The following is a 469,225-nucleotide window of genomic DNA, read 5'->3' on the forward strand; positions in this document are numbered from 1 at the left end:
GCTGTGATGAAGACTCATGTACATATTTAGCAAATTTGGGTTTCTTACATGTGCCTGTCATGACTGTAATTCATTATGACTGCTCCAGGAAGGGCTAATGGGGCCAATATATTATTGCCTGTCATGTGGCACATCCATGTTAAGGGACTGAGGCGTCCCTGGCACGGAATGCAGAGCCCTGAGCTAGGGCATCAGCAGAAGCTGAGATAGAGATATTGGTCGTGGTTGACTGTGGAGCCAATTAAAACCTGTTTATGCCTAGTGTTCCATTATTGGAACGCTAAGCATGTGGAAGTTATTTATATCCTACTGCTCAAGGTCATCGCCAAGGTGTGATTGGAAAAATTCAAAAAATTGCAACCTCAGGCATAAATGGGTTAAGGACATCCCAAGCCCAAGTGGTACGTGCCTCACTCAGAACTGACGGGCCGAGTTCTATCTAGGTGTGTCTTCCAGAACCTGTTTACGGCTAACTGGATAACTGAGAGACTTGTCATTTCTAAAGACATTTAAGTTGCTCCAGGGATTTCTGAACAAAGACACAGGCTTCTTCCTAGAGCCAGCCCTATATAACATGCCCACAAGGGCAACAGTTATCACAGTTCATACACACCTTTCATGTCCTGTCTCACTCACTCCTCACAGCCATCCTAGGAGATACATATTGTTTTCATCCTGCATTTACAGAAAAAGAAATGAAAGCAGAGAGCTTAAATAATTTGCCACAGTAATGTCGAAACTAGGCCTTTGAACCAAGGCAGTCTAGGGTAAAATATAGTTTCAAAGTATGAATAAGAATTGGTATTTGTGTTATCTTTGAGTAAGAAACTGTCCGATATGAATCACAACGTGGGTGAATGTAGTATTTTCCTGAAGTGTGAAAGACTTAAAAAAAAGAATCACATTGTTCAGAGGTGCTCAATGGAAAGAAAAGGAAATGAACAAGTTTGTTAAAAAATAAAAAATAAAAAAAATTCCATACCTTGATAATCCTTGAAATATCTTTTGCAGAAATACAAATTAACTGAAAGACATAAAGGTAGATTAGGTCCTACAGGCCAGTGTGGGACAGGGTTGTGTGGGTGTGCATTTCAAACAAATTTGTTATTCAGAAGTGGTGAAGATAACGCTTAGATTACCCTGAAGAATTTAGGGAGGGTGGGGGATGAAGGTCTGTTAGTAACCAGAAACACATTAGTTGGGCATCAGTAAGGGGCAACATAAAGGAATGGTTCCCCTCAAAAACAAACCAAATTTTATACAAAAAAATGAAATGCAGCAGGTGCGATGGCTCACGCCTATAATCCCAGCACTTTGGGAGGACAAGACAGCGGATCATTTGAGGTCAGGAGTTCGAGACCAGCCTGGCCAACATGGTGAAACCTCATCTCTACTAAAAATACAAAAAATTAAGCCAGGCATGGTGGTGGGCACCTGTAATCCCAGCTACTTGGGAGGCTGAGGCAGAAGAATCGCTTGAATCTGGGAGGCGGAGGTTGTAGTGAGCCGAGATGGCGCCACTGCGCTCAAGCCTGGGCAACATAGTGAGACTCTGTCTCAAAAAAAAAAAAAAAAAAAGAGATACAACTAACCATGTAAGTTAAAGGAGGGGCTTTTAAGACACAGATGTAGTGACTTAATTTAAATACTGGGTTTACTTAGCAAAAGTTCATTTCCCCAAGCCCTTCTGCTCAGGAATGAAAACATGGCAGACACAAAACATGGAATAGAGACCTGGCTTAAAGTCTCCCCTTGACACTTTGTACTTGTATGGCTTCTGGCAAGTTACTTAATAACTCTGTTTCTCACACCTTTAGGATGAGGATTATAACAATAACTACATCGCAAAGTTGTAATTAAATGAATTAGTGCGTGTTCAAAACCAAACCAGACCAAGTGGTTCAATAAATATCTGCTGAATAAATAAATGAATGAACAAAGTGGCACATGGGCCATCTTAGGCTTGGTGTATTTTTGTAGATTGCCGTTCTCTGTCCTACCACATGAAACTTGGATTCGGCCTTCTGTTCTCTGTCCTACTACATGAAACTTGGATTCAGCCTTCACTAAAGCTTTTAGAAACATACACATAAAGTGAGTATATCTGCATGAAATGGCCCCTATAGGAAGTTGGAAGGATTCTTTTAGAGGGCAGGAATGGGCTACAAGTAAAAAGGATCCCAGGGTGGGTGGAAACAGATAAAGATTTGTTCTAACCATTAGGACAGAATGTCATATGGCATAGCAATCAAGGCCAGATTCTCCCTCTGTAAGACCCCTAATAAGTATAAATTTAACTCAGAATTCATCTCTAATAACACAGCCACAGTCACAGTGATGTAACAGAAGGCTTTACTGAAAAGGTTGACAAATGAAAAGAGATCTAAAACCCAACAAATCTTTTAGTTAAAAGGTTACTTGGAAACAGAATATAGTACCACCAAGTTATAAAAATGCAAAAAACAGCTTATACGAACTTTCTTTCGACAATGTCATTGTTTAAGAATGTAACTAAATTACTTTTGAGGTATTTCATAATACATGTTGGGTATTTTAAATAGTAAAAAAAAAACATACATACGTGAATTCAGTAATGACTCAAATATTTTCTATTTAGTCTGATAAATTAATTGGCACTTAAAATAACTATACTTTATTCATAAAATATCCAAGATAAAGAATATGCTATATAAAATAACCAACTATTTAATAGTAACATGCTTACAGTGGCTCAAAGCTGAATGTGACAAATGTACTCCAGGAAAATGTATTTAACATTGGACCTAGCTATATTCTAATTCTAAACTTACTTTTTTGGGGTGTGGAGGGGTGGAGTCTTGCTATATTGCCCACGCTGGTCTTGAACTCCTGTGCTCAAGTGATCCTCCCACCTCAGCCTCCCAAGTAGCTGGGATTAAAGGTGAACACCACCACACTCGGATTAAACTTACTTCTATATGAAAAATAACCAGACTAACTTTTAAGGATTAGTGGTTCCACCAATTCAATTTTAAGACTACTAACAGAATTTTATAATATAAACGCCTACGATACAACAGCATACATAAGAAAAATATTTTTTAAAGTTTTAGTAATTCAAACCAAAACATGCTGTAAGTTTAAAAAAAATTCACTTAAAAATTAGTTGAAAAAAAATACACTTAACACTAGAGTACCTTTCTGAAGAAAAAACTTTTTATGACTTCAATGACATGTTATTTTTAAGCAGCAGCGGAAGTCTTAAACACCTTTACATGCTTCGAAATACTGTTGATGATCTGATTTTCAATACTGTATTGGGTGCCATTAAAGAGACCATTGTTCTTTGAATCAGTCTCTGTGTTGCTGTGGGAAACACGGTAAGGCAGAAGCACTGGAATCATGGAGGCAAATTACTGAAACACTGTGATACTGAAATACTGCTGGCTTCTGGAAGAATCTTCTGACATGTGGAATTAGACATCTGAAGTGTCGCTCCAATCAGTCACAGTTACTAAGCTGCTTTTTAATGTGCTTGATTCATTTTCTTGAAGTCCTGTAAGTGGTGGGCAGAGGCAGAAGAGAAGGCCTCAATGGTTAAACAAGCACATTGTCAAGTCTATAAAAATCCAGAATTTCATATTGTCATTAATCACTCAGTGTCTAAATCTGTTCATGAATCCTCATCTCCCAACCCTCATGACCTATGTATAGGACGCCACTTTAAAATCCAACTGTGAATTGGTCGCATCTCTAGGATACACTCAGGACCCTTGGATGCAAGCTTCCGCCCTGCAGCCTACAAACAGCAGGGGCCACATCCTGCTTCCCACTCCTTCCCCAGCATTCAGCTCAGGGCCTGGATGTTGAAGGTGCTCAGTACATTTGTGTTGTAGTTACTGACTCTGAGTGAATAGATGGTAAAGAAAGAAGGATGAAATTAGCAAGCCAAGTAAAGTGTTAAAAACAGATTTTCTAGGTAGATAGGATTAACAACGAAGTCAATTTTAAAATGCCATGATTTTGAGCCAGTGAAATAGAGTGCAGAGAATTCCACTCAAGTTTGACTCTAGAAATGTGTTCCTCCAGGGGCACAGGTTTATGATGTTGGAGGAAAGAGACAGGAGATGTCCTTAGGGCATCCTCTTGGCCCTGTAAAGAGTCACTCTAATGCCAACAGGTCTCCTGGTTTTCAATAATTAGAGTTGATGCTTAGCACAGATAACTGATGCCAGTTATGCAACAGCTATGTTATAACTGGACAATGTGAGAGAAAAGGTAGCGTGAAGGACACAGGCAGCAACATCTTATCTTACAAAGGGGCGAGAGGCTGCTGAAAATGGAAAGAGCAAGGGTGGAGACATGCAGGTATTAATTTTAAATTACAGTCTGGGTGCAGTGGCTGACACCTGTAATCCCAACAGTTTGGGAGGCTGGGGTGGGAGGATCATTTGAGCCCAGGAGTTTGACACCAGCCTGGGCAAGCTGGTGAGACCCCATCTCTTAAAAAAAAGAAAAAAAGTAATAAAATTATAAGTAGGAGTACAAAAACAGTGAAGAAGGCATGAGAGGTGTGGTGGGTGGTGAAAATGAGCCAAGTCCCCATCTGTCTTTGCACGACATCAACAGTTAATATCTAAAGTCAATGAATCAACAAAGAGTGGTTTAAGGCCATTACTGAGAGGCACAGAGCTACCGCTAATGAAGGTGGTGCGGTGGCATAGAGAAGCCTTGTGAACAACTCAGCTTTCAACATGTGCAAGAATTACTTTGACAAAAAAATTACAATTTTCTAATTTAAAAAAAAATACTAAGTTATTGGGCTTATCTAGGCTCTAGATTGGGGGATATGAAAATCATTTCAAGTAATTATCTCATAGTATTTCATCCCACTGACTACAAGGCTACAAGAGAAACCTCCCTTGGGAGAAAATGAAGAAAAATATTTAATAGGGAAACAGACTAATACAGAGAGACTGCCAGAAGAGTGGTCTCATTCAGGTATATGATCAGAAATTTTAATTCCTAAAAGGCATCTTCATGAAGAGAATACGTGTATAGACATTTTTAAAAATAATATAAAAGCTGGGCATGGTGGTGCACATCTGTAGTCACAGCTACTCAGGAGACTGAGGCAGAAGGATTGCTTGAGTCCAGGAGTTTGAATCCAGCCTAGGCAACATAGTGAGACCCCATATCCTTAAAAAAATAAAAAAAAAATAAAAAAAATTTTTTTTTGAGACAGAGTCTCACTCTTTTGCCAGGCTGGAGTGCAGTGGCGTGATCTCAGCTCACTGCAACCTCCGCTTCCCAGGTTCAAGCGATTCTCCTGCCTTAGCCTCCCAAGTAACTGGGACTACAGGCGCGCACCACCATGCCCAACTAATTTTTGTATTTTTAGCAGAGACAGGGTTTCACCATGTTGAGACCATCCTGAGACCAGGATGGTCTCAATCTCTTGACCTCGTGATCTGCCCGCCTTGGCCTCCCAAAGTGCTGGGATTACAGGCGTGAGCCACTGCGCCTGGCCAAAAAAAAAAAAAAATTAAAAGAATACAAACAATTTGGGGGCCACAAGCGGTGGCCCATGCCTATAATCCCAGCACTCTGGGAGGCCGAAGTGGGAGGACTGCCTCAGTTACTGGGGAGGCTGAGGTGGGAGGGCTGTTTGAGCCTAGAAGGTTAAGGTTGCAGTGAGCCATGATGGCCTGGGTGACAATAACACCGTTTCAAAAACAAAAAATAAAAATAAAAATAAATTAAAAATTTAAAGACTAAAGATTAGTCCTATAATAAAAATAACAAGTAAATATATATGAATCAGTGAGTTATGCATATCCAATCCTTATTTAAATAACATAAAGAAAGCACTGACAGCTTTTTTGTCTGATGATATACCAGCATAAGTTAATTAGATATTTATAAAGATGAAACACAACTAATAAGAAAATGGATCGAGCTTGTATTAGAGGGGAAAGCAGCAAACCTTCTCCCTTTGGCCCCTTAGGATTAAATGCGCCCCAGGCATTTAGCACATGAGCAAAATGTGGTTCATTTTTCGCAGGTGGAGGTTCCTTCTGTTCTTTCCCAGATTTTTTTCCCAAAGATATCTCTTCCTCTAGGGATGATATGTCCCAGTCTTCATCCTCCACATCTGCACACTAAAAGAAAGGCATGGAGAATAATTAATGTTGCTTAGAAAAAAATGGTGTCCCTCAATCATTTTATTGGTTAGACTGAGCAGCTAACACTGAACCATAAGGAAAGAAGTGGGGAACTATTAATACTTCCAAATCTAGTCATTTCTGCAGGGCAATGAAATAGATTTGGAAGTTGGTATTTTGAAATCTGAATCATCTCTTTTTCGTTTCTGCCATGGAAATATATGTTTCCTACTCTACCAATCATGAATGTAGAAAATTCCAGAAATACTACACTGTAGCGATATGAAACTCTAAAAGTCAGGGTACTCCGGAGTAGGAGTGAGGCCTGCTCTTGCTTCTTACCTCTGTGATAATAATGACATCTAACTGTGGGTACATCAGACCAACCGAATAGCCCCCAACTGAAAGGTGCACACAGTTCTACCATGCACTTCCTAAAGAAAGATGCTTTCGCTCTCTCTTGAATGTCACAGGACTTTCTGTCATTTTTGGCTTGTGTAACACAAATAGTATTAACTAATAAAAGTAATTTGACAAAATGCCCTGGACTGGAGGACCAGTCAACACAGATGAGCTGTGCCCAGAAATACAATGGGAGAGCTCCATCCACAGAAACACTTCTGGCGCCCTGGCTGTTAGAACCACTGGGAAAATGTTTAGGCTTCTTCTCTAATGCAGACAGAGGAGCTTGGGCTCCACCCTCACTTCGGCTCCCAAGTGGAGCTAAACCCTCAAAAGTACCTAAGGTTTCATGCCAGGGTAGTGGAGAAGATCTGAAGGGCCCCAGTTCTGGCCAGTCACAAATGTCTTTGTACAAACCATTTGATATCTGCAAGTATCAAATAATACATGTGACGGGATCTTGAAAACCTGTAAATTGTGATGCTTATTATGTATTGTTACAGTTATCACTCCAATATCTTTGTCTATGGAATGGAAAGAAATGCAATACTGAGAACAAGAAAGATGAAAATCTCAACCTCTACTCTACCAGCTAACTATCTGTTTTATATTTCACTACAAAAAGTGTGACCATTAAGGTGCTGTCCAAAGACAAATTTATGTATATGTAGCAAGTAAAAGTGATTTCACCTTTAGTTCTTGTAATTCTTCTTTTTTGATAAACATCTCAGGAACATTAGTTCCACCGACCGGTTTATTCACATTTTTGTGATGTGGAAACATCTTTTCAACTTTTTCAGTAGGTGTTTTAACGGCGACTCCTATAAGATCAATAAAAATTAGGCAAGTTAAGTATTTAAAAATTTAATCTAACTTTAGTTCCAAAATAACCTTACAGGAAACTTTCAAAGAGTCTAAGCTTTGGAAGTAATTATGTATTATTAAAATAAAATCAGTTGATGTACTTCGGGGTTAGAAAATTTAACACACAATCCTTAAAAAAATCATAGTCCTTCAGACTATGAGCTATAACGTTTTCATTTTATTTAATTAATTAAAAAAAAATAGAGACGAGGTCTTGCTATGCTGCCTAGGCTGGTCTTGAACTCTTGGGCTCAAGCAATCCTCCTGCCTCGTCCTCCCAAAGTGCTGGGATTACAGGTGAGAGCGACTGTGCCTGGCCTAAAGTTTTCATTTTAAATCAAAGAAAGAGGATCTCATTCAAGTGTGTGGTCAGAAATTAATTTCAGTGAGATAACCTGCATGAGTGGAATATTCATATGGGTATTTACAAAAACAATATGAATTTTTAAATGAATTATATTTTATCTAATTATATAAATACATGGTATATACCCATTATATACAATATAAATTATATCCAACAATATATTAAATATAATAAATTACATACAATATATTAAATATAATAAATTACATCTGATATGTTTAAAATATATAATTTAAAGATTGCATTAAGCTGAATTTTTTTAAAAAATAATGACCCATCAGCTCTACTTCTCTTCATTAAATATTTGCAGTGACAGGCTAAGATCTTGTCTTCCTTTAGTATTACTCCAGCTCCAAGAGGCAGCACAGTGTATTAGAACAGCCATTCTCATAGTCACCCAGTGTCCTGGGTTGACTTGTGTCCCTCTAAATTCACATGTTGAATTTCTAAACCCCATTGCTTAGAATGTGACCTTATTTGGAGGCACAGTCTTTGCAAAGGAAATCAAGGTAAAGTGAGGTCATTAGGGTGGGCCCTAATCCAATGTCCTTATACAAACGAGACATCTGGACAGAGATGCACACAGAGGGAAGATGATGTGAGGATGCACAAGGAGAAAACAAGTCAAGGACAGAGGCGTGGAACAGACCCTCCCTGGCAGCCCTCACAGGAACCAACAGCGCAAACACCTTGATCTTGTACTTCCAGCCTCCAGAACTGTGAAGCAAGCAGGTTGTGTTCCTTAAGCCACCCAGTTTATGGTACTGTTATAGCAGCCCTAGCAAACTAATACACCAGGTATCATTCCCAACTCCTTCCTCTCCTTCAACTGGAACGTGCTAAACCCTGCCCATTTTCCGTGGGTGCCTCTGGGATCCGCTGCATCTGTTCCTTGCACACCCTCCCAGCTCAGACTCCCAGTGCTCGGTACACACGGGTGAGGACCACTGTCCTAAATAAAGTTTCCAGAGAGTTTTCCAAGGTAACAGCTCACCTGCGGGCTTGGGAGAATCATCAGTGTCCTCGATTTCGCTTCCCTCGGTCCCGTCCGCGTCACTTTTCACTGTGTTCTTCCCGAAGCTGCCCTTGTTTTGCGATGGCGGCACAGGAAGTGGGCCTGGGGATGCGTATGCCCGGATGAGGTCGTCGTCCTCCTGCTCCTCCTCTGAACTAAAAGGAGGGGTCCTACACAAATCAACACCGAGACAGGGGCGCTGTTTTCGTAACGCTTTAGGATTTATGATATTAAGAGATGTGCCTCTTAAAGTGGTGGCACCTTTCTCAGGTAATTCTCAGTGGGCAAAAGTGCCTTTGGGGCTATGGCCAAGATGGCGGCGAGGCCAGAGGTTATACCCACGGCTGTAGCATCCTCCCACGCCCAGATCTCTGCCAGCCACGGGGCATGTTTATCAAAATGGGCTGAAGCTGGGGCCTGTCTCCTCTAAACCCAAATGTGTAAATATATATTCTTAATAATTTTGGTTTTCACACACCTAAGAAAAACATTTCCTCAGTAAAACCACTCCATCTTTTAAAATTGTGTCATTACTTACAGCTTCTTTATACTGCACTTTCTTGCAAAGAGCTTTCACATACACAATCTCATTTGTATTATCACATGAATTATTACCCCCATTTTAAAGTGAAATAGAAGTTCAAAGCAGTGTTCGTTCATTTAAATAATATTTATTGGGCACCTAAATTCCAGACAACGTGTCAGTCTTGTACATGTTGATTCATTCACACCACATCCCAAGAAATAATGCTCTTCCTATGAGATTATGTATAAGAAAAGTGCTTTTGAAGGGTGAATCATTGTTTATTGTCTCTAATACACAGTGCCTCAATGAAAAGATATTTATGTCATCAATATCTCCAGAACAAGGCAATGATGATTAAATTATTCATGATAAAATTAGTCTTACTCATAATTAGTAACAATATACCTACAATTTATTGAGTACCCACAAGTGCCAAGCACTGAGCCAAGCCCTCTTCATACATTCCCATTTAATTTGTAGAACTATCTCGTGAAAACGGCAGCATTATTCCATATTACAGATAAGGAAATTGAGACTTAAAACATCCCATACTACAGATAAGAAAACAGGCTTAAAACAGTAATCAACTAAATCAGTAGCACACAGGTGATGAGCAACTGGGCTAGGGTTTTTAGTATCCTAAGAGAACCTAAGAGAGGAAGATCTACTAGGGTCAGTATTAACTTCCACAAAAAACTGGAACACTAAATTATTACATTTAAAACAAACTTACACTGTCATGAGCCTAGCCATAAAAACTCAACATCAGCCATTTAAGTTAATGTACTTATTGATAAATTACTCAACATTGTAGGGGGGTGGACATAAGAATGACTCAGGTGTCTTGCTTCTTAATGGAGTCCACATGTGGTTAAGGGCTATTGACTTATGTAATAACTGATAAAGAAACAAAGACATGTCACAAATAACATATGACAAAGGAATGACAAATTATGATATTAAATAATTACGGCTTCATTCAACCATAATGAGCACGCTACTTTAAAATGAAAGGAATGTTCAGTGAAAATAATTTTTTAAATGACCCTCCCATCCCCGTCAATACTCACGTAATAGTTGAAGACTTTCTGGGAAAAGGATCTTCCATGACATTTTTCTTAATTCTAAAAAAACAACAGAAAAATATTTTTAAATTGCATAAGTTAATAATATAATTTCACATACATTTCTATGGAACTGGTGATTTTTGCTTTTGACATACACTAACGAGGAAGAGCAGCAACAAAAGTCACCCAGCGTCAATAAGAGACTGGTAGGAATTACAAGTGTGATTCTCAGTTGGACCAAACACTGTTATGGACTCAATGTCTGTGTCACCCCTGCCCCAAATACATATGCTAAAGACCTGACCCACAGTATGATGGCATCTGGGGGGCCTTTGGGAGGTGATTAAGTTTAGATGAGGTCATGTGGATGGGGGCCCCCATGATGGGATTGGTGCCTTATAAGAAGAGGAAGCGATGTATCTCCTTCAGATGTATCTCCACCATCTGGAGGCATGGCAAGAAGGCAGTCGTCTGCAAGGCAGACAGCCTTCACCGGAACCTGACTATACTGGCATCCTGATCTTGGACTTTCAGCCTCCAAAATGGGGAGAAAATAAATTTCTGTGAAGCCACCCAGTCTATGGTATTTTGTTAAAGCAGCCTGAGCTAAGACAAACACTGATAAAATAAATCTGAGGGCTGAAATACTCACTTTGGAACAGATGTCCTATCAGTAGAAACAGCTTTTTGTCTAATCAGTTGTCTGTTTTTGGAAGGAAGTTGTATCATTTTGGGTACTTCTCCAGTTGAAAGGGTATCCATTTGAGAAACACTGCACTGATCTGGAATATAGTGTCATTCATGAGTCTCCATTACCTTTATGATCAGTAAGTGAAAAGCAAAGGTAAATGGTATAATACCCCCTATGCTGCTGTGGCAATGAACAATCCCATCTCTAGGGTTTAAAGCCAGACTCTAGGGTTGTTGTTTTGTTTTTACTGTAAAAACAAAATCCAAGACCCAGCATTTAATAGTACAAACAGTAAAAGAGTTGCCAATGAAGTGGCGAAGTTTGTTAACCATTTAAAATTATAATAATTTGTTTAATGATATCTTGTGGTGAAAAAAGAAGAAAAAAAGAAAAAGTTGTTAAATTAATCTCCCATTTGCAGTGGGTAACAAGCTTACCTGAAAAGAGTAGTGCTTTCTCCTCAATTTTACAGCTGACTTGATGTTCAAGGAATTCTCGAATTTGATGAAAGTTAGGTATTTCTCTTTCTTGCTTATGTCTTTCTGATTCCACACTTTTTAGTACTCTATGCAATTGATCACTTGAAATGCCACGTATATCCTGAAAGAATAAGATGTTAAGTTGGCCAGTTATCCTGGGAGGTTTCATTTCATGGGCATATATCAGCATTAACTGTGCCAACATTTCAATCCATCCTTACAGGGCTCCAGTTGTGTGTAGAGGGTAAGGGTGCCCCAACAAGTAACACACTGTCCCCAAAGGGGCCATGTGTTCAGTTGGGCACATAAGGCATGCATATGTTTATGACTGGCTGACCGACGAGGCTGTGTGTCATAAGGACCCAATTAGTCTACAAAGGCTAGAAGAATTCCAGGGAGGGAGGCCATCGAAGGCCCCAGTGGCCAGAGAAGGCTGAAAGGGGAGGCTGAGCTGTGGCCTGAAGGACAGGTGGAGTCAAACAAGTAAAAACAAAGATAAATTTCCAGATGGGTAGGCATGAGATAGGGACACCTGTGAGAAAGGAAGCTGTCGAGGCAGAAACAGGTAAGGCACGTCCCACAGGCTAATGCTTAAAAAGACCTGGGTGATGAAACCAGCAGAAGAGACTAAATGCCAACCCAAAAGGCTGAAAGGTTATTCTACAAGGAACAATAGGTCATCAGAGAATCAGAGGTGACTTCTTTTTTTTTTTTTTTCCTGAGACAGAGTCTCGCCCTGTTGCCCAGGCTGGAGTGCAATGGTGCAATCTCAGTTCACTGCAACCTCCACCTCCCAGGTTCAAATGATTCTCTTGCCTCAGCCTTCCGAGTAGCTGGGATTACAGGCACCCGCCACCATGCCCAGCTAATTTTTGTATTTTTAGTAGAGATGGGGTTTCACCGTGTTGGCCAGGCTAGTCTCGAACTCCTGACCTCGTGATCCACCTGCCTTGGCCTCCCAAAGTGCTGGGATTACAGGCATGAGCCACCGTGCCCAGCTAGAGGTGACATTTAACTATGAAAATAGCATAATTAAAGAGACAATTTGAGAAAAGTCATCTAGATTTGATGAGAATCTAGACAGAAGAAAACTAGTTAAAGGGATATTTGTTGAATAACAGTGTCTCACACACACAGCTACCTCCCATCTTTGTTCCCATCCCCCTTGCTTCCCTCAGCCTTCCCAGTCCCAGGGAGTGGCCATACCACCCACCCAGTTGCCCAGGACAGAAATCTCCATCATCAGATTAAGTACCACCTCCAAGAAGAAGTTTTCTCTGACCTCAGTTATTCAATCAACCCCCTCCTCTACTTTTCCTTTATTTCACGTCATATAATCTAAATTAGAGAGCTCCCATTTGTCTGGGAAATCATTTGTTTCATGCCTGTCTTCCTATACCATGTAGCTGGAGGATAAGACCTAATACTGTACAAATGTCAATCCTTCCTACTTAATATACAAAATTTAAAACAATTTCAATCAGAATCCCAACAAGGGTTATTCTGGAAGTTGAAAAGTTATTCCTAAAGTTCACTGGAAAACAAAACATGGAAGAATTACCAATAAATTTTTGAAATAAGACTAATGAAGAAGGCATGGCCTATAAAAGATATTAAAACACAGGACAAAGCTACTACAATTAAATTAGTATGGTATGGGAAAAGGAACACACAAAAAAACAAGGTAAAACAGTTGAAAGTCCAAAAACAAATCCAAATATATATAGGGATTTCTTATATGACAAAAATGTCCTTTTAAATAAATGGAGAAACTATGGATTATTCAACAAATGATATTGGGACACCTGATCCAACTGGAAATTAAGTTAGCTCTCCAAATCACTGTTTCAAAACCTAACTCTTAAAGCCCAGATAGACAAAAACAAAATAAGCAAAACAACAAACAAAAAACTAGGAAAACCTCTCCAAGCATTAGAGAAAAAAAAGAATGTTTTAATAATCTTAGGATAAACGAAAATGTCCCAATTAAAATTAAAACTCAAAAAACCACTTGCAAACAACCAATATGGAAAACTACAATTTTAAGAAACAATCTGCACAGGAACCACACACATTCCATGAATGTCTTTGATTTCCACTGCCCAAAGGGTGGTCAAAACCCACCTAAAAAGGGTCTATGTGGAAATTTAAAAAGACTGACTGAGTTGATGAAAGATGTGGAGCAACTGAACTCTCAAACACTGTTAGGGACAGTGTGAGTTGGTACAAGGACTTTGGAAAACTATTTGACAACAGCTACTGTACTAAACATATGCCTACCCTTTGACTCAGCAATTTCATCCCTAGATATATATTCAAGAAAAAGAAATGCCCATGTTCACCAAAAGACATGTACAAGAATTAATAGCCAAGAAGAGCCCCAAAATAGACACACAAATGTCCATCAGCAGGGAAGAGATAAACTGTAGCATATTCACACAATAGAATGCTATAAGGTAATAAATAAGAACAAACTACTGCTACATGAAACAACAAGTATGAATCATATAGATAAAATCATAAGCAAAAGAAGATATAAAATATTACACAGTGTATGACTCCACTTTTATGAGGTTCAAGAACAAGCAAAACTAAGTCAGAATACCCTTTCCCTCCGATTGGGAAGTAGGGGGTGATACTGACTAGCAGAAAGTAAAAGAGAGTCTTCCAGAGTGTTGGAAATGTTCAATCTCATCATTTGGGTGCTGGTTATAGATCATACACACACATCCATGTACATACAAATCCACCTATATACATAAAATTATGCAAACATGTATACCCACAAATATAGCCACATACACACATACTTCTGAAAACATACACAATCATCTATATACATACATATACATAAATGTGTATACACATATACACAAATGTGTATACACATACACAGATATCTGCATACACACATGGATACATACATGTATATATACATAGCTACATGCACACATACACTATACACATCCACGTGTGTACCCATGCATGCATATGTGCTCACAAGCTTTGCATATATGTGTATATATGCATATGTAGATGCACTTTTTTATATACATATAAACTAATGAAGTTCAATTAAGATTTGTGTCTTTTATGTATGTCAATAAAAATATAAAAAGCAAAAAGAATCTATATATGATATACCAAAATTATTCAATCTGGCAACAATATGAAATCCAATCCATTCATCCATTCATTCAACATGTATTAATGAAGTGCTGGTTTTGTAATAGGCAATGATTTGAGGTTAATATCAGAATGTAAGCAGCACTGTGACTGCCTAGATACAAACCCTGGCTCCTTCATTAATAGCTGTGAGACATTAATCAAGTTACTTACCTTTTCTGTAAACTGTCAAGATACTAATGTCATTTATTTCAGAGATTTGTTTCTATGTTTAAATGAGTTAATATTTGTTAAGGTCGTAGAAATGTGCCAGGCACACAGTGAATGCTATTCAAGTGTTTGATAAATAAAGTAGGTCACATTAGCCTCTGTTCTCCAAACATGGACAGAATTGATGTGCTTTCTTCTCTTCCATGATCATTTCTAATTTAGAAAACAAAACATAGCAAAACTAACAAATATTCCAAAAATGAATGAACATACTGCATTAATCCCCAAGGTTTCCAGTTTCTCCATCAAGTTCTGCTCCACCATTGTTCTTAGTCCCTTAGTGAGGGAGGAGTTACTCTTCAAAGCTTTCCTTAAATGCATTTTGTCGTTATTTAATTTCTGTTCATTTTCCCTTCCTGAAATAAGGTTTTAAAAATGTGTTAAAAAAAGAATTAAGCAAATACATCAAAAATCTCTAAGCAGAAAATGGCAAACCACAGCTTTTAAGCAGCAAGTAAGTATTTGTGATGTTTTAAAGTTTTTGGATATTTTAGTCACTCAGCACAACACAGAATGCTTAAGTTATGCAGCTTTTAAAACTATTTTATGTCGGCTTCAAAACTTCAGTATTTTCAAAGACTGGATCACTTAATCAGATGACAACTATAGATATATATGTATCTATAGAAGCATGATGGAAAAAAAATTTATTTAGGAGTTTAATGTTTTATCACTAGAATTATATCACTATTTCCTGAAAAATTCATCTCCAAGCTCACTCAGTTAGAATTTATGTATCATCTTATGAAGAAAAAGCCCAATTTACTTTAAATAATTAAAACTTTTTGGCCAGGCTCAGTGGCTCACACCTGTAATCCCAGCACTTTCGGAGGTTAAGGTGAGTGGATCACTTGGACCCAGGAGTTTGAGATTAGCCTGAACAACATAGCGAGATCCCATTTCAATTTATTTTAAATATAAAAATTTTTTTTCAAAGTTTTTTAGTTACTAGAAGCTAAGTACATATAAAATTTCAAGATGTGAAAATCATTATCCCCTTCAAAATATTTACCAAAATGAAAAAGGATAACAAAAGTCTTAGCAAAAGTGTATTTTGTTTAAAACAACTTATAATTAAAAACAAAGAAACCAAAAACAATAGGACATACTCTCCTCACTTCCATCCCTATCCCTTTTTTATTCTCCACTAAAAAAAAAAGTCAAGTTCAAGACAGTTTGGAGAAGAATGATGGCATAACCTTTAAAAATCTGAGTCCTTATGTACAAAGGAACAGAAGACTTCATTAAAGAGATGCGATGTTTGGCAGTTCAGACCCTTAGTGACTGTCAAAAGCCTGATCTGGGAGAAATGTGACAACTATACTACCATTTTGGAGTCTAATCTCCTAACAGGGGCATTTTGCCCACCAAAGGGTGGCATCAAATGCCATTTCCTAGGTGTAGGGCTCCAGGCCACCCGAGAGACTCTCCCTTCTGCTGCTGCCTCACCCATCTCAGCAGACAGGATTCTTAATACCCATACTACTTGGATTTGCAGGAGATCTTGAACAAAATGCCTTTTTGTTTAAGATGTTTTCTAAACACCAGTTCAATTCCCACATTAAAAAATATTTCTATTAAATAAATAGATGGTTTTATTGAAAGCAAAATTAGTCAAATTACTTTTGTGTACATTAAATAGAAGAACAAAATCCTGCACAAAAATACTATTCTATGTTTTGCTATTGCAGCTTGCTAAGCTGAAGTGATAAAACTGCATATAATTATATATTAAAAGTCAGAACTAATCTTAAATCTTATATTATCAGCAATCATGCTGCTGTTTAACCACCGATGTTTACAAATATTCTGAAACCACCAAAAAAAGCACTTCTATGAACAATCCATCAAAATCATAGCTGCAGCCACTATGTCACTGGCTTTGGCTTCTAGGTGGCCATCAAGTGTGCAACTGTCTAGGGCCAAAAATAAAAAGAGGCACCGAGAGAGCCTGGAAGTCTTGGTGCTACCATTGAAATAGACATACCTCCTACCCCAATTATGTGAAGACTCTTTTGGCCAATATCTCAGATAATGAAGGACGTACACAGAAGTGTTGCCTAAAAAGAGGCTCTGCGCCCTGTTTTCTCTGGGACTTGGGGCCACATACAGGGGCAAGCGATGCCTGGAATGACTTGGTTGCAGTTAGAAGAGCTGTAAAGCCTTTGCCGTTAGTTGTTGAATTCATTTGCTGATGTGTCTGTGATCATCCTCAGCTCTGATGACAGGTTCATTTTGATGACTGAGTTCCCCAAACTACTGCAGATTACGCATTTCCCCCTGTCCTCAAATTCACCTTATATACTGGTGCTTGCTTTGGGAAACCATTTATGAATAATTAGAGCACCCTTGGTAAAGATTCTTACAAGGGTGGGGCTGGCCAATGGAAGCAAGAGAAAGAATGTAGAGTAAGCAGGGAAAAATAAAGTTTTTATGTAGAAGTGGAATTAATCACTTGAAAATCAATCACAGCTGAAGATTTTAGTTAAAGCACATATTGCTCACCAAGACCAAGACAATACTTTCTAAAGACTAGCATTTCCTTCAAATACAAATTTTCAAACACAAACAAGCAGATGCCCAGGCTAATGCACAACAGTCCATACATGGGATCAGTTTTATCAGACATACAACATCCCATTTATGGTAAACAAATAATTGTAGCAGGAAGCAAATGATTTTTTAAAATCCTTGAATTTCTGAGTTGGAAGGGAATTTATCTACCACCTAGTAATGATAGATTTTTGACATGAGGATACTAGAAACAGCAGTAACTTCCCCAAAGGCCATCCAGATGGTCCTGTAGAGGCCACATCAGCTTCGCTTTCTCCATTTGCTCTCTGCACTAAACTATGGACAGTAGAAAACCTGGATGTTGTCACTAATTAAACTCAACAACCTGAAGCAGGCTCTTAATCCCCCTATGTTTTCTTTCTGGAAAATAAAATGCCCTCTAAGATCCCTTCTGGCCCTCACATTCTAGCATCTATAAAACTGCAAGATCAAGTATGCCTTTGCTCAAAAAGCAGGTACACAGAAATATGCATGAATTACTTCTTAGTAAAAGCCACAGTGTTTTTGCAAACCACTGCCAAAATTGAGCTTCTCAGGCACTTATCTGCAAAATGTTAGCACAAGCTGAGGAATTTATTGATGGCAATTAATCTGCTGCCAGTATGTTAACTCCACAGAGGTGCTAGAAGGAGGCAGTCACTGGTTTCTGCAGTGGTGCACGTGGACCGTGGGGTGTTTTCTATGGTCCTCAGCACTCTCCTGTCTACCACCAGAGCTGAACACATGGAGCATGACAAGAGTTATTTTCTTTTCCAGTCCAGCCCCCTAAATGTGGCAGCACCCAATGGTGGTGTTTGCTGTCAGTGATTCCAAACTACCATCTTACATTGACTGGAAGAGCTCTAAAAGCACAGGCAGAGGGATGCAGTGAGTGAAATCTGGAACTGGAAGTTACAAGACCACTCTGGGTGATGGTGGACAATCATGATTCCTATAGGAACCCTCACTGAGTCGTTTTTCAAGTGAGTGTGAACTACATGACCTGAAGTTCTAGTTTTGAAAGTACGTGACGTTTTCTACGAACCTCCTGACATGTCTCACAGATTCTTCAAGGAATATGGGATTTTATATCTTGGACATCAGTAAATGATATGTATGTAGGACAGCGGAAGCATGTTACTTGCAAGCAAAATGATGTGTCATTATTCAGAACTCAAATAGGGTAAGATTTGTTCTTCCCGTTTCTGGAAAACCAATAGGGATGGTTGAAAATCACTTAAAGACAATATTTTTTAAGCACTATTTCTCTTCAACCTATAGGGCTCAGAAGCTTAAACGCCTACATAAAGCAAAGAAGGCAATGTGGGGCAAAAGAGTTGAGGGGGATTATGGCAAACCGAAGGTTGCTTCCATAGCCAGTGATGGCGGCTCAGCCCTGCTAAATGTTGCTAAGTAGACCATGCGCCCAGGGTTTCCAGGGTATTGTACTGTGGCACAAAACAAATAATTTTAAAAAAACAACAACCAGAATTTCTGAGTTGGAAGGGACTTTATCACCTAGTGATAGATAATTAAATTGTGTAGAGATTGCACTACAATTAAATATTGGCAACCTACTGTACAATAGTTGCTAATAGTGCAGCTTGAACAAGTCAGCGTCTGTGGAATCGATTCAGCCTGCAGGATCTCATTTGATGCCTGGGCTGTGGTGGTCTTTAAGGTGCTGGAAGTGTCTGGGAATGACCCCCCCAGCAATTTATTTGTTTAGCAATGGAACAAGGCTGAGGACCCCATAAGAAGGTAACAATATCTTTTAAAGTTATGCTCATCAGAGTACCCCAAAATTTCCCTCAACAAGTTTTTATGGCTTTATGTAATTTAATGTACCTATAGTCACTCTTGTTTCTGAAAGAAGCAGGTTTCTAAACATTGGAACAGCAATTACAAAGAAATAAGGAGGAAATGAAGCAACTAAAACCAAACTCTTCAAAATCAGTGCCAAACATGAACAACTATTGGGACAGGAAGATATGCAATCCTAAACTAAATGGTCTGTCTAAAATATACAACGTCAAGACAAATTACAAAGATACACGGAAGCAAAATAAACAAACCCTATAAAAATATCAAAAAGTTACTGATCATTAGCATAGCAAAATAAGACTTGAAAGTGTATATCATATAGGTATTATGAATATGCCTGATGTAGTCAGTTCTCAATTTGTAGCCTTATAAAAATAAAAATAAAATGGTAAATGTCTAGAGAACAAGGGAAGAGTTATAATAAATACTGAATTTATATATTAGGATATATATCATTTGACTTCTTTTCCTGACAAAAATGACAAAACCAGAACCCATATAAGTATTGACAATTTGCTTTCTCCTAAAGAAGTGATATATGGTGAATTATTATTATTATTAATAGGAAAAAATTATGATAGACTGATTCAAATATAATTGTTTTCAAAATCTACAAATCTAGCATTAGAAAATGTTCCTCATAATTAAACTTTCTTCATAGACTTTAAAAACTAATTGACAGAAAATAATTTTTAGGACTATCAAATGAAATGAGTAAGCAGTAATAATTATCTCCCAACACCTGTAACAGCTCCCAAATTCCACCATAAAGATACTGTTTTGCACATAAATATTCCACATCCAGAACTTAGACATGATGCTTTTCTTGCTATTAAAAATAATTTGGAAATAAGCACTTCACCAATTCATTTCAGATTAAGGGTATGATAAATCACCACTATGATACAAATATTTTCAGATCTTCTGGTACACAACACATGTGTGTGTCTATATATCATCTCATCAGAAAAATCTGCATTAAAATAAAGACTTAAATTTTTTTTCAAGTTCCCTGACACAAAAAATTTCTTATTTTATCTGCTTGCATAAGAATACCACAAAGCAGGGGAAAACAGAACAGAATATTAGGGGAATAGGATAACAGGATACTCTATGTGGGTTGAAAGTAAAATCCAAATCTAAATGTCTTTCCTAATTTTGATGTAGTGGAATAAAAACCACTGGCTCATATTTTCCAGGCCTAGATTTTGGCATATAAATATAATCTGTGCAGGTAAACCTGATCAAGCCCTTTGTTACCTTTTTCTTCCTCTGAAAGTTCTTCTATTGGTTCCAGTATGTGCGACGAGAATGCCTGTTCTATAAGGAAAAATAAGAACAGTACAAACAGGACAACAGCAAAGTTACATTAGTTTCCTTTCAAATGATTTTGAAAGATATAATTCCATGGTATTTTAGTCATGCCTGAATAGCAAGAATTTACCGAGGAAAAAACGTTGAGGCAATCAGTCATAGAGGGTCACCTTTTCATCATATCTTCGATTTCTATGTACTTTCCATTAACTACACTCTACAGAAATTATAGTTTTAAATAATTAAGTTAAAATTTCTCATTCATCAACCTAGCAGACGGTAGCCTTTTAAGTCACAAGGGCACAACTGCAAAAGATCTTCATTACTTATAAAGTATTTCAATCAAGTGGCTAATCAGAAAATTAACGAAAATATTTCAACTACAAAAAAATAAAAAATTCCCAAGGTTCTGGGATTCCCACTTGTTCCCGGTGCTAACCCCACGGTTTTCAAGTGGTAAGACCCAGAAGATAAAAGGGGAACGACAGGCGAGAGGTCAGCAGCAAGACTGAGAGCCATTCTTCGACACCTGCATGGATGCATTTCACGACCTAGTTCCGGGGCTGGAGAATGCCCTAGCCCCACAGCTGGGCAGATGAAGAAGGACTCTTCCCAATCTCACCCCAGAATGGCAACCGCACTCAGGGGAGATGAGGTCTTTGGGTGACTATTCCCAGAGAAATGTTATATGCATACACAAGAAAGCCTGCCAGCAGCAGGTATAAAACCAAGCCCTATCCTACCAACCGAAGGAAATTTCCTTCATGGGGAAGGTCAGGTTTTAGGTGAAGGTTTAATGATGGTGGTCAGGCATTAGATATGGGATGAAATGCAGCCAGCAAAGTTGGTGCATGGTTTACTTACCTTCATCTTGGAGACTGATACAGTGCACTTCCCCCCACCAGCTCTCCACTTTTACCTCCAAGGGGGATGTCATTTCATTCTACCACTAGACCTGGGAGTGGGTGACGGGCTAGGTTAAAAATGGCCAACAGTTACCGAGTGCTCACCAGGTGGCCGGGCAGGGATCCACATGTGTGGTATCTCAGATTTAATGCTTCTTACTTTAAAGGGTCTGGTTTTTTATTCGTTAAAGTATTTCTAGTACTCTATTTCAGATAGATAAATGATAGAGAGAGAGATGATAGAGATAGCTAGATAGATAGATAGACAGACAAACAGACAGACAGGCTTAGGTATATATAAATAGGTTCTTACAGCTTAGCCAGCAACCTAGTCAATGTATGTAACATTGGCTGTATGGGAGAAATGCATCTTAAACTACTTTCAAGTTAACTTCTGGAATACAGCCTATGACTGAGTAAAATCACCTAACTGCTGAAGTGTGGACATAGCCATGAAGAAGCATTTAAGTCCAGCAGGTACCACAACTGCTGACCACCAAAAATGTGCTTTTCAAATTTGTTATAGAGCATCAAGATTTTTAAAAATGATACAAATAGGCTATATTACTAGTTTGAACTGCTGAAAACAGATTTAAGGAGGATAACTAATTTCAGATTTTAAAAAGTCACACTGTATTTTATTTACTTGTGATCAAAATAAGGTCACAAGGAAACTTTTAATAAAACTTTCATGAAATAATCTCACACATATTTATTATTTTATAACAGGGATACTCCTATGACTTATTTCTCTAGAGTCAGGATAAACTGCCAGGTTCTGATGTGTTTCCCTCTGTGTACAGAGGAAGAGTTCTGGTAGAAGGGGAGACTCCTGAACATGGCTCCCATAACAAGGGCTGGGAAAGTGAGGCTGGCCAAACCCCAGCTCCCAAAACAAGCAGGCTGATGTCCCACATCAGGAGGGAAGGACCTGCCCTGCTTGTGCTTTGTAAGCCACCAGTCTAGACTTCAAACGTCCCAGATCCTGTCCTGAGCTGAGATGCAGGGTGACAGTCAAAACACTCAGAGGTCTGAGTCTCCCTTGAACTTGTGGGAGGCTTTCAAAAAAAATCCTTATCAGTTTCCTGCCATTGTCTCCAGAAGAAAGGATCTTGGTCCTCTAACTAGCCCTGCCCTTTTGCCCCTAGCTGACTTTGGCTGGACTTCATTGTGCCTACCTTAGAAGCCAACACTGGCCAGAGCTTACTCAGTGGCTTGTACCTTGCTGGACCATCACAAAGGCCACTGCGGTAGCCACAGCTGTTCTCTGCACTTGGCAGGCAAAGCCCCTAAGCCCATGGCTTAGGGGTGGGCTGTGAATCTGGACTGCCTGCTTCCAAAGTCTGGGGACTTGTCCACAAAGTGATGATGCCTGCCTACTGGCGCTCACTGGGCTTGTCTTTCTGACTTCTCCAAATGCCACCGCTGTCCACCCATTATCAGAGTTCACTGTGCTCTGACTTTCCTTGGTCCTGGCCCTGGTCCCCAGTCAGCCTTTCTGCCAACTCCACCAAACCGCTGGTCTGTCCACTCTTTCTCCAGTCTCGTCACCACAAAGCAGACTCCCGGGGAGGAATCTCAAGTGCAGGATCACCCACACCAACAACTGGTCTCCCCATCTCAGATGCTTTGGAGACGCTCTGGTCAGGCCAAGCCTCCCATAGCCCAGCTCTCCAATTCTGCACACCCAGCCTCAGGAACACTCAGCGGCTACAAACTGCCCCAAGAACGACCCTGGACAGCTGCAGCCTGGCACTCAACAGCTGCCATGAACGCCCTCAACCAACCTCACTTCCCTCACATCTTCTCTTCTCTATGCATGGCCAAGTAATACTCTAAACTGCTAATTCACATCTAGTGCTTTCCTGCCACCTTTTCCTTCTTACTGTTTGCTTTGCCTAGGATGCCATCCCGACATATTCACCTCCTACTCGGCTCAAATGGCCAAATGTCAGCTACACCAGGAAGTCTTCCCAGAGTCTCCCAAATGGAGAAAATCTCTCCCCTGCCTGGATACCCATTTCATTTCTCAGTGGCTCTCACCTTGCACCATAATTATAAGCATGTGGTCTCCTTTATAAGCTGTAAGTTCTGTGGGGACAGGCTTCGTTTCTGATTCATTTCTATATCTCTGTCATGCAGGAGTGGTCCACAGTTGTCATTACCCAGTGGTCAGTGAAGGAAGGAAGGCAAGAGTGGCGGAACACCGCTGGAGAAACAGATAACTACATGTGGCATGTTAACTCCTGTCAAAGACATGTTCACTGAAGACTCTCCTGAGCTTTTCCAGGATGTATGTCCAGGAGATCCTGTTGGCATATCCAAACATTTCCCCTTGTGACTGCACATAAGCATGGTCACCTGACAGGGATCAGGCCCATTCTCCTTTAGAGGGTGGAATCCCACTGAACTGAGACTTCCTTTCAACAGTCCCCATCCCACTTCTGCAACACTATTTGGGCCAGTGGTGTCCAGAGGGGGAAGCCATCTTTCTTTCCATCAAGAGACACAATACACCAGAAGTCTAGAGCATACCACCTGTCATGTATTGGACAGTAAACTATTGCTTGTGTTAAGTTTCAGTATTTCAAGATGTAGAATACTTGCTTTGAGAACAAAACATAATAATAACTGTAAAGTCTAATAAAAATGTTTCTAAGTGGGAGCTGTGGCTCACACCTGTGGTCTTAGCACTTTGGAAGGCTGAGGTGGGAGGATCATTTGAGTCCAGGTGTTTGAAACCAGCCTGGGCAACATAATGAAATGCCGTCTATATAATAAATCAAAAAATTAGTCAGGTATGGTGGTGCACCCCTGCAGTCTCAACTACGTGGGAGGATCACTTGAGCCCAGAAAGTTGAGGCTGCAGTGAGCTATGATCATATCACCACATTCCAGCCTGGGCGACAGAGAAATGCCCAGTCTCAAAAAAAAAAAAAAAAAAAAAAAAAGAGTTTCCAGTTTTTGTGGTCCTCATTGTAGCTATATACAATTAAAGTCATGCATACATAAGCCCCTCACAATTTATAGACCAAATTAAAGGAGGGCTTTACATGTAGGTAGAACCTAGCAGGTGCCCATAGACTTTGGGAAAAGCGGTTATTTTGCATCCTCACTGCACTCATCGCTCTAAAAGTGGGCCACATTATCAGCCCAGGCAACCTAAGCAATTGGTGTATGGGTCAGTTTAACAGCAACAAAGTATACTTTATTTTCTGGGCATCCTAATACCACCATTTAGTCACTACTCCATAAGCATAGAGCAAAGTGATCTCCAGTGGTGAAAATACTACAAAAATTTATTTGAGGTTTGTCCAGAAAAAAAATGCATACCGGGGATGGGAATCAAGCATGATTGTTTATCTTCTCCCGAACCCGTGTTTCATCCTATCGACTGCCTTAGAATCAGAACCTACTGCCTGTACCGTTTAGCTTGTGTAGCAGAGTTGAAAGCAGGGAGCCATCAGGGTTCCCATTTTACCTAGATCCTCTCAGGACAGACGTGCTGGCAATGTTGGCTCCTAGCAGCTCACAGTGGAGTCCCTTCCAGGCTGCTTTAGCTCACCCTTTCTTTGGGGCAGCCCCCATCAGATGACAAATCAGTGCAAGGGGCAATGGCCCACCCCTGCCTCAGTGGAGGACAAGCCGGAGCACTCATCCCAGCTCTGCAGCTCTGAAGCAGGGCTGGCTGAGGCCTCCACTGTGGCTGCGTCTAGGTTCAACGTTCCCTTCGCCCAACACTGCTTCTCTCACAGGTGCTGTCCAAGGGCACCCCCACCTCCCACCTGTAAACTTCCGCATCAGTCTGTTTCCCAGGGGACCCGACCTACAATGGTAAGAAATTGTGAGATTTTTCATGGTAAAGAACCTCATCAAGCTTCGAGATGGAACAAAGGACAGAGAGTGAACAGGCGAATAAACATTACGCAATCCATGACTAACCTGCCCTGCCCCTGCCGCCCTGGGGAAGCTGGCCTGACGGGGTGGGGGACGTTGGCGGGCCCTGGCCAAGTCTCTTCCTAGCTCCTGCCCACTGAGATGCTCACGAATAAGCTTTGATCCCCATCCAAGGGCTGTAGGCCCTGTGCCAGGTCTGGCTGGCATTTAAAACTAGCATTTCAATCCCAGCAGATGCCAGGAAGGGGGCATGACTGATTCATGCAGCTCTGGGCTAGTGAGGGTAGGGTCCCCATGAACACATGCTTTAGAAGTGATCAATTTGTCCGGACCCTTGAATTAACCCCAGACAGCTTTAATGTACCTACCAGGGTGTCCTTTAGTTAGCAACAAAAATATATGACAAAGAAACTAGGAACCTTGTGTGATGTCATACAGAAAGCTAACAATAACAAAGTGGAGGGGTGGGGAAGTAAAAGAAACTAAAATACACTGTTGAAGTACAAAAGAGAAATGGCCAGCAATGCTTTACAAAGGGACACAACAGAGAGATTTTAGACCTGACATAAAATAATATGAATACAGAATGATTGCTAGATACTTTTCTTATATATTCAATATTAAAGCAAATTTATTTATGTCCAGTGTGCTTTTATCTGTTACTGGTCTAAAGGAAAAAACTGCATGCTCTGAACACTTGTAAATAAGAAGATCAATATGTGGAGAATTTACACATTACGTATTGTGATCACATACTCAAGACAACTGACCCACCTGAAATGATCTTCGGGAAAAAAATAAGGTGCAATAAACACTTCAAGAGTCAGTGATGAGTAAAAAGGATTATTACTAAAGTTCATGGTATACAGATCACAATATCTATGAAGACAAAAAGTGCCACCATACTGACCAGTTAGATCATGGATTTAAGTGTAACCTTTTTAAAAGATCAAAAATGAAAGAAGAGTGAAATAATCCTTGGATTCCAGAGCAACTGTATATGAGACTGGAAAAAGATGGCCCTTCTCCCGTCTTAATTCATTTGTAATATCCAACAGAGCACAGGAAAACATCACATTAAAGAACATACTATAAAAACTGTAAGCACTTTAACTGTATAAAAAGTAAAATACGGCTACAAATATTCAGCCCATCTATTGGATCATGTTAATAACAATTATCACCCTTTTGATCTGGTCCAAGAACTGAACCCTGGTAATGATTTCACCCAGTGGTTCCTACCTATTTCCTTTAGTTTCCATCACATGTCTTTTCTAGATTTTCCCAACCAGTCATTCAAACTGTTTGTTTAGAAAAGGTGACTTGCTGCCACATTGAAAGTTATAAAAACAACCACATACGCCCTGTGGCATGTGCTGGTTGGCTGGTCTGGTAGCAGGTCACCCTCATTCTTACCCAACACCTACTACTTTCCACAAAAATCATAAATAACCAAGACACTACCCAAAGTTAAAATCTCTACTTGTGAGTCTGGCAACCTTTTATACCTATATACACCTTTTATACTTTAAGACTTTGGGAGGTATGTCCAGTTTACAACAATATTACACATGAAGACTGCAGTTTTAATAGCTGTTTTGCAATCACTAAAATGTTTCCTGTTTTATTATTAATTACCTCCACATAATCACTTTTGGTTAATAAGTTATCCAACTCAGGGTGGCAACTGCACATAAAACGCTGAGACTATTACTGAAACTTACCATGCACCATTGGCAGACTTGATTTAGTTTCCAAAGTGTGCAGGGCTGGGGCATTCACTGAAACAGCATAAAAAGGAAAAACTCAGAGGTTCCATAATTAAAGCATAAGCATCCGAACATGATGATAGCCAAATATGCCTCAAACTAGTCAAGATACATACAGACCATAAGGAACAAATATTTCAAGTGACAAAGATATTACACAACTAACATAAACTTATATTCATAACAGCTTTATGGAGATATGTTCCCCTTTTAAAAATATACAATTCAGTGGTTTTTTAGCATATTCACAGGGCTGTGCAACCACAACCACTGTCTAATTCTAGAACATTTGCTTCATCACCTCCCTCAAAATACCCATGCCCAATACCCATCACACCTCATTTCTGCCCCTTCCCTATCACCAGGCAACAATTAATCTACTATCCATCTCTATGAATTTGCCTATTCTTGACATTTCATATAGTAAATGCAATCATACAGTATGTGGTCCCTTGCGTCTGGCTTTGCTCACTTAGCACAATGTTATCAAGGTTCATCCATGCTGTAGCATGTATATAAATATCAGTATGTATTTTTATGGGCAAATAACATTCTGTTTTATAAACTGATCACATTTTATTTACCTTTTCATTAGGTGATGGACATATAAGTTGTTTCCACTGTTTAGCTATTATGAATAATGCTGCAATGAACATTCATGCACAATAAACCAGTTTTAAAAAGTACTCTAGTCACTGGGCTGGAAGACATTATGTGAAGGTATTAATTTAGGCACAGCCTGTGGAAAGAGGTTTACCTAACTTAAGTAAGACTCAATCCTCTCTAATTTAAATTTCTCCAGAAAATTAGATTCCACGGCCTTCTTCCAATATTTGATAATTCTTATCTGAGAGTCCTCTCTGGACTATTTATTTATCCAGTTTGTTTTCACTAAACAGTATTGGTCTATTAGTTTACCGCTTCTTTCTTTTATCAAGACAGACTTTTAATTCTAATCTTACCCTAAAAAATACTGGCCACAAACCTCAGCTATTTTTTTATTTTATTTTTTTAAAAAACACAGTTTTACTCCCGTCGCCCAGGGTGGAGTGCAGTGGCATGATCTCAGCTCACTACAACCTTCGCCTCCTGGGCTCAAGCAACTCTCCTGCCTCAGCCTCCTGAGTAACTGGGACTACAGGCATGCGGCACCATGCTCAGCTAATTTTTGTATTTTTAGTAGAGACGGGGTTTCACCATGTTGGCTAGGCTGGTCTCAAACTGGTGACCTCAAGTGATCCACCTGCCTTGGTCTCCCAAAGTGCTAGGATTACAGGCATGAGCCACCACACCCGGCCATCAGCTACTTCTATAGGTATGCATTTTTAATCTTCACAATGGCTTCTAGTGAAAGTGTTCAATTCCTATTTGTAAATTGCTAACAAACTCTGGAAATACTGCCTTTGTACCCATTTGCAACTTGTATAATCTAGATCAAGTTTTGGCAAACTATAGCCCATGAGACATACCCAGTCCACTGCCTGTTTTTATTGGAACACAGCCAAGCTCCTTCACTTACGTGTTGTCTATGGCTGATTTTGCACTACAGTGGCAGAGTTGAGTAGTTGCAAAATAGATCATCTAGCCTGTGAAGCCTAATGTAAATCACTGTCTGACTTTCTACAAGAAAAAAAAAATACAGAATACTAACTATTCCTGATCTAGATATTTTTCCAGCTTACAGAATCAAAAGATCTGATGCTATTAAAATTGATCACAATTTGGTCTTTTCTCTAAACTACAGAATTCATTCCCTTATTATGAAAGGGTAGTAAATCAGTAAATGACTGACTAGTGTCTAAATCACCAAGGGTATAGACAGGTGGAATCAACAGGTTTGACCATATCTGCTTTATATTAGACATTACAAATCTTCATTTTACTGGCTATAGGTCTGATTTATTTATTGCATATCTCCTAAGCTGACTTTCACCTTGTGATTTAGATTTTCTGATCTTAAACTTTAGAATGTATGTTTTCTTTTAAGTGATGAAAACTTCCCTGCCATCACTAGAACCTTGGCTTTTAGATCCTTTTGTATGCTGGGAAGAGGAATGGGACAAGCCAGGGCCTCACTCGGAAGGGACCGCTACCTATGGAGCTATGGGCCTATTTTTTTAAATTATTTTTGGAATTTTCTAGAGCCAGTGGCATCCATATTTTTTTGACCACATTCCCCAATCAGTAAAAGTTCCCCCAGAAATACACATATTTATTTAAATGAATTTTATATATACTATAATACAAATGTGTACATTTTAAAACAAAAAAATGAAAAAATTAAAAGGATGAGATTTATTAATATATAAAAATAACGTCTAATAATTTTTTCCCACATTCCAATAGATAATTTTGCATACTCCATTTGGAGAAAACCACCCTAACTAAATATAGCCTTGGGGGTTTTTTTTGTTTTTTTTTCTGCATAGATATTTGAGTTTTGTCAGCTGCTGAAGATTGTTTGTTTGTTTGAATAATTTAGTACTTGACCTTTCTGTCCTTCTCTGAAATGTGTTTTTTTCCTTCATTTCATAAGATGTAAGTTCAGCATCTCTTCCTCTCTCAACCCTACTCTGGGCACTTAAACTCCTCTCCTCTCCTTAACTACCGCTTAACTTCTTCAGCTTCAAGTAGCCTCCAAGAAGACTGAGAGGTTAAAACCATCAGCATTTTCCAGCCAATAGTGCCAAATTCCAAAACACGCTCAAGAACGTCCTTTGGTCACTACACAGTGCTCTCGCAATCCCTGGGCCCATGTGCGTGGTGCTGTCTCTCTGTGCTCAGCCTCAGCCCATACTCCTCTCACAGTCAGATCCCTGTGCACATGGCACGGGTACCTGCCCTTACTCCTTCCTGAATGGAAGCAAAACTATCTCAGCTATTTAGCTAGTATTTTTAAACAACCATCTGTCAGTTTCTCAACTGTAAAGATTATGTCCTTTTGGTTTACTGCAGAATCTTGACAGCTCCGGGAGATAGAGCAGATGGCCAGGCTGACCACAAGTGGGGACAGACAGGCCACCTGTCAAAGCCTGCAGCAGTAAGAGTGTCAGCAGTTTCAAAGTGTGGTGACACCACACACAGTCACACAGTCACACAGTGTATCACTTTGAGAAGTCTACAAGTATAAACTAAGGTGATGCCAAGGAATTTTTAGTCATCCCTTTTTAGACAAATTGTGAAATAATAGCTATAGCTAATCAAAATCACCACAACATCATGTGGATATTTGTAGTCTTGGGTTTTAGAACTAGGTCAAAACTAAGAATCAAAATAAATCATTATGTGATCTCTAAATACATTGGTTTTCAAAGAAAAGTCTCTAAAAATAGTAAGTAAAAGTTATGTTTTGGTTTAGCATTTTAAAGATAACTTTAGAGCCCTGCATCTATTATAGGAACTTACTAGGCACAGCTGGAGCAGCTGGCTGAGATTCAAAAGCCTGCCAGGCTAAAGGATTTCCTGAAATGACAGAAAAATAAATGAACAAAAAACATCACAAGCTATGGATTAAATTTTTGTAGCCCTTATACTAATTTGAGCCCCCATAAAAAACATAAATGAAATGTACCAATATATAGCACATCACCAAGAGAATAAATATGTGTAACAGACATCTTTTTGAAGCTAAATTTTCCCCAGAATTACTTTTCAGTCAAATATTTATGATATCTAGTTAATTTTGCAAGTATTCCTCCCTAACCTGAGCTCTTGTTATTTGAAGAGGAGTTAAAGGGAACAACAACCCTCTTTCCCCAACTCTTTATCTCAAAACAAGAGGGAGGAAACCCAGCTCATACACCCCAGTACCACCTCTAGTTGGCATCCCTCAAATAGACAAAGATTCCTCAACAACCTGAGACGTGCAGGAACCAGGACTGGAATCACTGGGAAGAAAACTAGGCAGAAGTAAGACCCTGAACCTATGGCTCCCAGTCTCCCTTCTGGTCTCTTTTTTTTTTCTTTTGCAAAGTCAGCTCTTGCCCTGGTCTTGACTGGTTTAGTGTGTGTGTGTGTGTGTGTGTGTGTGTGTGTGTGTGTGTGTGTGTGTGTGTGTGACAGAGAGAGAGAGACAGAGAGAGAGAGACAGAGACAGACAGAGAGTTCTTGAATGATATGGAGACAGGCAGGCTATCACTGCCGCAGTCAGTAGGTTGTGCATATTCCCATTAAACTTAGAACAAACCTGTAACCCCCAAACAGCCACAGTTGAGAATAACGCAGCAAGCCTTTATAGCACTTTAGAATAATTAAGAGTTTTTTGGTTTTTGTTTTTTAGAGATGTGGGTCTCACTCTGTCACCCAGGCTTGAGTGCAGTGGTGCAATCATAGCTCACTGCAGCCTTGAATTTCTGGGCTCGAGTGATTCTTCCACCCCAGCCTCCTGAGTAGCTGTGACTACAGGTGCCTGCTGCCATGCACAGCTCATTTTTTATTTTTTATTTTTAGAGAAGGGGGACTCGCTATGTTGCCCAGGCTAGTCTCGAACTCCTGGCCTCAAGTGATCTTCCTGCCTTGGCCTCCCAAAATGCGGGCATTACAAATGTGAGCAACTGTGCCTGGCCTACTAAGAGCTTAATATCAATAATAATGGCAAACTTAATGAGGGCTTAATAGGTATATTATCCCATTTAATCCTCATAACAAGCCTATGATGTAGTTACTATTTGCTATGACTTGAATGTCCCCTCAGAAATGCAAGTTGAAATTTAACTGCCATTGTAACAATGTTACACGGCAACAGTGGCAGGAGTGGGTTAGTTATTGAGAGTGGGTTTCTGATTTAAAAAGATGCGTTTGACCCAATTTCCTTTCTCTCTGTCATGCATTAGTTGGCCAGGTGATGCCTTGCACCATAGGTTGACCCTCACCAGATGTCAGCACCATGCTCTTGGATTTCCCAGCCTCCAGAAACTTTGTTTCTTTATAAATACCAGTCCATGGTATGCTATTATAGCAGAGAAAATAGACTGAAACACTATTCATATTCCTGCTATAAAGCTGAGGAAACTGAGGCAGAGATTCACAAAGCTATGAAGTGCCAGAGATGGGAGTTGAACCCAGTCTGTCGACAGACCCTGTGCTTTTACATGCATAACTCTGTTTTACAGTGTATAAGTCAAGAGGTAAATGGCTCCTAAGCAGGTATTATGTGCCTAATAGTACTCTGATTAAAAAAATGAAACAACTACATGATAGTTTAGATTTTTTAAATTCTTCACCTTTCTGGGTTGTGGTAACAAATCTCTCAAATTAAAATAATAGAGGACAGATCTACGAAATCAATACAACAAGAAGAATGCCATCTTAGCACACATAAACAAGTGGGGCCCACATTCTTCTGAAGCCCAGTGCAATTGGGGAGGTTCCCCTTGCCACCAGTACCGGGATCCCATCCACTTACCTTTGGGTTCACTGATACTGTTTAATGGATTACAGGTAAAGTCTTTAATCTGCAAAGAAATACAGTCTTCTAGTGATACATTTGAAATTAGATAGGGACACACACATGGGATAATGGACAGATAATGTTGTTAGTAAATTAACCTTTTCACTAAATTATCCAGGGACATAGGGCATGTGGTCTTTAAAAGCATAGAGGCAGAAGTTATTACCCAAACCTCACCATCACACAATATATTCATGTAAAAAACCTGTCCATGTACACCTTGAATCCAAAATAAAATAACAAAAAATCTTTTTAAAGTTGCATTTGTATTTGGCTGCTTCTCAGAGTAATTACTGAAAGAAATTCTTACTTACTTTCAAATCAAATTAATTTTGAACTTTAACTGTATAAATCTTCAACATATTACTTTTAAATACCTTTTAAAAATGTATTTTATTGCACTAACTTTTACAAGCAATCACAAGGGGAAAAATATTCCATCTTCCTCACCTTATACCACTTACAAATGCTCTAAAGTAAAAACACATGTTCTTAGATAGACTGCGTTACTTAAAGAAGCATGGTGCCACACTGCCGCCAGACATACCTGCTGTCTCTGAGTTATAATCAGCTCATTCTGCTCCTGGAGTCTCTGCCCTAGCTCTTCTATCCTTTTCTTGTAGAAAACATTGCTTGCATTTAGATCATCTATCATTGAGGTTCGAAGTTTCTCTATATGTGACAGGAGCTGAAAAAAAGTTAAGAAAGGCATCCATCTGTAAGCTGCATGTCAAATGTCTTCATTCTCCAGATTTCAGGTACATGCTCTGCCTGTTTTGCTGGCCTGATACTATCCGTGCGCATCAAGTCGTTGAATAAATCTTTGATCATGGTATATCCTGGCCCTGGCTGCTCTAGGTGCTTCATCTGTGTTCCCAAGGGAGCTCACGACCCCAAATAGACAACACTGATAATGGGAGCAGCTGAGCCAACTACAGCACATAACACGAAATAACACATGATGAGCAACGATAAAGGATTCAGGCTTCTCCTGCAGAGTGGCTCTGACCCTCAGTACTAAATTTCTCCTGCAGTCCTGTCCTTCCGATGCCCACATGGGCCATCCTAGGCCAGAGAGCACATCTTAATGTTTTTGTTGTTGTTTTTTTTTTGACATGGAGTCTCACTCTGTCACCCAGGCTGGAGTGCAGTGGAGCAATCTCGGCTCACTGTAGCCTCCGCCTCCCGGCTTCAAGCAATTCTCCTGCCTCAGTCTCCTGAGTAGCTGGGATTACAGGCCCACACAACCATACCTGGCTAAATTTTGTATTTTTAGTAGAGACGGGGTTTCACCATGTTAACCAGGCTGGTCTCGAAGTCCTGAACTCAGTCAATCCACCCGCCTTGGCCTCTCAAAGTGTTGGGATTACAGGTATGAGCCACCGTGCCCAGCCCCATCTTAATTATTTTATATTCCCAGAAACTAGCACAATCCCTGGCCCTCAGCAGGTTCTCTGAGAAATGTTTACTGATAAATGTTTACCGAGAAAAAGAGGGGGAATGGTGGGGATTAGAGGGAAAGAGGGAGGGAGGGAAAGAAAGGGAGAGATGCAGAGGACAGAGATACAGAGACACACAGACATATTCATCTTTAGAGATAATGTCATGGAAGATCATAGACTGGACAAAAAGAATTCAAGAAGAATTTGTTTTCAATAATTGAAGGAAAGGTGCTTAAAGCAATTTCAGTAGTTGTTTAAACACAGAAGGCTAAAAAGAAACAAAGCGGGGGCGGCTTGAGGCCGGGTGTGGTGGCTCGTGCATGTAATCCCAGCACTTTGGGAGGCTGAGGCAGGCAGATCACTTGAGGTCAGGAGTTTCAGACCAGCCTGGCCAACATGGCAAAACCCCATCTCTAATAAAAATACAAAAATCAGCTGGGTGTGGTGGCGGGCGCCTGTAATCCCATCTACTCGGGAGGCTGAGGCAGGAGAATTTTTGAACCCAGGAGGCAGAGGCTGCAGTGAGCCAAGATCATGTCTTTGCACCCCAGCCTGGGTGACAGAGCGAGATTCCGTCTCAAAAAAAAAAAAAAAAAAAAAAAGGCTTCATAATTGGGGTGAAGAACATTCCAAGTCTATGTCCTGGAAGTGGTGACAGGGTAAGCTGATCAAATAAAGGAGCAGGAAGTATCCGTGCCTGAGATGAGTATATAAGGGCACCTAGACCAGCATTTCCTCATTTGCTTGCTTTTAGAAAATTAACACTCATTGTGTACTAGATGCACTTCATTTTGTTGAATCCACACCGCAATGTTATGGACACATGTTTTGGCCCCATCGTACAGATAGGAAAACTCAAGTCTAGAAAGGTAAAGTCACTGGTCCTAATTGAGACAGCCAAAGGTGGGCAGAGCCCAGACTTAAACTTTCACATGCAAGTTTCAAAGTCAGTGCTCTTTCGGGAGGCCGAGGAGGGAGAATCACTGGAGTCCAGGAGTTGGAGTTCAGCGTGGGCAACACAGTAAGACCCTGTCTCTACAAAAAGTTTTAAAAATTAAGCTAGGTGTGGTGGGGTTAGCCTGTAGTCCTAGTTCCTCGGGAGGCTGAGGTGGGAGGGTTGCTTGACCCCAGGAGGTTGGGGCTGCAGTGAGCTATGCTCAAGCCACTGCACTGTAGCCCCGGTGACAGAGTAAGACCCTGTCTCAAAAAAAAAAAAAAAAAAAACAGCAGTGTCTTAGCATCCTGCACAGCCTTGCCTCTGAAATGCTCTGTGCTCCTATGAGGCTGGACAAACACTGGGTGGAACCAATCTAGAAAGATTTTCCGAGTGAAACCTAAAAAGAATCTTTCCTTTCCTAGTGGATACTAAGAACCTCCCCCAAGGAGGGCATTGTCAAGAGCTTTCACTACATCTTTACAGGCCCCTGGAAAAGTGGCCTCCAAAGCAGTCTGGGAAATGCTGAGCTGGAAAATAGAAGGAAAAGCCAGTAAAAATGTCCAGGCTGCTGGATGGAGGTTTAGGATCTCGGCCTTGATCAACTACATGGGGAGTTGCTCCAGGCCCCAGGAAGAAAGGAGATGTGGGAATATCTAAGGGATAACATCATTCTTAATAGAGGAGTTAAGAATGAATCAGAAAGGCACGGAAAAGAGTACATGGAGAAAGGAATGGAGAGGGTCTAGGCAAACATAGCCAGAAATTATTTTGAAGTTTGCAGCTCATGAGCCCATTTTCTGTGATCCCATTTCAAGCACTGTGCATTTTTCCCTACTGGTCCACATCACCCCATCCTCCTTCCTTCATTATGTGACCATCTGACAACCTCCCAAGCTCTCAAGAGTCTTCTGTTGGGTAAAAAGGGCATGCCATCGCTTATCTGTGACTGCCTGTGAACTCCTACCAATGTTATTTAAAACAAAAAAAATTGCCAAGAATCTAGGTAAATCAATAGAAAGTTGGCAAATGCAACTTTCCCTAAACAGAGAAATACAATATGTGCATTGTGGGAACAGCAGGCACCAATCATGTGGAATAATTAATAGTTAGGTCTCAGGCAGAGATTACTAAACCTGATTGAATTCACCCCTCTGTTAGGGTTTAAGAGCAAAGAAGGGAGAGGTAAGCAGCTTCTAAACAAGCCAAACCAACAGACGAGGAAGGAGTGCAGCCTAGTGGTGGCACAAATCCGCCCCCACATACCCAGTATGTGAGGCATGCGCCCCACTCAGAACCAGGAAAGGCCTCACCTTCTTCCTCCATGACAACTGTCAGTCTTTCTCTCCATCACAACTCGCAATGACAAAGTATAAAAACTGTAACTCGCTTTCTATTCCAGCCAGAGGCCACTGAAATTCCCACAACTGTCTGAAACACAGACAGCTTTAAAGGAGCCAAGATTTTAAAAATGCCTCCCCACCCCCGATTAATAAAGAAACCTGAATTCTGTCCCTAAATACCAATGCTAGAAAGATGGCTTGAAGAATAAGAGTAGGGATTTTAATGATCTAAGAGCAGTGGTTCAAACCATAGATCCAAAACAGGATAGCCTGGGTGGCTTTTGGTTTGTTTATCTCCAAAATCCATGTGTTCCAGACTTACCTACTAAATCAAGATCTCAGGGAGTGGAGCTGGCCACGTGTACTTTGGAAAAGAGTCTCAGGTAATTCTGAAGTGCATCCCTGGTTAGGGATTACCATGTCAGAGCATCCAAAGAAAAGATCCTGCGTCCTTACAGAAAAGCAACCACTTGAAGCTGTCACTGCCTGTTTTCCTTCCCGGCTGGGAGCTTCACAGGTGAGTGCCTGGAGCTAGACAGGCCAGCAGTGTAGTATGCCCTGGAGTACACAGGGCCTGCATTCAAATACCAGTGACCGTGGGCAACACAACATCTGTCTAAGCCCCTGTGTCCTCACCTGTAAAATGAGTGACAGCATCTACTTCACAGAACTCTTAGAAGGCTTAAGTATATGGCAACTACAAATATCCATTTATTTCTAAATGTTCCCATGAAACCAAAGGTGTGCTGGTTAAATCAGCTTTCAAAAAAAAACACCCTGATGAGGAGAAATGTGCACAGCTGAGAGCCAGTATGAGTCAGCTCCAGGACACCAGGACATGAACTGTAAGAACAGGCCACTTTTGCTTCAGTGTAATGCAGGGGGACAAAGGAGAACACTCCTTGCACAGTGGAGCCACCTGTGGTGCAGAGAAACTACCGTCCACTGCTCCTGGGATCCTGCATCTTAGCTGCCATAGATAAAATATGCTGGGAGGTGAACGCCATCGTCCTAACTACATAGTCATTGCCACGGGGGAAGCTCCCTGGGTGCAGGGTGGAAACCTGGACTAGTGTCCTCCCTACAGCAGATGGTGCTTAGACCTCCAGACAACTCTGGTAACCCTGCTCTTCTGAACCCTACAATCAGCCTTTCTCCATCTATGAAAACAAGGCTGAATGATGCCCTAGCTAGATGTCTAGCTACCTTCCACATTCATTCTGCAAGTGTGTAGTGAGTGCCAACCACATTTCAGGCACATGAGTGGATGCTGGGGAGACAATGGAGAGCTAAATAGACAGAGCCCTTCACTCAGAGGGCCAATGACATGATTGGAGAGACAATAAACAAGGAAACAAATAAGCAAGTAAACTATTTAAAATAGTGCTCAGAACTCTGTTTGAGATATGATGGGAATAATAAAGAAAAGGGACTACCTACTTGGATAGAGTGACATCAGGTGACCAGGGCCCAGAGGCCAGAGGCAGTGGGGTAGGCAGGGTTCTCAGGGGGCCCTCAAGGTTGTACCCCTGGTGTACACCCCCTGTGTGATGCTGTCCCTTGGTCTGAGGAGAACCTCCATTGTGCTTCTCAACCACAGAATACGGCAAAGGTGAAGGGACTCTGGAGACGCAATAGCAGTCCCAAATCTGTGGACTTTGAGGTTATGAAAAGGAAGATTATCCTGTGTGGGCCTGTCTTATTCAGGTGAGCCCCCTAAAAGAAGTTCCAGGCCAGGCATGGTGGCTCACGCCTGTAATCCCTGCACTTTGGGAGGCCGAGGCGGGTAGATCACCTGAGGTCAGGAGTTCAAGACCAGCCAGGCCAACACAGTGAAACCCCATCTCTACTAAGAATACAAAAATTAGCTCAGCATGGTGGCACGTAATCCCAGCTACTCGGGAGGCTGAGGCAGGAGAGTCGCTTGAACCCAGGAAGCAGAGGTTGCAGTGAGCCAAGATGGCATCGCTACACTCCAGCCTGGGCAACAGAGTGAGACTCTGTCTCACCCAAAAAAAAAAAAAAAAAGAAATAAGAAGTCCCAGGCCCTTCCTGAAGCGGGAGAATGAAAGCAAGAGAGACACACTCTAGCTGGCCTTGAAGTCAACAGCCATGCTGTGCACTGCTATGGAGAAGGGGTAACCTCTGGAACCTGATAGTCTCAGCCCTTCAAATAACCACAAGGAACCTCAGACAGGAACATAGCCCAGATGACACTCTCAATGCAGCCTGTGAGTCCCTGAGCCCAGCCAAGCCCTGCCTGGACTCCTATCCCACGGACATTGAGAAGAGAAATACATGCCATCTTCACCCACTCAATTTGTGGTCATTTGCTACACAGAACAGAAAACTCATACTGAGGGGAAGGAGGTAGCCATGTGAAGAGCAAGTCGAAGGGCTTGCCAACAATGAAAACCAAGTATAAAAGAGGAAAAGGCCAGAATGTTCTAGAAATTAGCAGAAAGTCATCATAGCTGGAAAGAGCAGGTTCCGAAAGGCAGGGGGCGGGGCGGGGGGGTCAGGCTGAGGCTAGAATGGCGGCCAGCAGCGAGGTTATTTTGCTGGCTCTGTGGAGAGCAGACTAAGGAAGGGGAAGGCTAGAATTGAGGAGACCCGCCCTGGGGCCCATTCAGAAATGGAGGCTTAGTTCATGGTAGAGGCAACAGGAAAGTACAGAAGAACTGGTTCCATACAGTGGGCCCTGCAGACAGCCTGGACTCGGGGATTGAGAGAGAAAGGTGGAATCAAGATGAGCATCTGGAGGAACGAGGGTGCCATTTGCCAAGTCTGGGGAACAAACCCAAGAACTTCATCTTAGGCATGTCACACTTGAGAAGCCCATGGAGATGTCGAGTACTGAGCTGGCTACCTGATCTGGAACTCAGAAGAGTTGTTTAGGCTGAAGATGTAAACATGGGCATGATCCACACACAGCCCTAATCCCACTTCAAGAAACTCTCTCTGTTCAGTCCCTAGGGCACTCTGCATTTATCCCATCCTGATTCCCATAGCTGTAGCCTCACTCCTACTCCCTTCTGTACTGTAAGCAGTCTGAGGGCAGGCATTGTTCCACACCTCTTTTTAGCCTTATAAAGTGTAGTACACAGCAGATGCTCAGTAAATATCTCCTAAATTGAACTGCCACATCAGTGATACAATTTTCAATATAAACTACTGTATATGTGTATATCTATAGATATGTGTATTGGGTGTATGTCTGTGTATTATCACTATAAAGTATTTGCATGATGAAATGATATTTTAAATGGAATAGAGGAAAAATAGTGGTTCCTACTTCCTTTTCTAGCAATGATACAATCTTAAAGGTAGATTAATATCTAACTTTCCCATCGAAGTTCCTCAAGAACTGCAGGTGTTTTGTGAAATATTTTTATTTTTTGTTTGCTTTAGTTTGGCTCTAGTACTGTTCCCAGTTTCTTTTTCTCCCCTCGTCTTCCTCAGTATTTGTTCCACTTTGGAGAAATATAAGCTGATAAATTTTTTGATCATCTGAACACACTTCATCCTTGCAATTATACACATACATATTATATGACCTTTTGTCGTTTAATATTCTACTAAGAAAGGTAATATTAGAAAATGTGCAAAAGAGGAAACATTTTTTCCATCAGAAAAGATTTACAAGAAATACTAAGGTACAAAACACAATTTCAAGTGAAAAAATAAACAGAAGTTTTCCTATTTTAAGACGTTCTCAAATACATCCACTTTAGATGTTTTACACTAGTGTAAACACATTTTAACACTTAAATTTCTGATGTACTCAGGTGAAAGAGAATCAGTGTCATAATTAAAGTTTGTTTTCATTAAAGCGATTTTAATGTAAACAGTTCTTGCCTTTTTAAAAAATTACTTACATTGCAGTTCTGTGATACAAAAAAATCGGAAACATGTATTTGACAATGAAGAAATGATTAAGTAACTTATGATACATCCAATAAGATCATCATGAAGTCATTAAAAGTCATGATTTTGAAGAATACTTTAAAACTTAGGAAAGGTCTATGATATATAAAGTGAAAAGTGTACAAACCTACAAAACATAATTCGAATGTTGTAAAACTATGTATATATGAGGTTCTACACTTACAGAAATGCATACAAGAAAACTGAAGCAGTGGACAAGAAGGCTGCTGGAGCTGGCAAGGTCACCAAGTCTGCCTAGAAAGCTCTGAAGGCTAAATGAATATTATCCCTAGTACCTGCCACCCTACTCTTAATCAGTGGTGGAAGAATGGTCTCAGAACTGCTTGTTTCAATTGGCCATTTAAGTTTAGTAGTAAAAGACTGGTTAATGATACCAATGCATCGTAAAACCTTCAGAAGGAAAGGAGAATGTTTTGTGGACCACTTTGGTTTTCTTTTTTGTGTGTGGCAGTTTTAAGTTATTAGTTTTTAAAATCAGTACTTTTTAATGGAAACAACTTGACCAAAAATTTGTCACAGAATTTTGAGACCCATTAAAAAAGTTTCATGAGAAAAAAAAAAAAGAAAACAAATAAATTATAAGAAAGTAGTAGCAGTGGTTATCTTTGGTGTTAGAATTATAGGTAATTTTAATTTTGCTACACGTTTCTCCCCAAATGTTATTAAGTGGAAAAATATTATGTTTATTAAAAAGGAAAGCAAATATTTCTTTAAAAAATGGCCCACTTTAGGCCACTGGTTTCTTAACCTTACCCGACCCTTCTCTTTCTTGTGTTCTTGATGAATAGCTTGAACTCGAGCTGTCCATTTGCTTTCCTACAAAAGAATAAAAGAATAATTTATGTACAACTGTAACAATGAGATCTATGCAATATGGGAGCTTCCTTTTTAGTGAATACCTATGAAACCCAACTATCTATCTGGTAAAATTTTAGCTAGCGAAATAGTTCGGCTCTCGGTCCCCACTCAAATCTCACGTGTTGAAGGAAGGGCCTGGTGGGAGATGATTGAATCATGGGGGTGGACTTCCCCCTTGCTGTTCTCATGATAGTGAGTTCTCACAAGATCTGGTTGTTTAGAAGTGTGTAGCACTTCCCTCTTCGCTCTTTCTCTCCTGCTCCATCATCTTAAGACGTGCTTGCTTCCCCTTTGTTCTTCTGCCATGATTATAAGTTTCCTGAGGCCTCTCCAGCCATGCCTCCTGTACAGCCTATGGAACTGTGAGTCAATTAAACCTCTTTTCTTTATAAATTACCCAGTCTTAGGTAATTCTTTACAGTAGTATTAGAAAAGACTAATACAGCTGGTATTTTTTAGAATATACACAGTCAAAAATGCTTAAATACATTTGCATCTGGTTTTAATCTTTTACCATAAGGCAGGGGTCAGGAAAAATTTTTTAGTAAGGAGCTAACAGTAAATATCACAGGCTCTGGGGGCCAGACAACTTGGTCACAACACAACACAATACAGCTGTGTCATTCCACAACTGTATTGGGACAACAGCCATGGATAAGATGTAAATGAACTAGCACTCATAAAATGTTACTGAGACATAGCCAGTAACACTTTATTTGCAAAAGTAGGTGCTAGTTTGCCAACCTAAGAGGCCAAAAGGAAACACCAAGGTTTCTGAGGCCATGGGTTCTGAACTGACAACACAACTCACAGGACAGAAACAGAAGAAATTTAGGTGGGACCTTAGGATTTTAGAGCCACATCCTTCAGTTCATGAGCGACCAGCTGTAGTCTACAGCCTGCTGGAAGCAACTGTCAACAGTTCAGTTCAGGACACAGCTCCTGGTTTCCTACCATATACCAGGCACCTCACTGGATGGCCACTGGCAGGCTAAAAGAAGATAAAAAGACAGGCCCTGCTCTGCACGGGAGGCGAGTAGACACAGCCATGGAGAATCCACATATAATGTGTATGTCATCAGATCCCACTTAGGGACTACAGAAATGCTATAGCCTAGAGGCTTAGGAGAACTTTCTGAAAGCAGTACCTGGCCCCTTGGCTGAATACTAAAGAATGAGTAAAAGACAGGTCCCGAAAAGTGGGAGCTGCAGGACAGGCAGGAAAGCAGCCAGAACCGAGGAAAAAGACAGAAGGGCATGTTCTCAGAGGCATGGGCTGCTGGGCCGCTGGAGTGCCAGGAAAGCAAAGAACAGAGAAAGATGGCCCAGGGCCCAGAATCCGAAGGACCCTGCGTGCTGGTAGGAAGTCCAGAATAAGGGTCACTGAAGGACTTCAGACAGGACAGGGACATGGTCAGCCTGACTGCAGTGGAGCACGTAGATTTGGGTCAGGGAGGAAACATGTGAGCACTGAAGCAAGAAGCAGTGGTCCCTGTTTCCAAAGTCTACTTATCTTTTCTAGAATGACCCAGGCTTTTTTTAAAAATCCTGAATTCATAAGCTCTCATCTCTATTTGCTTCCTAGTTTAAAAAAATTGCTCCCCTAAACCGCTGTCACTTCCAAATGAAAGTGATTATGTTTGATAAATGTAACAGATCATCAGCTGGCCAGTTAGCAGTGTGTGTGTGTGTGTGTGTGTGCGCGCGCGCGCGTATGTGTGTGTGTGTGTGTGTGTGTGTGTGTGTGTATATATTTATTTGTTTGTTTATTTATTTTTTTTTTGAGACTGAGTATCACTCTTGTTGCCCAGACTGGAGTGCAATGGCGTGATCTCAGCTCGCTGCAACCTCTGCCTCCTGGGTTCAAGCAATTCTCCTGCCTCAGCCCTCCAAGAAGCTGGGATTACAGGCATCTGCCACCACGCCCAGCTAATTGAGCCGAGGTGGGCGGATCACCTGAGGTCAGGAGTTCGAGATCAGCCTGGCCAATATGGTGAAACCCCGTTTCTACTAAAAATACAGTTAGCAATATATTTAAACTCTAAAACTAAATCTGGTGCTTCAATATGCCCTTCTACACCTTTTGAAATTGAGAGCTACATCTGAAAGATGAAAAATGAATAGCTAGGTTATACTAACCAATTCAAATTGACTTTATGGAGAGAAGAAACAAAACAGTTTTGCCAACTGTTGTGTATGCTCTTTGCCAACAGCAAGCATGTAACAAACACCTCTTATGACTTAGGCATGCTGTAGGAGAAAAATAACAGCTAGTCACCTTCATGGTTACTGAAAAAGACAAACACTTTTTCTGCAGATGACACTCACTGTAAATTACTTCACTAAGAAAAAGGAAGGCATCCACTGCAGCTGTCACCCACTTGCACGTACCTGACTATCAAGAAGCTGCATGACATTATGGAAATCCTGGGGATATGGAGAACGGTCTTCTTTAAACTCGTGTGCATCTTTTAATGTGCCTATGTTGGACTTGATCTGCATATTGGACTTCTGGATTTCTGACAGTTGCTATAAGATAAAATTCAAGCTCAGTACTACAGTTAGACTTTCATAAGATGGAAACAGAGAATAAAATCAGGGAGCACATAGCTGTGTTTTAAATCTGACTGCCCTCTTGGACGCTCCTGGACGCTCTTGGACGCTTCTCCTGCTTCTGCTTCCCTGTGGTTTTACTGGTTTGTTTCTACTGCTTGCTGGTCTTCCTATCAGAATATGTACAGGGTGAAAAAAGGGGAAGGAAAATCTAACTTTCTAATCTTAAACGAGTCTAATTTTTGTTTTTTTGGAGACAGGGTCTCATTCTGTTGCCCAGGCTAGAGTGCAGTGATATGATCATGGCTCACTGCAGCCTCAACCCCCTGGGTTCAAGCAATCCTTCCACCTCAGCCTCCTAGGTAGCTGGGACTACAGGCGTGCACCACCACACCCAGATAATTTTTGTATTTTTTTTGTAGAGACAGGGTTTTGCCATGTTGCCCAGGCTGGTCTCAAACTCCTGGGCTCACACAACAATCTGCCTACCTCAGCCTCCCAAAGTGCTGGGATTACAGGTGTGAGCCACCAGGCCCAGCTGGGGCTTAAAATTTTTTATGGGCACTTAATAGGTACCAGAAACAGAAGAACTGAATGCACCTGGTTCTTAAGCTAGTTTAGTGAGAGGCCAACACTGTCCAGGGACCACATCAGTAAATCCACTGGGGACATAACGTTTTTAATTTTACCCTTTTCTTTTGATATTATTCCCAATGTTACTCATGGCAAAAACCCTCAGAAAACCACAGAAGGTAACACGTTAACTTCAAAAACAAAAGGATGGGGGAGCGCACGTCTCCTCTCCTCAGTGTAGTCTGCTCATAGTGACTTCATTTCAGAAAGGACAGCAGGTAAAGGAGGAAAAAAAGAGAAAATCTTCAGTGGAGACAAACACTACCTCAGCCAGGTAGCCAAGGTCAATAGCAACAGTTATAAGTCATGCAGATTCGTAACACAAAGTCTCAGACAAAACATTCAACTCTACTGCTCCCACACAAAAATGCCACAGACAGAGCATAAATTACCAAACATGGCTGTGTTTCAATAAAACTTCACTCATGACACTGAAATGTGAACTTTAATGAAATTTTCCTGTGTCACAAAATAGTCTTCTTTTTTTCCAATGTTTTAAAAATTTAAAAACTGGCTGGGCACAGTGGCCCACACATGTAATCCCAGCACTTTGGGAGGCCCAAGTGGGAGGATCACTTGAGGCCAGGAGTTCGACACCATCCTGGCCAACATGGTGAAACCGTCTCTACTAAAAATACAAAAATTAGCTGGGTGTGGTGGCATGTGCCTATAAGGCCAGCTACTCAGGAGGCTGAAGCATGAGAATCACTTGAACCCAGGAGGCAGAGGTTGCAGTGAGCTGAGATTGTGCCACTACACTCCAGACTGGGCAACAGAGAGAGACTCTGTCTCGAAAAAAATAAAAAGTAAAAATGTAAAAACTATTCTTATGTCACAGGCCATTCAAAAACAGGTGGTATGCTGGACTTGGTTCATGGGCCATAGTTCGCCAAATCTCACGCTAGAGTTTAAAGAGTTTTAGGAAAGCCCTCAGGTGAATTCCAAAAATCTCTATTTTTGTTTATAAAACTTGTTGGCCCCTAGAGGGAGCTCAAGGACCTTCGCTCAGCTCCCTTCCTTTCTCCGTTTTCCCCAAAGAAGACTCAGGTCAAGTCTAACCAGGGAGCTTAGAATTCTTAGCAGGAGGACACTGATTGATTGGCTGCTTTCTAAAGAAGCAGCTCAGGTATCATCTATGCATGAGGCCGGGGCTGTATGGACCAGGGCTGTTCCCATAAGGGAGAGGGGCTCACTTAGCCATAACTTGCTTGCTTTAGAGACCCCACCCGGGCCTGGGTTGAGGAGGGAGCCTGGCAAAGGTTCTTAGCCTTTCTGGGTCTGCTTCTTTCCCTTCCCACTGGACAATGGAAAGTTCCAAAACTCAGGGAGGAGTTTACAGTTCAAGGCTAACCTAACCAGATAAGAAAAGAGGGACCTTCATAGAAGAGGGTCTTCTATATCTCACCACGAATGTTCTGCACTGAAGTTTAAGGCCAAAGCTCCCATTCTCAGCAAAACATCTCTGACTCACTCTGTCTCCTCTACGCCTCCCTCAAGACTCTCAGGGAGAAGAATGTCTGCACGAGGGTAACATAAAGTAACTGCTGGATCCCCTGGCCTTAATGCCATCCTAACACCACCTCTCAAGGCAATCAATACCATAAGAACTTCTAGGTTTAATACTTACATATTCTAATGCTGAATTCTTCGAAGTTAATTCTTTAAATTCCTTCATAAACATCTCCTTGACTTTTTCCATTTCATCAACTAGTTTCTCCTTTTCTTCTTCTTTCCACCTGTCAAATAACTTCAAAAAGTCTTCCTCTTTTGTTTTCTGCATTTCATATTCCTGAAATTATTTTAATACACATCTTTAAAAGTTCTGGTCTGAAGAAAATAAGCAATATTTAAAATAAAAGTTCATAGCATCACTTCAAAAATGTTAGCTAGTATTGCTTATTTCAGTGAGGCTTGTAACAACATTTCCTATCATGGCAGGTCTGTGCACAATGATTTTTCTAAACTAAAGGCAGCACACAGAATCCTCTTGTCCTTACATCCCTTAAAATACCAACACAGACGCCCAAAGCCTCCAGCTTTTTGTGTTCTATGAACTTGTATAAAAGTCATGCCATAATATATAAAATGTAAATATACTTTAAAGAAAACATATATTGAGCAATAAAAGAACATTTGTTGGCACCATAACAATTTGGATAGTGTAACTTCATCCCACCCCCAGAAAATACAAATTCAGATTTACAGGAGCTAGATTCAAGGTCAGCACTTGATTTCTCAATGACCTTCAGGGTTTTTAAAATCTAAATTGAGAACTTGAACGACACTATATGCCAACTAGCCCTAACACACATATACAGAACTCTGTACCCAACAACAGCAGAATATACATTCTTCTCAAGTGCACGTGGAATATTTACCAGGAAGACCTTTTTTTTAAGTCCATAAAGTGTTTCTCAGATTTAAAAAGATCAAAATCATGCAAAGATTCTTCTCTGATCACAATAGAATTAAGCCAGAAATCAGTAACAGAAGGGAACTGGAAAAGTAGCAAATACGTGGAAAGTAAACAACATGCTCTTAAACAACCAATGGGTTAAAGAAAAACTCACTAGGGAAATTGGAAGATACTGTGAGGTTAATGAAAATGAAAACACAACATACCAAGATTCATGAGATGCAGCCAAACCAGTGCTCAGAAATAAATTTACAGCTGTAAGAGCCTACATTTAAAAAGAAGAAAGGTCCAGGTGTGATGGCTATGCCTGTAGTCCCAACAGTTTGGGAGGCCACGGTGGAACGATCACTTGATCTCAGGAGTTTGAGACCATCCTGGGAAACATTGTGAGACCTCATCTCTACCAAAAATTAAAAAAAAAAAAAATTAGCCAGGTATGGCGGTACATGCCTGTAATCCCAGCTACTTAGGAGGCTGAGGTGGGAGGACCACTTGGACCTGGGAGGTCAAGGCTGCAGTGAGCTGTGATTGTGCCACTGCACTCCAGCCTGGGCAACAGAGAGAGAGTCTATCTCCAAAAAACAAATATAGAAGAAGAAGAAAAATCTTAAATAAATAAACTAGCTAGAAAAAGATGAACAAACCAAACTCAAAGGCAGCAGAAAGAAAAAAATTATGAAAATTAGAGCAAAGATAAAGCAAAGAACAGGAAAGCAACAGAGAGAATAGATGAAGCCAAAATTTGGTTCTTTACAAAGATCAACAAAACTGACAAACCTTCAGCCACCCCAAATAAGAAATGAAAGTGAGGACATGACTACCAATCTTGGAGAAATTAAAAAGATTGTAAGAGAATATAATGAACAATTGTACAGCAACAAATTGGATAATCTAGGTGAAATAGACAAATTCCTACACAAATGACCAGACTGACCCAATACAAAGGAAATTTCAATAGACTTTCAATAAATAAAGAGATAGAGTTAGTAATCAACAACCTCCTAAAAAGGGAAAGTCCAAGACCAGATGGCTTTACTGGTGAATTCTACCAACTATTTAAAAAAAATAACATAGAATCCATAAGAAACGACTAAAGTAATAAACAAATTCAGCAAAGTTGCACAGTACAAGGTCAACATGCAAAAAGCAGCTATATTCCTATATACCAGCAATGAACAATCCAAGAAAGAAATTAAGAAAACAATTCCATTTATAATAGCATCCCAAAGAATAAAATACCTAGAAATAAATGTAACCTAAAAGGTGAAAAAGACTTGTACACTGAAAATTTTTGTTGTAATAATTGAAGAACACTTAAATAAATGGAAAGACATCCCATGTTCATGGATTGGTAGATTTAATATGGTTAAAATGGCAATACTCTCCTAAGCAATCAAGAGATTCAATGTAATCCCATTCCAATAACCTTCTTTGCAGAAATGGAAAAGCCAATCCTCAATTTCATATGCAACTGTAAGAGGCCACAAATAACCAAAACAATATCGAAAAAGAAAAACAAAGTTGGAAGATGCACACTTATCTATTTCAAAGCCTACTACAAAGCTACAGTAATCAAAGTTGTGTGATATTGGCATAAAGACAGACATACAGACTAGGGGAATGGAATTGAGAATCCAGAGATAAACCCAAACATCTCTGGTCAACTGATCTTCAACAAGGATGTTAGGAACATTCAATGAAAAAAGAATAGTCTCTTGAAAAACTGGCACTGGGACAACTGGATAAACCACATCCAAAAGTATAAAGTTGGGCCCCTCTCTCAATCTACATGCAAAAATTAACTCAAAATAGATCAATGACCTAAATATAAGAGCTAAAGTGATGAAACTATTAGTGTATATAAATAACTCATACAGCTCAACAAGAAAAAGGCAAACAACCCAATTAACAAATGGGCAAAGTATTCTAATAGACATTTCTCCAAATAAGATATATACAAATGGAAAATAAACATGAAGAGATGTTCAATATCATTGGTTGTTAAGGAAATACAAATCAAACTCCGATGAGATACCACTTCCCACCCACCCAATAGGATGGCTTTAATTAAGAAAACAGAAAAGTATAACAAGTATTGGTGAGGATGTGGAGAAATAAGAACATTACTGGTGAAAATGTAAAATGGTACAGCTGCTGTGGAAGACAGTTTGGTGGTTCCTGAGAAAGTTAAACATAAAATTACCATATGACTCAGCAATTCCATTCCTAAGTATATAATCAAGAAAAATGAAAACATAGGTCCACATAGAAACTGCCACATGAATGTTTATAGTAGCATTATTCATTAGAGCCAAAAGGTGAAAATAAATCAAATGTCCTTCAATGGATGACTGGATAAACAAATTGTATATGCATACATACATACAATGGAATATTAGCAAGACAGAACGAAGTACTGATACATGTTACGACTTAGATGAACCTCAAGAACATCATGCTAAGTGAAAAAAGCCAGACACAAAAGGTCACACATTACTTTTTTTTTTTTCAGATGGGGTCTCATTCTGTAGCCAAATGGGGTGCAGTGGTGTGAACACAGTTCACTGCAGCGTTGACCTCCTGGACTCAAGCCATCTTCCTCCCTCCTCAGCCTCCTGAGTAGCTGGGACCACAAGTGCATGCCACCACACTCAGCTAATTTTTTAATTTTTTGTAGAGACAGGGTCTCACCATGTTGTGCAGACTGGTCTTGAACTCCTGGGCTCGAGCAATCCTCCCGTCTTGGCCTCCCAAAATACTGGGATTACAGTTGTGAGCCACCACACCTGGTCTACATATTTTTTTTAAAAGATATATACTGAATAGGAAAATTCATAGACATAAAAAGATTCGTGGTTACCAGGAGACAAGGGTAGTAGGAGTGATTATTTAATGGGTATGGGTTATTTTTCTGGGGTGTTGAAAGTTTTGAAACTAGAGAGATGGTAGTTGCACAATATTGTGAATACACTAAACGCTACTGGATTGTACACTGTAAAATGACTGTCTAAAAGAGATGTTGGTATACCCTTGTTCATAGCAGCATCAGTCATAATAGTTAAGAAGTGGAAGCAACCCAAGTGTCCAATAACAGATGAATAAGCAAAATGTGGTATACATACATATACCATGAACTATCATTCAGCCTGAAAAAGGAAGGAAATTCTGGCACACACTACAACATAGATAAACTTTGAGGACATTATGCTGAGTAAAATAAGCCAATGATGACAAAAAGACAAATACTCTATGCTTCCATTCATATGAGGTATCTAGAGCAGGCAAAATCACAGAGAGGGAAAGTAGCTGGAAGGAGGTGGGAGTGGAGCACTGTTGTTTAATGGGTAGAGTTTCAGTTTTTCAATATAAAACAGTTCTGGAGATTGGCTGTATAACAATGTGAATATACTCAACACTACCAAACTGTACACTTAAAAATAGTTAAAATCACAAATTTTACGTTATAGGTATATTACAATTTAAAAAGAGAGAGAAAGAGTGAGCCCATGTGGAAGACAGAAGTCTCTGTCAATGATTCTGTGAAATGACTGCTGTTATCCCTAGAAAGTCACACTTGCTGTCCCCATGGGGGAAACAAGGAAGAGCCGAGCACACTGTCACTCCAACAGTCACAAGGAAATAAATGCTCTTTGATGGCCTTACTCTCTCCATTAGGTACACCAAGGTCAACCCTCTGTTGGATAAACAATGGCATACATGGTGCCCACGGTGTACTCACAATGACCCACAGAAGTGAGAACTCAACGAATCACGGGCCTCTTTCCTCTTGGGCCCTTCATCACCCCAAGTATCTCTGAACAAGTCATTCCAAGCACCCAATGGGCTGACACAAGGGTCACACAGATGAGAAAAAAGAAAAAAAGAAACAGATCGGAAGCATGAGGGAGACTCAACCCTCTGTTGGTGGCTTTGAGTATGGAGGAAGAGGGTCAGGAGCCCAAGAGTATGGGGAGCCTCACAAGGAAATTAGGAGCAGCCCTCCCTCAATGGACAGCCTGGAAGAAAGTGTAGACCTCTGGTCTACACCTGCCAGGAACTGAACTCTGCCAGCAACCAAATAAGCAAGAAATATTCTGTTCTATAGCCTCTACCAAGGCACATGGTCCTCCTGACACCTTGACTTTAGCCCAGTGAGAATGAGAAGTGTCAGACTTCTATTCTAAGCAAAATTTTAGAAAGTTAATTGTGTGTTATATGAATTCCACCTCAATTTTCTAAAAGGCTTTCAAAAAATAGAGAAATATATTTCCAGTGATGTGCTTTGTAGTAAGATACTAAAGAGTAGATTGGCAATTAAAAATGCAATCATCTTGTCAAATTCACAAACTCTTAAGTGTCCTCTGTTTATTAGAGTCCATGGCATAATTGAATTACATACAGTTAATTGTAATTAAAATACCACAGAATTCTGCCTGGTACCTTGGAGAATCTGACCGCACTGGCATGGTGTGCAGCCTCTAGCTCAGACCTGGTGAGCTGCAGCTCTTCCTTCAATACGACGATCTCACTCCGGAGCTTCTCAATCTGTGCATTTTTCTGATACTCTGTTGCAACAGAAAATCGTGTTAAAACACCATCTCTTACCAAATGTACCTGGAAACTTATGGGGTACAGTCCTGTTGCTAACACGAAGGAAACTGTTCTCTTACTTGGGATACGATTACTTGTTTCATGCCACATGAGCCAATTTTTGCTCTTTAGTTTATTTGGAGCCCAGTGTATTTTGGGGCACTGAATTATTTTTTAGCAGATTCTTTCAGCCACTGTGTTGAGGTTGGATTATCCTACAGAGACACATGAGAGCCCTCTTCAGGGAGCAATAATGGTAACAAGGAATAATACAGGGTGCTTTGACCCAGTGGCACTCTGGGCTTTTCTTAGAGGTGCCTGTCTCAATCACAGAAGGCAAACAACAGCTTCCTCTGCAGGCACCACCATCCTGAAATCTCTGTGGTCACCATCCTTTAGGTGCCCGCTGAACTCTTCTGAGGACCCCATCAGTGCTAATACAAGCAGAGGACTTGGGGGGCATTCAAAATGCAAACTTGGGCCATAGTCTATCAACTGGGGTAGAAGTGAGGTACTGAAAAGTTGTAAAAGGAAGCAACAAGCGAAAGGAAGAATACTTATGTACATGTACTTACATGCAGATGTACACATGACTGAATGGATGTACATGTGTCTGTGAGTGTAGACATGAAAGGTATGGAAACCAAAGTAGAAAGTCAGAATCTCAAAGATGACCTGAAGAAATAATACTCTTTTCAGAGTCTGAAACCCTCTCTGAAACGAGTATGAGTTAGAATAAGATACTGAAACAGAAGAGAAAGAAGGTCAGTTTCACGCTGAAGAATGGTAGATTAATTAAAATATTTCATCTTTCCAAAATATTGCTAAATTTTATCAGTGATTCAAGACTTATTAATGAGATTATTATGCTGTTATTTTTGTTTCTACGAAGCTTAGCTATTTCCTAAGTAATCTATTTAACTGAAATGGGCAAGAATGGAAACAACCTGGCCCAAACTGGAGGGAAATGCAGGTACTGAGTATATAAGCCAAGTACCCACGTCTAGATAATGAGAAGATTTAAGATCAGAATGAGGTCGGGCACAGTGGCTCACGCCTGTAATCCCAGCCCTTTGGTAGTCCAAGGGGGATGAATTACTTGAGGCCAGGAGTTCGAGACCAGCCTGGGCAACATAGCAAAACCCCAATCTCTACTAAGAAAAAAAAGAAATACAAAAACTAGCCAGGTGTGGTAGTGGGTGCCCGTAGTCCCAGCTACTTGGGAGGCTGAAGCAACAGAATCACTTGAACCCAGGAGGAGGAGGTTGCAGCGAGCCAAGATGGCACCACTGCACTCCAGCTTGGGCCACAGGGGGAGATTCCATCTCAAAAAAAAAAAAAAAAAAAAAAAACGATAAAAATAAGAATTTCTGTGGGTTACTGTGGCAATCTGCAGGAAGCTTTGATCTCCCCATGGAGAAAGAGCCCTTACATTCTTTGCTTTTGAGAATACTTCAATGGTAGAAAACCTGGCTCCTTGGTAAGCCTCAGAGTCCCCTCCCCTCTCTTGCGTCTTCATTTTGCATACCATCTATATTGTCGGTGGTGCGCACCCAAACACATCTTCGTATCTCCCACATCAAATGAAACAAAGTTGTCCCTGGGTCTCACATTTCTGTCCAGATGAAGCCTCATGTCTCTGCTTTCCTTCCCAATAAGTGTTATTGAAACCAATGTCTGGATACAGTAGGACCACTCCCTCATGATACTCAGCTCAGTTCAGGGGAATCAGACTTTTGTCCCCATCTGTCTACTGAAGCTGCTGTGCCAAGGTCACCAACAACCGTCTTGACAACAGCCGTCCATTGTCAGTCTTCATCTTACTCTGTACCTCAGGAGCATTTGATATGACTGACCACTGCCTCCTCTGTGAAATACTTTTCCCTTGGTTTCCATGACAACACACTCCCCAGGTTTCCCTCTAGCTTTGCTAGAGACTATTCCTCACTCTCTGCTGCTGCTCTTTCTGAGCTCCTAGCATTGGGAAGACCTTGGGGCTGACCTCATCACTTTCTCTTCTCTATCTAGGTGACCTCAGCCAGACCAGCTCTACTCCAGTGATTCCCAGATTTAAATCTCCAGCCTGGGTCTCCACCTTAAGCTGCAGCCCTTCAGTACCCCCACCTGCATGTCTGTTGCACATGTGATGTAAACGCACCCATGGCAAGTACAAACTCTCAGCCCTCTTCCTCCTTGAAATTGCCTCCCGACCCTGGCCCTCCATCACAGAAAGCATCACCATTCACCCAAACATGGAGGACAGAAACCCAGGGTCCTCTGTAGCTTCTGGGTCCACAACTTATCTGTTACAACTTCACCTGCCCACCTGCCTGGGGACAAAGCTGGTCCAGGCCCCCGTCTCTCTCACCTCGGCTGCGATTGCAGCCTCCTCCCCTCACTCATCCACTGCTTCCACTGTCGCGCCAACAGTCTAGTCTCTATCCATAGCTAGAAGGGTCATGCTAAGGTACACATTAATTAGATCATGCCCTTCCCGTACCTAAAATCCTCCAGTGGCTCCACCTTACGCATATAAAAACTCCACATTCCAGCCCACGCCTTCACGGCTTCCTGTGATCAGGCCCCCAGCGCTTCAGCCTCACCACACACCATCACCTCACCTATTCTATTCCATTCCACCAGCCCTTCTCTTCCTCAAACACATCATCCCAGCACACCTCACGCCCCTTACAGTCAGTGTTCCTTGGCCTGTGACACACTTTTCTGAGACTTTCACCCCACCTGGAGTCACTCTCTACCCCATTGTCCTGCGCTATGATCTTCATCGCATTTGCCACCATTTGAGAAGAATTACTCATTTGTCTGTTTAATTACTCATTTATCTGTTTAAATGTGTCTCCTCAACCCCCTTTAGAATGTAAAACTCGAGAGAGAGTGGGGCTTCTCCGTTCAGCTTGTGGCTGTATCTCCAGCACCTGGTGCACTGTATGCACCTCCTGAGGGCTCCATATTTACTTACTGAATTGACAGGGACCGTGATGCTTCTTTTAAGAGGACTGGGAAATGCACTGGACCAAGTCTCATTGCCAAAAGAAAAAGGGAGCAGGAAGAAAAGAGCTTTCAAACAGAACTCATTACTCACCAAAACCAGAATTTTCTTCAGTGTGGCGGCGTTGAATGTGACTTTGTAGAAAAGCTTGGTTCATAAAGGCCTTGTCACAAAAATGGCACTGAAAAGGAGAGAGCAACAAATCCAAGTGTCTGTAACGACTGTCGTCCCACTTAATTGCAATTAAAATTCAGGTACCTGGCCAGGCACTGTGGCTCACGCCTGTAATCCCAGCACTTTAGGAGGCCAAGGTAGGCAGATCACCCAAGGTTAGGAGTTTGAGACCAGCCTGGCCAACACGGTGAAACCCCATCTCCACTAAAAAATACAAAATTAGGTATAGTGGCGTGTGCCTGTAGTCCCAGCTACTAGGGAGACTGAGGGAAGAGAATCACTTGAACCCAGGAGGCAGAGGCTGCAGTGAGCTGAGATTGCACCACTGCACTCCAGCCTGGACAACAGAGCGAGACTCCATCTCAAAAAAAAAAAAAAAAAATTCAGGTACCTGAAGCATTACCTCTTGGGCGCTTTCTCGCTGAACGATACCATCCTAGCAAGAGATACTGAAAGCATGACTAATAGGCGAGATATGAAACCAGGCTGGGTGCGGTGGCTCATGCCTGTAATCCCAGCACTTAGGAGGCCGAAGGCAGTTGGGGGGTCACTTGAGTCAGGGGTTCGAGACCAGCCTGGGCAACATGGCGAGAGCCCATCTCTACAAAAAGTAAAAATATAAGTAAATAAATAAAAAATAAAACCAGGGCATTCCTCCCAAACTGAAGACAAGGCAGTGAAAACTACCTCTTGACAATTAAAGGAGCCCTTCTGCTGCTTTCTGGAGCCCCTGATGCTGCTCTTGTTAGACTGACAGCTTCCACTCTATCAACAACAACCTGCCCCTGCCACTCCAGCCACACCAGCCTTCTTTCTGTCCTGCAGGCATGCCAATCTCAGAGCCTTTGCATTCACTGTTGCCCCTGCCTGATCTTATCCAGACCCTCCTCCCATGGCTGGCACCTTCTCCTGACATTCAAGATGTCATTCATCAAGCATCTTCCACGCTGAGGATGACAGCATGTCCTCAACAAGATCCTCAAGATCCTCCTGCCTGTCACAGTCTCTGTCACATCACGTAGTCTTCTTTCCATCCTCATACATCTCACGGCTAATATTTTCACATTTATGTACTTCACTTGTTTATTGTCTCCAGCCCAGTCCCTCCAGGTTTTAGAATATAGATTTCTGAGGGCAGGGCCTCTAGCTTTCTCCCCAGAACACAGGCTTAATATATGAATGAACAAAAGCTTGGAAGTATAACCTATTAAAATAAATTTTTTGAGAAAAAAGAAGTCAATTCCACGTATACCTCTGTTTTTCTACTTTTACACTGATTGAAATTTTAAGCAAAAATCCCATTTGTTTCATCTATATACTCACCCCTGGATTACTCTGAAGTAAATCCCGGATATTATATATTTCATTTGTAAATATATCAGAATGTATCTCTAAAAGGAAGACAGGACTTTAACACAAATCATAATACCATTATTCTACCTTATAAAATATAAAAATTAAATCCTTTTTAAAAAACAAATATTCAACTATTTGGATAATTTTTAATTTTTGTTAATTTGATTATTTTTCCCTAATATTTCACATGCTGTCTTAGAAAAAACATTCGGTTTGTTTTGGAATAATTATTAATAACTGGATCCAAATAAGACCCTATCCCTATGCTGTAACTGATGGTTATGTCTCTTAACACTCTTTTAGTCTATAGGTTTCCCCTCCACCTCTTTTTTTTCCTTGCTATCCTTTTGCTGAAGGGGCTGAAGCTTGTCCTGCAGAGTTTCCCTCCATTTGGATTTTGCTCTTTTCATGCCCATTGTGTCACTGAACATGTTCTTTTGTTCACCATGCTGCCTTACTCTTAATCAGTGTAACTGCATCCAGACTTCAGGCTTTGGTTTCTAAAACTAACATTCTGCATATTTCCTTTTTTTTTTTTTTTTAAAGTGTCTCCCTCTGTCACCCAGGCTGGAGTACAGTGGCGCAATCATGGCTCACTGCAGCTTTAACCTCCCAGGTTCAAGCGATTCTCCTGCCACAGCCTCCTGAGTAGCTGAGATTACAGGTGCCCGCCACCACTCCCAGCTAATTTTTGTATTTTTAGTAGAGAGGGAGTTTCACCATGTTGGCCAGGCTGGGCACGAACTCTTAACCTCAAATGATCCACCCACCTTGGCCTCCCAAAGTGCTGGAATTACAGGTGTAACCCATGGTGCCCAGTCATATTCTGGTATATTTCTTGATATTGCATCTCAGAGAATCCCTAAAGCATCTCTTCAACCTCCCGGGCTCATGACAGCTTTGGTTCACCTATAGAACTTTAGGGACCCCTCACACCAGCTCTGATGTAAGTCATAGAGGCTCTCGGGCTGTGTACAGCACTGGAGAAAGGAAAGGAAGAGGAAGCTATGCCTCCCTCTCTCCCCACCCCACCCCAGAGTTCACATGTTGCCAGAAGGTGTTCTAACGATACTGTTCCTAACAGAGACAGAGACCATCCAGCCTTCAAACTGCAATACGGCCACTCTATCAGGGCAAGTAGAATGCTTCAGCAGGGCTGCCCATGTAAGTGTAAGATGAGAGAAATGCACAGTGTTGATGGAGAGGATGCAAACACACTACCCTGTCAAAGGGAGGAGGGGAAAAAAAGGTAGGGAGGTAAGGAGGTAGGGAGGGAAAGAGGGAAGGAAAGAGGGAAGGTAGGAAGAAGGAAGGAAGGGAGGGAGGGAGGGAGGAAAAGGAAAGAAAAACATGGCATTCAAAGATAAAGCTTACTGCAGGGGATCTATAAATTAAGAAAGGAATCTAAAGATGTTCTTCACAATCTATTCACATCACAGAACATAAGAGTAGCATACATTCTATAAAAATGATATGATTTTTTAAAAAACCAGAATGAGTTTAAAAAGAAAGATAAAATACAAAAAAAAAAAAAAAAAAAAAGATCCGAAACATCATTGCAGAACAAATAAATAAGAAAAAGCAAGGAATAGGGCCGGGTGCAGTAGCTCACGCCTGTAATCCCAGCACTTTGGGAGGCCAAGGTGGGTGGATCACCTGAGGTCAGGAGTTTGAGACCAGCCTGGCCAACGTGGCGAAACCCTGTCTCTACTAAAAGTACAAAAATTAGCCAGGTGTGGTAGCACATGCCTGTGATCCCAGCTACTTGGGAGGCTGAGGCCAGAGAATCGCTTGAACCCGGGAGGTGGAGGTTGCAGTGAGACAAGATTGCGCCACTGCACTCGGGGCCATGGTGACAAAACGAGACCTTGACTCAAAAAAAAAAAAAAAGAAAAAGAAAAAAAGAAAAGAAAAGAAAAAGCAAGGAATAAAAGAGACACTGTTGAAAACTGACTTGCTCACTAAAGGAAAGGCTGACATAATTTATCACAGTGAATGCAGATTAGAAGGAAAGGATTAAAGCAATGAGAAAGAAACCAAAGAGTACGGAGAACTAATGGACAAAATCAATACTGCATAAAGGTAACTGGTTTCCCAGAAGTAGAGAAGCCAAAAATGAAACAAAATTTAAAGACTGAATACAAGAGTGTTTCTCTGAAGTGCAATGAAAGCTGAATCTGCAGATTAAGAATTCACCAGGTTCCAGGGAAAACTGATACAGAACACTCAACACCAAGACATACCCTAGAAAGCTACTAGGCTTCAAGCAGAAAGAAGGGACTCTTCAGTCATGCAGGCAGAAAAAGCAAGTCACTCACAAGAAGAAAAGCTTTAGGCCACCCTCAAACTTCTCACAGCAACATTTACTGCCAGAAGACAAAGGAACCACATCAAAAAGTTCAGAGGGAAAGTGTGACTAAGAATATTCTTCATCCAATATGTCTTTCAAACTTGATAGAGTTGAAGAAATGCAGAACTCTTGGGCCTTCTGGGTAAGAAAAATCATTTTGACAATCCTATGAATTAAGAGATAATTCAAAATGAGAAACTCAAGAATGGAGATGTTGAGGTGAAAGGATTTTGAATGAGCACATAAATATAAAACCAATGGAAAAAAACAAGTAAGACATTATGGCTGAGTAAGAGAATGTGAATATTACCAACCTGGATAGTGTAACTCTCGAAACCGGGAGAGAAGCCCTGACTCCCACTGTGACTGTGTTTGGAGATGAGGCCTTTAATGAGATAATTAAGGTTAAATAAGATCATAAGGCGGGGGGCCTAATCTGATAGGGTAAGTGTGGCACAGTGGCTCACACCTGTAGTCCCAGCTACTTGCAAGGCTGAGGCGGAAGGAATATTTGAGCCTAGGAGTTTAAGGCCAGCCTGGGCACATAGCAAGACCCCTTCACTTTAAAAAAAGAAAAAGAGAGAGAGAGACATTAGCGATCTCTCTCTCTCTCTCTCTCTCTCTCTCCAAACACAGAAAAGGCCATGTGATGAGGACATAGCAAGAAGGTGGCTGTTTACAAGCCAGGAAGAGAGGCCTCACCAGGAACCATCCCTGTTGACACCTTGATCTTCGACTTCCAGCCTCCAGAACTGTGAGAAAATACATTTCTGTTGTTTAAACCATCTAACCTGTGTTATTTTTATGGCAGCCTTGGCAGATTAGTACAGATCTATAAGTATAATATCATTTATAGAAAATTTTCAAACTTAAAAACACTGTCTTATGAATACATATGTTCATAAAAATATTTTATATGTTCATAAACATAAATAGGAAGGATATAGTCAAACAAAGATTTTCTCTGAGAATCGAGGAAGGGAAAATTATTTATTTCTAAGATGCTTAAAACTCTTTAAACATTTTGCTATCTTGGAAATATAGCAAAATGCTAACCTGAGTTCAACCTTTTTTTTTTTTTTTTTTTTTTTGAGATGGAGTTTTGCTCTTGTCACCCAGGATGGAGAGCAATGGCGTGATCCCAGCTCATTGCAACCTCCACCTCCTGGGTTTAAGTGATTCTCCTGCTTCAGCCTCCCAAGTAGCTGGGATTACAGGTATGCGCCACCACACCTGGCTAATTTTTGTATTTTTAGTAGAGATGGGGTTATACCATGTTGGCCAGGCTTCTCTTGAACTCCTGATCTCATATGATCTGCCTGCCTTGGCCTCCCAAAGTGCTGGGATTACAGGTGTGAGCCACTGCGCCCAGCCTAACCTCAGTTAAATCTAAGAGGTAGGTATATGGTATGTCTTACATTAGTCTATGCACTTTTTTGTATGTTTATAATATTTAAATACTAATTTTTATTTGAAAATCAATGAGATTTTTCTTTTAAAATCCCCCATATATGGGTATTCACTATATTGTTGTTTTAATTTTTCTGCATTTAAAATTTTTTAAATAAAATAGAGGAAAAAGACCTTACACATTGCCATCACTACCCCCCTTATACACAACACACACACACACACACACACACGCACACCCCATGGGGGAAAAAACCCATTAGGGTGCGTGCGTGTGTCTGTCTGTCTGTGTGTTCAAGCCTTTAAGAACAGGCATCTTTAATTTTTTTTTGTCTCAGCTACTCAGTTCTTATGATTTCTTAAAGCAAAGGGAATAGAGACAAAGAGAAGTGGTATGAGAATGAGAATGAGACCACAATTTCTCAAAGGTAAAACTGATAATGCAGTGGACCCAATCATTGTGTCAGAACAAGGAGTCTAGGCTTTGGATTTTCTGTATAGGGGAAGAAAGAAAAACTCACATGATAGCAGTCATATGATTGTTCACATTTTGTAGTTAAGTCAGCTTTAGTATTTGTCATGCCACAAAACGTTTTTCCCTCATTCCCAGGTATTAGCTAAAACAATAACTAAATACATGCCAAGCACTGCTCTAAGCACAGTCTATGCACTAAGTCATTCAGTCCCCATTAACAACTGCTATATGGTAGGTACAATTAATATTCCCATTTCACAGAGTAGAAACTGAGGCACAGGGAGGTTGAGCAACTTGCCAAGGTCTGGTAGCTGAAAAAGTAGTAGGTGTCACTCATTTGATAAATTGAGTCATTACCTTTTAATCATTACTTATCATTCACATTTGAAAATCTTCTCTTAGGCCAGGTGTGGTGGCTCACGTCTGTAATCCCAGCATTTTGGGAGGCTGAGGCGGGTGGATCACTTGAGGTCAGGAGTTTGAGACCAGCCTGGCCAACACGGTGAAACCTCGTCTCTACTAAAAATACAAAAATTAGCTGGGCATGGTGGTGCACACCTGTAGTCCCAGCTACTCGAGAAGCTGAGGTGGGAAAATCGCTTGAACGCGGGAGAAGGAGGCTGCAGTGAGCCAAGACCGCACCCCTGCATGCCAGCCTGGGCGACAGAGTGAGACTCCATCTCAAAAAAAAAAAAAAAAAAGAGAGAGAGAGAGAAAGAGAAAGAAAGAAAATCTTCTCTTATAACAGCTATTTCTATAGTAACCCCAAAAAAGGGAAAAAAAAGTTTATAAACATACAATTTCTGTATGTTAGAGGTTTTAACATTTCACTAGATGGCTGCTAAAGCTGGACTATAATAAATCTTTAAAAATGTTTAAATAGAATCCATTATATTTGTTGCACAAGAAAAAAACCATCTTAGCACTATTTGTAAATATTTAATTTTTAAGCAGCATTTATGAAACAAATAAGCAATTAGCAATGCCCAGTGTCATTTGAAGATTATACCTTAGGGTTGTCTACCCAAGACCAAACACTAAGTCCTTCTAATAATATTCCTAATTGTTCCCTTATCTTTTTTATTTTTATTTATTTTTATTTTTTGAGATGGATTCTCACTCTGTTGCCAGGCTGGAGTGCAGTGGCGCTATCTTGGCTCACTGCAACTTCCGCCTCCTGGGTTTAAGCGATTCTCCTGCCTCAGCCTCCCAAGTAGCTGGGACTACAGGCACACGCCACCACGCCCAGCGAATTTTGGTATTTTTAGTAGACACGGGGTTTCACCATGTTAGCCAGGATGGTCTCGGGTCTCAATCTCCTGACCTTGTGATCCGCCCGCCTCGGCCTCCCAAAGTGCTGGGATTACAGGTGTGAGCCACTGCACCCGGCCACTGTTCCCCTATCTTAAGAACACTCAACACTCCTGCTGGGTCAGTCCTGAGCAATATTAACTGCACCATTTTCTCTGCCCTGCACCCAGTTCTCTCCAGCATTCATGCATCAGCTCCACTATTCCTAAATCCAGTGAGGCCTTTTAAGCCATAGTCAGCCGAAAGGACTAGAAAGTAAGGGCATGACATCAATCTTGTTAATCTGTTGCTTACTTCAATATCTTTCTCAATCATTGTTTATACCTTCTGCACTTCCTCCAACTAGTCAATAAAAAAAAAATACATTGGTTTATGTTATACTCAAAAATTGCAATATTTATCTTGGACTCAATGTCTAACCCAAAACAGTAGAAGATTAAGACCAGAAGATAAAAATATTTTATTCTTTAAATACTGTTATGTAAGTGAATGTTCTTGTTCTTAGAAAATATACACATCGAAATATTTAGGATCTGCAACTCACTGTGAAATGGTTCAAAAGTAATAATAATATGTATACAGAAATAGAGGGACTGTGGAAAATGTTAATAATGGGGGAATCTGGGTGAAGGGCGTATGAAAATTCCTTACAGTCTCCTGGCAACTTTTCTGTCAGTTTGAAAGTATTTCAAAATTTATAAAAATGAGAAAAAGACCCTACAAATTTAAACATTCTGCATCGTTTGGGGACTGGCTTCAACAGCAATTTGTATATGGTTTTTTCATGATGAGGTTGATTCGGAGGAGGAAAGTGTTTCAACAACCAACATTTAGATAACTTCCATAAAGCACCACAGACGACATTTGTTGTTTAATTATTAATCCCGATTGTCTGCAGAAGGTAATGAACCATGACATTTGTTGGTTAAAATGACTGTTTTTGCTTAAATATACTGTGTCTTCTGATATACAATATAAATCTTTAAGAAGAAAGAGTGGTGATACGGGACAGGCCTATCAAATGGGAACTGAGTTGTTTACTGGATTATGAATCGTGCTCACACACAGCTGCCCACCTGGTAATAGTTGGCTTTGGCCTCGATCATCAGCTGCTGGGTGGAGATCATCTTCTTCCTGCGTTTGCACTCTTCCTTGAGCGTCTTGATCTCCCCCGCCTGCTTGGTGAGCAGCTTCTTGCTCTGCTCGCTGTCACAGTGGCTCAGGCGCAGCCGCTCCTCCAGGGTGTGCAGCTGCGAGGTGAGGAACTCTTGTGAGTGCAGCAAGTACTCGATGGTGAACTGCGCCAGACGGATGAGCTTCAGCAGCACCGGGTCCACCCCCGACTGGCAGTGTGGGCACTTCTCGTCTTCCAGCTTGCAGAAGGTGATGTTCATGATGTTCTCCTGCAGCGTCAGCACGTCCACAGCCCCCGCCACCTTGTCCACGTCGATGGCGCTCAGCCGCCGCCAGTCCACACTCTCCAGCCGCGGCCTGAACTGGAAGAAGGGCAGGGGCCCCGAAGCCGCGCTGGGGGGCGCACAGGCCATGGAGGCCGCACCCGCGGCGGCGGCGGCCACAGCGACGTCGGGCCCCTCTGGGCCGCTGGTGAGCGGGTAGTAGACATGCTTCTGGAAGGGCTGCGGGGGGCACAAAGAGAGCGCGGCGGGAGGCGGGGATGGGGGGCGGGCAGGCTGGGGAGCTGGGGGTCCGGGGAAGCCCCGGTTCTCCCCAGCCCAGCATCCCCGTCGGGGGCGTCCCGGCCTCCCGCCTCTTACCATGCTTGAAAATCAATCCGCTGCCTCAGCTTGCATAGGAGGAGCCGGGCGGTCTTTACCCTGCCTGGGCCGCCTCCCGGGCCGCCGCCGCCACAGCCCTCAGGAGCGGGAGAAGGCCGGGTTCCTCGCTTCCGCGGCGGCGGCGGCCTAAGGTCTGGGCGTCCAGGACGTTGCTATAGCAGCGCCCAGGTCCGGACCTGGAGCAAAGGGCGCGTCTGCCCGCGCAGGGTCAGCGTGCACCCAGAACCCTGCGGGACCAGAGAAGACCTCTTGGAGGAGCCCGAGTGGACACAGCCGTTCACCCGAAGAGGGTACCTCCTGGGTACCGGCTCCCCAGGGCGCCACCCTCCCTGGCCTTTGGGGCTGGACACTCCATGTCCCTAAGGCAGGCGTGGGGAGCCACATCCCTGGGAACCTTTGGTCTTAACTGCCATCCCCTGGTTATTTATTCACTGTAGCCCTGGCCTTAGGCTTTGAAATTAGAAATATCTATTCATTCCATCATTAATAGAAAAAGAAAAAATAAGTAGTATCTATTCATCCTCATCTTTTACACACGATTTAGAAAACATTAAGCAATAAAATATATATAATTAAATGTGATAGAGGGGGACTCGCTGCAAAAGGGCATGAGGAAGCTTTTGGCATAACAGAAATGTTTTTCATTTTGATTGTGGTGTTGATTACCCAGCAATATACACTTGGCCAAATTCACCGAATTGTGTCCTTAAAGTTAAGGGTACATTTTTATTATATCTCAATAAAGTTGTTTTTTAAATGAAATTTGCAGTTAATCATATTTGATGGCAGGCTTTCTAGATTTCTGACACCCAAGTTGCTTTTTAAATGGAGTGTTTCTTCCTTTGTAGGTTAGCAGCCTAAATATAACATTTTGATAAAAGTACAAACCAAAGAACTCCCCAAAATATGTAATACTTCACCTGTCTTTCCAAAAGGATACATTCTCAAAATGCTGAAGGTAGAAACAGATGGAGGGGGATTTTAGACATCAGCTTTACCAACAAGTTTTACGGGGCCATGGTATTTACCTTACAAACTTGGGTCGGGGCTGCATTCTGGGCTTTGGAGAGGCTAAAATATTTCTAGCAGCGACTTGTAGACCTCAGGCCTCTCATTTCTATGGGTCTTCTGGGGGCCTCCAGTGGTTACCACAGAGATCAATAAGCTGAGGAAAAGCCAGACATTCCCCAATCCACCGGGGAATTCCTGCTTGGACCAGACATCAGGAATTTTTTTTCTTTCCTAACATCCAAATATGTGAACAGAAGAAAGGAAAATACAATTCAGAGTAACTGAAAGCAAAGTTGTAATATCAAATATATTTAGCACTTTCAAGATATTATTAACTAGAAATAAACCCATGCAAAAACATCCAGGAAATAAAACACGCACTTCATATGGTTTCAAATAAACCATATGTCCAAGTTAATTGGCCTTCAGAAAAAAAGAATGATTCCCTGCAACCAGGCATAAAAAGTGCTAAAGACATAAATAGTTTCAAAGTTTGATTCTGTCATTTACTTGCTGCCTGATCTAGAACAAATTGTCAGCTCTAAGACTTAGCTTCCCCCATCTGTTTAAGAGCATCAAGACACCGACCTGGCAGGTCTGTAGATTCTGGACTCCATCCACTGGGCTGCAGGATCAGCGGGAACAAGAGCTGTGTTCTCTCTTGCTCAAGTATATGTCCCTAGCACCTAGCAGAGGACAGGCACGGAGAAGGCGTTCAGAATTTGCTGAATGGACACGTGAATGAAGAACGATCGAATGACTTAGGCGCTTAGTTTAGGAAACATCAGCTCCTGGCCCTTTATCCCTCCTATTTTTGCTGCCTCTGGCCTGTTAGAACGATTAACCCATGATCTGGGCCAAGGGCTTCAGAGCTGAACGTGGGGGTGGCCCGCGCGACCCCGCTGAGATCTGGGCGCAGAGGCCCGCGGGCCCGAGGTACCCATCTCCTTTGGCCGCCACACTCCATCGTGGGGCGTCGTGCCGCTGACCACCCCTTTCCCCTTGCGTGGATCTCGGTCACAAGATGGCCGGAACAGGAAAGAAGGGGGCATGCTTTCCCGTTCCCTCCCTCCCCCATCCCGGGCAGGGCCCCCAGCCTTGCGCGGCGCCTCAGGTCCCAGGCGCATGGCACCGCCGGGCAGCCGAACCAGCAGACAAAAGCCGAGAGACGCGGGTTCCAGGGGAACCTCGGCGCCCTTCCTTGGAAGGCAAACAGGCAGTGGGGGCAGCGGCGGCTACGCCAGCTGGATCTGCAGAGGCTCGGCTCGCAGCCTGGAGAGGCAGGAGGGCCGGCTTCGCGGGTATCGGGATGCCCCGTCAGCCACCGGCTCCTGTGGGCGCCTGGCGCATCCCCGGTCTCGGCTCACCCCAGCTGCGCGCTCCTGGGCGGGTGCCGGGCGCTGCAGGCGGGCGGGGGCGACACAGGGGACCCAGACCCCAGGGTCGCTGCTGACGCGGGCCGGGCCCGCGGAGGCCGAGGAGCAGCAAAGCGGAGAAAGGCAGGCCGACTCCTTCTTGCAGGGCGCAGGATGAAACGTGTCTGGTCTGGGCAAGTTGTGGCGAGGCGGGTCGACTGGCGCCGCTCTAGGGCCTTCCAGACTCCGGACCACGGACGACTCAGGATACCCCACCCCCCTCCCGCCCCCTCCCCTCCGTGATCTCCCTCCGGCCTCTTCCCTCGGTGTCCCGGCTCCTCTGGCAACTGGGCGGGACCGCGAGCGTCTAGACCGCAGCGCTAAAATGCGCTCAGCCAATCCGGCAGCTGGCGCAGACACGTGGTTCGGGGGCGCGCTCTGTTGCTGGCCCTGGATGCTAACCCTAGGAAGGCTTTTCAAAGAGAAACCAGATTCGCTCCTACCCGGTTGTTGGTCTGGCCCTCAGCAAGCTAATTTCCCAGAGGAGCTTCAGGTGAATTATCTTCCAAGAAGAGATGCGTTTTAATCACAGAAGTCTGCAGATGCGAAGGACCTTGAAAAGGCTATCTAATGTGGCCCTGCATTTGAGTGACGTGGAAAACTGAGATTAGGGACTTTTCACCAAAGCCCTCTAGGATTTAAACCCACGTAGGTTTCTGCGTCTCTTTCCGTTATGCCCACTTCAGGATGAAAGGCATGGATCTTTGTTGGTAGAAAGTTAGGCACTGAATTAAAGGAGATGTGGGTCCCCGGAGTAGTGTGCTTATTTATGTAACCTAAAATTGGAACACGTGGGACAAAAGTCAGTATTTTTAAGTAACAAGTAATCCAGAACGTATGTATATACCATCATGAGAAGTTTGAGGGCATCTTTTGCAAAACCTAAGTGTCTAATGCAGCCATATATATATATATATATATAGTTTTTAAATTAGAGAGGAGTAGCTGCAGAACTTTTAGTGGACCAACATGCCGTTGTAAAAGTGCCTTTCCTTGTGCTTCTCCCTAACAGAATCAACTTTGTACCATACTTTAGCACAAGGCTTCAAACATAGCAACAGCTAAATATGTATTTATGTTGAATTCCTTGCTTTAGTTTTATTTGAAGCCATAAGGCCAAGATGACCATGATGGGATTTTAAATTGGTCTAATTTTAAAATTATTTTGAAAGAAAATTCAAGATCTCTATAAAAATCCTCTAAGTACTATGGGGAAAGATTTCTAGATAGAAATTTCAGACAATAGGCCGAGCGCGGTGGCTCACGCCTGTAATACCAGCACTTTGGGAGGCCTAGGCGGGTGTATCACGAGGTCAGGAAATCGAGACCATCCTGGCTAACACGGTGAAACCCCGTCTCTATTAAAAATACAAAAAATTAGCCGGGCATGGTGGTGGGCACCTGTAGTCCCAGCCACTCGGGAGGCTGAGGCAGGAGAATGGCGTGAACCTGGGAGGCGGAGCTTGCAGTGAGCCGAGATCGCGCCACGGCACTCCAGCCTGGGTGAGAGAGCAAGGCTCCGTCACAAAAAAAAAAAAAAGAAAAAGAAAGAAAGAAAAAAAAAGAAAGGAATTTCAGACAATATGAGATAGATAGGGCCATTGCTCTGCAAAATCCGGTTTTTGCAAACTCGGTAGCTGTCTGTGTGTGTGTGTGAGAGAGAGAGATGATTGCTTAATTAATATTATTTGTTGACATACCATTTGAGTTACATGTATTTCCCATCCCCACTGTCAGTATATTACCCTACAGGTGTAGAATTGGAATAAGAAGAATCAATTGACTTTGGCATGACTTAGCAGCCATGATGCATTCTTGATCTATGCACAAACCACTTTTACCAATTGTATAATGGTATACATATTTTTAATGATTAAGGTATCTCTCTCGTCGGTCAGACTATAAGAACCTCAAGTATTCCAGCATTTTGAGCATTTAGTAAGTCCTCAAATAAATATTTGCTTTTTGAAGACAGAAATGATCCTAAAGAATGAAATAATAATACTGGTGAACATTAATCATTTTGTACAGTAAATAAACAAAAGCATTGTAGCTGAATTTATTTCAAATGATTGTTTCTATTTCTCTCATTTGAAAATAGTTATTGATATTACCTGGCTAATGTCCTTTAGTAGGAAGGCGATAAATAAAGAAGGGCAGAAATCACATGTGTTGTCTGATTCAATACATATTAATTATTTTGCCTCATATTCCCATTTCAGATACCTAACCTTGGTTTTATATACATGGTTTAAAGAATAATAGGCCAGGTGAGGTGGCTCAAACCTGTAATCCCAAAACTTTGGGAGGCCAAGGTGGGCAGATCACCTCAGGTCAACAGTTTGAGACCAGCCAGGGCAACATGGTGAAACCCCATCTCTACTAAAAATACAAAAATTAGCCAGGCATGGTGGTGCACACCTGTAATTCCAGCTACTCAGGAGGCTGAGGCAGGAGAATCACTTGAACCTGGGAGGCGGAGGCTGCAGTGAGCTGAGATCATACCACTGCACTCCAGCTTGGGCAACAGAGGGAGACTCTGTCTTAAAAAAAAAAAAAAAGAAAGAAAAAAAAAGGAAGCAAGTTTATTAAGAAAGTGAAGGAATAAAAAAAAAAGTACTCCATAGGCAGAACAGCCTGTACCACATTTTTAAAATCCAATCCACTGTTGACAGGCACTTTGATTGATTCCACGCCCTTGCTATAGTGAATAGTGCTGTGATGAACATATGGGTATATGTGTCTATTTGATAGAATGAATTATTTTCATCTGGGTATATACCAGGTAGTGGGATTGCTGGGTTGAATGGTAGCTCTGTTTTAAGTTATTTGAGAAATCTCCAAACTGCTTTCCACAGTGGCTGAACTAGTTTGTATTTCCACCAACAATGTATAAGCATTCCCTTTTCTCTGAAGCCTCGCCAACATCTGTTGTTTTTTGACTTTTTAATAATTGCCATTCTGACTGATGGAAAACGACATGAACAGACACTTCTCAAAGGAACACATACAAGCGGCCAACATACGTATGAAAAAATGCTCAACACCACAAATCATCAAAAAAATGCAAATCAAAACAATGAGAAACCATCTCATACCAGTCACTGTGAGATTTAACAGATTTTAGGGCTGGTTTATAGGGAGAAATGTATTTAGGGGCTTGCAGGGAATTTCTTTGTGATTTGTGAGAGAGGCCATCTGGGAAGGTGTATGGCCTTCTATTATTGTGGGAATCTGACTTATATATAAGGCTCTGGCATGGAATTGTGAAATTACAACCATCTGTTTGGAAGCAAAATGGTAGGCAGTATTGCCCCAACTCAGTTGCCAAGCTCAAATCTCCTTTGGCATAGTGAGTTTGGGGTCCCAAGATTTTATTTTCTTTCACACTTGGAACCTGAAAGTCAGACCCACATACTAAGGATGGGAAGGCAGAATGATGTTGTAAAGGGGTCGTATCAGTCTTGAACCACCTGCATCTAGACATCTCTTCCATGTGAGAAACCTTTTCAAGACATTTATCTGGATGTTCTCTTTTATGCAGAAAAATCAAATTTTAACTGCCATTAGAACCTCCCACATCTCATGATTGTTCTACGGATTACAGGGCACTGTTCTTGTGATAATTCAACTTCAATTGCATTCACTGCCACTATAACAATTAAAGTCCTGGGAGGGTCGGGCACAGTGATTCACGCCTGTAATGCCAGCACTTTGGGAGGTCGAGACAGGCGGATCACCTGCAGTCTGGAGTTTGAGACCAGCCTGGTCAACATGGTGAAACCTCGTCTCTACTAAAAACACAAAAATTAGCCAGGCATGGTGTCACATGCCTGTAGTCCCAGCTACTCAGGAGGCTTAGGGAGGAGAATCACTTGGACTCAGGAGACAGAGATTGCAGTGAGCCAAGATTGTAACACTGCATTCCAGCCTGGGTGACAGAGTGAGACTCCATCTCAAAAATAAATAGGTAAATAAATTCCTGTGAGAAAGATTCTAGTTGACTTAGTCACATGCCCAACCAGTGGTTTGGCTAAACGCAGGGTGTAAATGACAGCTCCACCATAATTACTTGAAAAACACTGTAGCAATCCTCAAAGGAAGGCACCTATATAGAGAAATATGAAAACAAGACAAATGCAATGTCCATTAAATCCAACTCCTTGGCTGCTTAGCACCCACACACACTCATATTCTTCTTTCTATTGATATGTCTTAGTCTGTTTTGTGCCACTACAACAAAGAACCTGAGACCGGGTAATTTATAAAAATGGAAATTTATTTTCTCATACTTCTGGGGGCTGGGAAGTCCAAGATCAAGGCTCTTGCAGGTTTGAGTTTCTGATGAGGGCCTTCTGGTAGTGTCCTCACATGGCAGAAAGCTGAAGGGCAAGAGAGAGTGAAAGAGCAAGTGAGCAGAATGCTTTATGAAGCCTCTTTTATAAGGGCTTTATTCCCATTAATGAGGGAGGCATTTTGATGGCCTAATTGCCTCTTAAAGTCCCCGCCTCTTAATACCATCACATTGCCAACACCTGAATTTTGGAAGGGACACATTCGAACCACAGCATTCTGCTGTGGCCCCCAAAATTCATATCCTTCTCACATACAAAATACATGTCTTCTTTCCCAGTAGCCCCAAAAGTCTTAACTTATTCCAGTATCAGCTCAAAAGTCTAAAATTCAGAGTCTCATTTAAATCAGATATGGGTAAGAGTCAGTGTATGATTCATCCTGAGACAAATTCCCTCCAGCTTTGAATCTATGAAATCAAACAAGCTAAGGGCTTTAAAAGTACAATGGTGTATTTAGGAATGGGATGAACATTCCCATTTCAAAAGAGAGAAATAGGGAAGCAGAAAGGAGTGACAGATTCCAAGCAACTCCAAAACTCGACAAGGCAAAGACCACCAAATCTTGAGGCCTAAGAACAACCTTCCCTTACTTCATGTCCTGCCTTCTGAACACACTGGGGCAGAGATTAAGGTCCCCAAGGCCCCAAGGTACCCCACCCCTACAGCTTTGCTGGGCACAGCCCATGGAGCAGCTGTCACAGGTTGGTGTTGGGTACCTGTGGCTCTCACAGGTTGGCATTGCATGCTGGCATTTCTATAGGTCTGGGGTCTCTGGGGCAGAGACCCTACCCCCATGGCTTCACTAAGGCCTGCTCTAGTGGGGATCCTCTGCAGTGTCCCTGCCCCCAGAGCAAGTCTCCGCTTGGGCCCCAACGGTGTCTGAGATATCCTTTGAATTCTAGGTGGAGGCCAATAATGCTTCCACAGCTCTTGCACTCTGCAAGCCTGAAGAATTAGCACCACCTGGATGCAGCCAAGGTGTGTATGGCTATGCCTTCCAAGATGGTGGCCTGAGCCACACCTGGGCCTGCTTGAGCTACAGCTGGGAAAGCTGAGGCGTGCTACCCCAAAATGCAGAATGCAGAGACCCAAGGCAGCCCTGGGCAGTGAGCCCCAACGTTCCATGAACCCCTGAGCCACGCAAAACTACTCTTCTCTCAAGGCCCTGACACTCTGGGCCTGAAATGGGCATGGCAGCCTCAAAGTTCTCTGAATTGCCTTTGGGGTCACTCTCCCATTGTCTTGATGAATAGCACCTGGCTTCCTTGTATCCATAGTAATCTCCGTATCAACAGTCACTTGGCCACTCTCGGTTTTCTCCCCAACACATTTTTTAAATCTTTATATGCCCAGGCTGTGAATTTTCCAAATCTTTACATTCTGCTTCTCTTTTAATTATAAATTTTATCTTTAAGTCATTTCTCTCCTCTTGCATTTTAATAGAAGCAGTTAAGAGAAGCACTACAACTCTTTCAATATTTTGCTGCTTAGTGTTCTCTGAGCCAGGTGGATGCCTCTCTTCCTCCATGCATCCTTTCTCCACCTCCCAGGAATGGCCAGGTGTCCCCACTGGCTCCTGGGCCAGGAGGCATCCAAGGTTCTGTGAAGCTGCTGAAGGAGCCTGTCTTTGTTTGTGCTGCTATGATATAAAATTTATTTTCTCTCAGTTCTGGAGGCTGGGAAGTTCAAGATCAAGGTGCTGCCATGTTCCATTTTCTGGTGAAGGTCCAATCTCTGCTTCCAAGGTGAAGCCTTGATGCTGAATCCTTGTAGGGGAAAAACACTGCATCTTCCCATGGTAGAAAAGCTGGAAGGACAAGAGAACCAAATGCTTTGTGAAGCCTCCTTATAAGGGCCTTAATCCCATTCATAAAAGGAGGAGCCCTTATGGCCAAATCACCTCTTACAGGCCCCATCTCTTAATACTATTACATTGGTAACACCTGAATTTTGGGGGTGGCCTATTCAAATCATAGTAACAAACAATTCAAAAAAATCCTGTTAATAAAAAGTAAATAACTTATGCAGACTTGCCCTATGCTACACTGAGAGGTTACCCAGCAGCACCTCCCACTATCATGACACAATGCCAGGAAGACTTGTGAAATGGCAATTTCTGGATTACGTCTATTTTTACCTCTAGTTCCTTTTTAATTATGTCTTGTTTCTTAAATCTATAGCCTCGGTGGTAAATGAAGCCATGTTAACACACCCTACAAGCAATAGAAAAGGAAAAAGGAAAAGATGGAAAAAAACATTTTTTACATTTTGTGGCCCATTAAGAAATCAAGGCAGTTGCAGTAATTCAGATGGCCATAGAAGAGGGTCCTGCATATACTCAGATAATGCATTGCATAAAATCACCACATCTAAGGGGATGGCATTCATCATTGACATATGTTAAATTATGAAACTAACAACAATGACAGAGAAGAAAAATGGAAAGAACCTAGGTAATTAATGACATTATTGAGCAGAAGATCATATTGTGCCTGAAGTCTGTCCTACGTTTGGACTTCCAGTGAAGTGAGATAATAAACTACTTTATTGTTTAATCCAATTTGAGGAATAAGAAACAGTTACAAACATGGAAAATATTGACACAGCTATATCAATAATCATTTTAAATATGAATGGTCCAATACATAAGTAAACCAATTAAAAGACAGATTAAATACAAGATCCAACAAAATGTTATGTATAAGAAATCCACTTCATATATGAAGACTCAGATAGATTAAAAGCTAAGGGATGGAAACAGATATACTGTGCTAATACTAATAAAAAGAAATCTGGAGTGGATACATTAATTTCAGAGAAAGCAGACTTCAGAACAAGGAAAATTATCAGGGATAAAGAGGGGTACCACATAATAATAAAGGGATCAATATTTGCAAAAGACATAACAATCTTAACATCTATGTATATGAGAACAGAATGTCAAATACCTGAGGATGGTTAGAATTGCAAGAGAAATAGACAAAATCACTGTTATAGTTGGAGACTTCAACACCTTCCTTTTAACAACTGATAAATCAAGCAGGAAGAAAATCAGTAAAGTCATAATTGACCTGAAAGGCACTATCGACCAACTTGATCTAATTGATGTTTATAGGATATTCCATCTAATAACAGCAGATCACATATTCTTTGCAAATTCACATGGAATATTCACCATGATAGACATTATGGGCCATCGAACACATCTTAACAAAGGTAAAAGAATAGAAATCATACAAAGTATGTTGTCAGACTACAATGGAATTAAACTAGAAATCAATAGCAGAAAAATAACTGGTAAATCCCCAGATATTTGGAAATTAAACAATACACTTCTATATAATACATAGATCAAAGAAGAAATCTCAAGAAGAATTTGCAAGTATTTTGAACTAAATGAAAATACAACTTATCAAAATTTGTGCAATGCAACATAAGCAGGGCTTAGAGGGAAATTGGCAAAAATGGCCAGGTGGCAGTCTCAACTTCCAGTCCAATGGAATCATTAATGTCTTCCCTTGAACTGGCTGAGGACTGGAAAATAGGTTAAAAAAACAACAACAACCAAACTTACCTTTCAAGGAAGTTGGCTCAGTCCTGGCATTTGTGGTGGGGTGGGATGGGAGGGTCAAATATTAGATAACCTACAGTTTGATTAAATATCACATTTTGGAGTCCTGTGATTAATTTGTCACAGCCAGATATTCATGAAAGTCAGACTAGGTTTTGGAATCTGATTACAATGGCCATGTTCCTATCTGTTAGCATAACCAAGATCAGTTTATCTTTGATGGTTAATAACTTCCAAATGGGCACAGGCACTCTGAACTCCTCCCATCCCTTTGAGGTCTGGGAGCCCATTTCAGTGGCAGCTCCTGCAGCCAGCATTTCAAGTCCGGAGGAGGCTTTTTGTAAAGAGCTGTCTGCTCCCTCTGGGGTAGATACAGAATTAGTTCACTAGGCTTCCATGCTGCTTTCCTCTGATATGCCTTCCTGCTCTGCAGAGTTTAGAAAGCTAAAAACCATGCTTCTGGACTCCTTTCCACCTCATATTCTGGAAACAAATTGGTTTCTGCCAATTAGATCTACTCTTGAATGATTTGAAAGGCAGAAGTGAGAAAGAGGCTATTTTCCTGCTGGGGTGGCTGGTATGCTGGGTTATGAGGATGAGTATCATAGGCAAAGGCAGCAGCTGAACTCGGCGTGTCTGGTCACAACTTTCAAGGGTGTCAAGTGGCTGCTGAGACAGAAGTGGCTGCACTGACTTTTTTTATTGGAGGGTAGAACTCCTGAATGTAACACTTCCAATGCTGCCCTCCCCACCCCACGTTCCAGCTTCTCTAGCCCTTTAGATGACTGTGCAAGCATCTAATTCTATGCAGGTTCCTTGCTGCTTACAATACCCAGAGGGGTTTCCATTTCCTACACTAAAACCATACTGATACCCCTTACCAACCTATATTTTTTATAACTAAGATAAAAGTTTCTATCAAAGATGTGGTGAGGAGGTGTCTAGACTGGATGAGCATAATCTATCTAATTTTTTATTCCCTTTTCCTGAAATTTTAACATTACTTCCTTTTACTTGTTAAGGGATTTCCGATTTGGGGGATTTCTGACTTTGTGGGACAAAGTTCAGTGTATATTTGCATTGAATAGTCTTTCTCCAACTTGTTAGCACCCTGAATACCTAATTTCTGGGAGGTGCCCATATCTGTACATTTGATCTGATTCAAAATATGGACCATGTTCCTTGACCTAATAGCCTTAAAATCTATTCCCACAAATATTCTCTCAAGGCTTGAGGATATAAATTAGGAAGTTCCCAGAACTTCTAGATTTCTAACTCTTCTGTAGCAATATTTAACATCACCCCACCAAACCTCACCAGGCCATGCTAATTTTGCATTCTGGTTGCTGTAGTGACAGTGTGGCTTGGCTCTTCAAAGAGAAAATATTAGTTCTCACGTGCAAAGGTGGCAAAGCTTCCTTAACCAAAGAAGGTGGAGGATAAACTTGAGGATAGTTTGAGGACTTCAGATCCTCTATGTCAGTTGTTATAAAACTTAAGACTTGTTAAAACACAGAAAGATGTTCTCACCCTTAAAGTCTCTGATTTAGTAGGTTTGGGATGAGGTCAGAAAATCTGCATTTCTAACAAATTCCCAGGAAATGCTATGCCATTGTTCTGGGGATCACACTTGAAGACTCACTGCACTAAGTCTTCCTGATTCTCTTAGATGTTGCCATTTCCACTTCTGTCAGGATCCAATGTCTTCTGATTAGTTCTCCAACTTTTTCATCAGAAAGACTTAGAAAGACCAGGCGCAGTGGCTCACGTCTGTAATCCCAGCACTTCGGGAGGCCAAGGTGGGTGGATCACCTGAGGTCAGGAATTCAAGACCAGCCTAGCTAACATGGTGAAACTCCCCGTCTCTACAAAAAAAAAAAAAAACAAACAAAAAAAAAACAAACCTGGGAGTGGTGGCCCGCCTGTGATCCCAGCTACTTGGGAGGCTAAGGCACAAGAATTGCTTGAACCCAGGAGGAGGAGGTTGCAGCGAAGCCGAGATTGCGCCATTGCACCCCAGCCTGGGTGACAAAGTGAGACTCTATCTCAAAAAAATATTTTTATATATACACATATATATATAATATGTTATATATATAAAACATTTCAAATATGAAACTTCCCTTATTCTCCCTTATCCCCTTACACAGAGGTAACTGCTATTCACTACAGATTGGTCTTGCTTATTCTTGAACTTCATATAAATGGAATTATACGGTACCCAGTCTTTTGTGTTTGCCCTTTAGTAATCATATAAATGAATACATCACAGATTTTTCATTTTTTTAATCCACTCTGTTGATGGACACATGAGGTGTTTTCAGTTCGTAGCTATTAAGGCTGCTATGAACATTACTGTACAAGGCTTTTTGTGGACATTTGAGTTTATTTCTCCAAGATTAATAATACCTAGGAGTGGAGTAACTAGGTCATAGAGTAGATATGTGTTTAACATTTTAATATATTACCAGTTTTTCAAAGTGGTTGCACCATTTTATACTCTCACCAGCAATGTATGAGAATTCCATTTGCTTCACATGCTTACGACACCTGATGTTGTCAATTTTTTTCATTATAAGACATTCTGGTGGGTAGGTAATGGTATCTCTATGGGTTAATTTGCATTCCCCTGATGACAAATAATATTGAGCACATTTTCATCTGTTTATTGCCCATTCAACCCATTCCTTTATGATTACTTATATTTGAATGAGTGCATTTTTCTTAAAACTGCTTTTGGAGGAAGTTTGCATTGTTTAAAGATAAACATAGGCAATTTATAATTTTAAAGTGTTTATTTGAATAGATAGTGATTCATGAATTGGGGAGCTACAGAGGCAAGTAGTTTGGGGGTGCTCCAAAGAAGGGTAGGTGGAGAAGGATGTTATAAGGGGAAAGTAGAAGCAAGGCAAAGAAAAATATCGGTTGGTTTAAGAGGAGTAGTAGCCTTATTTGGATCATTCCAGCGGGAAGTCCCAAATTAGAGGTTAATTGGTGGTTTCTGATTGGTTAAACTTATTTCATTTTACTGCTTCCACTGAGTTGGGTTTCAGTTTCTGTAGGTAGTGCTGGAGCCTCCTCCTTCTAATGGCCTTCCAATTAATGATTTTTTTTTTTGAGACAGAGTCTTGCTCTGTCACCGAGACGGGTGTTCAGTGGCACGATCTTGGCTAACTGCAACCGCCACCTCCTGCCTCCCAGGTTCAAGCAATTCTCCTATCTCAGCCTTTCAAGTAGCTGGGATTACAGGTGCGCACCACCATGCCCAGCTAGTTTTTGTATTTTTAGTAGAGACAGGGTCTCACCGGGAGAACTCCTGACCTCAAATAATCCACCTGCCTTGGCCTCCCAAAGTCCTGGGATTACAGGCGTGAGCCACCAGGCCCGGCCCCAGTTAATGATTTTAACAGTATTGTGGAAGAGACTGGGGCTGTGTTCCTGTGTTCCACATCAGCTATAACTTTTCTTAAGGCCCATATTTTTTAATGAATTCTTTTATTTTTATTTCTTCTGTACAAAAGGAGACAAGTAGATGTAAGGCTGTTCCCCACGTAAAGTTTCTCTTCCCTCTGCCAAAGGGATAAATTGCTTGCTGGAAATAATAAAAGTATTGCCTTTCAGGCTGTATTAGTCCATTCTCACACTGTTATTAAGAACTTCCATGAGACTGGGTAATTTATAAAGGAAAGAGGTTTAATTGACTCACAGTTCCATATGGCTGGGGAGGCCTCAGGAAACTTACAATCATGGTGGAAGGCAAAGAGGAAGCAAGCACCTTTTTCACAAGGTGGCAGGAGAGAGAAGGAGTGCAAGAAGGGGGAAGAGCCCCACACTCATCGAACAGCCAGATCTCTTGAGAATTCATTCATTCACTATCATGAGAACAGCATGGGGGAACCTGGACCCATGATCTAATCACCTCTCACCAGGTCCCTCCCTTGATTATGAGGATTACAATTCGAGATGAGATTTGGGTGGGGACATAGCCAAACTTTATCACAGGCCCATATCTTTTGCCTCTTGGAACCAAAGTGTCTGAGTAGCTTCTGTCACCAACCAGCACATATCATCGTTCTTGTTGCAAACACGGTATTTGGGTTTTGCACCATAGGATATGTCTCTAATCTTGGAGGAGTATCTTGCCACATTTTTTTGAGGTGTGCACTAGCAGGCATTCTCTTCTGATTCCTCTACTGTTTGTCATCCCTCCTATTTACTTTGGGATTTGAGTTTCAACACTTTCCTATATTTTGTAACTTGCTTTCCCCCTTTTCATTATATTGTTGCTTTGGGTAATTTCCAAGAAAGAAAGTGAGAAATGCTGACTTTGAGACAGAATAGGATGAGGCTCAGCCCACATCCCCACTAACACATTTTTCTTTTCCATGTCTGCCGACTACCAGACTTTGCACCACCACCTCCACTGGCATTATAACCTCTGACTGGGAGATCTTGAAGAAACTAAGATAAGCAGCATTCCACCATAAATCTTACTCAAGACACTTAACCCTATCCATGGCATGCACACAAGACCAGAAAAATGACTGATCCTCATTATAATACTAAAATCTCTGCCCAAGGAGGGGCTTATCCACCATTTTTTTGATCATGCAATGTATGTACTAACATGATTTCTCACTGTGCCTGCACACCCTGCATGCTTAACCCTGCACATGCAATGACGTTCACATACCTCATGCTTATTCATGTCACCCTTCTTAAAGCACCAAAAAGACCTGCCCTCGGGGAGCCCCTCGGAGAATTTCTTCTTCCTGTACTGTATCTCTTGTGCTGGAGCATAAGCCCCAATAAAGCCTTGTCAGGGAAACTTTCTCAGCCTCATGCTAGTTTCTATTAAATGACAGTTTATCAACCTGTGGGCAGTGACAACTTGACACAGCCATCCTCAAAATAGAAATTTGGATAAATACCATTTACCAAGTTAAAGTAGTTTCCTTCCACCTTTTGCTGAGATTTCTTTCTTTTAAACATGAATGAGTGCTGTATTTGATCTAAGGCTGTATCGAATCTGTTGGAATGATTATTTTTTCATCTACTTGTTAATTTGATATGTTTCATTAACAGGTGTTTTGATATCAATCTATCCTTGTATTCCTGGATAATGTGTTCTTGGTTATCTTCATCCTTTTTTTTCACTGCTGAGTTTGATTTGGAAATATTCTATTTAAGATTACTTTATTCGCATAATTTGGTGAAAATTTTTCTTTTTTTTTCAGTTGTAGCATCAAACTTTATAACATGAGTTGGTGAGATTTTCCTCTTTTTTAAAATTCTCTGAAATACATTATATAAGATAGGGCTTACAAATCCATCTGGGCCAAGTGGTTTTTTAAAGAATATGTATAATTACTCATTTTTTAAATAGCTATTCGTTTATCCAGGCACTCTATTTTTCTTTTCCTCTCCATTTTAAAATTTATCGGCATAAAGACATTTAATGTTTTATAAATTAAAACATCTCTACCGTATTTGTAGCTGTATACCCCCTTTAAATTCTAATATATGCCTTTTCTCTTTTTTAAGCTTGCTACATTTTTGTCTATTTTATTTTATTTTTTGAGACAGAGTCTCGTTCTGTCGTCCAGGCTGGAGTGCAGTGGCAATAGTCTCGTTCTGTCATCCAGGCTGGAGTACGGTGGCAATATCTTGGCTCACTGCAACCTCCGCCTCCAGGGTTCAAGGGATTCTCCTGCCTCAGCCTCCCAAGTAGCTGGGACTACAGGCGGGTGACCAAGCCCTGCTGAATTTTTCTATTTTTAGTAAAGACACGGTCTCACCATGTTGGCCAGGCTGGTCTCGAACTCTTGGCCTCAGGTATCTGCCCGCTTCAGCCTCCTAAAGTGCTGGGATTACAGGCGTGAATCACTGCACCTGGCCATTTTTGTCTATTTTATAATTTCTGTCAGTAACTAGCTTTTTGGTTTAGTTGCTTCATATCTAGCTTTCATGGTTTAGATGCTTCATATCTTCCTACCCCCAATCAGCAATTTCTGCTCATTTTTTATTATTTATTCCCTTCTGCTTTTTCACTCTTGTTCTGTAGTGTTTCTAGCATCTTGAGATGAATTCATAATTTGTTTGTTTTCCTCCTTCTTCCTTATTTTGGTTTTTAAATGAAAGCATTTAAGGCTCTGAGTTTTCCTCTAAGTACTGCTTTGGATGCATTCTACAAATTATGATAATGCAGTATCTTCATTATCATCTAGTTTTGCATAATTTGGGATTTTTGGGAGGATTATGACTTTGTTATGAGTAATTTAGAAATACATTATTTATTTGAGACAGTCTCACTCTGTCACCCAGGCTGGAGTGCAGTGACATGACATCGGCTCACTACAACCTCTGCCTCCCAGGTTCAAGTGATTCTCCTGCCTCAGTCTCCTGAGTAGCTGGAATTACAGGCATGTGCCACTATGCCCAGCTAATTTTTGTATTTTTAGTAGAGACAGGATTTCGTCATCTTGGCCAGGCTTGTCTCAAACTCCTAACCTCAGGTGATCCACCCACCTTGGCCTCCCAAAGTTCTGGGATTACAGGCTTGAGCTGCCACACCTGGCCAGAAATACATTTTTACTTTCCATACTTTGTCTTGGAAGAATTTGATTATTGTTGACTTCCAATTTATGCATTATGGTCAAAGAAGATAGAACATATAATAACCATTCTTAGAATTTTGTAAAAATTCTCTGTGAACTAGTATTTGGTAGATTTTGTAAGTGTTCCATAAGTACTGGGGGAAAAAATGTTTCCTATTTCCTAGGCAGATGATTATCATCTCTCTTTCCTTATCTACACATATAACTGTTAGATAAAGTATTAGAGAAAGCTTATTAAATTTTGGTTCAAATTTTCTAGGACTCTCTAAGGATATTCTAATTCTTACTAACATTTTTGTATGAACTTGGTCTAAAGAGTTTTTAATAGTGGTATGTTAAAAACAAATGTCTTCCAATTATTCTCTCACTTTGTGTTTTAGCATTTATCCCAACTATTAGGTTCTTTTAAATAATTTTTCTGAATTTTAGGGACTAACTTTTTAAATTTCCAAGATTATTTACTAATTATTGCAGTGGGTAGAATAGTATTTTCCCCTTCTCTCATTCATGTCCACCCAGAACATCAGTATGTAGCTTTATTTGGAAATAGGGCCTTTGTAGATGTACTCAGTTAAGGACTGTGAGATCATACAGCATTAGGTAGGCCCTAAATCTAGTGACTGGTATTCTTATCAGAAAAAGAGAGAACACACAGACAGACACATTAGGAAGAACATCATGCGAAGATGGAAAAAGAGATTAGAGTGATGCAGCTACAAGCTAAAGAATGCCAAGGATTGTCAGGAACCACCTGAAACTAGGAAGAGACAATGAAGGGTTTTTTTTTTCCAGAGCCTATCAGTATCTTGATTTTGGACTTCTAGTTTCCAGAACTATGAGACAATAAATTTATCTAAACTCTGTTTGTGGTAATTTACTATGGCAGCCCTAGGATGTTAATTATTTTTTACATCTACCTGTTCTTAGTGTGTTTATACAGGCTTTGTTCCATACTTCTTTCTTGTATTTACAGATGTTATTTCTTTATCTATGTCTGTCAGCATCCTTAGTCTATATAATTAATTTCATCTTAGTGAGTTCAGGTTCAACTGGTTTGCTGCCTGTCTTTCTTAGCATTAGTGTTCTTGATATGTTTTGAAATGTTATTTTGCAGTATCATTTTGAGTTGAAAGGTATGTTTTTGTTTATTTTCATTTTTGTTTTCCCACTTTTCTTTCTCTCTGTACTCACTCTTTCCTATCTTATAATGGTGCTTCCAAGCTGATACTACAGAACCAGTCAAGAGCAGGTTGATTCCCCCTTCCTAGGTTTTTACAATTCCATGTAAACAAGCAGCCATAATACGGCTGTGCTGGTGATGGTGTCAAGCAGAAAGGAGGACATAATTAGTTTTGGTGCCTTTCTAGATCTAAGTCATAGGCCAGCTTTCCCGGGGCTTCTGCTTGCACGAGACTAACGTGTTTTGTTGTTGTTGTTGTTTGTTTGTTTCTGTTTCTAGTCTATAGAAATATTTATCTTGGCTTAGACTCTAGCTAGGTCCTTTTGTTTGTTTTCTCATTTTAGTTGACATATTGCTATGAATTTGTAATAGAGGTCCAACAAGCGAATCTTTTGTGCCCTCTTGCCAGTTGATCCTTCCAGAGCCTAAATAGCTGTCAAAAATATTTTAGGCTATACTTTTATAATTAACTGAATGAAGATAAGCTGATAAAATAAAGCATTATTTATTCCACTAGGAAAAGCAGCATAATCCCTGGAGAAATCTGATTTATCAGTATCCTTTATTTAGTTTTTTCCATAACAGAATATAAAACTTTAATGATATTTTCCTCTAGTTTTAGTATCTGTTTTCAGTATGGTTTGTTATACTTAAAACATGAAGAAATGGAGTCACCAATTTAAGAGAAAATTTACGTGCTAAAGTTAGGTTAAGTGGTATGGTAGTGAAATAAATTTTGTTTGCTGATTTCTGGATTAGCTTCTAGCTGTTTAGCAATTTACAACAAAGTGGTCTTTTCTATTAAAATTTATTTTTTGTATATTTTCTATGTTCTCAAAACTATGCATTTCATTATGGTATTATTATTTTAAGAACAAGGAAACAAAATCTATAGCATTTGAATTACATGATTCAGTAATTTCATGAAATTAACTATGACATTCCTATTTTTAAAACTATCTGTTTAGGTTTCTCCTAATCCGAAAGCAGAATTGGCCTTCAGTGACCCCTGGTGGTTATAGATATGCATTTTGCATTGTCTATGTTTTTTTTTTTTTTTTTTTTTTTTTTACTTTTGTGCTATAGCTATAGAAATAGCTTGAACAAGAGGTCTGGAGTCATTGCTCTGGCTGGGACTAGATGGATAATCCTTAAAAGTGAGCTCCAATATTCTCTGGATTATATTGCATTTCCACTTCTCAAGGACTGTTCTCAAAGTTATTTTCTTCATACTGCAACACTAAGGTTCCCTATTAGATCATTGCCATTGTCAAATATACTATCTAATCTCTTACCATTAAAAAATTTTAAAAAAAAACCTTTTCTTGACCTTCACCCTTCCCTGAGTAGAGCCCCACTGCCTTGCTGCCTTTCAGGCAATACTCTTTTAAATAACAAACAACAACAACAACACAACTTTATTACTTTATTATGAAAATTTTCCAACACACAGTTATCACTATTTTGCTATTTTCTACTACAATTTTTAAAATTTTATGGTAAAAATACAAAAAATTTACTATCTTAACCAATTTTGAATGTACAGTTGTTAAAAATACTTCTTGAGTTGTATTTGCTGTGTACACTTTATCACCTCTCATTTAGTCTTCTATCAACTCTTATTTGACTTTTCTTCTCAGTCCTCCCCCAAAACTGCTCTATCGAGGTCACCGACCCAGAGGTCAATGCTTAATTCTCATCTTACTCAGTGATATGGTTTGGATCTGTGTCCCCACCCAAATCTCATGTCTAATTGTAATCCCCAGTGTTGGAAGCAGGCTCTGGTGGGAGGTGATTGGATCATGGGAGTGGGTTTCTCCCATAGGAAGTAGTTTAGCACCATCCTCCTAGCGCTGTACTCATGATAGAGTTCTCACAAGATCTGGTTGTTTAAAAGTGTGTAGCACTTCCCCCCTCTCCCTATTCCTCCTGCTCTGACCATGTGAAGTGCTGGCTCCCCCTTTGCCTTCCACCATGATTGCAAGTTTCCTGAGATCTCCCCAGAAGCCGAGAAGATGCTAGCATCATGCTTCCTGTACAGCCTGTGAAGCCATGTGATATGGTTTGGCTCTGTGTCCCAATCAAATCTCATCTTATAGCTCCCATAATTCCCACATGTTGTGGGAGGGACCCAGTGGGAGATGACTGAATCATGGAGGCGGGTCTTTTCGGTGCCATCCTTGTGATAGTGAATGGGTCTCAGGAGATCTGATGGTTTTAAAAATGGGAGTTTCTCAGCACAACCTCTCTTCTTGCCTGCCGCCATCCACATAAGATGTGACTTGCTCCTCCTTGCCTTTCACCTTCTGCCATGATTGTGAGGCCTCCCCAGCCACGTGAAACTGTAAGTCTTCTTTTGTAAATTGCTCAGTCTTGAGTATGTCTTTATCAGCAGTGTGAAAATGGACTAATACACCATGAGTCAATTAAACTTGTTTTGTACATAAATTAGCCAGTCTAAGGTATTTCTTTATAGCTATGCAAGAACGGACTAACACACTCATTCACTCCTCCTTCTTGAACTGCTTTCTTCTTGTATTCTATGGTGCTGCACTCTCCTGGTTTCCCTGCTACATTTTGGCCAACTCTGCAGTCTCCTCCTCCCTCAGTATACTTTCAAATGTGTGATATCTCAGGGCTCTGTCCTGGGCATTCTTCACACATTCTCTTCCAGCAATCTCATCCAATCCCATGACTCCCAACTTCATAGTTCCAGCCCATTCTGTTCTCTGAACTCCACACTCAAAAATCCAGTTGTCAGCCAGGTGCGGTGTCTCACACCTGTAATCCTAGCACTTTGGGAGGCCGAGGTGGGTGGATTGCCTGAACTCAGGAGTTTGAGACCAGCCTGGGCAACATAGTGAAACCCCGCCTCTACTAAAATACAAAAAATTAGCCAGGCGTGGTGGTGTGCACCTGTAATCCCAGCTATTTGGGAGGCTGAGGTAAGAGAATTGCTGGAACCCTGGCAGAGGTTGCAGTGAGCTGAGATTGCGCCCCTGCACTCCAGCCTGGGTGACAGAGCAAGACTCATCTCCATTAAAAAAAAAAAGACGAAGAAGAAGAAAGAAAGAAAGAGAAAGAAAGAAAGACAAAAAAATCCAGTTGTCTTTTTGACATATCTACTTTGATATCCAAGAGGCACTTCAAGTATAACATGACTAAAAAGGAACTTAATTTTCATCCTCCAAAATAGCTCCTCTGTCCTTCTTTACACCTCCTCATGTCAGGAAATGACACCAGTTAGTTACTTGGACCAAATCTAGGAATTATTTCTGATTCCTCACTTGTTCTCACCCCCATCTATCCCATTTATTACCATCATAATACATACCAAATCTGTTTGCTTCTCTCCACTTCCATCTCTGCTGTTACCACCACATAATTTGAGACATCATCATCTTTTACCTTAACTCCTAACTGGGCACACTGCAATAGCCCCCTAACTCCTAACTGGGCACACTGCTTATCCTTCTACAATCCATTTTTCATACAGCAGCCAGAATGATACCTTTAAAACTAAATCTGATATACCCACAAAAACTTAAAATTAAAAAAACCTGGCCTTATATTCCTGTGATAAATCCCACTTGATCCTGAGGTGTTATCATTTTAATGTATTGCTGGGTTTGATTTGATAATATTTGTTAAGGATTTTTGAAAATAGGTTCATGAGGTATAGTGATCTGTAGTTTTCTTGTAATGTCCTTGACTGGTTTTAGTATCGAGGTAATGCTGAACTCATAAAATAAGTTGGCAAACAATTTATCTTCTGCTTATGGAAAAGTTTATGTAGGATTTGTATCCATTCTTCCTTAAAAGTATATGTTGGATTTGTATTAATTCTTCCTAAATAAAAATGTTAGAATTTTCCATTGCAATAAACTGGGCCTGCAGTTTTCTTTGTTAGGAAAAAAAGGAAAAAAAACAACAACCCTAAATCTGTTAGCCCTTTGCTTAAATCTCTCTGGTGGCTTCCCATTTTCAATAGAATAAGATTAAAACCCCCTTTTAACAGCTTTAAAGGCACTACACGATCTGGTTGCTGCCTACCTCCTGACATCATGTTACACAACTGTCCCCAGATTACATTGTAATACTCTATTCCTAAACCACACTTAAGTTTGTTTCTATTTCAAAGACTTTGCATTTGTGATTTAGGTCTCCAACCTTTTTGGCACCAGGAATCAGTTTCGTGGAAGACAATTTTTCCAAGGGGAGGGCATGGTTTGGGGATGAAACCGTTCCACCTCAGATCATCAGGCATTAATTAGATTTTCATAAGTAGTGTACAACCTAGATCCATTGTATGCACAGTTCTCAGTAGTGGTTGTACTAATTTACATTCCCACCAACAGTGTACAAGGGTCCCCTTTTCTTTACATCCTTGCCGGCATTTATTATTGCCTGACTTTTGGGTAAAAGCCATTTTAACTGGGATGAGATGATATATCATTGTAGTTTTGATTTGCATTTCTCTGATATTCAGTGCTGTTGAGCACATTTTCATATGCCTGTTTGCCATTTGTATGTCTTCTTTTGAGAAATGTCTATTCAAATCTTCTGCCCATTTTTAAATTGGATTATTAGATTTTTCCCTATTGAGTAGTTTGAGCTCCTTATATATTCTGGTTTTTAATTCCTTGTCAGATGAATAGTTTGTAAATATTTTCTCCCATTCTGTGGTTGTATCTTCACTTTGTTGATTGTTTCCTCTGCTGTGCATAAGTTTTTTTTAACTTGATATCCAATTTGTCCATTGTTGTTTTGGTTGCCTGTGCTTGTGGGATATTACTTAATAAATTTTTGCCCAGATCAGTGTCCTGAAGAGTTTCCCCTGTGTTTTCTTGTAGTAGTTTAATAGTTAAGGTCTTACATTTAAGTATTTAATCCATTTTTATTTGATTTTTTTGTATAAGGCAAGAGATAATAGTCAAGTTTCATTCTTCTGCAAAGGATATCTGGTTTTCTCAGCATCATTTATTGAAGAGATTGTCTTTTCCCCAGTGTAAGTTCTTGGCACTTTTGTCAAAAACGAGTTCACTATACATGTGTGGATTTGTTTCTGGCCTCTCTATTCTGTTCCATTGGTCTAGGCGTCGTGTTTTTATGCCAATGCCCTGCTCTTTTGGTTCCTGTAGCTCTGTAGTATAATTTGAAGTCAGGTAATGTGATTCCTCCAGTGTCATTGTTTTTGCTTAGGATAGCTTTGGCTATTCTGTTCTTTTGTGATTCCATATAAATCTTAGATTTTTTTTTCTATTTCTGTGAAGGATGTCATTGGTATTTTGATACAGATTGCACTGAATCTGCAAATTGCTTTGGGTAGTATGGACATTTTTACAATATTGATTTTTCCAATCCATGAACATGAAATATCTTTTCATTTTTTGTGTCTCCTCTTCAATTTATTTCATCAGTGTTTCATAGTTTTTATTGTAGAGATCTTTGACTTCTAATTCCTAGGTATTTAATTTTGTTTGTGGCTATTGTAAATGAGATTTTTTAAAATTTCTTTTTCAGATTGTTTGCTATTGGCATTTAGAAATGCTACTTATTTTTGTATGTTGATTTTATATTCTGCTACTTTACTGAATTTATCAATTCTAATAGTTCTTTGGTGGAGTCCTTAGGTTTTTTAAAATATAGGATATCATCTGAAAACAAGGATAATTTCACTTCTTTTCCAATTTGGGTGCCCTTTCTTTCTTTCTCTTGTCTGATTACTGTAGCTAGAACTTTCAGTAGTATGTTGAATAACGGTGGGCATCCTTGTGTTCCAGTTCTTAGAGGAAAGGCTTTCAGTATTTCCACATTCAGTATGATACTAGTTTGGGTCTGTCATATGGCTTTTATTATTTTGAGCTATGTTCCTTCTATACTTAGTATTTTGAGGGTTTTTATCATGAAGGGATGTCGAACTTTATAAAATGCTTTTTCAGCATCCATTGAAATGATCATACGGTTTTTGTCCTTTTTTCTGTTGATATGCTGTATCACACTCATTGATTTGCATATGTTGAACCATCCTTGCATCCCTGGGATAAATCCCACTTGGTCATGATGAATGATCTTTATAATGTATTGTTGAATTCAGTTTGCCAGTATTTTGTGGAGGATTTTTGCATTGAAACTAATCAGAGATATTGGCCTGTAGTTTTCTTTTTTTAATGTGTTTTTGTCTGGCTTTGGTATCAGGGTAATACTAGCCTTGCAGAATGAGTTTGAAAATATTCCCTCCTCTTCTATTTTTTGGAACAGTTTGACTAGGATTGGTATTAGTTCTTCTTTTCATGTTTGATAGAATTCAGCAGTCAAGTCATCAGGCCCCAGGCTTTTCTTGGCTGGGAGGCTTTCTATTGTGGCTTTGATCTTGTAACTTGTTATTGGTCTGTTCAGGTTTTAGCTTTCTTCATGGTTCAATCCTGGTAGGTTGTATGTGTGTAGAAATTTCTTCATTTCTTTTAGGTTTTCTAATTTATTGGCACATAGTTGTTCATGGTACCCTCTAATGATCCTTTGAATTTCCCCAGTATATGCTTATAACATCTCCTGTTTCATCTCTGGTTTTATTTATTTGGGTCTTTGCTCCTTTTTTCCTAGTCTGGCTAAAGGTTTGTCAATTTTATCTTTTCAAAGAAACTAACTTTTCATTTTGTTGATATTTTGTGTTGCTTTCTTCAATTTATTTCTGCTCTAATATTTATTATTTCTTCTACTAACTTTGGGTTCAGTTTGCTCTTACTGCTCCAGTTCTTGAAGATGCATTGTTATGTTGGTTTATTTGAAGTTTTTCTTCTTTTCTGATATAGGTACTTATAGCTATACACTTCCTTCTTAGTATCACTGTACCCCATAGGTTTTAATATGTTGTGTTTTCATTATTGTCTGTTTCAAGAAAATTTTCAGTGTTCTTCTTAATCTCTTCATTGACCCACTGGTCATTCAGGAGCATATTGTTTAATTTCCATGTGTTTGTGTAGCTTCCAAAATTCCTCGTTATTGATTTCTAATTTTATTCCATTGTGGTCAGAGAAAATGCTTGATATTATTTCAATTTTTTGAATGTTTTAAGACTTGTTTTATACCTAACTTATGGTCTATCCTTGAGAATGATCCATGTGCTGAGGAATAGAATGTGTATTCTGCAGCCACTGGATGAAATGTTCTGTAAGTATCTATTAGGACCATTTATTTGGTCTATGATGCAGATTAAGTCTGATGTATCTTTGTTGATTTTCTGTCTGGAAGATCTGTCCAGTGCTGAAAGTGAGGTGTTGAAGTCTCCAGCTATTATTGTATTGGGGTCTGTCTCTCTCCTTAGCTCCAATAATATTTGCTTTATACATCTGGGTCCTCCAGTGTTAGGTGCATGTATATTTACAAGTGTTATATCTTCTTGCTGAATTGACTCCTTTATCATTATATAGTGACCTTCTTGTCTCTTATGGCTTTTGTCTTCAGATCTATTTTATCTGATATAAGTAATGCAATTCCTGCTCTTTTTTGGTTTTCATTTGCATGAAATATCTTTTTCCATCCCTTTATTTTCAGTCTATGTGTGGCTTTATAGGTGAAGTGTTTTTCTTGTAGGCAACAGATCATTGTGTCTTGTTTTTATTTTTTTTAATCCATTCAGCCACTCAATACCTTTTGATTGAAGAGTTTAGTCCATTCACATTCAGTGTTATTATTGATATGCAAGAACTTACTCCTGCTATTTTATTTGTTTCCTGGTTGTTTTGTGGTCTTTTATTCCTCCTTTCTTTCCTTCCTGTCTTTCTTTCAGTGAAGATAATTTCCTCTGGTGGCAGGTTTAATTTCTTGCTTTTTATTTTTTGTATATCTGTTATATGTTTTTTGATTTGAGGTTACTGTGAGGCTTGTAACTACTATCTTATAACCCATTATTTTAAGCCGATAATAACACTGTTTACATAAACAAACATTTAGGCAAAAACTAATAAAAACTCTACACCTTAACTTCATCCCCCAGGTTTTTAACTTTTTGTTGTTTCTATTTATATCTTACTGTACTATGTCTTGAAAAGTTGTTGTAGTCATTATTTTTATTGGTTCATCATTTAGTCTTTCTACTTGAGTAGTTTACACATGCCAGTTACAGTATTATAATAGTCTGTGTTTTTCTGTGTACTTACTATTACCAGTGAGTTTTGTACCTTCAGATGATTTCTTTTGCTCATCAACATCCTTTTCTTTCTGATTAAAGTACCCCCTTTAGCATTTCTTGTAGGACTGGTATGGTGTTCATGAAATCCCATGGATTTTATTTGCCCAGGAAAGTCTTTATTTCTCCTCATGGTTCAAGGATATTTTCACTGGATATATTATTCTAAGGTCATTTTTTTTCCTTTAGCACTTTAAATGGGTCATGCCACTCTCTCCTTGCCTGTAAGGTTTCCACTGAGAAATCTGCTGCCAGACATATTAAAGCTCCATTGTATGTTATTTGTTTCTTTTCCCTTGCTGTTTTTAGGATCCTTTGTTTATCCTTGACCATTGGGAGTTTGACTGTTAAGTGCCTTGAGGTAGTCTTTGGGTTAAATCTGCTTGGTGATCTATAATCTTTTTGTACTTGAATATTGATATTTTTGTCTAGGTTTGGGAGGTTTTGGGAAGTTCTCTGTTTTTACCCCTTTGAACAAACTTTCTACCCACCCCCCGCCACCGTCTCTTTAGGGCCAGTAACTCTTAGATTTTCCCCCTTGAAACTATTATCTAGATCCTGTAGGTGTGCTTCATTCTTTTTTATTCTTTTTTTCTTTTGTCTCTTCTGAGTGTATATTTTCAAACAGCCTGTCTTCAAGCTATTATTTTCTTCTGCTTGATCAGTTCTGCTATTAAGAGACTCTGATGCCTTCAGTATGTTGATTGCATTTTTCAACTCCATAATTTCTGCTTTTCACTTATTTCAATTTCGTTGTTAAATATATGTGATAGGATTCTAAGTTCCTTCTCTCCATTATCTTGTATTTCTTTGAGTTTCCTCCAAACAGCTATTTTGAATTCTCTGTCTGAAAGGTAACATATCTCTGTCTCCTTGGGATTCGCCCCTGGTACCTTGTTTAGTTTGTTTGCTGAGGTCATGTTTTCCTGGATGACTTGGTGCTTGTGGATGTTTGTTGGTGTCTGGGCATTGAAGAGTTAGGTATTTATTGCAGTCTTCACAGTAGGGCTTGTTTGTAGTCATCCTTCTTGGGAAGGCATTCCAGGTATTCAAATGGACTTGGATGTTGTGATCTAAGTTTTTGGTCACTGCAGCCATATCTGCATTAGTGGGCCCCTAAATGCAGTAATATTGTAGTTCTTTCATACACATAGAGGTACTGCTTTGGTGGTCTTGGATAATACCCGTAAGAATTCTCTGGATTACTGGGCAGAGACTCTTGTTCTTTTTCCTTGTTTTTGCCCAAACAGAATCAGTCTGTCTCTCTTTCTCTCTATCTCTCTCTGTTGAGCTACCTTATCAGGGGAACTGCCCCCAATATTTCAATGTAGGTTCTTTATATTTTCCCTAAGTGTCGGCCAGCTGAGAAATAGAGAAAGATTACAAAGAGAGGAATTTTACAGCTTGGCTGCTGGGGGGTGACATCACATATTGGTAGGACCGTGATGCCCCGCTGAGCCTCAAACCGTCAAGTTTTTTATTAAGGGTTTTAAAAGGCGAGGGGGTGTAAGAACAGGGAGTAGATCACATGCTTCAAAGGGCAAAAAGGAGAACTACTGATAAGGGTCTATGTTCAGCGGTGCATGTATTGTCTTGATAAACATCTTAAATAACAGAAAACAGGGTTCGAGAGCAGAGAACCGGTCTTACCAGGGCTGGGTTTTTCCCCATCCTAGTAAGCCTCAGGGTACTGCAGGAGACCAGGGCGTATCTCAGTCCTTATCTCAACTGCATAGGACAGATATTCCCAGAGCGGCCGTTTATAGACCTTCCCCCAGGAATGTATTCCTTTCCCAGGGTATTAATATTAATATTCGTTGCTAGGAAAAGAATTTAGTGATATCTCTCCTACTTGCACGTCCATTTATAGGCTCTCTGCAAGAAGAAAAATATGGCTCTTTTTGCCCAACCCCGCAGGCAGTCAGCCCTTACTGTTGTCTTCCCTTGTTCCCTAAAAATCGTGGTTATTCTGTTCTTTTTCAAGGTGCACTGATTCATATTGTTCAAACACACGTTTTACAATCAGTTGGTACACAATTGTCACAATGGTCCTGAGGTGATGTACATCCTCAGTTTACAAAGATAACAGGATTAAGAGATTAAAGACAGGCATAAGAAATTATAAAAGTATTATTTGGGAACTGATAAATGTCCATGAAATCTTCACAATTTGTATTCCTCTGCTGCAGCTCCAGCTGGTCCCTCCATTCGGGGTCCCTGACATCCGGCAACACTACCTGTAGCTGGGGGAGGGGTGACACAAGTACCTCCGTGGCCACCATCACTGGGACTGTGGATGGTCAGACCTGAAGCCAGCACAGCTATGGGTTATGCCAAAGGCCCACTGTAACCACCACCCGCTACTACCTATGTTAGCTGAAGTTCCTAGGGCTCTACAATTAGCAGGCAGTGAAGCCAGCTAGCTTTCTGTCTTTCTCTTCAGGATGGCGAGTTCCTCAGAGCCCCGGGTGGGTTCAGAGATGCTGTTTAGGAGTCAGCAGCAGTAACTCCAGAACCTGGAGTCAGAAACCTTAGAAATCTACCTGGTGCTCTATTCTACTGAGGGTAAGCTAGCACTGAAATCATAAGACGAAGTCCTTTCTAGTCTTCCCTCCTCTTTCACCAGGCAGAGGAGTCTCTCCCCATGTCCACCAACATCACAAGACACTGGGAGTATTGCCATGATTCTGCTGATGTTCACTTAAGACCTAAGGGCTTTGTAGTCAGCTTGTGGTCAATGCTGCCATACCTGGAATTCACCTTTCAGGGCAGTGGGCTCCCCTCTGGCCCAGGGCCAGAAATGCCACCCAGGAGCCAACTCTGGAATCAGGGACCCAAAGAGCCCACTTGGTTCACTTCCCCACTGTAGCTGAGCTGGCACCTCAGCTATAAGACAAAGTCTCCTTTATTCTTCCCTCTCCTTTTCTTAAACAGATGGAGTCTTTCCTCATAGCCACCCATAGCTGTGAATATGCTGGGTCACACCTGCAGCCAGTATACCTCAGAGTCTCACCCAAGGCCCACAGCAAGTATTACCTGGTTACCGCTGCTGATTATTCAGGACCCAAGGGCCCTTTAATCAGCAGGTGATGAATCCTGCCAGGACTGGGTACTTCCCTTTAAGATAGTGGGTTCCCCTCTGGCCCAGGGTATGTCTAGGTATGTTGTCTGGGAGCTAGGGCCTGCAATGGGGGCCTCATGACCCTGCCCAATACTCTATCCTATTGTGACTGAGCTGGTATCCAAGTTGCAAAACAAGTCTTTACTATTCCCTCTCCTTTCCTCAAGTGGAAGGTGGGGGTGGTGTTGTCCCTTTTGGAGCTGCTAGCTGTATTGCCTGAAGTTGGGGGAGGGGTGATACAAGCACACCGCATTGGCCACCCTGCCTAGTGTCTCACTAGGTCACATAGCCCCCAAGTCCATTGGCTCTAAGCCCAGCACAGCAAGAGGACTTGCCTAGGAGTTGCAGCGCTTGTGGCCTAGGTTACCTTTCAAGTTTATTTTAAACCTTAGAGGTCTTTAGCCCACGGTGGTGAGGTTTGCCAAAACTGAAGTTCTGACTGCTGGAACGGATGATTCCCCTCTGGCTAAAGCTGATATAAATGCTCCCTCCATGGGTGTTGGCAGCACTAAGTTTCAAGGCAAAGGCCCATAATTACTGTCCTTTCTCCTTCCACAAATGAACAAATTCTCTCTCAGTGCCACACAGTCACTGCCAGGGGATAGGGGAGGGGTGATGTTGGCAATTCAAGACTGCCTTTCCTACTCTCTTCAACGCCTCTGTCAGCAATATGCAGTTAAAACCAGGTACTGTGATTGTTCGCCTGATTTTTGGTTCTTATGAAGGTGCTTTTTTTGTGTAAATAGTTGTCAAAGTCGGTGTTCCTGTGGGGATGATGATCGGTGGAGGCTTCTATTTGGCTATCTTGCTCTGTCTTCCTCATGTTATTTTCAAAATCCATTTTGATTATCTGTCGTTTAATTATTGTGTTTATAACATTTATATTTAATGCAATTGTGTTTATATGTTTGGATTTAGATGTGAGAATCTGGAAAATAATAAGTCCTTATATTTGTGTTATTACAAAAATTTTATAAGATCAAACCTATTTAAAGACACGTCATTATGTCACTTAATTTAGAAATTAAGAAAGCTTAAATTTTGAAGAGTTTACCCATTGCATATAAAATATAATATTGTACTTAATTTCTTATAAAATCAGAAGATATATAGCTGCCTTTAAATTAGTATTAACACGTTCCAGTGATCAAAGATTCATCTATTTATCGGAAACAGTACATGAACCTTTTAAAATACAATTTTTACACTTTGTAGTCCAGAATTGTAATGTTAAAGACTCTTTAAATCACACTTCAAAACTTTTAGCTCATAATTATAATAACACAACCTATTATTTAAATGCACTCACTCACATTTTAAAAATAAAAAATACAGTGAACAGCATTTTTCTTTTAGATATTTTACTAGATTGTTTGGACTAGAATATAACTACAATGTGTATGTAACAATAGATATTTTAAAAACTCAAATAACCTACAATTTTCAAACTGAGAGAAAAAGAGAAGAACATCAAAAAGAGGAGAAAAGAGCTGGCTTAGGCAACTGTTATCTCTGTAAAGGGCTAATTCTCCTTCTTCTGCAAGGAGAGGAGATAAAATTTGATGCAGAAAAACTCATCTGGACACAAATACACAAAAGAGAGTCACTGCAGTTGATTTAAAAATACTCAGGCCCTTCACAATATTTTAAATAAACTTCTATTGCTGAAACAACTTTCAAGTAAGGGCTTAAGGATAATACAGGGAGGTCCCAAATACCCCTTATTTTTCCGTATTGTTAGCGTCTTGCATAACCATGGTACATTTGTCAAAACTAAAAAAGTAATAATGGTACACTACTATTAAACTTGAGACTATTCATATTTCAGTAGTTTTTCCACTAATGTCTATTTTCTCCAGGATCCAGTTTAATACAGCACACTGCATTCAGTCATCAATTAAGTTTCCTTAGTTTCCTCTGGTCTGTTACAGTATTTCAATCTTTCCTTGTTCCCCACGACGTTGATAGTTTTGAGGAATACTGATCAGGTGTTTTATAGAATGTCCTTCAATTTTAGTTTGATTTTTTTTTTTCATGTTTAGACTAGATTGGGTTATAGGTTTTGAGAATACCACAGAGGTGAATTGCCCTTCTCATCACAGTATATTGGGAGTATATGCTATCAACATGACTTGATGATATTAACTTTGACCACCTGGCCAAGACAGTGTTTCCAGGTTTCTGTACTATGAAGTTACTCTCCTCCTCCCTTTCCATACTCTGTTCTTTGGAAGTTAGTCACTAAGTCCAGCCCACACTCAAGGAAGGAGGGAAAATAAGCTCCACCTGGTGAAGGGGGACGTATTGTGTTAAGCTGAATAACGGTCCCCCAAATATGTTTACATTCTAATCTCCTGTCATTGTTCTATAGCAAAAGGAAGTTTTTGCAGATGTGATTAAATTGAGGAACTTGAGTAGGAAGAATATCCTGGATTATCTCAGCAGGCCCAATATAATTAATTACAAGGATCCTTGTAAGACGGAGGCAAGGTCAAAAATGACAGAAGGTGATGCGAATACAAAAGCGGAGATTATAGTCATGCGGCCAGAAGCCAAGAAACAACATAAAAGAGGGTGGAAAGCAGAGAAGACAAGATGTGATATAACAGCCAAATTTTATATGAAGGTACCAAAATTTGATCAGAATCCCAAAATCCTTGAAAATAAACTGTAAATTTGACATATAAGGGTCATTTTGTATTCCTCAGATTGGCAAAAACTGAAAATCAATTATATCTAGTGATGGTGACTAGGCAGGAATATAAACAGCTGATAGGAATAGAAATTATTCCTTTAGGGAAAGATAATCTGACAACGCATCTTAAAAGTTTAAACAAATTCTTTGATTAAGCAAGTTCAAAAACCTAGTTGTTTTTTTTTTTTTTTTTATAAAGTGTGACTCTGTTGCTCAGTCTGGAGTGCAGTGACATGATCTTAGCTCACTGCAACCTCAAACTCCTGGGTTGAAGCAATCCTCTGCCTCAGTCTCCCTGAGTAGCTAGGGCAACAGGCACGAGCCACCGCACCTGGCTAGTTTTAATTTTTTTTGCAGAGACAGGATCCTGCTATGTTGCTCAGGCTGGTCGCAAACTCCCGGCCTCAAATAATCCTCCCATCTTGGCTTCCCAAAGCGCTAGGATTACAGGTGTGAGCCACTGCGCCCAGCCTAGAAATGTTTCTTAGAAATAAAAGCACAAGTTTGTAAACATAAATGTGGAAGGATGTATATGGTGGCATTAACTTAATGCTGACTTTTTTGTTCTTAATTTGGCACAAAAAGGTGTTTATAAGTGCTCTACTTGTTTCTGAACATTTATTTCTCCTCATAGTTAATTCCTAAACAAATCTTATTCCCTTTACCTCCAAAATATGTTCTAGATCTGTTCACTCCTCTCTACCAACATTGTTTTTCCTAGTCAATAAACATAGATCAACCTAATAAAAATTGCATAATACTCTTAATTTTGGATATATCATAAATATGCTACCATTGTTTTTTAAGTCTTCTGCTACTATAATTAACAGTATGAATTACAGTAGAGATTTAATGTTTAATTTCAAAAAGACTCCATAGATTCTGACGAATGCAAACATATTTACAGTAACTTTTCTTACACTCACTAGATTACTTTGGTTTTTGGTTTTATTGGCAAGAGTGATTCGTGAAAACCATGACTAGATGAACATTGGAGGAAACATTCCCAAACATTAATCATATAATTTTAGTTTTGTACATTTTTTTCTGTCTAATGTTACCTTTGTTGTAAAATTATCTTTTTTTAAGGAATGCTTTGTAAAGCTTAGTTCTAATATTACAGAATTCATAGTTACGTAATTAATCTCAAAATCACTCACCATTGAAGACCCTTGCTATTTTTATTTCCTATAACATGAAGTCTATTATCTCCTTAAAAATTTTTAATTTCCATCCTTAGAACTTCTTCAGCTCTGCTACTTTTTCCTTAAGGCCAGGGTCATAGGCACCACACTGGTGATAACTCACAGTCTAGAAATATTGCATTTTGTTTACAAAGTTATTTTCTATGTTCAGCATTTTGCTGGCTGCCTTGGGTACAGTACCTCAATTGAATGTATACACCTGCATATTTGTGGACATTGAAATCATCTACCATTTTTCAGAGACACTACCTTGTGATATAAAAAAACAGAAGCCAAAAAAAAAAATCCCAAGGAATTTCTGAAGGAGCCTCTCTTCACTACTCTGCTCTTGTTAGAATAATGAGTAACACTGGTATAACATTCTACAATTTACAAGAACATTTATCTGCTTCATGAAACCTCAAAACAAACCTTTGAGACTATCAGCATCCTAACCACTTTACAGATGAAGATAACTTACATAATAGTTATGGGGTTTCCTGGATCTGACTCCTTTATTCTTCACATTACATTATGTTGCCTTCCCCACAACTAATCAAGGACTCCGTTTTTTCTTTTTTCTTTCTCGAAACCATTTCCTCCATATTAGTTCCCTTTGGAATAGAAGCCTTTTTAAAAGTCCACCTTAGTATATCTTCAGGGAATCACAAATTCACTATGCTATTTATAATTCATGAGTTTCTCTAATGGTATCAAGGCAGCAAATACAGGTGAAGTAATAATTATGCACTTGATAGTACTTAACACACATACCCCGTGTAAAAATACTGCTGGTGTACAGTGTGTGTGTTGGTGACGCCGGAGGAAGTGGCCGTGAACAGGCTTAATGCCGCATTGAGTAACTTCAACCTCATCTTGCTCAGGTTCATATCTTTCCTGAATTTCCCCTGGTAAGCGCAAGATTCAGGATCCGTTCTCACAGTTTTTTGTTTACCAGTTGATGTTGGCTGCATTCAGGAACGCCTTGCTCTCTTAAGCCACAGTGCCTTCCTGGTCTCTTCTTCACAGGGTCTTCCACAATCGCTCTTTTTCCTGGGCACGGTGGTTTGCTGAAAGTCGGGGTGGCGGGGCGGGGCGTTCCCAAGTTTCCAGGCCAATTACCTACCTGCCTTAGAGCAATTACGCACTTCTCTCTGGTAGTCCCTGAAATGTTCTAATCATCAGATCGCCCCAGCTTCTCCTGACCGTTTCTTGCTTACGGCTCAGTTCAGACAGTATTTGTTCCGGGACGCTCAGCGGAAGGCGGTTTTTACCGGCTCACTCGAGACCCCAATTCCAGGCGCCCTGCAGCTCCCCTCAGACTCCTCGGGACCGTGTTTGGCCTTCCCATTCGTACGCTGCGGCTGCGCTTTCCTCTCGGAACACCACGCTGGCGAACCTGGGAAGGATCAAATAGTCCCACTCGCCAACCTAGCGCGGCGGGACCGGCCCAAAAGGGCCTTTGCAGCCTGCGCATGCGGACTCGGCGGTCGCCACCGACTCCCCGTCTGCTTCCCTCCGGGCGGCAGCCGCGGTTTGGAGCTTGCTGACAGCTCTGCGACCGGCGGGCGCAGCCTCGTCTCGTGCTTCCACGTTATCCTATCAGGGACGGGGCGGGGCGGCGGCCTCCGCAGCCTATCAGCGCGAACCACGACCCCGGCGAGCCCGGGAGGAAAGCCGCCAGAAAGAAGGCGATTGGATGGCGGTGGCGCTCTGGGGCGTAGCGTCGCCCGGGCCCTGCCCACCGCTGCCTTCCTCTGCTGGGCTCCAGAGCCGCTGAGGCCTGAGCGAGAGCCGACGGCGGGCGGGCGCAACTGCTGCCGGAGCGCCGGCGCGTGCTGGTGGGCCACACACCTTTCCTCCTCTTCACTCGCGAGCCCTCGGACATGGTGGCCCCCGGCTCCGTGACCAGCCGGCTGGGCTCGGTATTCCCCTTCCTGCTAGTCCTGGTGGATCTGCAGTACGAAGGTGAGTCCTGCCCTGCCCCGGCCAGGAAGTGGGCTCCCGGACCAGGCCCCCCGCGCTTTCCCGTCTGCGCCCGGGCGCCTGTCCCGGAGCGGCTCGGGAGGTGGGGCGAGCGCTGGGGGAGCCCGCGGCCTGGCTTGGGCCTGAGCCCGCGCCCGGTTCCGGGTTTGTCTGGGGGAAGAATCGAGGGGACTGGCGGGCCGCGGGGCCGGGACAGCGGGTTTGGACTAAGGAACGGGGCCGCAGGAGTCGGAGGAGGCGGGGTGCGGGGGCACCGGGCTGCGACTTCAGGACGTCCTGGGACGCGGAGACTTGGGCAGCCTTTGGGTCCTGGCCTCGCTTGGGACCCTCGCTGGGCGCCTGGGGACACTGTCAGTCATTGGTGCTGGCTGGGAGGAGGCACTAAGGTGGCCAAAAGACTTCCTTCGCTCTGGAGTTCTTGGGTGGGGAAGGAGTGTCATGTCCGGCTGGGAGTTGGAGGGGACAGTGTTGACTATTTAAAAAGTGTGTAACCATCCCCATTAAGATGCACTGTCGTGTGGAGAAATTGTTAGTTTGGTGCAATGAGGAGCCGCTGTTGGAATTCCATCTCCCGGACGGCCAGGCACTGAGTTTGTGGTTTTACAACTCCCAACATGGTGTCATTCAACGTATGGCTGGCATTACTTTTCCAAGTTCGCTGTAAAAAGGTTCCCTTAAAAAGATACGAACGATTAAATTTCACTTCAGTCCTGCAGACTGGAATGTTGGCTACTCCAGAATAGCGAAAATAGAGGGCTGTCCTATCTTAGATGGCAGCGGGGAGGAGTAAGAATTAAAGTTGATAGTGCCGATTTAACGAATGCTTCTGGCGCGGTTACTGTGCGAAATATTCGAGTGTAATGACACATCACATGCACTGATCTATTTTCATCCCCATAAAAAGGGCTAGTTGTCAAGGAGGTCAAATTAAACCTTTGAGTATTCCATTCAAAGGGAGCGAGGAACTAAAAATTGGGAATTGTTTATAGTGAATTCTTCTGAAAGTTCTCAACTTTTTTTTTTTAAAGTAGTACTCCCCAGTTTTTAGGTGTCACCCATAGCAATGGGCTTTTGCTTTTGCTTCCCCTGGTAACCATATTTTTTGAACCCCAAATCAGAACACATAGTGTGGCAACATTGGGACAAAGAATTTGACAGTGAGGCTGCCCCCAGAAAAATCTAGGGGATTGGAATTTGAAGGTCTGTACCACTTTAATATGGGTCATATATTCTAGTTCTTTTGCATTTTCAAAAGCTTCATTCCTCCTGCCCCCGCACCCCACCATCCCTCATCTGTAGTATTTATCTCCAGTTATCATTAATAATTTATTTTGGACACTTAAGAGAAAGTTGCCTATGTTCTGTTTAATGGTGATTTTTTTTTAAGTTACAGAGATGCACAATTTTGAATGATTGCTTTTCCCACTACTTTGTGAACCACCTTTTTAGAATTGCTGTTCTGTATATGAGTCTGTAAGGACTCTTAACTCTTCATTTCCCTCCTGTGGTATTTTCCATAAGAAAACCACATTTGAGAGGTTTTCTGTGTAGGAGGCACTGGTGACATTTCTCAGAGGAGTGCCAGAGTGTCTTCTTTAGGACCATTGTCTGTGTAAAATAGCAGGGACTTAGTACAGGTAACAGAAAAAGGAAAGAAAGGAGCCTTTCTGTAAGCCATATCTTATTCACGAAAGCGTGTGGTATTCATTCCTACTTTACAGACCAGGGAACTGAGGCTCCAAAGGTTTTACTAAAGTTCATTTTGTGTGCACGCTGGAGACAGAAGTTAAGTAGTTGACAACATCATGTGAGTCCAAGCACTTTTAAGTGATGGCAGCTGAGAAAAAAAATCAGCACTTTTTTTTTTTTTTTTTTTTTTGTAATTAACAAGAAGGTTATTTCCTGGGAGGTTTAATACAATGGTTCTCAAACTTGAGTGTGCATCAGAATCGCACATGGAGGGCTTTTTAAAACAGAGAGCTGTACCCCACTTACAGAGTTTGATTCATTAGGTCTTGATGGGACCTGAAATTTTGCGTTTCTAGAAAGACCCTGGATGACCACACTTGAGAACCACTGGTGTAATAAATTATATAGAGGAGTTAAATTAGGTGTCTGCTATGTATTTGACACTGGATTTGGTGATAGGGATATAAAGGTAAGAACTCTGACTTGAATTAGCAAACCGTTAGCCCCTGTTTTCCCAAATAAATTGTGTCTGGATTCACTAATCTCATAGTTCTCTGAAAGGCAAATGGTGCTACTGCTAGGCCTGAGGCTTAATAAAATTGTGTTGTATTAAGGATTTTTGTTAAATAGGTAGGTTTTAGCTGCTCTTGTCACACAAAAAGTAATTATGTGAGATGATAGATATATTAATCTGCTTCACTCTTGTTAATCTGCTTCACTATTGTAACCATTTTATGTGTGTATATCTCATAATACTATGTTGTAAACATCAAATATATACAATACAATTCACTTTTAAAAAAAGAAATGAAGGAGAATGGTTATGAGAGAAGTGAATGTGGAACTAAGAGTGGCACAGGATGGGGAAGAGATAACCTAGTGTTTTTCTGATTTTGAAATATTTGCCTTTGTTTTCTTCTAGATTTTTCTGTTAATTGTCATCCAGAGACAGAAAGTATATATCATGAATTGAAAGTTTGAGTCTTTTGGCACCCTCCCTTCTCAAAGGCGTTTGAAAGAGTGAAGTCTAAAGCACTAGATGAGATCGAATTTTTGGAATAGAAAGAAAACTTTAGTAGTATCTGCTTTAGTATTCTCATGTTACAGATAAGGAAGTTATTTCATTTCTTTGCTAATGGTTTGTCCTCTTGGTGACTTGAGTAGCAACACAGCCTGGGAACGAAACCTTTTTTCTCTTATCATAGTTTTATCTCTTTTTCTTCCTTAACATGCTATCTGGACCCAATTTTTCTTTATTTCATTGAGCTGATTAAACCATATATTTTGGCCATGGGGAAAAGAATAGTTGAAAATATATAGTTGAAAATCTATACGTATAAAATATTGTGATAAGTTTTATTTGAACCGTGATAAGTTTTATTTGAACCTAACCTATTAAAGGTATGTTTTGTCTTTTCTAGGATTTTCTTGACATTATCTAAATAGGGAAAGAATAAAGTAGCAAAAATGAGTGACTTTAAGTAATTTAAATAAATTAAGTATCATAAAAGGTGGTCACATATTTTCTAGAATTATTTTAAATTCTTTAATAAGATAGGCTGTAGTTAGCAGTAGTATCAAAGGTCCAGTTCTCTTGACATAGTTAGTATTTGCTGAGAAACTGCCTGGAAATGCAGTGGTTTTCACTCTGTGAGGTAGGGGAAGTTGTTCTGGGAGGGGATGCACTGTAGTAATTAGGTTTTATTTTCCCATATGAAGTTAATTAATTGTTGTTAAGTTTAATTTCTACTGCTGTGGTCTCTTTTGATTAGTGTCCTGCAGTTAATCTTTGTTTATATGGAAGTATCATGGGAACCCATTCACCTGCTCTTCAGAACGCAAACATTTCAACCATAGATTTATTTTTCTTTCCATATCTTTAGAAAGCTACTTAAAAAAATTAAATCTGATGAATTTGTATCATTTGGAGTTCTGGAATATGGAGAAGACTCATTTAATCAGTCAGCAAAGGCTTTTACTAACTATATTACTCTTTGGTGAGGTATATATACATAGCATAGAACTCATGGCTTTTGCTTTTGAGTTTACAGACCACTTAGGGTTTAAGACATGCATTTGTGAAGCATTCATGTCCTCTTTTTCTCCTTTCCCGCTTTAGACTGAGTGGTCCATTATTGTAGTTAGTGTACTGCAAATGCCCATTTATTTTCTGGCCCCTGTAATCTTCTGTTTTACTCACCTGCCAAAACCCAACACTGGTTAAATTCAACTTGGCCAACTCTTTTTATACCTTATAGGTAAACACGGACGGAGGAAAATGGAGACAACTTTGCTGATTAGTCTTATTTATCTTTATTTTTATTTTCAATTTTTTTTCGAGACAAGGTCTTGCCCTGTCACCCAGGCTGGAGTGCAGTGGCATGATCCTAGCTCAATGTAGGCTTGACCTCCTGGGCTCAAGCAGTCCTCCCATCTCAGCCTCCTGAATAGCTGGGACCACAGGTGTGCACCACTGCATCCCCTACTAAGTTTTAAAAATTTTTTGTAGGGACAGGGTCTTCTATGTTGCCCAGGCTGGTCTTGAACTCCTGGGCTCAAGCAATCCTCATCCCTTGGCCTCCCAAAGTGTTGAGATTACAGGCACGAGCCAATGCACCTGGCCCTGATTAGTCTCATTTTAAAGAAACAATCTCAGTCGCAAATGCACATTAAATACTGCTAACACTCCCACAATTCTTTACTATGTCTATTCTTGAAAATCAGTATTTCAAACATTTTCCTCCTTCCTGAAGCCTCTAATTTAAACTCTCCTTTCCTCTCTCCCCTACCTCATTCTTTTAGACCTTGTCTTTACTGAGAAAATGAAAGCCATCACAAGGCAAGTTCTTCTTTCTACCTCAAAATTCACTAGCTTATCTACATTTGTACCTATTCTGCTACTTTTTCTCATATTGAAATACGTTAAATGTCTCTATTCCCAGATAAATCTAATCTGTGTACTTACACCCTGGATTCCATTTCCTCTCACCTTCTGAAAATGTTGCTCCTACAGTTGTATCTTTGTGCTGCTATAACAAAATACCACAGACTGAGTAATTTATAAAAAAAATTTCAACCTGAATTTTGGAGAGAACATTCAGATAATAGTAGATGCTGAACTTCCTGTACTATCTTTCTTTGGCTAGATTCCACTGTCTTCTGTGTTTCTGCTACAAGACTTCTTTTAGACTCTACCCCACCTTGCTAGAGTCTTGGCTTAGCCTTCTGTTCTTTTTTAGAGAAGAAACTTAGGGCTTTCCTCATTCCTCAAATTCTAAGTGCTCCAACCTGAATAACCATCTCTCTCTCTGGGATTGCTCTCTGGTCTGGGTCTGCCACCGCCTTTGCTTGAACTTTAGTATCTTTGACTATGAGTTCTTGCCTCCTTTAGTCTGGTTCTTCCAGTCTTGATTGTAACTCACGTCATACCTTTAACCCCCCACCTTTAAGTTTAAAAAAATCCTTATTTTCTGCTCTCCAAAATATAAGATATTCTAATACTAATTTCAGTGAAAGACATAGTTGGCTACTCTACCTTTTTCCCTGCCCTTGCTGCTTATTTTGCTGACTTATGATCACTGCTTGTCTAAGGAGAAACCTATTGTCTAATGCTGATTAGGAAATGGCATGATGTTTGGTTGTCTTACCTCTCTGAAAATAATGTTTACAGACCATGTGGCAAAGGAATAAAAATTACCTGTGGCTCAAAAGAGAGTGGATTGCAAAAACAGCCAATAATTCGCAAATAATTTGATTTTTCAGATGTGTCTTTATGAATCATTGATCATATGTTTGACTTGATAATTGTTATGTATTTTAGATTTTATTCTGATGAATTATAATATGTTTAAGTAAAAAGGCAAATAGTTAAATTCATTCAACAAATATTGCATACCCACTATGTGTGGGATACTGAATTAGGTGATACAAAGAAGAAAAGACAGCTCCTCCTCTCAAACTTGCTTTTGATAAGTTTTGTGGAGTTGGGACTTTGAGAAGCAGGCAAATTGTGAAAAGCAATATATAGAGAGAGTGATATTGCAAAGTGAAGTCATGTACTTCTGAGTGTGGAAATGCAAAATATAGGAAGATTGAAGGAGCTTTTTTTCCCTCTCTCAAAACAATACAGTGTGAGGGAAGGTTTCACAAAGGAGCCAGCATTTGAGGGCAGAATCTTTTTTTTTGTTTAACTTTATTTTATTTTAGATTCAAGATATACATGTGCAGGTTACATGGGTATATTGTGTAATGGTGGGGTGATATGATTTAGATCTGTGCTCCACCCAAATCTCATGTTCAGCTGTAATCCCCAGTGTTGGATCTGGGGCCTGGTGGGAAGTGATTGGATCATGGGGGTGGTTTCTAATGGTTTAGCACCATCCCCCAGAGCTGTTACTGTGATAGAATTCTCACAAGATCTGGTTGTTTAAAAATGTGCGGTATCTCCCCCCTCTCTGTCTTCCTCCAGCTCTGGCCATGTGAAGATGTGCCTACTTCTCCTTTACCTTTTGCCATGATTGTAAATTTCCTGAGGCCTCCCCAGCCATGCTTCATGTACAACCTATAGAACCGTCAGCCAATTAAACCTCTTTTCTTTATAAATTACCCAGTTCCGGCTGGGCACTGTGGCTCAGGCCTGTAATCCCAGCACTTTGGGAGGCCGAGGTGGATGGATCACGAGGTCAGGAGTTCAAGATCAGCCTGGGCAAGATGGTGAAACCCCGTCTCTACTAAAAATACAAAAAAAAAAAAACTTAGCCTGGTGTGGAGGTGGGCGCCTGAAATCCCAGCTACTTGGGAGGCTGAGGCAGAGAATTGCTTAAACCTGGGAGGCAGAGGATAAAGTGAGCCGAGATTGCACCACTGCACTCCAGCCTGGGTGACAGAGCAAAACTCCATCTCAAAAAAAAAAAAAAAAAAAAATTACCCAGTTCCGGGTATTTCTTTATAGCAATGTGAGAATGGACTAATACAGAAAATTGGTACTGGGAGTGGGGCATTGCTATAAAGATACCTGAAATTGTAGAAGGAAGCAACTTTGGAATGGGGTAATGGGCAGAGGTTGGGACAGTTTGGAGGACTCAGAGGAAGACAGGAAGAGGAAGGAAAGTTTGAAACCTCCTAGAGACTTGTTGAATGGTTGTGACCAAAATGCTGATAGTGGTATAGACAGTGAAGTTCAGGCTGAGGAGGGCTCAGAATGACCGCAGATGAGGAACTTATTGGGAACTGGAGTAAAGGCCACTCTTGCTATGCTTTAGTAAAGAGACTGGTGGCATTGTACCCCTGGTCTATGGATCTGTGGAACTTTGAACTTGAGAGAGGTGATTTAGGGTATCTGGTGGAAGAAACTTCTAAGCAGCAAAGTGTTCAAGATGTGACCTGGCCTCTAGCAGCCAGTGCTCATATTCATGAACAAAGAAATGATGTAAAATTGGAACTTACATTTAAAAGGGAAACAGAGCAGAAGAGTTGGAAAATTTTCAGTCTGACCATGTGGTAGAAAAGAAAAACCCATTTATAGGGGAGTAATTCAAGCAGACTGCATGAATTTGCATAAGTAAAGAGGAGCCAAGTGCTGATAGCCAAGACAATGGGAAAAAGGGCTCCAAGGCATCTCAGCGACCTTTAAGGCAGCTCCTTCTATCATAGGCCCAGAGACCTAGGAGGGAAGAACAGTTTCCTGGGCCAGGGCCCTGCCAGCCTCAGGACACTGCTGCCTGCATCCTAGCTACTCCAGCTCCAGCCATGGCTGAAAGGGGCCCAGATATAGCTCAGGCCTTCAGACGGTGCCAGCCCAAACCCTTGGAAGATTCCACATGCTGTTAAGCCTGCAGGTGCTGAAAGCCAAGAATTGAGGCTTGGGAGCCTCAGCCTAGATTTCAGATATATGGAAAAGCCTGGATGTTCAGGCAGAAGGTTGCTGCAGGGGCAGAGCCCTCATGGAAAAATCTCTACTAGGGCAGTGCAGAGGGGAAATGTGGGGTTGGAGCCTCCAACAGAGTCCCCACTGGGGCACTGCCTAGTGGAGCTGTGAGAAAGACCACCATCTTTCAGACCCCAGAATGGTAGATCCACTGACAGCTTGCACCATGCACCTGGAAAAGCTGCAGCCACTCATTGCCGGCCCTTGACAGCAGCCGCGTGGGCTGAGCCCTGCAAAGTCACAGGAGTGGCACTGCCCAAGGCCTTGGGAGCTCACCCCTTGCTGCAATATGCCCTGGATGTGAGACATGGAGTCAAAGGAGATTATTTTGGAGCTTTAAGATTTAATAACTGCCCTGCTGGGTTTTAGCACGTGCATGGGGCCCGTAGCCTTTTTCTTTTGGCCGGTTTTACCCTTTTGGAATGGGACTATTTACCCAATGCCTATAATCCCATTGTATCTTGGAAGTAATTAACTTGTTTTTGATTTTATAGGCTTATAGGTGGAAGGGACTTGGCTTGTCCCAGATGAGACTTTGGACTTTTGAGTTAATGCTGGAATGAGTTAAGACTTTGGGGGCTGTTGAGAAGGGATGATTGTATTTTGTAATGTGAGAACATGATATTTTGGAGGAGCTGGGGCGGAATGATATGGTTTGGATCTGTGCCCCACCCAAATCTTATGTTGAATTGTAATCCCTGATGTTGGAGTTGGGGCTTGGTGGTAGGTTTTTTGTTTTTTTTTAGAAATCTCCATATTGTTTTCCATAGTGGTTGAACTAATTTACATTGCTGCCACCCATATATGTGTTACAATTTCTTCACCTCCATGCTAACATCTATTTTTTTTTTTAAACTTTTTAGTAATAGCCACTCAGACTTGTATAAGATGATTGATATTTCATTGTGGTTTTAATTTGCATTTCTCTGATGATTAGTGATGAACATTTTTTCATGTTTGTTGGCTGCTTGTATGTCTTCTTTTGAGAAATGTCTCTTAATGTCCTTTGCCCACTTTTTTTTTTTTTGAGACAGAGTCTTGCTCTGTCGCCCAGGCTGGAATGCAGTGGCACGATCTTGGCTCACTGCAAGCTCCGCCTCCCAGGTTCACGCCATTCTCCTGCCTCAGCCTCCTAAGCAGCTGGGACTACAGGTGCCTGCCACCTTGCCCGGCTAATTTTTTGTATTTTTAGTAGAGACAGGGTTTCACTGTGCTAGCCAGAATGGTCTTGATCTCCCGACCTTGTGAGCCACCCGCCTTGGCCTCCCAAAGTGCTGGGATTACAGGCGTGAGCCAGTGCGCCTGGCCCTTTGCCCACTTTTTAATGGGGTTCTTTGTTTTCTTCTTGTTGAGTTGTTTGAGTGTCTTGTAGATTCTGGATATTAGTCCTTTGTCGGAGGCATAATTTGCAAATGTTTTCTCTCATTCTGTAGTTTGTCTCTTTGCCCTGTTGATTATCTTTTGATATGCAGAAGCTTTTTAGTTAAGTCTCATTTGTTTATTTTTGGTTTTGTTGCATTTGTGTTTGGGGTCTTCGTCATAAGTTGTTTGCCTAGGCCAATGTCCAAAATGTTTAATCTATCTTGAGGTAGTTTTTATATATGCTGGGAGACAGAGATCCAGTTTCTTCTGCATATGGCTAGCCAATTTTCCCAGCACCATTTATTGAATTAGGGTGTCCTTTCCCTGTTGTTTATATTTGTCAGCTTTGTCAAAGATCAATCTGTTGGATGTAAGTATGTGGTTTTATTTCTGGGTTCTCTATTGTAGTCCATTGATCTGTGTGCGTATTTTTGTACCAGTACCATGCCATTTTAGTTACTATAGCCTTGTAGTATAATTTGAAGTCAAGTAATGTGATGCCTCTGGATTTGTTCTTTTTGGTTAGGATTACTTTGTCTATTCATGCCCTTTTTTGGTGCTGTATGGACTTTAGAATTGTTTTTCCTAGTTCTCTGAAAAATGACATTGGTGATTTGATAGGAATTGTGTTGAATCTACAGATTACTATGGGCAGTATGGTTATTTTAATGATAGTCTCCAAATCCATGAGCCTGGGATGTTTTTCTGTTTATTTATAACATATATGATTTGTTTCATAAGTGTTTTGTAGTTCTCATGGAGATCTTTCACCTCCTTGGTCAGTGTTTTCCTAGGTATTTTATTTTTTTGCATATGGCTTTTGTAAATGGGATTGAATTCTTGATTTGGTTTTTGGCTTGAATATTGTTGGTGTATAGAAATGCTACAGATTTTTATACGATGGTTTTGTATACTGAGACTTTACTCAAGTTGTTTATCGGTCTTGGAGTCCTTTAGTAGAATCTTTAGGGTTTTCTAGGTAAAAAAATCATATTTGTGAAGAGACATAATTTGACCTCCTCTTGTCCCTTTTGGATATCTTTTATTTCTTTTTCTTGCCTGATAACTTTAGCCAGGACTTCCAGTACTATGTTGAATTGGAATAGTAAGTGTGAACATCATTGTCCTGTTCCAATTCTTAGGGTGAATGCTTTCAGCTTTTCCCCATTCAGTATATTGGCGTGGGTTTGTCATATGTGGCCTTTATTATGTTGAGGTATGTTTCCTGTATGCCTAGTTAATCTAGCTAGCAGTTTATCAATTTTGCTCATGGATTTGGAGAATATAATATCGTTAAAAAGACAACACTACCTAAAGCAATCCACATACCACCCAAAGCATACTGTCTTGGTTACTGTAGCCTTATAGTATAGTGTGAAGTTGGGTAATGTGATGCCTCCAGCTTAGTTCTTTTTGCTAAGGATTGCTTTGGCTATTCAGGTTCTTTTTTGGTTTTATATGAATTTTAGAATATATGTATTTTTAATTCTGTGAAAAATGACATTGGTAATTTGGTAGGAATAGTGTTGAATCTGTAGATTGCTTTGGGCAGTATGGCCATTTTAATGATATTGATTCTTCCAACCTGTGAGCATGGAATGTTTTTCCATTTGCTTGTGTCATGTATGACTACTTTGAGCAGTGTTTAATAGTTCTCCCTTTAGCAATGTTTCACCTCCTTGGTTAGCTGTATTCCTAGGTATTTTACTTTTTGTGTGTGGCTATTAAAAATGGGATTGTGTTATTGATTTGGCTCTCAGCTTGAATGTTGTCAGTGTATATAAATGTTACTGCCGCTTGTACATTAATTTTATATCCTGAAACTTTACTGAAGTTGCTTATCAGTTCCAGGAGCCTTTTGGTGGAGTCTTTAGGGTTTTTTAGGTATAGAATCATATAATCACTGAAGAGAGGTATTTGACTTCTTTTCCTATTTGGATGCCTTTTATTTCTTTCTCTTGCCTGATTGCTCTGGTTAAGACTTCCAGTACTGTGGCAAATAGGAGTGGTGAGAATGGGCATCCTTGTCTTGTTCTATTTTTCAAGGGAAATGCTTTCAGCTGCTGCCTGTTTAGTATGGTGTTGGCTGTGGGTTTGTTATAGATGGCTTTTATTATTTTCAGGTATGCTTCTTCGATGTCTAGTTTCTTGAGGGATTTTTATCATACAGGGGTGTTGGATTTCATAGACTGCTTTTTCTACAGTTTTTTTTTTTTTTTTTTTTGAGACAGAGTGTTACATTGTCCCCCAGGCTGGAGTGCAGTGGCTCTATCTCGGCTCACTGCAACCTACGCCTCCCACTTCAAGTGATTCTTGTGCCTCAGCCTCCTGGGGCTGGGGTTACAGGCATGCATCACCATGCCTGGCTACTTTTTTGCAGAGATGGGGTTTTGCCATGTTGGCCGGGCTGGTCTTGAACTGGCTTCAAGTGATCCTCCCACCTCAGCCTCCCAAGGTGCTGGGATTACAGGTGTGAGCCACTGTGCTCAGCCTTTCTGTATCTATTAAGATGATCATACGGGTTTTGTTTTTAATTCTGTTTATGTGGTGGACCACATATGTTTGCATATGTTGAACCATCCTTGCATCCCAGAAACAAAGCCCATTTGATTGTGTGGGTTTTTGTGTGTGTGTGTGTGTGTGTGTGTGTGTGTGTGTGCGCGCGCGCGCTGTTGGATTTAGTTTGCTAGTATTTTGTTGCATATGTTTACATCTATTTTCATCAGGGATATTGGCCTGTGGTTTCCTTTTTTTGGTTGTCTTGCCTCATTTTGGTATCAGGTTGATACTGGTTTCATAGAATGAGTTAGGGAGGAATCCTTCCTCTTTGATTTTTTTTTTTTTTTCGGGGGGGAATACTTTCAGTAAGATTGGTAACCAGCTCTTCTTTGTATGTCTGGTAAAAATTGGCTGTAAAAAATGTCCTGGGCTTTTTTTTTTTTTCCTGGAAGATTTTGTCAGGACTAATTTGATTTTATTGCTCATTATTGGTCTATTCAGGATTTCTGTTTCTTCTTGGTTAAATCTTGGGAGGTTGTATGTTTCTGGGAATTTATCCATTTCCTCTAAGTTTTCTATCTAGTTTGCATAAAGATGTTCATAGTAGTCTCTGATGATGTTTTGTATTTTCTGTGGTATGAGTTGTCACCTTTCTCATTTCTGGTTGTGCTTATTTGAATCTTCTCTCTTTTTTTCTTGGTTAGTCTAGCTAGTGGTCTGTCAATTTTGTTTATCCTTTCAAAGAAGTTTTTGTTTTGTAGATCTTTTTTCTTTTTTTTTCTTTTTGGTCACAATCTCATTTAGTTCATTCTGATCTTTTTATTTCTTTTCTCCCAGCTAGTTTTGGGTTTGTTTTATTCTTATTTTTCTAGTTCCTTGAGGTGTGGTGTGTGGTTGTTCATTTGCGATCTTTCTATCTTTTTGATGTAGGCATTTAATGCTGTAAACATGCTTCGTAGCACAGCTTTTGTTGTATCCCAGAGGTTTTGGTATGCTATGTTTCTGTTTTCATTTGTATCAGAAATTATTTTGATTTCTGCTTTAATTTCATTGCTCGCCCAAAAGTAATTCCGGTTGTTTACTTTTCATGTACTTGTGTTGTTTTCAGAGTTCCTTTTGGTATTGACTTCTAATTTTATTCCATTGTGGTTCAAGAAATACTTGATATGATTTGGACTTTTTTTGAGTTTATTGAAACTTTTCATGGCCAAGCATATGGTTGATTTTAAGAATGTTCCACACACAGATGAGAAAAATGTATATTTTGTGGTTGTTGGATAGAATGTTCTGTAAATGTCTACTAGGTCCATTTGGTTTAGAGTTTAGTCTAAGTCTGGAGTTTCATTGTTCACTTTCTGCCTTGATGATCTGTCTTGTGTTGTCAGTGGGGGGGTTGGCGTCCCTTCATTATTGTGTGGCTATTGATCTGTTTTCTTAGGTCTAGTAGTAGGAGTTTTACGAATCTTGGTGCTCCAGTGTTGAGTGTGTATATGTTTAGCATAGTTAAATCTTCTTGTTGTATTGAATCTTTTATTATTTTATAAATAATAATAACCCCAGGGCCCAACCCCAATCTCAGCCCTTCTCCACTCTAGCGCTATAGTTGTAGCAGGAGTTTTTCTGCTCATCTGCTTCTATCCCCTAATAGAAAATAGCGTATTAATCCAAACCTTTACACTGTTTAGGTGCTATTACCACCGTATTTAGAGCAATCTGTGCTCTAACACAAAATGATATCAAAACAATGGTAGCACTCTCCACTTCAAGTCAACTAGACCTTACAATACTCACAATTGACATTAATCAACCACACCTAGCACTTCTACACATCTGCACCCATGCCTTTTTTTTTTTTTTGAGACAGAGTCTTGCTCTTCCGCCCAGGCCGGACTGCAGTGGCACTATCTCGGCTCACTGCAAGCTCCGCCTCCCGGGTACATGCCACTCTCCTGCCTCAGCCTCCCAAGTAGCTGGGACTACAGGCGCCCGCCACTGGGCCCAGCTAATTTTTTGTATTTTTAGTAGAGATGGGGTTTCACCGTGTTAGCCAGGATGGTCTCGATCTCCTGACCTCGTGATCTGCCTGCCTCGGCCTCCCAAAGTGTTAGGATTACAGGCGTGAGCCACTGCGCCCCACCGCACCCATGCCTTTTTTAAAGCTATATTATTTATGTGTTCGGGATCCATCATCCACAACCTCAACGATGAACAAGATATTCTAAAAATAGGAGGACTATTTAAGACTTTACCCCTTACTTCTTCCTCCCTTATTATTGGCAGCTTAGCACTTACAGGTATGCCTTTCCTAATAGGCTTTTACTCTAAATACCTTATTATCGAAACCACAAACGTGTTATACCAACACCTGAGCCCTTTCTAGTACTCTTATTGCCACCTCCTTAACAGCTGTTTGTAGTATCAGAATTATTGTCTTTGTTCTAATAGGACAACCCCACTTCACAACTCTAATTATTAATGAAAATAAACCCTTCCTAATTCAATTAAACACCTAATAATAGGCAGTATCTTCGCTGGATTTCTTATCAGCAATAGTATTATCCCCACCTCTTCCCCCCAGACAACAGTACCACGTCATCTAAAACTTACAGCCCTTAGTGTAACCTAGGGATTTTGCTAGCAATGGAGCTCAGTCTTCTAACTAATAATCTTAAGACTATTAGTCTTCTAACTAATAATCTTAAGACTATTAGTCTTCTAACTAATAATCTTAAGCTAAAATATCCATTACAGACATGCAACTTCTCCAATATACTGGAATTTTACTCAACCACAATCCATTGTACAACCCCTTGCTCAAGCCAAAATCTGGCTTCACTTCTACTAGACCTAGTTTGATTAGAAAAGTCCATACCAAAGACAATTTCACAGACCCACATTACAGCCTCCATTACCATATCCACTCAAAAAGGCCTAATTAAATTTTATTTCCATTCCTTTTTTATCCCCTCCTTTCTAACTCTACTCTTAATTATCTACTCTATTACCCCAAGTAATTTCAATTACAACATAATCAGCAACAAACAATGTTCAACCAGCAGCCACCACCAATCAACACCCATAATTATATAAAGCACCTGCACCCACAGAATCCTCATGAATCAACCCCGGACCCTCACCCTAAAAAATTATTCAACTTCCTACACTACTAAAATTAATTGTAATCACCACCCCATCATATTCAACCATTCATCAAATCAACACCAATTCTATTAATAACCCTAATGATAAAGTTCCTCAAATATCATATTTGATCCTTAATGTCTCAGGGTATTCCTCAATAGCTATTGCCACAGTATAACCAAAAACAACCATCATACCACCCAAATAAATCTAAAAGACTATTAACCCTGTAAAAGCCCCACCATAATTCAACACAATACCACAACCCACAGCACCACTAATAACCCTAAACCTCCATAAACAGGAAAAAGTTTTGAAGACAAACCTAGCAAATCCTATAACCAAAATAATACTTAATAAGAATAAAACATATGTCATTATTCCCACATGGCTTGTAACCATGACTAATGATAGGAAAAATAATCGTTGTACTTCAACTATAAGAACACTAATGATTAATATACATAAAATACACCCACTAATTAAAATTATAAATTATTCATTTATTGATCTCCCCACACCATCCAACATCTCTACATGATGAAATTTTGGCTCACTTCTTGGCGCCTGCTTAATTCTCCAGACCATCACAGGATTATTTCTGGCCATACACTACACACCGGACACCTTAACTGCTTTCTCTTCAGTTGCCCATATCAACCGAGTTGTAAACTACGGCAGAATAGTCCACTATTTTCATGCTAACCGTGCTTCAATATTCTTCATCTGCCTCTTCCTGCACATTGGCCAAGGTTTATATTATGGGTCACTTATGTCCCTAGAAACCTGAAATACTGGTATTATCCTCCTACTCAACAACTATAGCAACAGCGTTTATAGGCTACATACTCCCATGAGGCCAAATATCATTCTGAGGCGCCACAGTAATTACAAATCTATTATCAGCCATTCCATATATTGGAACGGATCTTGTTCAATGAATCTGAGGTGGGTTCTCAGTTGATAAAGCCACTCTTGCACGACTTTTCACCTTCCATTTTATCCTACCCTGCATCATTATAGCCGTAGCAATTCTCCACCTTTTATTCTTGCATGAAACAGGATCCAGTAACCCTTCAGGAATTTCATCAGATTCCAACAAAATCACCTTCCACCCTTACTATACAACCAAAGATATCCTAGGTCTAATATTTCTCCTCCTCCTTCTAATAACTCTAGTATTATTTTGACCTGACTTCCCGAGCAATCCAGACAATTACACTTTAGCCAACCCCCTCAGTATCCTACCCCACATTAAGCCAGAATGATATTTTTTGTTTGCATACACAATCTTACGATCCATCCCTAATAAACTAGAAGGTGTACTGGCCCTTCTATTCTCTATTCTATTCTAGCAGTTATTCTTGTACTACATACGTTCAAACAACAAAGCATAATATTCTGCCCATTAAGTCAATGCCTGTTCTGAATTTTAGTGGCAGACTTGCTTACAGTCACATGAATCAGATGATAGCCAGTTGAACATCCTTTTGTTACCATTGGACAGCCAGCATCTATTATGTAATTCTCCATTTTCCTTGTCCTTATACCACTCACTGCCCTAATTGAAAATAAGCTACTTAAATGAAACTGCCCTTGTAGTATAACTCAATACTCTGGTCTTCTAAACCAGAAATGGAGAGTCTCTCCCCAGGACAACTCGGAGAAAAAGCATTCCCGCTTCACCGTCAACACTGCTTCACCATCAATACCGCTTCACCATCAATACCGCTTCACCATCAACACCCAAAGCTGAAGTTGTAATTAAACTATTCTCTGTATTCTTTTTGGCACATATTTTAACTAATATGTTAGTATTTACTGCCAACACTAATATATTAGTACTCCTATGTACTTTGTGCATTACTGTTAATCCCCATGAATATGTGCTATAAATGCTTGATTGTACATAGTACATACACACATAACCTTACACTAAAGAGCCATTTCACATGCATATAAGCATGTACTAACAATCCCTTAATCAACTATCACTCATTCAGACATTACACTCACATGACGAAACTTGATCCACATGAATATCGACCAGTACTGGAAACCCTTGATATTACATAGTGCATACGTTCATTCACTGACATAGTGTATTTCAGTCAAGATTAACCTCGCCAACATGGATATCCCCTACCAAGCTTTGGTCTGTTAATCTACCAACCTCCAAGAAATCATCATCCCTCTGGGGCATGTTACTCTCCTCACTCTGGGCCCATAACACTTGGGAGTGACTATACTGAAACTATACCTGGCATCTGGTTCTTACCTCAGGGCCATGAAACTAAGATTGAAACTAAGATTGCCCACACATTTCACTTAAATAAGACGTCTTGATGGACTAGTGACTACCACCCTATTAACCAGTTACCGGAGCACTGTCATGCATTTGGTATTTTTAACTTTTGGGGATGCTGTCACTCACCATTGTGGAAGGCCTTCTTTGCCTTTTTAAAAAAAATTTTTTAATTGTTGTTGGTTTAAAGTCTGTTTTATCTGATATAAGAATGTTTACTCCAGCTTGCTTTTATTCCCAGTTGCATGATACATCTTTTGTTACCCCTTTACTTTGAGTCTATAGGTGTCTTTAGCCATTAGGTGAGGCTCTTGTAGGCTGCAGATGGTTGTGTCTTGTGTTTTTTTTTTTTGAGACGGAGTCTCGCTCTGTCGCCCAGACTGGAGTGCAGTGGCGTGATCTCGGCTCACTGCAAGCTCTGCCTCCTGGGTTCATGCCATTTTCCCGCCTCAGCCTCCTGAGTAGCTGGGACTACAGGCGCCCGCCGCCGCGCCTGGCTAATTTTTTGAATTTTTAGTAGAGACAGGGTTTCACCGAGTTAGCCAGTGTCTTGTTTTTTTATCCAGTTTGCTGTTGTATCTGTTAGGTGGAGCATTTAGGCCATTTACCTTCAAGGTTAATATTGATATGTGAAAGTTTGTTCCTGTCATAGTGTTGTTAGCTAGTTGCCTTGGAGTCACAATTGAGTAATAGCTTTATAGGATCTGTGAGCTTTGTATTTACATGTGCATTTATCATGGCAAACATCATCCTTTTGTTTCCACATTTAGAACTCTTTTGCGCTTTTCTTATAGGTCTAGTCTAGTGGTGATGAATTCCTTTAGTGTTTGCTTGTCTGTAAAAGACTTCGTTTCTCTTTCGTTTATGAAGCTTAGTTTGGTAGGATATAAAATTCTTGGTTATAGTTTTTTTGTTTGTTTGTTTTTGGAGTCTAAAAAGAGGCCCCAAACTCTTTTGGCATGTAAGGTTTCTGCTGAGAATTTCACTCTTAATCTGATGGGATTCCCTTTGTCAATGATTTGACACTTCTGTCTAACTGCTTTTAAGATTTGCTGATAGTCTGATGACTACATTCCTTGGTTATGTTCGTCTTGTATAGTATCTTCCAGGTGTCCTGTGAATTTCTTATATCTGGATGTCTGCATATCTAGCAAGATCAGGGGATTTTTCCTGTTTTATTTCCTCAAATATGTTTTTTTAAAATTTCTTACTTTTTCTTTTCCTTCACAATGCCTGTAAGTTGTAGGTTTGGTTGTTTTACATAATCCCATATTTTTCAAAGGCTTTGTTTGATTTTAAAAATTCTTTTAAGATTTTAAAACAAATTCTTTTTTTTTGTCTGACTGGGTAATTTAAAAGACCAGCCTTCAAGAAGTTTTTTTTTTTTTTTTTTTTTTTAAAGACATCTGTCTCTTCCTTCATTTCCTAGATTGCTTTTCTGGTTATTTTTGTGTTGGTTTTCAACCTTCTCTTGGTTCTCATTGAGCTTCTTTACAATTCCCACTTTGAATTCTTTCTCTCATTTCTGAATTTTCATTTTGGTTGTAGTCCATTGCCAGAAAGCCAGTGCAGTCTTTTTGGTGGTGTCACAACATTCAGATTTTTCATGGTACCTGAATTCTTAATGCTGGTTTTTTCTCATCTAGAGAAACTGACACTTGTTGTTGTTTGAATTTACTTCATTTAAATGGATTTTTTTTTCTTTCCCCCAACCTGCCTTGTGCCTATAGAGTATGCTCTAGGGTAGAGTCTTTTGCTTTGCTTTTATAGCCTTGTGTACTTTTGTTGGCAGGTTTTATATTTGTTGTGCAATTCAACCTACAGGCCTGTAGGTGGTACTTACTGGTATGAGCCAGCAGCAGCAAAAGCAGACAGATGTGTACCTGATCTTTGTTTATTGTGAGATTCACTGTGTTGTTTCAGGTGATGGGCTAGACAGTGGAAATTCCCCCATCCCCTGAGCTTCTGTTTAGCGGTGGGTCAGGGCGAGATAGCTGGATAGAGCTGGACCGTCTAGCTTGCCCACGAATACTCCAATGATGAGCATAGGCACTAGTCCTGATAGGGGTGGTTGAGGTCTCTGCTGCATGTTAGGGAGCTGCACTGGCTTCATGTCCTGGACGGGAAGGAATGTGATGTGTTCCCTGTCACACCCTTGTTCTGGGGCTCGTGACTCTCAGTGCAGATGCACAGTGTTGTCTGTCTCCAGGCCACAGTGTAGCCGAGAGTCACAGTAAATGCCTGTCATGCAGTTCTCCATGGGATTGGTTTAAGGACATGAGGGCAGAGTCTTGATGGATGAGTAGGAATTTCTCTGGTGGGCAAGTGTGGAAGACCATTTTATGTAATAGCAAATGCAAAGGGATGAAGCATGAGAACACGGTCTATTCAGAGAAGTATAGCAAGTTTAGTTTTTTATAGGAGTATAAAGTAAGAGGTAGAGGAATGATGGATGATAAGGCTGGACCCACGGCATGAGACCTGACCCTGAAAGGTGTTGTTTGCTTTTATATCTGAAGGGATTTAGTTTTAATCTAGCCGATGATGTGAAAACTCTGCAGAATTTTTAGTATAAGTGCATTTTGAAGGATTGCCCTGGCAGCAGCATAGGGGCTGGATTTGAAAGAAGGTAAGATGAGAGCTGGGAACATCTCAGTGAGGAGGCACCATGCCTCTTATGGGGAAAGAAGGGTCTGCACCACCAGCTCTTAGACTGTGGCAAGTTCTGTTATGGAAATGTGACCAAAGCACACCAAAAGAATAATAATTAATTCTCTCTGGATGATTAGAGTGTACCATGGAAATTTTGTAGAGGAAGTGATATTATCATAATTAAATGGAAATTATGTTGGGTAAAATTGTAATGTAATAAAGATCTCAGTTTTATTCTGGAAAGAAGAAATGCTGGATACTCATTTTATCCTAGAAGGCAAGAGAAATTTAGTTTGAAGAGTAACTCACCCTCTGGGGTAAGAGTATGACATGGCTTGACATAGCAGTTCAAATAATTTTGCACATGTGTTCTTGGCTTCCCTTTAGATTTCAGGTTCATCCTGTGAGGTTGAAAATGATTGTAGCTAAAATGTTATGTTAAATGATAGGTTGAGTGAGTCAAGCATGAAAAGCCTAGTAACTGTGGAAAGCTTACCCTGGTTTACATGGGGAAAAGGATTGTTCACTGTGCTGAAAAGAAAACTGGTCTTTGGAAATGGATCTTGTTTCGGTAGTTGTTGTGAGTCCTTGGGCAGAATGGTTAACTACCTTGAGCTCAGTTATAAAACTATGAAAGACGTTTACTTCCTGGGGTTGTTTTGATGATTTAGTGAAATAAAGATACAGAAATTTCCAGCACATAGTAGATTGTTAAGTCTGTTTGTATTACATTTCTCCTCATAAAGTTTCTTTTTTCTTTTCTTTTTCTTTTTTAAAAATTTTTGTTTGAGACAGGATCATGCTCTGTTGCCCAGGCTGGAGTGCAGTGGCATGATTGTAGCACCTGGCCTCAAGTGATTCTCCTGCTTCAGCCTCCTGAGTAGTTGGGACTACAGGTGTGTGTCACCACACCAGGCTCATTTTTAAAATTTTTTGTAGAGATGGTGTTTTTCTTGTCCAGACTGGTCTTGAACTCCTGGCCTGAAGTGATCTTCCTGTGTTGGCCTCCCAAAGTGCTGGGATAATAGATGTGAGCCATTGCAACTGGCCTACTTTTATTGTTTATATAAGATATGGGGTCTCACTGTATTGTCCGGGCCAGTCTCGAACTCCTGGGCTCAAGCAATCCTCCCACTTCAGCAACCTGAATAGCTGGGATTACAGGTCTGCATCACTGAGCTCACCTACCAGGCACCTTTACTTATGAAAATTTTCTTTATATATAAATTATTTTCATAAAAGAAGTTTTCAGAACTGTTTTTAATGTCTGTAGTTTCTCGAAATAACCAGCTTCAGGTAATATGCCAAAAAATATGTTTTGGGATGGCATATTCTGGTCTCCTGCAGTCATTTTTTGGGAGGGTATGTTCTGAGCCCCAAAATCTCTCTTCCTTTCTTTCCATTCCTTATACCAAGAGGTCCAACAGGCAACCAAGGTATTCAGTTACTTTTGTGCCAACCTAATAAGACACTATGGAGAAACTACAGAGTAGCTGAGAAAGCTACTGTGTTTAGAAGGAGAAAGAGCAAGGTAAAGTGAATTCCAATCAGCTTTTTGCTGTATTAGATGAAATAAGGAGTTCAGTGCTTTTGGTGACTAAAATGGCAGGTAGTTGCTCAGTGAGTTGCTTTGGGTATCCTGGACTCCTGCTTTTTCTGTACTTGACCTCCATATCTAGCCTGTTGATATAAGTCATGTGTATCTTTTTTCTCTCTTATTTTTTCTGTGTTCACTGCTGCTACTCCATGGTCATGTCATCATCATGTTGCCTGGATTATCATGTAGATACTGAATTGGTTTCCTTCTTCCTCTCTGGATGTTTATTAGAGTCACCTAGCACTTAAAGTGTTCCGCTCCAGAATAATTATGTCATGATGGCAAGGAGAGCTAGCCGAAATACTAGACTTTTTTTTTAAAGCCTCATTAATCATGTGACATCTAGGCATTTAAATGTCATGTCCTTTGTTTTTGGATGGTCAGTTTCCCTATTCCAGCCTTTTCGACAAAGGTAGCATCCTTCCTACTTTTCCTTCAGGTTTCAGGTGAGCCTTCAGGGGAATCCCCCGAGGGCTGTCCAGTGGAACTTTCCGCGATGATGGGAGATATTTGGTATCATTTGCATTGTCCCATGCAGTGGTGTTGGAGCTTAGGTCACGCTACCCCAAAATATGACTTCAGGAGCCCACAATATGCTACTGCAAAATATGTCTCTTTGTCATATTGGTTATTTAGAGTTGGTTATTTTGAGAAACTGTAGACACAAGAATAGCTCTGAAAAGTTGCCCTTTTGTCAGAGAAATTTACATCTATGAGGGAAATCTTTTTCCCTGCTCTGCAGTAGGAGGAGAGGGGCCGCTGAATGGAAAAGGCATTGACTTAAAAACTGCACAACAAATCTTACTCTTGTTTTCAATGTTTTTCCTGGCCATCCCCCTGTAACAGATTTCCCCATCACCCTCCACTTCCTTTATTTTAGCAAATGATGGTATTCCGCTGAAGTTTAAACTCTCGTTGAAATCTACTCTGGAGATTTACTCGGTTCTCTTGAATTTTCTCGCATGTATGTTTGAGGTATACATATGAAACAACTCTTGTTAATCTGTCTTTTGTTACAGGGAGTCCCAGTTTATGAAGATAGAAAATTATTTTTTCTCTCCTATACCAGCCACTAGTTATTGAGCACTTAAACTGTTACTAGTGTGACTGTGAAACAAGTTTAAATTTTATTTAATTTTAACTGTGTTAGGTGCTTTAACTTGTGCCCTCACAGTACCCTGTGTACATTCCCCCATTATAACACTATAGTGTATGTATTCCCAACATTTTATTATTAAACATATCGCAAAGTTGAAAGAATTTTACAGTGTTCATCCCTATACCCATCATCTAGATTCTACCACTAATATTTTAATACATTTGTTTTAACACATATGCATCTGGACATTTCTGTATCCAACCATTAATCCTTTAAAAAAATACATTTCAAGATAATACCAGTATACATGGCCCTAAATACTTTAACAGGCATATAACCAACTTTTGTTTGCATGTAAAATTAATGTACAATGAAACGTCCATATTTTAAGTGTGTATTTGCTGAGTTTTGATAATCACATATAACTGTGTAACCCACACCTCTAAGCATGATGAGAACATTACCAGCAGTTCCCTCCTGCCTCTTCCCAGTCTGTCTTTTCTCTTACCCTCCCAAGCAACCATTATTTTGATTTTCTTCCTGTAATGTCCTTCAGCACCCCAAAGAGCTTAGCATCATGCTCACCATAAAGGAGAAATGCGTTGGCTACTTAGTTTCCGTACGTGCCTTTGTGCACATATTTGAATACCAGTACAACAAAGCAACTTTATTTTTGCTATGGTCTGAATATTTGTGTTCCCCTCATGCCCCCAATTCATATGTTGAAACCTAATCTGATGTGACAGTATTAAGAGGCAGGGCCTTAAGGAGAAGGTGATTAGATGATGCCCTCATGACTGGGATTAGTGGCCATATGAACGAGGCCTGAAGGAGCTTGTTTTCCCTTTTCACCACATAGGCACTCAACAAGAAAGTGCAGTCTATTAGGCCCTCATCAGACACTGAATCTGCTGACACCTTGATCTTGGACTTGCTAGCCTCTAGAACTATGAGAAATAAATGTTGTTTATAAGCCATCCAGTTTATGGTATTTTTGTTATAGCAGCCTGAATAGAAGAACTGAGACAATTTTCTAAGAAGATACAGCTATCCTTGCAGGGAAGAAATTCTTACCCATACCCTAATGGAGAAGACTCCTGGTTCCATCAGTCACGTATCCATCACTGGCTACATAAATTACTACTCTTACTCCATCACCATCCCACTCAATATTCAGTTATATAAAGACTAAATTGTAAAGTTAACTTCAGTAATTTGTGTATAAAATAAAATTGGGAATTAGGGAGAAAAATATGGTTAGTACAGTCAATTCTTGTTATTCATGGTGGTTATGTTCTGTAAAGTCATCGTGAACACTGCATTAGCAAATATTGAACCATTTCTCTTAGGGGAAATACAGGGTTAAGTTTCTGCAAGCCTCAAATCACAACTTATGTCAACAGATCAAGACATAACCTTGTTTTCTGTGTGTTTCTGTTTAAAGACACCTTACTATGTATGGTTGATCTATTAACATTGAACTTACAGCTAATGGCAGTGTCTTTCGTATTTGAAGAAAGCTTAACTAAAACACGATTTTTTCAGTAAGGCACAGCCCAGCTTTCATGAGCATAGGAACACCTGACAGTACTTCAGTACTATGCTTGGGAGTCACTCAAAGTGGTGAAATGAGTGACAGGAAGCATACACAAAAAAGTGGCACCAAATGCACAGTGGAAAGGACAATTGTTTATACTATGAAAGCTGACACAGGAAGATGGAGTGTTACCTTGTTCAGCCTCAGCTGGAACATATGCTTGGAGTGATTTCAGTATTTTGCTGCCCTGAACATGCATGTGTTCTTGAATGACTGTGAAAATGCTGTGAATATGAGTTTGGGGATTACGAATGAATTTTAGTGCATAGGCAAATTCACAAATACAGAATCTAAATTATGAAGATTGACTGTATATACAAATAAACATGTATATAATCAAAGAGAAAATATGCAAAGCTACTGCATAGCTTGTGTCTGTAACTGGTCTGAGGTGGTAGCTGATATATGTGGCTTCCTTCATCTACTCCCTGTTCTATAGCTCTCTTGCCTTCTGCCAGAATTTCAGTTACTCTGGCTTTTTTTTTTTTTTTAACCTGATTGAGTGACTCATAAACTTTCCTTCTTGAAGGGACTGTGTCTTATTTGCTCTGTTTTTTGGTTGCTGTAACGTTTCATTAACCTTGTATTGGGCATGGAAGTAGTATGACATGCCCTAGACAATCTTCTGGGTTCCACTTATCCTACTTTGCCTCCATTGCAAAATAGCACACTTGTTTGCCCTTGGTAATTCGGATTCATTTTTCCAACTAGTAGATTAACCAATGTTTTTGGCTTGTTGGTTTCAGTGACATAAGAAGTACAAAATGGCCATATGGGAGTCTCATCTTCCAATTAATCGGAAACATTGTTGTGTCCCCTTTGGAAGCATTTCTCCTTTAAGGACTAAGATCTCCAAACCATCAGAGCTCAAAGTTGCCAGGACTAGAAACAGAAATTTTGCAAGTGGCTTATGTGGGTATAATAATAAGAGGAGCCATGCCTGCTTCTACTTTTTGATTCCTGGACTGACATATTCTGGCTGTGGGCAAGATAGCATCATATAATGGTCTGTGATTGAAATAATAAACTGCAGCTTGTAAAACAGAGCCCCATCCTTTCAGGTTTTTGTCTCCCAACTAGTGCTGCTACTGAAGTCTTCAGTAAGCCATTCTATGTGATGGAGTAATGGTAAAACCAGTTAATCTTAGTGTCATGAGCACATTGTCCACCTCTTTTGCTATGAAGTGAATTCCTTAAGGAGATACAGTGCTGTATAGAATGCTGTAATGATAGGTAATACATTCTGTGAGTCTATGAATGGTGGAGTTGGCAGAAGCATTGCAGGCAAATTCATATCTGGAATATGAGAAACGGATCCATTATGGAAGAGAACCAAATAAAATCAATCTGCCACTAGGTGGCCAGCTGTCTCTTTCCCACCCATGGTGCCATACTGGGAATTCAGTGCTGGTCTCCAGCATTGGCAGATCAGATGCTCTGCAGTAGCTTTAGCCAGATCAGTTTTTTCAGTTTTGGAAAGGACTAATCTGTGTGTGTGTGTGTGTTTTTTTTTTTTTTTTTTTGAGACAGAGTCTCGCAGTGTCGCCCAGGCTGGAGTGCAGTGGCATGATCTCGGCTCACCGCAACCTCCACCTCGCGGGTTCAAGTGATTCTCATGCCTCAGCCTCCCCAGTAGCTGGGATTACAGGCATGCACCACCACACCCAGCTAATCTCTGTATTTTTAGTAGAGACGGGGTGTTGCCACGTTGGCCAGGCTAGTCTTGAATTCCTGACCTCAGGTGATCTGCCCGCCTAGGCCTCCCAAAGTGCTGGGATTACAGGCATGAGCCACCGCACCTGGCCTAATCTGTGTTTTTGAACCCATTCATAATCTCCATCCCTGCCACCATGGCCACTTTGTTCATGGGTCCATTGCACAAGCTTAGATATGATGGAGAAGGAGGTTGAGTGCTACCCATAGAGTATGTCATTTTATCTACCTGATTATTAAGAGCCTCTGCATTGATGTGCCCACCTAGTCTCTCATGGTTCAGTGCTGCTGCTTAAGTTTCTGTGCAACTCTAAAATCCCATCATCCGCACTGAATTCAACTTATCTCAATATTGACTTCCTCCTGTAGTCATACCTGTCCTACAAAGGGGAGTGACAAGAATTTTGAAAACCTTGTAGGTGGTCCCTCACTAATACATTTCTCCCTCTCTCTCTTTTTTTTTTTTTTTAATTTTGTTTCAGAGACAAGGTTTGCTCTGTCTCCTAGACTGGAGTATAGTGGCACGATCATAGCTCACTGCAGACTTGAACTCCTGGGCTCAAAGGATCCTTCCTCCTGCCTCAGCCCCCCAAGTATTAAATAGCTGGGATTCCAGGTGTGTGCCACCATGCCTGGCTAATTATTTTATATTTTTTAGAGATGAGGTCTCATTATGTTGCCCGGGCTGCTCTTGAACTCCTGGCCTCAAGCAGTTCTCCTGCCTTGGCCTCACAAAGTGTTGGGATTACAGACTTGAGCTACTGTGCCTGGCCACTAATAGGTTTCTCAATGTCTTAGTAAAAGGAGTGTTTTCTAGGCCCTCTCATGGACATAAGTGGCAGTTTGGTGTGTAGGTAACACATGATAAATCCAGTCCAACCTTCCTATCTCTCTAAACCTTTGGATCCCTCTCTCTTATTATGCTAGGGAAACTTTGGAACCTCAGCCTTATTAAATGTTAAATTAATATAATTAATGCTTAATTAAATTAAACTTCAAGTTTCAGTCAGCCAATCAAGTAAGCTGTTAAAGCCACTTCCAGTTTTGTGAGTTAACACATTAAATGTGGGATCTCTAGTATAGAAGTAGTCAAACCTTTTCTGTAAAGGGTCAGATAGTAAATATTTTAGGTTTTAGAGGCCATATGGGTTTTGTCACAACAACTCTGTTCTGCTGCTATAGTGTGAAAGCAGCCATAGACAATATGGCCCATCCATTAATGGGCATGGCCCCATTCTACTAAAACTTCAGTTACAAAAAACGGTTTGTTGACCTCTGCTTTATAAGTGTATACATATAAATGAATTAGAACCAATGTAGTGTTATATTTCACCCTCCTGGTCTAGCACGTTTAGAATCCATTGCCATACATGTTCTGTGGGATTCTGCTAGTTTATCAGCAGATCTTTTAGTGTGTTCAGCTACTTCCTTTGGGTCATAGTGTATACCTGTTCTTCTGGAGCCTGTCAAAGTTTGACATGGGTTAGTGACAATGGCAGTGGTTAGGGTGTGTCTTGAGGAGGATTGAACATCCTCTTTTAAGGCATCCACCATGGGTAAAGCTGTCCTCAGGTTTTTAAGCAGTGGAAGAGTCATCTCCTCAGACAAGGGGGAAAACTACTTCTAGTAAGGGAGACTCAGACGGACTTGGGGGTTCAAGTTGGTCAGTTTCATTTGGGTCCAAATAAATATTCCCATTCCAAATTTAAGGATTCCATTCTTTACTAATCTGCCCCCTTTCACAGGAGAAACTTGGTGAGACCATGAATTCAGCTATTGTTTTAATTCAGCAACCCTCATAATTAAATTAAATTTTATATTTGATTTTCAGCTAAATCAGCTCTAAGACCATGACTTGATCTGAAAGTTGGATCTGAGCTGGTTATTTTCTCCCTGTAGGTGCCCCAGTGCAGCAGTCCCCAACCTTTTTGGCACCAGGGATTGGTTTTGTGGAAGACAGTTTTTCCATGGACTGGGTTGGGTAGGGGGAGGATAGTTTTGGGATGAATCTGTTCCACCTCAGATCATCAGGCTTTAGTTAGATTCTCATAAGGAATGCACAACCTAGACCCCTTGCATGCGCAATTGACGATAGGGTTTGTGCTCCTGTGAGAATCTAATGCCTCCACTGATCTGACAGGAAGCAGCGCTCAGGTGGTAATGCTCTCTGGCTTGCCGATCACTTCCTGCTGTGTGGCCCAGTTCCTAACAGGCCATGGACTGGTACTGGTCCATGGCTGGGGGCTTGGGGACCCTGCTCTAGTGCCCTCAAAAGAACCCACCCCACATCACAGTCCTTATTTTCATAATTTCTGCCATTATGGTCAGTTGCAGCAGCCACTTGGGCTTCTAAGACATGTCCCTCAGTACTTCATTACAGTCAACCAAAGTGATAGCTTAGTTAATTGTGACTCCAATACCTACTGTGGATTACTAGCATTTCATCTCCCATTGGCGAGGAACTTAGCACTGCACTGAAGCCCAAGGCCATGACCAAACCAGTCCTCGAATTGCATCTCTGTGGGCCTGTCTCCTAGGACTGCTCCCAATACCAATTGTGTGTCACTTATGGTCTGTTGAGGAGAGACAGAAATCATGTAGTTACTTAGAAAGGGAAAGTTTAATCTAAGAACTGTTAAGTTGTGATAGGAGAGTAACTAAAGATGTAAAGAGAACTCTAACGGATATTCTAGGACTAAGAGCCTCAAGGAGGGACCAACTTGCAAGAGGGGTCCCCTCTACCAGGCTGGGGTTTAGATCTTATTGGAGAAGGTATAGCTGTAGCCCAGGTTTGCTGGTGGAGAAGATTGCTGTGTGGCTGGTCCATAGTAATTGGGCAAGCAGGAAACAATCCTTTCATGTATAGGTGAGCCAAGGCTGGTCAGCCTGTCTACGAAGGGAGTCCAGGTGCTTCTGTGGGTGTGAAATCTGGAGTGTGTGGGCTGAGGTTGCCAGATCACTGAGGAACTGGACCCCTGGGCATACAGCTGTGGCTAAGTACCCCTGGATGTCCTCCTCATCCATACCATGCAGCAGGAGCCAGAAGACAGTAAAATGCAGCAAGCAGAACTAGGAAGTGTCCTTTCTGCAGTGTTGCTTCAGTGCCCTGTACTGACAAAGCATAACATTGTAGTCACTGTAAAGAGGAAATGCCTGCAAACTCCAGGCCTTTATTGCAGTGCAGGTACCGAAGGATGAATTCAGAGCGGAGAGGCAACATATTGATAATTGGCCTAGTCCATCAGATCATGTTATTGATTCCACAGTAGTTCCCTGTTTTAAGACAAGTAAATATTCAAAGCTGTAGTCAGGTCCTCTACTTCTTTGACCTCATACTACTATCTTCCTCTTGGCTCTGCTGCAGCCATCCAGGCCTTTCTGCTGTTTCTGGAACAAATCTGCATGCTCCCGACTTAGGACCCTTGCTGGTCCCTCTTCCTGGAAGCTATTTTCCTAGCTGTCTGCATGGTGAGTTCCTCATTTTTTTCAAGTCTTGCTCAGATGTCAGCTTCTCAAGAAGGCCTGCCCTTTACCCGCTTATTTGCTACTCTAAGTCCCCTGAACTCCTTACCTCTTCACATGGCTTGACTTTTTCCACAGTACTTTTCACCCAACATACTATGTAATTTACTTATTTATCATGTCTGTCTCCTCCCACGATAACATCAGGCGCCAGGAGGGTATGAGGGGCAGGAGTTTTTTAATGTTGCTCACTTATTGCAGACACCTAAAATAGTGCCTAGTGCATTATAGGTGCTTAATAAATACTTAAATATTGTAACAGTCTCTATGATGTTCATTAAAGGTGAGATTCTACCTTCAAACAATTTTCATTTTTTTATTCAAAATATTTTTACTACTTCTGCATTACACAACTTCCCTTTATTTTCTGGACTGATTACATTCTTTTGACTGATTAGGTCAAGATGGGTACATTTTTTGTCTTGTGCTCCATATAATGAAATAGAGTTTGTATTTTATGTTACGTTCTTTACATCATTTTTCAGCTTCTGTGACTTTTCTCATCTGAGTAGATGACTGAGACAGATAACTATTTTTAATATTATATTTTTTAGAATTAAATCTTAGTTCGTGGAAAGTTAACTGATTGTTTTTAATTTTATTTTTAGGTGCTGAATGTGGAGTAAATGCAGATGTTGAGAAACATCTTGAATTGGGCAAGAAATTACTTGCAGCTGGACAGCTAGCTGATGCCTTATCTCAGTTTCATGCTGCCGTAGGTTTGTATCATGGAACCAAATCACTCAGTGTCTGTCTTAGTGAATTCTAGTAATAGCTCTTTTTTTTAAAATAACATTTAAAATAAACATTATTTCATGTTTAAATAAAACATTTAAATATATTTGTGGGATTCTGAGCGAAATAGATTGATAAAATAAATATATAACACTTAAATGTATGTGCATCTAACATGAGAGAAGTTTGAAGGTTAGTGAGGCCTGCTACTACCAAGGATAATTCAAGATAATTCTGACAAACAGCTTTTCTCAGTGTATTATTTGGCTTCTGACTTTTTTTTTTTTTTGAGACGGAGTCTCGCTCTGTCGCTGTCGCCCAGGCTGGAGTACAGTGGCACGATCTCGGCTCACTGAAAGCTCTGCCTCCCAGGTTCATACCATTCTCATGCCTCAGCCTCCCGAGTAGCTGGGACTACAGGCGCCCACCACCACTCCTGGCTAATTTTTTCTATTTTTAGTAGAGACAGGGTTTCACCATATTAGCCAGGATGGTCTCCATCTCCTGACCTCGTGATCTGCCCTCCTCGGCCTCCCAAAGTGCTGGGATTACAGGCGTGAGCCACTGCGCCCGGCCAGCTTCTGACTTTTTGAACAGATTTTACTGAATGCAGTTTAATTTTCTTGATGAGTTGAGTTTTCAATATGTTTACTTGATATCCTTGGGAGATGCTGCAGTTCATTGCCTCTTCAGTATTGGTCAGACCCCAGCTGCTCTTCATTTATACTGTTGCTTCTTATTTCTTACTCATGTCTGTCTGTAGAATCAACTGTCATGCAGCTGTTCATCTGTTAGGACTGTAAGAAGTGAGATGACCAGAATAAATAGGTTCTTAGTGAAGGCTTAATGGATTTTCTCTCCTTTTCTTTTCTTTCTTTCTTTTTCTTTTTTTTTTTTTTTTGCTTTTTTGAGACAGAGCCTTGCTGTGTCACCCAGGCTGGAGTGCATTGGTATGATTATGGTGATTATGGCTTACTGCAGCCTCAGCCTCCTGAATAGCTGGGATTATAGGTGTGTGCCACTATATCCAACTACTTTTTACAACTTTTATTTTTTATATTTTTGTAGAGATGGGGGTCTCACTATGTTGTCCAGGCTGGTCTCAAACTCGTGGGCTCAAGCAGTCCTCCTGCCTTGGCCCCCTAGAGTGTTGAGATTGTATGCATGAGCCACCACACCTGGCATGGATTTCCTTATGAGTCACTGCTAAACTTTTGTACTAGGACTTTTTGACATTAACTTTCCTCAGAGTTCTTTACTTATATATTTTTACCTTGATTTGAATGGTTGAGAGTGTGTAGTTAACAACCGAGGGTGGTGTTTTTTTTTGTTTTGTTTTGTTTTTGTTTTTGTTTTTGAGACAGGATCTTGCTCTGTCATCCAGGCTGGAGTGCAGTCACATGATCTTGGCTCACTGCAACCTCTGCCTCCTGGGCTCAGGTGATCCTCCCACCTCAGCCTCCTGAGTAGCTAGGACTACAGCTGTATGCCACCATGCCCAGCTAATTTTTGTATTTTTTTTGTAATAGAAACTGGGTTTCACCATTTTGCCCAGCCTGTCTCAAACTCTTGTTCTCAAGCCATCTGCCTGCCTCAGCCTCCCAAAGTGCTGGGATTATAGGTGTGAGCTACCGTGCCCAGCTGGTGTGTTTTTTAATAAGATACAGCTGTGCTCCCAGAAAAACTATCATCCTATTGTTGTAATTTACTATATAAACTCAATGTAGTTAGTTTTTGGTTTGTCATACTTTTCTTTATGCTTTTTCTTAAACTCAGATTTTTATTACTCAGATTTTTATTAAACTCAGATTTTTATTAGCTCTCTGAACTCATAGGAAACTTTTTTTGATGAAAAAACTCTATTCAAGGCTGGGCATGGTGGCCCATGCCTGTAATCCCAGAACTTTGAGAGGCTGATGTGGGTGGATCACTTGAGGTCAGGAGTTTGGGACCAGCCTGGACAACATGGTGAAACTTGTCTCTACTAAAAATATAAAAATTAGCCAAGCGTGGTGGTGGCCACCTATAATCCTAGCTACTTGGGAAGCCAAGACTGGAGAATCACTTAGACCCAGGGGCAGAGGTTGCAGTGAGCCAAGATCGCACCATTGCACTCTAGCCTGGGTGGCAGAGTGAGACTCCATCTCAAAATTAAAAAAACAAAAAACAAAAACTCTACTCAAGAGACATGGCATAATTATAAGAACATACAAAAGATGAAAAATGAGGAGAAAAGTGAAAAAAAGATACCTTTGTGAGTAGTAGAGAAAGCCATTCCACACAAATAAAGGATTCACTCTACCAGAAAAAATATCAATTTTAAATGGGTATAAGCCTAATAACATAGCCTCTAAATACATAAAACAAAAATTGACAGAACTAAAAGGAGAAATAACAAATTTATAATTACAGTGGAAGGCTTTAGCCTCTTTCAATAATATATAGGAAAACAGACAAAAATAACAGTAAAGATGTTAACTTGACTCAATTGAAATACACATAACACTTACACACAGCTACAGAATACACATTCTTCCAAGTGTAAGAACATTACAATAAAAATATTACAGCAAAGTCTCATGAACATAACTACAAAAATTCTGAAAAACATAATAGCAAATGAATCTAAAGTTTAAAGAAGTCCACATATTATGTTTGTACACACAAACACATATACACACCACTGGTTTCTATTATAAGGATGTAAATTTGGTTTGGCATTCAAAAGTCAGTATTAGTCATCACATTAAAAGACTACAGGAGAAAAATATTATTTCAAAGGTGCAGAAGAAATATTTGATAAATATTTAACACCGTTTTTGAAAGAAAAAGCACCTTTTAAACAGTTTGGGAATCTGTATTGGTGAGTACACCAAAAATCCTATAGCTACCATCATACTTTATGGTGAATATTGATAGCTCTCCCCACACCTCACCACCACTGAGATTGAGAACGAGACAAGGATACCCACTATTACTACTTGTAATCAACATTCTGCTAGAGGTCCTAGCCAATGCTTTTTTTTTTTTTTTTTTTTTTTTTTTTTTTGGAGGCAGAGTCTCGCTGTGTCAGCCAGGAAGCTGGAGTGTAGTAGTGCAATCTCAGCTTACTGCAACCTCCGTCTCCCAGGTTTAGGTGATTCTCCTGCCTCAGCCTCCCAAGTAGCGGGGGTTACAGTCATGCACCACCACGTCCAGCTAATTTTTGTATTTTTAGTAGAGATGGGGTTTCACCATGTTTGCCAGGCTGGTCTTGAACTTCCTGACCTCAAGTCATCCACCTGCCTCCCAAAGAGCTGGGATTACAGACATGAGCCACCGTGCCTGGCCTAGCCAGTGCAATTTGTATACCAATTTTCTGTCTTGCAACCTTGCTGAACGTGTTTATTAGCTCTAATAATTTTTGTGTTGGTGTTGATTCTTTAGGATTTTCCATATACAAGATTATGTTATTGGGAAATTATAGTTTTGCTTATTTTGTCATGGGAAGGACCCAGTGGGAAGTAATTTAATCATGGGGGAAAATACAGTTTTACTTATTTTTGTCATGGGAGGGACCCAGTGGGAGTTAATTAATCATGGGGGCAGTTACCCCCATGCTATTCTCATGAAAGTGAATGAGTTCTCATAAGATCTGATGGTTTTATAAGGGACTTTTCCCCCTTTTGCTCTGCACTTCCCCTTCCTGCCATCATGTGAAGAGGATGTGTTTGCTGCCCCTTCTGCCATGATTGTAAATTTCATGAGGAAAAATTTACTCGTGCTGAACTGTGAGTCAATTAAGCCTCTTTCCTTTATAAATTATCCAGTCTCTGGTATGTCTTTATTAGCAGTGTGAGAACGAACTAATACAATTGCCCAGCCCCTGTAATTTGGCAAGAAATAGGGCATAAAGATTGAGAAAGGAAGAAATAAAACTGTCATTCACAGAGGACTTGATGATACACAAATAATCTGCAAACTATCATAACTGAAATGAATTTAGCAAGGCCACTCACTAGATAACAATTACAAAATACTTTTGTAGCAACAGAGTCTCTCTGTATTAGCAATAAACAAATATAAAAAACACCTAAGAAGAAATCTAATGAAAGATGTGCAAGAACACTTGGCTGAAAACCACAAAAATAGTTATGAGAAACTTAAGAAAGACTTAAATGAAGAGATATACCATGTTCATGAATAGGAAGATTCAATATTGTAAAGTTGTCAAGTGGCCCCCAAATTGGTCTACAGATTCAATGAAATCTAATCAAATTCTAGCACTTTATTTCATTGAAATTGACTTGCTGATTCTAAAATGTCTTATGGAAATGCAAAGGACTTCTTCATGAGTTGCCTTGTGGACGAGATTTAAGACAACCCAAGCCAGCTCTCTTTGGTCTGTGAGAAGCATACATGTATTCTTTGCCTTGACCATGTCTGTAGACAGAGGACAGTCCAAATAGCAACCCCTTCTTCCTTCTTATGAGAGCAGAGAGCCTGCTAGTCTCTTGCCATTTAGAGTTTTCAGGGATGAGTCAGATACACCAGTCAGGCTACTCTGTCCTGCAAAGAGGACACTTACAAACTTTTCCAAGTGGCCCTAGAAATCTCACCTTGGAATGTAGGGGTAGCTGGTACCTGTTGGGATGTCAGGTGAAACATAAATAGTTGCATTGCAGTAGCCTGCTGTATAAATATACAGAGAACTTCTATCGTATGTACTCTATGAAGGTATTAGAAAAATATGGCTTTGTGGATTACCTTGAAAAGGGAAACATTTTAATCTTGGCGTTGCCACTGGGTAATCCTGTGACATTGGTCCAGTTATGTAAGAAAACGCACACTTTAAAAAGTTACCTGCAAGTTCCCAGCAGTTTTTGCTGTGTCACCCATGGGAATTTTTGTGAAGATCAGATGGTAATAATGAATATAAATATTTCTTTGAAAATAGTATATAATCACTCAGGAGGCTGAGGCGGGAGGACTGCTTGAGCTCAGGTGCAGTGAGCTATGATTGTGTCACCACACTCCAGCCTGGGCGATGGAGTGAGACTCTGTCTCTCTCCTTCTCTGTCTTGCTTTTTTTATTAAAAAAAAAAAAAAAAGGTGCAGTAGGATATGTAAAGAATGTAGAAATATAGTTTTTGTGTCTCTGAAAATTAAGGCTTTTCTAAAAACAGGTTTGCTATAATAACAGGGGTTTCTTAACTATGTGACATTTCTGTTAGGAAGTTTGCATTTCAATGACTAACTCACCTTAAGAAATAGTGGTTACTTTGCCCAATAATTTGCACAAGATTTTTCACTAAGGGCTGTTTGGCTGTTTACTGTGTGACCGCATCGTTACTAAGTCCACTATTTTTCTGGTGATTCAAACTGTCTTCAGTGCTTCAGCATGGCAATTTAAATTCTTTTCAGTTACTGTCTTAGAAAAAGTGTGTCTTAAAGTATTTATTCTTACCTACTACCAGTAGAATGTTTGCAGAAATGTGTATACCTTCTACCTATTTTATACTTTATTGTTTGTTTTCTTAGTCTCACATTTATTAGAAACATCAAGGGCTATGGCATATAATTAAAGTCATTTTAAATGACTGCTCCTTTCTTTTTTTTAGCTTTATCACTGCAATACAAGACTTTTTGAGACAGCTCTTTTCCCAAAATTCCCAGTAAAATGTTACTGTGTTCACCAAGAGGTGTAAATCAGTGATGCTGAAACATGGCAATTTATTGGTGTGATTTAGTAAAGGGAGAATGTAAATCATTGCTAGTGCATTCTGAATCTGAATAACAGGCAGTGTGGTGGCTTACAACTGTAATTCTAGCACTTTGAGCACTTTCGAAGGCTGAGGCAGGAGGATTGTTTGAGGCCAGGAGTTTGAGACCAACCTGGGCAACATAGCAAGAGCTCATCTCTACAAAAGTAAAATAAAAACAAAATTAGCCAGGCATGGCAGTGCCCACCTGTAGTCCTAGCTACTTGGGAGGCTGAGGTGGAAGGATTGCCTGAGCCCAGGAGTTTGAGGAGGCAGTGAGCTGATGGTGCCAGTGTGCTCTGGCCTGGACAACAGAGTGAAACCCTGTCTCCAAAATAAAGTGTCATTTTGTTCAATGTGATCTGGCAAGTAGCAGTGACTCTCAAATGGGATACACATCATAATTTCCTTTTTTTTTTTTTTTTTGAGACGGAGTCTCGCTCTGTCACCAGGCTGGAGTGTGGTGGCATGATCTCGGCTCACTGCAACCTCTGCCTCCTGGGTTCAAGCAATTCTGCCTTGGCCTCCTGAGCAGCCCGAGCAGCTAGGAGTATAGGCATGCGCCACCATGCCCAGCTAATTTTTGTATTTTTAGTAGAGATGGGGTTTCACCATGTTGGCCAGGATGGTCTCGATCTCTTGACCTGGTGATCCGCCCCCCCTTGGCCTCCGAAAGTGTTGGGATTACAGGCATGAGCCACTGCGCCCAGCCACACATCATGATTTCTAGGAAGACCATTTATCATTTTAGTTCATGTAGAACACATTGTTCATAACAAACTATAGAAAATAAAGTTTAAGGCTGGGCATGGTGGCTCATGCCTGTAATCCCAGCACTTTGGGAGGCTAAGGTGGGCGGATCACCTGAGGTCAGGAGTTCGAGACCAGCCTGGCCAACATGGTGAAACCTCCTCTCTACTAAAAATACAAAAAGTTAACTGGGCGTGGTGGCAGGTGCCTGTAATCCCAGCTACTTGGGAAGCTGAGGCACGAGAATTGCTTGAACCTGGGAGGTGGAGGTTGCAGTGAGTTGAGATCATGCCATTGTACTCCAGCCTGGGCGAGAGTGAGACTCTGCCTCAAAAAAACAAAAACAAAAACAAAAAATCCCCAGAAAATAAAGTTTAAATTTTCTATCATAGTGAAATGGGAGGGTTTTCATATCTCCCTTGCAGGGCGTGCGACAGGGTTGTGGCTTCCGTCTTCGGGGCCCCGCTGCTCAGACCCTTACTGGGAGCATGCAGATGGGCAGGTGCAGAGGCCGTGGGGAGTGCTTTTGGGCTCCGGCCCCATGGCAATGTCTAGGACTCCTGAAGCCCAAGTGGGTGTGTGTTACAGTGTGCTGCTTCAGCTACGCCATCTGCAGACGGCTTGTGTTAGTCAGCTCAGTAGACCCTCTCCCTTATTGCAAGGACGGGGCCAGTGTGACAGCCTGAGTTCTTGCTCGGTGTACTGGAAGAATCAGATCATATACATGGGCTGGAAGGTTGAGTGCAAGGTTTATTGAGTGGTGGAGGTGGCTCTCAGCGAGATGGATAGGGAGCCGGAAGTGGGGGAGGGAGTGGTAAGGTGGTCTTCCTCTGGAGTCGGGCTGCCCAGCGGCCAGACTCTTCTATGGCCACTCCTGGCTGAACTCCCTTCAGCATCCACGTCCTGCCGTCGCTGCTCTGCCAGTGTCTGCTGGTATGCTCTTCTTCTCCTCTAGACATCCAGCCATTTGTGTCTGTGTCTGTGTCTGCTTAAGGTTTTGGATTTATATGGGCACAGTATGGGGTGCGTGGCTGGCCGGAGTGATCTCGGAAAATGCAACATTTGGGCATGAAAACAGGAGTGCCTGTTCTCACTTAGGTCCGTGGGCACAGGCCCAAGGGTGCAGCCCTACCTGGGACCCCACCCCTCTCTACCCAGCACTTCCCTGCCCCCCTCCCATATCAATAGGATTATGCAGTAGGTGGTGATGGGGTGTTGTGACCTTTTGAAACTCTTATGAGATGTGCGTTTATCAGAAAAGAACTATGGGGATAATGAATCCTGGGATCTGAAACCCTAAATTTAATAGACTTTACAGAGGGTCTTAGGTATATCTGGCACGAACAAATGTCTTAAGTGGTAGATTAAATGGTGGGCAGTGTGAAATGATCAATTTCTTCATTTGCTTGGTAAGAAAACTAGCACAACCCTTACATAGTTTTGCTGAATCCAAAAACAAAATCCATTTCTAGATTTTTATATCACTTAAACTTGTTATGGTGCTTTCTCATCACATTTCAGCCTCACTTCTGAAATGAGGACAAACATTACTGTTTACATTTAGACAAAAGGAAACAAAAAGTGCTCTAGCAACTTTCTGAAGGTGATATTCCAGTTCAAAAGATTCTGAGCTATGCTACTATTTTAATGTCTGGTAAGTTCAGTAAATTGTTGAATGAAGGAGTTTAGTTGGGTGAGCTGAGAGAATGAGTAAAACATTTTCCATATCTAGATGATATGGTTTGGCTGTGTCCCCACCCAAATCTCGAATTGTAGCTCCCATAATTCCCCCATGTTGTTGGAGGGAACTGGTGGGAGATAATTGAATCATGGGGATGGTTCCCCCCATACTGTTCTCACAGTAGTGAATAAGTCTCATGAGATCTGAAGATTTTATAAATTCGCTTGGCTCTCATTCTCTCTTGTCTGCTGCCATGTAAGATGTGCCTTTCGCCTTTGGCCATGATTGTGAGGCCTCCCCAGCCATGTGGAACTGTCAGTCCATTAAACCTCTTTTTTAAAAAAAATACCCAGTCTTGGGTATGTCTTCATCAGCAGCATGAAAACGGACTAATGCACCAGTCCAGCGTGTTTTTCCTATGCCTCTCACTACCACCATTTACAGCATCATTTGTAATTGGCTTTCTGATGTGTTTTCTCCAGATAGTAGTTGTATTGTTTTATTCTGGCTAATTTTCTCATATTTGAATTGTTTGATAGTTTTAGGATTCTGGGTAGAGGTTAAATCCATCTCCCATGTTCAAGTTTCTAATAAGCTAGTATAAGGATTTGAATTATGTGGTTTAAAATGAAATATAGTATTTCCACATGTAGACTTGCAAATAATTTACATAATGAACAATATTATATATTGGATGGATAATAGGAAAAATACTTGTTTTCAAGGTTATCCAATCTTGTATTGGTAAAAACCAAGCATGCATTTCTAAACCGATTCTTGTTTCACTTGCTACTTCATGCACAGTGATGTAGGAATGGACTCTAGTTCCAGGAACTGTTGGTATTTTAAGATGAAGAACCAGGGAAGGCTATTTTGATTTACTGTGCAGGTGACCCCATGCCTCTAAGAAAATTGAGACGGAGTCTTGCAGTGTCACCCATGCTGGAGTGCAGTTGTATGATCTCAGCTCACTGCAACCTCCACCTTTCAGGTTCAAGTGATTCTCCTCCTCAGCCTCTGGAGTAGCTGGGATTATAGGTGTGCACCACCATGCCTGGCTAATTTTTGTATTTTTAGTAGAGACGGTGTTTCACCATGTTGGCCAGGTTGGTCTCGAACTCCTGGCCTCAAGTGATCCACCCGCCTTGGCCTCCCAAAATGCTGGTATTACAGGCATGAGCCACTGTGCCTAGCCAGAAAATTGATTCTTGATTCATGTGTTAAACTGTTGTCATTTGATTCTCGGTGGACAAAAAAATTCAGTTTCTCCTATTATATTCTCCCAGTGCAGAATACTTCTGTGACCTCTGGTCACCAAAACGTGTGGGAATTTCTCTCCACCAAGTAATCCTACAGATTCTTCAGCAGACAGCAGCTGGATGTCCTCTAATTCTGTTCAGTTCTGACACTGTCTATCTGGAGGTAGCCTAAGATCCCACAGATTGAGAGCTCAGTGCCACAAGACCACTCCTGACTTCAGAAGCCATTCATAAGGCCCTGGTTGTTTTACCTGTACTTCTGACTGACTGGCTGTAAATGAGGATTCCCATGACCCCTTCCTTGGGTTCAATTAATTTGCTAGAGCAGCTCACAGAACTCAGGGAAACACTTACGTTTACTGGTTTATTATGGGGTATTACAAAGGATACAGACAAACAACCAAATAGATGGAAGAGATGCATAGGGCCAGGCATATGGGAAGGGGTATGGCGCTTCTTTGCCCTCTCTGGGTGTATCACCCTCCAGGAGCCTCCATGTTTTTGGCTGCATGGAAGTTCTTCCAAACCCTGTCCTTTTAGGTTTTTGTGTACACATTATCACTTAAGCATGATGTATTATATCATTGGCTATTGGTAACCAACTCAACCTTCAACAACCTGAGGCTTTATCACTTAGGCATGATGTATTATATTGTTGGCTATTGGTAACCAACTCAACCTTCAACAACCCGAGGAGGGTAGAGAGTACTCAAAGTTCCAACCTTTTCACCCGGTAGGTTCCCCTGGCAACCAGCTCCCATCCTGAAACTATCTAGTGCCCAGCTGGTGCCCAGCTACCAGCCGTTTGATTAGTATACAAAAAAGTAATCACTCCAGAGATCCCACGGGTTGTAGGAGCTATATGTCAGGAAGCTGGAAGAAGACCAAATATATATCTTATAGTACAACAGATTCCTTATTTTTGTAGATTTGGTGTTATAAATTGGGGTTCCAATTCCATTTCCTATCTTAAAATGCCTAAAAACTGAACAGTAGAATTAGTGAGCACTCCAGAAATATTGTATATAGACAATTTTTGTGTATGATGGGATCCTTAATACAAAAGTTAAGTCATACACAGTCCTCTGTGGAGATTTTTTCTTCATGGATTGGAATGGTCAGGTTTTTCCAAATAGAAATCTAATGTAGTTTACCGTATACCATGTAAATGCTGTGTAAATAGTTGTTTTACTGTACTTTTTAGGGAATAATGAAAAAAGTCTGTACATGTTCAATACAGACACAGTTTTTTTTTTTCCTAAATATTTTAAGTCTGAGGGTGGTTGAATCTACAGATGTGGAACCCATGGATACAGAGGGCCAAATGTGTATAAATAATAATCAGTGCTTAGTGTTAGGTGCAGTAAGGGATATGTATTATAGAATGTTATGGAATTTGAGAGAAGGAACAGGTTTATTTTTCCATGTATAGTCAAATAAGTCATTTGAGTTGTGCCTCAAAGATTGAGTAGGATTTGGACATATGAAATTGATGGGGTTGTGTACTTTAGGCCTTAAATCATCGTATTTCCAGTATTATTCTTTGCTTAGTGTGAATAAGCCATGGATAACTTAAATTTTTTAAAAAACTAATGAATATAAAAGTATTCCATATGTATTGTGAAACATTTTGGAATACATGGACTACAGAAAAAAGAAACCCCATCTCTCTGCTTGGATAGCCACTGTTGACACGCAGTGAACTGCCTCTGCTGTCTGGTGCGTCACTTAAATGTTAGTAATTCTTAAGTATGAAATCATTCTATGGCCAGTTCACAAACCAGACCCATAAAATTTTAATTTATTGCATCTTACAAATAAAATATAAACTGAACTGAAAAATACTGTATATCAAGCAAGTTCTAAATGTAGTTACTCTGATTCCTACTCTTTCCTCAAGTTAATTACAGTATTTTGTAAGAAATATCCTATATTCAGGCTACTGATTTTGCTGTCCTGTCCTTGCCTCCTAAAGGAAGTTATTTAGTAAAGAAATGTTAGTGATGCTTAGCTGGGATCATATATTTTTATTTTTAGATTTAAGAAAAAGAAGGTTTTTTTTTGTTGTTAAAATACCTAATTCCTTTTTTTAAAAATACATTTTTTTTCTGACTGGTTCATATTTTTACTTTTTTATTGTGGTGAAATGTATGAAAATTTACCATTTTAACCATTTGTAAGTGTACAATTCAGTGGCATTGTGTTCACATTGTTGTGCAGTCATCACTATCCGTTTCCAGAACTTTTTCATTATCCCAAACTGAAACTCTGCATCCATTAAACATTAGGGCCCTATTCCTAACCCTTTACACCAGCCCTTGGCAACCACTATTCTACCTTCTGTCTCTATTATTTGAATATGTTAAGTACCTCATATTAGTGGAATCATACAGTATTTTCCTTTTGTGTCTTTGCTTATTTCACTTAGCATAATGTTTTTAAGGTTCATCCATGTTGTAGCATGCCTAGGAGTTTCATTTCTCTGTAAGGCTGAATGGATAACCTGCTGTATGTATGGTATATCCCACCTTTTGTTTATCCAGTCATCCACTGATGGACTTCAGGGTTGTTTCTGCCTTTGGACTATTGTGAATAATACTGCTATGAACATGTGTGTTTGGATGCATATTTGACCCTTCTTTTTATTTCTTTGGGGTATATACATACACAGGAGTAGAATTGCTGGCCCACATTGTAATTTTACATTTAATTTTTTGAGAAATCATCTTACTGTTTTCCACAGTGCCATACCATCTTACATCCCACCAACAGCGCACAAGTGCCCCAGTTTCTCCACACCTTGCGAACATTTGTTATTTTATCTTTTTATTTTTCATAATAGCCATCCTAATGGGTGTGAATTGGTATCTCAATGTGTGGTTTTTTTTTTTTTGGTTTTGCTTTTTTAGTTTTTATTAGTATTTTTGTTCCCCCATGCAGATCAATGTGGTTTTGATTTGCATTTTCCTAAAGACTTGTGATGGTGAGCATCTTTTCATGTGCTCTTTGGCCATTTGTATGTCTTCTTTCATGTTTGGTTGTATAGCCTAATCTCTTTTTCTGACCCACCTTCCCCTGGCATTTTCAATGCCATTAACAACTGTTCACAACCATAATTTTGAATGATTATGGACTGTCCTGCCGTATAGATTCTTCTATTGTAATGTTTTCCAAATGACAAGAACTTTAGGAGTAGAACTTTTAGGGAGTTTAATTGTATATCTTATGATGATGAACACCTGAGTAGATAAATCTTTTATTTTTAAAAGATTGATGGCTGGCTTTTGTCAAGGTTAGTTTCAGAATTCTTTATATGCTTCTATTTCCAAATTGCTTTTTAGAAGGATTGTTCTGCAGCAGATTTGCTTCTGACTGAATCCACTCTTTTCTCTACTTTGTAGGTGCTGATAAGCAGAGTAAAATTAGCTCGGAAACCTAATTCATCTGTCTGCTTTCCTTACAAATGTTAACTTCTCTAGCCTCACTCTCATTTCTGTTCTCCTCCTTTGTCCTTGTACCTTTATTTCTTCACCTCCATTCTAGTTGGAGTTTGTGGGGGAGCAGAGATTATACATTCAATATATCAATTTAGTCAGAGGTTTATACATTTCTAAAACCCTGGACACTAATGTGCATAGTCCACATTCTTAATATTTCACTTAGGAAAATCTCCATAGAGACAAACTGAATTGCATACTTAGAAAAGTTATGAGTTGAGGCTGGGTGCAGTGGCTCATGCCTGTAATCCTAGCACTTTGGGAAGCTGAGGTAGGAGGATTGCTGGAGCCCAGGAGTTCAAGACCAGCTTAGGCAACATGGTGAGACTCTCTACAAAAAATTAAAAAAAAAAAAAAAATTAGCCAGCTGTGGTGGAATACGCCTGTTGTCCCAGCTTCTCAGAAGGCTGAGGTGGCGAATACGCCTGTTGTCCCAGCTTCTCAGAAGGCTGAGGTGGCAGGATTGCTTGAGCGTGGGAGGTCAAGGCTACAGAGGGCCATGATCATGCCACTGCGCTCCAACCTGGGTGACAGACACCTTGGCTGCCCCCCCCCACATCCCCTGCCCCAAAAAGAAGGTTATAAGTTGAATATAGTTAATATTCTAGACCAGGGGTTTGCGAACTTTTTTTCTAAAGGGCTAGACAAGTAGTTTCGGCTTTGCGGCCACAGTCTTATGTTTTTCTTTTGTTCTTTCTTTTCTTTGGGCAACTTTTAAGAAATGTAAAAAACATTCTTAACTGAAGTCTGCAGGTTGGATGTGGCTTGGGCTGTACTTTGCTGACCCCTATTCTAGGTCTATTTGCACTGATCTTGCTAGGCAACATGACTCTTTTTTGATCATGAGATTCTTTTCTTAATGTCCATCTTAGTAGAGTTGCAAGTGCTGATACTGTCCAGGTGATTTGTTTTTTTTTTTTAATTTTTATTTTTGAATAAATGACTAAGAGGTAATATTATTTTAATTTTCAGATGGTGACCCTGATAACTATATTGCTTATTATCGGAGGGCTACTGTCTTTTTAGCTATGGGCAAATCAAAAGCTGCACTTCCTGATTTAACTAAAGTGATTCAATTGAAGATGGACTTCACTGCAGTAAGTATATCTCAACTTTCTTTAAAGGGGAACTTAACAGAACTTGGGGAGAGATAATTTGTTTCATAAGGTGAGGACTGGCATGCTAGACATAGCTGGAAGACATCAAAGCTACAGTGATGTCGTGGACTGAGGAACAAGAGAAATTCAAAGTCCCTAGAATCAAAGATCTGTGTGAAAGAGAACAGCGGGTACATTAGATGTTTTTTTTTTCAGAAGTCTGGCAGTGATGTCAGCTTTGTGGTTTAGAAAGACAAATCTGTGTGGAGGATGGAGTGTGAGGCAAGATGTGAGGCTGAGACATGAGTTGATGAAGAGGCTGAATTAAGAGGCTATCAGGTGACTGACAGCATTTGCACTTAAGGCTGTACCAGGAAGAATAAAGTGGGGATTACTTAATTGGGCTATGATTTGTGGTGACAATAAAATGCTAAATAGCAGAGACATCCCCTGGAACCAATCCACAAGCTTCAGAGGTGGAGAAACTTTTAGCCTAGTAGGAAATCCTGATGATTGGCAGGTCACCATAAAGGTTGTGACAGATGTGTGAACAGGGAGGGACTCATGAGGTAGAACTCAGGTGGGGCTTTCAGAGGCAGAATTGACAACCACTGACCAATTAGATGGTTTCAGAATTAATTTCATAGCCATTTATTATTTATTTCCTACTGTATTTTGAGAAGGATTTGAGATAACTGATTAGATATGGGGTGAATGTTTGATTTGAAATATTACTAATATTTTAAGATGGAATTCCCAAATCTCAAATATTTTTCAAATTTATCTTACCCAGCTAAGCAAGCACAACCTTTCACAAAGGTTAAATGGCTCATTTTCTTAGTATTATGATAGTTGGAGTGGCTTTTTTATGATAGTTTAATCTTGCTTTTTATTGTATTGATGAATTTAACAGGGTTAGGAAAATTTTATTTACTGTAAAAGTAATGTATATAGGGTTAAGTGGAATATTAATGTGGCTTCACTGGTCATCCAGAGTTGGTATTCTTGAAAGAAACGGGATTACACACATTAGAAGAAGAGGAATATCAGATGAAGGGGGAGAAACTGGGTGCATGTTAGAAGGGAAGAGGCATTGGTAAAGTCCCAACTTACGCAACTTTTATTGTAGGGCAAAAAGTATTTTTAAAAATTGAGATATAATTTATATGCCATCAGACTTACCCTTTAAAAGTATTCAGTGGTTTTTAGTATATTCACAAGTTGTGCAGTGGTCACCACTAGCTACTTCTAGGACACTTTTATCGACCCCCAAAGAAGCCCTGTACCTATTAGTGGTCACTCCCCATTGCTCCCCTAGCTCCTGGCAACCACTTATCATAGATTTGTTTCATATAATGTAACATCATATAATGTTTGGCCTTTTGTGTCTGACTTCTTTCACTTAGCATAGTGTTTTCAAGGTTCATTCATGTAGCACATATCAATATGTCATTCCTTTTTATGGCTGAGTAACATTGTATGGATATATTATATTTGTATATTGATTTAGTTGATGGGAATTGGGTTATTTCCACTTTTTGGCTATCATTGTGAACATACATGTACAAGTTTTTGTGTGGACATGTTTTCAGTTTTCTTGGGTAGAACAAAAAGTATTTTTAAGGAAGCATACTTTAAGAAAAATTATACACATTCATTGGTTCCAGGAATTATTCTTGGTGTCAAGTCAGATGTGCACTGGAAAAATAAATACTTATTAATAATTTGTTTATTTAGTTTTATTATTCGTGTTTAAAAAAGATTTAGAAATCTATAATATTCAAGATAATCCCCTGCCCCCTTTTTTTCTAGGCAAGATTACAGAGAGGTCACTTATTACTCAAACAAGGAAAACTTGATGAAGCAGAAGATGATTTTAAAAAAGTGGTAAGTTCAATATGTATTTGACTCTAGGAAGATGTTATTTTGAGAGAACATATTTGACATTTTTTATATTATGACAGTTAATAGTAATTTTATAGCTAAGAGTCAATAGTCTTAGACAGTAAATAGAGAATAGCCAGATTTGTGTATTTAAGAATCACAAATCCTGAATTACTATTTGATGGCAGACATCAAAGAATCCTGTTAACAGTTGGAAGGTAAAGCGTACCCAATAGATATATAATCTTAACTCAGTTTATACAGCTTGCTTGTTCTGCTTTGTCCACCATGAGAATCTAAAGATGTCAGCTGAACTACTTTTAAAGCCCTTGTTAATCCTTATTAGGCTTTGGATCTATCCTTTTGGAGATCCTTCATTTGATTTGAGAGGAGTAATGAAACAGATTCTTTTTTTTTCTTTTTTTTATTATTATACTTTAAGTTTTAGGGTACATGTGCACAATGTGCAGATTTGTTACGTATGTATACATGTGCCATGTTGGTGTGCTGCACCCATTAACTCATCATTTAGCATTAGGTATATCTCCTAATGCTATCCCTCCCCCCTCCCCCCACCCCACAACAGTCCCCGGAGCGTGATGTTCCCCTTCCTGTGTCCATGTGTTCTCATTGTTCAATTCCCACCTATGAGTGAGAACATGCGGTATTTGGTTTTTTATCCTTGCGATAGTTTGCTGAGAATGATGGTTTCCAGTTTCATCCATGTCCCTACAAAGGACATGAACTCTTCATTTTTTATGGCTGCATAGTATTCCATGGTGTATATGTGCCACATTTTCTTAATCCAGTCTATCGTTGTTGGATATTTGGGTTGGTTCCAAGTCTTTGCTATTTTGAATAGTGCCGCAATAAACATACGTGTGCATGTGTCTTTATAGCAGCATGATTTATAATCCTTTGGGTATATACCCAGTAATGGGATGGTTGGGTCAAATGGTATTTCTAGTTCTAGATCCCTGAGGAATCACCACGTTGACTTCCACAATGGTTGAACTAGTTTATAGTCCCACCAACAGTGTAAAAGTGTTCCTATTTCTCCACATCCTCTCCAGCACCTGTTGTTTCCTGACTTTTTAATGATTGCCATTCTAACTGGTGTGAGTTGGTATCTCATTGTGGTTTTGATTTGCATTTCTCTGATGGCCAGTGATGATGAGCATTTTTTCATGTGTTTTTTGGCTGCATAAATGTCTTCTTTTGAGAAGTGTCTGTTCGTATCCTTCACCCACTTTTTGATGGGGTTGTTTGTGAAACAGATTCTTAAAAGGGAGTTTTGCAGTCATCCATTATGGCTGCTTTACAAAGTGTAAAGTGCTTTGGATTTGTTAGGGAATGTTACAGATTTTGTGTCATTGAAGGGGGTATATACTAAAAAATGATTTGGTTAGAGACACTTAGCTGGTCTTTTTATGCCCTCATTAGGCTTGTTTTAAAGACCAGCATTTTTGCTTTACATGGGTTTGCTCCTGGAATGGTCTAGAAAGGGTATATAAGCCACTGTTTATTATTTGCATTTTTTATAGTTTATGGAAATGCTTAGTTACTATGATAACCACTATGAAAAGAAAACTAAAATTTCTAACATTATCATAACCCTTGTCACAATACTCTGTCATCTGTGGATAAATCCAAAAACATTAGATTTAATTGTATTGGATTAGAAACTGCCTTGTGGTCTCAATAAAATTGGCTGTCATTTTCTTTTTATCTATCTCCCCTCCTACTTGGGAAGATGCTTGAGAGCAGGCTGAAGACTGGGTGGTGGGGAGGTGATAGTGCCGGAGTAACCTTTCCCTAGCCCAGGCCTTTGTTCAAAGAAGGTGTTGCATAAACATTTGTCAAATGGATGAATGAATTATAAAACATGAGAATGTGTTTCTGCTTCTAGCAGATGCTTAAATCTGTTACTTAGGTTTTTTTTTTTCCAATTAAACTTGAGAGTAGTTTTTTAGAAATAATTTAGGATATAGTTTTAGCACAAATTAATCCTTATTGGGCATTGAATGTATTCTTCTGGATTACTGAGATCTTGGTACCTTGGATATGCCTTGGGTTAATGTCTTTTCTGTGATCAATATTAAAACTTCTCAGAAACAAGGAGGTGGACTCTCACAGACCTTCTACTTTTTAGATTGCTCTTTGGCAGTCATACTTGTAGTGTGTTCTTAAAGCAAACTATTTTTTTAGCTCTTACTATTGTTATAGGGATTCTTCCATGAGAATGCATATCTGTCTTTAATAATCTTTTAGTTTTAATTGAACTTTTTACTGAGATAATTGTAGATTTTCATGCAGTGGTAAGAAATAATACAAATAGATGACAGGTACCATTTACCCAGTTTCCTCCAATAAGAAAGTTGTTTTTGTACCTATGAATTTATCTGTAGTGTAAAACTGTAGCACTGTATCACAACCAGGATATTGACACTGATACAATCTATCAATCTATTCAGATTTCCTCAATTTTAGTAGTATTCATTTCTTTGTTGCATGTATTCCATATACTTTATCACATGTGTTGGTTCATGTACCTGCCACCATAGTCAAGACACTGACTTGGTATTCTGTTACCCTGGGATCCCTCCTGTTACCCTTTGTAACCATACCAATTTCCATCCCACCCTGCTCTGGCCCCCTAGTCATACTTTCTGGCATCCACTAATTTGATATTCATTTCTTAAATTTTGACATTTCAAAAATCTTACATAACTGGAATCAAATGTTATACAAAAATCTTTTAGAATTGACTCTTTTTACTCAGTGTAATTTTCTGGAGATTTATCTAGATTTTTACATATCCTACTTAGTTTGTTCCTTTTAGATGCTGATGGACATTTGGGTTGTTTCCATTTCTTGGCTATTGCGAATAAAGCTGCCATGAACATTCTCGTACAGATGTTTGTGTGAACATGAATTTTTGTTATCCCTGGGATAAATGTCCAGGAGTGCAGTTACTGGGTTGTACGGTTATTGCATGTTTATTTTGTAAGAAAGCACCAAATTGCTTTCCAGAGTGACTGTACCATTTTACATTCCTCTGCATCCTTGCCGGCATTTGGTATTGTCATTATTTTTTATTTTGGCCATTCTGATAGATGTGTTACTATATTGTGGTTTTAATTTGGATTTCTCTGATTACTAATGATGTTGAACATCGTTTCCTGTGCTTATTTGCCATCTGTAAATCCTTTTCAGTGAAATTTCTGTTCATGTTTTCTGCTCATGTTCTAATTGGCTTGTTTGCTTTTTTATTGTTGTGTTTTAAATGTCCTTTATATATTTTAGATTCTTTGTTGGATATGTAGTTTGCAAATATTTTCCCTCAGTCTGTAGCTTTTCCTTTCATCCTCTTCACAGGATGTTTTATAGAATAAAATGTCTAATTTTTAAATTAATACAGAATATTTCTGCATATTTATGTATTTTTGAGGAACATGTGATGCTTTGTTACATGCATAGACTGTGTGATGATCAAGTCAGGGTATTCAGAATATCCATCACTGAATATTTATCATTTCTGTGTGTTGGGAACATTTCATGTTCTCTCTTCCAGCTATTTTGAAATAGACAATATATTGTTAACTACCCTACTTTGCTATTAAACATTACCTCTTATTCTTCTTTGCTGTGTGTTTGTACCCATTAACCTCTCTTCATCCCCGCCTCCCACTGACACACCCTTTCCAGTCTCTAATGTCTATCATGTCTGTCATCCTACACTCTAACTCTGTGAGATTAACTTTTTTTTTTTGCTCCCACATATATGTGAGAACATGCAATGTTTGACTTTCTGTGCCTGGCTTGTATTTCACTAATAACCTCCAGTTCCATCCATGTGGCTGCATATGAACATGATTTTAATTCTTTTTTATGGCCAAATAGTATCCCATTCTCATTCACTCATTCTCTCTCTCTCTCTCTCTTGCTCTCTCTCTTTTCCCCCTCCCTCTCCCTCTCTGTCTCTCCCTTCCACTCCCCCTCCCTCTCCCTCTCCCTCTCCCTGTCCTTCTCCCTCTCCCTCTCCTTCTCCCTCTCCCTCTCCCCATCCTTCTCCCTCTGCCTATCCTTCTCCCTCTCCCTCTCTCCATACACACACACATACCCCATACTTAACTTTATTAATTCATCTGTAGATGAGCACATTTGGTAAGATTCCATATCTTTACTATTGTGAATAGTGCTGCAATAAACATGAGGGTACAGGTATCCCTTTGATATACTGATTTTGATTGTATAGTAGTTCTATTTTTAGTTTTCTGAGAAATCTCCATACTGTTTTACATAGTGGCTGTACTAATTTACATTCCTGCCAACAGCGTATAAGAGTTCCCTTTTCTCTGCATTCTTGCCAGCATCCATTATTTTTTGTCTTTTTATAGTAGCCATTCTAACTGGGTGAGGTGTTCTCATTATTGTTTTGATTTGCATTTCCCTGATTATTAGTGATGTTGAACATTTTTTCATATACCTGTTGGCTATTTATATGCCTTTTGAGAAATGTCTGTTTATGTCCTTTGCCCATTTTTAAATGGGATTGTTTGTTTTCTTACTGCTGACTTCTTTCAGTTCCTTGTATATTCTGTATATTAGTTGCTCGTTGGATGAATAGTTTGCATATATTTTCTGTAGTCAACAGCTTGTCTGTCCACTCTGTTGATTGTGTCTTTTGCTGTGCAGAGGCTTATTATTTTTACATTTTTGAGTTGGGGTCTCTGTCACCTATGCTGGAGTACAGTGGCATGATCGTGGCTTACTGCAGCCTCAAATTCCTGGGCTCAAGTGATCCCCCTGCCTTAGCCCCCCGAGTAACTGAGACTACATGTATGTATCACTAGGCCTGGCTAATTTTAAAACATTTTTTGTAGAGATGGGATCTTGCTATGTTGCCCAGGCTAGTCTTAAACTCCTGGCCTCAAGTGATTCTCCCACTTTGGCCTCCCAAAGTGGTAGGTTTACAGGTGTCAGCCACCATTCCCAGCCCAGAAGCTTTTTAGTTTAATATAATACCATTTGTTTATTTTTGTTTTTCTTGCTTGTGCTTTGGAGATCTTGGCCATAAAAACTTTGCATAGACCAATGTCTTAAAGCGTTTTCCCCATGTTTTCTTCTAGTAGCTTTATAGTTTTAGGTCTTACGTTTAAGTCTTTAAGGCGTTTGTGTTGATTTTTGTACTTAGTGAGAGACAGGGATCAAGTTTCAATCTGCCGCATATAGATATCCAGTTTTCACAGCACCATTTATTGAAGAGGGTGTGTGTCCTCACTCCAATGTATGTTCTCGGCCCCTTTGTTAAAAATCAGTTGCTGTAAGTACATGGATTTATTTCTGGGTTCTCTAATCTGTTCCATTGATGTATGTGTCTGGTTTTATACCAATACCATGCTGTTTTGGTCACTATAGCCTTGTAATATACTTTGAAGTCAGGTAGCCTGATGCCTCCTTATTCTTTTTGCTCAGGATTGCTTTGGCTATTCAGGCTCTGTTTTGGTTTCATATGAATTGTATGATTGTTTTTTCTATTTCTGTGAAAAATGACGTTGGTATTTTGATACAGATATCCTTGAATCTGTAGATTGCTTTGGATAGTATGATCATTTTAATAATGTTAATTTTGATTTGTGAGCATAGGATGTCTTACCATTTGTTTTTGTCTTTTTAAATTTCTTTCATCAGTATTTTGTAGTTTTCTTTGTAGAAGTCTTCCAATTCCTTGGTTAAATTTTTTCCTGGGTATTTTATTTTTATTATTGCTGTTGTAAATGGGATTGCCTTCTTAATTTAAGTGATTTCATTATTGGTGTATAGAGATGCTATTGATTTTTGTATGTTGATTTAGTATCCTGCAACTTTACTGAATTAAAAAAAATAGTTCTGAGAGTTTATTTTGGATTTTGGTTTTTCTAAATATAAGATCATGTCATCTGCAAAGAGGGACAATTTGACTTCATGTTTTTCAGTTTGGATGCCTTTTATTTCTCCCTCTTGCCTGACTGGTCTGCCTAGGAATCCCAGTACTACATTGAGTAGGAGTGGTGAAGGTGAGCATCTTTGTCTTGTTTCAGTTCTTAGAGGAAAGACTTCCAATTTTTTCCCATTCACTATGATGTTAACTGTGGATTTGTCATAATGGTCTTTATTTTGTTGAAGTATGTTCCTTCTGTGCCTAGTTTGTTTAGAGTTTTTGTCCTGAGGAGGCTTTGAATTTTATCAAATGTTTTTACTGTATCTTTTGAGATGATTGTATGGTTTTTGCCCTTTGTTTGTCCATGTGATGTATCACATACTGATTTCTAAATGTTGAACCATTCCTGCGTCTCTGGGATAAATCCCACTTGATCATGGTGTCTTATGTTTTCTGGTTTTGTTTTTGTTTGAGATAGGGTCTTCCTGTGTTGCCCAGGCTGGAGTGCAATGGTGCGGACATGACTCACTGCAGCCTCAACCTACTGGGCTCAGGTGATCCTCTGGCCTGCAGTGGTGCAGACATGACTCACTGCAGCCTCAACCTACTGGGCTCAAGTGATCCTCTGGCCTGAGCCTCCTGAGTAGCTGGGACCACAGGTGTGCATCACCATGCCTGGCTAATTTTTTTTTTTTTTTTTTTTGAGACTGGGTCGCATTTTGTTGCACAGGCTGGTCTCAAACTCCTGGGCTTAAGAGATCCTTCCACCTTGGCCTCCCAAAGTGCTGAGATTACAGGCATCAGCCACTGCACCCAGTCGGTGTCTTACCTTTTTGTCATGCTATCGGATTCATTTGCTAGTATTTCGTTGAGGATGTTTGCATCTGTGTTCATCAAAGACATTGGCCTGTAGTTTTCTTTCTTTGTTGTGTCCTTGTCTGGTTTTGGCTTCAAGGTAATTCTGGCCTCATAGAATGAGTTAGGGAGAATTCCCACCACTTCAGTTTTTGTAATAATTTAAGGAGAGTTGGTATTATTTCTCCTTTATATGTTTGGAAGAATTTAGCAATGAATCCATCCAGTCCTGGGCTTTTCTTTGTTGGGAGACTTTAATTACTGATTTAATCTTGTTACTGGTCTATTCAGGTTTTCTGTTTCAGCCTTGGTAGGTTCAGCCTTGGTAGGTTGTAGGTTTCCAGGAATTTATCCATTTCCTCTAGATTTTCCAGTTTGTTATTAGATAGCTGTTAATAATAGTCTTTGGGGGATTTTTTTATATTTCTTGGGTATGAGTTACAATATTTCCTTTTTGTTTCCGATTTTGATTATTTGGGCCTTTTCTCGTTTTTTCTTGGTTAATCTAGCTTGTGGTTTATCAATTTGTTTATCTTTTCATAAAACTGACTTTTTGTTTTGTGATCCCTTGCATTGTTTTTTTAGTCTCAATTTCATTTAGTTCTGCTGTGATCTTTATTTTTTTTTCCTTCTACTAATTTTGGGTTTGTTCTTCCTTTTCTGGTTTCTTGGGATGCATGTTAGATTGTTTATTTGAAATCTTTTTTTTTTATATATGTGTTTATTGCTACAAAGTTTCCTCTTAGCACTGCTTTGGCTGTATTCCATAGGTTTTGGTATGTTGTGTTTCCATTTTCATTTGTTTCAAAAAAATTTTTTTATTTCCATCTTAATTTCTTGACAGAGTTTTCATGTATTTGTATAGTTTCCAAAGTTCCTCTTGGTATTGTTTTCTAGTTTTATTCCAGTGTGGTCTGAGAAAGTACCTACATGATTTTGATATTTAAAAATTTGTTGATACTTATTTTATGGCCTAATATACGTCTGTCCTTGAGAATGTTGCATATGCTGATGAGCAGAATGTATATTCTACTGTTTTAGGGTAAAATGTTCTGTGAATGTCTGTTAAGTCTGTTTGGTCTAAAATTCAGTTATAGCCAACTTTTTTTGTTGATTTTCTGTCTATATGATCTATGTAATGCTGAGAGTGGGGTATTAAAGTCCCCCCCTATTATTATCTTGGAGATTGTCTTTCCTTTTATATCTAGTAATATTTGCCTTAACATATGTGGATGCTCCAGTGTTGGGTACATATATATTTAGAATTGTTATATCCTCTTGCTGAACTGATCCGTTTATTATTATATAATGACTTTTGTCTTTTTGTTTTTTGTGAGGCAGAGTCTCGCTCTGTCACCCAGGCTGGAGTGCAGTGGTGCAATCTCAGCTCACTGCAACCTCCACCTCCTTGGTTCAAGCAATTCTCCTGCTTCAGCCTCCCGAGTAGCTAGGACTACAGGCGCATACCACCACATCACCACATCCAGCTAATTTTTATGTTTTTAGTAGAAACGGGGTTTTGCCATTTTGGCCATGCTGGTCTCAAACTCCTGATCTCAGGTGATCTGCCTGCCCTGGCCTCGCAAAGTGCTGGGATTACATGTGTGAGCCACTGTGCCTGGCCTGTCTTTTTTTTTTTTTTTTTTTTAACAGTTCTGTCTTAAACCGATAAATACGTTTTATTTAAATATAGCTATTCTTGTTTGCTTTAGGTTTCCATTTGCGTGGAATGTCTTCTGTCCCTTTACTTTTACTCTTCGTGTGTCTTTATAGGTGAAGCGAGTTTCTTGTAAGCACCATATAGTTAGATCCATTTTTTAAAAATCCATTCAGTCACTCCTTTAAGGGGAAAATTTAATCTGTTTAAATAACCTTGAAAAGTTATTACTGATATGTGAGATTTCATCCTGGTCATATTGTTTGTTGTTTTCTGGATGTTTTGTATATCCTTTGTTCCTTTCTTTTTCTCTTATTGTTTATCTTTTTGGTTTGGTGGTTTTCTGTAGTGGTAACATTTGAATCCTTTCTCATTTGTGTGTTTGCTCTACCAGTGAGTTTTATACGGTGTGTTTTCATGATAGTAGATATTGTCCTTTTGCATCTAGGTTTAGGACTCCCTTAAGCATTTCTTGTAGAATTGGTCTAGTGGTGATGAACCTGTCTGGGAAAGGCTTTATTTTTCTCCTTCATTTATGAAGGATAACTTTGCTGGGTGTAGTATTGTTGGTTGACAGTTTTCTCTTAGCACTTTGAGTATATCATTCCATTCCCTGCAGGCCAGTAAGGTTTCTGCTGAGAAATAATCCCGTTAGTCCAATGGGGTTTCCCTTATAAATGACTAAATGTTTTTATCTTGTGTTTTCAGAACTTTCTCCTAGTTTTTGACTTTTGACAGTTTGACTGTTATGTGCCATGGAGAAGTCCTTTTTGAACTGTATCTATTTTGGGTTATCTGAGCTTTCTGTCTATCGATGTCTAAATCTTTTGCTAGACTTGGGATGTTTTCAGCTATTATTTTGTTAAGTAAGTTTTTTATCACTGTGGTTTTCTCTTTACCTTCTGTGACAACAAAAATTCAAATATTTGGTTACTTTATGGAGTTCTGTGTGTCATGTAAGCTTGTTTATTCTTTTTCATTCTTTTTTCTTTATATTTTTCTGATTGGCTTATTTCAAAGGACCTGTCTTCAAGTTCTGAAATTGTTTGTTCTGCTTGCTGTCGTCTATTGTTGAAGCTCTTAAGTGTATTTTAAAATTTCATTCAGTGAATTCTTTAGTTCCAGTATTTGTCTGATTCTTTTTAAAAATGATATGTATCTCTTTTATACATTTTTCATTCATACCCTGGATTGTTTTTCTAATTTCTTTGTATTGTCTATCTCTGTTCTCTTATATCTCCCTGAGCTTATTTAGTGTCATCATATTGAATCATTTTTCTGGCATTTCACAGATTTCTTTTTCATTGGAATCTGTTGCTGGAGAGTTATTGTTTTCTTTTGGAGGTGTCATATTTCATTGCTTTTTCATGTTTAAGTTCTCATGTTGATATTTGTGCATCTGTTAATAATGTAACTGTCATGTCTTTGAATTTTTTGGATTTGTTTTTGTAGGAGAGGACTTTTTCCTTAAGATGTGTTTGTGATTTTGATTGGGTAGAGCACTTTGGCTTTGATTCTTGGTGTATGTAGTAGTATAGTCTCCATATAATTTGGCTGGCTGTAATCATTGTCAGTGGTATCTGTGATTTCTTCAGTGGCTTAGGGTGCAGTTGTTATTGGAAGCTGTTTTATAGTTTTGCTGGGGATGGGGATGCCAGATAGGCCAGTTCTTGGGCCCTAGTGGGGGCAGTAACAGGCCAAACATGCCTAACTTAGGGCTTCAAGGTGGCGTATGCTGGCATTTATGTTAGTGGGTCCAGGCGGACCAATTTTTGGGCCTCCAGGTGGCCTACTTTGGTACGGGAATGGCAGCAGTGGATTGGACAGGTGGGTGGGTCCTTGGGTCCCTGGGCAGCAGTTGTGGCCTGAGCAATAACAGTAGCATTGGTGGGACAACCCTTTGGATCCCAGCTGGTCTGAGGTGGTCTTGGCGATGGCTACACTGTGTTGAGTGGGGCAGTCCCAGGCCACAGGTGGTGTGTCCTGGTGTATGCCACTGTGGTGGCATGGCAAACTGGGTGGGCTCACCCTCAGGCTCCAGGAAGGAGTGCTCAGGTGCCAATGGGTATAGACTGGGCAGAGAAATCCTCAGGCCCCAGGATAGTGTGCTTGGGCACTTGGGCAGAGGCAGGGGTAGTGAGCCATGCCAGGCAGAACTATCCTCAGGCCCTTCCGGTGATGTGTACAGGTGCTGGCTGTGGTGGGTAAGGGTGGGGTGATCCCCAGACTTTCAGTGAAGTGCTTGGGTGGAGGCAGCAGTGGCTGTGCTGCAGTCCTGCTACTGGGTAAGGTGGGGATTTTTTCAGTGGCAGCAGCTGTAGGCAGGTGGCTGGGGAGCACACTCTTTGTCCCTAGGTGGCGGCTGCTGGCAAGAGAGCCTGTGCTCAGTACATTTTTAAATGTGTAGCAATCCTTCTCCTGGGGTGGGGGGCTTGCTGCTAGTGTCTTGTGCTTGGCTCTGGTGGCAGCAACCAGCTGCAGTGGCATCTGCAGGTGGGGGATGTCAATGGGGCACAATGGATGTGGAGATGCAGAAACTGTGGGGTGGGCCCCAGGGCAGGATGCTGCCTGGTAAGGGCTGTATTCTCACAGAGGCACCATGTTGTAGGTGCATAGGACTTGGAAGGTGTGTAGGATCCAGTGTGGATCTCCTTCTTTGAAGCAATGCCATCATGCAGTCTCCATGCAGCTGGTTACTTTCAGGGCCCACAAGGGTTGAGAGGATCTCCAGCTAGGATTGGAGGAGTCCACAGTGGGAATGTGGACTGCTGGGGGTCACTTACTTACTCTTTCCCCACATTCAGAGCCTCTTTGGGCTCTTATCCCAGCCAAGCAGGCTGCCTCACTTCTCTCTTCTTCCTCTTCTTAGGTGTTTCCTGTTCCTTCTCTGTTGGGACTCCAGCGTTCTCTCCTAGATGATCTATACTTGCTATTTTGGTTCTTCCTTATGAAGAAGGTGACTTTCAAATGCCTCTCATCAGCCATCTTTGAATGCCTTCCTCAGTCTTTAAATTTGATGAAGTTCAATTTGTTGATTTCCTTTTTACTTCTGTGGACTCTGCGTTTGGTGTCATGTCTAAGAAGTATTCACTACGCCATAGGATCTAAAACTTTTCTCATATCTTCTAAAAGTTTTATGGTTTTGTGTTTTATTTTTAAGCCCATAGTCTATTTGAGTTAATTTTTGTATGATGGTATGAGGTTTAGGTCGAAGTTCATTTGTTTTGCCTTTAGGTATCAGATTGCTTCAGCACCATATTTTGAAAAGACTTTGTTTCTTTCATTGAATTGCTTTTGCACCTTATTCAAAAATCAGTTGGCTGTACTTTTATGGGACTATTTCTAGGTTCTTTATTCTGTTCCTTTGATCTGTGTGTCTGTCCCTTTGTCATTCCTGCACTCTGTTGATTACTATAGATAGTATTAAAAGAAAAACTTTTGAGAATTTAAACTTAGCAGAGTTTATTTGAGCAAAGAATGATCAATGAAGTCATCACTCCTCACAACCAGAAAAGGTTCAGAGAGCTGGGCTCTGCAATGTGGGCAGTGAGTACTTATAGACAGAAAATGTGAGGTACAGAAATCGTTTGATTGGTTACAGCTAGGCCTTTGCCTTATTTGGATATGGTCTGGTCAGTTACCTGCCTGTGATTAGTGGCAGTTTGGCTGCTTATGATTGGCCGAGACACCACTGTTATTACCTTCTTAAGTTAGGTTTTCAGTTTAAGTTAGGTTGTAGTTCATTAAGTGGGAACTGAAAGTATGGAGACAGCCTCAGGCCACTGGCCTCCTGCTTATTGATTGATTGATTGAGACAGAGTCTTGCCTCTCACCTAGGCTGGAGTGTAGTGGCGTGATCTCGGCCCACTGCAACCTCTGCCTCCTGGGTTCAAGCAATTCTCCTGTCTCAGTCTCCCTAGTGGCTGGGATCATAGGCGCCTGCTACCACACCCAGCTAATTTTTTGTGTTTTGAGTGGAAATAGGATTTTGTCATGTTGGCCAGGCTAGTGTTGAACTCCTGACCTCAAATGATCCACCCACCTTGGCCTCCCAAAGTGCTGGGATTACGGGCCTGAACCACCACGCCCGGCTGCCTCCTGCTTATTTAATAGTAGTTATCCTTAATATTGGGTAAAGTGATTCTTCTTTTGTTCTTTGTCAAAATTGTTTTAGATATTTTAAGGTTGGTGTCTTTCCATATACATTTTAGAATAAACTTGTCTGTGCTTATAAAAAGTCTTGAGATATTCGGTTAGGAGTCGTAATAAACTTACAGATTAATTTGGGGAGAATTGACACCTTTATTATGTTGAGTCCAGTGCATGAACATAGTAGGGATGTCTCCATTTGTTGAGGTCTCCTTCAGTATTTTTCATCAGCAATTTTTAATTTAATATACAGATACTCTATGTGATTTTACATTTTTTTTAAAAGTGTGTACCTAAGTATTTTATATTTTTAGTGTGATTGTAAATGGTATGTTTTAAATTCCAACTTTTGCATGGGATAATATTTTTGTGATTATTTCATAGGAAAGTACTCACCTTGTACTTAATTCTATGAGATAAATCTTAATGGGCATTAAAATGGGAGACCAAGTTAAATTTCAAAACTACAAGTCATTTTTAAAAGTTATATTACATCAATTTTGTATGCATGTAAGAATAATTATAATTAGATTGGATTTGGTTTAGAGAAAAATACAAGCACAGGATTCATATATTTCAGAATCATTTTAGGTTAAGCTTTGTTTGAAGTAAATTTAGGGTACCTGGAATAGTTTGTCCAAACTCATTGTAGGACTTAAAATTCAGATTAACAATTGGCAAATTCATATGTGTGTCCTTTGATCAATATGTATAGTCCTGCTCAAGGACGGTAGAGAGGGAGACACAGGGTCATGGAATTGGAATGCTGAGAAAAATTTATTTAACATATTAAAAAATTGATTAAATTTTAAGCATTCGGAACCTTGATTCCACAGGACAGAAGATAAAAGAATATTATCAGGCAGGTAACACAAGAAATACAAATTCAAAATCAGTGCATACAGTGCGCAGTCTTCCAAATGGAGAGATGAATATTAAAACTATTCAGAGACCACTGGCCATTAAGTTGAGCAAAAATCAAGACGTATTTTACAGCCTAATATTGATAGGTCTTAAAGGAAATGTTTTCAGTCATATAATATGTTGACACTGCAAACATAAGCAGAGCTTTTGCGGTACAGTCTGGCATTAAGTATTACGAGAGAAAAACATTTTGCCCAGAGACACTTACTGGGACTCTATTTGCTCTGGAAACTATTAGAGAATGTTGTATCTATATAATAGAATAATATTCATTAATAAGAATTATTTAAGGTTTGGTTTATAAACTTGGGCATACATAATAATGTCAATTAAATGGCAATATAAAAATTGTAAATGTTGATAACTACATAAAATTTTTATGTCTATTAAATTAATATGATATGAATGACAATTATTTGAAGTTTCTAGCTCTTTTCCCTTGTGAGAGTTGTCAGAATCAAAATGAAGTCACTTGTATTAAATTCTAACAAAAAATAAATAAAGCCAGGAGGTTAAGAAGGGAGCTCTCACACACATGTCTATCGTAAGAACTGCTACAAAGCATCTCTGAAGGGCTCTTCTGCACATATGCCTGTAATAAGAACTTTTGCCAGCAGTCCCTGCATCTCTACATCCATGGAGCCCCATTGACATTCCCCACCTGCAGCGGCCACTGCAGCTCAAACTGCAGCTTGCTACATGAGTCACAAGGGTAGCTAGCTGGATGCATAAGAACATTTGACTGACACAGTCTCCCCTGTATCCAGTGTTCTCTTTGTTTTCAAACAAATTCCCTATGCTTTTCCCTTTTGCCTTTAAAAGCTTCTCCTGGCTTCAACCTGTTTGGTTGGATATGCCTGTGGTCCTTATAGCCCTCATATGCTGGATTTGCAAATCCCCTGCACACTCCAGAATAAACTCAGTTCAGTAAACTCTTTGAAAAATGCTTGTTATTTAGGTTGACACTCTTTTGTAAAGTTGTATTCAATACACTTTGAAGAAAAAAGAAAAGCTTTGGAACAAGAGGTAGGAACCTTGAGTTTTAGATTTGACTTTGTACTTCAGCCATGGTTTGTGCAGCACTCACGATGTACTGGGTGTGTTGCTGAGTGGTTTGCATGGATTATTCCACCTCTAGGGGCAGAGGACTGCTATATTCGTAGTCTCAGTTTACAGCAGAGGAAATTGAGGCTTAGAGCAGTTTAGTAACTTGCTCAAGATTACACCAGTAGTTGGCAAGTAGGTTTTAGATTCCAGGGCCTGCACTCTGAAGCACTGTGCTGTTCTGCCCTCTGTTATAATTAGTAATTGTCCATATGCATCCTTTGAAGATGACTTCTGTGGAATATGGGCACAGGTCTCAACTGTATGGACAGTTTTACAAAGTGCAGATATAGGATAGTTGCTACTATCTGCATAAATGTAAGAACATACATATTTGCTTGAATGTGGATAAAATACCCCTGGAAAGATATGCAAGAAACTGATAACACTGATTACCTTCTGGAGGAAGATTACACCATGTGACCTTATTACCTTCTCAAAAAAAGTGTAAAGTGTAGACTTTATACATTTTGTGTAAGTGGCCTTGAAAGTTCTTGCCTTCTAAGGACCTTATTTTCCTCATTGTGAAGTGTAGAAGTTGAATAGATGACATGTTCCTATCTTTATTGTTGATACTATATAATGGATGATTTCTGAGTCTAGTTTGGAAAGATCAAATTTATGTTATGCCTGTTTTATATTTACCAATTACAGGATTCTTATACTTTAATTTTTGAAGATTTGTGAGTATAAATGATATATAAAAGTTTGATTGTTTTATATGTTCTTGGTTAAATGAGCTTTTCGTGTAATGATCATTTACCAGGCTATAAAATGTACTAAGCATTTCATCTTACTAATGTAGTGCTGGATACAGCCAGGTGGATATGTTTAGCTACATTTTATATAAAAGAACAAAAGTTTGAATAGGTGTAATCTCTTTCTGGGCTCCAGTGAGAATCTCATTCTTTATTATGTACTGTATACTGATTACTCAGCTGGGGTGAGGGTTGCCTGCATAAAAGTATCTCCTTAGGTTCATAATTGCTGTCTTACTCTTAAATTGGATTTGACTTAGTCTATTCTTGGTCTTCATTGTTTACTATATATTTGCTATTCATGCTTTGGGCTTACGTGGATAATATTTAAATTTAGGCAGTTTTCCATGAGATCCAAATATAAAAAAGCAATGATAAATTTAAATAGTCATTTCATATAACTTAGATCATTTAATTTGTCTTTGAGCTGTCAGTTACTCTTAATCAGTGCATACAATCATTTGTTAGTTCAGTGAGCATTTGAGTGCATGTTCTTTGCAAAGAAGCTAGTCTCTGCCTTCCAAGAAATGATACTAGAGTAAGAATTAATCAGGCAAATATGATATATGATAAGTGTGTGATTGAGTCCTCTGGGAACATATGGAAGGGTCATCTAACTTAACTGGGGGAGGAAGGGTCTGGATTCAAGAAGGGCATTCCTAAAGGAGGTTACTTGCTTGAAATCTGAATTTTAAAAGGATGCATCCGTGTAAGCAAGGTGGGTAGGAGGACCATCCAGGGCAAAGGTGAGAGCCTGTGTAAGAATCAGAGGCAAGCATGTGCCTGTCATTTAGGAAATGTCCAGTAAGCTGGAGTATGAGAATCTTGACAGGCATCTGGGGGATCGTGATTATAAGGAGGACATTATATAGTGCCAGGAATTGGCTCTTTATGGCCATTGAAGGTTTATGTTGGAAGTATTATGAACAGTTTTTTGCTTAGCGTGATCGACTGGTTGCTCTGAAGAATGGATTGGAATAAGACAAGGGGAGAAGCAGAGAGTCTGCTAAATGAGACTGTTGCAGTAAATAAGTAATCCAAGTGTAACCTTACAGTGGTCAAAGAGTAGGCTAATGTAGGTGGGGTAGACGTTTAGGAGGTCGGCTCTAGAGAGATTCATTGGTTGGGGTGATAGAAAAAAAGGAATTATGATATCCAGGTTTCTGGATTGTTCAAATCGTCCATGCTATTCCCTGAGATAGTCCAGAGAAAAATCATTTAGGGGAGAGGGACAGGTAGAGAAAATATGACTGTCTTATTTCTATAAAAACTTCCTGATTCTCACTAACTTGTTTTATGTAATAATTTGTAATCTGTGAATTCTTCCCTTTTATCTCAAATCCAACATACTTTCCTAAATGCAGTTTAAACTCATCTATTCTTGGTCTTCATTGTTTACTCTATCTTTGCTATTCATGCTTTGGGCTTACGTGGATAATATTTAAATTTAGGCAGTGTTCCATGAGATCCAAATATAATTGGATCAATTATATTTAATTCAATTTAAATAGTCCTTTCATATAACTGTATTTTTTTACTTTGACAGAGCAGAAACTTGCATTTTGATTGTGAGAAACCATATATTAGGTAAATAATGGTGCCAATTGCAATTTAATTTTTAAATCAAGTGTAAACCTTTGGTAAGACATTTGATAAACTCTCCTTTGGTAGTCTGTGGATCTGTATCAATTATAAACAATTCAAACTAACTTAATTATATCTATTATACATCAAAATAACTGTCATCATTTTTTTTCCATCTTTAATTCTTTAATGCAGAAAGGATCATTATATTGTTTCAGGATAGCTAACTCAGAAATAACCAAAGTTTCGGCTGGGTGAGGTGGCTCACGCCTGTAATCCCAACACTTTGGGAGGTCAAGGTGGGCAGATCACCCGAGCTCAGGAGTTTGAGACCAGCCTGGCCAACATGGCGAAACCCTGTCTCCACTAAAAACACAAAAATTAGCTGGGCATGTTGGCACACGCCTGTAATCCCAGCTACTCAGGAAGCTGAGGCAGGAGAATTGCTTGAACCTGGGAGGCAAAGGTTGCAGTGAGCCGAGATTGCACCACTATACTCCAGCCTGGGTGACAGAGCCAGACTCCGTCTCAAAACAAACAAACAAACAAACAAACAAAAACCAAAGTTTTAAAAGAATACTCAAAGTATTGTGAACTGAGAATAAAGGAGAATGGTACTTTTAAGTCATAAAGTCATTTTGGTTATAATTTAAAGATAGCACTTTATGCTATGATTCAGATAACTGTTCTGGTTTTTATTGGTTCAGATTTAATACTGGATCACATACTGTAATTCACCAACTGTAAGGAGCTATCAGTTATAAGACAAATTATTTTATGTACTACTAGAAGAATAAATGCTGCCAATTAAATAATGCCATCTTATAACAATATTTTAAATTTATGCTTATGGAAAGAACTGTTTGAGACTTAGATATGCATTTTTGTTACATCATACTGCTCTATTCATTGCCTTCCTGCATACATTAATTTCTTGAAGATTTTAAGTGAAATTTAAACTCAGCATGTGTAGTAAGTACCAAAAATGCCCATAACACAAATGAAGTGTGCTAGACCGTTCTTGTGTATGTATGATCATGCTGACTGGCTGATGGTAAGACTCCATCAATTTTTAGATTCATCCCTCTTTGAGAGAGATTCAAATGTGTTTTCTTATCAGCTTGCTGAGATATGGGCCAAAGGGAAAGAGGAAGGGGTGAGGCCTAAAAGATGCCAGCAGTAAAATGGAGTAAGACTCTATTACATCAGGAAAAGAGGGAACTACTGACTGTTAGGATTCATGGCTTAAATGATAAAGTAGAGCCATTGATTGAAGAGATTGATGGGGAGGGATAGCAATGGGTTGAAGATGGGAAACGGAATTCCAATTTGTCCCTGTTGCTGAGATGCCATTTAGGTGATGGATTGGAGACATCTAAATGCGAAGTAGGTAGCTGCCTGCCTGATATTGGATGTGTACATAAGAGGGTTCTGGAAACAGCTATCTGAGTCACAGCATAAAGTGCTATCTTTAAAACCCACAGTTTCAGCCAGGTGCAGTGGCTCACGCCTGTAATCCCAGCACTTTGTGAGGCCGAGGCAGGCGGATCATCAGGTCAGGAGATTGACACCATCCTGGCCAACAAGATGAAACTCTGTCTGTACTAAAAATACAAAAAAATTAGCTGGGCGTGGTGGCCCATGCCTGTAGTCCCAGCTACTCGGGAGGCTGAGGCAGGAGAATTGCTTGAACCCAGGAGGCGGAGGTTGTAGTGAGCCTCTAATTAGTGTTTTAAAGATAGCACTTTATGCTGTGACTCAGATAGCTGTTTCCAGAGCCCTCTTATGTACACATCCAATATCAGGCAGGCAGCTGCCTACTTGACATTTAGATGTCTCCAGTCGAACGCCTAAATGGCATCTCAGTAACAGGGACAATGTGGAATTCCGTTTCCCGTCTTCGACCCATTGCTACCCCTCTCCCATCAATCTCTTCAATAAATGGCTGCACTCCAGCCTGGTGACAGTGCAAGACCCTGTCTCAAAAACAAAAAAACAAAACAAAACCCAGAAAACCCCACAGTTTACTCCTGTATAGAAGGGAGATAATCTGATCTGCCCTTTAAGGTTTTAGGTTTAGCTTAGAGTAGTGCCTGGAGCATAGAAAGCTCTCAATAAGTGTTTTCTGCTGTCATGATTGATCTCCATCGTCATCTATAGCATGGGCTTTAGAGATAGAGACCTTAGTTTGAATTTAAGCAAGACTTACAGCAAGTTATATAATTATTCAATTTTTTTTTGTTTTTTTTTTGAGATGGAGTTTTGGTCTGTTGCCCAGGCTGGAGTGCAGTGGTGTGATCTCTGCTTACTGCAACCTCTGCCTTCCAGGTTCAAGCAATTCTCATGCCTCAGCCTCCTGAGTAGCTGGGATTACAGACCTGTGCCACCACTCCCAGCTAATTTTTGTATTTTTTAGTAGAAATGGTGTTCTCCATGTTGGCCAGGCTGGTCTCAAACTCCTGGCCTCCAGTATTCCACCCACCTCAGCCTCCCAAAGTGCTGGAATTACAGGCCTGAGCCCCCACACCTGGCCCAATGATTCAATTTGTCTGTAAACTGGAAATAGTAAAACCAAGCTCATGGGTAGTATTCTTAGTACTAGATGAAAAAGAAAAGCAAGGAAGCATCTCTAGTGGGAAGTTATCTGTAGTAAGTATACAAAATAGACTTAAGACATATATTCTAGGGCCAGTTGAGGAGGCTCACACCTGTAATCCCAGCACTTTGGAAGGCCAAGGTGGGAGGATTGCAGCTTGAGACCAACCTAGGCAACATAGTGAGGCCATGTCTCTACAGAAAATAAAATAATTAACTGGGTATGGTGACACATACCTGTAGTCCTAGCTACTTGGGAGGTGGAGGCAGGAGGATCACTTGAACCCAGGGCCCTGAGGTTTACAATGAGCTCTGATCATGTTCCTGCACTCCAGCCAGAGTGACAGAGGGAGACCCTGTCTAATTTAAAATAACGAAAAAGACATATATTCTGCTCTTTAGCAGTTTACACTTTAGTTGCAGGAAATAAGTCCTAAACATGTATGTGCAAGATGAACAATACAGAGAAACTTGTGAGAAGTTGACATATGAGCTGTCTAGGTAACAAGATAAGATTGAGAACCACATAGGAGACCCACTTCAGTTTTTCTCTTCATTAACTGTGTGATGTTGGGCCAGTTGTTTACTGTCTGTGAGACTCAGGATTTTCACTTATAATGTGAGAGTTAATTGGACAAGATGATTTCTTAGGATACCTCCGTTTTGAAGGGTTTCTTAAAGTGATATAAATATTTAGAGGAAAGGCGATTACTCCAGAAAGCTTGGAGAAGATGGGACTTGAGAAAACAGAGTGGTTTGATTAAAAACTACAAGATGGCACAAGAGTCTTTTGGAATTTTTGAAGGTATCTGTTTTGTGTGTTACAATTAGGAGACATTAGCTGTATTAGTCTGTTCTCATGCTGCTAATAAAGACATACCCGACACTGGGTAATTTATAAAGGAAAGAGGTTTAATAGACTCACAGTTTCACATGGCTGGGGAGGCCTCACAATCATGGTGGAAAGTGAAGGAAGAGCAAAGGGACTTCTTAAATGGCAGCAGTCAAGAGAGCATATGCAGGTGAACTGCCCTTTATAAAACCATCAGATCATGAAACTTATTTACTATCATGAGAACAGCATGGGAGGGACCCACTCCCATGATACAATTACCTCCCACCAGGTCCCTCCCATGACACGTGAGAATTATGGGAGCTACAATTCAAGATGAGATTTGGGCGGGGACACAGCCAAACCACATCAATTAGCTATATCATTACATTTTCCTGCTTCATTAGTTATGAATTAATCAACTATTTGAGCTCATCCTCTGTGTCCGTTTTCCTTGTGCAGGGTGTGTCTAGGACAGTGGTTCTTGGGATTGGCCTCAGGATCTCATTATAGTGTTAAATACTGAGGTCACCAAAGAGCTTTGTTTATCGGTATTTACTATATTAGAAATAAATTTGAGAAATTAAAATAACTTAATGAAAAGTTACTACATGTTAATGTATTTTTTGTGTAAAAATAACTGTTTTCAAAAACCAAATTTTATTAAGAGTAGTATTTGTTTCACATATTTGCAAATTTTGTTAATATCTGTCTTAATTGAAGATAACACTTCTCATATCTGCTTCTATATTCAATCTGTTGTGATTTATGCTTTGGTTGAAGTATATTGAAGATACTATGGCCTCACAGATATGCAGTTAGAAAAGGAAGAATGTTTTTGTATTCTTTTTAGATAATTACGAGTATTCTTCTTTGATGTTCCACAAAACTCCACTCGCGATTATATAGGTTAGTTGCATATGGACTCTGAATCCTTATTAATTAACTTACAGCACTCTTTGTTATAATAAAATGCATTGGTTTATCTTGCCCTTTGAATGGGTTCTTTATCTTTTATCCATACATGCTTTTGTACTCACAGACCCCTGAAAGGGCACTAAGGAATCCCAGGGGTTCCTAGGTCACACTTTGAGAATCACTGCTACAGTGTTATCTGCCTCAGAGAGTGGTTACTACTTTAAGATTATAGGTATTTTTAGCGTGGCAGAGAAATTTGGCCTGTCCTGTTAAGTGGTTGTGTGAATTTATATTCCCACCAGCAGCATAGGGGAGTTCTAGGTATGCCACTTCTTCAACACTTCATGTGAACAGATAGTGTGAGTTTTGCTAACCTGTTAGTGTGAGAAAGGCCCCCCTTTGAGGTCTCTTGTGTATATTTCTGTTGGGTTCTAGTTATCCAACTATTTCTTTTCCATTCGTCCATCCTCCTTCTTCTTCCCTTCTGCTCTCTCCCCACCCCTAATGGATTTAGCTGCTTCTTCCTTAGTCTGTTCTTTCCGTATGGTTGTACACGCTGTGTGTTTTTCTCATAGTCATTACCTCAGGAATTTTAATATGCATGCTTAACAAGGTAATCAAAACACAAGGATTTTAGAATGCTTTAATTCAGTCGCTCACCCCCTGACCTGTATACTGTTGTTTCCAAAAACAGTTCTTTATGTTTTTTTCTTTTTCTTTTTTTTTGGACATTCAAATTAGTGTTATTTTTATATAGTTCTTTTAACAAAGACTGCAGAAAGAATATGTGAAGGCAAATTCTAGAAGTCACTGCAGAATGTAATGTTGCATATACCTCAAGTGTTACATATTTTTCTATATGTTATCAAATAATATCAAATGAAAATTTAAATTTTTGCTACTTATCCCAAAACATTAATTAAATAGAGTTAGAAATATTAATTTCTTGAGGAATTAGCAATTCATTGAATATATTTTATGCCAAAGTCTAATTTTATTTTGAATTCAAAGAAGTCAAAGAAAGTTTCTATTATTCTAGGACCTTAATCACTGTGACTTTAATACAAGGGACCCAGTTTAAGTGGGCTAATATCTAATGCAATGGAAAATAAATTGAGCATCTTTTTAAAGTGTGTATTAGCACTTTTTGGAGTACTTGCTATGTGTTACATAGAGTATCTTCTTAATCTCTCAGTGACTGCCCTACAGGATATTGGTATTATTATCCCTCTTTTATTGGTAAAGAAAATGCAGAAAAGACATAGGTAATTACTGATTGCCAGGAATGGGGTTTAATTAATTCATTCATCTAGACTTTATTTTAAAGCAATATCTGTTTGGAAATATTCACAGCCCGGTCACTGAGAAATGGTAAAACTTCCACACTGTGTTACTCCTGTGTTGGCTATCTGCTGCTAGATAACAAATTATCCAACGTTAGCAGCTTAAGTAACACACATTTATATGATTTCACAGTTTATGGGGTTAGGAATCTGGCCATGGTATAGCAGGGTCTGCTGCTTACTGCAGGGTCATGGCCTACAGTCAAGATGTGAGATGGACTGCAGTAGTAGCTGAGGGCTTGGCCAGTAAAGGATCCGCCCCTAAACTTACTCAGCTGGCAGGGTTTAGTTCCTCTCGAGGTGTTAGACTGTTGGCCAAAGTCTTCCCTTGGTTGCTTCTCACACGGGCCTCTCACATGTCACAACATGGCAGCTTGCTTTATCAGAGCCAGCAAGTGAGAAGGTGAGAGGGAGTGCTAGCACCATGGAAGTCAGTTTTTTGTGACCTAATCAAGGACGTGACAGCTTATCACTTTGGTCATACTCTGTTTTTTAACAAACTTTTATACTGAAAAACAATAGGCCTAGGTTCATACCTCTCTTACCTTATGCTAGGATAAATTCAAAATGCATCAAAGATTTAAATGTAAAAAAAAAAGGCCAGGCATGGGCTGGGTGCAGTGGCTCACGCCTGTAATCCCAACACATTGGGAGGCCAAGGTGGGAGGATCACGTGAGTCCAGGAGGACAACATAGTGAGAACCTGTCTCTACTGAAAACAGAAAAAATTAGCCGGGTTATTCTGTTTGTTAAAAGGAGTTACCAGGTCCACCTCATGCTCCAGAAAGGCATGAATACCAGGAGGCGAGGATCACTGGGGGCCATCTTAGAAGGCTGCTTACCACAACTGCCAACCCGGTGTTTTTATTTGAGGCGCCAGAAGTAGAGGTGCAGTCATACAGAAGGCAGATCATCTCTTTGAACAAGCCCCCATCCCATAGCTATTACGGGTTATTTTTCCAGAAGCTCAGTGACCAGGATACATAGTCAGAAGTAAAAAATATAAAATATTGTTACAGGAAGGGATTTGGCTGAAAGAGTCAGAAATGTGAAAGCCCTAAGGAAGAGAAAGGTTGTCAAGAAACATGAAAAAGGGAAGAATGAGGGAATTGTCAGCAAGGGCCATTCTCTACATGCAGGTGTAGAGAAAACGAGGGGGTGATTGAGAGGAGTCAACAGCCTCATGGTAATAATAAAAATCTTCATCTCAGACGGGCACAGTGGCTCATATGTGTAATCCCAGTGCTTTGGAAGGCTGAGACAGGAGGATCACCTGAGGCCCGGAGTTGGAGACCAGCCTAGGCAACATAGTGAGATGACCCTGTCTCTACAAAAAATAATAAAAAATTAGCTGGCTGTAGTGGCGTGCACCTGTAGTTGCAGCTACTTGGGAGACTGAGGCTGGAGGATTGCTTGAACTGAGGAGCTGGAGATTGCAGTGAGCTAAGAACATGCCACTACACTCCAGCCTGGGAGACAGAGCAAGACCCTGTCCCCTGTCTCTTTAAAGAATAAAAAAATCGGCCTGGCTCGGTGGCTTACGCCTGTAATCCCAGCACTTTGGGAGGCTGAGGCAGGCAGATCACCAAGTCAGGAGTTCGAGACCACCCTGGCCAATATGGTGAAATGCCATCTCTACTAAAAATACAAAAATTAGCCGGGCATGGTGGCGGATGCCTGTAGTCCCAGCTACTCAGGAGGCTGAGGCAGGAGAATTGCATGAACCCAGGAGACGGAGGTTGCAGTGACCTGAGATTGCGCCACTGCACTCCAGCCTAGGTGACAGAGCGAGACGCCGTCTCAAAAAAAAAAAAAAAAAAAAAGAATAAAAAAAAATCCCCCAAAACCCTAATTTCATCTCGCTTGACTCTCTTTGAAACTCTCAGGCTTCTAAGGAAGCCCTTCATTTCTCCAACTCCTTTCTAACTTCCTTGGAAGAATCCTCTCTCCCTCTTCCCCACCTCTCTTCTGGCCTCACAGAGGCCTAGATGACCTGAGCTCACTCCCTCTTTCCTGTTCCCATTACCTGAGCCCTCCAGCCTCTGTCCCGAGATTTAGGGCTCCTCCTCTCACCTTCCAACAAGAAAAATTGTGTGGAAGAAATTAGACTCCAATGTTTGAGAGGAAAAAAAGGTGCAAATTCGATCCTGAAGAGGCAGTCAGTCTTTGATACATTCTATCTAAGAGGGTCAGTAGTGTACTCATAGGAAACAAGTTATCAATAAACTTTTACCCAGAGCAAAGTGACAGTGCACACACATTCATACTCTCTCTGATGGGGTTTATCCGAAGTATTCAAGACCACCCTAAGGATGATAAAACAGACAGAGACAAGCATGTCTGACTCCAAACAACACCCTTAAACTGGATGATGCAATCATTCCGGGAAACCCTCCCCCAGAGTGAGTGGAGGTTACCAATTCCTAGTTACCAATGAATACTTCAAGTCCTGTTCTTCAGAAGTCAAGGGTTAAAACAGACAAAATAGAATAGCTAAAATAGAATAGCTAAAATATCCTAAAACACAAAATGGACAAGTATAAAACCCTTACCAAGAAATAATATTGATAAAGTTTCTCATTTGGAGTGTTCTGTCCCACCAGGTTGGTAGTGGGAGTATATTTTAAAAATTAATCCACTGAAAGGAGGAGTATGATTGACTCATTGAGGAGGGAGATTTCTAGAATTAACTTTCCCTTGTCTGTACCTAACCCAAAATTGGAACCCTTTAGTTATAGTTTGCATCTTAGTAAGAATACTAAGATTTCAAAAATTATTAAATATAAACTACAATCTTAACCTCCCCTCCCTCAGGCTTAAAAAAATGTAGCTACCTGGTTTTCTGAGATAATTATTTTTTGTCTGGAGGAAGAAATTGTTAAGAGTCCGTGTGCACAGGGCTGGGGTTGGGAGTGGGGATGAACTGTAAGTAAAAACAAGGGATCTTACTGGGGTGATGGAAATGGTCTAAAACTGTGGTGATGGCTGCACAACTTGGTAAATTTATTTTTTAAAAAATCATAGAATTGTACATTTGAAATGAGCAATTTTATGCTATATAAATTATGTCTTTATAAAGTTATTTTAAAAAGAGGCAGTGTGCAGATCTCTTAAAGCCACATCATGCACCTTTTAGTAAGGTATTACTCTTATTTCCTTCTAAATTCTTTCTTGTACTTTAACCCTTTTGGTATCAGATCTTTTTTTAAATCTTACAACCTCTAAAAAAGCTGGCCCCTTCTTTCAGTTTCCCTATGTGTTTCATTATTTTGGTTATTTTATACTTAAAAAAATACTTAGGAACTATAAGTAGAAGGCAAAATAAATAAAACTCAAGCTAATTTATTCTGCAGAGCTATATGTAAGAAAGTGAAAAACGTGCTTTCCTTCCTCCGTTCTTCTCTGTCCTTTCACATGCCTGCATGTATTTGCTTCCCGGTAAGTTTTTGGGACCCAGGTCTTCTGAGTCTAGATCTGTTGTTCATGCTCATGGACCATATCGGTAGAAATCAGGGGCCTTCCCTGCTGCATCCAGTCATCAGACAAGCCAGTTTTTCCAGTATCTCTTTACCCTTTTTACCCAATGAACTTAAGTATTTGGAATGGTTTACCCTTGTGTATATTACAGGTATCAGATTTAAGAGATTAAAAACTCTGCTTAGTTTTTTATTTTCCTTATAGCTCAAATCTAATCCAAGTGAAAATGAAGAAAAGGAAGCACAGTCTCAACTTATAAAATCTGATGAAATGCAGCGTTTGCGTTCACAAGCACTTAACGCTTTTGGAAGTGGAGATTATACTGCTGCTATAGCCTTCCTTGATAAGATTTTAGAGGTAAGTTTCTTAGATACTGCAGTTGACCAGCCTGACACTTATTGTAAGGCACATTTATATACTTTGACATGTCACATACCACAAAGACCTAGACAGGAGAAAATCAGGTTGGTCCTTGGGCTTTTGCCTCTTAAGTATAAAATAGTGTTCCTAGACAACAAAATTTGGACTGAAGTTTTCAGTAAATGTACTGAATGTGCTGTGGCATGAGAGTTAAATATGTTTATAAATTGCTTGCTTTGCTATTTTAGTTGATTTTGTATTTTTTTGGGAAGAAAACTCTAGCAGTTAGATAATGGGATAAAAGATGAAAAAGATGGTTGGAGTAAAAGGAAAAATGATGTTCGGGAGGAAAGAGGAATGTTTAGAGAAAAATTTCTAGAGAATAAGGCAGATAAAGAGTTGATAGTATGTGCCTGTAGTCCTAGTTACTTGGGAGCTGAGGCTGGAGGATCACTTGAGCCCAAGAATTTGTCGCTGCAGTGAGCTGTGATTGCTCCACTGTACCCCAGCCTGGGCGACAGAATGGGACCCTGCCTCTAAAAATATTAATAATTGGCTGGGTGTGGCGGCTCATGCCTGTAATCCCAGCACTTTGGGAGCTCGAGGTGGGTGGATCACTTGAGGCCAGGAGTTTGAGACTAGCCTGGCCAACATGGCAAAATCCCGTGTCTAAAAAAAAAAAAAAAGAAAATTAGCTGGGTGTGGTGTGCATGCTTGTGATCCCAGCTACTCGGGAGGCTGAGGCGCTCGAACCTGAGAAGCAGAGGTTGCAGTGAGCCACTACACTGTAGCCTGGGCCACAGAGTGAGACTCCGTCTCAAAAAAAAAAAAAAAAAAGTTAATAATAATAATGGTTGATAGGATCCAGAGAGTTCTAGCTAGGGAAACCTAAGTCTAGGTTTCCTTGCCTCTGAAGGATTTAATGACAGCTGATTTCCGAAGGAAGTCTACTGAAATATTCAAATGGAAGCAGTCGTAATTCACATTTATTTGTGATTTTCACAGTATTTTGATATACAGTTTCATTTAATTTTGGCTCTAAACTTATGATGTATGTAGAATGGGCATTTTGTTGATAATTTTACAGAAGATATTGTGATATGGTCCAGTAGAATTCATGTTTTACTGGGTTATTTTGTTTATGCTTTTTTAAGGAAATATAGTTTACATTTTTACATTCCCATAGACTATCCATTTTGAACTTAGTTCATTGTCCATGATATTTATGTATAATGTTGGTTTTGATATTTTTGTATATGTGAAAAGTCGATACGACTTTAGAACAGCTCTAAGAAATATGCAAAGATACTTCCACCAGCCTTATTGATGAGCTCTTGGGTTTATGATTTGAAGAATACTATTGTGTTTCCTAAACCCTTATGGACTTTTTGATAAAATAGGAATGGTGAAGCCTCAACCTCCTGCCCTCTCACAGTATTTTTTCTTTCTTTCTTTCTTTTTCTTTTTTTTTTCTTGATATGAGGATTTACTTTTAAGGAGGTGACATTTACAGAAGATAATTTCTTTAAAAAGGTTTTTGTTTAGAGACTGGGTCTCTCTCTGTTACCTAGACTGGAGTGCAGTGGTGCGATTGTAGCTCACTGTAACCTTGAACTCCTGGACTCAAGTGATCCTCCCATCTCAGCCTCCTGAGTGGCTGGGACCACTGGTGTGTTCCACCACACCCAGTTAATAATTTTAAACTTTTTATAGAGATGAGATCTTGCTTTGCTGCCTAAGCTGGTCTGGAATTACAGGCATGAGTCAATGTGCCCAGCTAAGAACATAATGTGGTTATTAGCAGAAAAAAGTATTTTGCCAATGTAGAACCTAGGTTTTATTTTTTTGACTACAAATTAGAATTGTTGATTAAGTATAAAAATCTGATAACAGAATATTCTCTTCAAATATGCTTCACTAGGAACAACCCTCCAATAGTAAATGCTATGTTTTCTTATTTTCAGTGTCTTAGAATTATATAATCGAAGGAGGTAAGAAAAGGGCCTTGTTATTATATATATCTCTTCCCCCATTAGAATTCATTTACAACATTTTTGGAGAAACTATTTTGTCACATCAGTTTTGTCACATTTAAATTGTATCAGATTTTAAAATAATATTTGCACTATATAAGTCATCACATCAATTGAGAATGTTTTATGTTGATAAATACATAGATAAAAAATACATGGAATGCAACAATGAATGTGCATAATTTATTCTTTCTTAAAGTCTAGTTCTTTTGTTCCTCAAGGTTTGTGTTTGGGATGCAGAACTACGGGAACTTCGAGCTGAATGTTTTATAAAAGAAGGAGAACCTAGGAAAGCTATAAGTGACTTAAAAGCTGCATCAAAGTTGAAGAATGATAATACTGAAGCGTTTTATAAAATAAGCACACTGTACTACCAACTAGGAGACCACGAACTGTCCCTCAGGTCAGTTCTAGTGACACGCATGTCTGATCTTTTTTAATTGTTGGCAGTAAGATTACCTCATCTTGTTTTAACATTTTAATATTAAATTAATAAGATGATGGTAGTTAAGGCTGTTTTTATATTGAATATCCATTTATATATTTTGTGTTATTCCCAAGTTACTTTAATTCCACATAGTTTGTTTTCATGAAGCTGCTTATTAAAATAAACAGGAAGGCTCTTATATTTATAGAAACAAAATGGAATGTTTACTATATAATGCTAGTAAGTCATTTTAATTTGAATTAACAAATGTATGCATGGTACAATGCCATGTATAAATGTATATAGTAAATTATAAGTCTCAGTATGGTTTTTGTTTAATCGTTGCAAACAAAAAATACTTTTATTGTGATTTCTGTGGAAAACTACTCATTGATTGTTTTGACATGGAGTATTTTCCTTTTTTAAATACATGAACAGTGAAGTTCGGGAATGTCTTAAACTTGACCAGGATCATAAAAGGTGTTTTGCACACTATAAACAAGTAAAGAAACTTAATAAGCTGATTGAGTCAGCTGAAGAGCTCATCAGAGATGGCAGGTGAGAATACGGTTGTTCCAACTGTCCAGCCATTCCTTATGTGCGGGGCTGTGGGCACAAGTGAACTACAGAACTGCTCTTTTACTTCTCAGCCATTGAGGGTGGGGTATTCTAGATAGCCCTGGGCCTTAGCAAAACTACCAGAATTGGACATTTTTGGAATAGGGAAGAATGTAAATAATAGTAACTGTGTAGTATCCTTACCAGCAGACTTACTTGTATTATACCAAATATTTATTATCTCCTATATCAGGCTGAGCTATGTACTGAGGGTGCAGACTTAAACTTGACAATAGTTTTTGTTCTTAAGAAGTTTATAGCATTGCGTGGGAGACAAATATATGAATTGATTATTAAAAGACAATATGATACCAAAGTGATAGAATGTACATAGGATAATTGGAGTACCAAAGAGGAGTATTTACTCCAAACCAGGATGGTAAAGGCAAGGAGTAAAAGAGGAGCTTTTTTTTTTAGAGAAGGTGATAGATATTTAAATCCTAATCCTAAAGAATAAGTGAGAGTGGACAGAAGTAAGAGGCTGTGTCTGTGTGAGTGTTGTTTGTAGGGGGTTTATAGGCTGGGCAGGAGGACTGAAAAGAGTAGAGGGCACTGCAGACAAAACTGCCTAATAGAAAATAGGCTCCAATTCCTCTACTTTTAGTAGCTTTGTAAGTTGCCATCATGAGAATGCTTCATTCGGTTTCCCCCAACATCTTGCAGACTATAACGCCTTGCAAAACTATAGTACATTGTCACAATCAGGATATTGACGTGGGTGCAGTCAAGATACAGAATAATTCCATCCCAACAAGGACACCTCATGTTGCCCTTATAGCCACACCTACTTCCCTCTTGTTCCTATCCCTTCCTTAGCTTGTGGCAACCACTAATCTATTCACTTGTAGAATTCTGTCATTTTAAGAATGTTACATAAATAGAATCATACAATGTATAAACTTTTGGGATTGGCTTTTTTTTTTTTTTTTTTTTGAGACAATCTCACTATGTTGCCCACCTGTTCACAGGTACAGTCATAGTACACTCAAGTGATCCTTCTGCCTCAGCCTCCTGAGTAGCTGGGACTTCAGATGCATGCTACCACAGCTGGCAGGATGGGCTTTTTCCCCCCTCATTCGAATTGTCTGGAGATTTATCCATATTGTATCAATAATTCCTCCTTGTTTACTGTTGAGTAGTTTACATGGTATGGATTTACTGCAGTTTGTTTAACCATTTATCCATTGAAGGACCTGAGGTTGGGAGTTTGAGACCAGCCTGACCAACACGGAAAAACCCTGTCTCTACTAAAAATACAAAATTAGCCGGGCGTGGTGGTGCATGCCTGTAATCCCAGCTACCGCGGAGGCTGAGGTGGGAGAATGGCTTGAACCCGGGAAGTTGAGGTTGCGGTGAGCCGAGATTGTGCCATTACACTCCAGCCTGGGCAACAAGAGCGAAACTCCGTCTCTAAAAAAAAAAAGTTTTCTGTTTGCAAGTCTGTCCTTTTCAGGTCCTCTGGCTAGACAGAGCAGACTTCTGCAGGTTTTTGTTATTGTCGTTCTGTACCTGTTGGCATTTCTGCATTGCTGGAATCTTCAGCTCCAAGTCTGGGATATATGAAACAAAAAAAAAGAACCCAGGGAACGTCTTACCATGTTTTCCTCAGGTCCTGAGTCACTAGCTAGTCTGTCTTTTTTCCTCCTTTGAAAGTTTTCTGTTTTAAAAAATATACATTTAATCTCTAGGGTTTTTTAGTTGTGCTTAGCTGGAGGACTTGGGACAAATACATCTATTCCACTTTCCCAGAAGCTGGCTTTTTTGTTTTCTTCTTTAAGTTCCAGGATGTATGTGCAGAACATGGAGGTTTGTTACATAGGTAAATGTGTGCCATGGTGGTTTGCTGCACCTATCAACCCATTACTTAGGTATTAATCCCCACATGCATTAGCTATTTGTCCTGATGCTCTCCCTCCCCTTGCTGCCTGCCCCGCACAGGCCCCTGTGTGTGATGTTCCCCTCCCTGTGTCCATGTGTTCTCATTGTTCAGCTCCCACTTATGAGTGAGAATATGCAGTGCTTGGTTTTCTGTTCCTGCGTTAGTTTGCTGAGGATGATAGAGAAGCTGGCTTTTATTTTAAACGTTTTAGTTAAGCTTGTGTTTTAATACATTGGCATATTTACATATGAAGATTGTAGCACTTTGGGAATAGTGTGCCACCATGGCATAGAAACATATTTTTTACTTTACTATTGTTGAGGAAAATAACTGAGTATATAACAGGATTAGTACTTTTTACTGGTTTAAAGAAAATGCTGAAATAGCTTTTATTCTTAGAAAGCTTATACAGTTGGGAATTTAATCAGGTACCTTTTGTGTGAACTACATTGTACTTTGTTGTAAATACTGACATTAATTATATAAAATGGCACGTAATGGGTTCCATTATTTTCATGGAAGTGTTTACTGACCAAGAAATGAAACTTGATCTCTGTATTGTTCAAGGTGCTCAGTGTAAGTCAGACTTCAACAGGGTGTTTTACTCAGGTTTGGAATTCTGAGCTTGTTTCTGTAAGGAAATTCTTCTGGTTTGATTGGTACTCATACTCACAGGTAGGCTTTGTTCTGTCCATCTGCATCTCCTATGGTCATATGTTTTTATTTCCTAACTCTTAATTATGGAGTGTACCTTCTATGGGACTCTAGATTAATAAGGGAAAAGCCGAATCTGAAGCCATGGGCTCATCCAATTGGATTGATTAAGCAACACATGGTGAAGAGGGGAGGAGCCTTTCTACAGCTCTGGAAATCAAATGTCATCATTTCTTATCATGATTTGCTCATTTCTTAGATACACAGATGCTACCAGCAAATATGAATCTGTCATGAAAACAGAGCCAAGCATTGCTGAATATACAATTCGTTCAAAGGAGAGGATTTGCCACTGCTTTTCTAAGGTAACAGTTGACTTGTTTCCAGAAATGTGAAAACTCAACATGTGGAATACCAACCATAAATCCTTGTCTCACATTTCCTTTTAGGACGAGAAGCCTGTTGAAGCTATTAGGGTTTGTTCTGAAGTTTTACAGATGGAACCTGACAATGTGAATGCCCTGAAAGATCGAGCAGAGGCCTATTTGATAGAGGAAATGTATGATGAAGGTAAATCTTTAAGGATTTGATTTGCAGTACCGAAGTGTTGATTAGGAAATTATCACATTTTAAGCTTCCTTTTCCTTAAAACAAGTTTACAGAGTACCTGGAAATGTTGACAATTTTAGAAAAATGGCAGAGAACTTGAAAATTACTCTTCCATAGTGGAACCTGAAAGGTATACCATGTGAGGAAAGAGTTCTGCCATTGAAACCAGTTCAGTACAATAGAAAAATAAACATTTTAGCTTTTTTTGTAGAAAGGAAAAAAAATAACAAAATAGAAAATTTAAATTGTAGCTCTCATGTTATCCGGAAGTAATCACTGTTCATTTTGCATTTATCTTTTCCAGCTTTTATCTATGCACATATATTACTCTATATTTTATGCACATATACATATTCTCTCTCTCTCTCTCTCTCTCTATATATATATATATATACTCGGTGTGTATAAAACATAAATACAGAAAGCATACATACATGTCATATATCCCTAATATAAAATGATCCTCTGTGACCCCAAGCTGTTTAGTAACATAGGACAGCTGCTACCCTATTTTGTTCAAGCCAAATGAAATAACAAGAGATTCCTGCCAGATGTTGTGAGGTCCTTGGATAAAAGCAGTGTCCTGTTTTTGGAAGATAACTACGGCGTATACAGTAATATACAGTTTTTGAAAAATTGAATCCATATATATATATATATATACATATATATAGTTTTGTACCTTTTTTCACGTGACACTAAGTTATGAACATTTAAATGAGACAGGTTTTTAAAAAAATAAATGAGCCTTATAAGCCCTTATTGCAAATACTTTGTTTCAAATTCAGGTAAAGCATTTTAAATCAAAAACAGTAATTTTCTCTTACAGTTAAATGAAGGGTTCGAATGGTAAAATTTGGTTTGTGATACTCTTTTTAAGGCAAAACTGGTCAATCTCTTTTTCCCTGCTTTCCTCAATTAGAAAAGAATCTTGCTCCTAAGCAAGTTCCCAGTTTCCAGGGAATGATGACAACCTGGTCACTACTATTTGTGGAACATCTTGTGGGGGATTCAGACCTTGAGGTCTCTGAATGAGGCTTGAAATGAATGCAGTCAAAATGACACTTTAATATTTATAAGCATGCTTCAATAAGGCATGTAGTCCACATAGAAAATCCCTTTAGCATACTCGTTTTCTTTCCTTTTGAGCTACCGTGTCTACTCGGTGAGATGGTTTTACTCTAGGATTTGCATTCCAGTTAGCTTTTGGAACTCTTTATCAAAGATACTTTTGTCATCTGTATGTAAACCCTTAGCTCTCACTGCGAAATTAGAGAAGCTACAGAAGAATATAAAGAGCTTAGCTGTTAAAAAAAAAAAAGGCTAAATCTTGTAGAATGCTAAGTGTAATTTGAAAGATGCATTTGGAACTTGAATGTTAAACTGACTTGCTTTTTGGGGAAACCTGATGGCTTAATTCTGGAAGAAAAAGATGCTTAGTGCTAATTTAATATAATTGATCTGTTTTTTTTTTTTTTGGAAATGGAGTCTTGGTCTGTTACCCAGGCTGGAGTGCAGTGGCACAATCTTGGCTCACTGCAACCTCCACCTCCCAATTGCAACCAATTCTTCTGCCTCAGCCTCCTGAGTAGCTGGGATTACAGGTGTGCACCACTATGCCTGGCTCATTTTTGTACTTTTAGTAGTGATGGGGTTTCACCATGTTGGCCAGGCTGGTCCTGAACTCCTGACCTCAGGTGATCTGCCTGCCTTGGCCTCCCAAAGTGCTAGGATCAATTGGCCCTGCCCAATTGATCTGTCTTTGAAGTCTGTTGTTTCCTTGAAAAAATTCTTTTGTATAGGAATTTATTAAAGAGAGAGAGAGAATAGTTGCCAGCTGTCTAAATTTGCAAAAGAAAGAAAGAAAGGAAAAGAGCCTGTATAACTGAAACTGATAGGTATTACCTGACTTGTTTGGACTGGAATCAGAGGTTTAGTATAAATGATGTAAATAAATAATAATCTTACTTAGCTAAATAACAGTATGTCTTCAGTTGAAATCTTGAGTTAGAAATATGCTTTCCATATTCTTCTGCTTCCTGGTTTTACCTTTCTTAGATAAGCAATTTAAAGTGATGGCAGGTACATAATAAAGAATGAATAGGTTTAGGTTAGTGAATAATGGAACATGGACATTTATTAATTTGGGGCTTATGATAGAATTATCAGGAAACAGGGGATTCCACTCAATAGAAAGCAAGTAAAGTAAGACTGTTATTTGAGGATGCCTCTGAGATCTTGAAAAATCAAGGGAAACTCTTCAGATCGCTACATGTCTCCGTTTTAATAGCTTTTGAGAGGAAAAAACTGACATTGAAGCAGTACTAAAATATTGGCAAAGTTTCTTTGAATATAGGGGTAACTCAGGTGTCCTTATGAAATGATCAGTTATATTTGCTAGAACTTAAGCTGTGTGAGGGCAGAGACCTGTGGCTGTTATATTAACTGATGCAGTCCTGGTGCTTGTGCTGGCACTCATCTTTGCTGAATGAATGAAGGTAATTTATTTATTATACAAAAGTCATAGTGGAGAGTATGTAATTTAGAATTAGTCCTGCCTTTGAGTCTGGCTTTGTGCAGTTATTCTATTTTTTTTTTTTTGAGATGGAGTCTCGCTCTATAGCCCAGGCTGGAGTGCAGTGGCATGATCTCGGTTCACTGCAACTTCCGCCTTCCGGGTCCCGGTTCAAGCAATTCTCCTGCCTCAGCCTCCTGAGTAGCTGGGATTACAGGAACTGTGCCACCATGCCTGGCTAATTTTTGTGTTTTTAATAGAGACAGGGTTTCACCATGTTGGCCAGGCTGGTCTTGAACTCCTGACCTCGTGATCTGCCTGCCTCGGCCTCCCAAAGTGCTGGTATTACAGGCATGAGCCACCACACCTGGCCAGTTATTCCATTTTTTATTTTTAATTGTGGTAAAAGATAGAGTATAAAATTTACCATCTTCACCATTTTTACGTGTATAATTTAGTAGAGTTAAATATGCTCACATTGCTGTGAAAAAGATCTTCAGAACTTTTTCATCGTGCAAATCTGATCTCTGTATCCATTAAACAGCCGCTCCTTTTTACCTCTCCCTCGGCCCCTGGGAACCACCATTCTACTTTCTGTCACTATGAATTTGACTATGCTAGATCCTCACATAATGGGAATCATATACTGTTTATCTTATTATGCCTGGCATGTTTAACTTAGCATAGTATCCTCCAGGTTCATCCATGTTGTAGCATGTGACAGGATTTCTTTTTCTTTTAAGGCTGAATAGTATTCCATTGTATGGATATCCCACATTTTGTTTATTAATTCATCCACTGATGAACATTTGTGTTGTTTCTGCCTTTTGGCTATTGGAGTAGTGTAGCCATGAATATGGGTGTGCAGATATCTCTGAGATCCCGCTTTCAATTCTTTTGGATATCTACCTAGAAGTGGGATTGCAAAATCATATGCTAGTTCTTTTTTAATTTTTTGAGGAACCTCCACACTGGTTTCTGTCATGGTTACACCATTTTACAATTTTACCAGCAGTGTATTAAAGATTCTGATTCTTCCACATCCTCGTCAACAGTTTTTTGGGGTTTTTTTTTTTTTTTTTTTTTTGTTGAGACAGAGTCTTGTTCTGTTGCCCAGGCTGAAGTGCAGTGGTGCAATATGGGCTCACTGCAACCTCCATCTCCTGGGTTCAGCTGATTCTCCTGCCTCAGCCTCCTTAGTAGCTGGGATTACAAGTGTGCGCCACCACACCTGGCCTTTTTTTTTTTTTTTTTTTTTTTTTTTTTTTTTGTATTTTTAGTAGAGATAGGGTTTCACCATGTTGGCCAGGCTGGTCTTGAACTCCTGACCTCATGCGATCCACCCGCCTCAGCCTCCCAAAGTGATGGGATTACAGGCGTGAGCTACACTGCTCAGCTGGTCAACATTTTAGATTTTCTGTTTTTTCGATAGTAGCCATCTTAATGGGCTTGAGGTGGTACCTGGTTTTGGTTTTGATTTATATTTCCCTAATGATTAGTGATGTTGAGCATCTTTTCATATGCCATTTGTATATTTTCTTTGGAGTATGCCATTTATTTTTGCTATATGGTTTCAATCAAGTCATTTAATTTGTTACTTTTTACTCTGCTTATCTGTAAAATAGGAATAAGAATAGTACTTATCTCCTAGAATTGTGGTGGCTATTAAATAAGATGATGCTCAGAAAATGCTCAGCAACATCTAAATCCGTGGTTTCCACTGTACTCATTTTCAGGTTGTTTGGAACTTGCATTGACTTTTCTGTATAAACAATATTGTGTGGGATATCTAGCTAGCTTCTTGGACTAACCTGTGACTGCTGCATGAACTCCATTTGACACAGCTGTTATTGAAGTGTTACTAGTAATATCAATAATTCTGTGAATAGGGCCAAGTAGATTGCTTTCTCTGGATGAAGGCTGGCCTGGGCAAAATTGTGAAAGAGGTAAAGTTTATCTTTTGATTCCCTAGGGTGTTGTCCTATTTGCAGATTCTTGTGCCCTCTTGCTTATCCTGGGACTCCACCCTGTTATACTACCTAGGCCCACCCTATCCCGCAGAAGTATTCTGTGTTCAAAATTTATACCGGCCAGGCACGGTGGCTCATGCCTATAATCCCAGCACTTTGGGAGGCCGAGGTGGGTGGATCACCTGAGGTCAGGAGTTCGAGACCAGCCTGGTCAACATGGTGAAACCCTGTCTCTACTAAAAATGCAAAAATTAGCCAGGCATGGTGGTGTATATCTGTAATCCCAGCTACTCCGGAGGCTGAGGCAGGAGAATCACTTGAACTCAGGAAGCGGAAGTTGCAGTGAGCCGAGATCATGCCATTGCATTCCAGCCTGGGCAACATGAGCAAAACTCAGTCTCAAAAAAAATCTATATCTATATCTATATATCTATATCTATATCTATATCTATATCTATATCTATATCTATATATCCCACCTCTGCATCAGCAGTCTCAGCCACCAACACAGCTGCGTTTTAGTAAGAGTGGTCAAATTTAAGATATTTGTTGAAAACACTGATTGGTTTCTATTCCTTATGAGATAAACATTTTTAACCCAAAGGAGTCTGAATAGTGGAACTTCAGGCAAGTGCTTGTGCCATCAGGTCAGGCAGCCTATGAGGGAGGTACTGGGGCAACAGGCCTGCCTCCTGGGCATGAAAGAGACCATTCCCTCTAGCAGATCAGATTTCTCATGGCTGATGCTTTTTTTCAAGGTTGTTACCCAGGGGTTCGTGGCTTCTGTTTATGTGGAGGACAAGGGGTAGAGATTGGTCTTTGTTGGAAGATGCTGATTGTATTTAAGATCCTAACTAAATGTGACTTTATAAGTTGGAGGCTGCTTATATATTGCCATTCTTTATACATCATCATAATAACCATGGACACATGTAATCAGAATCTATAAAGCAGATGCTTCTGAAACTTCCACCTCTTGAAATAAGTGCATCTACCTTAGCTCAGCTAATTAGTTGGAAGCAGGTGGTTAGAATAAATGGCCAGTCCTTTGCAAAGACAGTCAGTGGGATATGGCATGTAGATTGATGAAGTTCTTTGGCTGTACATTTCCTGAACTGTAAAGTCATGCTTGCAGTTTTTATTCACACTCGGGCCTCTTAGCCACAGCTGCAGACTTCTCATTTCTTTTGAAAAGTGTGTGGTTACAAGGAAAACTACATAGCTACCTGCTGGTTTGGGGTTAGCACATTTGCTGACCATATCAGCTGGGTAAAACATTGTACTCCCTCTGGTGCCAACTCTGTGAACCCATGAGCGTAATATGTAGGTGAGGAAGTAGGAAACAGTTACAATAGTCAAGTAATATTATTCAGAAAAAGATACAAGACAGATTTCCAAATTATGAAAAGCTTAAAGTGTTGGAAGTAAAAAGTGCTAAGGAAAAAGGATCAGGAAGGTCACTGCAGGTGCATAGCTGGGACAGACGCTTAGAAAGCTGTGGAGGGGTCCTTTGCCTCTCCCAACAGTGACAAGACACATTTGATTTAGTGCAGAGGGTAGGTTTGAATAGAGAAAGACAGTCATAGATACATGTTCATTTTGGCTTTTTGTTAATTGACAAGACTGTAATTTCCTATGACTAATGAGTGTGATCTCAAGTAATGAAGAGGCTTCTTTAAGAAAGGAAAAAAAAAAAACAAGATTTTTCATCATCTTAAATAGAAACAGACTAAGTATATGAACGAAGGCCTATATTTGTATCTGCCTACTCCAGTGCTTTGAATAGAGTTGATGATATTTCTTAAGTGTTGATAAAGTACAGCACAATATTTAAAATCTCATAATTCAACAGAACTGCAATTATTTTCTTTGTATTTTACTGTTAGCACTTTTATCTCTTTTCCCCTATAAAAATGTTAAAAGTGCCTCATATGTAATAGATGCTAAAAATAAAGTCAACAAAACAGATGTATAGAGCACGTTAGTGTATCAGATTCAGTTAGTGTGCAGGACAAATTACGTCCCCTGTATATAGAATTAAACATACTATCTCTCTTCATTGTTTAAATCGGCCTAAAATATAATGGCTAGACTTGCCCTCAGATTTGATGTTAGAATGTGATCTAGTGTAGGAAGTAGGTACCTCAGTGGGAGAAGCTCTCGTACACTTCTGGGCTCATAACGAGGCTGTATCCTAAGTGTTCTTAGATATAAGATCTTTCCCTTTGTTGTCTTAAGGATGAATATGCATAAAACATAGTGGTAGGAAATTTTTTATTTTCATTGTTTATATTATGACAGTCTCACAGCAGGTAAACACTCCCCCCCAACATTTTATTATGAGAAATTTCAAATAAAGAGAAAAGTTGAAAGAATTTCACAATGAACACCCAAGTCCTCACCATACAGATACTGAAGTTAACAGTTTACTATGCCTTATCACATTTATCTGTCTCTAGCCCTCCATTTATCCATCAGTTCATCTTTTTATGATGCATTTAAAAAAAGGTATTTGGTTTACGTTTCCCCCAGATACTTCAACTTGTATATCATTAACTTGAATTTGTTTACTGTCTTACATTTTTTCTTTCTTTAGGGATAATTTTAGATACGGTAAAATGCACAAGTCTTAGGGATACCATTCCTAAGGTCTGATACCCATGCGACATGTTAAAGCAAGAAATCATTAATGACTCTTGTTAAAGACAGTAAGTCAGACTTTATTCAAGGGGGACTATGGTGACAGGTAGAGGGGCCACTGCAGTGGGGTCTTGTACTGGGGAGAGAGATTGGGTTTGACTCTGACTCCAGCAAGGACAAATGGGGATTTATAACCAAGGAGCAGAGTTGGGGGTCAGCGGGTGGGATTCTTGCTAGTTAAGGTCAACAGACTATGTGTTGAAGGCAGGCCAGGGTCATATGGAGAGTGGAGGGTGAGGAGTGTGACAGATATTGGTGGGGAGGGGTTTCCCTAAACTGATTTAGCAGGATTCTTGCTCAAGCTGGATTCTACAGGAACAGAGAGGGAAGCCTAGGGTCTGGATCTAGTCAGAAAGAAGACTCAGAGGAGCTGACCAAATTTCTGGTCAAAGGAGACAATCTTTGTTTAACCCAACTCCTGTCAAGATATAGAACATTTTATTACCCTCTTGTCTCTTACCAATCAGTTCCCATCCCACCCCCCACAGGCAACTCTGTTCTGATTTTCTCCCTCGTGGATTAGCTTGGCCAATTCTAGATCTTCATATAAATACAGCCATGTACAGTATGTCCTCTCTTGTATAAAGCTTCATTCCTTCAGCATGTTTTTGAGATTTATTTATGTTATTACATGTTTTCGCAGTTTATTCCTTTCTATTGATGAAGAGCAGAAGTTGGCAGACTTTTCCTATAAAGAGCCAAATAGTAAATAGAGACCCTGCGCACCATGTGGTCTCTGTTGCAACTACTCAGCTCTGCCATTGCAGTGCAAATGTGACCATAGATAATACGCAAATGAATAGGCATGGCTGTGTTCCAATAAAACTTTATTTTGAAAAACAGGTGGTGGGCTGGTAGCACTGTTATCACTTTTCCACTATAAAAAAGCAGAAAAGCATTCAGTTTTTTGCCAATAATCCTATCCTTGATGAAGGATATTTCATTTCATGCATATATCACACTTTATCTACTGTCGTATTACCAGACACTTCAGCTGACTTTTTGAGTTATTAAAAAGAGCTGCTATGAACATTATTCTAACGGGCTTTTTTTAGACGTATGTTTTTGTTTATCTGCAAGCAGAATTGCCGTCATAGTGTACGGTGCTTGCTCAGTTTTAAAAGAAACTGCCAGACTCTTTCTAAGGTAATTTATAATTTATACAGCTACAATAAAGTATGAGAGTTCTAGTTGCTCTGCATCCTTGCAAACATTTTGTGTTCTCATTCTTTTTAGTTTTATCCATTTTGGTGTGTGTTAGTATCTATTGTGGTTTTAATGTTTGTTTCCTTGATGACTAAGGTTGTTGAATACTTTTCATGTGTTGTTTCTGTGTTTAAATATCTTACTTTGTGAAGTAAGCATTCTCCACATGCTTACCCACTTAAAAATATTTGCTGTTTCTTTTTGTTACAGAGTTGAACTTATTTATATATTTATGTTGTCCCCTTTATTCCATTAATGTGGTAAATTAAACTGACATTTCTAAAGTTAAATCAACCTTTAATTATTGGGATAAACTCTTCTTGGACAGGAATTTAGATATTGCTGGATTTGATTTGCTAACATTTTAAGAAGTGTGCACCTATGTTCATGAGGGATAATTGCTCTGTAACTTTTTTTGGTGATGTCTTTGTCAGAGTTCAGTGTTAAGGATGTACTGGACTCAGACAGTTCAAAATTGTCCCTTCCTCCTCTATTTTCTGAGTCATATAAGATTGGTGTCATCTCTTCTTTAAAGTTTGAGAGAATTCACCAGTAAAACCATCTTGGTCTTGGAAGTTGGTTTTTGATTTTTTTTTTTTTTGTAGGATGGTTTTTAACAAATTTAGTTTTTTTTTTTAATTTTGCTTTTGCTTTTTTTGAGACAAGGTCTTGCTGTGTCACCCAGGCTGGAATGTAGTGGCACAATTATGACTCACTGCAGCCTCGACCTCCCAGGCTAAGTGATCCTCCTACCTCAGCCTCCCAAGTAGCTGGGACTACAGGTGCATGCCACCACACCTGGCTAGTTTTTGTATTTTTTGTAGAGATGATGTTTTGCCATGCTGCCCAGGCTAGTCTCAAACTCCTGGGATCAAGTGATCTGCCCACCTTGGCCTCCCAAAGTGCTGGGACTACAGGCATTAAGTCACTGCACCTGGCCTTATTTAGTTTTATTCAGTATAAGGCTATTAATATTTTCTGTTTCATCTGTGTTAGTTTTTGTAAGTTACATCTTTTAAGGAATGTTTCCATTTCTTGACATTGCTGAATTTGTTGGCATGAAGTTCATAATATTATCTTATTATTTAATGTCTATAAGGTCTGTAAGATTATTCCTGCTTTGTTTCTAATATTAATAATTTGTATTTTCTTTTTTTCCTGTTGATCATTGTAGACAGAGTTTGGTCAATTTTGTTGGTCTCTTCTTTTTTTTTTTTTTTTTTTTTTTTTGAGACACAATCTTGCTCTGTCACCAGGCTGGAGTACAGTGGTGCGATCTTAGCTCACTGCAACCTCTACCTCCTGGGTTCAAGTGATTCCACTGCCTCAGCCTCCTGAGTAGCTGGGACTACAGGTGTGCACCACCACACCCAGCTAATATTTTGTATTTTAGTAGAGATGGGGTTTCACCATGTTGGCCAGGATGGTCTCGATCTCCTGACCTCGTGATCCACCTGCCTTGGCCTCCCAAAGTGCTGGGATTACAGGCGTGAGCCACGGTGCCCGGCCTTGTTGGTCTTTTTAAGGAACCAACTTCAGGATTTGTTAATGGTTTCTATGGTTTTTCTTTATTACTTTATTGATTTCTGCTCTTTAGTTCCTTAGACTTACTTTAGTTGTACCTTGTGCTTTTGCTAGAACATTCATTGATTTTAGGCCTTTCTTTCTTTTTAAATGTAAGCATTTAAAGTTGCACCTTTCACATTTTGTTTTACTTTCATTATAACTTGGCTTGAAGTGTATTCTAATTTCCCTTCTGACTTCTGTGATGCATGGATTATGTATAGGTGTTCTAATTTTCAAATAGTTGATGATTTCTTAGGTACTTTATTATTTATTTTGAATTTAATTCCATTGTGGTCAGAGAACATACTAGGTGTGATTTCCTTCCTTTTAAATTTATTTAGGCTTGTTTTGTGGTCCAGCATGGTATCTACCTTGATGAATATTCTATGTACACTTGAAAATAAGGTGTATTCTGCAATTGTTGGGTGTAATATTTGTTAGTTTTTCCATCAGGTATAAGGTGAGAGTTGTTAAGATCTTTGATAATCTGTTGTGGAAATTGTGAACTTTCCTGTCTGTCTTTAATATTGTCAATATTTCCTTCAAGCATTTGGAAGCTCTGCTATTAGCAGCCTACATATTTATGACTGTCAAGTGTTCTCCTGATGAATTTTTACTTTTATTCTTACTCAGTGTTCCTGTTGATCACTGGCAATACTCTTTTTCTTGAAGTTTTATATGATATTAATAGAATCACCTCTGCCTTCTTGATCTTATTGTTTGCATGGTGTGTTTGTCTTCATTCATTTACTTTGAGTGTCTTTGTGCCTTTATAAGTATGTCTCTTATAGACATCATGTAGTTGGAACTTGCTTTGTTTCTATCAATTTTGATAATTATAATCTGTGTTTGAAGTGTTTACTTGATCAGTATTACTGTGATTATTGATATGGTTGTATGTAGGTCTGCCATTTTACTATTGTTTTCTTTTTGTCCTTTTGTTTTTGAATTTTTTGTTCCTCTCTGTTGTCATTTAGATTATTTGAATATTTCTAGTATCCCCTCTGGGGTGCAGTGGTTATTCACAGGTGTGATTATATTGCATTGTAGTCTTAAACCCCTGGCCTCAAGCAGTCCTCCTGCCTCAGCCTCCCAAGTAGCTGGGACTGTAGGCGCATGTCCTGCACTTGACTGTAACGACTTTTTAAATAAATTTCTAATATTAGTTTAATAGTTTCTAATTATTAGTTACCACTATAATTGAAATTAAAATATGTCTTCCTCTAGCTCTTGATTTATCAATTTTAGGCAGTATCCCTTGTCTGCCTGCTACAGAAGAGGAAGAACTGAGTAGACCTCACTAGTTCCTTCTGTTCTTTCTCACCTTCAATTTTAGTTGAGTATTTGATCTTTTGCTTATATTTACAGCTTTAATGTAATATAAATAAGTTTTAATATACCCAAGTTTCTTTCTTGCCCTGTCATCTTTAGATAGCATCTTGATTGTATACTACTGATAATAAGGAAATTAGTATATTTCCATCTTATCTTTCAGCTACATTTTAAGTATGTGTTAGTATACTTTTATAATGTTTGTAGTATGTAGATTATTTCCTGTAACTATAATTGTGTATAGTAAGGAAATGAAAGCCATTTAGTAGATTAATGTATTGTATAGCTGCAGGATCAAGTCATGTGTTTGAATCCTTAGAGAAGGAGATGCAATCATTTCACCAACCAGGGTCAGACACACGGAGTCTCTTGTTCACAGATGGCCACACTTTTAGTATGCTTCTCATTTGGAGCAGGATTTTTTGGAAAGCGTCACCCCGAGTTAGAGTTACTGTCTCTCTGCCAGAAGAAACCTATGCCTCTGTCTTACTAAGAACATCTTGAGATTTTTAATGACAGTTTGTATAAATGAGATCCGCTCTCTGTGAAGATACTCTTTTTTTTATATATATACTTTTTTTTTCTTTTCACTCTGAAGATATTCTTTAGCCCTATAACTCCTGGCTGTGCCTGGCCTGCTGCACATCTTTTGCCCCAGAACTCCTTTCACTGCCTTTCTGGGTTTTTCTGTCTTCTTTTTAAAAATTTAATAATGTCTTCATCTTTCTTGGATTCTTTTTTTATTTTGCTTAAAGTGCATCCTCAAAAAGTGATATGAATGCGTCTGATGCTGGAAGGGAGTATTGCAGCTTCTCAGAAATTCAGAGGAAAAATGAATTTTAACACAGACTTTTATGTATAGTAAACTATTAATTAGGGTAAGGATTCAGTGCAATTGTTTAGAAGTTTTCTTTTTTCAGTGTTCTGGAGACACTGGAATCACCTGTGGTGTAAAAGTTTGGAACAATCTCTGGAAAGACTGCTGCTTTACTGGGAGGTGGCTTAGTGACAGCTTTCTCTGTGAAAATGTTTTGTGTGGGCTTTCCTTTTTGAGCCAATGAAATTCTTTTAAATAGGTTAGTTTAGCACATTTGCATTGATCGATATGACAGATGTTTGGTCAACATTCTATCATTCTGTTTTGCTGAAATCTTTTTGCGATTTGGCCTGTATTTTGTATACGCTCCTGATATTTAGGAAAGTTTGTATTTTTGTACTTTTAAAAATAGTTTTATTAACACTAGTTTGGCAACATCCATTAGTTTCCTACTGTGAGGAAAAATTTAGTGTACTTCCTCCTCTTCCTCACTGTCCTTCCACCTCTTAATAATTTGTTGAGGAAATTCTCTAGGATTTGCCTTTGTAATATTACTCAGTTTATCAGTGGCTGATGTTTTCTGATTGCTTCAGCTGACGTAGGTGGGAATGAATGAACTTACTCCCTCATCATCCTTCCCCTTTCTTTTCCCATGTTTCGTCAGCTGTATCCCTTCTGCACCATCAGGGCACACGCTCTGCTCTGTCGCTTTGTGTTAGTCTTGGTTCTACGTGAAATTCAGTGTGTACTGGTTTTCCTTTGGCCACGGTTTCTTCAGCCATCTCTTGGTGAGTTCATCTTATAGTAGTTTCCTCAGGGAGGTCCTAAGAGAATTTTCCCTGCTTTCTTCTATGTTCAATACAGATTGTACTTGTACCTTTTATATCTGAATGATAGCGTGGCTGGATAATAAAGTCCTTCCCTCACCCCTGTGCCATGTATCTCGTAGTTATTGTTCTGTTCTTTTCTGGGACTAATGTTACGGAAAACCTGGGGCCAGGTTTTTGTTTTGGGCCTGGCCATCCAAAGAGCCCTTATCTTCAAGTCTGAATTATGCTAGGATATGTCTTCTTGTTGCCCATTCTCAGCCAGGCTGCCCTGGCACCCAGTGCACCTTTTCAGTCTAGATCCATCTTTCACTTCAGGAACATTTTCTTAATCTGTTTTGGTCTCTTCTATTTGTTTCTTTTTCAGCTTAGTTTTCTGCATACAGGTTATACATGAATTGTATTTCCTTTGCCTGTCATCATTAGCTATAATTTTTTCTCAGCCTTTTAAAAAAGTATTTTATATAATTTACTTAAGTCAAAATTCACAAGAGACAAAGTAGGACATTAAATTATAATAAAAAGGTTCATTCATTGAGAATCTATGAATATATCTGACATCAGTTTTCCCAAACACATAAAGCAAATATTGACAGAATTGAAGCAAAAAATAGATAGCAATATAATAATGGTAGGATACTTCAGTATCTCACTTTCAGTAATGAATAATAAAGCAAGATAGAATATTAAGAAGGGAACAAAAAACTTGAATGCCCTATAAAACAATTACACCTAACAAATGTATTCAGACAGCAGAGTACACATTCTTTTCAATAGCTCATGAAACATTTTCCTAGATAGACCACGTGTGACACCACAAGTCTTAACAAATTTTTTTAAATTGAAATTTTATAGACTATGATTTATGGCCCAAATGGAATAAAACTAGAAGTCAGTAACAGAAGGAAAATTGAAAAATTCACAAAATATGAAAATTAAACACGCTCTTGAGCATGCTTTTGTTCAAGGGTCGGAAGACATAATATTGTGAAGATGGCCATGCTGCCCAGAGTGAGCCACACATGCAGCACACCTTTCAATTCCCAATTTTACTTTTCTGAAAATAGAAAAAAACCTACAAAATTACATGAAACCTCAAGGGACCATGAAAAGTCTGACAATCTTAAAAGAAGAAAAATATTGGAGACATTACACTTAATAATGTCCAAACACCAAACAAAGCTACGGTAACCAAAGCCCTTTGGTACTGGTATAAGGGCCGAACACCAAAGCAGTGAAGCAGAATGCAGCACAGATAGCAACTCTGGCATACATGCTCAGGTGAGTTATTTGCACACCATTTATTGAAGCATTATCCACAAAAGCCAATAGGTGAAAGCAATTTAAACTTCCCTTACCAAATGAATGGATACATATAAATTGGAATACAAAAAAAATGGAATATTACTCAGCTTTTAAAAAGCAGGTTTTCTAATATCTACCATAAAGACAAATTTTGAAGACATTTTGCTAAATTTAATAACCCAGCCACACACAGAAAAATACTGTATGAATCTACTTACATGGAATATCTAAAGTAGTTAACACCCTTAAAAAGAGAAAATAGAATGTTTGTACAGTAAAAACATTGAATTGGAAAACACCAAAATGTGTGCCCTTTATGAATGTGCAGTCATAGTTGAGAATTGTAGCTATTTAGAATTATTTTTTAGTAATACACTGTGTTTATTCAGTATTTTTTTGTGAAATTTTGTTCTGCCAATTTATATTCCTGTGTCATGTTTTACGGTAGGTTATGTCACATTGTGTTTTTAGTTTTTATTTATGTATTATAATTTTGTATGCCAATATTTGACTCTGTAAACATTAAGACAGTGTTTGGACAGAAGTCAGATATGAATCAGCCATACATCTATAGCCAATATAATTATTTCCGTGTTTGTTTGCCTGTATAAATATTACCCCTATTTTATGATTTGTATATTTGCTTTTTTTGGTTGGTGGTCAATGGTTGTTTTATTTTTAATTGTAAAAAATACATAACGAAATTTATAATCTTTAATATTTTCTTCTTTCTTTTTTCTTTTTTTTTTTTTTGAGACGGAGTCTCACTCTGTCGCCCAGGCTGGAGTGCAGTGGCATGATTTCAGCTCAATGCAAGCTCCACCTCCCGGGTTCACCCATTCTCCTGCCTCAGCCTCCTGAGTAGCTGGGACTACAGGCGCCCGCCACCATACCTGGCTAATTTTTTCTATTTTTTAGTAGAGACGGGGTTTCACTGTGTTAGCCAGGATGGTCTCGATCTCCTGACCTCGTGATCTGCCCACTGCGGCCTCCCAAAGTGCTGGGATTACAGGCATGAGCCATCGCGCCCGGCCTAATATTTTCAATTATATAGTTAAGAATATTGACATTGTTAGCAACATAGCTCTAGAACATTTTTATTTTTGTGAAAGTAGTATGCAATACACATGAATCTCAGGCTTTTAAAACTCTCTATTTCCATTTCCTTTTGTTAGATCCTTCATTTTTATCTTCTCCCTTGTCCTCTTTCTCGTTTTGTCTTCATGTCTATGATAGTTTTGATTTGTTCTTATTTTTCTTGAGTCCTGATTGCTCACATTTTTACCTCCTCGTCATCTCCTGGTCTCTTTCCTGAGTTCTGATTCTGCCTTGTGATTACCCTTAATGGAAGTGATTGGATTAAGTTACATAATTTGTCTATGATGCTTGCCCAGAATTTCCTCTGGTTTTGTTTTTCTGATGGCTATTCAGAAAATAGTATTCTTTGGCTATGTTTTTCTGATGAACATTCATTAGATAAGTTTTACATGTTCTTTTCCTGATTTAATTTTTAAATATCTTTGAAGTGATATTGTGCCAGTTAAAAAAAAATTATTACTCATCATAAAATGAGTTGGAGTTCACTGCCCTAGCTATTTGTGGGGCTAGTCCTCTGGATGTCAGTTTTGTTTTTTTGTTTTCTGCATGTAAGGCGTGCTGGGGCCAGGGCAGCCTTCTGTAGTTAACAGTCGCAGTACTCTCTGCTTCACTGTTTCCACAGACATTCTGCTTCCCGCTAAAATGATTTTGCTGTATAGCCCTGCCCTCTCTACTTCTCTGCACCAAACCATGGCCAGGAGGTCATCTGCCACCAGCCCCACTTGCCCCTGTACCCCATTCCTTTGCTACACCAAAGGGGTGTGTGTTTTGCACTTCAGGATGAGCATAGAGTTGCTGTTCTCTGGGATCTGCCGCACAGGCTGTTTCGCTGTTCCCTCTCACTGTATTCTCTTCTTTACCTCTGTCTTGCCCCAGTAAGCCCTCTGCTTTATCTCCACTATGTGTGCTCTAGATTTCCTGGTTCCTGCAATATGCAAGGGATACAGGTTGTCACTTCAGGGTAAGCGCATACTCATAGAAGGTGTATTTTGTCAGCATTTTCTGTGATCTTTTACCATTTGGCTTTCTCACTATTTGCTTCCCCCTTCGTCTTAGGTTCATGGCTGATATTAGCACCTTTTAGCAGCCCTTGTACAGTTTCTTTGTATTGTTTTGCTGAAAATGGAATTTGGAGCTGCACCCTGTCTACCTTGTTTCTTTTGTGTGATATGTTTCTTTTGTGTGATAGGCAGCAGAAGAATGTTGGTGTTCCATGGGACATGTTTATATTGGAGGTCTGATATACTATATTCTTTCAAAGGATTTCTTTGCATTGAGAGTAGACTTTTAGGGGAATAGGGTGGAAGCTGGGAACACCTGTTAGGAAACTGTTTTAATGATTCAGGTGAATGGTGGCCCGCGTCACAGTGCTAACTATGGAAATGCTGAGAAGTGGTTAAACTGTGGCTATATTGTGAAGGAAAGCTGATTTGGAACTTGCTAATGGATTGGTAGGGTGAGAGAGGGAGTCGCTTGTAGCTGTGTGCACCTGTCTTTCAAATGCTGGTCTGTGCTGGGGAGCTCAGGGCAGGCTGTAAGTAAATAGGACCTGTTCACTGGAGAATGTCCCCAGTGGCACTTGCCCAGCTGCCCCAGTGAGCCCTGCTTCACTCATTTTACTGATCGGGGGTCAGTAAGATGATCTATTTAACTTTGGTCTGGGTGGGACCGCTTTTTGTTTGTTCCAGGTTTGTTGTAGAGGTTTGCGTGTCCTACAGGGGCCCTCCACAGGCACACCTTTCACTCTGCTTATAGTAGGGATTAATGCTGCAGCCAGTGGCTCCATATACAGGGGCCAGAGCCTGCCCAGCCATCCCGTAGTCATCTCATGGACTATCCTGACGGTTGCCTTATAGCTACTTCAGCTTGCCAAAGCGAGGGTCCTCGGCCAAAGATAATGGCTTCCAGATCTGCTAGGGCCTCTTATAGTGTGTGCTTGCATTGTGGTTCTCTCTACTTAGGTTTATTACTAATGTGCTGCTGCTTCCTATCTTCCAGAAATTTATCAAAGTTGCTGGTCTGCTGTTGTCTTCAGTGCTACTATGATTATATTACTTTTCGTCACTTCGGTGGCAAGGAGGGTAGGCAAACGTGTGTGCTTACGTCTCCCATCCTAAGCTGGTGATTTGCATTGCTCCTCAAGAATGTGAAGGGAATATAGAAGAAAAGTAATTTGGGATAAGATTTTTTAGATTCAGAAGTTAGAAAATGAATTGGCTAATACGCAACATGGTATTCTTTATCTAGGGCTGACATATGTCTGGCTTATTCTATTTTTCATAGCTGTTCAGTAATGGTGGGATAAACATTGGATGTGTGTGTGTTTTTTTTTTTTTACTTTAAGTTCTGGGATACATGTGCAGAATGTACAGGTTTGTTACATAGGTATACACAATGCTATGGTGATTTGCTGCACCCATCAACCCGTCATCTACATTAGGTATTTCTCCTAATGCTATCCCTCCCCCAGCCCCCTACCTCCTCACGGGCCCTGGTGTGTGATGTTCCCCTCCCTGTGTCCACATGTTCTCATTGTTCAGTTCCCACTTATGAGTGAGAACATGCAGTGTTTGGTTTTCTGTTCCTGTGTTAGTTTGCTGAGAACAATCGTTTCCAGCTTCATCCATGTTCCTGTGAAGGACATGAACTCACCTTTTTTATGGCTGCATAGTATTCCATGGTGTATATGTGGCACATTTTCTTTATCCAGTCTATCATTGATGGACATTTGGGTTAGTTCCAAGTCTTTGCTATTGTGAACAGTGCTGCAATAAACATACCTGTGCATGTGTCTTTATAGTAGAATGATTTATAATCCTTTGGGTATGTACCCAGTAATGGGATTGCTGGGTCAAATGGTATTTCTGGTTGTAGATCCTTGAGGAATCGCCACACTGTCTTCTACAATGGTTGAACTAATTTACTCTCCCACCAACAGTGTAAAAGCCTTCCTATTTCTCTACATCCTCTCCAGCATCTGTTGTTTCCTGACTTTTTAATGATCGCCATTCTAACTGGTGTGAGATAGTACCTCATTGTGGTTTTTATTTGCATTTCTCTAATGACCAGTGATGATGAGCTTTTTTTCATATGTCTGTTGGCTGCATACATGTCTTCTTTTGAGAAGTGTCTGTTCATATCCTTCGCCCACTTTTTGATAGGGTTGTTTTCTTGTAAATTTATTTAAGTTCCCTGTGGATTCTGGATGTTAGCCCTTTGTCAGATGGATAGATCGCAAAAATTTTCTCCCATTCATGGCAACAAAATTCTCCCATGTAGGTTGCCTGTTCACTCTGATGATAGTTTCTTTTGCTGTGGAGAAGCTCTTTAGTTTAATTAGATCCCATTTGTCAATTTTGGCGTTTGTTGCCATTGCTTTTGATGTTTTAGTCATGAAGTCTTTGCCTATGCCTGTGTCCTGAATGGTATTGCCTAGGTTTTCTTCTAGGGTTTTTATGGTTTTATGTCTTACGTTTAAGTCTTTAATCCACCTCGAGTTAATTTTTGTATAAGGTGTAAGGAAGGGGTCCAGTTTCAGTTTTCCACATATGGCTAGCCAGTTTTCCAACACCATTTATTAAATAGGGAATCCTTTCCCCATTGCTTGTTTTTTGTCTATTGGGTGTTTTGTTTTGTTTTTAGATGCTCTCTTAGAGTGTGGAGTCTGAGAAAGTATAATTTAAAATGGTCTGTCTAGTTATATCTGTGGGAAGTCTTACATCATCCATACTTAGGTTTCTAATTAGTTTTCTGCAATTGTGTGAATATAGGAAACAACCTATAATTTTACATTTTTGTCTTATTTTGGGAAAAATGTGTTCACCTTAAATTTTAATACAAATACGATACAAAAGACTGCTTTGGGGAGATAACTCTGAACATGTAAGAATGAAAACATGTTTTAAATGTAGAGTCTGCACAAGTAGCAAAATCATGTATATTGAAACATCTTCCTATTGTATTCCTTCAAGGTCTGTTTCCTTACTAAGCTATGTGTTGTGCTATGGGTGTTCATTGTAAAGTTAAACCTTACTACTGTTTATGATGGTTCTGTTTTTATACTAAACTGGGAGGAGTTTTTTATGTCCCTGTGGGTTGGGCTATAGTAACATTTAATTTAATGATGCACTGATGCGAGAATTCACTTTAGGATAAAAGATTGAAGGGTCCCCTTCCCCAGTGCCACAGGGCCAAAGGTGGTGGTGGTTCATTTCTCTACGTAGTGTGTAGCCTGTCAAAATTTGTTAGTCTTGTTGTAGGACTCTTTCCTTAGTTCAGCTAAAGACAGGGGGTCCTTGTCACACGGCCACGAAAAATGAGGCTCACAGACAATTTGAAGAGGGCAGGACTTATTGGGTGAAAAGGAAAAGAGGGAAACAGGGACTCTCTACAAGGCCAGAGTCCCAGCTAGTGTGCTTCCCACCTTGCAGATTGAATCCCAGGTTCCATCCAGGAAGAGGAGGGAGGGGCCAGGCTTCTTCCCGAGGCTCCACCCCAGTGCACACTCCTCCCAGCGTGCAGGCCAGTTGGAGTTTTTCCGGGAACCCCTTTGCATTTGACTGTCTCAGTCTTACGCCAATATCTTTCTCATTTTAATCTGTCCAAGGTGCCTTACATTCCCTCCATGTTTAGCTATTGCGAAGATGAGTGTTCACATGTCTTTTATCCTAGTGAAATGCATTTTCATAAAAACAAGAATTTTATCCCAGCAGTCTATTATTGGAATTATCTATGCAGGGAGAATATTGAGAAAAATTTGAGTGGGGGCTTCCCTAGACCATCCCCAGATTTGGTGATCTGGTAAGAAGACACACAGGACTCAGCATATAGTTGTACTCAGGGCTTTCATTCCAGTGAAAAAGCAAAGTCAGCACAGGGAAAAGGTGCAAGGGGGAAAATCTGGAGGAAACCAGGCAGAAGATTCCAGGACTTCTCTCCCTGTGATGTCATAAAGAACAAGCTTAATTTTTCCAGTAATGAGAAATTCTACAATGTGTGAAATGTTGTCTACCAGGGAAGCTCGTTATAGACACTGCACCCAGAGTTTTTTTGGGGGACTAGTCACTAGACACCTTCTGTCTGGCCTGCACCAAAATCCCAGACTCCCAGAAGGAAAGATGTTTACCATAAACTGTATTTTTCATACAAACAGTTCAGGCATGAGTCATTCTTACCATGGAATGTTGGGAACACTCCTGAAATCTGGCTTCCCAAACATCAGCAGTAAGCCAACCTTGTCAGCAAACTTTTCTAAGGATAGTTGTCTCAGGACTGCTGTGTTGACTCTCTTCTGCATATTAGATACCCAGATGCCTTGTATTTTCTAAGTATTTAAAATACTGCTGGGCGTGGTGGTGCGTGCCTGTAGTCCCAGCTACTTCATGGGCCTGAGGCAGGAGGATGGCTTGTGCCTGGGAGGTCGAGGCTGCAGTCAGCCAAAGTGACAGAGACCCTGTCTCTTAAAATTTAAAAAAAAAAATACTGTGTAATAAAATAAAAGAAGTAATGTGGATAGTCAGCAGACTCCCTATACTGGGACTGTATGTATTTTGTATTTTGATTGACACTTAGGTTTGTAATAGTGTTAAAGCCTGTGGGTTACTGAGTCATTCGGATTGTGGACAGTTCCTTCTGTTCCCTTTCTACAAATTTTTTTTTTCTAGCTTCCCATTGGCCAAACCCACCTCCTGATCCCTTTCTAAATGTCTAATTCTTCTGCACTGTTGTCAATCCATAGCTGACCAGGCCGATTTTCTTTATCACTGTCTTTCTTTCCTGTGTAACAACCACTTAGTCTTAATGGTGGTAAGATTGCTCTGGATAAAGTGCTGATATTAACATATTTACCCAGAGGGTATGGGGAGATGATGCGGGAGGGTGGGCAAGTAAACAGCAGTACATTTTGTTGAATGAGAATAATAAACTACCTAAACTCAGTTTTCATTATTATGCCTTTTAAACCCTTTTTTTTTTTGAGACGGAATCTCACTCTGTCACCTAGGCTGGAGTGCAGTGGTGTGATGTCGGCCACTGCAAACCTCCGCCTCCCAAGTTCAAGCGGTTTTCCTGCCTCAGCCTCCCGAGTAGCTGGGACTACAGGCGTGCACCACCATGCCCGGCTAATTTTTGTGTTTTTTTTTTTTTAGTAGAGACGGGGTTTCACTGTGTTGGCCAGGCTGGTTTTGAACTCCTGACCCTCATGATCTGCCCACCTCGACCTCCCAAAGTGATGGGATCACAGGCATGAGCCCCTGTGCCCGGCCTCTTAAATATTCTTGATCAAAGTTACTAACGGGATATCACTTAAGGTTTTTGGCAATAATGGCCAAAGAGTGAAGGGGTTGGGGGATGACGACTTTAGCATCAATTTTACAGGATAAGAAAAGGCAACAAATTATAATTCGCCTTAACAATATTATCTTAAACATATTTTGACAGCTATTCAGGATTATGAAACTGCTCAGGAACACAATGAAAATGATCAGCAGATTCGAGAAGGTCTAGAGAAAGCACAAAGATTATTGAAACAGTCGCAGAAACGAGATTATTATAAAATCTTGGGAGTAAAAAGGTGAATTATTAATTTAAAATTTACTTTGCTATTTTTAATCAACTCTGTTTCAAAGCTAATCATTGCTCTTTTTCCTCTCTGATTCCTTTTCTTTACTTATGTAATTTCAGTCATATGGATTAAACCTTAACAGTCTTTAACATTAGAAAGCTACTTTGAGTATTTTATAGGCAAGTTTCTTTGATAGAGACCAATAATGCAACAACAGAGAATTAGTAGTTGGCAACAGAGATGACACTGTAGCATGAATGGGTCCTAAGCCTAGATTTTTTAAGAAGGGTAAAGGGGTAGGAGTGAGATTCCTTTTGGTGGGGATAGAGGAGGAGACGGAATGAGTAAAGAAAAAGCCTTCTCTGGCCTAAAAATAAAGTAGTGCTTTCAGAATTAAGTCTGAAATTAAGATCTACCTTATATAAAAGTACATACTAAGTAAATGATACACCTCCCAGTGCCTGTGGGTGAATTCTGAAATTAAGTAAATGATATACCTCCCAGTGGTTCGCTGAGTAAACCATCAATTTTTCAAAATTCGGAATCTTTGTGCTTACTATTAATGCACAAGCATAATTGAAAGTGGCATTCAGAGTCAAATATTTTTTAATACCAAGAATTGAATTATGGTAATTTGGAAATTCAGAAAGTTAAAAAATTCATTGATGTACCTTTTTTAAAAAAGGGAAAGTTCTAAAGATCAGGAGTGCTTTATTCTCAGTAATCTTAGTGAGCGAGTATCCAAGGAAGCCTGATGTCAGCTTTAATGATCATCCAGAACTGTGTATGCAGATCTTTGGCCTGTGATACCATTGGAACTATTTTATAAAACCAGTTTGTTAATTGCCAGTAGGATCTTAATCAGCTCTTCTGATTTTCATGATAGTATGTTAGACACTTTTCCACTAATGATTATTTTACCACCCCTCAGAAATGCCAAAAAGCAAGAAATTATTAAAGCATACCGAAAATTAGCACTGCAGTGGCACCCAGATAACTTCCAGAATGAAGAAGAAAAGAAAAAAGCTGAGAAAAAGTTCATTGATATAGCAGCTGCTAAAGAAGTCCTCTCTGATCCAGGTATTATTAGCTTTTATTCCTTTGACTCATCCTAGAGGTGGTGTTAGAAGCGAGGGTGGAACGTGTGGTGGGTTCTCCACGTGGGGCTGTATAGGCAGTGACGGGTCCTGAGCCCAGTTCCAGAGGTCCAGTTTTATGCCTGCCCTCATTCAGCCCTCTTATGTTGGGCACCCTCCTGTTGCAGGGTACAGTGGAAAGACTATCAAATGTGGAATCAGAGGGCCTGAATTTGAATCTTTTTTCCACTCAAACAAGTTATCAGAACTTTTTGGTCTCAGTTTTTTCAACACTGAGCATAAGAGGATCTCTCAGGTTCCCTCTGACCTCAAAGGTCAATGATGAATTTTCTCCACCAAGCTTGCAGGAGCTTGATGAGGAAACCAGCTTGCCAGGCTGGATTACATGGAGTGGGAGAAGAACAGATGTCTGGCCTAGGGCCTGCTTTTGCCCCATATGTGTTCACCAGGAATCTTGCCCTGAATCATAGGATCATTAGATTCACAGGCTTATATGTTGTTTTTTTTTTTTAATTTTTATTTTTTGTAGAAATGGGATCTCACTGTGTTGCCCAGGCTGGTCTTTAACTCCTGGGCTAAAGTGATCTTCCCAAAGTTCTGAGATTACAGGTGTGAGCCTCTGCACCTGGCCACATGTGTTCTTTTGCCGTACAGTAATATGGCCTGGAAATTTCATTAAGAGGGAGACAGGCTAAGCATTGAGGTAATACTGAACAATGCTTTGCTGTTGCCAGAGAATTTCATGTTAAGCTTATACTGCTTTTTTGTGGCCTTCCATGTCAGTGGGAACAGCAGCTGTGATCTGAGCTAAACAAATTAAACAAAAGAGAGGAAAGTTTTATGTTTATTTGTCAAATCTTTTTTGAGTACTTACTTATGCAGTGGAATTGAAAGTAAATGATCCTTTGTTTTCAAGTAATTTATAATCCAGTAAAGGAGACAGAAATGTACTTGCAGTGGAATTGAAAGTAAATGATCCTTCGTTTTCAAGTAATTTATAATCCAGTAAAGGAGACAGAAATGTACTTCCCTTATCAAGTAGTGTTGGATACATACTGTCCTGTTACTTAGCAAATACTGAGTGGCTACAACCTGCCTTAAGCAGTTCAATCCTCTTAGTTTGTGCAGTGCACAGGTGTGATAGTGTATCAGACTGGGAGTCAGGATCTTCTTATGTGAGAGGGACTTTGTGCTATGTTTTAAGGTACCAGGGAGCCAACCAAGGGGATGGGTGTCCCTGCACAGAGGCATGCACTGAGGAAAGAGCTGCAGGTCCTTTTTCTTACCTCCTGTTCTTCTGTTCAGGATAAACTATCTTTTCTTTTAAAGACTTTAAAGTTTTTTACTATGCATATATCAAAACGTGTCATATTTAGGAATATGTTTAGTAGAATCACATGATGTATGCCAATCTGAAACTTAATTTTCACTTGAAATAAATCTTGGCTATAGTTTTTTCTCATTGAAAAATGGTTACCTCATTCTTTGAGATGTATGCAGACCACTCCAATTTTTAAGTAATTACATAATGTGAATATAGGTGAATTCACTTCCCCTTCCATTCACAGCATCCTTTCTCTGGGGCCATTATCACCCCCACCCCTACGCAGAGTTCACTACTGTTCTAAGTGCTAACATCCTAGATTAATTTTGCCTGTGAGGTATCAAAGATATGGGGCCTGAGTCTAACTGCATTAGCTTTTATAAAACAAAGCTGAGTTGCAGATCACCTACAATACCCGCTTAGTTATTAACACTCAGCATAAGAACCCTCAATTTTACTGTAGGGGTGGGTTGCCCCTACACACCTGTGGGTGTTTCTCGTAAGGTGGAACGAGAGACTTAGGAAAGAAAAAGACACAAAGTTTAGAGAAAGAAATAAGGGGACCCGGGGAACCAGCGTTCAGCATATGGAGGATCCCATATGGAGGATCCCCTATGGAGGATCCCGCCAGCCTCTGAGTTCCCTTAGTATTTATTGATCATTTTTGGGTGTTTCTCAAAGAGGGGGATGTGTCAGGGTCACAAGACAATTGTGGGGAGAGGGTCAGCAGACAAACACGTGAACAAAGGTCTTTGCATCATAGACAATGTAAAGGATTAAGTGCTGTGCTTTTAGATATGCATACACATAAACATCTCAATGCTTTACAAAGCAGTATTGCTGCCCGCAAGTCCCACCTCCGGCCCTAAGGCGGTTTTTCCCTATCTCAGTAGATGGAGCATACAATCGGGTTTTATACTGAGACATTCCATTGCCCAGGGACAGGCAGGAGACAGATGCCTTCCTCTTGTCTCAACTGCAAGAGGCATTCCTTCCTCTTTTACTAATCCTCCTCAGCACAGACCCTTTACGGGTGTCGGGCTGGGGGACGGTCAGGTCTTTCCCTTCCCACGAGGCCATATTTCAGACTATCACATGGGGAGAAACCTTGGACAATACCTGGCTTTCCTAGGCAGAGGTCCCTGCGGCCTTCCGCAGTTTTTGTGTCCCTGGGTACTTGAGATTAGGGAGTGGTGATGACTCTTAAGGAGCATGCTGCCTTCAAGCATTTGTTTAACAAAGCACATCTTGCACCGCCCTTAATCCATTTAACTCTGAGTTGACACAGCACACGTTTCAGAGAGCATGGGGTTGGGGGTAAGGTTATAGATTAACAGAATCTCAAGGCAGAAGAATTTTTCTTAGTACAGAACAAAATGGAGTCTCCTATGTCTACTTCTTTCTACATAGACACAGTAACAATCTGATCTCTCTTGCTTTTCCCCACATTACTGGTGGGTTTCCTCCTCCTAAATATGTGGCTTCAGATTAACCTCCCAGAATAAAGTAAACTGGCTTTTCTCTAAGTATCAGAACCCCTAAAGGACAAGTTACTGTGAGAGAGCAAAGTGAGACTTGGGATTATTTTTATATTTGCATTTTTTTCTGCATTCTCTATTTTCCATTTATTAAAAAAACTAGCTATATGCTAAGTCTTTTTTTTTTTTTTTTTTTTGGTAAGTTCAGGGGTGCATGTGCAGGTTTGTTACATAGGTAAATGTGTGTTATGGGGGTTTGTTGTACAGATTATTTCATCACCCAGGTATTAAGTCTAGAACCCATTAGTTATTATTCCTGATCCTCTCCCTCCTCCCACGCTTCACCCTCCAATAGGCCCCAGTGTCTGTTGTTCCCCTTTATGCATCCATGAGTTCTCATCATTTAGCTCCCACTTGTGAGAATATGTGGTATTTGGTTTTCTGTTCCTACATTAGTTTGCTAAGGATAGTGGCCTCCAGCTCCATCCATGCCCCTGCAGAGGACATGATCTCATTCTTTTTTGTGGCTGCATAGTATTCCATGGTGTAGATGTACCACATTTTCTTTATCCAGTCTATCATTGATGGGCATTTAGGTTGATTCCATGTCTTTTCTATTGTGAATAGAGCTGCAATAAACAGATATGTGCATGTGTCTTTATAATGGAACAATTTATATTCTTTTGGGTGTATACCCAGTAATGAGATTGCTAAGTTGAATGGTATTTCTTTCTTTAAGGAATTGCCACACTGTCTTCCACAATGGCTGAATGAATTTACACTCCCACCAATAGTGTATAAGCGTTCCTTTTTCACCACAACCTTGGCAGCATCTATTTTTTTTACTTTTTAATAATAGCCATTTTTTATTTGCAATAATGATCTAATTATTTGCTCTAGTGATCAGTGATGTTGAGCTTTTTTTCATGATTGTTGGCCGCATATATGTCTTCTTTTGAGAAGTGTCTGTTCATGTCCTTTGCCCACTTTTTAATGGGGTTGTTTTCTTGTACATTTAAGTTCTTTGTAGACCTTTGTCAGTTGCATAGTTTGCAAAAATGTTCTCCCATTCTGTAGGTTGTCTGTTTACTCTGTTGATAGTTTCTTTTGCTGTGTAGAAGCTCTTTAGTTTAATTAGATCTCATTTGTCAATTTTTGCTTTTGTTGCAATTTCATGATGGAAACACCAAAAGCAATCTTTGCTCATACCTATGTCCTGAATAGTATTTGCCTAGGTTGTCTTCCAGGGTTTTTCTAATGACTCTGAGGACATGAGCTCTTTCTTCCTATCCCTGCAATATTCCTCTCTATTGCCTTCTCCCATGTCTCTGCATTGGTCTCAGAGGCCCCGCTGTGGGGGCACCAATTGCATGGGAGGGAAAGGTGAACCTCCTGGAGTTGTGTGTTATGGAAGCCCCTCTCCCCTCATGTCTGAGGAGCCTTAGTGCTAGAATGCTCATTAGATGCTTGATGAGGTCATTGCCTTACAGACTTTATTTTGGGGATTAGGGTGGTGAGCTGGCTGTTTCATTAGAATTGTAGACTTTTGGAAGTTTCTCTTGAATTATTTTTTTCCAAATAATTTCATTGGGTAGTTATCAAGCTTGGGTGGCTTCTTCTGGAGTGAGATTTAGGGGCCTGAATCTCAATAAATACCTATTTTCAACCCTGAACCTCACCCTCCTTGTGGCAAATTTCTCTAGTCTGTTTCTTCAGGGTGGGAATGGGAGAGCCTGGATTTGAATGTCAGGCACAACTCTTGATAACCGAAAAGTAAGTAGCTCCTCAAGCCCACCCACCCTCCTCTGCCCAAAGAAAACATTCCCCCTGCCCCTATACCTTAGGTATTATCTGGTTCTTAATTTTCTGATTTCTTTCTAGAAATGAGAAAAAAGTTTGACGACGGAGAAGATCCCTTGGATGCAGAGAGCCAGCAAGGAGGCGGCGGCAACCCTTTCCACAGAAGCTGGAACTCATGGCAAGGGTTCAATCCCTTCAGCTCAGGCGGACCATTTAGATTTAAATTCCACTTCAATTAAACCAACTGTTTTTCTGCTCTTCTTAATTTTTTTAAAGATTAAAAACAAAGAAATCTTGTAAATCTTGTTCCGGGACCCTAATGAAAAAAAATTTCAAATCTTTCAGTTTGTCCATGACCAAAGAGTTGCTTTAATAGGAAAAATATCTGTTCTTATCCCTGTTAGATTTATGGTTAATGGGTTTGCAACGGCAAGGAGGCAAGGAATGGTTCTATTTCTGACAGAGCAGCCTGCATCTGCTTTATGCTGTCTGGAGGGAAGTGGTCTGAGGCAGGCTCACCCGTGGAAGTGCTCACGTATTCTGTATTTTTCTACACTGGAGCTGAGATTCTTCTCTTCACAGCCTTGCAGAGTAAGTCAGTGCCTACAAGTGTAAGAAGGAGCTGTAATCTTCATGAGAATGGTTATGCTTCAGTATTCTTAAAGAGAACATGAACATTTTTGAGCTGTATGTTCTTAGGGACAACTGTGCTTCGATGTGGTCAGTCTCGTCACTTGTGAGTAGCTGTGAAATCTTTAGTGTGCATGTGTTTACACCTCTGTGGTCTGTCAACATGGCTGTCACTGAAGGAGCAAGAGACCATCTTTTAGGAACCCTGCCACCAAATAATAATATATCCAGGCTTAGACTTTGGATTAATGTTAAATGTACATTTTTTTGGTTCAGTACCTGAAGAATACTGAAACTTGAATCTATAAATTCCTATGGACCCTTTTAATATTAAACACAACAAATTAAAAGTTGTTATAGGTAAAACAGGTTCAGATAAAATAGTGGTGGTATTTAAAATAATATTGCTGAAGTGCAGATTGAAATACTTTTTAAACAACTGAAGTTCTGAGTTTTTATAGGGAATTTCATGTAACAAGACTGGTTTAGAAACGTAAAGTTGCGCAGTCAACATAAATAAATACAGAATGCCATGTTTCCCACTTCTAAGTAAAGACAGTGGGCAGCTTCTGTTTCTCCTTCTATCAAGGCTTCACCCTATCTTAAAGGTCTGTGGTGCCTCCCACGTGGGACCTGTCTGCTGGTATGTGTTAAACAGCAGACCGGCCCTTCTACCAGATCTTGATGCCTCTGATTTTCTCCTGCCTACAAGAAAATACAGGCAAGGTTAGTCAGGTCTGGCTATATTTCCACTGTTGTTTCATTTAATAAGATGGCATCTCCTCTTGAGATATGTTCTTCTTACCTTTTAAGAAGATACTATTTAAGAAGTGAACTATTCAGTCTTTGTATACTGAATGCTTTTTCCCTAAAAAATGTTAATCAAGAATATTGAACATTTATGGAACTCTTGATGCTGCATTTGAAAGCTGAAGGAATTACTTTAGATAGGAATTGCTACCTTTATTCTGGAAAGGTTTTGTTTCTGCCTCAAAGCATTTTGAAGTGTTTTAACCATTAAAGGGTCTAATTTTTTTTTCTTAATGAAATCAAGCATTTTAATTCACTGTGGGAGGCATCCTGACCACAGACATCCATAACAGCAAAGCACAAATCGTTTTCGTCTGTAGTCATATCCTGAAACATAGGTGGACAAATTTTTAACTGAGAGACAAAAATCACATAGTTGAATTGAGCAGAACACTTAAGTGCTTTCTGCATCTATTTAGGAGTCTGTTTCTTACCAATAAACTTGACAACGCATTTGGAAAACTAGTGAACACCTTACAGCTTTCATTTTGCTTTAATGTTTCAATTCAAGCCAGTGTAAAAATAATTTCCAAGGCATTTCTGTTTATTCTTTAGTAATCTCACCACTGGCTATGTCAGCAATATCTTTTTCAATCTGGTTCCTTTTGTATATGATGTCACTGTGACCTCTTTGAAATATAGTGATGGCTTTTACCTACTTTGAAAAGAATTTTCACATAGAGTCAGAAAAAAAAGGAAATATCAAATCACTTGCCTTTCCACTTGGAGAGCATGACAGTTGCCAACAACAAGGGGTCAAGGGCCGCACAGGAGATGTGTCGGGGGCCTGGCCACCTCCCACCTGCTGCCCAGAGGCTTGTTTGCATTTTCATTTTTTCTCCACTTGTAACAACCATAGTTTCAGTTCCTAAATTTTTATCATGGATTTACTTAGTCATCTTAACTGACGTGCAGTTACTTGCCTGTTTTCAGTGAAGAGAGAGAAGCAGCTCTGGTGCCACATGCCAGTGCCATGGAGGGAAATGAATTCTCTGCAATCTGTTGTTTCGCTGATTCATGAAGAAAGTAACAATTGTTGAGTTTCAGCCTTGATGGCCGTCGGCAGTTTTCTGGTGTCCACCCAAACGGAAAGACAGTCACTCCTGCTTCCCCTAATGTGTGACGAGCAGCAGCCTGGGTGTGTAAAGAGATAGTCATTCCCCCTGCCTGTCTCACTGTAGGGTAGCATTATCCACTGTAAAACCATACTACTTTCATTTTCCCTTGGGGACTACAGGTGCCAGGTAACCTTTTTTTTTTTTTTTTTTTTGAGACAGAGTCTTGCTCTGTTGCCCAGGCTGGAGTGCAGGGACACCTCCCGGGTTCAAGCAGTTCTCCTGCCTCAGCCTCCAAGTAGCTGGGACTATAGGCGCGCACCACCATGCCTGGCTAATTTTTGTATTTTTAGTAGAAATGGGGTTTCACTGTGTTAGCCAGGATGGTCTTGATCTCCTGACCTTGTGATCTGCCCGCCTTGGCCTTCCAAAGTGCTGGGATTACAGGCGTGAGCCACCGCACCTGGCCATCAGGTAACCTTTATGGCTCTTTCAGGAAAAGTGAAATCAGAGAGGGGTACCCTAGCCACAGCTGTTGTATTCTGCTCTTCTTTCCTTTTTGGTGAGCTCCATGGGTGGAGTTATCAGTGGTCTGTACTTTGTGGATATTTTGCCCAGCAGGAAGAAGTATTAGACACATCAGTCTAGAAGCATTGTGAAAAGGTTCCAAAATGGGAGACAAAATTTAATTCATTCCTCAGTTCTGAAAGTTTGTGCTTTCTTACCATGAATAGATGAAAACTTGAAAAAAATCTTGACAGTTTACTAATGTGAATCAGATGTAACATACTACTAATTCTACAATGCCTTTCTCTTTAGTCAGTATTAAAAATCTTTTTTAAAGTATTGGTATGAAAACAAATTTTTGTTGCCCTGATAATGGAATTTTAAAACTACCCACAGTTTAAGAGAAAACATAACTGGGTAAAAAAGGTAGCCAATAAAACCACAATTTGAAATTGATACCATTTTCTACTCACAATGGATGATGAAAAATTTCACCTTTAAATGGGTCAGAAGTTGTCTTTGACATTTACCATGAAAAAACTACATAAAATGGCTCCCTAGTGAGGTTACAGACACGGCCCTTGTGATGGGCGTTGCAAAGTTTTCACTGAGCACACAGCAATGGTATCACCTAGAGAAGTTCACGCAACTTTGTTGAATGTAGTTGACTTTTCCAAATTTATAAAGGAAGGAAGAAGGCAAATGTTAATTTGCCAACAACGAATATCCTTTTTCTAAATCAGATCATTCCTTTTTTGTTAGTGGCAGTTTATCCTGTAATTTCAAATGACGTTAAGAGGTGGGATTATTTGGGGTTTTTGTTTGTTTACAGATGATCTCATTTGCTGAATGATTTAAGAGTAAAATTAGCCACTGCGTGGCTTTGTGTATAGTAACCGGTTTTGTTGCACTTGTCTGTGGCTGAAACACTTACCTGCAGTGGAAAGCCGAGCAAGGAGGAGGTAAACCATTGGAGATGTTTGTGAAAATATTACTCTTACCGTGAGGTTTTAGTTTGTTTTGAATGAGAAAAGACTAAGTAACTTAATCCATCTCAATGTAGTGTTTTAATAAAAAAGGAACCTAATATTTGAAATGGGTCTCAGACATGTCTACAAATATGGGTACTATTTTTATGCCCGTGTATTTTCACATTTAATAAAAATATTTATGGTCATATCAGTATTTCCTTGCTTTTGATTCATTTTTGTCCTTGAATATAAAATTCTAAGACAGTCCGTCTTAGGAAAAGTCTATTTCCAGCTTTGCTTCATGCAAAACCAGTGACTGAGGTGACAAAAGGGCTCTTCCTTTACACAAGTTGACAGGGAAGGTCAGAACACACAAAGCAGAAAGGGCTAAAATCTCTTAACCCTCAAAAGTCCTAGGACAACTAAGGACTTAAAAAGTGGACAAGTCTTCCATTTCAGTACTATTAAAATGTAACACTTAAATTGGCTTTGTCTGAAGATTTTCTCTTTTATACCCCATTTGTACATTTCTGTTAAGGTCCTAAGTTGGGAGGAAGGACACTATAGCCTATCTATCTCAAATTTCCAGCTACAAACAGAAGGAACTGGCTTCTCAGTTAATATATTCTGCATATCTTAAGAAAGATCCAAGGAGAGCTACGATATGTAAATGTATACAGAACTTTTCCAGAAAGCTCAAACCTTCCAATTTTTTTTTTTTTTTTTTTTTTTTTTTGAGACAGAGTCTTGCTCTGTTGCCCAGGCTGGAGTGCAGTGGCATGATCTCGGCTCACTGCAACCTCTGCCTCCCTGGTTCAAACAATTAACTGCCACAGCCTCCCGAGCAGCTGGGATTATAGGTGCCCACCACCACACCTGGCTAATTTTTTTTTGTATTTTTAGTAGAGATGGGGTTTCACCATCTTGGCCAGGCTGGTCTTGAATTCCTGACCTCGTGATCCACCTGCCTTGACCTCCCAAAGTGCTGGGATTACAGGCGTGAGCCACTGCACCCGGCCAAAGCTTCCAAATTCTTAATCGTCATGACATTGTAGCAATATATGAGCAGCCAGCCTGAGTCTGAAAATAAACAGCATGAACACGTGGAGCAGGCATGAGGGCTGTAGGGAAACTGCAAGAAGAAGGGAGGTCCAGGTCCTCTTCCCAGAGCCTCAGGAGCTCTCACTGAGCAGGCACCAAATCCGCTCCCTCCCTACCCCCAGGCCCAAATCAGTGCTTCATGATCTTTAAAAAAAAATTATCATTTTAATCTTAATGCCAGCTTACAGGTCACACCTCAGAGACCCTGAACTCTGCAAACCCTTTTATGCTGAGCAAATCCTTTGGGAATGCTTCTATGATAAACAGAAGCTTAATATGCATATTTATTGCCTTATACTAGGATTCTGTTTCTAATGAAGCATACAGGAGACAACTCAGCTTGCATTCCTATTTTGAACACATTTCCAACCTTCACTCAGTTCTGTTTTTCCTGATCAACTCAGTCTACTGGGGTAAGCATCCCTCTGACAGATACTCCCAGGGACTGGGCCGCCGTGGCTTGGAAGGGCCACTGGGAACATTAGTGCCAAGGTCTGAGGAAACCAGAATTGAACATATGTAAAAAGCATAAGGGAGTAACCACTGCTTGCAGCATTTCTGAGTGGATTTCAACTGCTCTAAGTCTTCTTGGTATTTATATACTTCCTTGTTATTACAGGAGATTTGTATAGGTATATCTTTGAGTACAGTGTGCCATTTGTAGGTACGGTTAAAAAGGATTTTTCCTTCTTACACTGTTTTCCCTAACTACATGCAGTTTTGCTCCTAAGTATGAAGATGCTTTTTCTCTAAACTATCTGTTAAAAGGATAATTCTTTAGAGATAAAGCATCTTCATACTTAGGAGCAAAATTACAACAAGTAACTAGTTAGGGAAACCAGTATAAGGAGGAAAAATCCTCTCTATCTGTTAAAAGGATGAATCTTGGGCCGGGCATAGTGGCTCACACCTGTGATCCCAGAACTTTGGGAGGCCAAGTTGGGCGGATCACCTGAGGTCAGGAGTTCAAGACCAGCCTGGCCAACATGATGAAACCCTGTCTCTACTAAAAATACAAAAAATTAGCCGGACGTGGTGGCAGGCGCCTGTAGTCTCAGCTACTTGGGAGGCTGAGGCAGGAGAATCGCTTGAACCTGGGTGGCGGAGGTTGCAGTGAGCCAAGATTGTGCCACTGCACTCCAGCCTGGGCAACAGTGAGACTCCATCTCAGAAAGAAAAAAAAAGGACAATTCTTTTAACAAATTACGTACATTTCACTGTGTCAAGTTTTCTTAGGATTTCAGATACCCTGTCACTTCATATATACCACCGGTTGCACTATTTTGTTTCCTGCAATGTTTGTGGCTTTGTTATCTCAAGTTACAGTGGAAAGACTTCATTCTACGGTTAATGTTTGTGCAAACAAAATAGCATCTATTCCTCCTACTGAATGCATAAACATTAAGCAATTGTGGAATGAGGGGAGGGCTCTCCCTGTAGGACAGGGCCTCAGATGAGAGGAAATTCATTATGGACATTGTACAATGAAAAAAAGCAGCATTAGCAAATCTAGAGCTTTTGTCCAAAAAGTTGGTACTGCTGTTATGAATAAGGAATTAGGAAACAATGCAGGCATAAAAATATTCACCGAGCAGTTTAGGATTTATATGAATGGATGTTAGCCCTTCACTGCGCTTGAGGATCAAATCACAAAAGCTCTTCACGTGGTTCATAAACTCACTTGCCTTGTCACCCAGGCTCCAACCTCATGGGCCTTCTTTCAGTCCTCAAACGAACAAAACTCCTTCCATACTATTCTTTCTTGCCTGGCTAGCACGAACTTTTACTTCAGGTTTCATCCTAAAATGTTACTTGTTAGGTCTGTCTTGACACTTGCCCTTCACAACATTTTCATTTGGGTATTAATGTCTGTCATTTATACTGTCTAGTAACCTTAAGAGAACAGCTTGGCACACAGTAGGTACCTAAATTATTTGTTAAATTGTTGAAATATTTGTTCAATCTGTTCAGGGCAGAGACACCTACTATATTACTGGCCTTATTTAGATGAAACTTTTTAGAAATCGTTTTCTGGTGGAAGCAGACCGTGGGGAAACAAAGGAAAAGCTACCTACCAGCGTGAGGAAGACAAACACAGCAGAGAGCAGAGGTCTGTGGCAGGACATTTATATGGAAAGTAGTTTCAATCTGATGCTCTAGACTAGACACTCTACTACAGGATTAGTTCTATTTATTTCAACATTCATCTTACCCAGTAAAGGTAGTACCATAATTATTCCTCCTCTCCTTTTCCCAAAAATTTTAAATTAAACATAAGGTTGATCTGGAGCCCTAGTCATTCAAATAATGGTTTGAAGCCTATCTTTAAAATCTGAATAATTTTTCTTCAATTCTAATAAAAACCTTTCGTTTTTAAAGTAAAATCACATCAGGTAGGATACAAACTTTACATAGTTGAACAGATCCACATGATTGAAGTAAACTTCTTCACTTCAAGTAATTATTAACTATAGAGGAGAAGATTATTTTCCAAATCAGAGATCTTTACAACAGAGGTGTTACTAGTTCTAAGTCAAGAGGCTTTACCTGAGAATTTCTCAGAAAATAGAAGTTTGTATTTGGTAAATGGGGTTAACAAATAGAAAATGGGGAACAGCTGTCACATTACCATAACACTTGAAGACTTTAAAAAAGAGAGGTTCTAGAATGGGCTTACACACCTGACCGAGCCCCTCTAACTTACAAAGTTACCTGTAATTTTGGCCATCAAAGCCCTGGACCATCATGTTTCCTCTTCCTCACTCTGCCACCAAAGGTGAGATTTTAACCAATCAACTGGTTCTTTAGAAGTGAGTGGAGCCCCTTCAGTCTATGAAGTAACAGAAGTGGGTGAGACAATGGCTGGGTCATAACTTCTGCTTGTTGGTTTGAGCATGGGCCCATCAGCACCTTCTACTTCATCTCTGTAACTGTGGATCTGAGACACATGATCCACGTGTTCATCTGACTTGTCCCGTACCTCCTGCCCATGAAAGTATTCTGTTGGGTCCCTGGAGCCTCTTCTGGGCAGTGGCAATTTGTTGTCTGGTTGCTTTTCAGGTGCTGGAGTCAGGACCCGGCACACAGCAACAAGCAGTTCTGTGGGCAGGTCCTACTTGTGTCAGACTACATGTTTAATATTAAAAGCCTGATTTTATAACCCCAGGCTGACATGGCTTTAGGTGCCTTTAGAAGTATTTGATGCTATCCTTCTAGGAGCTATGTTGTTCTCTAGGAGCTTGAGGGTAACTGGAGCCAAATGACAGGCATTTCCCAAATACAATCTTTTGGACCTAAGTGTTGGAGGTGGTATGCCGACTTTGGATTGTCTTAATGCTCAGATTCTGGGTCTACTTTCTACATAAAGCTCACACATCACTGTGGGTCAAACACAAATGCTTCTCATTCTTAGTTTAGATACACTGTTCTGACACTTTTTCTAAGAAGGCAGAAAGAGAAGACATTTATCACTTCCCATAGTTAGAAACTAGTTCCCCCACATCCCGCTGACCTCCACTACTTCCAGGATGTGATTTTTGTTAAAACTTCACATAGGGCCTGCAGCCGAGAATCAGAATTTAGGATCCTGAATATACCATGAAAGCCGTTGGACTATATTTGTTCAGCATCTCCAGGACAAGGAACTGAATGGCTTTCTCTCCAAGTGTTAGCAAATAAGACCTATGGTTCAGTTATGTAATGTGTCCCTGAGGAGGGTACATTTTTGTATGGCTCAGCAGTTTGTATGCATGAGAGCTCTTGACATAACAGCATTTTTAAAACAAGCCATTTAATTAAAACATCTCACTGTAAAGAAATACCTTATTTATAAATCTGGATTTTCTGGTATAAGGTGTCACTCACCTGGAAATGTAACATGTAAACTGGCCACTCAGATCACAAGATGCAAACAGGGAGGGGGGCCATCAAGACTGTGTTTACATTGTTCTGTAATTTTAGCTTAATACTCCATGAAAATATGGGATCTAGAATACCGGAGAAGGCCATTGTAGGTAATAAAAGTAGGAATCCGGTGTCTCTGCCCAGCTGATCATCCTTTCTATAAGATTCTCACAGAAGTGAAGACAGGCTGGTAACAAAGGAAAACAAAGTACCATCTTATAGTTGAGGTTTGTGCCCCAGCCACCGCAGCAGACCTCTGGGTAGCTGGGTGGAGCATCTGGCCTGACCTAGAACCTTACAGAGTCTCACCTCTCACCAATCCCCAGCTTCAGCTGACTCCCAAGAGTGAGCCGGAGAGCACCATGACGCTGGCCGCCCCAGGACCATTTACTGCTCCAGCCTCTGAGTGTACCCTATAGGATACTCTGAACTCACAGGAATAACCTAGTTCCACCAGAGCAGGCCATAAATGGTGCACTCCATTTTAATACAGACAAACACGAACAAGTAACAAAGGGAGGATGACTGCAAGAGGGAGAGGCAGGCGCTCTCTTATTAGGAATGAATGGAGCTGATGGGAGGAGGAGTATTTTAACTCTATGGGCTGTTCTGTCAAACACAGAAGGATTAGCCTTGTTCTGAAAAGCTCACAGGAGTGAGCTTCGGCTCATGATGGAACTGTGTGTACTGAGCTGTCCAAAGATGGACCAGCCTGTCTCTAGAGGTGGAGAGTTCCCTGTTGTCCCGGAATTTCCAAGATGGCCTGAGGCTCAGCTTTACAGGCAGGGCCTTAGAAGAGGGGCCGGCACACTGGCTGGGGCCCAATTCTATTAAATGCTTCTCAAACTTGTCTAATTACAGAACCATCTGGAGAGCTTTTTAAACAATCATGATTTACCAAGCTTACTTTAGACCTAATGAATCAGACTCTCCACAGGATGAGGTCCAAATGGCACTGAGTTCTCTTCCAGTCCCATGATCCTATGATTTTAGAATAGTTGGTAGTTTTTAAACATTTACTATTATTCATCTATTATTAATACACATCAGAAAAACAAACTGGTTACATCCTCAACTTAGTTCCCATAAAAGTACCTAGTCCTTTTAAAAAGAGAATACACATATATCCCACATGCCCATAAATGCTTTTTATGACATAAAATTAGAAACATTAAAAAATCCAAATACCACATAAGATTAAAACATTGTTTAAGATAAATGATTACCATGCAACAATATTACTTCCATTTTAAAACAATAGTTAAGGAATAAATGGGCTTAATTATTAATTATTGTTGTCTCAGAAGGAAAAATACAAAATAGGTTTCTGTAATTTTAAATGCATTTCTGTAATTTTACTATTATTGTTATTATTTTTTGAGACAGTCTTACTCTGTCGCCCAGGCTTGAGTGCAATGGGCACAATATCGGCTCACTGAAACCCCTGCCTCCCGGGTTCAAATAATCCTCCTGCCTCAGGCTCCCAAGTAGCTGGGATTACAGGCGCCCACCATCACACCCAGCTAATTTTTTGTATTTTTCGTAGAGACGGGGTTCTGCCATGTTGGCCAGGCTGGTCTCAAACTCCTGAACTCAGGTGATCCACCTGTCTTGGCCTCCTAAAGTGCTGGGATTACAGGTGTAGCCACTGCACCCAGCCTAAATGCATTTCTGTAATTTTAAATGCATTTTGTGAATAAGGAAATGTGGATGCACATAAAACCAGATACAAAAGGCTATAGTTTGATAAACACCAGCTAGTCCGGTACCTGGGCTATCTGGCAAAATGTCAAACTTTAACTGGTGATCAGGAAAAAGGAACAATCAGGTTTTAAATACTCAGTGGTCATTTATTATATAACTTAAACTCATTCAATACATTAAATACCTGTTTTAAATAATTACAATTTTTTAAAATTAAAGAATATGTCACTGATCTTAATGAGACTTCCAAATCGTCTCAGCAGGGGCTCCACACTTCCCCAGCAGGCGGCAGGTTTCCTGTCATGCTTTCGCCTTCCTTCTCATATACACCAGTGCTAGAGTTCGTCATGTGTCAAAACTATAAGGGAGAAAAGTTTATTTAGCTCCTGGCATCTTAAACATAAAATTATCTTAAATATTACTTACGTATGATGAGGAAGCACCGGTACTGACTGAGGATCCTTTATTTGCTAGTTCAGTACCTATGTGCTTCATTACGCAACACGAGAATAGCTCTTTGTACACTGTGATGTCTATTATATTGTCTCATAACTACTGGTCTTTCTACCCACCTAGAATGTGAGCTCCCATGAGTCTATGAGGACAAGGAACATACCTTACTTATCTTTGTTATCTTTAGGATCTAGCATCCTGCCTGGCAGATAAGAGGTCTTGAAGAATACTAACAGATTATTCACTGTGAATACAGTATTCTACCCTTAATGTAATGGAACAACAGAAAGCAGAGGACATATTAATATATAGTCATCATCTAAGATGGGAGGACACAGCACTCTGACATAGACATAAGTACTACATAAATGCAAGCACAATTCTGATGAGACTCTCAGAGAACAAAATGGTCTCTTCTGCATCACTGAGCTGTCACATACCAACTGATGTAAATCACTGAGAACTCAATATTTTCAGGCAGAAATTAAATAAAATACAATTTAAATGCATGCTGTTCCACAATTCAAGATGGCAGACTATATTTCTTCACTAAATTCTACTGGAAAGATAATAAATATAAAAAGGAAAAACAATAATGAGAACGAGGGAAGTGGTTACAAGACACTTGTTGGGGCAAAGTTACCAATGAATTTCAAGAAATGGGAAACAGGGATAGACTGCATGAAACAACTTCATCCCAGGATACACAGCTGAAACGATGAGTTGGCTTTCCTGATGGAGGAGGCTGGACGAGGCTATAACAAACGCCAGTGGACAGTGAGTCACACAGTGAGGCTATCAAGTAAAGCACCGTCCGTGGAAAATCTGTGCCTGTCAGCTCCCCACCCCACTCTCATTCTTCTGAATCCAAAAGAGAAACTGACAGCCTGGTATTAGCTATCCTTTTTTGTTTGTTTGTTTTGTTGTTTGTTTTTTGAGACGGAGTCTCACTCAGTCGCCCAGGCTGGAGTGCGGTGGTGTGATCTCAGTTCACTGCAAGCTCCGCCTTCCGGGTTCACGCCCTTCTCCTGCCTCAGCCTCCCGAGCAGCTGGGACTACAGGCGCCCGCCACCATGCCCGGCTAATTTTTTTGTGTTTTTAGTAGAGACGGGGTTTCACCGTGTTAGCCAGGATGGTCTCGATCTCCTGACCTCGTGATCCGCCCGTCTTGGCCTCCCAAAGTGCTGGGATTACAGGCGTAAGCCACTGTGCCCAGCCGACAGCCTGGTATCTATTCTAAGATAAAAAGTGGAAGTCTATTCTTGAAAGAAAATTGAACAATTGTGAGAGAGAGAGACAAAGAGGGAGAAATAAAGGGTGGGAGAGAGGGGGAAAGAGGTTTTTGGTTTATTTATTTATTTTTTTTGGAGACGAAGTTTCACTCTTGTTGCCCAGATTGGAGTATAATGGCATGATCTCAGCTCACCGCAACCTCCACCTCCCGGGTTCAAGCAATTCTCCTGCCTCAGCCTCCTGAGTAGCTGGGATTACAGGCATGCGCCACCACGCCTGGCTAATTTTGTATGTTTAGTAGAGATGGAGTTTCTCCATGTTGGTCAGGCTGGTCTCAAACTCCTGACCTCAGGCGATCCACCCGCCTTGGCCTCCCAAAGTGCTGGGGTTACAGGTGTGAGTCACTGTGCCCGGCCGAAAAGAGGTATTTTTATATGAGTGTCTGCTCTTGAGTAAAGCACCCTCATTTGGGCTTTTGGGGTGGTGTATAGGATGGGCTTTGATCTGTTCCATGACCATACACCTAGAAGGAGGCCTGCCAGTTGTACGCCGTGGGTTAGTTAGTAATTAACCCTCCCATTTGGGGAAGGCTCTTGGAGAAACACATTTAAACCCTGGCAGAGGAAACCCACACCAGTTATTATATTGATCAATCTAATATTTCATTCTTAAATATATACAAACAGCCAAAGATCTCCAGGTTTTTGAGGAAGACCAGTAACAAAAGAAAAAAGGGCCAAGATGAATACGTAAGACAGCTTAAACAAAAAGGAACTGAAAAGAACTAAAGCAATATTCACAACAGTTCTAATTGGTATTTCAGGGGATATTAGAAAAAATCCGCGAAACCATAAAACAAGAACAAAATGAAATTAAAAAGAAGCAAGCAGGGAAAAGAAAGATCTGTTAGAAATTAAGAAGTGATTACCCCTCTAAAATAAATGAATAGAAAGATTGAAGATAATGTCAAATAATTTTTTCAGAACACAAATGAAAGGAAAAGATATACAAGAGAAAATATAAGTACAAAAGATCTATAGGACTAAGAAGATAATTCTATTTACAGTAGCACCAAAAGGATCACAATAATTAGGAATAAACCTAATCTAGGAGGTGATACATGTGTATACTGAAAATAACAAAAAATTGCTGAAAGAAATGAAAGAAGACACAAATAAATGGAAAGACATTCCACGTTCATGAGCTGGAAATTTAATATTAAGATGTCTATACTACCCAAAGCAATCTACAGATTCATATTCAACAAAATCCCTATAAAAACCCCAATGATGCTTTTTATAGAAATAGGAAAATTCATCCTGAAATTCATACAGAATCACAAGGGATGCTGAAAATATTATGAAAAAGAATGAAGTTGGCAGATTCACATTTCCTGATTTTATAACATATTACAAAGCTTCAGTAATGAAAACAGTATGGTCCCAGCATAAAGACAAATAGCCCAATGGAATAGAGAGCCCAGAAATAAACTCTTGTGTATATGATCAATTCATCTTTGATAAGGATGCCAAGAATACTCAGTGGGAAAATAACAGTCTCTTTCATAAATGGAGTTGGGCAAACTGGATATCTACACATAAAAGAATAAAGCTGGACTCCTATCTTACATGACATATGAAAATTAACTAAAAATGGATTAAAAACCTAAATATAAGACCTGAAATTATAAAACTCCTGAGGAACACATAGGGAAAAATCTTCATGACACTGACATGGCAATGACTTCTTACATATGACACCAAAAATATAACAAAAGTAAAAATAGATAGATGGGATTATATTAAACCTAAAAACCTTTGTGTATCAAATGACACCATCAACAGAGTGGAAAGGTAACCTAGCAAATCAGAGAAAATATCTGCAAATCATGTATCTGATAAGCCATTAATATTTACAATATATAAAGAAACCCTGCAACTCAAAAACAAAAAATCAAATAACCTGATTAAAAAATGGACAAAGAACTTGAATATACATTTCTTCAAAGATGATATACAAATAGTCAGCAAACATAAGAAAATATGCTCAATATCACTAATCATTAGAGAAATGCATAACAAAACCACAATGAAATTATTACCTCAGACCCATTAGTATGACTGCTATAAAAAAAAAAAAAAAACCCAGAAAATAAGAAGTGTTGGTGAGGATATGGAGAAACTGGAACTCTTTTGCACTGTTGATGGGAGTGTAAAATAATGCAACTGCTATGAAAAATAGAGGTTCCTTAAATATTCATATGATTTGGCAATCCTATTTCTGGATATATATATCCAAAATAATGGAAAGCGGGGTCTCAAAGAGATATACACACACATGTCCATAGCTGCATTACTCACAGTAGCCAAAAGGTGAAAGCAAACCAAATGTCCATCGATGGATGAATGGGTAAACAAAATGTGGCAATATATATATACAATGGGATTTTATCCAGTCTTTTAAAAGGGAAGGAAATTCTGTCACATGTTACAACATGAATAAATCTTGACAATATTATGCTGAGTGAAATCAGCCAGTCACAAAAAAAATAAATACTATATTATCCCACTTATATAAAGTATCTAGAGTAGTCAAATTCATAGAGTAGAATGATGTTTGCCGGGGCAGGGAGAGAGGGGGAAGGGGAACTGTTAATGAGTATAGAGTTTCAGATTTGCAACATGAAAAAGTTCTGGAGTTCTATTTCAAAACAATGTGAATATACTTAACATTACTGAACTTAAAAATGGTTAAAACAGTAAATCTTGTTACGTGATTTTTTTAACCACAATGAAAAAATACATAAAAATGGTATAGGATTGAACCAAGAGGTATAAAAATCCAACTAGTTAGAATCCTGGACAGAGAGAACAGAGATAAGGGGGAAAGAGATTATTTAAAAACAAACAAACAAACAAACAAAAAAACACAGTGGAAAAAAAAAAGTCCAAGGCTAAACAAAGACAGGAGTCATTAAACACACAAGCAGACAAATTTATGGGATGCAATAAAAAAAGTGATCAGGGAAACTTATAGCTGTAAACACTAACATCAAAAAAGAAAAAAGATGTCAATTCAGCAACCCGACTTTGTAGCTTCAGGAGCTGTATGTAGCTGGTCAGGCAGGAATATTGGTAGCCTGGGCATCAGATTTATGGTTGATATCTGAAGTGGGGCAGTCCTGCAGGCTGGGCCCTTAATCTGTGGGGTCTGAAGGTTAACTCCAGGAGTTAATGTCAGAGTTGAAATGAATTACTGGAGATTCAGCTGGTGTCCAGTGAATTGGAGAATTGGTGTTAGAAAAACATCATATATTTGTTGTCAGGAAGAAAGAACATCAGATGGCAGTACTACTCAAAGTGATCTACATATCTGATGCAATCCCTATCAAAACCCCAATGACACTTTTTGCAGAAATAGAAAAACCTAAAATTCATATGAAATCTTGAGGGACCTTAATAGCCAAAACAATTTTAAAAAGAAAAAAAATTGGACTCACTGATTTCAAAACTTACTACAAAGCTACAGTAATTAAAACAGTATGGTACTGGAATAAGAAGAGACATATAGACTAAAGGAATAGAGAGCCCAGAAATAAATCCTTGCATATATGATCAAATGATTCTGACAAGGGTGTTCAGACCATTCAATGGGGAAATGACAGTCTCTCTAACAAATTGTGCTGGGACAACTAGATAGCCACATGCCAAAGAATGAAGTTGGACTCCTACTTCATACCATATTTAAAAATTAAAGATAGATTTAAAAATCTAAGTATAAGACCTAAAACTATAGAGCTCTTAGAAGAAAATATACATGGAAATCTTTGTGAATTGGATTGGGCAATACAGTTGACCCCTGAATAACATGGGGGTTAGGGACACTAAACCCCTGCACAGTTGAAAATCCACATATAACTTTTGACTCTTTAAAAACTTTACTAATAGCCTACTGTTGACTGGAAGCCTTAGAGATAACATAAACAGTTAACATATTTTGTATATGTATTATATACTGTATTCTTACAATAAAGGAAGCTAGAGAAAATGTTAAGAAAATCATAAGAGAAAATATACCTTACTATTCGTTAAGTGGAAGTGGGTCATCAGAAAGGTCTTCATCCTCATTGTCTTCACATTCCGTAGGCTAAAGAAGAGGAGTTGTTAGTTTGGTCTTGCTGTCTCAGGTGGCAGAAGTGGAAGAAGTGGAGGAGGTAGAAGGGGAGGCAGGGGAGGCAGGCACACTCAGTGTAACTTCACAGAAATACCTTGTAATTTGTCTGATTTTTTTGTTATTTCTCTAAAATCCTTCTTCTGCTGTTTGCTTTAGTTTCAGTCTCCATATCATAGAGGGATCCATGTCATAAAAAGCAAAAGCAGTCTTTAATAATTGGAACTCTTCTGCCAATTGTCTAATGTCAATTTGTTTTCCAGCACTGCTTCTATGTCTTCTTCCTCATTGTCTGGCACTGGTTCAGAAGCACTCATCTCCATCAAGTCATCTTCTGTTAATTCTTCTGGTGTGGTGTCTTCTAGCTCTTTAATTTATTCAAGAAATCCGTATCTTGAAACCCTCAGCCCTCACCGTTTTTTTTTTTTTTTTTTTTTTTTTTTTGCCGTATTCACAATCTCTTTCATGATTTCCTTGGTTAGCTTTGTCGTAAATCCTGTGAAGTCATGCACAACATCTGGACAGTTTTCTCCAGCAGGAATGTATTGCTTGGGGCTTGATAACTTTCATGGTTTTTTCTATAACAATGATGGTATTTTCAATATTATCATCCTTCCAGACTTTCATGTTCTATCAGGGTTCTCTTCCACAGCACTGACAATCTTTTCCAAAGAGTACTTTGTGTAACAAGGCTTAAAGGTCCTTATGACACCCTGATCTAGAGGCTGAATTACAGATGTTGAGTTTGGGGGCCGATAGACACCTCCAGTGTTGAACTCATGGAGTTCTGGGTGGCCAGAGAGCATTGCCCAATATCAAAAGAACTTTAAAAGGCAGTCCCTTACAGGCAACATACTTCCTGATCTCAGGGACCAAAGCATTGATGGAACCAATGCAGAGAAAGGGTTCTTGTTGCCCAGACATTCTGTTGTACAACCAAAAGACTGGCAGCTGGTATTTATCTTTATCTTCAAGGCTTGGGGGTTAGCAGCTTTATAGATAAGAATATTACTGATCTTAAGACCAACTGCATTTGTATAAAATAATAGAGATAGCCTATCTCTTCCTGCAAATCCTGGTTTTCATTTCTCTTCCTTACAAATAAATGTCCTTTGTGGCATTTTTTTTTCTACAAACAGGGAAATTTCATCTTCATTAAAAACCTGTTGAGGCAGATAATCCTTTCTCCTCAGTGATTTTCTTTTTTTTTCTTTCATAATTGAGATTTTATTGGTTGGGTCGAGGATCAGCACACAGACATTTCAATTTGTACACAATTCTTCACATACGTACCAAAAATCTAAAAAGCCATGTATTGCAAATTCTTTGTAAAGTTACTATAGTGACTTTCCAGCTTAATATCCGGAGGCAAAATTTCCTTAAGAGGCTATCACGTACCAATATCTTCACATGTTGATAAGCTGTTAAATATGTCCTACCAATTCATAACTGAATAGCATGTACACTACATACTCAAATTTTCATTCACAGCACATTCACAAAGTTATTGGAAAAACAGGACTATCACAACTAAATATGTTACAGAGTGCATACAATTCAGACAGGGAAATCCACGAATATGGAGTGGTTTTCTTTAGGAAACAATTCTACTAAAAAACAACATGGGAACAGAAGTAATTTAAGATGTTTAAGACATTCAGTACAGGACCGTGACTCCATATTGCTGTTTAGTATGCTTTGTATTATAGGATATAAAAACTAACCCCCCATCTATGGAATGTTAACCTGACACCTAAGATAGTCAAAACCTCCTATAATTCAATATCTCACATTATTTTCTGGTTGTACCCAAAAATAAACTGGTGAATGATTTACCTCTTTTTAAAAAAAGCATTTACACTTAAAAAATGGGATGAGGTGGGATTCCTTCCTTCTTCAAAATGTTTCTAGAGCTACTAAAAAACTTGCATTTACAAAATAGTTGATAAAAATATTCCTCTGAATTGTACAAGAAGGGAGACAGGAACCACTGATAAGACATGGTATAGGATATTAATCAGACTTGGCTTCTTTCTCTCTAGCTTCATTGGAGGCTGAACTCTCCTCGGTTTTTGTTTCTCCATTTTCTGCAGGCAAATCTTCTTTACTTTCTTGATTAGCCACTTCAGCCCGTTTTCCCTTTGCTCCTCCTTTCCCTTTTGTTTGCACGTTCTGTCTGGAGATTTATCCTTTCCTGCTGCCTTTTCTGGCTTAGTTTCCACTTTTGCAGGGGCAGGTTTAGCTGACAAGTGTGCAAATCTCCTCTCATGAGTTACTCCTTCGCTGTCCCTTCGGTGGAGCTGACCTTCCTCTTGGCATCCTAGCAGCAGGGAGGGTGTGTGCCAAGTGCCTGCAGACTGCAGCCTCTCCGCAGCCTCAGCACACTGAGAGAGACCCTTAGCAAAGCTGGGCTGCCTGGCTGCTGCCTCTTGGTTGGCAGAAGCTGCTTCTCCTATTATCTTGACTTTTAAAAACCAAACCTCATTCTAAAATTATCAAACCATCCTTTGCTGGCATTAAATTCTCCAGTTTTAGATCCTGCACCTTACTTTTGCTTTAAGTTGTCACATAATGACTTTTCTTTTTCTTGAATTATATTAGTCTACAGGTAAGCCTTTCTTACAGTAATCCTGCACCCACATAAAAGCTGCATTTTTAATATGAGATAAATAGGTATTTTGCAAGAATTATAAAGTTTTGGTGCCTGCTGACACAGCTGCAGTGACAACTTCACAAAATTTTCATTTCTTTTTTCAATGGTCCTTACACTGGATACATTTATCTTGAAATGGATAACCACATGTGATGACCTCAATCTGTTGTACATATCAAGCAATTCAACTTTTTTTTGTAATATCATGGCTTTTTTCTCTGCTTCTTGGGAGCACTTCCGGCATCACCAGTGATAATCCATGACTTCATTTGTGTCCCATGGTATTATTCAAGTTTTATGGTATTGCACTAAACACGGTATGAACTGCTCATGTGGAAATGATTAGTGTTTTAAGCAGATACACCACTTGAGCTCACTCCAACAGCAACAGGAGGTGGCTACAATATTATTACAGTAGCATAGTATATACTACAGTTAATTTTATGTTTGTTTATATTTCTCAACTGCCTATGATGCCATGTATGGTCTGTGTTTGTGTGCATACATTTATCAATTTTAACTTTTAATAATAGACTTGTGGATATTTTATACAGTAAATAATAAAACAGACTAGTATCTACATATGTTTTATGCATTCATGACATACCTAGCTTTTTAGTCTTTTCAATATTTCTAGGCTACATGGTTCTTCTGCAAGTTTTTTCAAATTGTTGCAAATATCCAAAAATTTTTCCAATATGTTTGTTGAAAACAATCTACAGATAGGTGGACCTGTGCAGTTCAAACCTGTGTTGTTAAAGGGTCAAATGTAGTTTCTTAGCTATAGTACCAAAAACACAAGCAAGGAAAGACAAAAAAACCTGAGTATCAAAAATATAAACATTTGTACCACAAAGGACATCATCAAGAAAATGAAAAGACAACCAAAGATGGGGAAAAATTTTATAAATCACACCTGGTAAGGTACTTGTATCTAAAATATACAAAGAACTCTTACAAATACACAACAAAAAGAAAACACAATTCAAAAATGGGCAAAGGATCTCAATAGATATTTCTCTAAAAAAGATATACAGACCGCCAATAAGCACACAATAAGATGGTGAACATCATTTGCCATCAGGGAAATGCAAATCAAAACCACAGTGAGATACTACTTCTCAGCCACTATGATATTTTTAATCAAAAAGACATAACAAGTATTGACAAGGATGTAGGGGGATTAGAATCCTCATATACCTCTGGTGGAAATGTAAAATACAGCCAGTGGTTTTGGAAAACAGTCTGACAGTTCCTCAAGTGGTTAAACATAGAGTTACCATATGACCCAGTGATTTCACTAAGTATAAACCCAAGGAAAATGAAAACATAATATCCACTTAAAACCTGTATATAAATATTCATAGGAATATATTTTAACAGCATAATGCTAAGTGAAATAAGCCAGTTACTAATTATGACACTGGACAATCCTATCCATGTGAAATCTCTAGGCAAATCTGTGGAGACAGAAGTAGATTCGTAGTACTTTATAGATCAGTTGTTCAGGGTCAGGGAGATAGGGAAATTAGGGGGTGAGCTAAAGAGGACAGGATTTCTTTATGGGGTAGTGAATATGTTCTAATTTTGATTGCTGTGATGGATGCACAACTCTATGAATATACTAAAAGCCATTGAACTATACACTTTGAATTAGTGAATTGTAAAGTATGTGAATTACATAACAAAGCAGTAGATAATTGTTTAAAATGCAAATAGAAACAATGTAATATGGGATTAATAATATATAATAGTAAAATGCATTATAACAATAGCATAAGAGAAAAGAGGAAAAAACAGAAGTATAAGGTTGCAAGGTTCCTACACTATATATGAAACAAAGTAATATAATTTAAGGCTGACTATAGTGTGTTAGAGACATATATTCTAAACTGTAGAGAAACTTCATTAAAAAATAAAGGGAGTATGGCTAATAAAATAATACTGGAGATAAAATGGAATTTGAAGAAAGAAACCCAAAACAAGGCAGAAAAAGAAGGAAAAAAGGCATAAGGAGCACAGATCAAACAGAAAAATAGGAAATGGCTTCTTTAAATCCAATCATATCCATAATTACAATAAATGTAATGCTTTAAATGAAAGGTTAGCAAACTTTTACTGTAAAAAGGCAGATAATAAATATTTTTAGTTGTGGACTGTGTAATCTCCACCAAAACTATGCAACTGCCACTGCAGCACAAAATAGCCACAGACAATACATGAATGAATGAGCAAATCTATGTTCCAATGAAATTTTGGAAAAACTAGAAATTTGGATATAATTTTCATGTACCACAAGTTATTACTCTTTTGATTTTTTCCAACCATTTAAAAACGTAAAAACAATTCTTAGGAGCTGTATAAAAGCAGATTTACCCACAGAACACCCTTGTATAAATTGGCCCACCCTTGTATAAATACTACAGTGACAAGCAGTCTTTAAGATTGGATAAAAAGACCCAACTATATGCTCTCTGCAAGAAACCCACCCTTATATACTAACAGATTTTAAGTAAAAGGATAAAAAATACACTATGCAAACATTAAAAACACAAAAGCTTGAGGGTCTATATAAACATCAGATAATGCGGTCTCCAGAATGAGAGATTGCAGGCTAATTATATAGTTTGAATTTTTGTCCCCATCTATATCTCATATTGAATTGAGTTGTAGTTCCCAGTGCTGGAGGTGGGGGCTTGGTGGGAGGTGGTTTGGCTCTTGGTGGCAGTCTTTCATGGCTTGGTGCTGTCTTTGCGATAGTGAGTTCTCATAAGATCTGGTTGTTTAAAAGTGTGTGGTACACTGTACCCACCTTACTCTCTCTCATCCTGCTCCTGCTTTCACCATGTGATATGCCTGCTCCCACTTCACCTTCGCTACCAGTAAAAGCTCCCTGAGGCCTCCCCCATTTATGAGGTAGTGAAAATGTTCTAAAGCTGATTGCCGTGATGGATGCACAACTCCGTGAATACCCTAAAAGTGATTGAACTATACATTTTGATCGGTGAATTGTATAGTATGTGAATTATATCTCCCCAGAACCCAAGTGATGTTGGCACCATGCTTGTACAGCCTGAGAACCATGAAGCATAAATCTCTTAATAAATCACCCAGTCTCAGGTATTTTTTTATGGCAGTGCAAGAATGGCCTAATACAGAAAATTGGTACCAAGGAGTGGGACACTGCTATAAAGATACCTGAAAGATACAACTTTGGAATTGGGTAATAGCAGAGGCTGGAAGAGTTTGGAGGGCTCAAAAGAAAATAGGAAGATAAAGGAAAGTTTGGAACATCTCAGAGATTGGTTAATGGTTGTGACCAAAATGCTGATAGTGATATGGACAGTGAAGTGAGGTCTCAGATGGAAATGAGGAACTGGCTGGGAACTGGAGCAAAGTCATACATGTTATGCTTTAGCAAAGAACTTGGCTGCATTCTGTTTGTGCCCTAGGGATCTGTGGAAGTTTGACTTCAAAGTGATGATTTAGGGTATCTGGTAGAAGAAATTTCTAAGCAGTAAAGTATTTAATATGTGTCCTGGCTGTTTCTAGCAAGCTATGCTCAGATGTGGGAGTAAAGAAATGATTTAAAGTTGGAACTTTTAAAAGGGAAGCAGGGTGTAAAAGTGGAAAATTTGCAGCCTGGCCATGTAGAAAATAGAAGCTTGTTTTCAAAGGAAGAATCCAAGCAGGCTGTGGAGCAACCACTTGCTAGAGATATTCGCATAACCAAAAGTGAGCCAAGAGCTAACATCCAAGACAATGAGAAAAAGTCCTCAAAGGCATTTCAGAGACCTTTGCAGCAGCCCTTCCCATTACAGGCCCAGAGACCTAGAAGGGAAGAATGGTTTCATGGTCCAGGCCCAGGGTCCTGCTGCCCTGCACAGCCTCAAGACACTGTTTTCCTCATTCTGACCACTCTGGCTCCAGCATCGGCTAAAGGAGCCCCAGATATAGCTCAGGCTGCTACTTCAGAGGGTGCAAGCCATTAGCCTTAGTGGCTGGCATGTGGTGTTAAGCCTGTAGGCATGCAGAGTGCAAGAGTGAATGAGGCTTGGCAGCCACCGTCTAGATTTCAGAGAATGTATTAAAAAAAAGTCTGGGTATCTAGGCAGAAGCCTGCTGCAAGGGTAGAGTCTTAGAGAGAACCTCTACTAGGGAAGTATGGAGTGAAAAAGTGGGATTGTACCCCCCACAGAGAGTCCCCACTGGGGTACTGCCTAGTAGAGCTATGAGAAGAGGGCCACTGTCCTCCAGAGCCCAAAACAGTAGATCCACTGGCAGCTTGCACCTTCAGTGTGGAAAAGCTGTAGGCACTCAACTCTAGCCTGTGAGAGTAGCCTCGGGGGTTGAACACTGCAAGGCCACAGGGGTGGAACTGCTCAAGGCTCTGGGAGCCCACCCTTCATATCAGTGTACCTGGATGTGGGACATGGAGTCAGAGGAGATTATTTCGGAGCTTTATGATTTAATGACTGCCCTGCTGGGTTTTGGACCTGTGTGGGCCTGTAGCCCCTTTCTTTTGGCCAATTTTTTCCTTTTGGAAGAGGAATGTTTATCCAATGCTTACATCTCCTTTGTATCTTCGAAGTAACTAACTTGTTTTTTATTTTACAGGCTCATAGGCGGAAGGGATTTGCCTCAGATCTCATGTCCTTCTCACATTATAAAATACAATCATGCCTTCCCAATAGTCTCCTAAAGTCTTAACTCATTCCAGCATTAACTCAAAACTCCAAAGTCCAAAGTCTCATCTGAGGCAATCTCCTTTGACTTCAACTCATTCTATTAGACAAGCATTACTTTGACATTAACAACAGATAAAGGCATTAAGAAAATTATAGAACAATATCCTCCATGAACACAGATGCAAAAATCTTTAAGAAAATTTCAGGAAATTAAAACCAGCAATATATAAAGAGGATCCTCCATCATAGCCAAGTAGACTTTATCTCAGAAATACAAGGTTGATTAAACACTGTAATGTCAATCAGTATAATTTATATATTAACTACAAGAGAAAAGCCATATGATCATCTCAACAGATATTGAAAAAGCATTTGACATACTCAAGTATCAATTTATGATTAAAACTCCCAGTAAACTAGGAATAAAAGGAAACTTTTACAGCCTGATAAAGGACATCTATGAAGACCCAAAGCTAGCATCATACATAATGGTCTAAAACTAAATGCCTTCTCACTAAGATGAAAAACAGGCATGGAAGGGTATCTGTTCTCAACTCAGAGGCCCTTGCCAGACCAGCACAACAAGAAAAATAAATAAAACACATTACTATGAAGACTGGAAAGGAAAAAGTAAAACTAGTTTTATTTGCTGAAGATATGATCCACTGTGAAGACAATCCTGTGAACTCTACAACTATAACAGGACCCATTATGAACAAATTCCTAAGAACTCTACTAGAACTAATAAGTGAGTATAGCAAAGCCACAGGACATAAGTCCAATATACAAAAATTAATTGTATTTCTATGTATTAGCAACCAACAAGAAATTTAAAAATACCATTTATATTAGCATTCAGTTATAAAATTCTTAGTAAAATATGTACACTGCAAACTAAAACTCTGATAGGAGTAATTAAAGACCAAAATAAATCAAGAAACATATCATATTTATGAATTGGAAGCTCAACATAATCAACACATTAATCTTCACCAAACTGATTTAAAACAAGAGTTGCAATCAAAATCTCAGTGGGCTTTTTTTGTTTTCCAAAGAAATTCAAAATCCAAAACTTAAAAAAGAGCAAAAATCTTGAATAGGCACTTTGCAAAAAAACTTATAATATACAGATGACCAATAAGCACAATGATATGGTTTGGATCTGTGTCCTCACCAAATCTCATCCCCAGTGTTGGAGGTGGGAGGGTATAATTCCCTGGTAGGAGGTAACTGGACCACGGGGGCAGAGTCCTCATGAATGGGTTAGCAGCATCCCCTCGGTGCTCTTCTTGTGATAGTGAGTGAGTTAGTGTGAGATCTGGTTGTTTAAAAGTGTGTGGCACCTTCCCCTTCTCTCTCGTGGTCCTGTTCCTCCAATGTAAGACACCTGCTCCTGCTTTGCCTTTCACCATGAATAAAAGCTCCTTGAGGCTTCCCCAGAAGCAGATGCTGCCATGCTTCTTGTAGAGCCTGTGGAACCACACGAGCCAATTAAACCTCTTTTCTTTATAAATTACCCAGTCTCAGGTATTTCTTAATGGCAGTGTAAGAACGAACTAATATTATAATTAGTCTGTAGGGAAATGTAAACTGAAACTACAACAATATATCACTACACATCCATTAAATTAAGAGAGTGATGATATCAAATGTTAGTGAGGAAGTACAGCAATTGGAACTCTCATATGTTGTTGGTTAGAATGTTACAACCACTTTGGAAAACAGCTTCTCAGCCTCTTAGGTTAAATACAAGCTTTCCATATGACCCAACACCCCCATACTACTAGGTATTTACAGAAGAGAAATGAAAACATATGGTCCAGACTAAGACTAATAATAGCCCCAAACTGGAAATAACCCAAAGGTTCATCAAATAGAAAGGATAAGCATAGAATAGTATATCTATACAATGGAATAGCATTCAAGAATAAAAAGGAATAATCTACTGATATATTCAACAACATGATAAGTCTTTGGTTTCAATTTTGTGAATTCAAACAAAAGAATATATACTTATTCAATGTATGGCACTGGAGGAAAGGCACAACTGTTACAACAGAAAGCAGCTTAGTGATTGTAAGAGTTGGGTGTGGAAAGGAAGGTTCTGCCACAAAGGTGAATTGCAGAGCTGCATGAGGTAAGGAAAATGTTCTACATCTTGATTGTGATGGTGGTTACATGACTGTATATATTATTAAAAAGTCACTAAACTGGGCTGGGCACAGTGGCTCATGCCTGTAATCCCAGCACTTTGGGAGGCCAAGGCAGGTGGATCACTTGAGGTCAGGAGTTCGAGACCAGCCTGGCCAACATGGCGAAACCCCCTCTCTACTAAAAATACAAAAATTATCCAGGCATGTTGGCACATGCTTGTAATCCTAGCTACTTTGAGAAGCTGAGACACAGGAATCACTTGAACCCGGGAGGTGGAGGTTGCAGTGAGCTGAGATCACACCATTGCATTCCAGGCTGGATAGCAAAGCAAGACTACGTCTCAAAAAAAAAGTCACTAAACTGTATGCTTAAAATTGGTGAATCTTATACCTCAGTAAAGATTAATAAAAACAAACAAAAAATCAAAGTGTAACATAAGATCATAAACATTCTGGTATAATCAGTAAGTATAAGGGTAACAACTCAAAAGTTAGAAACATTTATACTCAGATTAAAAGGAAAGACCACGTGCAGTGCCTCAGGCCTGTAATCCCAGCACTTTGCGGGGCTGAGGTAGGCAGATTGCTTCAGGCCAGGAGTTGGAGACCAGCCTGGACAACATAGCAAGACCCTGTCCCTACAGGAGAAACAAAATTAGCTGGGCATGGTGGCACATGCCTGTGGTCCCAGATACTTGGGAGGCTGAGGTGGCAGGATTGCTTGAGCCCAGGAGTTTGAGGCTGCAGTGAGCTATGACTGCCACTGCATTCCAGCTTGGGCAACAGAGTGGCAGCCTGTCTCTAAAACACAAAATAAAAACATTGGAAGGAAAAAAACCACAATGTAAGTATAAAAAATATATACCTAAAACTTACGAATGTTGAAAATAAAAGGCTGAAAGAAGACATGCAAAAGCAAATTCAAAAAAATTCTAAAAATTCTAAAAGCAAATTCTAAAAAATAGCAAAGATTATAACATTAGAAGCTTCATTAAAGAAAAAAGCCATGATGAAAAACTTAAATTCTAAGAGGGAGCAATATTACAGATGACATTCATTGCCCATCATGAAATTAAACTAGAAATTGATACCAAAATTAGGAGAAAACCCACTACTATAGGAAATTAAAATGAAAACAACAACTTCTCTTTGAACCAAATAAAAAATTAAATCCAAACTATATTATAAAAATTATAATAAAAGTCTAGTATTTATCAGAATCAGAACCTGGGAGAAAAATGCATAGCACCAAAAATACCCTGGCCAGGCACTCATGCCTATTATCCCAACATTTTGGGAGGCCAAGGCGGGAGGATGGCTTGAGCCAGGGAGTTCCAGAACAGCCCTGGGCAATGCAGTGAGCCCTCGTCTCTACTGAAAACAACAATAATAAATTAGCTGGGAGCAATGGTGCACGCCTGTAGTCCCAGCTACTCAGGAGGCTGAGGCTGGAAAATTGCTTGAGCCCAGGAGATCGAGGACGCAATGAGCCATGACTGTGCACTACATGCAAGCCTGGGAGGCAGTGTGAGACCCTGTCTCAAAAAAGAAAAGAAAATCTTTGCATTGACATCTGTTTCCAGAACAACATGGCGGCAGCTTATTTGTGAATTGTCCCTCTTTCTTGTTGTTAATAATATATAACAACAAGAAGAAAACAAAACAAAATCCACAAACAACATTTCAACAAAACTAAGAAACAGAAAACCTGCAAACTCAAAATTGTGGTTAAGTACTGCTGAAAACAGAGTTGTACAGCAGAACTGGATGGGAAGTTGCAAAGGTACTATGGAAGAGAAACATGTTAAGGGAAAGGTGGTCTGACAGGTGCTCAGAAGTCTCTAGCATCTTCCAGAAGAGCAAGAGCCTGTTACTGAGAGGGAGTGCCTGTGAGTGTGATGTAGCTTGAACAAGGCAGGACTGATTACTGGGGAGGCAGAGAGAGAAAGCTAATCAAGGCTCAGGCTGCGGGTACAGAGGGGGAAGATCTCACAAAATACCAGCTATAGTGGTGTCACCTGGGATGGCAAGAGGAGGGATTTATGAAACAGAGACCTGCAGGAAGAAGCCTTCCTCAACCAGGCTAGGACTTGAGAGCCAGAGCTGCGGACACATGGAAGAGTTACCTCTAGGCCTTTCCCACAGCAGTAGTAGAGAAAACACTAAACTACAAAGCTGAAACAACCATGACCCATTATATATTACCTTCCCTAGGATCCTCCTGTGCTCCAAGTCTAGGAAACTCTTTCATTCAAAAATTCATTCAAAATACTATGAGAAATAAAAAATAGGCTAACATTCATACAGTTAATGAAAACTTACCCCAAAATCACACAAAGTAGATGAAAATTATAACTTAAGATTCCAAGATGAGCTAAAAAGTTTTTAAATATTGATAATATATTACCTTTCTTGGTTTTTCCCTTTATTATACTCTTGAATATGTTTAAGCTTCTATTACATTTGTCAACTTTCAACATCACTTGACTGCCAGTTATTACAAATAGAGTAGTAAGCAAGTTTATTCTTCTGTCTACTTTTTCTCCCCTTTCTATTTTTTGCTGTTGTATTATTCCTGCCTTATTAGACTAACATTTATTTATATACCATTGTTATCCTTACATCTATCTTTGATTTAGTCACTGCTCACCACCAAAATAAATAAGCTTATGGAAGCCCTAAAAGCATAATGAATAAAATAGACCTTATATATACACACACACACATATACATGTATACATATGTATGTGTGTATGTAATAGTATATATGTATATATGTATGTATATATCTATACTTTGGTAAAGAGAATGCATCTTCTCTTTAAGAACTCATGAAACATTCATAAAAACTGGTATTAGGCCACAAAGAAAACAACAATAGATTGTAAAAGGAAGAAATAATACAGACAATATTATTTGATCTCAATATAATTACAATAGAAATAACAAAATCAGAAAACATAAAGGCTCTTTCACATAGGAAAAAATCAGTCTTCATTATACAACTCTTAGGTCAAAGGGGTAGAACCAACTAAAACTGAGCTAACACAATGTAGAAAAACAGGAGAAAAATAAGAGAAAGCATGAATGTACAAAATAAGGAACGAAATAGGCCGGATGTGGTGGCCCATGCCTGTAATCCCAGCACTTTGGGAGGCCAAGGTGGGCAGATCACTTGAGGCCAGGAGTTCAAGACCAGCTTGACCTACATGGCAAAACCTCATCTCTACTAAAAATACAAAAATTAGCCAGGCATGGTGGCACACACTTATAATCTCACCTAGTCGGAAGACTGAGGCACAAGAATCACTTGAACCTCGGAGGCAGAGTTTGAGCTGAGACTGCACCACTGCACTCCAGCCTGTGTGACAGAGTGAAACTGTCTCAAAAAAAAAAAAAAAAAAAAAAAAAGAAGAAAATAAACAAGAAACACAGACTTTTTTTTTTAAAGGGAATACTTTTTATGACACTATAGAATATATCCAATATAAATCTTTTTCTTGGAAAACATAATTTGCCAAAACTGACTCCAGAAGCTATATAAAGCCTGAACAGATTAATTTCCACAGAAGAAGCAGAGAAAGCAGTCTACTCCCCTAAAAAGCCCCATGTCCCACTGCTATGTAAACTGTTCCAGAGCACAAAAAAGGAATACAAAGCTCCTAATTCTTTTTATGAAGTGGTGGTAACTTTGGTAACAATAGAAAAATTAATATTAAAACCTGAAAAAATTGCACAAAAGGGCTCTACAGTTTTCATCTATGAATATTGAGGCAAAAATATTTAGACATTAGAGACAAGACTACCAGCACATATAATAATAGGTCATGACCAAGTGAAGTTTATTCTTTTTTAAAATTTTTATTTCAATAGCTTTTGGGGTACAAGTGGTTTTCGGTTACTTGGATGAATTCCATAGCGGTGAATTCTCAGATTTTAGTGTACCTGTCACCTGAGCAGTGTACATTGTATCTAATATGCAGTCTTTTATCCCTCACTCCCTTTTCCCTCCCTCCGCCTCAAGCCCCCAAAGTCCATTATATCACTGTACATCTTTGTGTCCTCACAGTTTAGCTCTCACTTATAAATGAGAACATACGGTATTTGACTTTCCATTCCGGAATTACTTCACTTAGAATAATGGCCACCCAGTTGCTATAAAATACATTATTTTGTTCCTTACTAGTATTTTCATTCCTTTTAGTCCAGGGGATATATATATCATGTTTTCTTTATCTACTCATTGGTTAAGGCATTTAAGTTGGTTCTTTGCAATTGTGAAATGTGCTGCTACAAACGTGTGTGCATGTGTCTTTCTCATACAATAACTTCTTTTCCGGTGGGGAGATACCCAGCAGCGGGATTTCTGTATTGAATGGTAGATCTACTTTTAGTTCTTTAAAGAGTCTCCATACTGTTTTCCATAGAGGCTGCACTAATATACAGTCCCAACAGTAGGGTAAAAGTGTTCCCTTTTCACGACATCCATGCCAACATCTATTCATTTCTGACTTTTTCTTCATGGCCATTCTTGCAGGAGTAAGGTGGTATCTCATTGTGGTTTTAACTTGTATTTCCCTGCTGAATAGTAATGTTGGGCATTTTTTCATGTTTGTTGGCCATTTGTGCATCTTCTTTTGACAAATTTCTATTCATGTCCTTTGCCCACGTTTGATGGGATTATTTGTTTTTTTCTTGCTAATTTGAGTTTTTTGTAGATTGTGGATACTAGTCCTTTGTTAGATGCATAGTTCACAAATATTTTCTCCCATTCTGTGGGTTGTAGGTTTAGTCTGATGATTATTTCTTTTGCCATGCAGAAGCTTTTTAATTAGGTCCCATTTATTTATTTTTGTTGCATTTGCTTTTGGAGTCTTGGTCATGAATTCTTTGCCTACGCCAATGTCCAGAAGAGTTTTTCCAGTGTTATTGTCTAAAATGTTTATGGTTACAGATTTAAGTCTTTGATCCATCTTGAGTTAATTTTTGTATAAGGTGAGAAATGGGGATGTGGTTTCATTCTTCTATATGTGGCTTGCAAGTTTTCCCCGCACCATTTATTGAATAGGGTGACCTTTCCCCAGTTTATGTTTTTTAATGCTTTGTCAAAGAACAGTTGGCTGTAAGTATTTGGCTTCATTTCTGTGTTCTCCCTGCTGTTCCATTGGTCTACATGCCTATTTTTATACAAGCATCACGCTGTTTTGCTAACTATAGCCTTGTAGTAGTAGAATTTGAAATCTAGTGATGTGATGCTTCCAGATTTGTTCTTTTTGTTTAGGATTGCTTTAGCTATTCAGGCTCTTTTTTTGGTTCCATGTGAATTTTAGGATTGTTTTTCCTAGTTCTGTGAAAAATGATAGGGTATTTGGATGGGAATTGCATTGAATCTGTAGGTTGCACCGGGCAGTATGGTCATTTTCACAATATTGATTATTTCCGCAGCATGTGTTTTCATTTGTGTCATCTATGATGATTTCTTTCAGCAGTTTTCCTCATACGGATCTTTAACCTCCTTGGTTAGGTGTATGCCCAGGTATTTTCTTTTCTTTGCAGCTGTTATAAAAGGGATTGACTTCTTGATTTGCTTCTTAGCTTGGTCATCCTTCGTGTATAGCAGTGCTACTGATTTGTGTGCAGTGACTTTGTAGCCTGAGACTTTACTGAATTAGTTTATCAGAACTAGGATTTTTTTGGATAAGTCTTTAGGGTTTTCTAGGTAGATGGTCATATCACTGGTGAACAGCACTAGTTTGACTTCCTCTTTTCCACTTTGTTATGTCCTTTATTTCTTTTGCTTGCCTAATTGCTCCAGCTAGGACTTCCAGTACTATGCTAATAGTTTGTACATGTAAAGGTGTTCATAGTGGTCTCGAATGATCTTTTGTATTTCTGCAGTATTGTTTGTGATGTCTGCGGTTTCATTTCGAATTGAGCTTATTTGGATTTTCTCTCTTTTTGGTTAATCTCACTAATGATCTATCAATTTTGTTTATCTTTTCAAAGAACCAGCTTCTTGTTTCATTGTTCTTTTTTGTTTGTTTCAATTTCATTCAGTTCTGCTCTGATCTTTGTTATTTCTTTTCTTTCAATGGCTTTGGGTTTAGTTTGTTCCTGTTTCTCTAGTTCCTTGAGGTTGTCTATTTGTGCTCTTTCAGACTTTCTGATGTAGGCATTTGATGCTATGACTTTTCCTCTTAGCACTGCTTTTGTTGTATTCCAGAGGTTTTGATAACTTGTGTCACTATTACCATTCATTTCAAAGAATCTTTGAATTTCCATCTTGATTTCATTATTAATCCCCAAATCATTCAGGAGCAGATTATTTAATTTCCATGTATTTATATAGTGTTTACAGTTCCTTTGGGAGCTGATTTCTAATTTTATTCCACTGTTGTCTGAGAAGATACTTGATATGATCTCGACTTTCTTAAATTTATTGAGACTTGTTTTGTGGCCTATGTTGGAGAATGTTCCATGTGCTAAGAAGAATGTATATTCTGCAGTTGTTGGGCAGAATGTTCTGTAAATTTCTGTTAAGTCCATTTGTTTTAGGGTATAGCTTAAGTCCACTGTTTGTTGGCTTTCTGTCTCAATCTATTTAGTGCTGTCAGTGGAGTACTTAAGTCCACCACTATTATTGTGTTGCTATTTTATTTGTTGGGTCTAGTAGTAACTGTTTTATAAATATGAGAGCTCCAGTGTTAGGTGCATATAAATTTAGTATTATAGTATCTTCTTGTTGGATTGATCCTTTTATCATTATATAATGACCTTGTGTTTTTTCACTGCTGATGCCTTAAAGTCTGTTTTGTCTGATATAAGAATAGCTACGCCTGCTTGCTTTGGTTTTCATTTGTGTAGCTTATCTTTTCCATCCCTTTACCTTGAATTTATGTGAATTCTTATATGTTAGTTAAGTCTCCTGAAGAAAGCAGATATTTGGATTGTGATTTTTAAATTCATTCTGCCACTCTATATCTTTTAATTGGAGCATTTAGGCCATTTACATTCAATGTTAATAGAGAAATGAATATGTTCTATTCATCAATATTAGTTGTTACCTAGATAAACTGTTGTTGTTGTTGTTGTTGTTGTGTTAGTTTTACAGGCTCTGTGAGTTTTTTATTTTTTATTTTTTGCTTTTAAGAAGTTCTATTTTAGTGCATGTTGAACTTTTGTTTCAGGATTTAGAACTTCTTTTAGCATTTCCTATAGTGCTTGTTTGGTAGTAGCAAATTCCCTGAGCATGTGTTTCTCTGAAAATGACTTCATTTCTCTTTCGTTTATGAAAGGTTTTAGTTTTACTGGATTTATTCATTTTGCTGGATACAAAATTCTTGACTAACAGTTATTCTGTTTAAGGAGGCTAAAGATAGGACCCCATTTCCCTTCTAGCTTATAAGGTTTCTGCTGAGAAGTCTGCTGTTAGTCAGATAGCTTTTCTCTTATAGATTATTTGATGCTTTTGTCTCACAGCTCTTAGAATTCTTTCCTTCTAGTTGATTTTAGATACCTGACAACTGTGTGCTTCGGTGACGATCTTTTCATAATGAAATTTCTGAGGAGTTCTTTGAGCTTCTTGTATTTGGATATCTAAATCTCTAGCAAGGCCAGGGATGTTTTCCTCAATTATTCCCTCAAATAAGTTTTCCAAACTTCTAGCCTTCTCTTCTTCCTCAGGAACACCAATTATTCTTAGGTTTGGATGTTTTACATAATCCCATATTTCTTAAAGACTTTCTTCATTTCTTTTGATTCCTTTTTATCTTTGTCTTATTGGATTGATCAAAAGCCTATCTTTGAGCTCTAAAATTCTTTTGTCTACATGTTGTAGTCTATTGTTGAACCTTTCCATGGCATTTTATAGTTCCCTAAGCATGTCTTTCATTTCCAGAGTTCTGATTGATTTTTCTTTATATCTCTCTAGAAAATTTTTCATTCATATCCTGAATTTAAAAAAATTTATGTTGGTTTTCACCTTTCCGTGGTATCTCCTTGAGTAGTGTAATAATCTTCTAAATTCTTTATCTGGTATTTCAAAGATTACATCTTGGTTTGGATCCACTGCTGGAGAGACCATGTGATCTTTTTTGGGGGTGTTAAAGAACGCTGTTTTGTCATATTACCAGAATTACTTTTCTGGTTCCTTCTCATTTGGGTATACTATTTCTTCTAATTGTTCTTTATTTTTTATTTGGCAGCATTTTTAATTCCTTCTTTCCCCCTTAAGAATGTGAGTTTAATGTTTATTATAGCTTAATTTGGTTATTTGTGCTTTTGGGAGTGAAGACTCTATGAATTCCTTGGTTGTGGAGAGTCTTTCTATGATGGCTTCCTCAGATGTGGTTGTAATAGTCATGTACTCAGTGTGTGGGCAAGTTTGCTATCTCCTATGGAATTGTAATGGCAGAGGTCTCTTGAAGCTTATCTCATTCCCCTGTGGTGTGCACTTTTTAATTTAATTTCTCCCCAATGTTTTATTTACTGAGTTGATGGTTCAGGCTTCAGGATAGGAGTGGTATCCCTGGGTAGGAACCTGCTGTAGCTAAAGCAGGTGGTAAATGTAATATCCAATGGTGGACGGAGGTCCCAGCCCTGATGAAGGTGGCTGAGGGAGCTCTCAATTAGATGCACTGATGTCTTAACAAGGGGAAGAGTGAGAGCCACCTCAGCTTCCTTGCCAGGCCAAGCAAGAAAGCTATCCAACTCCCAGACTCACTCTTATCCCAGTGGTCCAGCTATTCAGATATTTTTATCTGTAGGCATGTTGATGTTCTAAGGAGAGAGGAATTGTGACTGCCTCTTGTGCAAGCCTGAACCTGGAGGATACCTCTCCTGCGGCAATGCAGTCACCCTGAAGTGTTCCAGGAAGGCTGTCTATAGGTTCAGCCACACTGAGCTCCTGTGGGAGAAGCCCCAGCTGAGTCTACAGTGGTGGACAAGGTGGGAAAGGTCTTCTCCAAGACCCTCCAAGGGCACCAAGTCTGCCTGACTGTTGGGGAGCACCAAGTCTGCCTGACTGTTGGGGTACAGCTGCAGACTTTTTCCTGCTGAGCCTAGCACTGCAATTATGTCTCTGCTGAAAGAAACTCCCACCAGCAGAAAGATCTGGGACTCAAGGCCTGTCGTCTGAATTCTTTTGTCCCACAGGGTGCTCCCTTGATGTGGTGCTCTTCCCCTTCCCCTAGGAGTAGGAATCTCTGAGAACCAGACTACAGTGATTGCTACTGCTCTTCTGTGTCCAGCCAACCTGTGGGGCCAAGTGGAGTTTATTCTAGGAATACAAGGATGCTTCAATATTAGAAAAAATGATTCGATATTAGGAAATGTATTAATATAGTTATAGATTATAATTTATAATATATAAACTACAAATAATGTTGTAGTTTATAATCTATAAGTTGAAAAATTATGTGTCACCTCTATTTCTGTTGAATAAGTTGATAAAATGCAACCAATTCAACCCATCTTTGATAAAAATATTAAAATAAGAATCAATGGTTATTTCCTCAAGATGATAAAAATATTCTTCTTCAGTCCAACACTATTATCTTAACAGGGAAACATAGAAGGTTGGTCAACCACAGTAAGGAAAAAGGCCTACTACCACCACTTTATTATTTAACACCGTATTAGACGTATAAGTCAAAGCAAGTAAAATAAACAAACAAACAAACAAAAACAGTGTGATGTACAATGATTAGAAGGGAAAAGGGAAAACCATCTTTATTTGGAGATAAGATGTAGGTATTCCTGGAAAAACCCAAGAGAATAAGCTGAAACATTACTACAACCAATACAAAAATTCAGTATGATCATGGGAAATAAAGATCCATGTATAGAAAGTAGTCTTTTTATGTACAAGCAACCACCAGTAAGAAGATATTCTTCAAGAGAAAAATTCCATTTATAACAGTAGCAAAGAAAAGCTTAAACTATATATATATATATATATATATATATAAGCTATATGATTAAAATGTTATGATTCTTGAGGAAAACTGGACTTGAACATATAGAAAGACAATGTATTCTGAGACACAGTAGTTTCCACGAAGATGTCAATTCTCTCAAGCCAACTAATTAATGTAATCCTTTCTCTGACCATCCCACACAGCCCCCCAAGAAAAACACAGAAAATTTTCTGAAACTAAGTAAGTTGATTCTAAGGCTTGTATGGAAAAAAAACAAGAATACACAGAAAAACAACAAAAGAGAAGAGTAATAAGGAAAGGCTAGCCTTACTTGATATTAAAACATAATATAAGTCCTTAATAATTGAAGTGGTATGTACTTGGCACATGTATAGACAGAGACCAATGGAACGGAATAAAAAGGGCCAAACAAGACATCCTAATATTGGAATTTAGTATATGATAAAGATGGCAATACAAATGTGTGGAACAGAAATTAATTTCTTCCAGTGTCAGGCAACAATCCTCTAGAAAAAACAGGCAAATGACAAGAACAGCAGAAGAAATACTAATAGCCTTTAAATATATGACAAGATTCTTAACTCCGCCCATGTTATGGGTTCAATTCATATTTCAAAAATACATGAATTTTGGTCCCCACAAAATTCACAAGAATTCTAACTTCTGGTACCTCCAAATGTATCCTTATTTGGAGGCAGGATCTTTGCAGAGGAAATCAAGTTAAAATAAGGTCATAAGCGTAGACCCTAATCCAGTATGACTGGTGTCCTAACTGAACAAGGACAGAGAATGTGAAGACAATGTGAAGACACATAAGGAAAAGAAAGCCATTTACAAACCAAGGAGAGACGTCTGTGTTAAATTCTTTCCTTGCAGCCCTCAGAAGGTATCAACCCTGTTGACACCTTCATCTTGGACTTTCAGCTTCCAGAACTGTGAGACAATAAATGTCTGGTTTAAGCCAGCCAGTTTGTGGAACTGTGTTATAGCAGCCCTAGCAAACTAATATAATGAAAAAGAGAAATGTAAATTATAAAAGATATACTATATCTCAAGCCATCCTTATAGAGTTAAACAAGAATTCTGGACAGAAATATGGTTAACTATTAGTCAGGCAGCACTTTGACCCACTTCCTTGTAACTGAAAGTTACTTAGCACTAGATACTGACCATTTGCATCCCCATTGTTCTTGTGGATGGGATTTCTGACATCAGAATCATAAGGCTTTTAAGAATTGCCTAAGCAGATTGTGAGTTCCAGCAGAACAGCTGACACCAACCAGTTTGAAGACCCCCACAAAGTAACCAATTCAGCATGAGAAGATAGTTTCTTCATCTCCCTATACCACGACTTCACCTTGCACTCTTCGACCAATCAATGCTCTCGATACTCTGGCCCCCTCCAAAACTCTTAAAAATCACTAGTCACAAACTGCTCAGGGACACAGACTTGCGTTTTCATTCTGTTTCCTTATTTGGCAGCCCTATGATTAAACCTCTCTCTCTGCTGCAACCTGGACATATCAGAATCTCTGGGACACACTTAAAGCAGTGTGAAGAGGGAAATTTATAAGCACTAAATGCCCACAAGAGAAAGCAGGAAAGATCTAAAATTGATACCCTAACATCACAATGAAAAGAACAAGCTAAGCAAGAGCAAACACATCCAAAAGCTAGCAGAAGGCAAGAAATAACTAAGATCAGAGCAGAACTGAAGGAGACAGAGACACAAAAAACCCTTCAAAAAATCAATGAATTCAGGAGCCAGTTTTTTGAAAAGATCAACAAAATTGATAGACCGCTAGCAAGGCTAATGAAGAAAGGAGAGAAGAATCAAATAGATGCAATAAAAAATGATAAAGGGGATATCACCACTGATCCCACAGAAATACAAACTACCATCAGAGAGTATTATAAACACCTCTATGCAAATAAACTAGAAAATCTAGAAGAAATGGATAAATTCCTGGATACATGCACCCTCCCAAGACTAAACCAGGAAGAAGTTGAATCCCTGAATAGACCAAGAACAGACTCTGAAATTGAGGCAATAATTAACAGCCTACCAACCAAAAAAAAACTCCAGGACCAGACGGATTCACAGTCGAATTCTACCAGAGGTACAAAGAGAAGCTGGTTCCATTCCTTCTGAAACTATTCCAATTAATAGAAAAAGAGGGAATCCTCCCTAACTCAATTTATGAGGACAGCATCATCCTGATACCAAAGCCTGGCAGAGTCACAACAACAAAAGATAATTTTAGACCAATATCCCTGATGAACATCAATGCAAAAATCTTCAATAAAATACTGGCAAACCAAACCCAGCAGCACATCAAAAAGCTTATCCACCATGATCAAGTGGGCTTCATCCCTGGAATGCAAGGCTGGTTCAACATACACAAATCAATAAACGTAATCCAGCATATAAACAGAACCAAAGACAAAAACCACATGATTATCTCAATAGATGCAGAAAAGGTCTTTGACAAAATTCAACAGCCCTTCATGCTAAAAACTCTCAATAAATTAGGTATTGATGGGACGTATCTCAAAATAATAAGAGCTATTTATGACAAACCCACAGCCAGTATCATACTGAATGGGCAAAAACTGGAAGCATTCCCTTTGAAAACGGGCACAAGACAGGGATGCCCTCTCTCACCACTCCTATTCAACATAGTGTTGGAAGTTCTGGCCAGGGCAATCAGGCAGAAGAAAGAAATAAAGGGTATTCAATTACGAAAAGAGAAAGTCAAATTGTCCCTGTTTGCAGATGACATGATTGTATATTTAGAAAACCCCATCGTCTCAGCCCCAAATCTCCTTAAGCTGATAAGCAACTTCAGCAAAGTCTCTGGATACAAAATCAATGTGCAAAAATCACAAGCATTCCTATACACCATTAACAGACAAAGAGAGAGCCAAATGATGAGTGAACTCCCATTCACAATACAAAGAGAATAAAGTACCTAGGAATCCAGCTTACAAGGGATGTGAAGGACCTCTTCAAAGAGAACTACAAACCACTGCTCAAAGGAATAAAAGAGGACACAAACAAATGGAAGAACATTCCATGCTCATGGACAGGAAGAATCAGTATTGTGAAAATGGCCACATGCCCAAGGTAATTCATAGATTCAGTGCCATCCCCATCAAGCTACCAATGACTTTCTTCACAGAATTGGAAAAAACTACTTTAAAGTTCATATGGAACCAAAAAACAGCCTACATTGCCAAGACAATCCTAAGCCAAAAGAACAAAGCTGGAGGCATCATGCTACCTGACTTTAAACTATACTACAAGGCTACAGTAACCAAAACAGCATGGTACTGGTACCAAAACAGAGGTATAGACCAATGGAACAGAACAGAGCCCTCAGAAATAATACCACACATCTACAACCATGTGATCTTTGACAAATCTGACAAAAACAAGAAATGGGGAAAGGATTCCTTATTTAATAAATGGTGCTGGGAAAACTGGCTAGTCATATGTAGAAAGCTGAAACTGGATCCCTTCCTTACACCTTATAGAAAAATTAATTCAAGATGGATTAAAGACTTAAATGTCAGACCTAAAACCATAAAAACTGTAGAAGAAAACCTAGGCAATACCATTGAGGACACAGGCATGGGCAAGGACTTCATGACTAAAACACCAAAAGCAATGGAAACAAAAGCAAAAATTGAGAAATGGGAACTAACTAAACGAAAGAGCTTCTGCACAGCAAAAGAAACTATCGTCAGAGTGAGCAGGCAACCTACAGAATGGGAGAAAATTTTTGCAATCTACTCATCTGACAAAGGGCTAATATCCAGAATCTACAATGAACTTAAACAAATTTACAAGAAAAAATCAAACAACCCCATCAAAAAGTGGGTGAAGGACATGAACAGACACTTCACAAAAAAAGATATTTATGCAGCCAACAGACACATGAAAAAATGCTCATCATCACTGGCCATCAGAGAAATGCAAATCAAAACCACAATGAGATACCGTCTCACACCAGTTAGAATGGCGATCATTAAAAAGTCAGGAAACAACAGGTGCTGGAGAGGATGTGGAGAAATAGGAACACTTTTACAGTATGGTAGGGCTGTAAACTAGTTCAACCATTGTGGAAGTCAGTGTGGCGATTCCTCAAGGATCTAAAACTAGAAATAGCATTTGACCCAGCCATCCCATTACTGGGTATATACCCAAAGGATTATAAATCATGCTGCTATAAAGACACATGCACACATATGTTTATTGCGGCACTATTCACAATAGCAAAGACTTGGAACCAACCCAAATGTCCAACAATGATAGACTGGATTAAGAAAATGTGGCACATATACACCATGGAATACTATGCAGCCTTAAAAAATGATGAATTCATGTCCTTTGTAGGGACATGGATGAAGCTGGAAACCATCATTCTCATCAAACTATCACAAGGACAGAAAACCAAACACCGCCTGTCCTCACTCATAGGTGGGAAATGAACAATGAGAACACCTGGACACAGGGTGGGGAACACCACACACTGGGGCTTGTTGTGGGGTGGGGGTAGGGGGTGGGATAGCATTAGGTGACATATCCAATGTAAATGACGAGTTAGTGGGTGCAGCACACCAACATGGCACATGTATACATATGTAACAAACCTGCACATTGTGCACATATACCCTAGAACTTAAAGTATAATAATAATAATTTAAAAATCTCTTTTGTAAAACTGCTCTCCCTTACTTATATACATATCTATACACAAACACATACATACAGACCTATGATTTTTCTTTAATGGAAATGAGATCAATTATAAATATTGCTCTATAACCTATTTTTTAACTTAAAATATGCTGCCAGCACAAATACATTTACCTTGTTTGTCTTGAAAGGCTACACTGTATTTCATTGTTTGTATCAATGTTTATGTAACCAATTGTCTATTGATGGACAGATTATTTCTATTTCATTGTTGAAAATAATGCTATAGTAAACACCAATATAGACATCATTTTTCTTTTTTTAAGTTTGTTGAAGTGAATTGCTGGGTGAAAGGGTATACAAATTTTAAGTTTTTATACATATAAAATTTCCTTAACTTATATAGCTACTATATGTTTACTTGTATAAAAATGCTAACTTTCCAACATTCTCACCAATGCTCATTATTATTAACTGTTACCTCTTTCCCAATTTGATAAAAGAAATACTTATATATAAGAAAAAGATGCTTTTTGTTGAGGTAATTTTCCTTTCTTCCTTCTTCCTGCTTTCTTTCCTTCTCTCCCTCCTCCCTTTGTCATCCTATTTCTCTCCCTTTAAAAAAAATCATATCATACCACTTACAGAATATTTTTTTCTTATGAATTGAAATAGCATCTTTATCTATACTAAATTATTATACATACATGGGTGTGTATAATGAACTTTTTGAACACACCAAGAAAACCTTTTTTTTTTTTAAAGGAAAACTTTTTTTTTTTTTTTTTAGAGTCAAGATGAAACAATTTCACGTTTATATGAGAAAGTTTATACATAATCATTTTGGCTTCCCTAAACAGTAAAGCTGAGGAAAATGAGAACTGTATTCTGAACCACTGGGAAGAATTATTGAGAGTATTAGCCAATATAATCTAGTGAAAGTCTCTAACACACTGACCCGAACACAATAGGAGTTCAGGGGTTTTTTTTTTTAAGAAAGAGTGAAGAATAGGGAGACACAGGCAGCACTGACAGGGAAAGAGAATTACAGGACAATCAAGAAGTTTGTATCAGCTTTAAAAGATAAATTCAGCACATTTGTTGAACACTCATGTAGGGCAATGAAATGCCAAGGTAGCCACAGTTTTTTTCATAAAAGGAATTGAAGCAAATCTAATCCAAGTCATTCTCCAGCCCATGATTAAACATACTAGAACCAAAAACACGTGGGGAAACCTCTGTTATATATGAGATTAATTTCAGAGATAGGAAATGATATTTTTAGTTAGCTATGTAAAGCTTTTATTAATTTTTAGGACTTGCTCAAATTTTCACATTTAGGAAATTCAGTGCAATCTTAAAGACAAACACTCCTTTTACTTTTATTTTTCACCTCTATGTTGTGTCAGGAGACTAATGTTACACTACCTATCTATATAGAGTTATGAGCTGAAGCTGTATCCATGGGGAAACAGATTATCTATGTTTTAAACTTGTAAGCTTAGTCTACACAAAAATACACCTTTAAATTATGCCACAGACTTTCTTAAAGAAATTCTTAATCATTTGATAAATTCACTAAGAAATGAGTCTGTAGTCTATTCTAATCTCATTAATGCAACGCATGTTTCAGACGTCACAACACGTTGATGACTTACTTGTATCTTGCTTCTTGTTTTCAAGATGATCTAATAGTTGTCTTATCTCAGCATCATACTCCACCCATTCTGGGACAATTCTGGCAGCAGCTTTTAGTTTGGATTCTTTTGTTTTGGGATTATTGCACTAAAAGTTTAAGTAAATTTTGTTAATGAAAGACCATGCTCCTGGAAACATAAGGACAATGCTGTGTCACTAGGGCAAACAAAATACATTTTATAAAAAGCAGAGTCCTACTAAGTACTGGAAGTTTAATACACACAGGATCAAGTGAAATGATATATCACAACTTATGTACGTAATAATTGCTTAATACAAATACCTCCATCAGAAATTTAAATAAAAATTGTTGAAAGACATTCTGATGACTCATAAGTCTGTCAAAAAAATTATGTAAAACATTTTGACAAAAGATCTAATTACATTACCACTATGTAGAAGAACATAGCAGACTAGTGTGCTTTGTAGGCACAGCAGAAAAACATGGAAATGGCATCTCGGTTCTCAGGGTTCCAACTCCATATTTACTAGTAGTAGGATGTGTATGTATCACATAATTATGTGTGTGTGTAGGGTGTGTAGCTTAATTTATTCAACTGCAAAAGAAATTAAAATAGGAAAATCTCTAAGGTTCCATCAATACACAATCAGTTTAAACTATTGAGTACTACTATAGAGTTTCTTGGGAAATTAAAGTTAAAAGCAAAAATTATAGAAGGTTGATAAGAGTCTGACACACTATGTATCTGAAGGTACAGCTGAAAGGATCTGCTGATATATTGGACGTGAGCTGTAAGTAAAGAGAGGCATCAAAGAAAGTAAAGAGAGGCATCAAAGAAAGACAAAGCCACCAGTACCTTTGGCTTGAGCAATATAAAAAATGGATTTGCCATTTACTGAGACAGAAGACAATGGGAGCAGTATAAACTTCATCAAGTAATAAAGGAAGCCCATTCACTATTTACAAAGAATTAAGGCAGGAAGCAACTTGAAGCTCACTTCTGGTGACATTTTCTCCACTTGCTTTCCTCTTATTTCTTAGGGGAAAGCTATTAGTCATGAGCCATGAGCCTGTTGTCTTAACCCTTTCCTCACCAAATATTTTCAGTTGATTCATTATGGATTTCTTTTCCATAGTGACATATTCCTGAGGTAAGTGGAAAACACAATTTTCTTTGCAGAAATTAACTTTATAGGCAATGTCTTCTACATAGTGAAGATAATGGGACTAATTCTTTTTTTAATTCTGTCATACTATTAAAAAAATAAAAATATTATGTTTTGTTTAGCTATTTGTACTACAATGGGTTTGTGTGTGTGTGTGTGTGTGTATGTGTGTGCTCGTGCATACACTCTATAAGCTTTATTAGTGTTTCTTAACTGGGTAATCATGCCCCTCGGAGAGCTTTGGCAAACTCTGGAGAAAATTTGTGATGGCCGGGGAGTGGTGGGGTGCTACTGCCATGTAGTGGACAGAGGCCAGAAATGCTGCTGAATACCCCACAATGCACAGGAAAACCCCTGTAACAAAGAATTCTCCACTCCTCAATGCCAATAGTACTGAGGCTGAAAAACTCTGAGATGGAAAGTTGAGAGAGTATAATGACATTCATAAACATTTTCATTCCCACCTTCAATATTATTAGTCATGCTCTTTTTTTCTGTTAGGCCATTTCCTCGGGAATTTTCTGCATTCTCTTTTCTCCTCCATGAAGAATAGCATGTTCTCTCATTCTACTCTTAGTGTTTCTATGAGGGAGACGGGCTGAACACCAAAATTTGTGCCACTTCTCCTTTTCCTGGGTATTGCTATTGCTAGGAAGTAGCTGTCCATCCAGGAATGCCATTTCTCAGCTCCTGTTACATCTAGATATGGCCACGTGACCAACTCCCACCAAGGGGCCATGCCTTTAGGATTCAAGATATGTTCTCCACACTTTTTTTCCCCTTCCCTCCAGATTGGTACTATCCAATACAAATGCAATGAAAACCACACACATAATTTGTGGGTTTTTTCACTAGAAAAATACTAAATTTTTCTAGTAGCCATGTATAAAAATGTAAAGAGGAATAGGTGAAATAAATTTTAATACTATATTTTACTCAACCCAATATATCCAAAATACTAAGTCAACATGTAATCAATACAAAAATTAGTAATGAGGTGTATGTTATTTTCATTGTATGGAGTATTCAAAATCTGGTGTGTACTTCATACCTTACAGCACATCTCAATTCAGAACAGCAACATGTTAAGGGCTCAACAGCCACATAAGGCAAGTGGCTACTGCACTGGAAGAAGCAGTTACAGGCGGACAAAAAGTACTCCCTGAGACATGGCACACAGGAGGGCTACTTAATGACGGAGATATCCACTTAGGTCTGCTGCTGGAATGAGTATGAAGCCACCGAATTTTGGGGGTTTGTTATGGTAGCTCATGTTAGTCTAAGTACTAAAGATCCCAAAATGACCTACATCACTACTATATGAGCCACAACAGAACCCTAACAACATATTAGTAGTTGTGTTCAATAATGTTCTTGGCCTCTCTTTATGAAATTCCCTTGCTTACCTCTTAAAAATGCCTTTTTATTTGTTTCTGCTATATTCTACCACCTATGATTACATTCTAACATGCTGGCATGCTACTTTTAAAATATGTATTTCTATACATGTCTGAAAAAGTTACTATATTTTGTTTTCCTGCTCTTTTTTGTTCAAAATTGTGTGAATTCTAACATTTTAATAGCTTATTCGTCAGTGAAGATCTTGTAAATAATTTTCTACACTTAGCACATTAAAAACAATATACTAGGAAAAAAACTTATTATACCTACTAAAGACAAGGTAGTAGTGGAATATAAGATCTAAACGGACAACAAATAAATTACTTTGAAATATTTTACGTTTAGGAGAGTTAAACTGCACAGCATAAACTGCTTTAAATGAAAATCTAAGAAAAATAATCTCTTAAAAATAAGTAAGAAAAAAAGCACGTATGATATATTTTAAGTAGACAAAATTGTCTTGTTTGCCTTTATTTGGGGGAAAATATTGGCAGGATAACTAAACTGAAGACATGTCAAGATGATAGCTAATCCACAAACATTTTCAGCTCGCTCTCAGCCCTTTTTTTTTGTTTTTTGAAATGGAGTTTTGCTCTTGTCTCCAGGCTGGAGTGTAGTGGCGCGATCTCCGCTCTCTGCAACCTCTGCCTCCCAGGTTCAAGCAATTCTCCTGCCTCAGCCTCCTGAGTAGCTGGGACTACAGGCATGTGCCACCACGCCCAGCTAATTTTTTGTAATTTTAGTAGAGATGGGGTTTCATCATGTTGGCAAGGCTGGTCTCGAACTCCTGACCTGAGGTGATCCACCTGCCTCAGCCTCTTAAAGTGCAGGGATTACAGGCGTAAGCCACCGTGCCCAGCCCTCTCAGCCTTTTTTTCAAAAGTCCTTTTGCAGAAAAGAGTTAATACAGAAAGCCTGAAATTGCTATTCTTAGAAAGACCTGCTTGTAAGTTTGGCTCCTCGCTGGCATCTGGGAACACAGGGTTCAGGATGGTTCTCACCATTCCTTTATAAGAGTAACTCACTGTGTCTAAATTATCTGTTCAAAGGTGTTTATGCTAAACACTTGCTTTCCTCCTGAGTGCTGGAAATTTAGGTGTGTCTCAGGCAGACAGTGCTATATGGTCACCAGCCCCCAGTAAAACCCCTGGACACTGGGGTTTCTAATAAATGTCCTTAGTAGGTAATACTTCACACTGGTTGTGGAATCTCTTATTGCTTGAGGAATGAAGCTTGTCCCGTGTGATATCACAGAGAAAGGACTCTTGGAATCTTGCACCGGATTTTCTCTTTGCCCCATGTGCCTTTTCCCTTTGCTGACTTTGCTTTATACCCTTTCACTGTGATAAATCATAGCCATGAATATGATTATATTTTGCATCTTATGAATCTCCTTAGTGAATCATCAAACCTCAGGGTGGTCTTCGGGGCCCCCAAAATAACCCTATACTTGCCAACCTAAGTAAATGTGTAATAGACTGAACAGCAGAAGAAGCGAAGTAATATGTATGCCACTCCCTTTGTAAAACAGAAAGAAAATATTTCTATTTAAACATTTCCGTATCTGCTTACATACAAATGAAAACAAAGACACTCACCAGATCAATTGTTTTGGCTCTTTGTTTGGATTCATCATCACACCAGGTTTCACACCACAGCCAGTCTTGAGGAAGAGACTTAATGGCGACTTGGTAAATCATATTATTGGGGAGATCCTACAGAAAATTGTGATTTAATCATAGACGTATGAAATTTAGAGTCAGAAGGAAAGAAGCTGAATGAAGTAAGACATCAGTTAGACTGTAAACAGATCATAAAACATATGCAAATCTGAGATTTCTCTACACTTTAAAGCTTAAAATATCTAAGGTGATCCAATCATCTTGTGTCATGAATGAATCCATGCACTGGAATATACCTACATCTCTCCTAGACTCTACCCCTGGGAACAAGGATGAAGAGGGAGGCATAGAAACCTACCATTCAATAGTCCCCACAATGGACAGCCTCACTACCTCTATCTGCCTCTATTGCTCACACTATGCCTGCAATTACTGTTCATATTGGTCACCACAATGCTCTCTGGATTCTGAGGTGAATTTTCATCTCCCCATTGGAAACAATGATCCATGAATATTTTCCCATTTCTGCATGCTCAGAGCTCTCTAAGTAAAGATTGCTGGCATCTGGGTTAATGGATGTTTGACTGGCAAACTAGCCTAGTAAGTTAGAGACCTTTGGAGAGAATCAGACAAATCTTCCCCAGAGATATTTGTTTATATTCCAGGGGTGGAGTCCTTCCCTTCCTTTCCCTATAGAAGATCTGCTTATATTCAAGAGCAAAGGCATGTTCCTCTCTCTCCAAGAGTATGAAGGATACTTGTGCTGGTTGTCCTACATAAGCTCCAAGATTCACAATTTTAAGGTTCTTCTCTCAACATCCCTATTAAACATCACACTGAAAGTCCTAGCAAATGCAATAAGACAAGAAAAGGAAAATGTATATAGATTGGGAAGGGAAAAAAACCTGTCACTGTTTGTGATAACAGGATTGTTTATGCAGAAAATCCCCAAGAATCAAGGGAAAAAACTTCTGGAACTGATAAGCAATTTTAGCAATGTTACAAGATAAAAAGTTAATATACAAAAGTCAACTGCTTTTCTATATACCAGCAATGAACAAACATAATTTGAAATTTAAGAAAACACACCATTTACATTAGCACCAAAAAAGAGAAATACTTAAATATAAATCTAATAAAATATGTTCCCCAACAAAATGAAAACTACAAAATTCTGAGGAAAGAAATCAAAGAACACTGAAATACATGAAGAGATATTCTATGTTCACACATAGGAAGACTCCATAGTCAAGATAACAGTTCTTCCCGGATTTATCTATAGACTTAACACAATCCCAATCAAAGGCTTAGCAAGTTATTTTGTGGAGATTGACCAACTGATTCCAAAGTTTAGGGAAAAAGGAAAAGATCCAGAATATCCAACACAATATTGAAGAATAAAGTCAGAGGGCTAACACTACCACACTTGAAGTCTTACTATAAAGTTACAGTAATCAAAACAGTGTGGTATTGGAAAAATAAGAGACAAATACATCAATGGAACACAATAAAGAGCCCAGAAATAGAAAATTACCCATACTTTCTGCTCATTTTTTTTGTAAGCCTAAGACTGCTCTAAAAAAATAAAGTCTGTTAATCAAAGAAAGAAAAACCTTAACTGTCCCTTCTGACACCCTTAGTTCCTTGGAATCCCTTCCTTAAATAACCTGGCCTACCATATTATCTAAGCTACTAACTCAAATGGTTATATACTAGATCAAGTCTTCTATACTTTCAATTTCATGGTGCCACTCTCTGACCACCTCTTGATTTTTGGCTCACTCCACTGAGTACTCAGATATCAATATCCTTTGACACCTTGGAACCTCCAATCAACTGATTCTGCCACTATTTCACTGTCCCTCATTCCTTGATGTATTCACCCCATATAGTTATTCTTTTGAATATACTCTCAACTGTCTTATTCTTCTCTCACTTAGTTGTACTTTCTTGACAAAGTCATAGTCCTGATTAAATCTCAGTCTCTGTAACTGTTCTCATGGAACTCAACATGGCTGAGTTCCATGAGTACAGGACACACACACACACTACCCCCCATGCCGACTGTTTTTTCATTTTAACCTCATGAATATAAATCTTAGGGGAACTTTAATTCTGTCAATTATATATATGGGTCTACTCTGTTGTCACTTAGCTGATCTTTAGCTGATTATTTCACACACTGTCCTCATATCCTCCCCTAACCTCCATGTACCTAATAATCTACTTTCTGTCTCTATGAATTTGTTTAGTCTGGACATATCACATAAGTAAAATTATGCATTATAAGGTTTTTGTGTCTGGCTTCTGTCAGCACAATGTTGTCAAGGTCCATCCATGCTGTGACATATTTCAGTACTTCAATCCTTTTTACAGCCAAATAATATTCCATTATATGAATTTACAACATTTGGCTTATTCATTTGTCAACTGATGGGCATTTGAGTTGTTTCCATTTTCCAGCTGTTATAAACAATGCTTCTATAAACATTTGTATAAATTTTTGTTTGGACACATGTTTTCAACTCTCTTGGGTATATATCTAGGAGTGGAACTGCTGGGTCATATGTTAACTCTGTTAAACATTTTCATGACCTGTCAAACTGTTTTTGAACTTGGTACACTATTCTACATTCCAAATAGGAGCATATCATGGTTCCATTTTCTCCATATCCTTGTCCACTCTTGTTATTGTCAATCTTTTTTATTGTAGCTATCATAGCGAGTATGAAGTGGTATCTCATTGTGGTTTTGATTTGCTATTCCTAATGACAATGGCATTGAGCATCTTTTCATGTGTTTATTGGACATTTGTGTATCACAGAAGATATATCAATGGCTAGTAAACACATACAATGTCTATTTACATAGACATATTTCATATTTAAATGTCTATTTAAATAGACATATTTCCCATTTAAATGTCTATTTAAATAAACATATTAAAATCTCTAAACACATTTAAATCTCTGTTTAAAGACTTAAATGTACAACGTAAAACCATAAAAACCCTAGAAGAAAACCTAGGCAATACCATTCAGGACACAGGCATGGGCAAAGACTTCATGACTAAAATACCAAAAGCAACAGAAACAAAAGCCAAAATTGACAAATGGGATCTAATTAAACTAAAGAGCTTCTGCACAACAGAATAAACTATCATCAGAGTGAATAGGCAACCTACAGAATGGGAGAAAATTTTTGCAATCTATCCATCTGACAAAGGGCTAATATCCAGAATCTACAAGGAACTTAAACAAATTTACAAGAAAAAAACAACCCCATCAAAAAGTGGGTGAAGAATATGAACAGACGCTTCTCAAAAGAAGACACTTATGTGACCAACAAACATACGAAATAAAGTTCATCATCACTGATTATTAGAGAAATGCAAATCAAAACCACAATGAGTGGTTTTGATACCATCTCATGCCAGTTAGAATGGTGATCATGAAAACATCTGGAAATAACAGATGCTGGCAAGGATGTGGAGTAATAGGAACACTTTTACACTGTTGGTGGGAGTGTACATTAATTCAGCTGTTGTGAAAGACAGTGTGGCAATTCCTCTAGGATCTACAACCAGAAACACCATTTGACCCAGCAATCCCACTACTGGGTATATACCCAAAGGATGATAAATCATTCTACTATAAAGACACACACATGTATGTTTACTGCAGCACTATTTACAATAGCAAAGACTTGGAACCAACCCAAATGCCCATCAGTGACAGACTGGATAAAGAAAATGTGGCAGATATATACCATGGAATACTATGCAGCTATAAAAAAGAATGAGTTCATGTCCTTTGCAGGATATGGATGAAGCTGGAAACCATCAACCTCAGCAAATTAACACAGGTGCAGAAAACCAAATACCACATGTTCTCACTCATAAGTGGGAGGTGAACAATGAGAACACATGGACACAGGGAGGGGAACATCACCCACTGGGGCCTATTGGAGGGCTGGGGGAAGGGGAGGGAGAGCATTAGGACAAATATCTAATGCATGTGGGGCTTAAAACCTAGATGACATGTTGATAGGTGCAGCAAACCACCATGGCACATGTATACCTACGTAACAAACCTGCACGTTCACCATGTGTATCCCAGGACTTAGAGTAAAATAAAAAACATGGAAAATAAAAATAAAAATAAACATGCTTAAATGTCTATTTACATCCCTTGACCACTTTGTAAATTGGTTATTTTCCTTTGCTATTGAGTTATGGGAGTTCTTGAGAGCTTGTTTGGAGGTTCTGGCAGGGAAGCGCAGCTACTAGTGTACCCTTGACTGAAGATTGGTCCTCCTCTATTGGGGATGGTCATCTTCTTCAACCCAGCATGCAGTTTCAGGAGGAACACACATGGAGCAGTGAGGGAGGAAGAGGTCACTTGCGTAGCCAGCCAGATCAGCTGAATCAACCCTGGTGATCAATGGGGTGACAGATGTAGCAGCCAGATTGCCCTCACATCCTACAGGAGTTCTTTATATGTTCTGGATTTTAGTATCTTGTCAGACACATGATTGCAAATATTTTGTCCCATTCTAAAAGTTGTCTTTTCCCTTTTTTGTGTCCTTTAAAGCATACAAGTCTTTAAATTTTGATGCTAATTTATCTTTTTCTTTTATTGCTTGTGCTTTTGGTTTTATATCTTAAAAACATTGCCTAATCCAAAGTCACAAAGATTTACACCTATGTTCACTTCTAAGAGTTTTATGGTTTTAGTTCTTACATTTAAATCTTTGATCCATTTTGAGTTAATTTTTATATATGATGTGAGGTAGGGGTCCAACTTCATTCTTTACAAGTGAATTTCCTGTTGTCTAGCATAGTTGTTAAAAAGACTATTCTTTCCCCATTAAATTGTCTTGGAATGCTTGACAAAAATCAAATGAGAGTAGAGGCATAGGCTTATTTCTGAACCCTCAATTCCATTCTAGTGATCAATATGTGTAACCTTATGCCAGTACCACTACTGGGCATAAAGAATTTTACATATGTATATTTCTGTGAAACCATCACATAATTAACATAATTGAATATAGCTATCACCCTTAAGATTCCCTGTGTCCTTTTGCAATTGTTCCCTCCTATCCTTCCTCTATGCACCCAATCCAGTCCCCAGGTAAGCATGAACTGCTTTTTTCACCTTGGATTAGTTTGCATTTTCTACAATTTTATATAAATAGGATTATATAATACAAATACTTTAGGTCTGACTTTTCATATAAATTATATATAAATCTATATACTTTTGGTATGGATCAGCATTGTTATTTTTAGAGTCATCCATGTTGTCTGTGTATAAATAATTCATTCCTTTTTACTATTGAGTAGTATTACATTCTATGAATATATCATATCTTTTTATCTATTCTCCTCTTGACAGATATTTGCAGTAGGCAGTTTCTGACATGGCTTCCAGTAATTCCTGACTTCTGGTATCCATTCTCTTGAGCAATTCCTTCTCCTGGTCTGGCTGGATCTAGTGACTACCTTCTAACAAACAGAATATGGCAAAACTAATGGGATGTCAATTCTGAGACTAGACTATAACAGACTGTGACTTCCATTTTGTTGGCATCCTCTCTTTCTCTGATTCTTCTCTCTCATGTTTGCCCTTACGGATAAGGCCATCTGCCAGAAACTGATGACTGCCTATAGCCACATCCAGCAAGGAAATTAGACTTTCGGTATAATAGCTCTTGAAGAATAAACCCTGTCCACAACCATGTGAGTGACTTTGCCTAGCAGTCAAGTCTTTTGATTAGACGGCAGTCCCCGGGCTGACACAATGATTGCAGTCTTGAGAGACACAATGAAGCAGAACACTGAGCTAGGTCAGACCACAGAAACTGATCCACACAAACTGTTTGTTGTTTTAAGCTGCTGTGTTTTGGGTAAGCTGTTATGCAGCAACAGGTAACAAATACAGGGGGGTTGTTTCTAGATTTTGGCTTTTATGAATAACGCTACTATGAGTATTTATGTACAAGCGTTTGTGTGGCCAGGTACTTTTATTTCTCTTGGGTAAACACCCTGAAGTATAATGACTAATCATATGGCAGGTTTAAGTTAAACTGTAAAAGAAATCGCCAAACTGATTTTCAAAAGGGCTTAGCCATTTTACACTCATTTTCACAAGCAATGTATGCGAATTCTAGCAGGTATATATCTTTTCAACACTTGGTATGGTCAGTCTTTTTAATGTTAACCATTCTAATTGGTGTGTATTCACCGTAGTTTTAATTTGCATTTCCCTAATCACTAATGATGTTTAGCATCTTTTCATGGAATTATTGACACTTGATCATCTTTGGTGATGGGTCAATCTGATTCTTTAACAAATCAGATTACTTATTTTATTATTAATGAGTTTTGGGAGCTGTTTGTATATTTATCAATTTTTTCTTTTATGAATCATGCTTTTAGTATCATACCTAAAAAAATCTCTGCTTAACTCAAGATCACAGAGATTTTCTCCTATCTTCTAAACATTTTATATTGTACCTTTGTCTATGATGTGTTTGGAATTAATTTTTACTTATGGCATATTAGGGTTTAGAGGTTTTTGGGGTTTTTTTTGGCATAAGGATATCTAATTGTTCCAGCACTGTTTGTTGAAAACACTATCCTTTCTCCACTGCATTATCTTTGCACCTTTGTCAAAAGTCAACCGGCCATATATGGGGTCTATTTCTGGATTCTTTATTCTAATTCATGGATCAAATTGTCTATCTTTACACTGACACCAACCTATTTTGACTACAGTAGCTATATATTATGTCTTAAAACAAGGTGGTATAAGTCCTTTAACTTTCTTATTTTTCAAAGTTGTTTTGGTGATTTTATTTTTTATTTATTTTTAATGATTTATTTTTTTGAGACAGAGTTTTGTTCTTGTCGCCCAGGCTGGAGTGCAATGGCATGATCTCGGCTCACTGCAACCTCCACCTCCTGGGTTCAAGTGATTCTCCTGCCTCAGCCTCCCAAGTAGCTGGAATTACAGGTGCCCGCCACCATGCCCAGCTAATTTTTTATATATTTAGTAGAAACAGAGTTTCACCATGTTGGCCAGGCTGGTCTTCAACTCCTGACCTCAAGTAATCCACCTGCCTCGGCCTCCCAAAGTGCTGGGGTTACAGGCGTGAGCCACCACGCCTGGCCTGTTTTGGCGATTTTAGGTCTACGGCATTCCATTTGAATTTTAGAATCAACTTCATTAATTTGTACAAGCAAGTCTAATAAATATAGAAAAAATAGAGTAATGTTTTTATTGGAATTGCATTAAATCTAGTGATTTGGGGAGAAACCACATCTTAACAATATCCAGTCTTCCAACCATGAACAAGGTATATCTCTCTAAATATTCAGCTGATTTTTAATCTCTCAGCAGTTTTGTAGTTTTCAATCTGTAAGTCTTAAGTCTGACCACTAAGTTTTTCATTTTTAAAATGCTACAGAAATGGATATTTAATTTCAATTTTCAATTGTTATTGCTAGTATATAGAATTGGATTTTCATAGTGATTTTGTATCTTGCAACTTTGTGAAATGCAGTTATTAGTTCTAGCTTTTTGGTAGATTACATGAGGTTTTCTACCTAGATGATCACATTGACTGTCCCCCTTACCTGTCCAAGACAGCCAGTTTTACTTATTCCTTGCCAATCTGGATGCCTTTTATTTTTTTTCTTGCCTTGCTGTACTAGGTGTCTGTCTAGTACAATACTGAATAGGAAAGGTAAGAGTGGATATCCTTGCTGTGTTTCTGATCTTAGGGAGAAAGCATTCAGTCTTTGATTATTAAGTATGATGTTAGCTGTAGGTTTTTCATAGATGCCCTTTATCAGGATGAGGAAGTTCCCTTCGGGTTCTAGTGTGCTGAGAGTTTTAAATCAGGAAAGGATACTGGAGTATATCAAATGCTTATATTTAGCTGATCATGTATATATATGGATATGTATTTTAGTCCTTAATATAGTGAGTTACATTGATTTTCTAATACTGAATCAGTCTTGCATTCCTGGGATAAAGTTCATGTGGTCACGATTCATGATATAAGATCTTTTTTTTTTTTTTTTTTTTTTTTTTTAGTATTTATTGATCATTCTTGGGTGTTTCTCGGAGAGGGGGATTTGGCGGGGTCATAGGACAATAGTGGAGGGAAGGTCAGCAGATAAACATGTGAACAAAGGTCTCTGGTTTTCCTAGGCAGAGGGCCCTGCCGCCTTCCACAGTGTTTGTGTCCCTGGGTACTTCAGATTAGGGAGTGGTGATGACTCTTAACCAGTATGCTGCCTTCAAGCATCTGTTTAACAAAGCACATCTTGCATCGCCCTTAATCCATTTAACCCTTAGTGGACACAGCACATGTTTGAGAGAGCACGGGGTTGGGGGTAAGGTTATAGATTAACAGCATCCCAAGGCAGAAGAATTTTTCTTAGTACAGAACAAAATGGAGTCTCCTATGTCTACTTCTTTCTACACAGACACAGTAACAATCTGATCTTTCTTTTCCCCACATTTCCCCCTTTTCTATGCGACAAAACCGCCATCATCATGGCCTGTTCTCAATGAGCTGTTGGGTACACCTCCCAGACGGGGTGGCGGCTGGGCAGAGGGGCTCCTCACTTCCCAGACGGGGCGGCCGGGCAGAGGCGCCCCCCACCTCCCAGATGGGGTGGCAGCCGGGCGGGGGCTGCCCCCCCACCTCCCGGACAGGGCGGCTGGCCGGGCAGGGGCTGCCCCCCACCTCCCTGATGGGGCAGCTGGCCGGGCGGGGGCTGCCCCCCACTTCCCGGACGGGATGGCTGCTGGGCAGAGATGCTCCTCACTTCCCAGACGGGGTGGCGGCAGGGCAGAGACACTCCTCAGTTCTCAGACAGGGTCACGGCCGGGCAGAGGCGCTCTTCACAACTCAGACAGGGTGGCGGGGCAGAGGCGCTCCCCACATCCCAGACGATGGGCGGCCGGGCAGAGACACTCCTCACTTCCTAGACGGGATGATGGCCGGGGAGAGGCGCTCCTCACTTCCCAGACTGGGCGGCCAGGCAGAGGGGCTCCTCACATCCCAGACGATGGGCGGCCAGGCAGAGACGCTCCTCACTTCCTAGACGGGGTGGCGGCCGGGCAGAGGCTGCAATCTCGGCACTTTGGGAGGCCAAGGCAGGCGGCTGGGAGGTGGAGGTTGTAGCGAGCCGAGATCACGCCACTGCACTCCAGCCTGGGCAACATTGAGCACTGAGTGAGCGAGACTCCGTCTGCAATCCCGACACCTCGGGAGGCCGGGGCTGGCAGATCACTCGTGGTTAGGAGCTGGAGACCAGCCTGGCCAACACGGCGAAACCCCATCTCCACCAAAAAAATACGAAAACCAGTCAGGCGTGGCGGTGCACGCCTGCAATCCCAGGCACTCGGCAGGCTGAGGCAGAAGAATCAGGCAGGGAGGTTGCAGTGAGCCGAGATGGCGGCAGTACAGTCCAGCCTCGGCTCGGCATCAGAGGGAGACCGTGCAGAGGGGAGGAGGGGAGGAGGGAGAGGTCCTTTTTATATATTACTAAATTTGATTACTTAAAACTTTGTTAACAATTTTTACAACTTTTCTTAAGAAATGCTTGTCTATAATTTTCCTTTCTTATAATATCTTTGGTCTTCATGTCAAGGGAATGCTGCCTCATAGAATGAGTTGAAAAATATTCCCTTCTCTTCAATTTTCTGGAAGAGTTTGTGTAAAACTGGTATTATTTCTTTCTTTAAAGTTTGATAGAATTCACTACTGAAGCTATCTGGGCCTGGGGATTTAAACTACAAATTCCATTTCTTCACCTGATACAGTGTTATTCAGGTTACCTATTTCATGTTCTGACTTTTGGTGGTTTGTGTCTTTTAAGTAATTTGGCCATTTCATCAAAGTTGTTGAAGGTATTACCAGAAAGTTGATTCTAATAGTCCCTTGATTATTCTTTCAGTATCTGTAGAATCTGTGTGCTGTCATGTCTCACATTTCTATATTGGTAATTTGTGTCTTTTACCTTTTTTTTTCTGATCAGTCTAGATAGAGGTTCATCGGTTTTGTTGATTTTCTCAAAGAACCAGCTTTGGTTTCATTTTTAAAAATCTACAAAAATGCATCTTTCTTTTCTTTTTTTTTTCATTTTACTGATTGCCATTCTAACCTTAATTATTCCTTTTTTCTATTTAATTTTTTCTAAATTAAAAATTTTATTTTTTTAGAGCAGTTATTAGGTTCACAGCCAAATTAAGAGGAAGGCACAGAGATTTCCCATATACTCACTGTTCCCACACATGCATTACCTACTCCCCTATTATCAACACCCCCCACCAAAGTGATATGTTTGTTGCGATACATGAACCTACATTCATGCATTATACTCATTCAAAGTCTACAGTTTACATTAGACTTCTTTCTTGGTGTTGTACATTCTACGGGTTTGGACAACTGTATAATGACATGTATCTACCACTATATATTTTCCCTGCCTAAAAATTCTCTGTGCTCCACCATATTCATCACTTGCCCCCTCCCTGCCACCAAACTCTGACAACCACTTATCTTTATACTGTCTCCATAGTTTTGCTTTTTCCAGAATGTCATATAGTTAGAATAATACAGTATGTAATCTTTTCAGATTGGCTTCTTTCACTTAGTTATTACACATTTAAAGTTCTTCCTTGTCTTTTCATGGCTTAATAGCTCATTTCTTTTTAACTCTGAATAATATTCCATGGTCTGGATGTACCCATTTCTTTACTGATTCACCTACTAAAAGACATCTTGGTTGGCTGCATATTCTGGCAATTATAAATAAAGGTGTTATAGATATCTATGTGCAGGTTTTTATGTAGCCATAAGTTTTCAACTCCTTTGAGTAAATTCCAAAAATTACAATGGCTAAATTGTATGGTAAGAGTTTGTTTAGTTTTGTAAGAAACTGTCAAATTGTCTTCCAAAGTGACTATACCATTTTGTACTCTTCTCAGCAATGAACGCAAGTTCCTCTTGCTCCACATCTTCACTAGCCTTTGGTGTTGTCAGTATTCTGGATTTTGGCCTTCCTAATAGGTGTGTGGTGGTATCTTACTGTTGTTTAATTTGTGTATCCCTGATGATATATGATGTGGAGCATCTGCTCATATGCTTATATGTCATCTGTATATGTTCTTTGGTGAGGTGTCTGTTAAGGTCTTTGGTCCATTTCTAAATTTGGTTTGTTTTCTGATTGTTGAGTCCTTAGAGTTCTTTGCATTTTTTTGGATAACACTCCTTTATCAGATGCATCTTTTACAAATATATTTTTGCCAAAAAAACTTTTCTTTCTCTTGTTATTGTCTTTTGCAGAGCAGAAGTTTTTAATTTCAGTGAAGTCCAGCTTATCAATTTATTACTTCAGGGATCATGACTTTGGTGTTATATCTAAAAAGTCATTGACATACCCAAGGCCATCTAGGTTTTCTCCTATATTGTCTTCCAGGAGTTTTGCATTTTGTGTTTTACATTCAAGTCTATAAACCATTCTGAGTTAATTTTTCTGAAGGGTGTAAGATCTGTGTCTAGATTCATTTTTTTCTTATGAGATGTTCAGTTGTTCCAGTGACATTTGTTGAAAATACTATCTCTGCTCTATCTTTGTTCCTCTGTCAAAGATTGGGTGACTATATTTATGTGGATTTATTTCTGGGCTCTCTATTGTTCCATTGATCTATTTTTCTATTCTTTTGCCAACATACTGTCTTGATTACTATAGCTTTACAGTGAAATAAGTCTGGTATTGCTAGTCTTCTGACTTTCTTCTTTTTCAACATGGCGTTGGTTATTCTAGGTCTTTTCCTTTTCTACATAAACTTTAAAATCAGTAGGTTGACAATCATAAAACAACTTGCTAGGACTTTGATTGGAATTGTGTGGAATCTATAAATTGATCTGGGAAGAATTTATCAATTTAGTCTTGAGCAATTTAGTCTTCCTATCCATAAACAGGGAATACCTCTTCATGTATTTCAGTGTTCTTGAATTTCTTTCATTAGAATTTTACAGTTTTCCTCATGTAGAGAAACATTTACTAGATTTATACTTAAATATTATTTTGGTGCTAATTTAAATGATACTGCATTTTTAATTTTAAATTCCACTTGTTTATTGTTGGAATACAGAAAAATGACTTTTTCTTTGTCATACAGATTATATTCTTAAATCTATATCAGGCAATGTGCAAAGATCCCTACACAAATGATATTATTAAAAATAAAATACAACCCTAAAAATGTATATTATAAGCATAAGGGAATAATTTTAACATACTTAAAAAAATTTATCTTATGGCCAGGCACAGTGGCTCACACCTGTAATCCCAGCACTTTGGGAGGCCAAGGCAGGTGGATCACGAGTTCAGGAGATCAAGACCATCCTGGCTAACACGGTGAAACCGAGTCTCTACTAAAATACAATAATACAAAAAGTTAGCTGGGCGTGGTGGCAGGCGTCTGTAGTCCCAGCTACTCAGGAGGCTGAGGCAGGAGAATGGCATGAACTCAGGAGGCGGAGCTTGCAGTGAGCCGAGATAGTGCCATTGCACTCCGGCCTCGGCGACAGAGTGAGACTCTGTCTCAAAAAAAAAAAAGTATCTTATGCAAAATAGCATTTAATTTTTTATAAATAACTTTCTTTTATTATACTTATTCTTTATTTCAGACACCTGATCTAAGCTCACAGACTTTGTAATCAGTCTTTTGCTCCAGGTTAATTAAATTTTTATTTTTGGTTCAGGGGTACATGTACAAGTTTGCTACATAGGTAAACTGAATGTCATGGGGGTTTAGCGTACAAATTATTTTGTCACCCAGGTAGTAAGCATAGTACCTGATAGGTAGTAAAAATGACTTTTATATATTAATCTTTTATATATTAATTTATACTTTTATATATTAATTATATATTAACCTTTGACCTTGCTATAATCCCTTATTGGTACACTGTTTTTTGGGGTTTTTTTTGGTCATTTTTTTGGATTGTCTAAGTAGGCATTTGCAAACAAAGGCAGTTTTATTTCTTCCTTCCCAATTTGTATACCTTTTATTTCCTTTTCTTGTCTTACTGCATTAGCCAAGACCTTACTTTGGTTTTAACTGTTTTTTTTTTTTCCCTAGTTTCTAGGTAGAAGATGAGGTTGAGATCTTTTTTCTTTTCTAATGGAAGTTCTTAGTGCTATAAATTTATTTCTAAGAACTATTTTAGTTGCTTATGAATATATTCCAACCATAGGCTACTTTTCTTTCTGTACAAACTGAATAATGAAGTACATGAATGTAGAAAGAAAAGTAGTCTATAGCTGGAGTATATTCGTAAGAAGTGGTGAATGGCTTGACCAATTGGTCAGAGGCCAAGAAACAGAAAAATAGGAAGATTAAGGGCAGGAAATTCTGGGGTAGAGGCTTCTGGATGAGCCTATGGGAGTGGCATAAACTGTTAGGATCTTTGGATACTTCATGTTAAACAGCCACCAGAAAGCATTCAACACAGAATCAGCACTAAATAACTAGGCAGTCAAAATTATGTGGTTTGTGGAAGTCTGCTAGCCTTGATCATAGGCTACTCCAATGACACAATGGGCACATGAATGGAGTAGACATGCTGGCAGAGATGGAGACTGTGTATGGCCCCAACAGCATGAGCTCCTACTTACCCAGGCTCATCTAGCTCTTAGAGCTGCCAACAGCAGAGGTAAACACTGAGCTTCTAATATAGCACTTATACTTTGCAAAGACCAATCAACTGTTTGATGGTAATTTGGCTACAGTAGATGTCCTTTATATAGATTCTTCTGGACTGACCTATACACATATTCTAGGTATGGGTTTGCCTTTCTTGCTCACAGAAACTTAGCACCATTATCCAAGAATTTATAGTTATCTACGACAAAGGATTCTATATAACATTGTATTAGACCAGGAAAAGAGTTGTCTCACCCAAGGTCACCCCCTTACCTGGGGCAGCCCATATCCAATGACTGGTTGATATGAAGGAATAAAGACTTGCCCAAACCTGTGAAAACTATGAAGGACCATCTCAGCTTCAGAGCTCCCTGTGGGGTCAGTCAACTGAGGTCTTAATTGAATTTGTAAAGTTTCCCCAATTCCATTTCCTTCCTTCCTCCACAGTTGTTGGTCCTGAGAGTACTTCCTAATAAATTTCCTAATTTCCATGTTAGAATTAGGTGGCTTCCTGAGTAATCCAACCTGTAACAGGCAGCTAAGTGGTATTTGCTGATGGAGGGAATGGTGGAAGAGGAACAGAACTTGAGTTCTTGACTTTTTAATTTGAGATAAGTTTTGGTCATTAATGTGGCAATGCCAGTAGAGTTAATATAGGAGTTGGGAATTCAAGGGAAAGCTAAGAGCCAGAGATAAGATTTGGGAACTATTAACAGAAAGATATAAATTAAAACCATGATTGGCTGCAAGACTGCCGCTAGATATGGTATGGAGTGAGAAGTGGGTCAAGGCAGAGATGTAGAGAATAGCAACATTTAAAGGAAAAGTAGAGAAAAAGTAGTTCACCAACAAAATTGTGGTGGGAAAGCCAGGGATGTCAAAGAAGAACCAGCAAGGTCTGACATGGAAGCCAATAGAGAGTCAAGAGAGTGTCAAGAAAGGAGAGGTTGAAAACATCCACGCTGCGAAAAGGCACATAAAAACAAACAAGAAGTGCTCACTACACATTTTTACCTAAGAAAAAAGATATTTTGATTTTACTGAGAAGTGTTAAGTGGATTGGAGGGAGTGGGAGCCAAACTACATTTGAGTAAGGACAATCATCCCCAAAATGTGGTAATGTAGTACTGGGAGAACACCTCGGACAGTTTCCGAACTGCTTGAAAAATGAATCCTTTCTTCAGTTGTCCATAGGCAGATAACAGGCAACTTCATAGACTTTCATTCATATGTAAGACTAAGAATTCCTTAAAAATACATTGGTAAAATTATTAAGAATTACCAAAAATGTATTCATAATCGAAATCTGGCAAGTTATTGAGGGTTACTGAGGACCCTAAGTCAGTTTTCTACTAACTGGCAATAGTGAAGAGACCCTATTTAGTATGTAAACACATATATATTTGAAGATCTCCCAATTTTCAAGAATGATTAAAAAAATCAACTCCTTACCAGTGTCGTCTTGAATAACTCATTCATATTTTGACACATAATTTCCCACTTACTAGATTTTTAAACAAAGGGACTAAGCTTTCTACATTATCTGGAGCCTCTGTTAACTCTTTTCCTTCATTTTTACTTTATTCCCCCCATCTTTATCCCAACCATACTGACTTTCTTGCTATTCCTCAAACATCGAAGGCCCACGCCCACCTTGGGACATTTGCATCAGATACTCTCTTTGGCCTGCATCTGCATCAGCTTTTATGCCTCCATCTAAAATTTACTCAAAAGTCATCTTCATAGGGACATATGGCCACCCAATTTATACCTGCAAGCCCCAGCCCCTATTCACTATTCTGAACTCTCTATCATGCTTTCATGTTTTTTTTCTCCAAAACATTTATTATCTTTAAATATTATTTTTAAATTTTATTTTTCTACTAGCATGAAAATATGAGCTAAAGAAATCTTGTTTTTGTTTTCTGATGTCTGAAGTCTTAGGAGAATATCTGGCACATAGCAGGTATTCAACAGATGAATGAATGAACATGCATGGTTGTGATAAAAATCAGAAAAAAGAGTCTTTTGCTTCTGCTAAAAGAATACAGAGTCTTTTGTTTCTGCTTAAATTATCTAAAATGTTTCAGATGCAATAATGAGGAAATTGATAGGATATTAGGAAAATAGTGCTTGTGAGGTGAAAGAAAATATTAAGGCAATATCAGGGTGGGGGTGCACTGGATGAAGGGAGTTAGTCTTAAAGATCAGAGAGAGAGACTTGAGCATGTTTACACAATGATGGAAGAGAGTAAGAAAAAAGAGGGTGATATGGTTTGGCTGTGTCCCCACCTAAATCTCATCATAAATGGTAATTCCCATAATCCCCACCTGTTGTGGGAGGGACCAGGTAGAGATAATTGACTCATGGGGGTGGTTTCCCCCATCCTGTTCTCTTGACAGTGAGTGGGTTCTCATGATATCTGATGGTTTTAAGAGGGGCTTCCCCCTTCACTGGGCACTCATTCTCTCTCCTGCCACCATGTGAAGAAGGACGTGTTTGCTTCCCCTTCCGCCATGATTGTAAGTTTCCTGAGGCCTCCCCAGCCATGCAGAACTGTGAGTCAATTAAACCTCTTTCCTTTATAAATTACCCAGTCTTGGGTATATCTTTATTAGTAGTGAGAACGGACTAATACAGAGGGTAACTAAAACAGGGCATAAAGTAGAAAGTAGAGGTTTGAGAATGGAAAAGTGAGGATAAAATACTATTAGTTTTGAAAATGTTGAGCTTGAGGTGAAAAAATTATGTATAAGTAGAGATATCCAATAGATAATTACATAAACAGCAGTAAATTGAGAAAAAAGCTCAAAATATAAGACTTTAAAGTTTATGAGCACGGAGTTGGAACAGTCTTTGTACACACACTGAAAATTATTCTGTTAACATTTTACTTACCTGATCTAGGTTTGAAAGACTGTTTGGATCTTGACTGAGAGCTTGGTACTGGCTCCTGAGCCTGTCACCTGCTCCAATTCTCCTGAACTTCTTGAGATCCACTACATATAAAGCACTGCAAAAATGAATTACTTCTTGATAGCCTATGTTGTTTACGTAGCTTTAGTTTTACTTTCCTCCAATGAATGTCTACAGTGACGGTATTAACTACAGATATCCTAGCATCTAATAACGATTAATCCTTTCATAAATTTGCTCCTAATATCTAATACTGTTTCCCAAGAGTTTTAAGTTTGTTTTAATTTTGGTAGAACCCATAATCTTTTAGGGTCACCCCAAGCTTTTCCAAGTTGTCATGAAACTCATGGCCTTACAAAAGGCCATGAGGCTTTGAAGATATAATCTTAATTTTATTTCACAAACCAAGTTTAAATCTTCTGGAGTAGTTAGGAGCCATATTACTTGGGTTTAACTCTTAGCTCAGTTATATACTAGCAGGGTAAGCCTGGGCAAATTACATGAATGCTGTATGCCTCAGTTTCCACATCTACAAAATAGAGGTAATAACAGTATCTCAAAAGATTGTCATAAAGATTTTATGACTTAATATACGTAAAGGCTTACAAGAGTGACTGGCATGAAATGAACACTATGTAATTGGTTGCTTTTATCGTCTAATTTTTAAGAAAACTGTGTAATTTTTAAGAAAACTGAAAGTTGTAATTCAATACATTATTTATTTACTAAATGGTAAGGGTCTGACTTTTCTTACCTGATATGGTAGTTCCGTCTTAAAAGATGTGATGCCCAGTATCCTCTTTTCCAGAAACGATATCCATCCATTTCCCTGCGGCTATCACAAAATGGAGTATACCCATAAGGAGCTCCATCCAGATCGAAATCTCGAAGTTCTTTTAGATCATATCTCACAATCTAAATAATTAAAATAGACTGTCTGATAAAGACTGTAATATAATGTAAGCCCTTTTTTATGGGAATCTCAAATCATTATTACTCTACTACAGAAATCCAAAGAGCTGTATTTTCCTCACAGTGCTTTCATGTAATATGAATTTACTGAATTTAACATTTATTCCTCTTGTCCTTACAGGTTAAAGGTAAACTAAAATTTATATTCCTAGTTTTTAAGACAGTGGTCTTACTCACCAACAAGAATATTTTGTTATGCCATTTATAAACAAGTCATTTTACGAATCAGACATTTGGGGAAGGGGTTGAATATTACGTAAGTGCAGAGCTCTTAGTTTCTCAATGTATGAATAACAAAATCATTCCATGCCAAATCTCCATTATTGTACATTGGCAAATGTTAAGTTTGAATCATAAAGAAAAATCTCCCAATTATTCTAAATAGCTTGAATAAAATAATATAAATGTTATTTTTTAATATGCTCAAGCCTTCTAGAAAAATATTAGTGTACACATTGAAAGAAAGGTAGGAGAAAGAATCATATTAGATATTATGTGTGGGGCTCAGATGGGAGGATTGCTTGAGGCCAGAAGTTTGAGACCAGCCTGGGCAACACAGTGAGACCCTGTCTGTACAAAAAAAAAAAAAAAAGTTAGCCAGGCGTGGTGGTGTGCATCTGGAGTTCCAGCTCCTAGGATGCTGAGGTGGGAGGATGGCTCGAATGCAGGAGTCTGAGGCTACAGTAAGCTATGACTGTGCCACTGCACTCCAGCCTGGATGACAGAGTGAGACCCTGTCTCTTAAAAGAAAAAGAAAAAGTGTGTTTAGACATGCTATTTTCTTAGTTTTCATTGTAATGTTTCATATTTATCGATTTGGAATAGAGTACAAAAATAATAAGAGTTTAGAATATGAGTACATTCTAATACAGGACTTGAAATATACTTTTTGTTCTACATAAATTCTAACTTATCCATTTAATTTATATTTTCATTTACATATTACTGTTTTCTTAGAAATTCTGTGTATTTTCAATTTTTTTTCCCACTAATGATGCAAAAGCAATGCAAGGAGGGAAAAAGGAAAAGCCATAATTTTCGGACATATAAATTTTGAAAGCAGAGGGCCTTGGGTGTTTTTTTTTTTTTTTTTTGGCCAAATTTATTTGCTTTTATTTTTACAGATAGGGTCTCACTCTGTCACTCAGGCTGGAGTGCAGTGGCATGATTATATCTCACTGTGACCTCTAACTCCTGGGCTCAAACTTTCCTCCCCACCTCAGCCTCCAAAAGTGCTGAGACTACAGGCATAAGCTGGCCAAATTTAAAATGCTCTTTTCCTTAAGTGATAGAGTGATGAGAATTTGGTTATTGGTTGAATGCGAAAGAATGCTGTTGAAGGTGGAAGAATGAGAGTTGTATGTAACTGCTAGTTTTTCTAGCAAGAAGAAATTCCTAGTTTTAAACAAATATCAGCTCATAATTTACAGGAATTCATTAACTACTCTTATTATGACTAATATAAGTATTTGTTTTAGTTCTCAAACGTAAAAAACTACTACTTTAGAGAGAAAACTTCCATGTCCTAAATAATAAATGGTACTTCTTACAATACCTTCAATTTTCCCCTGGAATTCTGACTTTTTGTTTTTAAAGATACTTTGCTTATATATCACAATCATATCTTAAGCACTGTAATGAAGATAATAAACATGAGCAACATGAATTAATCTCTATATTATGATAGAAGTGTAAAAAATGTTTGCGTATTACTAAAAATAGTAGTTAATCTTATTACCTGGTCAGCATCAACAAAAATGATTTTGTCCACTGCTAGTGGGAAAAGAACATCAAGGAAAAGAATTTTGTAACCCCAAATAATCCTCTGTCTTTCAGTCTGTTGACGAAGCCAACGGGGCCACCTATATTGAACTAGTTCATATCGGAATCCATACTCTTTAGCCATGTGAGGAATTACTTCCTAAAAACACACACACAAAATCAAACAATATGTTCAAGAGAAAGTAGTTTTGTTTTAGAGAAAAAAATAACATTAAAAAGGTAAAGCTTCCTATAAATTGTTATAAACTAATAGGCAAGATGTCTAAATACTACTTCTATAACATACTTATTAATGAGAAATATTAAAATGCTAACAAATATGAAAACACAAGTATAAATAAAACTATATAATTTAACGTCATTAAAAATAAGTGCACTATATTATTTAACAAACTTATTAATGGAAGATAAATGTTCCCATACTTTTATTGTTAACATCTGACTTGAGAAAACTGACTTAAAAAAAAGCCTCTGGATCTTGGAACACCTACATATCAAATAGTTCATGTATATGTCAACAGGTTGGTTGGTCAGAGAGGTAAAGATGAAGAGAGGATACAAAAAACACAAAATAAGTTCTAAGCTGATAAATTAGATTCTATACAGGAGCTTCATGTTTGAGATATATCATTATTTAATTCAAGGATTAAAAATACAAAGTAGTGATTATGGTCTGAATATTTCATATTTGAGTATCTTATAGGCTTAGAAGTAGCTTATTCCCTGTTTAAAGCAGAAGCAGTTAATGAAATATACTGTGGGCTAAATTTAGTTCAAGAGCTCAAATACTGAGAGAGAAAATGAAAAAGGAATTGGAAAAGATGAATTAATAAATATAGAATTTGCGTTTTACCACTTGATTCTTACTTGAAACTAGTTTCTGGTTATATGTTTAATTTTTTTCTCTGACTTTGTAAGAACAATGTAGATTTTAAATATGTTTTTTTTAAATGCAAGAAGCACCAATTTTATCTGTGAAATCTTGAAATTAGGGATACAACAGCTGCCAGGAGTCATTGTTTTGGTTTCAAAATAAAATACAATAAAACATTCAGATAAAATAAAAAGAATATTTTTTCTTCATTAAATATGTGTTCAAATATTCACTGAAACGGGCACTGTTCTAGGATCTAAGGGTACATTAGTGAACAAAAGAAATACAAATTATGACCTTCATGACGCTTGTATTTTAGAGGAAGTAGGTAGAAATAAACTATTATCTACATAAAAAAGTGCTATGAAGAAAAATTAAAAGGGAGAGGGAATTATAGTTTGTATAGTGCTGTCAGAAAATAATTATGCGTAAGTATGTATAATTTTAGCAAATATTTGAATGAAGAGAGGAGGTTTGACTTTTCTAAACTGGTAGGAACAAATCTATAAAGTAGCTAGCAGCTTCTGTATCTGGCTGCTGATTTACACAGATGTTTGAGTTTGTAAAAATCCAAAGCTAAATTTCATGATTTGTGCACTTTTCTGAGTATATGTTATATTTCACTAAGAAGTTTTCAAAAGAAAAATTTTGAAAGAAAGAAACACATCACAAAAAGAAGGAAAATACTACTTCAGATACAGTATTTCTTTTGGCCATGCAGTGGAACAAGACTTTCTAATCCAGACATAGCACTATTGTTCTGGTGAATAATATCTTTTCCTGCTAAGAGAATCTTTAGATTTTTCTATCTCCGTTTATTTGGGTTAAATACTCCCTTATTCAGTGTCTGACTACTAGGAAAGCATGTTAAAAAATTAGTAGAAAAATAGTATAACTTTTTATCTATATTTATGGGTTCTTTTTGTTTTTTTTTTTTTTTCCCTACTGTCAAATGAGCATAGGAGGAGACACTGTTGGTGGTGGAGGGCAAATGGGCTGTTACATAAGGTTAAGCACCTGAGGTCTGAATGCCTGGGTTCAAATCTCAGCTGTGTTTCTAATTAGCTGTTTCATCTCAGGCCTATGCTATAAAGGATGATTCTTGCTCAAAGAAAAGTATGGCCCTTCACCCTATCTCCCAGGAAATATCCCCTACCCTGGCCCTTCACCCTATCTCCCAGGAAATATCCTCTACCCTTGGAATTTCCTGACTAATAAGAATGTCTACGTTTACCTGCAGATCTCGGACCACACTAGATATTGTATGCTAATGATGTTATTTGTAGTGAGGACCTTGGGCCACAAAGCATCAGTTCAACATCTGAAGGGGTTAGAGGCTAAGGTTAGTCATGCAGGCTGTTAGCCAAGTCCACAGAGCTGACCCTCAATAAAAACTCTGTACCACAAAGTTTGAATGAGCTTCCCTGGTTGGCAATACTCCACGAGTACCCTCACACACTGTTGCTGGAAGAAATAAGTGCTATCCACTGCAAGGGGATTCTACTGGGAGAGGACAACTGTTAACTTTGTGTCTGGTCTCCCCGGACCCTACCCTAAGCATCTCTTCCTTTTGCTGATTTTATTTGTGTCCTTTTGCTATAAAAACTGTAACTGTGAGCACAGCTGTTTTTTGGAGTTATATAAATCCTTATAGTAAGTTATTGAATCTAAAAGTGGTCTCAGGTACCTCTCAACTGCGCAAGCTAGTTATGTAACTTTTGAATCTTGGTTTTCTTATCACGTGGGATTGTTATGAAAAACAATTGAATAACGTCAGTTAAACACTTGGCATCATGCCTAGAAATATTAAGGAATAAAAGCATGCTTGGCTAGTTTTACTTCTGTTTTCCCACTGCTTTTGGTCTAGAAAAAACAAACTCATTTGAAATGCTGTTGAATGAGACACCAAATTGCTGTGGAGACACTAAATTTCATGGAATTTGATTATGCTGTAGGGAGAATAGGAAGAAACAGAGTATACTTTGTAGCAGGAGTATAGGGCTGAGTAAAGGGTAATAGCTGTTGATCACCTGAAATCTTCTAAATATAAAATGCCTCAGATCATGGTGCCCAGCAATCAATGCACTACACAGACGAAAGAGCTTTTTTGTTTCAGTACTGTAAAACTATTTTCTATGGTATAGGTATAGTCTTTGTATTTTCTTGATACTACTACTGTTTCTGCCTATCTTTGCAAAAATGACAGAATCCATTTCTTTTAATTGAAAATCTGTATATATTTTCCATTGCCAAATTGTATTTAATTACTCATTATCATGAAAAACTACTAGCCATTCTGATTTTGATTTTACTTAAAAATATAGTCTTCTACTGTCCTCTCCTTTGAACATCTCTAAATAAAAATTGTACAGAATTTTTCTTAAGCTACATAAAAATACTAAATACCATTTTTTCAAAAAGCTCATTCTGAAAAGAGAAATATCATATAAACTTACAATAATACAAATAATTTACTATTCAAACATTAACCATTCTACAAAAAAAGCTATGTACTTACTTTAAATGTCGGTGAGAGATAATTTTTTAGCAACCAGAATTTCACTGGTGTTTTGGTGTTACGCAAAACAGAAAGCATCATAATTCTGTATAAAAGAATATTAAACCCAATATACGTTAACAGTAACAGGAGCTCATATATATTTTTTAACCTTGAAATGTTTTTTAAAATTTAATTTTAATTTCTTAAATTTTACTTTAAGTTCTGGGATACATGTGCAGAACATACAAGTTTGTTACATAGGTCTTTTAAAGGCTTTTAAATAATTGAAGGTATGAATTAGAAGGTTTTCACAATGAAATGTGAAGAAATAAACTAAAATATGGTTTATCAAGTATGTAATGTGTAAGGATGAATATATATACATCATGGTAGCTTCACCTGGGCCCAGTTGTCTATGACTGTGTGATTAATATTAAGTCTACAAACCCTGAAGAGCTGAATGATCTATCTACATTGACAAATTCACTGGATGGGTCATTGGTTTGCTAACCTAAACCTCCGAATGGAAAGGATACAAATGAATCTGAAGTTCCATTTTAATGTATCAGTGCTACAATTCAAATATTTTTGAGTTATTCTCTGTGACCTTTCTATATAAACTGTTTAAAAATAGCCTTTTGTACTTTGCAATATGCATTTCTCCCCTCATTCCCTTCCTTTTTATAAAACAAGGTTTTCTTCACTGGAAAAGGATAATTTACTATAGTAAATTTTATATATATAAATATTGTATATATAAAGTACTGTAAATGTATATATATCGTGTGAGTATATCTATATATATATTCTTACCTATCCAAAATGTCTATTTGCTAGCCTTGAAGAAAACCAATATTCCAAATCAAGCCAAACTCATGAAATTTCATATTTATATATACTTACCTCATAATTTTAAGTAAAAAAAAAGCAAGGTGTAAAGTAGTATGTTCTTTACTATTTGGGTAAAAGGACTTAAACAACTGAAATAAGTAAATAAATATACACACATATATTTACGTGTGTGTGTGTGCGCACGTGTGTGTGTGTGTGTGTGTATCTCCTTAGCAGGATATAAAAATAATATTATGGGTTTCCTGTGAGAAAAGTAACTGAGTATCAAGGAAACAGAGGTGGGAGTTTTTTTTTCCCAGTGTATATTCCTTTATTTTTTTTTTGAAATTTGAACCATGTAAATATTTCTTTTTCAAAATATAAGGTTAAAAAATATACCTACCTTAAAAAACGTTCATATAAATGACCAGAAGCAACTGAAAAAATGTTTAGGACATCTTTTTCCTTTTTGTTTTCTTTATGCAAGCTTACTGTGAAACTTGGAATAAAAAAGTAATTGACATTTCTTAAACATACATATGGAAACATTGTATGCCTAAATAGTAAATATAAGCAATAAATATAGAAATGTATTTCAAAATAGTTAAGCTATAAACACTCTATAATATTTACAAACTAATATTAAAATATTTGACAATATCATTTGAAGCTTTATGAGTTTTTTTTTAAATTTGTAATGTGGAATATAACTATATTGTCTTTAGGTGAATGGGCTGGTATTTTTGAATTTTTGTGAGTTGCCAAAGGTTGTTTTCAGAACAAAGAATGAATTACAGCTTGACATGGCCATATCTAGTGTACTGAAAGTTTAAACAGGCCAATGAGGGAAGGAACAGAATGCGTAAGTGTGGAACTACGGCACAGCAAGAATTTATGCGGTAACAGGGTAGGTGTGTGAGTGCTGCTGATGGGGCTCATCCAGGCTAAAATATTTTTAAACCATCTACAATTTGGAGCTCCTCTGACCAAGCAGATTTTCTCCTCCACGCAGGGTATGGAGTACCCTCTTGGTACTCTGGATGACTTCTATGACAAAGAAAGCACTAGGGAGCCATGTCTACTCACTGGTTTACATCATGGTAGCGTCATCTGGGCCCAGCTGTCATTTTCATTACATTTTTGGAGCTAGACCAGCTCCATTTCATTTTTGTATAGGCCCATTTCATATATAAAAACGACTGAATCTTCTATTTACAGTATTCATAATGTATAAATTCATCTTTTTCTTCCTAAACATTTATCTCAAAATACTTTTATATAAACAGATATTTAGAATGAATAAAATTGGGTAAACAACTTAAATCACCATCAAAGTTATTTTGCAAAATATAAATTGTTATGACAGAAGTATTTTTCAAATCTTGTAATCTCCCAAATAAGAAAAGAAGTTGATTCAGTGGCAAGAAAAAATAATCATTCTAAGTTAGGACTAAAACTAAGATGAAAAAAGTCAAAGCATCATAAGACACAAAATACTATGTATCTGGAGCAGTTAATGTCCCAAAAACTTACCAACTCTGTTTCTAACAAAGCATTTTGTTTTTGGTATCCTTGTAATATAGCAAATGGCTATACCATAATTGAACAGTTATCCTTAATCATTCTTATCTATACCTTCTAACTTTAATGGAAGCTTTTAGACAGATACTCTTAAAATTGCTCAGATTCTATTTCATTATCCCCTGTCAAACATACCTACCCTCCAAATCACCTCAATGAGTGGACTTGATCCTTTCTCTATCAGTAACTTGTTCAAAGCACACACTGTACAGTAACATGATTTTTCTTACCAAACAAGGAGTCAACTATAGAAAAAGAGGCTTAAACTGGGCAAAATCCAAAATGATGGAAGTGCTTTTGACTACTATAACCAAATATATTTAAGTTGTTGAATCTATTTTGGCTAATATTTCTATTTCTTATCTTTGATCAAAATGATTAATGGTTTTCCATCATAGCTCACATTGGGTTCAAATCTCTAAAATGGACATTCAAAGTTCTTTACAATGTGCATCTACAGGAGACAGCTTTTGTTTTTGCTCACCTAACATCTGTTCCCCTTCTAGTAACAACCTGGTATTTTGGGGGGAATCATTCCTCCTCCCATCTCATTCTATGAGGTTTAGGTGGGACAGGGCTTCCCACCAGTTCTAGAAGTAGGCATATGACTCATGCTTGGTTATCAGAGTCACATAAATCAGTTCAGTTTGGGACACACAGCTATAGTTGGACCCATGAGTCAGCCTTGGAACTTTTATTGGTACTGTTTGGAAAGAGGCAACTTCCTTCCACTGGAAACAGTAAACTTTTACTTATAAAAGTCTATCTTAAAATGGAGGAGACACAGAAACAGTAGACCTAAGAGATGGAGAAAGATTGTTTCCACACCACATCACCCAGTGGCCAACACCAGGTGTACTCCTGGATTCTTTAGATATCTGAGACAATATATTCCTTATGTATGTTTCTTTTTTGAGACAGGGTCTCACTCTGTCACCCAGGCTGGAGTGCAGTGTTGCAATCTTGACTTACTGCAGCTTTGACCTCCCAGACTCAAGCAATCCTCCCACCTCAGTCTTCTGAGTAACTGGAACTACAGATACATGCCACCACGACTGGCTAATTTTTAAATTTTTTGTAGATACAGGGTCTCACTATGTTGCCCAGGCTAGTTTTGAACTCCTGGGCTCAAGCAATCCTCCTGCCATCACCTCTCAAAGTGCTAGGATTACAGGTGTGAGCCACCATGCCTGGCCTGTGTTCCTTTTTAAACTAACAATAAAACAGTATAGGTATCAATCTAACATAAACAGTCCCTTTTATTTTCAAGTTGCAGCTAGCTAGGCTACTTTCTTTTCTTTGAGGAACATACCCAATCATTTTGTCTTCATATAATTGCCTTCACTCAATCTTTAACTTTTGAAATCCTGTCTGTCCTTTAAAACAGATCTTTGCCACACACTTCTTCAAGGAGTATTTCCCAAGGTTCCTTGTAAGTGGATATATAATTTTTCTCCATTGGTTTGTATAGTATTTTATTTTCATCTGTCTTATAGCTCTAGTTTCCTATCTTGTAAACAGTAGTAACATTTATGTATTTATCTTATCCCTCCTAGATTAGAGGACCTTTGCCTTACTTAAATTTTCACTACCTGTGGAACTTCCACATACTAGACTTCTGGATCAATCTAGTGATGTATTAAAATATTCATTAGTAATTACCTTTTAATGGAATCCCACAGTCCTTTTTTTTTTTCATCTTCATCGGTAAGGATATCTTCCTTAATTTTGTCTGTTTCTTTTTTCACCTAGATAGCATGGCAAAAAAGATTAGAATTTGGCTGCTTTAAATATTGTGCTGTATGGTTAGAAAGTGAAACATATTGGGCTAGATTACCCATAGAAATCTAAGATTGACAGTTGCAGTAACCAAAGACAGGCAATATCTTAGCACAATGTTGTAAACAATCTGGTCTTTAACTATCAATTCAACCTCTTTGTTCAGTTTCTTCAGTGGTTACCTCCATATTGCTAAATAATGTGCTTACACTTGTGTTTACTAATTTATCAGCTTTAGGCATTATCTACTAGTATTTCTGAATTCACAGTTTAGACATTATACACTCTTTGTGATGACAGATGAATAGCTCACTTATCGTCATCCTTCCCTTTCCCTATTTGTCTGGAAATTCTGGTAGTAATATGTTTATCTTCGGTTCTTCTATTGAGTATTTTTTGTCACTTTAAATAATATTTAAATCTCTTATTTTTTTATTCCCACAATCCCAACAGTTTCTCTTGTATAATCTGTTTATAAGGACACTACTATTTCTACGATTTCCTTCTACCTCCCAACTTATATTAAACCTTGACTTTAGCATTTGTAAATATTGATAACATTTACATTTAGTTCAGTAAACATAATTGTTACATTTTGCTATGGTGATTCTAAAACTTGAAAATCAGTAAAAAGTTTTCATTATGACAATGTAAAGATTAACCACTGAAGAGTCGGAAAAGCTACTAAAACTCTATTTCCTCTGTACAGTTATAGTTTTAGCATAGTACAGCATAGTTATAGTTTCCTCCTATGGCCACTGTGCCACTCCTAGGAGACTCTTGCTGGTTTAGATGAATTCTCCTTTCTTACATTCCACCAGCAGAGAACTATTTTTTCCTGGAATTCCATTGTCCTTATTTTTTCTTGTGGGGAGATATACAAATATGTCTTCTTTATCACAGACATAATCTTTTCCAGTTTATTACTCGTGTTATCTAATTGTCTGGAATTCTTGTCTACCTGAAGACATTTTTCTTAAAGTTCAACAATTAACTGTTTCTTTCTAGATTTTCTTTACATTGGTTTACAGATTAGTTTCACCATTTCTTGAACTACCTATCTTCTTTCTTGATCTTGATCTTCATTGTACTGGCAAACATCTCCAAGAAAGGGTATGAAAAATAATTTTTCTAAATCTTCACACTTCAGAAACTAACATTTTACCTTCACATTTGATTAAGAATTTGGCTAGATACAGAATCTTGGGTTCAAAATAATTTTCCTCAAAATACTGAAAGCTTTGTTTTGCTGTCTTTTAACATCTAAGTATTTTGAAAATGAAATTCTGATGTTAGTGTTGTCATTCTATTGCAGTGACCCACTTTTCCTTCTTAGTAGCTATTATAATCTTATATGGGCCATTTTCATTCATCCTACTTCATAATTTGTGGACTCTTTTGACATGAACATTTTTCTCTCTCAGCTTTACAACACTTTCCCTCCTCCATCTTCTCTGTTGTTTCTGGAATTCCTCTTAGTAGGCTATTGGATTTCATGGGCTGATCCTCTATGTTGCTTATCTTTTCTCCTCCCTATTTTTCTATCTTTTTACTGTAATTCTGAGAAAGAGGTGGTTAGGAGATAAAACTGTGTTATTAGAAAACAGACTGAAGGCAGCCGGGCATGGTGGCTCATGCCTGTAATCCCAGCACTCTGGGAGGCCAAGGCGGGTGGATCACTTGAGGTCAAGAATTTAAGACCAGCCTGACCAACATAGTGAAACCCCACCTCTACTAAACATACAAAAAATACACACAAACATAAAAATTAGCCAGGCATGGTAGCACATGCCTGTGGTCCCAGTTACTCAGGGGGCTGAGGCAGAAAGATCACTTGACCTTGGGAGACAGAGGCTGCAGTGAGCCAAGATCGGGCCACTGAACTCCAGAGTGAGCAACAGAGCGAGACTCCATCTCAAAACAAAAACAAAAACAAACTACTGAAAGACCTAGGGTATGGGTAGGCTGTAGAATATTTCTAATTGGTATCTTTCATAATTCATAAAAATTCTTAGCCATTATTGCTTCCAATGTTACTTGTACCCCATTCTTTATCTTTGAAATTCCATTTAGTTTACTTTTATTTATCCAACAAATACTCATAAAGTGCTTTATCTTATCTTCATAACAGTCCTGTAAGGTATATTCTATTGTTAACCCCATTTTATAGATGAGGAAATGAGACAGAAAGAGATTAAGTAATCCATCCAAGGTCACACAGCTAGTGAGTGGCAAAGCCAGTTTTAAATCCACTACTGGTAATCTTAGACTTTCACACTAGCATGTGTGTGTGTGTGTGTGTGTGTGTGTGTGTGTGTGTGTGTGTTAATGCTCTCTTCTATATATTCTTTTTTCCTGTCTCTGTTGCATTCGGTATACTTTTTCTGGCCTATCTTCCCCAACTTGCTAATTTTCTCTGAAGGCATGTTAAAGCTATCTACTGAATTATTAATTTTGGTATTGTATTACTCAGTTTCCAAAGTTCTACTTTAAAAAAATCTGATATGCATGTTTTACAGTTTCATGTTCCCTGCAATTATTTTTAAACTCATCTTTAATTTCTTTAAAAAAAGTACAGCTGTTTCAGAGGCTATTCTAATAATTCTAATATCTTGGGTCTTTGTGTATCAGTTTTCTGTTTCTGCTGGTTTTGTGTATTTGGTTAACTTTGACTGTGAGTTGGCCTTCATACTAGAAAAATTTGATTTGCAGCTTAGGCTACTGTAATCTTATTCCAGAGATTTATGGATGTCTCTTCCAGATACCGCTATATCCTATCCATCTGGAAGAATATTAGTACCAATTCAAGGTTCAGGATTCCCTGGCCTACTTGGCTGACACAAATTTGGGCTAAAAGACTATGAGGAATAATTTTTTATGTTTCATCCTTAGCCTGAAAATAGAGCTAGTTTATTGTAGAGAGGGTCTTCTAATAGATTATTTTATGCGGGTTCTGGGTTCTAATTTTTGTCCCCTAACCCATCAAATTAAATAAAAATGGCAGTTAAAAGTGTGACAGGACAGAAAAATGTTCCCAGGACAATAGTAGCTTCCTTGGGTCAAGAGAAGTTTCTGTGCTTGCTTATTTCACCAGGCTCGCATTTTCCCTTTAATTTTGGTTTTGGGTTCCTTATTATCCTTATTATCTTATTATTCTCCATTCCTCATTGTTTTTAAAATTTTTTAAAAATTTTATCTAATATTTTCACTAGTTTTAAGCAGGAGGGTTGGTCCAAAATGAATCTGCTACCATTAAAAACTCCCTTTCTCTCCCTCTTTAAAAAACAGCACCTTCTCTTTTTAGAGCTAATTTTTCAGTGCATGTTCTTGATCTCATCTTTAGAGTCCAATTTGTAATGTTATTCGGCTACAGATAGATTTAGTAGATATATTTACAGTTATCATAATGTAAAAAAAATCCTTCTCTTCTATCTTCAAGTTCTGTTTTCCTTTGTGAACTTAATCCTCTCCTTTTTTTACTGCTGGAGTTCAAATATAACATTTTAGGTTGTAAAATTGTAAAGTTAATTGTAAAATAAATCAATTAATTAAAAAACAAAGAAGATAATTCTTAATATTAAGAACAAAGCCTATAAAAAGTTCTGCCCCCACATACTTTTACTTCGAGTATCTTGCTTTTGAAGCTGTTTAATACAACAATGATATCTTCTAGGTCTGCTTGAGAGTCAGTTCCTTCATGCCTAAAAGTAGAAAAATGTGTCCATAATTAATTTAAGAATAGACATACAATTATGATGGCATAACAGAATAAACTCATTTTGCAATAAACGTAAGTCCAATAACACTAGTGCATATATCATGTTTTTCTGTTTCTATAGTCAATTAAGATATACTATAATATGCTGTAATTTTCAAAATTATCCAATAAATTTTAACTCAGTACACATTAAAATTGTACAAAAGTAACTCATTAAATTCAATACTACCCAATCACTCTGAAAGTTCAAATTATGGCTTATCTTTGCTGTTATATACCAAGGCTATCACACAACTAAAATCTTTCACATCCCTGATATATTGTAATGATAATTACAATTTTTTACACTTCAAAGTTGTTTATATTTCAAAGGAGTTCTACGCTATCCAAATTTTTAATATCCACCAGCCATTTTCAAATGCCAAAATTTGAAGTACATTGTTAAAATAATGAGACTGAAAATGTGTCTATGATGTCCATCTGCATCACCAGAATGTTTCCATTTTGTATTATGTATAATGCAGTTTTTTTCTCCCATTTTCGAAATTGCTTAAACAAATATGGCAACTGTGCTCCATAATTATTTTTTCAAACTATTCTCACTATGGACTAAAAAGTTCTATCATATTTACAATAAAGTTGAATTTTGTTGAAGGGGAAGCAATCAGATGTCAAATTAGTATAGTTACTTTTGAGTTGTTATATATAACACATACTTTTAACATTTTTCCAAAATGAACACCTGGGGAGTCTAGCACTATCATGACTGACACGTCTTTGACTTTCTCTTACTCCCAATTCCTGAGCTGAGGTGGTTAAACCAATGTAGCAGGCAGAACTCTGTCCAACAATCACCACTAGAAAACAGAAAGAAGCCAGGTGTGATGGCTTACACCTGTGACCCCAGCACTTTGGGAGGCTGGGGTGGGAGAATCGCTTGAGTCCAGGAGTTTGAGACCAGCCTGGGCAACACAGTGAGACCTCGTCTCTGCAAAATTTTTTTAAAAATTAGCTGGATGTGGTGGCCAGCGCTGTGGTCCCAGCTAGTCAGGAGGCTGAAGTAGGACGATTGCTTGAAACTGGCAGATTGAGGCTCCAGTGAGCTGTGAGCCGTGATTGTGCTATTGCACTTCCGTCTGGGCAAGAGAGACCCTGTCGCAAAACAAAACAAAACAAAACAAAAAGGATCTAACCTGTATAGTAGAAACATTGTCAAATTTCTTAAAAACTTTCAGCTGCTTATAGTCACAAACACTACTTAAGGGCATTGACAACTTTAGCCATTTAATCCCCTGTCCACTGAGACCCAGAGTATAAAGCCAGCTAGCACAGCACTACAGCTAGACCTAGACAAATTCTAAAGCAAATCTCTTTCCACTTCCATCAGGTAGCAGAGGTAGTAATGGTGACGACTTCTCATTTTACTTCAGGCACTTTTTTTTTTAAATTTATTATACTTTAAGTTTTAGGGTACATGTGCACAACGTGCAGGTTTGTTACATATGTATACATGTGCCATGTTGGTGTGCTGCACCCATTAACTCTTCATTTAACATTAGGTATATCTCCTAATGCTATCCCTCCTAATGCTATCCCTCCCCCCTCCCCTCACCCCACAACAGGCCCCGGTGTGTGATGTTCCCCTTCCTGTGTCCATGTGTTCTCATTGTTCAATTCCCACCTATGAGTGAGAACATGGCGGTGTTTGGTTTTTTTTGTCCTTGCGATAGTTTGCTGAGAATGATGGTTTCCAGCTTCATCCATGTCCCTACAAAGGACATGAACTCATCATTTTTTATGGCTGCATAGTATTCCATGGTGTATATGTGCCACATTTTCTTAATCCAGTCTATCATTGTTGGACATTTGGGTTGGTTCCAAGTCTTTGCTATTGTGAATAGTGCCACAATAAACATACGTGTGCATGTGTCTTTATAGCAGCATGTCTTATAATCCTTTGGGTATATACCCAGTAATGGGATGACTGGGTCAAACGGTATTTCTAGTTCTAGATCCCTGAGGAATCACCACACTGACTTCCACAATGGTTGAACTAGTTTACAGTCCCACCAACAGTGTAAAAGTGTTCCTATTTCTCCACATCCTCAGGCACTGTTTTAAGCACTTCATAGATGCTCACTCGCTTAATCCATACAACCATCCTTTGAGGAAAGTACAATTATTATCCTAGATCCAAATTGAGTCTAGATAGTCTGGCTCTTCACCACTGTACTATCAGACCTTTACCAACAATGCTAAGCACCTGAAACCTCTGGATACATGAGGAAAATGCGCAGCTTAAATGAAGGGAACAAGCTAAGCAGTCAGAGGAAATGGACTTCATTGATAAGGCATTAATGCAGAAAAAAGGGAAGCATTCAAATAATTCATATTCTCAATGAGATTCAAGAGAATACTGAATCTCAGTAAAAGCCATTTACTTCAAAATGAAAGAATTCACTGTGTGTCAGAAAGGATGATTAATAAAAAAAGCACTCATACATGTGTCTCCTGAAATTCTAAAAAACAATTTATATTTTCAGAGAAGAAATGTAAATCAGATTGGCTTCATATTTTTCATCCAAAACACTAACTGGTAAGAAACAATGATGAAGCCTTGTTTCAAGCATTCTGAATAAAATTATAATGCTGTTATTCAATACTTAGGAAAGTTATAATTCATACGGAACTGCAAAAGAAATTTTTAAACCTTTGAGGACCACCTCAAAGTTTTAAACATTTGAGGGTACACCACTAATGTCTCTGAAAAAACTTATTTGTGGTAAGGTGGTGTATATTATATGGCAGGCAACATCCCACCTTTAGCATACACTGCAGTAGTTAGAAAGATACACCCATTTTTGTTGTTGTTGTTACTCAACTCTTTTGCAGCTAAGGTTTTGGTTGATAATTAGATTCTGCTAAACAGATAGATACATTTGCATGTTACTTGGAACTTAGAAGTGAGCGGGGCAATGTGCTGATGCCTGCCTAGCTTCTTTTGTCAAGCACAGTCATGGAGACATTGAGGTTTTCTACTTCAGTGTTCCAGTGTGTAACTGCTTAGCTTTCTGGGTACCAAAGGCCAGTTGATGTGTTGCTGGCAGCAGCTTCTAGCTTTCTCTCACTTCTGATGATGGGAAAGTAGCAGCTTTTTCTGGTTGGTCAGTTCCTTGGCTTTGTTCTCAAGCATTCCTAGGATCCAGCCCTCCTGGAGAGCTTGCTCCGCCAGTCCTTCCCAATACGATGTAAAAGCATCCAATTGCTTGTGTTAAATACTTCTATGATAATATGGGAAGTCAGCCATCTGCTACGATTTGAATGTCCCTCCCCTCCAAAACTCATGTTGAAATTGTATTGCCATTGTGGCAGTATTAAGAGATGGGACCCCTTAATAGGTGATTATAGGTGATGAGGCTCTACCCTCATTGGGTGGAAGTGGTGCTACCACAAAAGGGCAAGTTTGGCCCTCTCTTGCTCTCTCTTGTCCTTCTGCCTTCTGCCATAGGGCAATGCAGCAAGAAGGCTTCTGCCAGATGCTGTCCCTCAATCTTTCCAACCTTCCAGAACTATGAACCAATAAATTTCTGTTCATTATAAATTGCTCAGTCACAGGTATTCTGTTACAGCAGCAAAAAATGGCCTAAGACACCATCTAAACAAAAAATGAATGTGAAAATTAAAAGACATATAAAAACTGTGATCAATAGTGAATTCATTAAAATATTTAACTAATGGTAATATGATATTTATATTATATCATATATTAATATGATAGTAAAGAACAGAATATTGGGGGTAGGGGTAAAAGGATGCTAGAATGCTTCCACTGAAACACCAATGAGATAGCTACCAGACACCGAAGTGAGTATGCATAGTCATCCATTCTCAATACCCTCACAATATGCAGATTGCCCCTCAGAGAGATAAAGCATATAAAAATGTTCAGAAAAGGGATTGTGTGAGATGAAGGCAGAAGAGTTTCCTTACAGAGAGCTGTTGTCAGATTGTGAGTCTCCACCACTACACCCTGTGAGGACGGAAGGGAAGAGTATTGCCTTCTCATTCTAAACTCAGTAAGGTAGACACTTTAAGGAGAAGACACTTTGCAACACATATTCTGAAGTTGGGATGCACAGAGGACTCATGTCTGGGAAAGTTAGAAGTGTACATGGAGCAGGATTGGATATTTGAGGATTGATTTATTGCTCTAATCGAGGAGTCAGGAGAGTGCTTACTGCCTCTGCAACTGCTCTGAACTAGAGTTTGTTGGGCAACTGATGTCTAGGTATTTCCACAGATCAGATGCAGCCAAGAAGGAGAGCAATTTGGTTTTATTGTTACCACTGGGTAGTCATGTGTCCTGCCAATATGGCAACCAGGAGGTATGAGGAGACCACACCAACAGAACCAGGGAACTAAAGGAGAGTGAAGTACAGCAATAGAGAACTTTTAAGAGTCCACAGAGAGTGAGTTTTAACTACTGCAGAGCCAGCAAAGTTACGGTGGACCAACTCGAGTACCTGCGGAGAAAGAACGGAAAGCCTTGTTTGACATCTCTGTCCTTCCTCCTATAAAAAACATGGGAGAAACAGTTCAGTCTCAAAGGTACCGAACTAAAATTGATTACAAGTGTTACTTTGACAGAAAAGATTTTTCTAAAGATTTCAAATGAGAAGTCTAGCACAATAATTTGGCATTAAAGGTGCATAAATAAAGTATCTAATATTCTCTACAATTAATTAGGAAAATCTGAGCAGCATTTGTCTAATTTTGGTAGAACTAAAAAGAAATAAAGGAGAATAATTTTGAGACTTTTTGTATTCAAGGTAAGTAACAGCCAATACTGAGTATACACAAATAATCTGCAGTTAATGACTACAAAAAGATTGACAGACACAGAAAGTACACATTGTGGGCATTATGCCTCAAAAGTGGAAAGCCACATTTTAAAAAATCAAATAATTTAGTCATGGCTTTAAAATCTGAACTTAGAAACTCATATCAATATTATTTTAGCTTAGATTTTTAGCAGGTTTCAGGAATATTTTTCCTAATTATAAAGGTAATATCAATTAGAATTAAAACATAAATTAGGATAAACAATATCAGTTTTTGTTATATTTTATATCGACCTCGTTAGACTTTTTATTACACAGTAACATGTAATTTTTTTCCATTTTGGATAGCTAGTGACATTAATCGTATGTGGAATTAAATTATGACTAAGTATATGGTTTTATTGTTTATAAGTAATACAAACAAATTTGTAAGTTATTTCTACTGCCAAAAGTTGTCTGTGAAAGAGAAAAAACAATTTTCACTAATATGTTAGTGGTACTTCAAATATAACATCAAGAACATCTTTATGAACTGTGTATGATAGAAAATAACAGTAAAGAAGATAAAATAGAATCTAAATCATGTATAGTTTTAGTTTTACATAATACATGTGCTATTGTATAACTGTATTTGTAAAAGAAGGAATAAGTGGAGAGGAAATGGACATTTACTCAATATTCTACAATGATTTTTCCCATTTAGTCCTTAGCAAAACCCCACAAGGGAGGTAGGATTATTCCCTTTTGTAATGAGGAAATAAAGACTACAAATAGCAAAGAAACTTACACAAGATCATACAGATAGTTGGTGGTACAGAAGGGATTTGACTCACAATTCATATACAGGGCTTTCCCTTTGCAAAACATAATGGTGAAACGGTAGTGGCAGATATAGAAATGCTGAGTTCCTGGCAAAGCAGTTTGCACAAAATTTAAAAAGCTGAAACAAAGCATGAATGCTTCTTAAAATTATATCTTGAAACCATGGCTTTTATAAGGGTCAATATAAATGTTACAGCCTATTTTGCTTATTTTCTATACTACCATAGCACTCTTTTATAGCACTTAGAACATATAATAGTCACTCATTTTCTTGACTATCTTTTCTACTGGAATGAGTTTTGGGAGGGTAGGAACTGTGTATTTGTAATGGGAATGACACAGCAAGGTAGCATAGGTTGCAGCATAGGCATTAGAACATACCCAAATGGGTCCAGCTGGTAGCCAAAGATAAGAACTTAGAGGTACCCTTCCTGCCTAGCAAACTGGGCTTCTGTTGTCCTGCCTTCCCTTCAAACAGACCAAAAGTGACCCATGCTTTATTCCCTTATATATACCGCTAGTTGCATGCATGCTCTCTCTTTCTCTCTGCCTGACTCCTCTTCATTCTTGCCTGATGTGACCTAGAGATGGAGCCCTTCCTCTCCAGGATTTGTAAGTGATAAATCTTTGAACTTATTTCTTATTGTGGTGGTGTATTAAATTTGCACCCCCCATTGGAAGAGCCAGGGACTATCCCAGACCGGGTTTTCTCAGGGATGCTGGGGAGAACACAATGTTGGGTTCCCAGTGTCACCACGATGGTCAGGCAAACATAAACTGGACATGGGTCAGAAAAGAGCCACACGGACATCTGTCAGTATAAACAAGTTTCCTGTGTGAGGGAAACTGGGTCTGGGGTCAGACAACTATGAATTAGACCATCCACCAGGTAAACAAAGTATCCCATGAAAGGCACACAGTAAACATTCACATCCAGTTGCCTTTCATTCCTCATTAGGGCAAGGTCACTAGCCACTCCAGTACTGGAACTCAATTTGGCTGGGGATTCTCAAAACAGCATTGTTCAACCGCTTATCTCCAATACTTGTCCTTATTTTTGTCTGCTTATTCCACCTCACCAAGTGATTTCTGTCACTACAGCTTGTATTATCTAGTGTTTTGTAACTTATAAAAGGAGACATGCAGTAGTACAGCAACCCCCACTTATCCACAGGGTATAGGTTCAAAGACATACAGTGGATGTATGAAACCATGGATAGTACCGAACCCTAAATGTATGTTTTTCCTATACATACATGTCTATGATAAGGTTTAATTTAAAGTTAGGCACAATACTCTTGCCTTTTGTGGTCATTATTAAGTAAAACGAGGGTTACCTGAATATAAGCACTGTGATCCCATGACAGTTGATCTCATAACTGAGAATGCTACTAAGTGACTCATGGGCAGACACCTGACAAAGGAATGATTTTCCAGGTGGAACAGAGCAGGATGGTGTGAGAGGTCATCACACTACTCAGCAGTGCATAATTTAAAATGTAGGATTTGTTTATTTCTGGAATTTCCTACTTAATATTTTTGGACTGTGGTTAACTATGGGCGACTGAAACCACAGAAAGCAAATTCTTCTTCTCCCCTTTTCTCCCCTTCCTCCCCATCCCCTTCCTTCTCCTCCTCCTTCTTATTTTGAGACAGGGTCTCACTCTGTTGCCCAGCCTGGAGTGCAGTGGCATGATCATGGCTCACTGCAGTTGCCACCTCATGGGCTCAACTGATCCTCCCACCTCAGCCTCCCAAGTAACTAGGACTACAGGCGTGAGCTACTGTGCCTGGCTACTTTTTTGATTTTACATAGAGGTAGGTCTTGCTATATTGCCCAGGCTGGTATCAAACTCCTGGGCTCAAGCAGTCCTCCCACCTTGGCCTCCCAAAGTGCTAGGATTACATGTGTGAACTACCATGCCTAGCCTAAGTGTAAATTTAAAGTTTCTAGGAACTGTCCAATTGTTCAAAAGTGGTTGTACCATTCTAGATACCCAATGGAAGTGAAAAACAGCTCCTGTTACTCCATATCCTCACCAACACTTGATATCGTCATTCTTTTTATAAAGTTAGTCATTTTAATAGATATGTGGCATATCTCGTGGTTTTAATGTAGATTTTCTTAATGACTAACAATGTTAAATACATTCTGTACTTATCCATATATCTTCTTTGGTAGAGTGTCTGTTCAAGTCTTTTGCACATTTTTTTAATCTGGTTATTTGTTCTCATATTGAGTTCTGATAGTCTTTATATATTCTGTATATAAATTCTTTGTCAGATATATGCTTTGCAAAGATTTTCTCCCAGTCTGTGGATTGTCTTTTCATTCTCTTTTTCAGTCATTTACATAAACCCTTTTAGTGTGAATATTAACGCATTCTGCAATACAAATGATGTTTAATAAAGGGCTTTCTCAGATCCTGCTGGGATATACGTCATAATATATGATATGTGTACTGTATTAACTTTCCAAACGAAAAACTTCTAAATTCTAAAACACATATGGCCCTAAGAGTTTTAGATGGGAGATGTGCATGTCTACCCTCTTCCTGGAATGTTCCATCTGTGGTATGACTAGTAACTTCCTATTAATTCTTCAATTCTCTTGAGGTACTATATCATCTCTAATGTCAATGCTGACTTCCTCCTACCCACCTCTACCACAGAACTAAGCATCCCTGGCTCTGTGTGCATAAGCCATTAAGCACATTTATTAACTGACACTATGAGCTAGGCACAGTATAAAGGGGAAAGAGTGGTGAAAAAAAGATACAGTAACCCCTACTCCTATATTATCTTTGTTGAGCACAATGTGTGGTATAATAAAAGGTGCTCAGTAAGTATTTATTGAAAGCAATGAAATCTACAGATATTTATTAAAGGTATAAAAAAGACTTTATCAAGAGTTGGCAAACTATGGCCAGTAAACCAAATCAGGTTTATGGTCTATTTTTTTAATAGCCCTAAGCTAAAAATGATTTTTACACTTTAAAATAATTGTTAAAAAATAATTTTGACAAAGATCACATGTGCTCTCAAATGAACATTAAATACTTTTGGCTCCTTACCAAAAAAGTGTGATAACTCCTGCTTTCTACTATGGCTCACTAATGAACAGGAAAATTTTTGTGCAAAAAAAAATTCCAAATTGAATATAACCCAGGGATAATGGTGTTGTTATATAAGATATAATGTATACCATATTGTCATTAAATGATCAAAATATCAATTATGCTGGTACAGTGAAAAGTCTAAGAGCCTGAATTTGTGGGGGCTGGCCTGGCATTGAGGCTGGGCAATAGCCTGGGGCTTCTGGGGTAGGCCTGGTGGTGGGGTAGGCCTGGTGGTTGGACAGGCTTGGAAACTGAATCTACCAGGCAGATTTGGAGCTTGGGGCTACAGGGTCTGGCAGCTCAGTCTTCTAGTACCAGCATTAAGTTGGGGCTGTGAGGCCTACCTGGCTTTGGGTTTTACTGGGGTGAGCATGGTTTTGGGGTCCAAGGCAAAGTCTGCTGCTCACTTCCCTCTCCTTCCCCCAAGGGGGTATCTCTCCCGCTGTGCTGTATCAGGTTGAGGAAGGAGTAATGCATGTAATGTAAATTATCCTACACTCTTCAATGTGTCTTTCTTATTTCTGTGCTACATTGCAGTGCTCTAACAGCTCACCTCGTTCCTTAGTTTTTATTAAGGTAGTTTCATGTGTGGAGTGGATAGTTGTTCAAATTGATGTTTCTGCATGGGTATGAGCACCGGAATGTCCTATTTTGCCCTCTTGCTGATGTTCAGACCTAACTCAGTCATCTTTTTTTTTTTTTTTTTTTTTTTGAGACAGAGTCTTGCTCTCTGTCCCGGGCTGGAGTGCAGTGGTGCAGTCTCTGCTCACTGCAACCTCCACCTCCCGAAGATTCAAGCAATTCTTGGGCCTCAGCCTCCTGAATAGCTGAAGTTACAGGTGTGCGCCACCATGTCTGGCAAATTTTTGTATTTTTAGTACAGACGGGGTTTTGCCATGTTGGCCAGGCAGGTCTTGAACTCCTGGCCTCGTGATCTGCCTGCCTTGGCCTACCAAAGTGTTGGGATTACAGGCTTGAGCCACTGCACCAGGCCAATCTTAACATTTTAATTGTTGTTTTGATTATCTTGGTTGTATTGCACTAAAAACATATTTATGTGTAAAAATTTAAAAGCAGCCTGCATAACTCACCCAACTATTTGATAAATATCTTCAGATTTTCCTTGGTGCAACCTCAGTATCCAAGCACCTGGGTTTGCTTTTAATTGAAAATACCCCTTTTAAGATGAGAAAAAAATAATCATTGAGTAATATGACTAAAAACCATCGAATTGCTCATGAATACACGAATGATCTATGAAAGTATTTATTAACTGTAGAATGAATAAATTCTATAAATCAATTCCAAGTAAAGAGATTTTACAATAACCTGTTAAAAATTATTAAAGTATGATTTTCCCCATTTTTGTTTTCTTTATCTTATTCAAAGTTTCAATTTTGTTTTCTGCAAACTGTTCAGCAACAGCAGAATAAAGATTATTTCATTTTACTCTTAGGAAAACAGAGAATTTCACCAAAACATCAAATTAAATATCATCAATTAAGTAATACTTACATGATTGGCCATCACTATTGTATCAACCACAACAGGTTTATTTTTTGTGCCTAGTGTGAACTGCAGACCCCGAGGAGGCTGTTCTGTCACTTTATCAAAGCATTGTCCTTCCAGCAGTAAGTATTCTAGTTCATATTCTGCTGTAACAGTTTTCTCAGTCTGTGGAGGAAGTATGTCATTGTTTTTGGTGTTATGTAAAACTCATAATACAAAATTTTGAAATAAATAAATGTGATTATTTTAATATTGGCCAATGTATTTTGGTGGCTAACTTTAAGTCTTTATTTTACACATGAGTGAATTCATGAGTTGAACTGATTTCTTCAAGACAAAAAGCTTATGATAAACTTTTTCTTTTTCATGACATCAGCTTTACCTGAACCTCATGGTATATGCACCAATATAACCAAGCGGGAAAGACGTGAACATGAGATTTAGATGGAAAATTCCTTAAAGAATCTGCTTCAGTTTGCTGTTGTCCTGAAGCTCCCACTTCAGACTTGGCAAGGAAGCTAACTTACTATCTATTGGCTTTCTTGTAATTAAAAAAATTAATGTCTATAATCAACTAATTATAAATTGATCATATATTTTTAAAGTTAATTTTAAAAAATAAAAATTAATTTTCCACTTCCAAAGTGGAAAGAAGAAAAAACAGAACGCACCTCAACAGAATAAACACTGATATAAACATCAACACACTGATTTCTATTTCTTGTCTTCATAAATTTTTTTGTAAGAAAGTAACCTGCCTTTTCATTAAACATGGTTTTCTAAGAACATGTCTCTGTCTCTATAAACATCATTTTAAATGGCTGGACATTCCAGTTGTTTCTGGATTTTTCTCTATTGCAAATGTTATAATAAATATTTTCAAGATAAAGCTTTTTCTCTACTTCATATGAATAGCATAACTAAACATGAAAATAAATCAAACAGTGATTTTCACAGACAGAATTCTGTTGAGATTAAAGACAGCAATGTTACCTATATCTAATCTTATTTCACCATATTAGGTTTTCAACACTATTGTTTAGTGTGTTTAGGATATAGACTATTTGGATATATTCTGTATTGTATAGTTGTTTTCCTTGACTGCAATTATCTCAGAAATAATTACATTTGTTTACAGCATTTCTTTCTTGATTCTTGTTATTTTACTGGTTTTAAGAACAAAAAATAAGTAACTTCTTTGAAGACAGTATTTATTTAAAAAACTTTAGTTGAATTCTGAATTAGTTGTTGAATTACTATTCTAGCGATGAACTTTATATAATTTATTAACCTATATCCAGAGTCTTTATAGCAATTTACTTGACTGGAAAGATTTTCATGGGATAGTCTCAGAATAATATGAGAATGTTAAAAATTAGAAAAAGATTGTAGAGATCATGTAGTTCAACACCCTCACTTTACAGACAAGGAAGCAATACACCAAAGTGACTGTAAAGTAAAGCTTAATTATTTTATTATGAATTAGATACTAGGGAAGAGTCTAAATACACTTACCCAGTTTGTGAATAACAGTATCTTCTTAATTTATATTAATGTGAAAATTTCTCTTGTTCCTATATATTTATATAACAGACTTCAATTCTGTTGACTTATTCAAACCACAACATACAAACATAGCCAATTCCTTTTCCAAAGAGTTCTAGTGAATATTTTAAGTTTTCATAGAGGTGATTTAAGTTAAATTAGTTCCTATTTTCAAAGCTCATTTATTTATTTATTTGTTTGTTTGTTTGAGACAGGGTCTCACTCTGTTGCCCAGGCTGGAGTACAGTGGCACGATCTCGGCTCACTGCAACATCCGCCTCCCGGGCTTAAGCGATTCTCCCACCTCAGTCTCCTGAGTAGCTAGGATTACAGGCATAGGCCACCACTCTGAGCTAATTTTTTGTACTTTTAGTAGAGACGAGGTTTCACCATGTGGGCCAGGCTGGTCTCAAACTCCTGACTTCAAGTGATCCGCCCATCTTGGCCTCCCAAAGTGCTTAGATTATAGGTGTGAGCCACTGTGCCTGGCCACAAAGCTCATTTTTAGCAAAAATATGAAAGTTAGTGATCTTTTTTGATGCTTATGTTTCCATCTTCCCTTTATATTTTTATTTTGTTTTAAATATTAATTGTTGATACCAGACATAAATTTAATACCTTTCAAATATAACCTTGAGAATGTATTAATTTTTTTTATTATACTTTAAATTCTGGGGTACATGTGGAGAATGCGCAGGTTTGTTACATAGGTACACACATGCCGTGGTGGTTTGCTGCACCCATCAACCTGCCATCTACATTAGGTATTTCTCCTAATGCTATCCCTTCCTCTAGCCCTCCGGCCCCGTGACAGGCCCTGGTGTGTGATGTTCCTTTCCCTGTGTCCATGGAACATATTAATTTTTCTAATAGGATATTAATTGTATTGTTCTTCTGTGGCTGAATAGCTAAGTGTCTTCCTTTAAGAAAAGGCTAAGTTTAATTATAAAGATCAACATTTGGGTTTGTTAACAATTGTCTGTAAATATGTTAATCTAGTATTTCTGTTGCTATTGAATGTGATTTTGTGTAACTACAGACACATTTTCCCAAGTTATTAATAGCAAAGCTATAACACATATCTTGATCTGTAATCTAAACTCTGACAAGCTATCTGATAGTGGAGATGGATAAATGATAGTACATCTTTTTCTTGCATCTTATCTCAAGGCAGGTGAAGGCTGAACTTAATGACTTTAGTGCAATCTGAACTTTAAGAAACTATTCAGGACTCTGGGCAAAAATCCAAGAAAAAGTTAAAGGAATTAGTTTTAGATAATTTGGTGGTTTGAGGCACATAAGGTACGGTAGTCTTCCTTTATCTGTGGTTTCTCTTTGTACAGTTTGTTACCCTCAGTCAACCATGGTCCAAAAATACGTGGAAAATTCCAGAAATAAACCATTCATAAGTTTTAAACTGTGCACTGTTCTGAGTATTGTAATAAAATCTCGCATGACAGTGCTTGTGTTCAAGGAACCCTTATTTCACTTAGTGACCTCAAAGCACAAGAGTAGAGGATGATGACCTACTTTTATAATTGTTCTATTTATTATTAGTTACTAAGGTTAATCTCTACTGTGCTTAATTAATTTATGAATTAACTCTTATCATAGGTAGGTATGTATATAAAAAAACAAAACATGGCCGAGTGCAGTGGCTCATGCCTGTAATCCCAGCACTTTGGGAGGCCGAGGTGGGTGGATCACAAGGTCAGGAGATCAAGACCATCCTGGCTAAGACGGTGAAACCCCGTCTCTACTAAAAATACAAAGAATCAGCCGGGCGTGGTGGCGGGTGCCTGCAGTCCCAGCTACTCGGGGGGCTGGGACAGGAGAATGGCATGAACCCGGGAGGCGGAGCTTGCAGTGAGCCAGAGCTTGCAATGAGCCGAGATCGCACCACTGCACTCCAGTCTGGGCAACAGAGCAAGACTCCATGTCAAAACAAAACAAAACAATGTATATAAGGTTAGGTACTATGTGTGGTTTCAGGTATCCACTGAGTGGGTGGGGGTATCTTAGAACAAATCCCTTGTGGATTAAGGGAGACTTCTAAAGTACAAGTCTTCTGATATATAAATTTTCAAGTTTGTTAAGGTTTTGTTTAAATTTCTAAGTTTTGCAGAAGAGACAGAACTCTTCGCTGAAAATGTGACCTTTTCCCAAATTTTATAAGTGTTTGATGGTTTGAGATATAAATTTCATATATTATGCACTGAGAGAATAAACTGAGCCTAAGATGAACAGTGTTCATCTAATTCATAATATAGTATTATTTAGGATCTATAGCATACCTCTGGCAATCAAACAGAAATTCTTTCACAATTATATTTGTAATGAATATATCAATAAATAAAACTGATATCAAAATTATTTATGTTTCAGAGGGATTAATGCATTTTTCTGTGAATTCACTTTAACAGAGCCACATCCTATTCCTGTTAGCAATCTTTTATTTATTGCATCTTCTCTTGCCTTTTATGGCAATACCTGGAACAGTGTGAAAATGGTGTAACCACCATTGTTATTCCAGGTATTTTGACATCTTTCATATATATGCTGTGATAAAATATAATTAGAGAGCCTTTGGATGCAGTTCTAACAATAAGCGCTGAGAAGAGCAACACATCTGAACTCCAGGTAAAAGTAACTGTCTCACTTTTAGCTTTTTTTTTTTTTTAGACAGAATCTCGCTCCGTCACCCAGGATGGAGTGCCATGGCACAATCTTGGCTCACTGCAACCTCTACCTCCCAGATTCAAGCAATTATCCTGCCTCAGCCTCCTGAGTAGCTGGTATTACAGGCACGTGTCACCATGCCCAGCTAATTTTTCTATTTTTAGTAGAGATGGGGTTTCACCATGTTGGTCAGGCTGGCCTCAAACTCCTGACCTCATGATCCACCCACTTTGGCCTCGCAAAGTGCTGGAATTACAGGCGTGAGCCACCATGCCCGGCCTAGCTTTCTGAATCATTTTTGTCACCTTTAATTATGAAATTAATGCTGGTTGTACAATAATGTCAATGTAGTGACAATCATGTGAACAAAGTCCTGCCAAGGGAGAATTTTCCCAGATCAAGTTTCTTCCAGGTGTTTGTACAGTGTTTGGGAATTAGGTGTAACCAGGAATATTTGCACAAGTTAGTATATGGTGGTAAATCTCTCATTGTTATCTCATTTTTGCCAGAGTGTATGTACTTTTCCCCTTTATCTAAAAATCCTTTCTACTATACCAAATGCCTTTGTTATTTTTCCAGGATGGTTGCAGAATATTTTAAGTTTGTACAGCACACAATGAAAAAGATGAGCCTGAGGGGTAGTTAACTTTTACAGATGCTAGAATTTATAATCTCCTTTTGTTTATTCACCTAAACTATGAAGACACAGGAAATTTTCCTTCATCCTAGTCTTCTAACTTCAGAGTTAGAGCTAGTGTTCATCTGAACAACTTCTAAAAAGATGCTATTAGATTTGACACTCACTACAAAAAAAAGTTTTAGTTAATCTCCATCAGCTGTTGAATAGCTGCTGAAATTTTCACCAGCAGACTCAATTTAAAATCTTTCTTAAGCTGTACTAATTCCTCCCACTACAAACACTTCACACTTTTGGATAGCATGTTTAAAAGTTACCTTATTGAGTATATTGCCGCACTCTCTTCATGAAGAATTCCAGACTCTATTAAGAGATCTGACTGATCATGGAAAAAACAGCGATTTTTTTTTTCACTTCTTGTAAGATTCATTTGTTAAGTTTTTCTCATTAATGCTATTAGTTTGCTGCCTTTTCTCTAAATTTGAAGGACTGATATTAGAAGATGGTTATGACTGAGTTTTAGGTTCTTTTTGAGGTGGGTCCAGTTGGGAGTGATGGGGAGTATGTTACAGAAAAGTGATTTAGGATCCCACAGAATCCACACACGAGCGGATCAAAATAAACTTTCCTAGAAGGAAAATCTTTAGGCAAAAGATAATGCATAAGAAGCATGAGAAATAAACATTATAAACAATCTTAACCAAATTATTACAGGTAAATGTTTATGCTTCAGTCAAGGCAATGGCTATATTCTACAGGAGGTATCAGACACAAAGAGCTGGAAATAGGTCAGAGGGAGGACAATAAGGAGAAGGAAGTAAGGACAATAAGGAGAAGGAAGTATTTTTTCCTCATTTTCTGGATACCAAGTGATATGGTTTGGCTCTGTGTACCCACCCAAATCTCACGTCTAATTGTAATCCCCACATGTCAGGGAAGGGGCCTGGTGGGAGGTGATTGGATCATGGGGGCAGATTTCCCCCTTGCTGTTCTCATGGTAGTGAATACTCATGAGGTCTGATGGTGTGAAAGTGTGTGGCACTCCCCTCACACTCCTGCTGTCATGTGAGATGTGCCTGGCTTCCCCTTCCACCGTGATGCCATGATTGTTTCTGGAGGCCTCCCTAGCCATGAAAAACTGTGAGTTAATTAAGCCCCTTTTCCTTTTAAATTACCCAGTCTCAGACAGTTCTTTATAGCAGTGTGAAAACAGACTACCACACGTATCTTAAATTCTTCCAAAATGCTTCCCTTTTTTGTGGTTTCTGAATTCCTTTTCTCATTCTAGATTCAATGTTTAAAAGACTCAGTTTAATACTTTCTTTCTGTGCTGTGAATTACAACAGCTGAGGAAGAGAAGTCTGACTACTCACTAGACAAGGGTCATACCGGGGGTGATGAGAAGCAGGTATACCTGGCCTGTAGTATACTGCAAATTTTGTTTCCTACTTTCTACCCTAATTTAGTTAGGACTACTTTCTCTGGCTATGAGCTGTGAGGCCAAAAAAAAAAAAAAAACCAACAACAACAAAACAATTTTGGGTGAAATTTGCTGAGCTAAAAACTAAACTTGAAGAGCAAAATAAGTACTTAACGGTGTTGTACTAAGTTGCCAAGTGTTCCTCTCTATAATTTTGACACTGCTCATCTTAGAGAAATGTCTTTGCAAGCTAGTAGTCTGAGGCAAAAAGAAAGAAAGAAAAAATGTAAAGACACCTAGGAACTTGGAAGACTAGAGAAGCTGAGTTTGGACATTAGAAAAACTTAAAAATCAAAGGAAAGATTGGATCAGGACCTAGAATCATAAAAAAGAATATTCTGGTAAACACTCATAGTATGATTGCTCACTTGCTACAATTGTAATAGCTGATAAGAATTTATCCTGTTTCTCTCTCTTTATATGACTATACACAATAACTTACATCCTTTAAGTGAATATTATCAAGGTCACAGTTGCTGTGCACTGTTTCAACCAACCAGCCTTCTGGAGTAATCATGTTGAGGATTAGGAGGGGTGATTCAGGAATATCCAAAAATTTTGCCACTGGTCCAAGAGAAGAAACGTCATTAGCCCCTGACATCAGTTCTGGTTCCAGAACAAAACGGTAAAAGCTGTTAATAAAACATAAAAATACATAATGTGACCAAAACTGAGATTTTTCTTTTAAAATATTTTTAAAATTGAAAATGGCTTAATGATCTGACCAGAAGTCTACAATCAAAAAGACTAAGATGCATTATACTGCAGAAAAGTTAATGCTTATGAGAAATAGACAATCATTGTTTTGTTGACACTACTATCTAAGTCTATGTATATTATCTACCATTGTTAACTATTCCTTAATGAACATGATTAGAATCCCTTTAAGATATACCTGACTTATGCAGGTTCTAGGAGTTTATGATCTGTTATTGTATTATGATTTGTATGCATCCTCCTTCAAATCTGACCATGGTCTATTTTTCAGCTATTTTATTAACTTTAACCACCACTAATAATATGAAGAGAAATGGTAGGAAACAAATGAAATTCAAGCTGAAATTCTAGTACCACTTTTAAAAGCTCAACTAAAAACAAACAGGATTAAGTTGAAAGCAACTGCTTAATAGCACTTTTAGACTTAACTTCAGTTTTGCTGTATTTTAACCTCATCCTTCAATATTGTGCACAGAATTATTATGTTATGCTATCAAGGCTAGTGGCTTTTACTATTTTGAGACTGCAGTCAAGGTGTCAGCTGTGCTGTAGTTCTCTCAAGGCTCAACAAGGGTAGGATCTACTTCCACGTTCATCTAGTTCCCCAAGGGCTGTCTGAATGAGGACCGCAGTTCCTTGCTGGTAGTTGTCTGCAGACTGCTTGCAGTTACTTCCCAAAAAGGCATCTCCAATATGCTTCAAAAGAGAAGCAAACAGAAGAGCCACAGAGACAGAATGTCAGCAAGACAAAAGTCACAGTCTTTCATAACCTAATTGCAGAAGGGAAATTCCATCACTTTAGCCATATTTTGTTTTATGAGAGCCAAATCACTAGGTCTAGCTCTCACTCCAGGAGAACTTTCAGAGTGTGAGTCCCAGGCAGTGGTGATCACTGGGAGCCATGTCATGCAGACAGACAAAGAAAATAAAAAGAGGAGAAACAGGAGAGAATACAGTCATGAAGTAAATGTTCAAAACAAATTCTTGCTGCAGTGGAAATATCAAAGAAAAAGTATTCTCTGAATGCAGTAAGCAGCAATTTCTTTGTGATTTAGTAAATACAATTTCAGTGGCAAAGAGAAAGTTAAAGAGAAACTGCAGTGGAAGGTACAGTGAATGAGATATGAAGACAGAGTCTGACCATTCTTTGAAGAAATTTAGTTAAGAAGGAATGAAGAAGAGGGAAAAAAAGACTCTAGAGGAGAGAAAGTTAATGGAGCAACTTTTTAAAAAATTGAATAACTTTAAGGACTGAATGAAAAAAGCTAGTATAGAGATTAAAGATCCACAAGAGAGAATATGTGATATAGCAAGGATCCAGAACAAACAGGAAAGCATGAGATCAAAACAGAGAGGGAATGTTTACCTAAAAAAGAAGAAAGATGCCTCATTCCTTCCCTACAATACAGGAAGGCTGAGGAAGTATAGCAGTTAAGAGTAAGAAGTTGAGGGGATTCCTGCCCTTAACCTGTCTCATCTCTGAGAAGAATAAATTTACTAAAAGGAAAGGGCTGGGAATAAATGTGTATGCTAGGTTGCTTGATATACGCTACTGAGTTAATAAGATTCTGTTGAACTACTAGTTAAAAAAATAACTGTATACTCTAGTACATTATTTCATTTAGAAAAGTCGATTCTTTCCCTCCCAGTAGATTATACTTGCTTATATGTTCAGTAATCCTATTCTTTATTACATAATGTGATGTTTTACAGAGAGGACCCCTACTCCTGTGAATAAAAATTCTGTACTCATGGAACTAACAAATCTTTCAATTAGTAGCTAAAAAATTTAAAGTTTTTGTTCAGATGTAAAAAGGCATGTGATAAAATTTAAAATACAAAAGATAAATGAGAAGCATAAAAACTCAATGAGATATATGGACAAGAGTCTTGAGGGACAATGAATAAGTCCTAAACTTGCACTTAAATTTCCCACATTTTCCATTTTATTGCTTTCCAACTATTAAAAATACTTAGGTTTAAAATGCTTGCTCTGGCTGGGCACAGTGGCTCATGCCTATAATCCCAGCACTTTGAGAGGGCAAGGCAGGTGTATCTCTTGAGGCCAGTTCAAAACCAGCCTGGAGAACATGGCAAGACCCTGTCTCTACAAAAATACAAAACAAAACAAAAAAACTGTGCTTGGTGGCACGTACCTGTAGTCCCAGTTACTCAGGAGGCTGAGGTGGGAGAATCACCTGAGCCTGAGAAGTCGAGGCTACAGTGAACTGTGATGGTGCCCCAGCCTGGACAATGGGAGTGAGAACCTGTCTCAAAAAAAAAAAAAAAAAAAAAAAAAGTTCTGCTCAAGGCAACATCTATAGTATGTCAGCTGTAACAAATACAATTTGAAAAGTAAACAAGGAATGAACAGAATGCTACCTGTCTTGTGTGTGTATGCATACATTTTTTGTTTAGAATTACATCATTAAATAATACAGAGATGAGCACATTAAAAAGTCTTAAAAAGCTATACTAGTGCAATGGTACATACCCTGTTTTCTGCCCAATGACACATGAAGGAGAACTGAATATTCCCATCAATAAGAATGGCTCATAATGAATGACAGTGATTCTGATCCACAAAGAAGAGAAAGGGTATATTTTTGTCCCCTCTTGAGAGAGAATGTTATTTCAACAGAAGAGTGTTAATGAGGAATATTTGTATATAATTATAAACAACACTTTTTTATATCTCTGGCAGGTTATTCTAAGCTAATTTTATCCTAATGCCTCCAAATAGTAAATGTGATGATATAATAAAGATCATTTTGGTAATTCTGCTAAACCAAAAATGGTTTAATTCCACCTTATTTCCCATTGATGTATTTCTAAATAGGTATTCCTAAATCACATTTCCAAAAATACCTATGAATAAATATAAATCCATGTAAATTCTGTAATTAGGTCAGATCACTTTGCTGAGTTAGGTTATTTTAATTTTTATATCAATTTTAAGTCAGTTAAGGTTAGTAAATAGTCTGACCTTCTGACTTATTTCTTTGAAGCATCTTGTGAAGAAAAGAATAAACCAGGTCCAGTAACAATGATTGTTTTTTTCTTCTCAGCATTTACAAATTTTTCAAAATGAAATTTTGTTCACTCAGACTCACCTTTCTAAAGGGGCTTCTGAAAGCCTGCCCCTACAGTTCATGAACAACTTTATCTTCATGTTGATAATCTTGCCAAGTACCTATTGGAAAGAAATTCCCATGTTTGATATTAAATAATATTAATAGCTAATATTTATTATGTATTTACTATGTACCAGGTACTATATTAAAACTTTATGTTCATTATCTCACTTGATCCTTACAACGCCCTGCTGAAATAGTACTTTTGCAGTTTAGGTACAGAGAGATTAAGAAACTCACAGCACAGGCAAGATTTTAATCCAAACAGTTGATTTCAATGTCCCAGGGTTATGCTGCTTGCCCTTTGCCTAAAGTGACTTTTTTTCATAGTATCTAAATTTCCTTAGTATTGAAGAACAAGGAAAATAATTACTAGAACCTTGATCTGCAAATACAAAGTGGTGACCTTACAACAACGTTGGTGGTGTCCTGATTCTTTTGGGATTTTGAAGTTCTTGGCTACCTAAGAATAAATACTTCCTTTTCATTTCCCTGGATCGTAAGAAGTAGAGGAAGAATTACTAATTTTGATAGTCCCCATCTCCACATAGGCAACATGTCAGTGAAGATTCTAAAGCTGTTAGATAACAAATGATATAGGTAAAGGGAGAAGTAACAAAACAGATATATGTAATAGAAAGGATACAGGCTTGATGAGAAATTAGAACATAAAGACTAAGGATTTAAGAGATTTGAGTTTCAATTCTTATTCTATCACTCATCATATCTGCTACTCTGGAGGTCACTGAACCACTGTTTTTCTCAAGTGTTAGATGAGAAACTATCCATTTCTTCCAATAAATTATCCTTTTATAAAGTAAGAAATAAAGTGACTCAGAAATAAAGTATGTTATTATTACCAACGACGGAAACTGGAATGCAATTCCATATTTTATATCTCTGTATAATTCCTTTTTTTTTTTTTTAAGAGACATAGTCCTGCTCTGTTGCCAAGGCTAGACTGCAGTGGTGTGATCATGGGTCACTGTTAACTTCAAATTCCTGGGCTCAACCAATTCTCCCACCTCAGCCTCCTGAGTAGTAACTATGACTACATGTATGCAGCATCATGTTTGACTAATTTATTTATTTATTTTTTTAGAGACAGGGTCTTGCTATGTTGCCCAGGCTGGTCTTGAATTTCTCAAGTGATCTTCCTGCTTTGGCTAATTCCATATTTCTTACTCCTAAATTCTACTTTTATATAAAAAACTTACAAATTTAAGTAGTGTTTTTTGAATAACGACTCTTCATAGGAATAGGGATTTTGCATACTAAAAAGCATCATACTAGCTCCACTCCTTTCAGATATGATTGCTTTCTAAAGAATAATCTGAATAGTGTATCTCAAGACATATAAATTTGAAGGTATAACCAATGCTAAAAGAATAAATAGGTAAATCAGCTATGGTTTGTCCTACTCGTTTCATAAACTGAATAGCTAGAATGACAAAGTCTTTCCAAAATTATTTGTCTCCACTAATAAAATCTCATTTTCCAATGAGATTTGGCAGTGCGCACTAAATTCTAAAAAAAATTGCATTTTGAAATTTCGATATACAGCGAATCATATGGCTTGATCACTTACATTTTCACCAGACTCAATATCTAATTACTTTTGCCTGTTTCAAAAGTGAAGTTGACTACCAAAGGACAAATAGTTTGTAAAATTTTCAATATCAGTAGAAAAACATACAGCCTTCTAATGGGACTAGCTTATTCAAATTTAACTACTGAAGGCTGCATTCTAATTTGAATGTTTGACATTCTAAGTAAAATGGTAAGCCACATGAGTCCTTTTGGAGACTGATATCTGTCTCTTCACATTCATTTTCCTCTTTCACAGGGAAAGAATTTCCAGGTTAATGCAGGACTTGTGGGCATAGTTTCCAGCCTCCCTTGTCATTCAGTGTAGCCAGCCTGGGGACATTCTGGTCAGTAAGAAGTGATAGGACAGCATACATCTAACTTTGGGGTTGTGCTCTTATTCTCCCCTTCCTCCTGGCAGAAGTGCAGAGATGATGTTAGGGCCTGACTGGTGATCTTAGGTGCTTCGTGACAGCTCAACAATGACACAGGCAGTGCCTGAGTCCCTCACACTGTGTAGCTGCCTTAGCAACCCCAAGGCAGCCTACACTTAGACCGGGAGATGAAAGAAAGAAACTTCAGTCTTGAAAGTAGTGTTATTTTGGCCTTTGTTACAGCGGCCAAACCTATAGAATACAAACTCCATGTTTCCCCTTTCCTCGGCTTCACTTGTTTGGCTAACATTATTTATTATTTATTACACTTTAAGTTTTATCCAATTAACCTTAAGCTTCAGCTTCTCCAAAAGCCACACTTCACAACATATGAAAGACACCTGTATTAGTCTTCTCAGGCTAATATAACAAAACACCACAGATGGAGTGGTTTAAACAATAGAAATTTATTTTCTCACAGTTCTGGAGGCTAGGAATTCCAAGATCAAGATGCCAGCTGATTTGGTTTCTGGAGAGAGCTCTCTTTCTAGTTTGCACGGGGCTAACATGTCACTGTGTGCTCAAATAACCTCTTCTTTGTGAAGTCTCCCTCTGTTCACCTTTTAAGGCCACCAATCCTATTGGATCAGGGTCTCACCCATATAACCTCATTTAACCTTAATGATCCCCTTAAAGCCCTATCTCCAGAGAGAGTCACATTGGGAGTTAGGGCTTAAAGTTCACTGAGACCTATTTCATGTGTTGAAATATGAATTTTGTGGGGAATACAATGCAGTTCACAGCAACACCTAACCTCAGCACAGTCATAACAACACCCTGTGCACAGCTCCATCATTTCATTTTCTACATTGAAATATGACACTCTATTAAAATGGTGAAGGATCAAGAGCATAAACAGCTGATTATACTTGAAAACAGACTTGAAAAAATTATGAATTTAAAAACAAAAATATTTAGTCTAATTTATATTATCTTACAACCAACAACTGTGCCATTTTCTGTGCTTCTCTTGTTAATGGATCAACAATAGCAATGACATTGAAGAACATATCATTCTCTTGAGGATTCATCTTTATAACACTAAGAAAATAGAAAATAAGATGAAAGATGATGTGTTAAGTTTATACAAATAACTAATCATGATCTTAGCTATATAATTCTTATAAATTGTTTTCTTTCTCACTAAAATTGTAAAATACTGGTTATTTCACACAATGCTTGCAAATTTGAAAATCTGTTTTCAACAAATTACAAAACTGAAAAGAATGAGAGAAAATGAAGTAAGGTTTTATGAATGAAATGATTTTTTAAAAGCCTTTCAAAGAATGATCCCATTAGCGTAAAAACTCTGATAATTTTAGGCCCTCAACATTCTCATGGATTGTACAATTTAAAAAATAAAGCCAAGACGCTTTTGTGTTAGTGGAATATATTTCTTTAGATTTGAGAATAAAATTAACTATTCATACTTTATTAAATTTAGTATTTCAAAAAATCAATATACTATAACAGGTAAGTTCAGGAACAAAAATATCCAAATTAATCATACTTTATTTTGATCCCAGTCTTCCTCTCCTCACCTCATTCCCTCTGTCCTATCCGTTTTTATCTTTCACCGATAAAAGTTCTAAGTTAGAAGATGGACTAGTTTTTTAAAGGGAAATGAGAAAATGATTAAAAGTACAGAACAGGCCAGAGGGAGACAGTCAATTCTACATTTAATATAATTAAAAGTTAATCATGTATATTTGATTAAAAGCAGAGAATATGTTACTGAATTACTGTTTAAACACTATAATCATGTAGGAAATATTTTTCTCAGATGTAGGATGAATTAATTATACATTTTACATATTACAAAGGAAAAAGGTTACCAAATCAAGAGGTACATGTGTAGTTACAGGAATATTAGTTTCTTTGGTAGGAAAAGGCTTCTGCAGTGAGGGGATTAATTGCTCAGCAATTTTTAAAAAGCTAATATAAACAATTACTTCAAATATGGGTCATCTAAATAGAAAACTGCAAGACATTTTATTTTCTATACAGTTGACGATTTAATTATCTTAAAATAAGAGGGGCATAGTCAGACAACAGACCTTAATGGATAATTATTGCTAGACCTAAGAGCCACAAATCAGACGTTCTGCTATTAAAGTGACTCTCGACAATTGTTGCTTCCTGTAGTTACCTTGGTGAACATTTTACAAATTACTATCCTACTTTGTAACACCACTCAAAACTGGTCATTTTATGTATGCTGTATGAGATGTAATTATGGCTTCAGCATGCATCTGTTTACTGCTGCTTTTTTCTCCCAGACTGCTAATTCTATGAAGTTGTATGAAGCAGAATTCCATAGTCCCCACCATCTGATTATACATGTACAAGACAGTTTTCTGAGTAGAATCCTGAGCCCACTAGTAGATAGTACACTGACTAACCCAATAATAGAACAGAACATCCTATTTCTCATGCAATATTAACAAGATGCTAACTACCACCTATTTAAGGTAACAGATTTGTACTCAATTGCCAAAAAACTATTGATACACTTCATGTCATTAGCCAGAATAATACTGTCAAGCACAGTGATAGTTAATTAATTATTAAAGTCCATGTCGGAAAAAAAAGGGTGAAGAACTGCTTAGGTATACACAGTTAATCAACTCTTACAGATATATTGAACACATTTCAAACAGGCCGTTGCAATAGAAAACTCTGAGTTGAATTTTGTTATGATACTGTTAACCTATCTATAAAATAGGTCAAGTAATCTATTTTAAGAATATTGAAAACACTGTTCATTATATAGCATCCTCTTTATAAAGGCTCCTGGGAGAAATTCCTCTGTCTTCCCTCTTCTAAGAATAATTACACTTCACCTGAACATCTAGTTTGTTTTCCTCTCATGAACTTGGGAACTGTATAAACTGGAAAACTTAGAGCCAAATTCACGGTATGCTCACGACAGGAGAGTCATTATTGCCGCAGCCTGCAAGGCTTCCTTCAAGACCTCATAGTTTCTCACACAACTTACATTCAATGTTGTAAGTTCCTGGGATGATGGGGTGAGTAGTTAGGATTGCTATTTTTGCCTTTGTCTAAGATGTTAGAAGAATGTCAAATCCACAGAGTCTAAATTGAAGGGAATAGGCTAATATAGAGATCTTTCAGGGCTGGGGAAAAAATATAATTGTTTTTTCTCATTTTTCACTTTATTCCAGATTTCAATATACTCCTATTCTTTCTCCTTTTGCAAACCTTCTAATTTAAGTTACCTTGTCAAATTTAAATTTTCTTATAAGCCAATTTAAATTTTAAAAGTTGGAATTAAGATCAAACATATCAATACAGAAATAACGGATTTATAACAAGTGTTTTAACATATTTAATTATAAAATGACTCCCTATAGACATAGAAGCAGAATGGCAAAGATATAATGCTGTGTTTAAATATATATATACATGTATACACACCCATCTCTCTAAAAACCTGTGAATAAATATTTTTATGTGATTTTAGAAGTAAATGCATATGCTCATGAAATATACAGATATAACTATGGAAGTAATACTGATAATTCATAAATTCATATGTAAAGTGACCTGAAGTATTTGCCCATCACTGTGGCATACTGTATTATCCTAATTATCAATTTCCAAAGGCTCACTGACATTTTCTAAAATTTAATAACAGAGTGTGACTTTAATGTAGAAATTTACATATAAATTTAACCGTATTTATAAAATATTATTATTTCCCTTGATAGGAAAGAATGCTCTCTGACAGATAAAAAATGGTATTTCTAGAGAAAATTACTAAAGGTGATAACTGTAAGACACTTGAGTGAGCTCAGGGAATCTTCAGTAGTATTTTTTAAAGAAGCAGTTTAGCTACTTTTACAATTAACGAGGCACTCTCATAGAGAATATGGGCATAGAAATCACATATGATAGTGATTAAACAGCCTTTTGTTTCCATCCTACCACAGGAGCCTGACAGAGTGAATCCTTGGACCCTTGGTCCACGCAGCAGCTTTATAATGTGTCAACTTGACCAGGCTAAATCATATTTTCCAGAATGTTTCTTGCTTGGGCGGGCAACAACAGAGATTCTCAGGAGATCTAGAGAACAGAGAGGCAGCAGCAGCAATTTTGCAGCTCACACACTTGCTGTTGATCTGCTGATTCACCTTGCTGGCCTGAGGCAGCAGCTGGGCCTACAACAGTTCAGCTTTGCCTGGACCCTCTCTTCACTCCTCTGAACTCTTGTGCATGCATGTGTGTTTAGCTTTGTGACAGAGGCCACCCTACATTTGATTAATCAGAACTCTTCAGTCACTTTACACATTGAAAATATAAAGATAATATTATTTATGACTATCTTGAGATACTGCAAAAATTACAAATGATCTTAAGTATGAAAGATATTAAAAATATGACAAATTATACCATGTTTAACTTACTTGAAATTTCGTACACTCTCTCTCCATATATATTACCCTTTATTTACTAGAATATATAACTAACTGGAATTTATCTTCCTAATACTGTCAAATACATTTATTCCCTAATAAATAACTTTTAATTCTACCTTAAATTTTACCATGTTATGAAAACAAATGGAAATAATTGCATGCATTAACAGAAAAACCACAAACAAATATGATTACATTCTTACCTGTGATTCTCCCTAAGAAATGTGACATCATATCGAGATGCACGCTTAGGCACAGAGGACATAAGGGCATCAACTTTCATAATAAAGTCACTCATGCTAGATAAACAAGACAAACAGTGTATGAGTTTTTTGGAAAGAGTTCCATATTTCATATTACAATTAATGCTTCAAGAAAGGTTTTATATATCTGAACATGGTTAAATCTACCGAAGTAGATTGCAAAGGGAGACCTACGTATAATAGCATTTCTCTAAAACAGTCACAGCCTTCAAAACAATAAACACCAATAATGGATATTTACATATGAAGCAAAAAGACAAATATGGGAACCATGCATACAACCTATAGGAAAATGGTTACCTCTTGGGGAGGGAGGAGATTGGGGTGGATGGGTAAGAAACAAGGAGAAAGACAGAGCCAAGGCAAAGAAAACATTAACATCTACAGTTTTGTGATGGTGAGTAAATGGATGCCTTTTATTATTTCCTTATATTCTTTATATATGTCTTTTATTATACCTTTACTTGTCTATATATTTGAAACATTTTCTAATCTTAAAAACATTAGACTCAAAATGCCAAACCCAAAATGAATTGCTCTTAGAACTTATATACTCACTTATTTGCGTTGATTCCCATATTTTCAACAATGCCTTTAATTTTCTCTCCTAAATTACTAAATGTTATCTTTTCCAACAAGTAAAAATCTTCTGCATAAAAATCTTCATCTAAAGGTCCTAAGAACTTAAAATAAAAACAGTTATATTATCATATATCTTCTAGAAGATATCAGTTTAGGAAAAACATTTCCTCATCAAATAGATATTTCTTTGTTAAGCAAAAATGAATTAGAGATTAAAGATATGGTAGCTATTAATCCTGCCATTTACTAAATACGCTAGGAAACAAGATATACTTTCTCACTTTGATATTACAAATAACATTTGTATAAACACCAAAATCAAAGTGACAATATAAAAAATTAGCAAATTATTTCCATTCGAAAGTTTTACTTTGAAACATAAATCATAAATCATGATTTGAAACATAAATCACGATGCTTCCAAATACCATTTCAATCTGAATTCAATTTTGAAAGCAATGGTCTATATTTTAAAAAATCTTTTAATTTCAATTTTCTTTCACATTCATCGATAAATTGTACTCTACACTATATAGACATGAATTACTTTATAAGAAAGCCATAAAATAGCAAAACCCAAGACAAAAATCACATAAAAATCACATACTTACTATAATAATACCAACCAGTCTTCTTTTAACTGATACTGTATAAATGGTTAGGAGTCTAGCAAGGTCACCTATATTAACTTTAAACCAGTAACTACAAAGTTAGAAGCTGCCAAATTGCCACATACCTAATTTCTCAGAATGGCTCTCCCATCACAACCACTACTGACTCTACTACCATGAGCACTTTCTGAGGAAATTAGTACATAACAATCATTCTAACACCATGTACACAAAACCCTACTGTAGACTGACATAATCCTATGTACAAAACAATTATATTTAATGATAATCAGAAAACACGTCAACCAGATTATTTTTTTTCTTGGTAAAAAGACCAGAATGTAATGGCTGTAGCCAGATTTTCTCACTTCCCCTTCACCTGCTTCTACAGTTCATCTTTTCTAAAAATTACTGAAGCATAGTTCTTGAATCTTTCTATCCCATTTTCTCATATCAAAGGTGACTAACTGGGATTTTGGCATCCCAACTAAATAAATGTCATGTTTCACCTTAAATATAAAAACACGGGCTCTTAAAAACACAAAAATGGGCACTATAATACTAAAAGTACTCATATAAACATTTCATTGTCTTAAGACGTGATATAATTTTTAAAGCAACTTTGAAAGCACATTCCATGTTACATTTCTGAACAATGAATCAGCAGTCTTGGAAAACAGTTGAATCTTATCTATACTACCTCTAGCGACAGGGGCAGTTTTGTTAGTAACATTAGAATAAGGAAATAAAATCTTAAAAGTATTGTCTTAAGGGGTTAACTACATTGGCTATCTTTACTGATTAAATTTACCAGAAAACTGGCTGTATTTTACTTACATTAAGCACAGCATCAAACAGGAGAAACCTAATGTTTCTGTGTCTTGGTTCTATTTAAAGCTGAAAATTTGTGGAATAAAGTAACTTAAATAGCATAAAATCACATAATGTCCAAGTTGGGAAAAAGAACAATAAACTTGAAAATTATGTTACTTAAATCTTCTTCATAACATTTGAGAAATGTGGTTTTTCAGTTATATAGAATACTTGCTGTAACAGAAATGCATTACTTCATTTGACAGGTCATGAAAATTGCAGAAAACTCTGTCAGATTTTCATCCACATACTGAGCTAAAAATGTCTCTCTACTCACAGAAGTTTGACCAACTAGTTTGGATTTTATGCTAACTTTTAGCTAGTGTAACACAAATTAAGTCTACAAACGCCCATTATTTTTCATGATGCCCTTCAAATATTGAGAGAAAATAGCAGTTAATATTTACTGAAAATTTACTCTGTGTTTGGGTTCCTTCTATGTGCTTTAAATATAGGAGCATATTTAATCACCCCAACAATCCTGTAAGACAGATTATTATCATTCTCATTGTCCAAATGAAGAAATCAGGTCTCACAGTGTAATGTAATTAATGGTGCAACTGGAATTTGAATCCAGATCTGACTATAAAACAAAAAAAAGACCCTGCTTTTTTTTCCTACTCCCTGCTACCCCATGTCTTTCAGCAAATTGTGAATATGTAGTGTAATACAAATAAATATTATTATAACAATGGCATTATTTGTGGCATTAATATTAAATATGTCAATTTTAAATTATTCAGTGTTTTTAAGAAACTGTGCGATCATCATTGTACCCTAGTTGTTGATCATTTATAAACAATTTTAACTTTTCATATGTTCCAATTCTAATGGAAACATTTGAACAGGCTCAGAATGAAGATTTATACTAAAATATCATACTTATTTCAAGCATTAAACTATCTGATTCCAAATTTTTATAACATCTGCCACATTGCTGTGATTATTATGCTTAATAGCATTACTTTCAGAGTGATAAGCTAAGTATTACATTATCGCTCATAAACCACAGACTTATTTTCCAATATACTTTTCTATTAAAACCACAGTTATACAAATAAAAGGATAATTGAAATTACATTTTTCCATTAGTCAACAGAAAAAGTCAACATAATTTGACTTAATATCTATCTCCAGCCCCAATCCTTCCTCTGTATTACACTCATATTCAATCACCTTCTTAACAAGTCTTTTTGGAGGTCCAAACTGAATTCTCTTTCCTTCTTCTTATACTGCTCCTGCAACCCCACTCATCCTGCAGCCTTCCTCACCTTGATCCACAGTAACTCCATTCTGCCAGTAATTTAGTTCTCTCACATCTCACACCAAAGTCCCTGTCCATTCTTCACATAAAATACATCCCATATCCACTTCTTACTACCACCACTAGAACCATTCTGGTCCAAGCCACCATCATCCCTCATCTGGACTACTGCATTATCTCCCAACTGGCTCCCTGACCCCCTATTGTATATTCCCAATGTAACAGCCTCTAGTGATCCAAATAAAACATAAGCTAGATGATGCCAATCTCCTGCCCAGAACTATGCACTTCCCAACTCATTCAGAGTAAAGTGGGAGTCCTTAAACTTCCTATAAAACCCAATATGATCTGGCCCCCAGCTACTTCTCTGGCTTCTCTCCTGACTGCTCTCTTCCTACCTGCTATTCTTAGAATAGCAGACATGATTCACAGGATTCACAGACATGATCTCACCTCACGTCCTTTGCATTCACTGTACTCTGTCTAGAACAATCCTCTTCCAGATATTTGACATGGCTTCCTCCTTCACCTTCTTTGGTTCTTTGCCCATATGACACTGCTATGAATGTGCTATGGTTTGAATGTCTTTGTCCTCCCCAAAATTTATGTTAAAACTGAATCCCCAATGCAACAGTGTTGGCAGCTGGAGCCTAATGGGAGGTGTTTAGGTCATGAGGGCTGTGCCCTCAAAATGGACTAATGCCACTATAAAAAGGCTTTCAGGAGTGGGTTTGCTCTCTCCTGCCATGTAGGAACATAGCACTCATCCCCTTTTTGCCCCACTGCCTTCTGCCATATGAGGATGCAGCAAGAAAGCTCCCATCAGATGCCAGTGCCTTGATCTTGGACTTCCCAGCCTCCAGAAGTATGAGAGAATAAATTTCTGTTCTTTAATAGATTTCTGAGATTATATAGTCTCAGGTATTTTGTTACAGCAGCACAAAACAGAATAAGACAAAATGTGTCCCTCAAAACCCATGTGTTGAAACTTAGTGGCCAGTGCGATAGCACTGAGAGGTGTGGCCTTTGGGAAATGATTAAGCCACGAGGGCTCTGCCCTCATGAATGGAATTTGTATCCTTATAATAAAAGAGTTCAAGACTGAAGGGAGCACTCTGTTGCCCTTCTACCTTCCACCATGTAAAAACAGAGCAACAAGGGGCCATCCTGGAAGCAGAGAGCAGCCCTCACCAGACATCCATGGCAGCACGTCGGCCTCACATTTCCAAGCATCCAGAAGTATAAGAAATAAATTTATGTTCTTTATAAATTAGCCAGTCTGTGGCATATTTTTATAGCAGCATAAACATACTTAAGATAGCTGCCTTATCAGTAAGGGTGCTGTTTGTTGTCTCTCTCTATCCATCAAAATATTAGCCCCATGAAAACGTAGTTGTTCACTGCTGTGCCTTCAGAATCTAGAAGAATGTTTGGTTCACAGTAGGTGTAAGATTAATATCTTAATATTTTTATCAATTTTAAGGAAAGTCAGGACAAAACATAGTTTTATGTTTATGAGAAATAAGTTGAACATAACTGTATCTAGTATTTGTTACCATTAATGTCAATAACACTATATGAATTATATCAAAATGACAAGACATAGGATAGCTTTTCCCTAGTATATAATTAAAAGGCAAGGCACTAGATAAAACAGGTGCCATTGTTTCCCTCTTTATCCCTTAAAATGCTTGACATGGTCAAAGACAGCCAAAAGCTTTAGAACTGTTTTTAAAAGCTGTATTTCCTCCCAAAGTAACTTTTAAAGTGAAAAAGCAATGCCATTTACAGAGCTCTACATATCTCACTACCAAAATTCACCAATACTTTTTACAATAAATGGCAGCTTTTGACATGTGTAAAATAGCACTGTACATAGATGAACCTGAATCTAATATGCAGGTGAACAGAATTCAAAAGTAAGTGAAAAACAAAACATTAAGAGTGCATTAGAACTTTGAAGATGATTGAGGGATATATAATTTGAAAATTCAAGCCACAGATATGTGAAACACACTGCATTTGCTAATTTCTTAATAAACCTAAGCACCAGATTCAGTTTTTTACTTAAACAATTTGTATGAAATAAGACTATCATATTAAAAATATTAGTATATAGATATCATCCACTTATTTTGTATGTGTCTACAAAGACTGCAATCAGAAAAACATTTATATTAACAGAAAAATCATGATGTAAAATTATATATAGTACGATTATAAGGATGTATTCTAAAAAACCAAAAATGGCTATCTATGTATGGTAGAAAAAAGGGCTGAAAGGAAAAACAATAAGCTATTAAGTTTTATTAGGGTGGTTGGAGAGTAAGAGATTTTCTTCCTATAGCCTTGTAAATATTTTATTAATAAATACTACATGGCAATTTATACTACTTGATACTTCAAAACTGAAAGTAGTATCTAATGCCATTTAACATACACAACTGTAGGAACAAGAAGAAAGATGTCATAACCTACTTGCTACACCTACTACAACAGTGGTTCTAATGACAATGTTTTGAAGATGTGCATTAAGTTGTTTCTTCTAATACTTACATTAGAACAAAATAAAAGCAAGACACATAAAGAACATTCTTCCTTACCCACATCATCATTCTCATTAAATAGGGGAAAGAATGAAGGAATGGGAAGTGTGTCATGACCCCATTTTATTTATGCTGAGTTGTGTCTGGTGTCTTCAGCTCATGAACACCGTCCTCTGTGTGTGTCAGTCACATCAGGGGAATTGTGACAGAAAAAAGGCAGACCAGTGCACTGCAGTGTCACTGAGAAAAGAGAGCAATAGCTTTTTCTACTTACTCTCCCATTGCTGACAATACCCATTTCTCCAGGACGTAATTTAAGTACATCTTGACAGAACAACTGGTGAGTTCGAAAAATATTCACTCCAACAGTATTATATTTTTTCTCAAAAGCATTCTTATCCATCCCCTAAAGCAAAAGTTAAGATTGATGAAACTAATATGAGAACAGTAAGTAAATATATTAAATCATTTTGTTTAAAAAACTACTTTAATATTAGTATAAAATTTTAAATAATACTTTCAAAATCATTATTTGGTATAATTTTCTTCGAAAGAACCTTTTTAAAAAAAGAATTCTGTTTTGACAAGTCATTTATAACATGCTTAAATCTTGTTACAAGTTGATACAGTTTGCTATTCATTCTTTGAGAATTTCAGGGAAAATACCAGACTAGTAAATTACTAGGGAACATCAATTTAAATAAAATTTGATATGAAGAAAATGAAATTAAATATTTATTAAATTCTGAACTCAGTACCTCTTATTTGGTACTTTCAATTTAAAAAGTGTTTAAAATGGAAATACTCCTTTCTCCCCATTATACTAATCCCAGAAGACCAGTTTAGTAATAATATATTTAAATATGGAAATAATAAAAGTAATGCTTGGTCAAAGTAAAAAAATATATGGACATTCACAGAAAATAAACCACATACATGCTCATTGCACCTTCATACTAAGGTACATTTCTCTCTCTCAGTACTTCTCAAACTTTAATGTACATACCAATCACCTGGTATCTTATTAAAATGCAGAATATACTTCAGTAGAATCCAGGCCTTAAATTCTGAATTTCTAACAAGTTCCCAGATGCTTTCATGATGATGAAAATGTTTTCCCGCATTGTCCAATATGGCAGCCATGGCTTCATATGGTTATGCGGCATTCAAAATGTGGCTACTATGACTGAGGAACTGAATTTAAAATCTTATTTAAGTATAAAATGGCCATATGTAGCCAGTGGCTGTGGTGTTGGACCATGTAGGCCCTGATCCTCTTTACCTCCAAAATCCCCATTTCAATCGTCCCCTTTCTGACCACAACCTCATGACCATCACCATCCCTAGATCAACCATTACTCAAACTTTCAGTCCACAGACTCTACCATTTATTCACTGTCTATCATCCTTCCCATGGCGTAATTTCCTTTTAACCAAGTTCTATCTCAGGGTACTTTACTATAACCAAAACTTCTCCATGTTTAGCTCCCTTGAATGCTCCCCCTCGGTCATATTCACTGGTCCAAACCCCAGCCTTGGTTAAACACAACTCTGCTGAGTCTGCAACTGGATGAAAACAGTAAAATACAGTTGGAGAAAAACATACGACCAAGGCTGATCTCACTTTGAATTTATTGTCATTAATCTCAAGTGGACCCTCAGCAATGACCAGAAATCTTCCTTCACTAATGCATTTAATTTACTTTCTCACTCTCAGAATAATAGTAAAATATTCAACATTTCCTCTTTTTGTCCTCGACCCTTTAAAAATACATACTGCCACTCTAATCCTTAGCTAATGACCTGACTTTTGGAAGCAAATCAATCAAAACCACTTATAAATATTTTGTCTGTCTTTCCTCCTACAATGTAAGCTCCACAAAGAACAGGGACAGGGACTCTATCTGCTTGTTCACAAGTTTATCTCCATTGTCTCATAAACGATCAATATGTATTTTTTGAATGAATAATGATTGTTTCTTCAAGAGGATCATCGTTGAAACTCCCCCCATAATGGACCCCTTCAGTGAAATACCTGAGATTTACGTAACGCTTTAACCCCCAATTCTTCACTTAAGTACATATCCTAACTAGAATGCCATCAACTTTAAGAATCATGAAGTAGTAAATGAAACATATGAAATCTGATTTATTAAATGCCTCTGTGCAGAGTCATATCATTTAATGTTTATCTTTTCCCATTTGAAAAGGAATGTTTATTATCTTCATTTGTTTAAATCTACCATTGTTTTTCAGTAACAATATCTCCAAATACACTTACACTTTTAAAATATGCAATACATACATATTTAATATTTCAAATAGCTACTGACCTCAATAAGGAATGTTTTAACTTTATCTCCAGAGTAAATAGCTGTAGCAATTTCTTCCTTTGCCAGTTGCCCAAGAAAGCTTCTCAAAAACATGTTCTTCTGTGTAAGAAAAGCTGCCAAAATTCCTCTAGAAATAGCTGTGTTCTCTTCATTTATTTTTGATGTAGGATTATAAATAATCCCCAACCGACTATGAACACTTGTTTTCTGCAAACATATTTATAGATTAAAAAGACCAGTATCATACATATCATTTTACAGGTGAGTATATTTTCTTTCCCACCCAGTTTGTTCACTGTATCATGCACCATCTTTCACTATCAAAGCCCTCCCATGTTTACTGTACTAAATGTGATATACCACTGAAAAAGCCTAACAATCATTTTACTAACTCTAATTCCTTCAGATATTTGCATAATGATTCATTTGTAATGTAACATTATATTTAAGCTTTTTGTATGTGAAATAACACAAATAAAAAATACACAAAACAAAATGTAGAGCTCAGTGAATTAACCCATAAACCTACTATCCTGGTCACTGGCACTGCCAGCAACTCCAAAAAGATTCCGCGGATCTCTGTCAATTACCACACCCTCCCACTTTTCTAAAGACAACCACTCTCTTGTCATTTATGGTAATAACAACTTTGCTCTTCTTTATAGTTTATCCCCTAAACTTGCACTGCTAAACATTTAATCAATTTTAAATTTCATATAAATGGAGTCATGCAGTATTATTTTGTGTTCTTTCCCCACTCAATAATGTGAGATTTATCAATACTGTTTTCTGTAGCTGTAGTCAATTTTTAGTACTGTACAGAATTCTATCATATGAATATACAGTCTTTTATCTATTCTACTGTTGCTGGACATCTGAGTTTCTTCCAGTTTAGAGCTCTAAAAATAGGATATACATATCTTCCACTTCAAAAGATGCTAAATAGTTTTTCAAAGTAATATACATACCAGCAACAGATAACAAACAGTTCCATTACCTCACAGCCTAAGAAACACTTTGTATTGTCAGATTTTAATTTAAATCATTCTCGTACATATGTAAAGATATCTCATCAGGGTTTTAATTTTCTTTTCTCTTATCATTAACAATACTAAACATCCTTTGATATGTTCTTTGGCTTCTTTTATGACTTGCCTGTTCAATCTGCTTCCAGTATTTTTTGGATTATCTTTTTTGGCCCCTGACTTGGAAGAGTTGGATTTCTAAGACTTAAGGGCTTTTTTTGGTTATATGTGTAGAGATATGCTTCTCCCATTCTATGGCTTGTTTTGTAGTGTACTAATGATGTGTTATGATGGGAAGCAGTCCTTAATTTTAAAGTAGTTCCATTTATTGGTATTATACCTGATGGCTACTGTGTTTTGGGTCTCATTTTAGAAAACTTTCTCTACTCTAAAGTAAAAAACATAATCTATATTATCTTTTTTTATTATTATACTTTAAGTTTTAAGGTACATGTGCACATTGTGCAGGTTAGTTACATATGTATACATGTGCCATGCTGGTGCACTGCACCCACTAACTCGTCATCTAGCATTAGGTATATCTCCCAATGCTATCCCTCCCCCCTCCCGCCACCCCACAACAGTCCCCAGAGTGTGATGTTCCCCTTCCTGTGTCCATGTGATCTCATTGTTCAATTCCCACCTATGAGTGAGAATATGCGGTGTTTGGTTTTTTGTTCTTGCGATAGTTTACTGAGAATGATGTTTTCCAATTTCATCCATGTCCCTACAAAGGACATGAACTCATCATTTTTTATGGCTGCATAGAATTCCATGGTGTATATGTGCCACATTTTCTTAATCCAGTCTATCATTGTTGGACATTTGGGTTGGTTCCAAGTCTTTGCTATTGTGAACAATGCCGCAATAAACATGTGTGTGCATGTGTCTTTACAGCACCATGATTTATAGTCCTTTGGGTATATACCCAGTAATGGGATGGCTGGGTCAAATGGTATTTCTAGTTCTAGATCCCTGAGGAATCACCACACTGACTTCCACAATGGTTGAACTAGTTTACAGTCCCACCAACAGTGTAAAAGTGTTCCTATTTCTCCACATCCTCTCCAGCACCTGTTGTTTCCTGACTTTTTAATGATCGCCATTCTAACTGGTGTGAGATGGTATCTCATTGTGGTTTTGATTTGCATTTCTCTGATGGCCAGTGATGATGAGCATTTTTTCATGTGTTTTTTGGCTGCATAAATGTCTTCTTTTGAGAAGTGTCTGTTCATGTCCTTTGCCCACTTTGTGATGGGGTTGTTTTTTTCGTGTAAATTTGTTTGCATTCATTGTAGATTCTGGATATTAGCCCTTTGTCAGATGAGTAGGTTGCGAAAATTTTCTCCAATTTTGTAGGTTGCCTGTTCACTCTGATGGTAGTTTCTTTTGCTGTGCAGAAGCTCTTTAGTTTAATTAGATCCCATTTGTCAATTTTGGCTTTTGTTGCCATTGCTTTTGGTGTTTTAGACATGAAGTACTTGCCCATGCCTATGTCCTGAATGGTAATGCCTAGGTTTTCTTGTAGGGTTTTTATGGTTTTAGGTCTAACGTTTAAGTCTTTAATCCATCTTGAATTGATTTTTGTATAAGGTGTAAGGAAGGGATCCAGTTTCAGCTTTCTACATATGGCTAGCCAGTTTTCCCAGCACCATTTATTAAATAGGGAATCCTTTCCCCATTGCTTGTTTTTCTCAGGTTTGTCAAAGATCAGATAGTTGTAGATATGCGGCGTTATTTCTGAGGGCTCTGTTCTGTTCCATTGATCTATATCTCTGTTTTGGTACCAGTACCATGCTGTTTTGGTTACTGTAGCCTTGTAGTATAGTTTGAAGTCAGGTAGTGTGATGCCTCCAGCTTTGTTCTTTTGGCTTAGGATTGACTTGGTGATGCGGGCTCTTTTTTGGTTCCATATGAACTTTAAAGTATATATTATCTTTAAGAAGATTTATTGTTTTGCCTTTTATGTTTAGCTCTATAATCCATCTGGAATCAATTTTTGTGTATGACGTGAAAAGGGGGGAGTGTCAAAGATTACCCTTACTGTTCCATAAAGCCAACTTTGTTATAAATCAAGTGTTAATATATGCATGGCTCTATTTCTGGGTTCTCTATTCTTCTTCCGTTGCTCTATTTTTCTATCCTTGTGCTGATACCAAACTGTTTTCAATTACGTAGTTTTATCAAAGATCTTGATATCCAGTAAAGCAATTATCACTTTTTATGCTTTAAGATTATTTTAGCTACTCTTGGTACTTTGAATTTCTGGATGAGTTTTTGAATCTGCTTGACAATTTCCACAAAAATTTCCAGTGTTTGATATTTTTCATACTATTGTAAATGGTATCTTTATTTAAACTGCATTTCTCGTTTGTTGCAGCTCTTAGAAATATAATTAATTATTGGACATTGACTGGTATTAAACAACCTTAAACTATATAATTAATTCTAATAATTTATATGTGGCTATGTATGTATTTTCTGTGTAAACAACTTGGAATGGCAACTGGAAGATAAATCAATAAAGATTATACAATCTGAAGAACAGAATGTAAAAAGACTGAAAAAAAATGAACACTTTCTCAGAGAAACGTGGGACACCATTAAGCATGCCAACATATACATTATAGAAGACCCAGGAAGACAAGGAAAAAGAAACATAGAAGATACTTTTAAAAACTACTGAAAAATTCCCAATTTTGATTAATAACATAATTTACAAATCTAAGAAGCTCAATGTACTCCAATAAGGATAAATGTAAAGATATCCACAGCCAGACACACCAGTCAAAATGTTAAAAGCAAAAGCTAAAATCTTGAAAAGAAGAGAAATCCTTTCTTCACTGTATACAAAAGAATCTCAGTAACAATAAAGGCGAACTTCTTATCAGAAACAACAGAAGCCAGAAGGCAATGAGATGGGGGCATTCCAAGATGGCCGAATAGGAACAGCTCCAGTCTGCAGCTCCCAGTGTGACTGATGCAGCAGATGGGTGATTCCTGCATTTCCAGCTCAGGTACCTGGTTCATCTCAATGGGACTGGTTGGAAAGTGGGTGCAGCCCAGGCAGGGCATCACCTCACCCGGAAAGCACAAGGGGTGGGGGAATTTCCCTTTCCTAGCCAAGGGAAGGTGTGACAGACTACCTGGAAAAAAGGGACACTTCTGCCCAAATACTGTGATTTTCCCAAGGTCTTAGCAACCGGGAGACAAGGTGATTCTCTCCCGTGCCCGACTCGGCAGGTCCCACACCCACGGAGCCTTGCTCACTGCTAGCGCAGCTGTCTGAGATTGAACTGCAAGGTGGCAGCCTGGCTGGGGGAGGGGCGTCCACCATTGCTGAGGCTTGAGTATGTAAACAAAGCGGCTGGGAAGCTCGAACGAGGGGCAGCCCACCGCAGCTCAGTGAGGCCTACTGCCTCTAAACTCCACCTGTGTGGGCAGGGCTTAGCAGAACAAAAGGCAGCAGACAACTTCTGCAGACTTAAACGTCCTTGTCTGACAGCTCTGAAGAGAGCAGTGGTTCTCCAAGCATGGTGTTTGAGCTCTGAGAATGGACAGACTGCCTCCTCAAGTGGGTCCCTGATCCCCATGTAGCCTAACTGGGAGACACCTCCCAACAGGCGCCGACAGACACCTCATATAGGCAGCTGCCCCTCTGGGACAAAAAGAAAGATCAGGCAGCAATATTTGCTGTTCTGCAGCCTCCGCTGGTGATACCCAGGCAAAAAGGATCTGCAGCATAACTCCAGGAAACTCCAACAGACTTGCAGCTGAGGGACCTGTTAGAAGGAAAACTAACAAACAGAAAGGAATAGCATCAACATCAACAAAAAGGTCATCTACACCAAAACCACATCTGTAGGTCACCAACATCAAAGACCAAAGGTAGATAACACCAAAAAGATGGGGAGAAAGTACAAGAGAAAAGCTGAAAATTCTAAAAATCAAAGGGCCTCTTCTCCTCCAAAGGGTCGCAGCTCCTCGCCAGCAACAGAACAAAGCTGGACAGAGAATGACTTTGACGAGTTGACAGAAGTAGGCTTCAGAAGGTTGATAATAACAAACTTCTCTGAGCTAAAGAAGGATATTCGAACCCATCTCAAGGAAGCTAAAAACCTAGAAAAAAGATAAGACAAATGGCTAACTAGAATAAACAGTGTAGAGAAGACCTTAAATGACGTGATGGAGCTGAAAACCATGGCATGAGAACTTCATGACACATGCACAAGCTTCAATAGCAGATTCAACCAAGTGGAAGAAAGGGTATCAGTGATTGAAGATCAAATTAATGAAATAAAGTGAGAAGACAAGGTTAGAGAAAAAAGACTAAAAAGAAACGAACAAAGCCTCCAAGAAATATGGAACTATGTGAAAAGACCAAATCTACGTATGACTGGTGTACCTGAAAGTGATGGGGAGAATGGAACCATGTTGGAAAACACTATTCAGGATATCATCCAGGAGAACTTCCCCAACCTAGCAAGGCAGGCCAATGTTCAAACTCAGGAAATACAGAGAACATCACAAAAATACTCCTCAAGAAGAACAACCCCAAGACACATAATCGTCAGATTCACCAAGGTTGAAATGAAGGAAAAACTGTTAAGGGCATTTCCAGTTCTAGATCCCTGAGGAATCGCCACACTGACTTCCACAATGGTTGAACTAGTTTACAGTCCCACCAACAGTGTAAAAGTGTTCCTATTTCTTCACATCCTCTCCAGCACCTGTTGTTTCCTGACTTTTTAATGATGGCCATTCTAACTGGTGTGAGATGGTATCTCATTGTGGTTTTGATTTGCATTTCTCTGATGGCCAGTGATGGTGAGCATTTTTTCATGTGCTTTTTGGCTGCATAAATGTCTTCTTTTGAGAAGTGTCTGTTCATGTCCTTTGCCCACTTTTTGATGGGGTTGTTTGTTTTTTTCTTGTAAATTTGTTTGAGTTCATTGTAGATTCTGGATATTAGCCCTTTGTCAGATGAGTAGGTTGCGAAAATTTTCTCCAATTTTGTAGGTTGCCTGTTCGCTCTGATGGTAGTTTCTTTTGCTGTGCAGAAGCTCTTTAGTTTAATTAGATCCCATTTGTCAATTTTGGCTTTTGTTACCATTGCTTTTGGTGTTTTAGACATGAAGTCCTTGCCCATGCCTATGTCCTGAATGGTAATGCCTAGGTTTTCTTGTAGGGTTTTTATGGTTTTAGGTCTAACGTTTAAGTCTTTAATCCATCTTGAATTGATTTTTGTATAAGGTGTAAGGAAGGGATCCAGTTTCAGCTTTCTACATATGGCTAGCCAGTTTTCCCAGCACCATTTATTAAATAGGGAATCCTTTCCCCATTGCTTGTCATTTGACCCAGCCATCCCATTACTGGGTATATACCCAAAGGACTATGAATCATGCTGCTATAAAGACACACGCACACGTATGTTTATTGCGGCATTATTCACAATAGCAAAGACTTGGAACCAACCCAAATGTCCAACAATGATAGACTGGATTAAGAAAATGTGGCACATATACACCATGGAATACTATGCAGCCATAAAAAATGATGAGTTCATGTCCTTTGTAGGGACATGGGTGAAACTGGAAATCATCATTCTCAGTAAACTGTCGCAAGAACAAAAAACCAAACACCGCATATTCTCATTCATAGGTGGGAACTGAACAATGAGATCACATGGACACAGGAAGGGGAATATCACATTCTGGGGACTGTTGTGGGGTGGGGGGAGGGGGGACGGATAGCATCAGGAGATATACCTAATGCTAGATGACGAGTTAGTGGGTGCAGCGCACCAGCATGGCACATGTATACATATGTAACTAACCGGCACAATGTGCACATGTACCCTAAAACTTAAAGTATAATAATAATTAAAAAAAAAAGAAAAGAGATTCCTGCCCACTAAAAAAAAAAAAAAAAAAAAAAAACTGTTAAGGGCAACCAGAGAGAAAGGTCAAGTTATCGACAAAGGGAAGCCCATCAGACTAACAACGGACCTCTCAGCAGAAACCCTACAACCCAGAAGAGAGTGGGGGACAATATTCAACATTCTTAAAGAAAAGAATTTTCAGCCCAGAATTTAATATCCAGCCAACCTAATCTTCATAAGTGAAGGAGAAATAAAATCCTTTACAGACAAGCAAATGCTGAGAGATTCTGTCACCACCAGGCCTGCCTTACAAGAGCTCCTGAAGGAAGCACTAAACATGGAAAGGAACAACCGGTACCAGCCACTGCAAAAACATGCCAAACTGTAAAGACCATTGGTGCTATGAAGAAACTGCATCAATTAACAGGCAAAATAACCAGCAAACATCATAATAACAGGATCAAATTTACACATAACAATATTAACCTTAAATTTAAATGGGCTAAAAGCCCCAATTAAAAGACAGAGACTGGAAATTGGATAAAGAGTCAAGACCCATCAGTGTGCTGTCTTCAGGAGACCCATCTCATGTGCAGAGACACACATAGGCTCAAATAAAGGGATGGAGGAAGATCTACCAAGCAAATGGAAAGAAAAAAAGAGCAGGGGTTGCAATCCTCGTCTCTGATAAAACAGACTTTAAACCAACAAAGATTAAAAGAGACAACAAAGGCCAGTACATAATGGTAAACGGATGAATTGAACAAGAATAGCTAACAATCCCAAATATATATGTACCCAATACAGGAGCACCCAGATTCATAAAGCAAGTCCTTAGAGACCTAAAAAGAGACTTAGACTCCTACACAATAATAATGGGAGACTTTAACACCCCACTGTCAATACTAGACAGCTCAACAAGACAAATGTTAACAAGGATATCCAGGACCTGAACTCAGCTCTGCACCAAGCAGACCTAACAGACATCTACAGAACTCTCCACCCCAAATCAACAGAATATACATTCTTTGGAGCACCACATTGCACCTATTCTAAAATCGATTACATAATTGGAAGTAAACCACTCTTCAGCAAATATAAAAGAACACAAATCGCAACAAACTGTCTCTCAGATCACAGTGCAATCAAATTAGAACTCAGGATTAAGAAACTCACTCAAAACCACTCAACTACATGAAAACTGAACAACTTGATCCTGAATGACTACTGGATAAATAACGAATGAAGGCAGAAATAAAGATGTTCTTTGAAACCAACGAAAACAAAGACACAACGTACCAGGATCTTTGGGACACATTTAAAGCAGTGTGTAGAGGGAAATTTATACTACTAAATGCCTATAAGAGAAAGCAGGAAAGATCTAAAATCAACACCCTAACATCACAACTGAAAGAACTAGAGAAGCAAGAGCAAACACATTCAAAAGCTAGCAGAACGCAAGAAATAACTAAGATCAGAGCAGAACTGAAGGAGATAGAGACATAAAAAACCCTTCAAAAAATCAATGAATCCAGGAGCTGGTTTTTTGAAAAGAACAAAATTGATAGACTGCTAGCAAGACTAATAAAGAAGAAAAGAAAGAAGAATCAAATAGACACAATAAAAAATGATAAAGGGGATATCACCACTGATCCCACAGAAATACAAACTACCATCAGAGAATACTATAAACACCTCTATGCAAATAAACTAGAAAATCTAGAAGAAATGGATAAATTCCTGGACACATACACCCTCCCAAGACTAAACCAGGAAGAAGCTGAATCTCTGAATAGACAAATAACAGGCTCTGAAATTGAGGCAATAATTAATAGCCTACCAACTAAAAAAAGTCCAGGACCAGATGGATTCACAGCCGAATTCTACAAGAGGTACAAAGAGGAGCTGGTACCATTCCTTCTGAAACTATTCCAATCAATGGAAAAAGAGAGAATCCTCCCTAACTCAATTTATGAGGCCAATATCATCCTGACACCAAAGCCTGGCAGAAACACAACAAAAAAAAGAGAATTTTAGACCAATATCCCTGATGAACATCAATGCAAAAATCCTCAATAAAATACTGGCAAACCAAATCCAGCAGCACATGAAAAAGCTTATCCACCATGATCAAGTGGGCTTCATCCCTGGGATGCAAGACTGGTTCAACATATGCAAATCAATAAATGTAATCCATCACATAAACAGAATCAACAACAAAAACCACATGATTATCTCAATAGATGCAGAAAAGGCCTTTAACAAAATGCAACAGCCCTCCATGCTAAAAACTCTCAATGAACTAGGTATTGATGGAACATATCTCAAAATAATAAGAGCTATTTATGACAAACCCACAGCCAATATCATACTGAATGGGCAAAAACTGGAAGCATTCCCTTTGAAAACTGGCACAAGACAGGGATGCTCTCTCTCACCACTCCTGTTCAACATAGTGTTGGAAGTTCTGGCCAGAGCAATCAGGCAAGAGAAAGAAATAAAGGGTGTTCAATTAGAAAATGAGAAAGTCAAATTGTCCCTGTTTGCAGATGACATGATTGTATATTTAGAAAACCCCATCGTCTGAACCCAAAATATCCTTTAGCTGATAAGCAACTTCAGCAAAGTCTCTGGATACAAAATCAATGTGCAAAAATCACAAGCATTCCTATACACCATTAACAGACAAAGAGAGAGCCAAATCATGAGTGAACTCCCATTCACAATTGCTACAAAGAGAATGAAATACCTAGTAATCCAACTTACAAGGGATGTGAAGGACCTCTTCAAAGAGAACTACAAACCACTGCTCAAAGAAATAAAAGAGGACACAAACAAATGGAAGAATATTCCATGCTCATGGATAGGAAGAATCAATATCATGAAAATGGCCGCACTGCCCAAGGTAATTCATAGATTCAGTGCCATCCCCATCAAGCTACCAACGACTTTCTTCGCAGAATTGGAAAAAACTACTTTAAAGTTCATACGGAACCAAAAAACAGCCTGCATTGCCAAGACAATCCTAAGCCAAAAGAACAAAGCTGGAGGCATCACGCTACCTGACTTCAAACTATACTACAAGGCTACAGTAACCAAAACAGCATGGTACTGGTACCAAAACAGAGATATAGACCAATGGAACAGAACAGAGCCCTCAGAAATAATACCACACATCTACAACCATCTGATCTTTGACAAACCTGACAAAAACAAGAAATGGGGAAAGGATTCCCTATTTAATAAATGGTGCTGGGAAAACTGGCTAGCCATATGTAGAAAGCTGACATTGGATCCTTTCCTTACACCTTATACAAAAATTAATTCAAGATGGATTAGAGACCTAAATGTTAGACCTAAAACCACAAAACCCCTAGAAGAAAACCTAGGCAATACCATTTAGGACATAGGCATGGTCAAGGACTTCATGACTAAAACACCAAAAGCAATGGCAACAAAAGCCAAAATTGACAAATGGGATCTAATTAAACTAAAGAGCTGCTCCACAGCAAAAGAAACTATCATCAGAGTGAACAGGCAACTTACAGAATGGGAGAAAATGTTTGCAATCTACCCATCTGACAAAGGGCTAATATCCAGAATCTACAAAGAAATCAAACAAACTTATAAGAAAAAAACAAACAACCCCATCAAAAAGTGGGCAAAGGATATGAATAGACACTTCTCAAAAGAAGACATCTACACAACCAACAGACACATGGAAAAATGCTCATCATCACTGGTCATCAGAGAAGTGCAAATCAAAACCACAATGAGATACCATCTCACACCAGTTAGAATAGCAATCATTTAAAAAGTCAGGAAACAACAGATGCTGGAGAGGATGTGGAGAAATAGGAACGCTTTTACACTGTTGGTGTGAGTGTAAATTAGTTCAACCTTTGTGGAAGACAGTGTGGTGATTCCTCAAGCATCTAAACTAGAATTAATATTTGACCCAGCAATCCCATTACTGCTTATATACCCAAAGGATTATAAATCATGCTACTATGAAGACACATGCACATGTATGTTTATTGTGGCACTATTGACAATAGCAAAGACTTGGAACCAACCCAAATGTCCATCAATGATAGACTGGATTAAGAAAATGTGGCACGTATACACCATGGAATACTATGCAGCCATAAAAAAGGATGAGTTCATGTCCTTTGCCGGGACATGGATGAAGCTGGAAACCATCATTTTCAGGAAACTATAAGGACAGAAAACCAAATACCACATGTTCTCACTCATAGGTGGGAATTGAACAATGAGATCAATTGGACACAGGGCCTTGGACACAGGGCGGGGAACATCACCCACCAGGGCCTGTTGAGGGATGGGGGCCTGAGGGAGGGATAGCATTAGGAGACATACCTAATGTAAATGATGAGTTGATGGGTACAGCAAACCATCATGGCACATATATACCTACGTATCAAACCTGCATGTTGTGCACATGTACCCTAGAACTTAAAGTATAATAATAAAAAAAAAAAGAAGGCAATGAGATGATATATTCAAAGTGTTAAAATATTCCTTACAACTACTGTAAAGTTTCTTAAAACTACTGGCATCCACTTAAATTTACAAAGGCAGAAGAAAGCAAGCTACAAAAGGAGAGAATTAAAGATTTGTCAATTTCCTTGGACAAGTGAAAAGTTACTATTTTGTTTTGACTTCAGTATGTTTGATATATAGAAAGGATAATTAATAGAATTAAAACTCTAAGTGGCTGGGCTCAGTGGCTCCTGCCTATAATCCCAGCACTTTGGGAGGCTGAGGCAGGTGGATCACCTGAGGTGAGGAGTTCGAGACCACTCTGGCCATTATGGTGAAACTCCATCTCTACTAAAAAAAAAAAAAAAAAAAAAAAAAAAAAAAAATTAGCTGGGCGTGGTGATGCACGCCTGTAATCCCAACCACATGCGAGGCTGAGGCAGGAGAATCACTTGAACCTACTAGGAGGTGGAGGATGCAGTGAGCCGAGACTGCACCACCGCACTCCAGCCTGGGCGACTAAGTGAGACTCTTTCAAAAAAACAAAAACAAAAAAACAAAAAAACCCCTACAAAACTCTTAAGTATAAAAATTATGAAGAAATTTTAAAAGACTGATAGTTCTGATATAGACATTTTTTAACTGTCAAGAACATCACACACTAATTTAAATGATATCAAAATGTAAAGTGACATGCAAAATATTAATCTACAAAATGCTTCTATGGGTCAATGATAAAATCCTAACACTTACAAGCCTGATATTATCTGGCACCTCATTCTTCTGTTATCTCATCTCTTCTCCTTGCTGTGTTCTAGCCATACACTTTGCTGTCTTCTTACATAAAGTATGTTCTTGCATTAGAACCTCTGCATCAGCTAGACACTCTGGTGGGAATATACTTTCCCTCATTATTTGAATTGTTAATTCCCTCAATTCCTTCAGGTCATTGCTGAAATGTCATCTTCTCAATGAGGCGTATCCTGCCAACTTTATTTAAAATTGTAATCTGTCTGCAACCTGACTCTCTGCTCCTGATTTTCCCTTACCCAGTTCTTTTTCTTTTTCCATAGCATTTCTCAGCTTCTTGACATGTAACTCAATTTACATATGCCTATCACTTATTGTCTGTCTCCCTATGCACGCTACCCCTGCTAAAATTTAACCTGCACAAGAGAAAAGATCTTAATATTGTAAACTAATATATCCCCAGAAGGGAAAACATAGTCACTCAAATACTTAGACAGTAAATGAATAATAAATAGATTATATATGAAAAGGACATACTTATTTAGATGCAAAAAATACACTTATCCCTGTGGAAGCTTTAGCCACTCCAGTCAGGGTTATAAGGACAGAGCTCCGATCTCTCCCTGGGACAGGGCTTCCGGGGGAGGGTGGCCACCATCTCTGCAGATTGGTCCACTCAGCTGTTCCAGCCTGCCAGCTTTGGAGAGTCCAAACAGTCCAGACAAGGAAGGTTCCCCCACCAACAGAGCATAGCTGCTCTATCCGATCATGGCCAGACTGCTTCTTTAAGCAGGACCCCAATCCATTCCTCCTCACTGGGGAGGACCTCCCTGCAGAGGCTTCAGCCACACCAGCCAGGATTATAAAGACAGAGCTTTGATCTCTTCCTGAGACAGAGTTCCCAGTGGGAGAAGCAGCTACCATCTCTGCAGTTCGGTTGACTCAGCTGTTCCACTCAGCCGGCTCTGGAGAGTCCAAACAGTCTGGGTGAGAAATGATCCACCCCCAACACAGCACACCTGCTCCACCAACAAGCAGCCAGACTGCCTCTTTAAGCAGGTCCCTGATCCCATTCTTCCTATCTGCATAAGATCTCACAACAAGGGTCTCCAGCCACCTGCTATAGGTGTGTTTGGGCTGGCAATAGGTCTATACCCCCCTATGACAGAGCTTCCAGAAGGATCTGGCTGCCATCTTTGTTGTTTCACAGCCTTCACTGGTGATACCTCTGGGTACAGGAAAAACAGAAGCAACTAGGGTCTGGAGTGAACCCTCAGCAAACTGCAGCAGCCCTACAGAAGAGCAGCTTGACCGTTAAAAACAAACAGAAAGCAACAAAATCATCGTCAACAAAAAGGACCCCAGAAAAACCCCAGTCAAAGGTCAGCAATCTCAAAAATCACAGGTAGATAAGCCCACAAAGATGAGAAAAAATCAAAGCAAAAATGCTGAAAATTCAAAAGGCCAGAGTGTCTCTTCTCCTCCAAATGACTGCAACACCTCTCCCCTAAGCAGACAGAACTGGGCCGAGGCCAAGATGGCTGAAGTGATGGAAGTAGGCTTCAGAAGGTGGGTAATAAGGAACTTCGCTAAGCTAAAGGAGCATGTTCTAACCCAATGCAAAGAAACGAAGCACTATGATAAAACATTACAGGAGCTGTAAACCAGAACAATCAGTTTAGAGAGGAATATAAATGACCTGATGGAGCTGAAAAACACAACACGAGAACTTCACAATGCAACCACAAGTATCAATAACCGAACAGACCAAGCAGAGGAAAAAATTTTAGAACTTGAAAACTATCTTGCTGAAATAAGGCAGGTAGACACATTAAACAAAAAAGAATGAAAAGGAACAAACAAAACCTCCGAGAACTATAAGATTATGTAAAAGGAGCTGTGACTGATGGGGTACCTGAAAGAAACAGGGAGAACAGAACCAAGTTGAAAAACATACTTGAGGATATCATCCGGGAGAACTTCCCCAACCTAGCAGGAAAAGCCAACATTTAAATTCAGGAAATGTGGAGAACCCCAGTAAGATACTCCATGAAAAGATCAACCACAAGACATATAATCAGCAGATTCTCCAAGGTTGAAATGAAAGAAGAAATGTTAGGGGGCAGCCAGACAGAAAGGCTAGGTCATCCACAAAGGGAAGTCCATCAGACTAACAGCAGACCTCTCAGCTGAAACCCTCCAAGCCAGAAGAGATTGGAGCCAATATTCAACATTCTTAAAGAAAATAATTTCCAATTCATTTCTTAAAGAATTCCCAACAAAAAGAATTTCCAGAATTTCATATCTGGCCAAACTAAGCTTCATAAGTGAAGGAGAAACAAATGCTGAGGGAATTCATCACCACCAGGCCTGCCTTGCAAGAGCTTCTGAAGGAAGCATTAAGTATGGAAAAGAAAAACCGTCGGCAGCCATGACAAATACACACTGAAGTACACAGACCAGTGACACTATGAATCAACCACATAAACATGTCTGCAAAATAACCAGCTAGCATCATGATGACAGTATCAAATTCACACATAACAATACTAACCTTAAATGCAAATGGGTTAAATGCCCCAATTAAAAGACAAAGAATGGCAAGCTGGATAAAGAGTGGAGACCCATCAACACGCTGTCTTCAAGAGATCCATCTCACATGGAAAGACACACATAGGCTCAAAATAAAGAGATGGAGGAAAATTTACAAGCAAATGGATAACAGAAAAAAAGCAGGGGTTGCAATCCTAGTTTCTGACTTTAAACCAACAAAGGTCAAAAAAGAATGTTACATAATTGTAAAGGGTTCAAGAAGAGATAACTATCCTAAATATATAGGCACCCAATACAGAAGCACCCAGACTCATAAAGCAAATTCTTAAGAGACCTACAAAGAGACTTAGACTCCCACACAATAATAGTGAGAGACCTTAACACCCCACTAACAGTATTAGACAGATCATCGAGACAGAAAATTAACAAAGATATTCAGGACCTGAACTCAGCTCTGGATCAAGCGGACTTGATAGATATTTACAGAAATCTCCACCAAAACCCAACAGAATATACATTCTTCTCATTGCCACATGGCACTTACTCTAAAATCGATCACATAATTGGAAGTAAAACGTTCCTCAGCAAATGCAAAATAAGTGAAATCATAACAGTCTTTCAGACCACAACACAAATTAGAACTGAAGATTAAGAAATTCACTCAAAACCACACAACTACACGAAAATTGAACAACCTGCTCCTGAATGACTCTTGAGTAAATAATGAAATTAAGGCAGAAATCAAGAAGTACTTTGAAACTAATGAGAACAAAGAGACAATGTACCAGAATCTCTGGATGCAACTAAAGCAGTGTTAATAAAAAAATTTATAGCACTAAATGCCCACATCAAAACGCTAGAAAGATCTCAAGTTAACAACCTAACATCTCAATTAAAAGAACATGAGAGCCAAGAGCAAACAAACCCCAAAGCTAGCAGAAGACAAGAAACCACGATCAGAGCTGAACTGAAGGAGTTAGACACACGAAAAACTCTTCAAAAAAAATCAACCAATCCAGGACCTGTTTTTAGAAAAAAAGTAGTAAAATAGACCACTAGCTACACTGATAAAGAAGAAAAGAGAGAAGAATCCAATAAACACAATCAGCAATGATATGGGGCATCAGAACCAACAACAAGTTCTGAAACTGAGGCAGTAATAAGTAGCCTACCAACCAAAAAAAGCCTAGGACCAGATGGATTCACAGCTGAATTCTACCAGAGGTACAATGAAGAGCTGGTATCATTTGTACTGAAACTATTCCACAAAATTGAAGAGGGATTCCTTCTTATTCATTTTGTAGCAATTGTGAATGGGATGGCTCTCTGCCTACTTGTTGTTGGTGTATAGGAATGCTAGAGATTTTTGCACATTGATTTTGTATCCTGAGACTTTGCTGAAGTTGCTTATCAGCTTAAGAAGCTTTTGGGCTGAGATGATGGGGTTTTCTAGATATAAGATCATGTTATCTGCAAACAAATATAATTTGACTTCTCTCTTCCTATTTGAATACGCTTTATTTCTTTCTCGTGCCTGATTGCCCTGGCCAGAACTTAATGAGGGATTCCCTTACTCATTCTATGAGGCCAGCATCATCCTGATGCCAAAACCTGGCAGAAATACAACAAAAAAGGAAAACTTCATGTCAGTACCATTGATGAACATCAATGCAAAAATCCTCAATAAACTACTAGCAAACCAAATTCAGCAGCATATAAAAAAGTTTATCCATCAGGATCAAGTTGGCTTCATCCCCAGGATGCGACGTTGGTTCAACAGACACAAATCAATAAATGTGATTCATCACATAAACAGAACTAAGGACAAAACCACATGATTATCTCAATCAATCAAGAAAAGCCTTTGATAAAATGAGACATCCCTTCATGTTAAAATCTCAATAAACCAGGTATTAAAGGAACATACCTCAAAATAATAAAAGCCATATATGACAAACTCACAGCCAATATCATACTGAATGGGCAAAAGCTGGAAGCATTTCCCCTTGAAAACTGGCACAAGACAAGGATGCCCTCTCTCACCACTCCTATTCGACACAGTATTGAAAGTTCTGGCCAGGGCAATCAGGCACGAGAAAGAAATAAAGGGTATTCAAATAGGAAGAGAGAAGTCAAATTATATTTGTTTGCAGATAACATGATCTTATATCTAGAAAACCCCATCATCTCAGCCCAAAAGCTTCTTAAGCTGATAAGCAACTTCAGCAAAGTCTCAGGATACAAAATCAATGTGCAAAAATCTCTAGCATTCCTATACACCAACAACAAGTAGGCAGAGAGCCATCCCATTCACAATTGCTACAAAATGAATAAAATACCTAGGAATATAGCTAACAAGGGAAGTATAGAATCTCTTCAAGGAGAATTACAAACCACTGCTCAAAGGAAATCGGAGAGGACACAAACAAATGGAAAAACATTCCATGCTCATGGACAGGAAGAACGAACATCATGAAAATGGCCATACTGCCCTAAGTAATTTATAGATTCAAAGCTATTCCCATTAAACTAACATTGACATTCTTCACATATTTAGAAAAAGTGATTTTAAAATTCATATGGAACCAAAAAAGAGCCCGAATAGTCAAGCCAATCCTAAGAAAAAAGAACAAAGCTGGAGGTATCATGTTACCCAACTTCAAAATATACAAGGCTACAGTAACCAAGATGGCATTGTACTGGTACAAGAAGAGACACACAGACCAATGGAACAGAACAGAGAACTCAGAAATAAGATCACACACCTACAACCATCTGATCTTCGACAAACCTGACAAAAGCAAGCAATGGGGAAAGGGTTCCCTATTTAATAAATAGTGCTGGAAGTGCTGGCTAGCCATATGCAGAAAACTGAAACTGGACCCCTTCCTTATACAAACATTAACTTAAGATAAACTAAAAACTTAAATGTAAAACCCAAAACTATTAAAACTCTAGAAGAAAATCTAGGCAATACTATTCAGGATGTAGACATGGGCAAGGATTTCATGACAAAAATGCCAAAAGCAATTGCAATAAAAGCAAAAATTGGCAAATGGGATATATTAATAATTAAACTAAAGAGCTTCTGCACAGCAAAAGAAACTATCATCAGAGCGAACACATAATCTATGAAATGGGAAAAAATTTCTCCAATCTATCCATCTGACCAAGGTCTAATATCCAGAGTCTACAAGGAACTTAAATTTACAAGAAAAAAACAAACGACAAAGTGGACAAAGTACATAAACAGACTCTTCTCAAAAGAAGATATACATGTGGCCAAAAAATATGGAGAAAAAAGCTCCACATCACTGATCATTAAAGAAATGCAAATCAAAACCACAATGAGATAACATCTCATGCCAGTCAGAATGGCCATTACTAAAAAGTCGAAAAAGAACAGATGCTGGCAAGGTTGCAGAGAAAAGAGAATGCTTAAACACAGTGGGAATAAAAATTAGGTCAGCCACTGTGAAAAGCAGTTCGGAGATTTCTCAAAGAACTGAAAACAAAATTACCATTTGACCCAGCAATCCCATTACTTGGCATATACACAAAGGAATATAAATCATTCTGTTAAATATTATAAGGATACAGGAACGTGTATGTTCATTGCAGCACCATTGACAATAGTAAAGACACGGAATCAACCTAAATGCCCATCAATGATAGACTGGATAAAGAAAATGTGATACATATACACCATGGAATACTATGCAGCCATAAAATGGAATGAAATCACATCCTTTGCAGGGACACAGAAGGAGTTGGAAGCCATTATCCTCAGCAAACTAACACAGGAACAGAAAACCAAACACCACATATTCTCACTTTTAAGTGGGAGCTGAATGATGAGACCACATGGACAAAATGGCATAAACAACACACACTGTGGTCTGTTGGGGGGGGGGGTGTGGGGAGGGAGAGCATCAGGAAGAATAGCTAAGGGATGCAGGGCTTGGTATCTAGGCAATGGGATGATCTGTGTAGCAAACCACCATAGCATACGTTTATCTGTGTAACAAACCTGCATATCCTACACATAACTCTTAAACTTAAAAGTTAAAAAAAAAAAAAAAAAAGGTGGTGACAGAATTTTTGTTGTTGTTGTTGCTGTTTTCCAGATAGTGGATAGGAAGCAGTGTTAGCGTGCCTCTCCCACTTGGAAGGACAGAATAGTGGGTAGAGATTCACACTGTGAATTTTTTTTCCCCCAAGAACACTACACGAAGTTACAGAAAAATATTTATTCAAAAAAGAAACATTAACTGGCTAGTAAACACAGAAAAATCTTCCATAAACAAATCAAGAGGACAAAAACAACCCCATTACAGAGTGAGCAAAGGAATGGGCACTTCTAAGAAGACATACAAGCAGCCAACAAACATGAAAAAATGCTCAGTATCACTACTCATCAGAGAGATGCAAATCAAAACCACAATGAGATACCATCTCATACCAGTCAGAATTGGTATTATTAAAAAGTCAAAAAAATAACAGATGCTCACAAGGTTGCAGAGAAAAAGGGAATGCCTAAACACAGTGGGAATGAAAATTAGTTCAGCCACTGTAAAAAGCAGTTTGGACATTTCTCAGAGAACTAAAAACAGAACTACCATTTGACCCAACAACTCCATTGCTGGGTATATATCCAAAGAAAAATAAATCATTCTACCAAAAAAGACACGTGCACTCATGTTTATCACAGTACTATTCACAATGGCAAAGACATGGAATCAACCTAGGTGCCCACCAATGGTGGACTGAATAAAGAAAATGTGACTCATATACACCATGGAATACTACACAATATGTGCAAATTGAAATCAATCTACACATTGATTGATAGAATGAGATCATGTCCTTTGCAGCAACATTGGCTCGGCTGGAGGCCATTATTCTAAGTGAATTAACACAAAACCAGAAAATCAAATGCTGCGTGTTCTCACTTATGTGGGAGCTAAACAATGGATACTCAGGGACACAAATATGGGAGTAGACACTGGGGACTACAAAAGGGGATGGGAAGGGAGAAAGGGGGGCCACGAGAGTTGAAAAACTACCTATCAGGTACTATGTTTACTACTTGGACAACAGAATCATTAGAAGCTCCAGCCTCAGCATCACACAATATGCCCATGTAACAAATCTCCACACGTACCCCTGGAATCAAAGCTAAAAATAAATAAAGTCATATTGAAAGAAAAATTTTCCCTATAACTACTTATCAAATAAATACAAATAAGAAGCCATCTTTGGCCAGGCACAGTGGCTCACGCCTGTAATCTCAGCACTTTGGGAAGCTGAGGCAAGTGGATCACTTGAACTCAGGAGTGTGACACCAGCGTGGATGACATGGCAAAACCCCTGTCTCTACAAAAAATACAAAAATTTGCTGGGTGTGATGGCATGCACCTGCAGTCCCAAGCTGCCCAGGAGGCTGAGGTGGGAGGATTGCTTGAGCCCAGGAGTTGGGTGCTGTGGTGAGCCGAGATCACACCATTGTACTCCAGCCTCAATGACAGAGCGAGACCCTGTCTCAAAAAACAAAACAAAATAAAACAAAACAAAACAAAACAAAAAAATTTAAAAAAAGAAACTCTCTTTGTTTTTAAATTGGCAGAAAGAATTAGGTATAACAAAAATCAAGACTTTCAACACTGTGATGTGACAGATCCTCTCAAAAACTATGAAAATTAACAGCCATTTGGAAAGTCATTTGTTAAAAATTATCGGGAGTCTAAAAATGTTAACAACCCTTATATTCAGTACGTTCTTTTCTTCACTGACTAATTAATGGGGTCTCACTCTATTACCCAGGCTAGAGTGCAATGGTGTGATCACAGCTCACTGTAGTCTCAAACTCCTGGGCTCAAGTGATCCTCCCACCTCAGCCTCTCAAATAACTGGGACTACAGGCGTGCATCACCACACCTGGCTAATTGTTTTAAAAAAAATTTTTTTTTAGAGACAGAGTCTTGTTATGTTGCCCAGACTGGGCTTGAACTCCTGGCCTCATGCAAACTTCCCATCTCAGCCACGTGATTAGCTGGGATTACAGGCATGAGCCACCATGCCTGGCTCAGCATATTCTTTTTTTTTTTTTTTTGAGATGGAGTCTCACTCTGTCAACCAGGCTGAAGTGCAATGGTGTGATCTTGGCTCACTGCAACCTCCGCCTCCCGGGTTCAAGGGATTCTCCTGCCTCAGCCTCGCCAGTAGCTGGGATTACAGGCATGTGCCATCACGCCCAGCAAATTTTGTATTTTTAGTGGAGACAAAGTCATTTTTAATAAACTATTCTCAGAGGTAATAAAAAATAAGATAAGCTACACATTCAAAATTATTTATGACTGCATTAATACCAACAGTAGCAAAAAAACAAAACCACCTGAATTTTCAATGTTACTAAATATTTCCATGTAGACAGTTTATTATGTATCCATTTGAATTCTTGTTGACACAACATTGTTTAACATTGTAAGAAAATAATTTTGATAAAACTGTAAGTGATAATTTCAACCATGTAAAAATAAATATAAAAAACCCAGAAAGGAAATACACCTAAACATTAAAATAGGTTTTATGGGTGATTACTTTTTCTTCCTTGTTAGTCTTTGATTTTATGTACTTCTGATTTTCTATAAGGAACATGTGATAAATAACCAGAAAAAATGTAAAATACTTGGGTGAAAGAAAAACTACAATGAAATGATGATTTGATTAGACAACGATTATCTTTTTTCAATTTTTATATTTCCAACAGATAGCATTTTGGGATCCAAAATTATTTCTTGTCATCATGATTATTGCACTTCATATATTACAGTGTTTTTAGTTTGTGGTTCTAATGATACTTGGGTTTTGAAAATCTTTGGGACAATGAAAATAATCATCCATCCTATAAGGAATAAACAATTATTAAAAGATAGCACTTCTGAAAGTTATAGAAGAAGCAACTAAATCAAGAGAAAGTTATCTGCTAGACACATTGAAACAACTGGGGAAAGGGAGTTTGTGAGCCTCTGAAAGAATATACACACCCAGAACTGCTTGAGAAGAAACAGCAGGCAAAAGTTAATTTCTCCCAATAGATTTAATAGATCCCAAACAGCTTTTTTTTTTTTTTTTTTTTTTTTTTGAAATTTTCCGGTCTGCAGGCTACTGAGTAAAGCCTAAATGCATTCTGACATGGTCTAATATGAAATAAAAATGCTTAATTTAAGAAGTATTATTTATTCTTAACGTGGTAGCTAGTCCCCAAGATGGCCCCAACGATCCCCATCTCTGGTATTCATGCCCTGTAAAGCACCTTTCATACTGAATAGAAGTTATTTGCTTAACAAACAGAAAACACTGTGTGTAACTTTTGAGGCTAGATTATAAATGACATTGTGGCTCAGTCTTTATCTCTTTACGCTTGTTCTGGAAAAAGGAAGCTGCCACGTTGTGAGGGCACTTAAGTAACACCAAAAACAGGTCTATGTGGCAATGGAATGAAGCACTCTGCTAAAAGCCAGTGAAACACTGAGGACTCCTGCAGTGGCATGTAAGTGAGTCATCTTAGAAGCTTGTCCTCCTGCTCCAGTGAAGGCTTCGGATCACTGCAACTATAACCAAAATCTTAAATATAGCCTTATAAGAGAATCTAAGGTAGAATCACTCAGGTAAATTGCTCCTAAATTCTTGAACCTCAGAAACTGTTAAGATAAATGTTCACTGTTTACCACCAAGTGGTAATTTGTTATACAGCAATAAATTTATACTTAGCTAATATAAAAACAATTTCATAAAATATTTTGGTTTATGTTTCTTATTTTTTATCTAGATAAACTTATATATTAACTTAGAAATACAGACAGTTATGAAAGACTACTTTTATATACAGAAACATATCCTCTTGAAGTATACTGGTTTATAATCAATAACAAGAAATTTAATGTTGACTTAAGGCTTAAAATATTCTTCAGTGAGATAAATTTACTTAGTTTTTCTTAAATAATCAGGGAAAGAAAATGCTGCTTAATTATGTGACCAAAAATTGCTATTACTAGCTATTGTTGGTAAATAGTGGATTTCGGGTCACTGAAGTGGTGGTAGGGTCTAGAGTTACTTACTTTGTTTAATACCCTATTTGTAATCAATATGTGGTATGTGTATGTCTGATCACAAGGACTACCAGAGAATATATGTCACGAGTCATAGAAAACAGGTAGGTTTTTCTTTTCCTGAGCAAAGTTACCTGTTTTACATGAAGACTAAATCTGAATTCCTTCCTCAGTCTACTTAACTGAAACATTAACATGGAGGGGAAAATATTTAATGTATGTTCTTCATATTGCTTTCCTTAAATTGAAATAAATTAAAATTGTTAGTAAGAATATCTAGGTACTCACCATGTGCTTTAACGCATTAAAAAGAAGTTTTCTCCCAGAAGGCTTATCAAAATCTGCAATAATCCAGAGAGTGACTGCAGAAATTATACTGTCATCTGAAAGTTTCAAACAGTTTACTCAAATTAACTTTTTTTTTTTAAATAAAACAAAAGCAGGGGAACATTTGCAGTTAACACATTAAAAAAAATTAAAATAATATTTCTGAAAAGCAAAGATTGTTAAAATTTTTTGTGTGAATGTATATATGCAAGTACATATATATATACACATACAAAAATAAATACATATAAAATTACATATAAAAATGCTACAAGGGTAATTCATTATACAAGCTTATATAAAGCTTCCAGTTAAAAGAGTAACTCATTATATAAGCTTATATAAAACTCCCAGTGTTGGTAAGCAAATCTGCCTTCTAGCAACATTTGTTTAAAAAAAAAAAATTTATGTCCCAAATATATGTAAAACCGTAACAATCAAGCTTATTAGTAGATATAGAAAACAGCAATATGTAGCCAGACTCCTTTATGAACATAAAATCATGGAATCTGTTAGACAGTAATCCAGGAGCCATCTGGTAGAAACTCGGATTTAATTTACAGCATTTACAAGAACTGGTTGTGTGGCCTTTGCTTTAAATCTCTCTCCTATATAAAAGTTTGCCCCTTACAACATAGTTCATTCCATCTGTTTAATGAACTCTCACTGTCAGAAAATTACCACTTCTCTACTGAGACCAAAATCAGCCTTCTTTAATCTTTTACTCATTGGCTCTTGTTTTTATTTCTAGAGCAAAGCAGGCCAAACAAAACAAAGCAAAACAAAAACCACCAAATTCGAATTATATTCATCTATCTGAACAGTTAATTGTACCCTAACAAATCTACGGTCCCACTGCAGACTTCTCAGTTTGGCTAAATCCTTTTTCCCAAGTGTGTTACTATCTTGGTCTCCTCTCTCTTCTGGTTGTAACCCCTACCTTAAGCAAAATATCTGCATGTTATTTAATCAGAATGCAGAAGAATTATTATCTTCTCTGATCTGGTAATTGTACTTTTCTTTATACATTATAAGATAGTTTACATAGTACTGAAAAGATTTTATTCTTTTCTTAAAAAGGTGAAAATAGTTTGTTTAAAAAAGGCAAAAATAAGATAAACAAAGTTAGAATAGAAGGCATTGTTTTCTCAGCACACGTTAAATACTAAAAAATTTACAAACTCTAAAATTGAAATCTAGGCCTCTACTCAAAAATAGCAACATATTAAAATTTATTATACAACTGCCTTATGAAGATTACAAGTTTCTATCACTTTAAGAATTCAGGTAAATAAAATATGCTTATTACCGTCTTGGGTTAAATAATACATGTTCTTTGCAATTACAGCACTCTTATCTTGTGAATCCAAGAAAAAGAAAGTAGAGAAATCTTCAACATCAGCAGTTACTGAAAAATTTCAAATTAAATGTTAAATATAAATAAAGAATTCACAACTCAATAAACATTTGTAGAACAGTATAGGATTATTTTACCTGATGTAGATATTAAATTGAGGTACTGCTGGTTAGTACGCAAAATCAAAGAATTTATACGGGGTACAACATTATTCCTATCCATTAGAAAATCAATTGCATTCGTGTGATCATTTAATGTGCCCTAAAAAAACAAAAATGTTATTTAGATAATACAGGCAATTTATATCCATGTTTCAAAAATTATGCAGATAACACAAAGATTACTTAATCAAAAATAAATAAGCAATTTAGAATTATTACAATACTTTTTTTTTTTATTATTATTCAGTTTGGTAAACATTTAATGAGCTCTGTCTCAGGTGTTGGCAATTTCACTTTACAACCAGAATCATGGTAGTAACCATTTCTTGAGCACCTATTGTGAGCAGGACAATTCTCATTGATTAACTCACTGAATTTTTTTGTTTGTTTTTTTGTTGTTTTTTAAAATTTTTTTAGTATTTATTGATCATTCTTGGGTGTTTCTCGGAGAGGGGGATTTGGCGGGGTCACAGGACAATAGTGGAGGGAAGGTCAGCAGATAAACATGTGAACAAAGGTCTCTGGTTTTCCTAGGCAGAGGGCCCTGCCGCCTTCCACAGTGTTTGTGTCCCTGGGTACTTCAGATTAGGGAGTGGTGATGACTCTTAAGGAACATGCTGCCTTGAAGGATCTGTTTAACAAAGCACATCTTGCACCGCCCTTAATCCATTTAACCCTTAGTGGACACAGCACATGTTTCAGAGAGCACGGGATTGGGGGTAAGGTTATAGATTAACAGCATCCCAAGGCAGAAGAATTTTTCTTAGTACAGAACAAAATGGAGTCTCCTATGTCTACTTCTTTCTACACAGACACAGTAACGATCTGATCTCTCTTTCTTTTCCCCACATATCCCCCTTTCCTATGCCACAAAACCGCCATCGTCATCATGGCCCGTTCTCAATGAGCTGTTGGGTACACCTCCCAGATGGGGTGGCGGCCAGGCAGAGGGGCTCCTCACTTCCCAGACGGGGTGGCCGGGCAGAGGCGCCCCCCACCTCCCGGACAGGGCGGCTGGCCGGGCGGGGGCTGCCCCCTACCTCCTGGACGGGGCTGCTGGCTGGGCAGGGGCTGCCCCCCACCTCCCCGACGGGACGGCTGGCCGGGCGAGGGCTGCCCCCCACCTCCCGGACGGGACGGCTGGCCGGGCGGGGGCTGCCCCCCACCTCCCGGACAGGACAGCTGCCGGGCGGAGATGCTCCTCGCTTCCTGGACGGGGCGGCTGCCGGGCGGAAGGGCTCCTCACTTCTCAGACGGGGCGGCTGCCGGGCGGAGGGGCTCCTCACTTCTCAGACGGGGCAGCCGGTCAGAGACGCTCCTCACCTCTCAGACGGGGTGGCGGCAGGGCAGAGACACTCCTCAGTTCCCAGACGGGGTCGCGGCCGGGCAGAGGCGCTCTTCACAGCCCAGACGGGGCGGCGGGGCAAAGGCGCTCCCCACATCCCAGAAGGTGGGCAGCCGGGCAGAGAAGCTCCTCACTTCCTAGACGGGGTGGCGGCCGGGCAGAGGCTACAATCTCGGCACTTTGGGAGGGCAAGGCAGGCGGCTGGGAGGTGGAGGTTGTAGTGAGCCGAGATCATGCCACTGCACTCCAGCCTGGGCAACATTGAGCACTAAGTGAGCGAGACTCCATCTGCAATCCCGGCACCTCGGGAGGCCGGGGCTGGCAGATCACTCGTGGTCAGGAGCTGGAGACCAGCCCGGCCAACACAGTGAAACCCCGTCTCCACCAAAAAATACAAAAACCAGTCAGGCGTGGCAGCGCGCGCCTGCAATCCCAGGCACTAGGCAGGCTGAGGCAGGAGAATCAGGCAGGGAGGTTGCAGTGAGCCAAGATGGCGGCAGTACAGTCCAGCCTCGGCTTGGCATCAGAGGGAGACGAGGGGGAGGGGGAGGGAGAATACATTTCCTTGTAAAAATTACAACTTTTTCCAATTAAGCAATTTTAGATGCAATTATGCCTAAGATAAATTTAATTAAATATATTTTTTAAGAATTTCAGCTTTTATTTTAGATTCGAGGGTACACATGCAGATTGGTTACAACATAGGTGTATCATGTAATGCTGAAGTTGGGGTTATGACTGATCCCATTACCCAGGTAGTTAGCATAGTACCAGATAGTTTTCCAACCCTTCCCCCACTTTTTCCTTCCCTCTCCCCTCTAGAAATCCCCAGCGTCTCTTGCTGCCATCTTTATGTCTATGAGTACCGAATGTTTAGCTCCCACTCATAAGAGAGAACATGCAGTGTTTGGTTTCCTGTTTCTGTGTTAGTTTGCTTGGCCTCCAGCTGAGTCCATGTTGCTCCAAAGGGGACGATTTCATTTTTAATGGCTGCATAGTATTCCATGGTGTATATATGCACCACATTTTCTTTAACCAATCCACCACTGATGGACACCTAGGCTGATTCTTCATCTTTGCTATTATGAATAGCGCTGCAGTGAACATACATGTGTCTTTTTGGTAGAACGATTTATTTTCCTTTGGAGATGTACCCAGTAATGGGATTGCTGGGTTGAATGGTAGTTCTGTTTTAAGTTCTTTGAAACATCTACAAACTGCTTTCCAAAGGGGCTGAACTAATTTACATCCCCACTAACAGTGTATATGCGTTCCCCTTCCTCCTCAGCCTCACCAGCATCTGTTGTTTGTTCACTTAATAACAGCCATTCTAAATGGTACGAGATGGTGTCTCCTTTTGGTTTTGATTTGCACTTCTCTAAGGATTAGTAGTGTTGAACATTTCTTTATATGCTTGTTGGCTGCCTGCGTGTCTTCTTTTGAGAAGTACCTGTTAATGTCATTTGCCTACTTTTTAATGGGGTTATTTATTCTTTGCTTGATTTATTTGCTACTTATGGATATTAGAACTTTGTCGGATATATAGTTTGTGAATATTTTCTGTATATTCTGTAGGTTGTCTGTTTACTCTGTTGCGAGTTTCTTTTGTTGTACTCTTTAATTAATTAGGTCCCACTCGTCAAATTTTTGTTTTTGATGCAATTGCTTTTGAGATCTTAGCCATAAATTCTTTCCCAAGACTGATGTCCAGAACGGTGTTTCCTAGGTTTTCTTCTAGAATTCTTATAGTTTTAAGTCTTATACTTAACTGTTTAATCCATCTTGTTGTTAAGTTTTGAACGTGGTGAAAAGTAGGGGTCCAGTTTTGTTTGCATATGGCTAGCCAACTATCCTAGGACCATTTATTGAATCGAGGATCCTTTTCCCACTAATTTTCGTCAACTTTTCAAAGCTAAAATGTTTGTAGGTGTGTGGCTTTATTTCTGGGTTCTCTATTCTGTTCCATTAGTCTATGTGTCTATTTTTGTACCAGTACCATGCTGCTCTGGTTATTGTAGCCTCATAGTGTACTGTAAAGTTGGGTAATACTGTGTCCAGAATTGGTGGGTTCTTGACCACACTGACTTCAAGAATAAAGCTGTGGACCCTCGCGGTGAGTGTTACAGTTCTTAAAGATGGAGTGTCCAGAGTTTGTTCCTTCTGATGTTCAGATGTGTTCGGGGTTTTCTCCTTCTGGTGGGTTGGTGGTCTCGCTGGCTTCAGGAGTGAAGGTGCAGACTTTTATGGTGAGTGTTACAGCTCTCAAAGGCAGCATGGACCCAAAGACTGAGCAGCAGAAAGATTTACTGCACAGAGCAAAAGAACAAACCTCCCACAGCATGGAAAGGGACCCAAGCGGGTTGCCACGGCTGGCTTGGGCAGCCTGCTTTTATTCCCTTATCTGGCCCCACCCACATCTTGCTGATTGGTCCATTCTACAGAGAGCTGATTGGTCTGTTTTACAGAGAGCTGATTGGTTTTGACAGGGCGCTGATTGGTGTGTTTACAATCCCTGAGCTAGCCACAAAAGTTCTCCAAGTCCCCACTAGATGAGCTAGACACAGAGCACTGATTGGTGCATTTACAAACCTCCAGCTAGACACAGGGTACTGATTGGTGTGTTTACAAATCTTGAGCTAGACACAGAGCGCTGATTGGTGTATTCACAATCCCTCAGCTACACATAAAGGTTCTCCAAGTCCCCACTAGACTCTGGAGCCCAGGGGCTTCACCTAGTGGATCCCACACCTGGGCCGCAGGGGGAGCTGCCCGCCAGTCCCGCACCTTGCACCGGCACTCCTCAGCCCTTGAGCGGTCAATGGGACTGGGCGCCGCGGAGCAGGAGGCAGCGCTCGTCGGGGTGGCTCGGGCTGCGCAAGATCCCACGGTGCCGGGGCAGGGTGGGGTGGGGTGGGGGTGGGGGGGAGGCTCAGGCATGGCAGGCTGCGGGTCCCAAGCCCTGACCCAGGGGGAGGCAGATGAGGCAGCGAGAATTCGAGCACAGTGCTGGCCCAGCGCACCCTCTGTAGCTGCTGGCCCGGGTGCTAAGCCCCTCACTGCCCGGGCCGGCAGCGCCCGCCGGCCTCTCCGAGTGCAGGGCCTGCTGAGCCCACGCCCACCCGGAACTCGCGCTGGCCCGTGAACGTGGCGCGGAGCCCTGGTTCCCGCCCGCGCCTCTCCCTCCACACCTCCCCGCAAGCAGAGGGAGCCGGCTCCGGCCTTGGACAGCCCAGAGAGGGGCCCCCACAGTGCAGTGGCAGGCTGAAGGGCTCCTCGAGCATGGCCAGAGCGGACGCCGAGGGCAAGGAGGTGCTGAGAGTGAGCAAGGGCCACCAGCACATTGTCACCTCTCAATATGATGCCTTCAGATTTGTTCTTTTTCTTGGAATTGCCTTGGCTATTTGGGCTCTTTTCTGGTTCCATATTAATTTTAGAATAGTATTTTCCAATTCTGTGAATAATGACATTGGCAGTTTGATATGAATAGCATTAAATCTGTAGATTGTGTTGGGCAGTATGGCCATGTTAACAATATTTAGTCTTCCAATCCGTGAGCATGGAATGTTTACCCATTTGTTTGCATAATATATGATTACTTTCAGCAGTGTTTAGTAATTATCCTTGTAGAGATCTTTCACCTCCTTAGTTAGCTGTATTCCTAGGTATTTTGTGTGTGTGTGTGTGTGTGTATGGCTATTGTAAATGGGACTGCATTCTTGATTTGGCTCTCAGCTTGAATGTTATTGGTCTATAGAAATGCTACTGATTGCTGTGCATTAATTTTGAATCCTGAAACTTTACTGAAGTAATTTATCAGTTCCAGGAGTTGTCCGGTGGAGTCTTTAGGGTTTTCTAGGTGTAGAATCATATCATCAGTGAAGAGAGATACTGGACTTTACTATTTGGATGCCTTTTATTTATTGCTCTTGCCTGATTGCTCTAAGACTTCCAGTACTATGATGAATAGGAATAGTGAGACTGGGCATCCTTTTCCTGTTCCAGTTCTCAAGGGGAATGTTTCCAGCTTTTGCCTGTTCAGTATGATGTTGGTTGTGGGTTTGTCATAGATGGCGTTTATTATTTTGAGGTATGTTCCTTCAGTGCAGTTTGTTGAGGGTTTTTATCATGAAGGGATGTTTGATTTTATTGAATAATTTTTCAGCATCTATCAAAATGATCACATTTTTTGTTTTAAATTCTGTGTATGTGGTGAATGACATTTACTGATTTGTTAATGTTGAACCAACCTTTCTCAGGAGTGAAGCCTATTTGATTACGGTGAATTAATTTTTTGATATGCTGCTGGATTCAGTTTGCTAGTATTTTGTTGAGGATTTTTCCATCTATGTTCATCAATGGTACTAGCCTGTAGTTTTTTCATTGCATGTTTGCCAGGTTTTGGTATCAGGATAACACAGGTTTTGCAGAATGAGTTAGGGAGGCATTAATCACTCCTCCTTGGTTTTTTGGAATAGTTTCAGTAGGGTTGGTAACAGTTCTTCTTTGTACATCTGGCAGAATTCAGTTATGAATCCATCTGGTCCAGGGCTTTTACTGGTTGGTAGGTTTTTTATTACTGATTCAATTATGGAACTCAGTATCAGTCTGCTCAGGGTGTCAATTTCTTCCTGATTCAATCTTGGGAGACCAGGAATTTATCCATATCCTCTAGATTTTCCAGTTTGTATGCATAGAGGTCTTCTGAGGATCTTCTGTATTTCTATGGGATCAGTTGTAATGTCACCTTTGTTGCTTCTGATTGTGCTTATTTAGATCGTTTCTCCTTTTTCTGTTAATCTAGCTAGTGGTCTATCGATCTTGTCCTTTCCAAGAGCTAACTTTTGGTTTCATTGATTCACTGTATAAATTTTTGGGTCTCAATTTTGTACAATTCTGCTCTGATTTTAGTTATTTCTTTTCTTCTGCTAGCTTTGAGATTAGTTCATTCTTGTTTTTCCTAATTCCTCTTGGTGTGATGTTAAGTCATTATTTTGCGATAGTTCTAAATTTTTTTGTTTTTGTTTTTTGTTTTGAGACGAAGTCTTGCTCTGTCACCTAGGCTGGAGTGCAGTGGCTGTATCTCGGCTCACTGCAAGCTCCGCCTCCCGGGTTCATGCCATTCTCCTGCCTCAGCCCCCAGAGTAGCTGGGACTACAGGCACCGGCCACCACGCCCAGCTAATTTTTTTTTGTACTTTTAGTAGAGATGGGGTTTCACCGTGTTAGCCAGGATGGTCTCGATCTCCTGACCTCATGATCCGCCCACCTCGGCCTCCCAAAGTGCTGGGATTACAGGCGTGAGCCACCGCGCCTGGTGATAGTTCTAAATTTTTGAGATAGGTGGTTAGCACTATAACTCTGAAAACTGCTTTTGCTGCATGCCAGAGATCTTGGTATGTTGTTCGTTTTCATTTATTTGAATTTTTATTATTGCTGCCTTAATTTCAGTTTACCCAAAAGTGATTTCAAAAGCAAGTTGTTTAATTTCCATGTAATTATGTAGTTTTGAGAGATGTTCTGAGTTCTGATTTCTATTTTTATTCTACTGTGGTCCATGAATATGACTGGTATGATTTTGACTTTAAAAAATTTATTGAGACTTACTTTATGGCCAAGCATGTGCTTGATCTTGGAGTATGCTCTGTGTGCAGCTGAAAAGAATAAATATTCTGTGGCTGATGGGTGGAATGTTCTGTAGATGTCTATTAGGTCTAACTGATCAGTGTCCATTTAAGTCCAGAATTTGTTAGTTTTCTGCCTTGATAATCTGTCTAACACTGTCAGTGTCTAACACACGATAGAAATGGCAAGGAGCCAGCTAAGAACTTCATGACAGGCTCAAAACCTCATGTACCAATATTAACCTTGAATATAAATGGCCTACACGCCTCACTTAAAAAGCACACAGTAGCAAGTTGGATAAAAAACAAGACTCATCTGTCTGCTGTCTTCCTCCTTCCTCAGCCTTTTGAGTAGCTGGGACTACAGGCACCCACCATGACACCTGGCTAAGTTTTAAGTTTTTTGTAGAGAGGTTTCACTGTGTTGCCCAGGCTGGTCTCAAACTCCTCAGCTCAAGCGATCCTCTTGGATTGACCTTCCAAAGTGGTGGGATTACAGGCATGAACCACCATGCCTGGCCTAAATTCTTTTTATTTTTGTCTGACTGGGTTAGTTCAATAACAGCGGGTGAGTTGAAGTCTCCCACTATTATTGCGCAGCTGCCTTAAGATTTTTCATAGGTGTGGAAGTATTTGTTTTACGAATCTGGGTGCTCCAGTGTTGGTGCATATATATTTGGGACACTTAAGTCTTCTTGTTGAACACTTTATAATTATCTATTGTTGGTTTCAAGTTTGTTTTATCTAAGAATAGCAACTCCTGGTTTTGTTTTGTTTTGTTTGCATGATAATTCTCAAACCCTTTACTTTGAGCCCGTCTCCTGTAGACAGCAGACAGATGGGTCTTGTTTTTTATCCAATTGCCACTCTGTGCCTTTTAAGTGAGGCACTTAGGCCATTTATATTCAAGGTTAATATTGGTACATGAGGTTTTGATCCTATGTGAAGTTCTTAGCTGTCTGCTTTTCAGTTTCTATGATGTGGATGCTTTATAGGGTCTGTGGGCTATGTACTTAAGTGTGTTTTTGTACCATTCTTCCATTCCCTTAAAGAGCTCTTGTAAGGCCCATTTAGTGCTAATGAATTCCTTTAGTGCTTGCTTGTCTGGGAAAGATTTTACTTCTCGTTCACTTATGAAGCTTAGTTTGACAGGATACAAAATTCTTGGTTGGAATTTCTTTTCTTTAGGAATGCTGAAAATAGACCACTGTTGTTAGTTTGATGGGGTTCCCTTCGTATGTGATCTGCCTTTTTTCTCTAGTTGCCTTTAAGATTTTTACTTCAGCACTGACCTTGGACAGTTTGGTGACTATAAGCCTTGGTGATGCTGACTTTGTATAGTATCTCACAGTGTTCTCTGAATTTCTTGTAACTGAACGTCTACTTCACTAGCAAGATTAGGGAAATTTTCTTGAATTATTCCCTCAAATATGTTTTCCTGGTTGTTTACTTTTTCTCCTTTTCTCTCAGGAATGCCAATAATTTGTAGGTTTGGTTCCTTTAACATAATCCCGTATTTCTTGAACACTTTGTTCATTTTTAAAAATTCTTTTTCTTTTCAGACAGGGTCTCGCTCTGTCATCCAGGCTAGAGTGCAGTGGCATGATCATGACTTACTGCAGCCTCCATCTCCTAGGCTCAAGTGATCCTCTTGCCTCAGCCTTTCGAGCAGCTGGGACTAGAGGCACTCATCACCACACCTGGCTAAGTTTTAAGTTTTTTTGTAGAGCAGAGGTCTCACTGTGTTGCCCAGGCTGGTCTCAAACTCATCAGCTCAAGCGATCCTCTTGAATTGACCTCCCAAAGAGGTGGGATTACAGGTATAAACCACCATGCCTGACCTAAATTCTTTTTTGTTATTTTTGTCTGACTGGGTTAGTTCAAAAGACTGGTTTTCAAGCTCTGAAATTCTTTCTCCTGCTTGGTCCAGTCTATTGATAAAGCTTTCAGTTGTATTTTGAAATTCCTTAAGTGATGCTTCTACAGCCTATGCATTTCTATCAGCTGATTTTACTGTGGGCTGTGTGGTTTGACCTACAAGCTAGTAGATAGCCCTTATGAGTAAAAGCCAGCTGAGGCCAACATGGCAGGGTATATACTTGATCCTTGTTACTGGGATAATCTCTCTGTTGTCTCAGGCAATGGGCTGATCTGTGGTGTGCACAGTGGTCTGGCCTCCCTGCTCAGACATGGTGGGCAAGATGGGCAGGGCCAGGCTGAGCAGGCCTGCCTACAGGTACCCCAACAGCAGGCACAAGCACCAACACTGAGGGAGAATACAGTGGGCAACCACCAGGTGTCTAGAGGTGTGCCTAGGCATGGAGCTGGGAAACCTCCTTGGCTCCAAGTTCTCTGCAGAGGGAGCGGGGTAGCCTAAACTCCTAATCGAGGACAGTGGGTGTTCCAGATTCCTGAAGATCTGCCTGGGCATGGAGTGTAAAGGGCCCCACTGCACCACAGTCTCTGCACAGGCAGGGTGGCGTGGCTTAAGCTGCTAAAAGTATCATTTTAAAAATCACTATGAAATGATCAGAATGGAAATTTTTTACCAAATCAACTTCTGTCATTAAAATAAGGTTTTAATAAAAATATCATTTATAAATATTCATCATGTATTTCCTTATAAATGCTTACCTACCAAAAAAACTTCTCTTTGTAAATATACAGATGCATCCATCATTCTTTGAAGAACAGCCATTTTTAGTTCTTTAATATTCATCTCTTCATGTTTAAAGGGTTCACCATTATAAAGAGCTTGAGGCAAAGGACCCAGGCCAGTCATCTTATAAAAGCTTGCTCCAGCCTATTCAGTTAAAAAATATCAGAGTGTTAAACAAAATATGATTGTTTGAATAATAAACATAAGAAAATGGAACACCGCCACATTTTTATATGCCATAGGAAAAAACATCCATTTTGCTAACTTTATCTGTCCTTTCCAAACATTGCCTAAAGGAAAGTAATTTACCTACAAGGAGTCAAAAAACTTTTTATGTAAAGGGCCAGAGAGTAAATATTTTAGGCTTTGTGAGCCACTCAGTTTCTGACATAGTGACTCCACTCTCGTTACAGCACAAAAGCAGTCATAGACGACATATGAATAAACAAGTATGGCTGTGTCCCCAAAATATTTACAAAAACAAGCAGTGGGTGGACTTGCTGATTCTTGGTATAGAGTATGACATTTACTTAATAAAAATCCAAACATTTATCGGCATCAGAGACTTATTTATCCCTGTATTTATATGTTCAATAAACACTTATTCAATCCTGCCACCTGCATTAGGCTAGATACTGTGATTATAGAGCTGAAAGTCTTTTCTCAAGGGGTTCACATACAGACAGACAAAACACAGGCATGTAGAAGACTCTATGGGGCCCAGGAGAAGCACCTAATCAAGCTGGAGTATGGAGAGGAAGGGATCATACAGGTCTTCTTTTAGGGAGTCATACTAAAAATCTTAAAGGCTTAATAAAAATTTGCCAGGGAGATAAAGTAGAGAAAGACAGTCCAAGTGAAGAGAATATAGCAAGGGAAGTAAGAGTGTGGTATACTTATGCAATGGTAAATTCACAGTTGATATGGTTTGGCTGTGTCCCCACCCAATTCTTATCTTAAATTTTAGCTCCCACATTTCCCACATGTTGTGGGGGGACCCAGTGGGAGGTAATGAAATCATGAGGGCAGATCTTTCCCATGCTATTCTCGTGACAGTGAATATGTCTCATGAGATCTGCTGGTTTTATAAGGGGGAATTTCCCTGCACAAGTTCTCTTCTCTTGTCTGCCATCATGTGAGACATGCCTTTCACCTTCTGCCATGATTGTGAGGTTTCCCCAGCCACGTGGAACTGTAAGTCCATTAAACCACTTTCTTTTCTAAATTGCCCAGTCTCAGGTATGTCTTTATCAGCGGCGTGAAAATGGACTAATACAGCAGTGTTTACAGGGTGTGAAATATGGGGGACAGCTGTCAGATACGGAGTTAGAGAGGAGTGTAGGCAGAGGCCAGATCATGAAGGTCCTCAACATTTGAATTTTAGCTTATGAGTTAAAAAGTGACTAAATAACTCATTTGCTATCCAATACTAAGTATTATCATTATTATAGCCAACATTCTCACAAATACTCTAGGAAGCCAAGTACTACTATTACATCAATTTTACAGATGATAAAACAGATACAGAGAGATTAAATCACTTCTTATGTTACACAGCTACAATGTTGTGGAAGTGGAATTTGCACCCAGATCTGTCTGACCAAGAGTCTGAACTCTTAACCACTGTACTATACTATCTGTACGTTTAGTGGGTACCTACTATGTATTAGGTTTATGAATGCATGTAAATGATATGCAAACTCTCTCCTAAAGAAGCTTATAGTTTAACAAGGATAAACTCCTCCACTCCTTTCCTTCTTGGCAATGGCATCAACACTACCAGTTAGTTGTTCAGCTGAACCCTGGGAGTTACCCTTGACAATTTCTCATCTCCCCTCTACCTTATCCAATCCAGCAGCACCTGGATGGTACTTCCTAAATAATTCAAATATGTCCATTTTCTCTGCCTCCACTTCTTCCAAAAGCCTACTAGTCCATCTCACATCTCTCACCTTATGTTTCCTAATACATATCACCACACCTACTCCTCCCCACCAACAATCCATTCTCAACAATGGAGAATGCTCTTTAGAAAAAAAATGCATGTCACTGTCACTTCACTACTTAATGCCTTTCAGGTTTTTCACTGTTGCCAAGAGCTTCTACTGACATGAGTGCATTAAATGTTGTTCACAAGACCCTGTATATTCAGACCCTTTGCTTGCCTCTCCAGCCTTACCTCCTCGACTGTACCCTATAACACAGGAACAACATATGCTTTCAATCTACACAGTAGCAACATCAGCTTCTCTCAATTCCTTTACATCTCAGAACACAACATTTTTCTCTGACTGGAATGTTAATCTCTTACAACCCCCTTGTTTTCTTTTGTCTAACTTTTCCTCCTGCTTCAGGATTCTGCTTAAATATCACTTCTTCAGAAAAGTATTCCTTATCCCCATGCCCCAGAGCATTCCTCTTTCATTCAATGTGTTGCGTATTTGGTGAGTCCCTTCTAATGAAGGCTCCTATACATTAATTTTTGGAATTTCTTTGTACTATTTCTCTTTCTCTGAAAATGTCTTTGAGTTGTTGCCTTTTTTTTTTTTTTTTTGGCTCTTTCCGAATCTTCTGGGTTGAGTCTCTAATTGTTCACCTTTTAAAAAATGACAAGTAAAAAATATATATGTTTATGATATATGACATTTTGATATTAATATACATTGTGGAATAGCTAATAAAGCTAATTATCATATGCATTACCTCATATACTTCTCATATTTTGTGGTGAGAATCCTTAAAATGTACTTAGTAATTTCAAGTATAAAATATGTCATTAACTACAGTCACCACCATGTACAATAGATCTCTTGAACTTATTTCTCTAGTCTAACTGAAATTTTGTATCCTCTGACCAATATCTCCCCAATTCTGCCATCCCCAGCCTCTGGTAACCCCCATTTTACTCTGTTTCTGTGAGTCTGACTTTTTTTAAAGATTCTATATGAGTAGAGATCATGTGGTGTTTGTCTTTCTGTGCCTGGCCTACTCCACTTAACATAATGTCCCAACTTACCTTTCTTTCTCCATCATATTTAGAATGAATTCCCAAAATATCCCAAATATTAGCATGAGGAAATGTATTTTGGAGAACACTCTTCACATTGTCCACAGTGAGTATATTTTGATCCTTCTTCACTTTTTGGTACATCTGTGAAAATTTAGATATTATAATTAATTTTCTTCTTATAGCAATTAGTTTTCTTTTTTTTCCTTAGCATGCAGATAGATTTTTATTTTGTAAGTTCAAAATATACTAACTACATATACACACATACCACATAAAAATAATTTTAACCATATATCATCTTCTAATAAAGATGGTTTTAAAATATTCTATAGTTTTCAAAAATATAACAAATTTATGTTTTGCTCTATTTTGATGAAACCAGACACCATTATTCTTAATAAAATAATGATTACCTTTTTTAATGTATGTATAATATATTCTAATATGACATTTCAGAAATGCTTTCATTTTTTATTGCTTTTCTGTAATTTTTTTCTTTTTCTTTTTTTTTTTTTTTTTTTTTGAGACAGGGTCTTACCATTGACTAGGCTGGAATGCAGTGGTGTGATCATGGCTCACTGCAGCTTCAACCTCCCAGCTCAAGCAATCCTCCCACCTAGCCCCCTGGGTAGCTGGGACTACAGGAACTTGCCACCACACCTGGCTAGATTTTTTGGTATTTTTTGTAAAGATGGGGTCTTGCCATGTTGCTCAGGCTGGTATCGAATTCCTGGGCTCAAGCAATCCACCTCCTGCGGCCTCCCGAAGGGCTGGGCTTACAGGAACTTGCCATCACATCTGGATAAATTTTTTTGTATTTTTTGTAAAGACAGGGTCTTGCCATGTTGCTCAGGCTGGTCTCAAACACCTGGGCTCAAGCAATCTACCTGCCTCGGCCTCCCAAATAGTTGAGACTACAGGCATGAGCCACCATGCCAGGCCTTACTAGTAAGTATTTTGACTAAACTTTCTCTGCACCTCTACTCTTCCCCAGTCTCAAATATTCTAAACACACTTGTAGAATGTAAGCTGTTATTCTTTTTATCTTTTCTCATTTCTTTCTTTAATAAGTACTTAGAGATCCTCTATGACCCAGGTGCTGTTTTAGGTTTTGCACCAAGAGAGATGGCATCTCTTGAGTAGACGACTAAGCTGAGACATAAATATGAACACTGAGCTAGCATTAAGACATTCTGGGGAAAGAAACTTATAAGCAGAAGGAACAAGTAGTAAGTACAAACACTATTAAGCAGCATTTGATATATCACTGAAGAATATTGCTTTTGGTCCCAATTTACTTATGTCATTATTGCCAAACATAATCTTCATATTGTGGCTAAAATGATCCCCATGTTATATTCCTCACTGTAAGTAATTAGTATTCTTTGCTCTCCCTTTATCACTGTAAACTTTGTACCCTATTCCTTTAAGCAGCAGCACAGGTATGTAATTAGACTGAAGAGTTTCATTTTATGAGTTTTTCAATTTAGGGGCAAGTTTTCTCCTCCTATCAAAGTAGAACATAATGTGATCATAACTCAAAAGAAGTGAAAAGTTCAATCTTCTGTAAAACATAAATGGAGGTAAACTTTGTACCCTATTCCTTTAAGCAGCAGCACAGGTATGTAATTAGACTGAAGAGTTTCATTTTACGAGTTTTTCAATTTAGGGGCAACTTTTCTCCTCCTATCAAAGTAGAACATAATGTGATCATAACTCAAAAAAAGTGAAAAGTTCCATCTTTTGTAAAACATAAATGGAGATCACAAAAATGAGACTCTGAATAAAGCAAAAGATAAACGAAAAGTCATTCAGATTAGTCATTTTACTAACTAGTCACCTGAAAATATTAGATACTCATAAAATAAGGTAGTCAGAATGCCTCACGTAAGTTACTCAGACATATCAACTCAATCCTCTTACACATTTTTAAATTTTAAAAATTATTTTGTAACTTGGTAAGCAAAGAGGAATACACATAACATACACATTATGAGGCATAAATAACAAAATAAACAATTATTATGAATAAGCCACGTAACATAAGAAATGGAACATCACCAATGCCATGAAGTACAACTTCTCTCCCAATCCCATTTCCTTGTGCTTCAGGAGATGCAAGCATTGTTTTGAATTTGCATTTATCATTCCCTTTCCTTTTTGAATTCTAGAGTTTTATGCGAATAAGTATTCCCATACTTAGTTTTGTTTGCTTCTGAGCTTTAAGAAGTATATGGTATGGTGTTAGTCTTCTATGACTCCATTATGTTTCTAATACATCCATGCTCTTGCATATGATATTTCATTCTAATATGCCAAATTCTACTTATCTATTTTGCTACTGATATGTATATTTGTGTCATTTTTATCATAGTTTGTTGCTATTCTGAATGATTCTGCTAACAATAGCCTCCTAAGGTGCAGGTACAAGAGCTTCTCTTAGGGTGAGGGTGTGTGTGTGTGTGTGTGTGTGTGTGTGTGTGTGTGTGTGTGTGTGTGTTGTCTGTAGGAAATGTGGAAATTTAACTTCAAATAGTGAATTATTATCAGATTGTTTTTCAGTGTGGCTCTGCCAGTTTAGATTCCTACAGGCAGGGTAGCAATGTAAAGGCATTCCATTGCTCTACATTCTCATTAACAAATGATACCTTCAGCTTTCTTAATTCCTGCCAAATTACAGGGTATAAAATAATCTTGTGGTCGTAGTCTTTATTTGCATTTTTCAAATTTGTAAGATAATTATCTTGTTTAGTTACCATTAATGGTAATAAATATTTACCACCAATAATTTCAGTATATTTTTATTTACCATTAATGCATCCTCTATTTTAAAAGTTATTTTATGCATTTCTCCTCTTGGGTCATTGGTATTTTTCTTTTTGAATTGTAGGAAATGTTTACATCTCATGGAATATAAATATTTTATTGGCCATATGTATTGTAAAAACTTCTCCTGCTTATAACATTTTCCCCTATTTTTTAATGACATATTTTAATGGGCACTGGTTTTCATTTGTAATTTAGCTGAAATTATCAGTATTTTCCTGCAGACTTAGAGCTTTTTAAGTTTTATCTAGGAAACCCTTACCTTGAGGTCCTAACTTCTAAATGTTTTAAAGTTTTGTTTTCCACACTTACATTTTTAAGCTAACTCAAATGATTTTTACACAAGGTGTAAAGTCTTATTTACTTGCATTGGTATAGCCACTGTTGAACCACAGTTGTTGTAAGTCCACTCCCATTTACTGTAATGTCACTTCTGTATTCTTAAGTTTTGGGACCCCCACGTTCTTTTGATAGATATGTCTTTCCCTGAACCAATACCACAAACTTTATACATCTTATTACCTGGTATGACAAGTCCCATCACTTTATCCTTCAAAGTCTCACCCATTTTGAGTCTTCATTCTTCCATATAAATTTTAAAATAAAACATCACATTTCACAAAAATCCCCAAAATTCCACTTTGGTCGGAAATGCATTGAATTTATAAATCACTTGCAGAAAACAATATAATTATGAAGTGAAATATTTCTATTGATAAACATGGTAGAGCTTTTCATTCATTTAGGTAAACTTTCATGGCTATAATTCCAAATTTTCTCCACAAAACTGACCTTCCCCGCAGCCCCCAGGTTTCCTAAGTATCTTTTATTTGCTTGCTCTTGTCATTGTAAATGTAGGAGTCATTACAGAAAGTACTCTCATGAGGATAAGGATTGTTGGCTATATATGTTATTAATTTATCCAAGCACCTAAAACAGGGTGTGGTATGTAGTAGGCATTTAATAAAACTGATGAAAATAATTAATAAATATTTGTTGTTAGAAGAGAGAAAAGCAACTGATATTAGTATACTGATCTCATATCCAGTTACTTTACTAACCTCCTGTGTCAAATCTCACAATCAATGGATTCTTTTGAGTCTCCTCTGTAGGCAACTCTGGAATTTTAAATAAAAATTTGTTTCTTTTAAATATTTTAAATGAGTATTTCCTTTACTTATCTTATTGCACTGACTAGAACTTGAGGATTATACTTGAAGTGTTGACAGTGGGTACCTTATCTTTTTCCATTTTTAAAAACAATGCTTTCTATCATTTTACTGCTAAGATGTGCTGTCATCAATTAACAAAATTCCCTTACATAATAGTTCGCTAAACATTTTGTTTCTTTATGAGGTTTTTAATCATAAAAAAGCTTTGAATTTTTTCAAATGTTTCTTGTGCATATTCTTGAATAGTATATTAACATGGTGAATTATATTTAGAGATTCTTTGAATTTGCAAATACTTTCTTTTATTCATTAGATAATCTCACCTTGTCATGATAATTTACTTTTTATATACCTGCTGGATTTCTTTTGTTAATATTTTATTTAGGACTTTGGCATACATATTCTCAACAAAGAACAGCCTATAATTTTTCCTTTTCTCTTCTTGTCAGGCTTTGACATCAGATTATATTAGATTCATAGACTAATTTAGGTAATATTTCCTCTTTTTCTATTCTCTAAAAGATATTTTAAAGACTGAAATTATTATTTCTTCAAACATTTGAATATTTGGTAGAATTTGCTGTGCTAGTTTTAAAACATGGTCCTCCAAATTCTTCAACACTCCTTCCATTGAGAAGTGGGTATATGAATCTGAATCTGTGACTCTTTGATAAACAGAATACAACGGAATAAACTGAAAGTAATGATGTACCCATCTCTGAGCCCAGGCCTTAAGAGTCTGGAAGTTTATACCTGGTGTGCTCATCTGGAACCTAACCTCTATGATAGTTTGTCAATTTTATTTGTTTTTTCAGAATATCAACTTTTATATTCTTGATCCCATAATTGTATTATTTCCTAGTTCATTAATGTATATTCTTATTACTTTCCATCTACTTTTTAAAAATCAGTTACTCATTTCTGAATGGTTAACCAGTTCTTTTAACTCCTTTTCTAACTAAAAGACATATTTTCCTCTTCTGTTTTGAATGCAAAATCATCTCATTCTCCGATTGTTGGATATTATATTTGCCTTTAAAATTAATCTTAAGTGTATTGTTAAAATCTTATATATTTTTACTGATTTTTAATCTGCTTCACCTATTAAAAAATGTTGAAATAACCTACCACTATTATAGTGAAACTGTCCATTTATCTCCCTTGCTATCAAATTTTGTATTGTATATTTTGAAGCTACATACAACTTTAGTACTTTTTCTTAAAGTTTATTTCCCCTAATATTTTATGGCTACCTTAGATTTCATTTGTGATAGTCACCTTGTGTATAACTTTGTCTTTTTATATCTTTTCTTCTAGTATGCTAAAGTTTAATTTCCTCACACTTAATATGGTCACAGATATGGTTGGATTAACTTTAATATTTGCTATTTGTTATCACATTTCAATAACTTCCATATATTTTATTATTATTTTGGTCTTATATTCTTCTTCTCTCTTTATAGTGCTAAATAGCTTCAAATTACTTAATTGAGATAAGGTAATTAGCTCACTGAAAACAGGCAAACACTTTTAAAAGATTTTATAATTCATGTATTTTCCTAAAAACTATGCCTTGTTCAAATTATTTCCCCTTCTCCCTCTCCTTCTAATTGTTTAGCACAACTTACAGGCTGTGCCACAAATTTAATACTTACTTTTATGCTGCTTTGTATTAAACCCTGTGGTTTCAAGTATAATTTGTTTTTCCAGGAGATTATATATTAATAGTATTGTGCTGAACACTGTAGATTAATGCCATCACATGTAAATTAATGTCTGATAAAAAACACTTACAAAACAGAGATTCAATATTGATAATTAAGATAACTTAGGTAAAGATAATTTCTGAATATCTTCAGGTTTCTAAGTTTTGAATATCATAATGATCCTTTACAATAAAATGGTTGAATCTTGAATCTTAATAAAAGATGTAACTCAAATTGACTATGTCCCTTATAAACTCTTACACCAGTAAGTTAGTAAAACAAATAAGCTGAGACATAATATTGACGCATATTCCATGGCACTATTTTATAGAGCAAACTGTACCCCTGCCAAATCACTAAAGTGTAGTTTCTATACTCTAGCTCAGTGAATTAATAAGGTATTTAATGATTTTCCTGGGAGTTACAGAAGTAGGGTAGGAAATTTGCACTACTTTGGAAATTCCTTTCTCAGTTGGAAGAAGAGTCATTCCTTGATATAATATTGATTGACAAGCTAAAGCCCAATGAATATAAAAATGAAAAAAAACTTCTATTTTATAAGCTATGACTTATTTTATAAGTTATTTTATAAGCTATGACTTGACTTTTCTTAATAACAACAATATAGCTCTTTAATACATATATATTTCCACAATGATCCATAACAGAATTTCAAAACCTCAATTACGAAATAATCTTACTATCTCTTGTTCTTCCTTAACCAGGTTCTTACCAATTTCTAACATCTGTTATATGATCTCTTTGTCAGATTCTGTATCAACCTTACCTCTTTCACACAGTTTGCTGTCAATAAATGACTTCCCCCTTCTTTGAAACTCTCTAGGAAGTGTCTATATGCTATGTCATTCAGAATATTTAACTCTGCAATGATTTTTTGTTTTTCCATGAGACAGGCTCTCTCTATTGCCTGGGCTGGAGTGCAGTGGCTCGATCTTGGCTCATTGCAGCCTCAACCTTCTGGGCCCAAATGATCCTCCCACATCAGTCTCCTGAGTAACTATGACTACAGGCATGTGCCGCTGCACCTGGATTTTTTTTTTTTTTTTTTTTTTTGGTAGAGACAGGGTCTCACTGTGTTGCCTATGCTGGTCTCGAGCTGCTGGTCTCAAGCGATCCTCCTGCCTTGGCCTCCTAAAATGCTGGGATTATAGGCATGAGCCACTGTGCCCAGCCTGCAATGATCTCTTTAATCAAAGCCTAGTTCAAGAATTTTTTCTTAAATAATCATTTTCTATTAATATGTTTTCCTCGAAAGTTACATATACAATTTAAATTACTTTATTGGCTGAGTAAACCTTAGTAAATTCAAATATCTTGGTAGAACCTCAGTTGCCTAATTTATAATGTGAGGATAATATGTACTTCAGAAGGGAGTTACAGAAAACAAATTCATCATCTGTATTAATCTCCATGATAGTTTATAAACTTTGAAATGTTACAATAATAAATGTAATGCAAAAATTATACATTCTAAAGAAATCATAATATAGTAATGCAAAAATTTTACCTTCTAAACAAATCATATTTAGTGCATAAACTCACGTGTACTATAGAAATAAATGCTTCTGATATATCAAATTCTTCTGCAATATAGTTGAAAGCTCGCCAAAGAGCAACTCCAGCATCATTTGCTCCATCAACTTCATCATCTGTATTAAGAATGAACACAAAACCAATTCTGGAAAAAGAAGATGAATAAGGACTGTTATAATTACCTCTTGAATCACAATAAACCGTTATTTAGAAACGTTATTAGACTACAATATCTAGATGGAGAGAATGTATTAATAGACAGAAAAAAGGAGAATTTTATCACTTCAAAAGTTTGAATGTAATGCCTATTCACCAAAATCCACATAGCTACTGGATTCCTGCAAAATATCACTCTCTCTCCCTCTAGTGCTAACATTATCAAATGGCCATGTTCTTTTGTACAGAAAGGGTAAATATACTCTTTTTTTTTTTTTTTTTTTTGAGACAGAGTCTCGCTCTGTCACCCAGGCTGGAGTGCAGTGGCACAATCTAGGCTCACTGAAACCTCTGCCTCCCGGGTTCAAGTGATTCTCCTGCCTCAGCCTCCAGGTAGCTGGGACTACAGGTGCGCACCACCACGCCTTGCTAATTTTTGAATTTTTAGTAGAGACGGGGTTTCATCATATTGGCCAGGCTGGTCTTGAACCCCTGACCTCGTGATCTGCCCGATTCGGCCTCCCAAAGTGCTGGGATTACAAGCATATGAAGCTGGACCTTTCCATAAGTTTCCAGAGTCATCAGATTATTCTCTCAGAAAGGTAATAAACAATATTACCAGACAGATTTGATAAACAGAGTCTAACATAAAGGTATATAATACTTCACAACGTGCAGCTGTGTTATGCCAGGCACTAGAGCTAACCATCGCTTTGAATGCCCTATTAATACTCTGTGTAACACAATATGAATAACATTGAATTTCCTTTAGTTGACAGTTTAATGCTATAAAATGACAATTACCTAAGAGGAACTTCGTGAGAATAGAAAACATCAGCAAGTTTTATAAAATCCAAGGTATATTCTTGGGCCGGATCAATAAACAGAACCTAAAAGAAAGATAGTATATATCACTATTTCAACACCTTAGAATCTTCATGAAATTCAAGTTTAGACTAATTTTTGTGACTGAAAGTATGAAATTCAATGTGTAATTTTTAAAGAAATTCTAGCAATTCTAAGGAATACACACACACACACACACACACATATAAAGGATTTCACAATTTATGAAGGATTTCTAAAAGCTGCACATCCAAACATAATTATACATGGAATTTAACATCAGGCTACTCATCTTCTTTTTGGAAGCCCAGTATATTTTATTTTGCCTGAATTGAAATACCTTATTCTAAATGTTCATTAGATTTTCTATGATAAATTTTTTCAAAAGGAAATAGAGATTGAATTTTGACCAAAAAAAAAAATAGCATTAACATAACTGCTTTATCAAGACTGCTGCAAAAAGTATCTTATTCATTTCCTATGTGAAAAAACAGCCGTAGGTATTTTCTCCAACTTTCAAAGTTCCAATATTAATGTTTAGATATTATTGGGCTAATAAAATTATATGCATAGATGATAAAGTGGTATTTATGTATCTTTCCCTAAAATTACTACACTTTAATCATTAGTTCTTTTTAATAAAGAAGAAAAAGTTCTGTCATAAATTCTTTTGAAAAAATGTAAAAGTAACATTAATATGATTATTATAAAATGACATAAGGGCTAAAGAGTAAGAGGCAGAACATGTGACTAATATGGTTTGGCTGTGTGCCCACTCAAATCTCATCTTCAATTGTAGTTCTCATAATCCCCATGTGCCGCAGGAGGGACCCAGTAGGAGGTAATTAAATCATGGAGGCAGTTGCCTCTATGCTATTCTTGTGATAGTGACTTCTCAGGACATCTGATGGTTTTATAAGGGGCTTTCCCCTTTTGCTCATACTTCTCCTTCCTGCCACTATGTGAAGAAGCACGTTTGCTTCCCCTTCTGCCATGACTGTAAGTTTCCTGAGGCCTCCCCAGCAATTATACCTCTTTCCTTTATAAATTACCCAGTCTCGGGTATGTCTTTATTAGCAGCATGAGAACGGACTAATACAGTGACATGGCTAGTTGTTGATACCCAGTCAGCCATGCCACCTAAGCTTGCTGCTTCAGGCAAATACTTAACTTCCTTACAACTCAGATGCCTATTCATTGACAGAAGGATAATCCAGAAAGAATGCTGATATCTTTATAAGATATATATGTATAATCAAAATATAAAACTCACCAAATTATGAAAATTGCGCCTTATGGAAGGTACACTTCCAGGAAATACTGGCTTCAGAAGTTTCTGGCAACTTGTAGGCCATGTAATATACAAATCATCATTTTCTAAGTCATTAATCCACTAGAAAAGAACACAGACACTTGTGAAAGCTATATTAACACTGAAATCATTTTCAAAGCCAGATTTTTACTATATCGTGATAAATAAAAATATACATAGAATTTTCTATATTTCTGATTAAATAGAGGAGCTAGTTTAATATTCTCTAAATTAAGGAATACATTATGTGCAACAATTTTATACTTGTGTAGCCTTTTACATTAAGCCTTCTCTCAAAAACAATTCCTTTCACTTGTGTTTGTTTTTCATATCCCAACGTAAAATTGTATGAAAATTACTCTCCATAAACCACTTAAGAGAGATGAATATTTATTTTAATTATCAGCAGTAAATGAAGCCCTCTCCACCTCCCCTCTCAACTTAAAGGCTTGGATATAAGGAAAATAAAATGGCTTATAAAAATTAAATTATAAAATCAACATCTTAGAAATCAAGTTCTAATCCACTATACAAGCTGAAGAAAACATATAAACTGCTGTTTAGAGGCATGTGGTCAGGGAAGCAACCACCAATCAAGAAGTGAGGCATTATGGTCCTTGAAAGCAGGAGGCATAATCAGCAAGCTCCACATTCACCTAAACTTCATCCCTGGGTCCCCAGATTGCGTCCTGGAGGAATACTGAGTTGGAAAGCAGAAGTCAAAGTACGGGCTGCCAAAGTGCTGAGATTTGAGGGCAGGATGCAGGGTGAGAGGGTAGGAGAGAAGGAAACTGCAGGAAACCAGAAAAATCTCCATACAAATTCCTCTCAAGTCATTTGCTGACTCCTATCCTGCACATATACATGGTAACACCTCTACAAAAGCCAGAAGGAAAGAGAAACGGAGAGGTTGAAACCACAGCTATAAAATAGTACTGAGAAGACAGAGACCAAAGTTCAAGTACTATATAGTACTATATACACTGTAGACTTTGATTTGAGACCCAGTAAGGCCAGATCCTAGAAGTAAGACACAAAAATAGTAGAGCCTTCACAAAGCCTAAAAACAAGCTTCAACAGAAGCAAGTGAGCACCTGGCACTCAGGCTACCAGAACAAACCTTAGCTCTTTGCTTCTACAGCTTTTCATCAATTTCTGGCTCTCACAAAAAAAAAAAAAAGTCATGCAAAGAGAAAAGGACCAAATATTGAAATGAAACAGGAAAAAAAAAAAGACAATAAAAAACCCCAAAGATTACTTAGACAAGGACTTTAAAATAACTATCAATATATTTTTTAAAAAGCACAAAAATTTCTAAAAAGAAAAATTTTGACAGAACTAAAATCTATTTAAAAAGAATCAAAGAGATATTTAAGATTTTTAAAATATAATATTTATAATTAAGAACTCTAAGAACTTATTGGGTGGGTTTAATTGCAGACTGTATACAGAAGAGACAGGGATTAGTAAACGTGACAACAGATCAACTGTTATAGTAACTAAACTACAAAGAAAAGAAAAAACAAACCAAACAAAGTGTGAAAGAGATTAGGAATATATGAAAAAGATCTAGCATATAGGTAACTAAAAATCCAAGAGGAAAGGAGAGAAAGTCTGGAGCAAATAATACTTGAAGAAATTAGGTTTCTACAGTAATTCAGATAATCCAGGTATGAGTTTATTGTGGACTGAACTAAGTCAGAGGCAGTGGCTTTAGAGAAAAGGTGACAGAATTAAGAGACACACACAGATGGATGAATAAAACAGAGGAATTTAGGGTATATGTTCCAATAGCTAAAAGAAACGATGTCTAAATAAAGGAAGGCATGAAGACAAATCAATAAACAGATAAAAATTACAAAAAGAACCAAATAAAAATTTTGGAATTCAAAAGTATAATAATTGAAATAAAAAAATAATGAGAGGAGCTCAACAGCATATTTGAGCAGTTAGAAGAAAGAATTAATGAATTTGAAGGTAAGTCAATGAGCTTACTCAGTCTGAGGAAGAAAAGAGAAAGGAAGATATAGGTGCAGAGGAGTCTAGCCCCAAAGGGGAAACAGGCCTTATCTTGACCCAAAGGCAGCTGAGGGTGAGAATTTGGCAGCTCTTTGGAAAGGGCAATCAGAACTCCCATTCCCAATGGAGTTCAGAATCATACAGAGCCTTCAAGCAGTGCCACTTTTCCTGACTAAAAGCAACTGTGCCTAGACAGACAAAATGAGACTCTCAACTACAGTGCAACTAAACTTGTGGTCTGAAGACTGTTAATAACCTATAAGTAAAGAAATTGAGATTAAGTGTTCAACAACTTGCAGTAATTTGACATGGCCATGACATTTGAGCATGTATCAGTCTCATTTCACTGAACATGGTATAAGCCAGCTTGGGGTTCATCAAACTCCCGTGGTGTGCCACATGTAGTACAAAATACATATTACAACACTTTGGGAGCCTGAGGTGGGTGGATCATGAGGTCAGGAGTTCGAGACCAGCTTGGCCAACATAGTGAAACCCCGTCTCTACCAAAAATACAAAAATTAGCCAGGCATGGTGATACACGCCTGTAGTGTCAACTACTCAGGAGGCTGAGGCAGGAGAATCACTTGAACCCAGGAGGCAGAGGTTGTGGTAAGCTGAGATTGCACCACTGCACTCCAGCCTGGGCAATAGAGCGAGACTGTCTCAAAAAAAAAAAAAGATACATATTAGTCATAGGAGTAGGACAACATATTGATTGGCAACAGGTTAGGGAAAAAATGTTATTCTCTTACTATGGATAGTTTAAGAAGTAGTGCTCTAGCACTTGGTGAGGGCTATCTCTGAAAAACCACAGGAAAAAAAAAAGAAGAAAAAAAGAAATTAAAAAAAAAGATACGACGGCCCCAGGCTTTGCTAGGGTCCAAGATGAAAGCATTATCTGTGGTCATTCTGATACTGATAAGATTTTGGCAAAAGATATACCCATCCCCTAGTATCTGTAGGGGGATAGGTTCCAGGACTCCCCGAGGATACCAAAATCTAAGAATATGCAAGTCTCTAACATAAAATGGCATAGTATTTGCACAGAACCTACTCACATCCTTCCACATACCTTAAATCATCTCTAGATTACTCATAATGCCTAATACAATGTAAATGCTATGTAAATAGTTGTTATATTGTTTTAAAATTTGTACTTTTTTATTGTTTTTCTTTTTTTGAGTATTTTCATTCCATGGTTAGTTGAATCCAGGCATGTGGAACCCTTGGATATGGAAGGCCAATGATATTTTACATCTATGATCTTATTGAAACCTATTTACCAAGTCACGAGGAAAAAGTGAGTTTGTGGGTTTTTTCTCTTCTACGAAGATAATATGAAAATCATAGCTTATGAGATTAGGAGACTGACATGTTTTAATTCACCCTAAAATTGTATTATTGTCACCAAGTCTACTCTTTGCAGTTAAATTAACTAAATTCTCTATACTCATGTGGAAAAGAAAACCTCTAGAGATTGATCAAGAATGTAAGACAACTATATAAAAACTATAATGAAAATATGCTATGATCCAAATGTCTTGATGTCTTTTATAGAGTGACTCTTACTGAATGAGACAATGTTACGACAATATGTACCTAAAGAAATTATTATACTTTAAGTTTTTTAAATTTTAAAGATCTATTATGATTATGATTCTTAACATTACTTTGGGCATATTTTCTGTCATTTTAAATTGGCTTTTAAAAAGTTGACTGCTACAACAGCGAATGAACACATTATATGTGAAATTTCAACACCAAAGCTGACTGTAATAAAAGATAAATGACATTGTTACCATCAAAGTGCAAAGCAAAAGGAGTGTTTTGGTTAAATCCAGAAAACCTTGAATCTGTCTTTGTTCCCTTCATGCTACGTCTAAGTTTATGGAAATCTATGAGTGCATTATATACTTTCGTATTCCGTAAGAAAAATTTTGCAATGTCTTTTTCTTTTCAGAGAGCTGAAGGACAAACGATGCTGACAAGGGGACAGTCAGAACCTGCATACTTTGAATGCAATACCAGGGCACTAGTGCCAAGAGTTACAAAAGAAGAAGAGCCTTTTAACTTTGGCGGGAGTGCAGAAGGGAGGACCAAAATTGTAATTTGAACACATTATTGAGTAAGATCATATAATGGAAAAGGAGGAAACTGGTTTAAAGAGATGAAATAAAGGTAGAGGTTAATTAGAACTGCCAACATAAATATATGCCCTTTTAAAAGAAGAAAATTTTTTATTGCTCTGTCTTCACTCTTTTCTACTCTGAATATTTTATATGAAACAATATGAAGTGCACATCTAATGCCCAGATTTTGGTCATTAGCACTATTTTCTACAAAAAAAAAACTTGGTGAATAGGCCGTTCCACATTTGGAGAAAAAAGAATCAAGATGATCTATGAGACACCCTGTCAGAAGGGGGTAGTGTTTAAAGAATAAAGAGGTCAGTTTGAAGGGAAGGCTGCCAGAGGCCATGTGCTGATTATTTTATCATCTAAAAGAAAATAGTTACTATAGTTAAAAAGAACTTTTAGTGTTTGTGAGAGTCCCTAAGCATGCTCAAAAGGAAATGTTTCAGAGATAAGTCAAATATACTACAGGTTGAGCATCCCTAATCAGAAAATCCAAAACGTTCCAAAATCTGCAACTTTTTCAGTGCTCACATGATGCTCCAAAGTAGAAAATCCCACACCTGATACCTCTGTTTTCTGATGGCTCAAGTACACAAACTTAGTTTCATACACACAATTTAAAAAAATATTGTCTAAAATTACCTTCAGGCTATGGGCATAAGGTATACATGAAACGTAAATAACTTTCATGTTTAGACTTGGGTCCCTTTTCCAAGATATCTCATTATGTATGTAAACCAAAAATAAAATTCTATGCCCCACAACAATCTGAATGGACTCCTCCTTTTGGCAAGGGCATTCCAAAGTTAACCTGAAAAACTAGCTCAGGCCATGATGGGAAGGGGGAGTCAGACAGGCCTCATTATTCCCTCCTTCCTTTTGGAATTCAGACACAGCTGAGCAGCATTAACATTAAAGCAGATCTTAAGACTGATAGAACAGATGCTTTAAGTCTGATTAGAAACATTTACAATCTATTCTTTCTGAAGCTGCCACCTGAAGGCTTCATCTGCATGATAAAACCTTGGTCTCCACTACTGCTTATCTTAAAACAGACATTCCTTTCTATTGATTCCAGATAACAACTCAGCCAACTACCAACTAGAAAATCTTTGAATCTGCCTGTAACCTGGAAGGCACCTGCTTCCAGATTTCCTGCCTTTCCAGATGTACCAAACCAATGTACATCTTACATATATCAATTGATGTCTTATGTCTCCCTAAAATGTATAAAACCAAGTTGTAGTTTGACCACCTCGGGCACATGTTCTCAGGATCTCCTAAGGGCTGTGTCACAGGCCACTGGTCACTCATATTTGGCTCCAAATGAATCTCTTCAAATATTTTACAGAATTTGACACTTCATCAACACATATATGCAAATATTCTAAAATCCAAAAAATTGAAATCTGAAACCCTTCTGGTCCCAAGCATTTTGGATAAGGGACACCCAACTTGTAATGTGTAACAGTTGTCTGTGCCCGATGTCTTACAAGAAAGTAGAGGGCATAAAGAACAAATCACTGAATTACTTAAGAAATGTGAACTACTTTGGTTTGTTTACTCAGTGTAGCACTAATCCTTCAGGTAGGACAAACTGCTATCATAATAACCATGATTGGTATTTGTAGATTCAACAAATGTTTTAAAAAGTCAAAATACTATGTTCCTATTTTTAATTATGAATCTTGAAACAGGATGAATTACAAGAATAGATCTCAGGCGGCCTAAAGTCTGTGTCCACCAGGCTATGATACAGCCGCAAATCATTTTTTTTACAAGTTACGTGCACCTGGTAAATAGGTAGATTAGTTTCCAGAAAAGTTGCAATAGGCCAAAAAGGTAAAAAATGAAACAAAACAGAAACCTAGTGAGAGTGGGAAATGCAAGCTTAAGAATCTAGATAGGATCTTTATGCAAATCAGGTGGTACCTGGGTGTAGGCTGTTGCTACTCATAAGGTTCTTTTCTGTTAGTTGCAAAACAGTAATACTTCTGAGTATACAAAATGAATAAAGGTGTTCCCTCTCTGCAGGACAAATTATAAAAGGATGTAACCCTTCCTCTTATCAGGAAGGGCACACACAAGACATGGCCAGGAGAAATGTGCTCAGAGTTTAGCCCCACACTCTTTCCCTCAACCAGGTACACAGGGGCAGTAGAGGGTTTGGTTAGAGGGTCAAGCCTCCCTAAGTTTTCAGTTTTCAAAGCGCTCAAACAGGGCTGCTGCATATTATTGTTCATTTTTTGTGCACACTTCTTCATTTTAAGATAAAGTCTATAAAGTGATATTTCTTTTGAACTTTAGGAAATGTTTAAACAGATGCAGTAAATGTAACTAAGTAATATGATGTCACAGTTACAAGCATGAGTTCAAATAACCTTTTAGTGTCTCAGTTTCTTCATCTGTATAATGGGGATGCTATCAATACCTAATAGGGTCGCTGTGCAAATAAAATGAGATAATTCATTTTAAATGCTGAACATAGTATCTGGCACTCTGCTCAATAAATTTAAGCCACTGTTGTTAGTAAAAGGCAATCACAAAGCAGAGCAGGAAATAAAATTTAACGACAAGCTAAAACAATCTTGATAAAGAAGTATAAAGTTGGAGAACTCACACCTCTTGATTCCAAAACTGACTATAAAGCTACAGTAATCAAAACAATGTGGTACTAGAATAAGGACAGACATACAGATCAGTGGAATAGACTAGACAGCCCAGAAATAAATCTGCATTTATGATCAACTGATATCTGACAAGGGTGCCAAGCAAAGGTAACCAAAAAAAGGTGGAATTCATAAAAATTAAAATTTTGTTGTACATCAAAGGACACTACTAACAGTCAAAAGGCAACCTACAGAATGGGAAGAAATATTTGCAAATCATATATCTGATAAGGAATTAACATCCAGAATATATAAAGGACTCCTACAACTCAACAAAAAACAAAGAACCCAATTTAAAATGGGCAAAGGACTTGAATAGATGTTCCTCTAGAGAAGATATACAAATGGCCAACAGGTATTATGAATCAATGCTCAACATCACTAGTCATTAAGGAAATGTAATGAGAACCACAATGAGATACCAGTTCACACTCATTAGGATGGCAATTGCCACAAAGCAAAACATGCCAAAACCAGAAAATAACAAGAATTGGTGAGGATGTGAAGAAATGGGAACACTTGTGAACTGACAGTGGTAATGACAAATGATGTAACAGCTGTGAAAAACAGTTTGGCAGTTTGTCAAAAAAGTTAGACACAGAAATACCATATGATTCAGCAATTCTACTTCTAGGTATATACCCACAAGAACTGAAAGCAAAGATTCACACAGGTACTTGTACATCAAAGTTCATAGCACAGCATTATTCACAATAGCCAAAAGTTAGCAGCAGTGTAAATGTCCAACAGACGAATGGATAAACAAACTGTGGTATATACATTCAATGAAATATTATTCAGTCTTAAAAAGGAACAAAATTCTGATACATGCTACAACATGGATGAACCCTGAAAATATTATGCTAAGTGAAATTAGCCAGACACAAAAGAATATTGTATAATTCCACTTATATGACATATCAATAGGCAAATTAATAAAGACAGAAAGTAGATAGAGCTTACCAGAGTCTTCAGGAAGAAGGGTATGGGGATTTAATGTTTAATGTGAACAGAGCTTCGTTTGGGATAATGAAAAAGTTCTGAAAATAAATAGTGGTGATGGTTGTACAACACTGTGAATGTGCTTAATGCCACTGAATGGTTAAAAGAGCAAATTTTATGCCATGTATATCTAACCTGAATAAAAACTACTTTGTGACAATCTCGTGGGACCACAACCTTTATGGAGGGTGGGTTCCAAAACCAGCTATACTGCTTATGGACTGGAATTCCTGGGGTTTGGGGCCTGTGGTAGTCTTGACAGATTAACAGTCTTATCAGTGCTTATGAAGAGGTAGTCTGCTGAAAGCAGCAGGGTGGCAGAGAAGGGAGGTACACCGTCTGAGACTGATATCTGAAAGCTTGCCAGAATCTGAGAGACAACTCAGGGAAATGGGGCTTTGCAGAGTGTGGGGACAATGGGAGCAGCATAAGGGCTTAAAAGTCCAACTGCTCCCCCACACACAGAGTGACTGTCCTTCACTGCCAACCTTAGAAGCAAGCTAGGATATTATTTTACAAAGAGAATAGGAAGGTTTGTTTATAGGTCTGTTTACTATGTCTAGAAGAGCCTTGACAATTACTTCCCTAATTTTCTGTGTGACTCTCTCTCAGCATTCTTTTCTACAAAAGCTAAAAAGCACAAATTCTTAAATATCAGATACAAGTATTAAGATTACTTACAAGGTCATTCCTTTTTCTGACATAACATTTTTAGAAAAGACATCTGCTATTGAGATTAAAGACAAAGTAAAAGTAAAATCTAGCCAATGAAAGAATACGGTCTAAAGAGTGGTAGAAAACAGTAACAAACATCTATGTAACAAGTCACTTCGTGTTCTAGAAAACACAAATGATAACTACTTAGTAATTTGTTATTTATCCTGAATCTGAAGTTTCTGATGTTCAGGGAATATGGCGTTTCTTTCGGGCTGCTATAGTCCTTTGGCTCTGAGAAGGCAGAATTTTTTTTTTTTTTTTTTTTAAGACAGAGTCTTGCTCTGTCGCCCAGGCTGGAGTGCAGTGGCACGATCTTGGCTCACTGCAAGCTCCGCCTCCTAGGTTCATGCCATTCTCCTGCCTCAGCCTCCCGAGTAGCTGGGACTACAGACGCCCGCCACCACGCCCGGCTAATTTTTTGTACTTTTAGTAGAGACGGGGTTTCACCGTGTTAGCCTGGATGGTCTCCATCTCCTGACCTCGTGATCCACCCGCCTAGGCCTCCCAAAGTGCTAGGATTACAGGCGTAAGCCTCCACGCCTGGCCAAAGGCAGGTAGTTTATGAGCAGGAAGGTTTTTCAAGTAAGGCAAAACTAACTATAATAACTGAGATGCTTCAGAGAGAATCCCTTACATTTTTATATAAAACAATTAGCAAAAATTTCAGAGAGGATTTTTCCCCTTAAAATCTTTTTTTTTTTTTTTTTTTTTTTTTTTAAGAAGGGGCTTCAAGATGGCTGAATAGATGTATCTGCTACTTGCCTCTTCCATGGAAAGGAACCAATATAGTAAGCAGATAATCACACTTCGAATAGGTCGTCTAAGGGAGCACACTGGAATTCACCAGAGAAGTGACAGGAGTACCCGAAAGCAAGAAAGGAGAGGGAAATAAGGCAGACTGCTAGGCTGGGATTGGCTGGAAGCCTAGAGAGGTTCCCTAATGCAAGGAAAGTGTAAGTGAGAGACCCTCAGCAGTCCACGTTTCCACTACGGACTCCTACCAACCTAACCATGGAAAAGGCCCTTCACCCTTATGGGCTCTGAGACTAACAGAGGGAGCTACCTGGAGATTGAACAATGCCACTGATCCAGAGAGGGAGCTCATGCCCAGTCCCACAAACCCCTGAATCCTAAGCCACTGCAGTATGGCATCATTTTGAGAGCCCAGCTCCCACAGACTGTGTCCTGCCCTGGGGCCTAACAGCCCCCGCATCTCCATATCTCTGGGGTCCCACTGACATTCCCTGCTAGGGCCAAGGCAGAACCACTGGCAGTCACACTGCCTCCCCAGCAGAGGGACAATCACACATTTCCATGCACCTGAGGACAAATTCCATTTGCTGCAAACTGTGTGTTTGTGTTTTGGGGTGGGGGGACATAGGATGAGCAAAGCATGCCCCAGCCACCTGCCTCCAATTGCTCCTGTTGAAAGTGACTTCACCCTCTCCAGTAGCAGAACAGCAGCACAGCTGCTGCTGCTGCCTCTACCTGAGCATCCACCTGTGGCCGGTGGATCATCCCGCTCCCCTGCTGCCCACCAACCATAGCCAGAGCCTGAATGTACCAACATGGGGCCTAAGAACCATCTTGCCTGGTTCTATCACCCCCAGTACCTGAGCATGCTGTCCAGGGACGTGGGGATCGCCCAGCACAATCCATTACCATTGGCATCTGAGCACACCTCCCAGTGTCATGCCCACCCAACCTGCCACTACCATCACCTCAGGGCCTGTGCAATGGCTGACCCAGCCCATCACAGCTACTGCCAACACTGGCATGGACCCCTAGGTCCTAGAGAATTGTCCCACCACTTACTGCCATTGCCCGTGCCACAACCACTGCTCAGGTGCTCAAGAACCTACCTACCACTGTCATTCCCAGCACCCAAGCAAGTCATCTAGAGGCCCAAGAATCAACCTCCCTGCACCTGCTAACACTGGTGCTAGTGTACACCACCCTGGGGGCCAAGGCTCAACCCACCATTGCCACCCATAGGGCCCTAAGTCTGGCCCAACTGGTGTCCCACATTTCAGCAAAACTTCATCACAGCCTCCACTAGCAACTGTGCTACAAGCCACCTAGCAAACAGAGACACCACTGATGCTGTTTACAGATGAAGAAATCATACAGAGATTACCCTACTGCACACATTGAGAATCAATGCCAAAAAGTGTCCTATGCAACTAACACCATAAATGGTCAGGAAAAAGTCTTCTCCTAACAATGGAAATTTTTAAAAAATGGAATAAGTAACTGTTACACCAGATGCACAGATGTCAACATAAGGACACAGGAACATAAGCAACCTCCAAAGGAACACAATAATTCTCCAGCAACAGATCCCAATCTAAAAGACATTTACGAAATCCCAGAAAAACAATTCAAAATATTGAAATTAAGCTCAGTGAGCTATAAGAGAATACTTTAAAACAATCCAAAAATATCAGAAAAACAATTCAGGAAATAAGTGAGAAATTTACCAGAACCAAATAGAAAATTCATTGAATGAAATGTAAAATGTATTGAAAAGCTTCAGCAGTGGACTAAATCAAGTAGAATCAAGAATCTCAGAATTTTAAGACAAGACTTTTGAAATATCCCAGTCAAATAAAAATACATACAAAAAAGAATAAGCAAAGCCTATGTGACATATGAGACACCATAAAGTGACCAAATATTTGAATTTTGCTGTCCCAGAAGATTAAAAAAAAAGTATTAGAAAACCTATTTAATGAAATAACAGATAAAGACTTCCCAAGTCTAATGAGATTTAGATATCCAAATACAGGAGGCACAGAGATTCCCAAATAGATACAATTCCAAAAGGTTTTGCCCATGGCAAATTATAGTCAAACTGTCAAAATTTAAAGAGAAAGAGAGATTTCTATAAACAGCAAGTGAAAAGCATCTAGTGGGAACACCCATCAGATTAACAGCAGATTTCTCCACAGAAACCTTACAGGCCAGGAGAAAATGGCATGATATATTTAAAGTCCTGTAAGAAAATGCCTGCCAGTTGAGGATACTATACCCAGCAAAGTTATCCTTCATAAATGAAGGAAAAATAAAGTCTTTCCCAGACAAGCAAAAGCTGAGGGAATTCTTCACCACTAGACCAGCCCTGCAAGAAATGCTTAAGGGAGTCCTATACCCAGAAGTGAAAGAATGGTATCTACCATCCTGAAACATAAATACCACTGGTAGAACAAACCACTGAAGTCAGAGAAAAGATTCAAATGTTACCAATACAGAAAACCAAAAAGACACAATTGTTAAAGAGAGAGAGAGAGAAACAGAGAACACACAAAATAAACAGAAATCAACTAACAAAATGACAGAAATAAGTCCTCACATATCAATAATAACCTTGAATGTAAATGAATTAAACTTTACACTTAGAAGATACAGACTGGCTGAATGGATTAAAAAACATGACCCATCCATACACTGCCTTAAAGAAACTCATCTCACTTGTAAAGAGATATATAAACTGGAAGTAAAGGAATGGAAAAAGATAATCCATGCAAATGGAAACCAAAAGCAAGCAGGAATAGCTATACTTTTATCAGATAAAACTTTAGGTCAAAAACAGTTAAAAGGACAAAGATAGTCATTATATAATAATAAAGGGATAAATTCTTCAAGAAGGTAAAACACTCCTAAACATATATGCAGCCAAACAGTGGAGTACCTACACATATAAAGCAAACATTATTACAGCTAAAGAGAGAGAGAGACTCCAAAACAATAACAGCTGGAACCTTCAACACCCTACTCTCAGCAATACCTAGATGGAAAATTGAAAAGAACACTGGATTTAAAATGTACATTTGATGAAATAGACTTTAGAAATTTACCCAATATTTCATCCAATAGCTACAAAATACACATTCTTCTTACCAGCAGATGGAATATTCTCCAGGACACACCATAAGTTGGGACACAAAAACAAGTCTCAATAAATTTTTAGAAATTGAAATCATATCAAGTATTTTCTCACACCACAATGGAATAAAACTACAAATCAATAACAAGAGAAACTTTGGAAGCAACACAAACACATGGAAATTAAACAACATGCTCCTGAATTACTGGATCAAGGAAGAAATGAAGGAGGAAATAAAAAATGTCTTGAAACAAATGAACATGTAAACACAACATACTAAAACCTGTGGGATATAGCAAAAGCAGTGCTAATAAAGAAGTGTGTAGCAGTAAGCTCTTATATCAAAAAGGAGAAAGATTCAAATAAACAATTTAATGATGCATCTCAAGGAAATAGAAAAGCAAGAACAAACCCAAAATTAGCAGAAAAAAATAAATAAGATCAGAGCAGAACTAAATGAAATTGATACTAAAGAAAAAATACAAAGGATCAACAAAATGAACAGTTTGTTTTTTGAAAAGATAAACCACTTGATAGACTAACCATGACAGAGAAGACCTCCAAAAAAGTCAGAAATGAAGAAGCACACTGATATCATATAAACAAAAAAGATCATCAGAGACTATTATAGAAAACTATACACTAACAAACTGGAAACCTTGGAGGAAATGGATAAATTCCTGGACATACACAACACACCAAGACTGAATTAGGAAGAAACAGAAAATCTGAACAAACCAATAATGAGTAATAAGATTCAATCAGTAATAAAAAGTCTCCCAACAAAGAAGAGTCCAGGACTAGATGGCTTTACTGCCTAATTCTACCAAACTTTCAAAAAAGAACACAAATTCTCCTCAAATTATTCCCAAAAAAATGAAGAGGAGAGAATTCTTCCTAACTCACATTCTATGAAACCAGCATTACCCGGATACCAAAACCAGACGAGGACACAACAATACAGGAAAACCACAGGCCAATATTCCTGATTGTATTAGTCTGTTTTCATGCTGCTGATAAAGGCATACCCGAGACCGGGTAATTTAAACAGGAAAAAGGGTTCAAAGGACTTACAGTTCCATATGACTGGGGAGGCCTCACAATCACGGTGGGAGGCATGGAGGAACAAGTCACATCTTATATGGATGGCAGCAAGCAAAAAGAGAGCTTGCTCAGGTAAACTCTCCCTTATAGAGCCATCAGATCTCATAAGACTTATTCACTATCATGAGAACAGCATGGAAAGACCTGCCCCCATGATTCAATTACCTCCCACTGGGTCCCTCCCACAACACCTGGGAATTCAAGATGAAATTTGGGTGGGGACACAGCCAAACCATATCACTGATGAACACAGATGCACAAATTCTCAACAAAATACTAGCAAGCCAAATCCAAAAGCATATCAAAAATATAATACACCATGATCAAGTGGGATTTACCCCAGAGATGCAAGGATAGTTCAACATACAAATCAATAAATGTGATACATCACATCAATAGAAGGAAAAAAAACCATATCCTCTTAATAGATGCAGAAAAAGAATCTGATTAAATTCAACATTCATTCATGATTAAAAACTCTAAACAAACTAGACACCAAAGGAATATACCTTAGCATAATATAAAGGCCAGAAATGACAAACACACAGCTAACATCATACGCACTGTGGAAAAGCTGAGTTCTAAGAACTGCAACAAGACAAGGATGCCCACTTTCACCCCTCCTATTCAATGTGGTACTGGAAGTCCTAACCAGAGCCATCAGGCAAGAAAAACAAATGCATCCAAATTGGAAAAGAGGAAGTTAAACTGTCCCTCTTTGCACACAACATGATTGTATATCTAGAAAAACCAAGGACTCCACCAGAAAATTCTTAGAACTGATAAATTCAATAAAGTTGCAGGATATAAAATCAGCACACAAAAATCAGTAGTGTTTCTATACACAAATAATGAAATAGCCAAAAAAGAAATCAAAAGGGTAATCCCATTTACAATAGCTGCAAAAAATACTTAGGAATTAATTTAACCAAGGAGGTAAAAGATCTGTACAAGAAAAAATTGAAAAAGACAGAAATAAATGGAAAAACATCCCATGCTCATGGTTCAGATAAATATTAAAATGATGATACTGCCCAAAGCAATCTATAGATTCAATGCAATCTCTATTAAGATATCATCATTTTTCAGAGATAGAAAAAAAATCCTAAAATTTGTATGGAACCAAACAAGAACCTGAATATCCAAAGCCAAAACTGGATGCATCACACCACCTGATTTGAAAATATAGTTACAGTAACCAAAACAGCATGGTATTGATATAAAGACAGACACACAGACCAATGGAAGAGAACAGAGAATCCAGAAATAAATTCATGTATTTATAGCCAATTGATTTTTGATAAAGGTGCCAAGAACATACATTTGGGAAAGGACACCCTCTTGAATACATGGTTCTGGGAAAATCTGATATCGATATGCAGAATAATGAAGCTAGACCACCATCACTTACCATGTACAGAAATCAACTCAAGATGGATTCAAGACTTAAACATACCCCAAAGTATAAAACTACCAGAAGAAAACATAACGCAAACACTTTTGGACATTGGTCTAATAGGTAAAGATTTTATGGCTAAGACCTCAAAAACACAGACAACAGAAGTAAAAACAGACAAATGGGAAAAACCTTCTGCACAGCAAAGGAAAAAAAATCAATAGAGTGAAGAGCAAGCCTGTTCGATGGGAGAAAATATTTGCAAACTATTCCTACAGGGGCTAATATCAAGAATATACAAGGAAGTTGAACAACTCAACAATAAAATAAACAATCTTATTTTTAAAAGAGCAAAATATCTGAATTTCTCATAAGAAACCATTCAGGACATAGGCACGGGCAAGGACTTCATGTCTAAAACACCAAAAGCAATGGTAACAAAAGCCAAAATTGACAAATGGGATCTAATTAAACTAAAGAGCTTCCGCACAGCAAAAGAAACTACCATCAGCGTGAACAGGCAACTTACAAAATGGGAGAAAATTTTCGCAACCTACTCATCTGACAAAGGGCTAATATCCAGAATCTACAATGAACTCAAACAAATTTACAAGAAAAAAACAAATGACCCCATCAAAAAGTGGGTGAAGGACATGAACAGATGCTTCTCAAAAGAAGACATTTATGCAGCCAAAAAACACATGAAAAAATACTCACCATCACTGGCCATCAGAGAAATGCAAATCAAAACCACAATGAGATACCATCTCACACCAGTTAGAATGGCAATCATTAAAAAGTCAGGAAACAACAGGTGCTGGAGAGGATGTGGAGAAATAGGAACACTTTTACACTGTTGATGGGACTGTAAACTAGTTCAACCATTGTGGAAGTCAGTGTGGTGATTCCTCAGGGATCTAGAACTAGAAATACCATTTGACCCAGCCATCCCATTACTGGGTATATACCCAAAGGACTATAAATCATGGTGCTATAAAGACACATGCACACGTATGTTTATTGCGGCACTATTCACAATAGCAAAGACTTGGAACCAAGCCAAATGTCCAACAATGATAGACTGGATTAAGAAAATGTGGCACATATACACCATGGAATACTATGCAGCCTTAAAAAATGATGAGTTCATGTCCTTTGTAGGGACATGGATGAAATTGGAAATCATCATTCTCAGTAAACTATCACAAGGACAAAAAACCAAACACCGCCATGTTCTCACTCATAGGTGGGAATTGAACAATGAGAACACATGGACACAGGAAGGGGAACATCACACTCTGGGGTCTGTTGTGGGGTGGGGGGAGGGGGGAGGAATAGCATTAGGTGATATACCTAATGCTAAATGACAAGTTAATGGGTGCAGCACACCAGCATGGCACATGTATACATATGTAACTAACCTGCACATTGTGCACATGTACCCTAAAACTTAAAAGTATAATAATAATGAAAAATATATAAAAAAAGAAATTATACAGATGGCAAACAAGTATATAATGATCAACATCACTAATTATTAGATAAATGTAAATAAAAGTGACACGGAATATCATTTTACCCCAGTTAGAATGGCTATCATTAAAAAGATAAAAGAATAGCAGGTGTTGGTGAGGATGTGGAAAAAAGGAACTCTTATAGATAGTTGCTGGGAATGTAAACTAGTATAACCACAATGGAAAACACTATGGAGATTCCTCAAAAATCTAAAAACTGAACTACCATCCAATCCAGCAATCCCATTATGAGGTATTTTTTGAAAGGAAAAGAAACCAACATCTCAAAGAGATACCTGCACTTGCCTGTTTATTATAGCACTATTCACGATAGCAAACATATATAATCAACGTTAAGTGTCTATCAACTGATGAATGGATAAAGAATATGTGGTATATATTCACAATGGAGTATTATTTGGCCACAGAAAAGAATGAAATGTCATTTGCAGCAACATGGATGAAACTGGAGGTCACTGTGTTAAGTGAAATAAGCAGATACAGAAAGACCAATATCCTGTGTTCTCACTCATAAGTGGGAAATAAAAATATTGACCTCATGGAGTTAGAGTAGAATGATAGATACCAGAGGCTGGGAAGGGCATGCTGGTGGGAGGGGTTGATGAAGAGAGGTTAGTCAATAGGTACAAACAGTTATCTATACAGTTAGATAGAAGGTATAAATTCTACTATTCAATAGCAAAGTAGGGTGACTATAGTTAGCAGCAATATATTACATAATTCAAAGTAGCTAGAAAAAAAGACTTAAAATGTTCCCAACCATAGAAATGATAAATACTGCTAGTGATGGATACCCCAAATACACTGATTTCATCATTACACATCTTACATACATAAGAAAATATCACATGAATCTCATAAATATGTAAAATATTGTGTATCAATTTAAAAAAACAAGAAACTATTTTCTTATGATCATGTAAATAATACATACCCATGGTTAAAAGTTTGGAATTCACAGAAGAACATGATGAAAAAAATTAAAACTACCCATTAAACCACACCACCCATTAATGCCTTAAATTTTGATGTATTTCCTTCTGATCTTCTGCCCATATTTTTACATGACATAATTCTATATTTTTTACTTAACAGAATCATTATCTTAAGTCATATTTATAAACATAATTTTCATGTCAATAATACTCGATTGTGTGAATGTAAAATTTATAACGCTTCTCTGTTAGATAACTAGTTTCTACTTTGTTTTCAAAATATGTAGTGATAATCATATCTTTGGGCACAAAGCTTTTTTTCCATTTCCCACTGTTTTTTTTATGATAGTTTCCAGGAGAGAAATTACTAGACAAACTATGTATCGTTATAAGGGCACCACAGGCATAACCTTTTTTTTTTTTTTTTTTTTTTTTTTGAGATGGAGTCTTGCTCTGTTGCCAGGCTTGAGTGCAGTGGCACCATTTCAGCTTACTGCAACCTCTGCCTCCAAGGTCCAACGTATTCTCCTGCCTCAGCCTCCCAAGTAGCTGGGACTACAGGCACGTACCACCACACCCAGCTAATTTTTGTATTTTTAGTAGAGACAGGGTTTCACCATTTTGGCCAGGATGGTCTTGATCTCCTGACCTCGTGATTTGCCCACCACGTCCTCCTCAAAGTGCTGGGATTACAGGCGTGAGCCACCACGCCCAGCCCCCACGCGCACCCCCACCTTTTTTTTTTTTTTTTTTTTTGAGATGGAGTCTCGCTCTATCGCCCAGGCTGGAGTGCAGTAGGGTGATCTTGGCTCACTGCAACCTCCACCTCTCAGGTTCAAGCGATTTTCCTGCCTCAGCCTCCCAAGTAGCTGGGACTACAGACACGTGCCACCACACCCAGCTAATTTTTGTACATTTAGTAGAGACGGGGTTTCACCATGCTGGCCAGGATGGTCTCAATCTCCTGACCTCATGATCCGCCCACCTTGGCCTCCCAAACTGCTGGGATTACAAGCATGAGACACTGTGCCTGGCCAGGCATAACTTTTTAAAAGGATATGCTGATTTACACGCCCTCAGTTAAATTCTAGTTTTTATCAATAGGTACTGAGATATTATTTCATAGTGGTTATTATTAGGGTATTTACATTTTTATGTTATTGTAAATAAATCATTATCTTCCAAATAGATCTTGAAAGAAAAGCTTTTGATCTTTATCATGTCATGTCAAACCCATTTTATTAAAGCCTTTTATTATAGCTTTCTTTGAGGAGTTTCAGTTATACGATCTTGTCACACAACACTTTTATTTCCTCATTTCTAATAGTTACTCCTTTTATAATAATATTAAATCGTAAGGATAATTATATTGATCATGTTGTAATTGTAATGCTTCCAGAGTTTCATCATTAAAAATGATGTTTTTTGTTGTTTTCAGATAAATAGTTACTTATTCATTTAGGGAATATTTATATTTATTGAGTACCACTAAAACCAGGGACATAATGGTAAGAGAAAAAATGAAAAAATTTCTACCTTCAAGAACTTTATATATAGCCTAATAAAAAACAGATATAAAAGCATCACAGGATAAATGTAAAACTATAACTGTGCTAAGTATACAAATGGATTAATAGTTCTGACATATAATGTATGTATATGTGCTGATATAATTTGGATACTTGTCCCCACCCAAATCTTACATTGAATTGTAATCCCCAATGCCGGAGGTAGGGCCTGATAGGACGTGTTGGGTCATGGGGGCAGATCCCTCATGTCTTGGTGTTGTCTTTGTGATGTGACTTCTAGCAAGACCAGGCTGCTTAAATGTATGGCACCTACCCTCCAACACTCTCTCTCACTCCTGTTCTTGCCATATGAGATACCTGCTCCCTCTCTGCCCTCTGCTGTGAATTAAAGCTTCCTGAATCCTCCCCAGAAGCCAAACAGATGTTGGCACCATGCTTCCTATAAACCCTGCAGAACTGTAAGTCAAGTAAACTTCTTTTTTTTATGAATTACCCAGTCTCAGGTATTTCTTTATAGCAAGGTAAGCATGGCCTAATACATGTGCTATACCCATACATGTATACATGTATGAAGAATCACATTATACACATATACGTGTGTGTGTATGAAAGGGTTAACTCAACAGGCTTGGGTTGCTCACACCTTGGATATTCCCAAGAAGGGTCTGTTTACATGACTGTCTCTTGACTGGGTCCTGATAATTAAGCTCTTGGAATGTTCTGACTGATAAAAGAGTGTTTTGCACAGTTAGGACCCTGAGCCATGCTGCAGCAGTTCCAGCAGTTTGTCTAAAGAGTTTATACAATCTGAGTTATAATAAACATCTGCTTTTCCTCAGTCCGGAGATTCAGCCACTGATGGCAGGTACAGAGAGCCACTGTATGTCTACATGATGGATCGTCTCTCACAATCTTGAACTCAGGCTCAAGTAAGTGAGCTTCCCTGGTAGGAAGCACTTTGCCCACATTGTCACATATCACATTAAGCACACAACTCCACTAGGAGGGAACTCTTGGAAGCTTATACCTGGTTTACTCTGGACTTCACCCCTGCTGATTTTTTCACATCATTTTGCTCTACTAAGCCATAACCATGAATATAACAACTTCTGGGTCTTACAAGTCCTTCTAGCAAATCACTGGATTAGAGCGTGGTCTCTGGGGATTCTCTAACACAACATGTAGATTTAAAAAACCATCTGGATTGTTAAGGAAAGTTTCTCTCAGAAAGGGCTATTTCAACCTAACTTTGAAAAAGGGATAGGAGTTAACTGGATAGAGAAGAAAAAAGTGCTTTCTAAGCATGAGACAAAGGATAGTAGTGAAAAGAACGTTTCACAGTCTAAGAAATGAAAGGTGACAGCAGCCATCTGCAGCCTCATAGGCCATACTGAAGACCACTTCTCTGCTTAAGCAAGAAAGGGTGATATGATCAAATGTTTTTCAAAAAAATCACTTGGGCTGTAATACACACACCAGAACCTTTGGAGGCCGCTGCAAATTGTTTCGGCAGGACTTTCATCATGTTAAGGTAGCACTTTTATATACACCTCAGATTTTAACCATGTATTTGGTGTCTTGTTGTTATTGTTCATGTGGTTATTCTGTTGTTATCTCTGAAGGTGGAAAGGACACTGAATGAGATTGAGTAGGTATTCTTGTGACAAAACAGAGACTATGAAGAAGGAGAAGGAAGCTGCAAGTGGGAGAGGAGATGGGTCTATAGTTTTACTTTCTCTTTTCACTGAGAACTGTTCCAAAATGCTGACATTTATCATCAGGCCTGCCGATACTTCATTTTATGTTAAGCCTTAAGTATACTACAGGTTTTAGAACAAGGAATAGCATAAGCACTTACCATTATAGAAGAATGTCGAATATCTAATACATAAGTATATTCCCAAATGTGTGAATTTAATTTTAAAAATTTGCTCATATCTTCCCCATTGATCCCAAGATTGCGAAGGCCATTCATCATTTTTCCTTCTAATTTCAGCATATCCAAAATACTATATATGCAAAGAAAAAAAGGTTTTATTTTGATTTTACAAATTAAAAACAAATGTTTTAAAGTTTGATAGACTTCTTAAAGCATTAGAAATGAGATTTTTTGGTATCTTCATTAATAGCAGGAAAAATATATTAAACTTATTAAGAAATAAGGCAAATAGTTCTAATTAGTTATCCAGAGTAAACTTACATAATTTTAGTGGTAGTAAAAACTTATTATTATATAAAAGATAAAACAACAAAGACTATTGTATTCTTTATCAAAGTAGTGAGGATATGATCAGCCCTGAGAAAGCCAAACATGAGAAAAAAATATTAGGTCACTCTTTTGACAAACCTACTACAAAAATAATGTAAGATCGAACAAGACATAAAGTATAAAATCCTAATACAGAGGAAGCTCCATTAAATCATGAAGTTCACATGTGTTTGAATACAAATTTAAATTTTTTATTACATATAATTTGAAAGTTCTTAAACATAATAGAAAGTATTACTGTAAACAACAACATCAACAATAACCCCACTGACAACAAATTGGGGAATCTAAATGTTTAAACTACTCTTCATCAAGTCTGTGGCTGAGGTGACTATTCAGAGGCAAAAATATAAAAGGGACTCTTTAATGGGCTAGAACAGAATGTTTTAATGTAGACATATAAGACCCTGATTATGGACTTCATCAGTCCTACTTGCCTTTCTCCCCAGTCAAAGTCACATGTTCTTACTGTCTCAGTCTCCCTGGGGGTGAGATGTAGGCCTTTATAGAACCAATGCTGATCTAATCCTAACCCATGGAGGCTCTGGCTCCTCCCGCTACTCTCAGGATCAGAGCAAGAAGGGCTGGGCCATGTATGGGGCATGTTATTGGTTCTCCACAACCCAGTAATGCAATGGCTGACAGGAGATAGGAAGGGAGCACAAAATAAATCCTTTACTCCTGTTCTTTCCCCACATGGACAATTCCAAAGTATTGGCTGCATAAAACCTCTCTCTATATAATGTCTCTGTAATATGACATTTTACTTCCATTTCCTTATTTTCCTCCATTCATCTTCCTCTTTGCATTAATTTTATTCCACATCCTCTGATCTTTTTCTGAGAAGTTTTTCGATTATGCTATCCTAAAAAATGTCAGAAGACACAAATATTCTCACATTTTGTCTCTTCCTCTTTTAAGAGAATCATGGTAGCACTAAGCAGTGATCAAATCAATGAGGAATAACAATGTAGCACACATCCTGCAAATCACTAATGACCAGGTGTAGGAGCTGGGGGGTTTTATTTTTTTAATAACCTACAGCCTTCCTAAATTATACGTGAAAATATTCCTGCCATAAAAATTTCCTCATACACTACCTTAGAAAACTTTCTAAAATCTACATACCATTTCACTACTTCCTTTAAACCTGTTTTCACTGCTGCTGGGCACATATATAATTTTTGTTCCCCTAAAATTTACAGGCTAGCATTTACAAACTTCTCTACTCTTTCTATATGTATTATATGTATCTATCTTATTATTTTTACAATACTAGGTCCAAGAATTCAAGTAACTAAAGAGAAAAGCCCCATTTGAGATAAAACTGTAAAAAATGTTCAGTAAAACTACTTCTCAGTCTTTCCAATATATTTTCCAACGTATTTCCAAACTGGTAAGAATTTAAATAAACAATTCAAATAATTTCACTTCAACAAAAGTATATTCAATTGAATTAAAACTGAACATCTGAATTAAAGTATCATGTCTCCTAAGTTCATCTAATGTTTCAAATATTAATTTTAATGTAGTTTTATGTTTCTCTATAAAAGTAACTCTTCTGTTTGGCCCACAACTGCAATTTTGGGTGAGTGACCATTGATAAAGCAAGGACTTCCTAATTCTGTCCTGTTCAAAATTCTGAGCAAAAAAATTTTGAAGAATTTTTTTTTTTTTTTTTTGACAAGAAACCAGATAGCATCCAGCATTCAAATACAAGCATTTTAAATTCCTCTTGTCAATTTCTGTCTTCTGGGGAAATACCCCATGTTGACTTCAGTTCCTATCTGGTCTCTAGTTGTTCAGTCCAGTTCCAAATAACTTCTCTGCTAAATCATCAATCTACTCTTCAATAAAAGACAGTTTAGAATAACAAAGTAATTATAGGTCTAACCCTCATCCAAACAAATATCTTGACTGTTTCTCCCAGTTCTGATATTCTAAGACACTTTGGGCTTGCCCATTTTGGTAGAAGAAAGCTGTTTTGTACAATCAAAAACATGTATTTATCTTTAAAGCGATCTTCATATTTTGACTTACACTAAATTCAAGACAATGTTTACTTTTATATAAACCATAGTTCATTTACAGCAATAATTTAATACTTACCTAAAAGGGTCATAAACATCCATATCAACACGAAGGCCATTTATAAATAGATGAGCATCGCCTGGCTGAATTTTAAATCTAACTTGAAGATCCTTGAAGTAGAGCAAAGCAATAGTTAACCAGTGATAGAACAATAGTGACCTATATTAGGGGTCACCATATTATTTCTATAAAGAGTCAGAGAGTAAATATTTTAGGTTTGGCAGGCCATACAGTCTCTGTTGCAATTATTGATCTCTGCCTTTGTATCTTTAGATACTATGTAAACAAATGGACATTGCAATGTTTATTGTAAAAATTAAGCTTTTAGGCCAGGCGTGATGGCTTACGCCTGTAATGCCAGAACTTTGGGAGGCCGAGGTGGGTGGATCACCTGAGGTCAGGAGTTCAAGACCACCCTGACCAACATGGTGAAACCCCATCTCTACTAAACACAAAAAATTAGCTGGGTGTGGTGGCACATGCCCGTAATCCCAGCTACTTGGGAGGCTGAGGCAGGAGAATCACTTGAATCCAGGAGGCGGAGGTTGCAGTGAGCCAAGATTGCACCATTGCACTCCAGCCTGGGCAACAAGAACGAAACTCCATCTCAAAAAAATAAATAAAATAATAAATAATAAATAAAAATAAAAATTAAGCTTTTATTTATAAAAATAGGTGGCAGACCATATTTGGCCTAAAGGTAGCAGTGTGCCCAGCCCTGATCTCAGTGATGGGGGGAATCTTAAGATAGATTAGAGATAAAATTCAATACCTGAATATTCTGATTTTACAATACATGATATTACAGTTCTAATGTTACAATAATTACTTATCTACATTTCATATAATGTGTGTATGTGTACATATACAATTTGCTAGTTGGCACATTCCTATTTCTTGAGGCAATGATATGCCAAAAGTAAAACTTTGATTTATGTGTAAATATTTGGAGCTCACTCTAAATTCATAAAAGTTTCCATTAAAGCTATATTTGAATTTTCACTGTCTTTCATTCAGTAAACATTTCCTGAGTGCCTGCTATGTTCTAGAAACATCTCCAGGCGCTAGAACAGTTAACAAAAGTAAAAAGGGGGATGTTCTTGTCACTAAAGCAAAGCAGTCAAGATCACAGTGTAAGTATCCAGTACGGTTGTCAAGATCACAGTGTGAAGATCATGCTTGGTTTAATCCTGATCTTTCTACTTATTAGCTGTTAAGATTTGGGCAAGTTCAAATCACTTTCATAATCCTCAGTTTCCTCATCTATAAAATGGGAATAATTATATCTATCTCACATGTTTGCTATAGTTTAAATGTAATATACATCTATGTCTTGTCACCTATAAAGTGCTCACAAATGAAAGCTGTTATTATCAGGGTAGGCAAATATATTTAGGAGGAAAAACAACCAGTGTATTTCAACATCATATGGTAAGTCACATAATAGGGACTTGTGTGAACTACTCTGTAAAGGCAAAGGAAGCAACTAACTTGAAGAGATTCAGAGAAAGCTTGACAATGGTGAATTTTTCTGTATGATTATCACTCAACAGATGAGCTACACACAGAGGAGGGAGAAGAAGAACTTAAAGTATTTCTACTTGTTTTATACAGAATACTGGCAAAAGATTAAACCCTGATATGAAAAGGTTCAGAGGTAAAATTTTTATTTGTCTTTAGCTACTTTAGATGTGCCTATCAAAGTTAATTAAGAAATCTATATTCCAACTTCAAAATCTACAGATGCCTAGTGAATTTATATTTCCTGCTGTTTTCCCCCAATCTGGCATCGAAACTTCACACACCCTGATTGAAGCTTTCTCCAGCACCTCATACATTCGTTTTAGTGGAGCTCAATTGTAAGTACAAAGTACACCAAGCATGCAGATCCATATTAAATTGCTAAATCCCTCAAGACTGTTTATGTCAGGCCCAGGGCCTTGAACAATAATGCTCAGAAAACAGGTAACAGACTGAACTCAGCAAATCTGCTTGCTCAAACACTGTCAGAGAGAAGAGGTTTGCCTATCAGAGATAAGTACTTACAAATTCTTCTCTTTCCTCTGCCCCAGAGAGTTAGCCTTAAGTCCTGAAAAACTAGTGCATATTTGAGTATGTAATTTAAGGTGGCCTTTCTTAAATGAGGAGTAAGAATTCAATTTCTAGCAACATGATGAACCAAAGATCCAAACATTTTCTTACTAAAAGTATCAAAATGCTAGATTTAAATATTAATAATGAGACTGGGTGCGGTGGCTCACACCTGTAATCCCAGCACTTTGGGAGGCTGAGGCTGGTGGATCACTTGAGGTCAGGAGTATGAGACCAGCCTGTCCAACATGGTGAAACCCTGTTTCTATCAAAAAATAGAAAAATTAGCTGGGTGTGGTGGTGTATGCCTGTAGTCCCAGTACTCGGGAGGCTGAGGCAAGAGAATCGCTTCATCCCAGGAGGTGGAGGTTGCAGTGAGCTGAGATCGCACCACTGCACTCCATCCTGGATGATAGAGCGATACTCTGTCTCAAAAAAATAAATATGAAAAATGTCCCCTAAATGCGGCTCTGAGTTGAAGAAAGTATTCACCTAAGGACAGAGAGGAAGTAGGAATATGAATATAGAGGTGTAAATAAACACTAAAGACCTTGCCTGGAGGAAATTTAGAGCTTCCTAGATGACCTAGGACTTGGGTTTTTAAGGGCCAATCTCAGAAGAACAAGAAATTTAAATCCAGGACCCACATCCAGATATCCTTATGCACACATAAAGTGCTACACTTATGGTAAAAAGGTGAATTAGAAAACAAAATGCTCTGCAGTAACAGCATAGAAATTTGTCTACCTCACCTTGGTTCTCGGTGGAGGAAGAGTAAGTCTCCCAAATGAATTCATGGCCTCTAGCTTATTTTCATATGGGTTTGGAGCTGGATTTCATACTATATTTATAGTCCAAAAAACTTAGATTTTTGTATTTAAAGTGCAATTAAACTAGCAGCCCTCTTAGGCTTGAGCAGAAATAAATGCAAATCCTAATGAAGAAATATAAGCTCATTTTTCCTTAAAGAAGAGGGAACCCATTTATTCTAATATGTCTCTTTAATAACCAATGGAGCTGAGCTATTACCTGAAGCTAAAGAAATTCCAATTGATTGGATCTCAGAAGACTGGTTGAGATTTACAGTGTTAAAATGGTTTATAAACATGTTTGGGTGTTCCTAAGGTGAAATGATACACACTCTGAAATTTAAATTTTTCTTAAAAATTTTATTTTTAATTTTCACGGGTACATAATAGTTGTACACATTTATGGAGATCTTGTGATATTTTGATAGAAGCATATAATGTGTAATGATCAAAGCAGGGTAATTGGGATATCCATCATCTCTAATATTTACCATTTCTTAATGCAGGGGACATTCCAAATCCACTCTTCCAGTTAAAGTATACAATAAATTAATGTTAAGCATAATCACCCTATTATGCTAATGAATAGATCTTATTCCTGACTGTATCTTTGCACCCATTAACCAACCCCTCCTTATTTTCCCCAGCCTCCAATAACCATCGTTCTACTCTCTACCTCCATGAGATCAGTGTTTTTAGCTCTCACATATGAGTAATAACTTGTAGTATGTCTTTCTGTGTATGGCTTATTTCACTTAACATAATGTCCTCTATTGTTGCTAAAGATGACAGGATTTCTTTTTTATGACTAAATAATATTCCATTGTGTCTATGTACCAAATTTCCTTTATCCACCCATCCATTAATGGACACCTAGCTTGAGTCCATATTTTAGCTATTGTGAATAGTGCTTTAATAAACATGGCAGTGCAGATATCTCTTTGATATACTAATTTCCTTACTTTTGGGTATATATCCAGCAGTGGGATTCCTGGATCATATGGTAATTCTATTTTTCATTTTTTTTGCGAACCTCTATACTGTTTTCCATTGTGGCTTTACTAATGTACATTCCCACCAACAGTGCACAAGGGTTCCCCTTTCTCTGTATCCTTCCCAGAATCTGCTATTTTTTTTTTGTTTTAGAAAAAAGCCATTTTCCATACTGTCCAAAGTAATTTATGGATTCAATGCTATTCCCATCAAGCTACCATCAACTTTCTTCACAGAATTAGAAAAAACTACTTTAAATTTCATATGGAACCAGAAAAGAGCCCATATAGCCAAGACAATCCAAAGCAAAAACAACATAGCTGGAGGCATCACGCTGACTTCAGACTATACTACAAGGCTACAGTAACTAAAACCGCATGGTACTGGTACCAAAACAGATACATAGATCAAAGGAAGAAAACAGAGGTCTCAGAAACAACACCACACATCTACAACCATCTGATCTTCGACAAACCTGACAAAAACAAGCAATGAGGAAAGGATTCCCTATTTAATAAATGGTGCTAGGAAAACTGGCTAGCCATATGCAGAAAACAGAAACTGGACCCCTTCCTTACACCTTATACAAAAACTAACTCAAGATAGATTAAAGACTTACATGTAAAACCTAAAACCATAAAAATCCTAGAAGAAAACCTAGGCAATATCATTCAGGACACAGGCATGGGCAAAGACTTCATGACTAAAATACCAAAAAGCAATTCCAACAAAAGCCAAAATTGACTAATGGGATCTAATCAAACTACAGAGCTTCTGCACAGCAAAAGAAACTATCATCAGAGTGAACAGGCAACCTACAGAATGGGAGAAAGTCTTTGCAATCTACCCATCTGACAAAGGTCTAATATCCAGAATCTACAAGGAACTTAAACAAATTTACAAGAAAAAACAAACAACTCCATCAGAAAGTGAGCGAAGGATATGAACAGACACTTCTCAAAAGAGGACATCTATGCAGCCAACAAACATAAGAAAAAAAGTTCATTATCACTAGAGAAATGCAAATCAAAACCACAATGAGATACCATCTCATGCCAGTTAGAACGGTGATCATTAAAAAGTCAGGAAACAACAGATGCTGGAGAGGATGTGGAGAAACAGGAACACTTTTACACTATTGATGGGAATTTAAATTAGTTAAACCATTGTAGAAGACAGTGTCGATTCCTCAAGAATCTAGAACCAGAAATACCATTTGACCCAGCGGTCCCATTAGTGGGTATATACCCAAAGGATTATAAATCATTCTACCATAAAGACAAACGCACACGTATGTTTATTGCAGCATTATTTACAACAGCAAAGACTTGGAACCAACCCAAATGCTCATCAATGATAGACTGGATAAAGAAAATGTGGCACATGTACACCATGGAATACTATGCAGTCATAGAAAAGAATGAGTTCATGTCCTTTGCAGGGACATGGATGAAGCTAGAAGCCATCATTCTCAGCAAACTAACATAGGAACAGAAAGTGAAACACTGCATGTTCTCACTCATAAGTGGGAGCTGAACAATGAGAACACATGGACACATGTGGCCTGTCAGGGGGTAGGGGGCAAGGGGAGAGAGAGCATTAGGACAAATACCTAAAGTATGCAGGGCTCAAAACCTAGATGATGGGTTGACAGGGGCAGCAAACCACCATGGCACACGTGTACCTACGTAACAAACCCGCATGTTCTGCATATGTATCCCAGAACTTAAAGTAAAATTAAAATTAAAAAAAGAGCAAACTTACAAAAAAGAAAAAAGCCATTTTAACAGGTGAGACACTATCTCATTGTGGTTTTGATTTGCATTTCCCTGACGATTAGTGATGGTGAGCATCACTGTTGGCCATCTGTATGCCTTCTTTTGAGAAATGCCTATTCAAATTTTTTGCCTATTTTAAAATTAGATTACTCATTGTTTTGCTGTTGTTTGAGCTCCTTATATATTCTGGTTATTAATCGCTTGACTGTTGAATAATCTGAAAATACTCTGTCCCATTCTGTAGATTTTCTCTTCACTTTGTTGACTGCTTCCTTCTCTGTACAGAACATTTTTATCTTGATATGATCCCATTTGTCCAAATTGCTTTGGTTGCCTGTGCTTTTCAGTTCTTACTCAAGAAATCTTTGCATAGACCAATGTCCTAAAGCATTTCCCCAATGTTTTCTTCTAGTAGTTTCACAGTTTCAGGTCTCACATTTAAGTCTTTAACCCCTATTGATTTGATTTTCGTATATGGTGAGAGATGGGGGTCTAGTTTCATTCTTTACGATTAAAATTTGAAGTCAAATCAGATATAAATCTTAATAGAAATGTTGTCATTTTCAGAATAAGGAATAAGACAAGATAAGACTTAAAAAGTATGATTTACAGATGTAGTTTTGAGAGATGATGTTCTAATCTAGGTAATGTCTCCAGAACTCTGTATAATTCTCACACAAAGTAGTTAGAAATAATTAGAAGCAACATCAACTTTTATTTGGGTAAGGTGCAATCCTTTATTTGAATATCTGCATTTTAGTTAATTCAAGTATCTGCATTTGGTTCATTAAGCAATTATGTAATTGAAATTATTTGTTCCACTCTGCTGAATCAAAAAAAGTTACCTGACCACCTGATCATATCCTCATTTTATTTTGAAGCAAATAAAAAATGTCATGGACTATAATTTAACAATTCTTGCAGTAAACAACAAAGACATATGTTGGGTTGACAATTTAAAATCACCAAAAGCAGATTCTGGCCACTCACAGCAAATTAACAACAATTATGAACTTCCAAAGGAAATTTGCTGTACTTTGGAGTTAAAGCAGTCGTCTCCTAAATAAAACCAAACTCAAATTCAGTTATACAACTTGAGCATCGTCATAGTTTTTGTATAATCTTTGCTTGAGTCCCAAGTCAAAAACTACATAAAAAGCTACACTAGAAGAATTATGCCAATCCCGGCACCCTTCACCCGTTTCATCCCTGGCTCTTATAGGCAAAATTTTCCCCCAAAGTTTCTTCTCCATCCTCTAGTATTTCTTCATGCAAAAACTAGAATAGGTAAATATATATTCTCATTTCCCCTGGTCTCTTACGCAAAAAAAAAAAAAAAAAAAAAATACAGACTTGCTTACAGAATGCCCTGCCAACTTTTTGAAATCTTTCTTTCTCAGTTTAATTCTGATCTGTATTTTTCTTATTATGAGTAAGGAAAGATTGTTATTATATATTTAAAGACCTTAAATTAAAAAGGACAGCAGAGTTAGCAGACAGCCCAGAGTGGGAGAAAATCTTCACAATCTACACATCCGAAAAAGGACTAATATCCAGAATCTACACAGAACTCAAATCAGCAAGAAAAAAAAATCCCATCAAAAAGTGGGCTAAGGACATGAATTAGACAATTCTCAAAAGAAGATATACAAGTGGGCAACAAGCATATGGAAAAATGCTCAACATCACTAAGTATCAGAGAAATGCAAATCAAAACCACAATGCAATACCACCTCACTCCTACAAGAATGGGTATAATTTAAAAAACCAAAAAGTAACAGATGTTGGCACGGATGTGGTGAAAAGGGAACACTTTTACAATGTTGGTGGGAATGTAAACTAGTACAATCACTATGGAAAACAATGTGGAGATTCCTAAAAGCAAATCTACCATTTGATCTAGCAATCCCACTACTATGTAACTGCCCAGAGGGGGGGAAAAAAGTCATTATATGAAAAAGATACTTGCATATGCATGTTTATAGCAGAACAATATGCAATTGCAAAAATATGGAATCAGCCCAAATGCCCTATACATACCACGGAATACTACTCAGCCATAAAAAGGAATGAAATGGCATTTGTGCAACCTGGATGGAATCGAAGACTATCATTCTAACTGAAGTAACTCAGGAATGGAAAACCAAACATCATATGTTCTCACTCATATGTGGGAGCTAAGCTTTGAGGATGCAAAGACATAAGAATGATACATTGGACTTTGGGGACTCGGGGGAAAAGGGTGGGGGGTGGCAAGGGATCAAAGACTACACAGTGGGTACCAGGTACACTGTTCAGGTGATGGGTGCACCAAAATCTCAGAAATCACCACTAAATAACTTATTGATGTAACTAAACACCATCTGTTCCCAAAAAACCTACTGAAATTAAAACAAACAACTGATCAAAGTAGATGGTTTGGGTTTGGCTTGGTTTTTAACCAAAGCCTTTGCGCCCTCTAGTGGGAAGATGGAGCAGCCCAGCATCCACAGTGTGTGCTCTTCAGAGCTGGATGTCGCTTTGGAATCAAGATTCTTGGGAGGCCAAGGCGGGGCAGATTACCTGAGGTCAGGAGTTCGTGACCAGCCTGGCCAACATGGCGAAACCCTGTCTCTACTAAAAATACAAAAATTAGCCGGGTGTGGTGGCGTGTACCTGTAATCCCAGCTACCCAAGGAGGCTGAGGCAGGAGAATTGCTGGAACCCCGGAGGCAGAGGCTGCAGTGAGCCAAGATCATGCCACTGCACTCCAGCCTGGGTGACAGAGCAAGACTCCATCTCAAAAAGATTCTTTCTGTTTCCTTTTATATTTGTGGGCAGGATGTTTCTTTTATTTATGTATTTATTTTAAACTAAATGTTTCTTATCTCCTCTACTTGAAGGTCATATCCTCTTTATCTCCTTAAGTAATAAAGCCAGGAGCTCTGCAGTACCCCCAAGTGAGAAAAATTATGCTTAAGACACTTTTGTTTTAGTTTAGTCCCAGACCCAGAGGAAAATCCTTCAAATTTCTTAAGTAAATCCTTAAAAAGTGTAATTTACACCAGAGCAATTGACCTGGTGTAAATAAACTGCAGCATGAGAAGAAGAAGAAAAAAAGACCATTATTACTTCTTTTTTCGGTGAACATTTTGTTTACATGTTTTGCAGGAAATGTACTTTTCGGTTTGTATGGATAAGATGCTGTAACAGAAACACATTTCCAGGGCTTTCTCGTGTCCAATCCGTGTGCAATGCAATTGCAATGAATAGTCCAAGATTTTCTTACCTTCTCATCACAACCACCCTCTTCCCCAAGGTTGGAACTTCAGTTTCTTTAATTACTTCTCCCACATCCCATGAGCTAGTGGGTAACATGGACTGCTAGTCCAAATACCCATTTAGCCTAGATTAGTTACATGAAAGACATTATCATCCTTGTCTTTCTCTTTTCAGTGTTCTCTGGAAGTAGTAGGTGATCAAGAAGACTATCTGCAGTGTCATGATTATTTAGTTTACTAAGTTCAAGATTTCTTGCTCTGCAGTCAAAGCTCATTTCAAAACTCTTTCACTGCCAATTCCAAATGGCTGACAGGTAGATAAGGTGATGGCCATAGTGGCCCTGAGTAAGCTGGCATACTCAGGTTGCCAGCATGGTTCTGATATAGCAGTTAGGAAGAAATTATTTAGGCAGATAGTGAGTCCTCGGTAAGGTTTTCCTTTTAATGAAAAGCCGCCCCCAAATCATTTTATTTTCTAACAAAGAACAGCCTGTAAAATTGAGCTGCAGACATAGGCAAGCAAGCTAGAAGCTTGCATAGTTAAATGCTGGCATTGTGCCAGTAGGAACAGGTTACCTGGGACCAGGCATGTTCAAAACGGCAGCTCCATCTTCCCTTCTTTCCAGTCCACATGTACAGTAAGAAGCAGATAACATGGCAGCAGCCAAGTGGAAAGCCCATATGCATAATAGGGTGGAGTGGTCAGCCTTCCCCGTGCATTATGTAAAACATCATACCTGCTCCAACCAATTTGTGGGCCCTATGTAAATCAGACACCGCCTCCTCAAGCCTATTTGTAAAATCCAGTGCACTCTGTAGGCAGCCCAAATTCCCATTCAGGTGCCCCTCTCTCTCACAAGAGAGAGAGAGCTGTTCTCCTTTCTCTTTCTTTTGCGTATTAAGCCTCCACTCCCAAACCCACTCCTTTGTGTGTCATAAGAAAACAATCCATTCTGCATGAAGAATGGTAAGAACAATTAGGAACATCACAGAATGGACCAATACCACAAATCCGTTTTGAAGGATACACAGGAATTTGTAAGGTGGTCAATGAGGCAAAGAATGTCCCAGGTAGGAATGATGTGTTGTGGTTCCTAACACCTGTTCTCCAATGAACTATGCATCTTTTTCTTCATTACCATCATTGTAGTTGTCATCAAAACAGCTGACATTTGTTGACAGCTCACTCTGTCTCAGTATGATGGGCACTGCTGGCTGGCTAAGTTAGCACCATACCCAGGCCACTTCTCCTTTGCTTCGTTACTAGAAAAGTAAACACTAGCTTTTCCAGCTTCCCGCGCAGCCTAAGGTGGCCACATGGCAAAATCCTCACCAATGAGATAGAAACCAGTCTGCTAAAATGTTCCAAGAAGGCTTTAGTGAGGATGAATGTGGTTGGTACCATCCTCCCTGCCTCTTTTGGCTTTAAATACAGATAAGAAGTGAGAAAAATGAACTCCTAGTGTTTAGGGCCCTGTGAGTCTGGTATGATACTACTTAAAGCCAAACCGGTCCTATGTAATAAAGCCAGGCAGTGGTGTAAGCACTTTACAAATACTAACACAACTAGAATTATTTGGGGTCTATGGATAATTTAAGATACCATTTGGCAGAATCTTATCAAACCACTGATAAATTGTATTCTATCTGCTATAGGATTCTACCGTTCCAGTGGTCTAACACTGACTCAGTCTTCACAAGCTTTTAAGCAAAACTAATTACAAGAAACAGAATAATTAACTCACAGCCTTTATTCTTTATCCTATGAAGAAAACCATACTACCTCGGAAGAAATTCTGGAATATACTGCGAAATAAGTAGAAGGTATGTCAGAAAAGATTGGCTGATTAAATGCTCATATAGTTGACAATATAAAAATAGAAGAACACAGACTGTTTTAATAATCAAAAAAGCACAAATTACTATTTCCTTTTTTGTATGAATATTGAAGATCCAAAGTCAGAAACAGTGATATTAGTTGGGTAAATGTTTTAAAAAAGGAATTCAAACAAACCTTTTGATTTTCCTTTATTTCTTCTCTCATATGTTGATTTACAGCAATTCTGGTTAGAGATCTGGAAAAATGAATACTAATATAATTGATCCTTCCTTAAATGTTTAGAACTGATCTATATAACCCAATGTAATCTAATGCTTTGGATAAGAAGCTAAAAACTCCAAATCCTTTGTGACTGAAAAGTATACATTTCCATATGGCCTAATTTAGCTTTCATTTGACAAAAGTATTCGGTTCAAGTGGAATGGAGGCTCTCAAAATTTCATGTGTACTAGCTGTATGCAGTATGGACTGTCATCATTTACTATGACTTATTTTTTGAAAACACTTCATTGAAAAAGCTGTTTTGTGTTATTTTGCCCAATAGAGAAATTTTGTATGAAATTACCAATGTATAAGTACATGAATATACGTACATGAAGAATTTTTTAGTTAACCTGGGAACTTACCAGAGTAGAAATGTTCTAAAAAACTGAAATCATGGCTTTACATCACTCACTCTTTCAATTTTTTCAATTTGTTTATTAAAAACATTTTTTTAGAGACAGAGTCTCACTCTTCTACCCAGCAGGACTGCAGTGGCATGATCACAACTCACTGTAGTCTCGGGTTCCTGGGCTCAAGTGATTCTCCTGCCTCAGCCTCTCAATTAGATAGGACTACAGGTACACACCACCACATCCAGCTAATTTTTCAATTTTCTTCTAGAGATGGAGTCTTCCTATGTTGCCCAGGTTGGTCTAAAACTCCTGGCCTCAAGTGACCCTCCTACTGCCACCTCCCAAAGTGCTGAAATTATAGGTGCGAGCCATTGCACCCAGCCTATTCACTCTTGAAGAGTTTATAATTCACTTATAATTTAAAGACAGCAGAAGTGTTCAAAATACAGTTCCTATGGACTGTATTCAACTTGATAATTCCTAAACATGACTAGCTTTTACAAGTTTTATAAATAGAATTAAAAAATTAAAAGATTGTTAATGCAAAGTTCTGCTTTAAGGAAAACTCAAGTAGAAAGGTGTACCTTGAAACAGCCCACAATAAGTATGTATTATTTCCTAAAGTTTGGCAGCATTGTGAGAAATTACAATTAAAAATTTAATAAGGCAAATTTTTCATTTATTTAGCAAATATTTCATTTCAACAAACATTTACAGATTGTCTCACAAGTGGTTTTAGAGATATGCTCAAGCCTACAATTTAGCCATTAAGCAATGTTAGCATATTTTATAATTTTTTCTTAATTACAGATTAACAGCAGAGTTTTGCATCAGAACCTCTGAACGGTTATACTGACTTAGCATCAATAGAGCTAATCAACTGTCTGATCAAGACTAAAGTTATTTTACCTTATTTGTATTTGATCTAATAATTTTTATAATGGCCATTAATTAAAAGTATTATGGCTAAACAGATATGACATTTATACACACCCATATATATTTCATGTTTTATTATATAAATGACGACTTCTCAAATTCTTGACATTTAAAGTTGACTGAAAGAGGCATATCAATATATTCATTCTTAATCTGTAAATAAGGAGACAAACTCCTTTATTTCAAGGTACCACCAAAAAATTCTTGGTATCTTGTAGCCAACCATGTACTATTTATTTACTTTCAAAATTAAAGAATACATATATTGAAGATTCTGTAATCTGTATGATGAATAAATGTACAAAATAGTGTTTGGGACAATAAGAGGCATAGCAATCATTCTATGCTTAGGAAGGTATGCTAAGCTAGTAGACTGCTCTCCAGTTCCTCTCAGTAAAACACCATCGTTGCCCACGCACTGCAACTTGTCACATATTTTATCTCTTTAGTATAAGCTAACTCATATTTTACTTGTTGCTAATTTTATACTCTGTCATCCCTAACCAGAATACAATTGCATCAAAGTTGTGTTATATAGCAAATTCTCATAATACGTGGTAACTTGCATTGCATGCACCGGTCTCTTTAAGCTATGCAAATGTATTTCCTATTGAAATGGAATATATGTTTAATGTAACATCAGTATTCATGGAAGCAGTTCAACGAGACATCCTCTTGGCAAAAAAGTACTCCACACAATATTCATGCAATTAAGACATTACCAATCATCTGGACTCTGAAAGGGTAAGAATATGATTTGGCAGTACTTTGGGCATAGACCTCCTACTTAGAATAATACTTTTTATCATCCTCCATAAGGGAAAGAAAAAACACTCCTTCATTATTTATTGCTTAAACAAGTTTTTCCTTAGATTACTATGCATGATTTTAGAAAATTTCTTAGGACTTTTTTTCCTATTTGCCTCTAACAAGAGTTCTACCTTGCAGTGCATACACACATGTATGCACAAGCCAATATTTTGCTCTAATAAAAAAATATATATATATTGAAAAGGCCCTGATTTCACAAAAGCTATATATACTAGAATTAATTGACACCTTCATGTTAAATGAAATCAGCTATTTTCATAAAACTCATTTAATAGAAAGAGTTATAGCTGCAATGAAACCTATAAACTTTAACATACCTGGCTTTTATGGGGAAGTTCTGTGAAATGTCTTTCATTAATTTAATGGCATCATAAACTGGAGCGGACATTATTTGAGAAGCTGCTTGAAAACTAAGATCTGGAAGGAAAAATATTATTAAGGAATCTAGCATAATATTAGACCTTTATAGACATTTCCATGAAATTGAAATACTTGACTCAATTCTTCTTGCCAAGTATTAGTATACAAACATGTTAATACTGTTACATCTGCATTTTTAAAAAGTTTTAAATGTAAAGTTATCACTTATTTCCAAATATAAGCTTTACACTTTTATGAATGACTATTTAATACCTCTTGTTTTCACAAATTACAGTATAATTTCGAGAGAGATATATGAAAAGAAATGCTCTCGCAAAGCTTTTTCTATACTTAAATGAAACATATGACAAAAAGTCAAAAGAATAATGAAGAGGAGTAAAAAGAGCTTTAAAGAGCCAATTCTGAAAAGACCTCTAAGAAAGCTCCACTGTGTTTAACTCAGTAAATAGAAACATTCAATTTCTCTTTCAACATTGTTTTACCTTTGTGCTGAAATAAAATCCTAAACTTAGTATTATTTTATCTGATATGACAATCCTATAAAAAGAAAAATGTGTGTTGCTAACTGTGGTTAGTTTCAAACATGTCAGAAGAATTCATCTTAGTATTATTACTTTGTCAAGAGTCAGAAAAGATTTAAAACTAAATTCTTTCATTACCTACCTCAACAGTGAGGCAGATTGTTTCTCCTTTAGCTTAAGGACAGGATACTCACCCCACCACTGAACCTAACCATCTGGATATCTTACAATGACTTTAAATCAACCTTTCAACACTAGTCTCATTATTTCTGAGTTCCATATTCAGCCCCAAAGTCTGCTTACATGTTTTATATATTCTCTCTACTCAGGCTCAAGCTAGAAATCCTAGAATTATCTTTGACTCCTTTTCACCTTCTAAATATTTATATGCCTTCTATCACTATTTCAGTAATGTCTACCTAGATTTCTTGCTTTTAGTCCATTCAAATACATCTTACACAGACATTAGGGAGTCAACTAGAACTAAGTTGACCATGCATACTCTTTGCTTAAAGGCCTTCAAAAACACCCCATCACTTATACTTTTCTAAATTATGCAAAGGCCCCTTAGAGAACATTTTGAAGGAGGCTTAAAACATAATTATACTTTTTAAAAAGTGCTAAAATAGAGACATAAAAAAGGATCTAAAAATAATTGAAGATACTAGAAAGAGACTATCTGAAATTATGGATTTAGGAATATAAGCTCTATTAGAACTTAGACAAGAGCTTCACAAACCATGCTAAGGGGTTTAAACTTAATACTTTTAATGGATGTGCATGAAATCAGTCCTTAATGATGCAAATGACTTGGCTAGCTAGTCCTATCAACCCCTTCTTACATTCAAAGTCTCTCCAGAAGTATTTACCTTGGAAAAACAGAACTTTCTCAGATAAGAGGACTGCATACTTTGTTTGCCCCCCGCATCCACTCTTTCCTGCTCCAGGCCCCCAAAAGGCTGGCCTATCTGAACTGCATCAATAAGCTCCCTTGCCCTCAGACTTCTAGTTAGATTCAGCCAATCCAAGTAACTAATATGGGATCAGTAAGCAAGAAAAGAGTAAGGAGTGGAATAGTTACTACCCAGATCCCTTCCATGATACACAGAGGGCAGTCCCTCGGGGTACTACTGCTGTGCCAAGCAGCTCTCTCGACACACTCTCCAGGTTTTGGTAACCACTCTCTCCTCTTGCTCCCTCAAGATTAGGGGTAGAAAATGTTTCCATCTAGTTGCAAATACTGGAATCGAATAATCCATTCCTTGTTGGTTTCCCTCAATCATGCCTGTCTCTGTAAAAAGTCCCTTTATTAAACTTTTTAGTTTGTGTGTGCCAACATTTTCCTGTGGGGACTAATGTAAGGCCACTATTTGATCAGGGATGTACAAGTGATAAAGCCTGGCTGATTTGACACAAGGCCAAAATCAGATTTTCATTTTAGAAAGATTATCTCAGTAACCTTATTGAGAATGAATTTGAAACTACTACCTCAGTTTAGTGTTATCATGATGTCAAGTCAAAGAACAGTCACAAGGGCTGTGGTATAATAAAAGGAGGTCTAAGCATGAGGTCTAGATGAGACATTAAATAGGAAACTGTACACCAGAAGGGTCCAGGGAGAATAGATTCTATCAGTTCAAAGAGGTAGATTCTTTACAGTAAATCTATCATAACAATGGCCTTGAATCTCATTCTGCTGAATGATTTTTCTATTGATATATTGATTTTCTAATGATACAGGGCTTAGTTGATACAACATTTGTATTAGGTAGGTAAAGAATAGCAGAAGTTATAAAACTTAATAGATTGTGTCTTGCACATTCTGCTATAATTTTAAAATGTAACATTCAATATTCTGTTAAGTGTATATAAAGTTTACCTAGATACCATATGGTACAGTATAAAGAATTTTACTTGGACCAAAATCTTCACTTATTAGCTGTGTGGTAACTGGCACTTAAATAAGATAGTTTATATGAAAGGACCCTGTAAACTATAATCCAGATGAAATATAAAATATTATTTGTATATTATAAGTAAGTTATACTAGTGAGAGTGGCCTGTAAATATCCTTTTAGTTGTTATTTTAAAAACAGAAAGTAGATTGGTGGTTGCCTACAACTGGGGAGTTGGGAAATGAGGAGTGACTGCTAATGAGGGTGTTAGTTTTTTGGGGGGATGATGAGAATTTTCTAAAATCAACTGTGTTAAGAGTGGCAGCATTCTAAAAATATGCTAAAAACTATTGAATGGTAGAATTTAAAAGGGCAAATTGAATAGTATGTGAACATATTAGTATGAATAGTATTATTATAGTAATGTCATTATTTACATCACTAATGTCTATAAAATAATCTATATCATCTGAGATATAAAAGCTTATTTAACAAAAGAGCTTATTAAGCTGTTATATTTTTAAAAGTTGATAAAAGATGACAAAAGTTAGATTACGCAGAAAGATGACATGTCCCCATGACCTACTAAATCATTACAAATAAAGAAGAAAAATGATAAATTGAAAAGGACTTAAAAGTTCAAACCAAATCAAATTTTGTTCACAAAATATCTGCTTGTAGGTTTTCAGTACAGAAGCTGTTCCTAACTTTGTAAAACTGCATGTCCTCCATTTGATGTTTCCATTAAAAATTTATCAATGAAACATGCAATAGTCTTAACAGGATCTAAATTTCAAAAAGAAGAAAACCAAGATTAAGTTTCATTTTCTCCTTACTTAGGAGTTAGGACTTTTAATCAGTTATAGTCTCCAAAAATGTGATTTAATACTTGAGACTAACCTATAAATCAGTATATACTTTTGAAATAACATTGAATAACCTCACTTCATATAATTTTAAGTCTTGCAAACATAAAAATATAGCTTGCTTGAGGGATGATCTGTTAAATAGGTATTGCCACAAAAAAATCATAATTTATATTATTCACTAGTCATGAATACTGTCCATAAAATAATCTATATCATGTGATATATAAAAGCTTATTTAACAAAACAGATCAGTTACCAAAATGCTGTGTTAAAGTATCTCAAAATACTATACCTTGTAGTTCCCAGACTTTCAAAGGCGTCATTTGTTTGTTACTCTCAATCAGGTATTTTTGGAATGCTGTCAGATTATCTCTAAGATCTGAATATATTTCTCTGCATCAAAATATTAAGTGATGTTAAGTAGCATCACCTATCACAAACCATTATACAAACAGCATATTTTTGAAATTACATATTCCATGTAATTAGACATAAATGAATCATTCATCATTAAGATAATCATAAATTGTGATACAGCTATATTCACGGAACTTAAAAATAATGAGGAAGATACACAGGTCTCTTTTATTAAATATATGAAACAAAACAAAATCTGGAGGAATATACTCTCAATTGTCAGTGTCAACTGTAAGCGATGCAAGGATGAGGGCAGACTTATGTTTTCATATTACATACTTTTTGTTTTAACATTTTATAAATTGCAAGCCTTGCTTTTATAATTGAAAATAAAAACTATAAGGAAAGTTAAAAATGCCTCATACAATCAGAGTTTATTTCTGAAAAGTTCCATCTTTGATTCTTATAAAAAACTAAGATAATTTTACCCATTGTTAAACATCTCTAGGCATCTTTTAGAGAGCCAAATAATGATGTAGTAGAATGGTATTTTACTATACACACAATCTAAACTGTAATCTTCTTTCCTCTATCACTCATGAAATCAAGACATGGTGCCATTTCAGATTTAAATGGAGAAATACAATTTAAAAAAATAACTTTACTATCGGCACAACTTACAAAATACATATTTTCATTTTATTATACTTTAAGTTCTGGGATACATGTGTAGAACGTGCAGGTTTGTTACACAGGTACACACGTGTCGTGGTGGTCTGCTGCACCCATCAACCCGTCATCCACATTAGGTATTTCTCCTAATGCTATCCCTCTCCTAGCTCCCCACCCCCGACAAGCCACGGTGTGTGATGTTCCCCTCCCTGTGTCCATGTGTTCTCACTGTTCGACTCCCACTTTTGAGTAAGAACATGTGGTGTTTGGTTTTCTGTTCCTGTGTTAGTTTGCTGAGAATGATAGTTTCCAGCTTCATCCATGTCCCTGCAAAGGACATGAACTTATCCTTTTTTATGGATGCAGAGTATTCTATGGTGTATATGTGCCACATTTTCTTTATCCAGTCTATCATTGATGGACATTTGGGTTGGTTCGAAGTCTTTGCTATTGTGAATAGTGCTACAATCAACATACGTATGCACGTGTCTTTATAGTAGAATGATTTATAATCCTTTGGGTATACACCCAGTAATGGCATTGCTGGGTCAAATGGTATTTCTGGTTCTAGATCCTTGAGGAATTGCCACACTGTCTTCCGCAATGGCTGAACTCATCTACACACACACCAACAGTGTAAAAGCCTTCCTATTTCTCCACATCCCCTCCAGCATCTGTCGTTTCCTTTTTAATGACTGTCATTCTAACTGGTGTGAGATGGTGTCTCATTGAAAACACATATTTTCAATAGTCAATAGACAAGAAGCCTTTGAAAAGTGAAATAAAAAATACAGAATATACATAAATATGGTAATCTTATAGTTATGAATAAATATATATAGTACAGTGTCAATATCTTACAGGTTTACTACAATGTGGGATCATGTTTTGAAAACAAATCAAAATTGCTATGATAATAAAAGTACAATGGCATTTCTTTCTAAAAGAAGTTCACTATGAATTAAGCAAACATTTCCTTTTTCAATATTTTTAAGTTATCAGATTATAAGTTTATAAGAGCTACTATACCAATTTTCATATTTAATCATCATCTTAGTAACTTTCACTGCTAAAATTCTTCATATAATTTAGGCAACATATATATTATTCATAAAGTACCTCAAAGGATTTTTGCTTTGAAATGAGCAGTCACTGAGTCACTGTGGAAGACTAATTTTGAGTATTCCCTTTTAAAAATGAACAGCCTTGGGAGACCGAGGCAGGCGGATCACGAGGTCAGGAGATCAAGACCATCCTGGCTAACACGGTGAAACCCCATCTCTACTAAAAATACAAAAATTAGCTGGGAGTGGTGGCAGACGTCTGTAATCCCAGCTACTCAGGAGGCTGAGGCAGGAGAATTGCTTGAACCCGGGAGGCAGAGGTTGCAGTGAGCCGAGATGGCTCCCCTGCACTACAGCCTGGGTGACAGAGCTAGAGCTAGACTCCGTCTCAAAGAAAAGAAAAAAAAAATGAATAGCCATATGAATTTTAGAATAGATTCCTCTAATTCTGTGAAAAATGACATTGGTAGTTTGACAGGAATAGCACTGAATCTGTAGATTGGCAGTATGGCCATTTTAACGACATTCATTCTTCCAATCCATGAGCATGGAATGTTTTTCCATTTGTTTGTGTCAGCTATGATTTCTTTCAGCAGTGTTTTGTAGTTCTTGTGGAGATGGTTCACCTCCTTGGTTAAATGTATTCCTACATACTTTTTTTGGTGTGTGGCTATTGTAAATGGGATTGCCTGCTTGTTTTGGCTCTCAGCTTGAACGTTATTGGCTTTTAGTAATGCTACTGATTTTTGTACACAGATTTTTTATCCTGAAACTTACAGAAGTTGTTTATCAGTTTTAGGAGCCTTATGGCGGAGTCTTTAGGGTTTCCTAGGCAAAAGACATGAACAGACACTTCTCACAAGAAAACATATAAGCAGCCAAGAAACATATGAAAAAATGCTAGACATCACTAATCATCAGAGAAATGCAAGTCAAAACCATGAGATACCCTCTCACGCCAGTCAGAATGGCTATTATCAAAAAGTCAAAAAGTAACAGATGCTGGCAAGGCTGCAGAGAAAAGGGAATGCTTATATGCTGTTGGTGGAAATGTAAATTAGATCAGCCACTGCAAAAAGCAGTTTGGAGATTTCTCAAAGAACTTCAAACTACCACTCAACCCAGTAATCTCATTACTGGGTATTCACCCAAAGAAAAATAAATAATTCTGACAAAAAGACATATGCACTCATATGTTCATCATAGCACTTATTTACAATAGCAAAGACATGCAATCAACCCAGGTGCCATCAATGGCAAACTGGAAAAAGACAATGGGATACATATACCACCATGGAAAATCCTGCCCTTTGCAGCAACATGAATGCAGCTGTAGGCCATTATCCCAAGTTAATTAACACAGGAACAGAAAACCAAATACCCTGTGTTCTCACTTATAAGTGAGAACTAAGCATTGGGTTTACACGAACATAAAGATGGGAATAATAGATACTGGGGTCTATTAGAGTGGGAAGATGGCAAGGGCTGAAAAACTACCTGTTGGGTACTATGCTCACTACCTGGGTGATGGGATCATTCATACCCCTAACCTCAGCATCACAAAATATATCCATGTAACAAACCTGCACGTGTATGCCTTGAATCTAAAACAGAAGTTGAAATAAAATAAAATTAAATTAAAATTAAAATAGCCCAGTGTTCCACGTGATCTTTTGGAGAAAATGCAATTTAATCCCATAAAAAGTTATATTCAAAAGAGAAAAGAACTATAAATTCCAAGATGTTGAGATAGCTGAAAATGGGATAAAAATGTATTGTTAGCTGCTAAATAAATACCTTACTTAGAATAAATCCATTTTGTAAGATGTATTAACATTTTAAGGCCACTAGAGTATATTGACTGGCCAACATACTTTAAAAATGTAACATAGTTATCCATATAAATTAGCATAGTCTCCAAAAATCTTATCCTTACTGTCTATAGTTATCTACTCATCACCAGGAGAACAACCCTGAGAGTCCTTCATAAATGACTGTAATACTAAACAAGAACTAAAGGTGTTAATAAAAATATTTCTTTAATTAATTTTGCCTGGATAAAGAAATCATAAACTTTCACTTGTAAATAAGGGAAAATGTACATGAAATTACAGCCATCCCCATTCACGAGTATTCATAGAGCACTCACCATGCTATTCCTTGTCTTCAACCAGCGTGGCAGGAAAAAAAAAGGGGGGGTATAACTTTAATTTTTGAAAGCTTACTTATATGTGTATATGAAATGGTAATCTGTAGTACAGAAAATTTGAGTAATAAACGTTTTCTCTTCTTTGGGGCTATACATTTGTTCAAGCTAAAGGTCCAATATTATCAATGATTTTTGTAACCCATTAGATCAGTAAAGTTCTAGATTCTATAAAGTTTTTAGTTTTCTGTCAGAACTTTATCAACTCCTGTTTCTCTAAGCACACCAAGTCAAATTTATTATACAAAAAGTGATTTTAAGTATTTCATACTTTATGAATGTCAGATGTATTAGAACTCCCTAAAAATAAAGAAACCAATATAATAAAGAGGAATATTTACCACAGCTTGCCAAGTTAATTTATTTAAAAACAGTAAAAATAACACTGAGTTTAAAAATAGTAAATATTAGCTAACATTATTACAATATTTATTTTAAAAAATAATGATTTACTTAATTTTTTTCCTCAAAAGAAATTCAATTTAGGCAGTTTTTTCTGGCAGCATTTTGTGAAACTATTTTAATAAATAATAACTTAATAATTATAATTTTCATTTATTTTATTCATGTTTAACACATTAATGCTTATTATATTCCATGAATTGTTAAAATGCTTTATTACTAAATTATATTATTTTTTCTCTCCAAATTTAGAAACTTCCTAAACAAGTATGTACTATACCAATTATTTACTTGACTTTTATGGCAGCTGTGTTAGAATAAAGAAAAGTACTACTTTCGAATATGCGAAATCATAATTTGTATGGTGATAGCACCATATAGTGCAAATGAAGAACAGGATCAAAAAATGCTACAAGGCTAATAAATATTTAACAATTTATTTGTTGCCTTATGTTTGTTGTTTCATGTCTTTGAGGTTTAGCCATTCTATAAATGAACTTTATTTATGGGACAAATAATTTATTCTGGGTAAAAGGAGAAAAACATGCATATTTAACAGTGACCAACCATAGGTATCGAAAGTCTTAAATTTCAAATTTTCTAGTTATCCCAGGGATACCACCAGAGTTTCAGAAATAAAATCCCACTCTCAATGTAAACAACAGTTGTATCTAATGAAAAAACTTCCATCTTTAAGATTAATATGAAAATAAACTTCAACAGTAAGTAATTCAATATGTGGCAAAGGTTTCAGAATTTTTTATAAAGAGCTGTTATAATTAGTAAAAAAGATAAACACAGCAAGAACAAATGAGCGCAAGTTAGGAATAAGCAATTTACTCAAGAAGAAATTCCAAGGCCAATAAACATGAAAAAAAGTTAATCCTTGCAATAATAGACTGCCAATAGTTGACTTTCTTGGAGACAAATTATAAAATTGGTTCAATCCAGTGAATTAAATACACTTTTTAAAAAAAAGAAACAATATTTCATTTATTAAACTGAAAAAGATTTTAAAAATAGTATGAGTGGTTATTAATTAAAGTTCTGGGAAATGAACACATTTCACATTCTGGGGTGAGTGTCCATGTTAGTACAATTTTATGAGGGTAGTTTACAAGTATGAATCAAAAATTTCAAGAAGGACATATACTTTATCAACTATTTTCCTGAAATTTGTGCTAAGGAAAATCTGCAATACACACAAACTGGTACACACAAAAAAAAATTAAATGAAAAAGTAGGAAAAGAATTTAAAGTCCTGTTCTATGGGACTGTTTCAATAAATGATGGACTATCCACAAGATGTGAAAAAAACAGCTACACACTATGGTTCTACTGTGCAAAACAATATGTTGTGTATGCATTTATTTGATGCTATAAAAATATTCACAGAAAGACTGGAAAAACATACTGTACACCAAAACATTATGAGTTATCCCTTTAATTGTGAAATTAGTGATTATTTTTAAATGTGCTTTTCTGCTTTCCGTAGCTTTTTGACATTAGCCATGTGTTACTTCTGTAATAAATAAAAACAATCGTGTGTGTGTGTGTTTGCACTTTCTACATAAAAGAAAGGTGAAACATATGGCAAAACAGTATATCAAATTAATTCCTTAAAAACCAATGGGTATAATAATACCAATTTCATTTCCATTCAGACTTACTTTAGTTTCCCAAAGAGAAATCCTTGAACTTCATTTGTTTCAGTCTCATCCTCTACAGTAGTATTAGTCACAGCTACATTTTGGAAACAAAACCAAAAAACAACAAAAATATTTTCAGACTGGGAAAAGAACATGTAATCAAAAATTAGAAGAACTTGGCCAGGTGCGGCAGCTCACGCCTGTAATCCCAGCACTTTGGGAGGCCGAGGTGGGTGAATCACTTGAGCTCACGAGTTCAAGACCAGCCTGACCAACACAGTGAAACCTTGTCTCTACTGAAAATACAAAAATTAGCAAGGTGTGGTGGCGTGCGCCTGCAGTCCCAGCTACTTGGGAGGCAGAAGAGTGGCTTGAGCCTGGGAGGTGGAGGTTGCAGTGGACTGAGATCGCGCCACTGCACTCCAGCCTGGGTGACAGAGTAAGACTGTGTCTAAAAAAAAAAAAAAAAAAATTAGAACTCACAATGAAATGAAATTCCATTCGTCTTACCTTGTTTTTCCTTCATGGACCAGATTAATACATATATATGCATGTGTACAGGCTAACATTCCTAAGTGTGAGCTGTCTTTTTTAACATGCTTGATTAAATACTTAGCAACTATAATAAAGTGCTTTATAGATTAGTTAATAGACAAGTTCTATTTTATAATCAGAAATAAGCCAAAAGGCCTATAACAAGTGCTGGGTTTAGCTTTTAAGTGAGGCAGGAGGTCCAAACCCTAAGTTTAAATATGAGTTCCTACATATTTCCAACACCTTTAAAGATAATCAAGGAACATTTAGAAAGACACCAAAACTCATGGTCTCAAAGAATAAAGATATAATATTTTATAGTCCTTTCCCTTCTCCCTTACATACCAAATAATTATACTATACAGTCTGGTTGGTGTAATATGTGAAGGGTGCTTTAGGATCATAAAGACTGTGACCTCTTACAGTGTGTGGGGTGGCTCTCTATCAGAGTTTATCAGAGCTCAGCAATTATGCTTACCCTTTCTTACTTTTCTGAGACTCTGAATCTCTAGGACTATAAGTAAAAGCAACCCTGGGTACTTTGATCTAGTCATCCTTTTCCTCTTGTTTGTTCATTCATTCATTGGGCAAACATTTATTGACTGCTTACTATGAGGTGTCTATGACAGGATAGACACCAAGAACAACAGAGACACAAAAGATACAGACCATGAACTTTTCTAAAAGAAGGCACAGAAAGATATGGGATATAGAAAAGAGAAGAGCATTCTCTAACAGAGCAGCAAGATAGGCAGCCATCTCAGAGGCACAGACTGATATATTTGAGTCTTAAAAGATATGAAGTCTGGCCGGGTGCGGTGGCTCACGCCTGTAATCCCAACACTTTGGGAGGCTGAGGTGGGTGAATCACAAGGTCAGTTCAATACCAGCCTGGCCAACATGGTGAAACCTTGTCTTTACTAAAAATACAAAAATTAGCCAGGTATGGTGGCAGGCGCGTGTAATCCCAGCTACTCAGGAGGCTGAGGCAAGAGAATTTCTTCAATCCAGGAGGCAGAGGTTGCAGTGAGCTGAGATCGCACCACTGCACTCCAGCCTGGGTGACAGAGCAATGATTCCATCTCAGGAAAAAAAAGAAAAAGATGTGAAGTCTTTAGAGGAAATGAAAGAAGTGAAGACAGCGGTAGGCAGAAGGAACAGCATATGCTAAGGGATGAATGTAGGAGAGGTCATAAAGACTTCCCATGGAGCCCATGCATAAAAGCATCCAGGGAACAGAAAATTATTCTAAATAGTAAGTAGTTTAGTGTTTCAGGCAAGAGGACACAAATTAGAGAGGGCTGAAGGACAGTAAAAAGGCAGTAAGAAATCAGATTGTGAAAAGCTTTGTTTGCCATGTTCTGAATTTTTGAGAGAGGTTATAGGGAGCCACTAAAGGATTTAACCAGTGGAATCACAAAGTCAGATTTTCAACATCAGAAGTTCATTTGGAAAGTACTGTGGAGATTAGATTGATTAATCTGTTTTGAGGGGTGGTGAGATTAAGGGCACTGAAGACCTAAGATCAGAGAGATGGCTAGTTAAAGGTCTGATACATGTATACAGAGAGAAAAAAAGAACTGCACTAAGGAATGGCAACTAGAATTGACAGACGAAGACATATTCCAAGTGTGTGTAAAAGGTTGATGACAGAATGCAGTGCATAATAATACAGATGATACATATGTGACCATCTGACTTTTTAAAGAAAATTCTATAAGCACAATAGCTAAAAATGCCTTAAATTGCTATCGTGACTACAAGAGAGTAAATTATAAAGCATTGTAGAGCTATACACAAGCTATAGAGAAATACATAAAATCAGAGTATTATTTTTACTATACTTTTTCAGTAACTCTTTAACCAAAAATATTTAAATTACAGTAATACGATCTTTATCTGAAGCACATTCAGTAGGAGGAGCCAGAGAGAAGTCTGTGATCAAGGCAGGGCCTCTATATGAAAAAACAAAGTTGAAGCAGGAGCCTCATCTGAGTGCATATAGAGAATAAACATAAAACTCTTGACCAAGAATCAGGCATAAATAAATTTGACATGAACCAGGTAATAAAAGACTTCCATAAGTGTTCTGAGAACTTGTTTAGTTTATTTAAGTCTCCAGAGTCTCTTCATCTAGAGTATGCATTTAGTTCATAGAATACAGATAGATATTGGTTAGTAGATCACAAATCTAATCAATCTACTTCATCTAAACAATTCATAGGACTCTCTCATCCTGCTTCAGGAAAGAAAAAAAAAACTACCACCCTAATTTCATTTCAAATAAATATTTCAGACAAAACTTCCTTACATGGGTGAGACCCAGATGCCTATGCCAGTCACCTCTAGCAATAATCAGCCTCATCTATTGCCACAGTGTACCTCACATATACTATCAATTGTTATATGGTGCTGAAATGGTTGGGAGCCCATCGGGTATAAGCAAAATAACATACAATTTCATATTTTTAAAGAAATTTTGGTAACCAATAATATTAAATACATTTCTTTCAGCTGAAAACTTAATTCCAAATTTTAATGAAGAATATGTCCACCCCATCTCTAGCCTCAAATGAACATATGTAGGATTATACTCATTAAATTTTTAAAAAACTGAAGTATGTAAAAGCCTCCAACTTTTCATTCTACTCAAGTACTGAGATAGAGAACTTACTTTTAACTTGGGTATCATCCAGTGCTTTGTATTCTGTACTCTTAATTGCTAGCTCCACACCATACCCAGATAAGTACATTTTCCGTGAGCTTGGTTTCTGTTCAAACACATTTATTTTATAAAAAGAGAAAAGAGTTAGTCAAACATCTTGTTTTAAAGTCAGTACCACGATGTATTTGGACATAAGGGTAAATTACTAATATTGAAGGTTTTTAATCACTCTGAAAAATTTGGGGGTTGTTTACATTGTCTCTAGTCTATCAAGGAACTAGAATTTAGTTAATGACTACTCTGTAAAAACTGTCATGACTACTGTTTTAATTACTTTTTAATTTTTACAATTAAAATAAAAAATATCTGATCTTTTTCTGTTATAACATGTCTTCAATGAGTTAATTAACAGAGGATCCAATAACAGACAAGTTTCAACAAAACTGTTTTCCTTTTTGGGGACCCCCAAAAGATTTGCTAAACCAAAAATCCTCTTCACTTGCTGGTTGTCTAGATGTAGGACTAGAGTGCTGCCAAAAGCAAACACTGGAAAGTAGTGGCAAAGGAGACAAAAAAAGTTAGTGCTGTGAAATACCTGATAAAAGTTTTCTTTGTTTCTCAATGATTAAAATATACCAAATGCCACAAATTAACATCTGTTCTTGCAATAAGGGGCTACAGTTCACTAAAACAGAGTGGTCTGAAATGTTTATGATCAGAATTTTAGTACCTTTATTTTATTCTTTCTATAAAGGGCAAATATTAAATGTACTCCTAGAGATTACCTCATCAAACAAGAGAAGTCACCATATTTTATTCAAAAGGAAGAAACCTGGATGAACACACATAATAGTTTTAAAGTTGTTCCAGCTTCCAGACTGAAATTCTTGTTGGCTGTACTGCAACCATTATCATTTGGCACATCTCAAGGGGTTAGAAAACAACTTTAATCTAGAGCTCAGCAAACTCCCTGGAAGAAGCCATGTGTCTTTGCTTAATTCAGGTTTGCACAGGGACAGTTTTGCATGATAGAGGAAAAGGTAGAGATTGGAGGGAAGGAGAACTTTAGTAGTGCATTATTCTTTGTATTCTCTTTTTTCCTCCCTAAACTTTCTACCAAGCCTTATTGATATGTATATGGCCAGAGTGACTGTTCTTTGGCCTGTTCTATTTCCAGGTAAGAATATGTAAAAGTTAGCTTCAGCTATTCAGACAAATACTTAACATTGCTGCCCACACTAAAATTTAATTTGCTAATTTCTCAGGCCCACATTATATGAAAGATAGCATGTAGAAACTGGGTTATTTCTAATTACAGTAATCTGACAAAGATGAAAATTTTTTAGAGTTTTCAATTTCATAACAGCTCAATTTAAAACTACATTTTGAATATCTAGTCAAAAGACCAATCAGTTGGTGGCTAAGTGAATCGAAACTATAAGGCCATATATCTTGTTATAGTTCACAAAAGAAATGCAATTTCACATAGCCAATTTCCATTATCAGTTCTGGAAAGTTATTAGCTCCTCAGTAATAAAAATGTTCCTAAATTCATATTTACTTTCCTCATTTGGAAGTGTGTTGATATAAAATTTGAATTGTAATTTTGTAGTTTTAGTAAGTTTGGATTTGCAAACCAAACTACCAAATCAACAGGTTAAAAAAAAAATCTTTGTTTTTCTATTTCTTTTTCCCCCACAAAAAGGCTTTTTCCCCCACAAAAAGGCATATGTTAAAAATGTAGCATAAATATGTCTATTTTTATTAGAATTACATGTTGACTAGATTTACATTATAGTTATTTTGAACATAAAAGATGTCATTCATTAAATATAAGGCTATAATTTGATGTTACTAAATGCCCAGATAGTTAATATGATTTCACAGAAGCACACTTAATGGTCACATTCTCTATGTCAGGCCTCTGAGCCGAACCCAAGCCAAGCCATCGCATCCCCTGTGACTTGCACGTATATGCCCAGATGGCCTGAAGTAACTGAAGAATCACAAAAGAAGTGAAAATGCCCTGCCCCACCTTAACTGATGACATTCCACCACAAAAGAAGTGAAAATGGCCGGTCCTTGCCTTAAATGATGACATTACCTTGTGAAAGTCCTTTTCCTGGCTCATCCTGGCTCAAAAAGCTCCCCCACTGAGTACCTTGCGACCCCCACTCCTGCCCACCAGAGAACAAACCCCCTTTGACTGTAATTTTCCTTTACCTGCCCAAATCTTATAAAACAGCCCCACCCCTATCTCCCTTCGCTGACTCTCTTTTCGGACTCAGCCCGGCTGCACCCAGGTGAAATAAACAGCCTTGTTGCTCACACAAAGCCTGTTCGGTAGTCTCTTCACACGGACGCGCATGAAACTCTAAATAATAACTTGAGACAGATTCTCACAACAGATGGGCATAGCTCCCCAGGGGCATGTTAGAACCACGTGGGAGAACATTTTAAAAAGACAAACACAGACAATCAACAACAACAAGGTTCATTGCACAGGTTTACTTACAGATTTTCTTATAGATTTTTATAAGAAACATATTTTATAGATATCTACTTTTATAGATAGTTACTTATAGATTTTCTCCCACTTTGCCACCTGAAACAGCAAGTCCAGCCTCTCCTCTTCCATTTCCTCCTCAGCCTACTCAACATGACTATGAGGATAAAAACCTTTATGATGATCCACTTCTATTTAATGAAAAATATATTTTCTCTTCCTTATGACTTTCTTAATAACATTACTTATCTAGCTTACTCTACTGTAAGAATTACAGAATAATACATGTGACATGAAAAATATGTTAATTGACTGTTTCTGTTATCAGTAAGGCATCCAGTCAACAGTAGGTTATTACTACTTAAGTTTTAGTGGAGTCCAAAGTTATACATATATTTTTTAACAACATGAGGGGTCAGTATCTCTAACTCACACATGCTTAAGGGTAAACTGTACTTGTATCTCCCACTCCCGTTCCTATTCTCATTTGCCTCTCAGCTCTGCCTTATCTGACAGAGAATCATAGTCTTAAGGTGCTACTGTTATTGATGGTAATGTATCCATCCTTCTAGCAAACTCAGTTGGGAAAAATTGATAATTCTTGGCATAAGATGATTAGACAATATAAAATGTTTTGAGTGCACACTCTAGACCCATGACTCGCTGTCCTCTTCTTTTATATTTATTTTTTCTGAAAACACTTTCAGCACCATCTAACATAAATCTGTTTTACATCTCTTGCCACTAAAATTGAAGTTCTCTGAGAATAAGGAATGTTTCTCTCTTATTCACTGCTACATGAACCAATGCCTGGCACAGAGGCATCCAAATATTTATGAAATTAATGACTTAAATATGTAATCATTTACAAACTGTACACACACCCACACTTTCTCTTTATATCTCACTTTACAGATAATCTTTATGTAGATTATGCAAATATCTATATGCCAACACACTCAAGAATATTTAAGATTTTCCACTTTTACTAAATAGCAATAACTAACTCAAAATTATACAATGAACAATTAAAATTGAGAATGTGAAGAACACTGAGGGAAAAAATACATTTTATATGATGTTATTGTAGGGCAAGTCCCCAAAAGATCTTGGCAACCCAGCTCTTCCTCGCTTTCTCACTTGTAAATCTCAGAATAACTGTAGAATGATGTGCTGGAAATGCAAGAAATATGAAGGAATTGCCAGTAAAGCCAAGCTCTGTTCCCACAGCTCCTAGAACAGGATGTCTTGCAATGCTTTAGCACAGCTCATCAAGTTGCTCCTAGGTATAAAACCCAGGGCAGAGCAGGCTTTCAGAGTTCCTCAGCTGTGGTGCAACATGAATGACGTGCACGTGAGACTCCATCCATCCTGGGCAGCTATCCTAAGCTTTGGGGGATGAGCTTGCCATGAATCCTTAGGTGTCTATTGTCCCTTGCTGCCTGTCTGTGAGTAATAAAGTTGCTTCCCTAAACTTATTGTGAGTGTTCTGTCTCACCAGACTCATGCCAGTGGATTGATACTGGTACACAGTATTGGCAAGGTGTTTACAGTCCTCCCCTGGGATTGACACCAGTGCACAGTGAAACTGCATCATAAAATTATCAAATATATAAAACAAAATTAAGATACTGAAATAAGCTACTTATCTTCTATCACCAGTACTAAGCATAGTGCCCAACTTATAGGCATTTGTGGAAGATTATTATAAAGGCCACAAATGAGTAACTCCTTCCCATGTCCAGACTCCTTTGCAATGTGACCTTGCTACTTCTCACCAGGAAATTGAGTCTATTTTTCCATTCTTTTGAATCTGGCTGGCCTTGTGACTTGCTTTGACTAACACAAGGTGGCAGAAGTATCACTGTATGAGTTCTTGGGCATAGGGCTTAAGAGGTATTGCAAGTTCTACTCTTTTCTTTTTGGGACCCTAAGCCATCATGATGTGAAGAATCATAGTCTAATTCTTGGAAGATGAAAGGCCATGTAGAAAAAGATAAGAAATTCCAGCTATCAGCCTGAACTGCCACACAGGTCTGTCAGAATAATTTGAATCCCCAAGCTCTAATCTAGTACTGAATGACCCTCACTGCATGAACAATATCAGCAGAAAAAGTGCCCCGACTGTCAACCCACAGAATAAAGAGAAACGGTAAGTCAATATTGCCTTAAGCCACTAAATTTTGAGAAGATTTGTTACAAAGCAATTCAGACACAGACACAGCATCTAATAAATGTGCATGGAAGAAAGAAAGAAGGAAGAGATGACAGATTCCTCTAACAAATTGCTAATTCAAAGAATACCTAGTTTCCTCATAAATAGTAGTAACTTAAGAGTTTTTCATCCTCTACAATCATATATTACTGCTCTGAGAAGTTATAAGATAGCTTCAATCAGCACTAAGAAACTTAAATTTTGGATTCCCCATGTAAGCAGCAAAGCTATCCCCATGTAAGCAGCAAAGCTATGGTATCTAAGCAACTCTAGGGAAAAAAAAAACATATTTGTTTTTTAAATTTTTTATTTTTAATTATTATGGATACAGGAAAGTTGCACATATTTATGGGGTATATGTTATAATTTGATACAAACATACAAAATGTAATGATCAAATCAGGGTATTTGGGATATCTATCACCTCAAACATTTTATCATTTCTTTGTGTTAGGAACATTCCAATTTTTGAAGTCACGGAGACAGAGACTAGAATGATGGTAGTTACCAGAAGATGGAAAAACTAGTGGGGATGCGGGGATTAAGAGGGGATGGTTAATGGGTATAAAAATACAGTTAGGAAGAATAACATCTAGCGTTCAGCAGCACAATCGAGTGACTATGGTTAATAATTTATTGTTTTAGGGTACATGTGCACAATGTGCAGGTTAGTTACATATGTATACATGTGCCATGCTGGTGCGCTGCACCCACTAACTTGTCATCTAGCATTAGGTATATCTCCCAATGCTATCCCTCCCCCCAAAGTATAATAATAATAAATGAAAAAAAGAAAAGAAAAAAATGTAATAAAACCAAAAAAATAATAATTTATTGTATATTTCAAAACAAGGAAAAATAATTTTATAAGCATTACATCCTTATTAAACAGCCACCTAGTTATGACCTCCTCAGAACTAGAATGTCTCATCTTTCTCTTTCTTCAGTGGACAGATATCAGAGGGCCTCAGAATCATATGCTATATATTCCCAACCAATGTGCCAGATCTAACGAAGCAAGATCTCTAGGAGTGACAGCACTTTATTATTTAAAAGAACACTCCAATTGGTGTTGGGGTAGAGAATGAGACTGATAATGGAAAACAAAATAATCTTCAACTTTATTTTTAAAGTTTTATTACTTCAATTAAAAAACTTGAAAAGATAAAATGTTAGCTGTCAATTCTGGGTAGTATATACAAAAAGTTTATTATTTTTAGGCTTTTTGTATTAGAAAATTTTCTGAAGAAAAAATAAAGCAGAAGGAACAAGAATGATAACAGAAGAAAAAGGCACCTGTGGGAAGGTGAACATTTGAATACCCAGGACAGATACCACCAAATGCTAGTGAAGCTGGTAAAGATATTTAGCTAGAAATCTATAAAGCTTGCTAAAGGCTAAATGTGGGCTAACGTGAGAGTGTGAAGCCCCTGGTAGCTCCAGACATAGCAAGGCTGAAACCCTCTTGCACAGGGAAGACTGGGGAAGGTCCTGAGAAAGCTTCGATTCTAATGGTGACAGGTAGAGAGGAAAGAAAAATCACTGCTGAAATCCACTTCAGACCTATCTCCCCTATAGAACCAAAGCCTTAATCTTCAGAGGCAAGGGCAACAAAATTATAGCTATGTAGTGTACTGGTGGAAGCCCACTGAAGACGGGAGAAATGGAACAGATGAAAGCCTTAGTCTGAAGGAGGGACAGGAATACCTGCCAGGCCCAACATTCTGAGAGAGGATCAGAAACCTTGAGGCCCAAATTTACAGTATGCCTAGAAAGGAAACTTAATTGGAACATCAGAGAATATCCCCTTCCTTACCTGCCCCCTCACCTTCACCTCAAGGCCAATCTAACAAGGGTTGAGTAAAGATAACGCTGAAATACAGGTGGGAAAGCTATAAGAAACACATTGTCTTTGGGGAGCTGCACAAAGGGAAGATCCAAATCTAAGTGGGGAGACCTAAAGCCAAATGGAACACAAACGTGAAACCCAACCCAGCTCCTGACCAGAACAGCTCAATCCTGCATACATGAAAGGCATGGCCTACACTAAAGGCAGGGTCAAGGCTCCTACACAAAATGTTGAGCTTTTAACAACAACGAAAATCACAAGACGTCCAAGAAGTCAATGGAACAAAAGTCTGAAGAGACAAATCAATCAACAATTTCAAAATCAGATGTAAAAAAGAAGTTGAAACTTTCAGGAGGGAATTTAAAATAATGATTAACATGTTAAATGCTCTAATGAAAAAAGTAGAACATATGAGTGATCAGAAAGGCAAATTCATCACACATGTTAAAACTGTAAGAAGGAGCCAAATGGCAATGATAGAAACTAAAAGCACTGTAACAGAAATAAAGAATGCCTTCAACAGAGTCACAAGTAAACTTGATATAGCCAAAGAAAGAACTGGCTGGCTGGGTGCAGTGGCTCATGCCTGTAATCCCAGCACTATGGGAGGCTGAGGTGGATGGATTGCCTGGGGTCAGGAGTTCGAGACCAGCCTGACCAACATGGAGAAACCATGTCTCTACTAAAAATACAAAAACTAGCCGGGCATGGTGGTGTGTGCCTGTAATCCCAGCTACTTGGGGGCTGAGGCAAGAGAATCGCTTGAACCCAGGAGGCGGAGGCTGCAGTGAGCTGAGATTGCACCACTGCACTCAAGACTGGGTGACAGAGCGAGATTCTGCCTCAAAAAAAAAAAAAAAAGAATTGGTTAACTACAAGGCAGGTCAATAGAAATTATTCAAATTGAATTTAAGAAGAAAATGTAGTACAGAAAGAAAGGAAAAAATCCAAAAAGCAAACAACAGCAAGAAACTGAGCAGAACACTCAGGAGCTGTGGGATAGTACCACACATGGGAAACATCATGAGTGCCTAAAGGGAGAAATATGCCTCAGGACAAAGACAAAGAGGAAAGGCAGGACTGCCATCCCCAGTCTTGGAAATTCTAACTCTGCTCTGTAACTTGAAGAGGAGAGAACACCTCCAAATTCATTCTAGGAGGCCAGCATTACCTCAATACCAAAACAAGACAAGGATACAACAAAAAAAGAAAACTATATGCCAATATCACTAATAAACACAGATGTAAAAATCCTCAACAACATATTAGCAAAATGAATTCAGCAACAACTTAAAAAGATCATGCACCATGATCAAGTGAGATTCATCCCAGGGATACAGGATAGTTCAATACACAAATCGATAAATGTAATACACCATATTAAAAGAACCAAGAACACAAAAACCATATGATAATTTAAATATGTGCTACAAAGGCATTTGATGAAATTCAACATCTCTTTCTGACAAGTCCCTCCCCCCCGACAAACTAGGTATAGAGGGAACATACCTCAAAATAATTAAGGCCATATATGACAGATCCACAGCTAATATCATATGGAAACAGGGAATAATTGAAAGCCATCCCTCAAAGATCTGGAACAAGACAAGAATGCCCCCTTTCACTATTTTTATTCAGCATAATACTAGAAGCCTTAGCCAGAGTAATAAGGCAAGAGAAATAAATAAAGGACATCCAAATTGGAAAGGAAGAAGTAAAATTACCCTTGTTTGCAAACAATATGATCTTATATTAGAAAAACCTAAAGACTCCACCAAAAAACTGTTTGAACCAATAAATGAATTCAGTAAAGTTGCAAGATATAAAATCAATATACAAAATTCAGTACTATTTATATACACAAATAGCAAACAACATTCTGAAAATGTTACAATAGTTACAAATAATATAAAATACCTAGGAATTAATTTAACCAAAAAAGTGAAAGACCTACATTAATACAAAGAAAACTACAACACTGATGAAAGGAATCGAAGAGAACACCAAAAAATGGAAAGATATTCCATGTTCATGGAAGAATTCATAATTCAGACAAATGCACCAATGGAACAGAATAGAGAACTCAGATGTAAATCTACACATTTGGAACCAACTCATCTTCGACAAACATGCCAGGATCATACACTGGGGCAAGGACAATCTTTTCAATATGAAAACTGAACAACCATAATGCAGAAGAATGAAACTAACTAGACCACTATCTCTCACCATATACAAATATCAAATCAAAATTGATTGAAGACTCAAATATAAGACCCAAAACTATGAAATGACTAGAGGAAAATATTGAAGAAATGCTCCAGGACATTGGTCTGGGCAAAAATTTTTTGTGTAAGACTTCAAAAGCACAGGCAACACAATTAAAAATAGACAAGTGGAGTTAACATCAAGCTAAAAATCTTCTACACGGCAAAGGAAACTATCAACACAGTGAAGAGCCAATCCACAGAATGGGAGAAAATATTTGACAAATACCCATCTGACAAGGGATTAATATCAGAATACATAAGGAACTTAAACATACCCTTTATCACCACTCCTATTCAACATAGTCCTGAAAGTCCTGGCCAGAGCAACCAGGCAAGAGAAAGAAATAAAAGGCATCCAAATAGGAAAAGAGAAAGCAAACTATACCTGTTTGCAGACAACATGATTCCGTATCTAGACAATCCCATAGTCTCTGCACAAAAGCTCCTTGATCTGATAAACAACTTCAGCAAAGTTTCAGGATACAAAATCAATGTACAAAAATCACTAGCATTTTTATACAGCAACAACATCCAAACTGGCAGCCAAATCAGGAATGTAATCCCATTTACAACTGCCACAAAAATAAAATACTAATGACCACAACTAACTAGGGAGGTGAATCTCTACAATGAGAACTATTAATACAAAACACTGCTCAAGGAAATCAGAGATGACACAAACAAATGGAAAAACATTCCAGGTTCACAGGCTGGAACAATCAATATTGTTAAAATAGCCACACTGCCAAAACAATTTACAGATTCAAGGCTATTCCTATCAAACTACCAATGACATTCTTCACAGAATGAGAGAAAGCTATTTTAAATTTTATATGGAACAAAAGAGCCTGAATAGTCAAGGCAATCCTAAGCAAAAAGAACAAAGCTGAAGGTTACAGTAACCAAAACAGCATGGTACTGGCATAAAAACAGACATACAGAGCAATAGAACAGAATAGAGAGCCCAGAAATAATGTCACACACCTGCAGCCATCTGATTTTTGACAAAGCTGACAAAAGCAAGCAATGGGGAAAGAACTCCCTATTCAATAAATGGTGCTGGGAAAACTGGCTAGCCATATGCAGAAGACTGAAACTGGACTCCTTCATTATGCCATATAAAAAATCAACTCAAAACGGATTAAAGCCTTAAATGTGAAGCCTAAAATTATAAAAACCCTCAGAAGATAACCTAGGAAATACCATTCTGGACATGGGCCCTGGCAAAGATTTCATGACGAAGACACCAAAAGCAATTGCAACAAAAACAAAAATTGACAAATGGGACCTAATTAAACTAAAGAACTTCTGCACAGCAAAAGAAATTATCAACAGATTAAACATGCAACCTCCGGAATGGGAGAAAATATTTGCAAACTATGTATCTGACAAAGGTCTAATATCCAGAATCTACAAGGAACTTAAATTTACAAGCAAAAAATAAACAGCCCCATTAAAAAGTGAGTGAAGGCTGGACGCAGTGGCTCACGCCTGTAATCCCAGCACTTTGGGAGGCTGAGGCAGGCGGATCACGAGGTCAAAAGATCAAGACCATCCTGGCCAACATGCTGATACCCCATCTCCACTAAAAATACAAAAATTAGCCGGGCATGTTGGTGGATGCCTGTAATCCCAGCTACTTGGGAGGCTGAGGCAGGAGAATTGCTTGAACCCAAGAGGCGGAGGTTGCAGTGAGCCGAGATCGCGCCACTGCACTCCAGCCTGGCGATAGAGCAAGACTCTGTCTAAAATAAATAAATAAATAAAGTCAGCAAAGGACATGAACACTTTTCAAAAGAAGACATATGATATCACCAAAAAGCATATGAAAATATGCTCAATATTACTAATCATTAGAGAAATGCAGATCAAAACCACAATGAGATACCATCTTGTATCAGTCAGAATGGTAACTATTAAAAAGTCAAAAAATAACAAGATTCTGGTGAGGTTGCAGAAAATAGTGAATGCACATACACTGCCGGTGGTACTGTAAACTAGTTCATTTAAAGCAGTGTGGCAATCCTCAAAGAACCTGAAATAGAACTACCATTTGACCCAGCAATCCCATAACTGGGTATATACCCAGAAGAATATAAATTGCTCTACTATAAAAACACATGCACGCATATGTTCACTGCAACACTTTTCACAAAGCAAAAACATGGAAATCAACCTGAATGCCCATCAATAGTAAAATGGATAAAGAAAATGTGGTACATATACACCATGAAATACTACACAGTGCATGCTGGGCTTAATTCCTAGGTGATAGGTTGATAGGTGCAGCAAACCACCATGGCATACATTTACCTATGTAACAAACCTGCACATCCTGCACATGTACACCAGAACTTAAAAAATTAAAAATAAACCCTTCCTCTAATATGACAGTTAATAGTGGAAGACCAAATGCTTTCTCTGCAAATCAGGAAAAAGGCAAGGATATCTTCCCTCACTACTCCCCATTCAACATTGACTAGAAGTCTTAATCATTAAAATAAGGTTAAAAAAAATAAATGGCATATAGGTTGAAAAAGAAGAAAAACACTGATGAAAGAAATCAAAGGATGTCTAAATAAATCAAGAGACCTAATTTTCAATTGGAAGACTGAATATTTTTAAGATGTTCTCCCTCAAATTTAATTTATATGTTCAATGTAATCTCAATCAAAATGCCAGCAAAAGTTTTTGTAGATACAGACAAGCCGATTTTAAAGTTCACAAGAAGAGACAAAGGAATTAGATTAGCTAAAACAATTCTGAAAAAGAATAACAAAGCTGGAGGACTAACACAACCTGATCTCAAGGCTATAAAGGTAGAGTAATCAAGCAGTGTAGTATTGATGTTGGGATAGACAGATCAATGGCACAGAAAAGCAAAGCCAGAAATAGACCCATACAAATACAGTCAATTATATTTTACAAGTGGATAAAACAAATTCAATGGAGAAGGATAGTCTTTTAAACAAATGTTAAAACAACTAGATATCCATATGTAGAAAAATAAATCTCAACATCTATCTCACAAGTTGCACAAACCTTAAATGGATCATAAACCTATGTGTAAACATAAAACTATAAAATACCTAGAATAAAATCTGCATGACCTTGAGATTGGTGATGAGTTTTTAGATATAATACGAAAAATATAATCTATAAACAAAAAAATGATGAACTGGACTTAATCAAAATTAAAAACTCTTCCTCTGCAAAACACATTAAGAGAATTACAAGATAATTCACAAACTGGTAGAATATGTTTGTAAATCATGTATCTCATAAATGATTTATATCTAGGACATAAAAAGAATTCTGAAAACTAAACAAAAAAAGTTCACCAAAAAGAAACTTATGAAAAGCCAGACAACTTCATTAGTCATTAGAGAAATGCAAATTAAAACCACAATGAGATACCACTGTGTACCCAGAACAGCTATAATAAAAAAAACTGACATTAACAAATGGTGGTTAGGATTTAGAGCTGCAAAATTATCTTTCCTGGCTAAGGGGAATGAAAAATTGTACAGCCACTTTGAGAGACAGTTTGGTATAGTTTATTATGAAGTTAAACACTGACTTACCATACAACTCAGCAATAGAACTTCCAGGCATTTATCCAAGTGAATTGAAAACATATGTTCCTACAAGAATCTGTATGTGAATGTGATGGTACTAAGGTGACTGACAGATGACTCTGTGTGATTGTTGAAACCCAACATTGTACATCACAGATGATACTTTTCAAAAAGACATCTGACTAGATTGTGAAATAAAAAATATGTTCACAGAAGGCAAAGCTCAATATATATGAAGAAAAAGTCTCTTCAAAATTAATCAGAAAGGTCCAATTCATTCCCGTATGAAATCCCAACATGTTTCATGGAACCTGGCCAACTAATTCTAAAATTAACATGGCTACATATCATGCAAGAACAGCCAAGGTATTTAGAAAAACAAAAATTAAGAAGCAGAGTTGTACTACCAGATATCAAAATATATTTTAAAGCTACAGCAATTAAAATGATGTTATTTTTGTGTCGAATAGACATATATATCACTGCAACAGAATGGAAAGTCTAAAAACATATACATGTCTATATGAAAAATTAGCATATGATGGAGTAGAATAAAGACTTGACTGTTCAACAAAGTATGTGAAGACCAATAATTTTTCATATGGAAAAAACAGAATTATATCTCTACCCCGTAGTATATTCAAATAAATTCCAGATGGATTAAAAACCAAAACAAAAAATAGAACTTCAACTCTTACATGAGAATGTCCTTATAACAGCATAAAGGAAATCGTTAAGGTAAAGTTGAGTAAATCTGACTATATCACAAGTAATATTTGTAAAAGATGTCATAAACAATTTTTTAAAAAAATCAGAAGACCAGAAATGCACTAGGAGAAGATACTGCGAAGTATGGAAGAAAATATTAGTATTCAAAATATATTAAAAACACCTATAAACCAATGAGAATAAAAGAATCCAATTCAAAAATAGGCAAAGGCTACGGACAGGCAATTTACAAATATATTTGTAAGGTTTTAATTAGATTAAATATTAGTATATAAATCTTAATAATTTGGGAAATGCAAATTAAAGCACTCTATGTTGGGAAGACAGTAGTAACAAAGCATAGTCCTTCCTCTAATGGCCATTATATTCATACGCATGTGTGTGTGTGTGTGTGTGCATGTATGTGCTCTGAAAGTGTTAAATAAACTTGAGGAGATACAGTAATAAGTGCTATGAAATCATTAAAACAGAAAAATGTGATAGTGTCATAGCAACGGCAGGCTAGAGGAACGGGAACAATACAGCACATACCAGATACCTGAAAGAAAAGTAGTCAGGTCTCAAAAGAAAGAGTTAACAGTATTCCAACACCATGCTTTGCACTTTGATCTAGTACTGTATATATTATCAGTATGTTGAGTAAATCAGATTTCTTAATTGCAAATTCTTAGCAAATATTATACACATTATTGAAGTATGTTTTTGTTTTTTATCCAAGTTTTAAATTTGTGCCAGATATAAGGCAAAGAATTATAGACATCATACCCCCAGAAGAGACAGAATCCCAATATATTTTTCCACATGAAATTCACATTTGTTAAGTTAAAAAAAGTTAGATAACTATTCTGGTGAAAATTAATATTTAAATCTAGTAAGACGATTATCATAATAATTGTTTTTTTCTACAGCCAAAAGTAACCTTGGAAAAAACAAGCACATACCTGAATATAATGGCGAAGAACATACAGAATTTCCTCATTTTGAGCTTTTTCAGACAATACTTTGTGAAATGCACTAAATGTTCTAGTACCCATTTCGGCATAGAGAATCACCACTGGTAAGTTCTCTTTGTTTGTAGGAAATTTGTGATCTCCTTTAAATAGATAAGGTCTAGTCCTAAGATAAAAGCAAAACACAAAGTTTGAAAAAACTGAAAGTTAATGGCATATCAATTCTGTATAATTGCTGCTTATCAAACAATTCATAATATACATAATCACAGAAAAAGAATTTAAATTTCCTGTGATGACTTTGTACACATAACTTGAACTAAATGACAGAAAAGAAAGAAAAGAATTTGGTTAACCCAAATCTAATATTAAAAATACTTTATTTCCCAACAAGGTTTATTATCTTTAAACAATAACATATAATGGCAGCACAATTTTCAGTGAAATAAAATTTATATTTTATGCAGTTAGGTTATAATTTTTCATTACAGCTCATATTTCCTGAAAACAAGGTACAAATATTTAAGGAACAAAGCAAAAGTACTACCTTATTCAGATTATCAGCACTTAGTATGAACAAGTACTCATCAAATCCCCAAGTATAAGCAAAGAAACCAGGACTCTTATGGTCTAGCATTATCATCAGAAACAGACTTTAACTGACTTCTTATTTGCCAGGCACTGTGCTAGGTTCTTTACACTCATTAGTAAATTCTATTTCACAAGAAAAATTAGGCAGCTACCATCACTGAAACTTTTAAGTTTCTGGGGCTCAGATAAGTTAACTATTCAGGAAAAGATCAAATGGAAAGCCAGAATTTCAACTCATGTTTATGGAATTCCAAAGCCCATATGTTTTGGCAATATACACAGGTAGAAAGCAAACCAAGAGATAAGGAAGTTCAGAGTAACAAGGATGTTGAGAAATAACCTTTTATTTAGTGAATTCTGATCTCTACAATCATTCAGTCAATTACTACCTTTGGATAACAAATGTTAAGGACAGAAGAAAAAAGGTATGAGTAACATTCCTACAGCATGTTAGTGAAAAGAAGGTGGGTTTTGAGATCAGGCAGAATTGGATTCAATTCTAGCTTAACTACTTACTGACTCAACATATTCTAAATCAAAATCATTCAAGCATTCAATCTTATTGACTAACAGAATAATTTGAGAGATTTCCACAGTTATTTGGCTTAGAATTTGTGCCATTACTCAACAGCAATATAGAAATGTGTTTATTAAAAGTCTGTAAAATTATAACATTCAAGCATCCTTATATTAGTTTACAGAAATGCACTAGGAGAAGACGTACAGTATGTAAACCCTTCCACTTTTTAAATAAACTTTTCATTCAAGTATAAAATCATCACACATTTATCCACTTTAATTTGATTACTGGTATTCACGATGTGATTTTTAAAATACTACTGTCAATGCTTGGACAGCTGAAGCATAAAGTAAATAGAATCTTAGCCCCAAATAGAATTTCACTTCATTATTAATCTTCTGTAACCGATGAAGAGACATGAATGTGCAAAACAAGAGACACTGAATTTGCTGTCTTTCTTCATGAGATGCTATTAATAAATGCTAAAAGGATACAAAATCATACTTCACTTTGAAAAGAGAAGTGAAAGAGATTCTTGCATGAAACTATTAAAATTATTCTCATAAATTTTAACTGAAATCTTGGAACTCAAATGTCACTTATATAGCAGCTGGATTATCATTTTATAAACCTGATTTTATCAAATCAGTATCATAGAAGTACATTTAGTAATTTATATAAGAAATCTTAAATTTTAATTTAAGTCTGAAAAATTCTTCCTTCAAAGAATTTACTACTGTTGAAAACTAGAAAGGCGGCCAGGCGCGGTGGCTCAGGCCTGAAATCCCAGCACTTAGGGAGGCCGAGGTGGGCGGATCATGAGGTCAGGATATCGAGACCATCCTGGCTAACATGGTGAAACCCTGTCTGTACCAAAAATACAAAAAATTAGCCGGGCGTGGTGGCAGATGCCTGTAGTCCCAGCTACTTGGGAGGCTGAGGCAGGAGAATGGCATGAACCCAGGAGGTGGAGCTTGCAGTGAGCCGAGATCGCATCACTGCACTCCAGTCTGGCCAACAGAGCAAGACTCCGTCTCAAAAAAAAAAAAAAAAAAGAAAACTAGAAAGGCTGCCAATAAAACTATGCTAGGAGATAAATATTGAGGTTGAATATAAAAGGAAAAATTAGAGGAAATAGAATAGACTTTACACACAAAGGTAAGGGCTCTCTACCATTTGCTGAGTCTGTAATCAACAGTACCTTCCTTCCTGTATCTATAGACACATAACTTTCAAAATTTGCTTTTATGATTAATTCAGGAACTGCTTGGATATATCATAGGTAGAAAAATTATACCTATAGAGGATGGCTGGATAAGAGGAAAATGATCTTTGAAAATTAAATAATTATATTTAAAAGTAGCAATTTACTGAATTGACTAAGGTGTTAAAGAGAATTAATACAAATTAGCATTAGTAAACATTTTAGAAGTAGAGTATAAAACTTCAGCTTTCTGAAGACAATTTTGGAGTATACATTTTAATATACATGTACTTACCTAGAGATTTTAGTTCTAGAAATTTAAGAAAATAACCAAGGTAACTATGCAAAGATATATGTACAAGGAAGTTCAATTAGATATTGTTTACTGTAAACTACCTATATATACACCACAAGGAGTGGAATAATGAAACTTATTTATTCATTTCATTATGGTATCATTCACTCAATATTTTTCAGCATCTACTACATGGTAGGTGAACTTTTTGGGAACTGGAGTAAAGGTCACCCTTGTTATGCAGATAACTTGGCTGCATTGTGCTTATGCCCTAGGGATCTGTGGAAGTTTGAACTTAAGAGGGATGACTTAAGACGTTTGGTGGAAGAAATTTCGAAGCAGCAAAGTATTCAAGAAGTGACCTGGCTGCTTCTAACAACATATGTTCAGATGTGGGAGCAAAGAAATGGCTTTAAGTTGGAATTCATATTTAAGAGGGAAGCAGAACATAAAACTTTGAAAAATTTGCAGCCCTAGCCAGAAAAGAAAAAGTCCATTTTCAGGGGAAGAATCTAAGTGGGCTATTGGGCAACCATTTGCTAGAGAGATTTGCATGACTAAAAGGGAGCCAGGAGCTGACAGCCAAGACAATGAAAAAAAGGCCTGGAAGGTATTTCAGAGATATATGAGGCAGCCCCTCTCATCATACACTCCAAGGCCTAAAAGGAAAGAATGCTCACTGCCCTGTGCCATGCCAGCAGGTTGCAACTTGCATCCAGCTGCTCCAGTTCCAGCCTCGGCTCAAAGGGGCACAGGTAAAGCTCAGGTCACAGCTCCAGAGGGCACAAGCCATAAGCCCTGGCAGTTTATACATGGTCTCATGTCTGCAGATGCTCAGGAGGCAAGCATGAAGGAGGCTTGGAGGCCTCCATCTAGATTTCAGAGGATGTATGGAAAAGCCTGGTGCCCAGGCAGGAGCCTGCCACACAGGCAAGGCCCCCACAGATATTCTACTAGGGCAGTGCATAGAGGAAATGTGGGGTTGGAACCCCCACACAGAGTCCCCACCTGGATACTGCCTAGTGGAGCTAGTGGAGGGGGGGCTGCAACCCTTCAGAACCAAGGATGGTAGATTCACCAGCAGCTTGCACCTTGTGCCTGGAAAACCCAAAGGTACTCAACCCCAACCCATGACAGCAGCCACGTGGGTTGTATCCTGCAAAGTTAGAGCGCTGGAGCTGCCCAAGGTCTAGGGAGCCCATCGGGATGTACATCACGATGTGGGACATGGAGTCAAGGATTACATGACAGCTTTAAGATTTAGTGCCTGTCTACTGTGTTTCAGACTTGCATGGGGCCTGCTACTCTTTTCTTTTGGCCGATTTCTCCCTTTGGTAACGGGAATGTTTACCCAATGCCTGCACCATCTCTGTACCTTGGAAGTAAATAACTTGTTTTGATTTTACAGGCTCATAAGTGGAAGCAGATGAGTCTCAGATGGCACTTAGGACATTGGACTTGATGTTGGAATGAGTTAAGACATGGGGAAGAAATTACTGTAATTTGCAATGTGAGAAGGACATGAGATTTTGGGGGCTAGGAAAAGAATGATATAGTTTGGGTATTTGTCCCCTCCAAATCGCATGTTGAAATGCAATTCCCAGGGGCCCCCCTTACTCTCTTGCTCATGCTCTATGTGACGTGCCTGTTCCAGCTTCGCCTTCTGTCATGGCTGTAAGGTTCCTGAGGCTCTCACCAGAAGCCAAGCAGATGTTAATGCCATGTTTGTACAGACTGCAGAACCATAAACCAACTAAACCTCTTTTACTTATAAATTACCCAGCCTCAGGTATTTCTTTATAGTAACACAGAAACAGCCTAACACATAAAATCGGTACATACCAGTAATTTTATTTATTTACATGTAAGAATACAATAACTTTGTGGGAGAAGGATCTAAGATACCCTTTATAGTACAATAAATTTTTTTAAGTATGTCTGTATATGAATATATGCATTAAAAAAGAACATATACTAAACTGTTAGCAGAATTATAGGCTATTTTCCCTTTCTACTTTGCATTTTTCTAAAGTATTTGAATTCTTTTATAATGACCATATGGGATTTTTTTAACTTTAAACATACAGCTTTCCATTTGGGACAAAAGTTTAAAGCCACAAAAAAGATGGTCATATTGATTTGAAGTGGCATTTGGAGAGCAGTCCCTGACACTAAATTTTACAGTATCTCCAAAAATATTTACAAAGACTCAGAGAAAAATTCTTAATGAAGTTGCAAACTAAAAATAACTTTGTATCATAAATTGGGAGTAAAGTCTACTAACTATAAAACCTATGCTGTTCAACTAGAATCATAACTGACAGTCAACTACCACTTAGAACAAGAACACGCTAGTAAAAAAAGAATAGTAAACTGATTCTTCATCTCTCCCTATTTCCTATTCCCTGGTTCAAAAATCTATGGTCTGGAACTGCCCCAAAACTTTATAGACATAATACTAAAATGTGAATGAAGGTCAGGAGTGGTAGCTCATGTCTGTAATCCCAGCACTCTGAGAGGCTGAGGCAGGCAGATTGCTTGAGCTCAGGAATTCGAGTCCAGCCTGGGCAACATAGCAAGACCCCGTCTCTACAAAAAATACAAAAATTAGCTGAGCATGGTGGTTTGCACCTGTAGTCCCATCTACTCAGGAGGCTGAGGCAGAAGTACAACTTGAGCCTGGGAAGCAGAAGTTGCAGTAAGCCAAGACTGCACCACTGCACTCTAGCCTGGGCACTAGAGCGAGACCTTGTCTCAAAAAAATAAATAAATAAAACAAAATAAAATATGAGTTATATATCTGGGGGAAAGTGACAGCAATCATTACCATCCTAAATGAGTATAACTTTCTCCCAGTGGTCACTCTACTTTCCAACATGTGAATAAAACTACTGTTAAGAAGAATTTTACGAAACTGGGACAATGAGAATATCACATAGTAAAGAAAGGCAACAATGATTACCTAAATATGTTATAATTGAAAAAAAAAACAAAAAACCCACAAAAAACCAAGTGTTTAGCTCAACCACAGACAGAAGAAAATATATAAATGCAAAACGTATTAGATTAGAATAAAAAAGCAGAAAAAATTTATCAGTCATTTCTTTAAAAAAAGATAAAAACCTAATCTGGAAAAACTGAAAGAAAATGAAAACTAAAGAAAATCTAGGAAGGAGAAACATATCTACAGAGAGGAAAAAATTAAAATATTTATATTACTATACATAACCTATGTAAAAACATAAATTATATGCTTAAATAAGAAAAAAAACCATTGACCAATATTGATAAGATGTCACAAACCCAAGAGTATATGCCTAAAGTTCACAAAAGGAAAAAAAAATTAACTTTGCCCTACATAGAGACAGAGAGGGGGAGAATGTTTCTGTCAGGCTGTAGAATTGTTTTACCCTACTTACAAGCTAATAAGTTAGCTTTTCATTGTTTCATGGATTCTGGCAAAAGACAGACTTCTGAGTCAGAAACAAAGAGCTTGATTACTTGTGGCACAGCAAGCAACATGAACATTAGTATGTTTACATGGGTTCCTCATGGGCCCACATTCCATAGGGAGAAGTATGATGGACCCACAAGAATTCTACCCAGGCAGTGGGTATGGATCACATCTAAAGAACACTGAATGTGGGAAACCCATCATTTAATAACAAGCAGTAAGTTGCCCTTTGTCCCAGGGAGAAACACTCACTTATCCCTCAAAGTCACTCACTGAAAACACCCCGAGAAAAGGCCATGGTAAAGAGCAGTCAGGGCCTCACACGGTCTTGGCATAGTCAGTTTGTCTCTATTCACACTTATCAGGGAATGGGTCTATAATATGTACATCTAAAGGAGTAAACCAGACTGTCAGATGGGCAAGTGCAAATTACGTTCACAGTGCGCAAGCCCCAAGGAGTGGTATTTTTAAGCTGCCCATCTGTAGTCTTCCAAGTGGCAGACCAGACAGGTAGGCCATTGGCAACAGCACAAGAGTCAGTATGAATGTACTATATTTCACCAAGGGGTCAGATTTTGTTCAGGGAGTGGATGATGGCCTTGAGTTCTGCCCACTGAGTAGAGTGACCACTTCAGCTTTTGGTTTTACAAGGCTTATGCCTGGTGGAATGGTAGCAGAGGCAGCCCGAAGAGCCCACCAGCTGTTAACTTAGCTAAACATCCCAGCAGCCTGGCCCAGGCATTTAGGGAAACCACTGTGAACTGAGGGCCCTTTTGAGCCAGTGACCTTACTTCAGGTAGTGAAATGGGTTATTTAGTTCACTCCCAAAAGAGTAGCTGCCACTTTTTCACATATACCTGATACCATGCTAGGGCCCAGAAGCTGGGCTTTTGAATATATAATTTCCATTTGAGCAGGGAGGCTTATTGGGTCCCTTTTACCTTGCCAGACACTGACTCCTAGTTGAACTACGTGAAAATGTAAATGTCACGTGGTAGAGTCACAAGGCCTCCATGGGTCAGGCATTCAGTTTCAACAAGAGCTTAAGAACTGCTATTTTAAAAAGGGGTGTACTAAGTGGCTGAGTCAGGCAGGTGGCACTATTGTACTTGGAAACAGTCTCTCGGGGTAGTCCAGCAGCTATGAAGTCTATATAAAGTTGTGATTGTCCTTTCTCCTCCTGGGATTGATTCTTTGTTGTTTCTGCTGGACCACCTGGGGGTGTCTATGTGTGGTAGTCTCTGAATGACAGTTTCCCTCTGGGCTTCACAAACATTGACAGCATTCACAGTATAAGCATGTAAAATACCAATACCAGTTATATAATCAGAGCCAAAACAATAAACCATTAAATCAGTCAAGTTTGAGTGCCTTTTCCTTAGGAGCCCAGATCAAGGAACATGTGTCAGACTACAACACAGTTATCAGGAGACTACTATCACCTACCAGGAGTACAGGGAGAAAGAGGTGAGCAGTGGGAAGAAATGTAAGTATTGACCTTTTTCTTCTCGACCCATGGGCCCTTACGAACTTCCTCTTCCAGAAGCTGTGTGTCAGTCAACATCCCACCCATGACAGTCTCCAAAACTATCAAGAACTGTAAAAGTCTAAGGTATGATTTTACCTGACTTACAAACTAATAAGTTAGCCTTTTATTCTTTTATGGATTCTGATAGAAGACATAAGACAGAATCCTGGGTCAAAGACAAATGACTTTACTGCTCATGACATAGAGCAAGCAGTATAAGCGTTACTATGCTTGCCCCCAAAGTCCCACAGGGGGTGACAAAATATGGACTTAGATGGATCCTACAGAGTTGGCATATGTTTCTGTTAAGGAACACTGGGCTTGGGGAAGCACTGTTTTATAGTAAGCAATAAAACATACTTGCTCCCTGTCCCCAATCCCAAAGGCAAACATTACCTCATTCCTCAAGGTTGCTCACTGCAAACACAACCCTGAGAAATGGCCCAGGTAAAGAGTGGTCAGGACCTTGCATTTTTTGCTGGTCAGACCAAGAAAGAACATGCAAGGACTCACAGGGCCCATGGCAGATGGACTTTACTAACAGTTTGATGTTAATTTTTTTGTAATCTTCAAGATACATTAGTTTCTATAATTATAAAAGTTGACATCAGAAACCAATGACAATAAATTTTAAACATTACAAAATTTCCTTTAAAAGATGCACTAGTGAGTTATATTATAGTGAGTCTAATAATGCCATAAAGGAATAGATAATTCCTATATTAACTCATCCAGAGTAAGAATAATATGGCTGCCTAATTTACTTTATGAAAGTAGAATGACTGATAAAAATTAAAGATGTCAAATAATTTCAATAAATGTACAGCTATTCATTTATTAACACAGAAACATGAAAACAAAATGAAAGCAATCTTAATTCAAAAGCAAATTAAGATAATCCCACACCATTAATAATCAGTAGTTTTCCTCAGAATTGAAAAGAAGGTATAATATTTCAAAGTATTTTGTAATATATTAGTATGTCCAATGAGAAAAACCTTGTATCCATCCCAATAGTTGAAAAAATAGTTGATAAAATAAAGCAATTATTTCTGCCTTTAAGTTTTAAAAGCAGGTGTGAACAGAGAAACATGCCATGTTATCTGATCAGAGATTCAATACAACACAGATGTAAATTTTTCCTAAATTAACCAATACTTTTAACATAATTCTAATTAAACCCTAACAAGGCTTTTGGGGAAGGGGAGCTTGGGGAGGAAAAGGATTCCAATGTTGACTTAAAAGCATCAACAAATACAAAGAGCTAAGGCATTCTGGAGGAAAAAAGAGCCACAATGAAGAAGAAATCCTCCTGTCAGAAACTGGATAATAAAGCAATAAATATTAAAACAGTATGGCACTATTATAAGAAATAGATAATGGAGCAGAACAAAGAGCTATGAAATAGACCATAATGTAAATATAATGAATACAATTGACTAGGTACCTGAGGAAAAAAATCTGGTTGGATTCTTACCTTTTGATGAAAATAAATTATAGATAGATTAAAAGTTTAATGTAAAATAAAAGGAAAAACTTTTAGAAAGCTACAGAAAGAATTAGTAAAATCTCCCAATCAGGTTCGGGAAAAACTGTTAGTATAAAAACAATATAAAAGTCACATACACAGGAAAATTTGGCTACATAAAAATAAAAGTCTTTTGTATATGAAATTCAATACAAGTATAAGAAAATGTTAGAAATGGTTTGTTAACAAGTGAGTTAAGTATTAATATGCATAAATATATATTACTGTTTAATAGAGCTCTTTCAAAATTAAAAAAACTACTTTATTATTTTTTAAAGTATAAATAATCAGGCAAAAAAATATACTGGTAGTATTACTCTAAAAAATCACTAATAAATTAATAATTTACTTCTGATTTGCCATTTTTTAAATTAAATACTTGCAAAAAAGCAAAAAAAATAGTTTTGAATATAGGAAGCAACCTCATCTATTGTTTTGATTACTTTGTTATTCCCCAGGTATATATTCAGTTTATATTTAAAGAGCTATAGGCCAAATAAACTCAGTTTTGCATGTTTATTTCAAAAAACAAGTTATGCTTATATGAAACATTTCATATATTTTATGTTATTTTGGCACAATTTATATGCTAAAATCAAAAGCTAATCAAGACAAAACATTCTCAGATATATTATGGTTTTCAATACAAATCACATTCTTGAATATACAATGTCTTAGAATATTAAATTTTTTTATTATAAGAAGTTTCTGCTATTGAACTCTCCTCTCTATAACCACTTCTTTCATTATAGGCTATTATTAATTTACCTTGAAGCAGCTTTCTTCAGCAGCTTTTTAATCTCATTAATTTTACAGGTGTGCTTCTTATGAATAACCACAAATGCATTACAACCATCTGGTGGTGGCTCATCAGCTGCAATCTAAGATTTCAAAGATTATATTTAGCTACAGCAGTTGATAATTACAATATGATTTTAAAACCCTCACACATTACTTTGATTAAAATAACTCATCAACTACTATTAAGTTATTGCTCTAATTAAAGTAAAAAAACATCTATACGTAGGCAGAATCTAAGAAATATTTTAATAAAATCAACTTTATCCTAGGAAAGACATGCTTCATAGTTATTGAAAAAATTCTATTAAAATTTTATGATACATTTCAATTATTTGTCCTCATAATTTCCTTATCCCAAATAACTACAAAAATTACAGAATATATTCAATTACATTATAATAAATGACAACAACAATAATATAATCAATGATAGGCTATGGAACCAACTATAAACTTGTAGATCATTTTGAACTAAAGATGTTCATATTAAAGAACTCTATGTACATTGCTAGCGTGCCTCTTTGTCAAATACAGATTGGGTATTTTTACGCACCTGCTGAAACATCTGAATAGCTGGGGAGTATGCCCTTATAGAGAAAGCAAACTTTAAAAGGTTGATGTGTAAATTGTCTAGAAACTGTCCAGCTTTCTTCAGGATTAAGTTGTAATAAGAATAATCTGATTCTATAAAAAGAAGTCAAAAGAAAATAATGTTAGCATTTTATAAACTGCACATTGGCACATCTTCCACCGTAAGGCTAATTTAATGTCATATAATCATATCTGAAGTTTGGTTATGGATAATGCTAGAGAAAAATGGAAAAATCAAGATCTCAGTTCTATAATCAACTTCATTTTGGATCTTCCAGTAATGTCCAAGTAATCAACATGAGACCAGGTGAAAATAATCTTGCCATTAAAATCTATTTGGAAACACCAACATTTCAGACCAACTTACTCCAAAGTTGTGGGGTTATATTACAAGGATAAGATATAAGTCCTACCTACAAGGTAGAAATTAAGAACAGCAGAAAAGTTAAATAATATGATTGTTAATGAATTTTAAAGTACCTGTATGAATAAATTCTACTGAGATTTAGTGCCAATAGCCAAGTATAATTAGTGTATCCAGAATACTTTTAGGAGACAAAATTTGAACCAGGTCTTCAAAACTAAATGTCATCTTGTCTGGAACTTGAACAAACTAACCTGAGCTGCGAGTTGCCTACTATAAACCCTATTCAAAGAACTCAAAGACATAAAGGAGAAGGAGGGATCCTAGAATTTAATTAAAAATTCTCCAACACCCCTGGGGAGACAGAGATCACTTGAATGGGAGAAGGCAGAAAAGTGCAGCCTAGAGCTGAAGAAGACCTGGTGGCACTAACGGGGATAAGCAGGGCTGGGGAGAACTTTCTGTCTGTGCCCTTTTCCTTTCTCTACTCTTCCCTGGGTGTAACCATTGACTGCATTGTGTCAGAAAACTGTAATGCCATTCCAGGGCCAGCCAGAGATGGTAAGGTAATAACAGGGCAGCTCTGGAGTCCATTTGGTATAGGCATCCATAGAGGCTGGCCTCTAGACATTCTCTGGTAATTTATTCTCCTCTACATCTTGGCACTGGGTTATCAAGTGATAGAAATTTCTCATACAAAAGAACAGAGTTGAGGTAGATGAAGAGCAGTTCCCTGTGGATATCTGATGTGAAAGGGATAACAAGAAGAATGTGGTTACACCAGACTGCAACACCAGATACTCTCTTTCTGAGAGGAGGAAAAGGATGTTCTGACTGGAAGGAGACATTTTGGGGTTGGCTGGAAGACTGGGTTGTTTGCTGATTGTGACAATGTTTACTATTTGCTCCGAAAGTGCTGGGCCCTTGACCCTCAGTTCCTCTCTTTACCACAACCCATTCAGGGTACAGGTGTTATCTGGCCCTCCAAGTTGTCCTGTGGGAACTGAGGCTCAGGCAACCAGTGCAAATATGGGACATTGTGGTTATTGCTTTTGTTATATGTAATAAAGCCTTCTTCTGTCTCTGAATCAGGGGTCTCAGGTCATCTGTCAGCATCCATGAAACTAATCTGTTATCTTTGCAAATAGGGTAACATCTCAGACCCTTCACAGTACTTGACAGATCTGACAACAAAATGGAATGCTGACAAGATACGTGGATTTCTGGAGAATAAAAGACCCAGTCCCATGGTCCAATTAATAGGATTTGAGGAGAGTGCTTGAGAAGTAATAGTGGATATTCTGACAAAACTGTACAGTCAATCAGGCAATGAGTCATCTTAATTTTGCTGCCTATTAATGAAGAGAAGAAGAAAAGGTTATAGGCCAAGGGAAATAAGTTCAAAAATATCTCCCAAACAATGTCTTAGTGGCACCTTATGACTAAATTCCTCCTACAGTCCAACTTGACAATATTAGATCCTTTCAAAGATGACAATAAAAAGTCTCAGAGTTTAGTTCAATAGGTCCTGGCTGATATAAAGAAGCTATGAATCACTCAGGAGATTTCCTCTGGTCAGTTATAAAGTCTTTCAGCTCTGATCCAAGAGTCTTATGTTGTCCATCTGATTCCTGAAACTGTGGCAAGCTAAGTTTTTAGCTTGCAAGCAGGGTAAAAATTCCAGCCCCTTCACAGCTCTTGACAAAAAGCTCAGAAATGAGATGACCAAAAAAAGAGGGAGATATGAGAAGTTTCCTGAAAGAATACAAATAAGAACTAGAAAGAAAATAATACTAGAAAATACAGATTAAATTAGAAGGAGCACAAGAGTAAACAGACACCGTGGAAAACAGTAGGAGAAACAGAATACGCAGAGGAAAAGTGATAAAAATGAAACAAATAAAAAGGAGAGAAGGGAAAAATGACTTGAGAGTAAATGACAAACACAGAAGTCAGGCAAAGGAGATTAATATATGTATACTTGTAGACCCTAAGGCAGAAAATCAAGGGAATGGAACAGAATAATTAAAGAAAACTATAATCCAAGAAAACTTTCCAGAATTAAAAATAATGAACTTACATACCTAAAACAAAAAAGACACAGAATGATCAGCATTGCAACATTCTCTAGTTTAAAAAACAAACAAACAAACAAACAAACAAAAAACAACTCTGGGGCTCTAAAGTTAAAAATCAGAAGTTTCGAATTCACACATGAACAATTAAGTATGTGAAGAACTCAAGGGCTATTTTTCCAAGAGTTATTCATGAGGCACCAACCAGAGAGCAAACTTTATATAACCAAGAAATAATTGCAGAAATTGCAGCATAAAGTCTGATTGTGAGCTCTATACCATCTCTACATCAATTCACAAAGAAGTCATTAAAAAGTATTTGTATAATTGTTTAATTTGGTGCCTCTTATTAAGCTATAAACCATGAAGGAAAGGATCTTTTCTATCATAGTTTTTCAACTGTACATTTCTACTCCTGGCATACAAAATAGACATTCAATAAATTTCTTTAATATTTAATAAATATTATAAATAAGTTTCTTCATTCTAAACAATATTTTCCTAATCCAGTTGCTTTAAACAGTTGACATATGAGAATAAGCATTGCCTCTTTCACTCTTAATTCTTTAACAAACTATAGATGATTTCTCAGAACTTGGGAGATATGGTGAGTTTTCCTCCAAGAATCAAAAAATAATGCAAATAAGATTCGTGTTCAACAGTAAAAGCAAAATAGAAAATAAATGTTATTTTAAATAATATTCTTAAAATACATTATAGTTACAAGGTCAGCAAGAAAATAATAAAAATTAATGTAATAACATCTAAAATATGACTACATCAGTCAAAGGACTGGTCACCCAGGGAAGCAGAGAAAAGTCAAAAGAAATGTGAGTAGTGCCTGACAACAGATACCAAATTTTGTCAAGGTCACCATCAAGGTTGTCCCTTATGTAGTAATGAATGTAGGATTCAGGAGTTTATAGAAAGTAAACTTTTATAATTTAGATGTAACTAGCAAGATCATCTCTATTATGAAATGGATGCATTGGGCTATTTTGGCTGATTTGTTAAATAACTAAATCCATGCTCACCAACCACCTGCTAAAAATGCCCCTTCAATATTTTCTGCCTTTATCTTCAACCTCAGCTTTTACTCAATTTTTGACTACTGGCACCTAATATTCAAAAATCACTCTTATTAAAAAAAATAAGTGGCAGCCTCCACAGACAGCTACTGACTCATCTTATTCCCTTCATAGTCAAAGGTCTTAAAAGACTTAATGACATGTAGCTCTACTGGAAGGGGACATTTTGGGGGTGGTTGGAGACTGGGTTATTTGCTGATTGTGACAATTTGACAAGAAACTCAGAAATTAGATAACCAAATAACAGAGAGATATGAAAAGCTTTACTCACATCTTAACTTACTAAAGTCTTGATTACTATACCAGTGAAATGGTTCTCACCAAAGGCACTAATAATTTCTCTGTTGTTAAAAGTAGTAGGTGCATAATATTCATATTACTTGATCTGTCTACAGTATTTGATAACAGCAATCACTTACAACTTAATATTCTCCTGGCTTTCATGATCTAATACTTTTACAGGATTTCAGCTACCACTACAGGTACTCTTCCTTAGTCTCCATTGTGTGCTGTTCTTCTCATCAGATTCCCTTAAACATTGCTGTTCTCAGGGTTCTGCCATTGGGCACTATTTTATTCTCATTCTGTGCCTTCTCCCTACAACTTAAATTACCGTTTTTCATGTTGATCACTCTGAAATCCTACCCTTTATCCTAGAATTTTTTTTTATCTAGATCTCTCACTCATATATCAGCTTACCGATATATTTATATTTGGATATTTCACAAGAATTTCAAATGTGGCACATCCAAATTCCAATTACCTTCTTCCCCCAAATCTGGTTCTTGGGTAAAAGTAACTATGTTAGAAAGTCTTAACATTTTTTGAAAATTTCTTCCATTAATAAAATACAAAAGCAACTTTATTTGTGTAAAAACCACTAAAATCTTCAAGGACTTTGAAAATGACATTCTTATATGCTGAGCAGCATGTGAAGAAGTAAAAATAAACAGGGATTTTGAAATCAGATAAGTCTTGGGTGACATTTCTCACCTCACAAAACTACATAGGTTAACTAATATGCCACTTGAATCTTGAAGCATCAATAAATATGTAAGCCTGGCAGAACCATATAAATTTTTTTAAACAGGCAATTCATTGCTTAAAAAGTCTTAATTTGCTGGCATATAATATAAAGTAATTGCATTAAATGGTATAAAACTAGTACTTGAATTCAAAAAGTTAAATGTTCAATATTTACAATTTTTTTAGGCAGGTGGATCACTAAGACATGCTTTAGTAAAGAGTATTTAGAAGGTCTCATGGAGATTCAACAATCTAAATTAGTACAAGTAACAGAGGATTATTAAATGTTTCCTCTAAGATGTCTTGAAAACAAATTCAGTAAAAATCTGCTCATTAGGCTGGGCGCGGTGGCTCACACCTGTAATCCCAGAATTTTGGGAGGCCGAGGTGGGCAGATCACGAGGTCAGGAGATCGAGACCATCCTGGCTAACATGGTGAAACCCCGTCTCTAATAAAAAAAAAAAATACAAAAAATTAGCCGGGCATGGTGGTGGGCACCTGTAGCCCCAGCTACTCCGGAGGCTTAGGTGGGAGAATGGTGTGAACCCAGGAGGCGGAGCTGGCAGTTAGCCAAGATCATGCCACTGAATTCAAGCCTGGGCGACACAGTGAGACACCGTCTCAAAAAAAAAAAAAAAAAAAAAAATCTCTGCTCATTAATATATTTCTCATTTGTACCATTCTTTTCCACATTTAACAAGGTCAGCAATAATATCACCACATGCATCAGACTCTGCCATTATAAATAAAGCCAATAGAATTTTATTTTAAGTGTTATTTATTTATTTTTTTTTGAGTCAGAGTCTCACTCTGTTGCCCAGACTGCAGTCCAGTAGTGTGATCTTGGCTCACTGCAGCCTATGCCTCCAGTGTTCAAGTGAGTCTTGTGCTTCAGCCTCCCGAGTAGCTGGATTACAGGCCCGCACCACCACGCCCAGCTAATTTTTGTATTTTCAGTAGAGACGGGGTCTCACAATGTTGGCCAGGCTGGTCTCGAACTCCTGGCCTCAAGTGATCTGCCCACCTCAGCCTCCCAAAGTGCTGGGATTACAGGCATGAGCCACTGTGCTGCGCTAGTAATTCTTACTTTAATACAATTTAGGTTCAACCCTGAAAACACTTGAAATACCTCCTTCCATATATGCTTGATGTAGAGTTTAGGTACTCCTGAGCTTATATTCCAGCTTGTGAATGATCTGCCACCAGATTGTCCAGGTATATCATTTCATTTAGGTATAAAATATGCTGATATATTTAAGTAACTTAAAATGAATTTGAAATTTACAGGAGTAATTTTTAAGATTGCGTCTCCAATAAAAAATAGCACTGAATAAGGCCAAAAAAGCATGTACTGAGAACAACATATATGGGACAGATATATTGAGGATTTTAGGTGAGAGACACGAAATTTGGTGTTAGGTTTTTTTAAACTATCTTGGATACCTGACATTAACCATGAAAACCTTACATATTAATCTAGCCTATTTTTACCTCAATCACCAAAACTATTAATAAAATTACTAGGACAAATATGAGGACAACAGACAGTAATTTCCTAATGACTTGAAAGTAAACATTACTAAGAGATTGAGGTTCCTCCACACATTCCATTCCGGTCTCTTCTACTCATTTGTGTTCCCTACTCCCTGGCTAAATCTCATCATTCAAACTCAGCTCCAGCATTCAGCACTGAAAATCCTGTCTTGCTCTCTCTGGAACACTGACTAGGTGCCTCTTTTATGTGCTTTCATGTTATGCACAACCCAATTAAAGCTCTTATCACCTAATAGTGTACATCACTGTTTTGCTGTCTCCTTCATTGTATCACGAAGTCCTGTGGATGTAGATCACAATTATTCATCTTTGTATTCCCATCATCTAAAGTACCTCCAGCATTTCTTATGACTAAAAAGCTTTTTCAGGAAAAAATTTTGAAAGGAAAAATTATTTGCTTTTGGAAATATTTCAGTTTAAAATGTTATTAAAAGTATGTCTCATCTCTTTATTTTTAAAATCTACTTTGTGAAATCACAAAATCACTGAACTTCAAGGCTACCTGAGCCAAACAGGCTTCAGTAAACAAGCATTTAAAACATCTGAAACTTAGTTTATAGTACATTTACACTCAGGAACAAAATAATAAACTATTTTAATCACCAATAGTAAGAAGATGTCTCTATATCTAAATGGCTGAAGATTTTACTCTTAAGGGATTCCATGCTCATGTCATCTATTCTAGTCTCTGCAGAGATAGGAAAATAACAAACACATTAATAAACACTTTAATTCTGAGGAAAATATACGTATATATAGGTATATACTCTCATATACATATAAAAACAGAAATTACTATCTTACAAATAGTGAAATGAGAGCATATTAGTTACCTGACTTTTTGAGGTATTAAAAGTTTCTTTAATCGTTTAAGAGTCAAAGTATTCTGCCAATAAAAATGCAATATACGTGTCAGTATACATTAGTCCAAACCCATAGAACGTATAACAGCAAGATTGAACCCTAATGTAAACTATGGACCTTGCGTATTAAGGATCTGTCAAGGAAGGTTCATCAACAGTATATATGTACCACACTAGTGAGGGATGTTGATAACAGGGGAGGCTATTTATGTGTAGGGGAAGGGGGAATATGGGAAATCTCTGTACTTTCTGTCCAATTTTGCTATGAACTTATAACTACTCTAAAAAAATTAAGTCTACTTTTAAAAAAGAAAAAAATGTACTATTACTAGATGCAAAATTATTATTTCAAAGAAATCTAGGTAAAAAGAAAACTATCTTAATTTTTTGGGGGGGGCACGGGGGAGACAAGGCCTCTCTCTGTCGCTCAGGCTGGAGTGCAGTGGTACAAACACAGCTCAAACTCCTGGGTTCAAGTGATCCTCCACCTCAGTCTCACAAAGTGCTGGGATTACAGGTGTGAAACACCACACCTGGCCAATTTATTTTATTTTTTTATTTTTCTTTTTTAGAAACAGGGTCTTGCTATACTGCCCAGGCTAGTCTCTGACTCCTGGGCTCAAGCAATCAATCCTCTGGCCTTGGGCCTTCCAAGTAGCTGCTACTACAGATGCACACCACCATGCCCAGCTAACAATTTTGACTTCTTCTTGATGAGAATGCAATATCCAAACATGACTAATTATATAAGGTATCTTATAATAAAGTATTAAAACCTTGTATTTTTGGAAACAGATGCTTAGAATGGTTTCTATTAAAACATATTTTCAAATTTAATGTTCGGATTTACTAACCCAGTGAAGCATTCACACTTAACCATTACCATTAAAAAATAATAAACATTACAATGTGTGTACATAAATACAAATCTTACAAGTTAAAATTTACACATCACCTACCTGTTTGCTTATAAATTGCTAATTCTTGCACAGTTTCCAAAAACTGCCAAAATTTTTCATTACTTTCTTCTGCCATAAATTCACTAGTAAAAAAATATAAGTAATCGGTTAGTAGATGGAATTTAAAATGGTTTAGATACTATAAACTGTACTCAAGAACCAGTTTATCTATGGCAAAAACAAAAACCCCTAAAAATTAATGTCAAATTACTAATTTCCATTTACTATAACACTGGAAAAAAACACACTGATTATTTTTACCTGAGATATCATTCTCAACTATAAACATATAATCATGTCAGGAAAAGGCTTCATGAGAAATTACTTTTGGCTTTTCCTTGTTATTAGCAACAATTAAAAAATTGATAGTTCATTCTATCTTGCCATATGAAATGCCACTGAGAAATACAAAAATTATAATTAAGATAGAACATTATATAAAGGTAAAAAGTAGAAAAAAAGACCACCTGTTTCAAAAACAAAAATTGGTTCTATAAATATTTTATAGAAGTTATATTATCTATTGCCTTTACTTGTGTAGAAAATCTTTTTTATTATTTAAAACAGAAAAGATCTTAATTTTAAAAACAGGAAATCAGTGTACTGCACTATGTCTTTGGCCATAAAGCCCAATGAAATTTTCATGGTATTTAAGAAAAAATGGCCAAAGCCATTTAAAGCCTTTCAGAAATAATGAAATAAATGAAAGATTTAGTTCTGCACAGAACAAAACACTAGACAGCTAAAACAAATAGGGTTAACTATTTAAGCTAGAAACAAAACAGCCACCATACAGATGGTGCTGATTATTTGTTATTGCCCACCTTACCTTTCTCTCTAGGCTTGGTAAACTTAAACTAATGCTTAAAATAAATGGAAAGTATTGAGAACATCCACAACACATACAGATTAACTAATTCTTGTGAGTCTGACATGGCCACTAAAAAGGAAAAAGGAAGTCAGAAAGACTGATTAATTCATCAACATAAACACGACAAGCATAGGAATTTAGAGTAATAAGTAACTTCAAATCAACACTGGGCAAGGCTTAACTGATTTGACCAAACAGCTACAGACATGCTCATATACTGTGCAACCACAGGTAAAAGACTTCTTCCAACTACCAGAATCTGTACATCTAACTAAGTCTGATCCTTCAAAGTGATCGCCTTAAGAAAGTGTTCCAGCTAACAAGGGAAGTGAAGGACCTCTTCAAGGAGAACTACAAATCGCTGCTCAAGGAGATCAGAGAGGACACAAATGGAAAAACATTCCATGCTCATGGATAGGAAGAATCAATTCTGTGAAAATGGCCATACTGCCCAAAGTAACTTATAGATTCAATGCTATTCCTAGTAAACTGATGGCAGCAGTGACCTGTCTAGAGTGGCAGCTGCAAAAACGCCAGCTGTAGCAAGGGAGACATGGCCAGGGTTGTGTACTCCATGGAGCTGCTGGGAGCAGGGAACAGGTGGAAGCCCCACTCACTTCTGAGTTGGTAGGGTGGAGGGCCCGCACTCCCCAGGTGCAGCTGTCCGGACCGGACATCCCTGTGCTTTTGGGGGCTGAAGGCAGGTAGGAGCCCATGCCTCCTACTGAGTTGGCGGGCTGGGAGCCCTGCACTCCCTGGGTGCAGCTGCAACCACCCAGCTGCAGCTGTGGACCAACGCATCCCTGCACTCTCAGGGGCCTGCAAAGCCCCCTATCCCACCACAGGCTTGAAAGTACCTGCTCCTGCTTCCTGGCCTCTTCCCTGCTCCCAATCCCTGCTTCAATTTCGGAGCAAAGTTGCACCTGAGCCTAGAAGCTGCCACAACCCGGCTGAGTGTGCATGTTTGGGGTAGTGCTGACATGCCAGCCCCCTACCACCTCAGCCCCCTACCACCTCAGCCCCCTCCAGACTTTAGGCACCAATGGGCATGGAAGGGAGGCCAAGAGGGCCTGGGAGCAGCTTGGCACAGGCCTGAAAGGTGCCCCATGATGTGAACAGCCTGGGTGCCATGGACATGGTAGATGGCAGGTTAATGGTGGCAGGGAGCAGATGGGCAAAAAGGGATGGGTCCCCGGTGAAGCCCCACTTTCAAGCTAAGGACAACCTGAAGCCTAGGGGCTGGGCTACCTCTTCCATGGACTGCAGTGAGAACGTACGGTGTTTTTGTCCCGGCCTACCCAGGGCCTCCCATGGACGAGTCAGCACACACTTACCCGCCTCTGAAGCCCATAAAAACCCCAGACTCAGCCAAACTCAGGCAGATAATGAGATGACCTGCCTGTGGATAGGAGCTACCCATTCCAGGTGTCCTTTCCCAGACATTGGGATGACCTGACTGCAGGTGGAAGCTGGCCACTCCATTTCTCCTCTCAGCTGAGGGCTGCAGACTCAACAGAATGACCTGCCTATGAAAAGGAGCTACCCACTCCATGTCTCTTCTCTAGTGACAGCTACGCTCATCAGGACGACCTGCCAGCAGAAAGGAGCTACCAACTTCAGTTCTCCTAAGAGCTGTACTGTCTCTCAATAAAGCACCTCTTTGCCTTGCTCACCTTCCAGTTGTCTACATGCCTCATTCTTCCTGAACGTGCAACAAGAACTCGGAACTCACCAAAGGGCAGGACTGAAAGAGCTGTAACACATACAGGGCTGAAACACGCGCCCCACTCACCACATTGCAGGCAATGAAAAGGAGAGAAGAGCTGCAGCCCTTTGGGGAGCCCAGACCTACAGGCTCCCTGAGCCAGAGCTGTGACACTCTCTTTAGGGCTGTGTGGTTCCTGGTATCTCCAAGCTTCCAGGTGCCACTGCATTCCACCACAGTGCCTGCAGTGGAAGCCACCTGCAGTATGCCTGGTCGAGCCACAGTCTTGTACAAAGCTGGTGCCTGTGCCAGTACCTGGAGCTGCCCACCCCACTGCAGCTGGCACTCCTGGCTGTGCGCAGTGGCCGGACCCCGTGCTTGCTCACACACTCACCGCCGCCCTGCACCTGGCTCCCCCTTGGCAGGTGTGGGATCCAGGCCAGTAACACAAGCCGAGCATAGCCTGCCAGGCCGAGTGGACAAAAGGAGCACAGCAGGCCCGAGCAAAACTTGGGCAAAGGTGCTACCAGCCATAGAGGTTTCCAGCTGGCAAAGCCAAAACCCTTATCACGGGATCCTTATCCTGTGACAAAACTACCACTGACATTCTTCATAGAATTAGAAAATATGAAAAAGAGCCCAAATAGCCAAGACAATCTGAAGCAAAAAGAACAAAGCTGGAAGCATCATGCTACCTAACTTCAAACTATACTACAAGGTTACAGTAACCAATACAGCATGCTACTGGTACAAGGACATACACATAGATCAATGGAACAGAATAGAGAACTCAGAAATAAGACTGCACACCTACAAGCATCTGATATTTGACAAACCTGACAGAAACAAGCAATGAAAGGATTCCCTATTTATTAAATGGTTCTGGGAGAACTGGCTAGCCATATGCAGAAAACTGAAACTGGACCCCTTCCTTACACCTTATACAAAAATTAACTCAAGATGAATTAGAAACTTAAATGTAAAACCTAAAATTATAAAAACCCTATAAGAAAATCTAAGCAATACAATTCAGGACATAGACACAAGCAATGATTTCATGACAAAAATGCCAAGAGCAATTGCAACAAAAGCAAAAATGGACAAATGAGATCTATTTAAACTAAAGAGTTTCTGCATAACAAAAACTATCACCAGAGTGAACACACAACCTACAGAATGGGAGAAAATTTCTGCAATGTATCCATCTGACAAAGGTCTAGCATGCAAAGTCTATAAGGAACTTCAACAAATTTACAAGAAAAAAACAAACGACCCCATTAAAAAGTGGGCAAAGGACATGAATAGACACTTATCAAAATAAAACATTCATGCGGCCAACAAACATGAAAAAAAGCTCCACATTACTGATCATTAGAGAATTGCAAATCAAAACCACAATGAGATACCATCTCACACTAGTCAGAATGGTGATTATTAAGAAGTCAAGAAACAACAGATGCTGGCAAGGTTGTGGAGAAAGAAACGCTTCTACACTGTTGGTGGGAACGTAAATTAGTTCAACCATTGTAGAAGACAGTGTGGCAATTCCTCAAAGATCTAGAGGCAGAAATACCATTTGACCCAGCAATCCCATTACTGGGTGTATACCCAAAGGAATATAAATCATATTATGAATATACATGCACACATATGTCCACTGCAGCACTATTTACAATAGCGAAGACATGGAATCAACTTATAACCCCATCAATGATAGACTGAATAAAGAAAATGTGGTATATATACACTACAGAATACCATGCAGCCATAAAAATGAACAAGGTCATGTCTTTTGCAGAAACATGGATGGAGCTGGAAGCCATTATCCTCAGCAAACTAATGCAGAGACAGAAAACCAAACACCGCATGTTTTCACTTACAAGTGGGAGCTGAATGATGAGAACACATGGACACATGGGGGTAACGACACACACTGGAGTCTGTTGGAAAGGTGCAAGGGGACAGAGAGCATCAAGAAGAAAGTTAATGGATGCTGGGCTTCATACCTAGGTGATAGTTTGATCTGTGCAGCAAACCACCATGGCACACATTTACCTATGTAACAAACCTGCACATCCTGCATGTGTACCCTGGAACTTAAAAGTTCAAGTAAAAAAAAAAAGTATTCACTTAAAAGTTATTCCCTCAATACATCACTGCTCTAAGCACTTTTGGAACTCTTCTGGAATCTCAGAGGCCATTTACTGGTAACTCATTATTAATCACTGAGGAGCAAACATCCTTGAGACCATCTAAACCAGTTATGCACCTGGTAAAAGGTAAGATATTACCTTTGAACAACATTTTTGTTTGTTTGTTTAAGACAGCATCTCCCTTTGTCACACAGGCTGGAGTGCAGTGGTGCAAACATGGCTTACTTTAGCCTGGGAGGTCTCAAGCGATCCTCCCACTGCAGCCACTTAAGTAGCTGGGACTACAGGCACATGCCACCATGCCCAGTTCACTCTTTTGGACAAAGTTTTTTTAAAGGTAACAAGCTGGCATTTCCAATTGTTCACTTGCCTTATAAAATATATGGCTCGAAATAAGTGTATTTCTTCAAAAAATTCTGCCCAGAGAAAACAGTTATTTCTACAAAGGGTGTTTTTATACGCACTAAAGAGTTTGACAGTAATTATAAGTGGAATTTCAAAAATATTTTCAGTCAGATCAACACAAGTAGAATAACTGCAGTTCAGATGTACAAATTAAGGTATGCATACTGTAAAACGCTAGCCTCTTCAGCCTATAACCACCTCTAGCCAGAGTCTTGCTCTGTCGCCCAGGCTGGAGTGCAGTGGTGTGATCTTGACTCACTGCAACCTTCACCTCCCTGGTTCAAACAATTCTCCTGCCTCAGCCTCCTGAGTAGCTAGGATTATAGGCATGTGCCACCACACGCAGCTATTTTTTGTATTTTTAGTGGAGACAGGGTTTCACCATGTTGGCTACGCTGGTCTCAAATTCCTGACCTCATGATCTGCCCGCCTCGGCCTCCCCAAGTGCTGGGATTACAGGCCTGAGCCACTGCGCTTGGCCGCAAATTTTATTATACTATAAATTTCTTTATACAGGGGACATACCTTATTCATCTTTGTTTCCTACATAAGACTATACTCAAGTTATGCACTCAAATTTCCAGGATGAACTAAAAAATATCTGTGTGTGTGTGTGTGTGTGCGCACGTGTATGCATTTATAGATTTTGGTTGGGAAGCTCAATTTTTGGATTTAAAGCATTATTCTTAAAAATTTCCCTCACTTGCTCCCACATTATTTTCCTTAAGTTCCTATCTGCCCAGCTCCTTCAACCTATTCAATGCTCTTCAATTCTTCCACTTCCACACTTACTCTTCTCAACCTCTTTGCTTTTCCTACAATTTTAAGAGAAACATAAACAAATTGAAGGAAAGCAGAATAACGAACTATATAAAATAAATTTTTTGAAGTGCAGTGGTTGAAGAAACTACAGGCTTTTGGCCTGCTATTCTCACATAATGTGTCACACACAGAAACAGATTTGGTTCTGAAAGAGAGGATCAGTAGATAAAAGGTATAGAGAGAAAGATTTTAGTTTATATAATAAAGGACCTCCTACAATTTTGATTTGTTCACAACAAAACAATAAGGCACATGAGGTAACACTGAGCATCCTCTCTGGATTTTCCAAGGACAAACTAGTTTCCACAAGTAAGGTATATTGTAGAGTTAATTCTGATGGTGGCTTAAAGTATACCTTTCCCTATAAAAAGTACCTTTTGTTGAATTAGCATTACTGAGTACCTAACTTTTGTGCACTGTGCCTTGGCAAAATAAACATGAATAAAAAACAGTTTTGTCTCTGAAGCTCACCTTTTAACAACAGAGATTAGCATATATGATACCTTACAATAAGGATTATTACGGAAATACTGGCCAAATGTTATGAGAGAATAATAGAAAGTTATTAATTTTGTCATGGGAAAGTATCAGGCAAGATAGAGTAATATGGTATGCCCACAAGTAAGGTATCAATGAGGAAGACTGTAAAAGAATGATATATTACTATCCTAGGGCTACCACACCATTACCCAAGGATCCTCTACACATCTTTCCTGGATAACGCCATGTTTATACTGGGCTTCTGATGAGATGGTTGAGTGGATTCATGAATCACAGGTCTAACCTATTCAGCAAGAGAAATTTATTCTCTCATAGTTCTGGAGGCCAAAAGTCTGAAGTCAAGGTTTGAGCAGAGTTAATGCAAAGATTCTAAAAGCTGCCCTTTTTTTGTTGGGGGCATCATTCAAGCCACCCTCTAGCCCCCAAAAGCCCCCAAAATCCACCTCCCCTACATAAAATATATTTCCCTTTGCCAACAACCTCCAAAAACTCAACCAATTACAGCATCAATTCTAAGTCCAAAATCTCATGTAAATATCATCAACTTCATTTACAAATTTTATCATCTAAATCATGTATGGGTGAGACTCTGGGTATGATCCACTCTGGGGTAAAATTCTCCCCTGTCCACCTGTGAAACTACAAAACAAGTTATGTTTCCAAAATGCAATGGTGAGACAGGCATAGGATGGACACTCTAATTCCCAAAGGAAAAAAATAGAAGGAATAAAGGGGTCACTGGTCACAGGCAAGTTCAAAATCCAGCAGGGCAAATTTCCATTATGTTTCAAAGCCTGAGAATAACTCTCTGTGGCCTGATGCTTCACCCTCTGTGCTGCCTGCCATGGTTCTGCCTGCAGAGTTATTCTTTCTTTCTTGAAAGGGCAGCACAATGTTTACAGCCAAGTAGCTCTATTAGTCCATTTCCTGCCTATAGAATTTTGGAAGTCCAACAGCCTTCTTTCATTTTGTCTTGTCTCTTTCGGTCCAAGCTGACAGTGTTTCTAATACATCCCCCAAAACTTTGTAAGACTATTGTATATTTCACCAAGAGCCACATCATTACACGGATCCTCCCCAGATCCTTCCTGGATATCCCCACCTTCTTTATATCAAGCTTCTGGGGAGATGGTTGAGGGGACCCATGAATCACATGCTTAACCTGTTCAGCAAAAGGTTGTCCTGCCAGGTTTCTGTCTTTCTCTCCAGAGCACACATTCCCAACACTGAGTTTCCTAGTTGTAACACCCTTTACAATCTGGATAGGCTGAGAATCTCCAAAATCATCAAGTGTTGGTTCCTTTTTCCTTACCTGTTCCTTTTTAAATTTATCTCTTTCTTCTCTCATTTTAATATAAGCAGCGAGGAGAAACCAAGCAGCACTTTTAACACTTTGCTTGGAAATCTTCTCAGCTCATATCCAAGTTCACCAGTTTCAAGATGTTTTCCACAAACTGTAGAAACCAAGTCAGCCGGTATTGTATCACTACATAACAAGGGTTACCTTTCTTCTAGATTCCAATATAATGTCTCTCATTTCCTTCCAAGCCATGGCCAGAACAGACTTCAATGTTCATATTTCTACTGAAATTCTCTTCAGGATGATATAAGTATTCTCTATGATGACAGAAGTTTTTTCAACTACGCCCTTTAATCTCTTCTAAGCCCTCAGCAGAATCACCCTTAATGTCCAGATTTCTGCAGTCTCCTCAAGGCAGTCTAGGCTTTTAATACCAAACTTCTCAAAATTATTCTAGCCTCTGCCCAACTCCACAGCTACTTCTACATTTTGAAGTATTTGTTACAGCAGCACCCAACTTTTTGGTCCAAAATCTGTATTAGTTTCCTAGATCTGTTTAACAAATTATGAAAAATTTGGTGACTTAAAACAGAAACTTATTCTCTCACAATTCTGGAGGCCAGAAGTCCAAAATCAAGGTGTTGGCAGGGCTGTGCTCCCTCTGAAGGCTCTAAGGGAGACTGTTCCATCCTGGTGGCTTCAGCTGTTCCTTGGCTTGAGGCTGCCTAACTCCAATCTCTAACTTCACATGGCCTTCTCCTTTTCGCCTGTGTCTTCTCTGCTTCTGTCTCTTAAAATGACATGGGATTTGGGGCCCATCTAGATAATCCAAGATGATCTCATCTCAAATCCTTACTTACATTAACAAAGACATTTTTCCAAATAAGGTAACATTCACAGGTTCTGGGAGTTAGGATGTGGACATATCTTTTTGAGGCCAGCATTCAACCTACTACAGATGCCCCTTGACTTAGATGGGGTTACCTCCCAATAAACCCATTAAGTTGGGTTTATTAAGTATTAAGTTGCAAATACTATAAGTAAAAAATGCATTTAATACCCTGGTAAACCCATAGTAAAGTCAAAAAATCCTAAATTGAACCATGATAAGTTGGGGACAATTTGTACAAGTGATGAGGTTTGTAAATCAGACTGCGGCTAGACTGTCAAGGACCTTAAGGAGCATAACACAGCAGTTCCAACTCTAAGACTCTCAAGGCAAATGTAAAGCCAGATACTGTAACAAGCAGTCCAAGGCTGGAAAAAGTTAGACTGATTTGGAGCTAAGTGTGAGATCAGATCTAGGCAAACAGTTAAATACTGGGGAAAGGATAAAGGAAGGGGATCAAAATTAAGCTAGAATCAGGTATTAAATAAAAACCTTTTTAGCCTCCCACTCAAATGGACAGAGCAGCATGTGGAGTCTTGAATTCTGAACCTTTGCTCCAGAACTGCTGCAGGAATAAATTAGAAAAGCCAAGAGAACCCACAGACCCTCTGAAGGAAGTGAATTGCTCCTGTAGGACCTGGGAGATACCCCAAATACTCTGAGTACCCAAACTGTGAGAGTGGGAAAGGGGGATTGTCTGCCCCTGAAAACACACTCTCACTGGGGAACCCGAAGGTGTATATCACTGGAGAAGATTCTGACCTTACCTGGGGCTGAGTCAATTTAGAGAGCCAAGCAAAATACAAGGGTAGAGGAAGTAGCAGGAAAAGCCCTGTGGGCTCTCTGGGTCCCCTAGGAAGCTATTTCTGCCTTGCCTCACAGGGGTCCTCGGGTAGGGCTGCCAGAGGTACTGGGAAGAGGCCACAGGGAGAAGGAAACCTCCAGCTGAACCTTGTAACAATTTCAAAGGAACAAGAAATCTCCTGGCCAGAACTTGGGAGAGGGCATGAATCTGGTGTGCAAACTCCACAGGTGGGGAAGCATGAGAGCCCTATTTGCATTTGCAGCTGGGAGGCTGGTAGCCTGGGGCAAGTTCTCAGCCCTGCTCGCCCACCACCTAAGTTCTCAGCCCTGCTCGCCCACCGCCTGGAAACAGACTCAGTGCTGTTGGGTGAGGCACAGAGGGAGTGAGACTGGCCTTTTGGGTTGCATGGGAGCTGGGTGAGGCCTGTGACTGTAGGCTTTCCCCCACTTCCCTGACAACCTGCATGACAAAGCAGAGGCAGCCATAATCCTCCTGGGAATATAACTCCATTGACCTAGGAATCCCACCCCCATCCCCCACAGCAGTTGCAACAAGACCCACCCAAGGACAGTCTGAGCCCAGACATGCCCTAGAAATGCCCCTATCTGATGGTCCTTCCCTACTCACCATGGTAGCTGAAGACAAAGGGCATATACTCTTAGGAGTTCCAGGGCCCACCCACTGCCTGATCCTCCCCATACTACCACAGCTGATGCTCTCTTGAAAAGGCCACCTCCCTGCAGAATGCCAACCAGCACAAAAATAGTGCATTAAACAACAAAAAATAAGGACCCTCAGAGAGTCCATTTCACCCCCCTGCCACCTCCAGCAGAGCAGGTGCTGGTATCCACAGCTAAGAGACCCATAGACAGTTCAGATCATAGGACTCTGTGCAGACAATTCCTAGTACCAGCCTGGAGCCTGTTAGACCTACTAGGTGGCTAGATCCAGAAAAGAGAGAACAATCTCTACAGCTCAGCTCTCAGGAAGCCACATCTGTAGGAAAAGAAGGAGAGTACTACATCAAGGGAACACCTCTATGGGACAAAAGAATCTGAACAACAGCCTTCAGCCCTAGACCCTCCCTCTGACAGAGCCTACCCAAATGAGAAGGAACCAGAAAACCAACTCTAGTACTATGACAAAACAAGGTTCTTTAACACCCCCCCAAAAAATCACACTCGCTCACCAGCAATAGATCCAAACTAAGATGAAATGCCTGATTTACCTGAAAAGAATTCAGATGGTCAGTTATTAAGCTAATCAAGGAGGCACCAGAGAAAGGCAAAGCTCAATTTAAGGAAATTTTTAAAAAAAGATACCAGAAAGGAGGGGAGAAATCTTCAGTGAAATATATAGCATAAATAAAAACAATCAAAACTTCAGGAAACAATGGACGCACTTATAGAAATGTAAAATAGAGTTTCAGCAATAGAAGCAAATAAGCAGAAGAAAGAACTTCAGAGCTTGAGGACACAGTTTTCAAATTAACCCAATACAACAAAGACAAAGAAAAAAGAATAATAAAATATGAACAAAGCCTCCAAGAAGTCTGGGATTATGTTAAATGACCAAACCTAAGAATAATCAGTATTCCTGAGGAAGAAGAGAAATCTAAAAGTTCGGAAAACATATTTGGGGGAATAATTGAGGAAAACTTCCCCACCCTTTCTAGAGACCTAGACATCCAAATACAAGAAGCTCAAAGAACACCTGGGAAATTCAACACAAAAAGATCATTGCCTAGGCACATAGTCATCAGGTTATCCAAAGTTAAGATGAAGGAAAGAATCTTAAGAGCTGTGAGGCAAAAACACCAGGTAACTAACCTATAAAGGAAAACCTATCAGATTAACAGCAGATTTCTCAGCAGAAACCCTACAAGCTAGAAGGGATTGGGGCCCTATCTTCTGCCTCTTAAACAAAACAATTATCAGTCAAGAATTTTGTATCTAGCAAAACTAATCTTCATAAATGAAGGAAAGATACAGTCTTTTCCAGACAAAAAAATGCTGACAGAATTTGCCACTACCAATCCAGCACCACAAGAACTGCTAAAAGGAGCTCTAAATCTTGAAACAAATCATGGGAATAAATCAAAACAGAACCTCTTTAAAACATAAATCTCGCAGGACCTATAAAACAAAAATACAATTAAAAAAAAAACAAGGTATACAGGCAACAAATAGCACAATGAATAGAATGGTACCTCACATCTCAATACTAACATTGAATGTAAAAGGCCTAAATGCTCCACTTAAAAGATACCGAACTGCAGAATGGGTAAGAATTCACCAACCAACTATCTGCTGTCTTCAAGAGACTTACCTATCACCTAAGGACTCACATAAATTTAAGGTAAAGGGGTAGAAAAAGATATTCCATGCAAATGGACACCAAAAGCGAGCAAGAGTAGCTATTCTTATATGAGATAAAACAAATGTTAAAGCAACAACAGTTAAAAAAAGACAAAGAGGGACATTATATAATGATAAAAGGCCTTGTCCAACACGGAAATATGACAATCTGAAATATATATGCAATAATGGAGTTCCCAAATTTATAAAGCAATTACTACTAGACTTAAGAAATGAGATACACAGTAACAAAATAATAGTGGGAGACTTCAATACTCCACTGATAGCACTAGACAGGTCATCAAGACAGAAAGTCAACAAGGAAACAATGGATTGAAACTATACCCTGGAAAAAATGGACTTAACATATATTTACAGAACATTCTACCCAACAACCACAGAATATACATTCTATTCATCATCAGTGCATGAAACTTTTTCCAAGGTAGACCACTGATAGGCCACAAATCAAACCTCAATAAATTTAAGAAAACTGACATTATATCAAACACTCTCTCAGACCACAGTGGAATAAAACTGAAAATCAACCCTAAAAGGAACCTTCAAAACCATGCAAATATATGGAAATTAAATAACCTTCTCCTGAATAAGTCAACAATGAAATCAAGATGGAAATTAAAAATGTTTTCGAACCGAACAACAGTGACACAACCTATCAAAACCTCTGGGATACAGCAAAGGCTCTGCTAAGAGGAAAGTTCATAGCCCTAAATGCCTACATCAGAAAGTCTGAAGGTGCACAGACAATCTAAAGTTACACCTCAAGGAACTAAAGAAACAGAACAAATCAAACCCAATCCCAGCAGAAGTGAAATAACCAAGATTAGAGCAGAACTAAATGAAACTGAAACAAACAAAAAATACAAAAGATAAATGAAACAAAAAGCTAGTTCTTTGAAAAGATAACTAACATAAATAGACCATTAGCAAGATTAACCAAGAAGAAAAAAGAGAAAATCCAAATAAGCTCAATTAGAAATGAAATGGGAGCTATTACAACTGACACCACAGAAATACAAAAGATCATTCAAGGCTACCATGAACAACTTTATATGCATAAACTAGAAAACCTAGAGGAGATGGATAAATTCCTGGAAAGATACAACCCTCCTAGCTTAAATCAGGAAGAATTAGATACCCTGAACAGAACAATAATAAGCAGTGAGATTAAAATTGTAATAAAAAATTGTCAACATAAAAACGTCTAGGACCAGACATATTCACAGCCAAATTCTACCAGACATTCAAAGAATTCGTACGAATCCTATTGACACTATTCCATGAAACAGAAAGAGGGAATCCTCCTGAAATCATTCTATGAAGCCAGCATCATCCGAATACCAAAACCAGGAAAAAAATATAACCAAAAAAGGAAACTACAGACCAATATCCCTGATGAATATAGATGCAAAAATCCTTAACAATATACTAGCTAACTGAATCCAACAATGTATCAAAAAGATAATCCACCATTATGAAGTGGGTTTCATAACAGGGATGGTTTAATATAGGCAAGTCAGTAAATGTGATACACCAGATAAACAGAATTAAAAATAAAAATTACATGATCATCTCAATAGACGCAGAAAAAGCATTCGATAAAATCAAGCACCCCTTTATGATTAAAACTCTCAACAAAATCGGCATACAAAGGACATACCTCAATGTAATAAAAGCCATCTATGACAAACCCACAGCCAACATAATACTGAATGGGGAAAAGTTTAAAGCATTCCCTCTGAGAACTGGAACAAGGCAACGATGCCCACTCTCACCACTTCTATTCAACATAGTAATGGAAGTCCTAGTCAGAACAATCAGACAAGAGAAAGAAATAAAGGGCATCTAAATCAGTAAAGAGGAAGTCAAACTGTTGTTGTTAACTGACGATACGATTATATACCTAGAAAACCCCAAAGACTCCTCCAAAAAGCTCCAAGAACTGATAAAAGAATTCAGCAAAGTTTCCAGATACAAAATTAATGTACACAAATCAGTTGCTCTCTTATATACCAACAGCGACCAAACTGAGAATCTAATCAAGACCTCAACCCCTTTTACAATAGCTCCAACAAAAATAAAATGCTTAGGAATATACCTAACAAATGAGGTGAAAGACCTCTACAAGGAAAACTACAAAACACTGCTGAAAGAAATCATAGATGACACAAACAAATGGAACCATACCCCACGCTCATGGATGGGTAGAATCAATACTGTGAAAATGACCATACTGCCAAAAGCAATCTACAAATTCAATGCAATTCCCATCAAAATACCACCATCATTCTTCACAAAACTAGAAAAAAAATCCTAAAATTCATATGGAACCAAAAAAGAGCCCACACAGCCAAAGCAAGATTAAGCAAAAAGAATAAATCTGGAGGAATCACATTACCTGATTTTAAACTATACTATAAAACCATAGTCTCCAAAACAGCATGGTACTGGTGTAAAAACAGGCACATAGACCAATGGAACGTAATAGAGAATCCAGAAATAAACCCAAATACTTCCAGCCAACTGACCTTCAAGAAAGCAAACAAAAACAAAGTGAGGAAAGGACACTCTATTCAAAAAAATGGTGCTGGGATACTTGGCAAGCCACATGTAGGAGAATGAAACTGGATTCTTATCTCTCGCGTTATACAAAAATCAATTCAAGATGGATCAAGGACTTAAATCTAAGACCTGAAACTATAAAAATTCTAGAAGATAACATCAGAAAAACCCTTTTAGACATTGGCTTAGGCAAGGATTTCATGACCAGGAACCCCAAAGCAAATGCAATAAAAACAAAGATAAATAGGAGAGAGGTTCCAAGATGGCTGAATAGGAACAGCTCCAGTCTACAGCTCCTAGCGTGAGCGATGCAGAAGAAGGGTGATTTCCGCATTTCCAACTGAGGCACCAGGTTCATCTCATTGGGGCTTGTCAGACAGTGGGTACAGGGCAGTGGGTGCAGCCCACAGAGCATGAGCCGAAGCGGGGCAAGGCATCGCCTCACCCGGAAAGTGCAAGAGGTCGGGGAATTCCCTTTCCTAGCCAAGGGAAGCTGTGACAGATGGCACCTGGAAAATCGGGTCACTCCTACCCTAATACTGTGCTTTTCCAACGGTCTTAGCAAACGGCACACCAGATTATATCCTGCGCCTGGCTTGAAGAGTCCCACGCCCACGGAGCCTCCCTCATTGCTAGCACAGCAGTCTGAGATCGAACTGCAAGGCAGCAGTGAGGCTGGGGGAGGGGCACCCGCCATTGCTGAGGTTTGAGTAGGTAAACAAAGCGGTCTGGAAGCTTGAACTGGGTGGAGCCCACCACAGCTCCAGGAGGCCTGCCTGCCTCTGTAGACTCCACCTCTGGGGGGCAGGGCATAACTGAACAAAAGGCAGCAGAAACTTCTGCACACTTATATGTTCCTGTCTGACAGCTTTGAAGAGAGTAGTGCTTCTCCCAGCATGGAGTTTGAGATCTGAGAACAGACAGACTGCCTCCACAAGTGGATCCCTGACCCCCAAGTAGCCTAATGGGGAGGCACTTCCCAGTAGGGGCCAACTGACACCTCATACAGCCGGGTGCCCCTCTGAGACGAAGCTTCCAGAGGAACAATAAGACAGCAACATTTGCCGTTCTGCAATATTTGCTGTTCTGCAGCCTCTGCTGCAGACACCCAGGCAAACAGGGTCTGGAGTAGACCTCCAGCAAACTCCAACAGACCTGCAGCTGAGGGTCCTGACTGTTAGAAGTAAAACTAACAAACAGAAAGGACATCCACACCAAAATCCCATCTGTACGTCACCATCATCAAAGACCAAAGGTAGATAAAACCACAAAGATGGGGAGAAACCAGAGCAGAAAAGCTGCAAATTCTAAAAATCAGAGCGCCTCTTCTCCTCCAAAGGAACGCAGCTCCTTGCTATGTGAGAGAGAGACACATAGGCTCAAAATAAAGGGATGGAGGAAGATCTACCAAGCAAATGGGAAACAAAAAAAAGCAGGGGTTGCAATCCTAGTCTCTGATAAAACAGACTTTAAACCAACAAAGATCAGAAGAGACAAAGAAGGCCATTACATAATGGTAAAGGGATTAATTCAACAAGAAGAGCTAACTATCCTAAATACATATGCACCCAATACAGGAGCAACTAGATTCATAAAGCAAGTCCTTAGAGACCTAGAAAGAGATTTAGACTCCCACACAATAATAATGGGAGACTTTAACACCCCACTGTCAACATTAGACAGATCAACGAGACAGAAAGTTAACAGGATATCCAGGAATTGAACTCAGCTCTGCACCAAGCAGACCTAATAGACATCTACAGAACTCTCCACCCCAAATCAACAGAATATACGTTCTTCTCAGCACCACACCGCACTTATTCCAAAACTGACCACATAGTTGCAAGTAAAGGACTCCTCAGCAAATGTAAAAGAACAGAAATTATAACATACTGTCTCTCAGACCACAGCAATCAAACTAGAACTCAAGATTAAGAAATTCACTCAAAACCACTCAACTACAAGAAAACTGAACAAGCTGCTCCTGAATGACTACTGGGTACATAACAAAATGAAGGCAGAAATAAAGCTGTTCTTTGAAACCAATAAGAACAAAGACACAACATACCAGAATCTCTGGGACACATTTAAAGCAGTGTGTAGAGGGAAATTTATAGCACTAAATGTCCACAAGAGAAAGCAGGAAAGATATAAAATTGACACCCTAACATCACAATTAAAAGAACTAGAGAAGCAGGAGCAACCACATTCAAAAGCTAGCAGAAGGCAAGAAATAACTAAGATCAGAGCAGAACTGAAGGAGATAGAGACACAAGAAAACCATTCAAAAAAAATCAATGAATTCAGGAGCTGGTTTTTTGAAAAGATCAACAAAATTGATAGACCGCTAGCAAGACTAATAAAGAAGAAAAGAGAAGAATCAAATAGATGCAATAAAAAATGATAAAGGGGATATCACCACTGATCCCACAGAAATACAAACTACCATCGGAGAATACTATAAACACCTCTACGCAAATAAACTAGAAAATCTAGAAGAAATGGATAAATTCCTGGACACATACACCCTCCCAAGACTAAACCAGGAAGAAGTTGAATCCCTGAATACACCAATAACAGGCTCTGAAACTGAGGCAATAATAGCCTACCAAACAAAAAAAGTCCAGGACCAGACAGATTCACAGCCAAATTGTACCAAAGGTACAAAGAGGAGCTGGTACCATTCTTTCTTAAACTATTCCAATTGATACAAAAAAAGGGAATCCTCCCTAACTCATTTTATAAGGCCAGCATCATCCTGATACCAAAGCCTGGCAGAGACACAACAAAAAAAGAGAATTTTAGACCAATATCCCTGATAAACATCAATGCAAAAACCTCAATAAAATACTGGCAAACCAAATCCAGCAGCACCTCAAAAAGCTTATCCACCATGATCAAGTGGGCTTCATCCCTGGGATGCAAGGCTGTTTCAACATATGCAAATCAATAAACATAATCCATCATATAAACAGAACCAAAGACAAAAACCACATGATTATCTCAATAGATGCAGAAAAGGCCTTTGACAAAATTCAACAGCCCTTCATGCTAAAAACTTTCAAAGTAGGTATTGATGGGACATATCTCAAAATAATAAGAGCTATTTATGACAAACCCACAGCCAATATCATACTGAATGGGCAAAATCTGGCAGCATTCCCTTTGAAAACTGGCACAAGACAAGGATGCCCTCTCTCACCACTCCTATTCAACATAGTGTTGGAAGTTCTGGCCAGGGCAATCAGGCAGGAGAAAGAAATAAAGGGTATTCAATTAGGAAAAGAGGAAGTCAAATTGTCCCTGTTTGCAGATGACATGATTATATATTTAGAAAACCCCATCATCTCAGCCCAAAATCTCCTTAAGCTGATAAGCAACTTCAGCAAAGTCTCAGGATACAAAATCAATGTACAAAAATCACAAGCATTGCTCTATACCAATAACAGACAAACAGAGGGCCAAATCATGAGTGAACTCCCATTCACAATTGCTTCAAAGAGAATAAAATACCTAGGAATCCAACTTACAAGGGATGTGAAGGACCTCTTCAAAGAGAACTACAAACCACTGCTCAAAAAAATAAAAGAGGACACAAACAAATGGAAGAATATTCCATGCTCATGGATAGGAAGAATCAATATCGTGAAAACGGCCATACTGCCCAAGGTAATTTATAGATTCAATGCCATCCCCATCAAGCTACCAATGACTTTCTTCACAGAACTGGAAAAAACTACTTTAAAGTTCATATGGATCCAAAAGAGAGCTCGCATTGCCAAGACAATCCTATGCAAAAAGAACAAAGCTGGAGGCATCACGCTACCTGACTTCAAACTATACTATAAGGCTACAGTAACCAAAACAGCATGGTACTGGTACCAAAATAGAGATATAGACCAATGGAACAGAACAGAGCCCTCAGAAATAATACCACACATCTACAACCATCTGATCTTTGACAAATCTGACAAAAACAAGAAATGGGGAAAGGATTCCCTATTTAATAAATGGTGCTGGAAAAACTGGCTAGCCATATGTAGAAAGCTGAAACTGGATCCCTTCCTTACACCTTATACAAAAATTAATTCAAGATGGACTAAAGACTTAAATGTTAGATCTAAAACCATAAAAACTCTAGAAGAAAACCTAGGCAATACCGTTCAGGACATAGGCATGGGCAAGGACTTCATGTCTGAAACACCAAAAGCAATGGCAACAAAAGCCAAAACTGACAAATGGGATCTAATTAAAGTAAAGAGCATCTGCACAGCAAAAGAAACTACCATCAGAGTGAACAGGCAACCTACAGAATTGAAGAAAATTTTTGCAATCTACCCATCTGACAAAGGGCTAATATCCAGAATCTACAAAGAACTTAAACAAATTTACAAGAAAAAAATTCAAACAACCCCATCTAAAAGTGGGGGAAGGATATGAACAGACACTTCTCAAAAGAAGACATTTATGAAACCAACAGACACATGAAAAAATTCTCATCATCACTTGCCATCAGAGAAATGCAAATCAAAACCACAATGAGATACCATCTCACACCAGTTAGAATGGCAATCATTAAAAAGTCAGGAAACAACAGGTGCTGGAGAGGATGTGGAGAAATAGGAACACTTTTACACTGTTGGTGGGACTGTAAACTAGTTCAACCATTGTGGAAGACAGTGTGGTGATTCCTCAAGGATGTAGGACTAGAAATACCATTTGACCCAGCCATCCCGTTACTGGGTATATACCCAAAGGATTATAAATCATGCTGCTATAAAGACACATGCACACATATGGTTATTGCAGCACTATTCACAATAGCAAAGACTTGGAACCAAGCCAAATGTCCGTCAATGATAGACTGGATTAAGAAAATGTGGCACATATACACCACGGAATACTATGCAGCCATAAAAAAGGATGAGTTCATGTCCTTTGTAGGGACATGCATGAAGCTGGAAACCATCATTCTCAGCAAACTATCACAAGGATAGAAAACCAAACACCGCATGTTCTCACTCATAGGTGGGAACTGAACAATGAGAACACTTGGACACACAATGGGGAACATCACACAGCAGGGCCTGTCGTGGGGTTGGGGGAGGGGGTGATAGCATTAGGAGATATACCTAATGTAAATGATGAGTTAATGGGTGCAGCACACCAACATGGCACATGTATATCTATGTACCTGCACGTTGTGCACATGTACCCTAGAACTTAAAGTATAATAATAAAAAAAATAGCTGGGACTTAATTAAACTAAAGAGCTTTTGCACGGCAAAAGGAATAGTCAGCAGAGTAAACAGACAACCCACAAAATGGAAGAAAATCTTCACAATCTATACATCTGAAAAAGGATTAATATCCAGAATCTACAAGGAACTCAAATCAGCAGGAAAAAAAAAAAACAGTCCCATCAAAAAGTGGGCTAAGGACATGAATAGACAATTCTCAAAAGATATATAAATGGCTAACATGAAAAAATGCTCAACATACTAATGATCAGGGAAACACAAATCAAAACCACAATGCGATACCACCTTACTCCTGCAAGAATGGCCATAATAAAAAAATAAAAATAAATAATAGATGTTGGCGTGGATGCAGCGAACAGGGAACACTTCTACACTGCTGGTGGGAATGTAAACTAGTATAACCACTATGGAAAACAGTGTGGGGAGTCCTCAAAGTACTAAGAGTAGATCTACCATTTGATCCAGCAATCCCACTACTAGGTATCTACCCAGAGGAAAAGAAGTCATGAAAAAGATAGTTGCACAAGTATGTTTATAGCAGCACAATTCACAAGTGCAAAAATGTGGAACCAATCCAAATACCCATCAATCAACGAGTGGATAAACTGTGGCATATATATGATGGAACACTACTCAGCCATAAAAAGGAATCAATTAATGGCATTCACAGCAACCTGGATGAGATTAGAGACTATTATTCTAAGTAAGTCAGGAATGGAAAACCAAATATAGTATGTTCTCACTGATATGTGGGAACTAAGCTATGAGGATGCAAAGGCATAAGATTGACACAATGGACTTTGGGGACTCGGGGGAAAGGTTGAGAAGGGAGTGAGGGATAAAAGACTACAAATTGGGTGCAGTGTATATACTGATGGGGTGATGGGTGTACCAAAATCTCAGAAATCACCACTAAAGAACTTACTCATGTAACCAAACACCACCTGTTCCCCAATAAACTATAGAAATGAAAAAAAAAATGAACTTTTAGCATCAAATACATGAACTTATGTGGAGTCATGGAGTCTCTTTTTAGGGACACACACTGTTGCTGTGGTGAACAGCCATTAAGTCATTGGTGTAAAACTTCATTTTTGCTAAGAGAAAGAACTTTCTAATTTTACTCAACTAGAATACTAAAGGGCAAAATGCAATAGCTACAAGTTTTGTTCTGCAGAGTAAATGACAGGTCATGAACTAATTCCGTTGGAAGAGATACAGGAAAAATACTACCTTGCAGGAAGCTGCCCTCCCCATAGTAAGCCTAGGAGCTGATGGTATGATGTCATCATTACGAAACTAGGTACTTTAAGCACTGTCGGAACAGAACTGCCTACCCCAGTACAAGCTCTTGCGTTAAGTGCCACGCGTAAATGCTAATACATCCCAACATATTAAAGCAGAGCAGGGAAGCTTTAAAAATCGTAGGTAAAGTAAGACTGAGGGGGAAAGGAACTGCAAGTGAGTGCTGCACGGGAACCGAGAAGCCGCCCCGGGTCGGGAAGGAAGGAAGTGGTGATGCTCAGGGCCAGAGCGGGGGCGTCTGGAGAACCCGGGTGGGAGCCAGACACCCGCTGCGAGCACGAAGAAAGCGCGGCTGAGGGTGGCAGCGCGCCCACACCCGCCCGGACGAGGGCCCGGCCCGCACCCACCTTGCCTCCAGCAGCAGCGGGGTCTCGGGCCACTTCGCGGCCAAGTGGGCCGTCACCGACTTGGACGCGGCGACCGTCCCGGAGCCGAGCTGCGAAAGCCACAGCGCTGTGGAGCCTAGTAGCAGCCGCACCACGTTCGTGGCTTTCGCTGGCGCCATGGCACGGAGAGAAAAGCGCGAGTCCCTCGGACCCGGTACCCACAGTCTGTGGCCGCCACGCTTCGGCCGGCTCTTCCCGGTGCGCGGCTGCCCACTTCCGGTGGGGGGAGCTCGAGTCCGTTACTGGGTGCCGGGTCCAGGCCGGCGCATGCGTGTCCCGCTCCGGTGCGGTTTAGTGGGTGCGGCCTGGAGAGCCCACGCCAGCCGGACCCGGGGCCACGTCGGAGCCGCCGGGGCGGCGCCGGGTTGCTGAGCGGCGTCACAGATGCTCCCGCGGGTCCGCTCCCGCGGGTCCATTCCCAGGACTTTGGGTTCTCGGACAGAGGCCTTAGGACACGGGGCGGGAAGCTGGCTCTCCAGACCGAACTAGGGCTCTGGAGTTGCCAAAATCTGGAAGCAAAGTCAGGACCACTTGCATATTGTCCACCTTTTACATAGGAGGAAAATAAGGCCAGTAAAAGTTGAAGTCCCCACCTCACGCAGTTCTCAAGTGTTACTACAGGTTGGAATCACCTGGGAGAGCTTTTAGAAGGCCGCCGCCAAGGCCACGCCCCGTACCTGAGAATCTCGGGGGGGGGGGGGTGAGATGCGGCATCAATAGTATTAGTTAAAATCCGCAGGTGATTCCAGTGTCCAATCATGTTAGGAACCCGTGACTTACGGGTGGCTGTCAAACTTTAACCACTTGCTTGTTAAAACACTGCAGAGTGGTGGGCCTCCCCACAGTGTTTCGGATTCAGTAGATCCCTTGCGGGGGCCGAGAACTTGCATTTTATTTCTCCCAAGTTCGCAGATAATACTAGTGGCTAGAAATCACACTGGAGCCTTTTCCATTGGACGGTGTGGTCTAGGGTAGGCTTCAGCTGTGAGCTCAATGGAAATGCAGAAGCTCAGGCCCCGCCCCAGACCTAATGAATCAAGATCTCCAATTTAACGGGAACCACAGGTGATTCCTATGCACAGGAAAGGTGGAGAAGAGTGATTTAGAGGATTACATTTAAAAGTGCACAGAAAAGTGCCAATAAGCCTGAGCATGGTGGCTTACGCCTGTAGTCCCAGCACTTTGGAAGGTCGAGGCGGGAAGGTAGCTTAAGCCGAGGAGGTCGAGGCTGCAGAGAACGGTGATTGCGCCACTGCCCTCCAACCTGGGCGATAGAGGGAGACCGTGTCTCAAACAAACAAACAAACAAACAAAACGCCAATACGTGATAGTTGTTTTGTCAGAGTAAAATATATGGTAAAATAGTTTAGCGGATGCACGGATTCATTGCTTTTTTTCTCTCCTGTTACTCCTTTGCCCTGCAGGGAAGCTGGATCTCTTGAAGTTGCGGAAACATAGTCATTCCCTTTTTTCGTTTCATTTGCTTAGTCAGTACCCTTCCTTAGAAAACCCTTTTCCGCTAAGCAATTCCACTAATTTCCAGAATAATTTCT

General features: G+C 38.4%; 3 protein-coding genes and 1 long non-coding RNA gene across 10 annotated transcripts; 1 reads left to right on the forward strand and 3 right to left on the reverse strand.

The window, feature by feature from the left end:
- Window positions 1-2,335: 2,335 nt before the first annotated feature.
- DZIP1 (DAZ interacting zinc finger protein 1) lies at window positions 2,336-66,002 on the reverse strand. Of its 3 annotated transcripts, none has more exons than XM_016925456.4 (23): window positions 65,639-66,002; window positions 64,860-64,957; window positions 64,289-64,502; window positions 63,240-63,487; window positions 62,541-63,101; window positions 54,482-54,569; window positions 51,229-51,353; window positions 46,000-46,161; window positions 43,578-43,715; window positions 41,082-41,144; window positions 33,209-33,349; window positions 32,617-32,665; window positions 30,618-30,674; window positions 27,168-27,224; window positions 20,588-20,647; window positions 15,164-15,306; window positions 11,513-11,675; window positions 11,037-11,166; window positions 10,388-10,441; window positions 8,771-8,961; window positions 7,236-7,366; window positions 5,966-6,140; window positions 2,336-3,535 (listed from the first exon to the last, which is right to left on the reverse strand). In XM_016925456.4, exons 4-23 carry the CDS (start codon window positions 63,240-63,242, stop codon window positions 3,456-3,458), a joined length of 2,571 nt encoding a protein of 856 aa, XP_016780945.2. In that variant the 5' UTR covers window positions 63,243-63,487; window positions 64,289-64,502; window positions 64,860-64,957; window positions 65,639-66,002; the 3' UTR covers window positions 2,336-3,455. The 3 variants fall into 3 exon arrangements, with proteins under 3 accessions (XP_016780945.2, XP_054521451.1, XP_054521452.1); XM_054665476.2 differs by having other exon boundaries at window positions 8,771-8,946; window positions 65,639-65,997; XM_054665477.2 differs by lacking the exon at window positions 43,578-43,715 and having other exon boundaries at window positions 65,639-65,995.
- A 3,942-nt stretch (window positions 66,003-69,944) lies between these two features.
- On the reverse strand, window positions 69,945-71,384 carry LOC134808149 (uncharacterized). Its single transcript, XR_010150542.1, has 2 exons — window positions 71,298-71,384; window positions 69,945-70,068 (listed from the first exon to the last, which is right to left on the reverse strand). It is a non-coding gene; the product is annotated as an uncharacterized LOC134808149 (long non-coding RNA).
- A 26,497-nt stretch (window positions 71,385-97,881) lies between these two features.
- On the forward strand, window positions 97,882-208,812 carry DNAJC3 (DnaJ heat shock protein family (Hsp40) member C3). Of its 2 annotated transcripts, XR_673895.5 has the most exons (13): window positions 97,882-98,565; window positions 128,294-128,404; window positions 142,321-142,445; window positions 144,258-144,332; window positions 170,653-170,805; window positions 173,063-173,244; window positions 173,707-173,826; window positions 176,679-176,784; window positions 176,869-176,989; window positions 198,803-198,935; window positions 199,858-200,006; window positions 204,707-205,216; window positions 206,999-208,812. XR_673895.5 is itself a non-coding variant. In XM_001138934.8 (12 exons), the coding sequence occupies exons 1-12, from the start codon at window positions 98,484-98,486 to the stop codon at window positions 204,862-204,864; spliced, it is 1,515 nt and encodes a 504-aa protein (XP_001138934.1). In that variant the 5' UTR covers window positions 97,882-98,483; the 3' UTR covers window positions 204,865-208,812. The 2 variants fall into 2 exon arrangements, 1 of the variants encoding a protein (XP_001138934.1); XM_001138934.8 differs by having other exon boundaries at window positions 204,707-208,812.
- Window positions 208,813-215,431: 6,619 nt separating this feature from the next.
- Window positions 215,432-468,360, reverse strand: UGGT2 (UDP-glucose glycoprotein glucosyltransferase 2). Of its 4 annotated transcripts, none has more exons than XM_001139906.6 (39): window positions 467,634-468,360; window positions 446,330-446,412; window positions 438,362-438,492; window positions 437,776-437,888; window positions 427,879-428,053; window positions 413,800-413,896; window positions 410,613-410,685; window positions 404,534-404,634; window positions 400,893-400,992; window positions 398,363-398,423; window positions 387,436-387,527; window positions 384,916-385,066; window positions 364,089-364,208; window positions 362,774-362,859; window positions 361,823-361,958; window positions 354,562-354,696; window positions 351,525-351,689; window positions 341,898-342,021; window positions 341,713-341,811; window positions 340,365-340,459; window positions 317,254-317,460; window positions 315,195-315,326; window positions 309,603-309,727; window positions 308,985-309,080; window positions 305,281-305,383; window positions 302,301-302,380; window positions 298,913-299,102; window positions 292,136-292,294; window positions 291,712-291,797; window positions 281,737-281,821; window positions 278,004-278,089; window positions 275,164-275,259; window positions 273,948-274,032; window positions 270,512-270,694; window positions 268,556-268,716; window positions 267,784-267,898; window positions 251,122-251,238; window positions 246,955-247,081; window positions 215,432-215,664 (listed from the first exon to the last, which is right to left on the reverse strand). In XM_001139906.6, the coding sequence occupies exons 1-39, from the start codon at window positions 467,789-467,791 to the stop codon at window positions 215,642-215,644; spliced, it is 4,551 nt and encodes a 1,516-aa protein (XP_001139906.5). In that variant the 5' UTR covers window positions 467,792-468,360; the 3' UTR covers window positions 215,432-215,641. The 4 variants fall into 4 exon arrangements, with proteins under 4 accessions (XP_001139906.5, XP_063648354.1, XP_016780946.4 ...); XM_016925457.4 differs by lacking the exon at window positions 215,432-215,664 and adding an exon at window positions 229,121-229,973; XM_063792284.1 differs by lacking the exon at window positions 275,164-275,259.
- Between the last annotated feature and the right edge of the window lie 865 nt (window positions 468,361-469,225).

This window comes from Pan troglodytes, chromosome 14 (assembly GCF_028858775.2).
Source record: "Pan troglodytes isolate AG18354 chromosome 14, NHGRI_mPanTro3-v2.0_pri, whole genome shotgun sequence".
In the NCBI taxonomy this organism is placed as follows: Eukaryota; Metazoa; Chordata; class Mammalia; order Primates; family Hominidae; genus Pan; species Pan troglodytes.

What these genes read in the sequence shown, in the direction of transcription:
- DNAJC3 (XM_001138934.8), top strand. Translation starts at nt 98,484, where the DNA reads ATGGTGGCCCCCGGCTCCGTGACCAGCCGGCTGGGCTCGGTATTCCCC. An exon ending in TCCTTGATAAGATTTTAGAG is followed by an intron (nt 170,806 to 173,062) that starts GTAAGTTTCTTA and finishes TTGTTCCTCAAG; the next exon opens with GTTTGTGTTTGGGATGCAGA. An exon ending in GAGCTCATCAGAGATGGCAG is followed by an intron (nt 173,827 to 176,678) that starts GTGAGAATACGG and finishes CTCATTTCTTAG; the next exon opens with ATACACAGATGCTACCAGCA.
- DZIP1 (XM_016925456.4), bottom strand. An exon ending in TGAAGAAAATTCTGGTTTTG is followed by an intron (nt 51,354 to 54,481) that starts GTGAGTAATGAG and finishes CTGTTGCAACAG; the next exon opens with AGTATCAGAAAAATGCACAG. An exon ending in TGATTCTCCCAAGCCCGCAG is followed by an intron (nt 7,367 to 8,770) that starts GTGAGCTGTTAC and finishes TTGATCTTATAG; the next exon opens with GAGTCGCCGTTAAAACACCT.
- UGGT2 (XM_016925457.4), bottom strand. Translation starts at nt 467,791, where the DNA reads ATGGCGCCAGCGAAAGCCACGAACGTGGTGCGGCTGCTACTAGGCTCC. An exon ending in TCTCACGAAGTTCCTCTTAG is followed by an intron (nt 361,959 to 362,773) that starts GTAATTGTCATT and finishes TTCTTTTTCCAG; the next exon opens with AATTGGTTTTGTGTTCATTC. An exon ending in AAACAAGAAGCAAGATACAA is followed by an intron (nt 229,974 to 246,954) that starts GTAAGTCATCAA and finishes GTGGTTCCACAG; the next exon opens with GCTCTACAAGAAGCATGGCA.